Source organism: Wyeomyia smithii, chromosome 3 (assembly GCF_029784165.1).
Source record: "Wyeomyia smithii strain HCP4-BCI-WySm-NY-G18 chromosome 3, ASM2978416v1, whole genome shotgun sequence".
NCBI classification, from domain to species: Eukaryota; Metazoa; Arthropoda; class Insecta; order Diptera; family Culicidae; genus Wyeomyia; species Wyeomyia smithii.
Genome location: NC_073696.1, coordinates 221,145,361 through 221,721,105, shown reverse-complemented (window position 1 = coordinate 221,721,105; position 575,745 = coordinate 221,145,361). Strand labels below are relative to the sequence as shown.

At 39.0% G+C, this 575,745-nt stretch overlaps 23 protein-coding genes and 1 long non-coding RNA gene across 30 annotated transcripts; 16 read left to right on the top strand and 8 right to left on the bottom strand.

Moving 5' to 3' along the window:
- The first annotated feature begins 27,529 nt into the window (after positions 1 to 27,529).
- On the top strand, positions 27,530 to 51,606 carry LOC129727951 (putative uncharacterized protein DDB_G0268364). The gene is made up of 3 exons (XM_055686260.1): positions 27,530 to 27,925; positions 49,221 to 49,498; positions 49,552 to 51,606. The coding sequence occupies exons 1-3, from the start codon at positions 27,908 to 27,910 to the stop codon at positions 51,173 to 51,175; spliced, it is 1,920 nt and encodes a 639-aa protein (XP_055542235.1). The 5' UTR covers positions 27,530 to 27,907; the 3' UTR covers positions 51,176 to 51,606.
- A 17,240-nt stretch (positions 51,607 to 68,846) lies between these two features.
- LOC129732134 (uncharacterized) lies at positions 68,847 to 83,367 on the top strand. Its single transcript, XM_055692684.1, has 4 exons — positions 68,847 to 68,928; positions 69,175 to 69,379; positions 78,366 to 82,152; positions 82,326 to 83,367. The coding sequence occupies exons 1-4, from the start codon at positions 68,878 to 68,880 to the stop codon at positions 83,014 to 83,016; spliced, it is 4,734 nt and encodes a 1,577-aa protein (XP_055548659.1). The 5' UTR covers positions 68,847 to 68,877; the 3' UTR covers positions 83,017 to 83,367.
- Positions 83,368 to 108,106: 24,739 nt separating this feature from the next.
- On the top strand, positions 108,107 to 110,677 carry LOC129730248 (histidine-rich glycoprotein). The gene is made up of 3 exons (XM_055689426.1): positions 108,107 to 108,263; positions 108,374 to 108,604; positions 110,252 to 110,677. Exons 1-3 carry the CDS (start codon positions 108,249 to 108,251, stop codon positions 110,441 to 110,443), a joined length of 438 nt encoding a protein of 145 aa, XP_055545401.1. The 5' UTR covers positions 108,107 to 108,248; the 3' UTR covers positions 110,444 to 110,677.
- An 8,177-nt stretch (positions 110,678 to 118,854) lies between these two features.
- Positions 118,855 to 119,395, top strand: LOC129732866 (uncharacterized). The gene is made up of 2 exons (XR_008729369.1): positions 118,855 to 118,916; positions 118,973 to 119,395. It is a non-coding gene; the product is annotated as an uncharacterized LOC129732866 (long non-coding RNA).
- A 15,477-nt stretch (positions 119,396 to 134,872) lies between these two features.
- On the bottom strand, positions 134,873 to 426,312 carry LOC129730427 (uncharacterized). The gene is made up of 3 exons (XM_055689750.1): positions 426,303 to 426,312; positions 135,774 to 135,864; positions 134,873 to 135,599 (listed from the first exon to the last, which is right to left on the bottom strand). The coding sequence occupies exon 3, from the start codon at positions 135,588 to 135,590 to the stop codon at positions 135,012 to 135,014; it is 579 nt and encodes a 192-aa protein (XP_055545725.1). The 5' UTR covers positions 135,591 to 135,599; positions 135,774 to 135,864; positions 426,303 to 426,312; the 3' UTR covers positions 134,873 to 135,011.
- LOC129730414 (histone-lysine N-methyltransferase trithorax) lies at positions 140,855 to 236,940 on the top strand. The gene is made up of 6 exons (XM_055689730.1): positions 140,855 to 141,514; positions 214,877 to 216,266; positions 221,403 to 231,171; positions 231,239 to 231,372; positions 231,470 to 231,645; positions 235,026 to 236,940. Exons 1-6 carry the CDS (start codon positions 141,203 to 141,205, stop codon positions 235,197 to 235,199), a joined length of 11,955 nt encoding a protein of 3,984 aa, XP_055545705.1. The 5' UTR covers positions 140,855 to 141,202; the 3' UTR covers positions 235,200 to 236,940.
- On the top strand, positions 244,176 to 246,251 carry LOC129730417 (protein FAM114A2). Its single transcript, XM_055689736.1, has 3 exons — positions 244,176 to 244,923; positions 244,981 to 246,030; positions 246,097 to 246,251. The coding sequence occupies exons 1-3, from the start codon at positions 244,300 to 244,302 to the stop codon at positions 246,169 to 246,171; spliced, it is 1,749 nt and encodes a 582-aa protein (XP_055545711.1). The 5' UTR covers positions 244,176 to 244,299; the 3' UTR covers positions 246,172 to 246,251.
- LOC129730424 (probable dimethyladenosine transferase) lies at positions 246,199 to 247,395 on the bottom strand. Its single transcript, XM_055689747.1, has 2 exons — positions 247,188 to 247,395; positions 246,199 to 247,126 (listed from the first exon to the last, which is right to left on the bottom strand). The coding sequence occupies exons 1-2, from the start codon at positions 247,243 to 247,245 to the stop codon at positions 246,264 to 246,266; spliced, it is 921 nt and encodes a 306-aa protein (XP_055545722.1). The 5' UTR covers positions 247,246 to 247,395; the 3' UTR covers positions 246,199 to 246,263.
- On the top strand, positions 248,078 to 249,147 carry LOC129730425 (nucleolar protein 12). The gene is made up of 2 exons (XM_055689748.1): positions 248,078 to 248,285; positions 248,352 to 249,147. Exons 1-2 carry the CDS (start codon positions 248,203 to 248,205, stop codon positions 249,061 to 249,063), a joined length of 795 nt encoding a protein of 264 aa, XP_055545723.1. The 5' UTR covers positions 248,078 to 248,202; the 3' UTR covers positions 249,064 to 249,147.
- On the bottom strand, positions 249,485 to 250,494 carry LOC129730429 (40S ribosomal protein S25). Its single transcript, XM_055689752.1, has 3 exons — positions 250,405 to 250,494; positions 249,813 to 250,089; positions 249,485 to 249,755 (listed from the first exon to the last, which is right to left on the bottom strand). Exons 1-3 carry the CDS (start codon positions 250,405 to 250,407, stop codon positions 249,676 to 249,678), a joined length of 360 nt encoding a protein of 119 aa, XP_055545727.1. The 5' UTR covers positions 250,408 to 250,494; the 3' UTR covers positions 249,485 to 249,675.
- On the top strand, positions 270,441 to 272,521 carry LOC129730422 (zinc transporter 7). Of its 3 annotated transcripts, none has more exons than XM_055689743.1 (3): positions 270,441 to 270,628; positions 270,813 to 271,109; positions 271,168 to 272,521. In XM_055689743.1, exons 2-3 carry the CDS (start codon positions 270,929 to 270,931, stop codon positions 272,109 to 272,111), a joined length of 1,125 nt encoding a protein of 374 aa, XP_055545718.1. In that variant the 5' UTR covers positions 270,441 to 270,628; positions 270,813 to 270,928; the 3' UTR covers positions 272,112 to 272,521. The 3 variants fall into 3 exon arrangements, with proteins under 3 accessions (XP_055545718.1, XP_055545717.1, XP_055545719.1); XM_055689742.1 differs by having other exon boundaries at positions 270,810 to 271,109; XM_055689744.1 differs by having other exon boundaries at positions 270,442 to 270,607.
- LOC129730421 (sialic acid synthase) lies at positions 272,465 to 274,090 on the bottom strand. The gene is made up of 2 exons (XM_055689741.1): positions 273,951 to 274,090; positions 272,465 to 273,894 (listed from the first exon to the last, which is right to left on the bottom strand). The coding sequence occupies exons 1-2, from the start codon at positions 274,065 to 274,067 to the stop codon at positions 272,857 to 272,859; spliced, it is 1,155 nt and encodes a 384-aa protein (XP_055545716.1). The 5' UTR covers positions 274,068 to 274,090; the 3' UTR covers positions 272,465 to 272,856.
- On the bottom strand, positions 274,048 to 274,866 carry LOC129730428 (dynein light chain Tctex-type protein 2B-like). The gene is made up of 2 exons (XM_055689751.1): positions 274,528 to 274,866; positions 274,048 to 274,452 (listed from the first exon to the last, which is right to left on the bottom strand). The coding sequence occupies exons 1-2, from the start codon at positions 274,712 to 274,714 to the stop codon at positions 274,196 to 274,198; spliced, it is 444 nt and encodes a 147-aa protein (XP_055545726.1). The 5' UTR covers positions 274,715 to 274,866; the 3' UTR covers positions 274,048 to 274,195.
- LOC129730423 (SUMO-activating enzyme subunit 1) lies at positions 288,068 to 289,371 on the top strand. Its single transcript, XM_055689746.1, has 2 exons — positions 288,068 to 288,284; positions 288,358 to 289,371. The coding sequence occupies exons 1-2, from the start codon at positions 288,193 to 288,195 to the stop codon at positions 289,262 to 289,264; spliced, it is 999 nt and encodes a 332-aa protein (XP_055545721.1). The 5' UTR covers positions 288,068 to 288,192; the 3' UTR covers positions 289,265 to 289,371.
- Positions 290,002 to 294,072, top strand: LOC129730418 (GPI mannosyltransferase 3). Its single transcript, XM_055689737.1, has 3 exons — positions 290,002 to 290,446; positions 291,999 to 292,853; positions 292,913 to 294,072. Exons 1-3 carry the CDS (start codon positions 290,322 to 290,324, stop codon positions 293,493 to 293,495), a joined length of 1,563 nt encoding a protein of 520 aa, XP_055545712.1. The 5' UTR covers positions 290,002 to 290,321; the 3' UTR covers positions 293,496 to 294,072.
- On the top strand, positions 295,576 to 297,854 carry LOC129730416 (integrator complex subunit 10). The gene is made up of 3 exons (XM_055689735.1): positions 295,576 to 295,912; positions 295,973 to 296,234; positions 296,295 to 297,854. The coding sequence occupies exons 1-3, from the start codon at positions 295,722 to 295,724 to the stop codon at positions 297,726 to 297,728; spliced, it is 1,887 nt and encodes a 628-aa protein (XP_055545710.1). The 5' UTR covers positions 295,576 to 295,721; the 3' UTR covers positions 297,729 to 297,854.
- On the bottom strand, positions 302,130 to 333,788 carry LOC129729077 (uncharacterized). Its single transcript, XM_055687558.1, has 10 exons — positions 333,468 to 333,788; positions 333,018 to 333,398; positions 332,796 to 332,959; positions 320,883 to 321,416; positions 320,568 to 320,677; positions 319,999 to 320,510; positions 302,973 to 303,136; positions 302,606 to 302,889; positions 302,303 to 302,555; positions 302,130 to 302,243 (listed from the first exon to the last, which is right to left on the bottom strand). Exons 1-10 carry the CDS (start codon positions 333,613 to 333,615, stop codon positions 302,130 to 302,132), a joined length of 2,664 nt encoding a protein of 887 aa, XP_055543533.1. The 5' UTR covers positions 333,616 to 333,788.
- On the top strand, positions 343,761 to 346,403 carry LOC129730419 (gustatory receptor for sugar taste 64a). Of its 3 annotated transcripts, none has more exons than XM_055689740.1 (8): positions 343,761 to 343,922; positions 343,987 to 344,376; positions 344,435 to 344,604; positions 344,664 to 344,947; positions 345,028 to 345,190; positions 345,422 to 345,511; positions 345,594 to 345,706; positions 345,768 to 346,403. In XM_055689740.1, exons 1-7 carry the CDS (start codon positions 343,832 to 343,834, stop codon positions 345,699 to 345,701), a joined length of 1,296 nt encoding a protein of 431 aa, XP_055545715.1. In that variant the 5' UTR covers positions 343,761 to 343,831; the 3' UTR covers positions 345,702 to 345,706; positions 345,768 to 346,403. The 3 variants fall into 3 exon arrangements, with proteins under 3 accessions (XP_055545715.1, XP_055545714.1, XP_055545713.1); XM_055689739.1 differs by having other exon boundaries at positions 345,594 to 345,736; positions 345,809 to 346,403; XM_055689738.1 differs by having other exon boundaries at positions 345,594 to 346,403.
- Positions 398,911 to 503,126, top strand: LOC129730415 (mucin-2). 3 transcript variants are annotated; one of them, XM_055689731.1, is made up of 8 exons: positions 398,911 to 399,152; positions 445,833 to 445,974; positions 497,517 to 499,920; positions 499,987 to 500,130; positions 500,191 to 500,436; positions 500,493 to 500,783; positions 500,846 to 501,241; positions 501,300 to 503,126. In XM_055689731.1, exons 2-8 carry the CDS (start codon positions 445,924 to 445,926, stop codon positions 502,841 to 502,843), a joined length of 5,076 nt encoding a protein of 1,691 aa, XP_055545706.1. In that variant the 5' UTR covers positions 398,911 to 399,152; positions 445,833 to 445,923; the 3' UTR covers positions 502,844 to 503,126. The 3 variants fall into 3 exon arrangements, with proteins under 3 accessions (XP_055545706.1, XP_055545709.1, XP_055545708.1); XM_055689734.1 differs by lacking the exon at positions 445,833 to 445,974; XM_055689733.1 differs by lacking the exons at positions 398,911 to 399,152; positions 445,833 to 445,974 and adding an exon at positions 496,652 to 496,771.
- Positions 503,127 to 503,212: 86 nt separating this feature from the next.
- On the bottom strand, positions 503,213 to 504,099 carry LOC129730426 (glutathione S-transferase 1-1-like). The gene is made up of 3 exons (XM_055689749.1): positions 504,001 to 504,099; positions 503,522 to 503,944; positions 503,213 to 503,454 (listed from the first exon to the last, which is right to left on the bottom strand). The coding sequence occupies exons 1-3, from the start codon at positions 504,085 to 504,087 to the stop codon at positions 503,311 to 503,313; spliced, it is 654 nt and encodes a 217-aa protein (XP_055545724.1). The 5' UTR covers positions 504,088 to 504,099; the 3' UTR covers positions 503,213 to 503,310.
- Positions 504,100 to 504,807: 708 nt separating this feature from the next.
- Positions 504,808 to 516,889, top strand: LOC129732931 (gustatory receptor for sugar taste 64c-like). The gene is made up of 6 exons (XM_055694402.1): positions 504,808 to 504,915; positions 504,972 to 505,537; positions 505,598 to 505,875; positions 505,931 to 506,093; positions 506,149 to 506,238; positions 516,650 to 516,889. Exons 2-6 carry the CDS (start codon positions 505,001 to 505,003, stop codon positions 516,737 to 516,739), a joined length of 1,158 nt encoding a protein of 385 aa, XP_055550377.1. The 5' UTR covers positions 504,808 to 504,915; positions 504,972 to 505,000; the 3' UTR covers positions 516,740 to 516,889.
- Positions 516,802 to 546,638, top strand: LOC129729076 (uncharacterized). Its single transcript, XM_055687557.1, has 10 exons — positions 516,802 to 517,186; positions 517,245 to 517,439; positions 517,500 to 517,938; positions 517,992 to 518,244; positions 518,303 to 518,390; positions 519,566 to 519,829; positions 519,890 to 520,511; positions 520,578 to 520,740; positions 545,691 to 545,780; positions 545,844 to 546,638. Exons 1-10 carry the CDS (start codon positions 516,949 to 516,951, stop codon positions 545,931 to 545,933), a joined length of 2,442 nt encoding a protein of 813 aa, XP_055543532.1. The 5' UTR covers positions 516,802 to 516,948; the 3' UTR covers positions 545,934 to 546,638.
- On the bottom strand, positions 545,626 to 548,328 carry LOC129732924 (gustatory receptor for sugar taste 64f-like). Its single transcript, XM_055694386.1, has 5 exons — positions 548,051 to 548,328; positions 547,357 to 547,415; positions 546,558 to 547,294; positions 546,354 to 546,508; positions 545,626 to 546,292 (listed from the first exon to the last, which is right to left on the bottom strand). The coding sequence occupies exons 1-5, from the start codon at positions 548,239 to 548,241 to the stop codon at positions 545,944 to 545,946; spliced, it is 1,491 nt and encodes a 496-aa protein (XP_055550361.1). The 5' UTR covers positions 548,242 to 548,328; the 3' UTR covers positions 545,626 to 545,943.
- A 13,511-nt stretch (positions 548,329 to 561,839) lies between these two features.
- Positions 561,840 to 569,548, top strand: LOC129732925 (serine protease easter-like). The gene is made up of 5 exons (XM_055694388.1): positions 561,840 to 562,436; positions 568,209 to 568,616; positions 568,685 to 568,781; positions 568,841 to 569,142; positions 569,197 to 569,548. The coding sequence occupies exons 1-5, from the start codon at positions 562,355 to 562,357 to the stop codon at positions 569,508 to 569,510; spliced, it is 1,203 nt and encodes a 400-aa protein (XP_055550363.1). The 5' UTR covers positions 561,840 to 562,354; the 3' UTR covers positions 569,511 to 569,548.
- Positions 569,549 to 575,745: the final 6,197 nt, after the last annotated feature.

The window sequence follows — 575,745 nt, the reverse complement described above, 5'->3', positions numbered from 1 at the left end:
ATGCATCCAGAAGAAACAACAGTTTGGTTTGGTTTATAGGCTGGTGGAAACACTACGCGAAACAATGAACAGTTTAAAGAATAAATTTACGACCCGTAAAGAAAAACAAACCTAAAAAGGGAAAACAAAGGAAAAAACACGCAGCTCGTGGTTAATGTTTTTATATCATCCTTACACGAAAATATACACTTTTTCAGCTTTTTATTGCGGAAACTGCTTTAAAATTTCAAAAATGAATAGCGACTTTACGCAAAAGTGGTAGAATGCATAAAAATATAAGAGCCCATCCACATACCACGTGGACAGATTTTTAACGATTTTGACCCCCCCCCCCTCCCCCTCCGTGGAAAACTGTCCATATAAATTCTAAAAAAATTGTATGGACCGTGGACATTAGCCAATCCCCCCCACACCCCCCCGCCCCAAAGCTGTCCACATGGTATGTGGATGGCCCCTCAACATATGCTTCATACCAGGATCTTTTCAAATAATTCAATTTGGTCTAATATTTCTATTTGTAAATCAACCTTAAACTCATCGAAATGCCGTGTTACCCAATTAAAATTTTGTTTTCCTTCCATCGCGTCGAACGACTATAACATCTATTAAAACCCACCACTAACACTGTTAAAAATGCAAACTAGGTACGTGATTTGCCGAAACGCCAAAGACATTATGACATATCTAAAAATAAAAAAAAAAACACTGCTCTCCGGTTAGGCCAAACCGAGACATTTCGCAGCACTCAACGGAGCCATCCGAAATTGATTACCAAAGCAGGTAATTATTTCGAAAGGCACTTTGTTGTTTGATTGGCGTTGCGATGTTTGCACATGTAGAATTGAAAAAAGGAACTTTTTACGACCTAATGACAAACTAACCTAAAGCTACTGGAAGGTTACATGAATGCCTTGATTTTTTTGCCTTGAACTACTTCTCCTCAGTGTAACCTTGAATTGTAAAGGTGCGATTTTCGAGTTCTAGTGGTGCCTGAACTTACACTATTGAATATATATTTTAGGTTTGACAATCTGTTTTTATTGCAAGCTATAGCTTCTCCGCAACGTTGGACTTTCCACGCGACACGGTGCTTTACTGCGAAACCGGTGCAATATTTGCAACAAGTTTCACCACTCTTACATAACACCAGTGTGGCATCTCGAAAGCTACAAAACCCACGGTTGGTGTCCACCGCTCTTTTTTCCTGATCTACTCACTCGGCCGGTAGACTGTGGCAGGAGTGTAAAAACAACTCTTCATCAGCAATGTGCCAAAAGTTCCGTACATCTTGATGTTTTCTACGATGCTGCCGGTTTCTGGGCGCATGAAACCGAGTGGCCCAGGAAGAAAAGCCAGTAAGACTGTACAGAACGAAAGAGGGAAAAACCTGGGGCTCAATAATAACACAAAGATCAGCAATCGCAACGCTGAGAAGCTAGCGGTGAAATGGCGGTCTGCTTTTTATTTAAATTAGATTTGCTCAAACACTAAAGTACAAAGTGGCTCTTGAGGTTCCACTCAACAGCATCATTGAAGATAATCGAATAAAACAGCTTTTGTAAGATGCTAATACCATTCTTTTCACTAAAACAGTTTAAAAGTAAATGTTAAAAAACCCTGTTGCGGTATGAGATATTTTTAATTAAAAAAAAGTATATCCATTGAAGGAATGGCATCATTCTTCGATTCATTAAATTCAACTGATTACATTCAACTGATAAAACAATCATTTTTGCGGCAATTTGTTTTCTCATTATTATTCTTCACTTGAATGAAAACCAATTTAAACGATGATAATGTATAAGAATCATTTCATTGGTAACAGTGCGAGAGATTTTCGTATGAAAAAAATTGAATTATTGCTTTTTAGTTTATGATTCACCTGAACAAATCTGTTTTTTAGCTTGCAGCCACCCATGAATAGCAGCGTTATTTCTTTTTGCTTTTGGAATGTAGTTAATTTATTTATTTATACTTTTAGTTAATTAAATTATTCTTTCACTTTTTTACCTTTTGTATTTTGTAAATTTTTATCAACGAAAGACTTAAAATATATTTTTCTTCATCATGAAGAAATGTTTCTCGACTTTTGTGTGCATTATTTTTTCTTCATGAAAATTATTGTACTTAAATGAGTGAATTATAGGCTACCAGTTATCGCAACTGGGGGAGTTTCAACACCAAATACCAACCCGTGATTAAATCAAACCAACTTATCTGTTATAGAAATATCACCATGGTTTGATCCGTTACAATTCCGTTGCAATTTTCGTTTCCGGTAATAAAGCTTTGTTGAACCGAAAGAAGAGTTAAACGATAGAGTGTAATGGAAGAATCGAAATGGCTTACACTATTTCTACGGCGATCGTTCCACTAGACGTTATGTAAATTCACGCGAGATTGATGAGTAAAATCAAATTTGAAATCTGGATTGCATTGACATCTGAGGTTCGTCGTGAGAACTGCTAATACATTTGTGTTCATGTTTTTCAACCTTAATTAACAGCCGTTCGTACGCCTTCAACGACGTAATAACACTTCGAAACATCCTCATAACCAATGAAACAACGTGCAGTAAAAGTTCGTCTCCGATCTGCAATCTGCCATGGTGAAGCAAAAAACCCGCCATCTTCGTCGATCGAAATCGGGCTTATAAAACGCTCTAAGCGCGAGGTCTCCCCTTTCCAGGAGCGCAGAGCAACTGCTTTCAGATCAGCGTGTATCGCACAGTTCACAGTATATCGCAACTGACCACCCGATGGAAAGCGGCCGGTCCAGACCGTCCGGGCCGAAATGGCGCAATTATAAGACGGCGATCTACGCGCAATCCGCGATGACCGGTTTCGAAAGGTGCATCTCGTCGTATCGTCCCAACGATCTGCCACCGACGGCCGTGGCAACAGTTGCAGCCTATCAAATGAATAAGCTCGACGTGCCATTAACAATTTCGATGCATTCCGCAGAGTGAACCGCTAAGAGCCACGCGCGCGCGTGTTCCCTCGAACGGTGACGGATGATGACCATGCAAAATGCAGTTCACGCTGCTTGGTGGGTCTTGGTGGGTTGATGGCCAACCACATATGGACTGAAAATGCATTACACGCTTTTATTGTATTATTTTATTACTATCTATCATCTATTGGTAAATCGTTGGAAATATCATCGGATTATTATCGATTCTACTAAAGTAAATTGCAACTTGTAGTTGTGCAAATAACCGCTAATGGATTGAAATGTTCTATTAGTCCCACTAGATTCCTAACCTGAAATTCCCATTTAACCTTGGGTAGATAAAAAGTAAACAGCATGTACACTTACCGTAAAGCGCCAACGCAGACTTCCGTAAACTACCCGCTTGGAAAATACTGTTTAAAAAAAATTACCAAAGCCAAGCTTTCACCAGGTGCTTGTTAAACGTGCCGTTCTTCGGTGGATAACAGCCAGAACAGTGAGAGCTTAGTTAACGGGGGCCAATGTTTGGGTTGGTATTGATAGTTTAACTGTTAGAGTGCTGGAAGTAAGTCTCGTGTCATTTAGTAAAAAAGATCCGAGTTATAATACCACCTGACCTGAAAAACGTGTTACTCTACAACCACCGAAAGCACTACGTGTCTTCTCATTCATTTTTGCGACCGATAGTTGAACTCAAAATACGTTTTTAATGTATGCTCACCGTCAAAAGTAATAGAAAATTAATAACAGTTGATTTTAAAACTGCTCCAATTACAAAGAGTAGGATAAAATGTAGTTCTGGAAAGTTAACCATGTCATCAAAAAAAATGTCCTTAAGATAAATAATAAAAATTTAAACCCGGTACTCAAAATTACTGTTTTTTGCTCCAATTTCAAAGAATAAGAGGGAACGTAAAAAACTTGGTTCTGTAAAGTTATCCATTTCTCCAGCAAGTATGTAAAAATTTAAAAAGAATGTTTGGATTATTTTATCTACTCCACACTATTTCTAGAAAACTATTCAGTTCAGTGAAGAATGGTATAATATTGATCACGTATTACTATGAATTTATGATTGTTGCATGAGAACCGCGAATAACTTAACAAAAAGGCAAAATATATCGAAACGAATGCTGAAGGAAAGTCGATCACTATGAGCTTGACTATTGAATTATCAAACAACTAAAATTATTCACATCATTTAATCAATCGAAAAAAATGCCCTATAACTTAATTTTTTTTCTCATTTCTCTATCTTAAAATTGTTACCAAATTTTTGTTTTAATTATTAAAAAATAAATCACATTGAAATTTTTGTTTTAACTTTTAAAAAAGAAATCACAGTAATTTTTTTTTTACACGATGGATACCTGACATCATTTCCGCAGATTTATCCCTGGGTCCCGGTTTTATCCTGGTTGATCTGTATCTACGAACTTACTGGAGTTTACTTCATTTAGTCTTCGTGGCACGGAGCAGAATCTGCAATTTGAATTTAAAGCTGCTTTTGATCGTGTGGATCTTGGGTTACTTTGTGCCAAATGTTATAAGCTCGGAGTCACCGCTGAGATGGTAGAATGGTTAAACTCATATCTACCTCATCGTAAGATTGCTGTTAAGCACATCACTGTTCAACTAAAAAACCAAAAACGAGACAAAAAATCTTTTTATTTTAAGTATGGAGAGGTGGAGAGAACGCATTTTACACTCAAAATTTTATTACATTTATACCATTCATACTAGCAATACTCAGAGGGAGAGATATGCGAAGAGAGTGTTGTGAGCCAAACGAACATGTCAAAATTCGAGCCAAACGAACAAGAAAGGTAACACATTGAAAGGTATTGCAATAAGGTTCTATAAAGAATATATTTATTTTTACACGTTTTTCATGTTCTATTGCTAAAACACGAATTGAGAATGCTCCAAAGTTGCTTCATCACAGTGATTTTTAACTGGTGGTTCACAAACCCTTTGTATGGTCTACAGAATAATGAAGAAAGTATATAAAATTAAACATAAACATAAAATTTAACACCTTCACGGTTTTTGTGATGCACTTTATTATTCCCCAGGACTTCCACCGTCACCATCAGCTATACGAGCCGAATTAAAAAGTTAGTCAACATTGCGCTTTGAGAAGAGATCTGGCACCTCTGATATGTGAAACCTAGTTGCCAAATCAGCGGTTTCTTTCATCGTTTATCTCTCCCTCTGAGGATCTCTAATTCATACCTGCTCGTGGTGAAGAATTATTTCGGTCTCTCTTGTTCTCATACAAAACCAAAAAGCAAAATACTGTGCGACCTCTAGCCGCTCTTTCCTCGAGATTCATGATAATCGTACAGTACCACCCGCATACGTGCAAGGTTCTTTTGTACATATTTTTTTTAATGAATTGAAAACCGACTATCTTGACTAACGACGAACCTTTTTTTTTTAATTGTTCCTAATGTCGCAAGCAGTACTGTGTATAGCGCGTCTGATATGCATTACTCGCAAAATTAGGTATAATAAACGGTACGAGAAAAACAAATATTGTCGTTAGTCGAGAAACGCGGTTTCCAACTCTAACCAAAATATTAAAGTAATTCTACTAACTGTATAAAACGGCTTCAACAGTCGCGCGGTGTACGATCCAAGGAAATTTGTAAAGCAATGTTTGAATGGTTGAAAGATTTTTAGTTCAATTTTGAAGTAGAATACTTCTCTCAGGAAGTTCGGCTACATAGGGATGTGAAATGAAAATCTAAAACTGAAAAAAGTGAGAAATATGTCCAATTTCAAATGCTAATAAATCGGTTAGTTTTCGATGGATTTCCTTCGTTTTTGCAGCAATCGACTTCGGAAATCTTCTAAGACTCCTACCAAATGCATGAAATTGCAATTTTATCATTCGAACTATTGTACGATTGAAAATTCTTAAGCTTTGTCAAAAAACAAAATTCGACCTCTGATTGGTCGTTATACCGCGCATTCTCAAGCACGGTCGGCAGAGTTATGGACCTAGTAAATTGAGAATGCATCATTTGGCCTATATAAGAGCTTCATCAGATAATAAACAGACATTTCATCGGAAATTAAATTGAACAACTGAAATCTGAAGAACACAAATGAACATTTGAAGAGTTAATATTTCCCGTTTTGCGCTATAATCCAAAGTTAATTATCTTCATCTACATGCATACTCTGACTATTATTACGTGTTTGCGTCGCTTAGTGTTTAGCTACGATCATGCAGAACGCAAATAACGGCGCGATGCGATTCGGCAAGACGAAATGTGTTGAAATGTATAGCTCTACTTCGCCTTAAAAAGAGCTGTACATTTCACCACGGTAAGGCAAATCGCATCGTGCCGGCATTCGCGTTCTGCATAACCGTGGCCTTTGTTCCGTTCCCGTTTAATGATGTCGTATTAAATGTGCATATTACAATTCGGCAGCACTTCAACTTCTCATTTGCACAAAATTTAAAAATATTCAATGAACTTCATTCAAAATATCAAACAAAAAGAAATTACAATACTGCCAATGAACGGTCAACGTTTATTTACTAGAAAAAATGACTGACACGCAAGCAGCCGGGGTATCTTTCTTGTAAAAGTATTCTACTTCAACCTTGCGGTCGTGGCTTTGTATACAACCTTCCTGTGATTTTTTCTATCGATGTTGATTGTGAATTGTTACTGAATTTCTGCTTTAAAAATCTATTTAATGCGGTTTTGTCTTAACTTAATTTTAATAGATTTAAGATCATCTTTTTGTCCGGTCATTGAAGCAAAAAAAGAATAGATTTTTATGCGTGTTCAAACTATTGGAGCGAACTGTTTGAACGATGCACTGTAAATTCAATGTAGGTTAAAACAGCAAGAAATGAATGCGAAAGCGTGGGCTAGGATTTGCAGCTAAGATTTGTTCGAAGTTGCATATCTGTTCTGTGTGTTATGTTAGGTACATCGCAGTCCACTTGGTTTAGTAACACTTCCGTTGTGTCTCAAGGCAACATACTGGGGCCGCTGTTCTTTTCGCTGTTCATCAATGATGTCACTAGCAGGGCTGCAAAAATTCAAAATAAAGATATAAAATTGATTGATATATATTGTCAGTGTAATAATTCTTTCACCCACTGAGTACCGTCCGTAATCAAAGGTATCCATAAATATATATTAACCATTTCATTGTCTTGCTCTTTTTATTTTGATTTGCATTCTTACCACTGTCGACACACTTGGATCTATTGAGTACATTTTCAATTATCAATTGACAGCCACTCTGAGTGAAATTGAAAAATTCATATCTCTCGGCAGTGACGTGACATTTTCAACACAGAAGTTTTTCTATTGTTTTTCTTAGTCAAAAGGTTTGTAAAGGGTAAGTTTAACACATGATACTAGAAACATTTATATTATTGAAATTTCAATTCCAATGTATGGTCCAGAAAACATCATGGCTTCGGATTTCTGACGAATCACTTTCGGAGGCAAACTATGGTGATGAAATTGATCGCATTTTGATTGACATATATGGCGGATTGGTTAACCTGGTGTTCCATACAACAGGCAGATGAAACAAATTTCCTGTAACAGATTCAGTCGTTATGCTTAGAGCCAAGACAAAACCACAGTTACAATATTTGGGATCATTGGTTGTTGCGAAAAGCCTTCAACCCTGAGCTGTACGCAGTTGCAAGGATTGTGTTAGCCACGCCATCCGACGTGTCCGTGGAAACAGTTTTCAGTGCGCTTAGTTTGTTTTTTTTTGAACCCTTCGGACTGGCCTCGGAGAGGACACTTTAGCTAACATCCTATTGATAAATTTAAATAAGGATTCGTTCCAACAGGTCATCTCAACGGCCTACAACTGGAAGGAGGGGAACAATGTCGGCGAGGGTTGATAGCATTTGTAATTCTACTTCATAAAATTAACGAAAAAAAGCGATATAACAATTAAAACAACGGATTTCTCTTTAGTTTAACTGTTTGTTCTTTAAATCGAAATTTCCAAAACTTTGCATTATGTATTTTATACGGCCCATATACTGGTACAACGGAAAAGACGATGAAAAGTCAAAACATTCCAGTATTCACTTAAAACCTATCCAATGTGTAGATCTCCTCCTTGATTTTTACGGCTTGAGTCAGAACGCAAGTGCATTGCATAGGTCGCGTACTGTTTTTCTTGCCTGCGAAAATCTTGGATGGCCGCTGATTACACTGATGACACAGAACTTATGCAAAACTCACGTAGAACTTAGCGGATTTTCTCTGGAACAGTTTTCTGTTTCTGCCTATCTTGATAATATGATTTGACACTGGTTTCTTCACTAGAAAAGACGGAAGTCAAATGTTCATGCAGTAATCCTGGCAATTGGGCTATTTACCAGAAACCGTAGGTACACCAAGGAAATGATTACGAGCTTACTGTTCGCCCGAAAGACACTGGAAGAGATTGCCGAGGACGTTGGATGTCATTTGGTAACAGTTTATCGCATCAAAAAGTCACTACAGGATCAATGGAACATAGAAAGGTACGAAGATGGTGTGAGTCTTAGGTTTAAAGGGTTTCTATTTAGTTAACCGTGATTTTTTTCAAGATTTCAACACATGTTTTGAAAGTGTCTTCCTGTGCCGTTAGACAATGCGGAATACCGTTCAAACAGCGTTTGCTCGTTAACCGAGATCTACGTCACAACCCAAGAGTACGCGATTTTTGCCTATTTTTCGCTACTAATACAGACAAGTGGCTTCTTATTCCTCACCTGTTTATACCTCATTGCTACAGAATGACCCTAAGCAGCGTTCTATAAGCAAACTTGCCGAGGATGCCAACATTTCTGAGAAATCCATACAAAGAATGAACAATTAATATTTGCACGCATCTTCCAGAGCTAGAGTGACAAGCCACTTTATTACGGAGCGGATAAAAAACTACGAGTGACTCGTTCAAAAAAATTGCTGAAAAAGGAAAAAAATTATAATAATCATTAATAATCCTGATCACCGACAAAAAGTTGTTTAGCATCGATGTTGTGTCCAATAACCACACAGATCGGTTCATTTCACCGAAGAAAGTTGAGAATGTTTCTGAGATAGTAAAGTTTAAGTTCCAAGCCTCGATTTGTGAACTTGGATGAATGAATAACTTCATAAAAAAGTCACAGTTAAATTCACGCTTTGACCACCATTTTCTCTACACTGAGAGAAAAACACGTAAGAATTTCATAAGTTACAACTTATGAACATGTATAATGTTGATTTCATTAAACACTTATGCATTACATATCATGCTTATAAATTTAGTAAGTATATTTCAAGATTTTCCTATAAACGTCATGTGCACCCCATACGCATAACTTAGGATTTTCATTAACGTTAACATTGTGAAAATTCTATACGCATATCTTATAAAATCTGCAAAATGGCAGACCAGCATTACAGTGGATAAATAATTATGCAGAAACTGGGTTGAAAATTGGAGCAAAGAACTGTAAGTACCTCTCTACAAATCCTACTATTTGTACATCATGTCATCCATGTTCATTCTATCAACTATTAATTCTTGTGATAGTTGAAGAGAACAACACTGACGGCATTCGGCAAGAAGAATCAAAGGCGAATTAGTTTCCCGAATTTCAAAACCTCAAAGTGTTACCTGACGTAATCTAACATTAACTTGTACTCTTAATTATATATTTACGAGTAAAGAATCATTGAGAACTAGAATGAAGAAGTTGTTTTTTTTTCTAACAAAACATGTTTACATAGGATATAATAACATGGTAGCCGTTATAAAATTTATATTAAAAGGCTATGATTTTGATATGTCTGTTCTTATAACATGCATACATACGACCAATAAATTTTATAAGTATGACTTATAATAATCGTTAGTGATCGAGAATAAAATTTCCTCTCCAATTCATACGACACACTTAAGGGATCCTTGTGGAGCAAAATCAAAGGGGTTCTTATGGAACTCAATAGTTATTTTTTCTGAGTGTAGAAATCTCGCTTAAGGGGTAATATCTACAAAAAAAAATTTCTTGTCATATTCTTTTATTTACTTAAATCATGCTAAAACTATCCTAGAATCTAAATCTACATCGCCCAAGTACTGATCCAAGCTCAAAATTCGTATAAATCAATTTTTACCGAACAACTTTTATGCTGCAGAATAATATTTTTCGTTTATTTTGGCGATGCTCGTTTTTTTTTATTTATAGGCTTTGTAAACTAGCACCAGTTACCTATGATCGTTATCGTGTTTCAAATTTGAAGTATAGAGGTCGCTGCATCAAGTTTCGACCGTTATAGCGTCTCTACAGCACGTGTTTACTCACAATTTCTCTTTGTTTAGTCGATCAGCCATTCTCGTTGTGTACGTTCTTTGTTTAAGTTTTTCTATACTTTTTGACTGTGAGTTATATTTAAAAGTATTTAAATATGAGTGACAAGTTTGAGTTTTGCGTGGGATCCGACGCCAACCGCGTCAAAGTCGCATGTCTGATATCGCGAAAGGGACTAGGCGCAGCCTAACATTAAATAACAAAAAGGAAGAAGAGGAAAATAAAGCCCAGGAAGGGCAATTTTACGGCGCAGGGATAGCTGACTGAAGGTAAAAAATTATTAGTGGCTTTATTATTGTAATTCTTAAGATTTAAAGCATTTTGAAACTTTAAACACGTTTTTCTCAAAACCATGTTTTCAAAATCGGCGAGCAGTAGAGCTGAAAAAGTTTACATCCTGACTTGACTTGAAATTTTAACTGTAGCTTCTTCATTAGATTATCTGGTGAAGTACACACGATTTTGGCGATTGATTAACAACAACAAAAGTTATAAACAATTAAAGTCGGTTTTTATTGTCAAAAAAATTTTTTTTCTTCAAACCGTTGCCATTTTGCGAGAAAAATCCTAAAAATTTACTAAAAATTCACTAGCGACACTTATGTAGATTCACTAGCGACACTTTTGTAGATAATGAAAAAAAATTTGTTTCGGTTATAGGTGGCGTTGGGCACGACTTCTACTGCTCGCCGCGGAAAAACTTTTTCAAAAAGCGGTTCACGGCAATCACTGCACAGCCAGCATTTCGTGAAAAACAAATAGCAATAAATTTTTTTTCTATTCCTCAAGAGTTGCTTAATCCAATGATATATTATTTATATACCTAACATCTCAAATGTCCTGTAAAAAAAATCATGATGAAGATATTACCCCTTAATATTCTGTCGCTCTAAGAGTAGATTTTGACCGCTCAGGAATAATGATAGCTACGGGATAAAAATCAATGAAATTTTGCACCAATCAAAACAAAGGTTTTTTCTGAAGAACAAAAAAACCTTTTTTTCTGATTAAAAAAACGCGCCGTATTCCTGATTTCTTATAGTCTACGACATTTGCGAAAACTAACATTGTTTTATATGTTTATTCTTACACTGAGAGGTTTCATTATAAATCAAATACAGTCAGGTTTTTTTTACGCGGGGGATACGTACCTCGTAAAAAAAACCGCGTAAAAAAACCGCGTTAATTCGAAAATCCGCGTAAAAAAAACCGCGCTAGTTCAAAAATCCGCGTAAAAAAACGGCGTTAATTCAAAAATCCGCGTAAAAAAACCACGTTTTTTTAAAAAAAAACGCGTAAAGTAGTCCAGCAAAAAGGGCTTTAGAAAAAAAAAACCTAGACACTCTAGAACCAGTATTAAATACAGTATTTAATTGTTCTCTTTGACGGTCATTTCGGATCTTTCGGTGGGCGGAGAGTATTTTTTGGACTAAGTCTTTTACTATATTAACACTTAAACGTTTCTGGTTCCAAACCCACGGTAATTCGGAACTTCATGATTTTTTTTTTTAATTAGCGCGGTATCGCGTAAAAAAAACCGCGTTAATTCAAAAATCCGCGTAAAAAAACCGCCGTAATTCAAAAATTCGCGTAAAAAAATCTCGTAAAAAACCACTTATAAAAAACCGCGTAGATAAAACCTGACTGTAGATATAGTTTCCAACTTTTCACAACAGATATGGAAGCACCGTCCGCACTGCGCTTGTTCTCACACAGCAACCGACAACATGTATCAAACCACTAAAAATCGTATATACAAAGGCGCCTCTTACATACCTATAGAAATGACATCACTAATATCAATTTGCTCTGAAGCACGCGGAACTAATGACGTAAGGATTCCACCTATACTTTGAACGGTAATGTAATAAAGTATAAGTTTGTCTGCAATTCACAGCAATAAAACTAGATGAAACGAGTATAGTTTCAAAAAACTTTTTTCTCACTTTGCTACTGACGGAGAGAACCAAATGATGCCCAAAACACGATTGGGTTGACCTAAAAGAACCTGTGCAAGTGAATTTTAACAATTACATTTAAAAGCTCTGTTTAACTTTTTCTAATTAAATAAATAAGAAATAGAGTAGAAATATGATAAAAATTAATAGATGAAGCTTCATCACTCATTCGTACGTAGACTACCGAGAATTTTTGAGAAACCTTATTTTAAAAAATTTAAAATCTTCATAAATGTGTTATGGCTTACCATGCTTTTGAAAATGGATACGGTATTATTTGAGAAAGAAGGTTTTAAAATTGTTGTCATGATTCTGCTGAATTGTTTTTTTCTTCTGAAAAAAGCGTCCTCATAACTTTTTCTCTGTTGTCATTTGAAGTATAAAATTAATTTTATTTTAAATATTTGAAAGATTTTGAGAGACATAAATTATATCTTTCGAAATATTATTTCCAGCATATTTTTCTTCAAACTTATTCAAATTTCTTGAAAAAAAATCCAGGTCCTGTCAAATAATTACAATACAACCAAAAAATGAAATCCTTTTGAAAAATAATCTTAAAGGATTTCGGTAATATAATTGATATTGAACATTTCTTTGGTTATGAAAATGCGCTTCCAATCCAATCAAAAAGCTCCACAATTTCCTAGTACCCCATTTCACAGTACCACAAAAATCATAAATAGTTTTGGTTATAGAAACGCCGATTTTGAAATTGATTTACCTTGCCTCTGCTACCGCTGTTTCAAACACGTTTTTATGTGTCATTAATAAACAACTTGGATCAGTGCTGCTAGCGAAAATTGTGGTTTCCTAATAACCTACAATCGAAGCTTATCCACTACGTGACATCCCAGCAGTTGGTTAATAGGTGAGTTTTTTGTCTATTTAAACTCATTATAGAACCTGACCTTTAGTTAGTAACGGCTTGCAGGTTAACGGGGTCCAGTAAACAGGTTCCGCAAATAGTCAAAATGTTGACAGTGATTCTTCCTATTGTGCTTGTGACAATGCTGGCGGATGCATTTGTAGCCCATGAAGACAGAGAGTATATTTTCGAAAACAACTCGAAGGACAGTTCAGCGGCTGGTGATTCAAATGAGTCTGAGCTTTTTCTCGGCTACGACAAAGACGGAAAGACCGTAGTATCGGATAAATATTTTAAGCCTCCTCCTGGGGAGCAATTGTACATTGTCAAGCGGGTTCCCTCGAAAAGTGCTGATAGTGTCACGAAACCTAGTGTAGTGTCGCCGACGACAAGAAATTGGCCCAAAGTGTTGCGTAAGCTGGAGAAAAATAGTCATGCAAAGCGGAACGATGAACAAACTGCAACAACGGTTGCAACAAAAATCAAACGGAATAAAGTGGTGAAAATAAGTGACGAAACAATGGCGAAGGAATCCAAAAAAACATCACCAGATGATAATTGCGATGGTATGGAAATTGCGAAACGGTGGTTCCCTACCTTGCTGAAGAAAGTTATTGACAGTAGTCTGCATAATGGGACTCTAGATAAATTAGTTACACGACTGGTTAATCGAAAATTGGATAACGGGGCAGAAAATGCTATGGATGACTTTTATTCTGGTGAAGCTTCAGCCAAACAAAAGAGATCAAGTAATCATTATGGCTGCAAGTGTGATTTGTGTAGCTGCCCCCCACACATCGTTAATGTGTTCAACGATTCTCGTTTCGGTTGTCTTTTGCTTGGAAACTCTTCCGGTATCAGTTGTAATTCCGGTACATTAAGTGATGCATGTTGTGAATGGCAGGTGCAATCAATTAACAAGCCATGTCGTCGTACAAATTGTAATTCATGCTGCCCACCTATTGATCACGTAAATCAGAACATGCGTCAATGCATTAAGAATCATCCTGCGGTTGTAAAAACTGCTGGAAAACCACTCAACCCGGTACTACCGGTTCCGTTTTACCCTAAATCTCGGGCTTCGCTTCCGGTGCGACAGCCTCATCATCTAGGTCCTTCCCTGCCGGGCAAACCTCTCCCGCGATATATACCTCATCAACCAGGGCACTATCCGGAAAGAGTGCATCTTTCGAACAAACCATGTCCACATCAGCTGCAACCAATTGATTTTGTCAAACACATTGTAGACGAACCTGCTAGGTTCCATTTCGAGCCCCCCAGTGCTGAAGCAGTTGACTTCCGTCATGGTCTAAAATTCCCAATCAAAAATACTCCCTTTAAGCGCACTCCAGCAAAGAATACGGATCCCTGGGGATATGGGCCACTTGAAAATACGCCAGTAGAGCCAATTCATCGTCAACCAGCACTCGATCAGTCCGAAGAAAGCGTACGACTGGTTTTTGACCTTCCGCACAGTTTCCAAACGCAAGAAGCGCATGCCGACCGGGACACTCGATCGTATGACCAACTGACACTAGTAAAAAAAGCCGATCGAGACTCAGCAGCGAAACCGGCGCCGTACACTCGGTAAGTAGCAAAACGATTTCGATCAACTACGACATCTAACATAGATTTTTTGCAGTGTCCAATCCGAAAAGATCAAAACTAAGCTAGCGACCGATGTCGAACCGGTGGAAAAGCCAGTGAGGCGTAAGAACATTGCCTCGAAGACGTTCAGGTTCTGATGGGGCTAACTCGAAGTTTGTCCAGCAGGAAGCCCCAGTTAGTGGATGGAGTCGATTAGCACTCCATTTGATTCCGGATTGAGTCGGCGTCGGGCATGGAAGAGAATGCTTACAGCGTGAGTCGAACGATGGTCGCCTGTCGGTTTCGCAATTGCAACAACCATGCGAGAGCCGCGCCTTGGTCTAGGCAGTTATTATGTTTTCTATGGTTTTCTTGTTTTTGTTATAGGCTAAAAAATGTTGTGCGTAAGAGTAAAATACATGGTATGAACAAAAAAAATTTAAGTCTTCGAGTTACAGACAAGTCCATGTTCGCAGTTGATTTATTAAGTACTTCCCAAGGAAAATAACCGGTCATGACTTTGTTTGCGCTGTCTACTGATGCTGGTTGCATAAATGTGGTTCCATATCGAATACATTGAAATCTTTGCTTATTATACTCCCCGAGTGATCATATTTATTCATTTTATTGTTTTCTGGATGGATGGAGCCACATTTTTCTTATTGTGTCCTTTCCAAATAACCTGCGATCCTAAGTTGACATATGTTGAGTTTTTTCTCATGCTTCATCATTAATACTTTCAGGTTACGCAAAGGATTCTTCGGTGTCTAGTTGAAAGAAATACTTCTAAAATCCAGTCATCAATTGTTCGGTATTGGGTATTCACATTAGTTATTTGTCTTTATACGTTCTCCTGGTGGTTGCGAGTTGAAACTTTGCACTTCGCCGACTCTGTTTGTTAAAGTTATACATCTCGTTTCAAGGTAACGAGTGATGATGACATTGAAAAACAATACCGTTTTACGCGGTTCCAATTGAAAATTTACGATTCAAACTGCAAAAATCGCTACACTATGTTAAATTTTGCACCTAGCAATCAAAAAAAGGTATAGATAATTGATCGGTGCGCGTATAGACCAATTTTTTCGGCAACCAAATTATATGCAACAAATTTTTGCTTGTGAAAAGCACCGACAGCCACCAAAGCACGATCGTATCAATTACCGTTCCACACATTAATCACGCCTGATTGAACGACACTTGACACGACATTATATTGGCAAACGTGACACCATCGATTTCGTGTGGAGTGATTTGCCCCGATGTTAGCGGTGACAGTCTAACAACAGAAAAAAAGAACCATACTATAACAACTAACTAACTAACTACTACTAACTAACTAACAACAGAAAAAAAGAACCATACTATAACAGCGCGGCAGCCACATTTATTAATCAAACATAAAGACTAATTATTTGAACGTGATCCGCAGCTTGACTAACGAACCTCGACGTCCGGGAGCCTATCTAACCGGATGATAGACCGAGCAGCTCATCACCGTATGATTATTGCATAATATCGTTTGAGTTTCGTCGTCCTTACCCTTAGCGAGTGTGTGGCGCATGCTTTCTGCACTAGCTGGGCCCCCTTTGTATTCATTTTGGGTGGTCATCCGGGCACGAACGCAACAATCAACCAGAAGCACGATATGGGCCAACCAATTACGCGCCCAGGTGCGTCCTCTTCGAATGGCACTACACTGGCTGGGTTTGTTTGTTTTCTTTTTTTTGTCAGAGATTTTACCGCGGAAATTACTTTCAAAATGTCACTAATATCAATCTTTTTGGGTATAATAAAAGTTTTTGTTTTTTTAAAGTGATTTTTAAACTGTGATTCTTTCGTAATTTATATGTTATACGACTTAACATGAATGAAATTTATTTAAAAATGACCCCGTTATGTAACTAAATTTGTTTCACAACTCTCTACGATCGTTCGTTGAGTAAATATTTAAACAATTCGCATGATAAAAAAAGCAATTCGCAAACCAAGTACATGCCCATAAAGTACCGCTTATTAAGATAGCACTGCACCGACGTTGTGCTTACAAGCGATAATATACTTTACAATCACTTGATAAACTGAATTCCGCCCACCTGTCCGGTTCAGAATAAGCCTGCCTATTTTATATAAGTTGTAGTAACGATTGGTTCGCTACCGGTTGGACAGCCGCAAACAGAAAATCGGCCAGCAAGTTAATTAACTGTCAAATATCATGACCGCCTGGAAGCGTCGAAGACGACGGAAAAGCGTACTCTAGCAGAACCCGGCGGAAACATTGTTGGGTTATCCCTAATTAGAGAGAAAAAAAAACGATACTCTACCACGCACACTTTCGCGTGACTTATTATTTTGTACACTGTTGGAGCAGCACAATAACAGGCAAGCGAACTTGCGTTGTTTTGTTTCCTACACTTGCCGATTAGTGAATAAAATACTAGAAGTTGATTAGACCGGTAAAAACCTCATCGAAACATAGTTACTTACTTACGCCAGCAGCCTAGAGCCTCGGAACCGCTCATCGGCCCTAGGCCACTCTTCGCCAATTTTCTAACCGTCTCGACACTCGCAGATCCACTTCAACCTGGTTGAGCCACCTAGCACATTGAGTCCCCTGTTTCTGGTGCTGGTGGGGTCCTTGAAGAGAACCGATTTTACCGTACTGCCGTTTGGCATTCTCGCAACTTGTCCGACCCATCGGAACTTCCTGACCTTCGTCAGGTGCTCAATGGGAATCTCTCCAAGTAGTGTCTGCAGATTGTGATTCATACGCCTGCGCCACTTTCCGCTTTCGGTTTGTACTTCACCAAATATTGTCCGCAACATTTTCCGTTCAAATACGTCTACGCTACGTCAACTTTTCAAGTCCACAGAGAACCGCTAATCTAATTAGGGTTTTGTACATCGCCTGTTTTGTGTGGCGCCGTATGCTCCTGGATCGAAGCGTCCTGTGAAGGCACAGTAGGCCCAATTTCGAGCTTGGATACGTCGTTGGATCTCCTTACTTGTGTTTTTGTCGGCGGTTACCAGAGATCCCAAGTATACGAAGTCATCTACCTATCACTTAAGTTCATCGCCGTCCTTGATCACCGTCCATGGGAGGCGAATGTTAATTCAACCATCTCCATCTCCTTATCTCAACCGTTTACATGCTTCGAAGGGGTTCGAGAGTGCATTCCCGATACACGTTACACATCACTCAATCCAAGGTAGCTTTGATAAGTCGTGTCAGTCTATCCAGCAAACCGTATCGTGCATTACACTGGATTCCTTCTTACGTGATTGATGCGTGCGCGCAAAAAAAGAATCGCGTAAAAAAAATCGCGTAAAAAAATCGTGTAATTTGGAGCAAATCGCGTAAAAACAGATCGCGTCGTTACAAAATCTTTCGCTATGTGGTAAGTGTGTGTGTGTATGTGTGTATGTATGTGTAGGTATGTGTATGTGTGTGTATGTTTGTGTGTGTGTGTGTTATATTATGGCTCATAAACAATATTTCCCATGTCACATATTGCGTAATTTCGAGAAAATCGCGTTAAAAAATCGTGTAATTTCGATAAAATCGCGTAAAAAGAATCGAGTAAAATAAAATCGAGTAAAAAAAAAACACGTAAAAAAAGTCGCGTAAAAACAGAATTCAGTATATTTGCCATAGCTGGTCTTGATCGACTGTGCCGTACGCTGCCTTGAAGTCCACAAAGACGTGATGTGAGGTACATTTCTCAAAGAGCTGCCGGAGAGTGATTAAAGAAGAAGAAGAAAGAGATTAAATCCATTGTAGCGCGTGCCTCCGTGTAGCCCGATTGGTACTGCCCTGCGAATTTTTTTGCTAGAGTAGAAAGACGGTGGAGCGGACTTCGTAGGCAACGTTGATCAGCATTATGCCACGGTAGTTGCTGCGTTGGAGCCGATCGCTCTTCCATCGATTTCTCTGGTAATCTCTCTTTCTCCCAAATCCTGGAAACTCCGAAGTGGAGTGCCGTTTCTAGTGCCTCCATGCCGTGTTCATAGGGCTCTAGTGTTTATAGGGCTCTAACGGCAGTCTGTCCTTACCTGCGGCTCGATTGTTCTTTGATGACCCAATTTCCAGTTTGATCTCCAGGATATCGAGAATGGGACTCCTAGGTCAACTTCCCTTCCGCCTCATGCCGTTGCTCCGCTATTCAGGTGCTCATCGGAAAACTACTTCCATTTGTCGACCACCGCTTGTGATCAGCTTTCCCTACTCGTCCTACACATATCTGGACTCGGTTCTCGCAATATAATCTATAACATCATTTTGTGAACAAAATCTATAACATCTTTAAAACTCAAATTAATCCACCTAGCGGTCAGAGCCAGCCTTTCTCGTTCAAACTTATGATTTGGAAAAACAGCTTTACATGAAGGCTTCAATCCAATAAAGGAATATTCACTTTTTGGGTTCTAAAATAATGATGTTGTAATTGAAGCATAAAATATGAAATTTGACGTAATGTTAGTGCTTGAGAAAAAAAGAAACAAAAGAAATGACTTTTAATTTCGAACCATTTAACAATTTGTTATTTGTAAGTTTGAGAGATACCTCGTGCGTCAGACACTAGTTATGTTTAAAAAAGTTGTGTAATCTTTCAGATAATAAACTTTCGTTGTTTTTACAATTTATTACATAACGGTTGCTTATGTCCTATTAAATCAAATCAAATAAAACCACGTGATCGATCCTAATTCATCAGTTAACTTTTAACTAGCCTGTTCATCTGATATCAATATTGTTCAAATCGGTTGGGTAGTTTCTGAGATAATGAAGTATCGTGGTTTTCACATTTCGATACATTACAGACTAAGTTACAGTCCGATCACAGTGAAATTTAATAGGGTGTTATGAGGCAGCTAGTCCTTTGATTTTTCACTAATTTTGTGGAAATCAGGTCAGCCATCTCTGAGAAAAGTAGGTGTGATCAAGTAGTCTTCGGAATATGTTCCTTTTCATAGCTGGATTTCACATTTTTAAGCATAACAGGCAAAATAAGAGTCCGATTGCAAAACAAATCAATGAGATCTTATGGGACAACTAGACCTTCCATTTGACACTGGTTTCATGAAAATCGGTTCAGCCATCTCTGAGAAACATGAGTGAGATTAAACAGTCTTCGGAACACGTTTCTTTTCATAACTTTCGGACCACAATTTCAAACCTTATAAAATTCGAAAGTTAAGGGGTTTCCAGGTTCATCCCGTTCATCCAAAACCAACTTTATGAGATAATGATGTTTCGTGATTTTCACCTTTTGCTACATAACCTCTAAACTAAAAATTCGATTACAATGAAATTTGATAGGGTCTTATGAGGCAACTAGACCTTTCATTTGCAATCAATTACATTAAAATCGGTCCAGCCAGTGTGAGTGAGTGAGAATAAGTGTGTAAGTGAGTGAGAATAAAAATCTGTACGTACACACACACGCACACACACACACAAATTTATAAAATTTGAATATAAAATAAATCAAAAAAGACTAAAAGTCTGTAATGTATAAAATTTGGTGGAATTTGGTGGCTTTTTCTGTTCTCTGCTGTCTTTGATACAGGGAGTTCCGTTGGCGTATAATTCTTTCAGGAGCGTAAGGATGAATTTCGTCGAGAATGTTCGGGGCATCGATTTCGCCTTTTAGCAGTTTTGACACAAAAACTACCTGCGTGATAAAGCGCCGTCGTTCAAGTGTTTCACTCCCAAGAAGCCGGCAGCGGTCTGCATAACTTGTCAATTCGGAAGGATTGTTCCATGGAAGAGTACGCAGAGCGTAGCGAACGAATTTCCTCCGAGCTGCTTCGAATCCAGCAGTTCTGGTAAGCATGACATGTATACCGGGCGACAATACTTGATTCGAGAATGGATTGAACCAACGAGCAATACAGAGATCGAAAACGTAGTGGATCCATGAACTCAGCAGAAATTTTGAAAATATGTCCAAGCTGTCTATTCGCTTTGGAGATTACTTCACAATAGTGTGTTTAAAGTGTGAGAGCACTACTACTGGTGTTATTTTACGTTGGAAGGATATAATGCTGCATTTAATGCTTGCAATGCTAACAGTCAAGCAATTACTCCACTAAACAGTTCACCTTGCTCTGAATTTCGACGCAGTCTGTAAGGCTCTTAAGAATCTTATAAATTTTAACATCATCCACGCAAAACATTCGGCAGCCAGATGGAAGCATTGTGTCGATTAAGTTGATAAAAAGTACGTAAGAATTGGAAAATGTCTGATTTTAACATACATAGCACTCTATCCGATAGATAGAATCTAAACCAGATGGCAAGAGACACGCTGATTTTCGTCAATCTTGCCAATAGAATACTCGGTCAAACGCAACTTTAAAATTCGTTTGAACAGTGTCAACTTGGGCACCAGCATCTATGGTTCTTGGGGGCACCAGCATCTATGCACGTGGAGAGGAATTGAACAAAATTGGTAGAGACAGACTGCTTTTGAAAGACTGTCAATTGATAAATCAGAGCATCACTACATTTTCAAGCACATAGGCAGGAATTCCATCTGGACAAACTGAACAAAAAGATTTCAGTTTGTCGCTGGGTGCTTTAACTTGGTTGGGGTAGTTTGTTAAAATCGACAAGCACTCACAGCTGGTGCCAAAAAACTGCGAAAGCCAAATTTAATTACTTCGCACCTAATTTAATTATTATGGAATCTATAATATGAACAATCTGAAAATATAAAATGTGTCAATTTTATTAAACTTTTTAGTGTGGTATAATAGAAATATTTGGACGTGACTTTCTCTGATGTTTTCTTATATTAAATATTTCAAAAAATCGTTTTAAAAATGTATGATGTAGCTTGAAACCATAGTTTGAGAAAAACTTACTTACCTTATCAAACAGTCCCAAGCCGTGGTGTGGCCTTTGCTGTACGTAAGAGTCGTCTCCATTTCACTCGGTCCATGGCTGCAGTTCGCCAGCTCTGCAGTCTGTGTAGGGTCCGCAGGTCGTCTTCCACCTGATCGATCCACCTTGCCCGCTGTGCACCTCTCCGTCTCGTCCCTGACGGATTGGTTTCAAGAATCATCTTTACCGGGCTGCCGTCTGACATCCTTACAACATGCCCAGCCCACCGCAACCTGCCTATCTCAGCGGTGTGAACGATAGATGGCTCCCCAAGCAGCTCCTGGAGTTCGTGGTTCATTCGCCTTCTTCACACTCCGTTTTCCATCTGCAGTCCACCGAAGATGGTACGCAACACCTTCCGCTCGGAGACTGCAAGGGCGCGTTGGTCCTCCAAAAGCATAGTCCATGTCTCATGCCCGTAGAGGACTACCGGTCTGATCAGCGTCTTGTAGATGGTTAACTTGGTGCGGCGACGGATTCTACTCGATCGGAGCGTCCTCCGGAGACCAAAGTATGCACGATTTCCAGCCATAATGCGTCGTTGAATTTCTCTGCTGGTATCGTTGTCGGCAGTTACCAGTGAGCCCAGATACACGAACTCATCAACCACCTCGATTTCATCACCACCAATTTGAACTCGAGGTGGGAGGTTAGCACTGTCCTCTCGTGAACCCCTTCCTTTCATGTACTTCGTCTTCGATGCATTGATGACCAGTCCAATCCGTTTGGCTTCAGCCTTTAGTCCGATGTACGTATCCGCCATCTTCACAAAGGTCCGAGCCACAATGTCAATATCGTCGGCGAAACCAAACAGTTGAACCGACTTTTGGAATATCGTGCCACTCGTGTTAATCCCCGCTCTTCTAATGACACCTTCCAGGGCAATGTTAAACAGTAGGCACGAGAGACCATCACCTTGCCTTAGACCTCTTCGGATTTCGAAGGGGCTCGAGAGTGCCCCCGAAACTCGAACTACACACATCACTCGATCCATCGTCGCTTTGACCAACCGCGTCAGTTTGTCCGGAAATCCGTAGCCGTGCATAATTTGCCATAGCTTGTCCCGATCGATTGTTTCGTACGCCGATTTAAAATCGATGAACAAATGATGTGTGGGCACGTTATATTCGCGGCATTTCTGCATAACCTGCCGAACCGCGAATATCTGCTCCGTGGTGGCGCGGGCACCAATAAATCCCGCCTGGTAGTGCCCCACGAACTGCTTCGCAAATGGTGATAGTCGACGGCAAAGTATTTGGGAGAGTAACTTGTAGGCGGCGTTCAACAGAGTGATTGCCCGGTAATTGCAGCACTCCAGTTTGTCGCCCTTTTTGTAGATGGGACACACAATACTCTCCATCCACTCCTCTGGTACTCGTTCTTCCTCCCAAACCTTGACAATGACCCAGTGCACGGCTCTAGCCAGTGTTTCTCCACCGTATTTCAATAGCTCGCTGGGAAGTTGGTCCACTCCAGCAGCTTTATTGTTTTTCAGCCGACCAATCTCCTCCTCCACCTCCAGAAGATCGGGGGCTGGAATTCTGATGTCTTCTGCTCGTGCACCAAGATCAATTGCCATACCGTCCTCGCGCTCTACTGCATCGCCGTTTAGATGCTCGACGAAGTGCTGCCTCCAGTTTTCGATCACCTCACACTCGTCTGTTAGGAGGTTGCCGTCCAAGCTCCTGCACATATCGGCTTGCGGCACAAAGCCTTTGCGGGAGCTGTTCAGTTTCTCGTAGAACTTCCGAGTGTCGTTAGCTTGGTACAGCTCTTCCATCGCTACGCGATCTCGGTCCTCGAGCTGGCGCTTCTTCCTTCGGAGGACTGAGTTTTGGCTGTTCCGTGCCTGTCGGTATCGTTCCACGTTCGCTCTCGTACGGTGTTGCAGCATTCTCGCCCGTGCTGCATTCTTCTCCTCGACTAACCGTTTGCATTCGCCGTCAAACCAGTCATTTCTATGATTCGGGGCCCTTGTACCTAGTAGCGCTACTGCAGTGTTACCTATGGCGGATCGGATGCTTTTCCAGCCATCTTCAAGGGTAGCTGCGCCAAGCAGCTCTTCCGTAGGTAGCACTGCCTCCAGCTGCTGCGCGTATTCCTGTGCAGCCTCGGCGTCCCGCAGTTGCTCAATATACACCGTCGATAGTTTTGAGCGCATGCACACAGCTACTAGGTAGTCGTCCGAATCTATATTCGCTCTGCGGTAGGTGCGAGCGTTGATGATGTCGGGGGAAGAAGGTACTTCGAACTACCATACCACGAGAGGCCGCAAAGTTTACGCACCGATGGCCGTTATCATTAGACACGGCATGCAGGCTGTCTGGTCCGATTACCGGTCTGTACATTGCCTCCCGTCCTACCTTAGCATTCAAGTCCCCAATAACGATCTTCACGTCCCGTCGCGGGCAGCTATCGTAGACCTGCTCCAGCTGCGCGTAGAACGCTTCCTTCTCGTCGTCGGGTCTTCCTTCATGTGGGCAGTGCACGTTGATGATGCTGTAGTTGAAGAACCGGCCCTTTATCCTCAACTTGCACATCCTTGCGTTGATCGGCTGCCACCCTATCACGCGTTGGCGCATCTTACCCAGTACTATGAAGCCGGTTCCCAGCTCGCTGGTGGTACCACTCTGGTAGAAAGTAGCCGCCCGGTGCCCGCTTTTCCATACCTTTTGTCCTGTCCAACAAAGCTCCTGCAGCGCTAAGACTTCGAAGTTGCGTGGATGTAGCTCGTCATAAATTATCCTGTCGCATCCTGGAAAGCAGAGCGTATTTGCAGTTCCATGTCCCAAATTTCCAATCGTAGTCCTTATTTCGTTGCCTAGGTCCATGCCGATTGTTCCGATCCGTATTATCTCTTACGTTGTTTGTAACATGTCGTTTTCCGGGGCGGCTCGTTGGGCCTTCCCCAACCCCCTGTCTCGCCGGGGGACCATCAGGTCAGCTCTGTTTAGAGTCCCACGCTGCCACCAGGACGTTAATCAGCCGCTCCTAACATGGAGATCAGACGCTGTTTTGAGCCGCACCATCTTGGTGAACAGACGCTCGGATTGGCGAAGCATTTCCTCCACCGCCGGAATATGGTTAACGCGCCAATGATCGCGTCGCACCTTCTCACTTAGCTATTGTCGGATGACAACATTGCCCAGGCAACACCAACCAGTTGTATCCATGTTTCAACCGGCAGTCTAGTGTAATCATATGACTCGTGGAGGTGTGAGATAGGAACTTGTGAGGGCCGAAGCTATGTTTGACGCTCCTTCCAGGTTGTCAACTCACCATTTGATACCCAAAACTTATGTGATATATAATGTAAAATTGTTTTATTTAGGGTAAAGGGGGACAGTTTTATTTAGGATTATGGGGGACAGTGTCTCTGTGGTTAGCGAAGTCGGGCGGCTAGCTCTCTCACACGGTTATGATATCGGGTTCGATTCCCGATCGAGTCGAGGATCTTTTCAAGCTGGGAATTTTCTCGACTCAGCACTGGGGCAAGGTGTATCGTTGTACTTATCCTACACATGCAAAATGTGCCAAAAAACAATATCGATAACGAATTCTCTCTACTAATCTAGTTGATCGAGACCAATATTAGCCAATATTATGATGTTGTTGTTGTTGGGGGCAGTTTCGGAAAGAGCCTAAAATAATAAATGGTGCGATTTCCAACCAAACTAAAAATAAAAGTAAGTTGGCAGCCCTTCCACCAACTGCTGTCATATAGTTTAAAAATTCTTGGTTGTTTATTACTTACGAAAACTTACACAGTCCCATTTACCATTCATGTTCTCAACTGTTTGAGCTTGAAGTTATAAGTATTTTCCCTAACTTCTTTGTGAACGATTCGGAAAAGTAAGTACACCACCACCGTTCGTAACTAAATGCTATGAGAAAACGTGATAACAACGGGGAAACGAAAATTTTATTTATTAGATAAAATTAAGATTTGTCTTCGGGTGGTGGTGGGGCACATTCGAACATCGGTCATGGGGCACATTTGGACACTTATCAAATTTGTATTTGATCGTTGTTTACCAACAAATTAAATCGATATTTGTCTGATTCTCAGTCCTAAACGGAAAACCGATAGAGCAATCATCAACGAAGATGAGCTGGGAAGAGTTTCTAACGGAACAATGTCTTTGAGACACGCTTCTGATAACTGCAGAATTAAAAGACTTACCTTAGCCTGTCGTCTGAAAAATCATAGAAAAGAAAAAACGGTAATAAGGCAACGTAATTATCTAGAGGGAAGTCTGACTTTATGACGAAATGCTACGATGGGGAAGGGGGGTATCAAAAAAACCTATAAAAGCTGCGTCATTTATGGGTGTTCCTTTAATAAGAATAATAAGAAAGCAGCGTAAGCGTAATTTTGCTGTTGCTCGACAATCAAGAAAGTAGTTGCGCTTTGAACCACTCAATTATTGCCGAGAAAATGTCATAGTTCTTGTTCCCTTTTCCCCTCATTGTCAGTTTGTTCTGTTTTTACTTTAAGACTTAAATGTGAAATAAAAGGATAAGTTTAAGGGTTTGGAAGGCATCTGATCTCAAGCTCTGCTTATATAGAAGAAATAGTTGAAAGACACAAAATTTTCAATAATCTAGAAAAGTTTTTCTTCACTGTCTGAAAGTGCCCCAGGACTGTCCGAAACTACCCCACACAGGGGGCACATTCAGACAAAAAAGCAAATTCGAAAAATTCAAATAAACCAATCAAAATCGCATCAACGCACTCTACTACCACGCTTACATGATACTCCGATGTCCCAGTAACAGGCAGGATGAATTCAGGTTTTTTTTTCTATGTTAACAAAAATATAATAAAAATCAAGATAGAAAAAGTGTCCGAAACTGCCCCACTGTCCCCTATTTTTTCCAAGAAATCATGTCGAAAAAAACTTTTTGCTGGTCGTGGATAGATGATAATTGTTTTAATTTTCAATTCTTGAAACAGAATAGTAAGTCATGTTATACTTTACTTGTTAAAAAAAACGATCTTTTTTTTATTATTCGAAATTCGCAAAACTAAATCTAATGCCAGAAGTTCACATTTAAAAAATCATCAAAAAAGAAAACAGTTATTGCATAAATCCCATGATCCACTATTTGCTTCAGTTAATTTCCCTGTGGCATCTGTTCTTTGCCGCTGTGCCAGTTATTGGCACCAAGGGAGGCGTCTCCTGCTAGGACGCTAACCTAACGACCCATTGACTAATTGTCTGACCCCATGGAGAATTATCGTACCGTGATGCGTATACATTTCGCACCATATGCGAAATGTACCTTAACCCAATTTAAATTCTCTAAACCGAACTACGGTGGTTTATCGAGTTTTTCTATTTCATTCACTACCCACCAGATTCATGGGTGGTTTGTTATAATGTAGTTTAATAAGGCTGACAACATTCCCCTGGCATAATTGTTACGATGTTAAAGTCACAAAGGAAGATATCATGGAAAGGTTTCATTATTATTGATATCTATTTTATCAGCCAAATTGTTTGACGAATTACGAATTAATTGTAAGAAAGAACGAGTTTCAATTCTTTCATCTGCTGCATGAGAGCGAAACCTGTACCAGATTATACCGTAAAAGTTATTATTTACAGTAATTTAATAAATGGAAATACATACCTACAAACATTTTAATTTTATAACCTCTGAATCAATTTAGAGAAAACAAAGAGAGTTTGTCGCTCACCAACCGTTGAAGTTCCCAGTCAATCTAAACATTGACAATCCCACCCCATAAGCCACAACCAATCATCTATTCTCTCCCACTCCCAGCAATGCACACTCTTCGATGGATTTCTCTCACTCTCGTAAACGCAGCTGCAAATTGTATGAACGAACCCGTTCGTGTAGGAAAACGCAAAACATACCCGCCTGTCAGCTACTGTCGATTCCACTTTAACGCCAGACGCCAACGGAACGGACCGTCCTGGCGCTAGTGCGATCATACTCGCCTCTGTCATAGGCAACAACTTCGGTTTCTCTAGGTCCCAAGCACGTGCCTTTCGTTGCAGTGAGTTCCACGTGCTAATCGAGCGATATTTCGGGAGCTGTGGATTAGCAGTACACTCCGCCGTGCCAGCTTAGTGTCGGATACTAGTTGAGAGTGCCACTGGGCTCTTAGGTTAGAAGTAAGACTTCTCGCTCGAACGACCGAGCGATCGAAAGTGAGAGTGAGCGGCTTCCAGAAGACCCCAAAAAGGCGCGAGTGAGCCGTTGATTTGAAAGCAATTTATAAAAGTGTTATTCCGCATTTTAGCACCTCTTAGTACCGTATGGACTGTTGATACAGAATGAAGTGGATTATCGTGGTATGTTAATTGATAGTTTTTTGTTTTTTGTTTCTTGCGCTTACTCAAGACCCATCCGGTCTGCGAATGTTTCTGTTCTGGTGCAATTACCGACAGCTGGAGGATGAAGTTTGAAATAATTGCCTGTTACCTGTGGTTGGAGTGTTGAACAGCAGCAGATAAGTTAATTGCGTGAACAAATTTGTCGAAAATTGGTGGTGTCGCATGGAGAATAATTTCGACCGATGTCCACATGAAAACAGAGAAAAAATGAAGTGCAAGCAAGCAAGCAATTGCGGCAAATTTTTCATTAAAGTGATCAAGGATCTGAAACTGAAACTGGCGCTGGCTGATGTTATAAGCGGTTGCGGAATTACGCCATGTGCACAGGCTTGCGGTAATGGTGGATTTACACTGTTTACCATGTGCTTGTTTTACTATCTGTGAATGATTTTGTGACGATAAGTTGAGAGAACAACGGATGATCTATAGAACAGTGAAAGTGACTCAAAGATGCTGCTGAAAACCTGGAACTGTTTGAATTGAAAAACTTTGTAGAGTAAAATGAAGGTCCACGTGTGAATTACCTTATTAGAGTATTTTTAGTTAATTATATCTTAAGTATTGGTGAAAACGTTCTTGTTTGTTCTTATATGTTCACAACTATTTACAGGTAACAAAGTAAAATAATCGCTGGATAATGCTTGATTACCAGGTTTCAAAAGACGTTGGTATGAGGATGAAACTAAAATTTGGTTATTTCATAGACAATATTTCTTCTATCTTAATAGTTCCTGTAAGATGAATATCGATTCAAGCGAACCTGTTTTTCATTTTCAAAGGTTATACTGTCTAAGCTGCTGAAGAAACGTTTGTTTGATTGGTATAGTGTCTTTGGCAAAGTTGGAAATAATAATTTTGTCCTTTCAAAAAAAATACTGTGAAAAAAGTTAATTTTTCTCTCCAAGTCAAGTAAACTATTTTGGTGAGCATAAAATGTGTAATTTTTGTAGAAAAAATTCAGTTTTATATAAGTGAGTTTTTTGAGATATTCCTAAAAAGAATCTTTTTGTCTTATGCTGTGTATTTTATCATTCAATTTTTATTTTCACAATCCTGAGATATTTAAATATCTCTTGACTGTTGTATTGTTTTTAGTTCCTGTACACATTTTTAATTCTCAGCTCTCTGATGAATTTGACGGTCCAATTTAAGCACTTTTCTCAGTGCCTTGATAACTTATTCTATTTTTTTTTCTTCTCTTCCATTTCCAACTGTTAGCTGCCAGATGAAATCTAATATTTTTAAAAAGGCATGAATGTCTAACCATTCCAAAACTTTTTAAGCTATATAAAGTGCAGTTTTATTATTAAATTTATTTAATTTTAGTTAGTTAGTTAAGAATAACCAATTTGTTATTCGTTATTATTGAAAAACAATAAATCAAAACAAAAACAAATTGCTAACTTGCCTAAACTGCAAAATGCAAATTGTTCCAAGTATTTACTCCTAATAGAAACCTTTGTTGAACAGGAACTTTACTCTAAATTAAATATGTACACATCAACTCACTACTCGAATGACCTACAAGGGTACATATTTTATTTTTATGTAAGCTTGGCGATCGTCTCTTCTCATATCAACATTCGCTCTTGAACAAAGCAAAGTGTTCCGTATCGTTTATATTGACCTCAGCTCCTCTAGTTTCCATAACTGGAAATTGGAACTTGTTGTATGCACAGTAGATACTGTAGCAATCACAGAGCCATAGGTACGCTCTTTTAATTATTTTTAATATTTGTTAATTAGAAATAGAGTATTCTTTCAAGAACTTTCAATATATAAATCTATTATTTTATAATAGGGGGGTACCATCCCGCTGAATAACTGTTTCGCTAAACAGCGAATTAGTGACTAATAAAAAAAAACAATTAAGATAAAAAATATTTTTTGACCCAGAACACTTACGTTTAGTGAGAGCTACGGGATGTATTAGTTTATTTATTTATTTGCACAGTCATCTTGTAGAAACAATTCCAATGACTGAAACAAAAACTAAGATAATACTAGAAAAATACTAGAATAAAATTGAACTTCAAACAAATGTTAGGTTATTTTGGGGAGTTGCGTAGCGGCAAGGTTACAGAGCCACTTTATCAAGCGAATGGTCATCGGTTTGAATCTTAGTAGAATCAGGCCATTCGATTTCAAAAAGGACTTAAGCATGGGTTTAATATCAGGCACCCCAACCACCTATACTTACCCTTTCTTCACGCTAAATACTATAATACCTTGGTATGATTTCCTCTTAATAAAACAAGTACCTCTTATAATAAAACTGACCAAAAGGATACCCATTGAAACTTCTCCAGGGAATTACAATTGGTGATATTTGGCAGAAGGAAGGAGGCTCGGTATAGTAGAGCAGTGAGCATGTAACAGGAAGGATAAAGTTATATTACACACATGCACGGATAACTAATAGGTATTAAATTTTTCAAAAGCGGTATTGCTAATGGTAGAATTGTACGTCATTGATTATAGTCTATGACATGTGAAGCCATTTTCTTATGTCTATTGAATTGCAAAAACTAATATTGCTATTTTTATATTCCTACACAAAGAAATAAGTAAATTTTGCCGCAGATATGAAAGCACTGTTCGTGCGCGAATTTCTTCTATTCTTTTTGTTCTTACATAGTAACCGACAACATGTATCAAACCCTCGACAATCGTGTTTACAAACGCGCATCTAACACACCTACATAAATGACATCACTAGTATCAATTTGCTTTGAAGCACGCGGAACTGATGGCGTCTGGATTTTAGTTATACTCTGAACGGAGGAGTAATAGAGTTGCAATTAATGGAAATAAAAGTAGTCGAAACGAGTATAGCTTCACAAGCTTTCTTTCCCTGTTTTTTGCTGACGAAAAGAATCAATGGATGCCGAGAATGCCAATGGATTTTCTGAAATGGAACTGTGAAAGTGAATTTTAACAATTGAATTCAGAAGCTCTATTCGACTTTTCGTAACTTCTCTTACCCGTTGTTTATTCAGCAATTTTAACACCCGTTAGGGCTCGGTAGGATACCCGGGTAAAACTCAGTCAGTTTCCAGCGGATTTTCTTCATTTTTACAACAATAGATTGAAAAAAATAGATATGCATCCATAGAAATGCAGAAAATTGTGATTTTGTGATGCTAACTATTGTACTATTGAAAAATGAAGATCTTGTTGAACCGGCAAAGCAACAGTTGATTTTAACGCAGCAAGGCAGAGCAGGCGACTACTTCGATTGCATAGCATTGCTGAACATGTCCGGACCCTTTAGTAATTTCGTACAGATTGGTCGCGTCACGTTTACTTCCAACCTTTCCGGCCACTGCTACACATACTGGTAGTGTATGTTTTTATCGTTATGTCTTGTTTGTTCGCTTGCAGCGTAAGGAGTGGAGAATAACGAAAGGGCTAGAATCATCCCGTGTCATCGGTAAATGACACCACAAAATCAACACAATCGTGTCTTATAAGCAACCTCTTTGACTTTTCGACTTTAACCCGTCGGAAGATTGAAAATTTCGTCTATTTTTAGTATACGGGACCTAAACAGCCATTGGCTCCATTTGGTTCCCGTAAGTCCGGATCTCCGGAACCATGAATGAAAATCAACTTCTGAAGTGATTTCATGGATGTTGACTCCAATGTTGTTCGGTTTTATTGATAATTGTACTAATTTGTCTCCCAGATGGTCTCGAGGTACGATGCTGGCCTAACAAGCCAGTCGTCGTAGGTTCGAGTCTCGGCTCGGGAGAGACTGTTGGTATCAGTAGGATCGTAGCGCTAGCCCCGCAATTGTCCTGTACACTAAACAGTCAGCTACGAAGTCTGTGTATAAAACAAACAGAAACAGAAACATAACAACTGACATCGGTTGCCGAGAATTGGTAGAATACCCTATCTCAAAAAGAATAGTTTTTGAAAATCTTGTTTATTTTCATAAAATCTACAACACGTCAACTACGAACAACCATTGAGGCAATATTTCATGTTCACCATGCATATTCTCAACAGTTCATTAACTCAAACATAACTTTTAACAAATCGAAGCAAAACACAACATATGAGTCCATACTTCGATTTCGTTTAACTGCAGTTTTGTGAGTGTTTTGTTCGGTAAATTATAGCAGGCCGATATTTTTAACATTACTACTGCCTGATTTTCTTCTATAGATTTATCTTCATCCTCTTCGTTATTGATACCGCTTTCATTTGAACTTTCTTATTGTCCATTAACAATATAGAGAATTTGACTGTCAGGAAGTTGTGTGCGGCTAGTTCGTTGTTCTTCCTTTTGTGGTATAACTGCTAGTGGTTTGGGTTCCGGATTAAACCCGATCAGTCAAAAATATCAGGGTTGTAACTAATCTTGATATTTTGTTACGGACTTTTTGTATCAACTTGTGTTCTAAACTTGGTCTCGTTAATAGTTAAAATATCTATCAAAATTACTTACTGTTTATTACGAATAATAGCAAGTTTTGTAAGGTTTCCAGCAGAAAAAGATCAAAATTAGGTAAAAAGTACAATATTTTGTTAATTGAATAACAAATTTTGTTATAAATATACTTTAAAAACACACGTTTTAACATTCAAGTGTATGATAAAAGAATTTGTGAAACAATTTGTTCTTGGAACCATTCACAGAAAAGTTTCCGATTTATCCAGACATCAGCAGATGAGTCCCAGATACGTTCAAACATGGCATGGAAGTTAGTCGTTTTTGTCAATTTTGAAGCGGTTCTTCTCTCCCGAAAAATTAAAGGTTTCCCGGGAATTCATTGAAAGAATCAGATTCATCACAATTGTAAATTTTATCGGCAATGAAGCCATGATCCATCGGCAATTAAAAACTCCTTCTGGAAGGCGTTGATTGCCTGTAAATCTGCTGTCAAAAGTTATTCACAGGTTTTAAGTTTCCGAATACTGATCATCCTTTGCTGAATTTAAATTACGCGTCACGACGTTGGTACATCAATTTGGGGCGTCATTTTTTTTGTCTGCATGCATTTTATTTCGGAAGAAATCCGATTGTGTATTTGTTCCTGAAAGAACAATATTTGCCGGAAACATTGCAACGATCCAAAAACCTGTTCTGGTTCTAAAAATATTGGTAATCATCAATAATATTTTTACATACGCACTTAATAGTTATTCAAAAACAATAAATAATGGCACTAGATGACATCTGTTTCAGCCAAATCACAAATGACAATTAAAAAAATTAAAATTGGTTAATTTTGCTTGGAATTTCTTAAGCCTCTCTTCAAAAAGTCGTAGTCGTGATTGAGAAAAAATAAAATTTAAAATCAGAAATGACATTTGCTCAGCTTCACTCTTGCAATTTCAAAAATTATAGTCAAAAACAACTTAAACGAATTTGACGGAAGCGTGTAGTATTCTTGGGAGAAGTCAATCATTAAACTTAAACGAAACCCAAATTCATTAAGCAGACAGTATGCGAAGTAGAGAGAACGAAAACTAAGCGAACTGGAAATATGATACAGATTTGGAAAAATATACCGCATCCCGACGGGACTTGAACCCGCAAATCTACCTGTCTCCTGCATGGTGTTTTGACCAATTAAACTACGGGGGACGTTGGTACTGTTCCACAATCTATATCGTATCACATTCCGCTGCCGCCTTATTCTATTGCTCATCCCTAACTACACACACTGCTGTGCAAGCGTTATTTATAGACTGCTTAATGAACCTGCGTGTTAACGGGAAAAAACCGTTGTTAAAAATAGAAATTCAGTTCGAAAAATTTAGCCCGTACGGAGCACCTTCCGTAGTTGTGTCGCACTTGCAAGCACGACGCAGACTGACTTTGGTCTCGATCACACAGGTCTATAAGAGTTATCAGCATCAGCTGACTCTTCTGTGTAAGATGAGACATTCCTTTCAGTCTATAAATAACGCTTGCACAGCAGTGTGTGTAGTGGATGAGCAATAGAATAAGTCGGCAGCGGAATGTGATACGATATAGATTGTGGAACAGTACCACCGTCCCCCGTAGTTTAATTAGTCAAAACACCATGCCGGAGACAGGGAGATTGCGTGTTCAAGTCCCGTCGGGATGCGGTATATTTTTCCAAATCTGTATCATATTTCCAGTTCGCTTAATTTTCGTTCTCTCTACTTCATATACTGTCTGCTTAATGAACTTGCGTGTTAACGGGAAAACAGCCGTTGTTAAAAATAGAAATTCAGTTCGAAAAAACCCAAATTACTTGGTTCATTGATTAAAAAAAAAATAATGCTGATGGAATTGCAATAGTAATCACTATCTAGTAAAAAATTGTGTTTTGTCCCATATAACAACTTTAGTTTATTAAAAGTTTAAGAATTGAAATTGGTTTCGGCTTTTTTTGTAGCTGCATACAGTGCCGGTAACCACAAGTCAGTCCCATCTGTGAAAATATTAAATCGAGAAAAGAGCTTCGAAAGATATTTTATTCACGCTCAGTTAGGGTAAATGACCCAATAGTGGAGAAGCTAAGCACGAGTTATGCATGTTAAGCCATGTTTTTGCTAAGAAAAACGAATCTAGCTGGTCCGTTTCACTATTTTCTGTTGAAATGGGTTCTATTTGATAATTTTGCACCTTAAAATTGACTTTGAACCCGTTTTGAGGGTTTAAATTAACTAAAATAAGTTGCACGCTTTTGTTCCAATAGTTGCAGTAGAGTCCCTATAGTTGTGAATGGGTGTTCCTGTAGTTGCGGTATATAAAACATTCGTGTTTGCTTGGTTAAATGAAGGTATTTGCCTCGCTTGAAGTGGTTTTTGATTGTTTTACTATTTATCATATTGTTTTTAATAGGTATACAAGTCGGTTTGCAAATAAATACAAAAATGCACGAAGTTAACTAAGAGACGGATTTTGCGCTAATTTGGTCAGATGTTGGCAAAATTCAGTGAGGGTATGTAGGTTTTATTAAAAATAAAACAAATTTTGCATACTTTTTATAAAATGTCTTTAGACTAACATTTGAAAAGGGCAGAAATTGACTGAAGAGAAAGACCAATGGCGCTCATTTTGAAATATTCAGAAGAATTTTTTTTTCACGATTGGTGACTTCTCAACACTGGAAGTTAGAGTCTATTATCTCTGCTTCGTACCATGTTTGCGCTTACATTTTTGATGTTAGTGTTTACTAAAAGAGCGACTGAAGCTGTGAAAGGCTCGTTAAAAGATATACAAGACCAAAAGCAGTGGGTAAGCATCGATTAAGAGGTCATAAATGCATAATACAGCATTTTAGGTGGGGTTCAAAAATTGAATAGTAATAAGTTACATCATTTAGGTATGTCCCCTAGTACCTGCTTGTCCCTAATATACACAAGTAGTCCCACATACAAATGTTCTGATAAACGTAAATCAGAATTGCGAAACATACCGCAACTATAAGAGCATAGTGTATCCTGTGATCCAATAGTGGAGGAAGTAATTTATAAATAATATGATCATCTATTAACGAACTTCACCTGTGCAACAGTTTCCATGATAAACTGTTATCTGGGAAAATAATTATATGAGTAATAATCGTACCAAAACACACACATATCTTAAAACAATCGTGGACAAAATAAGAAAATGGGTAGTGAGTGGTGCCTTCCGGGTAAGTTTCTGAAAAATACAGTATTCTTCAGTAATTTGGATATTTTCAGTATATATTGTTGTAGTAACATATGTACTTATGTTTAATCTTTTATTTCTTCAACATGTAGCATAAGCAATTCGGTTCTAATTAGTTTAAACGATGAATTTAAAAACGATGCCGCAACTATTGGTGCTACCACAACTATTGGATCATCTACCCTATCACTTATTTAAGATGAATTATTTTGACAATATTCATGCTAATATATAGTTTGCATACTAACCTGCACTAATTACGTTGTAAAAACAACTGAAATCATTGATATTATGTTAAAAACCTTGAGTGTGACTGACTTGCCGTTACATTCTACACCGAAGAGAAAAGTAAACGCAAGTCAGTCACATTGCCATGTTGATACTAAAGTGCGTGTTGGCGTGATACTATAGTGCGTGTTGACGTTGCCGTGGAAAGCTGTCAATCCTACGCTGTTGGGAAGTGTATGTCCATGAGAACAGTTTAAAAAATCTCAGCATTGGAAAATCTCATGACGTACGGAACCGATGAAAGCTCATCCGGTGAGGATTTGAATGGAGAAACTGAAGCCGGAACTGCAGTTGGTTCATCCGACAGCAATTGTCAAGATGATCCAAATCCGTTTGAGGTTCGAGCATCACCTTTGTAGATTTCTTGGAACGATTCCCTGGATTCTGATGGAAGTTTTTTAGATACTCAAGATTTCGGATAGATTCACGAAGCAGCGAACCAAGAAAAAAAAGGACTTGAATTCGTATTAGCAGAAAACTGCTCCACATGAATTCATCACCAATTCAAACTGAAAAATAATCCCAATAATTGATAATTGTTACTAGATAACTCATTTTCATCTAAACGGTCATATCGAACTTCTCCTCTTCACACCCCATTCATTCCACTGTTGTATTATACATGTTTTTTTTTTGTAAATCGGGACTGACTTTCGGTTATTTTTCTTCTGAGACTGACTTGCGGTTACTTTGCATAATGGGACAATTTGACTTGGTATTGATTTCCACTTTTGTTGAACAAACCACTATTTTTTATCAATACATCTGAAAATGTGTGTGAAAATTAAAAAATTATTGAAAAAATAGTTTTGTTTCCCTTTTTTAATTCACAACCTCTTGTTTCATAATCAAGCTGAAACCAATGAGATGAAAACAAAAACAGAAAAATAGTTCTTCTGAAACGGGTTGCTTTACGGCAAGTCCTGTCACCCCAAATGAATCTGATCACTTGACATATTTGAGATAACTGAAGCAAATCCGATTATTGCAATCACAACAATTTTCAGAAACCGAATAATTCATCAATTATGAGCTAGATGTAGATCTACGTCTCTCAGATAGTTTGGCTACATACTTGGCTACAAAATTGAAATCTAAAACCGGAAAAAGTGAAAAATATGTCCAATTTCAAATGCTAATAAATCGGTTTCCGATGGATTCCCTTCCTTCTTGCAGCAATAGATTGGAAAATCTTCTAAGATTCTTCCCAAATGTAGAAAATTGTAATTGTATTTTTCAAACTATTGTACTATTGAGAATTGTCAAGCCTTGTCAAAACGAAAAATTCGACAGCTGATTGCTCCCCAAGCACGGTCGACAGAATTATAGACCTAGTGAATCGGAATATACTATAGGGCCTATATAAGAGCCTCTTTCAGCCGAAACTGCTCATATTATTTCCAGAAAGCGACAACAGCAGTCCTTCCTTAGCAGCAGCAGCAGCAGCAGTGCTGCGGATAGCGGCTACAGCTGTGGCATGCCAACGAATAGCGCAGCAGCTGCAGCGGGAATCATCATCGATAGTAGCAGGGCCAACTGATGCAGCGGCACTTCTTTTAGTTAAATGCTGTCTGTGCGATAGCGGGCACTAGAAAATGCCTTCAATGTAAAGTTGTCTCATTTTGACAACACACTAGCGTTCTGGAAAGCTGGCGCTCAAAATACATGAGCTGTCCAGTTTTGAGTGTTAAAACAGTTTTTTCTTGTGTTATCAATCACAAGGAATATCTTTATCGCGCTGTCAGTGATAACGCAAAGATGTGATCGGCATCTTATCCGATATTGAGTTAAACAACAAATTGTCCTTTTCAGGATGAAATAAACACCTAATTGAAGAGTTAATATTTTCTCATAAACTAATTTACATCTTCAAATTTGGAACAGTTATAAATTTGACTTCATCTCCATATCTTAGAACGTACTGTATCTTTTCCTTCAGTAATAAGCACAACACCAGAACAGCTTTTATAATCTGCATAAGCCTAATATGACAACCAACTATATTATTGAAAATTGTCAATTCTCGTTGAAACGCAAATTTTGATTAATCAGATTGGCTGTTATATGATTGCTTTGTATGTGTAAACTAAAGTGTTGTATGTGTAAACTAAAATTCGCTAGCACTTCAACTTCTCTGTTGTACAGAATTTTAAACAAATTCAATACAAGTAATGCAACAAACAACCTTATGCAGTTCTACGTCAACCTTTCGGTCGTGGCTTTGCCTACAACCCTTGTGATTTTCTGTATTTCATTTGCATTAGGCGAAGCATTCCGCTTCGGAATTTGACCCTCTGTTCAATGCAGACTTCGCAACTATGTGTGTTAGAGGTTGGCCCTACGATTTTATTGACACTAACAGTCTCTTCCGAACCGGGACTTGAACTTATATGTGTCGAATCGAAATAAAAAGAAAAACGAGCATCGCCATATTAAACAAAAAATGTGATTTTTGAGTATAAAAGTTGTTCGGTAAAAATTGATTTAAAAGAACTTTGAGTTGGGGTGACGTAGATTTGGATTCTTGGATAATTTTAGCATGATTCAGGTCAATAAGAAAAAATGGCGAAAAATTTTTTTTTGTTATTATTACCCCTTAAATCACTCTGCTATATAGATTTTCCTTCTGCTGTATAGATTTTCCAAATTTGAATAAACGCGGGTTGGAAATTAAAAACATCTAAGCGTTAATTGTTGGAAGGTTAAATCAAAAACAAAAACCCGTCGTCCTCAGTAGTATCCAGAACGCCCATCAAAGAGGACAATTTTAAATACTGGTCGTAGAGCGTCTTGGGTTTCTCTAGAGCCTTCCTTGGTGGTTTACTTTACGCATTTTTTTAATTAACACGGTTTTTTTCACGTGGTATGTATCCCCCACGTAAAAAAACCAGACTGTATAAAAGTTGACCCAGTTTTATAGAGACCGTATTCTCCTTTGCACGGCTCCAAATGCAATGTCCGTTTTCCCGAACAACTTTTTCGAACGTGTTTATTATAACACCAACATGCTTGCTACATTGCGCGGCAACAATTTTATATTGAAAGTAAATTCCAAAACTTCCAAAATAAACTTCGCAAAATCATGTCGGATTTATTCGATTTATTAGTTTGTTGCAATGGCTGTGCTCATGTACTGACTGATAGGCGACTATAAAATTGTTTTCAGCGCTCGTGAGCTATGTTCGACTAGTTGTTTTTACACACACGCAGTGCACAGTTTTCACCGTTCGAAGTAAACAATATTGTAGTTAACACCAGCGGCGTCTGTCACCTGGAGGAAATTACATGCCACAATTCGACCGGAGCAATTCTTTGTATTTTCGTGCGTTTCAACAGCTGAATAAAAAAAATCTAATTTACTATGCTCCTAATCCGCTGTTATCGAATAGCGGCAGAAAACAAAGCAACAACCGGTTAACCGGTTATGCAATTTTTCGATTCATGCATTCACATGGGGACCCCAAGCTGGCCGCTGTTGCAGGCGTAACGTATGAAAGTGTTGCCTCTCTGGTCCAGGCAAGGGAGTCGCTGGCGTTACTCCGGCGGTAATCAACATTTTGTTTTGCAAAGGAATCTACAAGGAAATTGCCGCGAATCGGTTCGACACCGGTCTGGTACCTGCAAGTGCATTTTTTTGGGGTTTAAATCGTGGATGATTTTTTATGTCTTTTAAGTATACCAAAACAATTCGATATTTGTTGAATTTTCGTATTACTTATCGTTAACTCTCGTAATCAAAATCACTATTCAATTGTAACTGGTTAGTCTAAGCCATGTCTATTGGGTTTGGCGTTGTTTCGATACTACAGAGAGCTAAAAAGGAGGGTGGATGAATCAAGCAAACATCTTCGACCGTGCCGTGCAAAGACGATTTATCCACTTGAATCTAATCAAGCAGGAAATCTGAATTCAATGATCCAACAATGAAGTTGGAAGCTTCCAGGTTTCGAAAGCTACCGTATATTTATTCATAATAATCGGTGTTGTTCAGGGAACCCGCCTGTCTGAGGTTCGCAGCGCAATCGCACCCAACACTGTGGGTCAATTTAGGATCAATTACTTTCATGCCAGTTTTTTATAGTTTACGTAAGAAGTCTCGAACAGTGGACAAACTAAAGTGTGGTTGAACACTCGAGTTTATACCTGAGATTACAATTGCTGCTAATGCATGTTGTACATCTTCACTAGAGCCACTTGGTGCACTTCTCCTTAGTAGAGACACTCCAACGTCAAGTCGACTGCTTATGCACTTACGGAGGCTGCGACTGGTTTTGCATTGGGGCTTCCCCATCATTCGGGCTCATGTAACCAAGCGTCACTTGTTCGAAAACTTGTAGGGCAACTAGCAGGCGCAGTTTAGATTGGCTCACGTTCGCGTGGTTCACTCATCCCACCAAAATAATGTTATTATTTGCCGGAGCCTCCCCCGTGGCTCTGTTATTTTTACACTATCCGGTCTCATCGTTGATGTGAAACGAGCGAAACTGATATCTTGGCCAGGGAAAAATGTCTAGTTTTTTTTTCTATGCCACGAAGAGAGTTTCAATACAAATTTGTTCTGCCAAGGTTTTGTGGTAAATCTTTCACAATTAAGCTCACACGACAAAAATAGTAAATATTTTCAAAAAAATAGCTTTTTCATTTTAGAAAATTTCGAGAGTTGCAACTTTAACTATTACAAAGAATGCCTTAATAGTCTGAAAGATTTTTTTACGAGAACGGTAAAAAAAAATTTCAATTTCCACAATATTTTAGTTCGATCGGAATTTAGTTACAAAAAGTAGTTTTAACTTAATGTTACTCAAATAATCACTTCAGAACTTAATATGAAACAAACTATAGAATACTATAGATGCAAACCAACGTAAAACTCGAAGTGTCTCTGATAAAGAAATAAGAAAAACTGAAGAATAAGACAATTGAGAATTCCAATCTTTAACATGTTGGGATTTCTAACGATCTCAATTAAATTTCATAAGCCGCTTTCAACCATTTCCTTCCAACCAATTAATAGTTTTTTTTCTGAAGAAACGCAAACCTTTAATGCACAATGTTGTAATCCCCGCTCGCGAGATACAAAATGACCATCAGGCACAGTACCAGAATTGGTCGAAGCCATTTGTGGAAATAATATACGGAGAAGCAATTACCGAACTGCAGCATGAAAATCATATCGCGCCCGTTTACAAGCAATTACTCGATAGAGTGCATGGCCCACACAGACCTCAAGCTCGAAAAAAAAGGTAAAACGCGCGCTAGCGTCCTCATTTTAACGAGCCGCTTGTTTACTGTTATGCGTTATTACAACGAAACAAAAAAAAATGGTCTGCTTTGCCTGTTGCAAGTGCATCTGCTGGCTGGCCAGCAGCGAACGAATCATTGCCATCGCATCTTCCACGAAACCGAATTAATGCCGCACGCTTTGTTCGTGCCACACGGCAGGCCAAATGGCGAGCACAGCGCGCACGTGATGGCGAAAGAAATAAGAGCATATCAAACCAAAACGGACAGTTCGCCGCTCTCATCGGTCCAATCACAAAACGTCCGGTCAAGGTCGGCAAATTGAAGCGGTGGCAGAGCCGTTACGTTACCGAAATCTTCTGCTTGCGGCGCCACAAACAGACACAATGACGAGAAAATTTTGCAAACCTGGTGAATTTTTTCGACAGACTGTTTTTTAAATTTGGCAAATGTCAAAACCACGACTATGGTAAAAAAATATCACGATTTTTAAGCTTAAGGCAGAGCTATTTAACTGCGTTTAGATGATTCGTTGCGCATGGCTTAACCGTTGTATCCAGGCTTTTTTTGAATGGTACTCATGGAACGCGTTCACAGAGTGAAAGGTACTGATTGCTGCGCTGACTATGATGATAGTACTGTCGTTGCAACAGCATACTATATTGCCTAGCTAAAGGCTGAATTCTTAAGATAATCAGTCAGCTATTTTACGTAGCACTTGGTCATTTGACTATTCGAGAGAATTTTGATTAACATACTGTGTTCAACGCTGTTTCACTATTTTTTTTTTCACAACATTTATTTGACACGGCACAATACAAAAAGAAATGTTCAACGGCAGGAAGAAGGATTTTTTTTATCCTCGCTGCCGATTACGAGCTAAATTAAATTCTAGAATTAAAACTAACATGTTTTTTAAATTGCTGGTTCTTTGTTTATTGAGTCTTGTTCTTCCACTGAGTCAGGAGGCTTGTATTCCTCAGGCCTTGTCGGATTCGTTGCTGGTTCCAAATCCGAGGTCTAAGTGTGTTCTTGCCGTTTTGTTGGATGTAGGCGGAAGGGAATGGGACTAGAGTGGGGCATGGATGAATTTTAGGAAAACATATATAAGGGACATGTAGGTAGGTTACGGCTCCCCAAGACATCACGAACAGAAACAGCCGATTGCATACCTTGGGCCTGAAGGGAAGCTTTTAATTTAGACCTGGCGCCACGGTGTACAGGGCATGACCAAACAACATGCTCTATGTCGTGATAACCTTCACCACAGGCACAGATACCACTTTCTCCGAGCCTAATACGACGGAGATGCGCATCAAATCTATAGTCGTTGGACATAAGCCGAGACATCACGCAAATGAAATCTCGACCTACTTCCAACCCCTTGAACCACGGATTCGTCGATAGCTTGGGTATAATGAAATGTAACCATCTTCTCAGTTCCCCTATAGTCCATGAATTTTTCCAACTGATGATTCTATTCTAACCGACATATGCGAAAAAATTCATTAAAAGCAATTGGTCTTTCATAAATTCCACCGTTTGTTGCGCCCACCTTAGCTAAAGAGTCCGCTTTCTCATTGCCCGGTATCGAGCAGTGAGAAGGGACCCACACTAAGGTAATCTGAGAAGATCTTTCGGATAAAGCACTTAAATGTTCCCGTATTTTCCCCAGGATATACGGAGAGTGCTTAATATCTTTCATCGATCGGAGAGCCTCAATGGAACTGAGACTGTCCGGAAAGATGAAATAATGGTCCGTGGGCATTTTTTCGAAAATCCCTAGGGTGTACTGAATTGCAGCTAATTCTGCGACGTAAACAGAAGCAGGATTAGCGAGCTTGTGGGAGACGTTTAAATTGTTATTGAAGATACCGAAGCCAGTGGACCAATTGAAAAGTGATCCGTCAGTGTAGAACATACTGTCGCAGTTGATGTTTCGATATTTATTTACTGAAGGACCTATCAGTGGTGTTGCTACCATACCTACCGCTACTGGTACCGGCTGTAGCTACCGATGATAGTGCCCGATAACATTAACTTTTCAAATTGAAAGACGACTGTAACATGAAATTTTGAGGGAAATCCGGCTTTTCAGTCTTAAAGTGTATCAAAATGCTACTATGTCTTATGTCCGACGTTTCGGCCTTTGGACTTGGTATTCCTCAGGAAACCTACAAATTTTTTAAAAAAATTTATATAAATAGTACTTTTTTTTTCTTCATAAACACTAACATTGTTTTTTCTCAAAAAACTAACATAAAGTTGTACCGTTTTTCATTAAGCGTACAAAGCTTTACAATAGGTTGTCATAGCTATCGATAGGTTCTCCTTCAAAGTACCTATATTGAAACGTTAGAGTTAGTTTTCGCTTTAGAACTACCTGCAAACTTTTTTTTAATTAAGTACTCAATTTGTCCCCAAAAGGACAATTTAGTATCGGGTATGATACTGATCGCATCTTTGTCCCTTTCCTGATAGTAAAATAATACATTCTTCTGACAACAGCTGTTTTCACGCTAAAAATTTGACGACCGACAGTCTTTGATTCGACTCGCCACAGCTGCCACCGCTGCTACCGCTAAATAAGGACTGTCCTAGTCGGTATCCAGAACTAATATGACCGGTTTAGGCAGAGAGCAGGTTCTCATATAGGCCTAATATTACCGACTCAGTTTACAAGGTATAGAATTCTATCGACCGTGCTAGGAGAAGCAAGCAACAACGAAAGAAATCGATTGAAAACTAAGCGACTGCATTTGCTGTTGAACAGATTATTAACTTTATTCGTTTTTAGATTATCATTTTACATCCCTATGTAGCCGAACTTCTTGAAAGGCGTAGTTCTACGTCAAAAAAAACTATGATCCCGTAAGATTTTCGTAATACATTTTCACTTATTTAAACATATTCTCTCGTAAAGGCGATCATAATCTTAAATGAAAATCTGATATTAGAAAGTTACTTCTCTATTGAACCTTATCAGAATTACTCCAATGTTGAACAAAAAAAACCTTCCAATAGAATAGATTTAAATATATTTAGAGTAAGGACCGGCTTAAGCTGTGGCGCCTGTTTTAATCAGTAGAAAAAAATGGGCCTCGATCTTCTGAATTTTGATCAATATCGACAATGATGAGAGCGAAAACTTTGCTTATCTAGCTGTCCTATGAATACATAAAATTCCGTTCAACACAGAAAAATCTTTGAAAATACATCAAACGAAAAAAGTTGAGCTATTCAGGCGCTATTTGGTTGCTGAAAAACAGACGCAAACTGCTCAAAAGGTTCGGGGTGATTGGAATAGTGTCCCTCGATAGGGAACTTTAATTGATTATTGGTAAAGTTTGCTAAATAGGTTTTAGAATCTGAAAACAAGTGCTGATAGAGAAAAAGATAGGGAACAAATTGGTATACTTATGTTTGTATTTCACTTTATTCTCATTAACAAGTATTTCGTCTCAATACACAGGCGACTACTAAAGCTGCTTAGAATGTGTTCCCTACCCTATCTAAATCAACTTTATATTTATTTTTATTCAAAAAAGCCATGTTGCAATTAAAACTGTTTTGAATCGTTGAACTACTTTTTAACAGTAGTACTAAGTACTATACCTACATATATAAAACAAAAAACAACAAGATACACGCGAAACCTAATACATAAGTTGATCTAAATTAACACACTACTGAGCAATTCCACAAAAAAGGGCAACCAATTTAATTGACCATTTTTGATTTGGCTGAAACTTTGCATAGACGTTCCTACAGGCAAAAGATGCCATTCTTTACTAGGGGAAGGGGTGAAGGTGCCAAAGAAGTTTGTACTATTTTTCAACGTAATAGTCGAGATTGAAACGGGTGTCCATTTTACCACCCCTGTTCATTTTACCCACAATTCTCCTGTTGGTTTAATTCTTTAAAACACGACTCATTTTTGAGAAGCTATTGAAAAATGTTATTTTGGTATTGATGATTACAAATATTTTTAGGGCTTTTTAGGGTTATGATTTTTTGGACCTTTTTTTTAAATAATTTTTTTAGTATGCCAATCAAACAAACTGTTTTGGTTGTAGAAATATCTTTAATTACCAATAGAGCACTCTATGAGGAATTAAAAATATGTTTGCAGTCAAAACAATGTGTTTGATGGGCATGGTGTCTTTGGCAAAGTTGTAGATAATAATTTTGTCCTTCCATTAAAAATGTGGATAAAAATTAAAAAAATTTTCAAAAATTTATGACTATTTTTTTCCTGATTTCCCCATGACCGGACCAGTCTTAGTGTTTAGGTAATCATTTGAAGTTTTTATATAAAAAATTAGATTTTAATTTTATTTTAAACTAAATAATTTTATTTGAGTGTATACGTTTTTCGGAAGGACAAAATTATTATCTACAACTTTTCCGAAGACGTCACACCGATCAAACCGTTTTGGCTTTAAAAATATTTGTCATCATCAATACCTTTCCAAAATAGTGTTTTCAATAGCTTCTCAAAAATGAGTCGTGTTCCAAAAATTAAACCAATAACACAAAATGGCATCTTTTGCCTATAGAAACGTCTATGCAAAGTTTTAGCCAAATCAAAAATGAAAAAAAATACTAAAACTGAGACATTTTTTGTGGAATTGCTCTACTTCTAATATTTTTTTACAAGGAAACCATCAATAGACAGTTTAGAGCAGAACATGAGTTAAAGGTGTGAAGCAAAACATGACTAACATTACACTTTAATTTCACTTCACTTTTTTAATTTATCACTTTACCCTTTAAATTTAACCCTTTAAATTTTTATACTTAAGTAGGTAAATAAATGGGACGAACTTCAAGTCGAAGATCGTAAACAACTTGAGTTAGGTAGAGGATCGTGCGACCTGGTGATCCATGCCTTGTCGGGAAATTTCAGGTAGACATTTGTAGATCCATGAGGAGTGATTACCTTGATCTCTGCTGAGGAGAGTAGCTGGGTTTTGTTTGAAAATTTTTAAACTTTCTGCGTCATCTAATTTCCAAGGTTATGTTACGGATCGAACTAGACTAATATTGTCGGTAGCCATAGGGTGATCCCCATGAAAAATATGCTCGGCTATTTTGGATCTGAAATGGTGAGTTATTCCCTTTTCCGAGTGTTTTAGCCTTTATGTGTTCTGAAGTATGTTCCTTTTAAAAACCGCATGTCTATTTTTGTTGGTTTGGCCAATGTAAAATTTATCACAATGTGAGTGACAATGTGACTTTGCGCCAGTATGTTCACGGCCTAAGGCAATGAAAACGACCCGCTTCGTGAACGTAGAAGCGAGAATGACGGAACTTGCAAAAGCTGTATAGTTGTATATGCTTCATATGATTCAGAAGATATTTAAGAACTGCTGCTGGTGAGAAAAGAAGAAGTGAGTTTCAGATTGCAATTGAATGTTGATGGGGAAACATAGTCTGAAGATTTTTTTCATGCATAAAAGCAGTACAGACATGCGGCGCGCGTTGATTTCCATTCTGGCTTCTGAAGCAGAAGCACCCGTAGCAACAGAGAATAAAAAGTAACAGAAAGCAGCAGGATGAAGGGGGCGGTACAACAATAAATTTCACAAAGTCTTGAAAGAAGCTTAGTTGAATGAATAAAATCTTAGGACATTTTGCTTTGTTTTGACAATTACAGACAAAGTTATAGATGAAAAACCGATTTTAAATAGGGATGTTCCACAAAAAAACTCTATTTGGTCGTGTCTACTGTGGGATTTTCAAATCAATCTTTCCACCAATTGTTAATGTCTTGAAATATAACTTTTGGAATGTTTAGAAACTGTTTTGGAAGTTATTTAATAAAATGGTAGTTAAAATACGTGCTTTGGGGCCATCCACATACCACGTGGACAGCTTTGGAGGGGGGGGGGGGGGTTGGCTAATGTGTCCACGGTCCATACAATTTTTTTAGAATTTATATGGGCAGTTGTCCGTGGTATGTAGAAGGCCCCTTTACAATTAGTATTTCGTCGTTTTTATATCACTTTTTTGTACTTTACGACCTTCAAAGGGGCATTGCTCAAAAATGCACCGTACGATGATTTTGAAATTTCGACCAGAGATTCTGAACGTCATAACGAATCGAATGGTGTACTCAGATTCTTTGGTGCATTTATTTTTATAATAACGACCTGTGGGAGCACCGTCGCTTACTTTGTTGGTCGGCGGACCGTTTAGCGGTCTAAAACCGAATAGCGAGTTAGCTCCAGCTTTTTCTGTTTTGGGTAGCCGTGCTCCAGTCAACCAATACACCAGCAGATCATGCATCTTTTTCGACCGCTTACATCCACCAAGTTCGAGGCTCATCAGGTAGTCGACGACTGGTTATCTGCTGAAGACAGTTTTGGCGTCAATCGCAGAACTTGAGGCTCAAAAACTTCGAGCACTCGTCGATCTACTTTCTTCAGCGTCCGTAGAGTGCCACCGGGAGGATCAGCATTCTAGCACTAGTTTTGTGCAAGTTTGCAAACTACGGCACCTTAGCTGTTTAAGTATTGCATAGAAGACCCTGTTCGCAGTTGCAACTCATAGTTTCACTTCGTACCAACATAAACGATTTAATCAACCACTTCAAATCATTTCTCATCAATCTTCGCTTCAGCATAATCGTACTTTTACTTTGATAAAACATCTAGCAACAGCAGTGTGTTTTTTTTCTTTGAATTCGTCAATAACAAGCAAATCCAGAAAAATCTTTTCTTTGGATGTTCATGTTTGATGAAAATTGAAAATTTTAAACTATTTTTAACTAAAAAATATGTCTCTCGAGATTTACTCATATTACCTCAAGATGATAAGTATTACTTATGTGAAATTTTCCTAAGAACACGATATAACTATTAAATTTCAAAGAAATTCACCGAAAACAGCAAATTTATTTTTAAAATGCAGAAAAGCTTTTTTCGCAACCTTTGAGAATCAAAATTGCTAACTGCTTTTAAGGAACATAAAAAAACTTATAAGCGACCTTGAATTTAAACCTATAGGTTGTGCAAGCTTAAGTTTTTCGAGAGGCGAGATGATTTTTTTTGTAAATGCTTCCGAGCTACAAAATTACTGTGCGTCGTATAAAATGCAACATAATGTTATTCAAAGTGATATTCTGGAGGTTTGAGATGGAGTTCTGAACTGCACGTCAAAATGAATGCCTTCATCAATTTAGTAACATTCTTAAAATCTTTGAAAAAAATGGTATGCTGATGTGACCACCGGCTTTTCCCGTAATTGAAGCTTAATCTTTTTGCACTAGTAACATAAGTAATAATGTTCACATACCTACCTTTAAGTAACTCAGAGTACTTTTGTATATGATTCAACGCACTTTTGAAAAAAAAAAAACTTGAAACAGTAGCGGTTTTGTAAAACAGATCATTTTTTGCTGGATCAGCAGTAAGTTTAGTATAGTAGATGTAATTGTTATAACGCTCTTAAGCTTGTATTACACTCTATGACCAATGGTCAAATATTTGACCTTCTGACATAATTGTCAGAATTTACATCATGATTGTTGTATGCCCGTGTTTGCCCCATGTAAAAATAGGAGAGTGACAAACAATTATCTTTGACCAAATTTTTATCTGTCAAAAAGTGACAAATATCTGACGCTTGGTCAAAAAGTGTATTTGAGCCTTTACACTGGTGAACAATGTTTACCAAGCGCCACCAGTAAATACAAACCTGGCCAACATGTTTTTTTTTGTGTGTGAGCGTCACGAACTTTGTTTGCGGTTGAGATACCTGGTGCTCGGCACCAACTTACTGATATGCTTACACTAGCGTGAATCAAAAACGTGTTGGTTTTGAATATGAGAGACTCCAGGAAAAAGCGTTGCTTAGCTTTGTAGTTAGTCGGTTGCACTTTTATAGCAATTAAATACAACATCGCTTAATAGTAAGTTACTGTAATTGATAGATATTCAAAATATTTCAAAATTTCAAAATTCAGCCCAGGTAACACGCATATAAAAAATTAACTATTATAATATCAAAATATATTACGCGAGCTCCACTATCTTTAATCACCATCTTAAGAAACATTTTTTTCTACCATCGCAGCTAGTGGCGCTAGTGTCACTCCTGACACTGCAAGCGACCGCCGCCAATGAGAAGAAGTCCGAGAAACGACCAACTAAGAAAGCTTCGTCAGCGAAGCCCACCAAGACACCAAAATCTATCGTCGAAGAGTTCACCGGTTTGCCGCCGGAGGATGTCGATTTTATCAAAGAGCTGGACCGACAATTCAATGAACATGGCAACAAGATCCGCATCAAGGTCCAACGTGACAACAGCACTGGTGCAAAAAGTGCTAAACGTACTATAGACGGTGACCTGGGGTAAGTTAAGACAAAAATCAATTTCCTCAATAATTGTTTGCTTTTCGTTTCAGATATGGTCACTACAGCAATCAACCTGACGGAGGATATCATTTTTCCAAACCGAAATACATGTTATATCCTTACGCCCAGCATAATGTGCCGGTAAAAGCAACACATACCAACGATGAAACTGTTACGGAACTCGAGATCACGCCCTCGCATAGTTACGAACTCAAACCAATAGAAGAAGTGTACCAAATATATCCATCCGGAGCCTACCAGCAATCATCTCGAGAGCAATACTACCATGACCAGCAACAACGGCATCATCAGCAACAAGAGGATTCCCCGGTAATCGTTTTAAAGATTCCTGGACCAGCAAAATATGCGCAGCATCTTCAAGCTTTGCTGCAACAGTATCTGGAGATTCGCGCTGCACAATTATACAAAGAAATCCAAGAACAAGAATTCCAAAATCAGCAGCATTCCATTCAACTGCAACAGCAACATTTAATACAGCAACAACAGCATTACCATCATCAACCACAACAGCAATATCAACACCAGCAACACCACCATCAGCATCAACATCAAGCGCAACATGAAACCATCAAATACAGCCAGCCAGACCCCTATCAGCCACAGCCACAGGAAGTGTATGTGCCTGCGTACAAGTCCCCATCCTATGCTCAAAGTCACTATTATGGATCCCACAAAAAACGCCCCACGCGACCATCGTACCACAAGACGACTCCAACGCATTTCATCTATACCTCGACCCATCCTGAACATCAAGCGTACCAGTACGGAACATATCATCAAGGGCGTGAAAACCCCGACCATCAAGTTCAAATACAATACCAATATGTGCCCCAAACGCAACCCTCTGCACCCGAAGAACTTCACCAAGAATACGTATATCAGAAACCTGTAGCCAACTTTGTTACTCCTGTTCCCGATCACGAAGAGCACCAGGAGTATCAATATCAACAACCTCCGAAGTATCAAAACTTCGCACAGTATCATGCACACCATCAGCCGCCACAACATGAGGCCGAAGAGTATCTACCGGAGCCAAAGCTGGTGGAGAACTATCCCAGTGATAAACACACAAGAGTAGTGTACAAATCGCAAGCTTTGAAAGCTCAACTACAACATGAAGCCTCTCACGACCCAGAAGACTACGAAATACATCATCACCATCATGAGCAACAAGAACACACAGAAGATCAGGAGCAACAGCAGTATATTTACCAAACGATCTACTCCGGACAAGGCATGGAAGATAAATCCTTCGTCGATCCGGTAACCCCTGAAGCCATCAATGACCTGCACGGCCAGGGATCGACACCTGTACCGGAAATTGAACCTCGCTTTAATACCGAAGCTGTAGTGTCGATAACCCAAAAACCGAAGCGCCTCTACAACTATCACGCCAACTCAGCTCGTTCTCACGCAGGCCACCGAAGGTCGGCTGCCAGCAGTAAGAGCGAAAGCGGCACTACGGACCAAGAGCCCAAGAGTAGCAGCAGCAGCAGCAGCAGTGGTTCGAAGGCTTCTTCTAACAAGCGGGATGCTCCCTATACCGAAGAGCAATTCAAGAAGATCAACAAAATGGTGCACCGAATTAAGAAGAAAAGTCAAAGCATACCGACAACCGCACGAAGTGCGGTGAGCACAACAAAATCAACCTGAGCAATCAGAGGCCGCACCATAGGAAAAACCATTTGTATGTAGTCCCCAGAACCAGTTGATAGGAATGTTTATTTAATTTGTTTAGTTGTTTATTAAGTTCGCGAAAGCTAAGCAGAAATCAGAAACTATAGCGTTTAGTGGATTCGTCCCTACTGAGGATGCCGCCATATTGTGAGTTTCGAATTTAATTCTGTTTAAAATGACGGTAGGACAAGTAGAATGACAGTTACGCTCGCTTCCCGCTTGTTGGAGAGTCGATACTAGGCTTTGTTAGAAAATTTGCCAGCGAAAAACCGCGTGTCTACGTGAGTGAAGTTGACGCTCGCATAACGATGGTCTCTCATTTAGCGACACTGTTATTTTTTCAGCATAAATAGTCATATTTTTATACGAATATGTAGGTCAGCAGTTGATGAACTGTAGATACAGTAACGAGTACAATAAAATTTGTTAAAAAAACGCGGTTGTTTATTTTATAATATGATGTGTATATATTTGATATGAAGGTTATCAAATAAGAGAAGCGGCCGATTCAAAGCAAAAGAAGCCCTGGCTGCGAATAATAAACAGAAGGTCTATTTCCGGGAGTGGGATGTGGCACCTTGGCTTTGCTAGCTATCGAGGCGTTTTTTTATAAATTTTGAAATTTACATTACATTTTATTAAGAGTAATTGAAAATTAGAATTATATGTCTCTTGCATTCCAATTTTATGGAACAAACGTTGAAAGTTTCATACATACGAGTCATGCATTTTCGAATGATATTATATGTGCTGTTAGATTCTTATTGAAAGCTGCACTCTGTGTAAAAAGATTTTAATCCCAGGAAGCGAACAGGATAATAGTAGCCGCACATCTTTGACTGAGTCGAGCATTACAACATTCTCAGTAAGCTTTGTCACTCAAAAAAACCTCTCGGTCTCGGCTAACATTGAACCTAGACCTGTTGGATGGGTTGTGGTTGTGAGGTGAGATTTTATTGGGTATTATACCAATTTGAGCCTGACCCAAAGCTCTAAACCTCGAAAGATATTGAAATGCTAGTGATTCTAATAACGAATGACAGCTACAAATTCAGATTTTTTTCTACTGCTGTTAAAAAAAGGTGGATTAACTTGAGGAAAAACTGATTTATTTCTCATGAAAATACATTCATTTTGAATTAGAAATTGGGGTATAAATTGAGTCGAGTGGTTGTTCAGAAATGTTAATGTTTTTTTACTTAATGTGATGATATTTTATCTGGCCAAACCATATATTTTTCATCGGTAGGGTGTTTTGGAAGAAATGGAATCATGATTTTGTACAAACATTCGTTCTGGTATACATTTTGAATGATAGCTAAACCACTAGGTTTGAACGATGATTTGGCAAAACGGAAAAAGTCCTTTTCTGTCCATTACTCTGGTCGGTCTTCATTACTTTCCTGGCAGATCATTGTTGAGGGAAATTATACACAGTCGAAACCGAAAGATTTCGCTTTCAAAATGGTTTACCGTGAACTTTTTGCCAAAATTATTGTGCAGCTCATAGCGAACTGTACAATGCGCTTGCGAAATGTTTCTTGTGTTGACGCCATTCTGAACAGAACTGGGCATGCATAAACGAAACGAAAGTACTGGCATAAAGAAAAGAGAGAGAGAGAGAGAGCTTTCATACCTTGCGGATTCAATTCTTCGGTCAAATCCGAACTCTTAAATTTTTAACAAATCTTCTAGCAAAAGTACCTACCGTTGGAGCGGCAAAAAACTTACGTTGTACTCTATTGCTACAGCCTGACAGTGAAAATGTTTTAAAACACTTTTGAGTCATTCATTCCATGCTACTTCGGACAACGATCCTGATCGACCATTTCCGATTTCGTTGAACCCTGTCACAGTTGTTCCTTTTTGATAGACAGGACATTTTATGATATCAATTCTTCATGTAGACTCGCGACTGCTGCTTCAAAAGGGCCAATTCAAAATGGTGACTGATAGATAAAAATTTCTATATCAGAAAAACGACTTGTTTGATTGAAATGGTGTCATCAGTAAAGTTTTAGATAGTAAAATTACGGTTCTAGAAAAAGTATACACACTGTAAAAAAATTTATGGTAAAATGAAAAACAAAAAAGTTATGAACGTTTGAGTATTTCCACATTTTCACTCAGAACTTTTTTATGAGTGTTTTTTTTTTCTAGCTACACATAATAATGCTGAAAATTCATCTCTAAGAGTATGATACCAATTCAATGCGCTGTTTTTGTACCATTATCGAACATTTTTATACTAGCCCTGTTGAAATTGAATATGGGTCATTCCATACGAAGTGACCACGAAAAGCACAAGCTTGGACACGACCATCACAGATTTTGCTCAAAGTTGGGAGAATTATTCATCTACTGTCACTTTGGAAAAATCCCAATTTTGGTGTCGATTGGAACACCGCCCGCTCTGTGGGACCCCCCTGTTTATTGCAAAGTCACGCGTTTTTTGTTCAAAATCTCTTTTTTCTTCTTCTTACAATTCATAGACGTAAGATGTCCGAAAAATACTGATAGATGATTTTTGAAGAAAATAAACCAAGGAATCCAGAAAATACAAGTTTTGATTTCATCGTGTTCCTTGGAAAATTTCACATAAGAAACAACTATCATCCCGAGGTAATATGAGCCAATCTCGAGATATAACATTTTTACGAAAAAAATTGTAAACTTCGTAAATAATTTGTTTTACAATTTATAGACGTAAGACACCCGGAAGATAGTGATAGGTGAATTTTGAAGCGTCATTCTGGTTGAAGAAACACCCATATTGGATGTTATTCGATCATTTTCGGCTGTTTCCCAGGAACCGGAAGTCGCCAAATCAAATTCCAAAATTGGGTCTGTGGTCGATTACAGCTACATTACATCTGGTTGAAGAAACACCCATATTGGATGTTATTCGATCATTTTCGGCTGTTTCCCAGGAAACGGAGGTCGCCAAATCAAATTCCAAAATTGGGTCTGTGGTCGATTACAGCTGCTGTGTATTATTCTAGATCCGGAGATACTCATGTTAGACGGAAATCGGCAATTTTTGGCTGTTTTTTAGGAACCGGAAGTCGCCATTTTGGATTTCATAATGGCATTTGGAGACAATTTCTGGATTTTGAACGTCATACTGGTTAAAGAAAAACTCATATTGGGTGGTATTTGGTCATTTTCAGCTGTTTTCAGAAACCGGAAGTCGCCATCTTAGAATTCAAAATGCTATCTGTGGTCGAGTTTAGCTCCTGTGTATCATTCTAGATCCGGATATTATTATATTGGGTGGAAATCGGCCATTTTTGGCTGTTTTCCAGAAACCGGAAGTTGCCATCTTACAATCCAAAATGTTGCCTCAGGTCGATTATGGAACATATTTGTTACCACTAGAAACAATCACCTGCCAAATATGGTTCCATTTAGTTGATTAGTTCGCAAGATGTGCAGAAATTCGTGCAGAAACATGTGCTTCTAGAAGAGAGAGGGGCGTCGAACCATTATGGACATATTTGTTACCTCTAAAAACATTCACATACCAAATTTGGTTGTATTTTCTTGATTGGTTCATGAGCTGTGCAAAATTTGTGTTTCATTTGTAAGGGACCCCTCCCTTTCACAAGAGAGAGGGGTGTTAAAACATTATGGACATATTTTTTACCACTAAAAACATTCCTCTGCTAAATTTGGTTCCATTTGTATGGAACCCCTCCCTTTTAGAAAAGGGTGGGGCGTCCAACTATTAGGGACATATTAGTTACCCCTTAAAACATCCACATGCCAACTTCGGTTTCATTTGCTTGGCTTGTTCTTGAGTTGTGCAAAAATTTATGTTTAATTTGTATGGGACCCCTCCCTTCCAGAAGAGGGAGGGGTCTCAAACTATCATACGAACCTTTATCGACACCAAAAACCCCTACACACAAATTTTCACGTCGATCGGTTCGGTAGTTCTCGAGCCTATATGGATCAGGCAGACATACAGACAGACCGGACTGCATTTTTAAATGTATAGATTACAATATCAATGTTTTAGAACCTAAAGAGTGAATATACATTTATTGGATTGAAGCATTTATGTAAATCTATTTCTACAAATAAAAGAGTGAATGAGAAAGGCTAGGTCTGACCGCTAGGTGGATTAATTTAGGTTTTTGATTGTATCTTAAATATATCCAGAATATACTGGAAACAATATTGTTTGATATTTTTAAAACAAGTACTGGCATGCATTGAGAAAGATTCAGTCACTACTTCAAAAGTTTTGCAACAATCTTGCTGTTTTTAAACATGCTCCAAAAATTTTACACCAATCATCATTCCGGGGAGACTTTGATCACTTCTATATTTTGATGAATTTGAAGTAACAGTTTGCTACTTTCACTAAATTAAACAGCTTAAAACGACTCAAAAGTTTATAAATATGGAAAGCAATTTGGGGGCCATTCACATTCTACGTGAACAGTTTATGTTGGCGAATGTCCAAGATTCATACAAAATTTTTAGAATATATATCAGCGGTTCTCAACCTTTTTTGTCCGCGTACCCCTTGGCGATATTTTTCATATCGATTGTATCCCCTGGCTTGGAATGTTCTTGCAAAGTGGGAGAGCGTAGTTGTAGATCATGTTGTGATACTCTAGTTCAGGTTTCAAATGGAAGTATGGTTTGTTTGATTGCTACAGTCATGTTTTAAGAGCATCAAATGAAGTATTTTAAAGAAAAATGGCTCTATCCGCCATTACTGTTTTTCTTTCGCGTACCCCCTAGAGGTTTTCGAGTACCCCCAGGGGTACGCGTACCCCAGGTTGAGAACCGCTGTTATATATGAATGATTATCCACTGAGAGAGAATGTGATCTAAAATCGTCAAAAACTTGTCCACGTGGAATATGACTTATGCATTTGTCCAAATTTGCATGTTACTTTACGTCTTGGGTTTTTGTTAGGAAGAAACATGTGATACGCTGTGGAGATTATTGGGATTCAACATTGCCTTCGAGAAAAAACTTGCAAAAATAACAATTAAATGCATTGTTATAATATTTGTTCATCTTAAGAACTAATTTGGAGACAGTAGACCGAGCAAACAAACCTTCCAGACACTAGAAATATTTTCAATCATTATTTAGACGTTCGGCGCAGAAATAAATATTTTACTCATCAGTCACATTTTTAGATAGGCCCTTTTGAAACAACAGTCGTGAGTCTACATCAAGAACCAATATTATGGAATAACTTTCTTATCAAAATGGATCAACTAAACAATGATTCACCGAAATCTAAAATAACCAATCAGCATCAATTTTAGAAGTAGCGTAGACTGCATCAGGCGCAACTTTAATAGCGTAACCTGTCTCTGCTCAATGTCCCAGCTCCCGGTTTTCTAAATCTAGTTTTACTTGATATAAACACGCACCATATATATTACCTAAAACTTTGCCGATGAGACCATTTCAATCAAACAGGTCGTTTTTTTGATATAGAAATTTCTATCTATCAGTCACCATTTTGAATTGATCCTTTTGAAGCAGCAGTCGCGAGTTACATACATGAAGAATTGATAACACAAAATGTCCTCTTTATCAAAACCATTTTTCATGGCATAGGCATTCCATGCAGAGTTTCATATGTTATTTGTCGTCTGCCTACTGACGCATACGGTTGTGTGTGGTCTTCCTAGCAACCATATTTGCTATCATATGTATCTAATAGCCACGGCTGTATCATCCTGTACACAACCAATGGTAAGCATTGTAGAATGTTTCCGGCAGTCCGCCTCTGGCTGCTGACACGTACGGTTGTATACGTCTTTGTAGTAATCGGAATATATATAGTTTGCTTGTCTTTCAGTCACGCGCACGACAAACCAAAGTTAATCAAATTGCCTTTTTCCCAAGCAAACTCTGAAGCTGAGGTACACTAAAGTTTGTTATTTTTTTGTGGGTAGCAACGCAAACACTCCTGTTCTGACTACAAGTTACCTTTGCTTCTGGTCCTCCACTCACCTCCTCTCGCCTGGTATGAAGCCAGTCGTAAGTCGTAATATTCGGCACACGTGTTAAATTATCACATGGCTATAGGTCCTGATGCAGGTGCATCGGCAAAAACCGCCAAAAACGTAATCAAAGGCGGAAGGCAGTTTTGAGATGTAAAGACCCAGTTACACACACGGCGTAATGACGCCTTCTCCATACACAATAGAAGGCGTTATGGCGATCGCCATCACGCCTTCTATTTTGTATGGAGAAGGCATCATTACGCCGTGTGTGTAACTGGGCCTTAAGAAAGACATAGTATCAAAGATATCAAACATGTAAATGAAATTTAAAGTTAGTCAAACAACTGTCAGTTGATTATGAACATTACTTTATAGTTACATGTCCAATAAGTTCTGTAATGTCATGGCATTACCATCAAAATTAGGTTGTCAAGTGATGGGATGAGGCAGTACCTGTTGTAGTTCATTGAGGAAAGACTATGATAAAGTCAAGAAAATAATGGGGATTTTAAACCATTTTGCTCGAGAAAATAAGCAGTTTGGTTTTTTTAAAGTGTGTAGCAATTTTTTATATGCATTGAAATTGTAATTTTTCAATCGTACGTAATAGTAAACGTTGTTTGTTTATTAAAAATATCAATTACGACCGAAGACGTTAATAACGAACATTTATAAAAAATTGAAGAAAACCGGCTGTAACTCGCCAAAGCCATTTTATGCAAAACATCATATCGATATCGAGTTTCAAGTTAAGCTTATGGCGCGTGACAAGCCGTGAAATCTATCCAACTTTCTCTTTATAACTCAAAGCTTCAACGAAATTCACAAAAATGTTTTCAAGAAGTTGTATTTAAAGTTTCAAAAAAACTTAGAGTATAAGATAAACCCGTTTCCGACGAGTGACATTCAAACTTTGATTCAAGTTCAACAATTATACATGAAAATTTTCACGATGAAAGTATTCAGTAAAGCATAGTTTACAGTTTCAAGCGAAGTGAAAAATTTGGCAAATGAAAAAGTGTAAATTTTCGCTAGCGAAATCTGTCGTGACAACCGGTTTGTGGAACACGCAGGTATTTCACCAGCCTTCAGTTTACAGTTCAGGCGAAGCGAAATTCACGAGTCTACACTATGAGCGAAGTGAAAATTGGCTGCAACTGACAGAATACAAACGCACTTAAAATCAAGTTTACGCTTGCTGCTGTTTTTTTTTTTTTTCACTGGCGTTTGAATGCGTGAAAAAAGTAAACCCAAGTGAAAAAGATGAGATCCACAACCTTCGATTTTGTTGGATCGAATTTGTTTACAGTTCCAAGCGAAGTGAATTTTTGCATGTTGCATTTTTCACGGGCGTGAGAAAAAAGAACATTTTGTATGAGATTTTCACTTCGCTTGGAACTCTAAATAGGGCTTAAGGTACAGATTGATCTTTAATTTGCAATACAGTTTGTGTTAATTATGTTTATAGTTGATGAGTAATAAAAGTTTGAAGTTCATTTTTTGAGGTAAAAACTGATTTCTCTGCGCCGGGATCGGGTTAAGCTATTGGCCATTATTTTTGAACATTATGTAAAATCTGATCAACAGTTTTGATTTAAGATATTTTGATGTATCGACATGAATGTTTCAAATTTTAAAAATTAAACATAGGTTTATCTTCTATCCTGCAAATGCGCTACAGAGAGCCATCTTTATTTATTTTGTATCCAATAATAATTGTTTGTTTATGTAGAAGAAGACGAAAACAAAGGAGTAGACAAAGGTGGTTGTGATGAGATGAGGATTGTTATGTTCTTACGCAACACTAGAAAAGGTTTCTGTGATGGAACGCAGATGACAGATGTTTCATACGCGTCATTTATCATGTGTGAAGTTATATCGGAGAATTAGAAAGGGATTTAAACTACCCATCAATGTTTGAAAGGGGGTAGTACTTCGTTGTTCCAAGCTTTGCTATTGTTAATAACAAATTGCAGAGACAAACTTTTGCATGTGTGAATATTTTTTTGAGCAATCCAGTATTTTTTCATGAGCAATGGTTTTTGTAAATTGTTTTTTTTTTCAATCACATTCATTTTTAGTTATTTTGTAAGTTTAGTTTGAATATAACATAAAAAACATCAAACAATTGAGAAAATGAACTATTATTCAAGTAATGAAATTTAAAAAAAAATTAAATAGTTAGAAAACAATTTTTCGAAAATAATCAAATAATGGAGAAAAAGTCTTTAGATATTGGAGAATACAGTTGTGCAGTGGATCCGTATAAGAAGCGAGATGCAGATTCGTTTTCGAGTAAGCAATTAATCCACGATCTACTGAACGAAGGATTTATCGCAGTTTAGATAATTAATTAAGTTTTAAACCAGCGCTGGCCATCTGCATCGAATTGTCAATAGTGTCATAGTTACATCTTGAACTTCAACTCGATATTTCAAAAAAAAAATTTCATTTTAGATTAAGTATTTATAGTTCCATCCCCTCGTAAGTAATTATTTACATAATTCTCTTTAAACTATGTTCGGATACAAAATCCGGATATCCTGTCAGATAATATCCGGATATCCGGTTGATCCGGATTTTGGATATTTGTCGGATATCCGATGCCGGATAACCGGATATTTTTATCCTGATAGTCCCAGCACTAGTTACCAGTATAAATATTCTCCGTTCCTCAAAAAATAAATGACAATACAAATCTTTTTTCCCCATTTACCCTGCTTAACAAAGATCACGGTAATAATTCTAGCTTCAAATGCATAGAATATTTGATCGTTCGTATGTTGCCAGCTCCTAGCTTCTAGCTAGTTGTCGTATATTCGAATCCCGAAACGAGAGAGACTGTTCGCACCATTAAGATCATAGCGCTAGCCCGGCAATTGCCCTGTATACTAATGGTTGACTGCAAAGAGTGCCTTATAAACAGAAAGGTCAAAGGTCGACAGTGCAACGTAAGTAGCTAAGCTTTTCAGTCAGCATCAAATCGCACATAAATATATGGAAATTATCGTAAAACACTTCTCAATTAAATCGAAATAGTATACAATAGTTATTAAAATGCGCAAAAGTTAGTTTTTAATCGTATGTCATACCAGAACCTGAATGATTTAGTATTTCCGTTCAAGTCATGCAAATGTTTATTTATTTATTTCCGAATCAATGCATACATTCTCCGTAGGTCGCCTTCCACCTGATCGTTCCGCCTTGCTAGCTGTATACCTCCTTATCCCATCCCTGACGGATTGGTTTCAAGTACCATCTTAACCGAGCTGCCCTCGCGTTGGTCATCCGTAACTATAGTCCATGTCTCGTGGCCGTAGAAGGCTACTGGTCTGGTCAGTGTCCTGTAGATGCTCAACCTGGTCCGGCGGCGAATTCTACTCGATCGGAGCTTCCTTCGGAGACCGAGTTATGCGCGATTTCTTCCCATGATGCGCCGATGATTTTTTCTGGTAGTAGTCAAATTCTAAAAGAAACAAACCTGAGCCTTTGCGGGAGCCGTGCAGTTTCTCGTAAAACTTCCGAGTGTCGTTAACTTGGTACACGTGATCAACTACGTGATTTCGGTTCTCTTGTTGGCGCTTCTTTCTTCGGAGGACTGAGTTTTGACTGTTCCGTACCCGTCGGTATCGTTCCACGTTCGCTCACGTACGGTGTTGCAGCATTCTCGTCCGTGCTGCGTTCTTCTTTTCGACTAACTTGTACATAGTAGCAATACAGCAGTGCTACCTATGTCGGATCGAATACTCCTCCAGCTTTAAGTGTAGCTGCACCTGCGCGTATTCCTGTGCAACCCCGGAGTCATGCAGCTGCTCTATAGTTGGCCGCGATGTTTAACTTCGTCGGGTATTAGGTATACACCGTCGAAAGTTTTGAGCGCATGCATACACCTACCGTGCTGGATCGAAACCCGTACAGTATCGAAATCCGTACACCTTGATGTTTTTTCAGTTTTAAGCATTATAAAAATGAAAATTCATATGATAGTTACATGTACATTGTACATGTAATCATCATATGAATTTTCATTTTTATAATGCTTAAAACTGAAGAAAAACATCACAGTGTACGGATTTCGATACTGTACGGGTTTCGATCCAGCACGGTACTAGGTAGTGGTCCGTACTGCAATTAGTGCGAACGTTGATGACGGCGGAGAAGAACCTGCCGTCGATTAGAACGTGTTCAATTTGATTGTCTGTCTGTTGGTCGGTTGATCTCCAGGTAATTTTGTGGGTATCTTCACGGGGGAATAAGATACTTCGGCTGTTACACAATTAGATTATCTCGTCGAACTTCCCAACAGCTGATCGAGCTCGACGAAGTTTTTCACAAATGTCAGTCGACGAACGTTCAGCAACTATATCGATCTACCATAAACCAGCATGTATTGCCATTTTGTTTGCCGAAGTTCTTGAAAATCTGCCAAAAGGTTGTAGAACAATTCGCAGAATTCATCAGCTGCTGAGTTCTCGGCAATAATCTCTAAGTGTGTATCATTAGGCACGGCGTGCAGACTATCTGGCCCACTTACCAGTCTATACATCGCCTCCAGTCACACCTGAGCATTCATGTCCCCAATGCCGACTTTTTTGTCCCGTCGCTGGTAGTTGTCATAAACCCGCTTCAGCTGCACGTAGAACATCGGGTCTCCCTTCACTTGGGCAGTTCACGTTGATGATGCTGTAGTTGAAGAACCGACCCTTTATCCCCAACTTACACATTCTTGCGTTGATTGGTTGTCACCCCATCACGCGTTAGCGCATCTTGCCCAGTACTACGAAGCCAGTCCTAGCTTGCTACGACTTCAAAGTTGCGTGGTTGTAGCTCATTGCAGATCACCCTGTCGCAACCTGGAAAGCAGAGCGATTTGCAGTTTGGGGCCGTTTAATAATTACGTAAGCATATTTTTCAACCCCCCCCCCCCTTCCTCCCTTGTAAGACATCGTAAGATTTTTTGATACTCCCCCCTAGTTAGATCTTACTGCCAGCATATATAGATTTTTATTTTAGTTTTATCTTCCTGACGCAAACACAATACTTCGTTTCCACTTCTGTCTTAAATTCTAGTCCTTCCGTAATTTTCTTTATATGAATTTCACCGTCCACACTTTCATGAACATGGTTATTTGAACAGCTACATAAGGCAATCTACGAGACAGTTGCGATCAGCTGATTCCAGTCTGTTTTCAACTTATGACAGCTTTATGTATGGTCGATCGGTCGCAACTTGGATGCAATCCGGATCCAGAAGCGTGAAAAACAATGTTATCCGATCGGTAGCTCTAGTATCGCGAGTGCCAATCCTGAATACAACAATAAAAATCACTTGATATTATCGCGACATTAAAAGATTTCGGTTTTGGTCGTGTTTTAGTTTCGCAGCTTGAAAAACAGCTACAATAACAAACGTACAAGCAGTGAAACGTCATCCGTGGATTGCCTTATTAACAATGTTTTTCTTACGTAAAATAATCAATTCACTCCCTCCCTCCCTTGTAAGATAGCGTAAGAGAATTGCACACCTCCCAATGGGGTACGTTTTTCATCATATTTACTCAGATTCTGTTGATTTGCGATAAATCGATTGTGCTTTTGGCGCTTACGTCAAAATTCTAGCCCACGACAAAGTAAGCTTCGCGGCCCTCGTAAGAATTTCAGATACAAGTTTTACAATACGTGGCTGCGTTTTTTAGTCTTAGGTATATCGTCTTGCAAGTCTAATTTGTTTCACGTCTTGATCCCAATACGCAGAAAAGTTGAAAATCCGCTCTTACTGAGATATTTAGAAAGAAATTTCAATCACTTGCCAAGTTTACCAAAAGCTTCGCGGCCCCCTTGCCGGCCGCGGACCCCTGGTTGGGAACCACTGTCTTATATTGTTTGTAACATACAGTAAGGTCTTTTTCCATGCGGTTTTTTACGCGGGTTGCATTCTCCATTACTCATAAACGGCACCTCATTTCACTCACGTTTTCTGTTTTAGGCCAAAAACAATCATATATCTGTGTTCAAAAGAAATTTTTGGTGTAAATACTGAAAATTTAAAATATTGCATATTGGTCTCTAGATTGGCTACTATAATATTCAAAAGAGGTTCGAACATTTCAGGACGGTTTTCTTCGTTAGATTTTCAACTCAAAGAAGTCTTTTATTACGCGAGCCCATACCAAATCGGAACGCATCCCCGCATGAAAAGAACGCTTAAGGGGTGGCTTAAGCGGCCTTCTCCAACCCTCTGTCTCGCCGGGGGACCATCGTGTCAGCCTTGTTGAGAGTCCCATGCTGACACCAGGACGTTGATCAGTTGTTTTGAGCCGCACCATCTTGATGAATACACGCTCGGGTTGGCGAAGCATTTCCTCTACCGTTAAAGTATGGTTTACGCGCCAATGATCGCGTCGCACCTGCTCATTTAGCTATTGTCGGATGACAACATTGCCTAGTAAACACAATAATGTGTCCACGATTCAGTTGCCAGTCTATTGTATGTAATCATATGTGAAGGTGTGGTATGGGAACTTGTAACGGCCAGAGCTAAGTTTGACGCTCCTTGCTGATTGTCAACTCACTATTCGAAAGTCCATGGCCGGTAGAATAAAAATATTACTTGTCTCACTCTTAATGATCTATTCATTCCTTTCTCAACATTCCGATAAATAGCAAAACTGAGAACTTAAATTACACTAATATTATTCAGAGGAAAATAGCTTTTGTTAATAAAATTTTCCGTGAAACTAAAACGCGCTCGACAAAACATTCAGGTAATTTCCTCTACTATGTGAATCTGTTTACGTGGATATAACACCACAGCAAGTAGAAAACAGAAAACAGATAGCAGATAACAGATGTCAAGAGACCGAGAACTCACATACAATGTATAAAGTAATAGAATACAAAAAATTAAATGAGCACAGAGAACAACAAAACCTCATCAATAGTAATAGATCGACAAATTACCATCAATAAATATTGATTTTTACTTGCTTGAAGGAAGGTTTTTCTTTTCACGACGATCAAGTTTTCAGTTCTCCGCTTAAGACTATATTGCCGCCTAGTGAGAGAGTTCTGTTAATAGTCAACCGCAGAAACAACTTAGAGCGAATACTCTACTCATGATATTAAAGCTATTCTCTGCCACCAGATAGTAGAGAAGAAAATTGATCGATTCGTCTGATTTTTTTAAAACTAATTCTGAAAACTGTTTCTGAAAATAGAGAAATGAAATTTATCACCCTGAATAATTGTGTAAAACGATGGTAAACTAGACAAGTTTCGTACATTGCAGGACTGATTATATATTAAATGGCATTCACAAATTATCTGATATCAAAAGTGTGCAGGTGCATTCACAATGGTTCGAGAATATACTAAATTATAGATCTTAAGCAGCGTTAGCTATGACAGCTTTATAAATAAGTTCGAATAATCCAGTATCAAAGTATCTTAGTTTTTTTTTTAATTTTTCAATTCTGTCTTTAACTCCAACATCAATAAGGTCAATTATCGAAATGTAGGTTTGGTGAATAAAGCCAGAATGTTCAATAGATATGTCCTTGTACTTCAACTTAAAATTGTCATTATGCCTTTCAATTAAAAGTCAGCTTGAAGTGACTATGCGGGCGATAAAAGCATTCAACTAAAATTTATCCCAACGCTAAAAGCTGTCGACACCACCGGCGGAGTGCATTGCACAGTAGTTGCCGACATTGCGAAAACTTTTTCTTTTAATGTGTAATCGAACCATTTTCTAGTTACTCGAGATCAACGATTCACCGCCATCATCATGGTCAAGCTGCGCACATTTATCGGTTGCTTTCGGTTGCCAGGCGCAAGCAAAGGCGGCCCATAGAAAGCAACAGTTTTTTCGGTGCGTATATAAATATGTGCATGTAAGTATAGCAGAATTTTAAACTCCGGTTTTTTCAGATGCATAATTCATACCCGCGCGGTAGGATGAGTCAACAAAATTAGGTACCTTCGTCTCGGAGAGGGCAATAAACATGAAAGTGTTCAATACCTTTGCCTTCGTAAACTAGACCCAAGCGAGTTATATCACAAAGCTGCAAGATAAGATCTTCTAGGTATCACTTGATTTATATTGCCACATATGCTTTTTGACAAATTTGATCAGGTATCGGTCAAATTTGGAATCACGACTTGATTTTAAAAAAAGCATGGTACCTATACAGAACTTGAAGTTGTACGAATCATTTCACCAAGAAACTATTATTATTTTCAAAGAGCTACTTTTATCTAGATACAATTAATCAATTTTTTCAAAAAGCTTCTAAACGAACATAAGTACCAATATAATGTGCAAGACCGACATAATGATTAGATATTATTAATTATGGCATTACCGTACACATTGGACCTTCAGAAACGAATAGTTTTGATATGTGTTCATGGGCGTGTCGCTTAGTACGTCTCGCTTCATAACTAAATCTAGCCGTGTTTACTTTCGCTTCCCGAGCTAAACCCCGTATCTGTCAATGATTAGCGCTAATCGCGAAAATCGCCGCAGTTTTATTACCTGTTTTCCACACACCATGAAATAAACATTAAATGAGTTACTACTTGTTGAGCCGCGCAACAGTTCGTTACGAATTGCGTGATAAACCGGTAGTAATCATGTAGAGCATATGCCTCGCATAAAATTGGCTAATCCTGAAAACAGAGCGGTAGCTGATAAATTTTTTAAGCGATTATCCCCACCTTAGTTCCTACCTGTACTGACGGTCTTGGACAACAATGAACCAATAATCACCCGAGTCGCGAAACCCCACCCTCTACAGTTGATGCGCTACGGATACAATGAAGAGGAAAAGTCTATTTTCCTCGTCATTAAAAGCGAAAACAGCACTCACCCACTGACGATCAGCTTTTCGCCACGATCAAGTGCAGCGCGCGAAGTGCGCTTAACCAAGGAGTAAAGTTTCACTTCCAGGATCGTACAACCGTACGGCAGTGTTAATAGAGGAACCTATGGGGCATCTCAATTGCCAGTAATTATACTTTTCATCAGTAGTAATACACAGTGAAAAGGCGAGATTTTAAAGAGAAAAAAAAACCGCAAACGTCAAGGTCATTGAAAGGGATAACTAAATATGCGCCTAATAAATCGAGGGAAAGGCACTCAATCGCATCGGCCAAACACGCGGTAGTCGACTTGGGTACTTGGGTGTTTGTTACGATTATGGTATGAATTAATTACGCATTTTATGGCGTTGTCGATTTGGTGTGCACTAACACTCACGCTGCCAGTTAATGTTGCATGGGTAAGCCGAACGGTGCATTGAATCGTGGGGAATTCGTACGGTTTATGGATCTGATCAAGCGCAATGATCCTGGGCGAAAGCAGCGAATGCATCAAATTGGTTGAACTTAACTTTTGGAATAATCCACTTTATTACCAAGCTATAACGTTTGATCAGCTGGTAACTCTGACATGCTTGTAAGTACATCGGGTAACGTGTTGCTCTGTGTGTGTCGGCATTATGATTTTACATCATAATAGACTTCATTACTAGTAGATAAATCGTTTCCAGTATGAAAGCACAACAGTTTACGTTTAGTTAGAAAAAAACAAAGAAATGGAAAAACACGACATCTAACTAATCGAAATCGAAATTTGAAAAATTTGAATATTAAAGACACGCAAACATATTACACTTCTCAAATCATCTACTCTTTACAAATCAGAAAATTTGTAAGCTATTCAACAGATCCTTGCTGCCGCAGCTACATTGAGTCGAAAGCTTAATAAACGGGTTTTGATAATATTTTGAGTTTAACTCTTAGTGCCTCCGGTGGAATATGAAACACCGATCAATATATTGATGAAAGAATATTTTGATCAAATATTAAAAATATCACAGTTTGATTATCCTGTGATTGATCAAAAGCATCTGGAATCATACTGAAGCGTTGATAGTGAAACAAGCCGTTGCACCATGAGAGATCTAGTATTTTTTCTTCTTGTTATGTGTTAAACAAGTTGCCTAAGATCATTTGGGATTATATTACGGTCAAATTTTGATAGTGGCGTGCCTTTTTTAATAGAAAGAGGAAATTATACAAGGATTTGTTCAGAATTCAGCCCCTCCCCTTAACAGTGGCTGCCCTCCCAGTTTTAATACGCTTTTAACCGTTTCTAATATGTAACAAATATATGTCAAGTTCGGTGAATGTCGGTCAAGGCGTTCCAGAGATATGGTGGAATATATTTATATGTACAGTAAGGTAATTTTTACGTGGCTTTTTGCGCGTGTTGCTTTCCTCCATGAATCAAAAAAAAAACAGAACAAGATATCGATAATTATAATATCGATAATTATAAATAAGATATATCTTAAAAAATGTTTTTTTTTACAGAAACTGCACAATGCAAGCTAAACAACAATAGTTGACTGAACATGGAGAAATGGTCTTAAGGTTTTTTTTATTTTTAGGAAAATTTTTGTTCTTGTTTCTCGTTTTTTCATGATCAGACAACCATTATTATTTAGTATTTTCTATAATATTATTAAAAAAAATAAGAAAACTAAAAAAGAAATGATTTTTGAGATATTTTTTTAGTCTCCCAGCTGGTCTCGAGGTACGATGCTGGCCTGACAAGTCAACCGTCATAGGTTCGAATCTCGGCTCGGGAGAGACTGTTAGTGTCAGTAGGATCGTAGCGCCTATCTCCGCAATTGTCCTGTACACTTCACAGTTGACTGTGAAGTCGGTGTATAATAAACAAGAAGGTCGAGTTCTGAATCAGAATTTAGTACCAGAGCTTCTTTATTGTAAATTATTTTTTGATTTATTTGTTGTAGGAAGTGCAAAGTTTTTTTCACAGTGTTTATTTTTTCGAATTACAAAATTACTGTCAAAGACATCACACCGATCAAAGAAACCATTCTGGCTCTAAAAAATACACGACTCCCAACTAATCTTTCTCAGTATCGACCTATCGAAGCTATTATTTAGATTTCGAGTTCCTTGGTTTACGAAAATAACTGAAGAATCAGTTTTCAAGTACATTTACCTTTATTTAGCAGTAGAAAAAAAATTCAAAATTTTAGTTGTCACTAGTTATTCACACGCATACACGTAGACATTACCCCGTATGTGATTCTTAATATCATACCAACAATCAGAACCACATAGCAGATCTGCGAAACCATATGGTATACACTTCGCACCCATTTTGTTAGAGTCAATCAACGAACTGCAAACACGACACTGCCACGGGTGTCGATTCGGGGGGTAGAGAATATTTTGCAGTCGATAATTAAGGCTGCCGATTTCCTACAAGCAATTAAACGCATGCCAGCAAAACGGATGTGAAATGTTTCCAATTGAATCCGTGTACCACGTATTGATCGAACAGTGTTTGCGATTTAATATCATTTGCTGGTGATTTTTTCTCTCTGCCAAAATACTAATCGCCTTCAACAATCCGCTTAACTCTACTTTTGAAGTTCAACAGTAGTGTTTATTTTTTTCGTCGCTTTTCGTCTGTTTTCCACACTCTTCTTTCCACCCACGCAGGGATGGACTTGCTTCGCGAGGAAAACACGCAGTAGCATCACACCTGCTCGACACACTTGAGCGAGTCCTGTAAGTCTATATATAAAAGATACCTTCGGGTGCCGTCCTACCAGTCCGTTTTAATCCGGTTAACCGGCTGGGCGTTTTACACAATGAAATTCATATCCGCTGTTGAACGCGCTGTGCTATTGCTATATTTAACCGTAAGTGTTGTTATCTCCGATTGTCGCCAAGAACTTATTTGCAAAGTGAACTAATATATTTCTAAAAGGACATTAAGAAGGACTTTATATTAGTGATTCTACTATTCCGAGTGTAGTGTTGTATGCTCAGTGAAAACTGTTAATTATGATGATCTCTACTAGTGCAATTCAAAGTGTGCCCGTACTGTGTTTCGATTCTAATCTGTGGCTTTCTTTTGCTTGTCTAATCTTTTCCCTTATCGGAAGTTCCTATTGTGTGGAATCTACGCCGAAAGCAGCAAGAGTGGCGGTGGCAGTGGCAGCGGCAGTGGCACCCACGCCGTACATAAGCATAGACCCAAACGGTATGATGGGGACGGCCCAACAGAACAGGTTTACTATGTTGACCAAATAGCATCTGATTCTGAGATATCGCCCTGGACGTCGAATCGCATAATCGCCAAAACTACTGGTAAGTAGCCGGCCAAGTGCCGATCTTCGAAGAAAGAAATGCTTCTACTTGAAAAGGGGGTTGTTTGATTGAGTTCAAATAAGGGATAGTCTATTATCGAAACTCGATACCAATTTAAACATTCAAGGTGATCGAAAAGTCAAAACCAGGATAGCAAATCACATATCTGTCACTTTATAGCACTTCGACTATTCTAAGAAGTCATTTTCTATGTGCTAATCTGTCCAAGATGCTTCTATTTCTTTTAGACTATTTTACAGTGAAATTATTTCTTTGAATAATTTTTCTAATATTCTTCTTTATCTAAAGGAACTGTAAAAAAACAGATTCATTAGTTTTCATTAACATTTTATTCAGATTTTAGTATTTTTTTACGCGCGTCCAGTGAAGTGTTTTAAAATAATTTTTTCGATTCAACAGCCAAATTATAAAATATGTTTAGGAAAAGGGTAGCTCGGTAACTCATGTTCAATGCCAGTGCATCGTTATTGAAACGAAGTCAAAGATAACAAAACCATATTTCGAGCAATAATAATATATTATACATTTACATTCAAGATGGTCATTTGCTGCGTGATCATTTCAAAATAAGTTGCAGGTACTCCTTGGGATGTCAAGCAAGTGTGTGAAAAGATTAGAATTTCACTCTAACAGATTCATTTAATCTTTTTTATCCGCACTTTGAACTACGGAAGCTTGGAAGCTGACGAGGACTGGGGGATCGTTTTTAGCCAGATCTTCACACGTTATGTCACAAAATTGATTTGAAACATTGATAGTTGCAATTCAGAATATTTGTTTCTGAAATGTGTTGATAAAAAGCAACTAAATGTTCTAATAGTAAAAAATGTAATAAAAAGGAAAAAAAATGAAAATTTTCAAAAAAAAATCGGTTTTATGCTGTGTATTTTTTTAGAGGACAAAATTATTATGTATCTACAACTTTGCCGAAGATACTATATCGATCAAACAAACCGTTTCGGCTCTAAAAATATCGGCTCAGGCAATACTCCCAAAGTAAAATTTCCCGTTAACACAAAGAACGTTATGCTAATCAAATTTTTCGGTTTCAAAATATTTTTGAAGCCTGACCCATTTGTTTCACCATGTTCAAATACCTATCAATGTTTGACTAATGTTGTGCATTTTTCGTAGAAAAAAAAATCAAAATAAGCTTTTTGTTTCAAAATAAAATTAAAATCAACAAGGTATATTTTTTTCGAAGAGATAAAATTGTTAATTTCGAATCTGGTTAAAACATCACACCGATTAAACATACCGTCCTGACTGTAAAAATATATGCAATCGTCAATACCATTTTACATACATTCAGGGCCGAATCTAGGATTATGGTGGCCTGGAAGCCAAGTACCATATGGGGCCTACTTTTCATTTGTCGAAATTTTAATAACGGAATATTGTGCTCGATGAAATGTTTGTTAATTTATATTATTTTCGTTATTGTATATTAGCCATTTAATACTCGTAAAAGATGCTGGGTTTTTATGCCAGCTTGATAGTTGCCTTCATGGCTTCTCAAGGCGGCTTTTCCCAGCCACATATATATTTTTATTCATTAAGACTTAAGTCGGATGAAATAACCAATAAATAATAATAATAATAATAATGTCATACAATAATATAAAGTAAAGGAATAGCAGGATTACTTTGGTTTTTTTAAATTTCAGTTAATTTGAAATATTTTAAAATTATTCAGTTATGAATCATGAAAAGTGAACTTTTATGGGAGAACGCTCCTTATCCCCCCCCCCCTGAACTCGGCTATGCAGACACCCTTTTCAAAATTTAGTAGTACTTCAAAAAACACTAACAGCACAAAATGGCATCTTTTGCCCATAGGAACATCTGAGTAAAGGTTCAGTCAATAATAATAATTTGGTTATGCTAGAAAAAATTAAGAGCTCCTGAATGACGTCGAATTTTGTTGTTTACTTTAAAGCTTATTGTTTCAAATAGTTTGATGATATACACTCAAAAAAAAAACATCTCGCGCCTCTAATTTTTTGTTTTGTTGTCAAAGAACACACCCTACTTAAGCGTAAAACAAAAAAATAAGTCTTAAATTTTTAATAGAGGAACAAGTACACAAAATTTGAACAAAATTGGAGAACTGGTATAGGGTAGAGCGGGGCTAGTTGGTTACGGGGTAAGTTGGTCAATGAGAATATCTCCGAATCTACGTATCTGAAAAATCGTGTTATATGGGTGATACGTAGTAGATAACCAGATAAACTAAATGACAAAATGAAGTACGGTTTTAATTTGGACGTATAATAAATACAGGTTGGTGCCAAATTGGCCATCAATTCTACTCGGTTTTCAAGTTGAAATTTTTCGTCTAAACAAGCTAGCCAAATTAAAATGAACATGGCTCAACGTATTATGAAAGTCATTTTCGTTAATTTTAAGTTGTGTATAGCAAACTTTCGCCAAAATTTTATTTTCATATATTTAAAGTAATTTTCATATTTAATACATGAGGGGCTAGTTGGTCAAATACTAGCGGGGCTGGTTGGTCATATGCACATCATACATGAATTCAAGTAACCAAGTAAATGCAATTCCAGTAACAGTGCATTTCGTGATGCAAACTTAATCCAAGCGAAAACAGCATGTGCTTTGTTTAGCAAAACCATTTATTTGAAGCGATAAACTACTAGGTAAAAGTTATCTCCATTTCATCGCCATTTTGATGAATATTTTATTGCACACTATAAATGCAGAGTCATTGATAAAAAAAAACTATAACTTACACTAATACATCGACAAGTGCCATCTACCTGATGGAAATTTCGGCGAAAGCAAGCTTTCAACAACAAAAAAAAACTAATGTAGCTATAGTTTTGTGCTTGTGATTGCAGATGCGAATCTAGAATTTAGCTCCGGTTCTCAATTTAATCCTTGTTGTCTTTGATTTAGTTCCCAACTAAACTATTAGAGAGATTTCAACATATACTTCTCAACAGGTATGAAAGAGTAACACGATTTTTTTTCATGCAATTATGAGTTACTTTTCTTATGGTTTGGGATTTCGGAAAGCAAACGTATGAACAAAAAACCGGATGCGGTTTTACCTCCTCTGAGACACTACAGGCTGCCGCAAATGCAGTGAGGAAGGAAAACTGGATTGTCCTTCCGCAATATAAATGGTCAATTTACCCCACACCCTGACCAACTAACCCCAGCTGGGGGGCTAGTTGGCCAATTTGACATACACTCGAAAAACATAGAAAATCCGCAAAATCACAAACTAATCTGTACAGTTTATATTTTTTCTAGATGCTATAGACTTAACACAACATTTCCATGAAATGAGTTTTTGCCATAATATTTTCTACAAAAACTTACAGAACATTTTGACCAAAAATGACCAACTAGCCCCGCTCTATCCTAACTTCTTTCTGTTAAAATTTTGAAAACCCACGGAATACGGAAAAGTTCATATCGTAATCAATCAAGGTGTCTTCTCATTTCACACAAGCTTTGCTCTGATTTCGCATAGAAAATGTGTGGAATGCGTAACACAAAATTTATACAATGAATACATTTTCATAAATAAAGATCAGAATATTAAAAAACATTATAGAGGTACCTGGGGTAATAAGCACATTTGAGGCAAGAGGCACCCCCTCCGATTTACAATGAAAATAAAAACATTTCAATAACAAAATAATCATTCTATTATTTGACTCTATGTTTTCTACAATCACCCTGTCAATTTGGCAGCACTGCAATGTCAGAAAATGTAAATAAATGCAAAAAAAGTTCAGTTATGTTCATTAGGTTCATTCAAACGAATGTAGGTACTCGATAAGTCCTTTATTTTTATCAATGACATCCTCAAGACAACGACGGAAGCAGAGCATGACTTTCGATCATAGTCATCCGGTTCTTCGACAACCACGTGCACGTTATAGCAGAGTTCGGAACGCACATCGAATTATCTAACGGGTTATGTACCGAAATTCTAGCTTTTCATCAGCTATCGTTGGTTCCGGTTCCGATTTAACCCATGACATGGCGCTCTATCATGCTGTAGAACAACCTAAGGGAAGCACTTGGTACTTCAAAATAACGCTATAGACTTCTCCATCTGCTGCCGTATTGGTGCGATGCACTGGTGTGTATGAGATAGTTAATTTTCTTTGTTGGCTACAAGAATTGTTTTGTTTACTGTAAGAAACTTAAACAAAAAATAAATAAACAAAAGTTAATTCCACGCACACTCTCCTAGATTGCAATTATGCTAATATTCTTGAGATGACTCCTGGACGAGCCTCGTAATGCCTTCTTTGGCGTTCATTTTCTCAATTTAGCAATAAAATAATTTCGATACACCAAAATTTAGTATAGAATCTAAGTTGAAGGTTTTTTCATCATTTTTGTCCATTCTTGGAGACGCTAGGTACGTTGAAACATATGTTATGGTAACGATGTAATCAACGTGTGTGTGCGAGAGATAGAGAAAATAAGAGAAAGCAAGACCGGCTCGTGTATTGTGTTTTAAAAAAAATGATACATGATAATAAAATAATACGAAATGTTTATGAAAATGAAACTTTTCAATTGTGGTTTTATATGGGGCTGTATTGTAAGCAACGACTGCCTCTACTAGTTTTATTTATATGCACTCGTTTCCACGTTATTGGTACTGTCGTAATTAAACTATTTGGTAACGATGAATGTTATTCACTGTTTCCGTTAAACAAAATTTTATCAGGGATGAACAAACGGCTCACGGAAATGAGCCACGTTTTGAGCGCCCCAAAACGGATCGTTCGCCTGAAACCGAAGTTTACCGAAACATCATGATCAATCTCGCATACGATATATAATCTATAGACAACACTTAATAGCTTGAGCTTGAGCTTGACGACCACACATTTCGTAGTTGCTCCTCCGTGATGGATCTGAGCTAGTGAAATTGCACAGAGAATCACGTACATGGCCACTTGGGTTTAGTTTACCATCTTCAATGGACAACAATTCAAGTAGCTTCCGCTTTGTATAGATCTATAACGGAGACCGAGTTTACCTCTGCATCTCCATGACTGCTACGGGAAGGAAGGATTGCGTCACCGTGGTAAGTGATGGAATCGAACGATGTTGCGCGCGAAGTTAATTCATTACGAGAGCGAACGATAAATAGGGGTACCTGGGGTAATAAGCACCGTCAAGGCAAGATGCACCCCCTCCGATTTACAATGGAGAAACATTTCAACAAAATAACAATTCTATTTTTCGAATATATGTTTTCTGTAGTCACCCTGTTAATTTGACAGCACCACAATGTCAGAAAATGTAATTAAATACAAAAAATGTTTTCGTTGCATACGGTCTAGTTTGTCACTCAGCTGAATTATGTGTTTTTAGGTCTTCAATTGTTGTTTTCGACCAGCGAAAAGTATTATTGCCTCGAATAAATGTCGAGAAGCATATTTCTGATGAAAAAACGGTAAAAATTCCCGTTATGTAACTAGAAACATTTATTTGTTACGTTCGGGGCATAACGATTCCCGTAGCTTGGGGAAAAAGGACTTTGTGTCATGGACCGTTAAACAGCTACGATCGATGCTAGAGGCAATCGAAAACGGTGTTTCCAAAAACCATGCCGCTCGAGTCTATGGAATGCCAAAGAAAACCATTTTGCCATTATTTATTACATTTGTTAACTTGCTTCAAATGCTACAGGTTATACTGGAGTCAATCAATCATTGCAAGTTTTTTCAAACAAGTGCCTTTTTTCTATCTCTCACACATACGCACACGTACACCAACAATGTTTATATCGTTACCATAGCATTTGTTTCAATGTACCTTGTGTCTCCATAAATGGTCAAAAATAGTCAAATAATTCAAAAACAATAAAAAATCAAACTCCTTTAATTCAAGTTCTCCCCAATAGAATATTGACAAACAACTTTCATTTGAAAGCTTAAGCCCTACACGAAAATAAACATAACCAAATACACTGTCAACAGAAGTGAGCCTTTAGCTGCACAAATTAACCCAATATTAAAGTTCGAAAATTTTCGCAATTTTTCCCTGTCGCACCCTATGTATAGTGTGCTAAATCTTTTAAGGTACATTTTAAAATTATGAAAAAAAAGTGGAAAAAAATTTTTTATTGTGCCATTTTTACAGCTGTTTAATTGCATTTTAGCAAAATAGAAAAACTTCTATCCCAGGTTTAGGTAAGAGCGACTTATTCGTTTTATGCATCGTACACAAATTACGTAACGCATGAAGGAGGACAAGGGTGTTTCTGTATGGACTTGCTCACTGCGACCAGAAACTTTGATTTATTGTGAAATAGGCCCAAGTGTCTCCTGTATCCCTCACTTCTATTGTTGACAATACTGCTATTCAGAAGTGGCATGTATAATATTTGTCAGTGCTTGTGTGTGTCTTTTACCCTTCCTTTTACACGCTTACTGCTCTACTATACCGAGCCTCGTTCTTACTGCCGAATATCTCCAATTATAATACCCTGGAGAAGTTTCGTCGGGCGTCCTTCTGTAACCCTGCGGCTACGCAGCTCCCTGAGTTTGTGTTACCTATTGTTACATATGGGAGAGGGGAGTTATTGAGACAGTTATGTGACTGTGATATTTTATAACAAAACGATAATTTTATGTGGAGGCGGGTTGTTTAGCGTTACGTAAGTTTAAAAGGGGAGGAGTCAAATCAAGTGTTACTTATTGTTACATAGGGGGAGAAGGCCTGAATGAGCGCCTTATCTGATATATGGAATGATCCATCGCAAATTGTGTTTTTTTTTGTTTTCCGGTAAATCGCCAAATTTCTTGTACACCTTATACCGTGTACTGTATTATTTCTAAAAATTATATCTCAACAACAAAACCCTTGGCATCTCTAAAATTTTGATATTTTATGTAAAAAAAATCCCAACTATTCAGGAAATATATAAAAATGAGGCCTTTTTCTGTATTACTGTCATTTTCAACCAGAAAAAAAAAACATCGGCTCTCGAAATCCATTTAACTGTAGCTTCATAAGCTGTAAATCTACAACCTTGTTTTTTTGGATTGCTAAAAAGCATATTAACAGATTTTTTTCAATATTTTCTAAGCTTATTTTTATGTATAATAGTTTATTTTCTCGGTAAAAATGCAAAGCGCGTGAGAGCTAGGATAAATGTCTTGAGAACTGTCGATAGCTCCTTTCTCGTGTTTTATCCAATTTACCTACTGGGAAGCTATATTTATCCAAACTTAATGTTGCACCTGTGCTCATAGAATGAGTGCAACATTGAGTTTGGATAAACATAGCTTCCCAGTAGTTAAATTAGAAAAAACATCATGTCAGAGACAGGAAGATTGCGAATTCCATCTAGATGAGATATACGCGTACATTCTTCAGTTCGCTTTTTCGCATTGCTTTGGAAACTCAATGAAAACAATGTTTTCGATACAAAACCACTTTCAACACTGATGATTTTTAAAACCATTTACCTTGAAAAAGAGTCATTCTAAGAACAAAAAAAAATACGGGTTCAATTTTTTTCTATAAAAAATAGTTACATATACACTAGACTGGGACACGATTATATGGGAAAAAAGCGAAAGTGTTATTTTTTCGCTCCCATGCACTTTTCGTGTTCCATTGAATTTTTCCAGCAACACTGCTACAGCATGCTGCTATTGCAAACTTGCCTATGGATGAGAAATAATTTCACGTGGAATTAGGCTTGAAAGTGTGATTTTTGCTCACAGTATCTTCGGAGAAGCCTCCAACATAAATTTTACACGATACATGACTAAATTTTCAACAGCAGCATGCTGCAGCAGTATTGCTAGTCAAATTCAATGGTGAGCCGTTCGTCAGACATTCAATCAGTTTGGGGTGAATAACTTTTTCTAAAAGCATAATAGCCCCTTACGGTTCTTTTTCTCAAGAAAATTTCCTACAAATATCATGTATCTATATATTTTTTGGAGCCAACTGGACATCTTTAAAGAATAAGATTTGAAAAAGTTGATTTTCCCATATAAAATCGTATGAAAACTTTAAAATCGGGCGCAAAAATATAGTTCCATCGATCGATCTAAAAAGTTACACGGTAGTTATAGGACCCATAAGGAACATAAGGAACACGAAAAGTGCATGGGAGCTGGAATTTATATATTTTCCCATCCTAATATACACATAATTTGGACGAAATTAGAAAGATGGTACCTAAATCTTTTTCCGTAAAATTGCTGCATCGATAGTGAGCACAGTTTCCTATTATTAATTGTGAAGTTTTTCATAAAATATCCTATGGATTATCAATATAATGCTTTGTGAAGGTAAAGCATCAAAGTATTGAGGCTTTTTGGCATTGAACAATTTTCGTTGAACCTTGAGACAAATGAAAGTTCTGTATTTTGGCAATCGTTGGCAAAAATATCAAAAATTTTATAGTCTTTAAGAGAAACTATTACGCGACACTCATTTCAAATTCTGGGTTTATATTCTAGAATATTTTGTCCATTATGGGCCAAATAGATGTGCATTTGATATAAAACTATTTTGTATTATTTTGTATTTCCGGGGTTTTGACTAGACATATTTGACAATTATATTTAATAATCGAATCGAATTTGTTTAAATATGACGCTCAAACACTGCATTGATTAGAGCAATCCAAATTTTATTAAAACAGCTTTTCTCAGCTAGACGCTTGAGCATTTCCAATTTAAAATGGTTTCGAAGAAACTCATTTTCATTTTAAATTTCCTTCATTATTTTTTATGTAAGTTTCTATCGATTCTTTGTTTTCTTCAAACCTGCTTATCCTGTTTATTTCTGTAATTAATCCTGCCCCATATCCATTTTTTCTAATTGGCATACAAAATATTAGTTCCTTCCAAGATTGTTTTACAACTTTTCGGTCACCTTGATTTTCTGCATGCTATAACTACTAATGCCATAAACACGACCATTTACTGTATTTCTCTAGAAAATGGTAAACAATCGCAATATATTATTAACGTCTCTCCGGATGATGAGGTCATCATCCACGATAGGGGCGCAAGCGATCGAAACTCGGACCAAGAACCGGACCAGGATCAATCGCCGCAGGACTTTGTCCAGCATGCATTACGACTGCGGGACCAATTCAAGAAAGGTCCGAACGCGAAATCTTCAACTCCGCTTCCGGCCAGCTCCTTCGTTGAATACACCACTATTAAATATGACCACTTTGGACCCAGCAAGACGCCCCTGCAGGCTCACCATAGCAAACCTGTTCAGGCAAAAGCTCTTCCGCCGCATTCACAGCAAGGGCATCTGCCACCGATCAACTATCGCTCAAAGCACATCAAACCGAAACCCACGAAGCCTCCGGGGAACACAGTTACTCCGTTCAGTGACCTAGAATTGCCTGAAGCTGAACCTACCAGTCCATACCGAAAGGAAAAACCTAAAGATGCACCCAAATCACCGAAGCATACACCAGTTAAACAACAGGATACTGCGGCATCGACTCTTTTCATACAAAAAGTTAAACCGATAGATCCTGTATTTACAAGCTACAACACACATCATAACACAGGAAACAGTTTCAAAGAATTCCAACATCTACCCGCGAACGATGCTCACGGATCAAGTTCTATGATCAATGTACAAAAAGTGAAACCTCCCGCGGAAGTGTACAATAGGCATAAATCCCACTCTTTTCGTCATGAGGATTTAGATAGCTATTTTGAGAAGAAACAAAAGAAGCATGATTCTACCGAAGAAATTCGCTACAAACCCAAACACATCAAAAGTCACGATCACTCTCTGAAGTCCGAACACCCGACAGAAAACTATCCGGAAAAGATTCGACACACAATGGAACGCCATCCACTTAGGTATTATAAAGAAACGTCCACAGCTGATCCTTTTGAGAAATATTATAACACGAGACCTTATGAATCAATGAAGTCACAAACAAAGTACGAAACTGACGTGGCTCCTTCGGTAGAAACGTACCGCTACCAACCACCGAAAAGCTATCCACCAGAAGAAGCAGCCAAATTTAAATTTTCTAAAGAGATCTCAACAACTGCCGAACCATACAAATCTTACCACCACGTTAAAACTTACCTAGATGATAGTCAAAGAAATGAAAAACCGATTATTAAATCCACAGCACATCACGAAGCAACTTTCCACATGCAACCTAAGCCTCAACATGAGACATACGCCAAACCAGAATCCTATAGGCCAAACCGTCCCGAACAAATCCATGAAGGACACCATCAAGAAGTCGTAAAAGTAGGACCATCCTCACGTCCACCAAAATACTACGAAGAACCTTCTCCCTCACCAAGCTATGCAAAAGTCACAACCTATCCTACGCCAGAAATTTCCAGCTCGCAGCACGCTTACACCCGTTCGAAGGCTCCGGCCAGTGATCCCTACAAGATCAAACCGAATCCCACACCGGAAATTTCTATCGTCAGTCACGGATTCCAGAAACCCTCCTCACCTAGCTTTCCCAAGTACATTCCAACCAAAATGCCAGAACTTGAGGGATCCGGTCTAACCTATAAGAAAATATTTGCCTCATCAGAACCCGTCTCAAACTACATTCCGTCCTCTACCCAACAGACCTTCAGTCCCGAATACCCGAAGACATTCTCTCTCGCTCCCACAACGTACTCCCCAAAGTTCCCCAGCTCGGTAACGCCTGACAGTTTTGATTTTACGCATATGAGCGAACCTCCAAAATCATTCGCCAAGTACAGCGAACCTACATCATCCACCAAAGTGTACGGCACTATCATCCCTTCAGAACAACCGTTCCAAACGCTCAGCACCAAAATTGTTATGAAGCCCTCGCCCACTGAGCTGTCCCTCTCGGATGCCAGCACACAATCCCTTCAGAATCGTACCACAAGCGTAGAGTTCAAACCGTCCCCCACGGAGGAACCCAAAACCGAGTACTACACCAATCCAGCGGTTACAACCTACTACGTGTTTGCCAACGGCACGGAGATCAATCTCGGAAACGATCCATCCAAGATCCCACCAGAGTTTCGTGTATCTCCAGGAGATGCTTCATACATTAGTTCGAACTACTCCACCAAATTGGCTGAAGATTTTGCAATGAAATACAACTGGGACACCATCCCCAGCTCAAGTGACTTTTTCGTTACTCCAGAGGCTGCCGTAAGAGATGGAAAGGTTGAATACGTTCTGCGTGAGAGGAAAAAGGGAAAACCTTCTGTATATTCAAAGTCCTCCAAACCAGTCAAAACCCTTACCATCTATAGAAATACGCATCGATCGGGGGACGAAAGCGACATGGAGAGCGGATTTGAACCGTCCACTCACTTCGGAAAGCCCGACGAGGTTCCACAAATCAGTGACAAACGAGGTGAAGTGACGGATGACGATGAGGATTTTTTCTTCGCTAATGGTGAAGTTATTCTACAGGATGATCCAAGCAAAGCTTCCAAAAAGAACGCGTTCTATATACCGCCTGGATTGCAGCAGCCAGGAGCGGGTGTAATGTTGAAGTTGGCTCCTCAGCAGCAGCAACAACAATCACAACAATTGCAGGACCAACAAATTGCCGATATGGACATGAGCGGGGAACCATCCAAGAAGCAATACTTTGTATTGTATCATATTGAGGATAATAAAAAGAAACATCAAAAACCTACGACCACAACTCAACCTCCTCCAACACCAGCTCCGGTGAAACAAGAAATCCACTACCATTATTCCGAAAAAGAGAACGAAGATCCGGATGTAACTCATGAACACTTCAATTACCATCATGAAGAAACGGTCGAAGATGTCGATGATGACATTCAGCATCATTATATCAATCAAAACCTAGGAAAGCTAAACTTTCGTCCAAACATCGCACATCCATCCTACAAGTTCAAAGACAGCTCCGCCTTAGGTAGTGATTCATCCGTCCGAATAGTTGATCCTGTCACAAAACATGGTCGACCCATGGAGATCACCAAACAGGAATATGTGCGACACGTTCAGAATGCCGTTCTGAAATACATGAAGCAGCTGCAAGACGAAGGTCGACTACCGGCAATTCTGGCTCGCGACCATGATTCGGACGAAACGCAGAAAACTTTCGATGAGCTTGACATTTCAGCACTTCTGAACGAAAACAACGCCAAACACAAGTTCCACCTAAACACACCGGTCAAAGTCAATCTTCCCACCACTCCTAGTCACTACAAACCAATGAAGACCGTTCCTAGTTCAAGCACGTACAAACCGGTAACAAACATTAAATTCCCAAAACAAACGTACCCGGCTGGTAAGCCCTTAAAAATGGCTATCGAAAGCCTACAAGAACAATTGGGAAACAGCGTCGATTTGACCGTGAAAGGAACAAAAGGACAGGTGAAGCCTGATCTCTCCGCTATAGACGTTGGTCAGTCGTACCTGCACGGACCTCACTACGATCCGCCAACGCCAACGCCAACTCCAACCGTCGTCCACATACCGCCCCAGAAGACGAAGCTTCACTTCAACCAGCAGACCTACCACGACATCAACTCACTGACGAACGTAAAAGAAACCCAGAGTCTGAAACCTGCCGCTGCGTATTCGTCCATCAAAGGAGGATCGGCCAATGTTGGAGCTTCGATCAGCTTCGGCGGTAGCAAGAGTCCACCACACTTAGATGACCCCAAGCTTGGACCGGAGGCACTCGATGCACCGATCCAAATCATCAACGGTATTCCCATCACAAATCCCTACAACATTGATATCAACACCTTGAGGTGAGTTTAACTATTTGGTTACTTTTAAAATGATTTAACAATTTCATTTGTTCAAAATTTTTGCGCTTGGTGGGTGTTTTTGCTTATTTGTAAAATAATGAATCAAAATAACATGATTAAATAAATTGAAGTCTGCCTTACACACTAACTAACGAACTTATCCTACATCACAGGTACATGTTGGGTGGCTTGGCACAAGCGCAGGTTGAGCAACAGCAGCAGAGCTCCAAACATCCGGAGCCCACCATCAAACTAAAAGGTTCCAACTGGATGTCGCTGCCTACGGTCGCAAGCCCGGCACAGGTCTTCTCCTCCAACATGCCTACCTTCCACCACTCACCATCGGAGGCAAACAACTACAAATACAATGCCAACTTTGACAGCAGTAATTTCAAAATTAAGATTCCCAAAAATGTCAAAGATTTCAAAATGAAACCGGCGAGTGGTAGCGATTCCATCGGTTCGACATCGATGAGTTACGCCTCCTGGGGAGATCCACTGCGCCAAAATCGACAAATTATACCGCAACAACAGCAACAACAACAACTGTTACAACAACAACTGTTACAACAACAACAACAGCAGCAGCAGCATCATCACCACCACTTGCAGCAACACCCGCAGCACCAGCAACAACATCTACTGCAGCAGCAACAGCAGCAGCAGCAGCACCAGCAACAACTTCGACCGAATCGTGAGTTCAATCCAGAACTGTTCCTCAACCCACACGGTAAGTACGTGGGTCCCATCATGAACAAAAAGAACGGACCACCCGATCGTAAAAGCATAATTAAACCAGTGCCAGCAGCCAAGGTGAAAGTGACCAAGTTGGACACCAATCTACGGCCACCGCCACCCCGGTAGGGAGCGTTGGTTACCCCAGCACCAGCGGGAGGTCTTGTTAAATGTGGGTTCTGCCACGAGCTGCGAGACCGATGGGTGCAATAGTTAGTGATTTCGTATTTTGTTGTAGATAGGCCAGTTAGGAATATGTTTTAGAGTATTTAATTGTTTACCTTGTATGTAAGTGGCTTTCAAGACGTATCTCTCTTCGCTTTCGATCAATTTTAAACTGTGTAATTTATTGAGATTACTTATAATTTATTAAAACTCTTTTTATTCATTAATACAGCTATTGTATAGAGAATGACGAGTCACGCTTTCAGCGATACACAGAATCTGTAGAATAAATAAGACTTTCCAAGTATTACAAAACTGCCATTCGGTAACAGTGTTTTAATGCAGACCAAATCCAACACGTAGATTCCAAAGCCAGGTAGGTTAATTAATTGGTTCTCTCTTTGGTGGGTGAGTATCAGTTTCTTAGAACAACAACAACAAATTACTATAGGAAACCATGTCATAATTTGCACCGCATATCCGGATACATTTGAATCACAAATTACTTTACACCTGATGGTACTGAGACTCGGAAACCGTTCCGGTTAGGAATTCAACCATTCATTCCGAATACGTGCCGTACAGTCCTCCACAATGGGCACCAAAAACTCGACGGAAAGGAAAGTGAAATGTAAGCAATCACTGGTCAAGCTCGGTTGAGCATCAATTATTCTATATATTAAAAAAGAAAGAAACAACTCACTCGGAATGCACCCACGTGGGTTCGCGTGTGTGGCTTCGCGAAATGAATTTCTATTTCGGTGCGAAAACACGATTCGGCTGCAAACAAACGGTTATGAACGGTAGCTGCAGCGACGGGAGTAACGATCTGTGCCTGATAAGTAAGTGCGGCGGCGGACACATCGAAAACCCTGCTCAATGTATGATTAGTATTGTATCAATGTTTTATGAATTCATTTTCTCCGCGCCATAAGCCAGCCGTTGCTGCTACGTCCCTCTTATGCTTTGTCGGAAAACCTGCTGCTATGCAGCCGCGAACGGCCTCGAAGCATTTTGTGCTATGCCGCGCTACATTATAGAAGGAGAAAATAGCCCAGATTGCTTGTTTACATGCAAACCGAACAAAGCGAACGGACAAATCCATGGCTTGTAAAACAATAGTCTAACTTAACTTTAATGAAAACATACCACTCGATTTATATTTTGAGTAAACAAATTATAACAGAACGATGTACAACTGTTTGTTTTGCACAAGTACCCACAAGATAATGAATAGTTAATTCGATATTCTGGTAACTCTAATGAAACCTTGGTAGTAATTTACAGACAGTACAATTTCAATTTAGTTTTGTATATACAACAGTTTTGTACGAAATATTTATTCTAATTATTTTACTAATTTCCTTCAACAATTGGCTCTGAATCAAAATTTTACTCCTTTGAGCTTCAATCAAGCTTTGCAAAGACCATCATTTTAATTATAATTAACATAATTAACTTCAAATTCAGTTCACTGCAGGTAAATATTCAACTCACATGTACACATTATCTAGTATTAGAAGATTAATATCTTTCAGTTAGTACTATTTTATCCCGATGAGATGATCAATTTTAGCCTAACTCGCGGGATATAGTAATCCAAACGACAATTTCATGAATCTGCTTTTAACGCCAAAATGTTCAACGGAAAAATTGCCTTTTTTTAAAGAGGGGATTTTTTAGTAGCTTAAGTATTATTCTACTATATAAAAATGGAATTCCGTAACGCTTGATCTTATTGATATTATTCCCTTCGTCTCTGAGGTGTACAGTAACTACGTAAAACATGCACAATTATGACTTTTTGTGCTGAATTTGCCTCTAAATCAAAATTTGAAGCAATGACATATGATTCTTTTTCAATTAAAATGTTTGTCAATGTTCAAAAAAGACATTTGAGGAAAAATTATTAGTATCCGTTCACTAAAACTTGAGATGTTATTCACAAAACTACGTAAAACATGCAAAATTATGACTTTTTATGCTCAATTCGTCTCTAAATCAAAATTCAAAGCGGTGATATGTGATTCTTTTTTGATTGAAATGTTAGTTGATGTCCAGGAAAGACATTTCAGTAAAAATAATAGGTATCTGATTACTGAAATTTGAGATATCATTCACAAAACTACGTAAAACATGCATAATTATGACTTTTTATACTCAAATCGTCTCTAAATCAAAATTCAAAGCGATGACATATGATTCTTTATTCGTCAAAGTTTTCGTTGATGTTCAGAAAAGACATTTGAGGAAAAATAACAGGTATCTGATTACTAAAACTCAAGTTATTATTTACAAAACTACGTGAAACATGCAAACTCATGACTTGCCTCTAAATCAAAATTTAAAGCTATGATCTGTGATTTTTTTACAATGAAATGTTCGTTAAGGTTAGGGAAGTTATTTGAGAAAATCACGTGAAAAATGGAAAACCATGATTTTACAAATTTGTTTAAATCAGAATTCAAAGCGATATCATGTGATTTTTTTTTTAAATAAAATGTTCGTTGTTCCTACAACATTTGCAAATATTTTCCTGCAAAAAAAAATTAATTTTTTGATTCAGTGCGAGTCGAGCATAACAATTTCACATTTCTGACATTTTCGTAGTTTTGTGGATAGTAACACATTACGGGATTCGATTTACTTTTCAACTTTTATTTTACTTTTATTCAAACTATATCTTGGGAGATTGATTGAAAAAAAGACTACATTTCATTGGTTTGAACATCATGCTTTTTCAATTTCTACGTAGTTTTGTGAATTAAAGCACAATTGTGAGTTATCAGAAAACCTTCACTTCTTCTCAGACGTGTTCCTTGGACACTAACAAACCTTTTTCATTAAAAAAAACACATGTCATCTCTTTAGATTTCATTGTAGAGGAAAACTGAGCATGGCTGGTTATGCTCAATTCTTCTTACGTTAATTTATTTCTTTCAAAAGAGACATGAAAAGAGGTTTTACTGTAAACGATTGTGGAATGGCCCGAATTTCACCCAATGTAGGTATAATCGGAACTTGGATGACCCCACTCATTTTCCAAAATGACGACTTTCGGTTTCAGGAAAATAGTCTATAGTGGTATTTGACCAACAATTTAAATACTTCCGAAAGTGGAACTCCATACGTCATTTCGAAATTCTAAATGGTGACTTTAAGTTTACGTTCTGTGCGTTCTTAGAATATTGATGCACATATACGATGCGAAATATTTTTGAAGTGAGTTGTGCTGATGCATCAATGAAATATAAAAAATGATTCTCAATTTTGAAACCTTTGATCCCGAGCGTCGCCGGGAACGTTCAACTGGTGATAAATATTAGTAAATAATGAGTATGTGTGTCTAATCACAAATGGTAACTTCTCAACACTGTTAGAAATTTGTAGTTTTAATTATAATTAATTAGGATTTGTTTGCTTTCGCAATTACTTATCATTTACGAATGATTTAAACCTACTTGTCAAAAAGGGGAAGTAAACTTACAACTAACTTAATTGCTAACTTATTGGCTATAAAAAGAGCTTATCGTAGCAATTGAGGATTGCAATGATTTTTGTCGAAAATTGTTGATAATTTTATTCGACAGAGCTTCTAATGTTTCAACACCAGTAAGTCTATGTAATTCGAGTGTGCCAAACCAAAGAGGAAGCTTCAAAATTATTTTCAGAATTTTATTCTGAATCCTTTGGAGCGTTTTCTTCCTTGTTGAACAGCAACTTGGCCAGATTGATACAGCATAAAGCATTGCTGGTCTAAAAATTCGTTTGTAAATTGAAAGTTTGTTCTTGAAACAAAGCTAAGTTTTCCTGTCAATGAGGGGATATAAACACCTCGTATATTTGATGCACTTGGCTTGTATACTGTCAATGTGCTCCTTGAAAATAAGTGTTTTATTGTAAATTAGTCCCAAGTACTTTAAGTCAGACCAACTTAAAATAACCCCATTCATCTTTACAACGTAATTATTGTTTGGCTTGAGGTAAGAAGCCCTAGTCTTATGGGGAAAAATTATCATTTGGGTTTTAGAAGCATTGGGAGAGATTTTCCACTTTTCCTATTTGAAAAATATTTAAACTTTTCTGCAATCGACTGCATATGACACGAAGATTTTTTTTCTTTTACGGAAATCGCAGAACAATGACTTTGTGCATCCTGGAGGCAAACCAGGAAGATCTGAAGTGAACATGTTGCACAGGACTGGACCTAAGACTATACCTTGAGGCTCTGACAGGAAATTGAAAAAATTACCTGTTTACTAGATAAACACCCCGACGTGTCATGCACTGTTAGGCCATTTGGCTTGAAAAAAAATCGATATCGATACTTTTATGAAACTGTGTGTTTTTTTCATAGTTCAAAAAAGTGAAGCTTAAGCCGCACAAATTTTTACTGAAAATTTAATTAAACCTTGTATTTAAGAAATCGTTTATGTCATGATTGATGATGAGGCAGTAGAATTGCTAGTTAGATTCTATTCTCATGTCGAACAACATGATCTCTCGGCGTATTTTTAACATAGCTAAATTTGTCGAAAGAACTTTTATTTCTCGATTGAAAATTTTAAAATTTGCGACATAGATTGATGAATCCACAATTGTGATGGTATTTGTACGCTATCAATTTTCTGGTAGTTTCCAAAAAGATTCGTTCCTTTGCAAACTGCTACCAATTTCAGGAACGGGGACTGAAGTTTTGAAGCTGGTTGATGATTTAGTTGATGATTATGTGACAGAATACAATATTCCTTGGGAAAATTGTGTTGATGTATGTACAGACGATGTGAAAACTATGGTAGGAAATGTTTTTGGAGTCGTTGCAAAAATTGAGGAAGAGGCGAAAATAGTAGTCACTGCATTCTTCATCGTGATGCACTCACTGTCATTATCGTTGAATGAAACCTTGCAGGAAAGTGGAAGTGAAATGATCAACTTCAACAAGGCTAGACCCAAAAATTCAAGATTATGCGAAACGTTATGTGAAGAGATGAGAAGTCAGTATTCTACGTTACTGCTCCGTACCAAAGAACGTTGGTTGTCTTAGGGAAATAAGTCGTCCCGCGTGCTTGAATTGAGATTGGAGGTAAGAACGTTTCTGAGCAACAATAATTTTGCATTGAGGAGTAAATTTAATGATTACCAGTGACTATTCAGGTTAGCTTATTTGGTTGATATTTTCCATAAAATGAACGATCTGAGCCTTTCAATGCAAGGTAAGATGATAACAATATTCAATACAAACAGCAAAATTGCGGCCTGCAAGAGAAAAAAATAAATTTTAGGCAGAATTGTTAAAAAACAAAACCTTGGCAGCTTTTCTAAAACTCTAAATAAATAAATAAATAAATAAATAAATAACAAATAAAACCCTTCCCGTTGAAAAAATTTGAAATGCGCAGGATTTGTTGAAGAGGTTTGAACTATACTCCCCCGATGAGTTCCACAGAAATCGAAGGTGAAGCAGCCTTTCTCGATATCAGCTAAGCCAGAATCATTGGCGCCAGACGAAAATGAATGCCTGAGGGAAAAATTCGAATCAGAACAATCATCGGAAGAACTTTGGTGCCAATATACCTAGCAACAAAGACTAAGTATCGATCCCAACTTAGTGCCTAACCAGATATCCGAGTACAATTTTCACTAATAAACTAAATACTACATAGCATAGCTAATCTAAAAAAGCTTATTTGTTCAAATAAATAAATTGTTTTGATTGATAAATATTTGTAAAACAGAACTGAAAATGATCAAAGAGTAGATATTTGTTACTGATTTTAATGATTACGATGAAAATACTATGTAGTAACATCAACGTAAACGACAAGTTAATTTGAAGTTTTCAACGCGAAAATTTTTCTCTTAGATTCAATAATGCAGGTGCTCCGCCAAATATTTTGGCCTGAAAAAGTGCTCCGCCGAGCAAAAGGTTTGGGAACCCCTTTTATGATATAAAAGACATAATGATTTTAATAGTCTACTCTTGGGCGCCGCTGCTATCGATGATTTTAAGTCGGTGCACCGCTAAGGACATTATTCACACGCCGATGGTTTCGAATGCTGTTTCCTGTTGGTTACCAAGTATAGACTTATAATAATAAGTATATTTTCCTAAAACTTTAAATTTTATGGTTGGGTCTACTAGATATAAAATTCGATCGCCTTTTGATTACAAGATAAAATTCAAATGTATTCAGAGCATAAAAAAGAATGTAGAAGCAGAAACAGATTCAATCGCTAAAAAAACAAAAATTTATGAATTCGAAAAGAGAAGAATAACGTGGAGTTGATTACACTGGTAAACACTAGTGTTGCCCTAAAGCTTAAACCAAAAGAAGAAAGAAAGTTTATAGCTCTTCAACAATTCCTGTAAGTTCAGGCGCCCCTATCAAAGATAACTGTTTCAGAGACTTCAATGAGTTCTCCTGTAAGCAAACGTAGAAGCGACGAACTCGGTGGGCAATTACTTTGTGACCTTATGCATTTAAAAGGGACACCAAAATTTACCCGAATTGTTTAAAAACTACAAACTGTTCGTTTAAGTTATAAAGTAGGCAATGTAGGGTATTTGTTCTATTATCCATGTCATTAAGCCGATATTCACGAAGAATGCACGGATTAAACACCATTTTTTCAGGAAATCATTGAACAAATCAACAAAATACGCTTACAGGCTCTTGTGGAATCGCCCAGCATTGGAAATTTAGTAAACTTAGCTAGATTCATCCTGAATTCTGTAAAACAGATAATTTTTCACAACGCTTGCATATTCATCTCAAAACTTAAATCACTGCTCAATTATTCATCTCACGACGCCCCCATATTCAAAACACTGTCAATAATGAGTGAATCACATTTTCATGATGAGCGTAGCCGCAAACCGTCGTAGTAGGTTACCTAGGTATCCGCTGTAGTTGTTTACGTGCAAAATTGTTAACCTTTATGTCATTATCATTTATGTCGGAATAATTCAACACTTTCAGTATGGTTTTTTCGTAATAACAGAAACTGATTTGGCAACTTTTGATTATCTTTAACGCAGGGGTAACAGATAAAAATACATACAGTTGAAATTTAGGATTTGTAAAAATTCATCTCATATATTTCTGCTAATTAAAGCTTGTTTTTGGAAATTTGAGGTGAACATTTTAAATATTAAAGTGTTCTTAGTGTAGTAAGTGATTTTGTTTAGTGATTAAATAAAAAGTGGTTCGCTAATGATGCAAAAAATCTTTGGTTGGCTGCTGAACGTTGTAGCCGTATAGAGTAATGGCCGGGGGTTTGTTTTCTGAGGTAGGTGATTGAAATAAATGGGTTTTCGAGTGCAGATGTCCGACTTTAATATCAAATTTAGAGCTTTTAAGTGAGTTTTTGAGGATTCTACTTTATGAGAAATCTAAAGTGCACTAAGAAGAATCTATTCCATGGATTAGTAGATTGGTTTAGTTAGAAAGTATGCATTTTTTAATTTTCAATTGTGTTCTCATGTTTTTTTTTCTTCATCTATAATTGTGTTCTCATGTTGTATGAGATGTATACATGGGCTGAGATGAATAATGGAACGGTTCCCCTATGTGATTTTTTCGAGGATGCGAAAAATGAACACAGGCTGAGGGTGTGATTTAGTCTCCGAAAAAACTTTTTTTTTCCAGACGGGACAAGAACCCGTAATCTCCGATGTTTCCGGAATGGTGTTTTGGCCAATTAAACTACTGGGGGGATAGTTTTCTCTAAGACCAATATCGATTTTTCCTAGGTTGTATTTACGAGTTTCATATAGCATTGGAATTTCGCGATAGGCATTCCAGAAAAGCCATGTGGATCGATTACATTGGCCGACAGAAGAGAAAAAAATGCTGCCCTAAAGCTCAAACTGGAAGAAATGGAAGATTGTAGCCATTTACTGATTCCTGTGAGTTTTGGTGCCCCGTAGCCATTTCAGTTACGCGACAAAAGCTCCCACCCACTCCAATTCGTACGTTAATCATGCGCCTCCTTTCACTGTTGAATCGATGGAAACGTCAAGTACATCGTTGTAGGGAACAAGCTTGGAGGGAAATTTGGATCTAGAGTTATCGAGAAGTTGTGTGAAAAAGTCGATCCATATCGATTTTAATTGGAATCCACGGTATTTTGACGTATTTTGACATTTGACGAGTTTTAACATTGAAATCTGAGTGTACAGAAATTGATTTTGGTATGCATAACATGGCGAACCGAAGTGTAAGACACTTGATTTTGTGCTGTGAAGTAAAACGCAAGTGTTTTTATAGTGTAGTTAGTCTATCTTTCATCAGAAAAGTAGCCTAGAACGATGTACTTGGCGTCTCCATCGATTCAACAGTGAAAGAAGTTGGGTTGGGCGGGAGCTTTTGTCGCTTGACTGAAATTGCTAGGGAGTGGGTAAATAGTAAGCTGTCCCAAAAAAAATCGATGTTGAAAAAGTCAAGGTGCTCAGCCCTAAATTGAAAGACAATGTTATTTATAGCATTTTTGTAGAACATTTCGACTTTCTAAAAGATCGTTTTCAGGTTGCCCAAACGTGATTTATGAAAAAATGACTTTTTCAAGCTACAAAACCACTCTTTTGCACTTTTTTCAAATCTGTTCGATTCCTACATTTTTCGAAATATGTTTTTATTTTTGTGGGGCTGTTTTTGAATATATTGCAAGGTTTGGTTCAGCATCGCATTCAATTATTTGACTCACAGAGCCCACTGAACATCACAAAAAAGTGAATTTTCCTTATAATTTTCAGATAAAACCCTTCAAAACACATATAAAAAATTTTTTCGATCAAGAACTGAAATTTTTACTGCAAAGCGGAATTCAAGACGAAAATTTACATGGAAAAAGATCCTTGATATCTTATCGGGGGGCTGAGATATTGGCGTTTTTACATGTGATGGAAAACTATTCATGTTGTCTAAAATGTCACTAAAGCGCAATATAGACCGTTCCGATAATTATAAATACACTTACGATCAACCGTCATTTCAAATAACGTGCAGTATTCAACCAAACGTTGGTTGCGTCCTGTTGTTTACATCCAAAAGAAACAGATGCTGTCATTTTTTCTAACATTTAGTGCGAAATTTTTAAAATGCGTGGCCTTTCTCCCGAGCAAAGAAAGCGAATTGTGCACAAATGGGGCACCGTGAGTGGTCTTTTTATAAGAAAATTAGCCAGAGAAGAAGGTATAAGTGTCGGAGCAGTTCATTCAGTCAGCATTGCGGAAGTATTGTGAAGAGTGCACATTTACTGATGCCCCAAGACGTGGTAGAAAACCCGGGCCTGTTGATCCCACAATGGACAAAAAGGTTAAGGAATACTACAAGCGGCATTCTTCAGTATCAGTACGAGATGTGGCGAGAAAGCTTGGAACCTCGGCGAGTAACGTTATGCGTGCCAAGGGAAGAATGGGTCTGCAGACCCGTCGGAAGCAGAAGCAGCCAAAACGAAATCCAAAACAAGCTGAATCTGTGAAACCGAGAGCTCGGAAGCTTAATGACAAACTTCTGACCAAAAAAATGGGGTGTGTTATCATGGATGACGAAACCTACATAAAACTGGATTATAAGACTCTACCAGGACCGCTATTTTTATACATCACCGAAGGGAAAGGATGTTCCTGGACCAGTGAAAGCCATTTACACCGAAAAATTCGGCAAGAAGGTAATGGTTTGGCAGGCCATTTGTGAATGTGGGAAAATATCTCGTCCATTCATTACGAATGACACAATGAATGGTAAAATTTACGTGAAAGAGTGTTTGCAGAAAAGGTTGTTACCCATGGTTAAGCAGCATAACAATCCTCCAATCTTTTGGCCCGATCTTGCTTCCTGCCATTACTCTAAGGATGCACTAGGGTGATATAAAACAAATAATGTCACATGTGTCCCAAAGGAGATGAATTCTCCAAACTGCCCTGAAATTCGTCCTATTGAAACTTTTTGGGCTTTGACCGAGGCAAAGCTGAGGAAATATGTCAAACCAGCGGACAATGTTAAAAAATTTAAAAAAGATTGGCTTAAAGTGGTAAAAATGGTCGGAGAACACACTGTGCAAAAGCTTATGAGTAGTGTTAAGAGAAAAGTTAGAGAACTCGCGTATCCTATGAAAAATAATCCCAACTTGAATTGAAACTGGAAAGAAAACACTTATTATCTATATTTCAGAATAAAATGACCCGAAAAATCCTTTTTTTTATTAATTTAAGACACTTTACATTATAAATGCATTCGTGTCTAAAGAAAAAAAAATCTTGTATTTTTTGTTTTATTCAAGAAAGAAGATGTATTTAAAATCTTCGGAACAGTCTATATCTCCATTGCACAGTGTTTTATTTTGCCGTTTGTGCGTATAATTTCCTAAATAGTGATTCAAATGTTGATTATAGCCATGAGGTATGTTCGGAGAAGTTTCAGGATATTCAAAAATGCATCTTTTAATGTAGAAAGAAGAGTGATCAATCCACCAATAAGTCAGATAAAAAATTTACTTTTTAATCAGAATAAGATAGACGCAAGGTGTCTTCGACAAAGTTTTAGGTTATTTTAAAACAAGAAACTTTACCGCAGACATCATGTTTCTATCTCTTACATATGACTAGCAACATTGATTTTTCTATTTGAAGGCACGAAAAATCATAATTTTCGTCCTAACTATTTTCGCAGATTTTTCCAAATTTTGAAACCTTCTACTAAGTTATCAGCCATCCAAAAATGCACTTGTTTTCTGAACATTGTTATTTTTTTATCTTCCAAAATAAAACAGTTATTTAACATATTTGTTAAAATGCATAGTTTTCCATCACATAGAAAAATGCCAATATCTCAGCTCCTCCTATCAAGTATCTTTTTTCATGTAAATTTTCGTCGTAAATCCCGCTTTGCAATGAAAATTTCAGTTCTTGCTCAAAAGTTTTTTATTTGTGTTTTGAAGGGTTTTATCTAAAAATTATTAGAAAAATTAATTTTTTTTTGATGTTTAATGGACTCTGGGAGTAAAAAACTGAATATAATACTGAACCAAATCAGGCAAAATATTCAAAAACAATCCCACAAAAATAAAAACATATATGGAAAAATGTAGGAATCGAACAGAATTGAAAAAAGTGCAAAAAAGCTGGGTTTGTAGCTTAAAAAAGTCATTTTTTCATAAATCACGTTTGGGCAACCTGAAAACGACCTTTTAAAAAGTCAAAATGTTCTACAAAAATGCTATAAATAACATTATCTTTCAATTTAGGGCTGAGACTTGACTTAGCCAACATCGATTTTTTTTGGGACACGCTAGTAAATAGCCATAACCTGTTTTTTTTCAGTTCAAGTCTTGGGGCTGCAACCGTAGTTTTCTTGTTGTGATTAAGTAAAATAGCTCTATATCGGTTATTTTGAAAGATGGAAAAAAACAGACTTCTACAAAGTTACGCAACATTATCGAGACTACAACATTGTAGAACATCGTTAAACTCTATCTGCAAAGATAGAAAGTCAGATACTGGATTTCATCGAAAATTTGGGTCACTCTAATTTGTGATTACAGGAAAAGTTTTTCTGTAGAATATTACTATCGAGCTCTAGATCCGAATTTCCCTCTAAGTTTGTTCCTTAGAAGGCTGTTGAATAATTAACTTAGCGTTTCCACCGATAAACGGAGGCGCACGGTTAACGTTCGCGTTGGAGTGGATGGGAGCTTTTGTCGCGTAACTGAAATGAATAGTGGCACCAAAATTCACAGGAATGGTTATTTATTCTCATTAAAAAATAACCAACAAATAATTAATTTTCGTGATTTTTTTCGGATGTTCAGAGTAGAGTGAAGTGTTCGGATATTTTAGCTATTAATTAGATGTATTCTGCATGTCGTGTATGCTAATAAAGTGAGTATTACGCTGTTCTACATTTTAAATGCGTCGGTTTTCGAGTTATTTCGAATCTAAGTTCAATTTTTTCTAAATTTATCCGTGGTTCTCCAACAAAAACTCTAAGTTCATTGGAATGTATGGTCAATATTATACAATTCATTCAGCAAGACGATTGAAAAGCCAAGCTTAAGGTCGGTTGGCCACTATGCCCGCTGGGCATCCCCCAACAGCCTGATGTTTGTTTCAAGTACTTTGAAAGGGGACGAAAATTTTGGTCGTGTAAACGGCCCGACAGGTTTAGTTCATGTCGACGTTGTGGTGGAGCCGGCCCCAAAACACGGAACTGCGAGGAGCCTCCCAAGTGTTTGGGATACAGTGGTAAACGGGACGCTAAGCACGTCACGGGAGACTTCAAGTGACCTCTAAACCTGAACTACTACTACGCGGCACATTAGCTACTATACCAAACAGCCACTTAGTCATTGTCGGACATTGCCAACGAATCGAACCCCTACCGTATCCTTCCCGAAAACGGTAACTTTGTAGCGGTTAGGTCCGGGATGGCTGCCATATAGACAACATGTTCCTGGTTCAGGAGATTGTGTAGACCTCGAATGAGGGCTATATGGTTGCCAAGGTGGACGGAGTATTCTACTGCAGTTGCTATGCTCCACCGCGTTGGTCTACAGAAAAGCTCGCCCAGATGATCGATCGTGTAGCCGTGGAACTAACGGGCTTAACGCCGTTGGTGGTGGCGATTGAATTCAGCGCTTGGGCTGTTGAGTGGGGAAGTCGCCGTACTAGCTTCATAGACGCAAGGTTACAAAGTGTGCTTTGATAAGCGGGTGGTCGTGGGTTCGAATCTTAGTATAATCAGGCCATTTCGTCGTCAAAGGACTTTAACATGGGTTTATTCTCAGGCTTTCCACTACATACCCTTGCTTCGAGCTGAATTTTATAGTACCCCTGCTGACTTTCATCCTGACAAAAATTAGTCACTCTTATAATTAAACTGGTCTGTGGAACATATAATAGTTTTATTCGGGGAATTGTAATTGGTGATATAGGGGAACGAAGTTTCGATAAGACTCCTTTTGACATCTGGCTAGAAAGGAACGTTAGTTGTAGTCTCACTCCGGGGAATTGCAATTTAGCGATATTGGTATGATAGAAAGAGGCTCGGTATAGTAGAGCAGTAAGCTTGAAACGAAAGGGTAAACCTCTCATACACAAGCACAGATATAAATGAAAAGCGTATCATATAGAGGTACCTAGGGTAATAAGCACCGTTGAGGCAAGATGCACCCCCTCCGATTTGCAATGGAGAAACATTTTAATAACAAAATAATGATTCTATTATTTGAATTTATGTTTTCTATAGTCATCCTGTTTATTTGACAGCGCTACAATGTCAGAAAATGTTAATAAATACAAAAAAAAAGTTTTAGTTGCATACGGTCTAACTTTTTTCCCAGCTGAATTAAATGTTTTTAGCTCTTCAATTGTTGTTTTCCACCAGTGAAAAGTGTTATTGCATTGAATATATGTCGAGTAAAACATATTTCTGATGAAATATCTGTAAGTTTCAAAGAGAATTCCCGCTATGTAACCAGAAACATTCTTTTGTTACGTTCGAAGCATAACGCTTCCCGTAGCTCGGGGCAAAAGAACTGTTTGTAAAAAAATTTGTTGCTTACATTTCATCTCGTATCCAGCATTGTACGGAAGTCCAATCGGCGGTAATGAACCGTTTAACAGTTACGATTGGTGCTAGAGACAGTCAAAAACGGTGTTTGCAAAAACCGTGCCGCTCGAGTGTGTGGAATTCCAAAGAAAACCATTTTGCCATTATTTATCAGATGACAAAATGAGCCGTACCGCCCCAATATTGTGGTGCATTCTGCCTCGTGGACAGGGTGCATTTTACCGCATTTGCATTGTGCTTCTTGCCCCTTTGTTGCGGTGCATTTTACCCCAGTAAGGGTGCATTTTGCCTCGATTGACGACTTTTGAAAAATTATTACACTCACTTTAAAAAATGTGTTTTATGCATTTTCTATAATGTTTTAGCATCAGATGCGAGTTTGAACGAATAAATAAGGGTTTTTATATTTTGATCAGTTTATAACATTGGTTTTATCTCTCAGCTTTAACAAGAATATACTCTGCTTTCGTTAACTGGTGCGTTTTACCCCAGGAACCCCTACGTCAATATTGATACTGCCAATAATATGAAGTCCGGAGTACAGAAAGCACCTGGGCAACAAGCCCGGATTTGGGGGGTGGGGGCAAATGCCCCGGGCCTTTCGACACGAGACCCCCCCCCCTGGTCCAGGGCCAGACGTGAAGACAGAGTAAAGACCATTTTTTTTTTGCTCGTCAACCTCCAGTGAAGCGCTGGGTCATTTCAAAATTTAAAATTTTCTAACCTCTAAATTTTTAAGAAAAGAGGGCCCACGTAAATATCTGCCCCGGCCCCCCACCCCTCCCGTACCTAAGTCCGGCACTGCTGGGCAATATCACAATAGATCAAAATGTCTCTGGTCGCAGTGATGAGTCCACACAGAGGAAATAAAAACCCGAGGCGTCAGATTTTCTTTTAAGCATTGGCGAAACTCTACTTAGACCTGTCCAATGTCGGTACTCAAAAGGGGTCGAGGAGGCGGTAAGGGAAGCAGACGATGAACTCTTTGAGATCGCAAACACCCTGAAGCGAAGCAAGGTACCGTGATCAGACGGAATCATGAACCTGGTCATCAAAACGGCCATAAAGGTAGCCCCCGGGTTGTTCAGGGCGGTCATTGTCATTGGCGACAAATGAGAAAAATCACTACCAACGATCACAGCTTCTTGGGTTTGTATAATGTGATTATTAATAGTAAGTTAGGAAGAGCAGATTTTGACTATCGTTTATCCAATAGATGTCGCTTTTTCCAAAATATATTATTCACTCACAAATATTCAGTTGCCGATTTTTCCACTACTGACTGTCGAAATTTATTTAGTGTCCAGATGACCAAATAACTACATGTTACCCTACTAATCGAGCAAACTTTAAGCTCTCCGAAAGCTGTTTGTTCCAAGCAGCTTGTTTCAAGCTCGTTTACTTTCAACAGCAAAGTTGGAAAGAAAACAACAGAAAAGCTAAGGCCATACTGCAGCATACATTTCTGCAGAAGTTTTGGTAACATATTGTAACGAATAGCAGAAAGCTTCCTGGTGATATTTGGAGCTTTAAGCCAATCACGGTCATCTGGGTAAGAAACATTTGTTTTTTTTTTTCTAAGTTAAAAGTTTTGTGTTTCATTCAATCAATCTAAAGTAGAAAATCCACCACAGGCTGTGAAATGGGTACTAATTGCATTTTAACATTGATTACAGGAATAATGGTAATCATAGTCTTCAACATAAATCAATGATGATCATCAGGATTTTAATTATTATAATCTGAACCAATTTTATCATTTTTTTTTTTTCAAACCTCAATGATTCACAAAACCTAAGACATTGAACTACGTCTAATAAAAACATTCAACGAAAAATTAACATAATCATAATCGCTGTCATAAATTTACACTAAACAGTGCTTCAAATGCGCAATACGTTCTATTGGTCGTTTGTTGCATGGCCTTTCTCCCGCGCTGCCGCTCCGGTAGTTATGCGCCATTCACATTCGCGCGATATACGCATAGATTCGCAACCCATGAACGCCTCGAGGAAGCGTAACGTAGCATTTTGTTTGCGAGCCTCGTGCAAATACTCCGTTTTAACGCCAAGCCGGTCAGTACTACCGACCACATTGCAACGACGGCGTAATGTGGGAGTCAACCGATTGATAAGTACTCCATAAAACTTAATGCTACCACCCAAAACAGATGGGACGGTGTTTTGCACTGCCAAAACGATTCATACATGGAAAACACAAATCCTCAGGTGAGTGGAAGAAAGGCTCAAATTGGAGGATTATCTAAACACGGTGGCCAAGGAAAGGTAGAAGTAATAGTAAAGATTTACAAGCAGTAGAAAAACGTGATCGCAAGCCAACCCCACAATTAGCGCCAGGTGCTTGGACTGGAAGAAATTGACTACTAATGAATTCGTTCATGCAAGCTATACACAACCTCAGGTAGCGTCTTGTGGTTATGCAATTCTGGTTCACTAACCAAGCAGCGTAAAATCGACGATAGTTACGGTAATCGAATCAATTGAGATGATTATGCATCAAAGGATCACATCATATGGATTTGGTGACTCCAAAGGAGCTCCAAGCTATACAAAATGGAGCATCACGCACAGACTATTAAATTAGATCACAGATATATTTTCGGATTCGGCGACATGACACTGCTGATGTCATATGAGGGTATAAAAACGCTGTTGCAACCCGACATGATGCGCATTGCACGATCGCTAAGTGATAAAGCTTTCTTCGAGTGTCTCACAGTAATGGTGCAGTGCAAATGAGGAAAAAGGAAATCCAGTGGATGTGATGAAGTTTATCCTATCATACGTAGTAAATTTATTAGTCGACGCATAATTATTACAGTAATTACGTGTTCAATTTATGTTCGGGTAAAAGTATGTTCAATTGCTAAGATAATTGATACGATAATCCGGATTGCAATTAATGAACATCATTTGGCTTGAAATAGCTTAGACTAAGTATTCTTTTTTCAATATAATCATGCTGAAAATTCGCTTCTAACATCAAAAAAAATAATAACACTTATAAACAATTTCAACTGCTTTACAGCATCAGTTCAATCACCTTGCACAACATTTGAAATGCTATAGTAAACTACCGTGTCAAACAAATCAATAAGCCGACAATGTTCGATTGATTGGCTAGTTTACAACCGTAGACAGCAATCAACGCTTCCATCATATCATGAATTAAAAGGGTTCGGTGTGGTGTTGACCGGTAGCCGAAACGTTCACGCGGTCAGTATCGTAACCGATTGGGCTTGATTATTTTTTACTGAGAAGCAATACGCCATCAGCGGAGAGCAACATGACACATGAACAAGTTTGCTCGACTTTTAGTTTTCCGCATGAGTGCGTCTGGGGCTAGACTGCTTGGAGGATAATTAAGTTACGAGTACACATGTGAAGCTGCAGCCTGACAGCTGATATGTGTTGACCTTTACGAACCCCAAAGTTACGTATCCGCATTGGTGCGTCCTATGTAGGACAACTGACCCTTTTATTCGCTGCAGTTGGGTTGTATAATTGCGGTGTATAAAATATGATGTTCCATTCATGTTTATTCTTCAATAGTTTTTCTGTTACAATGATCCGAACAAAAATGTTATGTTCAAAATTTTACTTATAAAGAACAAATTAAAAAAAGGTTTCCCTGTTCAATTTGATCATTTATATGCTTAAGTATTTCACACGCATCCTAAAAAATGATGCCATGACTTTGACAGTGAATGAAACTGTTTCCGTCTTCTTCACAAGTTATAAAACTTCTCTAGAATTCGAGTCTGCTGCTGCGAAACGTCCTCGCGACGCTGTTTTAATTACAAATAGGGCAAACACGACCGCTTTACCAAAAAATTCCAATAAAATACGCAATATGTAACATGCATGCTTTTCTGTTACTATAACGGATAAAGTCGTAAAACTTGAACTTCAGAACGGCCGCACATGTCATAGTTGCTCCTCCGTAATGGATCTAAGCTAGTGAAGTTGCACAATGAACCACTGTAAGATGGCTAATTTAAAATTAATTCATCATCTTTGTATAGATCGATAACAGTACCGGCTACGTCCTTACCATCGGTTAGGAATGAAAAGAAGGAAGTTTAACAATTGTTGTTGCCAGAGATTAAGTTCACCTTTGCATCTCTAACGACTGTAACGGAAAGGAAGATTACTTTGTCATCGTGGTGACGGATTTTCTTTAATCCTTTTGCCCGTCCGTCTACATGCTTATATATAGACTCTACTGCTCTTCTTTACCGAACCTCGTTAGTAACACTGCCAAGTATCGGTAATAACTGCATGGAAAGGAACTCATTCAACTGTGTAATACGAACAACTCAAAATCAAGTAATATTAGAGCCATGTAGTCTTTGGCAATGTTCTTCCCCATAAAATTTCACAACTTTTAATGGTATTCAGTTGGTGAGAGCATTAGGTTTAATACCCACTTTTATTGATTGAATGTCAAAGTATACTTGAAAAATCTCTTTTCCAAACGATAGAAATTTAGACGGTAATCAATCCGAAACGAATTTTTCCCTTACAGTTTGGACCCATAGGAACCTGTAAAAAATATAAAATATTAGGTTCCATGGAAAATTGAATAACTGGACATGTTTTTTTGGATTTAACATAAGAAAAACCGTTCTTTTTTTTTTCAAAAAAGTCATCGGGGCCAGTTGAAAACATCATTTTCTAGAGCTGCCGCCGAACAAAAGTTTGTTCGTAACACCATTTTCTATCATCTGGAGGGTGAGCTTCAGACGTGTGCAATCTTGGGACACCCTACTGTGTATGTCTTTTTTGGGAATTTAGTGTGAGGGAAGGGTCAAGTAGGGGGATATACACATCCCTCTGACACCGAACTGTCTAATTCTACTAAGATTCGAACTCATGACCAATCACATGTCAAACCTTGAGGCTACGAACTCCCTTAGGATGAGTTCAATGGAAGTTAAAGTGACTAACTTCCATCATCGAAGTCATATTTTAGTACATGTAACCATAGAAATATCTGTGTTTTCTTGCAACTCAAATAAAGACTAATTAAAAACTAACGGAAATCCGTTGCTGGGTTGAGGAATCCAAACACATATACAAAGTCAGCTGCCTAGGGATCAGTTATACGAACGAAATATCTCCTACATTTCAAAATATGTATATTACGCCACCAACAATGTTATGCGAAAGGATAAACCCATCGTCTCTAGCTAATTCAGATTTGCAACAACAAAAAATCCAAAACAAAACCTCAGCTAACACGTTTCGCACCGCTTTCAAAGCCTAAATAGTAGGAGGACGGTGCTGCTAATGGATGCAAACTGTAGCAGCCGTTCGTCACCGTGCCAGGCTAGGCTATACTATTATTTATTTTATGTAACCAAACGCCGCGAAATTGTCTCCGCTCTCTGCCGGCGCGACCCGGCCGGGGCAACCGATGTGGGAAGTCAATTGTGCTGTCATCGAATTAGATTAATGCTTGCTTCGACATCAACCGTGAGCGTTTATGCTATCCGTCGTGTCGGGGGCTCTCGTCCCCGTATGTCAGGTTGCGCATATAGGTACACGTAGCTCTTGTTTTTTTGCTTCGCTTTTGTCAGGGGGTATGCTTTTATGATCTTGTCAAAGTGGACCCCATCATTGCGTAATAACTCTGTATCTGATTTTTACCTGAAAATTACATACTCAGATGTTTCCAATTTCCTTTTTCAATGCAGGATTCTTTAATGGTTATTATAGCAATTAGATTAATTAATTAATGTTTCGGTATTTAGCAACAGTATCTTAAAAGGCTATAATTTTCATTCCGTTGTGATATCCGTCATTACAACAACTATATATTTGCAAATGACGAAGAAGTTATGTTTTTGAAATAGAACTGAGCCAAATATTACATATCTCATGCCTTGAAATCTAGTTTTAGCGGAGAAACGAAAGGCTGAAAAACCTTGGGATTTCAGAGGTTAGAAACTCTTTTATGCAACCAACCGCGGCGAACGTAAAGTCCTGCTTGCTTTCCAACGGAGACGGCGGGAATAAAAACTCTTTCTCGGCGGGCTTACACAAAGCCGATTTACGGCCAATTATATTACATTAGCCCGAGAGCGGAGAGAATGGCACAATTATTTCATTGTGGCTTCATTGCACATTGCACGCATGCACACGGGATAATTGGTTCGCCCCATTCGTGCTAAAGTTCGAGCCGCGAATGTGGACGGTTCTGTTACTCAAACCTGCTTGGTTCGTAATCTGAACGTTATGTATATTTGGATTAATATAAGTATTGTATTTCAGGGGGAAAAACTGAAACACAAGAAGAAATTGTTCCCAGGATAGCCAACTATACGACAAAAAATGTGCTGCTAATATCTCGTACTTTATTCAGAACAAAAAATGAAAAGATATGAAATAAATAAATGCTGATTAGGTACATGATAATTAGGTCACGTTAGATACGAGAATAAGAATCAATAGCCGAACATATACGCTTTCGAATATTCATTTATTTATTTATTATTTATTTATTGGACTTATTTATTATTTATTAATTGGACGAACAGTCTAAATGAACACTTAAAAACTAATGACTAGAACTATATCTGCACATAAAAGTTTGTAACACGATCACGAAAAACAGTAGAGGAAACATGAAGGTCGAACAAACGATAATATCTATTAAATAGAACGCACATAGTTCGAATGAGCTCGTTTTGTGAGTAGTCCGTCCGATATTGATGGATGTTGACAAAAAGTTTCGTTGACGCAGTACCAAGTATAGATGACAGTCCTCAAAGGTATGCTATTCACGTCGATGCATTAGTATTAGTGAGCGTTATGAACTTTTTCCAATTTTGTATTGAATTTAAAATAATTATGCATTTTAAACCAAACTTATAAAACACACTTTCCTGAAAAGTTATAGAAATGATGTTGAAACATGTTTTATTTGTGAGAAATACATAAACATGCTGGAGTTTAGATGAAATATTCTGTTTTTCATCATTTTACCGGTAACCTTTTCGCACTTTTCGTTTTTTTCTTGTACTCTAATAGCGCTTCTAAATAGAGTCGCTTATGTTTCATACAGTAACAAAAGTCATGAGCTATTACAATGACTAAGATTATGCTCCAACTATTAGAAATTTAGCATTTTTATATATTTTATTTCGACATATTGTCGCAATTTTTCACACTAAATCTAAATTAATATCAAATTGTAGTGTGTTTCAACTGGAGATTCACTCTCCAACCAAAAAAATCAAATATAAAACAATATAAAACAATAAATTTCCAAAAATGTTCCGAATTCTATACAAAACGCGAAAATTTTCATAACGAGATTTGTTTGTGTGCGTGGATAGACAAAAATGTAGCATACCTTGTAGAACTGTCATCTTTACTTGGGACGCAGTGGACGTGGCAGCACATTCACATCCATTTTATTGAGAATCCAGGGCGCGTTAATCTCTTCTAGCAGGGTCTTTCGAAAAAAAAACCGCTTTTTGCACATTGTGTCGCTTTTCGAGAGTGTCCATTCCTAAAAGTCTGCACCGGGCTTCGTACGGAGGTATTGCATCTGGATTTCTTCAAGGAAGTAGTCTAAGAGCAAATTTCATGAACTTTGATTGGATTTTCTCGATTCTGGTTATCCAGATCCTGCGAAAGAAGCTCAACACGACGCAGGCAGTAAGGATCACGAAATTCGATTGCCATCCGGAGAATGAACCCTAGTTACCGTCTAGATTTGTTGATTATATGACTATAGTGTTCCCGGAAGCTTAACTCTGCATCAAGCATAACCCCAAGATGTCGCACTACGTTAGCTCTGGTAATGGTTTCATCGCCTATACGATAGTTCTACTGACTAGGTTGTTTTTTCTTCGCAGAAGTAATCAATGAACATTTCGATACACTGATAACCATCATGTTGTGTTGATACCAGTTTTGATAGGTAATACATTTTTAAGTCATCGGCATACAGTAATTTACAGTCTTTGGGCAGTGGTAGACAGATGTCGTCGAAAAAAATGGTGAATAGTAGTGGCCCCAAGTTGCTGCCTTGCGGAACACCTGATCGGTTAAAAAATTCTGCTGACTCCATGGAATCCAGTTTGGCAGATAGGTTAGGTGGTTAACACTGTCGAAGGCCGCTTTCAAGTAGGTATAAACTATATCAATTTGATACCTCTGTGGCATGGAGGTGTGGCACAGTGATGTGAATTGAGTTAGATTAGTTACAATGGATCTGCCAGGAAAGAATCCATATTGCTCATGCGAAATATATTGCTCTACTGCCCGGAAGAGTTCTGCGTTCATAAGTAACTTTATAGGCCATAACTGACTCATGCCATTACTGGTACATTTTTTCTAGGTATTGCTATAACTGGTACAACTGGTACGTCTTCTTCATTCGAACGTATTATTTTTTGCATTTTTTGCAAACCACTAATTCTCTCATCGATGTGAGAAATTATTTACATTGAAAATCGAAAATGTTCATCACATTTCCAATATGAACACAAAACTTTTCCAATATTTAGGTCAAGAAATTACATCAATACTAAAGCATGCAACACAGTCCGGGTCATTTCTGACTTAGTTGCAGCTTTGCACAGTTTTGGGACTCAGTATGAAATATTATTCCTAAGGAGCTAAAAATAGTCAAAGGCTACCAAAGACCAAAAAAATCAAAAAGGAAGTCCAAAAAAGGTAAATGATCCCAATATAGGATTATGCTACTAAGGACCAGAAGAGGCCAAAATGCGGGAAGGATACCTAATTTAATTTAGATTTGACCTGAAAATACCTCTTAAGGCCAGCGAACACTAGAATAGAAAATATTCACAATCGAGCTGAAGATCGCCCAAAATGTTTCATGGGGCAAACAACTAGGATTAATCCACCTAGTGGCCTAGTGATGAAACTTATTTTTGTTATATCATCACATCAGACCAGTTTTTAACCACTGTCAAAATGCGTTATGCATTATGCGTTGCTATATTCTGAAAGTTTGTTATAAATTTGCAAAAGTTACGCAATTCATAGTTCATAAATAATGAGAACCTCTAGGCTCAATGTATACTCTTAGTTTTTTTAAACTTTTGTAGCTGTGTATAGTTTCTAATACACCTCGTAACTGAAATTTCTTCAGGCGGCATCCACACATTACGTAACGATCATAGGAGGAAGAGGGGTATTCTTGAGCGTTACAAAGGAGAGAGGAGGACTAGCATTTTTATCGAGCAAATTCTTCCACAGCGTTATCTAATTTTTATAGGGGGATAGGCGTTGGCGTTAGGATTCGTTACATAGGGAGGATGGGGGTCTGAAAACTGTTTTTTTTGCGTTACGTAATTTATAGATCACACCTGAGCATGTTTGACTCTCATTCCCCATTTACTATTATGAATAACTATTGAATATTAAAAAAAACTCAATAATGGGTGGGTAAAATTAAATAGAGTGTATATTTTTTCAGAAAGACATAAATACAATCTACAACTTTATAGAAGACGTCATACCGATCAAACAAACCGTTTTGGCCGTTTAAGAACAAGGGAGGAGCTACAAAGTATTAGCCAACTGATTGACTCAGAAAATTTGAGCTTTTACTACGTTGACTTGAGATGCGTCTAAACGGATGCATCAGCTTATTTTTAATTTTTCGCTTTTTTATTTTATCAAGTGAACTTTTTTGAATAAATGATGCTATTTGTTTAAGTTTATGATAATAAATAATAATAGGTGATGACATTCAAAATCCAAATAGTTTTGCAAGAAAAACCTATGAAAAACATGGTGCGTCTAAACGAACACATGTCACTGTATTTACTGAATTCAGTAATTACTACCTACGAAAATATACAGTGAAAAATAAATCCTGCGAAGTACCTACAAAAATATGAAGTGAAAAATAAATCAATTTTAAACTAATTGACACAATTCGACAAAAAAAAATTTCTAGACCCCTTCAACAGCATACACAAAGTGTGTAACTGCTCGCAGCTCTACCTGCGAAGTGATCTCGTATTGACGAACTTGGTATCTGGCCTCCCGATAGAAAGTCCGTCGAAAGAAATCGATATCCGATCGACGGCTCGTTTGATACCAATCCTAGGACTGCATTTTCATTTCACAAAAGTTCAATGTTCGTCATTGCATAATATGCAGTGCAATGATGGTGATGATGATGGACAGCGACATCAAGCGACGGAACCGGTTCCCGAGAAATGGAAGTATCAATGACTTAATATCCATTCCATCTGCATTCGCCGAACCGGTTGCATCCCGTCTGATCTGATGCACATTTAAACTGCCTCGGATGGATGGGAAATGGCGCGTGCTTGTGTCTACGCACGTAAGTATTATACATCATGATTTATTGGGCACCTCGGTGCCCACAAAGTGGCAATACTCGTTATACACAACATTCAACTGAACGGTTCCTATTTTTTTTCTATTCGCACCCAGTTGACTTAGTTACCTATTTCCTGCTACACAACGCCAAAGTGATGTTGCAAAAACTAGTAATTTTCCGGCCATAACCAACCGTTTTTTAACAGGCAACGATTAATTTGGAATAATCACTCAATACACGGCCCTTACTAGGTAGCGTCACGAAGAAAAAATAACACCAGTAATGTGTAATTTATGTTTCAATTTCGATGAATTTCATGGGCCACGCATATGGCACTGGGGTACAAAATTCCTCTGTCACGAAAATGTGGTTTTAAAGAATGGCACTAAAGGACAACCATAGGTGTTGTATTCATTGTATATGACGTTTAGAGTGATAAAAAATTTAAGCAAACTCAAGTAAATGAAGCAAATGTGTGCTACTGTTCTTAAAGACATTGTTGTTCCAAGAAAACTTATTCATTTATACAGCCGATGAATTTTTCTATAAAGTTGCAGGGAGAAAATTAGAACGCAATGCCCTTTGCCTTCACATTTATTTGCATCGAAGAGTCAGTTCGCTGACTAGCCCAAAAATTGGCAAAAACGCTAAACAGCTAGTTAAGATTTAGCACCTCTAATCATGAGACTGAATGTACTTATCGCTACAATCATTGCATTTCTCATTTACTGAGCAATAAAATTTATAAAAAAAAACTTCAATAATGCAACTATAACATTAGGTATAATACAAAATAATCCAAATAAAAACAAGCAACACAGCCGAGTATCAACAATCTCTACTTAGTGAATTACTTTTATCGGACGCTGACCAACAGTTGATTGCAACGAAAACCTCTGAAAAACTTACCACGATCTGACTCTGCTCACATGAGGTTTGGGAAGACTGTTCGATGCAAACCTGGCATGCACAACACGCCGCGAAAGCCTCCCTTTTTCCCAACTCGCTCAGGTACATACGTATGGGGTCTCCGAATAGGAAAACCTCATCGCACTGCGCACGGCTCGGCCCGGGAGGGGGCCACCAGTATAAAGCATTAAACAGTGGCAACTTTTCAACCATACCTTCTGCCGACCGGTGCTTTGTGAACATTTACCTGCGTACTCTGTGGTGCCTGTTTGTAGTGTGCGCTCTCAGATCAGTGTTTAGGATCGTTGCTGTGAAGTTGCTCTAGTTCCTGCCAAAAGCTTTCAGTGGTTTTTTAACATGTTCCGATCAATTGTGAGTGCGCCGTTTGTTAAACCAAGAACAATTAAGGACTGTTCTATCGAAATAAAATGTGCCCAAAAGCCAGTGTTTATTTTGATCCCGAATTATGTTGTATATCGTAGATATTCGTGACCCTGTTCACCGTGTGCCTCGCCGGTATCATTCACCACCGGCAGGACGATGAAGAAGTGGCAGAAACCGAGCATCACCACAACATCGACCACAAGCATGCGACCTCACACCAGAGCTTCAAGTTCCATCACTTCCACGCTGTTCCAGTTTACGTTAAAAAGGAGGATCAACAATTCCTGAAGCACCCGGTAGAGGTGTCAGGACTAAAGCATAACCTAAAGGTAGGTTGAGTTTTCTCTGAGGTTTAATGAGATCTAGCAGTGGCATAATACCAAGAAGAGTGTTTTGAAGAGGAATAAGCAATCTCGGTGAAATCGGTTAATGAACCTTTGTCACGTTTCGTGGGAAGTGCAGTGCAGAACATAGTGAAATATGCAATCTATCTGGAGAACTATTCTAAAAATGATGCCGCTGTTCGTAAAAACTGTTTTTAAGCTGTAAAACTACGTTTCAAGATTTTATTAAACTTTCAAATATTTGAATCATGATTGCTACATTTTTTCTACTGTTAAAAATTGTGGAATCTAAAAAAAGACATGAGAATTCTATTATGATCTTTGGAAGAACAGTGGTAACCACCATTCCACTAAATCGCCTTTTTATTATTTAGCGGCGCTAAACGATTTAACGATTTCGCTTATTTTTTAATTGATAAGCGGCTTCGCTAAATTTGCAGTGGTACGAAAAAAAAATATTCACAAGAATGGTGGGCATCAGTTTAGACATATTTTTGGCTTTCAAAATGCCTAGTTCAATTCTGCTGGAACTTGCTATTATCAACAACATTTGGAGCAAAAACTTCATGAAAAATAGGTATATATGCCTGTAATATCTCGGGCTATAATTATGTTACTAGGAATATTTTTTTCCAATAAGATGAAACGATGCTATATATAATATAGCATCCACTAAGGTGTTTTCAGAGTGTTGAATTCATTTAAACATTAAGAAGCACAATACCTAGGCAGGGATTCGCTAAAGATTGACCTCTTCAGAAATCGATTAGCGAATATGTCGCTAACCACACGATTAGTGGTTATCGACTCTATATTTTGCGGCTATCGGAATAACGATTAGCATTGCAAATTTTTCTTTCGGCGGTGTCCAACACGGGTCGTTTACAACTTTGTTGAAGATTACTTCTGGATGCGTTAAATCATTTTCGATATGTGCAATTGATGTTTTTCTTTTTTTTTCTGTCAGACAGTTTTTAGAATAAACGTGACACCTAATCCAAAAAATACTTTTGTTGTATAACAGCTTCTTAGGTTTTAGTCTAAATCAAAACCGGCCAATGGCAGCCTAATAAGCTATAAATGAACAAAATTGTTTGTTGGCAAATTTCGAAAATCGATATTGAACAATTTTATTCCACGTTACCTAATTAACATAAAACATTGATGCAGTAATTTTTCTCTTCATTTCTTGCATATTAGCAGACACTGATATATTTGCTCTTAAAAGATATTATTTAAACAAAAAAAAGTTATCTTTTTACCCGTAATTTCAGAATTTTATTAAAATTTTTGAGCTATCATTAGAACTATCAATGCTGGTTATTAAGCATGCTTAGCGCCCAAATTAACAAAGAAGAGGTTTTTGACAACTTCGCAGTATGAAATTCCAATATAAAATTTAATCAAATATACTTTACTTTCGTAATTATGGTATTGTTATCCAAACTAGGTATAAATTATTGGTTAAAAACCATTGTTTTGATTTGTTGTCACGATAGGTTTCAACGATTATGAGATAGCGTAATCCCCACACAAATCAACTAGTGTAGCTGTGAAATTTATGACCAAAATATCTTAGACTCAAAAACATCTTAGACCGCACACAGAAATAATCATTTCTTTATGCCCCAGATTGTCCACCCAGAAACGGAACACAGCCACGGCCATGGTTTGACACTGGAAAACCACAGTGAATTCGACAGTAAGCTGCACGGTGGACACGGCTACGATCTGGGTCACGCCGGTTCGGAGCATGTGGCCCAGGATTACGGTCACGAGTACGAGCACCACTACGGCCAGCTGGATGATGGTGACGAGAGCTAAGCTGTTGGATGCCATTACTGCGTGTAGAGCTGAACAGTGCAGTGCAGACGCAGTAGAATTTTGGTTTTATTTATGAATGTGATATAGTCAACTACTTGATAAGTATTGAAAAGTTTGCCTCCTGCGAGAAGGGGAGCAAATCGTAATTTATCTAATGTTAGTGTCTTCCATTGTTATTTTTTTCAATTTGTTGAACAATCATCGCCCTTCTCCATAAATATGGTATAATTGTGATTCCTGATCAGAATTTCATGAATCCGAAATTTTCCTAATTCCCAATATACTTTTCAGCTATCTAATAGCTAATCTGAAGTCAATAATACTGGTCAACACAGATGCACTCCAAAAGCTCAAACCGGAAAAAAATAAAGATTTATTCCACCATTCCTGTGAATTTTGGCGTTCTAAACGGAAACCACGATAGGAAAAATTTCTAAAACCAGACTATTAACAAGAACCATCATATCAAGAAGACTGGGAACTCGACCTGAAATTGAGCGACAGTTTTGGCAGCGCAGTCTTTTGAGTAAATGTGAAACTGACGCATAGAGTTCTCCAAGCAAAATCTCACGAACATTAGCACCATTGCAATCTAAGATAGTGTGCGTAGAATTAATCTCTGTTTATTTATTTTTTGTTCGAGATTCTTACAGCTAACAGAAAATTCTTACAGCTAACAAAGAAAACTATCTCACTAACACTAATGCATCACACCAATACAGAACCAAATGGAGAAACCTATGGCTGTGTGCTGGCTCAGACAGGATCACCGCATACGCACACAATTCGCTGCGATGCAATTCTCACCACTTTCATAACAGAGCAAAATCATTTCAAATCGCCTGGAAATACGCAAAAATTTAATCGACCATTTTTTATTTGAATGAAACTTTGCACACGTATTTGGCTTAGCAAACTGAGCATTTTTCACATGTGGAGAGATTTTTTACACCCATGAGTTAGGGTAGGGAACATATTTTAAGCAGCTTTAGGAGCCGCCTGTGTATTGAGACGAAATACTTGAAATATATAAGGTGAAATATAAACATGAGTATATCGATTTGTTCTCTATTTTTTTCTCTGTCAGCACTTGTTTTTAGATTCTAAAATCGATTGAGCAAACTTTAACAATGATCAATTAAAGTTCCCTATCGAGGGACGCTATTCCAATCACCCCAAACCTTTTAATTAGTTTGCATCTGTTTTGCAGGGGATTTATTTCAGCACCTAAAATGCGCCTGAATAGCTGCAACAATTTTCGTTTGATGTTTTTTCAAAGTTTTTTCCGTGTTGAACGAAATTTTATGCATTCGTAAGACAGCTAGTCAATCAGAGTTTTCGTTCTCATCATTAAAATTGTCGATTTTTGTCAAAATTCAGGAGATCGAGGCCCGTTTATTTCGACTGATTAGAACAGGCTCCGCTGCTTAAGCCGTTCCTCACCCTACATTCTAAAAGGGCGTATGCCTTTTGGCATAGGTTTTATTCGAAGCATTGTAGCCCAGAAACCGTTGGTTGTATAGAAAAAATGTCTGAGATTTTTTTTAATTTTTTTTTAAAAAAACTTGACGTTAATACGCAACTTTAAAAAAAAAGTCCAGGATGGTGAAATGAAAAATAATTTTTTATGGTAGATTAATTTATTTATGAAAATTCTAATTTAAACATTTTTCAAAATATTTGTATTCTGATGATTTTAAAAGATGCAGAGAGTCATTTTGAATCAAAAAGCTCTTGGTAGTAAACATTCTAAAGGCATTGGTTTTCGAGTTATTTCTAATTTAAGCTCAAAAAATTGTAATTAGTTAGGAAAATACACGTTTTTCTTAATTTGTCCATGGTTCTCCAGCAAAAACCATACGTTAATTGGAATCCTTGATCAAAAATAAACAATTCATTTTTTGACAACAAAACGATTGGGCGAACGGTTCTGAAGAAAAAAGTTAAATGCTCTAAGTGATATAAATATATATAAGAATCAAATATTTATTTTCGAGTTTTATTATCTTAGGAACATATATTTTTATGACATAGATACTTTACAGAACTAGTTTCACCTTATATTTTATACATCATAAGTAAATGATTCGTCATCTTTTAAAAAGAGCTTCGTTTGTATCTTATTTTCTGAAATCGGAACAAAAGAGTAATACTTTTGCGTGGCAGCTATTATTACAGATTTTTTGAAAATATTGCTCCATTCTGTTACTCCTTGTTCAGAACCAAATGGAGAAACCTATGGGTGTGTGCCGGCTCAGACAGGATCACCGCATACGCACACAATTCGCTGCGATGCAATTACCACCACTTTCATAACAGAGCAAAATCATTTCAAATCGCCTGGAAATACGCGAAAATTTAATCGACCATTTTTTATTTGAATGAAACTTTGCACACGTATTTGGCTTAGCAAACTGAGCATTTTTCACAGGTGGAGAGATTTTTTACACCCATGAGTTAGGGTAGGGAACATATTTTAAGCAGCTTTAGGAGCCGCCTGTGTATTGAGACGAAATACTTGAAATATATAAGGTGAAATATAAACATGAGTATATCGATTTGTTCTCTATCTTTTTCTCTGTCAGCACTTGTTTTTAGATTCTAAAATCGATTTAGCAAACTTTAACAATGATCAATTAAAGTTCCCTATCGAGAGACGCTATTCCAATCACCCCGAACCTTTTAAGCAGTTTGCATCTGTTTTGCAGGGGATTTATTTCAGCACCTAAAATGCGCCTGAATAGCTGCAACAATTTTCGTTTGATGTTTTTTCAAAGTTTTTTCCGTGTTGAACGAAATTTTATGTATTCGTAAGACAGCTAGTCAATCAGAGTTTTCGTTCTCATCATTAAAATTGTCGATTTTTGTCAAAATTCAGGAGATCGAGGCCCATTTATTTCGACTGATTAGAACAGGCTCCGCTGCTTAAGCCGTTCCTCACCCTACATTCTAAAAGGGCGTATGCCTTTTGGCATAGGTTTTATTCGAAGCATTGTAGCCCAGAAACCGTTGGTTGTATAGAAAAAATGTCTGAGAATTTTTTTTTTTTTTTTAAACTTGACGTTAATACGCAACTTTAAAAAAAAAAAAGTCCAGGATGGTGAAATGAAAAATAATTTTTTTATGGTAGATTAATTTATTTATGAAAATTCTAATTTAAACATTTTTCAAAATATTTGTATTCTGATGATTTTAAAAGATGCAGAGAGTCATTTTGAATCAAAAAGCTCTTGGTAGTAAACATTCTAAAGGCATTGGTTTTCGAGTTATTTCTAATTTAAGCTCAAAAAATTGTAATTAGTTAGGAAAATACACGTTTTTCTTAATTTGTCCATGGTTCTCCAGCAAAAACCATACGTTAATTGGAATCCTTGATCAAAAATAAACAATTCATTTTTTGACAACAAAACGATTGGGCGAACGGTTCTGAAGAAAAGAGTTAAATGCTCTAAGTGATATAAATATATATAAGAATCAAATATTTATTTTCGAGTTTTATTATCTTAGGAACATATATTTTTATGACATAGATACTTTACAGAACTAGTTTCACCTTATATTTTATACATCATAAGTAAATGATTCGTCATCTTTTAAAAACAGCTTCGTTTGTATCTTATTTTCTGAAATCGGAACAAAAGAGTAATACTTTTGCGTGGCAGCTATTATTATAGATTATTTGAAAATATTGCTCCATTCTGTTACTCCTTGTTCATATTCTTCATATGATACCCAACAAAATGACATTTTTGATGAATTTTTATTACTTTTCTGATTAGACCAATTCATTTGCGCTTGTAATGTTCATGTTCTTCAGCTAAACTTGCATTTCCTGCCATTCGTTTTAATATGCCACCAATTGCATCACATGGGCCTTTAACATGAGAAGTCGCAAAAAATGCCACTCTGCATCGACGTTATATTTTGTTTTGAACTTGCAAGAACTTGCAAAGTTTTTTCTATTTTTATATTGTGAGGCAGCTCCATCAGACATTAATATCGCTTTTTTCAACTCTATTGTTGTTTTCAGAAAAACTCATGAATTTGGCAATGAACACCTGAACCGCAACAGTATCATGATGGAGTACTTCCGATATTACGATGAAGCTGATATTCTTAAGTGTTCCAGATTCTGAATAGTAAACAACGAAGGGATGAATGATGGCTTGACTATTATTCCAATAACTACACGAATCACAAATTGATAATATCGTATTAAGATGAGCTTGACTGTTCAATATTTTTAATTTTGCAATAACGTTTTCGTTTAATTTGCGTAAGCTTGATGAGCACCGATGATCAGGAAAGGGTTTACAGCATTTGGGCTTGGTGTATTCCATTTTCACTTTATTCATCTTCACAAAATGCAAACTGTTACTAACACATCTGGAGTAGTGCAATCGTATTTATATACGAAAACAGATGTTATAGGTAACCCAGTAGTTATTGGTTGCGTACTTTACAAACAGTTATTATTATTAAACAAGAAGATAGTGTTGCACGACAAACATATTTTTATATAAAACATTCGGCAAGGGGGAACGCGTAGGTAGGCTAAGGTTTAGCGCTTGAGTTATTTATCCAATCGTTTTGTTGTCAAAAAATGAATTGTTTATTTTTGATCAAGCATTCCATTGAACGTATGGTTTTTGCTGGAGAACCATGGACAAATTAGGAAAAACGTGTATTTTCCGAAATATTAATAATTTTTCGAGCTAAAATTAAAAATAACTCGAAAACCAATGCCTTTAGAATGTTTACTACCAAGAGCTTTTTGATTCAAAATGACTCTCTGCATCTTTTAAAATCATCAGAATACAAATATTTCGAAAAATGTTTAAATTATAATTTTCGTAAAAAAATTAATCTACCATAACAAAATTATTTTTCATTTCTCCATCTTGGACTTTTTTAAAAGTTGCGTATTAACGTCAAGTTTCTTTAAAAAAAATAAAAAAAATTCAACTCTTTTTTTTTTAATTGAAATTTAATGTTTATTTTTAAATTTTTTTGGTAAAAAAAATTTTTTTTTGTGCAGTGTATATTTTTTTATGGTGCATTTTTAATTCCCTATAACTCATTCTCAGACAGTTTTTCTATACAACCAACGGTTTCTGGGCTACAATGCTTCGAATAAAACCTATGCCAAAAGGCATACGCCCTTTTAGAATGTAACTCATGGGTGTAAAAATCTCTCCATCTGTGAAAAATGCTCAGTTTGCTAAGCCAAATACGTGTGCAAAGTTTCATTCAAATCAAAAATGGTCGATATTAGACCATAGGTCATTTGGCGCGATCTTGCTCAACAAGCTTCCACTTTTACAGCTGTTTGATTTGACGCTTGTCATCTTCACAGATGTCAGTCTTCTACATATGCATTTGCTATTAACAAAAGGAATAGGTCGATCCAGAAAATCGACGAAAGCAGAAAGGACATTTCACGACAGCTGAGTATTAAGATCCAGTCCGCAAGAAACACAACCCTCTTTCTGAGGAACGTTGTTTTAATATTCTCTGATTTGGTTGAAATTTCCGGCGTTTGTTTGTCTATTCAAGGTTGGAAGTTTTGCAAAATTTCTGTTTTTTCATTAGGGTTAAGTAGGGTAAAACGGCCCTTAAAAATGATATGTCCAAAAACGTCCAAAGTAGAGAATTACTCTACTTTACTAAACTATCTCAATCTAGCATACCAGAAGATATGAATTCTGACCCATATTTACGTCTGATCTGGAGTTGGCCGGAAAAATGATCAAATATTTTGTTTTACTAATGTTTAGTTCTAGTTGTTTAAAATTTAACCAATTCGCCAGGTAATGTAGATCTTGGTTTAAAAGTGTTTCAACATCATTTGGATTTTAAGCTGCAACAGAATAGTGTCATCGTCATAAATTTACATCGCAAAACTGTAAAACTTGCTTCATGTCATTAATATAAATTATAAACAAAATGAACCCTAAAACATTTTCTTGCGGTACACTCTGTATATTAGCAATGGAAACTATAATAAACGTGTATTCGGTATGACTTTGGAAGCAAGAATGATTTATTGTGCTAATAGGGTATACAGAGTTTTTGACAGTTCTCTCCCATTATCCCAGGCCCCTGACAGGGTACTGAACACCCTCACCACAGGCTCATTGATTATCCAAACCTGTTCTTGATAATTGTCTCGATCCTCTGTTTAAACATTTCTTCTGATGGTTCATAAGCTGAACTCTGTGAAGGAAATACATATGGCGTTTAATTTACTTTTGTACCTGGGATCTTGTTTGCGTTTTTTTAAGGGTCTTCCTAACGAGCCAGTATCAAAGATTTGTTTGCGTTTTCTCTTTCGACAGTTTTCGGGTTTTATGACCAAACTACCTCCCTCGAACCCTAATACCTCTTCTTCTACTGCAACAAGCTGTCCGTTCCTGTTATTCGAATCCTCTAAAACTTGTGAGTGATTGCTCAAAATATTTTTGTAGGACACTTCTTCAGTCTTCGCTAATCCCTGACCCACGTCACATTGCGGTGGCACCTTCGTGAAAGTGTCTTTTACCTTCGGTTCACGTTGAAGTTGCTTGGAGGTCTCTCTTACTGCTGAGTTATCCTTCACCATTTGATCAGTGTGACGCTTGATGGTTCTACCAGAAACGTCAAGCTTTACTATGTAGTTTCTTAGACCCACTGTGTGCAGCACCACTGCTTTCGTCCAGGCAGCTTTGTTCGGATTAGAGTAATCTCTAACAAACACTGATTCCCCTCTGTTGAACACTGCTTCTCTAACTCCCTTATATTGCTTTATCTGGTTTTTTTTGGCTTCGTTCGATATTCAATTTGATGCGGTCTGATGTTGTGCACGTTTTGTTCATGGGGTTTACCAGATCCATTCTCGACTTTATGTCTCTGTTGATCATTGCGAGCCACTTGTGACGAGCAATGTTTTGATTTACGGTAGCCCATCAAAATGTTGGAGATAATTTCTGTTAGAGCTCGACCATTTCTGCTTCGGAGGGATTTCTTTAATGATGTTTTGAAGGTTTTTACAAAATTTTCCGCAGCACCGTTTGTTGCTGGATGACCCGGCGCTGTGAGTGTATGCTTGATTCCGTTGGCTGTCAGAAACCGCCGAAATTTTTCGGCTGTAAATTGTGTGCCGTTGTCACTGACTACTTCGTCGACCAAACCGAATCTGGACATGCATTCCATAAGCTTTTCTATGGTAAAATCAGCTGTAATGGTCTTAGTGTGGAAAACTTCGGGCCATTTTGTCAGAGCGTCAATTATAATCAAAAACCAAGTGCCCTCTACCGGCTGTAAATTGTGTCCTGCGAATTCTAGATGTACTCTGGACCATGGTTTACCAGGGACGTTCCATGGAATAAGTTTTTCCCGAGGCGGTGACGGTTGTTCCAGGGCACACGATTCACACTGTTGAGCGTGTATTTTTATATCATCATCGAGACCAGGCCACCAAACCTCTTGCAACGCTTTTCATTTTATTGATACCAAGATGGGACGAATGAAGAATGCGCAGTATTTCGTTCCGTAGTGTGATCGGTACTACGACACGATGGCCACGCATGATGATGCCGTCCTCTATAGACAACTCTTCGAAGACATTTTTAAAAGCCACCAATTCTGCTTCGACACCACATCGGTTCCCGTCCAAAATACATTTTCGTAGTTTGGTCAAAGTTTCATCGTTGTCGGTGCTCCTCTTCAACATTATTTTATCCACCAGAACCGTTTCTTGTGACGTCACAAAATTCAGGTACGAAGCATCTTCTTTCCACAGTTCCCACGATTCTATGGGTGCTCTTGACGGATAATCTACAATGTTGTCTCCGGACTTAACATATTCCAGATTGCATTTGAAACCGGAGAGAAAATTAGCCCATCACTGGATGCGTCCAGCAGTCATAACCTGTATACCTTTCTGCGGGCTCAAAATGGATACCAATGGGTTGTGATCGGTTTTGATAGTGAACTTGTTTCCTGCTAAATATTGGCAGTACTTAAATCTAGAAAATCTATAACGAGCGTCTTAGCAGAGTGATTGAGATCAATCAAAGAAATAGTTATCGGTTTCCGTTATACTCTACTAAATTTTTTGGAAATAAATATTGAAATTCAGTCCGCAAATATATATTTCGACTGTGACGTACAGTCTTCCTCAGTGCTTATGTGGACTGGTAAATAGTGACGTTACGATTCTGCTGATACCGATCCATAATCGATTCTTTTTTCACGATACGCGACAAATTGGTATCGATGCTCGAGCTCGATACTTTTGAGATATCGATACATTTTGTTAGAATCGAAAAAAATAATTCGCGACTACAACACTTCTGCTGTTCTCCTGACTTTTGAGTTAAAAAAAGGAAGGCAAACATTTATGCTTCTTTTTAGTACATAGTTTATTACAGAGTTTCGTGTAGGTGCGAGCAGGCTATATAATATGCTTTAGCTTCGTGTCGTTTTTTTAGCGGTAACAGAAAGTTCGCGACAATCCTAGATCCGAGATTTAAAAACATTTATTTTCAGGATTCTGCTGCTTGTGCTAAAGCGGTGAGTAAAATCCGTAACGTCATGGAGCGAAACGATGGAGCCAAAAAAGTTGACGCGAGTGTAGATACGCAGATACACCATAAATCACATGAAAAACCATACGACTTTTGGGAACATCACAAGCTATTAACATTTGATACGCCAAATAAACATACTCAAGCGGGGGATGAATTAGCGGATTATCTTAAATTACCGTTGAGTGATTAAATTACTTCAGTTCCGTGCGAGCGCCTGTTTTCGAAAGCTGGGTCATTGATATCGGAAAAAAGAAACCGTTTATCGGCGACATATCTACAAAAGCTTTGTTTTCTGGGAAGTATTGATGAGTCCGAATGGTTTAATTAGAATAAATATATGTTACTTAAGTTGCAATAAACAATAATATTATTTTAAACGTTATTCAAAACATTGTTCTTGAAAAACTATTCGAACGATCCGATACTTAACAAAATCGATACTCTGGAAGCGATATTATCAAAGTATCAGTCTTTTTTCTCGATACCAGTATCGATTCGAGAATCGATACTTTGATTAATTTTACCGTCACTACTGGTAAAGAGCAAAGCGTAAATCCTGTTTTTTTTTAATTTGTAGTAGGTAAAAATGAAAATTTAGCACCGTTAATTGGAGTTAGGTAGGGAATTATGCGGTCGATTGTTTACCGTACCATGTCTGGGGTTTTTGGGAAGCAGATTGAATAGCCATGAGGGGTGATTACCTGCGTCTTTATTGAGAAGCGTGCATGAGTGTTGTTTATAAATTTCTAAACTTTCAGCTACGTCTAATTTCCATAAATTATTAACGGGGCGGAGGAGGTGAATGTTATCCGAAGTTAGTGGATGTTCCTCGTTAAAAATATGTTCAGCCACTTTTGATTTGAAATGGTGTGGTGGGGCATTTGTTGAAACTTTACTTGCTTTGGTCACTTCTGCGAAATGTTTTTTGAAACGTATCCCTATGTTACGTTTAGTTTGTCCAATGTAAACCATGTCACAGTGACTGCATGCAATTTTATAAATTCCAGCTTTGTTCAGGGTATCAATAGGGTCTTTGGTAGACCCTAATTTAGTTTTGAGTTGGGTATTTCTACTAGTGTAGACAATATCCATCCCAAATTTTGTAAATTTTGAACGAAGTGGGCGTGTCAAGTGGGCGAAGTGTCGTGTCAAAAAAAAATATATATATATATATATATTTGCGGACTGAATTTCAATATTTATTTCCAAAAAATTTAGTAGAGTATAACGGAAACCGATAACTATTTCTTTGATTGATGGTAGTACTTATTTAAACCGTACATTATGGCCAGACCTTCTTTGTGTAATACACTGTATGCTTTCTCTGAACCACTCAATACTCTAGAAGCAAATGCCACAGGGCGATCGACATTGTCAATTTTGTGTGCTAACACCGCTGATATTCCGTCTTTTGACGCGTCACAAATCAACACTATATCCTTGTCTGGATCAAAATGCGTCAAAGTTATATCCTTACAAATTTCGTTTTTGACCTTTTTGAATGCTTCTTGGCACTCTATGCCCCAATCGAATTTTTGATTTTTTCTTAGCAGCTGGTATAGGGGTGACATTAGATTAGCTAAACCTTTCACGAACCTACTGTAGTAGTTCACGAGTCCGGCAAAGGCACGCACTTCAGGCACGTTAGCTAGTGGTTTCGCTTCTTATATAGCTTTTATTCGGTCACTTGTTTTAGTAATACCGTCACCTGAAATCTCGAAACCAAGGTATCTTACCCTATGCTTCATGAAACTACATTTCTCTCTACATAACGTCAGTCCAGCATCTTCTAATAAACTGAGACCAATTCTGTAGTCAGAAATACTATACTGTAGGGTTGAGTCAAATACATAACACCAATTGATTTGTGCAGACTACAACTGGTATTTGTTCTTAAGAGAAAAGTCGTTGATTTTACCATGAGACCTATATCCAAGTTTAGTAGTAATGAATACCATGTTTTATGGTACATTCGATAGTTATACCAACTGTATTACAACCATAACTAGCGCATGAAATCAGCACCAACTGTGTGGTATGGTACTTTTAAAAACATTAAGAATAATATGGTTGAGCAAATCGCGGTAAAATAAACAGTTTTTTATTTTATTTTTTTTTTCAAGATTAAACGTTCGATTTTAGTTCATTCTATTTTTTTATTTTATTCACATAAACGTGTTTCATAATGTTCATCAAAGTATTTCTTTATTCGGAAGTAACTGCTTCCCTGCACATGATACACATGTATTGTTGGTCTATAAGAGTTCAGAGGTATGCTTTTCTCCAATTGTACAGTCTCGAGGATTACAATTTCGGCAATAAAAAGTAACTGTAGAAATGGAATGATTATATTAAAAGAAAAAATGACTTCTTACGGCTAGTTCTGGAGGAAATCAATCCACTCCAATCTGCGGTGCTTGCTGTAGTAGTTTCGCACAATCTTTCTTTTTTCATTCCGCTCTCGTATATCCTCAGGAATGTTTTGGTTAACCAATGTTAAAAATGAGGAATGTCTAGACCGATCAGGAAGGCAATTTCTTTCTGTGACAGTGTCCTTTAGGAACACTTTTCGGGTGCACTTTAAGGCCAATTTTGTAGTTTTCTACTTTACCACAGAACAAATCTCTTGTAAGTCTGCATCATCGACCTTCTTTGGATAAAACCATAAGCAATTCGTGCGTCTTGAACTGTCCTACAGATCAGACGTTTTTTCGGTTGCTTGTGGACTGGTCTTTGACTGCTATAGCTTCAAAGTTTGTGTTTTATCAGTGTGTCTTTTAAAGACTACCTGAAAGTTATTTCCCATCAGTCTTTCTCAAGACTACCTATTTTTGAATTTAACATTTGTTTTAACTTTTTTCGTATCACCTGAAATGGCTGGACGGAAAAAGAAACCTCGCATCGCTGTGGGGAGGAAAAGAGAGGCATCTCTTTCTGACACTTCGAGTGTCTGTAGTGACAATCCTTTTGATATTTTGCCTGAGCAAGAAGCTGGTGAAATGGAAGTTACCAATAATGAAACTATACAAAATATAAAATCTTTGAAAAAGGAGAAAGTTCCAGCTATTGTGGTAACTATTTCTTCTGAATTTAATATATTCAAAAAGGAACTTTCAACGTTTGTTTCTGACATTAAAGTTACCTATCAAATTGGCCGTAGAGGTGATTGCCGCTTATTAGCCGACTCAGTAAAGGGTCGTGATCGTCTTGTTCAGTATTTATCTGACAAGATGTACAAATTTTTTACATATGACACCAAGAACGCCAAGCCGTTCAAGGTTGTCTTGAAAGGTCTCACCAACGATCAAACCGTTGATGATCTCAAACTTACTTTAACAGAATTACTTGGCATAGCCCCTACCCAAGTAATTCTAATGAAACAAAAACCACGAGGCGAAAACAGTCAGAGAACTGGAATTTCCCTTGTTAATTATTTAATTCATTTTAACCGCAATGAGGTTAACAACTTACAATTTTTTGAAAAAGCACATGCTTTGTATAATGTGCGTGTAAAGTGGGAAATTTATAGGAAGTATGGCGGAGGTGAAAAGCATATCACCCAATGCCGTACTTGCCAATGTTATGGCCATGGTTCCAAATTCTGTAACATGGACCAAAAATGTCTTAATTGTGAAGACTCTTCTCACAAAAAGGACACATGTCCTGTGAAAGAGAGTAAAAATTTTCGCTGTGCGAATTGTAACGGCAACCGTTACAATTAAAATATTTTTTCCGAAAATATTTTTTCTATTTTTTCTAATATTTTTTCTAATGTCAACTGCCTGGGGCCTATTACGGCAGGTAAACTTTCTTTTTTGCAACAGGCAATGTTCGATCTTATGAACGCCATGTTGCAGGCAAAATCAATGTTTGAAGCCATTCAAATAGGCACAAATTTTACGATTAAAATTGTTTCTAATTTAAAATTTAGCAATGATTTTAAATAAAACAATTGAAATATTAAATTGGAATGCTCGCTCATTGAAGGCCAATGAGAATGAGCTTTTTAATTTTTTAACAGTAAATAATGTGCATATTGCAATTATTACTGAAACATTTTTGAAACCTAACATAAAATTAAAATATGATCCCAATTACGTGGTTCATAGATATGATAGGATTCAGGGTTCCGGCGGTGGAGTTGCAATTGTTATTCATCGCCGAATCAAACATCGTGCTCTTCCCCATCTTGAGACGAAAGTTATTGAAACTTTGGGAATTAAAGTTTGAACTGAACTTGGGATTTTATTTATTGCCGCAGCATATTTACCATTTCAATGCACACGCGAGCCCAAAAATTATTTTAAAGGTGATTTACAAAAACTCACCAGAAATCGATCGAAATTTTTCATAATCGGCGATTTTGACGCTAAACATCTTTACTGGAATAATTCTCAAAGTAATTCCAATGGCAAAATTTTATTCAATGATTGTTCTTCAGGATACTATTCTATTTTGTCTCCGAATAGTCCTACATGCTTTTCTTCTGTAAGAAACCCTTCAACAATTGATTTGGTGCTAACAGATCAAAGTCATGTATGTAGTGATTTGATCACACATGCTGACTTTGATTCTGACCATCTTCCAATAACTTTTTCTTTATCACATGAATCAGTTTTAAACCCTATGAGCTCTGTTTTTAATTATAACAAGGCTAATTGGGAAAGATACAAAACTCATATTGAGAGAAATTTCAATAATGAGCTTGATTTGCAAAACGAAGTGAATATTGATTCCGCTTTGGAAGCATTAAAATGTGCAATTGTTGATGCCAGGAATTATTCTGTTCCAAAGGCTCAAGTGAAATTTGATTCATCAATAATTGACGAAAATCTTCAATTTCTAATTCGTTTGAAAAATGTCCGTAGACGTCAATATCAACGTTCTCGTGACCCTGTTTTTAAAACTATTTATAAAGATTTACAGAAAGAGATTAAACATAGATTTACTCTTCTAAGAAATCAAAATTTTGAGACTAAAGTTGAAAAATTGAAACCATATTCAAAACCATTTTGGAAGCTGTCGAAGATTCTCAAGAAACCTTCAAAGCCTATTCCAGTTTTAAAAGATGGTGAACGTTTTCTTGTATCCAATGAACAAAAGGCTCAAAGACTTGCTCAGCAGTTTGAGAGTGTTCATAACTCAAATTTGAATTTTGTGGTCCAATTGAAAATGAAGTCACACGTCAATTTGATTTAATTTCTTCCCAGAATTTTTTACCTGCAGAAATAATTGAAACTAACTTGAATGAGATTAAATCAATTATTAAAAATTTCAGAAATATGAAAGCACCTGGTGACGATGGAATCTTTAATATACTAATCAAACATCTCCCTGAGAGCACAATGGAATTTTTAGTGAAAATTTTCAATTGCTGCTTCAAAATTGCATATTTTCCCAAATTATGGAAAAATGCAAAAATTACTCCCATTTTAAAACCGGATAAGAACCCAGCTGAAGTTTCAAGTTATCGACCAATCAGTTTGCTTTCTTCAATAAGTAAACTGTTTGAGAGAATTATTCTTAACAGAATGATGTCACACATCAACGAAAATTCAATTTTTGCAAATGAACAGTTTGGATTTCGCCATGGGCATTCCACAACTCATCAATTGCTCAGAGTTACTAATATGATACGAGCCAACAAACCTGAAGGTTATTCCACTGGAGCTGCTCTTTTAGACATAGAAAAAGCATTCGAGAGTGTTTGGCATAAAGGTTTGATTGCGAAATTGCAAACTTTTAATTTTCCAATTTTCCTAATCAAAATTTTAAAAAATTATCTTACTGATCGAACTCTGCAGGTTGTCTATCAGAATTCAAAATCTGATAGATTTCCTGTCAGAGCAGGTGTACCTCAAGGTTCAGTCTTGGGTCCAGTCCTGTACAACATATTCACTTCAGATCTTCCTGATTTGCCTCCAGGATGCACAAAGTCATTGTTCTGCGATGACACAAGCATTTCCGTAAAAGGAAAAAGTCTTCGTGTCATATGCAGTCGATTGCAGAAAAGTTTAGATATTTTTTCTTCCTACTTGCAAAAGTGGAAAATCTCTCCCAATGCTTCTAAAACTCAAATGATAATTTTTCCGCATAAGCCTAGGGCTTCTTTCCTCAAGCCAAACAATAATCACGTTGTCAAGATGAATGGGGTTATTTTAAGTTGGTCCGACAAGGTTAAGTACTTGGGACTAATTTATGATAAAAAACTTATTTTCAAAGAGCACATTGAGAGTATACAAGCCAAGTGCATCAAATATACGAGATGTTTATATCCTCTCATTAACAGGAATTCTAAACTTTGTTTAAAGAACAAACTTTTGATTTACAAACAAATTTTTAGACCAGCAATGCTTTATGCTGTACCGATCTGGTCAAGTTACTGTTCAACAAGGAAGAAAACGCACCAAAGGATTCAGAATAAAATTCTGAAAATGATTTTGAAGCGTCCTCCTTGGTTTGGTACACTCGAATTACATAGACTTACTGGTGTTGAACCATTAGAAGCTATGTCAAATAAAATTATTAACAATTTTCGACAAAAATCGTTGCAATCCTCAATTGCTACGATAAGCTCTCTTTATAGCCAATAAGTCAGCAATTAAGTTAGTTGTAAGTTTACTTCCCCTTTTCTGACAAGTAGGTTTAAATCCCTACGAATGATAAGTCCTAATTGCGAAAGCAAACAAATCCTAACAATTAAAATTACAAATTTCTAACAGTGTTGAGAAGTCACCATTTGTGATTGGACACACATACTCATTATTTACTAATATTTATCATAAATACTTAAGCTACTAACAAATCCCCCCTTAAAAAAAAAACCATAAGCAATTTGAGAAGTACATTAAGAGCAATCAGGAACTTACTGATAACTTAAATTAACAGAAGGATCTAATATCCAATCATTCACTATGAGATCTCGAAGTTTAAGGATTTCATCATGTTCTGAAAACTTAAAATATGTTTAGATATAAATGTTCATCCGAAATACATAACATGAGAGTTACCTTGAATCAATGAAGGATCTGCCAAAGCATCATCAAGTATCATTTCGATTTTTCTCATCTATGCTTATTATTATCATAAATAAAAAACATGATGCAACATAACACGAACCGCATCGGATCGGTTAAGTTGCAAAACAGAAATGGTTTCACTTACCGCCGTTCTTGGCTGTCAAAAAAAACTGTGGGCCAAATTACTATTCATGTTAGCTTATTTTTACTACGCAATCGGTCACATTGACAGAAATGTATTGGACCAGAATGCATGACATAGTAGATTACACTGCAGAAAGGTTTTTATTTTCAATGCAAATAATTGTGAAGAAAAGAGCTTGGGGCAGAGTAATTTCAATTTCTTTCGCTATACAGTCGCCGTTCGATAACTGCAAGTCTTTTAACTGCAACGCTTTTTGACTGCAAGACCGATAACTGTAACAATTTTGCAGTTATCGGACCGCAATCCGTCAAATCTGAAGTCAAAGTCATATTTGACATTGAAGTGACAAATCTCGCGGGGGGATTCTAAATGCATTCGAAAATAAAAATTGTTGAATCTCTAGAAACATTTTAAAAGGACTTTTTCATTTTTCTCGTTTTTTGATTCCGTTTACTTGTTGTTTCTTCATTCTAGATGGGAGATCATAGATCTCCACTATTAATCAATGAAGCAAAATCACCATGTTATGTGGTTCACTTTCCGTAATTATTATAACAGAAAAACAATATTCCTTCTGCATTGTTTGGCTAGCTTTCACTACTCAGTGAAGCAGTGCACAGTGGATCACAAACAATATTTTGTGACCTAGCGATAAATAGACCATTTTAGGAACTGACAGGTGTCACGGATCCTGCTGACATTGATGTTGCTTTTACTTGCGTTATGTCAGCGGTCCCGAGCTTTCTGTCAAAATTTCATTCATGAGTTGAGTTCAGAAAAGTCTCGTAAAATGGTCTTCTGTAGTGATGAACTTTATATTCGCCTACATATTGGTTATGTAAAGTAGTTACTAAAACGCAATAAATTATGATACGGAAATATGACTATCAAATTGATTGATCAAAAAGCTTGCCTATTTTAGTTTTCTGCTATTTTTTGTCACTATTCCATTAAAAAAATACATTTCGACATCATTGAAAACAAAAATGGTAGTGACGGACCCCCCTCTAAATTTTGGCATGTGTCAAGTGTTGCAGTTATCGAGCGGCATTCGATAACTGCGATGTAAACATGTTGCAGTTAGCGAACGACGACTGTATTTGTAACCAAATAGTGTTTTATATTGATAATCTTTGATAATAGTAATTATGAAAACAGTTTGTTGTTTAATGTTACTACAATATTTGTTTTAGAGTATTTTTAAAACTTGCACCAACCTCTCCAAATGTTCTTTACGCGTTTTACCTGCTACTAATATTGTGGCGTCAGCACTAAATTAAAGTTCGGAAGTCAGACTTCCGACTTCCGAACTTTCTTCCGACTTTACAAACACATAGAACAGCTGCGTGTTCACACAACATGAACTGCGGAATGATTTCAATGTATTTGTTTTTATAAACCGGACTGACAGCACAGTGGCGGCTGAGATGCTTGCAGTGTTGCGAGAACACCAAAAATAAACATCGGAAGTGAGCCTGACTGCCAGTTTATTTTTTAATTTAAATTAATTTTTATTTAAATGCACAATACATCGTCTAGAAAATTTACCACACCCGGAACTGTAGCCAACAACTTTTCTAGCTCTCTTTGCACTATTCCTGAAGCCGGTTTTACTCCAAACGGCAGTCGGTTCATCAAGAACACTCCTTTGTGAGTGGAAAGTGCGCACAACTTTTTAGATTTTTCACTCAACTCAAATTGGTTATATGCTCTACTCAAATCTAGTTTAGAAACATATTTAGAATCTGCCAGTTTACCCATAACCTCTTCAACTCGGGGCAATGGATGACGCACGTCCTTTAAAACTTTATTTAATGTCACTCTATAGTCACCGCACAGCCGAATCCGTTTTCCATCATCCTTTAGAACAGGGACGATCGGAGTAGCCCACTCTGATGAGTCGCATCTACTTATAACACCGTTAATCTCCATCAACTCGATTTCTTTGTTCACAATGGACTGCAGGCTCGATGGCACTGGCCTTATGCTTTTTAACGTGATAAAAAATTGTCATTTATTTCATCTAAAGCAAATCCTAAGCAAAAAAAGGGATCGTAGAACTATAAATGAATAGGCGGGGGCCTAGCGTGGTTGGTAACGTCTCCGCCAACCACGCTCGATGCCTGGGTTCGAATCCCAACGCCAACATAGGTGTCGATGGTTGTGGGGTGGAGTGATTCACTCACAACCAACCCAACTAGTCTAGATTCAACTCTAGCCGACACCGGGAGATTTTATGAGGCAAAAAATCTCTGGGATCACGCCTTCCATCGCATAAGGAAATAAAGCCGTTGGTGCCGGTCCGTTAATCGCTGGCCATCGACCCAAAAATGAAAATGCGAATTTCATTTCAATTATATTTTTCCTATAGTTGCATACTATTGAATTGTCAGAATCCAAGTTTTAGAGCGTTACAACAAAATTTGAATTTTCTATGATTTTTCAAAGTGTACTAAATCAGTGTTTTTTAGCGTTTTTCTTGAAAAAAATGCAATGTTGTGAAATTTGCTGGAGCCTCAAGGGTAACTTGTATTTTGATGACGTCTATGAAAAAGTTGTCTGTAAAATAGTGGAGAATATATCCTCATCATTGGATGATGTATAATATCATTGTAATACTAAAACAAATAGGTGGAATCAAAAAATTACGTATTTTTTTAATGAAACACCGTTTTAAGTTTAGACGGCAGGGTTTGGCACTATTGGCACTAGTTTTAAAAGATAGCTTGGAAAAAATGCTTTCAAAAACATCTAGTCCGATGCTGCGCAGAGTTGCGCAGAGTACCCTTCTTTTGAAGAGAAACAACAAGTGTTCGGCACATATCGAATTTCAAAAATGTAAATTTAAATTGCACACTGCAAACAGTCAATAGAATAACAAATGGCTCATATAAGTCTGATAATAACAACGTTTTCGAACATATTTCAGTATTATTAATCATACTGTTTTCATATTTACAAGTTTAAGCCATCAATATTACAATATTCAACACAGTATCAAAAACTAAACATTGTTTATGTTTCGTTTCACCTGCACTAAAATCATAATTTAAGTTTGTATCATACCAGTCACATGTAAAAACAATCGTGTAAACACAAACCATGAAATAATCAATCGGCTGCTAATGTCTACAGAACAAATTGTGAATTATTATTCTAACGTTAGAAACTGCATTTTGAAAGCTTTCCTTAAAGATTCTAAAAATGAACACAAAAATGAAGATGAAGGTGGAAGTGAATAAAAAGAAGAGTTCGATAAAAAGATGCAATGTAATATAGTCACTTTGAAAAAAAACCAAGTCATAAGTAATTTTTATCACGAAGCATATTTTTCAATTGATATTTTTTTATTTTCTCAATAACTGAATATTTTTATATTTTTTCATGGCATATGAAAGACTTTCAAGCATCATGCATTTTGTTTTCAAAAAATTGAAACCGACGTAAAATTTTCCTCATATAATATATATAAAAACATAAAAATTCCCCTGGCGTCAAAAATACACATTTTCATGCAAAATAACATCAAATTCGGACTCAGCGTCCCAAAATTATATAAAAACCATGTATTTTCCATGATATGAAGACAATTTTTGCTTGGCCAGCATTTGTATGAAGTCGCCCCACTGTGCAACGGGTCGTAAGTTAGGGTCCTGAGTGGAGCCGCCTCTATGGGCGTCGGTGATTGGCACAACAAAAGTGGCGGAACTAGACCGACGGAAAATAAGCGAGAATAAAAAAACTATAAATGTATGTGACATTTTTATTTATTTTTTTTAGTTCAAATGTGATGTCACACTCAAGATAACCCCCCCTCCTCCATATGTCACAAAATGTCACAATAATTGAAACCATCCTCGTAGCCATTGTAATAAACGTGTATTCGGTATGACTTTGGAAGCAAGAATGATTTATTGTGCTAATAGGGTATACAGAGTTTTTGACAGTTCTCTCCCATTATCCCAGGCCCCTGACAGGGTACTGGACAGAAACTGATTCAGAAACATAAAAACGAGTCTTCTCATTCTAGCACACAAATAGCTTTCAAACCATTTGTATGCTATGTTGTGTGTGTATGGTGCAAGTTGGTGTCGAAGCGCCATCTCTGTGGCCAAACCGCAAACTAAACTAAACTTCAAATTGAAGCTCTTATTACACCTATAAACTTTGCTGAGAACTGCAAATCGATTGTATAGAGTATCAGAGCCCTGTATTCCATGCAATTGTATTTTTACATGAAACCTATGCTTACTTACCTTACCAAACAGTCCCAAGCCGTGGTGTGGCCTTTGCTGTACGTAAGAGTCGTCTCCATTCCACTCGGTCCATGGCTGCAGTTCGCCAGCTCTGCAGTCTGCGTAGGGTCCGCAGGTCGTCTTCCACCTGATCGATCCACCTTGCCCGCTGTGCACCTCTCCGTCTCGTCCCTGACGGATTGGTTTCTAGAACCATCTTTACCGGGCTGTCGTCTGACATCCTTACAACATGCCCAGCCCACCGCAACCTGCCTATCTTAGCGGTGTGAACGATAGATGGCTCCCCAAGCAACTCCTGCAGTTCGTGGTTCATTCGCCTTCTCCACACTCCGTTTTCCATTTGCAGTCCACCGAAGATGGTACGCAACACCTTCCGCTCGAAGACCGCAAGGGCGCGTTGGTCCTCCACAAGCATAGTCCATGTCTCATGCCCGTAGAGGACTACCGGTCTGATCAGCGTCTTGTAGATGGTTAACTTGGTGCGGCGACGAATTCTACTCGATCGGAGCGTCCTCCGGAGACCAAAGTATGCACGATTTCCTGCCATAATGCGCCGTTGAATTTCTCTGCTGGTATCGTTGTCGGCAGTTACCAGTGAGCCCAGATACACGAACTCATCAACCACCTCGATTTCATCACCACCAATTTGAACTCGAGGTGGGAGGTTAGCACTGTCCTCTCGTGAACCCCTTTCTTTCATGTACTTCGTCTTCGATGCATTGATGACCAGTCCAATCCGTTTGACTTCAGCCTTTAGTCCGATGTACGTATCCGCCATCTTCACAAAGGTCCGAGCCACAATGTCAATATCGTCGGCGAAACCAAACAGTTGAACCGACTTTTGGAATATCGTGCCACTCGTGTTAATCCCCGCTCTTCTAATGACACCTTCCAGGGCAATGTTAAACAGTAGGCACGAGAGACCATCACCTTGCCTTAGACCTCTTCGGGTTTCGAAGGGGCTCGAGAGTGCCCCCGAAACTCGAACTACACACATCACTCGATCCATCGTCGCTTTGACCAACCGCGTCAGTTTGTCCGGAAATCCGTAGTCGTGCATAATTTGCCATAGCTTGTCCCGATCGATTGTGTCGTACGCCGATTTAAAATCGATGAACAAATGATGTGTGGGCACGTTATATTCGCGGCATTTCTGCATAACCTGCCGAACCGCGAACATCTGATCCGTGGTGGCGCGCCTGGTAGTGCCCCACGAACTGCTTCGCAAATGGTGATAGTCGACGGCAAAGTATTTGGGAGAGTACCTTGTAGGCGGCGTTCAACAGAGTGATTGCCCGGTAATTGCAGCACTCCAGTTTGTCGCCCTTTTTGTATATGGGACACACAATACCCTCCATCCACTCCTCCGGTACTCGTTCTTCCTCCCAAACCTTGACAATGACTTAGTGCACGGCTCTAGCCAGTGTTTCTCCACCGTATTTCAATAGCTCGCTGGGAAGTTGGTCCACTCCAGCAGCTTTATTGTTTTTCAGCCGACCAATCTCCTCCTCCACCTCCAGAAGATCGGGGGCTGGAATTCTGATGTCTTCTGCTCGTGCACCAAGATCAATTGCCATACCGTCCTCGCTCTCTACTTCATCGCCGTTTAGATGCTCGTCGAAGTGCTGCCTCCACCTTTCGATCACCTCACACTCGTCTGTTAGGAGGTTACCGTCCAAGCTCCTGCACATATCGGCTTGCGGCACAAAGCCTTTGCGGGAGCTGTTCAGCTTCTCGTAGAACTTCCGAGTGTCGTTAGCTTGGTACAGCTCTTCCATCGCTACGCAATCTCGGTCCTCGAGCTGGCGCTTCTTCCTTCGGAGGACTGAGTTTTGGCTGTTCCTGCAGTGTTACGTATGGCGGATCGGATGCTTTTCCAGCCATCTTCAAGGGTAGCTGCGCCAAGCTGCTCTTCCGTAGGTAGCACTGCCTCCAGCTGCTGCGCGTATTCCTGTGCAGCCTCGGCGTCCCGCAGTTGCTCAATATTTGGTCGCGGCGTTCGACTTCGGCGGGTGTTATACACCGTCGATAGTTTTGAGCGCATGCACACAGCTACTAGGTAGTGGTCCGAATCTATATTCGCACTGCGGTAGGTGCGAACGTTGATGATGTCGGAGAAAAACCTGCCGTCGATTAAAACGTGTTCGATTTGGTTCTCTGTCTGTTGGTCGGGTGATCTCCAGGTGGATTTGTGGATACCTTTGCGGGGGAAGAAGGTACTTCGGACTACCATACCACGGGAGGCCGCAAAGTTTACGCACCGATGGCCGTTATCATTAGACACGGCATGCAGGCTGTCTGGTCCGATTACCGGTCTGTACATTGCCTCCCGTCCTACCTTAGCATTCAAGTCCCCAATAACGATCTTCACGTCCCGTCGCGGGCAGCTATCGTATACCTGCTCCAGCTGCGCGTAGAACGCTTCCTTCTCGTCGTCGGGTCTTCCTTCATGCGGGCAGTGCACGTTGATGATGCTGTAGTTGAAGAACCGGCCCTTTATCCTCAACTTGCACATCCTTGCGTTGATCGGCTGCCACCCTATCACGCGTTGGCGCATCTTACCCAGTACTTAGAGCCGGTTCCCAGCTCGCTGGTGGTACCACAACTCTGGTAGAAAGTAGCCGCCCGGTGCTCGCTTTTCCATACCTTCTGTCCTGTCCAACAAAGTTCCTGCAGCGCTACGACTTCGAAGTTGCGTGGATGTAGCTCGTCATAAATTATCCTGTCGCATCCTGGAAAGCAGAGCGATTTGCAGTTCCATGTCCCAAGTTTCCAATCGTAGTCCTTATTTCGTTGCCTAGGTCCATGCCGATTGTTCCGATCCGTATTATCTCTTACGTTGTTTGTAACATGTTGTTTTCCGGGGCGGCGCGTTGGGCCTTCCCCAACCCCTTGTCTCGCCGGGTGGACCATCGTGTCAGCTCTAATTAGAGTCCCACGCTGCCACCAGGACGTTAATCAGCCGCTCCTAACATGGAGATCAGACGCTGTTTTGAGCCGCACCATCTTGGTGAACAGACGCTCGGGTTGGCGAAGCATTTCCTCCACCGCCGGAATATGGTTAACGCGCCAATGATCGCGTCGCACCTTCTCACTTAGCTATTGTCGGATGACAACATTGCCCAGGCAACACCAACAAGTTGTTTCCATGTTTCAACCGGCAGTCTAGTGTAATCATATGACTCGTGGAGGTGTGAGATAGGAACTTGTGAGGGCCGAAGCTATGTTTGACGCTCCTTCCAGGTTGTCAACTCACCATTTGATGCCCGAAACCTATGCTTACATTAAAATTGAAATATCACAAAAACACATATTTCAAAATTTCAGAAAATAATTATTTTTGATGGACATTTTTTAGAAAATGTGATAATGATTGAAATTGTGTATTTTTTTCCAAATTGTGTAATTTTTTCACTTAAGTACTTAAAGAATTTCTGTACTCGGAATAAAATGACGTATTAATTCAGTTTCTATCGAGAATAAATTCATAAAAATCAATTTGAGTTAACACAGAAAATTATCACAAGAAAACGTGAAATTCAGACAAATTTTACAACTTATAGCTCTCTAAAACTTGACGAGTTAGAAATTTTGTATATTCTGTAAAATTTCATAGAATTTAAAAATCTGCGACTTTGTCGAAAACTACAAAGCTCTAGCGTGTAAGGGAAAGAAGTTGTCATCACAACGCCATCTTCGCGACTAAAATCCGAACTAATTGAAACATCCAAATTGAAGCCTCAACCTTACCAAAAAACATTGTAGAAGATCAGAAACCGATTGGTTGAACCCTGAGAGTGCTATCTCTTCACCTTACATTTACCTCACTGAACAAAATCGACCGCTGACAGTTTTGAAATGGTGACAAAAGAGGTAAAACGCACTAAGTTTGTGCTCGACACGATGGGGTAAAATATGCATTTTACAGTTATTCATCATTTTCAATGGGTACAAGCCCTAAAGAATCAAAATTTGGTTGAGAATACATTTTAAAAAACAGAACATCGTTTGGATGGAAAACCTCAGTTGTACGATTTATTTTGTCAAGAGAGAAAGAAGGCAAAACAAACGTTAACAAGATTCACAAAGTCAAAATTTATCATCAATTTTCGATACATATCAGGACAGGCAATGTGTTGTCATTAGCATCATTTAAAATACACATCGCACCAATGGTAAAACTTGAACAACTGTTTGATTTGAGCGCAGTTATCGTAGTCTATTCCTTACATAACAACGTTTCATGAAATGCGAGAAAAATTGAATTTTCACAATTAACGTTGGACGCAATCCTACGTGGAAATACATTATTGAAGCTTATAATCGTATAGTTATATAATTTCATATGCAAAAAAACACTAAACTTCCCCGTTATGCTCTCTGCGTTATGGACCTTTCACTATTATTGTTGATAAAAATACAAAAAAAAAACACCAAACTGCGAATAAGAGGAAATTTATTCATTAGGCAAAATTTTTCATTTGCCTCTACCCAGATTTTTAGAAATAAATAGAATTTTCAATTAAAGCGATGAAAGTATAAATACAACACAGTGTTGCACACTGATTTCTTAAAACTCTAAACATCACGGTCCTGCATCTTTCTCTCAGTTAGCCGTTCTTCGAGCGTATCCAACCGATCATTCATCGCCTTAAGTGAATCCTTGATACCGGCTTGGATTTCACTGTATCGTTGCATGGCAATCACCAAACTCTCCTCCAGCAGATCGTTAGCCTGCTTTTGTTCGGCCGTTGAAGTTGCCATATTCTTCAACTGATCGCTAACATCCGGTAGATTACGGAAATACTCAGCTCCGAGGGTCGGTTCTAAGGTTCTTATTTTCTGCAAGGTTTCAAACGTTCCGGCTAAGTCGTTCGCGATCGTATTGATGTAGATTTCCTTCGCTCGGATATCTTGCTTCTCATCCAGATAGGATGGATCCAGTAAGGCCTCCAAATCGTCCTTCCGAGTGAACATCTTTAGAATGTTATCCCGGGCGCTTCCATCTACCAGATGGCCCGTGCTAGCAGAAGGTAGAAACGAGGCTGCCGATAAAACGGCATCCGTTAAATTCTCAGCTTGACCATCGGTTGGAATCGGTCCAAGAAGCTGATTCAGGTTGTCGATACGTTTCTCAATTACGTCCAGCGATTCCATGATTTGGTTCTGGAACAAGAATAATACTAAGACATCATCACACCGAACAAGAAGTCAATTTCTTATTGGCCCTATTACAGAAGTAATGTATTTGAAATGTGTCTTATCTTTAAACAAGGAAAAGTTGCTCGGCGAAGTTTCTGTAATATGGTCTAATTGTAAGAAAAACCGTAGCACGCATACCTTTTCAGAACGATTTGACAGAACGAACGAGAAGAATTAACCTAGAACAGTTACAGAACTATCAACTTTATTTTTTAACACTGGTGACTTCAGAATCTCCTCAACCACAACCCAGTTTTGTTTACAATTTACAGTTTTGTTCGAGTTCAACATCATAAACTGCTCGAATTCGATTAGTAGCCCGATAGGGCTGATGGATATTATTTGAACAGCAAATCGAAATTAGATAAAAAATGTGCGGAAAATAAAAATGGGCTGTTTCTAATTTTCATATTTGTCCCGCTTTAAGGTAAATAATCCAGGGGTGGCATTGCGCAGCTCGATTGGAACGATTTTCGCTATTTTCGAGTAGGTACTGCCAGTTATGCTTTAAGCTTAAAATGAGCTGTCATTGTCATTTGTCCTGCGGCTCATCTAACCCGCAAAGTCGAAAAAATACGAAAAATAAAACATAACGCCCCCCAGCGATCATTTAGTTTTGTTCGAGTTGCTCGAAACGAAACGCGCAATGTCACCCCAGCTTGTAACCTCGGTTTGTACCTGTTTTTCACTTCAACCGTGAAGTGATGAACTTAACAACACGAATGTATGCAAATATTTACGGACGATTTCTTAAAGATAGTTTTTGATGCTCAACGTATATTTTGAGAAAAACGTTGGATCAACTAATTTATAATACTTTTAAAATATTTTATTTTACCAGTCATATGCCAGGGCTGCTGAATATCACTTCGTTGCATTCGTATTCATTCATTATTACCGAAGCACAACAACACGTGGCAACAGTGTATTCACTCAGCAATGGAAACAACGCCTATAGTGAACTGAACTGTTATGAGTGGCTTGTGGGCGATGAATAGTTATTAAAACGTAAACGATTACCTTCGTGTTTGATTCGTATTGGCTACGATTTACTCAAGTCATCCGAAGCGATATTGAGCGATCGGATGGGAATACATCGTTTCAGAAGCCTTTGTGACTCAGATCAATGCCGATGAATATTCACCGTGAATGGTATTACCAATCGCAATGATGCTTCGGGGCGAATCCAAACGAAAAATGAAAATTGCCGAGGAAGAAGCTTATACTGCCGTGGGCTAGGATTTTGACGTAAGCGCTAAAAGCACAAAATCGCTACAGATCTAAATCGTTTGCAAATTAACAGAAGCGCTTTATTACGCAAACTGATCTGATAGAATCTGAGTAAATATGATGAAATTCATACCCCATTGCTTTAACACGTTTATTTATGTAATCGCATTGAGTTTTAATGCCAACGTCACTTCTCTTGCAAAACAGCAAAACCATTTCAAAGTTTTGCACTAAAAGTGACGTTGGTACGCCTTAATAGTCTAGTTTGCCATGCTCTGGTCGGTAGTCAGCAGCAAGGATATAAATAAAATTATGCACTCCACAAGCATGATACACTATCGTATTCGTACCTCAACGTCACTTCTATGTAAAGTGGCGCTAACGTCATTTCTTATTTTTGATATTTCTCAGTTATTTATATAAATTTTTGGAAACGGCAACAAGCATCTTGAAGGTGATTTTCTATATTATAGTAATATGTAAAAAAATGAAATTTGAAAATTTGGCGCTTACGTAAAAATGCAAGCCCACGGCATATATAAATAAATATAAATATATATAAATAAATATATATATATATATATATATATATATATATATATATATATATATATATATATATATATATATATATATATATATATATATATATATATATATATATATATATATATATATATAAATATATATATTTATATATATATATGTTCACGGCCTTAGTCATTTGCTTTGATCCGTAGCTTATCTAGTTGGCTCTTGTTAGGCCAGGACGCGGAAACAGTTTCCAAGAAGATACAGGTAGAGGGTATCAAATTGTTCCGTTTAAATAAATAGAAAAGATTTTTACTTTTGAGAAAGGGTTTCTTCTTTTGATTTTTTTTTGAGATGTTTTCTAGCGACACAAAGAAACAATCATTTGTATTTATTTAAACGTAACTTAAGAGTTAAGAAAAAAATATCGACAAAAGAAACATACAAAATGGTGAACATATTCACAAATTCGTAATCATGCAATTCATAATCATTGTGAAAATCTGTCTGTCTACTATGCTGTTGCTACTATGTAGCAATAGAAGTATTGAACGTTGAAATATTTTTTTCTCAACTGTTGTAAAATTAATTGTCTTCCCGGTCAGAAGAGCACAACTAAAACATTACAAAATTCTATCAACGTGAGATACAAATAACATATTTTGATACAATTTTGTATTTTTCCATATAATTTTGATTACAAAATTGAATTTGAATATATATAATAACAAAACGTGTAATGAAGTAGTTCTGAAACAAGTCTAACTAACTTTTCGTTTTCATCAAAACCTGTTGTTTCTAACAATGTTTGTTATTATATTGTATTATATACTATCTTATTTTGTTAGAAAGCTAATATGTTAGTAACAAATTTTAATATGTGTTTGATACTAGTAGAATCATTTCTGTTATAATTTCTGTTATTGTAACACCTAACGGGACCAAATTGAAAACACAGCCTGGAAGGTTTTTCCCGTAACAAACTAACAACTTCTGTTACATTTTTGTTTTTTCTTTCTGATCGGGTTTGCAACAAATGTAAATTTGTATAAATAACTTAAGTAATTTTTCTTTACACTAAAGTCGCTTTTTACGCGAGGGATACTTGTCGCGTAAAAAAAAACCGCGTAAATTCCGGAATTCGCGTAAAAAACCCGCGTTAAAAAACGCCTATGAAGCAACCTTAGCTGATTTATGCACGCCAATCCAGCACACAAGATTGTTAAAATATGCCATTTTGCGTTTTTCTTAATCAACATTTATTTTCCTATGCCCAAACCTATCTTTAAGCGTATGCAAAAGATTATTTCGCTGTATCGCATTTTTCAGCCCGAAAACAAAACTAAGAAAAACCACCTCCGAGCAATGAGAACACTTTGAAGAGAGCGCTATACCTTTTAAATAAAATCTGTTGGTTGCAAATTCGTTTCTTCATCTCCAAGATAAATAAATTAACCCTCTAGTACCCAGTGCTGCCTTAAGGCGGTCTTCAATTGAACCTCTAAAAAGCTTCAATCAATACTTAAAAAATGTTTATAAAGTTTCAAAGTGATTTTTTCGAAGTCCGTCTGAAAATTAATTTGGGCACTAGAGGGTTAAAGCTACAATTTAATTATCTACCGTATATTGCAAACATCGATTAAAAAATAATTTTTAAATATTTATGTAACCATATTTACCGAGTACCAGAATTATTAGTAAGCACACTAACTGTTCGGTTATTTAAAAAATTTGGATATTCGGATTGGAATATTTTTAAAAATTCTAGATAAATGAGACAGACCTCGCAAATGAGGCAAATGATTAGTTGTATTAATTTACAACACAACTAACACGGCGCTACCATGCATCTTCAAAAACCGAGAAAAATATGAACAATATATTCCCCGTCGTCAATCATAATAAATTCAACTAAATTTTGTATGATTTCCAACATTAATTGTTTTCTTAAGAAACTATGCTCGCTGTTTTATTGAATCTTCACGACATAGATACAAAAATAAAAGCTTTTTTGATCCCGGCCGTATGAACAAAAAAGTTTGTCCTGCTTGTCTCGTAGTATTTGCAGCGGCGAATAAAGCCAACGCTTTAAGGCCGTGAACATACTAGCGCCGTAGGCTTATGTACAGCCCTAAGTAAAGCCCTGCCGCAGGTTAATGTACAGCTAACCCACGGCAAGGCGAACCGTCTCCGCAGTGCAAGACGCGCCAGTATATTTTCGGCCTAACTCATACGGCCTATTGTCTCATAGCACCAGCGAATGTACGAACAAGCTCAGAAATTCTGGTAAGCTTCAGTGAACGATTCGATGCGAATGCTATTTTGTCTTCGTCCCGATTTTATTTGCCATGATGAATCTATCAATGCCACGGTGAACCGATACAAATATTTACTGAGTTTCATCGATGTGATTTTGAACCGTATCCAATCGGCAAATAATGAGAAACAGCAGGAAAAGGGAATAACACGAATCGATCGTTTCAGTTCATCCGAACACATGTACGCGCCCGATGAAGTATGCGTTCGTGTTACATTGACATTAGTCCACAGCGAACGGTTCACGAAGCGAATGAAGATTCAATGCAGGAATCAGGAGCCCTTCATATCTAGCACATCAACCATATAGAAGCATCTGTAACAGTAAGTAATTTATAATTTTGAACTAGTTGAAGTATTTTTTCGTCTATGTCAATATGTAATTAGTGAACAGACCAAGCTGCTAATCTTGATCGAGGTTTATGTGAAAGTTCCTTTGAAATAGTTAGAATAAATCGTGGTTACTAGATTTTTTTTAGATCCGGAATCTTAAGAAAATATAATTGAAAATGCTTCTAAATCAATGTTTCACAATTTTAGATAATTTCCGTTATGAAAACTCCTAACATTCTATTCAGATGGCACCCTTCTTACAAAACACTACACACTTAATTTATCTCGGCAAACTTCCCAACAGCTGATCGAGCTCGGCAAAGTTTTTAACAAAAGTCAGCAATATATTTCGACGAACATTCAGCAAATATATGGATCTACCGTAAACCAGCATGTTTTGATATTTTGTTTGCCGAAGTTTTTGAAAATTCTGCCGAAAACTTTCGCTGAATTTATCAGCTGCTGAGTTCTCAGCAATAAAATCTAAGTGTGTAAATTACCTTCATCTGTTTGTTTACATAATGAAACCTCTTTTAATGCATAATATAGGAATTGCATTATCAAGCACAGTAAAGTGTTTTGTGTTCCATTCATCTGTTAAAACAATGATTCAAACAATAATAACGTTTTTCAAATAGTAAATAATTAAATCATTAGGATACCTCGGTGATCCTACTTTGAACACAAAAAGCATTCGAGCAGCTTCTGACAACAGCTAAAAAGGGCTGCCCGGTATTTATGTTTCCGATACACATCAACCATATTTCTTTATGTTCGGATGTCAACCGTTCGCTCAGTTCGTGAAGTGCTCTCGTACGGTTCGGTAGTGTTTTGAAAGTGCTTGTCGCGTGTGATATGAACCACATTCTGGTCCTTTGCATGTATAGTGCATCCCCCTACCACCCAACCGATCATCACTTACTGTGAAAGTGTACGTGTTTGTGTCATTCAAGATCCTAGAAATTTAAATGTAAAGCAGTGGTGTGAGCGAGAGGATAGATCGCTGAAAAAGGCGAGGATACGCAGTGCGAAAGGTAAAGGAGCGCGCCCGAAAAAAGGGAAAAGTTGAAAAGTGCTGCAGAAAAACGTATCGTAAGGAGAACAAGAGCTGAAAAGCAAGTAATGTGTAAGAATTTGCTGCCCGTCCGTTTTCCACGATGGGAAAGTCAAAGTTTCCCGGTAAACCGTCGCGTTTAGTGAACAAAAAGCGGGTTTCTGTCCTGTCCAGTGCTGGGTTGAATACCCTTGCCAGCAGTGGCAGTAGCGATGAGGATAACAACCAGAACCAGCAGCAGGAAAATTCGACGACGACGACGGAAAAGTTAAACCAACAGTCACTACTACAGACGCAACAGCAGCAGCAACGCCAGCAGCAGCAGCAACAACAACACAAGCAGCCGTCACCGAAGGTATCAACGTTATTAGACAATGAAGAAATTGATCAAGATGGCGATGATGATGTTAGTAAGGTAAGTTGCTCGATACAGCCTATTAAAAACCACAACCAAAATAATAGGTAATGGCGCGACCGTAGACTTGAACTGAGTTGTTTCGATGGCCAAACAACAGCATAAAATTATTGTATTTTCCTATCGGGCAATACTTATTGGTCAGTCAGCGTCCCGGTTTGACCGTTGCAGAAAAATTGGCCCAGAAAATTATGTGGGATTTTTTTCGCAACCAGTACTCTTCAGGTCATGCAAGCAAAGCGAAGAAGAGCGAAAAGAACCACCGAGAAATTTTTGACGTGTGCCGGTGTGCGAGAAACATTCGAACGATTCGAAGGCTACTGTCATACTGAGGCGTCAAATGAAGCGAAGCGTTGAGCGTTTGAGATGCGGAATAAACAGAAGCGTTGGGTGAAGCTTCCTATGACATACTGGAGCGAGCGTCGCAAATGCGTTGTGTTGTCATATTCCTAGATTCCAGTAGCGGTTTTGTTTGAAGGAAATATGAATTCGTCCAATGAAGATTTTTTTGCTTCTTCAAGCACGGAAAATTACGTTTTAGTAAACATAGAGATTTTTTCATGAAATAAAAAAAAAATATAAGAAATTATTCTGAATTTTAAACCCGTTGACCCCGAGCAACGTTCAACTAGTTTATAATATCTGTTAGGATTTCAATAACCCATGTGAGCACAGCTAGTTACTCAGCGGCTTGCATTTTCGCGACCAAAGAAGTTCAGCATGCTAAATTTCTGGCCATTCGAATCAAAACTCAACAATATCAATCAATAATATCAGTGCTATTTTCCCGACGACCTGAAATTTTTTTCCGATAGTATTTTCTATCCTACTTTTTTTCTTTTTTAAGATTTAAGACCAAAATAAAGCAAATATTAAGTACCTGGCGATATCAAGTTTAGTCTGAACATGGATTTACTGCACAACCCTCTTCTAAACATTTTAACATTTTCTAAACGAAAATGTATTTTATTTGCTTTTTTAAATTACCAAACCAAAACAAAGCAAATATAAAGCACCTGGCGATAAAAGATTTAGTCTGAATATGGTATTACCGCGTACATATACGCGCGTCAAAACACTACTCGTTCTGTTTCGCCGCCTCTATCGACGCGTCTTTGCCGCTCCAGTATGACCGGTTTAAGCGTTTCATATAGACGTTCGAAGAAGTAGCTCGGACGTTTCTGCGACGCTTCTTGCTTCGCTTCATTTGACGCCTCAGTATGTCAGTAGCCAAACCCTCTCCCGTTGATGGTGTTTGTGTCGGTATGCATGAACAAACGAAACGCCACCGAAAAAAAAAGAAACAAGCGAAAACAGCTCTGCAATCGATTCGCGTTTTTGCTTATGCAACTGTGTGTGCGTTTGAATGAAAATGTGTACACTCCTCGGGTCGTTGCAGGCAGGGAAAAGAATCGAAAACACGAGAATGAATCTCGCCAGGGCCACAGATGTGTGCGTGCGAGCATACGGGAAAAAATAAATAAAAATAGTGCGCAAATTTTTTTGTCGGGAAGCTGCTGCTACTGCTTTGTCGATTGATACCTACGTGCAGCCGGGGGACGCGCCATGCCCGATGACTCAATCGATACAAAAGGTGCAGGATCCTCCACGACAACACGACTGTGGAAATTTCTGTTGCGTTTCGGATGCGGATAAGCGGAAAAATAACAATAATAAGAATCGCGATGGAAGTCAAATAGGAATGTCTGTGCTGAAATAATACAATTTTCTCCTTTGTGATTGCTGCGAGGGTTTTAAATAAAGGGGCAATTTTAATTTTTAAATCATAAAATTATTATGTATTACTTGAAAAGCACGAAAATTAATTCCTTAATTCTGTGTTCACAAAATATATATTATACGTATTTGCTTGAATGTGCAATAAATTGACTTACAATATATACAGTATATTTATTGCACTAAGGTCAGTTTTTGTAAGAGAGACACGTGACTAATTTTTAATATGCACGCTTAACCTAGCTTCTAAAAAATAATCAAGCCACAATTCAACGGTGCCTAAATTTACGCTTAGATCAAAAGCGTTGATCCTGCTAGAGTGGACCTCAACAAGCAGTGGAAGCACATCCATGATCCATGACAGCAGAAACCACGCGTAGTGGGGGGTTCGATGCTGAGTGCCTAGAGGTGACGGAGGAGAAGAACCGAGCCTACGCCAACACGTTAGTAGCAGCTAATCGTGTAACGCGTCACATGCGGGAGAAATACCGGGAGGCAAGAGCTGCCGAAAAGAGGCTTCATCGCCGTAAGAAACGTGAGCACTACGATCGCGTCCTCGCGGAGGCGGAGAATTGCTTCACCAGGCACGACACGAGGAGCTTCTATAGAACGATCAACGGAATCAGGAACCGGACTGTGCCAGTACCTGCCATGTTCAATGACAGGGAGGGGAACCTGATTACCGATAAATCGCAGGTGCCAGGCGTTGGAAGCAACATTTTGAAGTGGTGTTGAACGGTGAGGAAGGTAGGAGAGTCGTCGAGGGGAACGGGATAGAAATTGGGGGGGACGAACAAGCTGTGGACCCACCAACATTGGACGAGGTGACGAATGCTTGCAAAGAGCTAAAGAACCACAAAGCCGCTGAGAAGGACGGCTTGGGAGCGAGCGGCTGTGTAGTGCAATTCACCAGATTATCCTAAGGGTATGGTCTGAGGAACAACTATCTACGGACTGGTTGAAGGACTTATATGCCCTATCTACAAGAAGGGACAAAGGCTCGACTGTAGTAATTATCGAGGCATAACCCTCCTCAATTGCGCTTACAAAATTCTCTCCCGTATCCTGTTTCAGCGACTGAGGCCGTTGCAGGAAGCCTTTGCTGGAGAATACCAATGCGGTTTTCGAGTGGGGCGATCTACAACGCAGCAGATGTTTACCTAGAAACAGAGTCTCGACAAGTTTCGAGAACACAACTTGCAGACGCATCATCTGTTTATTGACTTTAAGATGGCGTACGACACAGTGAAACGCAACGAGCTTTGGCAAATAATGCTAGAACATGGTTTCCCAACAAAACTAATAAAATTGTTATGTGAGACGCTTGACGGTTTCACATCCTGCGTTAAGGCAGCGGACGAATTTTCGGACGCGTTTGTGACGTTAGATGGTCTGAAGCAAGGTGACGGGCTCTCGACCTTGCTGTTCAACATAGCTTTGGAAGGTGCAATACGAAGGGCAGGCGTGCAGAGGAGCGGCACCATAATCGCTAATCTCACATGCTTCTGGGCTTCGCGTGAACATGAACACTGCCAAAACGAAGCACTTGGTGGCTGGTAAAGAGCGTGGTAGTTCTGCGGGTGTTGGTGCTGCGGTGGAGATGGATGGGGACACTTTCGAAGTGGTCGACGAATTGGTTTATCTTGGTACTCTCGTGACATGTGACAACGAGGTGAGCCGCGAGCTGAAGAGGCGGATTGCGGCGGCAAATAGGGCTTATTACGGATTGCGTAGCCAGCTTAGGTCCCGTAGCCTACAGATCCGTACGAAATTTGCGCTCTAAAGGACTCTGATTCTCCCAGTGACGCTCTACGGACATGAATCGTGGCCGTGGAAGGAGGCTGATCAACGAGCGCTTGGGGTCTTCTAGCGTAGAATCCTGCGATCAATACTCGGAGGCAAACTAGAGAACGGGGTGTGGCGCAGGCGCATGAATCACGAGCTGTACGAAGTTCAGCTTAGGTTGCTCAGCATGGGTAAAAGCAGGTTACATGGGCTGGCCATGTAGCACAGATGGCGGATGAGCGACCGGCAAAGATAATATTTAGTAGAGAACCGGATAGAGGCCGACGACTTCGAGGCAGAGCGCGCACGCGCTGGATGTATCAAAAGCGGGAAATGAGTAAACTGTACGTGATGCACACATTCCGTATGATTTATGTTGGTTGGACACTTTTAGGCGGCAGTAAATTCGAAGCTGATCGGCATATAGTGAGTGAACATTTTGTTTCTTTTTGCTTTCCATGCACAAAATAACATTCTGCTTCCTAACGTTTCACAGAATTACTGACCAGTAATTCTGTATGCTGAAAAATCGCCTGGTCCTGCTGGCTTCCACAGTTTTTGCGACACCATTAAAAAATTGTATTCATCAACATGCCTAGTTCAGGTGTATATAATTTTTAAATTTTTTGTAGGAAAAGAGAAGAGCTTGGATTTTTGTTTAGTTCAAGGAATTTACAGTCACAATCTGACAATTCCAAACATCTGAGCATGAATTATTATAGGAGGATAAATCATACTTTCATACAGTTTCCACAACCGTATGAAGGGTTAGGTATTTATAATAATTATTAGTAAATAATAGGTTTGTGTGGTCAAACTGGTCAGAAGGACGCCCGACGAAGCTTCTCCAGGGATTTCAAAATGGCGATATTTGGTAGAAGAAACGAAACTCGGTAGAGTAGAGCAGTAATCGTGTAAAAGAAAGGGTGAAACACACTCAAGCACGGATAAATTATAAGCATGCACTTCTCAAATCTCTCGAATCCAACAATACTGACGTTATCATAAATCAATGTTAAAATGTGAAAAATATGAATAAATCTTAGCAAATACAAAAAATTTACAAGCATTCGATGGCTCTTAGGCCGTAAAAATTTTAGCGCGACCTGCGCTACGAAGGCGACTTGCCTTACCGCAGGTTTATGTACAGCTCTACTTAGCGCATGTGGTTGGTTCATTGTTTGCGTAAAATTGTCCTTTAAAGTTTCTATCGCTTAGAAACGAAAAACTAATAATAACTAGTGTAAAACAAAATTGTCCAATATTTTATCTATCCAAAAACATATTGGTCATTGTTATCCATCTTGTGGTTATGCTGTTATTATCATCTGAAATCTGACGGAACATTTGCCAGTTTCATTTCCAATTTCATATAATGTACCCCAGTATAGAAAACAAAGACATAATCCTACTTCAAAAGAGATTAACTCTTTGATGTCATTTGATGTGGTGACATATTTATGCAACCATACCAAAACTACGGCTTGCACTTTAGGAAATAAATTTTGAATTGCCAGACTTTCACGTCTCACGTAGTTTAAGGAACAAATAAAATGAATAACTGTTGATAGGAATACCAATTGCAGTTACAGTTTGACCACGTTTTAGTTAAGTCTGACTGATTTTTGTTACAATCACTTTAGTAAACAAAATAATTGTTTCTGGTTAAGAAGCAAATGCTATCCAGTATTTGTAACTCTCGTAAAAATCAATACACCCAACTTCACCCATCGAAATCTCCACCACGCGGTACATTTCGTTTACTTTGCACCGAATTGCTCAAACAACAGACCACTGCAGATTGTTAGTTTACTGTCAAAACAGAGCGATTTTTTTTCGCAGCGAACATCTCAACTCAACGTTGCAACCAAAACTAGCAGCAGCGCTATATGCCGTTTTATTTTTTCTAATTCTCCACAAAACGAAGAAAGAGAAAAGACCGTCACCGGATTGTGCAGGCGCCCTGTGCTGTGCAGTTCGCGCTAAACTTAGTCCTCAACGCAAACTGACAGCAAACACTTATGTTGTTTGAATGCTGTTTACAGTTTACCCTGCAAGCCAAAACAAATTCCCCAGACAGTTCCGCAGACCGTTCGACGTGCAGCGAGCCGGGCTTGCCCTAACCGAAAGGGCAAAGCTCGCAGTCATTTTGTGTTGTTGTTAGTAAGCAACTTTTTCGCTGCTGCTGTTGTTGTTATTATTGTTTCTCTCTGTTGACATTGGCTGGCGCTACTGATACAATTCTCGCTTGTGCTGGCCTGTGAATGTGCGTGTGTTTGTATGTGTGTTTGTGTAAGCCCTCGGAAAGAGTTGCACAAACATACTCGAAGGCGAACAGTGTTGGCGAAGACCTACACTGTTGCAGAGAAAGCTAGGTTAGTGCGCTGGTATGTTATGCTATGCTGCTGTGCAGACCGAAAATCACTTTCGAGACTCAGATGTGTAACTACACGTTGTAGAAACGTTTTGCACCACCAATAGCTTTGGGTGCCCCATGAGACAGGCAGCGAAAAATTGCGAAAACGATTTACAACCTCCTCTCCTTCGTTCCGCCACTGCTCAGTGTGCTTGTGCTTTCATGAATAAAGAAAAAAATGCCGGCAAGAGGGCCGAATTTAAATGCGATGCAACAACTTTGAATTAGCATTTGAATTGATGATCAATTCGAATTATAATTATGATGAACGAGTGCCGCACGGCTCAGAATGATAAACACTCGTAAACACTTACACAATAAAAGGCATGTTCCGTACTTGCTTTGAAATGAAAATGAGAAGGACGATTGTTTCGAATCTTTTGCGTACCTCGAGATATATTTGGTTGTTTTTCGTTTATATCTACCTCGTTAATGAATTACTCGAGTAATTTGCGGAATGAAGTTTGGTTGATCAGTTCAGATGATATTATTTCAACGGATATTTTGAAGTGAACACAAAATTTGAGAAATCTGTAATGCTCTATCAAAACTTGCATATTTAATTACTTTATGCCATGTCGAACAAATATGTGAACAAAAAATACTATACTGGACATTGTTTCAAATTCACGTGCTGCTCCAAATGAGAGAAGAAACTCCAAAACTGCTTTTCGTTGTTGTTCATTTTAATATAGGATATAATGTTAATCGCATCTGTGTGCTACCCCGACAGTGGGGATTAAGCCATTTTTTTTATAACACAGTGAAAAACTGTTTCCACATTGAAAATTTTACGGCCCATATATTCTAAATGCCATCATCCCAAAACGTTTGTGTGTAGTCAAAAGACGGCAACGTTTCATTAGAAAATTGCCGATGGTGTACCTGCTCCTGATGCTGCCAGCTACCGCACAAAGATAGCTTTTTATTGGAGGAAAGCCACTGCACCAACTGACCCTGCCACTATCGATGCTGATAAACGCTGCAACTGCTGCTGCTGCTATCCGCTGCCACCGCTTTTCGCGGTCACTGCTGCTGCTGCTAAGTAAAGCCTGTTGTAGTGGCTTTCTAATACTAATATGATCAGTTTAGGCAAAAGCAGTTTCTTATTTAGGCCAAATTGTACCTTCCTGATTTACCAGGTCTTCCATTCTGTCGACCCTGCTTGGGAAATTAAACATTAAGCGACCAATCAGATACCTTACCTTAACCTTGAGCCACTTCTCTTTATATTGTATTTCAATGATGTCGCAGCTCGCCTTGGAATTGGCTGTGAGCTGTTCTAACGTCGTTAAAAAATGGACTTTTTTCGGATGGTAATGTAATGTAACTAAGACAGATAACTGAGTTTGATAAATTTTCCATTGAAGGTAATTATGTTAGCTTAGTTGCAAAAAAGTTCTACGTCCTTACGAGCGGCCTTCCGGCAGTTAACCGGAACATTCGCCATGGCGGACGAAAATATTTGTGAGGACATAGTTTTGAGTTTTTTCTTGGTTTAATTATCAATTCCTCCTTTGTTTTGTTGAAATAGATCTTAGGTTAGCCCTGCAATACTCGATGGTACGCAACTTGGGGACGTTGTATGGGTTCGCTAACTTGGGTACCACATCGATATTCAGCCGCTCAATCTCCTCCGACGATCGTTTCGAGTGATGGGTCGACGCAAGGTTTGGCCAAAATACCGCGTCTTCGACCTTATGGTATTTCTTGATTAACGACGAAATTTCCGGCAGGGACTTCATACTATAAATTTCCTCTTTCACGACCAGTCCGGAGCGAAAGAAGAGTGGATTTGGCAACCCCTCCTCGCTGGTTGTCAGCCACAGCAGCACCTTCTTGGGGAACTTGGTGTGTGAAATGAACTTCATCTCGGTGCTCACTTTCTTCCTGGGGGAAGCAAAATACGAAGTGCCCTGCCTGTCAAGGACGGTGTTCTACGGGTCGAATGGAAACGTCGACTGACATGCCGTTTGATAAGCGATTTCCCATTATCTTACCCCGAAAGCATTGGCTGACGGGAAACTAATTCAATTCCGGCACGAGAATTTCGGGCACGCCATTCTGCACGCGGTTCTGGATCCTTCAGTGGCGGTCACGAGCAAACAATAACAGCGCAGTGATCATCTTCAAATTCGAGTCAACGGATCAAAAGTTTTCGACGATGGAATGTAAAAGACGTGAGAAAATTTTGCGATGTGGTCTGGTGAAAAAATTGCGAAGTGCCTCAAATTCCCCAAATCACATCGTACTGAACCGATTTAATGAAACTCTAAAGTTACATCGCGCTGATCACAGGAACCGCAGAAGTTGAACGATTGACAAGCAACTATGATTGAACGTCTGCAGAGCAACTTTGGGATTACCTTGCGCTAAGAAGCTCTCGGCACTGTACAGCACTTTTCGATTAATCTGTCGGCATGAAGGCCTGAGATCGTTCAACGCCAGCAAACGCCCCAACAGGAACCTGAGGCAGAATCTTGTAGCAAAACGCCACGCTAGGATGCTGTATGAGAAATTCCTGAGGCTGCATTTTAATGGTTGATGAAACATATGTAAAAATGGATTTCGCGCAGTTCCCAGGACAAAAATTCTACATGTCTAAGCGCAAAAGTGATGTCGCCAAGCTGTTCAAATTCGTGTTTGCTGACAAGTTCGCTCGGAAATTGATTGTGCGGCAGGGGACCTGCAGCTGTGGCAAAAAAAACAAGGATTTCATCACCGGTATCATCATGAATGGCTAGGTTGTACTTCAGTACTACAGCCGGGAAGTCATGGATTGGTACAAAAAGAATGAAATTTATATCATCGGAGAAGTTATCAACCCTCGTCCAGTTGAAACATATTGGGCGATAGTCAAGAGCAAGTTGAAGAAATGTGCAGAATGATAAAAGTCCAGCTGATTCACAAGGAGGGTGGAAGAAAATGGCGGATCGACTTGACAGTTCTACTGTTCAGAAGATGATGAGCAGTATAAAAAAATGTGTGTGAATTCATTCGAAACTCAAAAGCGTGTTCAGAAACAATAACGCTAGATGTAAACAAAACTTTTTCGAGTGTTGTTAAATATATAAGTTACTTAAAAAACGAATTGATTCTGTCTGCGAACTCTGTAACCTTTGTAACTAGAATTCTCTCGAATTACAGTGTTAAGTCCAACTCCTAGGGCTGTATACCTCGTAATATTTTTTTATCTTGAGACCTTAAGCTAGACCTAAAAAAGTTTATTTAAGGAAAGGAAACGTAGAATTTAATTTTGCTTCACTTTTACGTGAGACTGTATGACTTGGAAATTATCTGCAAACTTCTATTTCAAGAATTTTTAAAAAGCAGGTTCTTCCCATTAGTGAGATTTGTTTGCCTTATTCTAATTCAAACTTTACCTTGTAATTTTTGCTGAAAATGCTTTATTTTGTAAAACATAATCATGAATTGATAATGAATCTTCTACCTAATTGAAATTGTTTTAAATTTTTTTCTCTAATCGATTACCTTCAAATATAGTATAGACTGTTCCGAAAATTATAAATACATCTTCTTTCTTGAGTAAAACAAAAAATACAGGATTTTTCGGGTCATTTTGTTCTTAAATATAGATAATAAGTGTTTTCTTTCCAGTTTCAATTCAAGTTGGGATTATTTTTCGTAGGAAACGCGAGTTCTCTAACTTTTCTCTTAACACTACTCATAAGCTTCTGCACAGTGTGTTCTCCGACCATTTTTACCACTTTAAGCCAATCTTTTTTAAATTTTTCAACATTGTCCGCTGGTTTGACATATTTCCTCAGCTTTGCCTTGGTCAAAGCCCAAAAAGTTTCAATAGTGCGAATTTCAGGGCAGTTTGGAGGATTCATCTCCTTTGGGACACATGTGACATTATTTGTTTTATACCACCCTAGTGCATCCTTAGAGTAATGGCAGAAAGCAAGATCGGGCCAAAAGATTGGAGGATTGTTATGCTGCCTCACCATGGGTAACAACCTTTTCTGCAAACACTCTTTCACGTAAATTTTATCATTCATTGTGTCATTCGTAATGAATGGACGAGATATTCTCCCACATTCACAAATGGCCTGCCAAACCATTACCTTCTTGCCGAATTTTTCGGTGTAAATGGCTTTCACTGGTCCAGGGACATCCTTTCCCTTCGGTGATGTATAAAATTGCGGTCCTGGCAGAGTCTTATAGTCCAGTTTTATGTAGGTTTCGTCATCCATTATAACACACCCCATATTTTTGGTCAGAAGTTTGGCATAAAGCTTCCGAGCTCTCGGTATCACAGATTCAGCTTGTTTTGGATTTCGTTTTGGCTGCTTCTGCTTCCGACGGGTCTGCAGACCCATTCTTCCCTTGGCACGCATAACGTTACTCGCCGAGGTTCCAAGCTTTCTCGCCACATCTCGTACTGATACTGAAGGATGCCGCTTGTAGTATTCCTTAACCTTTTTGTCCATTGTGGGATCAACAGGCCCGGGTTTTCTACCACGTCTTGGGGCATCAGTAAATGTGCACTCTTCACAATACTTCCGCAATGCGGTTTGAACTGCTCCGACACTTATACCTTCTTCTCTGGCTAATTTTCTTATGGAAAGACCACTCACGGTGCCCCATTTGTGCACAATTCGCTATCTTTGCTCGGGAGAAAAGCCACGCATTTTCAAGATTTCGCACTAAATGTTAGAAAAAATTATAGCATCTGTTTCTTTTGGATGTAAACAACAGGACGCAGCCAACGTTTGGTTGAATACTGCACGTTATTTGAAATGACGGTTGACCGTAAGTGTATTTATAATTATCGGAACGGTCTATATCAGAATTCATCACATACATTTGCACGTGTTTATTCTCGAAACGAAACGATAGCGTTTCGTCGGAAAGAAATAAAAAGAAAAGTAGCAAACATGCTTGAATGGATGTTGTTGCACAAGCACTTCATCCCAGGCGGGCTTCCTGAGCGGCAAGAGCGAGCCTTGAATATTTAAGTGCGTAGGGGTAAGCGGGGTAAGACCGCCCCCTCAAGCAATTATGTTTATAGAAAAAAAAGTTGCGGCTGCAATTTCATTTTTTCTTCGCTAAGAGGTTCTTCTATTCAATACCCGCATTTGAAAAATAAGAACTGAAATATTTTTGTTTATTTTCCAGATTTTTTTTAAATTTTTAAAATTCATTGAAAATGTGCAGATCTTTTTCATGCGGGGTAAGCCCGCCCACCAGCGGGGTAAGATCGCCCACCATTTTTTGAGGATAAACAATATTTTTAGGGCCGAAACGGTTGATTCTATCAGTATACTGTCTCTGACAAAGTTGTAGATGGTATTTTTTTCTTTTTAAATAAAATATACACTGTGAAAAATCTGAAAAATAATTTTTTTTCTAAGTTTGAACTTATTTTGTTTTCTGATTATTCAAGTTCAAATCAATGTTTAGGTAACTTTTTTGGTTTTCAAAATAAATAGATTTTTCAGAATTGGGGTTTTTCAAGATATTGAATTCATAATATACCTATCTTTAAGCTAAAAATTAAAACTCATTAAACCTATCTGTATGATTCTTTTGAAGACTTATTATGTATAGAAAAATACTAATAATAATTATTTCTTTTATTCATATTTTCAATTTTCTATGTTTTTTTTTTTCGAAGAACAAAATTACCAACGACTCTATACACCAAATAAACCGTAAAAAAAAAATTCTTCACAAAAATTGAGCTATTAATATTTCTATTACTCCATGATCCAACAACCATAAAATTTTAGCTTACCTTTTGTAGATTTTACAGGCAAAAACATGTTTTTTTCAAAAAAAATTGAAAAAAAATATATTTTTAATTCTATTTCTATTTTTTTTTCTTTAAATTTTTTTAGAGTGTGTACTTTTTTCGAAAGTAAAAAACTACTATTTTCAATTCTGCCGGAGACTTCATACCTATCAAACTCACCGTCCTGGCTCTAAAATTATTTTGGTTCATTAACACCATTTTCACACATGTTTACTTTTTCCAAAAATAAGTCTTGTTAAAATATATTACTAGAAAAGCTTCAACAAATCGAAAATGGTCGATTAACATCGATGTCTTATGTGGCTTGAAGTTGCTTTACTGATCCTGTAAATATTCCCTTTGTAGTGTCGAGGCATTTGGGTCTTAAAGTAAAACAACAAGCAGTTGTATACGTGGCGGTTTCACCCATTGTATAGTGGGCGACTTTACCCCCAGTGGAACATTTTCATATTTGACCGAAAAAGTAGTCAAAATTACAAGATTACTCACGGCCTTCGATATTTCCGAAAGAAGATAGATTCAGGCAAGCGATTAAATGTATTTTCACGAACAAAACAATTGATTTTTAGACTGGAAAACCTTAAGTCCCGTTGCCGCAAAACAATAGCGCATTGACTGGTTGCCAGCTGAAAGGTTGTTTTTATTCATTTCTGCGACCGTTCGCGCACTATCAAAACAGAAAAACGTGCAAAATGTTATGTAATTATACTGTAATAGACACGTTAAAGAAATTTTTCAATTATTTTACAACTTGGTAGTAAAACTACGGTGGGCGGTCTTACCCCGCAGGGCGGTCTTACCCTGTTTACCCCTAGTTCCGAAACCACCTTTCAATTCCAATGTCGATGTTTTGCTTCTCCTGTATGCGTGGACGACGCTTCCGGATACTGGTGTACAATGTTATTGTAGTGCATTTTGATGCATGCTGCAAAAAAAAAAATACGGAGATATGGTAAAAAGGGGTTGAAGATTTGAAGGCATTTTCAATTAAACGTCCGGCAATTTTTTTTCTGCCACAAACACACATGAGAGCACTTTTTTATTGTACTAAGTGAAAAACAGTGAAGTGTTGTGTTGTTTCATTTGAATTCATTTATAGCGATGAATAAAATGAAGACTTGAGTCCAAAGTGTCGAGCTTTGTCAATATAAAAAATCATCTATAAAAACTTTTTATTTAGTCACCGTATTGCGTTCCAATCCAACTAATCAGCCATTTAAAATCGTGAAGATCCGCGGTTTCCAGTCCACAGATTCTTCATTACAGTAATGATGATCAGCCAGGCGGAACGCTGTCGGAATAATGTGCTGATATAACGATAGAAATAAATCAAGAACGTTAATCTTCACTAGCAGTTTATCTCGGGAACAGAGTGTTCACTAAAGCAAATTGCGTAAATACAATTGAGAAAATTTTACCATGCGCCTCATATGCATGCTTGTATTTGTTCGAACGCTATTTGCCTCGGTCCGCCACTGACCCATCCACTCCTTCTGTCCACCGCTAACGGTCTGTGGCTTATAATCAGCGGCCTCTCGATGCTGCTGCTTCACTCACTCGGTCAACCTCACGAGCGCTGAAAACGTCAGTCATCAGCACCGAACGGCCATACCTCAACTTCGGTGCGGCCTCAACCTGGTTGTGCGCAATTTTTCATCTCTTATTAAATAACTTCACACGCTCATCGTCGTTCTCGTCGTTGTCGCCGTCATCGTCATTGTGTATTCACCATTATTTTTTTCAGCAAATTTTTCACCGCTATTCGACACGCCCGTTTTTGATCGTCATCTGCTCGGTTGTTATGTTGTGGGTGCTGGCTCATTTTTCACAGGTTCGATGAGTCGCAATCCGGAAAATTGATATCGCTTTTGTCTTATAAAGTTTTATTAATAATTGAAAATTGGTACACATTTTTGGTGCATTCGAAAATGATTGATTAATTGTCGAGGAACTCTACTCAAATAGAAGGGTCGCGATGCTTGTTACATTATATATTTTATATAATGGCTGCTCGAACTGCATCGTGTTTCGGTTTAAATTTGCTACGGCGATCATCATTCTAGCCATTCCACATTCAGTTGTGTTTTCTCATCTGTGTATTGATTTAATTTCTTCCTGTTTTTTTGGCTCCTCTCGCGTCTCGCTGCAACGCGCAATCATCTTTTCCTTGCACTGCTGGTTTTCATTTATCCAGCTTTGCTCTCGACAGTCATGAAACCACTCGGCTTTGCTTGCAAGCAAACAAAAACTACGTGATGAATAGGGTTGTAAATGGTGATAAATAGTTCTAATTGAATCGTTTTGTGGTGAACAATGGTACAAAACGGTCATGCCCCGGCTTTTGATTAATTGTGCAAATTATTACCGCCGGTAAGAGGGTAGATTCAATGTCAGGAAAATTGTCCGATTGTTTGTTGAAAGTGGTGTCGCGTCACTCGCGCCGCTGCACTGATTGCTGCAGAAATCATAATCTAGAATTGAAACTGTCATACCTGGGGCGATTTTATTTTTCAACCTGATGATAAAACAGTTATTCGAATCAACCCATTATGCGCTCTTATAACTCGTTGTTCGACATCTCGATGTCGATATCACAGAAAAGAAATGCGAGAATTCGGTTCCCTAAAACTTCGTGAAACCAAAACTGCACACAGTAGAAATACCATCATTTGGCGTTACATTCTTACTTCGACTAAATAGATTTTGTTAAATAAAAGTTGTTATATCCCGTTCAGTTTTTACTAGCAAGATCCAGTAAATTATCCTTTTTAGAGACTTTAAATTTTCATCTTTGATTTGGTTTCTTTTTGCAATTCTCTTTTAAAATTTTTCGTTTTTTCAATTACTATCTAATTCTAATTCTATAGACATGAAAATTTTTTAGCAGTTACTTTTTTCATGTTGTATATTCTACAAGTTTGTTCCAAGCTTAGGTAAAATATCAATAAAACAATTTACTGTTTTTTTAATGAAGTCATTTCAAATGCGCATTACAAAATAATTTCGGTTAATTTTTATGTACCTTGAATTGTGCAGGTACATAATTTTCGACTAAAAAATTTCGCCTTCTCGAAAAATGTCCTCATATGAAATTCCAGCTCCATTTGACACGGGGAAATAGTGTCTCAAAGCAGTCAAAGTTTAACTTTTTAGACGGATGAAGAAAAGGACAGGTAGTAATTCATGAAATTGTCGATGTCTAATTTTCTTTTTTGATGCCAAATGTTTCAGAAATGCATGCAACGTTGAGATCTGTTATCTCGAAAAAAATTCCCAAAAAAACGACTTTCTGGGACTTCGAAATTTTTAAGCTGGGAAACTCGAAAATTTGAAGTACGTGTTCCCGAAGTCCGATTGAGCTAAAATTTTGCATGAGGACATTTTTCGAGAAGACGAAACTTTTGAGCCCTACCGCTAAATGATATTCGAAGGTTATTTTTTCATACAGCTCACTGCCGCGCTAATGCACGTATGTGCGTGTATCAGATTTGATCATTCTAGTTATGAACTAGTCGGGAATACCTACACTGGACTATTTAAGGTTGATTTTCATAAACAGCTGCCATTCTTGAATTCAAAGTTATGCATGAAGTGGATTTCTAGTCTCTGGACATCATGTTAGTTCCGGAAACATACAAACTGGATGACATCTGGCTGTTTTAAGCTGTATTCTAGAAAACCAGAAGACGCCATCTTGGATTTCGAAATGATGATTGGGATAGGATTTTTACCTCTGGGCATCACCCCGTTTTTGAAAATGCACATAACGGGTGGTTTTAAGTCATTCTACGAGTAAACTGCTTAGAGATGAAATAACAGCATCAATAATATATATTGCGTTATGAAATGGTTCACAACGATAATCTCGCGGGAACTGTAGCTGATAGATGTCGCCAAGAATACTCACAACTATTGAGTATGTATTCGACGACGACATTACTGACTTCCTACTTTGATACTTTTTGTAGAGATCTGATTGCTGCTTCAGGCAAGAAACTTCCTAACTTTACTGTGTTTATTAAGAAGATTCTAATTCAATCGCATGGCAATGCCACGTTGGAGAGAGGTTTCTCCGTGAACAAGGAGTGCGTAGTCATCAATTTGGAAAAAGACAGACTTGTAGCGCAGCGCTTGGTGTACGGTACAGTACAGGTTGCCGGAGGAGGACACGAAATTGACATTGATGAGGAGATGTGTGAGCTGCTGAAGTAACGTGTTTTAGGTGTTATGAAAATACACTTTTAAATAAAACAATATCGCACGCTTAGCCTTGGGGCTAATAGCGGTCTCGATCAACTAGATTAGTTGAGAGAATTCGTTATCGATATTGTTTTTTGGCACATTTTGCATGTGTAGGATAAGTACAAAGATACACCGTGCCCCAGTGCACGAAAATTTCCAGCTGGAAAAGATCCTCGACTCGATCGGTAATCGAACCCGATATCACAACCGTGTGTGAGAGCTAGCCGACCGACATCGCTAACCACAGAGCCACGGGGACCACATTTCGAACACTCTTTTATATATTACTCTTTTATATATTGAATCTTATCTGGTTGAGGTAAAAACGATTCCTTCAAACTTAATTTGGCCTAGAATTTCTCGGTAATGAGTATTATATGCGTTGTTTATAAGATACTTGTAGACATCTCCTCTCGGAAAGGTGACACCCGTCGCATTTTTTTTCGATTTTTTGCGACTATATCTGAACACGCTGAATACGTCAAGAAGTGACTTAGAGCATATTGAGATGTAAATCGAAAGTCACGCTTTTTTATTCCTTAACTGCATGGAAAACTACAGAATTCAAAAGTACAATTAACCAGGAAAAATATTTGAACGAACCGGGAAAAACCGGGAATTTGATTTCGGGTTTTAAGTGGCCACCCTGGAAGTGATTTCACAGGGTGACCGGCCCACCGCTACCTATTGACTTTCACCATGTGAGCAATGGGGTTCTCTCCAATGTGGTTCATACACCGTCGCCATTATCCGTCGTCCGTCTGTAGTCCACCGTGGATAGTCCGCAGCACCTTCCGTTTGAAAACTCCAAGGGCGTTTAAGTCCTCCGCGAGAAGCGTTTTTGTCTCTATTCTGTAGAGGACTACCGGTCTTATCAAGGTTTTATACAGCGCCAACTTCGTGCGTCGTCACACTCGACTCGATCGAAGTTACTTCCGAAGTGAAAAGTAGGCACGATTTCCAGTCTAGGTGCGTCTCTGGATGTCTTTACTGGTTTTATTGTCGGTGGTCACCAGTGACCCCAAATACATGAACTCGTCGACCACATCAAGCCCATCGCCGTCTACAGAGACTTGAGTTGGAAGGCTGATGTTGTTCCCCTTGGAGACTTTCGCTCGATGTATTTTGTATTCGACGCATTTATTGCCGTGAAGTCGATGAAAATGTGATGTGACGTTGTACTCGCGGCATTTCTGTGAGATCTGTCGGATCAAGAAGATTAGGTCTGTGGTCGCAAGGGCTCCCATGAAGCCCGCTTGGTACTGGCCCACAATCCTCCTGTTTGAAGGTGATAAACGACGGAACCTGATCTGTGAGAGTATTTTGTAGGCGGCATTGATTAGCGAGATACCGCGGTAGTTGCGGCACTGTTTGTCGTTCTTCTTGTAGATGGGGCAGACGACTCTCTCCATCCACTCGTCTGGCAGTTTTTCCTCCTCCCAAATCCTGAAAAAGACTCATTACAGCGCTCTAGCGAGTGCTTCTTTCTCATGTTAAAAGAACTCGCTCGGCAGTCCGTCTTTGCCTACGGCTTTGTTGTACTTCAGCTTCTTGATCTCACAGTGATCCGTGTAAATATCCGCACCGGATTGGTGCGTACGTTTGTAATGTCGGAGAAGAGCCGACCGTCGATGAGAACATGGTCAATTTGGTGGTAATGTCCTTTTGGGGAAAGAAGGTACTGGAAAGAAGGTACTGGAAAGAAGGTACTGCCAGTCCTCGAGAAGCTACGAAGTTAACGCATTGCTGGCCGTTGTCGTTCGTCACGGTGTGCAGGCCGTGGGGATCGATCACCGGTTTGTATATGTCTTCCCTACCGAACTGAGCGTTCATGTCCCCAATGACGATCTTGATGTCTCTAAGCGAGCAGCTATCGTAGAATTTTTCAAGCTACGCTTCTTTCTCCACATCGGGTCTTCCTTCGTGAGGGCAGTGTACGTTGAGGATCGTGTAGTTGTAGAATCGGCCTTTTATTCTCAACAAACACAACCTGTCGCTGATCGCCTGCTCACACGACTCTGCATCCTGCCCAGCACTCTGAAGCGAGTACTCAGCTCATTGGGTGTGCCGCCGCTCTGGTAGTACTGTGCCCTGCGGGCACAAATTCTCCGTACTTTTTCTAATTTTCGGCAAAGCTCCTGGAGCGATGTCGATGTCGAAGTGACGGGGTTCTAGTTGATCCAGTAGAATTCGGTCGCCACCCAGGGTGTTCAGCGATCTACAGTTCCATGTACCGAGCATCCAATCAAACAATATCGCACGCTAGCCTGGGGGCTAATGCGGTCTCGATCAACTAGATTAGTTGAGAGAACTCGTTATCGATATTGTTTTCGGCACATTTTGCATGTTGTAGAATAAGTACAACGATACACCGTGCCCCAGTGCTGAGTCGAGACAATCTCCAGCTCGAAAAGTTCCTCGACCTGATCGGCAATTGAACCCGATATCACAACCGTGTGGGAGAGCTAGCCGACCGACATCGCTAACCACAGAACCACGGGGACCACATCCAATCGTCATCGTTATTTCGTCGCCTAGGTCATTGCCGATAGTTCCGGTCCGTATTACATTCTTGATTGTTCTTAGTATTTTAGTTTCGGCATGCTGCCTTACTAGGGCTGCGGATGCCTAGTCTCGCGACGGGGCTGCCGTCTTGGGTGTATCTGACGAGACACCGCATTTCGTAATTCAGTCGTCAGCTCCGGATCAGACGCTGTTTGAGCCGCCCTTAACATGGAGAACAGACGCTCAGGCAACTGCCCTCCGAGGAGAACAAAACTTATTAGACTGGTTCTTGCCACCCTTGAAGGTTCCACATCAAGCATCAGGATTGCCGGAGATATCGGACGCTTTCGTGACGATAGATGGTTTGAAGCACTGTGACGGTCGGTCTAACTTATTGTTCAACATCGCATTGAAGGGTGCTATACGGAGGGCTGGCGTGCAGAGAAGCGGTACCATCATGATGAAGAGGCATTTGGGCCTCTCAAGAGGAAAGCTTCGAGAATTGAGCTTGTCATAAACTCTGCCAAAACGAAGTACATGGTGGCTGCTAGAGAGCGTGGTAGCCGAAATAGTCGACGAATTCATTTACCTGGGGACATAGGTGACGTGCGACAATGAGGTTAGCCGTGAGATAAAGAAGCGGATAGTGGCCGCAAACAGGGCCTTTTTCAGATTGCGTAACCATCTGAGGTCCCGCATTCCAGTTTGCTGAAAATATTGTACGAGATACCTTACCATAGCTTTAGTAGTTTCGAGAATTAAAATTCTTTAAAGATGGATTTTGACTCGGATGACATACGTGAATAACGGTAGACTCTGTTTCACCCCCAGCTTATGAAAATACAACAGTGCATTGATGATACTAATAGATTTCACAAAACCTGGCTACAGTATAATGTAGAAAGTGAAGATTGACAACACTGCAACACTTTTTTCGAACCTGCCGAGTTTATCAACTGAAAACGATCTCCACTATCTTGTGTGCAGCACCATCATTGAGCGCGTTGCATCAAATTAGGAAATTATTCAATAAAAATGCACCTTGCTTCTACAGAAGTAATTCCAGCCGAACAGTTGCTCTTGCTGTGTATGCGTGTCAGTCGTTATCTATCTCTCCAAATCAATACCACTGTGAGCCCAATTCAACTGCCTCGAAGTAGTTATGTGCATCGTTCTGAGCGTAATTTTCGCCGCACGCGATTCGGTTTCTTCTTCTATTACTACTTGCTTATACTCCGCCAATACCCCGGCCGTATTCGGCACCAGCAGAACAAATTCCGTATAATAATTAGCTCTCACTCTCTAGGTCCACTTCTATGTGTATTTGTTTATATTTTGACTCAATCTATAGTATACATAGGTGTGCTTGACTTAACGGCCAGTACAAACCAGGCAACGAGTGTACACTTCCGCACAATAGACAGTTATTACAACCTTTATTGAGGCGATTATATTTTATTTATTGTATCGCTTTCAGTTTTGCAAGAACAAAACACAACGTGAGAAAAAATTCACATCTCAAACCTCATAATAAGTTACACTGATACAATTTTGCACTTTCGTTCAGCTTACTAAATTGCAGCAAAAAGGTCATTATTCATTGATCGATGAAAAGGTAATTCTGAATCATTTCGAGTGGCACTGTAAAGATATTGAAGCCGCAACACAACAACGGGCAGCAGGGTTGGGGCTCGGCTTGTGGGGAAAAAACTTGGCAAACACACGAAACGTCGTTTTTAACGCTTATAAACTGCTCAATAAATTGAAAAAAAAAAATAAACGTACCAGACTTTTTCGACGCAAAAATTATCTGGTCGTGTTGCGTTTATTTATTTTTGATTCTTTTTCAGTTCTGTTCTTTTTTTTATTCGTGATCCGTCCTCGCGAAACTCGATTTTTTTCACCTTCGGCTTGTTTTTTTCCTGTGCACTCGTTGTCTGTTTTACGAGTATATTATATATTTAATATACATAATTTACGCGAATACATTTCAAGACGAACAAATAATGAAATGAATTGAGTACAGTTCTGATCCGTTATAGTGGACAGCAACAACCAGTAACGAGCCAGGTCCCTTATTTATGTGCTCATGTAGTCGCATTTTGCAGTAAACAAATTTTGCGATGTTCAACAAAATATTTAAAATATGCTTTGGTTGATTTGTTTTTTTTTTTAATATTTCGCTACTACGTATGAGCTGTTCAGAACTTCGAAGAGAGGCTTAAAAAACAACGTTGTATAAAAAAAAAATTAGCAAGATAAAAAAGAATCAAGGACGGAATAAACCTGAAGCCAAAGTAATAAATCAGCCCAAAAAAACATCGCCTTCAGTTTCGGGACCACCGAAACCAGAGATGAGTTTGCAAGGACGCAAACCACAACATCCTACACTTTGTTGTAATCTGCCTCCTTGTTTTTGTTGTGCCAAACTGCCGACTTCACCAAATAGTAAACAAAGCATTGAAAAACTGAGAGGTTGCCGATATGGAACCTAGTTTTTTGCAAGTAGTAGAAAAATATAAAACTCTCAGTGATACGGATTTTGAAACTATAACTCTGCACTAGTCCCCTTCGGAATACTCCTATCAAATCGAAAATTTGAAGTATCGTTTGTTAACTTAAAAGCGGATAAAACAGGATGTCCCCGCTATTCTAACAAGAAGTTCGAAAATTATCAATTCCTCAAAAAAGACGTGTTCTACATAAAATATTTACAATTTCAATGAAGAAAAAAAGCAAGTTTAGAAGTGACATTGTATTTTTTCATATGGTTTGCATTTGATCATAACCGAAATCATCACTTCTTGTTTTTGTACTCATTGCTTTCGGCTCGTGACAGTAATCAACAATTAAACCCACGTTCTTTTGTCAATTGACACTCGAAAACGACAGTTCATTCCTCAAATTGGAAAACAACGAAGCAGAACAACAAATGTGCCATTAAATTATTGTTATAGGTACGAAAGACCTGCGGCTGTTTCCGCTGCCGCATTCGCGCCCTTCCTCGGCCGAACAGAGAAAAGTGTTCACGGATTTATCTGAATGGAAGTCTTAATGAAACTCCCCGTTTTATTTATCGACGAAATGTGAATGGGAGGGACACCGATACACCGACAAATTGCTACTCTCTGGCGTGCACAAATTGAATATCAAATATCCTCGGAAGGATTCCAGTGTTGTGGTTCTCGGGCTGTGTGTTTAATGGACATATCAATGTTTCGAGCCCAGCAGATGTGATAAATTTCCTCTTTTCGGTGCATGTTTATTGATGATTGGGTTTCTAATTTCGACTGGCGGTTGCGATTTTCTGTTGCAACTCAATGTTGAATAATAAATGGGAAAATAAATAATAACTAAAAGATACAAAGCGAAGGGAATCGTATAAATTCTGTGAATTTTCATGCACATGCCTTCAAAATATTCTACTGGAGTTTTTTTTTTTGGTGTCACGAACATCGAGTATCAGTTTCCACCGCAAATGTTGGCAAGCGTCCTGCCAAAATTAATTATTTTAACCTCCGCTTCCTCCCAATTAAAGACAAATATATTATGACTCAAACAAATGACGGCACTTCACAGCCGAACGCTTACCGCACATTTGAAGTAAATTAAGCGACAAATGCGTCTGAAAAATGTTCAGTCAAGATTCGAGCAGTGACACATTCATTCCGGATCCTGGGCGAGACAAAGCCATGACCTCGCCGCCATCTGCCACGCACTCCTCCGTCCGTCCGTCACCACAGTAGACTAGCACGATACCATGATGAATATCTTTTTTCCTCAAAAGCAGAAACCGTGTCGAAACGGCAGCACAAACTAGATCCAGATGTGGTTGCGCCGTATATCGAACGGCACCACCGATAGATGGTTGATCCTCTTCAAAAGCCGAATTTCACGAACCGGAGTTTCACTTATTCTATAGCTAGCAACAATCCCCTTTGCGCGTCAGTTCACCATCACAAAGCATTTTAATTCATGATATTCGCGCGCTCGCTCACTGCGTGCTCGTTTCGATTCGAGCTGTTCAGCGAGTGTTGATTGTTTCTTTTGCACCCCTTCTTGTCTGCAGTTTTCATTTTATTTTTGTTGTTCTATTTGTTGTAGAGGTGTATATTGTATATCTTCGGTCTGTTATTTCATACTTCCGACAATTATACCTATCGCATGTTACCACTGTGTAAGCTGCTGCTGTTGCTGTCTAGAATAGCGAGCACGTTAAGCATGTCGATGATGATGGGTGTTCTTCCGACAAACGGAGGGATTTGAAATTATTTAAATCCTGTCCCGGTTGTGAATCAAATTGTCGATTTTCCTCCTCGCGGTTTGAAGGCTGTAATTATCATTAACGAAGCTAATCCTATTACTGGTCTAGCTCTGATTTGCGGAAAAAGAAATTCTGTAAAAAATGAAATACCATGAATACAAATAGACTGAGTCTACAACTGTGTTTGGTATAATTATTCGTGCACGCTTGATCAAATATATTTGAAACTCTTCTTTGAAGGATTTCCCGCAAACTCGTCTATAAAATTGGAAACACCCTCTCACATTTTAATATTTACCTCACACTGACGATAATGTGATACTGCTATGTCCCTTAAGCTGGAAGTACAAAGTCAGCAGAACAAAGAGTTAATAGCATGAAAATTTAGTGCTCATTCGGTGCTCATTTGATGCCATATCGCCGAATTTAATGCTCCATCATTTCTTTGAAAAATGCTCTTGTTTGCTAGCTCAAGAAAATAGCTAGCAGACAATATTCGAAAATAGCATTTCTAGTCACAAAACAGTTCTATAACGGTCAAAAACATTTAATGCTCATTTAATGCTCTTGAAGAAACCTGATTTTCATGATAATTTTATTGATTTTGTATAAATTTTTCAATAATATGATAATAATATGCTAATACATGAATAGCTTCAATTTTTTCAAACATTTTTCTCTGAAAACAATCAGAATCCTTTTGATACGATTAGATACCAATTGAATGCTTCCATACGCGAGCAGTTTGAATAAGTTAGGTGCATTTTTCATTAAATATATTTTTTTTTAGAAAATATTGTTCTTCTAGCTTAAGAAAAAAGTTAGCAGAACGTTGGCCAGAAACAGCATTTTTGAGCAATAAACTGTTGTAGAATGGTCATAATAATTTAATGCTCGTTAAATGTTCTTGAAAAAACCTGATTTTCATTATAATTTTATTGATTTTGTATAAATTTTTCAATATTATGATAATACATGAATAGCTTCAATTTTTTCAAACATTTTCCTCTGAAAATAATCAGAATCCTTTTGATACGATAAGATACCAATTGAATGCTTCCATATGCGACCAGTTTCAATAAATAAAATGCATATTAGTTTTTCATCATATTTTTAATTTTTTTTGCTCATAAGTAGGAGTAATAAAAAAAGTAAATAGGATATTGAAGCATAGTTAATATTTTTTTAGGACATTTGGTGGATGAAGCTGACACTGACGTTAGAGTATGTGTTCATCACTTCAGCCTGTTGTGTGTGCACCGTGTGCACAAATTACGCAAGGATTTAGTGAGAGAGGGAAGTATTTGAACATCTTATATACGTTCACAAAAAGGGAGAGGGAGATTCGACAAAACCGTAAGGTATAAAAATATCATGAAAAACTAATACTTGCAAAACTTAAAAATCAGTTGATAAACATCTCACTGATATTCTAATAGTTGAACCTTGCCTAAGCAGCAGGGCTGGTAGTGGTCATGGTTGATGTTAAACGTGACCAAATAGTACCCAACAAATCGAAAAAAGGGACCAACAGTTGCCAGAGAAGCTATTGTTATAGAAAAGGGTACGAAATAAGGGTTTCAACCCGTGATTCGCTAGGTACTGAATTTGATGTGCTATATATTTGATGGAAAATGCATTTAATTTATTGAAACTGGTCGCATATGGAAGCATTCAATTGGTATCTAATCGTATCAAAAGGATTCTGATTGTTTTCAGAGAAAATATTTGAAAAAATTGAAGCTATTCATGTATTATCATATTATAATTATTAATATTGAATATTGAAAAATTTATACCAAATCATTGAAATTATCATGAAAATCAGGTTTTTTTTTCAAGAGAATTTAATGAGCATTAAATTATTATGACCATTTTACAACAGTTTATTGCTTGAAATTACTGTTTCTTGCCAATGTTCTGCTATCTTTTTTGCTAGCAGAACAATATTTTTAAAAAAGATTTATTTAATGAAAAATGCACCTAAGTTTTTGAATCTGCTCGCACATGGAATCATTTAATTGGTATCTAATCGTATCAAATAGATTCTGATTGTTCCCAGAGGAAAATGTTTGAAGAAATTGATTTTTTTTTCAAGATTCAAATTTTTTTCAAGAGCATTTAATGAGCAATATATTATTATGACCATTCTACAACAGTTTATTGCTTTAAAATGCTGTTTCTGGCCAATGTTCTGCTAACTTTTTTCTTAAGCTAGCAGAACAATAATTTTGAAAAAAAAATTCAATGAAAAATGCACCTAGTTAATTGAAACTGCTCGTATATGGAAGCATTTAATTGGTATCTAATCGTATCAAAACTAATTCTGATTGTTTGCAGAGGAAAATATTTAAAAGAAATTGAAGCTATTTATGTATTATCATATCATTGAAAAGTTTATACAAAATCAGTGTAATTATCATGAAAATCAAGTTTTTTCAAGAGCATTTAATGAGCATTTAATTATTATGACCATTCTACAACAGTTTATTGCTCAAAAATGCTGTTTCTGGCCAATGTTCTGCTAACTTTTTTCTTAAGCTAGCAGAACAATATTTTTGAAAAAAAAAAATATATTTAATGAAAAATGCACCTAAGTTATTAAAACTGCTCGCGTATGGAAGCATTTAATTGGTATCTAATCGTATCAAAAGGATTCTGATTGTTTTCAGAGAAAATATTTGAAAAAATTGAAGCTATTCATGTATTATCATATTATAATTATTAATATTGAATATTGAAAAATTTATACCAAATCATTGAAATTATCATGAAAATCAGGTTTTTTTTTCAAGAGAATTTAATGAGCATTAAATTATTATGACCATTTTACAACAGTTTATTGCTTGAAATTACTGTTTCTTGCCAATGTTCTGCTATCTTTTTTGCTAGCAGAACAATATTTTTAAAAAAGATTTATTTAATGAAAAATGCACCTAAGTTTTTGAATCTGCTCGCACATGGAATCATTTAATTGGTATCTAATCGTATCAAATAGATTCTGATTGTTCCCAGAGGAAAATGTTTGAAGAAATTGATTTTTTTTTCAAGATTCAAATTTTTTTCAAGAGCATTTAATGAGCAATATATTATTATGACCATTCTACAACAGTTTATTGCTTTAAAATGCTGTTTCTGGCCAATGTTCTGCTAACTTTTTTCTTAAGCTAGCAGAACAATATTTTTGAAAAAAAAAAAATATATTTAATGAAAAATGCACCTAAGTTATTAAAACTGCTCGCGTATGGAAGCATTTAATTGGTATCTAATCGTATCAAAAGGATTCTGATTATTTGCAGAGGAAAATGTGAAAAATGAAAAAATTGAAGCTATTCATGTATGATCATATTATTATTATTAATATTGAATATTAAAAAATTTATACAAAATCAATAAAATTATCATGAAAACCAGGTTTTTTCAAGAGCATTAAATGAGCATTTAATGTTTTTGATCGTTATAGAACTGTTTTGTGACTAAAAATGCTATTTTCGAATATTGTCTGCTAGCTATTTTCTTAAGCTAGCAAACAACAACATTTTTCAAAGAAATGATTAGGCATTAAATTCGGCGATATGGCATTTAACGAGCATCGAATGAGCACTAAATTTTCATGCTATTAACTCTTTGTTCTGCTGACTTTGTACTTCCAGCTTAAGGGACATGATACTGCTTGTATTCGAACTGAGTAAAATGGAAAGCAACAATCAAGTAGTGTTTTCTGAAAAATCGTGTTTGTTATAACTGCAACTGTCGGCAAATTTGTAACCACTTTAAGAGGGACACATAACGATAAAAAAAGATGCAACGGAAGTTTTTCGATTCGTAATTACTATTTTAATTCTTTAAAATCATTAAAATACAAATGTTTTTGAAATCGTTGAAATGGAATATTATTTTCAAATCTCAACTTTCAATAAAAAAAATTGTTGTTTATTTCTCCATCCTGATCTTTAATTCAAGCAATACGTTTTATTTACAAGTTTCCTCAAAAATAAAATGTAAAAAAAATTTTTTTTATATATGGAAAACGGGTTTTTTGAGCTAGAATGTTTTGAATAATGCATAAGTCTTTTTAAAAAAAAACTCGTGGGTCAAAAAAAAAATTGTTGAAGAAGTTGTTTATAAGACACGACCGCTAGGCAAACGTAGAATTACAACATCCTGTTTTATGTAAATGTGTTTTTTCGATCAGTTTGGGAATACAATCGATATGTTCTTATTTTGACTCTGTTGAAAGAAAAATGAAAAAAATTGACGGATTTCGCGCCAAATGAACCCGCGGTTGGCAGCACCCTCTCCGAATTGGTTGAAACTTTTTGGGTGTGAAGACATCACCTAATTAAGCATCTCTGCATACTTACTTTTTCCAAAATTAGTCTAGACTGTCTTCTGAAAGGGGCGAAACTTTTTTTGCCGATTTTTTGTAAATCAATATAATTCAAAAACGGTAAATTCTACAAAAAAGTGTTTCATTCTATCAGGTTGAAAAAATAACATACCTTAGTTTTAGTTTGCTTTTTAATTTTTCATTTTTGAGAATAACTTCTTTTCCTTAAATATGCTCAAGTTGCGATGTATGAACAAAATGTAGCCAACAATGATGTCTTTCACCAAAAAAATTTTTAGCCAATTCGGAGATGACAATTTTTTTAAATCGATGTTTTGTGTTTAAATTGCATTTTTTTTTTTCATTGTAGGGCTTGATATATAACTTTTTCCATATTTTTTTATGAAAATTCAGACAATTTCCTAAAAGTTACTTATAGAACACTTTTTTGTAGAATTTACCGTTTTTGAATTATATTGATTTACAAAAAATCGGTAAAAAATGTTTCGCCCTTTTCAGAAGACAGTCTAGACTAATTTTGGAAAAGTAAGTATGCAGAGATGCTTAATTAGGTGATGTCTTCACACCCAAAAAGTTTCAACCAGTTCGGAGAGGGTGCTGCCAATCTTTGAGACGATTTGGGATGAAATCCGTCAATTGTGTTAAATATTATGAAGTTAGTTGACTGTGAAGTAGTTAAGGTTTTTTCGTCACTCGTGCGTATTGTCATATTCTGTTGTCTATCTACTAGATGTTATGGACAACTTAGAAGCCGATAAAGCTCTGACAATGATAGAAAATAATACGGAGATAACAACTACCCGGGTAATAACAAAAAGAGAGTCATCCCGCACGTCATGCAAATGGCAACCTGCAATGAAGAGAGACAAGTTTCTTAGCACCCCAAAATCATTTGATTGCAATATTTTTCTGCCACTCACCAAAATATTGCGAATAGTGGTGGAACTAAAATTTGCCCACAGTAGTACTACAAAAGGATGTAATTTCTTCGCATGTAATGAATTTTTATTTTAATCTTCTTATTGCATGATTCATGGTTTACCTGTAACGTGTCATCAAAAGTCCACTAAACAACACTTCGTTTTTTAATAGAAAGCTAACGATTACTGTATTACTCATTTTTACTACTTCAATTGACAATATGTGGTCGTCCTTTAAAGGACGGTTGGTTTAAGTTTTCACAAAATTGGGGACATGCCTGTATGTCGACGGTGCTTCCCACACAGAAGGGAGATTCAAAATTTCCAAATCCATTCGGTATGGAAGGCAGCTTTGTTTGTTGCTGGTCGATCCAGTTCGCAGTAAATCTTGCAACATTGATCGGATATACGGCTGCACACTGTTTCCAAAACTGCAAAAACGTGATCAAAATTGTTCTGACCCAAAAAAACGATTTTAGAGCCGTAGGTAAAGTCGTCAGCAAAGTTGATCCATCAATTATACTCCATTTTATAGAAGTTACTATTTTGTGATTAATTCACTCAAAACTGAGAAACGAATTTTACCTTTTTTATATTTTGCATATGGAAATTCAATTTGGTCGGCAAAGTTGTAGCACATTCTATGAGAAACGACTTTGTCAAAAATATCATACTTCCACAAACAGACGTGTCTCTTCGAAGAAAAATCCTGTAAAATCTTCGTCCTTATTCGAAACGCTACACTCGTGCGCCACCTTGTGAGCTTATTGCCAACTAACTTCTTTTCGTAAAACGGTTTTTGTCTTTGATAATAAATGTATACGCTTGCTTATAGCGACACTAGTGGCATTATTGCCCACTAAGCAAAATTTCAAAATAATCGTTATTTTTCTGGTCGATAAAATCGTCATCGAATGACACGTCTGTTTGTCTGTGATACCTCTATCTATTGACTTTTCTGGAGTTCTCTATAAGTTGCCACTTATTTTTTATTTTCAATGTTATATCGAATTAAGTAGTGATTTTCTACAATTTTTTAATATGCTACAATGTTGTTTACTATTATGGAAACAAACATTTTCATCCAAGAAAGTTTTTCTATCTCTCATATTTCTTCGATTATTTTTATTAAAACAATGCACTAATTTACTAACAGATATCGACAAAATTTGCAAATATGTGCAGACAAAACCATTTATGTATTAAAGTATAGGTAAAACATCATTCAATTCAGATATAGACATTTGGCTCTAGCTGTCTACTGCATTCTCTCTGTATAGATATCTTCTACTTTTCTTCGATGAACTTGGGTATTTATTATAGTAAACAACATTGTAGAACATTGAACAATTTTAGAAAATCACAATAAAAAATAATTTCTAAAAAAGAAGTGATTTCAAGGAGCATTTCAAAGAAAACTTCACATTAGTTCATTTAAATTGGCAGATAGAAGTGTGGTGTCTTCGACAACATTGTTTCCTATAAAATGTACTACAACTTTACTTAGCAAAGTGGATTTTCATATGCAAAAATGAGACAAATAAAAATCATTTTTTTCACTTTCAGGTAGATCAATCACAAAATTCTAACTTCTATAAAATTACTTTGTTGAAGACGCTTTGGTTCCAAAATAAATTTTCTTGAGTAAAAAGTAATTAGTATAAATTATATCATTATTTAGGTAAAAATCGTCTATAACAAAAGGAATTTGTGAAAAAATAAACTTCCTTCTACGAAATTGTTTGATTCGTCATAGCGAATAATGTTGTAGAACATTGAAAAATTGTAGAAAATCACTTTAAAATATTAAACTGAAGACTATTGATTTTAGGGGTAATCTGAGAACACTCCACGTTAATCCATTTAAACAGATAGAAGTATGATGTCTTCAATAAAGTTGTTTCTTTTGAAATGTGCTACAATTTTACCGACCAAGGTGAATTTTCATATTCCAAAATGAGAAAAGTAGAATTCGTTTCTCGCTGTTAAGCTGATCAATCAGAAAATTGCAACTTCTGTAACATGCATAATAATGAATGGAACAACTTTATTGGAGACCTTGCGCTTTAAAATTTAATTTTTTCGAATCAAAGCAATTTCGATCACGATTTTGAAGCTTTGGAAACAGTGTGAGCTGCCGCTGCTACTAGTGCTGCTACCCGCTGTCATGATCGTCCTAATTGCCATCCACTAGTAAACTGAATGGTTTGAGCAGAGGTAGGTTCATATAGCTTGGAACGGGGTGAATAGAAATATTCTCCGATAGAGCTTGCAGTGTACAAAAATACTGTAATGTCTAAAACGAATATAAAAATTTAAAACAGGGGTCTAACCTTCCTCTATTATGGGTGTACATTTCCGATACAATAAATAAATCGTTCTTTTATTGCAAAAATGTTTTATGTTTTTATCTTAATGAGTGAATGTATCCTTACAGAGGGATTCGAGGTTGAGTTAAACATTTCTACCGATTCAGGGTCTTCCTGTACTTCGTCTGGTAACGCTTCCAGTATTACTTTGTGCTGGAAGAACTGAAATTTTGGTCCATTTCTCTAAGGTTGTTGATCTTGATGCTTAAAGATTTGTAATAACATTTTTCAAACTCAAAAGTTTTCTCTTCATTCTCCCTACTGCCTCTAATCTTCCCGTTTTACGGTATACTCCAAAGAGTGCATTCCCGGTTTACTAGGTATAATTGTCTGTCGAGTGTGTTAGGGAAAGAGAGCATTGAACGACCGGTTAGATCAATATCAGTCTACGTTTCAACAAAGCTTGACCACTGTCAATTGTAAAGTGTTTGCATAATTAAGGCTTGACAATTTTCAAGGCTCGATTATGAGTTTTAGCCCAGTATGAAAGCAGATTACAGAAGAATTGAAGGAAAAGAATATTCAGTTTGTGCCGAGACAAGTCGAATTTACAACCGTCTTTGTCAAGGTATTTTAACATTGTGAATGGAGTGTAATGAATAAACGAGAAAATATTAATTTTTCAATTGAGTATTTTGATTGTCTTTAAACGGACAGTTTGCTGATAAATTTAACAGCGGACATGATGATAACTGCATCTCTGTGCTATCCCCGATAGTAGGCATAAGACACTCTTCCGATAACACAGTGCAAAGCTGTTTTCACAGTAAAAATTTGATTTTATTGCCAACCCCCTCGAATGTGTGTTGCCAAAATACGGCAGCTTTTCACTGGGAGAAGTGTCGGTCAATGTAGCTACAACTGATGCTGCCGCTACCGCTCAATGGTAGGTTTTCACAAGAGGAAGTAGGGCCGCTGCACCTATGGATGACGTTGCTACCACTTCCGCTACCGGTACCCTCGCTGAGGCCACCGCTGCTGGTACCCCCGCTGTAGCCCACGCTAATGCTGCTTCATCCACTAGTAAATTGATTGGTTCGAGCAGAAGCAGGTTCTTATCTTAGCCCAAATAGTACATTCTCGCTTGATTAATAATAATATTCTGTCGACCGTGTTTGGGAATGCAAGCATCTAGCGACCAATCAGAGGTCTAAATTGGTCGTCAACAAAGCTTGACAATTTTCAATAGTACAACAGTTTTATTAATCAAACTACATTTTTTTTTATTCGAGCGGGTGCATAGATAATTTTCCAACCGATCACAGTAAGAATGAAGGAAATCGGATGGAAACTAGCTGAGTTTTAAGCATTTTAAAACAGATCTATTGTGATTCCTCGAGGTTTTCGATTGTTCATTTGATACCCCTATATATGTTGCCGCAAGACGTAATTCTACGTAAAAATTTCTCCATCTGTGAAAAATACTCAGTTTGCTAACCCAAATACGTGTGCAAAGTTTCATTTAAGACAGAATTAGATCGAAAAGATTGAATGTTTTTCGAACGAAAGCATTTGAACACGACTTGGATCCTTTTCAGGAAGACGTTTAGATGTTTTTTTAATATGCAAAGTTGCTTTAATAACGGATTTCTCCAAACTCACCTACACTGAAGTCTGATAGGATGTTGCCGACTCCTTACACTTTTTGCGTGAAATCGCTCTTGATCAAATTTATTCTAATTTGCAAAACAAACTAACCCCAGCAGCAATATATCAATAACGTTCGATAATAAAAAACACAAATATTATTTAGTGTGCGTGTGTGTAAGTATGTCTAAGCGTTTCCTGGAATCCAGCAATGAAATCGACTTTTACTCGAAACCAAACGTGCTTCTACAAATTATCGTAACTCTCTCTCCTTCCCTCGACATAAAAGAAGATCACCGATACAACTTCTGTAGGCAGGCGAGTATCAAAACAACAATCAAACCCTAGACAGAACGGTCCATATGCCGCCAGACCGCCGTTGCACCGTACCGGGTTTCTCTCTCTCGAGTTAATCCGTGTCTTCTTGCTTTTCCAAAGTCCCTCCAGCTATCGCCCTATAACTATTTCTCCCCTGGAGGTATTCTGCCGTCTTACGTTTCCCGTCCTTTCTTCTGGCCTCAGCCGGACAGCATGCTGCCGCCGAAGGCCATCTTCGTGTTTTTCTGTGCTCGCCGAAGAGACACATTTTTATTGACGAAGATAAATAGGTGTCAGGGGGTGTTTACAAATGCGCTTTAAAGATACATACTGTAAGTTTGCTACTCGGAGGCAGTTTATACTCTATCTATTTCCCCCTTGAAAAACCAAGCAGCAGCCTGCTCTATTAACGAACTCCTTTCTTCAGCGCATTCTTCAAGGCGCACACTCTCTGTTGTGTGTAAGTGTTGGAAAATGGTTCCGTTCCGTCCGTCTGCCTCGGATCCAATCCAATGTTAGTCGAACGGACACGAAAACAACCCTAATACGTATTAAATTGCGGGACTATTCCGACCGATCTCTACATACCTAAAGGTCGGTCGGTGAACGAAAAAAACGACATCAAAACTTCCTGCGAGCGCCAGTCTTCCCTGCTTGTCATCGACAATCTCGCTTTGGAACACAACATTAGGGGTCTTGTTTGTTTCACATGCGTTCCTGTTTTACGCTCTTTTACTGTGCCGATAAACTTTCATTTCTCTATATTGGTAGCTCTCCGGTTGACCTACTCTAATGGGAACTCTAAACCACGGGCGCATGCTGTTGTTGCCTTTCGAGAAATGATTGATGGTGCTAGAACCCGCGGAAGGTCAGACGAACAATTTGAACTGCCGTTCGGCTGTGAAATAGGATATTGCCTCAGTTCACGTCGTACCCCGGTGTAAAGGTGCGAATCGTGCGGTCGTAAAACGGATGAGATCGGAAACAAAGAGGAAATTCCAGATCTAACCACCGATAGTGTAATTGACGGGTCATTTAGTGGTGATATGAACGCAGCGCCGCCTAATGAATTATGAGTGTGGGATTTCGCGAAGTAGAATTAAACAGGGGCAATGTCATAAATATTCGCCAGATTTTGTTGCAGGTCGTTCCATCAATGATTTATCCAATAAATCATTCATCATTTTGCTTTGCAATATTAATTTTTATTTCTTCTTCAATTTCAGGTATGCATGAAAACATCGGTTCGAATTTATGTGAGTAAATGTAAACACAAGAGGGGTTTCAGCCAAATTGATTCTTTATCAATTTTGAATTGAATTAAAATTTTAGAGGAACTGAAAATTAAATTGTAGATCAATAAACAAACCTGTTTGGTGAACTCATTCGATGTTATTGGCAAGAACATATATGCTAGAACAATCGCGATTTTATCAACTGTTATTTATTCTAATAAGTCAAATCAATACAAAAAAGTTCACCTAAAACGTGATAAAAAAGAATTTGATCTTCTGTTTATAATACACGACTAGCTCGTTAGTTCAGCATCGTACCAACTGAAAGACTTTTTTCCGAAACTACATTTACAAAAATTACACAAAATTGTAGGCTCGATTATTCTGGAATCAGTGTGCACTTTAGAACCTCATTTTATAAAATATGACAATTGTACTATATAAATACTATTTCTTTTTCGAGTCTATGAAACTTAAAGAAGTTATGCTCTATAAAAATTTGCACCAAAACCTGTAGAATAACGTCCAAGTTATTCGGTAGTCGGATACCTACTTAGAGTATACGTTACAATTGAAAGCAAAATCAGTTGGTGTGAGTAAATTACTTTCATACCATAGCATTCGGTATAAAAGTCAACTCCAATTTTTATTTTTGGTGGAGTTTGCAATTTTAAGTCCAGTATATCGATTAACGATCAGTGATTTATCAGAAATGCACTACCCAATGTCTGATTTTGTCCTTCGAACTCCTTCAGAACTGCAGAAATTGATTTAAAATGTGCTTTTGATGCGGAAATCCTTAAATTTATTTTTGAAGTTATCTATACTCTCCACTGAGTTGTCGGTTTTATAGACAGGTGAAACAGAAAATTTTCCTCAAATGATCGTGATAAGTTACTAAGTTTTATTATATTTTGTTTGGGTCAATGGGAAAATTTGCTTGATTGGCTCCTGAGGGAGATTGGCTCTGATACAAGGTCTCAATCAAGGAATCCCTTACATTCCGTATTTCGGTATAACTAGGGAGATTGATCTTAGTTCGCAGTATGCAAAAACTGATCGCGGTTCAAGCTCACCATAAACAATAGATTAATCAGGGATTTTGAATTAAAAAATTCTTCAAAGCTGCTTCTGTATTTATCGATACATACCCTTGACTTATGAAAAATTACTACAGTTAGCTCTGATAATCGGCTGCCAATGCCTCCACCAAGCTTGGTATTCTTCTCAATATGTGTGAAGAGCAGAGTGAACATGCATCGCTCACTTACCCAGCATGAGGACTGCGTGTAGCAATTTTTTGAACTACGCTTGTTTTTCTTTTATGTTGTGTTTCTGCTGCTCACAGAAAAACTAACACACATGCTACCTACACCACAGTTGAGCGTAACAAGAGTGGCAAATCACTTCAGGGAGAATACACAGAAGTACGCCGCGGTGTGCACTATTGAGATTTCTCAAATATACACGATTCTCTTTAACAAAGTGCGTCGCTTTGCTCGCCAGTGTTAGATCAGTTGTTTTTGCAATGAAAGATAATCTTCTACACGTCCCTCACTAACACGCAGAAAATCCATCCCCAGGAAACCTATAACTCGGTGACGGAATCGTGAAAGGAATCGCAAACATGATCCGGAGGATTCCCACTCACGATTCTTATTTCGAGAATCCTGGAGCCATATTCAGGCATTCCTGAGGATTCTTTTTCAGGAATCCTTTTCAAGGACGCTCAGGAATCCAATGTGAGGAATCCTAGAGAATCTATGCGACTCGGATGTGTTCGTCCGGGTTTCACTGAGGAGGTAAGACAAGCCTGGGCTCTACCAAAGAAGTCTCTATAGTATTATAGCCAATACGGTGAAACTTTGAGTCAAAACATCGATTCATCTATATTTCACCAGTATTGAAACGTTATATTTCAGAAAGAGTAACTTATTTTGATAACATAATATTAGTTTTGAGCAATTCCACAAAAAAACGCAACCAATTCAATCTACAATTTTCGATTTGGCTGGAACTTTGCATAGTGCATTTTGTGCTATTGGTTTAATTTTTTGGAACACGACTTATTTTTGAGAAGCTATTGAAAAATGCTATTTTGGGAAGGTATTGATGATTACAAATATTTTCAGGGCCAGAACGGTTTGTTTGATCGGTTTGACGTCTTCGACAAAGTTGTAGATAATAATTTTGTCTTTCCGAAAAAAATACACTCTAATTAAAAATTTCTTTTTTTGAAAAAAAGCTAAAAGAAAAATTAAAAATTAATTATCTAAAAAAGCTCTTTTTTAAAAATCTATTGTTTTTTATAGAGAAACTACAAAAGATTACCTAAACAATGCAACTGGTTCGATCATGGAGAAATAAAAAAAAAATTATGATTTTTTGAAAAAAAATAATTTTTTTTTCGCAGAGTACATTTTTTATGGAAGTACAAAATTATTATCTACAACTTTGCCAAAGAGACTATGTCAATCAAACAAACCGTTTTAACTGTAAAAATATGTTTAAATTTAATTTAAAAAAAAATTAAAACGAACATTTTTGTGGAACTGCTCTTTTTTGATCCTGGTTCGCCCTACAAATGTTCGTGGTTCGACTCCACCGTTTCACCAAATTAACAAATTATTAATGTTTTATCCTAAGAGTTTCATCTAACCGCTCTGCAAAAACCTCGTAAAAATCGAAAAAGCTGTCAGACTTTTCTATAACATAAATTAATTAAATTGAACTTCGACGATCAAACGATTTATTTTGAACTGCAAATAGTTTTCCCAGTTTTCCCGGACTGTTCTCCAGAACTAAGGATCCCTATGAATTTTTTAACAGTGTCTTACAATAATTATTTATTATTATTTAGCCATTTTATGGTTTCGAGAATTCTGGAGAAATGCATACACCACCACCAACACCACCCCTCCTCCCCTCCAAATAGGATGAGTTTGTCCTCTTATGGACTGATTTCCCTGGGGCGCTCAGTGACCAAAAGAAAAATTGGATTGTTGAGCTGTATACGAATTTCTGATTTTTTATGGGATTCAACGATGGATAAAATGATATTTAGTGTTCGATTTCATATGATTGCGCACAATACTGTCAGGTTCCGTCACTTACCACAATGACAAATAACATTCCATTCCGCCACAGTCGGGGAGATGCAGAGATAAGCTCGGTTTCGGTCTGTTTGTTTAGTGTGTACTTCGCGAAGAACCGCGTCTGCCGGAGTACGTTTGGTTTCTCAAGGGAAATTATGATTGATAATAGACAAATAACTTTGATGGTCCTGGTGGAAAATGGTCTCCAGACGCGCCACTCCAATAGGTTCGTGGCGTGTGACAAAAACAATACTTATCGTTCGTCTTCGTAATGAGTTAACTTCGGGTGAACAATATTGGGTTTCGTCAATTCTCACGATGACATAAATCTTTTCTTTCCGTCGCAGTCGTGGAGATGCAGAGGTAAACTCGGTCTCCGACAACAACGACTGTTACACATCCTTCCTCATCCGATGAAGCCGGCGCCATTATCGATCTATACAGAGCGGAAGCTACTGAACTGTTGTACATTGAAAATGGTAAACTAATACGTGGTTCCTTGTGCAAGTTAACTAGCTCAAATCCATCACGAAGGAGCAACTACGAAATGTGCGGTCATCAAGCTCAAGCTCATTTCGAACTTCTGATTTTTATTTATCAAGTGAACGAGTGAATTTTTCTGAGTAAAACTTGATTTTAAAAAAAATATATCGTCTTTCGTTTTTGAAATGAAGAATAAAAATAGCTCTGAATCGTTTGAATATCAGTTGAGACATAGGCGAACTGTCATTCAAGCGACTTAGAGCAGTTTTAATTCATGTTTTAAAACCGAAGGACAACGATAGATTTTTTGTTTATTACGTTTTTATTTTACCGCTTTCATATCGAGTGTTCTTTTTCAATTTTTTATGCTCCGCTTTTATTTTGTATTAGATCGAACTAAGATCATAAATGAGTCAGACTACGATCAACATGGATCGAGCCCGGATCGGAATTCACTTTTATTGAAAATCATGTTATCATTTAGGTTTTTTTTTTCAAGTCAATAAATTTAATTATCTATAGTTACTCTTTTCTTTCAATCCAAGGTTTAGTTGAAAAGTATTGCAGTTCTGGAAAAATCTGTCATTCATTCCTAGTGTGCCATGAAAAACTATGAGAAAGGTGCGAATCACGATCAATTACCCTATACATCTTTTGAAACAAACTTTGAAATAACTCAAGCAAAAACATTTATGCATAATTGCTTGAAGTAATTTGAATCTCTGATTTCACGTAGTAAGTTCTTACAGTTAATTCATCAAAGGTTCAATTTAAAAATAGCAATAATAAAAAAATCCAGATTTGAAAACTTTCCCTCTTTTATCACCCCAAACAACATCGGGAGGTGAAAAAAAGGAGATTACTGTTTTCTCTTATCTTTTTAATCGACCTTATCATTGCTTGAAGCTAGTTTTTGGAAGGTATATTATACCTACGTCAAACGTGCTATGGGTGAAATTTTCGAAGATCCAGGTAAGAGCTCTCTAGTCTGGATGGAAGTTTTCGCTATTCGCTATTAGTTTTCGTTCAAGTTCTTTAAGAAATACCTGTTCTTTTTATACTGTATGCTGCATATCATTTTCAGAGACAGAATAGTTTAGGCGATATCATTGTTGTAGAATTTTACATTGTTGCATCTGCCCGATGAAACAGTAAATTAGCCAACTAGGCTCATTTCAAGATGGCTTGACAAAGTATTTTTTTTAATTCTTTTAGCACCAATATTTAGTGGTTTCGAAATCCAATTTGTGGTAATTTGTGGTTGAGTAATTCCTGAGAAATTTTCAGAAAACTGAGTCAAGCCATCTCTGAAAATGATTTCGCTTCAAATGAATCGGACAACGATGATATATACATCAATCGAAAGCTCTTAATTTGTGGTTCACGAAAATGTAGTTTTTGTAGGCATACTTCATAATAAAATAATTAAAAAACTATTGTTCAAATTTTTGAACATTGTTTACTTCTTGTTGTCAACACCGACCGTACGCGGCGCTGGTAGACCATCAAGATGATTTTTTCTCAGAAAGCTTTCATGTTGCGATGAGTATGGTTAAACTAGAGATACTCAGAGGGAGAGATATGCGGTGAGCAGAACGAACCGTCGTAATTGGAGCCAAACGAACAAGAAAAGTAGCACCACATTGAGAGGTATTGCAGTCAATTACAAAAAAGAACGTGTTTATTTCTATACGATTTTTTGTTCTATTGCCAATGAATGAATTAAGAATGCTGTGAGTGATTTTTACCCGGAGTTCAACAAACCTTGTGTATAGGTAACAAATGTGTGTATAAAATTAAACATAAACATAAAATATATCACCTTAACAGTTTTTGTGAAACACTTCACTATTCTTAAGGACTTTCACCGTCACCACCGATTATACAAGTCGAATGTTAGTCAACATTGCGCTTTGAGAAGAGATCTGGCACCTCTGACATACGAAACCCAGTTGCCGAATTGGCGATTTTTTTCACCGCGAATCTCTTCCTCTGAGTATTTCTAGGTGAAACAGTACCGTGAAACGGGGCGAATAGAAACAGTGGGGCGAAAAGAAACAAAACTTTCGAACTTTGGAAAATGCGATTTTAAGTCTTCGATTACATTTAAAAACCATGGATACAATATTCTCTTGGATAGTTCAATAGTAAACAAGTCCTGCAAACCCATTTTTGGGTTAGCAGCACTACTGTCGGTTTGCCTAAAAAAAATGCAAAATGGGGGCTCAAATTCTGAACGTTTCCGAGTACCAAAAAACTTTGCCTGTGGAAGCCATTCTGCTCCACTTAGAACTTGTTCGTGTGATATACTGGGTCGGTAGTTAAGTATTTCAAGTTTTTACGGTGAATTGAAGGATCGCCGTAAGGTATTCATCACCACGTTACCTATGTTTTATGGAAAACTTGCGGTTCTCAGATTGACGGGGCGGATAGAAACAACGCCGTAGTGGCTTTTTTTGTACCAAAACATGTGGATTTGAGGAATGCTATAATGTTTTATATGTAAAATGATGTCTGGAACATGTTTTGTGCATTTTCAGCCCATCATGGTCAGGACTTACCAACAAAAAAGTCCAAAAACGTATTCGCTCCGCCTGTTGCTGTTGAGATTTTACGCAAAAAAACTGTTTCTTTGTTAAGCGGTTACGAAATATAGAATCAACTACTCTGTGATGAATCGGATGTTACCTTTAGACTTCAATCCAGTAGACAACCACGCTAGTTTCCAAAAACGTGATGAATGTCGGATTTATCTGCTGCATAATGCTCGACATGGACTGACCCGAGAGATATGAATCAAGGTTTCAGTTCCACCAAGACAAAATGTTCCCGGATGTCGTGTCCTAGATGAAACACCGGAAGATGCCAGACCGGTGGAAATGCTTGACCCAACCCCGAGTCCTTCTGTTCTTAATAAGGACTCTAATAGAACATATTCATTCATAAGATAACAAACACAAAGTAATAAACCGAACATTTCCACTATTTTGATATTTTATATCGTTTTCTTGCCTCTTATATCAATAAATATGATGCAATTGTTCTGTTTTCTTCAAATTAAAACTAAAATTTTCTATCAGAACAAGGAAAACGTATTTTATTGGCGAGTGTTTCTATTCGCCCCATTGCGGGGGGAAAAGAAACATGCGACATTTTTTTTAATAAAACAATGAATTACTTATTTTATCAAAATGGACGTTACACCCTTAATGAAGGGAGGCAAGACCCATGTTTTAAAACTTTTATACTCATTCTATACATTATAGTATTTTCTGTACACTGCAAGATATATCGCAGACTGTTTCTATTCGCCCCGTTTCACGGTATGTAAACAGCAGGGATTCTATATGTGCAGATTTGCTGCGAAATGCAAATGTTGATCAATTAGCAGATATTTGTAGTTGACAAGCCTCCGTGTGTTGTACGTAAATTTCCTCAAAATAAGTGAAGTTTTACGGAGACATGCGAGCGTAACTTTCTCGATCTTCGGTCGAATCATTTCCGGAAATGTAGTTTTGCCATTTACCGATTGTTTGAAAAAAAAACCTAAATTAATACACCTAGGGGTGTGATCTGGTCTTTCTCATACAAAATCTGTTATATGTTAAAATCTATTAGCACATACGTTTTAACTCTTGGAATAAATTAAAGCCTGATAATAATAAAGAACAATTTTTTGTTTCGATAAATGTAGTAATATTTTGGTAACCAACTACGCAACTGTATTCGACTGTTGGGTATTTTAGAAACCCTGAAAGATGCCTGAAGGTTGGGAATGGGCCTTAGAACTGTAGGGAACGGTTGAAACGCATGGTAAATGCCCAAAGGTGTGAGTTCTGACTAGAATTAAAATTCGATATTTTTACGTCTCAGGAATATGCTACTACAACTACCCCCTGAATAACAAAAAAGCTTTCAACGGCAGCAACAACTGTATGTCGTATACAGTAAGGTCGCTTTTTACGCGTTTTTTACGCGGGTTGCTTTCCTCCATTACTCAAAAACGGTACAAGATATCGACCTCATTTCAATCACGTTTTTCGTTTTAGGCCACGAGTGATCATATATCAGTTTTTAAAAAAAAATCACAATTGTTGGTGTAAATACTCAAAATTCAAAATATTGAATTTTGGTCTCTAGATTGGCCACTATCATATTCAAACGAGGTTTTAACGTTTTAGGACGGTTTTCTTTGTTATATTTAAAACTCAAAAAATTCGTTTTTTACGCGGCCCCATACAAATTTGGAACGCATCCCCCGCGTAAAAAACGACCTTAGTGTATATGAACGACTGTCGATATGTTCTAGATAACCCACTAGCACTAACATCGGAAGGTGCTCATCCAGCGCCGCGTACGGTCGGTGTTGACAACAAGCGGTAAACAATGTTCAAAAATTTGAATAACTATTATTTTAATTATTTTAATATGAATATGAACTATGCCTACAAAAACTACATTTTCGTGAACCACAAATTAAGAGCTTTTGATTGATGTATATATCATCGTTGTCCGATTCATTTGAAGCGAAATCATTTTCAGAGATGGCTTGACTCAGTTTTCTGAAAATTTCTCAGAAATTACTCAACCACAAATTACAACAAATTGGATTTCGAAACCACAAATTAACCACTAAATTTTGGTGCTAAAAGAATTCAAAAAAAAATACTTTGTCAAGCCATCTTGAAATGAGCGCCAACAAGTCTCACAAATGGTTGTGTGCTTGAAGAATCATGAGATCGGCAATGTCCCAAATAACATTGCATAGAAAAAAAAACATGTTATCAACAGAAACTACTCGCGAGAAAATGACCATGCATTCGAATCTCACGACGTCCAGATGCACAGAAATGGTGTTAAGAGAACAATTTCACTAGAAAATTTATAATCATTTTTCAAGTTTGTCTAAATGTGACCGAATGACTAGAGATTTCGTTCCCAGATTTGTAGTCATAGAGTCCGCTTTGATCGTGGGCTTGAATGTTAGTAGGCCATTTTGTTTGTCAAAGGACCCTAACACGGGTTTATCAAGCACCTCACCACATACCCTTCCTTCAATCCGAATTGTACAATACCCCTGTTGACTTTCCTTCTGGCTTGAGTAACGTATATGATTATCTTCAGGCAATTGTAGTTGTGAGTTGTTGGCAGGAGAAACGAGGTTTCGATGAGACTCTCCTCTTGGCAAAATAAATCCTTGTCCTTCTTATAGTAAACCTGTCCAGGTTTCGATAAGCCTTCTTCCTTTTGAGATAATAGGTCCCTCTTAGAATAAACCTGTCCATAGAGAAACGTGAGGTGAAGTTTTTCAGGGAATTGTAATTTGGCGATATTGGTAGATGGAAGAAGGCACGGTACAGTAAAGCACCAGGAAGCCTAGAACGGAAGGGTATAACCCAACACACAAGCACGGATATAAATGATAAGCGTATCACATACTACAGCCAATAGTATGGAGTACGGAGTGCAGAAGACACCTTAGCAGTATCACAATAGATCAAATGTCCCTGATCGCAATGATGAGTCCACATAACGAAAAAAAAATTACCTATATCCTTGGAGTTATACCAAGATTTTACTAACAAATGCGGGATTTGCCAATTGGAATATTGGATTTACCTCTTTCTAGTCGTACACTTGGAAAACTTTTTGTCATATGGATAACTTAAATAAATTGTTATTCAGTTATATTTTACTTGAATATCAGAAATACAGTTCAATGAAACTTAAATTAAAGGATACATTATTTCCTGGTGACTTGCAGCCGTGGTTTTAAATATCACTGGACTACTTTTATTTTTACTATACTGTCATGTATCTGGTGTTTATCAGCCGATTAAAAAAACCTTTTTCTCTGCACCCACACTTTGCGTTTACGAAGTAAAACTGTCTTGTCTACAGTGTGGTTTCCTTTTTTAGTGTGCTGCACTTCAAGCCGTTCACGCACTTCACTACTTTTAGACGTTCGCCGTGTATTCGCTCCTACCCCGTGTCACCGCAAACCACAATCGCTCGCTGCGGCCATTCAAATTAATCAAATCTATAAATTAGCATTTATTGTGCACCCAATTTGCCTCTTAGCACTCAATTTTACGTCGTGTCTCGGGTTATGCAAATAGCGCGTGAGGAACGGATTGCAGTGCGTGCACCTTTCCCAATTTGGCGCGGTGCCTTCGCGACGTTACCTTAAATCCTTAAATGTGTGAAATCTGCTGGATCAAACTTGCTCTTAAGGCTAGCTGTTGCGAAACGGTGTTGAAAAACACCCAAGCGCGCTTTTACAGACAATAATTTATATTATAATCGTTTAACACTGTCGAAATCTTACGTACATTCGTTAGAGCATTATTCCCGCTTTTTGTTGGATTGAGTATAAGTAATTTCATTCATCGTCTAGAAGTCTTCTGCAGTAGTGTAAGCGAATTGAATTGAATCACCTTAGCAGTTAATGTTCAAATCTATATGATAATTTTTTGTTTGAGGAGTGGAATTTTCTGGACGTTTTCATTGTGTTTTTGAGGTATTTATTTTTATGATTCTTGGCTAACGATAATAGCCAGTATTTTAAACAGTCTTTTGATCACGTTTCACTCTGTATCAGTTGAACCATTAATTTAATGGCTTTGAAGGCATTTTGTACTCTTTTTTTTAAAGATCAATCATAATATCTTTCAGATGGTAGGACTTCGTTATTCACATGGCGAGCAATACCTACACAAACATACAGAAAATGATCAGTTCAATAAACTGGAAAATGACATGAGCCCCGTTGGATATGATTTATAATCATGATGGTGATTTTCACTCTTTTCTAGGAGAAAGGCAAAGAGATCGCTTCCGTCGACTAAATAATTCCATCATTATAATAAAGAGAAAAATCATTCCACCCTCGGTAGTAAAAATTTACCCAATGAATGCAATGAATCCGAATAATTGGATACTCTTCAACTAATTTGTTCACCGGTTTCATACGCTATTAACGTAGAAATGCAGTCCTTTGCAGAAATTGTACGATTTACAATACATTAATACACATTTTACGCATCAATTATTACGGAATGAAAATCTGCTGAACGCGACTGTGTAGAAGATGTTGGCACTCTTGCACGTTCACCGGTATTGGCAATTTTCCAGTTGTATATGTGCAATCAATGTATCAAGTGGCATTTTATTATTCTTATTGGGTAGAAAAAGTTTTTTTATCTGTTTCCTTTTTTCATCAACTTTGAATATGCGGTTTTTCGAAAAAAAAAATTTTTTTTTGTAGTCAGACTCCACCAATGTCCCACTGTGCAACGACGAAGCTATTGCAGTGCCGTCAACAGTAAATGATTCTCATGAATATTTCGCGCTTGGGCTGTTAATTTCATCCCATAAGACGCTGTGAACGGTACACAGTAAAAAATAAAATATTTCTTTGTCAACAAAATACGATCATTGGAATTTTATTTCTCGTAGTGTGAAGATTATCAAAAAACTGCATAGATTATGCTGCAATAATTTGACAATATTTTTTCAACGGTGCTGTATCCCCAACTAGTCGATCATAAAACAGACGCCGATCGATACTTATAGAGACATAGAATCCGCACGACCGATGGTTGCACACAGAGAGTTAACTGGAAATCCTAGGCCGGTTAGCGCTGCGTGCCGCTCTGTAAAGAATCGGTGTCATTGACCGGTGCCAATGTCTTGAAGCCCCGCGAAACAGAGCGAGCGCTCTTAATGCCTAATAGCTTGTTTGCGCACGGATAACCCGAAGCAGCTCGACACTGACTGCTGCTCTAATACGATTTTTTTCCTTCGCTTCAACTTCTGCCCTCGTCGTCGCCTCTTGGAAGCTGCGCCGTCGCTAAACCGTCGTATTTCGGTTTGTCAGCTCGCTTTGCGCTGAGTAAAATGTAGAACGGATGTCATGCTATAATCCGATGATTAGCGTGTATGTGTGTACAGAGTTCAATGGTGATTTTTAGCACCAGTAGCAATTATAATACAGTTTACGTAAACACACTTGCTCATCAAAAGAGACACATGGCTTGGCTTTGAGATTTTCAAATGTCAAGTGTACATACATACAACATGTTTTTTACCAATAATAGCAACAGATGTTTAGCTACCTCTGAACACGTGGGCTTTCATCAAGCCCCAATCCCAACCGTCGTAGCCATTTTTCTGGTTCAATGAAATATTGTGCCTTTCCAATTGCAAGTGACAGCGGGTGCATTGTTCAACGTTAATTGAAACAGTCATTTGATCGTTCTGTATCACATTTAAATGTATGTTTACTGTCCAACGGTTCGCTTCCATTCGTTTGTCCAGAGGTTATCACTTAAAGTTGGCAAACAACGATCGTCTTTTACAGCCAGCCAGACAAGTTAATGAAGCACACATTGCTTGTTTGACTGATTACACTGGTTACGGTAAGATTAATTACATTTTAAACGCTTGGTACGTTTTTTCTTTTCACTCTTATCGACACCTTCAGATTTGTTCGCGACGAGCGGCCATCGATCAACATGGAATGAAAATAATTTTTCGAGAGACAATTAAAAATCAAAAAGCAATTTTATTAACATCAACCATTTCGACCCGCGAATCACTTATCATTATCATGGACAGCCACACATTATGTGGTCTCTCCCATTCAATTATCTCTGTGTAATTAAAAAGTTGTCAAAATCTAGACAACTGCCTATCAAAGGAGGAACTAATTAGTTTTTATTCTAAACATTATAACCATGAAAACGGTACACTGGTTCCAGTGGCGCTGTAAGCTCATTTTAAAGTGCTATCTTGCAGAGTGAAGATGTGGATTTTTTTCTGGTTAAACTCCATGGAATTTGTTTCGAATTAGTTGGTCCATAATTCAAGCGCGTAAAACTTGTGGTCCAGTAATTATGCGCGTAAAACTTGTGGTCCAAGCAATATTCCTTTCGTTGAAACATTCAACTATCTAAAACGTGTTTTATTCTTGAAAATGTTGTACTAAATCATGGCCAAAGATTTGTGCTCATATCTATGAACTTGTATAAAATTTGAACCCAGGATTACTTAGTCTTGGACATTTATGTATTTTGTCACTAAACGGCCTATGAAAACCAACAGCAAACAATGAATAACTCGGTGAATAATGTGTTACTAAATGTAAGTTTTTTGCAATTTTTTTTCGTTCTGATTGGTGTTAAATGGCATGCGAGAAAGTGAGGAAAACTAGATAAGAGACGAATAAAATCTAACAAAAAGTTTACAAACAACACAAATGAGCAAAAACCAGTGTGAAACAATTTCAAAATGCGGATAAAGTTAATAAGACGCAAATAATAGGGAATTATGCCAACATTTGAATATACTAAGAATATAAAGTATTCGGAGCCTGAAATTAAAACTTCAAAAAATAAAATATTTGAAAAAAAAAACGGTAAGATTTTTTTTAAACGAAATAATACAAACAGGCGCATTCTATCATGTCGGAAACAGGAAGATTGCAGGTTCGAATTTCGCCTGAATTTTTTCATAGCCGAAGCCTCGTTGATTTCCGTGTTTCAAAAATTACATGGACTGCTTGAAGGCTTTGCAAAAACCTTAAATGCAGACGAAAAATTCAAATTGAAATTCGTTTATAAAATAATAAATAACAAGGTTTTTATTTAAGGAAATTATTAATTCAAAATACTAGAAAATATACAACCGCAGACAGAATCAATTTTTGTATTCAGAAGAATTTCGTTTACACTGCCTGCAGCGTTTTTTTTTGTTGTTCAAACAATATTTATTTGACACGATACAAGCGTACTGTTGTTGTTGAATAAGCACCAAGAGTTTCTCCTAAAGCAAAGCAAAGCCTTGGTGCTACATTTCGTATCGGAACTTGACCTTCTGTTTGTTATACACAGACTTCGCAGCCAACTGTTATGTGTACAGGACAATTGCGGGGCTAGCGCTACGATCGTACTGACACTAAGAGTCTCTCCCGAGCCGAGACTCGAACCTACGACGACTGGCTTGTTAGGCCAGCATCGTACCTCGAGATCAGCTGGGAGGGGATTTCTCCCAATGCGTCTAAATCAGAACTAAATCTATTTCCTCGAAAAAAACAAATCAAACAATACTTACGTTATCATAATGAACGGTTTTGCCTTATTCAACTCTGTTTAAATCAATTTTATTATTTGAATCCTGTTCTGAACTTTATTTCAAAGCCGTTACACAGACTCACTCTCAGAGAAATCAAAATCATCAACAGGCTTCAGCTAAAAATTGTAGCAATCAACAATTACAACGAAGTTAAAGTGTAAAAAGATTAATTTTTATTTTTTCTTGACAAGCTTTTTCATTTGCCAACAATTACATTCACTGTATAACAAAAAATTCACAAGCAATGGCCGGCTCGTACTCTTCTATAAATATGTACTTTAGAAAATTACTCTTTCGATATTATGCCGGTCACGATTATTTAATGAACATCGAAGATAAAATTAAATAAAAATAACTTTTAACTTAAAACCGTTGCAAAAATGCTCAATTCATGTTGAGTTATTTATGGTTTTTATAGTAACTATATTCGTGATATGAACTGTTAATCACCATCAGCAGCAGCAGCAGTTTTTCTTTGATTGCACACAGATACAGAGCCGTGTACCGCTGAAATGGTAGACCAGCGGCACTCTGCTTCACCTGTACTGTACAGTACTGTTGCGTTTACCAGCATTTTTCCTTTCAAGGCATAATTTTTTATTAAATTCTAGCAACAGGTTAACAAATTGTTCAAGAAAGAGGGCTTGGGACGGGGAGACACTACCATTTTTTAATACTGATATAAAATGTTTATTAAACTAAAAATAATAAAAAACAAAATAGGGAATATTTAAGCATTTTTTTAATAGAAAATCAATTTTTTACGTCATTGACGTCTTCGTTTCGAATATTTAAATTTTTTGTTTGTCATCAAGAGAAGTAAAAACTTCAGGTGGCTTCCCTGGGGTTTTTCGTATTTCCGAATCAAAAATATAAATACAGAATGATGCAAACTATTGATTTTAAGTTTACGTTTAACTTAATAAGGGCAGATTTCAATTGAAAAACCTGTAAAGTACTTGAATAAGCAGTTTTACCCGCAACAACTGAACGTTAACGTTATTGGATTCTTCTTTAAACTTATAATAGATTATCTCTGTAGCCCATAAAAATCTAAAGATAATAGTTAACACAAATCTAGACGATAATTGATCGAATCACATTCGTTTTAGCATTTTAATCAAACAAAATATCTTCTAAACATGTAAAAATTCAGCTCTGTCTGTCTGTCTAACCCAAATAGACTTGGAAACTACAAACCCGAGAAAGGTGACTAAGATAATTTGAGACCCCTCCCTATTCGGGAAGGGAGGAGGCACAAATGAAACACAAATATCTGCACATCTCGAGAACTAACCGAGTATGTAAATGGAACCAAATTTGGCAGGTAGATTTTTTAAGGGGTAACAAGTATGTCCATAATGGCTCGACACCCCTCCCTCTTCCGTAAGGAGGGGGTCCCATACAAATGAAACACAAATTACGCATACCTCGAGAACTAATCAAGTAAATGGAATCAAATTTGGCATGTGGATGTTTTTAGGGGTAACAGATATGTCCATAATGGTTTGACACCCCTTCCTTTTCTGTAAGAGAGGAGTTCCATACAAATGAAACACAGATTTCTGCACGTTTCGAGAACTAACCAAGTAAATGGAACCAAATTTGGCATATGAAAGTTTTTAAGTGTGACAAATATGTTTATAATGGTGCGACACCCCTCCCTCTTCCGTTAGAGAGGAGTCCCATACAAAAGAAACACAAATTTCTGCACATCTAGAGAACTAACCAAGTAAATAGAACATTTTCATGGTGGTTCGACGCCCCTCCCTCTTCTGGATGTGGGAGGGTTTTTATACAAATGAAACACAACTTTCTATGGTGGTTTGACACTCCTCCGTACTCTGGAAGGAGGGAGGTCTTCTAGACAAATTAACCAGATATTTCAACCAGTGTTTCCGGAAAACAGCCTAAAATGATCAGAATGATGCACAGAAGCCAAAAATCGACTCCAGACGCAATTTTTAAATTTAGAATAGAAATTTCCCGTTTCTGAAAAACAGAGGAAAGTGACCAAAAACTAAGTCTAAAAATTTATCTTAGACACCATTTTGAATTGTAAGATGCTAATTGTAAGATGGCCGAAAATGACCGAATACTCTCAATATAAATATTTCCGTAATCGAGATGAATTTTGAATTTAAAGAAAACCACTTTCGGTGTCTGGAAAACAGCCGAAATTACTGGACACAGGTCGAAATCGATTATCCGATAACTCGGTTATTCGGGAAATTTTTCTGTCGTTTGTTAAGGGTCGCGGGCGGTTAATCATGATCATTTTTCTGTCGTTTGTTTTTATTATTTGTTTTGAAATTTTACCTTCACTATTTCTTTCAGCACATTTGGTGCCATTTCTGTCCTCCCTGGCATGTTTGGGACATGTCCGAGTTAGGTGAAATAATCAGTGTTATTTTTTTTTTTGCTTTTCGAGAATTTACGTTTTTTTTCACAGAAATGATTTCTGGTTGCGCCAGTAACGTAACGAAAGAAAAAAATGTACGTTCGTTAAAGGCAAATTTGTCAAAAAGTGGGGATTCAATTATCTAGAAAATTCGATTTCCCGAAGTTAAAAATTTTTCGACACTCCGGATAATCGAGTCTGACCTGTACCACCCAATATGAGTATTTTCGGAATCTGATTGATGTTTGAAATTCTTAAAATCTAGTAAAAAAATGGCACGAAGTTTGTCGGTTCAGCTAGTATAATATGAATATATCCGATTGGAACATAAACCAAGGGCACAATCGAAATCTGCGTGTGAAATTGATAAGCAACTTTTGATAACAGTCGAGCCTTTCAAAGAATAAGCTCTAATGGTAGACAAAAATCGAATTAAACCATGCAAGTGATAGTAATGTTTATTATACAAACAACAACATTATTGTCAACGAACGATAAAAACAAAACCGATAAGCATTCGTATCATTCTTCCGCATGGCTACGCGCTGCCTAAGCTTCCACTGTTCCAAGAAATGCTTATTTAATTTACACCCTCTCGACGATCTCTTTCAACGATCAATTTGCTAACTCATCGATCCACACACAATCGATGCGATGATTTCTTTCGCCTAATTTTCAACGCTGTGAAAACGCAGTGGGAAACCGTGCGAACGATTTGTTGATCCCCTTCTCCCTTTCTTCTATGTGTAGCTAGCTTACACGCTAAGCTCCAATATATGCACAGCTAAATCAATTTGATCTCATTAAATCCATTCGTTCGCATCCGAAACCCGATATTTAGCATTCGTAAACATCATCATCATCATCATTAGTATCATCGTCGTCATCATCATGCATATACCGGTGCCTGCACACCGTAAAGAAAGGTAAACAGAGCCCACAGTATAGCCTGTGTTACGGGTCTAAAAATACCACGATGCATGTAGCTAGATCAGATCAGTACTACTACTACCATCGAAACATTAACACCTTCAATTCAGGTTCCATAACTATACGGTAAGAGCATATTAACCGCAAACTGTTTTTTTTTCGTTCAATTTTTTAGAAGACGAAAATTTAAATTTTTGTTGATATTCATAAAAAATAATTCACACTTTGCAAATTTAATGTTTCCTCAACAAGTTGTCATATTGTATGTGACGAAACAACACGTACACTGACAGTTGTCTAAATGTTGAAAAGTTCACGATATCAATTCCCGTTTTGGGCTTTGTGCTTGCCATTTTTGAGGCAAACTGACAAACTAACACAGCTGAGCGCGTTCGCACAGGGCAGCAGCTTTACGCGCCAAATGAACCAAACATTGTATATCTACAGTACCTCTACGGTACCAATTTCTCGTTGCACCAACACAAAACATGGATTTTTTCTTGTTGTTGTTGCTGTACTCGGCGATTGCAATGCGATCGACTGTCCGCTACAGATCGCATAACTCGTTTGCTGAACGGCTACCGCATATACTCGCGATCAGCTAAACGACTTCGAAACAAGTTATTTCGAACTCTCTAATCTGTTTCGTACCGTAACAGGGGGTGGGAACGTTACAAACATACTTGGAATTTTTCTACTAAAGTTTTAATCAGAATTTATTTTTGGAAATATATTTTTAGTAATGATTAATTTTTGCTCGGTACAAAGTTCGCTTAACCAATCAGTACACTGTAGTACGGTGACCGCGATGACAACCGAAATAGTAGCAGTCAAACTACCACCACTACTGCAATTCCACAGAGATACAACAGCGAAGAAACACCACCAGCGGATCACTGGCTGCGGCTGCTGCCTCGCTGGCGATCAATTATAATAATAGGTATCACTGACACCGGCAACAACTTGGATGATCTCGCCGTGCAGAACACGACCATAAAACTATACAACGCTCGGTTGAACCCGTAGCTAGTCCCGCTGCCGGTTTCTGTCTCGCGTCGCGTTGCGCATACCGGCCTCTTCGTTAGTCGTTAGTTAGTTGAGAGGGTGGTGGGGGAGGTACTGTCATGCCAGCAGAAGGGCGGCGGTGTGTGCCTCACTGCTGGTACATGGTGTCAAAATTATAAATATAATAAATGTGAAATAAGCCTGAAAATCGGAGACAAGACACATGATGAAAATCGAACGAATGCAGCAGCCATGGTGTCGTGTAGGGTTGCTCGAATTTCTTACAAACTAGGTGCCCTCAATCTATATTGCTATATTGCCGTGGCACCTTCTTTTAGTCTGAGGTCTTTTCAGCCGGACTGTAATGAGTGCACTGGATTAATTCTCTAAAAGAATTAGAAAAATACAGTCATACCTTGATATAAGCCAACTTCGAAGCACAAAAAAATTTTTTTTTCATTGATGCAAAACTGTTGATTACTGATTACTCAAAGGCACGCAAAAACTTGAACTTTTCTAATTCCCTTAAAGTAATTTTCGTAGACAATCTGTCACGAGCATTAAAAAATTAATGTTGCCCCATTTTACGGTTCATACTAAAAACGTCCGAATAGAAACATGTTGGGATACAACAATCACTGTACTATGATTAAAAGAGGTTTTAAAAGTTACGTTATATCGAGATTGCCTGATATCTAGTTTATCTCATGTCGAGGTATGATTATAATAAATACTGATGGATCGTTCAGAGAGAAAGTTGTCTTCCGCAAAGGTGCAAAATTAATTTTGAATAACTTTGCATGTCGTAATAAGTCAATTAGAAGTTTTCTTTAAAATCAAAACCAGAAAAGCGGTAATTAGAATAGAACAACAGCTAGAACAGAACAAAAACCTAAACTTGTCGAAACTCAATCCTGAGAGACTGGGATTTGTGTAACTTTCTAAGCTTTCTATGTACAACACTCTAGTGATTAAAATAAACAGAAAATTTAGCGAGAAACATGTAAACTTTGCTAAGACTTTTTCGACTGAATAAATTCAGTTAGATGAAACGATAGCTCAAATTACTTTGACCACCCCTAGCGATTCTGTACGCAGCGAGCGAAAATCAACCACATCTGCCAGAAGCACCGAGTAACAACCGCGGGAGTCAACAAGTCGAAAAAATGTAAATACACACAAACAGTATGCTCACATAGCCGCCGCTTGCCGTCTTGGGATGTCCAAGCCGCCACCCGCCACCACCATCCAGCTTGTTGCCACCCCCTCCTCCCCCTGAACTGTCCTGGTTCCACACTGCTATCGCGTATATTTATATTATTCCCCGTGCGTACCCGCTCAATCCACCCACCGCGTACTGGGTGGCGTCCACCTGTTCAATCTCGTGCGTCTTCGCGGTCGGTCGGCTTTCCAGCGCTACACTACAGTACACAGAACGGAGGCCGAAGAGAAGAGCCGACGACGCTTTATATAAATAATTGCTGCTATATGCACGCGGTCGCCATTTTGAATTAATAATAATCGTTTCATCTCAAGGTTAATCACTACACACTAAATAAACGCGCGTATTCAATAACCGCGACGACGAGGTGTGTAGAGCACGAACGAGTGGAGAATCCGGCTGTCGAGCCGGACACCACCCAGTGATGATTCCTGTTTTGTCGACACATGGCATCTTCGGACGAGACTCGCACCCGGCCACTAATTTGTTGTGTTTAGACAATTATACAATTCGAGTGTTGCAGCGAAACCGCTCTAAACCAACAAACACTTCTAGGCAAAGCGCCTCAATAGCAACAGCAGCAGCGGCAGCAGCGACGGCGGTCCGTCATGATTAAGCTAATAACGCGTCGGTGCTGGGAGTCGGATGAGTGAACAAATCGCAAATTACACTTATGAAGGCATCGCCTTTTGCCCTGCTTCCATATTTCAATACAAGAGCAAAGCTTACATTTCAAATTTTATACGACAAGTACGAAGCACCCTCGACCTAACCAGGGATCGTTTTACGAATCCTAATTACCCTTCTCCTTTACCGAGCTTAAGTGTAATTAGCAATTACAAAATAACACGGCGCAAAAGTAATTCCACTTTATCTTTCTTTCACTCATCTCTTGTCAATCGAGAACCACTTCTCTTCACTAGGATCTTTACATGTTACTTGCAACTTTATGAATTCCATTAGCGGAGCTAAAAAGGAAAAAAAATCATTCATCAGAACTGTGACGCGGTGACTTACGTTTTTTTTTTTGGCTAGGTTTTGTAATTTGCCTGTTTTTACTTAGGTATTATTTGAAATATTTGATATCGATAGCTTAATGTTTATACAAGGTAGAACGCGACTTTAGCGTTGTATGTTATGTACGCAGAAAGCCGCTTCAGCGGAGAGTTGATGATAAAGGCAGGTGAGGTAAAGTACGGGGGCACACGGGCCCGGAGATCAGCAAACGCCACAAACATGATCGTATTCATATATTCACACGTCCGACCGATGCGATGATGTATGTGGGGTGGAAACAATATGCTTTTTTATAGTTGTTTGAGAGGCTGGGTTGGTTTGATTTGTGACTGTTTGACATTTTGCCAACCGCGTTTGGGACACCACACGCGAGTTCGGATTCTCGACAGCTCGCATTAGTGCGACAACCATCACCAGCGGCCGCTGGAGGGAAGTCGTGAAGGTCAAGCTGTATTTCAGCCTCTATAAAACGAAGCATGGTGACATAAATAACGTCGAACCGTTCGTGCGATAATGATGACCGAAGGGTGACATTCAGATTGAAGGCAATTATAGATGGATTGGTAGTTGATGTATGTTTATCGAAACAAATAAAAAGATGTGTAGAACACGCATTCTAACGCGGAAGTTTTGAAAAACTATCCAATTAGTACATTTTTGTATCCACTTTGTTTTATAGTTCCAATAATAGATCTCGAAAACAACACTCTGAAGCGGAAGATTCCAGCAATCTAATTCCCAACTTTATCTCGACAAAGTTCTGTTGGTTGTTCAAAGTTTCTGTTGGCATGTTTGTAAAAATTTGTCGAAAAGGTAACACTATCAAATGGAAAAGCGATTCTACTTACTTTAAGTTAAATATAGTCAACTTTTTTTACTCGGAGATACCTTCCAAATTTGAATTGAATTGCACAAAAAAAAAAAATAAGGTGAGTTGAAAAAATAAGGTAGAAAACCGTCCGAAATCGTTAGAACTTTGACTAAGTATGAGAGCTAAAGCTCAAAATGCAATATTATAAATTTTCAGAATTTACTGCAAAAAATGTTTTTTTTTTTCGAAAACTGATATATAATTACTTTTGTCCCAAAACGAAAAACTTGATTGGAATGAGCTCGATACCTTATTACGCGAGGATTTGAAAGTAGATGACACATTTTTGCGTTTAGTTAGTTAAAGCGGCTCAAAATCTGTTAGAGCATTATATTATATTATCTAAATTCTCCATGATTCTTTAGTATATTCTTACCTTAAGCCTTGTTAAAACGCAGAATTCGACCTCTGATTGATCGCTTCATGTTTGCTTTCCCTAGCACGGTCGACAGAATTACATTCCTGGTGAACCGGGAAAGTACTATTTAATTTATATAAGGGCCTGCTTTTGCCTAAACCAGTCATATTAGTTCTGGATAGCGACTAGGACAGTCCTTACTTAGCAAAAGCAAAAATTATATCCGATATTAAGTTTAACAACAAATTGTCCTTTTAAACGCAGATTCTTTCTTGCATTACACTTCAAGTATTGGAACAGTTATAAACAGCGCTGCAAACTTTCACTGTCATGAACAGATTTTCAGTTGAAATCGAAATCTTTGAATTGCAATTTTTAACGAACGAGCTGAGACTGAAAAAGACTTCCAGCTCCAATCAGTTAACAGTGATTGTTGGCTAGCAGCATTTCTGCGATATCGCACACACTGTGTTGCTTTGGCGATGTTTATGTGGTTGAGAATGTAGATGCTTATATAGTTCATCGACTTCATGCAATGAATTGGCTCAAATCAAAAAATTTCTATATTAAATCAGACATCTTATTTCTTTGAATGACCGGACTTACATTGAAAATTGACACCGGTGGCACTGAAGGTCTGGGGCGACTCGTGACTTTCGAACCTACCTGTTCAACTACAATCACAGTTTTGGAAAGTAATTACGATCATGTGCGTGAAAAAAACGCAAGACATTCTCTTTGTTACTATATGAAAATAAAACTAAAAATAATAAAATCTCGATATATATTAGGATTCGAGAACCACTGTCACCGTGTGCAATGCACAGGTTGCACCTATGGACGAGTCGCCCCTGCAGAAAGTCTTTTCAAATTGAGAGAGTGGAACATGTTGTTTTTGTCTTCTTCGTTTGCACTGTCGAAAATTTGCAGCCCTGGTTCTAAATTCGACTTCATCTCTATGATTCAGCCCGTACTGATTTTTCTTGTCCTTCAGCAATATGCAACACCCAACAGCTCTTGGTAATCTGCTTCCAAACGATACTAAACGAACTCAAACTTCGGAAATTCCCAAGCCTTAACTATGCAAGCAGCTGTACTATTGAAAATGGATAATCCTTGTTGAAACACAGATTTCGATTGATCTGATTGATCGTTTAATGATTGCTTTCCCTAACACGGTCGACAGAATTATACACCCAGTGAACCGGAAAGGTACTATTTAGCCTTAAGAGGGCATGCTTACGAGATCCCCGTGGTTCTGTGGTTAACGATGTCGGTCGGATAGCTCTCTCACACGGTTGTGATATCGGGTTCGATTCCCGATCTTTTGGATGGAAAATTTCTCGACTCAGCACTGGAGCACGGTGTATCGTTGTACTTATCCTACAACATGCAAAATGTCCCGAAAACAATAGCGATAACGAATTCTCTCAACTAATCTATTTGATCGAGACCGCATTAACCCTCCAGGCTAGCGTGAGATTGTTGTGAGGGCATGCTTCTGCCTAAATCAGTCTATTGTTCTGGATAGCGACTAGGAACTCCTTGCTTAGCAGCAGTAGCAGTAGCAGCACTAGCGGCAGCGAGTACCAGCAGCTTTAGGTATAGCAGCGTCTTCGCTAGGTGCAGCGGCACTACTTTTTCCTCCAGTAAAAAGTTGTCTTTGTACGGTAGCGGCAGCCTCTTTTGTCTTTTTTCCACGTTGCGATCAGTATCATGTCCGATATTGAACTGAATCGACTCCAGATTCCATTTTGAAATCCGAAGTGGCATCTTCTGATCTGGAAAACAACTATAAATGACCAAATATCACCCTATAGGAGTTTCTCCTGATTCGGAATGATATTCATAGGCCGTAAATCGACCCTAGTTGCCAAAATGAATCTCTTTAGGGCCACAACATTGTTTTCAGAGAGTTATTTTGTTAGTGTTGAAAAAATGATTAACATTGATGATGATTCAAGATAGCCCATCGTAATCTTAGCGTCATCATTCAAAGAATTATTGTAAAGGAGAAATTTGCTTCGAACTTTTCCCTTACAGTCACTCTCACTGCAGTCACTTGTTAACTCAAATCATTCTATTCATCTTTCCGTGCCTTTGAAATTTTGTAATACTTTCGAATAATTTTGTTTAAACGATCATTCAGCTGGGAGCTGGTGAACATTTGACAAAAGTTCACCTTAGTAAAGGAGGAGTGTAGCTGCTATTACTCCGAAAGATCATTGAAAAAACCAGAGATGGTTATTTTTAGAACTAATCTAAAACGCGCATTTCGTTAAAAAATCTGAGTAAGATGCCACTGTGAAAAATTAACGCTACAAATATTTTTTATCATTATTAGACACATTCCATAACGCAGCAGATCATTCCATAACTTGATGTCCCGGATTTTTTACTGACATAAATCAAATGTCGGTATAATCTCCTGCGTCAAGGGTGTATAAAGGATAAAAATATTTTAAACAACGGTTTTTACCCGGTAACACATAAGTTTATTAAGCAGACAGTATAAGCGAACTGGAAATATGATCACACGTTGATGTTATCAAATTTTTATTAATTGGATTTAATTGGAACTAGCTTAAATGAGATTAAATCTATAATTAGAATTTTCAAAAATACAAAAGCATCTGGTGACTTTTTAATTAAAGTTCTTCTTGAGAAACTCTCAGAAATTGTTTCAATATGAATATTTAGCCAAATTATGGAAAAATGCCAGAAATACTCCAATTTTAAAGCCGGATAAGAATCCAGCTGAGGTTTCAAGTTGTCGACCAATCAATTTATGATGATACAAGCTAATAAATTCGAAGGTTATTCACGTGGAGCTGCTATGAATTCGACAGGGTTAAGAAGAAAGGTTTGATTGCGAAATTGTTAATTTCTTATTTTCTAATTTTTACAGTCAAGATTTTAAAATAATTATTCAAGAATCCAAATCTGATTGATTTTCTTGTCAAAATAGGTGTGTCTCAAAATAGTTAATTGCCCCTCAAAAAGTTAGTGCCCCTGGACGTTTCAGAAATGCTTCAAGTCTTCAAAGACTTCCATAAAGTTTTCCCGTAAGTAAACGTAAAAACGACGAACACAGTGAGTAATTACCCTGCGGCTTGTTGACGCACTTCTGCGTTTACCAGGAGCACCCAAATGAATAGGAATGGTTAAAAAGCTATAATTTCTAGGGTACTTTTTTGAACTTTGAGACAACTTGTTGGGACCAGTTGCGAACGGATGCAAATTGGGGGAAAAATTCCAAAACGGGCCGATCCGGCAAAAGGCTACTAATTCTTATCACAAATTTATTTCACGTCTAGTCTTATTGGTGGTACAATTTCAACTGAGCAATAAAAAAAGGCGAGTGCTTTTTACAGAGACGATCGAACAATCGCTCTCGTTGAACGGCACCAGATCGAACGATCGCTCTCGTTGATCGGCATCAGCCGTTTTGATCGATTAGTTTTACACCGCAGTGTTACATAATATTGAGCTACAACATCGCCGCCACCTTTGAGAAATGTAATTTTCAAAACTAATCTATTAACAATTAACCAAATACATTAAACTAACTTTACTGTTCTAAACTTTTCTTACACAAAATATCTTCGCCCTCCATTGGCAGCAAACATATTCTCGTCACCGGTCGAGTTATGGTACCCCGGTTGGTACGCAGTGTGACTACACGTACTAAATCGTCCTTACCGGGATGTACGGCGACTATGCGTGCAAGCGGCCACTTCACTGGAATCTGTAGCTCGTCAGTTAGCACTACCAACCTGCCTGGTTGAATGCATCTGTTGGGATGACAGGTTTTGGTATCACGCTGCAACTCCTGCAGATATTCGGTCCGCCAATGGTGCCAAAACTGTTGGTAAACCTTTTGCATGCGCTGATAATGGTCGAGACGGCTTGTTGGTGTATGGTGCAAATCTTTTTCAGGGAGTGAATGCATGGTACTTCCGATGAGGAAGTGTGCCGGGGTAAGCGCAGAAATGTCGTTGGGATCTTCACTAAGCGGAACGATGGGTCGCGAGTTCATACTCGCCTCTATTTGCGCCAGTATAGTAGCCAGGTCCTCAAATGACAATTTAGAATTCCCAAGTTGTCGATAGAGCTGTCGTTTAGCCACCTTCACCGCCGCCTCCCACAAACCTCCGAAGTGTGGGGCCTTCGGCGGACTAAAGTGCCATGAGATGCGTTCACAGTCTCGATCTGTCATAATTTGCTGTCGCTGTTATTCGTTCTGAAGCATCCTGTGAACTTCCTCCAATTCGTTGGCGGCTCCTTCGAAATTTTTGCCATTATCCGTGTACAGATCTGTTGGCAGTCCGCGACGGGCAATAAAGCGGCGCAACGCAGACAAGAACGCATTCGTTGACAAATCGCTCGCCAACTCGATATGCACCGCCTTGGTGCAAAAGCACACAAAGATACAAATGTACGCCTTTGTAGCCGCAGCTCTCTTGTGCACTGGTTTTAAATATAATGGTCTGGCGTAGTCGATTCCAGATACCGAAAACGGGCGACTGGGCGTAATTCGATGCAATGGAAGTTGTCCTATCTGTTGGGTTGTGGATTGTGGTTCGGCTCGAGCGCATTGATAGCAGCTGCGGATGACACTGCGAACAAGCCTTCTGCCGTGCAAAGGCCAATATTTTTCACGCATAGCAGCGAGGGTAAGGCGGCCGCCACCGTGAATAAGTGAAAGATGATAGGACTTGGCAATGAGGTGTGAAAGAAGATGATTACTAGGTAGGAGCGCAGGATGCTTCGATGAAAATGGCTGGTCTGAGAGTCTAAGTCTCCCCCCTACTCTAATGATTCCCTCAGGGTCCAAAAATGGAGTAAGCAGTCGAATTGGCGACTGTTTTGACACTATTTTATTAGTTCGTAGATCTTTAACCTCTGGCTGGAATGCGTCCGCCTGCGCTAGTTGAATTAGCTTTCGTTCGGCAGATAATATGTGTTCAACTCTTAGCACAGCGCTTTGAGGAGTGCAATGAACCATCGATGGCTGCGTCCGCGTCTTGCACCGAATGTTAGCTATAAACCGCAGAACGCAAGCGAAAGTACGAAGCAGGCGGTTAAACGATGAAAATCGAGTGAAAATAGGATTGATTTGGGATGGTTTAGTTCTGACAACGGCAACGAACGTTTTGCGCCTCTCTTTCCCTTCTACGGGATAGTCACAAAGCCTTGTGTTAGGCCATTCATTTTCAGGGCATGATAGCCATTTGGGACCGTGCTTCCAGGAATTACTCTTCAAGAAATCGTCAACATGCATGCCACGAGACAAAAGGTCTGCGGGATTTTCAGTACCAGCGACATGATTCCAAAAGGCACGATGGGTCAAATCTTGGATCTCAGATACTCGATTGGCCACGTAATTCTTCCAAGTGTTGGGTGGTGAACGTAGCCATTGTAATGTGACGGTGGAATCAGACCAAAAATATGATTTTGTAGTAGTTATCTGGAGCGCTCCAACAACTCTGGCGTAAAGTCTTGCCGCCACTTGAGCCGCACAGAGCTCCAATCGGGGTAGAGTAACTCTTTTGAGCGGTGCAACGCGGGTTTTGGATGCTAGGAGTTGAATGCTTATTTGACCCACAGCATTAATGCACCTAACATACATGCATGCTCCATATGCAGATTCAGACGCGTCTGAGTATGTGTGTAGCTGGATAGAAGCATTTGGTATGAGAGCGTAACGACCGACAGGGAAATTCGCAATCTTTGGCAGTTGAGCAGTGAAATCATTCCAATAAGCAGCAATTTCTGCTGGAACTTCGTCATCCCATGCACACGGAAGAAGCCATAGTCGCTGCATTAACATTTTTCCTTTGATGGTAATTGGTGAAATCAACCCCAAAGGATCAAATAACTGAGAGATCTCTGAGAGTATAGAACGCTTCGTAGCTGGACCATTTCGTCGTCGAATCTCAGAATCAAAGCGAAACTGATCGGATTCGGGTTCCCACGAGATACCAAGTGCCTTGACCGTTTCGTTGGTATCAAATTTTATCGATGACTGGGTGCCTATTTCTTCTGATGACAAACCTTTGAGAACCGACAATTGATTGGAGGTCCACTTCCGTAGCGGAAAGCCACCCTTGGCTAACAGCTCACTCAATTCCGTCCTTAATTGGATAGCTTCAGCGACTGATTCGGCACCGCCAATGAAATCGTCCACGTAGAAGCTCTTTTGAAGAGCTGCCTTTCCAAGCGGGTATGCGTTGCCTTCATCGGCAGCCAATTGCTTGAGGGTGCGCGTAGCAAGAAACGAGGATGGAGCTAAGCCGTACGTGACCGTCATCAACTCGTACGTTTCGACAGGTTCCATAGAATTAAATCGCCATAAAATTCTCTGGTATGGTGTGTCATCCGGATGAAGTAGTATTTGTCGATACATTTTGGCGATATCGCCCACCAATGCCACTGGAAATGTTCGAAACCGAAGGATTATTGATAGGAGGTCATCCTGCACCACAGGACCTACTAACAGTGCTTCATTAAGAGACGAGCCTGTGGAGGTCTTGGCCGACGCGTCAAAAACCACGCGTACTTTGGTCGTTGTGCTGGTTTCTTTGACGACCGGATGATGTGGGAGGTAACATGCTTCAGGCGGTTGCCTGTCGTCCCCTCGAACAAGCCGCATGTGTTCGAGGGAGAGGTATTCTGCCATAAACGTATGGTACTCTTCCTTTAGCTCGGGGTTAAGTTCTAATCTCCTTTCCAATAGATTGAATCGTTGACGTGCCATGGATTTTGAGTCTCCGACCAATTCATCGAATTTAGAGCGACGGGGCTGACGTACTATATAGCGTCCATTGGGTGTTCTTTCTGTAGTAGATGAAAATAGTTCTTCACACTGCTTTTCTTCTAATGAATAATCGGACCGCATTTGCAATTCCTCAATCTTCCAGAATCGTTCAATACTATCTTCTAGGGTGAATAAAGATACTGCCACAATGCTGCACGGCGAATTCTGCTCTGAAAAATTGATTTTGTTGATTGAGCCAGTCACAATCCAACCAAACACGCTGTCAATCAACATGGGAAGAGGTTTCGGTAGCTGAATTCGGTTTGCCGTTTTAAAAAATGAAAAGAAATGCTCGATTCCAAGAATCATATCGATGGGGGCCCGTTTGTGAAACTGTGGATCTGCTAAGAACAGATTTGAAGGAATTTGCCACTGATCGACCATAACGTTGTGCAACGGCAGTTCAGGCGTAATTTTCTGTAGAATAAGAAACTCAGCAGTCATTGCGAAGCCTTCCTTTCGCGATCCAACCTTCACTTGTATTGACTCCCGTGCACGTTGACTTTGGTTACCAACCCCTTGGACAAGGATGTTTGTTTTGTTCCGCTTCAACCGAAGAAGCTGGGCCATCCGTTCGGTGATTAGGTTCGGTTGAGAAGCACAGTCAAGTAAAGCCCGCGCCAAATGCTCTCTGCCATATCGATCAACTACTACGACGACAGCCGTCAACATAAACACATTTTTTTCCGTCTCATTTGGTGGCGGGGTACTACCAGGCTCCGATGTTTTGGAACACGATGCTGCAGAAAGAACCGATGTGGAAGGATCTTGCTTTGTAGCCAAACTCAGATTAATAGACGCACGATCAGGTTTTTTAGAGCACTCTGGTAGCCGCTCTGGACGGGTATGATCAACATTATTATCGAAACCAGCATGGAGTAGGGAATGGTGACGTCTTCGGCAAAACCTGCATGTATATTTCGATGCACAGTTTCTAGAGAAGTGGTCGCTTCGGAAACAATTGAGGCATAATCGCATAGCATTGACAAGACTCAGGCGGTCAGCTGCATTCATTCGTTCGAATTTGGCACACTTTATCAAAGGATGGCGCTGCTCACAAGCATAACATTTGTTGGTTGAATTTTCTATCGCGGTTTTGTTCACTGGTTTTGATTGGGAAATATTGCGACTTGCCGAAACATGAGAAAAAGTAGCAATTTGCGGTACAGCTTGTTCGTGGTTTACAGAAATGGATTCGAGAACACGAATACGACGGTGTAGGAATTCAATGAGCGCTGAATATGATGGATTCTCAATCGTTGAAGCATGAACCTCCCATTCCTTGAGAGATTCATCTGGAAGGCGGACACAAAGCAGATGTTCAAGAATAGTACTCCATGCATCTACTGGCTCCCCAAGTTGCCGTAGTATTTTAGTGTGGCGTTCGAATACGTCGACAATCCCGTGCAACGTTGAAGCGGTTTCCTTTCGCACTCGTTGAATCTCCATCATAGCATGCAGATGACGCTTCTTTAATAAATACTCGTTAGCATACCTGCTAACTAAAGCTTGCCAAGCCAGCGGATAACTTGCGGCGCAAATAGCAAACGACTCAATGACCTGAGCTGCTTCTCCCGTTACTGCGGATTTAAGGTAGTGGAACTTTTGGATTGCCGGTACGTCTTGGTTAGCATGTATTAACGCATGAAATGTGTCGTGAAAAACTAGCCACTCTTTGTAATCACCGTCAAATTCCGGTAATGTGATTGTCGGAAGCTTGAGACCCTTGAGACTAGAGGAAACCATAGGGGGAGAAGGCTGGGAAGCGGACGTATCAGGAATATCTGATGGCAGTTTGGAAATTAGACCAGCCTTTATTCTAAAGTATTGGCCTTCAAATTTTGCACGGATTTCATTATTTTGTGACATACCCTCGCTGCTCTCTTCCGTTGCCTCTAATGCTGCTTGTAGTTCGTCCAGCTCACGCCAAATTGTGTCCAAGTTCTCCAATCGTAGCGGCACCTCGAGTTGATCCCTTTCATCTTGATAAGTAGTTATGAATTGGCCAGCGCGCTCAAGTGATGATAGTAACGTTCGTCGAAGCTCCAAATGACGCGTGTCAGCCTCGTTTTCCATGTTGATGTAGGTTGATATTCTGGGAAAAATTAAGACCAGTAGCACTGGGGGATGTGTACAGGGCACTTGGACAGGTACGTACCTTCGCCAAGGCTTAATATGCCTTGAATATTTTTATTCGGCAAATGTGTGACCGCACACCAGGTATACAATCAATGGATTGGGTGAAGTGAGATGATATCGGATCGTAGCCTAATGGGAAAGCAAATCCTTGCCGATGAATGCCAGGAATAATCGGACAATGTTCCACTAATTGTTGGAATGGTTTCAATTCCGCTCCAACATACGATTGTCGGAGATAAGGAGGCTGCCAGTAAACGATTTTAGCCAGATCGTTTTATCCTTACTGCAACCGAAGCCGGCTCGGACCACACCGGCAGGAAAATGGGACCAGAACTCGCAGCATAGAAAACGAAAATACCAATCTAGAGCGCACCTGCGTACTTAAATCTTGGTTTGGACAGATAATTACCTTCTGTCGAGAAATTTTAGGCCTTGTATTACAAATAAATTGCACCAACAGTTAAATTGTTCACATGTGCTCGGCAATCGAAGCGATGGCGGAAATCTATTCACACTCCTGTGCACAATAGCGTCCAATTGTTCCTCAGGAGAATGGCGCTGGCAATCTTGGAGAAAACTTGGCAAGCGTAATAACCCAGCGTTGGCTTGCAAATCGCAATCCTGGTCACGGCACCAGTTTGTTGGGACCAGTTGCGAACGGATGCAAATTGGGGGAAAAATTCCAAAACGGGCCGATCCGGCAAAAGGCTACTAATTCTTATCACAAATTTATTTCACGTCTAGTCTTATTGGTGGTACAATTTCAACTGAGCAATAAAAAAAGGCGAGTGCTTTTTACAGAGACGATCGAACAATCGCTCTCGTTGATCGGCACCAGATCGAACGATCGCTCTCGTTGATCGGCATCAGCCGTTTTGATCGATTAGTTTTACACCGCAGTGTTACATAATATTGAGCTACAACACAACTTTTTTTCTCTTTTATCGACCAATGCAATTTTTATTTTCAATTTTATAAAACTGGACGTGTTGGAACTCAGATTAATTCGTGAATCTCTTTTTTTTAAGTGGCAGCAGCTACACTACTGTGTTCATACAAGCTGTTATTCACACTCATTTCCGCTGAAAATATTAAAAAAATCAAATGTTTTGAATATACCCATGCAAAATAGTTTCGTAAGCGATGGTTTTTGTACTGAAGTCCTAAATCTTTTCTATACCAAAATATATCGTGTTCAACAAAGGATGTTGAATTAATAGCACCTCATCCCAAGACTCTTGTGTTACGCGTTTTAATTTAAAGTTGTTCCACTCATTCCACGTCACCATCAAACCGTCATGCAATATAATGCACTCCCCCCTGTCCACTGTAAATACAAAACATGCAGGGAGTTTTTTTTATTGTTAAACTCACCCTTCAGACTGCTTCCTTTAAATAGGTGCCTACTACATTGTGCAGCCCTTCTTCCATAAAGTCTAGGGTTCGACTAGACTATGTTCTTTTTCGTGCTCAGTGACGTCTCCTGTTTCCGGAAAAAAGGGTAAAATGTGCCAATGGCATACATATACATATTTTAATTCAATAAATATTTCAAAACTTTTGCTGACTTTCAACCTTAAGTTCTGTTTCGCACATAAATTGAATCTGCCCTGTAATTGCTGTTTATTCCTTTTGGTTGCTGTACGCGAAACCCCGTTTTGAAAAATCGACAAGCTTTTCCCGCGTAATGCAGCAAAACGTGGGGCCCGGTTGATGTTTACCGATGTGAATGTACTTGTATTCTTCGAAGGTGCCACCGTCGCTTAAATCTCAAATGCTTGCCTTTTCTTTATTTTTTACTCTTTTTGCTCACGGTATGGTAGATACTGACTTCGCACGCCGTTTCTTTTCAGCTTAGTTTGGCCCAATAAAATTTGAATAAACCTTCAAGGGTTTCGATGTGTAGCAGTAGCAGCATGCAAAGATTACGCGTGTATAGAAGTTTCCCTCACTGCACTGTTGAGTGGATTATGTCAGATGCCGATCGACCCGCCTGGTGCGCTTGGTTTGGTTTGCTGGGTCTCTCGTTAAATCATTTTACAGTCGACAGATCGGTGATTTTTCCTTGTTGGCACTTGGCTCGTTGGTCTGAAGTTTTAGTCTCATTTTGTTTTGTACACGGTGGAAAGGAACGTTGAATGACGTAATCTTTTTTTTTTTTCGCCGACAACGCCATCGCTCCTGGCCAGGACTGGCTATATGTGTATAACAGCAGTAAAACTTTGTTTTTTTTTTTTAATTTTTTTAACGAGGAGAACTGTGCTTTCTTTCTCCCCAGTCTTGGCCCAATGCCGTACGCTTGTCATTATTTGTTAGGGCACCGCAAAGGTGTCTCAATGGTTGAATAATATGTAAACAAGCAATTTTGCGCATATTCATGCCACCATATTAGCAGTGAGAGGAGTGTGAAGCGTGGTCGGAGTTTGTGTGGTAAAAGGAAAGGTGGAAAAATCTTCGTCCTAGCTGGGGGAGTTAGACCGTAACATGTCGGCGTCAGTTGAAACACACCTTTGGCGTCTCCTTGGTCTGGTTGCCCGTTGATGGAAAGCGGAAAATATTTGCATATTTAGGCAGAAGGAGGAGAGGGCAACAGACTAGCTCTAAGAGGTTGCACTTCAAAGCTGAAAACGCTAATTCCGACGCAATTAGCAACCTGTGATCGTTGGTAGTTAGTGTAGTAGCAAATTAGGTTATTATTTGTAACTCAAGGGTTTTGGTCATTCAATATTGAACGGAAGCTTAGCTTTTTTGCCACTCTGAATATGGAGCAGGCACAACATCCTTAATAAAATTATGCCACGAGAGAGTAAATGAATTTTGAATAAGGCGGAAATTATTTACCGGATATTGCATATTTTCGCTTTTGTGTTTGACCTGCTTTGTTACGATTCACTTTATAATAATCGGACTCAACAAAAAGACTAATAAAAAAATCTCATTCTGCTAAACCGCAGAGTTCCACTACTCTGTCATCGTTCGTCCTAAAAGCCAACACTTTGAAAACGTATAATTTGCTCAAGCTGCCATTGCAATTATGCCACGCAAACTCTGGAACCACAAATTACAAGGCTCAATTTATTACAAACATCATTATGACCGAACCGCTCCGGTGTCAAACCACCATTTTCGAAGCCCGAAAGGAGCAAAAAAAAAAACAAAACTAGCTGCGAGCTTACCAACCGCACCGAGTAACGACAATCTCCCGGTGCCTCCTGTGTTTCTGTGCAGAAAACCAGAAATAAAGCAATCACGTGATAACCATTTATGGTCAAGTACTGCATTCTTTTAGAACCCCAATTGCACACACATATATACCGCATGCATATCAATAAGCCCACTCTTTGCCTCTTCGTTTCCTCGTGTCTTCTGCGTTCGAGGCGTCCTGAAATTGGTTCTCAGTGGTGCACACGGCGTAATGTGCGCCCTCTGTACATGCAAACAACAAGAGAGACACGCATCAATATACCTTTACGGCAAGGGGTCACTCTGGGGAATTCGCAGGAGGCTCCTCTTGAGCACCTTGACTGTCGTGTTCGTCGAGTGCAGATATAGATGTGAATAAATTGTTGAAAAGGGTCTCTCGTTCTACGAGTACCACACACAAGCGTCATTGATGGGAATCGTTCGAAACTCGGCACTTTGTTTTGTCCTGGTCCCGCCGTTCACTCCGCCGCACCAGGGCAAACACGCGCAGAGCAGGATTGGCCGGCCGGCGGAATGCGGCAGTGGTCTCCGCACCTCGCATTCGTGATGCTCGCACAGAACTCGCTGTTGGTTGGAAAGTTGGCGATTTCAGAATTAAGTACTCGCTAGCACTACCTAAGAACGGGATGCAGTTGCCTGATATGTTGCATAGCAGGCCCTCTGACGCCTGCCTCCTTGACAGCCTTTCGTTTGTATAGGCCTACGGTACGTACATTGTTGGGGTGTTCCAAGTTTGTTAAGGCTAAGAATCGCCGAAGGTTACAGTTAGCTGAAGTAATGATTATGGTTGGAAGCCATAATTGAAATGATGCATCATATTATCTAGTGTCTATTTGAACTTTCATCACCTCCATCCGTACACTTAAACCGGCAATTGCCGAACTTTTGTTGTACAATAAAGTACCCCGTAATCATGCTCACCAGCGAACCGGTCGGCACCGGTGAGCAAGACAAAGTAAAAATGCGATCATAAAATTGATACGAACTGCAGCGTTGTAATTCAGCAGGCGGGCGGACAAAAGGGTTGCGGCCAGCAGTGGTGTTGTAAGAAAAACGGCATCACCTTGCACATAAAAAAGGTATAAGTACCTTCAAAGCAGCTCCCCTGTTTTCATGGTGCCTCTATTTCTTGGGCTCTCTCTCTCTCCGTTGTCCCTGTGATCTTTTTCTTCGTCCATCGGTTGGGAGACTGAAGGTGATCGTCATTGCTGATCGATTGTTCGATCGGAATTTACTTCGAGTAGTCAACCAAGTTGGTGGTACATAATATCACCCACAAAAATGCAGTTCAAGATTTGTTCACATTTGAATCTTGGCTAAGGCTTGCATTGAATCGGTAAAGGCTCGGCGCAAATCTCTATTCTTTTCAACTCAATTTTGTTTAACGTAATTCTTACTCCTAAAAAAATGTCACAATGGAAAACGGTTACGCGGTGGCATGCATTCGTTTGACATTTTAGGTCAAGAATGTAGGTAATTTGATTATGAGCTTTGCGAACATCTGAAGTAAAAGAACCAACTATCGCAGCCAAATTCATTTCACTTTGACTATTGACAAGCCTGACAGGCCTGCCTGAGAGTAGGAGTTTTCCGATGCATCTTCATCATTGTAAAAATAATCAAATTTTAATTTTCGAAATCTATTCGAAATTTCGAGCTGACATCTTCGAAGATTATACGCGTTATAGTTTCTTAGAATTAGTTTTTAGTGAAGGATTACAATATTTTTTTCTAGCTGTTAACGTTTCGGATCCTACTAATACATGAACCACTATACAATACTTCTCATCCATCTACAGTTTTGTCTAGGACGTAATTTTGATCGGATTGGTAATTTCTAATTAATAAATTTTTGAGCAGCGCTTTTTATTATTATTATTTCTCTATTTAAATTATGTAACGTAAGATATGTATCTTTTTTAATGTTACAACGTGAATAGATTTGGATTCTAATTGTGAATTTTTCTTTTTAAAATAGCTCATCTTTCATATTTTGGGCTACTCGCAAATATCTCGAGTAGTTCCAGAGCAGTAGTGGAATTTGAAATAAATTCAAGAAAACGACTCTGACTCGGACTCTAAAAATCTGCGTTTTGCAGACAAATCTGCATATCTGGTTTCCCTGATAACGACTGCTTGGATTCAAGTCTGTTGCTAGATTGATGTTATTTAAAAAAAATTTAAACCCTGCATGGATGCCAAATCTATTTCTGTTTCGCCGGGTCCCTTTTTTTTCCTTTTTTTCTCTTTTTAATAAAGCAGGTGTTTTGGCTTTTTCGTCATACCAGTGGTCGGCACGTTCTTGTTTGCTTTCGGAGAAGGTAGTTCAGTTTCGCGCACGGTATTTTGACTGCGCTCAGTGTGACTATCTTAATACGGCGCTCTATCGGTTATTCGAGCTGGTAACAATAGTTTTCGTAGTTTACGGTCGGCGTGCGGTTGTTGCGTTTTACGAAATCCATTCGTTTCTAGGTGAATTTAAATTAAGTTCACGGCATTAAACGCGAAGTTTGGTGTGATACAGACTGTTAACGATTGGTAGGTTGCCGAAGATCGTTGCGCGGTTCTATTTATATCGTCTCCTGGTGGCCGGTTGCCCAGAGACCGAGAAGTAACCATATCGTGCGCGAATTTGTGCAGAAAAGATCGCACCATCAACCTCGATGGATCCAGATCAATTCCTTTCCTCTAACACTAATTCCTTCCTTTGATACTTGTGGATGATGCAGAGGATTCCTCGGTCTCTAGTAGCAACAAGTATTGAACTAACACTCCCGATATCCCTTCCTCTATTGATCTGCATTGGGCGTGGCCAGCTTCGTTATTGACCAGTGAAAAGGAAGATCACCAGGAATTGTACACTGAAGATGGTTTGCTACTCCTGAGCACCATTTCGACGGTTCTTTGTGCAATTTCAGCTGATTCTGGTCAATCGCGGGCAACACACGGGCGATCAAATATGCTATGCTATGCTAAAATAGCTCATCTTTCATATTTTGGGCTACTCGCATTCCCGGGAAAAAAATTCCCGGGAAATTCCATCTCGGGACGTCCCGCGAAGGACGCTCTAATGCTGGCGAAGGAATGTCGAAAATATACTATTTTAATGTGGGAATGGAATTATTGTGGGAATGGAATTTTGTGACAATAACTGATTCTGGGAAAGAGGCCAGCAGCCTCCACGATGGAGCTGGAATAATGGGGACTTCTTTCGAGAAGACAAAACTTTTGCTACTGCTAAACGGAATTCTAAAAGCCGATTTCCATTGGCATAAACTACAACTTGATTGTTATTTTCGAATTGACCATTGACTGAACTACGCAACGGTTAATTTAAACAGCAGATGCGTTGCACGGTAAGCGGTTTTGTGAATAATAGAAAGGAAACACTTCATGTTTTACGTTGTTTTCTCCTATTCTCTCTCTCTCTCTCTCTCTCTCTCTCTCTCTCTCTCTCTCTCTATTAATCTCTCGCACTCATATTTTACTACAACGCAACCCTTATTAAGTGTGAGTGATGTGAGCGCTGAGCCACTATTTTTCTAATCCCGTTTTGTTACATAATAGTCACTGATTATTGGGTTACTTTCTCTCTCAACCTGCCTCTCTCTTCAATAAATTAACATTTTTTTAACCAAATCTGCATTTTAACTAGTCCAACCATGTCCCAACAATAAGTAAAAAAGTGGCTATTTATTTATTTTTGATTTTATCTTCGATATATAGGAGGAAAGACCGAGAATATTCTTTTTAAAGTACTGCCAGGGCTAAAGCGTCCATTTCCCGCGGTTTTATTCTTCCCGAAAAATCGCAAAAATAGGTAAAAAAATGACAAAACACACCTAACATTAGTTTTGCTGATAGATTTCTTAAACTTACGAGTTGAAGAACGTAGTAAAGTTTATATTATTCTTTCTTATGAAGAATTTGTATGCAGTTCACTTAATTGGGTTCAGATTCTGTTTGTTTTTGCATGGCGTTTTAAAGTTTTTCCTGGAGAGTGAGTTCTGTGGCTTCTTTCGAACCTCCTTCCTCACGTTCTTGATCAACTACTGATCATATTCTTTGGGTTCCTTGGATTCCGCTAGTGTTCTGCAAAAAATTCTTTAAGAATACCAACTTCCTGTTTCGTCGTGGGATGATGAAATGATAAGCTAATAAAGTGCGTTGGTCTGAAACATTCCATTTGCAAATTAATGCGCAAATTTTAAAAGGGTCTGCAATTTTAAATTGATTTTCCAATAATTTTTACTGCAGAAAACATTTCCTGGGATTCGGAGAATCATTTCCCGGGTTTCGAAAATTGTCTGAATTTTTATTTGAAAATATTGGAAAAATAAATTTCGAGATTCTGCAAGGTTTTTTTCATTTCAAAAACAAGGGGTGAAATTGAGAAAAACGGTCATCTCAAATTTCTCTCGAATTTTGTTTTAAAAAAAAAAAAATTTCGTTGCCTGGAACTCTTCTAAACACACCAAAGTGGGCACTGTTGAGGAAAAAAAGGTTTTTCTCACAAAAACTTTTTCAAACGGTCTCTAAACGACCATACATGAACGCGAAAAAGTTTTTGTTAAAAAAAGTTTGTTTCCTTTAGAGTGCCAATTGATTTATTCGGAATATGTTCAGGCCACAGAATTGTCCGAAACCACAAAGTTTCATTGAATTCTGAGAGGGTGCTTCCAAAATCTGGTCGACTTGACGCGAAATCCATCACGTGTGTTTGTTATATAAATTTAAGAGAATACTTATGGGTTAAATTTTTTTTCAATATTACAAAGGCATTATAATTCTTGCAGGGGGTATCGCAAATCCCTCCAATTATAACTTAGCTAGACACTGAAATTGATTTAAACAACGAGGCAAAATCTGGTATGCTGATTTGTGTAAAACAAAACTTGGAAATAAAAAAATAGGAATGTCTGAATTTCTCAGCTTTTCGTGACACCCACCCCACTGAATTAGAATATTAAACTTGATGATATGTGAACTTGATGGAGTAGTCCATAGTATTCCATAGAACATTAAAAAAATACAACAATTATTCAACTGAATGTAAATGTGAACTTTACGACAGACCATAATCTTATTCTGTTAGACAGTGGCACCACGAACTGCGGTAGAATGCATTTTGTACGACTCACAGTAGAACATATAATTACAAAGCTCCTCGCACACAGTCTGCATTTATAGAACCGAAAATAAAAATCGTGAAAAATGAGCAAATGCAAGGTAATTAAGATTATGATTTTTCATTGCCGGTAGTCCCTTTCTGTTCCACTCTTGTACCACTTGCATCCATGCTATCGCTGTCGTCGCCTCGCACTAATTAAAAATACAGCATTATAAAAAACAGGCCCTTGAGTAGGAAAACAGGAAAAAAAAACTGCACGAAGCTGCCGCTGCATTCATTCGACTTCCTTTCCATCGACAGAGAGTGCAACCAGCGGACAGACGATCCCTTTTATTCTGGTTCTGCGTGATGACGATTTGAATTTTTTTTTCTACCTCCTGTCTTGCAACGCCTTTGGCTTGCACTGCACAGCACGCACGATATATGCAAATTTTTCTTCTTTATTCCCATTCTCCCCAAAGCTGGCGACGCGCCTCACTTTTTTTTCTTTAAACCATCATAATTGCGGAAACTAACCTTTCGCAGCAGTTTTCTCTCCGAGGTGTGAGTATGTTATGACGACGGGCGACCATAAACAAAGGGCAATCGAGACTCTATTCCCGCGCCATCAGTAGAACATAAACTGCTTGCTACCTAAACGATGTTGGTTCTGGATTCTCGTACCACAACGAGCAAAAAAAAATAGAGCTTAGCGATTTCATTCTGGTTTATATACGCCGCTTCCCACCGCTGTTGAAACGTGACGGGCGCTGAAAGAAATGCATTGAAGCTTCACCAATAGGTCCTTTCCTTTTTTTCGAATTGCTGGTAGGTACGACCTACTCGAGCCTAACTAGTAGTTGATTAGCAGAGTTTACGCGAGCACACATGCCATACAACCATTCAGCCTAATCGTTGAGCTTTTGAACAACCTGAAAGGAATGAGTAATTAGCATTTACTTGAAACATGTCTAGCTTTAAGCTACAGTGTTCTATACTACTATATAGCACTCAACTCTCCTAGGGCAATGCTTCTAAAATATTTTTTTTTCTACTCCTTTCTAGCACGCTGCCGACGATTCGGAGAACGGGGAGGACGACGATGACGAAGATGATGATGACGATGACGACGACGATGAGGACGACGAGGAGGATGACGAGGACGAAGATGAGGACGGCAACGATGCGGAAGAACGTAACGGTACCGATCATCACGAGGGACGTGATGGGGAAGACCGAAACGGAGATCGGCAGCAAAGTCCCAAGCACCCAGTCGAGCAAAGGGATGACGAATGTCCTGCGAATGGAGCCGAAAGCAAAGTGTGTACCTTGAATAGCAACGATAAGCAGCAAACGGCTGTTACGCAACCGCCAACCGGAAATAGCTTCGAAATGAAACCATCCTCGCTGTCCGCCATCAGTTCGGCTCTGGGTAAATCTGCCGTCTCGAAGGAATCACCAGCTGAACAGTCTACAGCCAGCAGTGAGTCGGTAACGACCAACTCGTCAGCTTCAGGTGACAACATGACGCCGAACGACGCCGATACCAACACCGTGGAGGAGCCCGTGAAGCCGAAAAAGAAAACCGTCACTTTTCACAGCACTCTAGCAACTAGTGACGAAAATATAGTGAAAAAAGTGTACAATCCAGCTATCGTTCCTTTGATTCCGATTATAAAGAAGGAATGTCTGGCGCGTCCGATTCGGCTCAAGAAAAGTTTTAATCGTAAAATGAAGAAACGCCTCCAACGGTTAGCTATGCAAGCGGCCTCTGCTGCAGCGAAGTCCGAGTGTATAGTGCGTCCGTCGCGGTTAACGGAGATCGTGCTGAAATCCAGCAAGTTTGACGAGGCGTCCACTTCGCCGGAACCGACGTCCAGTTTTTCGGCTGGTTCGAATAATGCAAAATCCGGAGAAACACGCTCGGAGACGCCATCTCAAGACTCCGTTCCTTTTGGTGCTAGTGGGGATCCTTCAGAAGCTCGAAATCTTGCCAGTGGCGGAACCCAGTTCGGTGATAAACGGTTCATCTTGCCGAAACGGAGTGCTCATTCTAGTCGTGTAATCAAACCGAACAAACGATTTCTGGACGAGTTTGAGCTGGAAATCAAGAAAAAAAATAAGAATCTCGCAGCAGCTCAGGCAGCAGCAGTTGTGGCGGCAGCGGCGGCGTCGACAGCGGCCACAACGGCTGTCCCAACTGGTTCCTCGTCATCTTCCAGCAGTGCCAATGTTGGGAAAATTGGTAGTAAAGAAAACAGTGATGATAAAAGTAGTCTCTTTGGTGATAAGATCTTCAAGAATGAAGCGTGCTCGAAGAATGAAGATGATGATGGTTCGAAATCTTGTGATGATAATGTTAGTGAAAAAAGTGACGATGGAAAAAAGAAGCGAGAGAAGGCGAAAAAGGATACGCAAGAGCAGAGCAGAAAGGCGGGAAAAGTGGATACAAAAGGTACGAATGGTTTCAAAACATTTTACTGGTGGTGAACACGAACTTAATTGACTGTAATAACAAGCTTAACGTCTTTCTCATTTGACTGAGTAGGTTTTTTTCGTAACGAGCAGAACGACTGACATTTTTGATGTAGAACATTTTAATTTTTGTGTTGGGTCATTTTGGATCAAACCGATTGGTCAATGTGCGCCGTCGTTTGTTATGACCAGATTACGTTTTTAATTAACATACAGGACAAAAAGCAAAACGACCTCTCCATTATGGTTGCATCATTTTTTTATGCTTTGGTTGCATCATTTTTTTATGCTTTTTTGTGTTACTCGGATAAATAAATAGGGTATGTAGTTAATGAAGTGGAAAATAAGTGAAGTAAAACAGTTTATAACTTGGAAAAATATCTAGACAGAGACTCGAACCCGCAATCTCCTTGTCTCTGGCATAGTGTTTAATCCAATTATAGTAAACTACTGGGACGGTAGTATCCCTCCAAAGTCTATAATTGTATTTCAGTTATAGTTTAATCATTTGACTTTTGAAGATATATTTCGTGACCCGTTTCATGTACCGATTTACGATCCCACCGAAGAGTTCAACTGGTTAACTGTTGTATCTAATGATAATACGTTTCACTGAAATATAAGCAACATACTCTTCTTGTGCTTCAACCAATATTAACCTTAGTACTAAAACTGCAATTTGCTAGAAGCACAGTAATCATTAGGTTTTGCTTCAACAAATTACCGCTGGCTCAAGGCTTGATCAAGCAGCATTATGACGAGGTACGAATTTTACCAATGTTTGTATCACCGCAGCAGACTAAGATTCTTAGGTCAAATCTCATATGGTATCGTATTTGCAAATCCCTCAATTTATTTAATCGAAAGATCAATTTTCAAATACATAGTTTGCCCACGTGGACATTTTTTACAAAAAAAAATTAAAAACCTTTGGTTCTGTGGTTTATTTAGTGATTAAGCCACCTAGACCAAAAAAGTCATAAATGAAAAGAGTCCCATCAAAGTTCACCCTAAAAAGGCTGAAAAGGCATAAAAAGATCAGAAAAAGGCTCCAACATTTGCTGGGATTGGTTCCGAAGTTGGAAGAGACTGAAAACAAAAATGATTTCGAACGTTGTAGCACTATCAAATAAATTATCCCCAGTCTTGAATATAACTTTGAGTGACTAAAAACATGTTAAGGCAAAAAAAAACTAAAAATCTAAAAATGTAAACCATCACAACTCCAAATTCAGCCTCTGATGCATTTATGAGAAATATAGGTGCATGATTTCATGTTTTGCCCAAAATACCCAAAAGCGCTCAAAAAAACAGAACAATTTTAATTTAACTGAAGCGCTACTAAAAACTAGAAAACCCAGTAGGAAACTATTCAAAAATGCACCCTGAAATAACTGGAAGCACTTTAAAAGTTCACGAAACAAATTAAAACAGTGAAAAGGCCACAGTAAAAATTAGTTCCAAATTGATAAAAAATGCATTCCAAGCAGCAGAAAAAAAACTATTCGAAGCATTCTTAAACAATAAAACACATTTGAAAAATTAATCTAAAATTGGTATCTAATATCTTAAAAAAGCCACTATAAACTAGAAAAAGTACCAAAGAAAAACCTATATCAAATTCAATTTAGAATGTATAAAACTTTTGAACATTTGAGATTAAAATATCTGAAAATACTTCCAAAGACTTGAAAGAATAAAAAAGAATGAATTCCGAACTCAGCTCAAAATGATTGCGAACCGTCTATGAAAGCTAGAGAAAGCCGGTAAATGGTTTTAAACTTTTAAATTGGATAAAAAAAACCCAAAATGAAAAAAATTCTCAGTACAAAAGATGCATAAGAAATTAAAAATTCGTCCCTAAATTTATAAAAATATTTCTCTGAAAAAAACAGGGAAAGCTAACTAGGTGTTCCAAATTAGCTTAAAAAGCTTGAGAACGCTCCTAGAATCCAGAAAAAAAAGAAAATAATCTTAAATTTGGTTTGAATTACCTAATAATTTATAAAGAGAGGAGGAAAAAAGAAAATGATTCAAATTCAGCCTAAAAGGGCAAAGCAAGCGTGTATTCCAAATTCAGCTAAAAGTGGTTCCATGCATGGATGAAACTGATTTCAAATGTAGTTCACAGTTAAGTTGAGAGTGCCTCAAAGGGTTACAACAAAGTTTATGATGAATGATTTCAAATTGTTCAAAAAACTGTACCTCTGCTAACGAGAGAAAATGAAAAAAAATGAAATATATTATATCTTACCTTAAATTCTTGAGAGCTTCTCAACATATCTGAAGAACCTTTCCAAAAACACGAAGAGGTCACGAGTAAAACGATTTCAAATTTATATAAAAAATTGCTGACGATGACTCCAAATAACGATGACTTATAAATAAAAGGTAAAACAACATTATTTACAATCCCATCATCAATTATGATGAAAAAAAAATTCATGAAAAACGAAACTTCGTGATCGATTTTTGTTGCAACTATTGCAGAAAAGGAGGTTTCACGGTGAATTCTAGAATACTTCCACATCACCGATTTCAGCTCTCGCTACATGTTGCACATAGTTTGTTGAGAATAAAACTTAGTGCAGGCAGGCGTTAGACGAGGTAAATATTTGCTGTGTTTGGTACGGACTTTTTTGAGCATAATATTAGTTCGAGTTGATATACATGATGGTCCCCGTGGCTCTGTGGTTAGCGATGTCGGTCGGCTAGCTCTCCCACACGGTTGTGATATCGACTCAGCACTGGGGCACGGTTTATCGTTGTACTTATCCTACACATACAAAATGTGCCAAAAACAATATCGATAACGAATTCACTCAACTAATCAAGTTGATCGAGACCGCTATTAGCCCCAAGGCTAAGCGTGCGATATTGTTGTTGATATACATGATCTACCATTACACTATAGCAAATATTTGCCTAAAACTCTGTTTGTTTGAATGGCAGCAAAGCCTCTTCGCTCATTTTTTAACACATATATCTGCTATGCCATTACATGATGCAAATTAAAAAAAAAGTAGTTTTCATTGACAGAAAAATAGTTTAAACCTATTTGGAGTTGGAATCAACGTTGACTAGAGAGTAGCATTTCGTGTAGTAATTTTTTTTTTTGCTCAAGTAGAACGATATTGTTTATCGTTAAAATCATCTGACACATTCTAGGTCTTAATTTATTTCGCCATTCGGCGGTTTTCTGTGAAAGACCGAGCTAAACCTGAATGAAACGATATACGACTAAATAATCAGTTTAATACGACCTAAAATAAATCAGCTTTAAAGCATTCTAATATTTACGAAGTTAACCCGCAAAGATGATTTCAACGTTGAAATCGCCACGACCCAAGGTATTCTGACTTGGAGTTTTATTAATTTATTGATTTCTGGTCGCATTGATTAACGGGTTTCAAATTTTTTTCATCAATTTACCGGTTTCAAAAGTTTTTATCAATATAAAAATTCAAGCAACCATTCGCTCAGTCAGGCCCGGATTTGAGGGGGGGGGCTCCCAATTCAAGAGGCCCCCCTAGCTCTGGGGCGACCTTTTTTTTTGCTCATCACCTTCCAGAACGTTAACTTTAAATGTTTTAAGAAAAGAGGCCTCACAGACAAATTTGCCCCGGGCCTCCCAGCGTCTAAATCCGGCCCTGCGCTCAGTAGTGAACTAACTAGCAAAGAACGACATTAGGCGAAGCTAATATATGCCTAATTTTTCGTTTACTGAATAAGTTAGCAAATATTTTTGACAAATAATTGAAGCAAATAATTCGCTATTACACGGCAAACAAATTTTGACCGTCATGGCAAGCAAATATTTACTCTTGCGTTTGGATAGGGAATTTAGTCTTTGTTGCATTATTGCATAGAAAACTATAGTAAATCTTGCGCAATTTTTCGAGGAACTCAGGAATCCCGGGAGTCTATATTTCTGTTCCCGGGATCCGGGAATCACAGGAAAAGGTGATTCCCGGGAAATCGTTCCTGGGATTGCAAACCCTTATTTTTACTACAAGCCAGTGTATTTTTCAGTAGATCTCTATTTTTTTGAAAAAAATAGCGTATCCGGACATTATTATCACCACCTCCCCGCCCCCTTCCGAGGACAAGTGTGGGCATTTGCGTACTCCCTATTTTCCCTAAGTTGTGCTCGTGGAATTTGGAGCGTCCCTTAAATATTTCTTGCTGCATTGCACAAACATGCAAAAATATGATTCAAGCTTTGTAAGAAAACGGTTTTAACCTAACGAACAAGAATGCTGGTTCACGGTTGCAAACCCAGCATCCACATGATGGTTGTACAAGAAACCAGTTGCTTTAAAATAGACGAAATTCTGTTACACAAACTTCTTCATTGGAGCAAATTACAAAAAAAAATCAAAATATGTTTCAAAGTAATTTACTGAACCATTTCCGACTGAGCCCAATTGCGTAGGTAAAAAGTGGTGTAAAGCAAAATCAAAGTGATATCTGACACAAGTTTGACATTTTTTTAATTTTATAGGCCATATGAAAAATGCACAAATACGTACAATGGAATAGGAAATGGAAAACTGAACCCTAATACAACGAATTAAAACATATATTTACCCCTACAACAAATTTTAATGTCATACAAATAACTTTCACCAATCTTCACGATTCAATTAGAAAATTATGTTGCGATGATCTTTTTTTATGTTATATCAAGCCTAAGTGTACTTCTTCTTGTTATCGGAGTTTGATACTCCGATGTTTTAATCATTTGTAAAAAAAATTTCTGAAAACAAACATCACTCTTAATAAGAAAAAGTGTGTAAACCACAAAGGACTGTTCTTTTTTTTAAAAAAAAAAAGCACTGCAGTCGAAAAATTATGCCATTGCATTGTCTATGATGATAATTTTAAAAACGAACCATGCGTCTCCATAGTTTCTGCTGAAATGGTGACGCATGGTAACTTATAATTCTGACGCACTAATTTTTAAAAATTCAGGGTTTAAATTAGGACAACTAAATAATTTTAAATTTAGTGTTTAAGACGTCATTATATGATTACTCAATTACTCATTGCTACTAAACAAAGCCTTGTCATCACTAGCAACTAAGCTTAACTATGATTTTTTTCTCTTTTCCAGATTCATCCAACTCTGCTTCGGACAACGAACCTACTCGTTCGACTACCAGCATCAATAATCCATTCGCAAAAACCACCTTGCCGGACAACAGCAGTATCAGTAGCACTGGTACAAGCGCGATTAACCCGCTGCTGCTAGTCAAACCATCAGCGCTCTCTTCCACCTCATCTAGTCTTTCATCGCCCAGTGCATCGAACGCAGCCAGTACCGGCTCTGCATCAGTTTCATCGATTTTTGGAAAAAGCATACTCCGGCAGCCCCGACTTCAGTTTACTACTTCCCTACTGAATTCGAATCCTTTGGCTGCGAGTGCAAACGCCAATGGCTCGTTATCTGTATCAACCACGGCAGTCGGTAAAAATAGTCCAACTGCTGCTTCATCATCATCTTCAGCATCACCATCATCATCGTCCTCTTCTCTAGTGCCATCCGCTGTAACCGACGGACCGTTCTCACTGCACCTAAAACCTGGAACTAATCTGGATTCTTCGAAAATTTTCTCCAATGCATTAACAGCAGCTCTCGTGTCCAGTGGCTCTCCTGTGGGTGCGGCCCTAACTTCTCCGGCAACGGTCAGCTCCAGTTGCAGTATTTGCGGAATTACCGCTAACAGTCGGTATTATCAACAGGCTTCGAAGAAATTTGGAGTCAGTTGCTGTGACGTTTGTCGTAAGTTTATATCTAAAATGATTAAGAAGCTAGCGAGTTCCTCCAGTCCGACTCATGGAAATGGTACGATGAAGTGCAAGAACGAAGGAAAATGTTCGATCGGACCCCCACCAATCACACGACCTGATCATGTGAAAACTAGACATATTTTCAAAGAACGGTGCCACGCTTGCTGGCTGAGGAAATGTTTAGTGAGTTTCCAGGTACCCCCGGTACTAAAAGTACGACTAACGCAGACCCTTCCCGCTAATTTGCGGCAGCTTGATGGTCAGACTAACAGCGTATCTTTAGTTAAAAAGGAAAGCATAGAGAACAACATTTTCTCGACCAGTTTATCTAACAATGGTAAATCTTTGATTGCTTCGCGAGGGCTTTGGAGTGTCAGTGGCGGAGAGAAACCCGAGTTCGGAAAAACTAATCCGTTCCACTCACTGACAAATCCGTTAGTGCAAAATAATTCCACTTTCGGCAGTTCGCCAAAAATCAAGATTAACATTAGCGAGAAGCCTGCCATCATGGCTCCAGGGTCTATGAGCAGTCCAAAAGATAACGAACAGCCGGCTGTTGTGGAGAAGGAGAAGAGAGATTCTGATGAGACTGAACTGACAGAAGTTGCCGTCAACAGTATCCGAACGAGGAGTAAAACAGAAGCAGCAGCGAACGCTGTTATCGCTAATGAAACTACTCCTGCTCCGGTCATTATCAGCAGCACCACAGCTGCAACGACAACTACTAGTTCAACGACAACTACAACGCCCGCAGCAACCCCTGATTCAGTTTCCACAAATCCACTCGATAAACGGCAACGAATAGATTTGAAGGGTCCTCGGGTAAAGCATGTATGCCGAAGTGCATCGATTGTTCTTGGCCAACCATTAGCTACTTTCCCTGAAGATGGCAACGATGCCACGGTGGCAACGTTAGAAAATATCGAAACACCACCCAGTGATAGTTCAGCGGACGTAACTGATCAGCTTCCGGAGACTCCATTGCGACCGACAACTCCTAAAGTAAGCGATGGTTATCAGTGCATCGAGTGTACGGAGCCTGAGAGCTTGGCACTAAGCCCACCGGTTACTCCAGTGGCGGATGCCGACACCAGTGGTTCTACCGAAAAAGAACTGGTAATCGACGAAGATCAGCTACTCCCAGAGTCCAGCCCGTCAGCTAGCCCTACACAAGAGGTTCCAGCCCCACCACTAACGGAGAAAATTGATCAACCGGACGTTACGACTACACCACCAACAAACGTAAAGATTGAAAATGAGATTAAGGAAAAGGAACAACACACGAAGAAATCGGAGGAAATAGAAAGGCCAACTACACGCAAGGCAACTTCCCTATTTAGGCCGCAAGGTTTAAAACAAAACATTAACGCCATAACCAAGAGTTTCAATACAAGTGCACGATCAGCCGGGCATGGTCTTGCGGCGGAGATTCCTAACATTCCACTGATTTCGATAGATTTTTGGGAAAATTATGACCCAGCTGAGGTCAGTCGTACAGGTTTCGGTTTAATCCTATCGGAAGATGTTCCCTTGAAGGCTCTCTGCTTCCTATGCGGTAGTGCAGGATTGGATGAGCTGCTATTTTGTGTATGCTGCTGTGAACCATATCATCAATATTGCGTCAAAGATGAATATAACATTCGAACCGGATCACTAGACGACACAGGGGTAAGCCTGCTGGAGTTGACGTCGAATACTGGCCACGGTGGTTCAGTATCCCCACACGAGCAGGCAATGAGCCGCTTCAACTGGATGTGCCCACGATGTACGGTTTGTTACACTTGTAACATGGCTGCTGGCAGCAAAGTCAAGTGTCAAAAGTGCGACAAGAATTACCATACGACCTGTTTGGGAACCAGCAAGCGGCTTCTAGGTGCAGATCGACCATTGATTTGCGCTGCATGTCTGAAGTGTAAAAGTTGCTCTACTACCAACGTAACAAAATTTATTGGCAATCTGCCGATGTGCACCCCATGCTTTCGGCTGCGACAAAAGGGTAACTTTTGTCCACTATGTCAAAGGTGCTACGAAGACAATGACTTCGATCTGAAGATGATGGAGTGCGGTGACTGTAAGCGATGGGTTCACGCCAAATGCGAAGGGCTGACAGATGAGCAGTACAACATGCTAAGTGCACTGCCGGAGAATATTGAATTTATTTGTAAGAAGTGCGGTAAGAACAACGAAAACGGTAATGTGTGGAGGGACGCGGTAGCCGCTGAGTTTAAAGCTGGTTTACTGAGCGTGGTCAAGCTACTTAGTAAAAGTCGGCAAGCATGTGCACTACTGAAGCTAAGTCCACGAAAGAAAACTAGTAACTGCACGTGCTCGATAAGCTCCGGTAAGAGCATCAGCTTTTATTCTTACGGTGCAGCGAGTAAGGAAGAAGCATCAGGTTTCACTTCTAAGAAAGTAAAATTGGAACAGGAACAAGAGTCTATTTACGATTTTAACAGTGAAAATAGCAGCAGTAATTCCAGCTTCCCACCAACTTCCAAGTGCTACTGCTCTCTGAGACCGGTTAAGCCATCTGACATAAGTTTGGTAGAGATCAAGCAGAAGATTAATGCGTACGAGTACTACTCACTGCAAGACTTCAATTACGATATGAATACACTGATCAATGCTATCGGTTCAGAAGACCTATCGACTGCGTACAAGGAATTTCTCAGTGAGACGTTTCCGTGGTTTCAAAACGAAACCAAGGCATGTACCGATGCACTGGAGGAAGCAATGTGCGGGGACGAAATGTGTGATTATAATCCTGTTACTACTACCTGTGATCTGGTTATGGATACGACTGATCAGAAGGTACCGACCGGGATCGATATTCCGCTAGAGGACATAGGTGATTATTTTTACGACTCGACGGAAGAGTTGAAGGACAACCGTACCTGTATGTTCTGTAAGCAACATGGTGAAGGGCTGCCAATGCACGAATCTCGGCTCCTGTACTGTGGTCAGAATAACTGGGTACACACCAACTGCGCCCTTTGGACGGCCGAAGTGTTTGAGGAAATTGACGGTTCGTTACAGAACGTACATTCGGCGGTTTCTCGTGGACGTTCACGAAACTGTCGTCACTGTGGTGTGAAAGGTGCAACAGTTCGGTGCAATGCTAAAGGCTGCTCGGAACATTATCACTTCCCCTGCGCACGGCAAATCGGTTGCACTTTCATGCAAGATAAAACACTTTTCTGCCCGCAACATACCAGTGAGATCAACCGTAAAAAGTGCTCAGTTGAGAAAAATTTCGAAATTAACCGGTCGGTTTACGTCGAGTTGGATAGACGGAAAAAGAAGTTTGTTGAACCGGGCAAAGTTCAATTTATGATCGGTTCATTGAGTGTGAAAAAGCTGGGTCATATTGTTCCCATGTTTTCGGACTGCCAGGACTCCATTGTGCCGACCGATTTCGAATGTACCCGGCTTTACTGGAGCTGGAAAGAACCATGGAAAATTGTGCAGTATCGCATCAAGACGACCATTCAGAACAATAACTATTGTAATGGTACAGATTTTGGACGCAATTTCACTGTTGATCATGGTTCGAACCAAAATTTGGTTCAATGGGGACTGACGCAGATTAGCAGATGGCATCACAGTTTGAATACAGGAGACGAGCACGAACTTGAACCGATTCCAAGCAGTTCCGGGGTGCAGAATGTTCGCGAAAAACCAACAAAACACCTGCTGGAAAATGTGACCGGCGATGACACTAACGATGAGGAACCCCAAAACAACAACGACCTGCTGCCGCAGGAGATCAAGGACGCCATCTTTGAGGATATTCCGCATGATATTCTGGACGGTATTAGCATGCTGGATATTTTACCAAAGCTTATGACGTACGACGATCTGATTGCGATGGATCTCAAGAATGAGAACAATTTCAATGCGGAAATTCTGAAGGAAGTGGGTTTGGGTAACGTTGGTAGTAGCAGCAGCAGTAGCAGTAACAGTAGTGGAGCTACCGGAGGAACTAAGGAGGATGATATGGACGTCGACGAGGAGGATATCAACGAGGCAATCATGAAATGTACCAGTAGTGATCTGAGTAATGATGGTTGGATGAAAAGTATCAGCGCTCCCGGAATAGAGGACGCACTATTGAGCGCTATCAAGCAGCCCTCGTCGTGTCTGGGTGGTAATAGTCGTGAACTAAAGCGAAGCAAATCCGATATCTTGTCACGGGCCGTAGCCGGTAGCCGCGTTTCAGCTCAACAACGGTCCGGTAGCTTCTCATGGAATTCGAAACTAGAATCTACTGCTGCTGTTGTGGCCAAGCGGAGAAAAATAAGTAAACTTGCTGATGTCCTTTCACTTGGAAGAATTAAAGACGAATGCGCAGTGCAGGAACGGCGACGTTCCGCTGTGAGCGAAGAATTTAGTTGGAGTGCAGCCACCAGAAAAGTTAGTGGAGAAGCTTTAAGTGACGGCATGAGTGTTTTCGAAAAACTAAAGATCTCCCAATTGGATGGTATGGACGATTTCTGTGGTGATACCGGTGAAGTTAAAATTTATTCGTCAAGCATGATCGAAGCACCGGTTCGATGCGACCGCTGTCACGCAACTTACCGCAACCAGGAATCCTACCAGAGGCACTTGAACTCATGCGAAGTTCTTTCGACCAGTGAAAGTGATTCCGAGACTCGCTCTCCCCGGCTGTTGAGTCCAGAACAGCAGCAAGCTCAGGTGACGAGTCAACTAGGAAACGGAACGTTTATTTTACCGCAAACCTCTAACGCTCAAACGGTGACTGCAGATATTTACGGTCAAATTAACCAAAGTCAGCAAAGCAATCCGACTATTTCCGTTATATCGGGTCTTAACAATCAGACTATTAATTTGGGCAACTTGAATAATCAGGCTATTCTTTCTAATATCCCAGCATCAATGCCCATAACGATCAATCAAATTCCTTCGGGTATTTCCATACAAACCTCCACGGGAACACAGCAGATTCCCTTACAAGGAACCTTCTCGAATCTTGGTGGGAATATGATTATCTCAAATCAAGGGCAGATCTTCGCGCAACCTATGAATTTCCAGCAATCATTGGATACGAACCAACCAACTTTTGTGCAGAATAAACAACGCTTCATTCAACCTACGCCAACTGCTCAAATTCCACAAACAATTTCTCTCACCAACAATGGACTCAACGTTATTCAACAGCAACAACCACAACAACCGCAACACCAACAACAACAGCAGATTATTACTATTGGACCGAATGGGCAACCACAGATTGTTACAGTAGCAGCTTCCCCACAACCCCAACCACAAGCGACCATCCTTCAAAATCATGCACAGAAGAAGCAACTAATATATCCAACTGTATCGCCCAAAAAACAATCATATTCAAAAGTATCACATTCACCTACGCCGATCAAAGCCAAACGAGCTGTTCCGACCTCCACGATTACTTCGTCTCCAAAAACCATTCAAATTAAGAAACACGAGCCGATCGCTATTCAGCAAGCACCGACCCCACAACCTCAAACGATTCAAACCTTGGCATCACAACCGCAACAGCAACAGCAGATTCAGCTCATCAATACATCATACCCGCTGATACGACCGGCAAGCTCTGTGACCCCGCAGCAAACCAACGCCACTGGAAATCCAATCATATTTCAACAAGCCAATCATCAACCAATCATTGTTCAGCAAGTTGGGGGTAACCAAATTTCCTACGTAACAGATCAAAATCCGGTTCAGTATCTGGCCACTCCAAATGTGCTCACGCAAAACGGGTTTGCCATGGCGACCGCGGGTGAGGGAACACTTGCAGCGGCCGCCAATAATATCCTGATCCCTAACGGAACAGGCGGTTATTCGATGATCCCGGCCAGTGCTTTACAACTGGCTACCCCGCAACCGCAAGTGATTGGTACTATTATTCAGCCGCAAGCCACCACGATCCAGTGTGGAATGATGTCGACAGAGCAGATGGTTCTCGGAGCTACGGCTGCCACACCGACATTGGAAATGGTTACGGATCCGACCTCCGGATGTATGTATTTGACCAGTCCCTCCGTGTACTACGGTCTAGAGACAATCGTTCAAAATACAGTAATGTCCTCGCAACAGTTTGTTTCGACCGCTATGCAAGGTGTCTTAAGTCAGAACTCAAGCTTCTCAGCTACCACTACACAGGTGTTCCAAGCTAGTAAAATCGAACCAATCGTTGAAGTTCCTACCGGGTATGTAGTGCTGAATAACGATGGAACAACATCACAGCAGAGCTTGGCACCGATGCAACTCCAAAGTTCAGCAACTGCGGGGATCATTCAACAACAGCAAGCACAAATCCAACCATCGGTAACGCCAGCACCACAGACGCAAACTCTTCAAGCAACCGTTTCCGTCAGCCAACCCGGAGGAATACAAACGTGGAAGCTTGAACCCCAGCAGAACACAGTAGTTCAACAGCAGCAACATCATCAACCACAGACCACGACTGTAAATCCGCTAAAAGTCAACACTGGAATGAAAAGTATCATTCCTAAATCTCAACCGCAGCTGGTTAACAAGGTTATGCCGAACCCAATGATCAAAACGAGCACACCGGAATACATTACCGCTCCTATGGTATCGTCAAGAATGAACTTCCAACCAGTGGCTTCAGCGGGTGCAATCTACACAACAACAGCGACCGCATTGACTACTACTTCCAAAGTTTCCAATGTGATCAAACCTATCACTAAGAGCACACAGCCGCTGACTAAACCAAGAATAATTGCAAAACCAGTCAAGCAAAGGCAAATGTTGCTTTCCCCGCCACTAAGTTCCCCACAATCCCCTCAAATGTCCCTGCACAATCCGCAGCAGCAACAGCAGAAAATTAATCAACAACACAACGCTCAAATAGGTTTGCCCATTAACAGCAGCAACCCACAGCTGGTTCAAATCAAACCAAGCATCAATAACGACAAACCAATTTTGGTTGATAAGGTAGCTCAACCTATCGTGAAGATGAATTCAAAAAATATCGGAGACTTCATTCCGACTGTGAACAATCAGTCAGCAAAACCAGTGTCACTTTTGAAGAAATCAGAAGTGAAAACAATTTCTCGAATGACCAATAACTCAACGTTCCCGGCTACACAAGCGTCGTTGTCATCACAACAGCAACCACAATGCATTCAAATCAACGTGATTCCCACTAGTAACTTCATTTCGAACGTTGAACAACAGCAGCCGATCGTAGTACAAGCGACTGCGCAATCCCAACCAAAATCCTTGTTATCGATAGGTGACACGAAAAAGAAATCCTCGCAGATGACGATGACGCTGACGCCTAGTTGTACGACAACAGTATCAACCGCTGGCTCGCATACCATGACGAACGCTTCGATCACCATCACTCCGACGCAAACCGCTAGCATCACTCTTCCAACGACTCCTTACCTAATGCCACTCTACTCGAATATTCCCACGAACGTCGTCAACCCAATCCAGCAATCAAACACGACAAACAATGGTAACAACAATGGCACGAACCCACCCGGAACGGTACAAAACCGTCCGACAAATCGGGTCCTCCCAATGCAAGCATCCGCGATTCTTCCGAAATCACCCGAGGTTCCACAAACACCTCCTCCGCTGAAATTGCTAAATGCAATGCCTGATAAGATTGATGACATATCAATCATTCCCAACCATACCTTCAGCCCAGAACATCACGACATAAGTCTGCACCAACCTAATAAGTCTCCACTCAAAGAACCTCATCTCGAGATCGAAATCAAACCCATCGAGATGCTTTCGCATTCATCATCGCCACACAGTGAAGATCCGTTGGACGCAGCAATCGATCAACATCACCAACTGCAACAGCAGCAACAACAACAGCAGCAGCAGCAACAAACACAACAGTTCCAGTTCAGTTTGTCACTCGATCATCACGGTTCCCTAATGGGGACACCAGTTACTAGTGATTCTCCGATTACTGAAATCGAAATAAAATCACTGGAGGCTCCATCGAATTCAACTCTCTCAGAAACAGAGGAAATGCTAGCGGATAACATACAGCAAGAAGAAGACCCGCTGGATGCGGCCAGTAGTGTCAATTCGCCAAGCCTGACAAACGAAGAGTCCGAATCACCGGAAATTAAAAATAAAATATCTGAAATTCTGGATAACCTTGAACAACAAACGAACGAGGAGGACGATTATAGTGATTGCAAAAATTCGGACAGTACGGAACTGTTACTAAACATCGAAAGGGAACAGGTTCTGGAGGCATCACCCAGTCCTATCAAAAGCCAGCAAGAACAACAACTAGTCGAAGAGTTGAACCAGGAACTGCAAGCGGCCAGTGCCCATGCATCACCAGCTGGGTCGTCCAACAGCTGCGAATTGATCATTCCACCGATATTCGAAACCGATCCCAAGAAGGACGACGATTCCGGGTATGAAGCCGAGCAGAAGGACAGTCTTGGTCGCGCATCAACCATCACCAGCCCCACTCATAGCTCCAGCAGTAATCCGTTAACAAGCTGCAGCAGCGAATCACACGCTGAAATGTCAATCAAAGTCAAAAGTAATGAACAACTAACAGGAAAAGGCCCGTCACCTGCTCCAAAAACCAACAGCCCAAAGCTGCTGTACGAAATTCAGTCCCAGGATGGTTTTACCTACAAATCCACTTCAATCGTGGAAATTTGGGACAAACTGTTCGAGGCAGTCCAGATTGCTCGTAAAGCGCACGGTTTGCAACCACTTCCAGAAGGACAGTTAGAAGAGATGGCCGGTGTTCAAATGCTTGGGCTAAAAACCAACGCCATGCGTTATCTGTTGGAGCAACTGCCGGGAGTGGAGAAATGTTCTCAGTACAAACCTCAATACCATCACAAAAAGTCAACTGTTTCCGCTAGTGAGACAATTGCTACAACATTAGGAGGTACATCCTCCATCTATGCGGACTATTTTGACATCATCAAGGAAAATCCGTATGGTGCGGCCCGCTGTGAACCATACAGTTCTCGTTCAGAGTACGATATGTTCAGTTGGCTAGCTTCGCGACATCGCAAACAACCGATGCCAGTCGTGGCGCAAAGCATTGACGACACGATCATTCCAAGGTTCAATACACACGTTAATAGAAGGAAAAAAATCTTATTTTAACATGATATTTTAACCCTTCCGCAGGCGTGGTAGCGGAAGTAATCTTCCGATGGCGATGCGTTATCGAACGCTGAAGGAAACTTCGAAAGAATCCGTGGGTGTTTATCGGTCCCATATTCACGGTCGAGGACTGTTTTGTAACCGTGATATCGAGGCGGGTGAGTGTAAAATCTGTCTTCAATGAGAAGTTCTACGTGCAAATCAGCAATACTTACATTGTTTTGCTATTTATTGTTTTATCTCGAATTCTTTTAGGCGAAATGGTAATTGAATACGCAGGTGAACTTATTCGGTCAACATTGACGGACAAACGGGAACGTTATTACGATAGTCGCGGCATCGGATGCTACATGTTCAAAATAGATGAAAACTTCGTCGTTGATGCAACCATGCGTGGTAACGCTGCCCGTTTTATCAACCATTCTTGTGAGGTAAATGAAAACTGCCAGTCACAACATGTCCTTTAAGCTGGAAGTACAAAGTCAGCAGATCAAAGAGTTAATAGCATGAAAATTTAGTGCTCATTCGATGCTCATTTATTGCCATATCGCCGAATTTAATGCTCCATCATCTCTTTGAAAAATGCACTTGTTTGCTAGCTTAAGGAAATGGCTAGCAGATAGTATACGAAAATAGCATTTTAAGTGACAAAACAGTTCTTTAACGGTCAAAAACATCTAATGCTCATTTGATGCTCTTGAAAAAACCTGATGATCCAGATAATTTCATTGATTTTGTATAAATTTTTCAATAGTATGATAATACATGAATAGCTTCAATTTTTTCAAACATTTTCCTCTAAAAACACTCAGAATCCTCTTGATACGATTCAATACCAATTAAATGCTTTCATATGCGAGCAGTTTCAATAACTTATGTGCATTTTTTCATTCAATATATTTTTTTTCAAAAATATTGTTCTGCTAGCTTAAGAAAAAAGTTAGCAGAGCAATGGCCAGAAACAGCATTTTCAAGCAATAAACTGTTGTAGAATGGCCATAATAATTTAATGCTCATAAAATGCTTTTGAAAAAAACTGATTTTCATGATAATTTTATTGATTTTGTATAAATTTTTCAATAATATGATAATACATGAATAATAAAGAACTTAAGTTAATGTTTGTGTACATGTAGCAAAATCAGCCACGCGACGCCTTTGGTGAAGCGACAAGGCTCGTAGGCCGAAAACACACTGGCGCGACCCACGCCGCGGAGTAGTAGAGCTGTATATTAACCCGCGGCAGGACGCGCCAGTGTGTTTTCGGCCTACGAGCCTTGTCGCGAGGCTGATTTTGCTACATGTACACAAACATTAACTTAAGTTCTGTTCCGTAAATTAAAGAAGAAAATCAAACAAAAGCGTTCCATACTTTGAATTAAAAGGCCTCGCTAGCATGCTCACTTGTTTTTTTTTTTTTTTAATTATTATTATTCTTTAATAATGGGGTCCTAAAGTTTTAAACGGTTTTCTGATTTTTATATATCAGCTGGAAGAGTGCAATTTTCTGAGCAAAACGTGATTTTTAAAAAATGTTTAGCATTTTCCTTTGATTTTCAAATGAAGGATAAAAATCTGCTCGAAATGCCTAAAATGACAGTTCTCTCATATACCGTACATGGGCGAAACGTCATCTTAGACCTTTCGAGCAGTTTTTCTATTATTCATTTAAAAATCGAAGGAAAACGATAAACGTTTTTTAAAAATCACGTTTTGCTCAGAAAACGCGGCTTTTTCGAATGATATATAAAAACCGGTATAGCTTTAGGACCCTATTGCATGAGTTTGGATATTAGGTAACAGAGTACCTGTGCAGTGCACATGTTGCACAGGTGGACCCTACGCCACTACGCGCAGAGATGCCAGATGTTTTTGAAAAATGTCTGCAACTGCTCGAAAAACCGGAAAAATCTGCTTGAAATCTGAAAGAAAAACTATCCGTGATTGAAAAAAATTTCGCTCGCGCCTGCAAAAATCTGCACACATTTTGAAAAAATCTGCGCAAATATAAGGAGACTCTGACAAAAATCTACAGAAACTATGGAAAACCTGCAAATATCTGCGAAGCAATAAAAATCTACACACAGAAACTTAAAATCTGCGTTTTGCAGACAAATCTGCACATCTGGTTTCCCTGACTGCGCGTCACATGGAAATGGGAATTCTTTTGCGACGTACACAAAGATATCTCTCGTTTTTGACAAAACGAATGAGGTGCATGTGCGTCGCGTACATGAGACAACTCGCGCGTAAAATTCTCGTGAGCCCGTCACTTATTATGCTTTGCGATGGTAAGAGAGAAATTGATTTTGTGCAGAAGGATAAAGACAGGAGATTTTATGCAACTTGCTCACCAGTAGGAGTAATAAAAAAAGTGAATAGGATATTGAAGCATAGTTAATATTTTTTAGGACATTTGGTCATTTGAAGCTGACACTGACGTTAGAGTGTGTGTTCATCACTTCAGCATGTTGTGTGTGCACCGTGTGCACAATTACACAAGGATTTAGTGAGAGAGGGAAGTATTTAAACATCCTACGTTTACAGAAAGGGATAGGGAGATTCGACAAAACCGCAAGGTTTAAAAAATAATGAATAGTGCAAAACTTAAAAATCAGTTGAAAAACATCTCACTGATATTATAATAGTTGAACCTTGCCTAAGCAGCAGGGCTGGTAGTGGTCAACGATGTCAGAAACAGTTATTTTAGTGACTAAGTTGATGTAAAACGTGACCAAACAGTACCCAACAAATCGAAAAAAGGGACCAACAGTTGCTAGAAAATAGCCAGAGAAGCTATTGTTATAGAAAAGGGTACGAAATAAGGGTTTCAACCCGTGATTCGCTGGGTACTGAATTTGATGTGCTATATATTTGATGGAAAATGCATTTAATTTATTGAAACTGCTCGCATATGGAAGCATTTAATTGGTATCTAATCGTATCAAAAGGATTCTGATTGTTTCCAGAGGAAATGTTTGAAAAAATTTAAGCTATTTATGTGTTATCATGTTTTTATCATATTATTGAAAAATTAATGCAAAATCGATGAAATTATCATGAAAATCAGGTTTTTTTCAAGAGCATTTAATGAGCATTAAATTATTATGACCATTCTACAACAGTTCATTGCTCAAAAATGCTGTTTCTGGCCAATGTTCTGCTAACTTTCTTCTTAAGCTAGTTAGTAGTTAGTAGTTAGAATGTACACTATTTTGTCAATTTAATAATAAATTCTGTTATAAATATGCTTTAGAAAAACACACTTTTGAACATTCAAGTGTATGATAACAGAATATGATATAATTCTGTACTTTTTATCATTCTGGTATATCAAGAATATTGCAGGCTTTGTTATTTCTATCAAGCTCAGATATATTTGTGATACCCGTTTGTTATAATTGATTGATCGGGTTATCATATTATTGAAAAATTTATACAAAATCAATAAAATTATCATGATCATCAGGTTTTTTCAAAAGCATTAAATGAGCATTAAATGTTTTTGACCGTTACAGAACTGTTTTGTGACTAAAAATTTCTTATATTGTCTGCTAGCTATTTTCTTAAGCTAGCAAACAAGAGCATTTTTCAAAGAAATGAATGAGCATTAAATTCGGCGATATGGCATTAAATGAGTATCGATTGAGCACTAAATTTTCATGCTATTAACTCTTTGTTCTGCTGACTTTGTACTTCCAGCTTAAGGGATATAGTCACAACGCATAGGCGCTGTGACATGGAATAATCCTGACCTTGAAAGTACAGTAGAATGCTCACTGTGTCTATGCTTTTAATTTCTCATTCACAGCCAAATTGCTACTCGAAGGTCGTTGACATATTGGGCCACAAGCATATCATCATTTTCGCGTACCGGCGCATCGTCCAAGGAGAGGAACTCACCTACGATTACAAGTTTCCGTTTGAGGATGTGAAAATCCCTTGCTCTTGCGGCTCGAAAAAGTGCCGAAAGTATTTGAACTAATGTTGTCAACCTGGCTGTGCAATGACAAGCGGTAATACAGGATGAAATTGAACAGCAATAAGCAATATAATGTTACAGGTCGATACAGCTGTGCAGCTGGGATACTGCCAGCTCAACAGGCAACAAAGAATGGTGCTGCAGGAAAGATACAGAACAAACCGAACATGATTGTAAAATTTGACACAAATCGCAAAAGCACATCGTTTTCACTAGTACAGAATCGCAATAGAGTATTCTCCGGAGTTTACACGATTAATCCGTATATTTGTGTTGCATGAAAAGGCGTAAGCTTGATGTAATATAACACTGTTAGCAAGTATCGATTGTAATTAGTTCAGAAAAATGTTTTAAATAGTTGATCTGAAGGCTTTCATTTTAAACTGCTCCATCGTTTGTAAATATTCAGACCTGAGTGTGCTTTGATGGATTAAACAATAGAAACGAAAACCCCTGCATAACCTGTATTACAACCAATCAACACACTAGAGCTACATTTTACAAGCAACTAACTTATTGAGACTGTGGATACTTTGTTTTAAGATAGTGGTACCCAATATTGTATTAGCAACTGAATCACAATATTTTTCAATCGTAGCAAAATTTTACAATATATGTCAAACTGGACTTATTCAACATACATTTTACTAGCCGTCACTAATACGTATAAGACGAAAACTGTAAAATAATGATGTACAAATTAAAATTTTATTACTGTAAATTCTGCAGTTGAGGCCCAAGCGATTGGGCACTCGAGCGAGTAATGGTTTTGAAATCTCGGTTAGAATACTCTTACCACAGGACCGCAGTCCTCACGACTTGAACTGTTTTAACAAAGACGAAAATTTGTAAACCCCAAACTTTTATCTGTTGCCATCGCTGCTAAGCTTGACAGTTGAATTCAATAATAGCCACAATGTACTAGAACCGTAGCAAACAATAAGGTTTTGAAAAAGAAGTAAATCTGTATTGTCTACCTGCATTATGGTTATAGTATTGCTGTTTAATCAACGCATTTCCCAACCCGTACCACAATGAAAACAGACACAGATTACATAAAAGTTAATGTGGCATAAGCCTAAAACAACATCTTCAACACAATGTAAATAGTAAACCAGTTTTAAGGCATCGATTCGAACACGGTTGTCCTATACGCTTTTACATTACCCAATTACACATGGATGTACTTTCTAAGACCACTTATTTATGAAAGTTTAGCCATAAGAAACTTCAGTTCGATTCAAGTACAGTCAAATAGGAATCGCTGCAAGCTTTTTCCTAATTTATTCAACCTTCGTCGATAAACGTAAACCTGACGCAGTATGATTAAACGTTATCTTGCCATTTCCGTTGAATTTGTGTTTATTTAATCTTTTTCGATTAGTGCGTATTAGAACGTAGTAAAACATTCAATGTTTTTAAGCAGTCATTGCAGTCGAGCAAGTGTGAAATGCTCGCTGTCACTAGTTTTAGAAATTATTTATAACAGAATACGATGAGCCTAACTTTGCTACACGTGATAGTCATTGTCCGTTGTATATTCGTAGCCTGATAAGCTCTCCCTCTAGTTGTAGTTGGAAGAAAATAATCAAAAAAAAAAAAACAAAAACCGAAAGCTCAACGCGAGCTTCATAGTCGGTGACCTGCTCGAGTCTCCATGCGGACGGCGTGAATTCGAACGAAGAGACTGTTCAGCAGTCGCTACAAGTGGTGAAGTGGAAACAAATGTGATACTAATGAAAAGTTGTTTGAAACCTAACTTAATTGCTACAGAAGTACATTTAACAAAGAAGAAATCTTCGAAATAGTGAAAAAGATATTACTAAATAATAACAGAACACAATAAATAGCATGCATAGTGTAAATTTTTGGCTTCTACGAGCGACTACACAAAGGAACTCTACTAATATATACAAAAATACTTTTACGACAGGTGTCGAAACTATCGTAAGTATTAGGAGTCTTATATTCGTAATGTGTAGACTCGTTCAAGCAGTTCCACGTATAACTATTTCTCTCAAGCAAATAAACACATACACACACACAAACATACACATAGTGCGAGTTCACCTCCGCGGGTTGTAACGAGCGAACAGTCCTACAATATATGGGAAATTTAAATGTGTACATTTTGGCTTTACTACTATTACACAACTACTACTTAGGAATGTAATTGCAGTTTATTAAGTTTAGTTCTTCTCATTCAAAGTATTATGTTGAAATAAAATAGTAAACATTAAAATAAAAGGTATTTGAAAAAAAAAAATTGATTTTGAAAGCTATTTGGGAAAGAATTCCAACTTTTTTTGGGTTAGAAATTGATTATTATTAATTAGAGTATGTGAGAAATATAATCACTAAAACATAACACTGTAACCAATCGTATGGGCTAGGACGTAAATAAGTTTTTTTTTTTTTTTGAAAATGTCTTGTTAGTTACATGAGGATTAGTCATATATTTGGGCTCTACTACAGAAGTCTACTAGACTCGACTCGACCATGTATTTCAAATGAGTCGAGTTGCTCGTGGAATCTACTGTGAAATGGTCGAAAAAATTACGTACAAACGTATGAGAAATTCAATTTTAAGTACTCGTTCTAATCAATGGGAACGTTCAAAATTAAGAATAACTTTTTCAAATCGAACCAACAATGGATCGTGTAACAGAAGTTTCAACGGCTTACTTCCCGAGTAGTACAGCCTTTGGGCAGTGTTAAAGGTATTGTGAACCAGTGAAAATTGCAGAATAAGAATGCTAGAATGCTAAGAATTGCGATCACTAGCCGCCCCGGTCCTGCGTACGGATGCGAGGGACGAGGCATCCAAAATCCCACATCAAGCGAGTTTCAGAGGCATCCAAAATCCCACATCAAACGCTAATTTCAGACCTCCCATAGATTCGCTATCCGTTTTCAGTCCGTCCAATTCGATTAGCAAATAAAGCATGAAGTTACGCTGGCTCACTCTCCTCTTGTTAAACACATTCTTCATCACCCGGCCCTACTAGTGTCAATCCATCGGAGTCTCACAACGTGACTTCGGCACTTTTCAGACGTCATACATGTGTGGTCCCTTCGAGGGCCAAACATCGACTCGGATCACTATCTCGTTGTAGGTAAGAATCGCGCCCGGCTGTCCAACGTATTTAAATCGAGAATTGCTGCAAAATATACTCGGAAAGTTGATAGACGGATCAGTGAACCAGCTGGGGTGGACCTGAGAGAATAATGAAAGCACATCCATGATGCGGTCAGCGAAACAGCGCGAGAAGTAATAGGCATGACAACGGGAACCACGCGTAGTGGCTGGTTCGATGCTGAGTGTCTAGGGGTGACGGAAAAGGAGAACCGGGCCTACGCCAGCACGTTAGTAGCAGCTAATCGAGTGATGCGTCCAATGCAGGATAAATACTGGGAGGCAAGAGCTCCCGAAAAGAGGCTTCACCACCGTAAGAAACGTGAGCACTACGATCGCATCATCGCGGAGGCGGAGAATTGCTTCATCAGGCACGACACGAGGAGATTCTATAGAACGATTAACGGAATCAGGAATCGGATCGTGCCAGTACCTGCCATGTGCAATGACAAGGAGGGCAACCTGATAAATCGCAGGTGGCCAGGCATTGAAAGCAACATTTTGGAGTGGTGTTGAACGGTGAGGAACGTAGGAGAGTAGTCGTGGCGAACAAGATAGAAATTGGGGAGGACGGACAAGCTGTGACCCACCAACACTGGACGAGGTGAAGAATGCTTGCAAAAATCACAGGAGGGTTGTGTGCAAAGCCAGGACCGCGAGGGTAAAGTAGAATACTTTTACACAGCTCTACTTACGGCTGCACAGTAACCTACGGCCGGGCGAAACGGTTCACGCCGCTTTTCGCGTTTAGCCTGGCAGAGGCCTAATGTGCACGGCCAACACAATAGAAAGGTGTTTTCACATTGAAAATTAGACACGGCTTTACTGGAGTAACTGTTGGCAAATGCATCTACCGCTATTACCGCCACTATCTTACGAAAGCGCTTCGTTTTATGTGGGGAATAATATCAACAACGAAAAATGACGTGCGTCTAAGCACACCCGGACTGTTTCGCCATGCCGGTTCCATTTACTTCCTTATAACATCCGCCTCATGGAAGTTCAATTCCATATCGGATATAATGCAATCGCAGCTCTGTAATATTACCGACAGTAATATTCTTCTGAACAAAATGATCCAACTTTTTCATTAGAGGAAGTGCCGGCTGATGTACGGAAAAAATCTCGCCCGATCGCTCGCGTTGGCGTTCGTTCTCAGGCAGATGCCTGAGACGTGGTGACCAACCACAGGGCAAGTGATTTGTTTAATTTGAAGGCAGCCACAGGCGCAACACGGACGGTCCATCCAGCTCACCTTCCGGCTAATGAATGTAGCTAGTTTTCCCAGAAACACTGTTTTATAGCCGGAGGGTGCTACGTAATAGGCCACGCCTTTCAGTTCAGTTTTACCATTTCCTAATGTTCTTTAGACGAATTATTCCACAATTCGCATTTGATTTTTGTATCCAGCGAATAAACACCGATGGTGCTCTCACACACGCAACAATTTAACCCCTAACCGTATTGCGGCTTGTAACATCAAGCGATTTCGTTTGCTCGCTGTTGTGTGTTGCATCATCTTGCAACTTGGCAGCTGGGAGACGACGAAATTCTGTTTATACTGATTGATTGAATCGTCTTCATATTAGCTCTGCATAGTCGAACTAACTGCTTTTGTGAATGCGTTCTAACAGGGCAGTTTATTATTCAATGTCGGTTATGCTGATCGCAGCCTTTGCGCTGCCCCTACAGTGGGGGGTTTACTAAATAAAGTAAAAATTAGACAACTACAACAGAATTTGATTGCATCCCGCACAGAATGTCTGCTTGTGTTGATGTCAGAAAATTATTAACCTTCAATTATTTGTTTATTTGCCTTTAAAAAGGCATTTTGCGGTTCAAAATCTGTTGCTGATCACAACCTTTGAGCTGCCCTAACATTGGGGGAATTAAGATACACGGACAACATGCTCTGTGGAAGCTATTTCACATTCAGTAAATTAGACGGGTGCGACAAAACTCAATTGCTAGGATCCAACACAGAATCTTGCTTGCATTGTCAAAAATTATTAATTTTCAATGACATGTTTATTTGCCTTGAAAAAGGCATTTTGATGTTCAAAATTTGATTTCCCAGTGGCAATCTTCATGCTGCCCCAACACGGGGGGGATAGTGGCAGTCTGGCGACACACGCTGAGAAAAACCGCGCTGCTCCTGAGACGTGGTGACCAACCACTGGGCTAGTGCTGCTGCTAAGGAAGGACGACTGCTGTTGTCGCTGTCTAGAACAATTATGAGCGGCTCCGGCTGAAACAGGCTCTTATATAGGCCAAACAGCATGTTTTCAATTGCAAGGTATATGATCCTGTCGACCGTACTTGGGAAGCAAGCATATAACGACCAATCAGAGGTGGAATTTTTCGTTTTGACAAGGCTTGACTATTTCCAATAGTACAATAGTGTGAATAAAAAAATTACAATTATCTTATTTTGGGAAGAATCTTAGAAGATTTTCCAATCTATTGCTGCAAGAACGAAGGAAATCCATCGAATACTAACCGATTTATTAGCATTTGAAATTGGACATATTTTTCACTTTTTTCGGTTTTAGATTTTCATTTCACATCCCTATGTAGCCGAACTTCCTGAGAGAAGTATTCTACTTCAAAAGCTGAAGAACCACAAAGCCTCTGGGATGGACGACTTACCGGCTGAATTTTTCAAAGCCGGGAGAGCGAGCTGCTGTAAGTGCAACTCACCAGATTATCCTAACGGTATGTTCTGCGGTACAACCACCTACGGACTGGTTGGAATGACTCATGCCCTATCTACAAGAAATCTACAAGAGGGGAGCTCCGTAGCCGCAAGGTTACAGAGTCCGCCTTGGTAAGCAGGTGGTCGTGGGTTCAAATCTTAGTAGAATCAGGCCATTTGGTTGTCGAAGGACTCTAAGCATGGGTTTATTCTCAGGCTTCCCATCACGTACCCTTCCTTCAATCTGGATTCTACAGTACCCATGTTGACTCTCCTCCTATCAAAAATAAGTCCCTATTATAATAAACTGGTGTGAGTAACATATGAAAGTTCTCTCCAGGGAATTGTAACTAGGCGATATTGTTAGGATGGACAGAGGCTCGGTATAGAAGAGCAGTAAGCTTGAAACGGAGAGGTTATTACACACAAGCACTGATATGAAAGATAAGCGTATCACTTACTTTAATAGTGTTACTGCTAATACAGTGACTGTATCATGACGGCAGTAATATTTCATTACAAATGCTTGCAAAACTTATCTTATTCATTTAAAGTGCACATTGTACTGAAAACAAATGTTGAGCTCTTGTTTTTTTTTTCATCTAAAACGACATTTACTCGAGAACAAGTCTACCGACAAAATGGGACGTTTACTCTATTTCACTTGTTCTAGGGCAAACCAACCAAAAAGTGGGTACCAGAAACGCTGGTACCAGAATCAATGAGTGGTAGATGGAAAATGTATGGAGTTTGACAGCCACAAGAGCCCCCTGGTTCGCTAACTAGGCTATAGCCCAGTTAAAAAACAGATGAACGTCAAAAATCAGCGTTTGACATGTTGCTGTCAAAACGAGATAGGGGCACCTGAATAGTAAATTGAGATTGATTTTTTTTAGTTCAATGGATTCTGGTTGTCATCACACATGCGATCCACTAGATATTCATCTATTTGTTTCCAGGACAAATAAATGTTTTATGAAAACAACATGTTTCCAGGCAACGGTTAGTGCAAATAAAGCACACGCAAGGCTAACAATTTATTTTTTCTCATTATCTGTTCATCAATCAGGATTCTTGGTGTATTTGTTTGAAACATTTTACAATTTTCGCTGAGAGTTTTGCCTAGCGCCATTACTTCGAAATCCCCCTCGATATTTGACGACATTTGAAATGTCAGCCCAGTTAGCGAGCAACATTCGTTAACTGGGCTAGGCCCTCAGCCCAGTTAGCGAACGAACAGTGTAATATGAAGTGCGCAGTACAGAAAAACACCTGAGCAATATCACAATAGATCTAAGCTCTGGTCGCAGTAATGAGTCAACACAGGAAAAAAAAATCTACAAGAAGGTACATAGGCTCGATTGTAGTAATTATCAGGGCATAACCCTCCTAAAATCCGTTTACAAAATTCTCTCCCGTATCCTGTTCCAGCGACTGAGGCCGTTGCAGGAAGTCTTTGTTGGGGAACACCAATGCGGTTTTCGAGCGGGACGATCTACAACGGACCAAGTGTTTACCTTGAGAAAGATCCTCGACAAGTTTCAAGAACACAACTTGCAAACACATCATCTGTTCATAGACTTGAGGGCGGCGTACGATACAGTGAAACGCAAATTATGCTTGAACATGGTTTTCCTACAAAATTAATTAAATTGTTACGTGCAACGCTTGACGGCTTCACATCAAGCGTCAGGACAGCGGGCGAATTTTCGGACGCGTTTGTGACGTTAGATGGTCTGAAGCAAGGTGACGGGCTCTCGAACTTGTTGTTCAACATAGCTTTAGAAGGTGCATTACGAAGGGCAGGTGTGCAGAGGAGCGGCACCATCATCACAAAGTCTCACATGCTTCTGGGCTTCGAGGACGACATTTATATTATATTTGGTGTTAACCGTAGAGTTGTTGAGGAAGCCTTTACGGGCGATTGGACTCACCATAAACACTGCTTAAACGAGATACATGTTGGCAGGCAGAGAGCGTGATAGTTCTGCGGGTGTTGGTGCTGCAGTGAAGATGGATGGAATACTTTCGAAGTGCTCGATGAATTTGTTTATCTTGGTACTCTCGTGACATGTGACAACAAGGTGAAGAGACGGATGGCGGCAGCGGATAGGGAATTATTACGGATTGCGTAGCGTAGAGAATTGGGGATGGCGTTGGGGCCGAAGAGCACGCCTACGGATGTACTCGCATTTCTGAACGAAGCCATGCTGGTCTGACGAAATATACGTCGAGCATTTCTGTGTCAAAAAGCTCAGCATCAGCTCAAAAAGCTCTGACGAAGCACAAGAGGCAGCAATTCCTCGATAGTTAGATACGGTACGCTTATATTCTTTTTTGTGAACCGGGAAGACAGTGAACGAGGAATCGAAAATCACTGCTAACGGCTGATGCTGATAACTAACATAGCGCCAGAATCCTTTCGGCTTCCGTCTTAAATTACGTTGCAAACGATCAAGGTGTGCATGGAACAACTGCTTGTTGATACTGTTGGAGATGTGGACACCCCTAACACCACATCGCAGTTAAAGCTCTCTGGTGACAGTGATAGCTGTCATCCAGTTTGACGCAAGTTAACGCGCGATCATAGTCACTTCCTTTCTAACCGCGAAAATGTAGCAAGCATATTCATTGTACCTCGTTATTAAATAAATAGTTTTCATCTGTTTTTCTGTTTTTAAGTACGGTTCGTGTTTTATTTATCGGTTACCTCGCCTACCACGAATCGTAACAGATACCTCTGTACTGAATCTAAGCTATGAGATAGCGTGCTTTGCTGTTTTTTTTTCAGTGCCTTTCTTTTGTTTTTTTTTAAGTCGTTTAAGATAAGAGGGGTAGCCCATGCAGGATGACGTTGCTATTGTGTAAGCTTCTTCGGCACAAACTGATTAATGGCATACAGTAGCACGTTGCAGAAAGTAGAAGCGGCTATGATGACAGCCTGATCTCGAATAAACTCGTCCCAGGTAACTCCCATGAGAAAGGATTTCATCTTTGTGATCATGTGAAATTTACAGTCGCCTGGTGTCTCCGTCATGGGTCCGCACGGGTTACTTTTTTCAGGTAAAAAATTTCTTCATAAGAGCTGAATCGGTTAAACTAAGGTATAATACTGCAGTATATGAGTAATTTTTCTGGACCGTGTATGACAATAAAAAGTGACGCATTAAAATGTTTTCATTTTTCATCAATTCAATTTCCTTCCAGCTTTTCGTAGTCGCGTAGATACTTGTATTTATTTTTTGCAAATTTAGAAGATCTTATCCAGTCCGATGTGCGATTCGGATAATGAAGCCTTCGAGAGTGCCGACGAGGATTTCGAAGAGCAGAAACAGCATGATCAGGATGCTAGCAGGAAGCCGAACATTTCAACCCGAGCTAGTTCTGACGTGGAACAAAAAACTGTAGACTCCACGGGGAGCTCCAACGCAGATGTTCCCCCATCAGAACAGCAGCCCAAGGTGGGAGGAATCAGAAAAATCATTCGCCCAGACCAAGCTAAATACGAAGAGGCCAAGATGGTGATTGATAGTGCGGACAAGGAGAAGAAAACTGCAACCGTCAATGACGGATGGGATGATTTCGATGACGAATGGGGTGATTTTAATGTAGACACCGAGTCGGCAGCTAAAATGAAAAAGGAAAAGTCACCGGTTAAAACCAGTTTCAAGGATGTTAACATCGAAGAAGTAGAAACGAAACTACAAGATTTCATGCGGGGTCAAGACGATCCACCAGTTCAGGAAATTTCGGATCGATTATCCGTTCAGGATGAAGAGAAGACTTCATCCGGTCAATCGTGGGGAGCTTGGAAGCCGGCTTGGGGTGGTGCAGCAGTATCTTTTCTTTCCTCGGCATCGAAAAGTGTTGCTTCCATCACGACCAACATCACACAGGTTTGCTGCTATTTTTTTTAAATGATTTTAGATTTATCCATCAAATTTCGTGTTTAGGCAATCGAATCAGGAATCGGTGTTCCAACAGCCGAAGAGCTAGCTAAGCGCCAGGCAGAAGAACAAGCCAAGCTGAAGGCTGACGGTTATGTTCCGGACGAAGGTGAACAGTTGACAAGCTTGCCGGAAGCTCAGCCAGGTGCTGACCGTTTTGGATTTGATCAGATCTTTTCTGGGGTGACTCAAATAAGCAGCAAAGTTCTAACTGGCGGTTTGGATACGCTGGAGGGTATCGGAAAGAAGACAATGACGATTTTGCAGGAAAACGACCCTGGTTTGTTAAGCAAGCGTAAACTACTCGGAATGGGCAATGACGGTGTTGTTTTGAGTCAAGTATTGCGAGAGGCCAAAGAAAAAACGGAGGAGCGAGAGAAAAATTTGAAACAAGTGCAAAAGCATTTGTACAAAAAGAAATTACACTTTGAGACGTTATTCGATGATTACCACGGGTTGGTGCACCTGGAAGCACTTGAAATGCTTTCAAAGCAAGCAGCCTTAAAGCTGGAATCACTACTTGCTCCACTCACCGGTTATGCTCTGGAAGAACTTCAAGAAACATTAAGCGAAGTGAAAGAGCTATGCGAACTCCCTGACTCGGACAACGATGATGCTGACGGTAGCCACAGTGTTGAAGAGCTAGAGAAGAAACTTAAGGAATCCGTAACCGATTTAGATGAAGTAAAAATCGACTTCCAGGACATACTTAACTGCTGGAAAAATAACACCGAATGGCTGTCCAATGAACCCAGCACTGGTTCCCGATCATCCCAGGAAATTTTCGAGAAGGCTATGCATGCACTGGCCCAAACGACCGCGCTCTGCGTTTTGCGAATGCACAAATTAGCAGAGATACTTCTAATCCTCGAACATCACAGTACGGCAAACGAAGCCGATGCTCTGGTTCAGTTGACCACGGTGTTCTGTTGGCATCTGTGTGGCGTTGCCGCCCGCTTTTCAGCCGAAATAAGCAAACGACAAGATGATGACCGCAATCGACGATCAACTGGCGAGGAAAGCGATAATGCACTGGTTACGAACATTTTTTTGGAGGTAGGTGCCTTTAAACGTTTTTTATTTGAACTACCGTACAGAGTAAAAATCGTGACTGTTTTATAGGGCTCTAACAGCACATCATACGTACAGAACGCGTTTCAACTATTTATTCCAATTTTACAAATCGGAGCAGCGTAAAACCATGTGGTATATACAAAAAAAAAGTTTTGTTGAAATAATCGTAACGAGGAAAATGTATTAAACCTTTAAAAAAAGTCTCTTAAAAGTATTTATCGGAAGTGAACTCCCTCCGCGTTGAAAGCGTGCAGAACCATCATGAAATCATCAATGTCCATCGTTCTCGCACGTTTGCTACCGGCACCAATTTTATCCAATATTTTTTCCACCATTTCCTTGATACTGAATCCTTCTGGTACGTCGATATTTTTCAAGGAGCAGTGCATTTTGTAGTTCTGCTCTAGATTAGTTAGAACGGTAGTCTGCTTGAAAGCAGCTGCCAGAGTTTTATTCTTTCGTAGAAAAGCAATCCGCGTTAGCCCATCCCATTCGGTGTAGTTTATCGGTGGCGGAGGATTGCGAGGTTCAATGCGTACCACGCTGGACTCGACTTTCGGCGGTGGTCGAAAGTTGTTCTTGCCTACTTTCATCAACATGTCTACTCGGGCCAGGAGTTGAGTATTAGCACTCAAACGGCAGTATAGTTTGTCCCCTGGCTTCGCTACCAGCCGTTGGGCAAACTCCTGTTGAAACATCAGAACCGCACAACGGAAAAACGGGCGATGCAAGAGTAGTTTGAATACGAATGGGGAGCTAATCTGGTACGGCATGTTGGCAACGCATGCATCGAAAAACGGCAAATCCGCCTTGAGCACATCACCAATCATGATCTGTAGCTTGGACTGTAACGGGGTTCCTTGCACTCGTTTTTGCAGTTCGGCAACCAAACGGGGATCAATTTCACAAGCCACCACTTTTTTGACCTTCTCCAAAATCTTCACCGTCATGTTACCGGTACCAGGACCAATTTCAAGAACTACATCCGTTGGACGAAGGGCTGCTTTCTCCAGCATCGATGTGACTATCAATGGGTTCTTTAGAATGTGCTGTCCGAAGTCCTTGTTGAATACGATTCCTGTAACGAACATAACTCGTGAAATCCATGATTTTGATGCTTCAAATATTCCGCTGTCTACCTTGTTTGACGACATCGCTGTGGACACGGGACTTTTTCTCTGCCCGAACTTTCGGCATTTTGCTTACTGCAGATTAACAACCTAAAAACAGCCAAAGTATTCCCAATATAAACTCAATTAACAAAACCGCATGTGCTCGGCGATAAAAAGAAAACCACGAAGAAATCATTTCAAAAAAGGAACGATATGAAAATTGACATCTCTTAAAAATTTCATACACGCTTGTTTATGTTTAATCTGAATGAAGGCATTTCTTACACGGTTGAAAAATAATCGGCTTTAGATCATTGTGCGACAACGTTATTTCGACCTAAAACAACTTTAATTTTAGTGGAAAAACTATCAGTATTTTAATTTCCATTTAAAAAATCAATATTGAATGATTTCAACTTTGTTGTTGTTGTTGTTGTTGTTGTGTTTTAAGTTATTGTGCATACAGAGAAAAATCGGAAGCGACAAGTCACTTGTTTGACAAGGATTTTCCAGCGAATTGCGTAGTATTTTAATATAATGTAGTCTTTGATTCAACATAAAGTATCCCGGAATATGCGACTGTAATATTTTCTAATAGTTTTGATTGTTTTCTAGTCGCAAAACTATGTCAATTGAATCAAATAACATTAAAACTGCATTGTACTGTGCGAGAAATAATCATACAAAGTGACATCGCTAGAAATTTTCGCGTCGCTGGACTCACCAGCGAATTGCAGAGTAGTGCTACAGCGACAATATTTTTTGCTAGAGGAGCTTGTACCTCACAAACGCCAATGATTATCATTTCAACTTGGAGTGTAACATGATTAAAGTCAACGTGACTATTTTTCAACGTGTAGCTGAAACGGTTGGTGGGTTCAGCCCAGCTCCCGAATCGGTTTTTGTGCCTGACTTCATATCGGCAAATGGGAACACTTGAAACTGCGATCAAAATTTTGTGGTTTTGTTTTCATCGTTAGCTTCGCGCTCGTCCCATGAGGTGTTCTAATTTGTTTTCTAGCTTTTAAATTTACAACATAAAATGAAACGAAAATCTCAGGAAGGCAATAAACCCGCGTATGTGAAACGAAAAGTGGAATTGGTTTTCGATCCAGAGAAAAGAGCGTTAGTTTAATGACCTGTACGTTAATGGTGAACGAATTTGAATTAAAATGCTGGTTAATTTTGCAGAGAATTCCTCACAGGATTTCACAAACGGAAGCAACAGCGCAAAAAGGTTGCTCAAACAAAGGTCCAACGCCAGTTGAAGGAGGAGGCGCGTCGGATCAGGAACGAGGCAAAAAATAATGTGAAAAAATTATACCACTCGTACAAGCCCATTCCAGAATTGGCAGAACAAGACCAAGAAGAGCAGGAGTATGATACTGGTAATGTGACGGTTAAAGTAGTAGAGTTGTCCACAACTGAACTAGCTAAAGAGAATAACTGGATCGGCCAGAATCACAGTGCTGCTCAGCAAAGTGAGACAGATGTTTCGGAAGAATCTTTTGACGAGAATGAATTGGAAGCGATACCTGGTATGTCACTAACTAAAGAGAAAGTAAAAAAATCTAAGAACCACGACGAAACAGAACTGGAAGATACGGTTGAAAATGAGCCACAACCTGAGAAGAGTTGCGAAAAAGAAAAGCCCAAGCAAAGTGGTCCGAAGTTAAACTTAGATGGAGTAAGCTCCAAAAAGGAACTCAATAAAAAACTGAAACGGCATGCCCTGAAATCTATGCAGAAGAGCAAGGCATTCCAACAATCCGCTCGAGCTCAGCAGCAGAAGCAGCTGAAAAAGTCCCGCCGTGTGAGGCACTTCAAGGAAAAGCACCTTAAGCGCAAAGGAAAACTGAACGATGATAGAAAAGGGGAGAAAAAACATGGAAGAAGGAAGTAGTTAAAAATTTTGATTTCAAATATACGCCTATAATGAGTAATGTTGCAAATCATACTATTATATTAAACTTGGAGAACTGCCCTGTTTGATATTCAAATCAGGAGTAATAAAAATTTAGAACAATTCTACTCAAATTGCTCCCGAAGAAATAATCACAAGCAAGGGGCCTATAACAGAGACAAGGCGAGCAACTCAGACGTGACGAGCAAAATGTTGTTAATAAAACACGAACGAGTCGAGTAGGTTACTCAGACAAGTCAGGCGAGTAACTCGCCGATTGACTCGTCTTCTGTAATAGGCCCCTAAACATCATTAGCGTTACGTCAAAGAATTCACATCCTCTTTTAAGAAACTTAATAGAACTAGGCGATTCCATGAATCATTTCCTGGTGGTGCATTGTCATCATGTAGTTATCACCGCTTTGTTACTTATTAATAAGTATATTTTCTCACGCCAGGTTCTTCCTTCACCGATATTCCTCGACACTTCAGTATCCGTTCGATCGAATTATAACAAAATTCTTCAGCCAATGAAGGAAGCAAACACACGTCCACGACGCACCTCTCGATCCATTACATTATATTAAACACAATACTCGAAAGCAAACAAGCTTACGCCACTGGGTCGTCTCCCTTGGTCGTACGAGTATAAATAACCTGGGCGTGGTGGTGAACAACCTGCTTGATCAGTCCTGTAAAATAAATTAATCGTAATTAGATCAACGTAACCATATTTTTCATCAACTTACCCTTTTGACACAGTTCCCGCAGGCCGCGCTTAGCCAAAGATCCACGGATCTTCAAACGCTCGGAAACAACCGATGGCGTGATCAGTTTGTAGGCGGGCACTTCCTTGTACAGCTTTTCGTAGGTTGCCTTATCGAACAGCACCTGATTGTTTAGCTTGTCGCGAACCTTTCCTTTAGACCACTTCTTCTTCTTGGCTTTGCCTCCAGAAGAACCTTCCTTCTTCTTCTGGGTCTTTTGCGGCTGCTTCGCCGTTCCTTTGGTGTCCTTCTTAGGAGGCTAAAAACAACCAAAAACAATAATTATTATCGACATTTTTTGCACAGTTTGAAATTTAGTAGACATTTCGGCTCAAAGCAACACAATAGAGAATTTTCAATTTGCCACATGCAGAAGCACCGTCGTAAACAAAACCTGGGTTCGTCAAATCGAATCACAGTTCGCAACATTTTACGGGAAAATACAGTAGTATTTCTGCAAATTAGTCATGCACTTTGAAAGGCAGCCTTCTTTCATCCTTTTCTCACAGGGGAACAGTTGTTTTAAGCCGAAGAACTTTAAATTCTTTTAGATTTTTCATTGACAACAACCTACCATATTGGCAAAATCACTTCGAAAGAACGTCCGCCGACAACCAGCGACAGCAGGAAACAGTGGAACGCATATTTTGACAGCAAATATCGATAACGCACATCGATGCAAAACTGAATGTGATGCCAGATTTTAAAAACAAAATAACCCTATCCATAATTATGGTTAAAAACAGGTTTTGTTAAAAAATGTGAACTAAACTGTATTATTTTTCAAATCTCGTATGGAAAATGTTTTTTTTTAAATCCCATACAGAAAATGTGAAAATAATTGTTTTAAACCACACAGTAAAGTTTTTTCGTGTCACTGATATTTTGTTCGATATTTTTATGAGAAAAATTTCATGTTTATTTCGTTTTTTACCTAAATTGCTGATACATCTAACTTAACGAGCAGAATTTATCATTTAAGTTTGAAGTATATGGTAGCGCCAGGCCTATGAAAAGACGCCATTTTTATATGAGCGAAAAATAACAAGCAAAATATTGGAACCACGGTGGGTTCGAAATGGAAATTGAGCCACAAAAAAGTCACATACAACCAAGTGCAAAAGCATAGGTGCGTCTAAGGCCTGGGTAGCGCTGATAAATACTGAAGTTTTTAGGTGGACTCTTCTATTTATTTACGAAAATCTGGCATCAAAAAGTGTTCGTTTCATTTGTTCTGGCATTACTAGAAAAACTCACTCCACTATGTCACTTAAATTTCATTAGGAATCTACTTTTATTTTGGATCCAGGTGTTTATCGAATTGGTTAGCTAAGATGAGAGTCCTACCGAGTGATATTTTTACTAAGCAAAAAAAAAAAAACACATCGAACGATCTGTTGCTTCACTGTCAAAATTTATGTGTTTTGTGACGGTCAGCCTTATCATTTTAAGTCATAAAAGCAAGTTTTCATTTTTCAATTTAGTCCCCTATTGCACTTTCTGAAAAAAAAAAACCATAAGAACCATAAAACTTGCTGTTATTGTATTTACATACCCGAACAAAATAACAACGAGAAAAACTTAAACGTTGCTGTAATTGTACATAGTCATACCCTAATTTAGCTATGTTTTTCATTGTAAATACAATAATTTTACATTAAATATTACACTGTGCTACAGCGATTTAGAACTTCTGAAGTGACCTAGTGTAAGTTGTAGGTCTTGTTGAGTATAACACTCGCTCATACTAGAAATTTTCCAAACACCCTCAAAATCTGAAGTTATGGTCAAAATACGATTTTTTGGTCCTCAGCGCATACAATATTTTTTAACTCAGTCATTTATCATCCAATTTTTGATATTCAAGCAGTTTCAGAAAGAAGACAAATAGAGCTTTTAAAATATATACAGGTTTTTTACTAATATCAATGAAAAATGTTAAGTTATTTGAGTTTATATCTAAATTTTTAGACTTTTTAACTCAATTTTCCAATTTAATTTTAAATTTTCCGTCTATTTTTGTAGAAAACATACCATAAATATACTGTAATTTTGAAAGTATGTTCTATTCCAAATCAATTGAAAGTAGTTTTGTAAAAATCGGTTGGTATTTGGCTAAGTTATATATTTTTAAAGAAAACCAGAATTTTTGGCTTCTATCGCACCCTTATTTCACGGAGCTACAAATGATGAAAAAATGCAAGAATTTTTGATGTGACTTAGTGTGGGTAATCGTTAGGATGAAACCAGTACTTCACGTTAGTAACACTATATCATCATATGCTGCCGTCTTCGCGCTGCGTGTTGCATTTTGACATTAACACTAGCGTACGTACGTGTGTCAAATTGGAAACCACAAAATAGGGGCCATTCAATAATTACGTAAGAAAATAGGGAGGAGAGGAGATGTGTAATTTTCTTACGCTATCTTACAAAGGAGGGAGGGGGGTGAATTGATTATCTTACGTAAGAAAAAATTTGTCAATGCAGCTGTTCAAATAATCATTTTCATGAAAGTCTGGACGGTAAAATTCATAAAAAGAAAATTACGGAAGGACGACTAACTCGAATTAAGGACAGGAGGGGAAACGAAGTATTGTGCTTGCTTCAGGATGAAAAAACTAAAATAAAAATCTATATATGCTGGTAGTAAGATATACTATGGGGGAGGGGGGGGGGGGGGGTTTGTATCGAAAAATCTTACGACGTCTTACAAGGGAGGGAAGAGGGGTTGAAAAAGTGGAAAAATATGCTTACGTAATTATTGAACAGTCCCATATGTATGAGATTGCATGACAGCGATAGTAGCTCACTTACACGGTTTCGTAAAATCTCTATTTGTTTACAGTTTGTTAGATTCGCCGTTATCACGAAGTATTCCGGACATGATTGTTTTTTTTTTGTGGTGATGGAGCTTGGTTCCAGTGTTACGTCTGTTACTCTGTGGTCTGTGTTTGGGAGTATTTTTTTAGTTTTCGTGGTTTTGTTTGTTACATCAACTGGGTTGTTTAGCTATTCACGGATTGCCGATTTTTAGATATCATCTGAAAGAGTGTAATTTTCTGAGCAAAACGTGATTTTTCAAAATGTATATCATTATCTTCCGATTTTAAAATGACTAATAAAAATTCGCTCTAAATTGCTACAATGACAGTTGGTATATGGGCGAACTGTCATTGTAGCGAATTTTAAGATCACGATTTACTTGGAAAATGCAGATCTTTCAGATGATATAAAAAACTGATATAGCTAAACAACATAATTGTTGCTGTTGCGACTCCGTTTTTGTTTTCAGAAGCGTCCGTGTATATTTTATCGTAATCTTTCTTTTTTGTTTCTATCATTACTAAAGCCATTTGTTTGAGATTTTTTTCTCTGTGCTCATCACTGCTTCTCATCACTGCGACCAGAGACATTCAATCTATTGAGATATTGCCCAGGTGATCTGTTTGAGATACTCCGTAAAAAATTTTGATTTCTTTTCATCTACATTTGCTAGGGACATCACTTCCGCTTATTTTTTATTTCCTTCCAATTTTCCGTCCTATTTGCCTCATTCACCTTCAGCTGGTATAGTATATCTACGTGTTTCATAACTCCGTCATGTCAGAACCATTACTTTTTTCTTTGTCCAGTGATTTATTTATGAATGTTCGTTTGGATGAGGTCCATGTTTGTGTTTTAGGATCCCTTGCATCGCAAGCCATTTCATTCCGTTTTTCATCAACACCTGTCCACTTTCAGCTAGCATGACGTTTACGTCGTGTTGTCGACCTGATGTATCTCCTTGCTAATATCACATACGCGTTTTGCATGGTTTATATATTTTTAGGATTCTATTTTGATTAGGGTTTACGAATTGCCAGCCTTTTTAACAAATTTACAAACATTTTTTTTGTAAAAAACACTGCACGATTTATTGTGATCCCCGTCGGATATTTTACTAAAGTTAAGGGCGACACATTTTGCGGCGTTACTGACAAATTTAACTTTTTTAACCTTTGAATCATTTTTCCTAAGAATATGTAGCTCTGCTTATAACCTCTTGAGCTTTTGCTATCTGGAAATATAACAATCGTGTTCTTTTTTTTTTTTTTTCATATTTTACTTCTTTTATCGTGTTGATCAAGTAGTTAACGCAGCTAATAGCTGAGTGACGTTTTCGAAATCCAAAGAACAATTTTGGATAGAGGTTTCTTTCTTCCGCTAAGTTATATAATCTCTCTTAAACAATGCTATTAATTATTTTTAAAAATACGCTCATTAGTGCAACTCCTCTTTTTCCTGTCACCTCCGTTGGATTTTTATTGGGTTTCTGAATTAGGAGCAGTTTAATTTGCCTTTATTTTTTCTTGAATGTTTTTGTTAACCCATATATCGTTTAGTTTGTCGCAAATTTCTCTTAGAAGACTCGGTTGCTCTTGATTTTAGTAGATAATTTCAATTGTGACCAAAACGTGCCCCTCCAAGGTTGTGTGAGTTGCCAGTACACTAGACCTATTTACGTACGAATGTGTTAGTCCCAGTCGCTGAGGAAAGCATAAATCTATAACTGTTTTGTTTGCAATACTACGTTTTTAGCAACTTATTATATGTTTTAAACTCAGTTCTGAATAAACTTTTCATTCGTGACCAGGAATCGGCAAAAGCTATATTTAATCGACCAAAAATGGCAAAAAGTGATAAAGAGTCGAAACAACGCGGCGCGATGATTTACAGTTTGGATCAAACAAAAGTTGGCCTTTGAAGGTAATTTATGAAAAAAGCAATTCCCAAGCACAAACGAAGATTCAAGTGGATATTTTGCATTTCCGTGCACGAACGAAGCTTATATGCAAAACCCTTTCCAAGCGGTACGAAAATCCGCGAAAAAATCGACTTTAGTTATAAAACCTCTCAAATAGAAATATATATATATAAAATTTTATTTCCTGATTCCATTGGGATAGAAGTGTAATCGTTTGTGGCACGCTTATTTTCTCGGGCCTACTCAATTTATAATGTACTATTTCTTCTTCAGATGTTTACGTATGGACACAACATCATTCGAGTATTGCAAAAGGTCACCCCCTATATCCAAAAACAAGACACTCGGTTACGGAAAAGTATCACATCTCGCTACAGGTCAGGTTTCATTCTTGTTTAAACTTTTCTTGCAAAACAGGAACATAGTTTTCAAATACTTCTGCAGGAGAATCTCAAGAAACACATGCGTGGCTTACAGAATTGGATAGAATACTATTTTCAATATCATTGAAGAAACTGTCAATGCCATTGTTACCACAATAAAGCAAGAGTACGTACGTATACCTAATTCGGCGGAACAGTGGAACAGCGTGGCTAACGATTACGGTGAGAGATGGATTATTTTCAAAAGCGATGAGCGGGATGCATATTAGAATCGATTCTTCCCTAAATTATGGATTCTTGTATTATATTGGAGACTTCAGTATTGTTTTATTGGCTCTTGTTGACACAGAGTTGCGATTTATTTTTGCTAACGTCGGAACGAATGGCCGAACGAGGAATTTACAATAAATCAGCTTTACGCCAAAAACTTCTAGGTGGCACACTTGAAGTCCCGCAAGAGAAACCGTTACCCGCTACTGAAGAATGTTTTCCTTTGGAGGTAATAGTAGAGGTTGAGGTATTTCCACTGGTAACAAAATTGCTAATTCCATACCCCGGCGATCAATGCCGCGATCGCAGGGATCGACGAATTTTCAATTACAGGTAGGTTATAAACTTCAAGCTTTATAGGAAAAGTAAACCAATAGTATAGTAAAATACTGTCTAAAGATGCGAGATGAATTTAAAAAAAAATACGAACGAATAAACGATCATGTTAGCAATTCACACACTCATGCGCTGTGTGAACAAGTTAAATTATTTCTGCAATATCTTGACCTAGTGAAGAAGTTATCTGTTTCTTAATGACGTTTAGATGAAAGTTGGGCATTTTTTCGTCATTGTAAAGTGTGGAGATTGAAAACCGTACATAAAAAATTGATCAGTAAAACAAAATTCCTGTCATTAGAAGCAGTGCAGTTTAAAATCGTCTAAAGAGATATTTTTCGAGAGCAAATGATGGATGCTTCAATGGTTAATAATAGTTGATTAAAATAATATTATTTTGATTTCTTTTAGACCATATCTTACTGGTCTTTCACAGAGCATGAAGCAAACATATTAATACACTGTCATGACAAACCAACTTATGTATTTCAGGTTAACAAGGGCCCGCAAATGTTCGGAAAATGCTTTTGGTGTTCTTAGGGTGCGTTTCCAAATATACCGTGCTCAGCTGCGATGCGATCCCGATGACGCAGGCCAAATTGTGTGGGCAACAATATGTCTACACAATTAGCTGAGATGAAAATCTGTAGGACAATTAATGTCACCCGAGTGAGTGGGATTCATCGACGTAGAAGATGAACTGATTGGACAAGTTCACCAAGGAGAATGGAGGCAGAAGATAGCACACGGAATGACGAGATTTACACATCGAGGTAGCAATCATCATCATCGAGATGTCTTAGTTCAAAGAGATAAATGGTGACAATATTTTAACGGTATCGGGGCTGGCAGGCAGAGTAGGCAGTGTGACTTTGCACTAAGTGAGTTTTTAAACTAGCTTGCATATTTATTTTCGGTTGCACGTAAACCCTACTAACAGTGCAGTACACTCGAGGTAGATTTGAGTTTGAATCCTGCATAACAACAATTGCATAAAAATCGATTTCGATGGAATTCGCGCCGCGTTTGCTGCAACAGCTGGTTGCAGTGTCCTTTGAAAGCATAAATTCAATCTACAAACAAAACTCATTGTGTAACATCATCGCCTGCATCGTTGAATACATCGTGCACTGCATGCATTACACGCATTTCAACTCAATCGATCAGTGTGCGGTGCAAAAAAACTCAAACTATCGAAAGAAAGCAGATTCAAGTTGAATTCAAATCTGGAAAAGTGTTACTCAGTTCGACTGAACAACAGTAAAACTGATGTCTTGAAGGAAAACATGCTGGCACAGGTAACAGTACTGCACCGAGCATCATCAGTGCAGAAGAACTCGCTATTCATTTGTGTGCAGCCAAGCCAAGTGAAGACTACATTGCTGCTGTCGACGCACAATGGGGCGTGTTGGGTTAACGCGTAGGTATTGTTTTGCGAGCTGGAACACAATCGAATTTCCGTTTGAATTATCTTCATCTTCTTCTTCTTCTTGTTTCGTATAGTAGCAAATATCAGAATTCAATATGATTTTTCGGGTGCCGCAAAATACACTGCGCCACCGGGGACAGCATAATTATGTACGTGCCGGTAGAGGCAGATAGCAGGGTAGTTCATAGGTTCATAGTACAGATAAAATGCGTTGTTTATTTTTGAGCACTTGTTTGTCAAAATCGAACCGTGCCAAAAGTAAAACGAGCCCAAATCAAAAAAAGGAAATATAAAACTATTGTAGTCCTACGTCAACTATGCGGTCGTGTCTTGGATACCACCCTCCTACTATTTTGTTATTTTCCATATATGCATCTCTCATGTTTGAGAAACTTTTCTTGACGAATTCAACTGAAAGAGCAAAAAAATGTGAATCTTACAACACCAAATAAAGCTCAGCTTTCTGCTTTAAAAATGAAATAGCAACTAAACTAAAAGAGTTAGATGCTTGGTGTCAAAGAACAACTTGTAGACTAGACTTCAATGTTTGATTTAGATAACAACAAACCCCATGTTTATCACACATTTTAGAGAGAAAATTGCAGTTTAGTTCTCAAAAAAAAAAAATGATTTTACATTTGTTCCTTTCTAAGTGCTTCGTTTCTCTCTGTTGGCGACAAGCAAGCCATGCACGGATGAGTGGTGAAAAATTTTCGTTCCTTAACAACCACTGTAATAAACCAGTTCATAAATAAAAAAGGTCTTCAAGATTTGTTCAAACTTTATTCGTCGAGTGAAAAATAGTTTCTGGTTTCGATTTCGTCCTCTTGTCCGGATCCTGTCTGGTCGTGAAGTCGCCCGGTCAAGATATTCCGTCGCAACACACTGGTTGCTGACAGTGGTCCGTTCTCTCCAGCAGGTACGTCTCGCCCCGTCAAGATAATCTGTCGCAACACACTGGTTGCTGACGACACTCTCTAGTTTGACGGTTTTAAGATTAATAAAAACTGTACCTATACGGTGCACGTTTGATTGTTCCTCTAAACCATCGCGAAGTTAAATTTATTTTTATATTGCAGACTGAAAGCGAAAGTTAACAACGTCACAATCGCCTGACAATTTTCAATAGAATATCTTTTGAAATATTTTATGAAAAATATAACGTATTACAGCATTTTCAATGAGGTAAGATTGAACGAAAACCCGAACGGTCGAGTCGAACATGTTTTGGTAATTTTAATATTATTTTTGTTTTAGACAACATATCTCTCTAATTTTAACATATTTTATGTAAAAAAGCATGATCTTTCGAATGGAATAAAACAATTGAGGTAGGTGGGTGGGCACCTATTCAAAAATCAATTTTTCTGAAAGAAAACAAAATGGCGGCCAAATCCAATATGGCGACTACCCACTTTGATATTTGCAAAAGAAGGCCCTATCTTTTCCTTTTCTGATGATATGTTAGTTTAGGTAATTTCATAGAGAAATTCAAGAGTTAAAACAATTTTGGTGAGCCAAGTTTCGAAGAAAAACGAAAAATTTAAAAAAAGTAAAGCCGTCGTTCGATAACTGCAAGACTTTTAACTGCAACGCTATTGTTATTCTCGAGAAATCTCACCATATTGTTGATTTACTCGTCTGTCATTAAGTTGTGCGCAAGGGTATGAGATGTATAATTGAACATACATTTAAGTATTTTTAGCGCATTTTATTTACTATTAGACAAGTAGATCTGTAGAAATCTATTCACTACTACACTACACGATTGCTTTTAACTAAAAAAGTACGTTTTACACGCCCAAATATTTTTATCATAGAAATTAAACACATGGGCAATAATACGCTTGTAACCTTACTTGCAAAAAGCAGAATGTAAATACACAAACAACTGTTACAGTGCCAGTGAATTCCGTCGGAACTGCATCATTTTTGTTGAGCTCTAGGTCTAGGTGAATAAGAAACTAGTATTCCAAGTAACAATTAACGACTAATTGATAATGCTCTAACTACAGGTATACTATGTAGCATGGATGCATACGATGTTGCCGTAAACTCGATCGAGATGAATGTCGAGTGTTTGGAAGAGGACGAACCAATTGTTAAACGGAACAAGAAGCACGAGAGTATTATTTTGTACGATACGGCTGAGGAGGATAATTCCGATGAAGGAAGAGACGGCACATTCCTGGATTCGAAGAAAGAACAAAAGATGTTTTGCTTCTCGGTAATACTTTTTATAAGGAACTTTAAAGGACATGAGACTGGTCCTTCAATCGGAAAAGTTCTTGTGAACTGTGATAGTTCCGAGGATGTGATGCTTACAATTTGGAATCATTGCAAAAGTTACATTCGCAGAGAAGCTGTTTTCGATCATGTCCTTGGTGGAGATGCCAATAAGTACAGCGTTCATTGGCATGACAAAGATGTACCGGACCAAGAAGACATCGACAAATTTATTACTTTCCAATGTAAAGTATCTAAACGAACATACAAACCAACACAACTTCTCGAAAAGCAAGCAAAAATGCGAAAGTTTCTGCACCAAGATGTAAATGTTTTCGTTTATATTTATTCCGAATCCGTAACATCAGCCAACATGTACGATATCCTTCGAACACAGTTATTGGAGCCAGAGGAGCGTGATAGAGCCGGTGCAGCTTCCAACCAAACTGTTCGGAATTTGACCGATGAGTTGAAAACCATATATGAACGTTCGTATAAGTCCCCGGATATCAACTGGTCTGTTTGGGCGTCATTTTTGTTGACAAAAGATCCTTTTAAACGCGAATAATTGAAAATGCGAGGACCACCCAATCACTTGATTCACTTGTTTCAAACAATACCTTCTGGTTCCCAACAAGTTCTCAACAGTACTCGCAGGGATATCAGTGTTGCACAAAATGTAAATAGAGGATTTAAGAAGCAATTGGAGAGTCTCAAGAAAGATTTGGAGAATCTTATGATATGTGCAAATGCTATGCACCTTCGTCTAAGTGCATCATGCACAATGCAAAGTACAAATGAGTCATTGCTGACTGATGTGAGCGGAAGCATTACGGCAGCTGAAGATAGTTTTGGAAGAGAGCTAGCTGAAGAAGTGGTTGACGCCGAGAATATTGATCATCTGTAGCGAAATCGATGTGTCCAAATCCGATCCGAAACTGAATGTGTTTTATATTTTAACGTGTATGAAATGAAAGACCGGTTATCGTTTAATTTATTAATTAACGTATTTATTCTTTATATCACCGTCGGCCTTATTTCCACGTTCGGAATTGGTTGTTTTCACGCTTTGATTTAATCCAATAGCAGGGTTAAATATTCCCCCAGGGAGGTAACCACACTTTCGAAAAATGTTGGTACAGTCGTATGAAGCATACTGATTCAATGTGGCAGAAATAACTGTTGTCAGATTAACCGAACTGTTTTCTTTAAAATTACGTTGCAACTTCTCCTTACAGTAACCAAAAACGAATTCTATGGGATTGAAGAATGGTGTGTACGGAGGTAAAAATACTACGGGGATTCCCATTGAGCGTAAGTATTCTACAATACAATGGTGGCAGTGTATTCTAGCCCCATCTAAATTCCATACCGAGTGAAAACCTGGATATCGGTCGACCATTCCACAGTTTGCAAAACTGCGACAGCACTCGAAGAACTTCAATCTTGTGAAGGTTCCATCAGTCAAATACGTATTCAGGATCCCTGATTGTCCAAGAAAACATAAAAGCGATACCCGTGCTTTCCTATTAAACTTACCTCGATAGATGAGTTTCTCTCCAACCTTTGCATACCCTCTGTTTCTTAATATCCCTCGGTTATCCAGGGATACTTCATCGAGAAAACAAAGATTATGTAGATCCCAATTGATCGATGCAAGTTCGTTAACAAAATAACAAATTTGGTTCTCCCGCACTTGGATGGCCCTTCTTTCTAGCACCTTCCAAGTATAACCTTCGGCGTGTAGGATTCTTGAAATAGAAGCAATGCTGATTGCACATTTGAACGTGCTTTTGAACTCGGATTTGGCTTCGTCGAGGAACATGGTCGGGTTTGACTTGAACAAATCTATGATCCAACGACGCTTCTCCAGGCTGAATTGAAGAAACACTCTTTTTCGTTCCTTACGAGTCATAATTTCATCATCCTGATAGCGCTGAATCGAGCTGCTGATAGTGCTATGATGTTTTCCGTAAATCTTCGCGCATTGATTTTTGGACATACCCAAGAAGTAGAAAGCATACAATGCGTGATATTTGGTATTAGAGGAAGCATGCCGGCCTAACACTTCCTGTTTTATTCGATGCATTTAGTATTGAATACTATACGAGTAGCTTGGTAGTGATTTCACCACCCTTGTTCACATTTGGGAAATATTTTGACGTTTATTCATCTTCCAACTAAAGACAGGCGCACAACTGGGCGCATGGCTCTGTTGCGCGCAACTTGTTTGGTGGTCTGCGGATTTTAGAAAAGAACCGCAATATTTAACTGCAAGACCGATAACTGCAACAACTTTGCAGTTATCGGACCGCAATCCGTCAAATCTGAAATCAAAGTCATATTTGACATGGAAGTGACAGATCTCGCGGGGGGATTCTAAATGCATTCGAAAATGAAAATTGTTCAATGTCTAGAAACATTTCAATTTTTTTTTCGATTTACTTGTTTACTTGTCGATTTATTGTTGATTTACTTGTCCCTTCGTTCTAGGTGGGAGATTATAGATCTCCACTATTAATCAATGAAGCAGAATCACCATTTTATGTGGTTCACTTTCCGTAATTATTTAAGAAAAAAAAATATCCCTTGTGCATTGTTTGGCTAGCTTTCACTAATCAGGGAGGCAGTGCATAGTAGATCACAAACGATATTTTGTGACCTAGCGTTAAATAGACCATTTTACGAACTGACGTGTCACCTGACCTGCTGACATTGATGTTGCTTTTACTTGCGTTGTGTCAGCGGTTCCGAGCTTTCTCTCAGAATTTCATTCATGAATTAAGTTCAGAAACGTCTCGTAAAATGGTCTATTGTAGTGATGAACTTTATCTTCGCCTACATATTGGTTATGAAAAGTAGCAATACATTATGATGCGGAAATATAAATATCAAATTGATTGATCGAAAAGCTTGCCTATTTTAGTTTTCTGCAATTTTTTGGCCCGCAAATGTTCGGAAAATGCTTTTGGTGTTCTTAGGGTGCGTTTCCAAATATACCGTGCTCTGCTGCGATGCGATCCCGATGACGCAGGCCAAATTGTGTGGGCAACAATATGTCTACACAATTAGCTGAGATGAAAATCTGTAGGACGATTAATGTCACCCCAGTGAGTGGGATTCATCGACGTAGAAGATGAACTGATTGGACAAGTTCACCAAGGAGAATGGAGGCAGAAGATAGCACACGGAATGACGAGATTTACACATCGAGGTAGCAATCATCATCATCGAGATGTCTTAGTTCAAAGAGATAAATGGTGACAATATTTTAACGGTATCGGGGCTGGCAGGCAGAGTAGGCAGTGTGACTTTGCACTAAGTGAGTTTTTAAACTAGCTTGCATATTTATTTTCGGTTGCACGTAAACCCTACTAACAGTGCAGTACACTCGAGGTAGATTTGAGTTTGAATCCTGCATAACAACAATTGCATAAAAATCGAATTTCGATGGAATTCGCGCCGCGTTTGCTGCAACAGCTGGTTGCAGTGTCCTTTGAAAGCATAAATTCAATCTACAAACAAAACTCATTGTGTCACATCATCGCCTGCATCGTTGAATACATCGTGCACTGCATGCATTACACGCATTTCAACTCAATCGATCAGTGTGCGGTGCAAAAAAACTCAAACTATCGAGAGAAAGCAGATTCAAGTTGAATTCAAATCTGGAAAAGTGTTACTCAGTTCGACTGAACAACAGTAAAACTGATGTCTTGAAGGAAATCATGCTGGCACAGGTAACAGTACTGCACCGAGCATCATCAGTGCAGAAGAACTCGCTATTCATTTGTGTGCAGCCAAGCCAAGTGAAGACTACATTGCTGCTGTCGACGCACAATGGGGCGTGTTGGGTTAACGCGTAGGTATTGTTTTGCGATCTGGAACACAATCGAATTTCCGTTTGAATTATCTTCATCTTCTTCTTCTTCTTGTTTCGTATAGTAGCAAATATCAGAATTCAATATGATTTTTCGGGTGCCGCAAAATACACTGCGCCACCGGGGACAGCATAATTATGTACGTGCCGGTAGAGGCAGTTAGCAGGGTAGTTCATAGGTTCATAGTACAGATAAAATGCGTTGTTTATTTTTGAGCACTTGTTTGTCAAAATCGAACCGTGCCAAAAGTAAAACGAGCCCAAATCAAAAAAAGGAAATATAAAACTATTGTAGTCCTACGTCAACTATGCGGTCGTGTCTTGGATACCACCCTCCTACTATTTTGTTATTTTCCATATATGCATCTCTCATGTTTGAGAAACTTTTCTTGACGAATTCAACTGAAAGAGCAAAAAAATGTGAATCTTACAACACCAAATAAAGCTCAGCTTTCTGCTTTAAAAGTGAAATAGCAACTAAACTAAAAGAGTTAGATGCTTGGTGTCAAAGAACAACTTGTAGACTAGACTTCAATGTTTGATTTAGATAACAACAAACCCCATGTTTATCACACATTTTAGAGAGAAAATTGCAGTTTAGTTCTCAAAAAAAAAAAAATTATTTTACATTTGTTCCTTTCTAAGTGCTTCGTTTCTCTCTGTTGGCGACAAGCAAGCCATGCACGGATGAGTGGTGAAAAATTTTCGTTCCTTAACAACCACTGTAATAAACCAGTTCATAAATAAAAAAGGTCTTCAAGATTTGTTCAAACTTTATTCGTCGAGTGAAAAATAGTTTCTGGTTTCGATTTCGTCCTCTTGTCCGGATCCTGTCTGGTCGTGAAGTCGCCCGGTCAAGATATTCCGTCGCAACACACTGGTTGCTGACAGTGGTCCGTTCTCTCCAGCAGGTACGTCTCGCCCCGTCAAGATAATCTGTCGCAACACACTGGTTGCTGACGACACTCTCTAGTTTGACGGTTTTAAGATTAATAAAAACTGTACCTATACGGTGCACGTTTGATTGTTCCTCTAAGCCATCGCGAAGTTAAATTTATTTTTATATTGCAGACTGAAAGCGAAAGTTAACAACGTCACAATCGCCTGACAATTTTCAATAGAATATCTTTTGAAATATTTTATGAAAAATATAACGTATTACAGCATTTTCAATGAGGTAAGATTGAACGAAAACCCGAACGGTCGAGTCGAACATGTTTTGGTAATTTTAATATTATTTTTGTTTTAGACAACATATCTCTCTAATTTTAACATATTTTATGTAAAAAAGCATGATCTTTCGAATGGAATAAAACAATTGAGGTAGGTGGGTGGGCACCTATTCAAAAATCAATTTTTCTGAAAGAAAACAAAATGGCGGCCAAATCCAATATGGCGACTACCCACTTTGATATTTACTAAAGAAGGCCCTATCTTTTCCTTTTCTGATGATATGTTAGTTTAGGTAATTTCATAGAGAAATTCAAGAGTTAAAACAATTTTGGTGAGCCAAGTTTCGAAGAAAAACGAAAAATTTAAAAAAAGTAAAGCCGTCGTTCGATAACTGCAAGACTTTTAACTGCAACGCTATTGTTATTCTCGAGAAATCTCACCATATTGTTGATTTACTCGTCTGTCATTAAGTTGTGCGCAAGGGTATGAGATGTATAATTGAACATACATTTAAATATTTTTAGCGCATTTTATTTACTATTAGACAAGTAGATCTGTAGAAATCTATTCACTTCTACACTACACGATTGCTTTTAACTAAAAAAGTACGTTTTACACGCCCAAATATTTTTATCATAGAAATTAAACACATGGGCAATAATACGCTTGTAACCTTACTTGCAAAAAGCAGAATGTAAATACACAAACAACTGTTACAGTGCCAGTGAATTCCGTCGGAACTGCATCATTTTTGTTGAGCTCTAGGTCTAGGTGAATAAGAAACTAGTATTCCAAGTAACAATTAACGACTAATTGATAATGCTCTAACTACAGGTATACTATGTAGCATGGATGCATACGATGTTGCCGTAAACTCGATCGAGATGAATGTCGAGTGTTTGGAAGAGGACGAACCAATTGTTAAACGGAACAAGAAGCACGAGAGTATTATTTTGTACGATACGGCTGAGGAGGATAATTCCGATGAAGGAAGAGACGGCACATTCCTGGATTCGAAGAAAGAACAAAAGATGTTTTGCTTCTCGGTAATACTTTTTATAAGGAACTTTAAAGGACATAAGACTGGTCCTTCTATCGGAAAAGTTCTTGTGAACTGTGATAGTTCCGAGGATGTGATGCTTACAATTTGGAATCATTGCAAAAGTTACATTCGCAGAGAAGCTGTTTTCGATCATGTCCTTGGTGGAGATGCCAATAAGTACAGCGTTCATTGGCATGACAAAGATGTACCGGACCAAGAAGACATCGACAAATTTATTACTTTCCAATGTAAAGTATCTAAACGAACATACAAACCAACACAACTTCTCGAAAAGCAAGCAAAAATGCAAAAGTTTCTGCACCAAGATGTAAATGTTTTCGTTTATATTTATTCCGAATCCGTAACATCAGCCAACATGTACGATATCCTTCGAACACAGTTATTGGAGCCAGAGGAGCGTGATAGAGCCGGTGCAGCTTCCAACCAAACTGTTCGGAATTTGACCGATGAGTTGAAAACCATATATGAACGTTCGTATAAGTCCCCGGATATCAACTGGTCTGTTTGGGCGTCATTTTTGTTGACAAAAGATCCTTTTAAACGCGAATAATTGAAAATGCGAGGACCACCCAATCACTTGATTCACTTGTTTCAAACAATACCTTCTGGTTCCCAACAAGTTCTCAACAGTACTCGCAGGGATATCAGTGTTGCACAAAATGTAAATAGAGGATTTAAGAAGCAATTGGAGAGTCTCAAGAAAGATTTGGAGAATCTTTTGATATGTGCAAATGCTATGCACCTTCGTCTAAGTGCATCATGCACAATGCAAAGTACAAATGAGTCATTGCTGACTGATGTGAGCGGAAGCATTACGGCAGCTGAAGATAGTTTTGGAAGAGAGCTAGCTGAAGAAGTGGTTGACGCCGAGAATATTGATCATCTGTAGCGAAATCGATGTGTCCAAATCCGATCCGAAACTGAATGTGTTTTATATTTTAACGTGTATGAAATGAAAGACCGGTTATCGTTTAATTTATTAATTAACGTATTTATTCTTTATATCACCGTCGGCCTTATTTCCACGTTCGGAATTGGTTGTTTTCACGCTTTGATTTAATCCAATAGCAGGGTTAAATATTCCCCCAGGGAGGTAACCACACTTTCGAAAAATGTTGGTACAGTCGTATGAAGCATACTGATTCAATGTGGCAGAAATAACTGTTGTCAGATTAACCGAACTGTTTTCTTTAAAATTACGTTGCAACTTCTCCTTACAGTAACCAAAAACGAATTCTATGGGATTGAAGAATGGTGTGTACGGAGGTAAAAATACTACGGGGATTCCCATTGAGCGTAAGTATTCTACAATACAATGGTGGCAGTGTATTCTAGCCCCATCTAAATTCCATACCGAGTGAAAACCTGGATATCGGTCGACCATTCCACAGTTTGCAAAACTGCGACAGCACTCGAAGAACTTCAATCTTGTGAAGGTTCCATCAGTCAAATACGTATTCAGGATCCCTGATTGTCCATGAAAACATAAAAGCGATACCCGTGCTTTCCTATTAAACTTACCTCGATAGATGAGTTTCTCTCCAACCTTTGCATACCCTCTGTTTCTTAATATCCCTCGGTTATCCAGGGATACTTCATCGAGAAAACAAAGATTATGTAGATCCCAATTGATCGATGCAAGTTCGTTAACAAAATAACAAATTTGGTCCTCCCGCACTTGGATGGCCCTTCTTTCTAGCACCTTCCAAGTATAACCTTCGGCGTGTAGGATTCTTGAAATAGAAGCAATGCTGATTGCACATTTGAACGTGCTTTTGAACGCGGATTTGGCTTCGTCGAGGAACATGGTCGGGTTTGACTTGAACAAATCTATGATCCAACGACGCTTCTCCAGGCTGAATTGAAGAAACACTCTTTTTCGTTCCTTACGAGTCATAATTTCATCATCCTGATAGCGCTGAATCGAGCTGCTGATAGTGCTATGATGTTTTCCGTAAATCTTCGCGCATTGATTTTTGGACATACCCAAGAAGTAGAAAGCATACAATGCGTGATATTTGGTATTAGAGGAAGCATGCCGGCCTAACACTTCCTGTTTTATTCGATGCATTTAGTATTGAATACTATACGAGTAGCTTGGTAGTGATTTCACCACCCTTGTTCACATTTGGGAAATATTTTGACGTTTATTCATCTTCCAACTAATGACAGGCGCACAACTGGGCGCATGGCTCTGTTGCGCGCAACTTGTTTGGTGGTCTGCGGATTTTAGAAAAGAACCGCAATATTTAACTGCAAGACCGATAACTGCAACAACTTTGCAGTTATCGGACCGCAATCCGTCAAATCTGAAATCAAAGTCATATTTGACATGGAAGTGACAGATCTCGCGGGGGGATTCTAAATGCATTCGAAAATGAAAATTGTTCAATGTCTAGAAACATTTCAATTTTTTTTTCGATTTACTTGTTTACTTGTCGATTTATTGTTGATTTACTTGTCCCTTCGTTCTAGGTGGGAGATTATAGATCTCCACTATTAATCAATGAAGCAGAATCACCATTTTATGTGGTTCACTTTCCGTAATTATTTAAGAAAAAAAAATATCCCTTGTGCATTGTTTGGCTAGCTTTCACTAATCAGGGAGGCAGTGCATAGTAGATCACAAACGATATTTTGTGACCTAGCGTTAAATAGACCATTTTACGAACTGACGTGTCACCTGACCTGCTGACATTGATGTTGCTTTTACTTGCGTTGTGTCAGCGGTTCCGAGCTTTCTCTCAGAATTTCATTCATGAATTAAGTTCAGAAACGTCTCGTAAAATGGTCTATTGTAGTGATGAACTTTATCTTCGCCTACATATTGGTTATGAAAAGTAGCAATACATTATGATGCGGAAATATAAATATCAAATTGCTTGATCGAAAAGCTTGCCTATTTTAGTTTTCTGCAATTTTTTGCAACTATTCCATTAAAAAAAAACATATCGACATCGTTGAAAACAAAAATGGTAGTGACGGACCCCCCTCTAAATTTTGGCATGTGTCAAGTGTTGCAGTTATCGAACGGCATTCGATAACTGCAATGTAAACATGTTTCAGTTATCGAACGACGACTGTATTGATTTCCAGTTAATGGGGGGGTCTATCAATTTGATCAACCAAATGCAGTTTCTTTACTCAACTGTAAATTCAGCAAACTGGAGTTCAATTACTGAATGATCAGCAATGAAATTTGGCTGTACATTTAGCAAAGCAAAGCAAATTCTGCTAGTTAACCAGTTAGAGAAAGGAAACCATGTTTCCCTCAGGCACCACCTTTTACTAACCCACAGGATCCTAATCAAATTACTATCCAGCTTTTTACGCGCCATAACGGCGGACGAAATCATCTCCCAGAAGGTCTCGAGGTACGGTGCTGGCCTAACAAGCCAGTCGTCGTAGGTTCGAGTCTCGGCTCGGGAAAGACTGTTAGTGTCAGTAGGATCGTAGCGCTAGCCCCGCAATTGTACTTTACCTAAATAGTTGGCTGCGAAGTCTGTGTATAACAAACAGAAGGTCAAGTTCCGAATCGGAATGTAGCACCAAGGCTTTGCTTTGCTTTAACGGGGCCGTTCCTAAGCCACGTCACGTGGTCATATTTTGGCCCCTTTCTATATCCCCCGTATCCGCCCGTTGTCTTTTGGACAACCCTCCCTCCCCCCTTGCGACTTTAACCACGTGGTCTTTTCAAATCAAGTTTGCTTAAATTTTTTACATTTTTATTATTAAACTTCCAGTACATTGATTATTTTTAAAATGCAAAAGCTGCATTCTTGACTTGGTGGCAACAATAAATTATAAGTCAAGAAAAAAGACCACGTGGTCATTTCGTTAAACGCCCCCCCCCCCACATCTTCATGCGTGGGCTTTTGTGGTCTTTTGACAACCCCTCCTCCCTTCGTCCCCCTCTTTATGACCACGTGGTTTAGCAACGGCCCCATAATGAAAAATTCGCAATATGTTACCTACCCTTTAGACAACTCTGCTAACGTCAGTTCAACTCTTCATGTATTTCGGGTATTTCGCAAGGAAAACGATAAATCTGGCAGCATTAGTGTTGCCAAAACTTCAGAAATCACGAAACTGACGTAAGCAGAGAGGTTCACAAATTACGAACGCGCATTATAGCACTCGCCATTATGGTGCACAAAAAGCTAGATAGGACTAGAGATGTATGTTTATCATACCAACTTTTATGTTTATCTAGCCCAACAGTAATTTAGCTATGGGCCAATATCAGGAACATAGCTATAGCTATATATGATCCTGTATCAGCTTCACAGAGGTTTGGCGTGATTTACTAATGACAACTTGACGTGGAAGTTTTTGACATGTCAATTTATTCGCTGATTTCCAGCAGACGTTCATTTACTGTTTTGCGTTCAGCAAATGGTTTTGCTATTTTTTCTTGAACCACTGACTCGAATACTGGTTTTCAGTAAATTGATTAATGAAATACTGGTGCACAGTAATAATAAAATTACTAAACGAAATTCAGTAATTTGTAGAATTGAATTAAAGCAATATTTTGAAAAAAAAAAATGCTGTAAACCAGCAAACAAGTGGTTTAATGATATGCTCTCAGCAATGTACTTTGATGAGTCGTGAAGAGAAACTTTGGTGTGTAATACTTGCATTAAAAATAATGTAACGTGTCGATTTGTTCCAGGGCTATGCTATTAACGTCAAATCCGATATAAAAGTCGAGTTACCAAATTTTAGAGCGGTACCACTGACATTGTGGTACCACTGACGTTGCGGTTCCACTGACACAGCAAGAAACGACAAGATTTGCCAGTAATGACAATCATCATTGTGATAATTTTGGTAACACCATTTACACGGTAATATATCTTCACGACAGAACTGCACTGTGGTCGAGAATAATCATGGTTTTTAAGTTGTTTACTGAACAAATGACGCCATATTGCATTAAGATTTTGGATACGGGATACTCATTAAACGTCAGACCCCTGATTTGTTCCCGTGTGAAACGATATTACGTGATATTCATATGTCCTTCTCCAACGCATTCTGAAACGCTCGAAAACGCAAACTTTTGACAGCCGATGTTCATGTGTCAGTTTACAGAAAAAAATATCATCTGTCCTGTCAGTGTTACGGTTTTTTGTATCGCCTGTATCACTTCCCATACTTAACGTTTCGATTTTCGCGAGCTGTCGCGTTAGTTTGGTAAATTTTCCCAGAAAATGTATCATAATATAAACAGCTTATTCATCGAGTAATCTGTCCAGCAGTCAGTGGTATAGTTGCTTTTTCTTTGGGTAAATATTTTAGCTTGCGTCGCTTTAAACTCTATGCTGGATTGCCTTGAAGAAGTGATTGAACACGTATGCAGAACCTACATTATTCGTGTTTATAATTTTGAGAGGCAGCCCAATTTTTTTTTCAAGCACACTTACGTCCGTAATTAGGCTGTCATTAGATAAGAATTATTCGTTTCAGCAGCAAGTTCAGCTGAAGTGGCAATACTACACATCACTGGCGAACCTACGAAGAAAACCAAAAAAACTAAGTTTTAGTTGTACATTTAGTATATACACCGATCAGAGAACGGCCTAAAAATGCTTCCACTGACACACAAAGATTCTCGGGGTTTTACCTACAAAGTACGGGAAAAGTTCAACAGCCTTTCGCGGCTTATTTTATCGGACCGAAATTCTAGGAACTTGTTTCTGTTCTTGTTGTTGAACTTAAGCTTTGCCTTCGTGGAACTCATGTACGGAATTTGGACCAACAGTTTGGGTAACTTATTTTTAAGCTTTATGTCAATAAAAAATTTAAAAAAAGATTTTCTTAACAGGTCTGATTTCGGATTCATTCCATATGTTCTTTGATTGCACTGGACTGCTGGCCGGATTGGCGGCTTCTGTCATTACCAAATGGAAAGCGAATGACAAATATTCCTATGGCTACGTTCGAGCGGAAGTATTAGCTGGTTTTGTGAACAGCCTTTTTCTACTGTTCATTGCATTTTTCATCATGTCCGAAGCCGTTGAGCGAGCGATAGAGCCACCGGAGGTTAAGCACGAGCGACTGTTTGTGGTGTCCGTTCTAGGACTGTTGGTGAATCTGGTTGGAATCTATGCATTTCAGCATGGCGGTCATGGGCATTCGCATGGTGGAGCAGGCCATGGGCACAGTCACGGCGGTGGTGGTCATGGACACTCGCATAATCACAGCGATACGAATCATCTGTTGCCCAAACATAATCACCATGGTCACAGCCACGGAGATGACGACCATCATCACGGAGGTGGCGGTTCGACTTCAATTGGCATGGAGCAACCAATTTCCTCCAATAATTCGCAGATAATGCGTGGCGTCTTTCTTCACATCCTAGCCGATACGCTGGGATCGGTTGGAGTAATCATTTCTGCTGTATTGATGCAATTGTTTGGCTGGATGCGGGCAGATCCTATTTGCAGTATGTTTATCGCTCTGACGATCGGCGTGAGCACACTGTCGTTGATCAGAGAATCGGTTATGATACTTATGCAGCGACAGCCAGTCGCCTTGGATAGACAGCTGTTACAGTGCTATCAGAAGGTCACAGGATTGGCAGGAGTCTATAGTGTTCAAGAACCTCACTTCTGGACGCTCTGCAGCGATGTGTATGTCGGCGCCATTAAACTGGAAGTATCCAAAAACGTGGACCCACGGTACGTTGTGCAGCACACCCGCATGATCTTCGAAGCGATCGGGGTGCGGCAAATTTATATTCAACTCGACTATGCGGCAATGTGATAAAATGGGTCCGAGAAGTTGTAAATGAGTATTTTCCTCCGTTCTGCCTGCTAAGTGGGCTTGTTCATCCCTTTTTGTTTTATTAGAGGGAAAAATTTCATGATTCCACTGTTGGTATGTGTGCGTGTGTGTCAGAAAACCGGTTAGAAACCGATCGACTGTTGAGAATAGAAAAGAAACTGCATTTTGACCTTAAACCTGAGTGAAGAACAAGCGTAACTACCGAGAACATACTGTAAGTGAATGAGACTCTTAAATTTATTTGGGTTGTCCTTTTTTAGAACACTGGGACATTGTGACGTTCAGATGTTCCGAAGTTATTTATGAACCACTAAAACAGAATTGCAAAAGAATTAAAAACATAATTTTATACACTTTATTTCAATACAAACATTGAATGTCAGCCCTAACATAGCAGTTTAGTGATTATTACATCCGAATATATCAATTGCTGACCGTTGTAACCTTTGTTTCAGTTTCTATTTTATTGTAGAATGATATCGAACCGTTGAACTTTGATTTTCATATCTTGATTCCGCATGTTCAATTTACTTAAACTAGTTATTTCACCAAACTCACAAATTTTCGCCGAAATCTGAATTAACGTGACTTCTTTGTCGAACTTCAATAAATACAACTCTCTGATTTATTGAATTATCAGTTACAATAAAAGTTCATATATTATTTTGGGAAATATTCGAGGATATTAAATGCTTCTTATGGCTCTATAAATAAGATAAAAACCTCAATTATTTTTAGTATCATCTTTCATAAGATCACTCTCCATAATTGGCTCGTCTCGAAAGCATGAGCGGACGACCCGTTGCCCCAGAACACTTGCTAAGAACTCCGGCCTTATACCGTGAGGCTCACTAACCTTCACGTTAATATCATTTCTAGTTAAGACATGTCCCCGTGTAAAATCATTCTTATATACTAAAGACTTGCCAAGCTTCTGAAAGCATGGTATTTCTGAAAGCAGCAGTTTTCTATCCGCAATTGTGACAGGTTTCAGAGCCTCTTTAAGATCATCTGGATTTATTTCGTTATCCTTCAGTACCTTAGAAAGAACACTCAGAATGTCTTCCATATTCGGTTGAACACAAAGATTCTCTACTGATCTTATATACTCAATCAATTTGCTAAATTCTGTCGGATCCAACGATGCCTTGTGGTCTGTTCCTTTCCAGTTTTTATCCAGCGTAAAATGTCGCTCGATAATGCAAGCACCCAAAAGGACGCTGGCGACACTGAGCTGCAGTCCTAGTTCGTGACCAGAGTACCCAATCACGACATCGGGAAAATGTTCTCGGTACAATGGAATCATTTTAAGCACAGCATCAGATGGCGGAGTTGGATAGGCAGAAACACAGTGCAGAAGAGCCATCGATTGGTTCCGAAGAATAGAATAGACTCGTTCTACTTGATTCCACGATTGCATACCAGTAGATACAATCAAAGGAACGTTTAACGCAGCAGCCTCCGTTATCAAAGGAATGTTATCAGCGTCACCGGAACCAATCTTTATAAACGGCAATTGTAGCTGCTTCAATTGCTGCAACGAAATCGGATCCATTGCGGATGCACTGAATAGAATTCCAACTTCGGAGCAAAACTGCTGCAATGTTTCGTACTCTTCTATCGTGAATTCCAAGTGTTCCTTATGCTCTCCGTAAGTGCGTCCCCATGAGTTCTTGCCCGAATACGATCGGTCTAATGCCTGCTTTGTAAATTTTGCTTCTAAACAAGACTTTTGAAACTTTACGCAATCAACACCAATTTCCTTGCAAAAAAAACGTAAACTTATTACACAAAATTATTTATTATACATTATGTTACCTTCGCCTTTACAATCATTTCTTTAGCAATTTCCAACGACCCTTGATGATTTTGTCCAATCTCGGCTACAACAAACACCGGATGCCCAGTTCCAATATTTCTGCTGCCGATTTTCATATTTATAAAGTATCACCGATAGACTTCTAGCAATGCTCAAATTAAACTAAAATCACACACAATCTCAATCTTTCAAATTAATTACTGCCACGCCCGGTCGACTAGTTGCTGATTGTTCTGTTCAAGCATCAATACAAATATAACCCGAACACAGTGACAATACAGAAGATTGTGGCGTTTTTGAATTCACCGGAGGCTTGATTATCACACTCTGCATCCCATCGGCATCGCGCTATGTATTTACAACCGGCCCCCAGCTGCTGACCTAGCATGACCTGCACTACATGCTTGTACCGTTTCATTTCTAGATCCTTTACCTTCAGGCTGATTTCATCAGCTAGGGATTTTGTCCACCGGGCCGCATCCACTGCGGTATACGTTTTTCCTGAACAACGAAAATATAAACTTTGATTGTTGTAATACACGTTGTGGTCTGTCGAGGCATTAAGGGAATGCTCACCGCTTAAAGTATCGTTCAGCAGCGTGCTAATGATCTGTTTGATTTTTTCCGATTTGAAGGTCTGCTCCAACGAAGGTCTCATCTGATAGGAACTGGGAGCAGGTGGTGGTGTTTCTTCGGCAGCCACTTTTGGATCCGGATCCGGGCAGGGCCGGTCAATCTTTACCAATTGCTCTTGCTGTAGCATTTTGCGCACTGACCTTCACTTTTTATCTTTATAACACAGCTTGTATTATTATCTCAGTTTATTATAAAAAATATAATAAAAGTAATGTATTTCCTGTGTTTCAAATACTATTATTTTGTTTGGTTTTGATCTTGTTTCCCGGGAAACAAGTAACACACGACAAAACTGAAACAATTTAAATTAGGTAATATTCACTCAACAACTTTTTGTGAGGGTCTAATTACATATGACATAACAGAACATGACCGTATATTACCGTAAAAATCGTCAAAAATCTGTCCACGTGGTATGTGAATGGCCCCTTATGGATCTGACGGTCTGAGCCAGCGAAACCGAGAAAAAAAAATCTGATTATCACCCTTTGCTTGCGCAGTTCAAACAAATAAGGGCAACACTAAACAGTTAAACTGATTATTATTTACTATGGGAAAAATTGGGTTGTTTAGCTACTCACGGATTTCTGATTTTTATGTATTAGGTAAAAGAGTGTAATTCTTTGAGCAAAATCTGATTTTTTAAAACTCAATATGTTTGTATATGATTTCCCTAACCCATCCTGGTGGAGAGTAATCAGATTTTACCTTGAAAAATTACCTTCAAACTCTTATTACTCAGCAACTACGCGTACAATTAACACAAACTGGGTTGCGTATTGTAGATTGATCTGTTCTCAAACCGTATTAATTAGTTTTTTGGTTCAAAATATCAAGTTTAATTGTTAAGTTGTAATCCAAGTTCAGATGTCAGGTGATGCCATACGGCATCACCCGCCGGGAATGGGTTGATGGGGCTGACATGGATGATTTTCTTTAACATATGCGCTTGAATTCATGTTGTAAATTATCGACAACTATCACTGAAAATATAAATGCAAAATTTTTCGTTGATGATATTTTTTTACAAGTGTGCATAGCGAATCATATTATTCAATGTGAATTATTAGTGCATCGAGTATTTCATATGACTTTGTTGATTTCACCCGTCTGATACTTCTGAATAATAAATTTTCTTATAAGGACTCTACGATTCCGTTTAGTGTAACGACGTTTGACGTTACGTTCCCAAGCAGATCAGCTCTATACATAACCTGTAAAAATCCAGCGACGCCAGCGACATTACTTATCTAGGGACTAAATAATCTTATGTATACACTCAAACGACACTTTTGACACCGTAAATGTTTTATTTGACTTTTCGAACTTTCCTATTTTCTGTCTATGACTACGCTTTTTCTGTCCCTGACTACACCCGAAAAAAGCAGAGTGTACTGTAGGAAGTTACATTCATACGTATGTGTCAAAACTGGTTATTTTTGGTTCTCGTTCCTCGTGGTAAAGTGTCAGGTAACTTTTTTTCAGCACATTTGCGAGATGGACATATGAAATGGAAACGAGACAAAATGACGAATGCTATAATGACCAAAACAAAACGAATTGACAGCTACCCCATTATTACGCTTACCAATGCAACGACACTGAAAATGTTTTACTCGAAGCTGCAAAGTATAGTCCGGAAAAGGTGTAGCTACACCGCGAAAACGAAAACGACATTAGATTACCCTGATAAACACAGGGTTTGCCAGACTAAATATTCAGATAGTTTAATGACACTTAACCCTCTAGTGCCCAGTGCCGCTTTTAGACGGTCTTCAGTTGAACCTATAAAAAGCTTCAGAAAGAACTTAAAACATGTTTATAAAGCTTTAGAGTGATTTTTTTTAAGTCCGTCTAAAACTAATTTGGGAACTAGAGGGTTAATTACTCAATTAGTTATCCGGATATACGGTCACGCATAAATCCGGTTTAAAGTCATAGTACCAGCTGGGTGTAGCGGGTCATTTTTATATGCTATTTGACAGCCTTGGTGGCGACATTGTACCAAGTGTACCATTGCGACCATTACTTAATTCTATAGATCATTGCATACCAAGAATAACCTCACTTTTTAACACTTCCCACGGGTTTGTTTATAAGGTGTTAGATTTTTTCCCGTTCACCGTTTAGTGATAAGCATAGTTTACAGCTCCAAGCGAAGTGGAAAATTTGACAAGTGAAAAAGCGTAAATTTTCGCTTGCGAAATCTGTCGTGAAAACCCGTTTGTGGAACACGTACACGCTCATTTTTTGTTACTCTAAAGTGAGTTAGATATCACCCACTTTTGAAAAAAGTGGAGGTACCCTAATTAGGGTACTTTTACGGTTACTCACTTCTGAGTAAGGGCGTCATACGTCAAAAACTGAGTAGAATCTACTCTGTTCATGCAAACCAGAAATTAACGAAAATGAGTACAAGTTACCCAGTTTGCCTAAAAACGGAAATTTAATGATTTCTGTTTTTTGTAAATCTGACTCAATAAATAAAATAAATTCAGAACAATCAAAAACACAGATTTATTTTTCATCGGAACATTAGAAAATTTACTAAACCATTCCCGTGTCTTCATTGAATGCGGCACCCAACCGGTTGACAGTTGCCCGTGAACTGTGACTTACTTTTTTGTGCCAGATAATCCGTCATCATTCGTCACCTAATACTGCGAAGGATTTAAATTGCATCGATTGTTGAGCACTGTACATCAATACAAATGTTTCCGTTTGTTATCACGAATAAAAGTCCGGCTTTAAACGGCATCGTAGAACATACAACATGCGGTTGTTCATTTTGAAGAGATCTTTTAGGTGTTTTCAAATCCTCTGCAATACTGATGTTGGGCTGAAATTAATAATTGATTAAGAAATTATTGATTTGATGACAGATCAGATACTTACTGCTAGCCAACGAAAAAAAAGCGACACCAATTGTTCTTCGGAAACCGATAATATTGCTGTTGAAAACTTTTGACATATACATATACTCAGGGGTGAGTAAACATCATGGATAACAACTCAAAACTGAGTGAACATGGTAATTATGAAAATTTGGGTTAATGTTACTCAATTGTCCAGTACTCGATTACTCACTTTTTGACATTTTGCATAAGAATACCAAACTGAGTAGATTCTAATCAGATTAGAGTTAAAATAAAGCAGCGTGTAGGTATTTCACCAGCCTACAGTTTACAGTTTAAGTGAAGCGAAATTCACGTGTTTACACTCCGAGCGAAATGAAAATTGGCTGCAACCAGGGGCGGATTAACGCATAGGCGAAGCAGGCGGTCGCCTGCTCGTCAATCATCGAGGGGCGGCAAACAGACGGCTAATGCGTATGCTTATTTTTTAAGCGACGAGGAAATTTTTTCTCTCTCTAGCAGGATTTCCATTCACGTGCGACGCGACCATCCACATGTTCATGTATTAACGTTGTACTAACACTCCACATGCCACAGTCTTCTTGCAAAATTTCAGCTCAGTCGGACTTCGAAAAGTGGTGCCTCGAAGCGGTCAAAGTTTCAGCTAACTTATTGGCTATAAAGAGAGCTTATCGTAGCAATTGAGGATTGCAACGATTTTTGTTGAAAATTGTTAATAATTTTATTTGATATAGCTTCTAATGGTTCAACACCAGTAAGTCTATGTAATTCGAGTGTACCAAACCAAGGAGGACGCTTCAAAATCATTTTCAGAATTTTATTCTGAATCCTTTGGAGCGTTTTCTTCCTTGTTGAACAGCAACTTGACCAGATCGGTACAGCATAAAGCATTGCTGGTCTGAAAATTTGTTTGTAAATCAAAAGTTTGTTCTTTAAACAAAGTTTAGAATTTCTGTTAATGAGAGGATATAAACATCTCGTATATTTGATGCACTTGGCTTGTATACTTTCAATGTGCTCTTTGAAAATAAGTTTTTTATCGTAAATTAGTCCCAAGTACTTAACCTTGTCAGACCAACTGAAAATAACCCCATTCATCTTGACAACGTGATTATTGTTTGGCTTGAGGAAAGAAGCCTTAGGCTTATGAGGAAAAATCATCATTTGAGTTTTAGAAGCATTGGGAGAGATTTTCCACTTTTGCAAGTAGGAAGAAAAAATATCTAAACTTTTCTGCAATCGACTGCATATGACACGAAGGCTTTTTCCTTTTACGGAAATGCTTGTGTCATTGCAGAACAATGACTTTGTGTATCCTGGAGGCAAATCAGGAAGATCTGAAGTGAATATGTTATACAGGACTGGGCCCAAGACAGAACCTTGAGGCACACCTGCTCTGACAGGAAATCTATCAGATTTTGAATTCTGATAGACAACCTGCAGAGTTCGATCAGTAAGATAATTTTTCAAAATTTTGATTAGGAAAATTGGAAAATTAAAAGTTTGCAATTTCGCAATCAAACCTTTATGCCAAACACTGTCGAATGCTTTCTCTATGTCTAAAAGAGCAGCTCCAGTGGAATAACCTTCAGATTTCTTAGCTCGTATCATATTAGTAACTCTGAGCTATTGATGAGTTGTGGAGTGCCCATGGCGAAATCCAAACTGTTCATTTGCAAAAATTGAATTTTCGTTGATGTGTGACATCATTCGGTTAAGAATAATTCTCTCAAACAGTTTACTTATTGAAGAAAGCAAACTGATTGGTCGATAACTTGAAACTTCAGCTGGGTTCTTATTCGGTTTTAAAATAGGAGTAATTTTTGCATTTTTCCATAATTTGGGAAAATATGCAATTTTGAAGCAGCAATTGAACATTTTCACTAAAAATTCCATTGTGCTCTCAGGGAGATGTTTAATTAGTATATTAAAGATTCCAACGTCACCAGGTGCTTTCATATTTCTGAAATTTTTAATAATTGATTTAATCTCATTCAAGTTAGTTTCAATTATTTCTGCAGGTAAAAAATTCTGGGAAGAAATTAAATCAAATTGACGTGTAACTTCATTTTCAATTGGACCACAGAATTCAAATTTGAGTTATGAACACTCTCAAACTGCTGAGCAAGTCTTTGAGCCTTTTGTTCATTGGATACAAGAAAACGTTCACCATCTTTTAAAACTGGAATAGGCTTTGAAGGTTTCTTAAGAATCTTCGACAGCTTCCAAAATGGTTTTGAATATGGTTTCAATTTTTCAACTTTAGTCTCAAAATTTTGATTTCTCAGAAGAGTAAATCTATGTTTAATCTCTTTCTGTAAATCTTTATAAATAGTTTTAAAAACAGGGTCACGAGAACGTTGATATTGACGTCTGCGGACATTTTTCAAACGAATTAGAAGTTGAAGATTTTCGTCAATTATTGATGAATCAAATTTCACTTGAGCCTTTGGAACAGAATAATTCCTGGCATCAACAATTGCACATTTGAATGCTTCCAAAGCGGAATCAATATTCACTTCGTTTTGCAAATCAAGCTCATTATTGAAATTTCTCTCAATATGAGTTTTGTATCTTTCCCAATTAGCCTTGTTATAATTAAAAATTTTCAACTTCTTTTCTGCTTCAACTCATCGTTCAAAAAACACATTACTTCTCTTACGGTAAAGCCTCTGAGTGGAACGCGTTGGGAAAGTCGAATTGATGCTGTCACAGATCAGTTAGAGAAAAGTTGTCTACATTTACAGAAAATCCCCACACACAAGAAAGAGTGTGACATCGATGGTTAGAAATGCACCAAGAACTTGTTATTTTATCACCTATGTTGCCAGCTGAGACGACTCCAATGAATGCGTTAAACTACATCACAAAAAATCAACTGATTGATACTTTTTCAAATGTTTTTGTATCTTTGAAAATTTTACTCACTTTACCCATTAGTGTAACAAGTGGTGTTCTTTGAGCTCCTGGAAAAGACATACAATGAAAGCTCAGGAGACACATCCACAGTTCGATGAGCACTACAGCGCGAGAAGTGTTGGGTACAACTGCGGCAGCTGCGTCCAACCACGCTGAGTGCCAGCGAGTCATGTTGGCCACGGCTGTGACTCGTCAAAGCGTGGGTAGATATCGAGATGCTGGAGCCGCTGAAAAGAGACTTCATCGCCGGAAGAAACGACAGCATTGGGAGCGTCTTTTTGCGGAGGCGGAAGGTTGCTTCTCCAGGCACGATGCGAGGAGCTTCTACAAGAAGGTCTACGGAATTAGGAATCGAAACGTGTCAGCTCCTGTCATGTGCAACGATAGGGAGAGGAACCTGATAACCGATAAAACAGAGGTGGCCAGGCGTTGGAAGGAACACTTCAGTGTGCTGTTGAACGGTGAGGGAAACAGTGGAGTCGAAAGGAGCAGGATGACTATTGAGGATGATGGTCAAGCTGTGGATCCACCATCCATGGACGAGGTGAAGAAAGCAGTGAAAGAGCTGAGAAACTGCAAGGCAGCCGGGAAGGACGGCATTCCCGCCGAACTCTTCAAAGTCGGGAGCGAACAGCTGTATCGTGCCATCCATCGGATCATGCTGAGAGTGTGGTCTGATGAAGAATTGCCCTCGGACTGGTTGGAGGGTCTCATATGCCCGATCTACAAAAAATGCCATCGCCTGGACTGTAGCAATTATCGGGGCATAACACTTCTCAATACCGTGTACAAAATTCTCTCCCGCATCCTGTTCCACAGACTGAGGCCGTTGCAGGAGACCTTTGTTGGCGAGTACCAATGCGGTTTTCGAGGGGGACGCTCAACGACGGACCAAATGTTTACCTTGCGACAAATCCTCGATAAATTTCGAGAATACAATTTGCAGGCGCACCATCTGTTCATAGACTTCAGGGCAGCGTACGATTCAGTCAAGAGAAATGAGTTATGGCAGATTAAGATTGAACATGGCTTCCCAACAAAGCTGATTAGGCTGATTCGTGCCACCCTTGAAGGTTCTACATCAAGCGTCAGGATAGCCGGTGAGATATCGGACTCGTTCGTGACGTTAGATGGTTTGAAGCAGGGTGACGGGCTGTCGAACTTATTGTTCAACATCGCATTGGAAGGTGCTATACGGAGAGCTGGTGTGCAGAGAAGCGGCACCATCATAACGAAGTCGCACATGCTTCTCGGTTTTGCGGACGATATCGACATCATTGGTATCAACCGTAGAGCTGTGGAAGAGGCCTTCGGACCTCTCAGGAGGGAAGCTGCGAGATTAGGGCTCGTCATAAACTCTGCCAAAACGAAATACATGGTGGCTGACAGAGTGCGTGGTAGTCCGTCGGAGGTTGGTGCTGCGGTGGTGCTAGATGGGGAAACATTTGAAGTAGTCGACGAATTTATTTACCTGGGAACATTAGTGACATGTGACAACGAGGTTAGCCGTGAGATAAAGAGGCGGATAGCAGCCGCAAACAGGGCCTTTTACGGATTACGTAACCAGCTAAGGTCCCGCAGTCTGCAAATCCGTACAAAACTTGCACTCTATAAAACACTGATTCTTCCGGTGGCTCTCTACGGCCATGAATCATGGACGCTGAGAGAGGCTGATCGGCGAGCTCTTGGTGTTTTCGAGCGTAGGATTTTGCGTTCAATCCTTGGCGGCAAACTAGAAAATGGTGTTTGGCGCAGACGCATGAACCATGAAGTGTACCAGGCATACAAATCGGCGGATATAGTCAAGCGAATAAAACACGGCAGGCTTCAGTGGGCTAGGCATGTAGCGAGAATGCTGGATGAGCATCAAGCGAAGGCTATATTTAGCAGGAATCCCGATAGAGTTCGTCGACTTCGGGGTAGACCCCGCACTCGTTGGATGTGTGCTGTCGACGAGGATGCACGCGAAATAGGTGTTAGGGGCGATTGGAGGATAGCAGCCCAAGACCAAGTGACATGGCGACGTATTCTGGATTCGGCACTGGATTGATAATCGGTCTGTCACCTTAAAAGTAAATTAAGTAAGTAACAAGTGGCGAGAGAAGTTTCTCAAAATTAAAACTTATAAAGACGTAACTACGATCGACCATGTCGCAAGAACGTTTGTGTGGCTTGGCGATACTATCGATAAAAAGACAGGTGCTTCAAGAAATTGATATGTCGGAAACGATAAAAAAATTTGCAACATTGAAAGCATGAAAAGTTAATTTTTGAATTGTTAACACAACACATCTGCCGCTCATGGCAAGTCCGTCCCAATTGCATTTTTATCAATTTTGAGTTTATTTATGGAATCTATTCCTTTTTATATCTACTTTCGATAAAACAAATATTTTCGAATAGTTCGTTTTGAGGAACTATGAAAAAAATAGCAAGTCGGTTTGTCCCATAGTAAAAGTGATCGCAAGTCAGTTCCATTGAAAAAACCTTCGCAATTTAACCCAACAGCCAATAATGATTATGAAAATTGTGACGTTTACCACACCTTATGGTCTTCAGGTTTAGAATTGGATGTACCAAGTGATATTCGATGGGAGGTTTGATTGAATTTTAGGCGTTCTACTTCGTGTGGCTCTAGCTGATAGTACAATGTTTTCTTCAAAACAAAGTTTCCACCAGTAGCTTCCTTCAGCTGTTGTTTGTTGACAGTGAACGCTTTAGGTGTGTCATTGTTTTGTTAGCTAAAGCATTCTTTAGTAAATACTACTTTTCGTATTTTATCCGTATTTTATGTAAAGATGTGGTTATGAATTGTTCAATTATTGTCGTGAATTTCGTTTGAAGAATTTGTCAGTTATACCAAGTACTTCGGTACGCTACTTAGCTGTTTTTTAACGGAGCAAACATTTTCCTAAGCTCTAGGTGTTTTGAAGTAGAATACTTCTCTCAGGAAGTTCGGCTACATAGGGATGTGAAATGAAAATCTAAAACCGAAAAAAGTGAAAAATATGTCCAATTTCAAATGCTAATAAATCGGTTAGTATTCGATGGATTTCCTTCGTTCTTGCAGCAATAGATTGGAAAATCTTCTAAGATTCTTCCCAAAATAAGATAATTGTAATTTTATTATTCACACTATTGCACTATTGAAAATAGTCAAGCCTTGTCAAAACGAAAAATTCGACCTCCGATTGGTCGTTATATGCTTGCTTCCCAAGCACGGTCGACAGGATCATATACCTTGCAATTGAAAACATGCTATTTGGCCTATATAAGAGCCTGTTTCAGCCGGAGCCGCTCATAATAGTTCTAGACAGCGACAGCAGCAGTCGTCCTTCCTTAGCAGCAGCACTAGCCCTGTGGTTGGTCACCACGTCTCAGGAGCAGCGCGGTTTTTCTCAGCGTGTGTCGCCAGACAACCATTATTTCCCCCGTGTTGGGGCAGCATGAAGATTGCCATCAGGAAATCCAATTTTGGAAATCAAAATGCCTTTTTCAAGGCAAATAAACAAGTCATTGAAAGTTAATAATTTTTGTCAACGCAAGCAAGCATTCTGTGTTGCATCCTAGCAATTTAAATTCCCCTAATGTTAGGGCAGCTCAAAGGTTGTAATTAGCAACCGATTTTGAACCGCAAAATGCTTTTTTTCAAGGCAAATAGAAAAATAATTGAAGGTTAATAATTTTCTGGCATCAACACAAGCAGACATTCTGTGCGGGATGCAATCAAATTCTATTGTAGTTGTCAAATTTTTACTTTATTGAGTTAACCCCTCACTGTTGGGGCAGCGCAAAGGCTGTGATAAGCATAACCGATTTTGAATAAAAAACTGCCCTGTTAGAACGCATTCACAAAAGCAGTTAGTTCGACTATGCAGAGTTAATATGGAGTCGATTCAATCAATCAGCATGAACAGAATTTCGTCGTCACCCAGCTGCCAAGTGGCAACATGATGCAATACGCAACAGCGAGCAAACGTAATCGCTTGATGTTACAAGCCGCAATACGGTTAGGGATAAATCGTTGCGTGTGTGAGAGCAACATCGGTGTTTATTCGCTGGATACAAAAATCAAATGCAAATTGTGGTATAATTCGCCTGAAGAACATTACAAAATGGTAAAACTGAACAGAAAGGCGTGGCCTATCTTGTAGCACCCTTCGACTATAAAAGAGTGTTTCTGGGAAAACTAGCTACATTCATTAGTCGGAAGGTGGGCTGGATGGACCGTCCACAACGTTGACAGCAGATATCAGCACTCAGCAGTAACAGAGGATAGCAGCGGGTTGCGCCTGTGGCTGCCTTCAAATTAAACAAATCACTTGCCCTGTGGTTGGTCACCACGTCTCAGGCCTCTACCAGGCTGACTTTCGCACGATAGCGGCGGTATTAGCGGTTGATGCATTTGCCAACGCTTACTCCAGTAAAGCCGTGTCTAATTTTCAATATGAAAAACACCTTTCTATTGTGTTTGCCGTGCGCATAAGGCCTCTGCCAGGCTAAACGCGAAAAGCGGCGCGAACCGATTCGCTCGGCCGCAGGTTAATGTACAGCGTAAGTAGAGCTGTGTAAAAGTATTCTACTTCAACCTTGCGGTCGTGGCTTTGCACACAACCCTCCTGTGATTTTTTTTCATATTTACTTCCACTGCTACGTGGAAGCTGTCCGCCGTCACGAACGTGTGACCGCTCTCAGGGAAATTTAGAACAAATTACCCCCCTGATTTTGAATTTATCAGTAGTATCAAATGTAAAAACAAAATCTAATTTCATTTTGAGCGGCGTAGTTGGTATATTGTGTTATGCTTCTCACGAAAAACTTGTTTAATGAAGCACGAGAGAAGGTCGTTTATGAATTGACCAGCGATGGATTCAGTCCAAACGCAAGCTATAGCACCGCCATCGATTTGCAGTAGTTGGTTTTTCATCACCGGTCGTAGCTGGCTATGGGACTGACTTGCTATCATTCTGGCTACGTACCCTAAAAGTAATCGCATGTGAGTCACAGCTTATGATTTTCAACAAATTTTAATCAAATTTCGGTGTGTATGCAAGTTTTATGATGCAAAAGTGTTAGATTGTCATTGCAGTACTAAATTCTGTTGGTGGTATTGATTGAAAAAGCATTTGAGTGCAAAACTTCACCTAAAGTGTTACGATTTGTGATCGCTGTTTTCTCATCAGCACCAAAACGCAAATGGGACGGACGTGCTATGAGCGGCAGACATGCTGTCTAATCAAATTTTCGAGTCTAAAGAAAATGCGTTTCATATAAAATAAAAACTTGAGGGGGGGGGGGCGGCAAAATCAGTCTTCGCCTGCAGCTCAAATCAGCCTTCGTCCGCCCCTGGCTGCAACTGACAGAATATAAACGCACGCAAGTTTTCGCTTGCTGCTACTTTTTTCACTAGCGTTTGCATGCGTGAAAAAGTAAACCCAATTGTTTACCGTTCCAAGCGAAGTGAAATTTTTTCCGGTTGCATTTTTTACGAGCCTGAAAAAATGAACATTTTGTATGAGATTTTCACTTCGCTTGGAACTCTAAATAGGGCTATCCAGCTTCTTACGCACCATAGTGGCGGTCGCTATAATGCGTGGTCGTAATATACGAACCTCTCTGCTTACGTCAGATTTGTGATTTCTGAAAAATTGGCAACACAAATGTTGCCAGAAATATTTTTCTTTTGATAAATTGTATGAAGACTACAAACTGACGTAAGCAGAGTTGTCAAAAGAGTGGTTAATTTATCACGAACTTCGCATTATAGCGTCCGCCATTAGGGCGCGTAAAAAGCTGGATAGGAGTGAAAATGAGTGATACGAGTACGAAAAAGATCGTATAAATATCCGTCTATGATAATTCGTTACCACCAGGCAGTAAAAAGTGCTATGCTGAAAAATCAGTTCTATCGGGTACGTAAACCCGTATAAAGCAGCCGAAAATTTTACAAGTCTATGTAAATAAACCCGCGACAACTGTCAAATCGCAATGGCCACGGCCCTCACATTTTGGGAGCCCACAAAAGTTCACTTTTAACAAAAAAAATTGTGAGACTTAAAAAAACCTGGAACTTAGACAAAACTAACACAATTCTTCTATAACCCCCAAACCTTAATCAGGCCCTGGCCATTTGCCTACATCTATTCGGTGAGTGTTATTTGACATTTGACAGCACTTGCATATGTGTTAGTTTCTGAACTACACTACATCTCCAGAAGGAATTCGACATAAGACAATGCATCGTGTTATACATCGATGAAAACGATGGCAAAAATGGCTGATATTCGAAATGCTATTTCATTCCTTCAGCCCCCCCCCCCAGAATGTTTTTGTCAGCGATTGAGTCATATTCGTCTCATTTCCATCAATTGAATCATATTCGTCTCATTTCCATCACTGCTGCCAAACGTGGGTTTCAAAACGGCAGAGAACAGATATTCATGAAAAAGCACTAAACAATAAAAAATGACCAGTTTTTGGAAACAAACTGATAAATATTTTCAATGTCGAAAAGCGAGAGCGATGACGGAGGTTAATTCACGGACAGGCGCATTAGGGTGCATATGAAATCTACTTTCTACTATCCGAATTTCGTTTAGCGGTAGGGCTTAGAATTTGACTTATAACTAAGACGAACAATAACAAGACGGACACCTCCCTGCATATGACTGTGAACAAGGTCAAAACACTCTCAACGCGTCTAAGAAACATCAACTGTGTCTGTATGCGTGTTATCGTTTCGGCACGTTTCGCAAGTCATTTCTGTAGTTGTTATTGTCAAGCTTGTATTAGATCTATTAGATTTTAACTATTTTTCCCTTTTTTATATGAAATGTATGAAAAATAGACCGGCCCCCCACCCCTCTAGAAATTTTCCATCGTTGCGTTCATGATGATTTTAGTATAAATGCCCAAGCAAAAGGCTGTTTTGAGGCCGTGCAAACGATGTAATCGCTATTTCGCTCTCGAAGGCAACTGTCTTGAATATTAAGCTGAATTTAACCAAAAAAGGTTTTTTTACTTTAAAATTCGTGAAACTGTATCCAGCTTTTTACGCACCATAATGGCGGACGCTATAATGCAAAGTTCGTAATAAATTACCCACCCCTTTGACAACTCTGCTTACGTCAGTTTGAAGTCTTCATTCAACATTTGTGTTGCCAATTTTTCAGAAATCGCAAATCTGACGTAAGCAGAGAGGTTCGCATATTACGAACACGCATTATAGCGATCGCCATTATGGTGCGTAAAAAGCTGGATATAGACCTTTTTACGCACGAATGTGTTAGTGCCACTAGTTGAGGAAAATATGTACGAATAGCTCTTTTGATTGCAATGCTATGTTTTCAGCAGCTGAACAAATAATCAGTTGAACGATCATTATATGTTTTAAACTTGTTTCTGAATAAATTTTTTCATCTGTGATCAGAAATCGAAAGAAGCTGCTGAACATAATCGACCATAAATGGTAAAAAGTGATAAAAGTCGAAGCAACGAGATGCGATGATTTACAGTTTGGAGGAAAAAAAGCAACTATACACAGGTTTACACGTTTTCTGGTGTGCGTGTGTGAAAAGTCACTTGTCTCTATAGAGGAATTTCGTTACGTACTATATTGATAGACTTTGAAACTGAGAAAGAAGATTTAATTTTATTTGTCAGATGTTTAGCCTGTTTTTGGCGTGTTTCCATAAAACGTCAGTTTAGTAAAAAAATTTAGGTTGAAACCGCGTCGCGTCTTTCGCAAATTACTAACAAAGAGAGTAAAACAGAAGTTTTAACTCACTATTTTCGAAGGCATTAACCTAAAATGGTTGAAGCTAATGGGATGGAGCTTACGGAACAGGAGGCCGAGTTGTACGATCGTCAAATTCGGCTCTGGGGACTCGACTCTCAAAAAAGGTACAAACTGTCTAGCCGGTTAACCTCAAAAAAGGTCTTGATTAATTTCTGTTGTTTTCTATTTTTTCTATAGACTACGTGCAGCTCGCATACTAGTAGCCGGAATGAATGGACTTGGAGCGGAAATAGCTAAGAATATTATTCTATCCGGTGTCAAATCTGTCACTCTTCTCGATGATCAAGACGTGAAGGAATCAGATTTTTGTTCACAATTTTTGGCTGCTCAATCGTCGCTTGGTACTAATCGTGCCGAAGCCTCTTTGGTTCGAGCTCAGCAGCTCAACCCAATGGTTGAATTGAAGGTCGATACGGAGAACATATCCAAGAAGCCGGATGGCTATTTTAAGAATTTCGATGTGGTCTGTATTATGGAAGCTTCAACCGAACAGCTTCTGCGTATTAACGGGGTATGCCGCGAAGCAGGCGTTAAATTCTTCGCCGCTGATCTCTGGGGAATGTTTGGGTTTTGTTTCGTCGATCTGCAGGAGCATAATTTTGTCGAGGATGTGGTTAAACATAAGGTCATTTCAAAGCCTCATGAGAAGACCAAAACGGAGCTTGTGACGTCAACTGTGAAACGTACTATTAACTATCCGTCTTACAAATCGTTGGTAGAGTTTGACTTCAAGGCTCAATCTTACGCTCGTAAGTTAAACCGTACTGGTCCGTCACTGCCAGCATTGCGTGTTTTACAAAAATTCCGAGACGATGAGAAGCGAGATCCTCTGTACACCGAACGAGCTGCGGATTTGGAGAAGCTACAAAAAATTCGTGACGAAATTGCCCCCGGTTTAGTTCCGGATGAAGCCTTCGTTCATGTTTTTGCCCAGATTTCTCCAGCTGCCGCAATCGTAGGAGGAGCCGTCGCTCATGAGATCATCAAAACAGTTTCCCAAAAGGAGGCACCCCATCTCAACGTTTTTCTGTTCGATCCGGAGAGATGCTGTGGATTTATTGAGGCCGTAGGGGTGGACGCCTAATTTGCTAACTCCTGGAAGTCGCCACGAGCGTGCAGTATCAGTATGATTTATGAAAATATTTTAAACTTATTCGTTACAATAAACTCTTCTAAGTGTAATCACATGGATCGGTTAATTTTACTTCGACTAGAACGTGAGCAGGGGAAAGATTGCTTTGCTTAGGTTGGACTTTCGTAGCGTGTCGAATTAACTATTTATGTTTGTTGAGACAATTTAGTATCACTTTTGGTTGCATTTCTGTAAAAACCCTATTTAAAGTTTACTCGAATCGGATTGGCTTATAATTTTTTTTTTTGGTTTCGTATTCGAGAATATCATTCTCTGATTAAATTCTAATCAAATTCTTGCTTAATTCTGAACAAGTTAACATTAGATTTCAGCTCGAAATGCAGAATAAGAGGTATAATTTCAAGAGTTCGTTTATTAATTAGAATCAGAACGTTTATTAATTTTTATTTTATTACAAATTGTTGTAAAATTAAGTCTCAAGTACATTTGTGCAAACTTTCGGTTTCGGTAAAAACGGCCGATCGGAACGATCAGGATTGCTGCATTCGAAGAGATGCGGATGCGACATTCAATTGTCAGGTTACGTCATTCATTTTCAAAAAAAATAAGCACGTCATCGCACACAATTGCCCGATGTTTGCATGTGTACAGTTGCGTTACGCGCACATGGGTAGTTATGAATGAAGGGCGAGTGAAGAAAGGTGCTGAAGAGTTTATTTTTGTTCTCAACCGTCGGCGAATGGTATAGTTGTGTGTGTGCTATTTCTTCGAGGGGGACAGTTGTCTGGCGATGTGGTCCTCATTTTCCAGTGATTTTGCCGTTATTTTCATTGGTTTAACGTAAAAACCGGTAGTAATTATGTACCGGTTTTGATGGCGAATGCCAAGTGATAGTTTGCGTTAAGAAATTTGATAGATTTCTCAGTGAAAATTAAAAGTGACAAAATTGATTTCAAAGCACGCTGCTGGTAATTGGTAGCATCTTCAAAAATACGCGTTCATTCTTTACCGGAGTATATTTTGGACCCAGCGGAAGGTTCATGAGAACATGTTGAGCAAGGTGTTGCTTTTTTTCGTCGCTCTGCGGCTGGCATCGGTCTTTCTTGTTAGAACATGGTATGTTCCGGATGAGTACTGGCAAAGTTTAGAAGTTGCTCATCGTCTTGTGTTCGGGTAAGTTTTCAAATTAAACCCTTTAATCGGGCTCCGAAGCTGTCGCCTGAGAGTTCATGCATATGGTTACGGAATGAAGCGTCTCCTCGAAATTATATTCATCATGCTAGGGGTCTTTCGATTGCTTTGTTATGTAATCACTGTAATCAGGGATGCCACATATACAGATTTTTCTGCATTTTACAGATTTTCGAACTAAAAGAGCAATACAGATTAGATTGTAGAATTACAGAATACTGACAAAAATACAGATTTTATAGATTTTTTTTGTTATACCGACGAACAGAAATCAATTTCAATCTGAATCTGATTATACGATTTTCAAAGTTTTGTAAAAAAACAACATCAATATTATCTTGGTATCGATGCAGAAGAAGTGGAATGTGACTTGGACGCAGCGCGAAAACTAACGTTTCGAAATATTTGTCGGGATTTCTATTCAAAGTTCGTGAAACAAATTGCAAAGAGGTGGGATTTCATCGATTCTGTTGTAAAAACGGCAGCTACTTAAATTTTAAATTTATTTTTTCTCGAGTAATCTTAAAATGCGTAACAGCAACTGACCGACAAGGGCTGAATAACGAACTTCGCACGCTTAAAACAAACTTTTTGACCGGAAGATTCATTGACTTAACTTAGTCTGAGCTGGTGAACACCACTAGACGGGATGATAAATTCAAGTTTCCGTTACAGAACATTTGTGAGAAATTTTTTAATAAATCCACATTCTTCGGCTTGGTTAGAACGCATACTTTCAATATATAGTTGATACGAGTCTAAAACCAGAAATTGCATGGCCCTTAAGCTAATGATCTCAATTTTAAAAGCGAAAAGCTATGTTGCAGATCAAGGAAGAGATACTAATATCGCATTAACGAAAACATAAAAAAATAAATTCAACAAAAACCTGTTAAACATCACGTAGAGAAAAATGAACTTGTTTTAATATATCCTGTAAGTAAAAATTTTTCCAACATTCTTAGTTTGCTCGATACAGATTTTAATTACAGATTTCTTGGCCCGAGATACAGATATACAGATATTTTCGAAGAAAAATACAGATATAAATGTGGCAACCCTGACTGTAATCATTCTCGGGTAATGTGGGAATGATAAGAAACTTAGAAAATGCAAATAAATTCTGGACTTACGAATAGGAAATTCCCAAATTATGATGTAGCAATACTTTGGTCTTTAAATGCTAATTTCACGCTCGTATTTGCAAGCTTGATATTTATTTGCTTTCTATTCAAAATTATGTTCGTAAATATTGCATCTTCCATAAGGATTAAATATGTAGATGTGATCAACTTGTTGGTCGTACCTAAATTACAATTTATTGCAGGAACAAACTTCATGCATGTCGTTGGATGTATAATATTTTATGATGAACGAAAAAAAAATCTGTGTAAGGTTGATTAAAAATTGTTTCTGCGTGTTACTTAGGGGCTACATTAAATGTCGCTTATTTTTAAGGAGAAATGTTACCTTTGTTAAAAATAAGCTCTGTCATGCACAATTATTTTATTTTCTAATCAATCCACATTTTTAGGTATGGACATCTCACTTGGGAATGGACGAAAGGCATAAGGAGCTACGTTTATCCATCAGTGATTGCACTACTGTACAAGCTGCTTGCTCTGGTGAAACTGGACACTGTAGAGTTGCTTGTGCTGCTGCCTCGTGTTCTCCAAGCCCTTCTGTCGGCTTACTCCGATTATAGGTTCTATATTTGGTCGAACAAGAGCAAGTGGTCCACTTTCGTATTGGCGAGTTCATGGTTTTGGTTCTACACCGCCTCCCGCACGCTTTCCAACACACTGGAAACGTCACTGACCGTCATCGCTCTTAGTTACTTCCCATGGGCCGCTACGGAGAGTACTACCTTCCTGTGGCCGGTAGCATTATCTGTGTTCGTTAGGCCAACATCAGCTATTCCGTGGATTCCGCTATGCCTGTACCATATGAAAAAGTCCAGTCACCCTATTTGGGAACTGCTGTTGAAGCGATATCTTGTAATCGGATTCATTGTGGGGACTTTCACTGTAGCCATCGACAGCTTTCTTCATGGTTCTCTACTCTTGTCGTCTTATAATTTCCTTCAATTCAATGTTCTCAAAGGCATAGGCAGCTGGTATGGGGAACATCCTTGGTATTGGTACGTTAACGTAGGATTGCCGACGATTCTGGGAGTCGGAACTTTACCGTTCTTACTCGCTGCCGTGGAAACTATACGCAATAGACAAGTTTATCATGAACGCTCCGTACTACTTGTAGCTATTGCCTTTACGCTAGTAGTTTATTCGTTGCTTCCACATAAAGAGTTTCGGTTCCTCCTGCAGATTTTACCCTTGTGCCTGTACCTTTCTGGAGATTATCTATCGCGATGGAGTCGAAAAGCATCTGGGTAGAATCATTATCAATGTATGGTATCGTATAAAATTTAAATGAATTTTACTGTTTCAGGAAACTCGTTTGGTTTGCGGCTATTGCGCTGTTGATTGGAAATTTGGTGCCAGCCGGTTATCTAAGCTTCGTGCATCAGCGAGGTGCTCTAGATGTCATGTCCTCGTTGCAATCTATAGCACGCAATTACCGAGATGAATTTAATCTACCGGCAAAAATTTTGTTTCTTCTTCCTTGCCACTCCACGCCCTTCCAAAGCCACGTGCATCATAACACCTCAATGCGTTTCTTACGCTGCGAACCAAATTTTGCTAATGATGAAAGTTATGTGGACGAGGCAGAAACTTTCCACCAGGAACCTACAAGTTGGCTTCGCAGAAATCTTCCAGTTCATCCCAGAAGCGCACTGCCGACACACATCGTTGCATTTGATACGCTGGAACCGCAAATAAAGGATTTCCTCGCAATGTATGAACAGAAAGAGTCGTTCTTCCATTCAGACTACACAACCGACAGAATTGGAGCTAATATTCTCATATACGAGCGGTTCAATCCTAACAAAGGTACCACCACTACTGCAGTACCACCAGTGCAGCAGGACCCAGTTGAGCAACAATCTGCCGAGCTAGAGAACGAAGGCTAAGAGCAAGCTCAAACATTTTAATAGAATTAATATTTCGTGTGTATTTGACTGGTTTTTGATTTCAATCATAATTATGCTGAGTTATTGCATGTGGTTATATTTTGTGAGTCCCTAAGACAAATGAGGCAATAATGAACCTTAGGTGTAAAATTAAATGATTTGGTAGGCACTAGTGCGTAAGACTATTGACGTACTTTATCTTTCTTCGGTATAATGAAAGCTTTCTTTAGAAAAGAATAATTTAGCTCTATGGGAGCTAGGCTAAGTGTAATAAAAAATTAAATTACAAACTTTTAAATAGCATCCTACATATAATTTAAGTTAAGATGTAAAAGTTAATGACTGCATAATAACTTGCACTAGCTTTTAATTTGTTTTTATGTGTCGATGTAGTTTTAACGAACATTAATTTTACATGCGTATTGAGAGTACATACATAGTGAAATTATTGTGTGGTCATTGCTTTAGGTTACTAATTACACACATCCTGAGTCTTGCTTACCATATTTTACTAAATAAAGTGTTCATATTTTTAAAAAATAGATTTGTTGAAATAAATAATTTAATAGAGAACCTTCCTAAGGACTTTAGAATATGAAAATTCACATCACTTCCAAACTGCATCTACCTCCTTTCGAATTACTTCATAAAGCAAATGCCTCTCTGATTTCAATTAGTTCACTTAATAAACTTATATTAGAAAAAAAAACAACACTTCAAATTTCTGGAAACAAGTTTTGGTGCTGTTGGCCTAACCCGACAACGTAATTTAAATTACGCCCCTCTCTCCTAATGATTGTTCATCGCACACGAATGAATTGAAATGCTGACGTTAGCACCGCGTTCATTCCCAGAGTTGCCAATGTTCCAGTTTAAACTGGATTCTTCCAGTTTTTTTGCAAGTGATCCAGTCAAACAGTTTAATCTCAAAATCTTCCAGTTTTTTGTATATCTGCCAGTTTTATCCAGATTTTTTGGACACTCAACCTCCGATTGGTTTTTTGAAATATTTTTAGAACGTAAATTTTGTGGATTGATAAGTCACTCTTAACTCTTAACTCTTAACAGCATTTTCAGTATCGTATCTTCTCGTACGAAACAAAGCCAAACTAGGTGTTGTATTGCATGGTTGAGAAATAAAGTTCAGTTTTATTCTAGAATCTAACAAAAAGGCTTCATCAGATCATGCAGAAAAAGAAATTAATTGCAATGATAGGTTAATGTTATATAAAAATGAAAACAATCTATTTCAAAAACGTTATATTCAGACGGCATTCTTCAAATTACTTTCTGTTGCGGAGCAATTTGAAAATTGTTCGAATAATCAGATATCAAGAGATAGCAAACTCAGAGATAACTGAAATTTACACTTCTCACTTGTAACGTAGGAAAACGTTGCATCAGTTCTTTTGTTAAAAGTTAAAAGTTAAAATAAATAAAAAAAGCTTTATTTTCTGTTTTTGCTATTAACTGGTTGCGCAATTTCAAATTTTGCTCCTGTAAATGAGATTTTTCAGTCTATATGTTTAACAAAATATAAGCATACAAAATGTATGTCCGCTGTATTTGAAACTTATAATGGATTCAATAACCATCACAAAGAAGCTCTCCCACAATTTTGTCGGTATTTTGCAAGGGAATGGTATGGTAGCCTTCAAGCGTTACGAACATCTATTTCTGTACCGTTTGTCTCAAAACTACTTTTTCTGCTGTCACAGTTTGCTTCACTTTGCTTTGGGACACAATTAATGTACTAAATATCACTTAGAATATCACATACCATGTGAAAACCTTAAGAAATTGCTCACAACTGTCTGATATGCTATTAATAATTGCAGTTAACATTTAGCCGGTTTGCCCGAATCAACATAAGATAAGGGTAAACTGCCCATTTTTCGGGTGCCAGTGCCAGTGATGTTGGTAACGCGTCAAATGTATGGTAGCTGACAGCGATGCCATTCCCGTGGTATTTTGTAAATTTATTTGGAATCCAGTTTTTTCCAGTTTTTTCTTCAGCATTCTTCCAGGTTAATGAAAAAAGTTATTGGCAACTCTGTTCATCCCGCAGTAGAACTGTCAAAACAATAAACCCTTTATGTGGCCGTAATGTAGTTAACAGGCTAACGCCGGATTCTGGTTAGAATTTTATGAAAATATTTACTATAATTCTTACTTTTAGCTGCTATTTTAACATAAATTTGACTGAACTGTGAGAGAAAAAACATAATGGATGTACTTTCAAGTGAAAAATATTTGATAGCACGCGCCAAACAGACTTCTGATCCATACACGGCGAAGGCTTGGATCATTGCCGCCAAGACACTGTTTCCGAATGATTTTGGTGTCCAGTTTGAGGCATATGAAATCGAGAAGAACGGCAAAAATTTTGAGGAAGCTGCCAAATGTTTGAGCTATATGTAAGTATAAAGTTAGTGTTGGTCCATTCAAGAAACAGAAACAATCCTAAACCATTCCAGTATAATGACGTTCCAAAATGCTCATCAAACGCCGGCTAGCTTGTTGAATGAAATTTCCTTGATGACTGCCGCCTTGCGTGTGCCAGAAGGGACGACAACCCCGGAGCAGGAGTTCTACGTGAAAATGTTCCAGTATATCTCGTATGAGGTGCAACATAAGATTCTCCTGCTTACGGCTGCTCATTCCAACAACAATCTGGACCATTGTAGATTGATACTGCTCCTGTTGAAGCGTTTTCCTCAAGCCATTTCCACGCATGCTGTAAGCTAAACTATACCCTCGCAAACTGATTATGCTGCGATTGATTTTTTTCTTTTTCAGCCTCGCTTAGTAGATACTCTAGTGCAGAACATCGCCATTCCTAGCTTCAAGGAGATGCTAGTTCAGGAAGCCATTCCGTTGATATTCAATCGTCCTCCAGATTTACCCAACAAATTGGTGCATCAGATCATGGCTATTTGTTTCGAGTACTATCTTAATCAGATGTTAGTAGATTCTGAAGATAAAAGTCGCCTGGTTTCCGAATGCTGGCGTAAAATCTTCGAAACAATGGAATTCTGCGGCAAGATTCTAAAATGGGAGCCTTTTGTACCGTACAAGAAGGGCTGGAGTAAGGACATCTATTGGCAGAAGATTATACAGATAGTGCAGTCGGCACCGCCACGCCCCTCGGAGAATAAACAAATTCTGTTTTGTGCGACGATTGTGTTTGTGCTTTCTCTTCAAGAGTACATCAATTTTTCGCATCTCAAAAGCAAAGATGGAGAAATTGAGGTAGTTTTGGTTGATGGTTTGAAGGATCTTAAACTAGATTTAAAGCGGAGACAGCTCGAACCAGTTCTAGAAATTCCGCAGGTGGTTGTAAATGGTCCAGTAAACCCGGATGCTCCGAACTGTCTTGTTACGTCTTACAACTGCTGGCAACTGTTGCACTCCAATGAGATTTTGAAGGCTGACTTTACACAATTGATAATTTGCATTCCAGCCCTGTCTCTCTGGATTCAAAAGTTTCTAATGGATCTCTCTGTGTACGTGGGACAACACGAGGAGACCCACTCATTACTGCAATCGCCTAACGCCCGCAACATGAGCCAACTGGAAAAAAACGTCCGTCTCTTTGGCTTGGCACTTGCTCAAGGAAACATAAATGTGCACTTGTTCGAGCTAATGAGTAACATAGTGCAGAACTTACCTACTACAAATGGTACCTATTTGCAAAGTATATCGCTTTCGCCAGCTTCCAGGGTATTGATGCTGATGCCGCTAACAAAACGTTCTATTCTTCATTACATTGTGCAGATTCTCATCACACTGTTAAAAACCAAGCTAGGTGACCCGGACTGTTCCAGTTCGCTGATGGGGAATCTTTTGGTACTGTGTCAACTTAACTGGCCACATGAGTCGACCATCGTCGAAATTATTTTCGAGATTATTAAATCGCGGCGACAGTTTAGCTATCTGCTTTTTACCAGTTACATCGTCAATGTTGAAATTGTCGAAGAATTCATGTACCTATGGCAGAAGTGTCCCGAAATAAAGCTGGAGTTTGCTCTTCCGCAGGCTGCGAACAGTTTAACAGCGGCTGGTAGCTCCCGTCGAATCGGTACCCGTGGGTCGGACCGCGGAGTGAAGGAAGATTTTAAGCAAGTCATACGGCAGCAAATTGCGCGCTGCAATGAGGATTTGGACGATCTGATAGCCCAGTTTTTACAGCAACAGCATATGGCACTACTGCAGAACGTTTTCGATAGGTGAAATGTAACTGTGTTTTTCGGTATTGATAATAGTTGGTAGCTTGGCAATCGTGTAGCACCCTAATTGCTAGGAAAATGAGAAAATAAAATCTAAACGATTTATTGAATTCTTGGTGATTATCACTTCTGTCGTTGTTTTTCATTGCGGGTTTGCGGCAATTATTCACATATTGAAGAAAAAAGTGTAGTGTTTCATCATTGCAAACTAAAGCATCTAGGCAAAACAAGTAGGTCTCTCTATATGTTTTTATTTCTCTTAAGAAACCATGTTTTTTCTGTAAGCTCCGGTTTCAACCGGAATCTTCCCCCTGATGAAGTATATCCTACAACTGAATTAATTTGGTCAGAAGATACTGAAGTGGCAAAATTATTGAATATTTTAACGCGGTTTTTACTTTCGGTATTTTTCGCTTAACACTGATTATCGTGTTCGTTGACAGTGATGTATGTGTTTTGTTAGTTTGGGTTTGCATAAGAGAAATTAAGGAAGCAGGATGATTTTGCATTCGTCCTTGCTCACTTGACATTTTTGAAGTAGAATACTTCTCTCAGGAAGTTCGGCTACATAGGGATGTGAAATGGAAATCTAAAACCGAGAAAAGTGAAAAATATGTCCAATTTCAAATGCTAATACATCGGTTAGTATTCGATGGATTTCCTACTTACTTGTAGCAATAGATTGGAATATCTTCTAAGATTCTTCCCAAAAGAAGATAATTGTAATTTTATTATTCGCACTATTGTACTATTGAAAATAGTCAAGCCTTGTCAAAGCGAAAAATTCGACCTCTGATTGGTCGTTATACGATTGCTTCCCAAGCACGGTCGACAGAATTATATACCTTGCAATTTAAAACATGCTATTTGGCCTATATAAGAGCCTGTTTCAGCCGAAGCCGCTCATAATAGCTCTAGACAGCGACAACGGCAGTCGTCCGTTCTTAGCAGCAGCCCTAGCCCTGTGGTTGGTCACCACGTCTCAGAAGCAGCGCGGTTCTTCTCAGCGTGTGTCGCCAGACTGCCATTATTCCCCCCGTGTTGGGGCAGCATGAAGATTGCCATCAGGAAATCAAAAAAAATGCAAAAAAAAATTTAAAAATCAAAATGCCTTTTTCAAGGCAAATAAACAAGTCATTGACAGTCAATAATTTTTGACAACGCAAGCAAGCATTCTGTGTTGAATCCTAGCAATTTAAATCTGTCGCACCCGTCTAATTTACTGTGAAATAGCTTTTACAGTGCATGTTGTCCGTGTATCTTAACTCCCCCACTGTTAAGGCAGCTAAAAGGTTGCGATCAGCAACCGATTTTGAACCGCGATATGCCTTTTTCAAAGCAAATAAACAAATCATTGAAAATTAATAATTTTCTGGCATCAGCACGAGCAGACATTCTATGCGGGATGCAATCACATTTTGTTGTAGTTGTCTAGTTTTTACTTTATTTAGGAAACTCCCCACGGTAGGGGCAGCGCAAAGGCTGCGATCAGCATAACCGACTTTGAATAATAAACTGCCCTGTTAGAACGCATTCACAAAAGCAGTTAGTTCGACTATGCAGAGGTAATATGAAGTCGATTCAATCAATCAGCATGAACAGAATTTCGTCGTCTCCCAGTTGTCAAGTTGCAACACGCAACAGCGAGCAAACGAAATCGCTTGATGTTACAAACCGCAATAAGATACGGGTTAGAACCGTTGCGTGTGTGAGAGCACCATCGGTGTTTATTCGCTGGATACAAAAATCATATGCGAATTGTGGAATAATTTGTTTGAAGAACATCAGGGAATGGAACAACTGAACTGAAAGGCGTGGCCTATTTCGTAGCACCCTTCGGCTATAAAAGAGTGTTTCTGGGAAAACTAGCTACATTCATTAGTCGGAAGGTGAACTGGATGGACCGTCCACAACGTTGACAGCAGTAACAGCAGATATCGGCACTCAGCAGTAACAGACCATAGCAGCGGGTTGCGCCTGTGGTTGCCTTCAAATTAAACAAATCACTTGCCCTGTGGTTGGTCACCACATCTCAGGCCTCTGCCTGAGAGCGAACGCCAACGCGAGCGATCGGGCGAGATTTTTGCCGTACATCAGCCAGCACTTCCTCTAATGGAAAAGTTGGATCATTTTGTTCAGAAGAATATTACTGTCGGTAATATTACAGAGCTGCGATTGCGTTATATCCGATATGGAATTGAACAATTGTTCTTTTGAGGACAAATAAAACACTTAATTTGAAGAGTTAATAGTTTTGGGTACCAGTAGCAGTATGGTAACAGCCTCAGCGGTAGGTGCAGCCGGTACTTCCATGAGGCGGATGTTATAAGGAAGTAAATGGAAGCGGCACGGCGAAACAGTTCGGGTGTGCTTAGACGCGCGTCATTTTTCGTTGTTGATATTATTCCCCACATGAAACGACGCGCTTTCGTACGATAGCGGCGGTATCAGCGGTAGATGCATTTGCCAACACTTGTTCCAGTAAATCCGTGTCTAATTTCCAATGTGAAAACACCTTTCTATTGTGTTGGCCGTGCGCATTAGACCTCTGCCAGGCTAAACGCGAAAAGCGGCGCCGTAAGTAGAGCTGTGTAAAAGTATTCTACTTCAACCTTGCGGTCGTGGCTTTGCACACAACCCTCCTGTGATTTTTAACGAGAGCAGGTTTCGTTCTATCTTTTACTCAGCGATGTGGAATTCCATTAATTGATTCTTGAACAAGTTTATACATTTTCTCAAATTTGTTCTTTTCCCATTTGGACTAAAGGTCAAATAAAGAACGTCCAGTATACGCTCGAAAAGTATGTTTCGTCTTCAACAAAAAAGACAAATAATATCAGTTACACAGAGTTTATATTATTTGGGTAGGTTTTTGGATTGTATTAGGATTGGATTTGGATTGAAGTGACAGATAGCGGCCGCAAACAGGATCTTTTACGATATGCGTAGCCACCCAAGGTCCCACAGCATGCATGTCCGCACGAAATTTGCGCTCTACAGAACGCTGATTCTCCCGGTGGTCGATTAGCGAGTAGTTGGAGTCTTCGAGTGTAGGATTCTGCGTGGAATACTTAGCGGAAAACTGGAGAGTGGACTGTGGCGTAGGTGTATGAACCACGAGATGAACCAAGCATTTTTTTGTGTAAGATTTAGACCACTGCGACCATTATTTTGATCTTTTGTGGTAATGAACCAAGCATACCAACATGCGGATATCATCAAACTGATATCCGCATGCTGGTAAGCTACAGTGAACCCGACAGAGGTAGGCGACTTCGTGGTAGACTGCGTCACAGAACAGATATGCAACTTCGAACAAAACTCTGCAGCAAATCGGTGCCCAAGCTTTCGCATTCATTTTTTGCTGTTCCATCCTACATTGATTTTACAGTGCATCGTTCGTACAGTTCGCTCCAATAGTTTGAACATGTACCAAAATACTATTTTTTTTTTTGCTTTAATGTCCAGGCAAAAAGGTGATCTTGAATAGTTGAATCTATCAAAATCAAGCTAAGACAGGATCGCATTCAAGAGATCTTTAAAGTGGAAATTCAGTAACAATTCACAATCAACGTCAATGAAACAAATTACACTAAAATCTTTCAACCATTCAAACATTGTCTAACTAATTTTCTTGGATCGTACACCTCGCGACTGCTAAAACTATTTTAACCTGTTAGTTGAATATTTTCCTTGGACTTGGAAACCGAATTTCTCGATCAACGACAGTATTTATTTCTCGTACCGTTTTTAATACCTAACATTGCTAGAAATGCATATCAGACGCGCTGTACAAACACTGCTTACTTCATTAGGTACAATGTAAAAATTGATTATCGTTAGTCACGATATTCAGTTTTCAACTTGGGCAACAATGAAATTCATTAAAAATATATCTACATAAAAACCGTTGCACGCATGCGGGTGGTACTGTACGTTTGTCATGAAAAGGCACCCTCGCCATACCAGTACCGGGGAGAACAAAGGATTCTCTCGATGAAAAAGCGGCGAGAGCTCATACAGTCCTTTTGTTGAATGAATGGAATATAAGCGTAATGAAATTTCGAGTGTAAAATGCATGCTCTCCACCGCTAGATGTCGATACTTGAAATAAAGAGATTTTGTCTCGTTTTTGGTTCTTCAGTTGAACAGATGTGACTGCGTACTCGTTGGTTGTGTGGTGTGGATGAGGATGAAGACTGGAGAAGACTAACCCAAGATTTAGTGATTTGAAGACGAATTCTTGATTCGCGGTTAACAACGTGTTACCATGAAAGAAAGTAAGTGTAATAGATTTCAATTGAATTTCGATCACAATTGGATTAGATTTCATGTTTTGAATTTTGGTTCGCTGGTTCGCATTGAAAGATTTTCAAAATTCAGAGATAACCTAATCTGAATCTTTCTAAACATCCTTCGAAAAAGCTAGGGCTGAACACGGAGCAACATCTCCAATTCCTTCGGTATTCTCAGCGAACTTAAGCATGACTAATTCGTAAGTCGCTACCGTTCCTGCCATCTGAAAAAAAAAAATAAAAAAAAAATACGGAGATAAAAATATGCAATACAATCTCTCACCGCCATCATGGTTCGTTTGGTTAAATGAAAAAATCCCATTCCCGAAAGTGCCACCCGTGCGGTACGAAGTTGACAGGCAAATCGATCCAGCTCTAGGCACCAACCGATATTTGGGACCATAATGCAAACTGATCGTGGTGCCAGAGCAGCTTCATTGACCATTGAAGCCGTATAGAAAACTAGGGCCGTTTTCGAGATGAGGTAAATCAGAGAATACCAGTGATTGATGGCCGATGCTAAGCTTTCCTCTTTACTGGAATAGAAATCTTCAGTCATGTATGAATACTTAAAAAGCAATCATACCGGCTGATGTTGAGCAGCTGGAAGCAGATCAGGTACAAATTCGTTCCACAGGAGCTGATGATGAGCGAGGCTAGTAAATTGTTTGCCGTATCAACAAGATCACACAACTGCACATACTGCGAGCGAATTTCGATCCAGAATTGCTCGTTCGCAATCATTATGCCATTAGCGAACTGACGAATCTTTTCGTGGATATGTTTGAAGTATGTTATCAAGCCCAGCGAGACTAGGATAATCATCAGGTCTTGGCAGGTCCAGGCCATCGTGAGAGCCGCGTTGGCATACTACAAGGTAAGAATGAATTATAATTCCAAACTACTGTTTAAAATTGAAAATTAAAAGAGCTTACGATTTTCTAAATACCTACCTCGAAACACATGAGAATTAATATGTTATAATTAACGTGTTTAAAAACGAATGAATAATGTCTGGATGCGAAGTATCGAGGAAAATCACGTACGTCCCAATGACAGAACTGAGCTTCTCGGTATTGATTGTACACATCGGCTGTTTTAGACAACATATGCTCAACTGTAAACACAAAAATTTAAAATTTAAAATTTTGCTACCAATACTCGTAGAAAGCAGAATCAGCTGAAAACAGAAAAATGTGAAAAATTAAGCTTAAGTTTACTTTATGTCAGAAAAAGGCCGAAAGCTGCAATCAAAAATTGATTTCAACTTAACTACAAAAAAACTAAAACATATATAAAAGATAGAAAGAAAGCACACAAAAGTTTATGCTGTAAAACATCCCCAAAATTCAGAAGTCGAAAAAGAAAATAATTCTGAACACAAATTTAAGTGACTAAAAATTACGTTAAAATTCCAGCCGATGAAACAGAAGTGAACCGATTCCAGAATGCTTCAGCTGTGATGGTATGGGGAGCAATATCCAACAGAGGAAAAAAATTTCCACTGCTGTTCATCGACAGGGGCGAGAAAATGAATAAAGAGTACTATCTACAATAAGCCATTGAAGACCATTTGCTGCCTTGTGCAAAGGAATCTCCCAGATGGACTCAAGGTACGATGCCGGCCTAACAAGCCAGTCGTCTCGTCGTAGGTTCGAGTCTCAGCTCGGGAGAGACTGTTAGTGTCAGTAGAATTGTAGCACTATCCCCGCAATTGTCCTGTACACTAGAGACGAGTTCGGGTCGGGTTCGGGTTTGAAAATTTTCGAAAATGTCGGGTACGGGTCGGGTTCGGGTTTTGCGAAAAAAATATTTTCGGGTTCGGGTCGGGTTCTGGTCGGGTTCGGGTCGGGTTCTGGTCGGGTTCGGGTTTAAAAATGTCGGGTTCAGGTCGGGTTTGGGTATGAAAACCCGAAACCCGACTATAAAATCTATGAAATCTCGGGTTCGGGTTTCAAAGAAATAAAATTTTCGGGTTCGGGTCGGGTTCGGGTTTGAACGAAAAAAAAAAAAGTTTCGGGTTCGCGTCGGGCTCGGGTTTCGACCGAGAAAAAAATTCGGGTTCGGGTCGGGTACGGGTTTGAAAATCATCAAACCCGATCATCTCTACTGTACACTAAACAGTCAGCTGCGAAGTCTGTGTATAAATAAACAGAAGGTCGAGTTCCGAATTGGATTGGGGCACCAAGGCTTTGCTTTTTGCTTTTACCAAGGAATTATTTGGAGAAAAGAAGTTTCTGCTTTCAACAAGATTCAGCGCTAGGGCATTGGTTGTTCAGAAATGGTGCAACGAGAATTTACCGTGTTCTATTAGCATCTCTAAATGACTCGCATCCTTTCCTGATTTGAATCCATTGGAATTCAGCGTGTGGGGGTATATGCTGAGTGAAGCAAAACATGACTTTGGACACTTTTAACTTGGTACCCATACCAAGTGCACCATGTACAAGACGCTTGTAAGACCAGTAGTCCTCTAGGACTATCTTCGGCGGAGTATGTGAGGATGGCGTATTGCGGCGAAGGATGAACCACGAGCTGGCGCAACTCGACAGCGAACCCAGTATCCAGAAAATCGCGAAAGCTGGAAGGGTACAATGGGCGGGACATGTTGTAAGAATGCCGGACAACAATCCCGCAAAAATGGTGTTCGTCGCGAATTCAGCCGGTACAAGACGTAGAGGTGCACAACGAGCTAGGTGGTTAGGCCAAGTGGAGCAAGATCTTGGAAGTGTGGGACTCTCAAGAAACTGGAAACAAGCTGCTATGGACCGAGAACGTTGGCGTAACATCGTGAAGCAGGTGAAATCCTGAGGGATGTTTCACCAGGAAAGTAATTAAAGTAATAATCGTTTGGTAAAAAACTGGGAGGAAATGCCGACCGAAGTCATGCGTGTGGCTTGTGATAATTTCGAGAAGCGTTTGCGAGCCATAATCAAATGTTGAAAGATTTAAACTGAACTGATTCAACTCTACTATACTACTCTATCATGATAATAAAAAAACAGAGTTCTAGTTTTATGACATAAATAAAGTGTATCACTTCCACGGTGATACCCTGTAAAAACGCATTTGGTCGGCGTGCGACCAGACCGAACCAAGCGCCATTTTCTTTAAAATCGAGTTATTAGCACCAGTGGATGTGCAAACTGATAATCTATGTTCCATTAAAGAATGAAATCACTTGAACAGTTCATAGGCGTGTGTTAATAAAAAATCTCTGTAGCACTTTGTGAAAAGAACAAAGTTGCGTTCGGCCAGAGTGAATCGTAGACACAGACATGGTATCTAAAGAAAGTGATTGTTTGTGATTTAAAAGCAAACTTTGCGATTTATTTTAACCAGTAACTGATTTCTCCGCTTCGGACAGCTCGTTAATACGACTGTCATCAGAATTAGATAAATAAACAGCCAGGTGGTTTTCGTAGAGCCGAATTTCGTTTCAATGGGCAAATCACTTTTTTTCAAGATCTTGTTGAGCCAAACCGAACCAAGTGCATTTTATTTTCATTTGATATTTTTCAAATAACATTAAGTTTTTTCTTTTAACAAACGTCAGGACTGGGTTAATATAGACAATACCCGCTTCAAAATACCAGAGCATTCCATATTGATACTATCTTAACACTTAACACTTGGAGCGCTTTGGCACCAGAAAATAGAGCAACAGAAATGAAACATTGCTTGTTTATCAACTGTATAATTTTTGATACAGATTGGACTGAGAGATAAAGCAGCGTTGATATCTATGAGTTACGTTTGACTAGTGAGAAAAATTAGCTTGTTAAATAGTCAAGTTGATATGTTGTAGTAAATAGGTTTGACCTAGGACAGGACGTGACAAGAGCAACCAAAAATCACCCAAAGTTCTGTCAAAGCGAAAGCCCTTTCTGGTTGGTCGATTTTACTTAGCGCACTGTTAAAATTTATTATTAGTCGTTACGGTTGGCCGTGCTGCGAAAACTATCGGTATTTTTTGTTCACACTGTTTTTGCTTACCAAGTGAATGAACAGCTTTTGGTTCAACAATTTTTTGAATTTTTTTCATACACTATACTGGGTAATGTCTATAACAATCAACATTCGAAATGTTATTCATGTTTTTGACACTACGTATGATAAACAATAGCAGATTCATTTCATGATAAGCAAGAGGAACCTAAAATGAGTTGAAATTATAGGTGGTTCAAATAAATTTAACATATATCTTCAAATCAATTGAACTAGCATTGTAAAATGAATTAATTAAAATTGAAATCCAGAACTTGGAGAATCCTTGATATTTATATTTTCCTAATTAAACATTTTTGGAAACACTGGCAAGCGACGTGCCGAAAAATCACAATGTTTCATGAGGGCAATTTTGAACGAAAAGAAGAATAACTAGAAGCCACTTGTCACGCCCTGTCCTAGGGTTTGACCAGACCGAACTGAAGACCATTTTTTTAAATTTTTGTTCGACCAGAGTGAACTGAGTGCATAGGTGTCAAAAATAAAAACCAAATATTTTATCAATTATTGCTATTTTTCGTGTGTTTATCATAACAGGACATTTATTAAGCCTTATTCATTACGTGTTAGCATTGAATTATTGATTAGTTCAAACACGATTATTTTTGTGTGGTCAACCTTCAAATGTCAATTACTCAAAACAATGTGTTTGGCGCTTGGCTCGGTCTGGTCGCACGCCGACCATTTGAAGATAAAAAAATCGAACATGAAAGAAAAACAATTTTCCTCGAGCCGGTTCAAACCTTTTTTAAGAAAATGCTCGAAATTTAGCCCCAAAAATGAAAATTATTTTAGAAAGACAGCTAGGACCACAAACCAGAATAATATCAAAGTACAGACCCGGTTCGGTTTGAGTACGGTTCAATTTCGTCTTTTTTACCAATTTAAGCTCAACAATCGCCAAAAGAAAAATGTTCTGGTTTATTATGTTGCCGAGGAGGATGATCGAAATCGGTGAACTGGTTCCGAATATATGGCCGGAACATATGCCGGAAATATAATTGTCATGGTAAAAGCAGTTCTTAGAACCGTACCATGCCTCTAATTACTCTGGTGGTCATAGTAAATGTCTAAGTCGTCATAGGTCACAGGCGGACCTGACCCGATTGTGTTCCGAATACTCCCGGATCATTGAGCCAAAATCCATCAAGCGACCCCTATGACGACTTGAAATACCACAAAAGATCAAAACAATGCTCACTGGAAAAATGAAATTCCCACTAAATAAACGCCGCTTAACTGGCAACCTGAAATATAGCATTTCTTTTGTAAAATTGGTCAACAAAGAGATTGTCGATGGTTTCATCCTGTGCTGGGCGCGAGAAAATGTCTATTTTGCCTTTTCACCCTCTATTTGCGGGTTGGATTTCCTCTGTCGTAGCTACGAATGCCGCTGATTTTTTTTTGCGCAAAAATGAACAAAATCCACGAATACATTAGCGAGAGACTCAATAGAGATGGTTTCACTCGGTTCCCGGCCCTTTAAATTGTATATTTCTCCCCATTCAACCTTATTTATGTGATTTCCGGGTTAAAAGATGTATAAAATAAAACGCCGCTCAGCTTACGACCGAGGTGATATATTTTGCCCCATTTTACCTTATTTTGTGATTTTTATTCTCAAATTCATACAATCACAATTGTCGCTGAGCTTTTTGCTCAAAAATAGACCTATCCTATATAAAAAGTTCTAAACAATCGGATGGTGATGATTACCTGACCGTGTTGGTGGTATATTTTGCCTCATTTTACGTTATTCATGTGATGTTCATATTTAAATCTATAGGGCTCAAAAGTTTCGTCTTCTCGAAAGTCAATTTTTTCCCATTAGGAGGTAGAGAGAAAAAAAAATTTTTTTTCCGATTAGGTAGGGTAGAGCGGGGCTAGTTGGTCATTTTTGGTCGAAATATTCTGTAACTATTTTTAGAGAATATTATTGCAAAAACTCATGACATGAAAATGTTGCGTTATGTTTGTAGCTTTTAGAAAAAATATTAACGACTCATAATAGTTTACGATTTTGCGAATGTTTAATGTTTTTTAAGTGGATGTCAAAGTGGCCAACTAGTCCCTCAGGTGAGGTAAGTTGGTCAGGGTGTGGGGTAAATTGACCATTCATTGATGATGTGCATACGACCAATCATTCACGCTAGTATGTGACCAACTAGCCCCTTATCTATTCAATATGAAAATTACTTAAAATGTATGAAAATAAAATTTTGGCAAAAATTTGCTTTACACAACTTAAAACTAACAAAAAGGACTTTCATTCTGCATTGAACTAGGTTTATTTCAAATTGGCTAGCTTTGTTCAGACAAAAAGAATTGATTGCCAATTTGGCACCAACCTGTATTTATTATACACACTTAAAAAATTTCGCCGAATCTCGGCGTTGTTTGTGCCGAGATTTGGACAGCCGAGTGCTCGGCAACCATCTCGGCTGAATCTCTTTTGCCGAGAATCTCGGAAAACCAATATTTGACAGATGTCATTTTATGCCGAGAATCGCGGTACACAGTTGACTGTGCTCTCGGCAAATCCAGCCGAGAAGCGGCAAACCAGTCCAACGATCTTTCGGTTATATAAGCTGAATGTTCGGCACAGTAAAGAGCCGTTTTTTTCAGTGGAATTCAAACGCAGAAAATAGTTTTGCTGTGAATAAGGTAAGCAAAGTTCTTTCAAAAGATAAATTATAAGCTCGATGAGTTTTATTAAGTAAAGAAAACTATTCATACTAAATCTTCAATACTTATCTTTATCTTGCTCGCCAGTAGGGCATTGAGCTAAACATCTAATCTAAAATTACGTCTAATGCCTATCCCTAAAACAAATACAATATTGTATTCACACGATTTGAAACTACACTTTTTGAGTTCCAGCCATTTCCCCCCAAACTGTACTACATTTTTTTCGGCTACCGGATTGTAAACACTTGTAATTTGCACGAATTTCAGCCAAACTTGTATCCGATTCCTGTTTGCTCACCCGTAACACGCATAAATTTGCACTAAGAAAAATGGCGGCAACTCGTTCATGAGAATGACAGCTGTATTGCCGAAACACGGCAACGAGTAAAATTTATGCCGAGATACCAGTAATGTTTTTGCTGACCTCGGCATCAACAGTGTTCACCGATAAATTCGGCGAAAAATAGAGACGAGATTCGTCAAGCTTAGTTTTTTGGACGAAGTCTCGGCAAAATGATCTGACAACTGTCGGCAACCGGCATTTTTTTGCTGAAATACCGGTTGACTCCAAAGTTGCCGAGTGAACTCGGATGTTTTTTTGCCGAGATCGAGATCCAGTTTTAAGTGTGTACATCCTAATCAAAACTGAACTGTATTTTGTTGTTTAGTTTCTCTCTCAACTAGCCCCGCTCTACCCTACACCAGATCTCGACGTTTCGTGCATTTTAAAGACATTTGGCATAAAAAAATTCGATATCGACGATGTTATGAACTACTACCTGTGCATTTTTTCATCAGTCGAAAAGTTAAAACATTGATCGCTTCGAGGCGATTCAGCTGAAATATTGCATTGCTGGGTATTGGAATCCGAGCTTGATATGAATACAAAGTAAATGTATGAAGCTCTTACTCAGTTAGAGTGAAAATGGTTAAACCTGCGGAAAAAGTTGGTCCCCTGAAACTCAATTACACTATGTAAACCTGCTCATTTAAGTTAGCAAGCTCATTAAAATTTGCAGTAGTTTTTTCTTTCCTTTAATGAGGTGGTAATTCATCACAAAACATCCCTCCTCCCTATACATAAATAAATGAATAAATAAATAAATAAATAAATATATAAATAAATAAATAAATAAATAAATAAATAAATAAATAAATAAATAAATAAATAAATAAATAAAAATATAAATAAATAAAAAGAATAAACTTTATATCCCTGCTTCCTTTCAACTATACGCACATTCGCAGTTTGTTTTTTTTTTCGGAATGTAAACCCGGAAAACCGGATTTTTGGGAATAAAAAAATCTTACGGGACACCACTAACGCTTATTTGAAAACTAATGAGCTTCAGAATCTTTTGGTGCTAAAACTATCGTAATATGAGGAAAACTGCAAATGTTATAAGAATTTTAATTTGTGAGTATCCGGGTACCCCGTTAGACGCGTAAAGGTACTTTTTTTCGTCGAGCTCATAATGGTTTCGCTTACTCTACAAAAATAACGTTTTATTAAATAAAAAATTCTCTGCCCCCCACGCAAAACGGAGTAGCTACGGCTCTGTGCTGTCTACAATGGTAAAATATAGGGTAAGGAACGGCTTAAGCAGTAGCGCCTATTTTAATCAGTCGCAGAAAACAGGCCTCAAACTCCTGCTTTTTGATCAATATTAGTGTTCGACATCGGACCGGGTAGGGTCCGGTAAAAGTCCGATCCGGTCCGGCCCGAAGTCCGATCGGACCGGAACCTTCAAAGACCGATTTTTTTCCGGACCGGACCGGAACGAAGCCATCCGGACTTCGGAACGGACCGGGTAATGCTTTCCGGACCCCGGCGTTTTCGGTGAAAAAAAAAAATTATTTAATTTAGGTCATAGAACGCTGCAAGTTTTTCATCCTTTTTGATTTTCTTCGCTGCTTTTATTAAAAGTCAACCCATATGGCTTTGCTCGCCTTTTTACCCTGTAATATATGCTTTAATTGATAACATGGTTCTTATAAAATTAGAAAGACATTGATTGATACATTTTTTTGATATTTCAATTTTGCTCCTGCTATCACTTCGAAACTAGTGAACAACTGATAGACTCGCACAACTTGTTCTGAGTTTGTGCTTAATTCAAGGTGGTCAGCGAACCGGGAAAACCTTGAAAACAGGGAAAAAGCCGGGAATTCGAAACTGAACCGGAAAAACCGGAAAATTTATCATGTCCTTTTCTAAAATTATTTTTCATTTACACATGCTTGGGATCTGTTGTATTAGTTCAACGCACTATACATTTTCTGCCATCTCACAAACACTGGAAGGTTCAAGGAACCATTTAGTTGGTCTCGGGGTAAAGTGCTGGAGTAACAAGCCAACAAGTCGTCATACGTTAGAATCTCGACTAAGAAAGACGACCGTTAGAGTCAATAGGATCCTAGCGCTAGCCCCGCAATTGTTCTGTACACTAACAGTTGGCTGCGATTGTTTCTCTCTAATTTGTCTCCCTTCTCATTCGCACTGATTAGGGCTTCAACAGTAAGTGGCGATCAAACATGAAAAAAACAACCACCACTTTACAGGATCAACGTCTAATGTCTTTTATGGCTGAGTTTGTTTTAAAGTTATGTACCGAATTCTTCACAATTGATGTAAAAATAATCTTTAAAAAGAAACAAGATTTGAATCTTGGGTTACAAATCGCCAACAAAAACCTACAAAGCCCAGGGAAGGTAAAACATTAAATTACTAAAAAATATTTTGAAGGCCAGAGAAGTCAAGAATGATTCCAATAAAATTTTATATGTTAACTTGAAATAGGCAAAAACTAAACTACGATAAAAAAATATTTTAAACCTGAAACAAGTAATGCCTCCACCAACCACTTTATTCACTCACAATCAACCAAAACTGATCTAGATTCAATCCTCCGGAGATTTTCTGAGGCGAAAAATCTCTGGGTTCTTCTATCGCATGGGAAAGTGAAGCCGTTGGAACCGGTCCGTTAATCAACGGATCGTTAGTTAAGATTCTAGTTGAAGTCGCCTTCCCGGGTGTCGGTGATTGACATAATAGTGGCAGAAATAGACCATCAGAAAATAAGCAAAAATTAAAAAATCGTAACCTAACCCATTCCCGGCGTATGATGCCATATGGCATTACCTGACATTCAAACTTTGATATGAGTTCAACAATTATACTTGAAAATTTACACGAGGAAACTATTCAGCATCGTAAGAGAATAGATTGATGCTTAATATGCAATACAGTTTATATTAATTATGCATATAGTTGATTAGTAATAAGAGTTAAAAGTTCATTGTTTGAGGTAAAAACTGAATTTTCTCTTCACCGGTAATCGGTTAAGCTTAAATCCGCTTGAGAAAATGTCTTGAGGCCAGAAACTTCAGAAATTGATTTTAAAGAATTTGCGTTTCAAAAACCAGATGCAACGAAAATAATTTAAAATTCAATTCAAAATTTATTAAATAGCATTCTAGAGGCTTAAAATGCAGAGTAGGCTGTCCCAAAATTGCATGATGTCTGGAAACCTGGGGGCTCACCCTTAAAATGAAAGTTTAGGGTGTCAGAAAAAATCTTTATAAGGGCGAAAACTTTAGGAAATGATGTTTAAGGGGTGCACAAGCGGGATATTTGAAAAAAGTCAGGATTTTGAACATGTTGTTTTAAAAACAATCTAACACTTCAAATTTTAATAAATCGTTATGTCTTATTATTTCTAATGGATTCTTTATGGTTCAAACTATAAGCCAGATTTTTATTCAGAGCTGTTCAGGGTCCCAAGCATGCATTATGTATTTTTAAATTTTCCAAAAAGTTGATTTTTGAAAAAATTCCAGCATTCAATCGTTTGAAGTGGGTACCGTACTTTGAGCCATATAAAGTTCAATACCGTCAAAAGATGGGAAATTTAGTGGGGAATAACTTTGCCGAAGACACAATATGGCTATCTTTAACCCCAACAAAGTTATTCGTGATTTACTACTGATATATTTACTGCCGAACTTTATGAATAATTATTTTAAACATAGTATTCGACAACACATTAACCAAAATTGCTACGACCCACCACTAAACCGCACAAATGATTACGCCTATTCATAGCAAAGTACTTGTACATTTTTTATACACCGCATAGGGAACAATAGGTTGCAAGTCTGCTTTATTGCAATCGTTATTAAACTAACTCCTTGGTAGATACAATGAAACAATAGCAATATTTTTCGTACCACGATCCAGGGATCGTTGAACAAAGGCTATTTACGTATGCGTGCTCTCATTACTCAGCTCTCTACAGAGAAATGAGAAAGTTTAGGAGGTAGCGAACAAATACACTCCGTCTCCGACAAATATTTCATTATCAGTTAATCTCTAGAAGTCACGGGAAATAGAACAATAACTTATCATGTCGCCGAAAACGAAGCTCAAATACGATCTGATGTCCGGCATAGCAAGAAAGAACCTGCCCAAAAATCATTTTCCGTCGCAGCTTGAGATCATCAGTAACTTCCGGTACCACCTGGAAAATCGGAAATCATCAAAGGGACAAAGTGTTCAGAATGTGTCTACCGAGGCAATGGCAATTTGGGATCGGGCTGGTTTCTCGCATCAGCTCAAGCGGAACGTTGTTAGACGAGTTACCAAGCTTATAGCATCATGGCAAAGACTAAGGAAGGTCTATAAGAAGCGGGACTCAAGATCATTAGAAAGGTTGAAATCGAGTAAGATACAGATGAGTGAATTTTTCAACATCAGCGTAGAAAATATCGAAAGCGAATTACAACACGATGCGATCCGCGTGGAGTACTGGAACTATCAGAAACATAATAAAATTCCGTGTGTGTTCCCGAAAGCCATCCAAACAAATGTACCGGTTACCTGTGCACAGTGTCGTGAAAAGAAAACACGAAAAATTGAGAACAAATCAACAAGGTCGAATATTAACGCCCGAGAACTAGTCGTGGAAGATACAAGCCAGGTCCGGCGAAGTAAAAGACTGCAACCACTAACAAACGCTTTTATCGAAAATATTGACCGAAACCGAATCTCAAACCGTGGGGCTGTTGGGGTATTAGCAGCCACAGCTGTTGCCTTTGATATCAATCCACAAGAACTAAGTTTAAGCAAATCTACTCTTCACAGAAAACGCAAAGCAGTATGTTTGCCTGCACAGATTTATAATATTGATGTTTAATATGTCTTTCCATTCTCCAGGCCCGCCAAGAGATTGCTAAAGAAATTCAGGATAAGTTTCCAAAAGAGAAGTCTTTGGTCGTTCATTTTGATTCCGAGCAATTGTTGTTCAATCGCAAAAAAACTGAAAAGTTAGCTGTTGTCGTGACGGGTTTAGATTCTGTTGATCAAATCATCAGTTGCGAATTTATAGAACACGGTACAGGAAAAGTCGTAGCAGAACAAGTTTTTAAAAGCTTGAAACGCTGGAATCTCGATGAAGTTATTTGCGGAAAGTGTTATGACACCACCAATGTGAATTCAGGAGAAAAAAATGGTGCTGCGGTCATCCTAGAACGTCTACTTGGAAGAAAATTGCTGGATTTTCCGTGCAGGCACCACGTATATGAATTGATTCTTAAAACAGCCTACATGACATGTTTTGAACAACTGACAAGTTCTCCCGATGACGCTCTATTCAAATCATTTCGAAACGAATGGGATACAATAGATGAAAATGATTATGCTGGATTCCCTCTTGGTACCTAATTATAATTTGAGGTTTCCTCAAGAAAATAAAATAACATGTTTTATATTGTATTATCTTTAAAGGAACACTCGGACAAGAGGAAACTAAAAGTCTTGTTGATTTTTGCAGGCAAATGATCTTGCAAAAATTCATACGCGAGGACTATAAAGAACTTCTGCAGCTTTCATTATTGTGCCTTGGAGAAGGCGATCCAGTGGAAACTCGGCGCCCTGGTGCCCTACACCACGCCAGGTGGATGGCTCGGGCGATATATGGTCTCAAAATATACCTTTTCCGGGAACAATTCGAGACAGATAATGTCCAGCTTCACAGATTTGTGCTGTTTGTTGTGAAAATTTACGTGAAAGGGTGGTATGAATGTCCAGTGGCAACAGATGCACCAGTGAACGACTTGAGGTTTATGCAGTTCTTGCAAAATTTTGAGGATAAAGAGCTAAGCCAAAACACTTCTAGAAAGTTCGAGAAGCACCTTTGGTACTCAACAGAGCTCAATGTAAGTCTCTCTTTATTAAGTGATCGAGTAGATGAGGGAACAAAACGGAAGATGGTAGAAAATTTGAAAAAGCGGAGTAATGAAAGCTCTTTAACCAGACATAGAAAGTTCTCGGCCAAAAAAGGTCTGGCCGATTATGTAACCGAAAGATCCATGATCTTTTTTCAAATTTTGGGGCTAGAGAGCGGTTTCTTGAATGAAGATCCTACCAGCTGGAACTCACGAACTGATTACATTGAAGCGAAGAGGAAATGTAGCTCTTTAACGGTGATAAACGATCCAGCGGAACGAGCTCTCGGGACAGCAGGAGACTACAATGATTTTGGTCCAAAGTCCGACGAAGAGAAGGGGAATACACTACTGATGATTGCAAATAACCGTAAAAAAACAAAACAATTCATCGAAAAAGTCAGTAATTGATTACTTAAATTCATAATAATTGATTTATTTTTTTTTGACTCGTATTATTGGCTATTATAAATAAATTATAAGCACCTTTGGTACTCAACAGAGCTCAATGTAAGTCTCTCTTTATTAAGTGATCGAGTAGATGAGGGAACAAAACGGAAGATGGTAGAAAATTTGAAAAAGCGGAGTAATGAAAGCTCTTTAACCAGAGTTAGAAAGTACTCGGCCAAAAAAGGTCTGGCCGATTATGTAACCGAAAGATCCATGATCTTTTTTCAAATTTTGGGGCTAGAGAGCGGTTTCTTGAATGAAGATCCTACCAGCTGGAACTCACGAACTGATTACATTGAAGCGAAGAGGAAATGTAGCTCTTTAACGGTGATAAACGATCCAGCGGAACGAGCTCTCGGGACAGCAGGAGACTACAATGATTTTGGTCCAAAGTCCGACAAAGAGAAGGGGAATACACTACTGATGATTGCAAATAACCGTAAAAAAACAAAACAATTCATCGAAAAAGTCAGTAAGTGATTACTTAAATTCATAATAATTGATTAATTTTTTTTTGACTCGTATTATTGGCTATTATAAATAAACAATGTAAATATAGAAAAATGTGTATATTTTTTCTTCGCAGTAAATCACGAATAACTTTGTTGGGGTTGAAGATAGCCATATTGTGTCTTCGGCAAAGTTATTCCCCACTAAATTTCCCATCTTTTAACGGTATTGAACTTTATATGGCTCAAAGTACGGTACCCACTTCAAACGATTAAATGCTGGAATTTTTTCAAAAATCAACTTTTTCGATAATTTAAAAATACATAATGCATGCTTGGGACCCTGAACAGCTCTGAACAAAAATCTGGATTATAGTTTGAACCATAAAGAATCCATTAGAAATAATAAGACATAACGATTTATTAAAATTTGAAGTGTTAGATTGTTTAAAAAAAAAACATGTTCAAAAACCTGACTTTTTTCAAATATCCCGCTTGTGCACCCCTTAAACATCATTTCCTAAAGTTTTCGCCCTTATAAAGATTTTTTCTGACACCCTAAACTTTCATTTTAAGGGTGAGCCCCCAGGTTTCCAGACATCATGCAATTTTGGGACAGCCTAATGCAGAGCCTGTCTTAGTTTTTTTCTCAAATTGCGTGGATACTCCTCTAAAATCAGAAAGACATATTTTTCAATTAAAAAAGGCAAAACTATAAGGGCCATTGTGGAAATTATTCGCCTTAAAAATACTTGGAACAATACCACGTAAGGATAACAATGGTATCAAATTCGTCCTTTCTATATTGTCAAGACAATAACTAAGCCTCAAGAGATCCTTAAGAAAACGGAAAAAATATTTTGAACGACAGAAATACACACAGTTGTTCATAATTCAGCTCACAATTGCCATGAAACGTTTACAGAGACTAGAAAAAGATAAAAGATATGTTCAAATGTTTCTAAAGCTCTCGATAAAAGTCAGCAATCAGATTTTAATTTAAAGCCATAAATGCACCATGAATATGAAAAGAATTCAATGATATTATAAAAGTTATAAATTCAATTTTTTTAGATAGATTTTTGTTGAAAATTCGGAAATCTAGAACGCGGAATCAGAAAACACAAACCAATCTTCTTATTTAGCTTAAAAAGGCAAAAATTGTTTCTAAGTAGCAATAAAGTTAAATTGATTTAAATTTAGAATTTCAAATAGCTTTTTATTGAAAATTTTGAAATTAAGAACGCGGATTCAGAGAAAACTAAACAATCTTCTTATTTAGCTCAAAAAGACAAAAATTGTTTCTAAGTAGCAATAGAATTGTATCGAAGCCTGAAAGAAACTCATAATATCAATTTAAAATCGATTTCAAAACTGAAGTGTGTGAACACTAGGAAATGAGTAATAATCAGGTTGAAAATGCAAAAATTTATTTTTTATATTTATATTTATTCTTAAACAAATTTAAAATTGCCAGAAACGGCTATAATTGCAGATTCAGGCAAGGTGAAAAACTATCTCGATTCGGGGTCAAAAAAAATGTTCTAATTATTTTAAAAACTCTGAAAAATAACTAGAATGTTTCCTCTTATCAACTAAAAATGACTATGAACAAGTTATCAGGAAACAAGAAAAAAATAATAAAAAAATTTTACTGTCAATTTAGTAAAAAAATTTAAAGTCAATTCAATTTGAAATTAGGTTTTAAAAGAGAAAATGAACTCAGAATTGGGAATTTAGCTAAAAAAAATGCTAAATTTTAGTCTGACGAGAAATCAGAAGAAAAAACTCTAGAAAAGATTCCAAATTGAATTTAAAAAAAATCCACAATCATATTTGAAATTCAATTTAGAATTAGTGGAAAATGAATTTTTATATTTTATTTTTAAATAAGCACTTTGAATAAGGCCAAAATCCGTAACAAAGCTAAAAAACAATTAATGAAATTTCACAAGGCTTGAAATGATAGAAAAAGATTTCAAATATTTGTCGTTTCCGAAGCTCAACAGCAGCCAAAACAACTTTGAATTAAATTCCATATTTGTAAAAATATATATTAAAGGTTTGAAAAAGCAGAAACCAGTTCTACAAAAAGCAGAAAATCTCAACCAGAACCAACCAACAGAAAGTTACAAATATTGCTTCAGTTAAACAGTTTAATTAAACCGGTAATTATTTACGTAAGTCTAAAATGACAAAAAATTGTTCCAAAAAACGGTTCAAAATAAATTAAAAATTCATGTGAAAATATTCTGAAACATGTAGCACAAATTGATTCTAAATTATATCCTGATTTTAGCTGAGTGAAATAATGAAAATCTCAGCTATGAAAAGTCGAAAAATCAACAGCAAATACATGTTGGCCGAAGAAGTTAACCCTTTTTCAAGTTTTGAAATGAAATAATGATATTAAAAACAAGATTCGCTCACAAAATTATTTTGTCAATAAATAAACGTGGTTGAACTTACTTATTTATGCGTTTTAAAACCGGGAAAAACATCAATTTCTAACCGGGAAAAAAACCGGGAATTTGAAATTGGAAATCTCCTGGCCACTCTGTTAATTGAATGCCATCGGCTAAATTGGTGGAAAGTGAGTTGCAATATACATAACTTTTGTTTCATTTATGGTGTTGTTTATTTTCTTTTCATCATTCAGGGCAATTCTGAAAGATTTCCGAACCTGTCGTTAATGGCAAGAGACGTCCTGCGTGTTTCTGCATCGAATGTTCCACTCGAAAACAAATTTTCTTCGGGGCGGGTCCTCGTCACATCACGCATAAACAGACTAAGTAGGAAAAGAATCCGGCAACTACTTTTACTAAAATATTGGCTTAAATAAATGTTCCAAAACTAGGAAAATTGTAGAACCAGCCTTTTTTGTTACTGCACTCCAAATTTTTAAATTAGAAAAAAAAAAATAATAAAAAAATAGAAAAACAAATTGCAAAACTTAGTTTGTATTGTATTGATTTAGTCAAACATTTTTCAACATGCATAAAAGTCTTTATAATAATTTTTTCACTAAAATAACGCTCTCGAAAAAACTGGTAACTATTGTGCCCGGACTTCGGACCGGACTCCGGACCGGAACCGGAACGAAGCCAACCGGACCGGACCCAAATCGGACCGGAACGAGCTAGTTCCGATTTTTTACCGGACCGGACCGGACCGGAACGCGGACCCAACGTTTTCGTTCCGATGTCGAACACTAATCAATATCGACAATTTCAATGATGGAAACGAAAACTTTGATTGTCTAGCTGTCTTACGAATATTAGAAATACCGTTAATCACACAGAAATTTGTGAAAAAATATCATTTGAAACAAATCGACCTATATTTCAACCATTCAGGAGCCACTTCGGGTGCTGCAAAACAGATGGAAACTGCTTAAAATAGGTTCGGGATGATTGGAATAGTGTCCCTCGATTGGTAACTTTAATTGATTATTGTTAAAGTTTGATAACTTAGTTTTACAATCACAGAGTTCTGACAGAGAAAACGATAAAGAACAGATTGATATACTACTGTTTGAATTTCACCCAACACATTTCGAGTATTTCTTTTTTTCCCTTCCCTATCACTACCATGGCTCGGAAGTGAATGAAACGAGTCCATGTGATTCTCCGAAGCTTTTTAAATTGAATAAGCTCATGTTTGAGCGGAAAATTCAACATAGATTAATGATGTAATTTGGAATTACGAAATGTGTGATTAATATTCTAAAACTCATCCTTTGGCAGCAAGTAAACTTAAATGAGTAAAAGTCAGTTTACGCTCTGTATAAATTGGGTCGCAATTCGCAGAAGTTACTGGTACAAAAAATGTTTCCTTTGTCGAGTTCTACGCCCCCTTTTCCACCTGTGAATACTCAGTTTCTTATGCTTTATGCGAAGTTACATTATATTCAAGTCCAAATAATAAATAACCGATTCTTCTGAGCTGAAGTGAGGTTGGATAAATCATAATAAGTAGGTACTCAATAACAATAAACAAATTCCACGTCAAAAGTCTACAGGCACGAAAGATATTAGAAGCGGTCTTTTATATGAACTTGGACAAAGTGTATTTCGATTTGGAAATTCGAAACACTTTTTTTTTCAAACAATTCATTGATACTGATCAAGGCTCACATCTATCTGTCGTGTATGTTTACCTAAAGCACACAAGATCACCATCCAAGCGGTCCATTTGATTTTAACCCGCAAATAGGTATTGGATTTTCCTGTGATAGGAACAATACTGTCGACGTATCTCCATTTGGTCGCGAGCGATCTCCATCTTCTGGCGAGGTTTACCATCAGCGCCATGATGATTACCGTATCGATGTAGAAAAGAATTCCGATAATGTTTCTTGCATTAACACCAACTTTTTCCAAACGTTCGTATTCGATGTAACACATGAGCAGTCCGACCATTACAAACACTAGAGAGACAACAGTTTGAATCGAAAACCACTTAAACCGAATCGCGAGACTATCCCGTTGAAATAATCCACTCATCGGAAACGTTCCCATCAGCTGAAAGGTCAGGATCACGGGCCGCATTGCTTCATTGAAGGAGTTTAGAGGTTTCATTGTTGCTTCGGGGATTTCTTTCGGCTTACAATAAAACGATAGTTGTTTGTCAGTTGCCTTTATGTGAGTCTGGAGTATATGTAGGGTAGTTCTGCGAAAGGGGGCGTAGGATCACCTCATTTACGATAGCATCTGCTGACGTTAGGACAGTTGCAGTGGTTCACATTCCCGGTCGGTGCTGCCTGCCGACTGCTCCTCATCCGAGCGTCTCCTGTAGGCTAGCAGAACCAGCTCGTAGGTTATTATCGTTCCGGTAATCTGCAGGTGCAAGTTGTTGATAAGTGTTTAGTAATGAGTAATGTGCAAGGTAAATGCTGGTGTTTTTAAGAGGGTTTTGTTTTGCAATTTTTCATTTAAGTCTCCTGTAAATCTATACCATAAAATGTAGTGAGATCGCAGTTGATTAACATTAAAATTTGAATAAACGCATATTTCTATAAGCAAACACCATGTAAATAATTACCGTAAGTAGAATTTTCCTTGACACCAGAAACACTCCCATCCCGGTGAGACTAACACCCCGTTTGGAATACATTTGTACCCGCTCCAACTCGTTACAGTACTCCTCGTTGGGCACTCGCAGAGCGAGTTTGCACGGCTGATGGCTGGCATCCTGAACCTGTGCACTATACCAAAACATCAGGAAAGCCCGCAGCAGCAAAAATATAAACGAGTAGGTAAAGTAGATTTTATTAATGAGAAAGGGCTGCTCCTGAGAGGCGTTCATAATCTGCAAGCAAATGAAGTACAAATCGTTGGCATACGATACAAAGACCAACCGGCTGACGGAGCGGTTCAGCATCTCGACAAGTTCGCACAGGGACACGTAATGGATACGGATCCGTTCCCAGTAATCCTCGGATGTAGGCTTCGGCTGGTCGATCCTATCTGCGATGTAGCGGTTTAGTTGGTTGAACCTGATCGAAAGTCCGATACTTACTAGGACGACGAACAGGTCTACGAAGTTCCACGCGAACGTCATCGATAGAACGATGTACTGGAAAACAAGAGTAGCGTTAGTTTTGGAGAAGTGCTTCATACGAAATGTTTTAGTTGGAAAATATGCAGTTTTAACGTATTGCCACGGAAGTGACTACGCTGGCAAGAAGTTTCCGCTTACTACCGTACACGGCTGAGCTATTCGACATCATTCGAGTTTGTGCCGCAATGGCCGCTGAGGCGCTTATACAGACATAGTTGATGTGGTTCTTGAACGTAAACTGTCAATCACAACCCCCAAGAGTTTCAAAGATCGCTTTGAAGTATTGGTGCAGTCTACTACTCTGAACACCGCCTGTTGCTCTAATTAATTCACAACCGTGACCATGGTGTGCTAACTCCAGTTTCTTAGAGTGCATGCAGTACTCGACCCTGCATATGCAGTGCGTGGCCCTCATCTTGACCTTTCCGATTGAATCACCGTAGACCTTCAGCGTTATGTCGTCCGCAAAGTCGACGATCACAACCCTCAAAGGGAAGGAACTTTAATTTCAGTACTCCGTTGTACACGGTAATCCACAATACCTAGCCCAGGACGGACTTGCGGTACTCCTACGGTGATTGGGACGCGCTTCTGACACTCTCCGTGTTGTAAATTAGTACTCAATTCCGGACGTAATTTTCCAGAATCTTCCAAAGCACGAGGGCTATGGAGTCCCAGCTGGCGCTAGTGACTGCATTCTTCACGTCAAGCTTGATGATTGCGCAATAGCAGATGTTCCTTCTCTGGCGCTGGAATGACACCTCCGTCGTCTTGGTGACGGAGAGAATAGCACTCAGTGTAGTCTTACATTTCCGGAAGCCGAACTGGTTACTCGCTAGATCGTTTACACTCTTTGTGTACTTCACCAGTCTGTTGAGGATAATCTTCTCAAGCACCTTGCTACCAGCACACAAATGAGTTTATAGGCCGATAGGTCCCGTGGTGGTTTCCCAGCCTTCGATAATAGGACCAGTTACTGTCGCTTCCACCTTTCCGGCAAGAAGCGGTCATCCAGGTATTTCTGCATGACTACCCGAAACAGCCCAGGGCCAATTTCATGGCCGTACGGATGGTTAGATTCGGTTTTCCATTCAATACCGATGTCTTACTTGCCTTCAAGGAGTTGACGACCACGATGAGTTCCTCATTCGTATACCTTGCCTCTTCCTCAGCCTCGGCATGACTGCTGTCACTCATGAATTCAAGCTGGCCAACTAATCCTGGTCTGTGTCTGATATATTGGAGCGTCGGCAAGGCTGCATATTTAATTGTAGGGTGCTTTTTCGCCGTGTGCCGATTGCTCGCTCCTCTTTTTCGAAATCGATTGAAAAGGTAAGTCTTTGTCATTTTCGAGCTGTATATTGTCTATTAAATAGTGCAAATTGTATTTATTCATCAAAAACTGTGCCGTACGGATTTTGATCCTTGTTAATCGTTTGAATCGAAATCCGTACAGCGTGTGTATCATGCATATATAGTTGAACTTTCATCCTTGTTTTCAGCATTCTAGGGAAGAAAACAAGCATAAATATACAGCAAACAATTCCGAAAGAGCTGTGACAGAGGTGCGCGAGGGAAGGTCGTGCCGGGAAGCTTCGAGAGGCTCCGGCGTTCTGGTGACTACGATAAAGGATGCCGTAACGAATGGCTATGAATCTCAATCAAAACGAGTTTCACCAACCTTCACTGCTGGAGAGGAAGATTTGGATCATGAAGTAGGTGCTATGCATGGGCAAAGCAATAAGGGAGCCGCTCTCGATTGCCCCTCCTTAAATCTGGACCTGGAAGAAGGCGTCTCGTAGCTGGTAGTTGAGAAAAGTTTTTTTTTTGTCGAATCATTCAATTGGGACCTAAAGCTATTCCAGTTTTTAAATATCATTAAAAAAACCTTTCTGAGCATAGTGCAAAACGTGATTTTCAAAAAAAGTTTATCGTTTTTCTTCGATTTTTTAAACGAAGAATAAAAAACCTGCTCGAAATTTCTTAAATGACACTTCGCCCATGTACTGTATATAAAAGAACTATCATTTAAGACATTTCGAGCAGTTTTTCATTCTTCATTTAAAATTTGAAGGACAACGATTAACATTTTTTTTTAAATCATGTTTTGCACAGAAAATTGCCCCGTGTAAAACTTAAGGAATTAATTGACCGTCACAATATATTTATTTGTATATTTAAAGATAAATTGAAAAATAAAATTCATTTTTGTACTTCTATATCTATACGGATTTTGATTCATTGCTGTACGGACTTTGATCCAGTCTATATCGCGTGCGTGCGGATTTCGATTCAAAAGTGTACGGATTTCGATTCAGACGAAAAACTGCGTACGGATTCGATTCAAAACATGTCCTATTCAAACATGATTTTTTCGAGTTTCAGAGTAATTTAAATCATTTGGCTTGAAAATAGTGATAAAATATAAGTGGACCTATTAGTAAACATGTCAGTTTAAAGCAGTATGTAATTTCTTGATTTTATATTGACCGTCGAAGATTATCATGTGCTTAGGTGTACGGATTTCGATCCAGCACGGTAGTAAACCGACTGATAATCGTAATTAATTGGTGTAGCCATTGCACAATAGTCCAGAAACCAAATTTAGGGGGAAAATTTGAGTCTAGAGCTCTATAGCAACATTTTAGAGAAAAACTTTCTTCTACAAAGTTGTTACATATGATAAAACGCTTATTGAAAAATTATCAAAATTTAGAGTGACCAACATTTTCAATGCAAAAAAGTATCTAATTTTTTTATCTTTGTAGATAGAAGAAAAATTTGTTCTACAATGTTATAGCTCCATTAATTTTAAGTAACTTTATAAAAAAAAGTTTTTATCTTTGAAAACAACCGATTTATATTGAAAAAACACATTTACGCTCTAACTTTTTTATTTCAAGATTCATCTCAAAACTGTCTTTGAACGACTTTTAGAGCTTTTAAAGAGAAACAATTTGCAATACTGACATCGTAAATATCTCAATTTCACTCAAAGTTATTAATATTTTTCATCAAAAAATATGCGTTTTTCATTTGTATGTCTTTCTTCTTGGGGCAAACATGAAAAATATCTCTTGTTCTCATTTTGAAGGGCATACTTGACTCCATGAATGGAGGAATTTTTAAAAATATGTTATTTTTTAAATTTGAGTGAATACATTTTAAAAACAAGACGAAAATTCCAATAATTTTATACATTATGCATATAAATGCACCCAGATTTATTTTTTGGTATTTTTTTTATAACTTGACGTAATCACCTTTAATTTGACCCAAAAAGATCGAAAATCGATCAACTGGTTCAAAAGTTATGATTTTTTTTTAAATAAAATACATCGCATATAGCCGTTTTTTATGGTCACCCTATTTCGGAGTTAGTTTCCTTAACAACTCAACGAAACAATACGGGTTTGAATATTTTCAACATAGATGCATCCCTGCGATTTTGAGCACAATTGAAGCACTTTGCATGACCAACTTCGAAACAGGGTGTCCATAAAAAACGACTGTGTTCAATGTATTTAATTTTAAAAAAAATCATAACTTTTGAACCAGTTGATCGATTTTCAATCTTTTTGGATCAAATTAAAGGTTATTATTCCTAGTTATGAGAAAAAATACTAAAAAATAAAACACATTTTTATATGCATAATGTATAAAATTATTGGAATTTTTGTCTTGTTTTTCAATTGAATTTACTCAAATTTAAAAAATAACACATTTTTAAAAATTCCTCCATTTATAGAGTCAAGTATGCCCTTCAAAATGAGACTAAGAGATATTTTTTATGTTTGCCCCAAAAAAAATGACATACAAATGAAAAACGCATATATTTTGATGAAAAATATTAATAACTTTGAGTAAAATTGAGATATTTACGATGTAAGCATTGCAAATTGTTTCTCTGAAAAAGCTCTAAAAGTCGTTAGAAGACAGTTTTGAGATGAAACTTGAAAATGAAAAAGTTAGAGGTTAAAATGTGTTTTTTCAATATAAATCGGTTGTTTCCAAAGATAGAGAAAAACTTTTTTTACAAAGTTACTTGAAATTAATGGAGCTATAACATTGTAGAACAAATTTTTCTTCTATCTACAAAGATGAAAAAGTTAGTTAGTTGATTGCATCGAAGATGTTGGTCACCCTAATTTTTGATAATTTTTCAATAAGCGCTTTATCATATGTAACGACTTTGTAGAAGAAAGTTTTTCTCTAAAATATTGCTATAGAGCTCTAGACCCAAATTTCCCCCTAAATTTGGTTTCAGGACCATTGTGCATTGTCTACCATTCTGCTGGATGCACTTTCGATCCCAACGTTGGTCAGATCTAGATTCAGCTTTGCCAAAGCTTCCAACAAGATCTGACCCCTCTGGTTCGTGCAGCGACTTCCCCAGTCAACAGTCCAAGCGTTGAAGTAACCGGCAACCACCAACGGCGCATCAGGTCCATGGTTGAGAGGTCGATCATCTGAACGATGTTTTCGAAAGACCAACGTGGTGGAGCGTAACAACTGTAGAAGAAAACTCCGTTCACCTTGGCAACCGCGTATACTGAACCGGGAACCTGCTCGTCGTCCATATGGTCGCTATACTGGACCTATCCGCGACCCAATTACCGTTTCTCGGAGCAGAGTTGCCAATAATTTTTTTCATTAAACTGGAAGAATGCTGAAGAAAAAACTGGAAAAAACTGGATTCCAAATAAATTTACAAAATACCGACAAAATTGTGAGAGAGCTTCTTTGTGATGGTTATTGAATCCATTATAAGTTTCAAATACAGCGGGCATACATTTTGTATGCTTATATTTTGTTAAACATATAGACTGAAAAATCTCATTTACAGGAGCAAAATTTGAAATTGCGCAACCAGTTAATAGCAAAAACAGAAAATAAAGCCTTTTTTATTTACTTTAACTTTTAACAAAAGAACTGATGCAACGTTTTCCTACGTTACAAGTGTGAAGTGTAAATTTCAGTTATCTCTTAGTTTGCTATCTCTTGATATCTGATTATTCGAACAATTTTCAAATTGCTCCGCAACAGAAAGTAATTTGAAGAATGCCGTCTGAATATAACGTTTTTGAAATAGATTGTTTTCATTTTTATATAACATTAACCTATCATTGCAATTAATTTCTTTTTCTGCATGATCTGATGAAGCCTTTTTGTTAGATTCTAGAATAAAACTGAACTTTATATCTCAACCATGCAATACAACACCTAGTTTGGCTTTGTTTTGTACGAGAAGATACGATACTGAAAATGCTGTTAAGAGTTAAGAGTTAAGAGTGACTTATCAATCCACAAAATTTACGTTCTAAAAATATTTCAAAAAACCAATCGGAGGTTGAGTGTCCAAAAAATCTGGATAAAACTTGCAGATATACAGAAAAACTGGAAGATTTTGAGATTAAACTGTTTGACTGGATCACTTGAAAAAAAAACTGGAAGAATCCAGTTTAAACTGGAACATTGGCAACTCTGTCTCGGAGGAATGCGGTAGGTGTCCGATACGATGATGCTGTCCAGCGCAGAGGCTGCTTGGTATAGAGTAGAGATGGTCGGGTATGGGAAATTTGTTATCCGTACCTGACCCGTACCCGACTAATCGAAAATTTTCAAACCCGAACCCGACCCGAACCCGAAGTCTGGTTTGTTTAAAATACCCGTACCCGAAAAATATTTATTCCAACAACCCGTACCCGACCCGTACCCGAAAGAAAAAAACACCGAAATTGCTTGAACCCGACCCGTACCCGACCCGCCCTGGAAAAATACCTGGGTACCTCGCACGTTATAAGCACTAATTGTCATATGTGGTTTCTCGAGATGATGGCCGGAGTTAGACAAGAACCGAGTGTGAATGTGAATGAATGTTAATGAACCCCGAGCTGAGTTCCAGGCGGATGGTCCACCATAAAGAAGGGGTCCACTCTTAAAAGTGCATGTCTGGTAAAATAAAAAAAAAAAAAGACGAGTTTTCTGTGAACATCGCAGCAATCTAAATATTATAATAAGGTCAAAGTTAATATTGTTCATAACTTCATAAAAATTTAATGAATCATTTGCATTTGCCGAGAACCTTTAATTTTTGAGTACAGATTCGATGTCATCGATTCAAAAATCGGTGAAAAATCGGTGTAACACAGATATTTCTGTACATGCGGCATCCCTGGTCACAGTTCAAACCAAGACTATGCTATCGCTGTCATATCTCATATACATATTTGCTTCGTACCAAACATCTCAATGTACAGTGGGGAATCGGTGGCCACCCGCCTGAAATTTTTTTTATATCAGCTGTTTCATAATATTTTTTCATTGTTGCTATAACATTCAAAGGCTTAAATCCAAAATTTGGGTGCAATATCATGAGATCTGATTTTTTGACTTTTCGAAGTTTGGCATACTGACGTTTTTTGACATATGTTCTTAAAAAAAATCATTACTTTAAAACGCTCTGCAGCTTCAATGATAGCTTGGATTTTTTTGGCGTCAAAGAAAAAGTTGGTTTGTAGTTAGTGTGTATTACCTATTTTGTTTTAATTTAAAAACGTTTTTTTTCGCAAAATTTGGTTGATTTGAGGGGTTGTGCCAAAGCTATGTAATTTTTTTCTGTGAGGAGGACGCCCTGTGGCGTTGCTTGTGGTTGAAGATTAAATTCTATTTAATAAAAAAGTAAGGGGAAAAGTGCCAAAATCAATAAAAATTAGGTCACGTGCTTTATGGACGGCCTTAAATAAAAAATGGAATGGAGATCAGTGTTCAGCACCCCAAAATTAAGTAAATACCATATTTTTGTCACATTTATCCACACTTTTTTTGCTTAGTCAGCCTTTTTATTAAGTTGCCTTACTGTACAATGCTCCGCGGTTTCCCTGACAGATATGAAAAAAGCCCGGCAAACATTTCAATTAACTCAAAACGGTTGCAGGAAGAACTATTCACTTTCACATTAGAAAAAGATAGCCCTTGGTGCAAAGACTGCCGACAACTGTCAGAATAGGTATTGGCTGATCTCTCGTTGAGTGAGAATGGGCAATTTCTTCCCCGATCTTTCCGATTATCGACAATAAGAAAACCCCTAGGTTTGAAATGTTAAAAATTAAATTCTCATAATGCACAAAAATCGAATTACCCGTACCCGACCAATTGAGAATTTTTCAAACCCGTACCCGACCCGAACCCGGGAAATATTTTTTGGCGTTACCCGAAACCCGACCCGAACCCGTCGGGTACGGGTCGGGTACGGGTTTCGGGTAAAAATACCCGTACCCGACCATCTCTAGTATAGAACTGCTGGGCTGCGTAACAGTGGTTCGAATTCAATTGTGTCACCTTTATGCTCGTGGCTTGCCAGTCTGTTTACCGTTTGGGCACCTCGGGCCTCCCATAAAGTGCTTGGCGTTCCTTTTTTGGAACATTAGCCTCTTTCTCGGTCCCCTCCGCTTTAACTACGAGTTCCGCGTGTTTTGTTTTGGTCTCATCTATATTGTCTCGAAGCATTCCATCGACTCTTCGACGGCCTTGACTAGCAAGGGACCGTCTACCGATATATTCGGTGTAAACACAAACGTATTTGCTGCCTTTCCATTCTCAGATTTCGATGCATCCGACTCCGTTTTGTTCTGTGGAGATCGCAGGACACCACACGTCCGAAGATATTTGAAAATCCATCCGCGTCCATCACTTGTTTAACTGAGGCGAGGTGGATTTTTTTTTATTTAACTGGGTTGTAAAACGTCATCGTTTGGGGTTAAAACGAAAGATTGCCATTCCGAGCAGTTTTCCGTCGAACGAAAACCTTACGAATGCTGATCAAAACGATGACCTCTTCAATCAGCAGTCATGGTGTTTATATTTTGTGCTCTATCGCCAGCTAACCTCAAAAACGTAGTTCAATCTTGTCGTGATCTGCGATTTTTTTTTAATTTTTTTTCAACTTAACTGCGTCATATCACAAACCGTTATAATGATAGACGTCAACAACAGTGTTACAGTCGTTCGACGTCATAAAGCGAAACCGTTTGACAGGCGAGACGACTGAGCGGTGGATTATGGAATGGTGGCATCGTTGATCCAAACTTCTATAAAAGCTACAAAGGCTGTCAATGGACAGCTTGGAAGTAAGTATTTGAAATTGATGCAGACGACGTTTAATTTTAACAAGATGGTGCAAAATCATATACTGCGACCACGGTCACGATAGATTTATTGCATAATAAGTCGGACTTCACAGTTAACGGTCAAGATTGTGCGAATTAACACCTTTCCACTACTGTTCCGACAGGTGTGTTAAATCTAGAGCGTATGCCAGTACCTAAACCAGTCAGTAATGATACAAAAGCTTGAATGCAACATGAGAGCAACTATACGTAGGCTGACCAGACGTACCGTTTTGAACGGGACAGTAACGTTTTTTCGGCCATTTTCAACTGTCCCGTTCTTCTACCATTTGTACCGTTTTTTAGGTACCGTAAAACGGGGTATTCCCAGATGGTCTCGAGGTATGATGCTGGCCTAACAAGCCAGTCATCGTAGGTTCGAGTCTCGGCTCGGGAGAAACTGTTAGTGTCAGTAGGATCGTAGCGCCCGCAATCGTCCCGTACACTAAACAGTCGGCTGCGAAGTCTGTGTATAAATAAACAGAAGGTCAAGTTCCGAATCGGAATGTAGCACCAAGGCTTTGCTTTAAAACGGGGTATCATTGATCAGCGGGGTAACATTGATCAGTTTTACCCTTCTCTTGAATAGTTGAAATAAAACTGCTCCGTGATTACTTTGGCTAAATTTGAGTATTACATCTTAGTCTTGTGTCATTCGAGGTCTGAACAATATTGCATTGGTTTAAATTTTTTATTGTTTTGCTGACCAAATTTTAAAATTAATTTGACCGCTATATTTGTTACTCTCAGTAAGTGCCAAAAAAGCACTTTCCACTAGTCGGATATTGAACATTTCGTATTCATTGACATGTTTTCCAAATATGTTATTTAATTTTCTTAATCAACCAGAAAAAAATTTAGTCAAATTTATTACATTTACAGCTAATTAATTTATATTTGTTAAGAAAGTCCAGTTTTATGCTCTAGCCAAGACATCATCCTGGTCTACGCCAGGATGATGTCTTGGCTGGAGCATAGAACGTAGTCGCGAATTGATACTTCCGCTGTTGGAAAGGCCTTGCATATATGATCAACATACGTTTTCTGTACACATACATTTTACAACGATTGCTGACTTACAAAATACTTCTGGCACATTCCGCGACCAACGTTTACGTCAACCCGGGAAGCGTCTCTAAACATGTTATCAAAGCATTATCTAACATTTTTAGTTCAAAAAGGTTTCAAAACTATTCAAAATTGCAACTGATCAAAGTTACCCCAAATAAGGAAAATTGAAACAACGACGAAAAACAAATGTTTTTTAATGTTCAAGATTTTCGAAGGATTTTAAAAACTTACTTCTCAAGTTCTAAGGATGCCAGTACTGATTCTAAAAATATGAAACCTGTAATTTCAGTTGTAAAATATATAAATACTCACGAAAAAGTGAATCAATGAAAAAAATGATCAATGATACCCCGTTTTACGGTACTCTTTTAATTTTTAAAATGAAGATCTGTATGTGAATTTTCTGAATTAGAAAATAAGTTTTTTTAGCTACCTGGAATAACAAATGTTACTAAGTAAATTTTGCGCATTCTTGGCTGTATCGCACCACTTGAAATCACCACTGGAATCGTGAACGTTATGTGGCCTGCAAAATTACAAATTTTACGACCTTATTACCAACAATCTCACTCTACTATCTGCAATTTGATCAAATGCTAGGTATGAAAATACGTAATGAGATAGGGGTATCAAAGCAATGATTGATTGTTTGTATGCTTTGGCTAATAAATATTTTTAAATATTGATCTTCCCACGTGTCCCGTTTCCGTCCAATAAAATCTGGTCAGCCTAACCATAGGAGCCATAACACCTAAAAAGCTGCCATATTTCACATGTTGAATTGAAAAACCTTTCCAGGTCTATCTTCATCAATTCAACGCAGAGATGCTAGATATTTGAAAAAAAAAAATCAAATCATCATCTGCATCTGCTCGAAAAACCGGAAAAATTTGCTTAAAATCTGAGAAACTCGAAAAAATTTCACTCACGCAGGCAAAAGTCTGCAAAAATAAGAAAGTAATACTACGTTGTTTTAAAACTAAAAAGGTTAAAATTGTCAGTATTGTGCATTTCTAGAAATAAGAAATCTGAACAAAGATTGTACTGCTATACATCCAATATGTTAAACCAAGCGATAAACATTTATTATAGATAGTTTTGTTACCCCAAGTGCTTTAGAAGATAATTAATTCAGCATTCAGCAAAGTTGTAGTATACGCAATGGAACGTCATCGGGGGCAATTAAAGTCGCTTAAGTCTTGTGCACACTTAAAATTTATTGCCGGGTCTCGGTAATTTTTGCCGAGAACGGCACCACTGAGTGCTCGGTTTAAAAATAATGACAGCTGTCACATTTTTTCGTAAATCTCGGTTCAACCTAACTGAAATTTCGGCATAAAATATTACCAAGCCAAGAGATTACGGATATTTTGTGCTGAAATTTCAGTTAGGAAAACCGAGATTTACGAAAAAATGTGCCAGCTGTCATTATTTTTTTAACCGAGCACTCAGTGGTGCCGTTCTCGGCAAAAAATACCGAGACCCGGTAATAAATTTTAAGTGTTTGGATGCTATAGAGCCTAACATTGCCCCGTTAAAATGATTTCCGTCGGAGTTTATTCGTGTTTCGTTTAACGGTCAGGCAATAATTTTTGTCGAATTCGTTTTTACGGCAGGACTATCCCGTCCCGGACTACGCTTTGCAGCTGAAAAAAAAAACACTTTTCGAACAGTTGCAATGGTGTGCGTAATACCAGAGGTAACTGTCACTTTTATTTTGGTCATTATTGCCATTGTCTTTTATCGCATTTGTGCTACTGTACCAAAAATTTGCCAATTTACTGAAAAATGACAAAATAACAAAATAAAATAAATAAAATTCAACCTGATGTTTGACACGCGAAGAACGATAATCAATTCAAACCGATTTTGACACATTTATTTTTTTTTTTGATTTTGACACATACGTGTGAATGTGTCGGTGTTTCAAAACTGCACTCTGTTTCTTGCGCGGACTGTCCGGAACAGAAAAAGGGTAGTCCGGGATAGTTCGGAAAATGTAAAAAAAACAGTGATAGGACAAAGTGTAGTCCGCGGGGTAGCTACACCGCAAAAACGGAAACGACTAAGTAAATGAAGTAATGCATAACGTAGAATCTTTGTCGGAGCATTGAAAACACTCAAAACATAGATTTTTCCAATTCTGGTCACTTACCTCATTATAAATCGCTACTGGCAAGTTGTAGGAAATAGTCGAAAACGCGGAAGTATAAGTTTTAAGACAAAAGTATTTAAAGGGTTCGGTGATTGTCCAGTTACAAATTTTTGCCTCTCTGCGAATATTGCTGACGTTGTTACCGATCGACAACAGGTGCTCAACTACATGGAAAATATCAAATGTGGTTCAGTGTTTCCGATTAAAATATGCAATATTCACCGAGTGCCAGCAGCAATACCACAAGCGCTATAGTCCGTATCTTTCGTTTCAGCGGTAATCTGCGGAAAGGATTTCGCAGAAATGTTTTCTCTATGCTTTGCCATTCGATCAGCAAAGCACTCCATTGTTTAGCCAACTGCCAGAAAAGTGCAGTACTTGTGGCATTTATGGCGAAGAAAAACGGCTCCGCGATGTTGATAATATTGATTCCTTTTGCCGCAAACCTTTTGACGCTCAGCACCGACACGAAGTATCCGCCGAAAATGACAATCGAGCTGATAAAACATGTCAGAGAGGTCGCTTTGAAGCAGAGTTTCTCCGGAAGACGCTCCATTACGTTGGAAAGGGGGAAAACTCCGAATAGTTGAGATATTTTGAGCACTGCAAATAGAAGATAAGAGGTTGATTGAATGTTGGTTAGCATTTCAATAAGAGGAATATTTCTCTAACCAGGTGCAATAGCAGCATGAAAATAATCGTCTTCTATCGATTCATGCTGTTCACTAACAATATGTTCTTGTTCGAAAGTATCTTGCACCACCAGGAGGGTGCTCTTAGTCCATAGGACGTACGGATTTCGCCAGAACGGATGATACATTTCGGGACAGAACAAGATGTAGTGGCAATTTTAAACTGAAACTGTGTCACAGTGGTAAAGGGTTCTCATGCTATACTAGCTTGTTTTGCAATGATTAATTTCCGGCCGTGTGTAGGAAACGACCGTGTATGTAATCAGAATTCTAATGATGGTTCGTGCTAATTACAGCCGAAGTCCTGGTGTACATTTCAGAAAACAATAATTATCGTGCTGTTGGCTTTGCATGAAAGGATATCTGGTGCATACATGCCAGTGAACCAGTTATTTTAATTTAGGCTTATTCGATTAAAATCCGTCCATAAATATTGGAAGGTAGGCAACAAGTATTGGAAATATGGAATTTTCAAACCTCGAATCGAGTTCCCAATTTCTGTGGCATAAAAGCGGGCATGAATTTTCGCATATTCTGGTAGGTATCTGATTTTAATAACCGCTAGTAAAATGAGTGCCTTAGTTTGTGCCCTAGTCGGCACGAACACGTTCGAAGGATAATCAACAGCCAGCTGGCAGTTATGCATTTTAGCAGCTGGAATGGTACAACGGTGAACGTGATAGCTCGTGGATGAAATGAGAAACATATTATTGCCGAATCATGATCACAATTTACGGTTAGGATTTTTTTTATTGAGGTGATATCCGAGTCAGGAATGTCAGGAATAAATATTTGGATTTCTTAACAAACAAAAAAAAAAACGATTTTTTTTATTTATTGTTGTTAGTAGGATCATAAACACTGATTGCTGAAATTCTAGAAGCTAATACATATTATGTATTATGTATTATGTAATTCCTCGGACAAATGCATGCATTACTCCATCGCTTAATCGCTTCTGAGCAAATGGGGACGCACGGTTAATATCGAAAACTTTGAATTTTTGATTTGATGCCAAAGGTCATAGAAATGCATGAAATGAGAGATCTGGTGGCCACAGGTATTTATGAAATATTCAACATCGACATTTTTAATGTCCAATGACTTAGAAATGCATAAAACGTTGAGAGCTGGTGTTATCTGAAAATAAAAAAAGTCACTTAGGAATTTTTGAGCTGAGAAACTCCTTCATCCCAAAATTATTTCGAACATTTCATAACTACTACTACCTGTGGTTTTCTTCATCAGTCAAAGTGTAACTTTGACCGCTTTGAGGTACCACTTCCCGAAGTCCGATAGACACGAAGTTTCGTATAAGGATATTTTCGAAAAGACAAAACTTCAATCTACAGTGTTTTTTGCAATGTTAAACGATTTCCTTTTTCCCCGCTTCTTTTCTTAGATTCGGCACTGAAACAATAGCTTTCAGGGGACTAAGCGATATTTTCAACGGTCATGACGCTTGGATGAAATCCTGCACAAAGCCTCGTGTTTTAAGGTTCTTTTAGTCTACAACAAACACGCTCAGAGCGAAATGAGAGTATGTGCACGTAAGCTTTCCCTTTCCTTTGTATGCCAGCATTTTTTATTTTGTTTATGCATGTACAATCCTGTTCAAAATGGCATAGAAACAATAAGCATCACGCAAGCGCATTGTACAGTTTGAACTAAACTACACATAAATCCAGTAAAAACTCTCGATAAACCATTTGAAAAGCAAAAAAAAAATGTTCCGATTTTGATTGTGTATACGTTAACAAAAATTCGCAGTGGAAGACCGGTCAAAGTAATGGACAAAAAGACTTCGTTCGTCTTGAACCATGTCCAGTTATTTGATTGTATATCAAGATATATACTAGACCAAAAGTGTGAAGTGTGAAGTTTTGATTTGAGGTAGGTGTTTCAGCCAGATAACATTACGCCAAAAAACACCAACGTTCCCATTCTTAACAAAAAATACACAACCTAACGAAAATGTAACGAAATGCCTCAGTATCGCCCAATCGAAGATTTTTCTGGAATTTCGAGTTCCTTGGTGTACAAAAATATGGACCTGGAGAGCAACAAACTGCATTCACAAAATCGACGTGAAGGCGATCATGTTCCGGCATCATGAAAAGGCTTGGTTGGAAAGCCGATTACGGACCATTCCTAAATGTTCATTATTTCCTTGTTACTCTTTGGACCTGTAAGCTGCGGCTGTCAGGGAAAGCCTTCTTGCTCTGAGGACAATCGGTTTCCAAAAGCTCTTTGTGCTTGCATGTGAAGCATTTCTGATTCGAACCATCATAGAAAATTCTTCCGCGTTCACCAAGAAAGAACGGAGATGTAGGAATATCTTTCTTCATTTCAAATTAAACCACTCTCACTCTTGTGAACATATTCTGTTCGAGCACTACCTGAAACATTCGCTTTACCAGACGGCTTACTGTATTGTAGTTTGCTAGCACTGCAATAATCTCCGGGTCCGGCACCCTTTCAGACGAAGACCGAATATTTGCATACTTTGCGTTTTTTTTTCAACAGGTTTTGTTCTCGAACTTCTTTCATTGCACTTTCTAACTTGAATTTAAGGTACAAACATTTTGCTTCCAACACTTTGTTCATTATCTACATCGAGTCCAAATCGACTTCAAGGTATTTGGCAAACCAGGCCATTTCCACCAGTAAAAGTGTTGGTGCTCCTGGGGGAAAACTGGGCTGGTTTCCAGGTAATAACTTCCTAATAGAAGAACTATGAACTCGTCAGCCCTGTGACAACGAAACAAAGCACAATTTAGGCGAAGCAAATTCACATCGAGAAAAACCTCTACACACAGTGAGAATTGATCGTCAACTTATGTTATTACACTGGAATGAATCAAAGTATTGTCCACTATTTTTTACAACTTTTTAGCAAAGACCGGATTCCATATCATGAGGTCTAGTATTGTCGCGAAGCAAAATCACTCTGCCGTGTCAATTCTCCAAATTGTAGACATTTTACTGTATTGAAGGAAAAACTCATTGACGTCATTGAAGGTTCCTAGTTTCTTCCTTGAACATCCTGCAACGACATATATGTGGATGCATGACCGGAGTGGACCAGACCAACGCCACGGTTTATTGCGATTAGGATTGTCATGCCGTATCCACTATTCGTTTCCAGTTACTATTCGATGAAAAAATTCTTTGACGGCTGTCGTTGAATCAGCTGTCACAAATGATTAAACACCATTCGTTGACCTTTGGCTTTAATTTATGAAATTTCGGTTTTCGAAATTTTTTTCTAGTTCCAGATGGCTCAAAATTGCATGAAACGTCGAGATCTGATATCATCTGAAGTAAAAATTCACGATTTTGGTAATTTTTCAAACTTCAATCCCATTTTAAGTCCGATCGAGCTAAAATTTTGAATAGTGTTTAAAATTTTAGCTAGTGTTGTTTTTTCGGGTAGGTTAACATTTTGTGTAGAGTTTTTTTTTAAATTTTCTGATTACTTTTTTCCCCATATAAGTGATTGGCACCCTAATTTACACTTTTCAAATTGTGCACTTGTTTGTTCAGCAAGAGTGTGTTCACCTCGAACCTTAGAAACTGGAAATTGGTCGACTGTGTTCGAAAAAGAAAATGAATATCGAAATGTGTTGCCTTTTTAAATCCAATATGGCGGTTTCCGATTACTGAAAGGTTGGACAAAATTGAGGTAAACGTTCAAATAAGATCCGAAATTGGTATTTTTGAGACCAGATTTAAACCCAGAAACCGGAAATGGGTATCCGACGACATTTTGAAATTAGAGATGTCCAGAAACTATATATTCAAAATGGCGACTCTCGATTTCTGGGAAGCTGAATAAAATTGATGAAAATGTGATAGTGTAGCGTGACATCACAACGCGCTAGAAATTGAGGTTTCGGACCTTCATTTCTTAAAGTCAAAAACTCTGCTCTATTTCAAATTTTAACACGATTCCATTTTCATGATTTGATAACAAATAATAACCGTATATTCTACCATGTTGAAACTGGCAACATCTTTTTTGGAGAGGCTTTTATTTTTCGTGACGTTACAATGCACATTTTTCAGCAAGGGTCATAACGTCACATTAACATGAATTGGTCGATATCCATTATTTATCGCGTATTTCTTCTATATTTTCACAAGAAACAGTTCATCAACTGGTTCTGTATATGTATACATCTACTTTAAACATTTGATTTATGGGTTGTCCATAAACTTCGTAAAAAATTCACCTCGGCATGAAATGTCTGGAAATGCAAAACAAAACTTAACTTTTTTCAGTGAACTGATACAATTAGAATGAAAAGTTATAATAAGAGAAACTGTTTTCATGAATAACAAATGTGTTATGAAAAATCGCAAAAGTGCTTCATATGTCATAATGTGAAAAACATTCTAAATTGAATTTTCTTCGATTATTTTCATATTGGCTGAATATATTGGCAACTTCATCGACATTTATGTTTAACCGTTATGTGCTCGCCGGGGTACACGGGTACCTCTTTTGGGTTCTCAAGACGAAATTTCATAGTTCACTGCGAAACTACTCATATGAGGTGGTTTGTCGTAATTTTAGCCGTTTCTTAGAAACCGTAGTCACCATTTGGAGTTGGTTTCCGGTTTCTAGATACCATCCCGATTACGGAAACACCTATACAGTACCTTACCTTACCAAACAGTCCCAAGCCGTGGTGTGGCCTTTGCTGTACGTAAGAGTCGTCTCCATTCCACTCGGTCCATGGCTGCAGTTCGCCAGCTCTGCAGTCTGCGTAGGGTTCGCAGGTCGTCTTCCACCTGATCGATCCACCTTGCCCGCTGTGCACCTCTCCGTCTCGTCCCTGACAGATTGGTTTCAAGAACCATCTTTACTGGGCTGTCGGCTGACATCCTTACAACATGCCCAGCCCACCGCAACCTGCCTATCTCAGCGGTGTGAACGATAGATGGCTCCCCAAGCAGCTCCTGGAGTTCGTGGTTCATTCGCCTTCTTCACACTCCGTTTTCCATCTGCAGTCCACCGAAGATGGTACGCAACACCTTCCGCTCGAAGACCGCAAGGGCGCGTTGGTCCTCCACAAGCATAGTCCATGTCTCATGCCCGTAGAGGACTACCGGTCTGATCAGCGTCTTGTAGATGGTTAACTTGGTGCGGCGACGAATTCTACTCGATCGGAGCGTCCTCCGGAGACCAAAGTATGCACGATTTCATGCCATAATGCGCCGTTGAATTTCTCTGCTGGTATCGTTGTCGGCAGTTACCAGTGAGCCCAGATACACGAACTCATCAACCACCTCGATTTCATCACCACCAATTTGAACTCGAGGTGGGAGGTTAGCACTGTCCTCTCGTGAACACCTTCCTTTCATGTACTTCGTCTTCGATGCATTGATGACCAGTCCAATCCGTTTGGCTTCAGCCTTCAGTCCGATGTACGTATCCGCCATCTTCACAAAGGTCCGAGCCACAATGTCAATATCGTCGGCGAAACCAAACAGTTGAACCGACTTTTGGAATATCGTGCCACTCGTGTTAATCCCCGCTTTTCTAATGACACCTTCCAGGGCAATGTTAAACAGTAGGCACGAGAGACCATCACCTTGCCTTAGACCTCTTCGGGTTTCGAAGGGGCTCGAGAGTGCCCCCGAAACTCGAACTACACACATCACTCGATCCATCGTCGCTTTGACCAACCGCGTCAGTTTGTCCGGAAATTCGTACTTGTGCATAATTTGCCATAGCTTGTCCCGATCGATTGTGTCGTACATCGATTTAAAAGCGATGAACAAATGATGTGTGAGCACGTTATATTCGCGGCATTTCTGCATAACCTGCCGAATCGCGAATATCTGATCCGTGGTGGCGCGGGCACCCAAAAATCCCGCCTGGTAGTACCCCACGAACTGCTTCGCAAATGGTGATAGTCGACGGCAAATATTTGGGAGAGTACCTTGTAGGCGGCGTTCAACAGAGTGATTGCCCGGTAATTGCAGCACTCCAATTTGTCGCCCTTTTTGTAGATGGGAGACACAACACCCTTCATCCACTCTTCCAGTACTCGTTCTTCCTCCCAAACCTTGACAATGACCCAGTGCACGGCTCTAGCCAGTGTTTCTCCACCGTATTTCAATAGCTCGCTGGGAAGTTGGTCCACTCCAGCAGCTTTATTGTTTTTCAGCCGACCAATCTCCTCCTCCATCTCCAAAAGATCGGGGGCTGGAATTCTGATGTCTCTGCTCGTGCACCAAGATCAATTGCCATACCGTCCTCGCGCTCTACTGCATCGCCGTTTAGATGCTCGTCGAAGTGCTGCCTCCACCATTCGATCACCTCACACTCGTCTGTTAGGAGGTTGCCGTCCAAGCTCCTGCACATATCGGCCTGCGGCACAAAGCCTTTGCGGAAGCTGTTCAGCTTCTCGTAGAACTTCCGAGTGTCGTTAGCTTGGTACAGCTCTTTCATCGCTACGCGATCTCGGTCCTCTTGCTGGCGCTTCTTACTTCGGATGACTGAGTTTTGGCTGTTCCGTGCCTGTCGGTATCGTTCCACGTTCGCTCTCGTACGGTGTTGCAGAATTCTCGCCCGTGCTGCATTCTTCTCCTCGACTAACCGTTTGCATTCGCCGTCAAACCAGTCATTTCTATGATTCGGGGTCCTTGTACCTAGTAGCGCTACTGCAGTGTTACCTATAGCGGATCGGATGCTTTTACAGCCATCTTCAAGGGTAGCTGCGCCAAGCTGCTTTTCCGTAGGTAGCACTGCCTCCAGCTGCTGCGCGTATTCCTGTGCAGCCTCGGCGTCCCGCAGTTGCTCAATATTTCCAGGTGGATTTGTGGATACCTTTGCGGGGGAAGAAGGTACTTCGGACTACCATACCACGGGAGGCCGCAAAGTTTACGCACCGATGGCCGTTATCATTAGACACGGCATGCAGGCTATCTGGTCCGATTACCGGTCTGTACATTGCCTCCCGTCCTACCATACCATTCAAGTCCCCAATAACGATCTTCACGTACCGTCGCGGGCAGCTATCGTAGACCTGCTCCAGCTGCGCGTAGAACGCTTCCTTCTCGTCGTCGGGTCTTTTTTCATGTGGGCAGTGCACGTTGATGATGCTGTAGTTGAAGAACCGGCCCTTTATCCTCAATTGCACATCCTTGCGTTGATCGGCTGCCACCCTATCACGCGTTGGTGCATCTTACCCAGTACTATGAAGCCGGTTCCCAGCTCGCTGGTGGTACCACAACTCTGGTAGAAAGTAGCCGCCCGGTGCCCGCTTTTCCATACCTTCTGTCCTGTCCAACAAAGTTCCTGCAGCGCTACGACTTCGAAGTTGCGTGGATGTAGCTCGTCATAAATTATCCTGTCGCATCCTGGAAAGCAGAGCGATTTGCATTTCCATGTCCCAAGTTTCCAATCGTAGTCCATATTTCGTTGCCTAGGCCCATGCCGATTGTTCCGATCCGTATTATCTCTTACGTTGTTTGTAACATGTTGTTTTCCGGGGCGAATCGTTGGGCCTTCCCCAACCCCCTGTCTCGCCGGGGGACCATCGTGTCAGCTCTGTTTAGAGTCCCACGCTGCCACCAGGACGTTGATCAGCCGCTCCTAACATGAAGATCAGACGCTGTTTTGAGCCGCACCATCTTGGTGAACAGACGCTCGGGTTGGCGAAGCATTTCCTCCACCGCCGGAATATGGTTAACGCGCCAATGATCGCGTCGCACCTTCTCACTTAGCTATTGTCGGATGACAACTTTGCCCAGGCAACACCAACCAGTTGTATCCATGTTTTAACCGGCAGTCTAGTGTAATCATATGACTCGTGGAGGTGTGAGATAGGAACTTGTGATGGCCGAAGCTATGTTTGACGCTCCTTCCAGGTTGTCAACTCACCCTTTGATGCCCAACACCTGTACAGGTCGGACTCGATTATCCGGAACATCAAAAAAATGTTTATTCCAGACAATCGAGTTTTCCGAATAAACGAATCACAGAAAAAATATTCAAATTTGCTATTACTGGACCTAAAATAAATATTTCCTTTTTCTATTTTATTTGTAGGATGCAGTGGCGTAACCGGAAATTATTATTATTTATTATTTGGACATTGATTAAAAAGTCTGCCAGAAGGGATGGCAAAGGGAAAATTTCGGAATAAAAATTAAAAACGAACATCAAAAAAATTAAATTCCGGATAATAGAATTCCAAATAATCGAGTCCGACCTGTATTGGGTGAAATTCGGCCATTTTTGATTTTTTACCAGAAACCGAAAGTCACCGTTTTGCTATTTAAAATGGCTGCTAGGGTCTCTGGACATCATCCCGGTTCCGAAAGTACCCATGTGAGGTGTTATTTGGCTTAATTTGGCTGTTTTCCAGAAACCGGAAGTCCCCATCTTGAATTTCAAAATGGTGCCTGGAGTTGATATCCTCACTCTGGGCATCATCCTCATTTCAGAAATACCCATATTTGATGGTATTCAACCAATTTTGGTTCTTTTCCATCAACCGGAAGTCACTATTTTGATATTCAAAATGACCACTAGGGTCGTTTTCAAATATCTGAACATAATCCAGATTTCGAAAGTATTTTTATGAGGTATCAATTGTAACTGTACCAACAATATTGTCAAATATTTAAAAAATTTCTCAGTTCCGGAACATGTCCAACATGGAAAATCGGACTTTGGGGACAAGAAAATTTCTTCGGAGCATCGCTGTTACTGATTTAAAAGTAGATAAGTTACTGAATTTTTTAGTGCTAAAACTATCGAAATCGGATGAAAATTTGCCGTCGGGCATGTAAGGGTGTTTTTTTGACGAGCACATAATGGTTAAGTTCAGTTTACAAATGCGCCAATATATTCAAGTAAGCATTAAAAAAATGCTAAAATAATATTACTTTTCGTTTGAACTATTCATAGGATCACTATAAACTTTACATTAGACTTTTGTTCTACTTCACTTTTTATTATCATTTTTTCATGACATGCAAATACGTATTTCGCGCCTTCATCAGTGTTTAGATGGATTGTGGAGAAAATAACGAAACCTCTAAACTTCTATAACGTGTCTTTAGTAGAACCCTGAGAGTAGAACTCAATCTTTCTTCAATTTGGTTATTTCTACTTCTGTAGACAATATCCATGCCAAATTTCCTACTTTTCTTCCAAAATGACGTGTGAAACTAACATCATATTCAACAACAACTTTCTTCCCATCCTCTGTTAGCGGTGTGAGTGTTCGTGATAATCTCCGTTTTACAAAGCTTTAATATTGTGTATTTTCGAACAAAATCAATTAAAAAGTTTTCAATTGGCTAATAGAAATGTTATTAGTTTTTTCAAACCCAAAAAAGCTCGCATTGAAACTATATATACACAATTTAAAGCAATACTTATCCGGATCAACTTGATACACGTAAACTAGAAGTTTGCTGATGTACTCAGTATTAGCTGGGAAAATTTAATCTAGATATTTGGTAATAAAATAATTCGTCATTGATTCTCAGTTGGAAATGCATTTAAGTTTAGCTGGGGTAAATCTGCCGAGAATAATATTTACCAGTGTTCGCGTGTTGTGGATGTGACAATGAGCCACGTATCAAGTTTGGAGTCCTCGTTCAAAAAACTCAGGGCTATCTGGTTTCGTTTTGCCGACTCGTACTGGAACGGAAATTCCACACATTTGTGTTTAGTGCAAGAGTAGAGTCATACGCGCTCTGCGCTGTTGACCCCTTCTAAGTGGGAGCTTCGGTTTTGATTAATGGTTCACTGTCGAAAGCAAGAAGACCGATTGTTAAGTGAGGAGTTTACTGACGGGTGTGTGGATGAGGCTTGTGATGTAGTAATGGCTTGAAACCCCACGCATTACAATATTATTATCAATGTAAATATGTAAAGTACAAGTGATTAAAGTACGTGGATTACGTTCTGATATTCAGGCCGGATGAAGAAGAGATATGTGGTATAGAGAACGTTTTTAATTTTCATGTTCCACTAGATAACGAAACGATGGAAATTTGGCAGGATTCCGAGAACCAGAATCGCAATCTATGCGATTTGTGATTGATATCTAGACATTGATTGATATGGATTTTTCATAATTTGATTCCTTACATACACAGATACAACATAAAATCAATTTAGGCAGAGCCGTAACGACGAAATAGCAACATGTTTTTACAGTTTGATCTTTTCGATAATCGGTGTGAAACGAGCAAGTGGTACGTAAATAAAATATGTTTGTGGCATGGCTGAAAACGTACTCGCGTTGGGTATATTCCCCCTGCAAAGAGTCACATTTGCGGTATTCACTTCGAGTTGCCCTGACAGGATTAATGCGGACAACGTTGAGAAAGAGCTTTCCACAACTCGGTTCACAGCCGAATAACCTTTCACAGGATACATTCCACAAGTCCATTGCACCTTGTAAAATGCATTTACACTGTTGTTCCTTAGATTTGTGTTACGTAAACCAATCCTTTGATTTCAGATGTGCTATTGGGACAACTGTTTGGAATTTTTCCAATATGTGGAATCTTCGACAATGATCCTCTGCGAGTTAGTTTTAAATGGTTTTCGTTTCGTGTGATCGTTAATCTCCTAGTGCTTGTTAGTGGCATCCTTAATGCGGTGACCGAGTTTCTTCGTCTGCAAGAGGTAGGCGTGAGCGCTAAGAGCATCAATGGAGTGATCTTTTTCGTGGATTGCTGCATTATCAATGTTTTATTTTTGCACATGGCCACCCAGTGGAAAGGGGTGGCTGCCATGTGGGATCAGGTGGATCGTATTTTCATGCAAGAATCTTATCGAGTATCGACTCGGTGGACAATGAGATATAGGATGCAACTTGCTGTAGCCGTCCTGCTGCTACTCGCATTTAGTATATTGATTAGGTAAATATGGTGGAACTAGAAGCAATTTGTTTTAACTATTTTTAGCTGAGCACCTGCTGTCCATTGTGAACCTCGTTTATAATCTCAATGGGGAGATCATAGATTGCGGCTGGGGAAAAAACGTAACAGACTTTTTCAGGCAGTATTCTTTGAGCAAGTATAATAATATTTATACTATTTTTCCCTATCACGCAGTATCAGCTGTTTTTCTCATGGTAAGTATTAAGAAAAAAAAAACAAAGCAATATTTTTTTCATTTGTTTTTTCTTCTCAGTACACATCAACAGCTTTAACGATCTTTTGGAATTACTTGGATATTTTCATAATCACGTTGAGCATTGGTATCGCGTCACGCTTTGAGCAAATTAACATGCATTTACGCGCTATGACAGACGGAGGGTTACTGCCGAACGAGCAGTTTTGGATCCGCTTACGGAGCCACTACGTTTCTGTTTGCGAACTGCTGGAAGCCATTGATCGTGCCATCTCCTGGCTGGTGCTAGTTTCATGCGCAACAAATCTCTATTTCATTTGCTTACAGATTTTAAATGTATCACAGTGAGTTTTTTCTTGGGAGCTTCCGAGCTTTATACAATCTCTTTAATTTCTACATAAATGTGTTTACTTCATGTTACTAGGAAGCTACGATATTTGTTGAACGATATCTACTATTGGTTTTCGCTGTTATTTTTGATAGGCCGAACTGCAGCTATGTTCTTATGCGCTGCTCGTATTCATGAAACAGCGAAGAAACCTCACGATATTATTTTGAAAATTCCGGATGTAGGCTGGTGTGTCGAGGTAGGTGTTCTAATTATTATGAAAACAATAAAATTCCCGCTAATCAAAACCCGTACCGTCAGTGAACAAATAGTAATAAGAGGTTTGTTTATGATTCTACTTATTTTTTAGAATTATTTATGAAATTCACATTGAAAATGAATGCTACGTAAAGTAATATGCATAGATTTCTGTTTTCTTTTATTCATGCGTAGTTGCGCAACAATTTCACTATGCATAACATATTTTCAGTTGGACCGATTCGCAACCCAGCTACAAACTGAAACGGTGGCCCTTTCCGGGATGGGATTTTTCAATATAACACGACAGTTACTTTTTTCGGTGAGTAGATAAGTGATTTTCACTTGACGTGGAAATAAAAATATTTTTTTTTTTTGGTTTTTGCATCAACTTGCGGACCCAGATGGCTGGAACGATTGTGACGTACGAGCTGGTGATGTTAAAGTTCGACAAAGAATCCGAAGGAAAGGGATATGTTCGACCGTGCACATTCTTGGACTCGAAAAAGTAGCACAGGTCTGGCGGATGATGCATATTGACATGAAAGTAGCGTAGCTTGATATCGACGTTACGCCAGTTTGAGGCAGAGGGTGTCCGGATTTTTTCTCCTATTTGTAGGTTAATGTACGCAAGCAGGCACAAACGGAAAACCTGTTCAGGTGGCGGGCGTTTTCACTAAGGTGAAAGCACGATGGGTAGAGAGGGTGAAAACACACACAGCAGCGATAGTCACAATAAAGTAATACCGGTTTTCTGCGGCGAAGATGTGTTCACTGATCTACTCGGGGACTCTTCTGGGGGCAACCGATGACCTTAGTGTAGCGACTCGTACCGAACCGTCCGAACGATCGTGCACTGTTACGCGCGACTCACACTAGCTTAATATATGTGTTTTAACGCACCCTAAACTTACCAGTGGTGTATTATACCATCGATTGAAACATCAACTTGTAGCGACGAACCTCACAAGTAGCCGATAGTTATTATTATTGTGCAATATGTGAAATGAATGAAAGTCAACAAATTAACTCAATTAATAAGCAGGTTTATAAAATATAAAAATGATCAAGTGGTAATGAAAATAAGACGAATCTCAGAAGCGCACATCGGGCACTAGCTCATCTTTGTAGTTTAATGCACAGCTTTTCGTTTAATTGAAGGTGCAAGGTATATGGAGATTAGCAAATAGTCGTTGTTTCAAATGAAGGTTATAGAAACAATAAACCTGTTTACAGTTTAAATATTTAATTATTTAGTTGGTCATTCGATTTTATTTTTCAATAAAAATTGATTTTCTCTACTCCACAGAGTTTTTACCGAAATAATCTTCCCAAATATGCAATTTTAATTGTTGAATACTTACCAAATATTCGGGTACGCCCAGCGGGTACGAATAACAAATTATACGCGATTTCTATTCGTGCAAATTATTCAATGTCGTCTTAAAAATGTCAAACATTTCAGCAACGAGTCACCTAGTGATGTGCCCCTAAATTCTGAGAACCATTCGTCGGTAGTTTTATACATTTAATTAAAAAAAGATTAACGATTTATTCACTAATTCACAAACCAATATGCCTTGTGACATTATAAGTAGAGCATATCTGTTTTTATAGACAGCCGAACTTGTTTCGAATTTCATGTTTTTGCCTTTCTCCTAGAAAGGTATAGCAATCACTGGAAAAACCAAAGGTATAAAAGTGGTCCCAATGGCCGAATGTCATATACCACTCGACTTCTTTCGACGAACTGAGCATTTTCTGTATGTATGTATGTATGTGTGTATGTGTGTGTGTGTGTGTGTGTGTGTGTGTGTGTGTGTGTGTGTGTGTGTGTGTGTGTGTGTGTGTGTGTGTGTGTGTGTGTGTGTGTGTATGTGCAACTTTTTTTTCTCACTCACTTTTCTTAGAGATGGCTGGACCGATTTTCATAAAATTAATTGCAAATGAAAGGTCTAGTTGCGCCATAGGTTGCTATTGAATTTCATTGTAATCGGATTTTTAGTTTAGAGGTTATGTATCAAAATGTAAAAATCACGAAACATCAATATCTCAGAAACCACACAACCGATTTTAATAAAATTGGTTTCAAATGATCGGGCTGTCTCCAAAACTCCTAACTTTTGAATTTCGTAATGATTGAACATATGGTTCAAAATTTATGTAAAGAAAAGTTATCCTGAGGTTGTTTAAACTCACTCATTTTTCTCAGAGATGGCTGAACCGATTTTTACAAAATTAGTGTCAAATGAAAGGTCTAGTTGCTATTGAATTTCATTGCAATCGGATTGTAACTTTGTCCGTTGTTCATGAAAATGTGAAATCACATAATGAAAGTTAACATATTGACTTCCTCCTAACGATCACTGGCTAATTAAAAGGTAGAAAAGTGATCCAAATGGCCGAATGTCATATACTACTCGACTCAGTTAGACGAATCGAGCATTTTCTGCATATAAGCATGTATAGGTGTATATGTTTGTGTGTGGGTGTGTACGTGTGTATGTGCACCTTTTTTCGCACTCACTATTCTCAGAGATGGTCTGACCGAACAGATTACAATGAAATTAATTGCAAATGAAAGGTCTAGTTGCCCTATAAGACCCTATTGAATTTTATTGTAATCTGATTTCTAGTTTAGAGGTTATGTATCAAAGTGTAAAAATCACGAAACATCAATATCGCAGAAACCACACATCTGATTTGATTAAAATTAGTTTCAAATGAACGGACTACCTTAAAAACCCTTAACTTTTGAATTTTATGAAGATTGAACATGTGGTTCAGGAGTTATGGGAAGAAACGTGTTCTGGAGACTATGTAATCTCACTCATGTTTCTCAGAGATGGCTGGCCCGATTTTTATAAAATTAGTGTCATATGAAAGGTCTTCTTGCCCCATAAGACTCTAATGATTTTTTTTTCAAAAGGATTATTACTTTGCCTGTTATGTTTAAAAATGTGAAATCCAGAGATGGTTGACCCGATTTCCACAGAATTAGTATCAAATGAAAGGTCTACCTACCTCATAACTCCCTATTGAATTTTGCAGTAATCGGACTGTAACTTCGACTGTAATGTATCGAAATGTGAAAATCACGAAACTTCATTATCTTAGAAACTACACAACCGATTTGAACAATATTGATATCAGATGAATGGGCTAGTTAAGGGTTAACTGATGAATTATGATTGAACACGTGGTTTCAAAGTTTGGCTGCCCCATACGTTACCTTTTCATTTGATTGTAATCAAGCTTAAGCAAGCGTTATGTTTTAATTTGTAAAACAACGAAAGTCTATTATCTCAAGTATTACACGACTTATTTGAACATAACTAGTGTCATACAAATGAGTCATCTCTCAAACTTACAAATAACAAACTTCATAACAATTTGATATGCTGTTTAAAAGTTTTAGAAAGAACAGAAATTCAAAGACTATTCAACACTTTACCTGCTTCGATCAATATATATGGCCTCAACATGATTTAAATGTGGTATCGTACTATCTGAACGTTCCCGGCATCGCTCGTGATTAAATTGTTCGAAATTAAGAGTCATTGCTTTTATTTCGCTATTTCTTAAGTACTAACATGACGTCAAATTTCATATTTTATACTTTAATTACAACATCAATATTTTAGAACCCAAAGAGTGGATAAACATTTATTGGATTTAAGCATTCATGTAAATCTATTTTTACAAATAATAAGTTTGAATGAGAAAGGCTGAGTCTGACCGCTAGGTGGATTAATTTAGGTTTTTTTCTAAAGAAAAGCTTGTTTTTTTTTCAAACTAAACTAACGACTGGCTAAGGCAATTATTATGATTATGCTTATCAGGTTCGCATATATTAATCCATGGCATTGAAAACTGGCAAATTTCTGAATTTTATTTCCAATCCACCGAAATGCAGTTTTGCACATCGCTGTATCTGTCCCACGATATGATGTCGTAGCGTGTTGTTGTACGCATGTAGAGCGAGAGAGAGGCTAAAGTAGGTTTTTAATGAGTTCGTTATCTTTATGGTTTTTGCATTAATGGTGTAGAACCTACGTAATCTCTATACGTATATATGTGTCTATATGTCATTCTTATTTAGTATGTGATTGAATTATCAATTTTTATTGTATTTTCCTGCTCTTCATCGTATCAATTTCATTCATAGAGAAGTTGCAAAAAGTTAAGCAGAGCTTCTAAAGTTAATAGTATAGATTCACTTTCACAGTTCCATTTGATTAATCCATTTGGATCTTTTCGTCGGTAGCAAAAAGCGAACGAAAGCTTGTGATGCTTGTGATGTCATAATTGTTGTATGAGAGTTCGACTGTTGGGAATTGTACGATGGTTGGTTAGAATTTCGGCTGAGCAGTCTTGAATAAGTAGAACGATCTGGTTTTTTACTGTCCGACGTTTCGCCACTGATCAGTGACATCTTCAGGGGAAAATAACGAACAAGAATTATTTTTCCCTGAAGATGTCACTGATCAGTGACGAAACGTCGGACAGTAGAAAACCACATCGGTCTACTTATTCAAGACTGCTCAGCCGAAATTATAACCAACCATCGAGTGATGTCATATCTATTAGGTATGTAAGATTTCTAGACAAAATGGTAATCAAATATCACTAGTCGAAGATGTGTTCTGTGAATGTTTTTTGGGCAGTATGAAACATTTGTATGTGCCAATGTTGGAATGTGTTTTTTTAAACAAACGATAAATACGTTGAGTTTTAAATGAAGTGATTCTTTCATGCGAACAAGAAACCCTCAATGTTCAAGATAAGATAGCATATATTGAGTTTCCAGGTGAAAAAGCAGTAGAGCTAGGCAAACTGAGTCCTGCCTACAATACATACGACCTGACGAAGTCGTCAGATACTCTCTATATCATATTGTTTACAATCTTTTTTCTCTGTCAGCGCTTATTTTTTGATTATGAAACTGGTTTGGCAAATTTTTACAATAATCAATTAGGGTTCCCATTCGAAATAGCCATCCTGTTTCAATCCCTCGCGTCATTATGGCGCACTTTTTCATATGAAAACTGGGTTTATATGGGAAAAAACGCAGAAATTCATAATTTTAAGCCACATGTGTGAGTATTTAGGGACTTATTAGCATGGGTCATCTTACTCCGCTGGTTGTACGGTTCTCTCTTACCAACAGTGCAACTGTTGCGTATTGTATATTGCTTATGTGCGACTGGGGGAAAATTTAGTTCGTGCTGACGTTAACTGGTGGCAGACAGGAGTATGAAGTTCGAAATTCCACTGTGATGTCAAACTATAACCGTCTATTTTTTAGGGCGTTACATTTTTTGCCTTCATCCTAGAAAGGTATAGCAATCACTGAAAAAAACTAAAGGTATGAAAGTGACCCAGAGGGCCGAATGTCGTATATCACTCGATTTAGTTTGACGAGCTGAGCATTTTCTGTATGTATGTGTGTATGTGTGTGTGCGTGTGTGTGTGTATGTGCAACTTTTTTTTCTCACTCACTTTTCTCAGAGATGGCTGGACCGATTTCTGTGAAATTAATTGCAAATGAAAGGTGTACCGGACCAGAAGAGCATAACTAAAAAATTACAAAATTCTATCAACGCGAGATACAAATAACATATTGTGATACAATTTTGTATTTTTCCATATAATTTTGATAACAAAATTGAATCTGAATGAGTTATTATAACAAAACCTGAAATGAAGTAGTTCTGAAACAAGTTTAACTATTTTTTCGTTTTTATCAAAACCTGTTGTTTCTAACAATGTTTGTTATTATACTGTTCTATATACTCTCCTATTTTGTTAGAAAACTGATACATTAGTAACAAATTTTGATATGTGTTTGATACTAGTAGAATCATTTCTGTTATAATTTCTGTTATTTTAACACCTAACGGGATCAAATTGAAAACACAGCCTGTAAGGTTTTTCCCGTAACAAACTAACAGCTTCTGTTACATTTTTGTTTTTTTTCTGAACGGGTAGTTACCCCATATGTTGCTATTGAATTTCATTGTAAACGGATTTTTGGTTTAGAGGTTATGTGTCAAAATGTTAAAATCACGAAACATCAATATCTCAGAAACTACTCAACCGATTTTAACAAAACTGATTTCAAATGAACGGGCTATCTTCAGAACTCTTAACTTATAAATTTCATAAAGATTAAACATATCGTTCAAAAGTTATGTAAAGAAATGTTTTCCAGAGGCTGTTTAAACTCACTCACTTTTCTCAGAGATGGCTGGAACGATTTTCACAAAATTAGTCTCGAATTATTGGCCTAGTTGTCCCATAGGTTCTTATTGAATTTCATTGTAATCGGTTTGTAACTTTGTCCGTTATTTATGAAAATGTCAAATCAAGTTATAAAAGCAAAGCATATACCAAAGACTGCTTTAACTAACTTACTTTTCTCAGAAATGGCTCGACCGGTTTTCACGAAATTAGTTGAAAATGAAAGGTATAGTGGCCTCATAACACCCTATTGAACTTAATTGTAATCAGATTTTTAGTTTAGGCACCGTGTATCAAAATGTGAAAATCACGAAATTTCATTATCTCAGAAGCTAAACAACCAATTTAAACAAAACTGGTGCCAAATGAACGGGCTGTCTTGAAAATCCTTAACTAATGATTAAACATGTTGTTCAAAAATTTTTAAAAGAAACGTGTTCCGGAGGCTTTGAAACTTACTCATTTTTCTTAGATCTAGCTGAATCCATTTTTTTTTTAATTATTGTCGCACTGAAGGACTAGTTATCCCACGAGACCCTATTGGATTTTATTGTAATTGGGCAATAACTTTGTCTGTTATGTATGAAAGAAGGAAATCACCTTTTGAAAAGAAACATATTCCACAGACTGCTTGAGCTCACTCATTTTTTTCAGAGTGGTTGGACCGATTTTCACAAAATTAGTCTCGAACATACTTAAATTATAACTTTATATAACATCAATATTTTAGAACCCAAAGAGTGGATATGCCTTCACTGGATTGTATTTGACAATTTAAGGATGTTTTCCATAAACCGGAAGCTGCGAAATTGGGTTTCAAAGTAAAGTATAGTAAAGTAAAGAGCATTATCCCCGTTTCTGAAAAATATTGGGTAATATTTGTCCTTTTTAGTTCGCTTTCCATAAATCGGAACTACTACCTAGAAATTCAAAATGGCGTCTCAATTTGATTTCTGGTCTCTGGGTATAACGCTTCCGCAATACTCATAAGGAATGATATTTGGTCACTTTATGTTGTTTTCCAGAAACTGAAAGTAGCCATCTTCGCCATCGAAATACCCAGATTAGGCAGAATTTTGCTATTTTAGGATGTATTCCGATAACCAGGAGTAGTCGTCTCGATTTTTCGCGTGATGTATTTGAAACATATTTATTTTATGGTGTTTGCATGTGTATGTGTTAATGTATGCTCATATGTGTGTAAATGTTATGTTTTAAATATTCGGTACAGTTGTGCTGTTGGCTACCAGAAATTCGTCATTTGAAGTGGAAAATAAATCCAGTAGAAATTTCAAGTTGTATTTTTTTTCTTAAAATTCTATTGATCGTGTAAATCTACTTTAACAAATAAGAAGTTCGAAAGAGAAAGGCTGGGTCTCATCGCTAGGTGGATTAATCTGGGTTTTTAATAAAGTGTTGTTAACTTTCCAAGACGGATTCAGCATTGTTAGCAGAATATGCCGAACTTTTCTGTTTGAAATCGAGTTAGTTTCGTATATTACACTTTTTAATCACAGCTGCAGTTTGATAAAATTCATTAGGGTAAGAGCACCGGTTTAGGCCATAGTATGTTATGCGTGAGAGATATTTGTCCTACTTCCTTCGAAAAATATGTAATTGAATAATTTCAACGGGGAAATCGGATGAAATCGCCTATATTCTGCACTAACAATGAGTTTAAATAATCATATTATGTTGTATTGTTTACATATTATCCAATCAAAAAACTTCTCTAGGCTCCTGTTTTGGTCATTGCATTTCTAAATTGGCCACTTGGGTCTCCTTTTGTGGCCAATTCGCGAAAAAGTTGAAGTCACACGAATTTATTTTATATTTTGACTTCATCATATAGATATATTTTAACAGCAGAAAATCCTCGTTTTTGAACTAACCAAAGGGCCAGTATATATAATAATCAAACTAAATAATGATGATATACTCACATAGCTAGCAGGGCAAAGTACTTCAAGTTAGAATTTGTTTAAACTTAGTAGGATGTTTAATAACACTGACATCACATCACTGACCTATGTTAATTTTTCGTCTGTCATTGATCTACATTTAAAAGCTTCCGCTCTTTCTTTTTTCACATAGAAACTTTTTCGTATTATTTGCTAAGATCAACTTCGGTAACTCAAGTGCCATTTATTATAACCAGGTTAAGGTTAAAAATCCGAAGCGTTAGTTTTGGTAAATACAAATAAAGTTACAAATTTGTAAATAACCTGAACAAACGAAGACTTTCTTATCCCAAACCAGTTTTGTAGTTTTATGTATTCATGCGATTTAAATATCAGCCCCGTTTTGCATAAACATCAATACGTTACCATGGTTTTGTTTACACATGGCCAATATCAGGATTATGAATCATGGAATTGCATTAATATGAGGCCAAGAATGGATCAATGAACGTTTTCGGAAGCTGTTGGTAATTTTGATATTGCAAAGAAAAATCACACCAAAATGTCTACTTTATTCATCCATGTGCTGTAGTAAGTTGTGCCTGATGCTGGTAACAAGATTGTTATTTAAATAAATTTAAACAAATTTATGCTCTATGAAATATAGCTTGCAAACTACCTAAACGTTAGGCTGTATAGTGAATTGGAGAAAACATAGTTACTTCCTTTATTAAAACTAAAATACGCATATTTATTTGCTTAAGTTTGTAATAGTTTTGTTGAATAGTATCAGCAGGTTCAATAGGAGACTTCGACTTAGGAGTAATCTAAGAAACTTTTTCACAATTATCAATTTTATTCTATCATGGCCAAAACTGGTACTATGGCCAAAATCGGTGCTTCTACCCTATGTTCTTCCAAATAAATGTAATAGCCTTGAAAATGGTGGAAATAATGATATTGCAAATTTGATTCAGTTATCGCATAGATGCATCATGGCTGCCCAAAGCAAAGCCTTGATGCTACATTCCGATTCGGAACTCGACCTTCTGTTTATTTATACACAGATTTCGCAGCAAACTGCTTTCTCCCGAGCCGATACTCGAACCTACGACGACTGGCTTGTGAGGCCTGCAGCGTACCTTGAGACCATCTGGACTGCCCACTATGATGATATTGATATTGATATTGTATGATATTACTGAAAAAGAGTTTGATGGACAATAATAATTCACGTATTCATGGATACCGCTATTTTATTTTTTTCGACCTATCGTCGAATATCGACTATTTTTAATTTGAATGAAACTTTGCACATGTATGCGACTTGGAAAACTGATTATTTTCCGTGGGTAAACACGTATTTCAGATTCAAGAGTGATTTTATAAAAGGACGTAAGCTTTTAGTGTAGGTTTTTTAAGCATAGGTTTGATGATTTTGAAAGGTTTGCATAGACATTTCTGATCAAGAAGATTACAATAACACTGTGCTACAAATGAAAAAAAAAATGCAAGAACTTCTGAAGTGACCTAGTGAAGGTTGTAGGTCTTGTTGAGTGTAACATTCGCTCATACTAGAAATTTTCCAAACACCCCCAAAATCTGAAGTTTTGGTCAAAATACGGTTAGATATTTTTACGCAATTTTTAAATTTAATTTGAAATTTGCCGTCTATTTTTGTAGGAAACATACCACAAATATACTATAATTTTGAAATTATATTCAATTCCGAATCAAACGAAAGTAGTTTTGAGGAAATCGGTTGATATTTGGCTAAGTTACATGTTTTTTAAGAAAACCAGAATTTTTGGCTTCTATCGCACAGTTATTTCACGGTGCTACAAATGATGGAAAATGCAAGAACTTTTGATGTGACTTAGTGTGGGTTGTAGTCAAGTGTCAAGTGTTACATGCGCGTTTACTTGAAGTTTTTCAAATACCCCGAAAATTATAAGTTATGGTCAAAACCCTGTTTTTACCTTAGCTCACATTGTTATGTTTAATACGGTTATTTTTCAACCGATTTTTTATATTTTGACTGTTTTGGAAAGAAGAAAAATAGAGCTTTTGAAACATATAAATATGTCTAAAAAGTTTACCTATATGTGATGAATAGTTTTATAGCCAAATATCAACCGATTTCCACAAAACTACTTTCGTTTTTTTGCGTTTCTCCTAGAAAGGTATAGCAATCACTTGCAAAACCGAAAGTATAAAAGTGCTCCAAACGGCCGAATGGCATATATCACTCGACTCAGCTCGACGAGCTGAGCATTTTCTGTATGTGTGTGTATATGCAGATTTTTATTCTCACTCACTTTTCTCAGAGATGGCTGGACCGATTTTCATGAAATTAATTGCAAATGAAAGGTCTTGATGTCCCATAAGACCCTATTAAATTTCATTGTGATCGGATTTTTAGTTTAGAGGTTATGTATCAAAATGTAAAAATCATGAAACATCATTATCTCTAAAACTACAATACCGATTTGAACAAAATTGATTTCAAATGAACGGGCTGCTTGAAAAACCCTTAACCTTCAAATTTCATAAAGATTGAACTATTATTTATACACAGATTTCGCAGCAAACTGCTTTCTCCCGAGCCAGACAGAAATGTGTTTTGAAGACTGTTTAATCTCACTCATGTTTCTCAGAGATGGCTGGACCGATTTTCATAAAATTAGTGTCAATTGGAAGGTCTAGTTGTCCCATAAAACCCTATTGATTTGTTTTGCAATCGAACTGTTACTTTTCCTGTTATGTTAAAAAATTTTAAATCCAGCTATGAAAAGGAACATATTCCAAAGACTTCTTGGACTCACTCACTTTTCTCAAAGATGATTGAACTGATTTCCACAAAATTAGTGTCAAATAATAAGTCTAGCTGCCGCATAACACCCTATTAAGTTTTACTTTAATCGAACTGTAACTTCGTCTGTAATGTACCGAGATGTGAAAACCACGAAACTTCATTATCTCAGAAACTACAAAACCGATTTGATCAATATTATTATCAGATGAGCGGGGTAGTTAAGGGTTAACTGATAAATTATGATTGAACACGTGGTTTCAAATTTTGGCTGCCCTATACGTTCCCATTTCATTTGATTATAATCGAACTTAAGCTACCGTCTCAGAAACTACAAAACCGATTTGATCAATATTAATATCAGATGAGCGGGCTAGTTAAGGGTTAACTGATGAATTATGATTGAGCACGTGGTTTCAAATTTTGGCTGCCCTATACGTTCCCATTTCATTTGGTTATAATCGAACTTAAGCTACCGTTATGAATTAAACTGTCAATAAAACAACGAAAGTCTATTATCTCAAAGATTACGTGACTTATTTGAACATAACTAGTGCCATACGAACATACGAACGAGTCATCTCTCAAACTTACAAATTACAAACTTCATAACAATTTGATATGTGGATGAAAAGTTATGAAAAGAAAAGAATTTCAACGGCTATTTAAAACTATACCTGCTTTGATTGATATATGTGGTCTCCACATAATTTAAATGTGGTTTTGTACTATTTGAACGTTCCAAATTTATTAATTCCTTGCGATGTGTTTCAAGTCTGTAAATGCACGACGAATCGGCCTTAGGATATGATCAAAGTCAAAAGACAAATCGTTTGAAATGATTGGTTTTATCGAAATGACAACATCCTCGACTTTTGACTTCTGTACATCGCCTTAATTCTGAATATATTCATATTGGGTGGTATTCGGTCATTTTCAGCAGATTTTCTGGCATCAATCCAACCTCGGAAATACCCATATTGGGAGGTATTTAGTAATTTTGGTTGTTTTCCAGAAACTAAAAGTGGTCGTCTTTAAATTCAAAATGGTATCCAGGGTCAATGTTTGGTTTCTATGCATCATCTCGATAACGGAAATATTCATATTGAGTATTTTTCGGTCATTTGCGACTGTTTCCTAGAAGTTGCCATTTAGCAATTCAAAATGGTGCCTGAGGTCAATTGTTAGCTCTTTGCATCATTCTGGTTCCAGAGATACTGATATTTGATAGTATTTGTTTATTTTAAGCTGTTTTTCACAAACCGGTAGTCGCCATCTTGGATTTCAAAATGGTATTTAAGATAATTTCTGGCCTCTGAGCGTCATTCTGGTTGAAGAAACACCCATATTGGGTGTTATTCGATCATTAACGGCTGTTTCCCAGGAACCGGGAGTCGTTAACCTAGAATCCAAAATGGGGTCTTTGGTCGATTTCAGCTGCTGTGTATCATTCTAGATCCGGGGATACTCATGTTAGACGGGAATCGGCCATCTTTGGCTGTTTTCCAGAAATCAGAAGTTGCCATCCTACAATTGATAATGGTGTCTGAGGTCAAGTTTTGGCTTCTTGCAACATTCTGGCTCCGGAGATTCTCATATTGGGTGGTATTTGGTCACTTTGGGCTGTTTTTTAGAAACCGAAGTCGTCATTTTGCCTGTGAAATCAATTTCTGTCATCTGGGCGTAATTTTGGTTCCAAAAACAATCATATTGAATGGTATTTGGTCATTTCCGGCTATTTGCTAGACACCGGAAGTCACCATGTTAAAATTCAAGATTGTGTCTGTGATCAATTTTAGCTTCTGTCCATCTTTCTGATTCCGGAGATTCTTATATTTAATGGGAATCGTCCATTTCAGGCCGTTTTCCAGAAACCGGAAGTTGCCATCTTACAATCCAACATGTTGCCTGGGGTCGATTATGGAACAAATTTGTTACCCCTGAAAACATTCACATGCCAAATTCCATTTACTCGGTTAGTTCTCGAGACGTGCAGAAATTTGTGTTTCATTTGTATGGCACCCCTTCCTTTCAAAAGAACGAGGGGTGTCAAAATATTATGGACATATTTTTTACTACTAAAAACATTTACCTGCCAAATTTGGTTCCATTTAGTTGATAAGTTCTTGAGATGTGAAGAAATTTGTGTTTCATTTGTATGAAACCCCTCCCTTCCAGAAAAGAGAGGGGCGTCCAACTATTATGGACATTTTTATTACCCCTTAAAACATCCACATGCCAAATTCGGTTTCATTTGCTTGGTTTGTTCTTGAGTTGTGCAGAAATTTATGTTTCATTTGTATGGGACCCCTCCCTTTAAGAAGAGGGAGGGGTCTCAAACTATCATAGGAACCTTTATCGGCATCAAAAATCCCTACATACAAATTTTCACGTCGATCGGTTCGGCAGTTTTCAAGCCTATTTGGATCAGACAGACAGACAGACCGGACTGCATATTTATATGTATAAGATTACAACATCAATATTTTAGAACCTAAAGAATAAATATACATTTATTAGATTGAAGCGTTCATGTAAATCTATTTAAACAGATAAAAGTTTGAATGAGAAAGGCTGGGTCTGACCGCTAGGTGGATTAATTTAGGTTTTTTTTTATTCTCGCTTATTTTCCGTCGGTCTAGTTCCACCACTGTTGTTTGATTCGGAATTGAATATACTTTCAAAATTATAGTACATTTGTGGTATGTTTCTTACAAAAATAGACGGCAAATTTCAAATTAAATTGAAAAATTGCGTGAAAATATCTAAAAAATTAGATTTAAACTCAAATAACTCAACATATTTTATTGATATATAGTGAAATTCTGTATATATTTTGGAAGCTCTATTCGTTCCCTTTCTAAAACTGCTCAAATATCGAAAATCGGTTGATAAATGATTGAGTTAAAAAATATTATGTGCGCTGAGGTCCAAAAACCTTATTTTGGCCATAACTTCAGATTTTGGGGGTGTTTGGAAAATTTCTAGTATGAGCGAATGTTATACTCAACAAGACCTACAACCTACACTTCAGAAGTTCTAAATCGCTGTAGCACAGTGTAATTACCTTAACTTAGAAAGTTAGCTAATCGAAACTCAATTTTCTTTATTAATACTAAAACTAGACATTATTCTAAACCTTTTGGTGACAAGTACAGCATGCAGATCCTCCCAGCTGGTCTCGAGGTACGATGCTGGCCTAACAAGCCAGTCGTCGTAGGTTCGAGTCTCGGCTCGGGAGAGTCTGTTAGTGTCAGTAGAATCGTAGCGCTAACCCCGCAATTGTCCTGTACACTCAACAGTTGGCTGCGAAGTCTGTGTATTAATAAAGAAGGCCGAGTTCCGAATCGGAATGTAGCACCAAGGCTTTGCTTTACAGGATGCAGAATTGTTAGACGAATTTTTACTGATAAGTTTAGTATTAGAGATTTTTTCCAATATCAACTTGTAAAAGAATACAGTGTAGTTTTTTACCCTGGGAATACACATCTCGTAAAAAACCGCGTAGAAAATCGCGTAATTAGAAATCCTCACGAAAAACTGCGTAATTAAAAAATCCGCGTAAAAACGTGTTAATTAAAAAATCACCACGTTAGGCTTTAGAAAAAACCCGAGATGCTTTAGGACCAGTAATAAAAATTGTCCTTTATTACGGTCATTCCATATTCTAAGAAATATTTCAAAGACTAAGTCTTTTGCTCAATAAGCACTTAGACGTTTTTGGCTCCCAACCCGCGTCAATTCGAAAATTCGCGTAGAGATTTTCGAATTAATGCGGTAACGCGTAAAAAATGCAACTCGGAAATCCGCCTAAAAAAACCTGACTGAAATCAAATTTCAATTACGCAATATGATTCTAATAGTGAGTTCTAAACATGAAGCTTTTGGTGACTAACTTTCTAAAAGCATCCGTTCTTTAGGCATTTTTAAAATTAAGTTTGGAAAATTGTAGTTTTGCCTTTCTCCTAGAAAGGTATAGCAATCACTGCAAAAACTAAAGGTATAAAAAGGGCTCAAAAGGGCCGAATGTTGTATATCACTCGACTCAGTTCGACGAGCTGAGCATTTTCTGTATGTGTGTGTGTGTGTGTGTGTGTGTGTGTGTGTGTGTGTGTGTGTGTGTGTGTGTGTGTGTATGTGTGTGTGTATGTGTGTGTGTGTAACGCTCTCCCAATCTCACTCGATTTTCTCAGAGATGGCAGAACCGATTTCAATGAAATTAATTGCAAATGAAAGGTCTACTTGCCCCATAAGACCCTATTGAATTTCATTGTAATCGGATTTCTAGTTTAGAGGTTATGTATCAAAATGTAAAAATCACGAAACATCAATATCTCAGAAACTACACAACCGATTTGAACAAAATTAATTTCAAATGAACGGGCAATCTAAAAAACCCTTAACTTTTGAATTTTATGAAGATTGAATTTGTGGTTCAGAAGTTATTTACAGAAACGTGTTCTGGAGACTATTTAATCTCACTCATGTTTCTCAGAGATGGCTGGACCGATTTTCATAAAATCAGTGTCATATGGCAGGTCTAGTTGGCCCATAAGACCCTATTAATTTTTTTTTGCAAACGTATTATTACTTTGCCTGTTATGTTTAAAAATGTGAAATCCAGCTATGGAGAGGAACATATTCCAAAGACTACTTGTACTCACTCACTTGTCTCAGAGATGGTTGAACAAATTTTCCACAAAATTAATGTCAAAAGAGCCTCCCCAGTTGGTCTCGAGGTACGATGCTGGCCTAACAAGCCAGTCGTCGTAAGTCCGAGTCTTGACTCGGGAGAGACTGTTGGTGTCAGTAGGACCGTAGCGCTAGCCTCCCAATTGGCAATGCTCTGAACTCTCTGGTTCAGATTTGCAGAATCGGCAGGTGTCGATAAACACTACGCCGATTTTCTTTGAATCATAAAAAGCGGGACAGTGTCCGGTGAGGAGTCCCGTGATTATCCGTAGGTCACTACGATTTAGACTAAGTAGCTTTCTGGCGGTTCCAGGGTTCGGATAGATAAACTGTTTAGCTTGGCTACAACCCTGTGCCTGTTGCCATTGGGATACTATTTCTAGCCCTTCCCAAGTTAGTAGTTCGCTTTTGATAGGAAATGGACGTACCCAGAAACGGCTCGGGGCCAATAAACCGCTGAGCTGATCCCTGTCTTGCTAGGTAGTCAGCGTGTTAATTACCCTCGACTCCGTAGTGTCCGGGCACCCAAAACAGAAAAACTGAATTCTGTCGGGAAAGTTCCCGTAGAGTTTCAATGCATTCCCAAACAAGTTTGGAAGCGCATTTGACGGACTTAAGTGCTAGTAGTGCTGCTTGACTGTCCGAGAATATACCGATTTTCGCATGTCTGTAGTTGCGTTGCAGACATATTTTTGCGCAGATATATATGGCATATACCTCTGCTTGAAAAACGGTGGGCCATTTTCCCAGGGAAAACGTTTCTCTGATACCGGGTCCGTATATACCAGATCCCGTTAGGGATCTCATTTTGAGCCGTCCGTATAAAAACTGACGATGCCAAGTGGAAGATTAGGCCCTCCATTGTTCCACATAGAGCGGTTTGTTTCAATCACTCTATATGGAATATCCATGTTGGTCCTAACGTCCATCCAGTCGGAGACTGTGGTTAATAGCGGAGTTAGTTTGAACTCCCTAAGCATGCGAAGGTGGCCGAATTGGTCCCCTTCAAGTATAGTTTTCCTCCTTTGCAACCTTAGAGCGCCAAGCTCTGCTTCCTTTTTCACATGTAGATGTAGAGGTAGTAGGCAAAGCATAGCTTCCATGGCTGCAGTTGGAGTAACCGAAAGACATGCAAGTCTTTGAACTTTTTTGAGTTTGGCTTGCGCAGTCACTTCGTTCACTTTAGGCCACCACACTAGGGCAGCATAGGTGATTCTTGGTCGGGCAATGGTCTTGTAAGACCAGAGTGCCAAGTCTGGTTTCAGTCCCCAGGTCTTACCGAACAGAGTTCTGCAGGCCAAGATCGCTGAGATCGCTTTCTTAGCGGCATGATCCAGTTGTGCAGACCAGTTCAGTTTCTTGTCCACACGCAAAAGTTCAAGCTTTAATCATCCAATGTGTCCTTTCAATTCGCACAGAATTTGCTCTGACTTCGCACAACCAATGCGTGATACGCATAACGCAAAAGTTGTACAAGGAATACATTGACAGAGATCAAAATCAGAATATGTATCATATACACAAAAATCGTAATGTCTCGGTAAACTTCGGCTTCAGGCGAACGATCAGTTTCGAGGCGCTCAAAAAACCGTTCTTTACTTTCGAGAGCCGGTGCGTATCAACGGCTCGTGCATCCCTAAAAATCGTCAGTAACCGAAACAGCCAATAGCGAGCCTTGTTGCCGCGGAAGTTATTGACGCTGATGCCAGTAACGCAGAACCGAATGCATGTAAATAAAACCAGAGTCATATTAAATGCAAAATGTTTTGGATGTTTTTGTTTATTGTTAATGATTGAATGATGTTTTCAAATGACCTGATTCATGAAGTGAATCGATCAGACAATAATTTCTTCAATGGAGTCAGTACCCAACTTATCAGTATTGATTGCTAGTTGCACTGTTTTAACGATGCCCTCCTTCTGAACATCGGCTGATGCTTTATAAGTGTAGTGGTTTGGAGCTGCGCAATACATTCAAAATACGCTAGAGCATCAAATGCGTTATGCCCAACGCACATGCGTTGTACTGGTTCCAATTTTAATCAGTAAATGCGCTAATTTCGCTCATAAATGATCTGGTTACGCACACTTCAACTTTTGCGTGCAGAATAATTCCGAGATATTTGACTTCATTGCTGAAGCCCAGTCTAACCCCATTCAGTATTGGAGGAGTGATGGAGATATTCCTTCGTCTGCCGAATGGAATTAGGACTGTTTTTAAGGGGTTTATGTTTAGACCCTCCTGTAAACACCATGACATGGTGGTATTCAGAGCCGTTTGCATTCGGCTCGACAGAGTTGCGTCATCTTTACCTCTGACGATGAGGACGATGTCATCGGCGTATCCAATGACCTCGTAACCAAGCTGTGAGAGCTTGTTGAGAAGTGCGTCGACAACTAGTGACCATAACAAGGGCGAGAGAACTCCTCCTTGCGGGCATCCCTTGATCACTGACATGGTTACAGACGAATCTCCCAAGGTTGCTGTGATCACTCTGCTAGAGAGCATTGCGTGTATCCAGCTCCTTGAAGTGTGGTCGATTCCCTTATGAGAAAGAGCCGTATCAATTGATGCAAAGGACGTGTTATCGAAGCTGTGAAGAGCAGTTTCTGTTGACTTGCCGCTTTGATAGGCATGTTGGTTCTATTCAGCGGGGAGTCTTTAAGAAACTCATCACGGATATATTTATCCATTATTTTCTCCATCAACTTGAGAAGTGATGAAGTCAGACTTATGGGTCTGAAAGTTTTAGGTAGGGTTTTGTCCTTTCTTCCAACTTTGGGGATAAACACTACCTTCACCTTCAGCCAGTTATCCGGAATATGGCCCAGGATAAAGCTGGCTCTGAAGAGGTTGATGAGTTCGGACATGATAACTGCGGCCGATTTTTGTAGAAAGCCGTCTGGACCTGGAGACTTCATAGGGTCGGATGAGCTTAGAGCCCAGCCTATTGAAGCTTCTGTGAACAGTCGACGGGCCAGCAGGATGGACCCCCGAGACGCCATATGTCTCAAATTGTCCTGCCGCGACCCATCACTATTCAGTTCTTCGGTCTCTGTCGATCCAGGAAAGTGGGTGTTCATAATAACCTCCAGCGTTTCCTTGGTAGTGACAGTGAGGCATCCATCATCTTTCCTCACTTGTCCTGAACCGTTAGTATGGTCTTTGGACATCGCCTTTTGGAGCCGCGTAGCTTCCGGCAGAGTTTGGATTCTTTCACAGAAACTAACTCTGGATTTCCGTTTAGCCTTGCGTAGCTCGGCGTTGTACTTAGTGAGGGGCGCCCTGTAGTCGTCCCAGTTAGACGTGACTTTTGCCCTGTTGAACAACCGCCTAGTTTCCCGACGAAGGTCACTAAGTTGATCATTCCACCAGGGTACGTCACGGCATACTGACCGTTGTGTTAGTGGACAGTTAGCGTCGAAAAGATCCATGATTCTGTTTTGTAGATCATTTGCTGCCGAATTCAGGTCAACTGAATTTCGAATGTTGCTGTAACTGAAAGTTCGTGAATCGATCAGGTGTTCCTTAAAGGATTCCCAATCTGTATTCTTAGGATTTCTGAACAGCTCTCTTTTCAGAGGGTTAGCCTCTATATTAAATACGATGTGTCTGTGGTCCGACAAACTAGGTTCATCGGAGACATGCCAACTTTTAATCCTTTCAGAAATAGAGGCGCTACACAGAGTGAGATCAAGGACCTCCTGTCTGATAGCGTTAATAAACGTGGGGTTATTCCCTACATTACATACATTGACATCGTTAGGAATAAGGTATTCAAGTAGGTACTCACCCCTGGTGTTGGTGTCCAAGCTGCCCCAGATCGTGTGGTGAGCGTTGGCATCGCAGCCGACCAGAAACGACTTGTTGATGGCCTTGCAGTACCGCACGAGCGCAGCAACTTCGGGTGGCGGTATATCACCTTGGTCGCCCGGGAAGTAGGCCGACGCGACAACCATTTCCTGCTTTCCTCTGGTTGTCGGTACTTCAACCGTGACGGCAACGACGTCGCGTTGGATAAATTCTGTAATAGGTAAAAATTTTAGTTCTCTATTTAGCAGAATTGCAGTCCTTGGTTTGGACTGCGTGTCACAGCAGATTAACCTACCGTTAGGAGCGTTAAGTCCGAGAACTTTGGATTCGTTGATCACGGCTCCTGGATGAATGCAGCCGCTAGCTGCTCTTTGGCGAATCTCCTGCAAAGAACACCCGAGGCGCCTTTTGCGTGATGGAGATTCGCTTGCACGCAGCGAAGGCTGCTCACTTTGCAGTGAAGTTGCCGTCTTTGTCCGGATCGGAAGATGATCCTGGTATTGGCTGACGGCTGCCAACAGCGGTTTGGCTGGTTGATGGAAGTTGCTCTTCCTCACTGTTCGGCTTCGGTTGCAGCAGTCGATTGGCAACAGAAGGTCGTCGCGCACACTGTGGCGGTTTTTGACTCCGGGGGGTGCGACTGTTCGGTGGTTGATGCTTCACACTCTTGCAAGTCTTCGGCGGAACCGTCCGAGCAGCCGCGGGGTTGCGTTTTTTGGGTGGTGACAGGGCACTCACGGGGGAGCATCCTGCGCGTACCTTCCCAACCGCAGGGTTGCGTTTGGGTGGTTGTGGGGCACTCCCGGAGGAGTTTCCCACGCGAACCTTTAGCCCATTCGCAGGATCGCTTTGCCTGGGTGGTGGCAGAGTACTCCCGGAGGAGTTACCCGCACGTACCTTCCCTGACATTGCGACGGAGTCTTTCCTGCCTGTGACGTTCGGCCTCCCGCTCACCTTTCGGATGCGTGCTTTGCCGAAACCGTAGTGTAGTTCATTGTTTCTACTCTCAACGAGTTTGGCCGATTCTTCGTCAATATCCAGAACTAGTTCGACCGAGGTCTTTACCAATTTGCGGTTACAGACTCGCCACATTTTGGTAGAGAGATGGTCGTTCTGATTCTGGAGTGAACGAAGAATCTTCTCGTCCGGAGAGTTCGCACTGTCCGCGAAGTAACCGACATACCGTCTGGCCTTCGGCAGATCCTTCATGTGGTATACACGAAGTTGTGCTCCCTCCCATGGTACGAGAGAAGGTACCTCCCTTTCTAACCACTGCACTGTGTCGTTGTCGGCACAGGCAAGGTGCAGGAAGCCATTTTTTAGATGGCAACCGTTAAACTTGGGCTTGGTGGTTGGATTTTCCTGGTCCGCAATGTGATCGAGGATGGAGGTCCGGACAGCCTGAAGCTGGTCCGTTGTGAGTAGGGAGCTGGGGTGGGTAGCAGAAGTAACCGCAAGGCTTATAGCTCCCACCATGTCCCTATATGTAGCCGTCGGGAGCGGCTTCGAACCCGATGACCCCAAACCAGTGCCGTTCCGCAGTTTTTCAGGCTGTGGACACTTAGTACTGGTATTTGAGGATACCAAGTCTTAAAACCGCTGTCGCTTGACGGCGACTTGGTTCGATTGAGCAGGCTGCTCTGTCGGAAGGAGGGCTTCTTCGTACGAGAGACCGGAGGAAGATTTTTGCTCAGTCGCCGCCTTTGCGCATTTGAAAGTCGCTTGACAAGGAGTGCCGATGATTCGGGTTTCCCTTCGTCATTGTCCATTTGACTTTCGTCATTCCCTTGTGGAGAAAGTAGGATTAAGGATGAAGCAGGGGGTCCACCGTCCAGCGATTCGCTGTCGAGGTTGAAATCATCCTCATGCTCTATCTCCTCCGTTCTGCCCGGTGCGTTTGTTTTTATTGGACTACGCTCCGATGAGTCCATGGGTTCCGGCAAAGAAAGGCTGCCGGTGGCCGAATTTTGTGAAGTTTTGTCGGTCATAAAATTCCCACGAGTCGCTGGGTAAAGAAGAGTCCGCTGCATCAGTGACCCGCGTGATGCAGTAAGGGCTAATTACTGTGAAGGGTGCCCTGGTACTCCACAGGCTCCGTTAGAAGCTGGGTATTTCTTAAACCCCCCCCCCACCACGTCATCCATCGGCACGGGTCGCATAGCACCTGACAGTAATTTCGTCTGTCGGACAGTAATTTCGTCTGTCGGACAGTAATTTCGTCTGTCGGACAGTAATTTCGTCTGTAATGTATCGAAATGTGAAAATCACGAAACTTCATTATTTTAGATTTGAACAATATTGATATCAGATGAACGGGCTAGTTGAGGGTTAACTGATGAATTATGATTGAACACGTGGTTTCAAAGTTTGGCTGCCCTATACGTTCCCTTTTCATTTAATTATAATCGAACTTAAGCAACCGTTATGTATTAAACTGTTAAAACAACGAAAGTCTATTATCTCAAAGATTACACGACTTATTCAAATATAACTAGTGTCATACTAGTCATACTAGTGTCGCGCGATGATTTCTGATTTTTTTTACCGGAAATGGAAGAGCTGGGTCTTGTTGACATGTGGTTTCAGCAAGACGGAGCAACGTGCCACACATCGCGCGAATCAATGGACATATTGCGGAATGAGTTCGGTGAGCAATTCATCTCACGAAATGGAACGGTGAATTGGCCGCCTAGATCATGCGATTTAACACCGCTAGATTATTTTTTGTGGGGCTACGTTAAGTCTCTCGTCTATGCGGATAAGCCAACAACAATTCCAGCCTTGGAAGACAACATTACACGCGTTATTTGTGAGACACCAGCCGAAATGCTCGAAAAAGTGACCCAAAATTGGACTTTTCGTATGGACCATTTAAAACGTAGCCGTGGCCAACATTTGAATGAAATTATCTTTAAAAAGTAAATGGCATAAACCAATTTATCAGCTCAAATGAAGATTTCATACAGTTTTGTAATTTTTATGCGTTTTTATTTTAAAAGAAAAACCAAATTCTTAAAAAATCACCCTGTATAAGTACCATAATGCAACTTTAGCGGATTTGCGGCAAGGCAATATCGGGTTTATTCCGAAAGAATATAATCTTCAAAATGTGCCACAGCTGCAGTCTATTGAAACTTTCTAAGCAAATTTGAAGCGAATGGTCTACCATAAAGGTTACAGAGCAAAAAACGTCGATTGTTTGATGGAAAAATCAAGAAGAAGCTCAAAACAATTGAAACATCCGAAATTCAGGAAGCTATAAAGCAAATACCTATTGTTAAGGGGCCGTTCCTAAACCACGTGGTCATAAAGAGGGGGACGGGGGGGTTAGTCAAAAGACCACGAAAGACCACGTACGCGGGTGGGGAGGTTAACGAAATGACCACGTGGTTTTTTTTCCTAACTTATAATTTATTGTTGCCACCAAGTCAAGAATAAAGCTTTTGCATTTTAGAAATAAAGAATGTACTGAAAGTTTAATAATAAAAATGTAAAAATTTAAGTGAATTTTTGGCACTTGACAAATGAAAAGACCACGTGGTTGAAGCCGCAAGGGGGGGGGGGGGGTTGGCCAAAAGACCACGAAAGACCACGGGGGACGAACGGCGTCAGTGAATCATTCTATCAGGTTATTTTACACTAAAAATATAACATACCTTGGTTTTAGTTTGCATTTTCATTTTTTGTTTTAAAGAATAACTTTTTTTCCTTAAATATGCTCAAGTTGCGATGTATGAACGAAATATAACCAACAATGTTTTTTTTTTTTTTTTTTATTCTCGCTTATTTTCCGTCGGTCTATTTCCGCCACTGTTGTGGCCAATTACCGACGCCCAGGGAGGCGACTCCACACCCAGGTCCCTAACTCACGACCCGTTTACTAACGGACCGGCGCCAACGGCTTTACTTCCTCATGCGATGGAAGGCGTGATCCCAGAGATTTTTCGCCTCAGAAAATCTCCCGGTGTCGGCTAGGATTGAATCTAGACCAGTTGGGTTGGTTGTGAGTGGATCACGCCACCTCACAACCATCGACACCTATGTCGGCGGTGGGATTCGAACCCAGGCGTCGAGCGTGGTTGGCGGAGACGTTACCAACCACACTAGGCCCCCGCTAACCAACAATGTTGTTTTTCACCAAAAATTTTTTTAGCTAATTCGGAGATGACCTTTTTTTTTAAATCGATGTTTTGTGTTTAAATTGCATTTTTTTCAGTGTAGGACTTGATATATAATTTTTTCCATATTTTTTTATGAAAATTCAGACAATTTCCCAAAAGTTACTAACAGAACACTTTTTTGTAGAATTTACCGTTTTTGAATTATATTGTTTTACAAAAAATCGGCAAAAAAGTTTCGCCCTTTTCAGAAGACAGTCTAGACTAATTTTGGAAAAAGTAAGCGTTGCGGTAGTTGCACACCCCTTGTCATTAGATGACCCTGTATTGATACCGACACTTTGTTCTAATTTTCATTCGCTATTAGTACGTGCTTCTAGACGGTTCAATAAATGAATTTGGTTTAATTATATCGCGTGTATTACTCAAATAGAACATGGTGTCAGAAGTAAAAAAGTAAAGTTTGTTTGTGAAAATAGTGTTTTCTGCGTCATTGACATCGCGAAACAAAAAGTAACAAATAATCTAGACTTTCAAAAAGCGTCACGGGAATAGTGATTGTGGGAAAACGCAAAGTCGCAATTAGTTCGCGACCATTTTGTTTTCAGCAGTTATTACGCATTCTCATTGAAATGGATAATCAGCAGTTCCAGCAACTTTTGGATCATCAAACCAGAATGTTTGAAGAGCTTTTCCGTGGAATAACAGCGACAGTGAATCAACAATCAATAGCCGCTACCGTATCGGCTAGTCGCCAGCCATGCACTGCAAGCGTTTCGGTACCTCAGCCATCGCCGCTTGCATTAGAAGAAGATATGGAAGCCAATTTCGAATTTTTTTAAAAGAGTTGGAGAGACTACGAAAAAGCCATTGGAATGGACCGGTGGTCAGCTACAGATGATCCTCAAAAGGTTAGTTTTCTCCTGGCGGTGATCGGAGAGCCAGCAAGAAAAAAATATTTTAATTTTGAGCTCACCACGAACGAACAAGCCAACCTTGAAGCAGCCTTGCTTGCTATCAAACAGAAGGTTGTAGCTAAGCGAAACATAATCATAGATCGACTAGATTTCTTCTCGGCTGCACAGCTTTCAAGAGAGACTATTGATGATTTTGTTTCACGTCTCAAGACTTTAGCTAAAATAGCTAAATTGGGTGCATTAGAAACCGAACTAATAACGTTCAAACTAGTCACTGCAAATAAATGGCTCCATCTTCGCACTAAGATGCTCACAATATATGATATTGACTCCTCGAAAGCAGTTGACATGTGTAGAGCAGAAGAGATAGCAGCCAATCGATCTTTAGAGCTAGGAATGCCGAATGCTGATGCGGAGGTTAAAAAGATACAGAAGGCCAAAACAAACTTGTCGCTGTAAGTTTTGTGGTGATCAACATGAGTTTGCAAAAGGTGTCTGCCCAGCGTTTGGAAAACGTTATCATCGGTGCAATGGTAAAAACCATTTCGAAAAGGTATGTAAAATAAATAAAAAGTCTCGCAAACAGAAGCCACGACGAGTTAAAAAAATCAACGAGAAAACAAGCGAGTCAGAGGAAGATTCTTCCGTTGGTGATGAATCGGAGGAGGATTCAGATCACGAATACGAAATCGGAAAAATTTTCGATAGTACATCCAAAGGAGGAGGTGTATCAGCTCAGTTAGACCTCAAATTTGCTGGTGCTTGGCAATCAGTAGTATGCGAACTCGACACAGGAGCGAACACGAGCCTGATTGGTCATGCTTGCTTGTCGAAACTTATTGGGAACGAAAATCCACCACTATTGCCTTCCGAGTTCCGTCTACAAAGCTTCGGGGGAAATCCAATCAAAGTTTTGGGACAAGTTAAGATTCCATGTCGTCGGATGGGAAAAGAATATAGTTTGGTGCTACAAGTAGTCGACGTAGATCATCGTCCCTTACTATCTGCAAAAGTGTGTCGTGTGCTAGGCTTAGTTAAATTCTGCAAAGCAGTTTCTCTGAGCGAACCTAAATCGTCAACATCATATAGCAATTTACTCAACGTTTATCGCATCGAAGCTCAACAAATTGTCGAAGCACACAAAGGACTCTTTGTCGGATATGGAAAACTAGCTGGAAAGGTATCACTAGAATGCGATAAAAGCATTTCTCCACTAATTCAACAGCCACGTCGAGTACCTATCGCTTTGCGAGGTAAGTTAAAACAAGAATTGTTTTCTCTCGAAAAAGATGGAATAATTGTAAAAGAACCACAACATACCGATTGGGTTAGCAATTTGGTTTTGGTTCAGCGTGGAAACGCGCAATCAAAAGGCATCCGAATTTGCCTAGACCCCGTTCCTCTCAACAAGGCAATCAAGAGACCCCATTTGCAGTTCATAACTCTTGACGAAACTCTCCCAGAGCTAGGTAAAGCAGAGTGTTTTCGACAGTGGACACAAAAAAAGGATTTTGGCATGTCGTTCTGGATGAACCTAGCAGCAAGCTAACGACATTTTGGACTCCCTATGGACGGTATAGATGGACACGGCTTCCATTTGGCATTTCTTCCGCTCCTGAGATTTTCCAAATGAAGTTGCTGGAAGTAATCCAAGGACTTGACGGAGTAGAGTGTATCGCAGACGACCTGCTCGTGTATGGGAAAGGGAACACGTATGTAGAAGCATTGATCGATCACAACAAAAACTTGAGAAACCTTATGTCCAGACTTGAGCAACGTAATGTTAGACTAAACCATTCGAAACTAAAATTATGCCAGACTTCAGTACCTTTTTACGGACACGTGCTTACCGACCAAGGTTTAAAGCCTGATGAAAGCAAGATCTCAACTATTCGAAACTTTCCTACTCCTTTAAATCGAAAAGAAGTTCATCGCTTTATCGGTATGATAAATTATTTGAGCCGTTTTATCCCGAATCTTAGCATGCATATTACAAACATGCGGAAACTGATATCTAATTCCGTTAGCTGGCAATGGACTGCAGTTGAGGAAGGAGAATTTAAAAGCGTGAGAGTTGGTATCGGATATTGGAACACTACGCTACTACAACATGAACCTGCCGATAACCATCGAATGTGACGCGAGTTGCTTCGGTTTAGGAGCTGCCGTATATCAACAGGATGGAGTTATTGGATACGCTTCCCGAACGTTAACTGCCACAGAGAAATCGTATGCTCAAATAGAGAAAGAACTACTGGCCATTTTGTTTGCTTGCATCCGTTTCGATCAATTGGTTGTGGGAAATCCTAAAGTCACTATTAAGACGGATCATCGGCCACTCATAAACATTTTTCAGAAGCCACTGTTATCAGCCCCGCGTCGACTTCAGCACATGCTGTTGAATCTCCAGCGGTATACATTAACGTTGGAATATGTGACTGGCAAAGATAATGTGGTTGCCGATGCTCTATCGAGGGCCCCGCTTCACGACGATATTACTGTAGACGCATATAAGAAGAGCAACATATACAAGGTCTTCGAGGATTTGGGAAATGTCAAGATGAGCAATTGCCTAAGTATTTCGGATACTCGCTTAAGCGAAATAATGCAAGCAACAGCAAAAGACTCGACGATGCAGCTCATCATCGAATACATCCTGAATGGTTGGCCAACAACGGCTGACCAAGTGCCCGATAGTGTGAAGATTTATTTTCGTTACTCGCAAGAGCTGTCCACCCAAGACGGACTTATTTTCCGGAACGATAGAATCCTGGTACCGCAACCTTTGCGCAGGAAGCTCATTGATATTTGTCACGCAATAACGGAATTGAAGCTACGTTGAAGCTGGCTCGAGCGAATGTCTTTTGGCCAGGAATGAGTGCTCAGATAAAAGAAGCTATCCAGTCGTGTGCAACATGTGCTAAATTTGCTGCATCTCAATCCAATCCGCCTATGATGACTCACGGCATTCCAGTGTACCCTTTTCAATTTGTTTCCATGGATGTGTTTTTCTCTGATTACCAAGGAACTAAGAGAGCATTTCTTGTGACAGTTGACCATTACTCGGATTACTTTGAAGTTAATATCTTGAAAGATTTGAAACCTGAATCAGTTATAGCCGCCTGCAAGGAGAACTTCGCCCGTCACGGAAAGCCACAAATTATACTAACAGATAACGGTACGAACTTCGTTTGCCGAAAGATGGAAGAATTCGCCATCGAATGGGATTTTCAGCACACTACATCATCTCCTCATCACCAGCAATCTAACGGGAAAGCGGAGGCAGCCGTGAAGATCGCTAAACGTTTACTGAAAAAGTCAGAAGAGTCGGGAATAGATTTTTGGTATGCTCTTTTGCATTGGCGGAACATACCCAATAAAATAGGTTCCAGTCCAGCGGCCCGTTTATTTTCGAGATCCACGAAGTGCGGTATACCGACATCGGCGAAAAATCTATTCCCAAAGGTTGTCGAAGGTGTTCCGAATTCTATCGAGGCAAACCGGAAGAAAATTAAAGTTCGCTATGACAACTCAAGTAAACATCTACCTGATCTTCAAGTTGGATCGCCAGTATATGTGCAGTTAAATCCAGAAATTTCAAAAGAATGGTCTCGTGGCACTGTGTCGAATCGCTTAAGTGAACGTTCCTTCCAGGTGGAGGTAAATGGTGCAGGTTATCGCCGTAGCTTGGTCCACATTAAACCCTGCAAAGATCCTACCACAATTCCAAATTATAGTATTTCAACGAAGTCGTCTCAGCAAGAAACTATTTCTGATTCGCCTGTTCCGAATGATACATTTTTCGCGAATGACTGTCATGCGTCGAATCAGTCAGCACCTGCTGCGATTGATGCAGCATCGACTGCGCTCCCCGATATGCCTTCTGCGACACAACGTGGTTTTTATTCAAAAGAGAAACGTGCTTCATTAGCTAAAAGTCCCATCGTACGACCAAGAAGAGAAAGTCGTCTACCAACTAAGCTTAAAGATTATCATGTAGATTTAAGATAACTTTTTTAATAGTGAGGAGGATGTTGCGGTAGTTGCACACCCCTTGTCATTAGATGACCCTGTATTGATACCGACACTTTGTTCTAATTTTCATTCGCTATTAGTACGTGCTTCTAGACGGTTCAATAAATGAATTTGGTTTAATTATATCGCGTGTATTACTCAAATAGAACAGTAAGTATGCAGAGATGCTTAATTAGGTGATGTCTTCACACCCAAAGAGTTTCAACCAATTCGGAGAGGGTGCTGCCCACCTCGGGTTCATTTGGCGCGAAATCCGTCTATACCGATTAAAGAAACCGTTTAGATGGTATAAATGTTTTTTTTTTCTTTTATTATTAATAGACACTCGGCGTGAAAAATAATCCCAAACCAAAATTTGATGTTGTTTTTGAAAAATTGTTTTGTTTCTGGTTTCTCCAAGATTGGACATACATCAATGTTGAGCAATTTTTTTGTATTTGTAATGATAAAAAAGATTGAAACAAAAGAGCTTTTACAGATAATCAATCTTAATTTTTTTTCTAACAAAATTCATTTTAGGAGTGTCCATAACGTTTGGGGTAAAAAATGGACTTTTTTCAGATGGTGATGAAAAAACAATAAGACAGATAGCTGAGTTAAATAAATTTCCCATGCCTTCCGGCAGTTAACCGGAACATTCGCCATGCCGGACGAAAACATGCGTGTAGGCATGTTTTTAAGCTCTTTCTTCGTTTTTTAATAATTCCTTTTCCGTTTTCGCGTCAAAATTGTTGGAATAGATTCCTCCTCCGTTTTCGCGACAAAATAGTTGGAAAATTGTTGGAAATAAAGTTATTCAATAATTGATAAAAAGGCGAATAGATGTGTGCATGTACACACGTTGGAACGCGTAGTTTTGTATGGATTTTCTTGTATTTCGATACTGCGTTGCAACATTCTTAGGTTTTTTTAATATTAGATTTGGATGTTAAGAATTATAGTGAAACTAAAAAAATATTAATTTTTTTCCAAGAGTATAGGTACTCTTTGGGATTCGTAACTTTTGTCTTAGTTAGAAAACTGGAGCAATTTACTAAAGAATAATTGAGTGTTAAAAATAATCAGCTTTTATATTAATACAGAAGATTACATAGACTTAAATATTCAATACATGCAATGACTGGAAAAAAAAATCATAGAAAAAAGGCAAATTTCTAGAAAATGTTCCAATTCACTTACAAAGGTAGTTTCAAAAATATCAATATTTTACGATTTGTAACATATTACTTGATAGTAAGTTTTGATATTTGCGACAATTTGGTAATGACTGCACCAAACCGCGAAACAGTTCTTCTATTGATGAACTCTTGAATGTCTAGCTTCGATTGCATGTCGCCCTTGATTACAACAAAACACTTGCCACATTGGTATGGCCTTTGAAAACACGTCATTTGATAATTTTATTGTAGTCATTTTTTTATATTCACCCAGCGAAAACGTTTGAAATAGCATCTGCGTGTCGGTTACGAATGGTGTAGAAAGAACTGTTTCCTTTCAGTATGAGACTTTAACCATTTTCAATAAACTAGTTGTGAAAACATCGAAGAGCTTTGAATCCTTCCTGAATGCTTTCGGATTATAAACCAACCAGCTCAAACATCAATTTCAGCTGACTCCCCCTCTTTGTTTCTTATCAGCTCTTCTTCTCACATACGAGTAAAACTCTTCTCTTCTTCTATCTTCAACTTGTTGACCTAACATCTCTGCAGTAAGGAATAACTCTCAACATTTAAAGACAACGTAGGAAGAGAATTACAATTAAAAATCCTGTACTTATATTTAAGAAAAATTAATTTTTCGACAAGATCCTACTCTTTCAACAGCGATTTTGCAAAGCAAAAGTGCAGATTTGATTAACCGCGAGTATCATAAACATCGTTCTGCGTTTATTCTTAATCGTTGTGATACCATATATGCAAACCAGCCAGCCGGCCGCCTGTCGAGTTTGATCGATATGCAAAGAAGCTCTTTAAACAAGATTCCGGGTGTTGAATTCTACTGTTTGCGAACCAATGCCAAGGCTCTTAACGGCGCACGCGGTGTCCATTAGCGGACCACAATCGTGCAGAGAAAAACAATCAATCGATTGGCTTGGCACTACTCAGCACTGTATGTACAACATACCAACCGGTGGCACCTCTTGGCCTGGTGCTGGTGCTCTGTTGCGACCATTCAATTCGAGCACACTGACAATACCCATCGCAGATTCGCCCCGACGACAAAAGCAGAAGAGGCGCTAAATTATTTTTGACATTTTTGCTACAATCAAGGTCACCACGGTGAGGAGTGTTTGCCGAGGAATAGCCGGCAGTAAGCTGAGCTAAACAAACGCGAGAAGAGAAAAAAAACTGCACGATCAAACAGTTTCACCACAGTGCGCTAGGCTGTAATCAAGGGGGATCTATCTGTCAAACATCGTGTAACCAACATATTCAGCAACATGGCGTTTGTTTTGGTTTTTGTTCTTTTTAGTCATGAAATTGATCGGTGTGATATATTATAGAATTGGAACGTTTTTTATCAAAACGCGAGAAACCGCGGAAAACTTTCATGAATGTGTTGTGTAGTGATATTTTTCTCCCATTTTTGTTCATAGTTACAAACGTCATGGACCAACAAACGTCATGGACCAGAGTTGATCTGCGATAACGCACACATGTATGAAATTTGACAGCAGTGAATCCCCTCTGGCTGTAATGCTCTGAACGATCACAAAGCTCTCCTCGATGATCCTGCCCTCATGAAGCGCTGCATTAATCGCGCAATCAAACAAATGTACGTCCAAACATTTGAACTTTTAGTTTTTTTGTTGTTGTTCTAAAGAAGATGACCGCGGCTTCCCACCGTCAGTCGTGACAAGGTGGATACGGTGGGATATTTTTTCGGCAGAGATTTATCTATTTTTTACTTATTTTTGCGTATGCGTGTCTCTCTCTTTCTGGATACGAGTGGTGATTGGATTGCCCGCCGGTTGATGAATTATATCGTAATGAAGTTCAAAGCAGCCAGTGGTCCAGTGTTTCCATCGCCCCGGGCAAATCGATACTCGCGCAGATTAGGGCAGTGCATATACGGCTCAACATGTTTGGAAGAGTTTGAAGTTAATGTCCTAATATGTCATATTTGTGTTCTTCATATTAAGGGTTTCGTTTTTGACCCTTGTGGATTACTATGTTTGGGCGCTGAATTCGTCAAATTTGAATTGGAACCGATACTTTTTGTACTATTGTTCAAATATAGTAGTCTCGAAGATCATCATCAATTTATTAGATGACTGTCCTGAAGGTTCTTGAATAAACGTTCTTTGATTGGCAATGGAATATTTTTTCAATTCTATCCAAGGTATACCAACTTCAATCATTTTATAAAGCTTAAGCTAATGAATATTCATTATTTCAGTGAACGGTTCAAATTTACTACACTCTACTATGATGGACGATTGTGAACAAATGTCAAAGCGAAGGTATTGTAAAGGAGCACTCAGGTAGAGTTTTTCTACTAAATAAAGTAAATCAACGCATTGTGAAACGACGTCGTATTGGATACGTATGATACAAGTATAATAATTTTTCTTCGAGTGTTTGAATTTTAATCGCATTTATATGATGGGGAAGGTATTCTGTCCATCCTATTTTTACGTAGTTTAGGTTAAATACGGTAGTAAAAACTTTTCGGATGAATTCAATTTGTTTTCTACGCCTTTTTGTACAAACAATATAGCTTGAAGATGTAAGTTTTTGATATTTAGTTTCAACGTGAAAAACTTTATGAACTTTAATTTACATCATTAATAGTTAAATTTAGACCGTTAACATATGGCTCAAAAAGTATCGGACCCAAGTGTAATCCTTGGGGAACGTCCGATGTTATTAAAATTAGATTATATACTTTATCGAACTGTGAAATTATACACAACTCAATCCAGTAAAGAGTATCAACCCAATTACTATTATGCAAAATTACTTAAATCAAATCCGGCCAAAGCTTGACATGAACTCTGTGTGTCTCTATAAACGTTATAACTCGCATTTTGAGGCACTCTTGCTTGTTAAGTTCATCGCCTTGTTCGTGATAAATACCTTGGTTTTCGTTCACAACTGTTTCCGTACAAATTAACCAGCGAAAACAAACTAGACCCTGCACATAATATTTATATTAATAATAAATTTCAAAATAAATTTCACAAAAAAGTATGAAATGTTAATTTCAAAACATAAATAAAATTTAAAATTTCCGGTTTTTAAAACACTAAATAAGCAATAAATTTTGTTCATTTGACGGCAAATAGTGTTCTACAATTGCAACTAACGTTATGTTTCAAACAGTAAACTACATTAAAAGATGCTAACAGCCGTTCCACTATGCATCATGGCCACAAATATATAAATGAAATAAATTTTATCAATACTAGCAAAACATTCATTTAATACGCGACTCGTGGAACTACTGGTGGTTCTACCAGATACTATTTTTGGAGGAATTTAATATGAAGTAGAATGTCAATATTTGCATAAGATTCTCCAGCATCTTGGGCAGCTATGCAGTGAAAATAGTATTTTTGTGCCAATCGAGTCCACGCGTTAGGGGTTGAATTTTATTAAGCGGTTTATCTGGTTGATAATGTGTCACTGAAAACTGGTAGGTGTGCAAAAGAGTAAAGGAGTAGATGTGAATACACCGGCATCTCAGTGTTACAATACTGCGATCAGGGAAAACCATCAGGATTACTTGGAATTTATACGGTCATTCATATAAGTACCAGATTAAACAAATAAATAATTGATATCATCATTGTATTGAATAGGAAAGAGCTGGTCAGTCTGTGCACCTAGCGAACCTATACATTAGAGAAATGACAAGACACTCACCGTTAAGGCAACTGTCAACATCAAAACGGATAACGGCAATGCAAAATTATACAGATCGCCCGTTTTGATGTTGACAGCTGCCTTAACGGTGAGTGTCTCGGCGTCTCTCTGGTGTATAGGCTGACTAGTGCACCTAGTCAGCCTATACACCAGAGAGACGCCGAGACACTCACCGTTAAGGCAGCTGTCAACATCAAAACGGGCGATCTGTATAATTTTGCATTGCCGTTATCCGTTTTGATGTTGACAGTTGCCTTAACGGTGAGTGTCTTGTCATTTCTCTAATGTATAGGTTCGCTAAGTGCACCGGAGGGGCGTCGGGGCGCTCGCCGTTGTGGCGACTGTCTCACCGAAACGGATAACGGCGTTGTGTGTCTCGGCGTCTCTCTGGTGTATAGGCTGACTAGAAAGAACGCAGTTTTTAATGCGTTTGTGTGCATCAGTTGTGTACCGGTTGAGTGAGACAAGATTAATTTGTTTGCGTGTGTAGTGCGAACTGTTGCCCTTTTGTCGTTCGATTGCTCGGCGGTGGTATGTGTGTTGACGCTGATGGGGCTGTATGCCAGTGGAATGGTGGTGAATGAAGAAAAGAATATATTGAATGTGTGTTTCTGTGCCTTCGGCACGCAGCTCGTTGACATTGAGAGTGTTTATGCAGTGCGCATCGCGCACTACATCTGGGATTCTTTTGGAAATTTTATTTTTATTTTGGTTATGTAGAAAAATAGAACTGGAGATTGGCAGGTTTTTCTAGCGACTGGAGGGAAGGGTTGAGATCTATATACTGTTTTTCTGCTGGCGGTGTGTGCAGACTGTTCGTCATCGTCATTGGCGTTTTGATAGGTGTTCGGATAACGTGATATAATTTTGCAACAGTTGCACCATGATGGTTTGATACTTTGTCAATACGTGCTAGGCCTCTTCCAGGCTGGGTGCGGGGGGCGGCGCGGGCCGGTTCGCCGGGCCGTGGGTTGGTGTATAGCCGTAGGTAGAGCGCTGCTTTTCGCGTTTTTTCGCGTTTGGCCTGGCAGAGGCCTTAGACTTTTGGTTAGTTTGTATATCTGCATTTTCATGTTCTTACGATTTTGAATGCGTAGAACGCGATATGGCTTTACATGTAGTATAATTACAAAGGCTGTTCGCAATGTCATTCATAGAGTATTGGCGCAATAAGGAAAAAAATTCCAGTATAAGGTTTTCTACTAACCGGTTTATATTTTTTCGATTTGTCTAGCTTTTGATCGATTATTGATTATGACCAATTCTTGTTTCAGGGTGACACGAGCTCACGACAATTATATCCTGATTGTGGCTAGCCTGGTATTTTGTGCATAAATTTAAGGCAATTTGGTGAAAATATAGGTTTTTTTTTTTTGAAATTTTACGGCTTTGTATGCATGAAGATTCGCCAGTTTTTCTGAAATCTCATGATTCAATTTTTTGATTTTTCTAGCTTTTGAGCAGAGGTTTCTGTATACTATGTCCCGATTATGACTAGTTTGGCATTTTGTCGACAAACTTGAGAGATATATTTTGGTTAATTTGCATATCTGCATTTTTTAAACTATTGGGGCTTTGGATGCATGAAACTTTGCCAATTTTTCTATTTGATAGGCAACACTCGCATCAATAGCTAATAGAGAAACGGCGTGAAATATCGTACTCCCGAGCGTCTCCGTCGGTAGGCGTGGATTGAGCGGTCGTGCATAATGCTTCGGTGTAAACGCGTCTCCGGCCCGGGAGAGTTCTGCTCATATAAATGTTTTCGAAATGTAGTGTAATATACCACACACACCTGTGCGTGGCTCTAATAACACTCTATCGTTTATTTCTGCTTTAAATCGGTTTCAAATCAGGAAATCGCTTTTCAAGAACAGACGAACAATTTACAAGAAACGTCGTTAGTCGACCTGTTAAGCTCAAAGCTAGATGTCCGGGTCACCGAATAACTAGAGGCTTCGCGTCGATACCTTTCATGAGGTCGTATTTTCTACAGATTGGTTATAACCGTGTTATAATTTTCGGTATAAAGAGGGTCACTTCACGAAGAAGTGATAGGAGTAGTGAGGCGTTAACGTAGGCTCAACTCTCGTAGCTTTCGTAACATTGTGTAGTCAGCTGAGATAAATCAATGAGAGATACGTTTCGGTAGTTGCATAATGACTTCATAAACAGATGTTCGAATATTTGAATCTGTCTTGATTGAGTCATAGGTCCGGTATCCTCGCGTGCGCCTCATTTTTGCGGTGTTACATCATCAACCGGAATGAGTTCGGATCGCGTTATGATTTCCGTAGAAGATATAATGAACTCGTACGCGCGATATTTTAATTATGAACCCGGTACTAGAAATCAGCGCATCGTTACCAAAATGAAACCTGCTGCAAACCTTACCCTTCTCTCCAACATCACAGTGATTTCTCGTGGAAGTGCAGAGGTGTTCTCGGCTTCCAATAAAGCGAGTATCACGTCAACATATTCCTATACACACTCCTTCTTTGACCTGCATTCGGATGCGGCCGGCGCTGGTATTGCCTAATATAAAGATTAAGGTCACCAGTTTTTACACATTTAGGATGAATGTTAATACCAAGCATCATCCATTGGTTCTTTGTGTAATTACAGCTGATCTGGCAATAACGGAGTAGCAACCGCGGGCGGTCAATCATGCTCATGCTCATGCTCATGATAATGTGTCACTGAAAACTTACCGAGACAACTATTTTATACCGATGAGGCATCGGAAGGTTTCAGTTTGTAGGATGAATATGATAACTAAACATCACGCTATTCTAGTAGTATTATAGAAGAATCTATTTTTTCAAACTTAGTCATATAACTTTAATACCTTAAGGACCTATAATATTTCATTTTCATTTGCCCATATTATATGCTTATCTCCGATGGCTAACTTTTGAAGTAGAATACTTCTCTCAGGAAGTTCGGCTACATAGGGATGTGAAATGGAAATCTAAAACCGAGAAAAGTGAAAAATATGTCCAATTTCAAATGCTAATACATCGGTTAGTATTCGATGGATTTCCTACTTACTTGTAGCAATAGATTGGAATATCTTCTAAGATTCTTCCCAAAAGAAGGTAATTGTAATTTTATTATTCGCACTATTGTACTATTGAAAATAGTCAAGCCTTGTCAGAGCGAAAAATTCGACCTCTGATTGGTCGTTATACGATTGCTTCCCAAGCACGGTCGACAGAATTATATACCTTGCAATTTAAAACATGCTATTTGGCCTATATAAGAGCCTGTTTCAGCCAAAGCCGCTCATAATAGCTCTAGACAGCGACAACGGCAGTCGTCCTTCCTTAGCAGCAGCCCTAGCCCTGTGGTTGGTCACCACGTCTCAGAAGCAGCGCGGTTCTTCTCAGCGTGTGTCGCCAGACTGCCATTATTCCCCCCGTGTTGGGGCAGCATGAAGATTGCCATCAGGAAATAAAAAAAAATGCAAAAAAAAAATTTAAAAATCAAAATGCCTTTTTCAAGGCAAATAAACAAGTCATTGAAAGTCAATAATTTTTTGACAACGCAAGCAAGCATTCTGTGTTGAATCCTAGCAATTTAAATCTGTCGCACCCGTCTAATTTACTGTGAAATAGCTTTTACAGTGCATGTTGTCCGTGTATCTTAATTCCCCCACTGTTAAGGCAGCTAAAAGGTTGCGATCAGCAACCGATTTTGAACCGCGATATGCCTTTTTCAAAGCAAATAAACAAATAATTGAAAATTAATAATTTTCTGGCATCAGCACGAGCAGACATTCTATGCGGGATGCAATCACATTCTGTTGTAGTTGTCTAGTTTTTACTTTATTCAGGAAACTCTCCACGGTAGGGGCAGCGCAAAGGCTGCGATCAGCATAACCGACTTTGAATAATAAACTGCCCTGTTAGAACGCTTCACAAAAGCAGTTAGTTCGACTATGCAGAGCTAATATGAAGTCGATTCAATCAATCAGCATGAACAGGAAATCCCATGCTAGTTTTAAGTTAGACTTAATTTCAGCTCGTAGTCGGCAGCGAGGATAAAAAATTTGCTTTAGTTTTTAAGTCATCAGATATAATTGGCGCCGTTAAACATTAAATTGTATTTGTGCCGTGTCAAATAAATGTTATGTGAAGAAAAAAAAAAATCAGCATGAACAGAATTTCGTCGTCTCCCAGTTGCCAAGTTGCAACACGCAACAGCGAGCAAACGAAATCGCTTGATGTTACAAACCGCAATAAGATACGGGTTAGAACCGTTGCGTGTGTGAGAGCACCATCGGTGTTTATTCGCTGGATACAAAAATCATATGCGAATTGTGGAATAATTTGTTTGAAGAACATCAGGGAATGGAACAACTGAACTGAAAGGCGTGGCCTATTTCGTAGCACCCTTCGGCTATAAAAGAGTGTTTCTGGGAAAACTAGCTACATTCATTAGTCGGAAGGTGAACTGGATGGACCGTCCACAACGTTGACAGCAGTAACAGCAGATATCGGCACTCAGCAGTAACAGACCATAGCAGCGGGTTGCGCCTGTGATTGCCTTCAAATTGAACAAATCACTTGCCCTGTGGTTGGTCACCACATCTCAGGCCTCTGCCTGAGAGCGAACGCCAACGCGAGCGATCGGGCGAGATTTTTGCCGTACATCAGCCAGCACTTCCTCTAATGGAAAAGTTGGATCATTTTGTTCAGAAGAATATTACTGTCGGTAATATTACAGAGATGCGATTGCATTATATCGGATATGGAATTGAACAATAGTTCTTTTGAGGAAAAATAAAACACTTTATTTGAAGAGTTAATAGTTTTGGGTACCAGTAGCAGTATGGCCTCAGCGGTAGGTGCAGCCGGTACTTCCATGAGGCGGATGTTAGGAAGTAAATGGAAGCGGCACGGCGAAACAGTTCGGGTGTGCTTAGACGCGCGTCATTTTTCGTTGTTGATATTATTCCTCACATGAAACGACGCGCTTTCGTACGATAGCGGCGGTATTAGCGGTAGATGCATTTGCCAACACTTTTTCCAGTAAATCCGTGTCTAATTTCCAATGTGAAAACACCTTTCTATTGTGTTGGCCGTGCGCATTAGACCTCTGCCAGGATAAACGCGAAAAGCGGCGCGAACCGATTCGCCCGGCCGTAGGTTAATGTACAGCCGTAAGTAGAGCTGTGTAAAAGTATTCTACTCCAACCTTGCGGTCGTGGCTTTGCACACAACCCTCCTGTGATTTTTTTGCTTCAGCCTAGTGGTTGAAGCCATCCACCGTGTACCGTGAATGTTGTTCTTCGCATGTCTCAGACGCATCTTCGCAGTAGAACCGTACTCCGCCGCTCACAGTCGTCCTGTGATGGATGCGAACTTTGCCATTTCCATCGAGATACAGAGTCGTCAAAGCAACTGTTCATTATTTAAATCGCATAGATTGGCGGCGGGAGTGACGGGTGCCGGTGGTGATAAATTTTACTGACTTCTGACGCTGCTGGACCTCGCCGGTACCGAACAGACTGGCAGCAGTTGATGGAGCGAGAACCGGGTTCACGTGTATACCTACTGTATGGCACCAGCTTATGGAGGGCTTCTAGACCTCACGCAACGGTTCGAAAGCGCGTCTAGCTTTGTAGCACGAAATGAGTCACGTCTTGTAACTTGCGGTCAGCGAGATTCATATTTTAGTCGCAGGGGAGTAATCGCGCGAGTTCTAATAAGTGACAAACTGTCTGTCATTTATTTGTCCCGATCAAAGCGGATGTAGCTACAGAGACACTCCGGTATGCTTGCGTTGCGTTGTGCACTGAGAAAACAAATTTTTAAGTTTTGAGCTAAAAGTGAATTAGTTTGTTAGTAAGTTTCAAATGTTGAGGAAAAACTAACTGTATTACTTTGCTAAAACGAAGATTTTTTATTTATTTTTACCTTTGTTATACTAAACAAAGGTTATAAAATCGGTCCAAAAACGCAAAATAGATCCGAGATCCTGAGGGCTGAATCGTATATACCATTCGACTCAGCTCGACGAACTGAGCAATGTCTGTTCGTGTGTATGTGTGTGTGTATGTATGTTGTCTGTATGTATGTGCTGCAAAAAACTAACGCACCTTTCTTACAGAACGCAATATCCGATTTTGATGATCTTATACGCAAACGAAAGCTACTGTTCTCCCCCAGAATGCTACCAGGTGGATTTTCGATTAGTGGCTTAGATTTTGAATTATTGATCAAAGAGTATTTTTTATATGAGACATTTAATTTTTAAGGCAAAATGAATGGCACGGAGGGCCATGTGTTGTAAACCAATCGACTCAGATCGACGAACTGAACAATTTCTGTATGTATGTGAATGTGTGCCTGTATGTATAGATGTGTAAATATGTTGTTTATATGTGTAGTATATCAAAATCGAACAAAAAAATAACAAAAAAACACCCTTTTTACAGTACGCATATTCCGATTTTGATATTCGTATGCTCAAATGAAAGCCCCGGAGCTCTTTGAAAATCATACTGAGTGCGATTTTTATTGGTTGCTTGAACTGTAGAATTTTGACCACAGTATATTTTAGACATGGGATATTTTACTTTCTGGATTATTTATCTCTCTCTCTCCATGCTTTTCCTTCTTCTCTATCCCTCTTTTTTCGTATCGCTGTTTATTTCTCAAAGGAAAGCAACAATCATCGACAACTTTGCATAATTCTTACACTTTTCGTAGTGCGGTAACTGGTGTAAATAAATTAATTTTAGAGCAAATTGCAATGCTCACTTAGCTTTTTTTCTTGCTTGCGAAGCTTCCGTCCACACTTTCTTTAAAATGTATAATCAATTGTACGTTTAACCCAGATTTGCGAAAAATAAGAAGCTTTTACAGCTTTCGGAGAGCATTGAAGCAAAACCTGATCCCACAGTGTGCAAATGTAACACAATTAGCGATGCAGATATTGCAGATGCAGAAAACATAAAAAAATCGCTGTTTTGTTTGCAATGCTACGTTTTGAACAGCTGGAAAATTTTTCACTTGAACTTTTATTTGATGTTTAATATTAGGTTCTATATATACTTTTAACTCGTGACCAAGAATTTAAAAAATTGTGAACATCGAGATGCGATCATTTGTAGTTTGGATGAAACTGAAGCAACTTTACATGGCTATACACGTTTACTAGTGTGCGCAGGTGGGAAGTCACTCATTCCTATGATATGATACACTACGCTCATATAAGATATAAATATTGGTTTCTAATTTGAGACAAAGTGCAAATATGTTATTCCACTTCTCGTTATCGCAGGAAGTTTTATAAAGTCTTTATTTCGGATTTTATCGTACAGCCTAGGCCTTCGAAAAGAATAATGCTCTCGTCTACACTCCGAAAATCCAAATCTCTCAAATGTCGCGAAAACCTTCATTTTCAGATTATGCATTTTAGATAGAATTGAATTGACAACTTTCGTCAATGGTTATATTTTTTTCTTTGTAATGCTGATCTGAGGTTAGTAGAAGCTTGCTTCAATTCGTAAAAAAGACCTGATGCTGATTCATAATTCTAGGTTCTGCGGAAAATAATGCGAATGTGGTATTCAAACCTGAATTATGGGGAATTAAAAATTAGAACTGCCTCGAACTAACATACATATTTGCTGTTCTAGTATGAAATCAGAATCTTTGTTATCTATAACTATTTACTGTTTCTGTTTATTTAAAAAAATATGTTGCTTCTATCCAGCATTTAAAAATTGGTTCTCGATTGAAAAAATAAGACTCTTATACTCCAGTGATAACATCCATAATATTTGCGAAAACCACGTCCAGCTATAGTTCAAAGATCGTATTTGGTTCACCTTCTGAAAATTATCTTTTGGATTCATTTTATTCATAATTGAAATTGGATTTACGTTGCTATACGATTTGTGATTTACTGGCCTACTGCCTATAATCGCATACCAGTCCCACGTGCATTCTTGTCGTTCTTATAGAGAAGTTATGGTAAATGTCTATCTCATAATATCATGTCGAAAATATGGGAATAAACCACGCACAACAGTTGAAATAACTTAAGCACGAAAAATACCTTTACGTGCTGTTTTCTCAACTTGATAAAAATGAAGATGGGACAGATATGCGATTATAGGCAGCCTCATAAGTATACAATTATAGTTAGTATAACAAAGGTTTCTGCACCACTAGGTGGCTTAATTTAGGTTTTTTTTTAAATAAAACTTATCACAACATCTTGCTAATACCTATTTATAAGAATATTTCTAGTGTGTCATTTCGTTTCTCTGTAATAATGAAAAATGATAATAATTTACTACTGAAGGGAAACAATCAAATTCAATACTGGTTAATTAGTCAGCTACTCTTAAACTAACAAACCAATTAATAGGTTTAGGTTTCCATTGTAACTGGTGATATCACGCAAGCATTATAAATGTCATAATTTCAATTTTTCTATCATTTATTGTTTTCAGATTGATAGCCTCAGGAAAATCATCTTAACATTCAGTATTCTTTCGATGTCCTATGATTAATGTGAATCAAATTTTATTTCATTAAAACACTCTCGAACTCTTATTTAACCACAAGCACAATCGATGTAAGCTGTTTTTCAAATGAAAGTTCTATCCTCTAACCATTATTAGTTGTTATACGATTTAATATTTCTTGTTTTGTGCTCGTCTGTCGGTCTCTTTTATTAATCAACATTCTTGGCCGTAAAGCACCGTCGGGAACCAGCGCCCCGTAAAACACAATAAAAAAAACTGCGGAATACGGCAATCGTTTGGGCAATGCCGCAAAAGATCAAGGCAGGGGTCCAGAAAAAAATCATAGTTTGTCGCACGTTACTAGAATATCAAAGTATACGAATTTGTCGACTACTTCAAAGCTATCCTCATATATCATAATCTTGGTAATAATCAGTTTTGCTGGGGAACCATGATGCGCCATAAGCGCTGAACTAAGTCTTGCGCTACCTAGATTTTTTAAGAGATGATAAATCGTCAAGTTTATTTCTGTAGATTTGTCAAAAATTCAACTTGTGGCTCTTCAACTCATTGCAAGTTTTTCGTGGTTTCATGCAAGGTCTGGAGTTGCACAGCTTGTTCATCCTTAACTTTTCTTTCGTTTATTTTTTCGGCAGCTCTACCCCCTTAGGTCGTTCTACAACACTTCAAAATAATGTTCTCAATGCATGGCCACCACCGTACTAGATTTCTTTCCTTGTTCTTGCAAATTGGTTGGTATTCAGTATTCCAGATCCCCGGTTAAAGTTTTTTTCGTGTGCTGGTTCGTGTAGAGTTCTAGCAATCTGGGCACTGAGTTTCCAATCATTGCCCCCTTTCGTTTGCCGAGTCTGTATAGAGAATTCCGATTCGAACTTTAAATTATTCGTCGTAAGGTAGTTTTAATCTCAATAGTCGCTCAGATGTAGTTGGCGAGACACCGCACTTTATAGCTCGCACGATTCGGGGCAGACGCTGCTATACGTCGCCCAATTTAAGAAATGAATAATTTCATAAATTATTACTTTTTTTGGCATTTCTGATTTGACTGAAACTTTGAACAGATGATTCTATGGGTTAAAGATTCGATTTCGTGTTTCGTGTTTTTAATATTATCATTTTGTGCTATCAGTATTATACATTCTTTTTTTTATTTTAATTATATATAAGATTATTTATCAATTATTTAGCTCAAACAGCTATAAATGTTTAGCTGAAGTGTAGTTTTTGTATTTTTGTGTGTTTTTTGTTGGAAATTTTTCCTTTGTCTTACGTTGTATATTTTTCTAGAAGGCCAGAAATACTGTCTACAACTTTGCCGAAGACATCATATCAATCAAACAAACCGTTCTGGTTTTAATTTTTTGACGTAGGACTACGTCTTTCCGTAGGGGGCCATTTTGAGATTTCACTCGCATACTGTGAAACGTTTATTATGTAACATTTTAGTCATTTTTAGCGTTGCAAAAATCGACACACATGTTTATGGTTTATGCATCATTCGATTCCTTCATTGTATAAGATTTATTATATTAGCATCAACAGTACGACATAATATGTTATATCAGTCAATATTTTAACCCTGTAAAGATAGTTTTATTTTGGGGTTAAATTGATGCATGAATTTCAAATCATTTAAAATGCAAGTTTTGTTTGAAATTTAACATTGAGGGATCAATTCGGTGTTAACATATCGATACATGACAAATAACAGAACTCAGTTTTTTGACAATTGAGAACGGATTTGAAAAACAAAAGAGCAATGTCACTAAAAGCTAGGAGTCAAATTGATGCAGACTATCTTTCTAGAGTTAAAAAAACAATCATCAAGTCCAAATTTAATTGAAAATCAATATCATTCAACCAATCACGTGCACGCTTTCCATACACAAATATCGCAAAAATGTATCAAATATTGCCCTTACACCTCGCATTTTCATCGATACCACGTGATTGGTCGTTTCATCAATCATCCAGATGTTCCCGTGGAAGAGATACACTAGAGTCGCTTTTTACGCGGGGGATACATGTCGCGTAAAAAAATCGCGTAAATTCCGGAATCCGCGTAAAAAACCCGCGTCAATTCCGGAATCCGCGTAAAAAAACGCGTAAATTCCGGAATCCGAGTGAAGAGAAACCGAAATCCGTGTAGAAAAAATATCGCGTAAATTCCGGAATCCGCGTGAAAAAACCGCGTAAATTCCGGAATCCGTGTAAAAAAGCCGCGTAGAAAACCCCGCGTGAAAAAAACGCGTAAAAAGCGACCTTAGTGTAATCTCATTTTCATGCTTAAAAGCATGAGGCAGCATCACCACGAGTTCTTGAACATCTTCCGAGAGATGATGCATATGAAACACATACAATTATATAACTTTTGCAAGTTCCGTCATTCTCGCTTCTACGTTCACGAAGCTGGTCGTTTTCATTACTTTAGAGTAAAAACGACGAGAATGAACGCGTGTCGCATGTCTGTACTTCTTTTATGCATGAAAAGGGTAATGAAAAGGAGACTATGTCCTATGACTCACCAACATTGCGAGAGAGAAGAGAAAAAGGGATCCTCGGATTTTAATTGCAATGTTGATGGGGGTACATAGTCTGAAGATTCTGAAGTAGGTGCACCAGCAGCAGCGGAAAATGGAACGAAGTAGAAAGCAGCAGCAGTTTGAATATAATGTACAATAATAAATATTAGAGTTAAAAAAATCGGCTACACATATTTGAGCCACGCGCGCGTAGACTGACATATATAATCTGGATATTGAGTACATCGGGCTTTAACCCCTGAAAGTGAAACAAAAAGCATAACGGGTTGATAAGTTGCTTTTTGGTTTGTAAAAGTATGTATGCTGTTACCTCTATTTTCTATATCAATCTGCTTTTACGTTTTAGAAAAAAAGGTTCGGAGAAAAACTGCAAAGGCTTCGGTTTGCCTCTGGACTGTAGAGCTCGTTATCGGGAATTATTGTGTCATAGGCACTCTTTCGTAGTTTTGGATCATTATCCAGAACCAATTCTGATCAGTTAACGCTTCTAAATGTTAGGCTCAGTTTCTGACCAAGTCCAGATAATTTTCGGGTTGGAAATGTTTTTTTTTTTTAATTGTTTTTCAAATAATTGGTTTTCTTTCGAAAGGTTACTATGTCTGTATTAATAACTAGTCCGTTATTTATTTGTCAACTGGTTCGATTGTATGATTCTATATAATAGCTCAAACCGATGTAGAGGTATAAGGTGGTACCATCATCATCAGATGCGAGCGTTGGAAGCAGGCGGCATGGGAAGCGGGCGGCACAAAACAGCTCGCACACGGACCATGGTGCAGATGGTAGAAGCATATGGCGGGAGAAGCGAAAGGGAACCGGATCGGATTGTGCCTGATTTGGTTTTCCAGTTCATTTCTTGTGTGGCAGAAGACAATTTTCGACTGCATAATGGATAAAGTGGCCCGGGAATGCGAAGATAAACGGGAATAAAAGGTGTGACTAGACTAGGTGTCTGAACGAGGGAAATTTTTTCTAGGTCTACATACATTGCCTGCTTTACTAAACTTAAAATGTAAATCAATTATAACAAAAATGAAATTAGTTCGTAAAGTGAATGGTGGCCGCTGTGAAGGCAGCAGGAAACGTGTTCATTAGCGAAACCGAATTTCTAGTGATTGGGGGAGATTGCAAAAACTGTCCTTATCAGGACACACAAATCTACAATTGAATAGCTAATGATTTTTCGCTTTATAAATACATATAAAAGTGGAAAAAGTGTTGGAAGATTAGAGTTGTAAATTTCCTTTTTCATGTTCATTTATACGAACCCTTCAAATTTTCTCAAACCTTTATTCTCATACGCTAGTTTTTGACTGAAATCGAATAATGTTTCTTGGTATATAACGTAAGCACGTAGCGGTTTCGCAGCTCATTCATTAAGTTGAAAGCGATGGTTTATTTTTATTCCGAAGGCTGGTGAATGTTAAATTTTATTTTGAAATGTCGTCAGGAGCAAGGAATTATTTCTGTACCTGTTGAGAATAGACTTGCGTTGACTATTAAGGGGTTATACACCTTTTTGGTCGAGAAAAATGAGGGAAGTTTGATTTTTTTAAGTGCATAGCATCATTTTTATTGCATCAAAGTAGTATTTTTTTGAAAGTACAGTTTATCACCAACAAAAAAATACGTTTGATTTTGCGATTTACCAATTATTACTGGAGTAATAGCCGTTTCCCCGAAACGCTTTTTTTCGCAGAGGCTTGCGGTGATCCTGATGGAGACTCAGCGGGTCAACTGAATTCAAAAAACTCATATTATTTCATTAGTTTAGAAGTGTGCCGTGTCCTTGAACGATCGCTTTCATGAGTATTTTATTTTCAGTGCAAACGGAAACAATTTTCCCAAAAAATGCACGTTTTGAGCGCTAAAAATTGCATTAAAATTTTTTTTGCGGCAAAATGTAACTGTATGTTTCATTCAAGGACCGGCGAAATTGATAACGAAAATTAAAAAAAAAAGATGAAGGTAATCGGTTCAATAATTTTCCCGCAATCAGGATCACGGCAAAGTCATTTTTCGAAAAACACTATTCCGAGATGATCGCGTTCAAAGTTTCAAGTTTAGCTTATGCGGCCGTAGCGAGGCGTGATGCAAATCGCTTCAACTTTCGCCCTATTGCTCAGATCTTTATAAAAATTTGTGAAAATGTTCTCAAGATGTTGTAGTTCAAGATAATGTAATAAAAAAAATTTGATTTTTTGAAAACTAAAAAGGTATATAACCCCTTAAAGCGGTGATGAAATTAAAACCCATTAAATTAGTAAGTATCAATCAAGGACGTGGTAATTGTAGTTTTTTACCCTCTTGCTCACTGTGTTGTGTGTTAATTAATTATTTATCCCCTGTTAATAATGCGGTTGTGTGTCAGAGAGAACCCCTTTACTTTTTCTAGAAAATTGATTTTTTTTTTGACGTAGAACTACGTCTTACGGCAACATGTATTGGAATACAAATTGAAAAACCAAAAACATCGTGAGCGTCGCGAGAATTGGCTACTTTCAGAATAGAGAATAATATACCTAGTTGACCGAGAATGCACATTTTGCACTAAATATGAGCCTGCTCCTGCTCGAATCAATAAGTTTACTAATGAATGGTCACTAGGACATTCCTAACTAAGTAGCAACGGGTAACGGCAGTAGAGGCAGTGGGTAGCTAGCGAATAGCAGCAGCGGTATATCCCATCATTAGAGAGAATGATTTCCTGGGAACTGAGTCGGTCAGCGGCATGCGGCGATTTTGAATATCTGGCTGCCTTCAATAGCGAACGGACTAACATAGTAAACAGCATCTTCCACAGCGCTAGATTTTGGATCGACTTACATTACTTATTGAGAAATAACCTGCCCCGTGGTATAGTGCTTTTTGTTTTCTCCTTCAGACTAAGGAACATACTTCCTTCCTTGTCGACCTTATCATATCCTCCCGCAAGCCATCACGGCGTGTAACGTGATATACTGCCGGTACCCGCATAACTGTCCCATACTGATTTTGGTCACTTTTGAGTTATCATCGGGAATCGACTTAATTGTTATCATATTTTTTGGAAAAAAATTAAAATTGATGCTTTTGTATGGAAAAACATGGAAAAAATACCAAGTTGTTTTTATCCCATATTGCAAGTACCCGCATTACAGTCCCACTGCATAGTGGTACAAACTGCAAACATATAATTTTGCTCTAGATTAGTGTATATCGGATTATTTTAGACATATAGAAGTATGTCATTTAATAAACTAAAATAATGTTGTTTGTCTGTAGTACAATCTACGTTGCCAATGATACTGCCGGTTGCTGGTTGAATTTATATGTGATGGGACAAAATATGCGAGTACTTTTAAAATGTACCCGCATATTTTGTCCCATTTTGTCTTTTTTTCAAATTATATAACGAAAAACCAATTCCATCCATGGCTTTTTTGTTCTCAACGATAAACTTGTGCTGTCATGAAACTGTTACGGTCATTGGTTCTGGATGTAATTGCTGGAAATCCGAAAATTCACGGATAATATCAAATCGCCGTTTTCTCAACATGTTGTTTTTCATAATGGGACAGTTATCCGGGTACCGGCAGTATAGTCTATGATATTATTGAAGCTTTAGAACCGAGGGTTATTAAGTCTGGAGGGAAGTTATAGTGCTTTTGGACTTCTCCTTCAGACTTGATAACCTACTTCCTACCTAATTGACTTTATCATATCCTCCTGCAAGCTATCACTCTAAAAGCGTACAACGTGCTATAGTCCATGATATTATCGATGCTTCAGAACCGGGGGTTATTAAGTCTGAACGTAAGATTTGTGTTGAAGAGCCTGAGAATAAACCCATACTTAAGTCTTTTTTGCCAACCAATGGCTTGGTTTTATTAGATTTGAACCTATCACCACTCGCTTGACAAAACGGACTCAGTAACCTTGCGGCTACGAAGCAAGAAATACATTGACATGAGACAGGCTGTCGTAATTCTACATTAACCTTGCGGTCGTGTCTTACGAACAACCTGTTCAACTTTTTTTTTAAATTTTTTCCATGATCACAGTATAGTTACCCTTTTGTAGGTCATATATAAAAGAATTTTCCAAAAATATGATAATCATCAAAACATTAACCCTTCACCGTCTTTCGCTTCATACGATATTCACTCATTAGACAATTTCGCTTCTACCCTATATTTTGATACATCCATGTGAAATGAAATTCGTAGAATTCCTGATGAGCTACATATACAACAGATTCCAAATATATTTCGTGATAAATATCAAAATATAAGTTGTAACAACTCGTTCTATACTGATGGATCTTTTCTCAATGGATCTACCGGTTTCGGGGTTTATAACAATAATTTTTCTGTCGCTTACAAACTCGAAAGTCCTGCTTCAGTTTATGTCGCAGAATTGGCTGCTATTCAATACTCATTAAATGTTATTGATAACATGCCTGTCCTGTGGATAATTATTTCATCATCACGGACAGCCTCAGTGCTATTGAAGCTCTGCGATCGAAAAATAAATATAAAGCATTCTTCGTATTTCTTACATAAAATACGATGTCATTTAAATGCTCTATTTGAAATAACATCCCAGATTACTTTAGTGTGGATCCCATCTCATTCTTCAATTGCGGGCAATGAGATGGCAGATTCATTAGCTAAAATGGGTACAATACAAGGTGATATTTATGAAAGACCTAGTGAATTTACAGAATTTTTTGGTACTATACGTCAGGAATCGCTTATTAACTGGCAAAACTCTTGGGGTAATGGAGAACTAGGAAGATGGTTAAATTCTATCATTCCTAGAGTTTCTTTGAAACCTTGGTTCAAAAAATTGGATGTAAGTCGTGATTTCATTTGTGTAATGTCTCAGCTTATGTCCAATCATTATTGGTTTAATGCTCACCTTCGTCGTATAGGGCTCACAGAGGATAACCTCTGTGCCTGTGGTGAGGGTTACCACGATATTGAACATGTTGTTTGGTCATGCCCCTTGTATCGTGAAGCTAGATTCACTTTAGAAAATTCCCTTAAAGCTCGAAATAAACAACTAAATGTTCCAGTTCGTGATATCTTGGCGAATTTTGATTTTCCTTACATGTGTCTTCTGTATTATTTTCTTAAATCCATTTAGTATTTAGTATATTTTCCGTTTTCAGATTCCATTTATATATCTACTCAACTATATACTAGGACGAACTATATCAACTATATACTGGACTGTTGAAGCTGCAAAATTTATCAAGAGTTGAGGACCAACATTCTTTCCTAGTTTTAAATATTCTGATTTGTAATATATTTAAAACTGTATTTATTTGTATGAAAAGATGAGAGGGTTTTTATGCCTATTCGAGGAGGAATAACTATATTTATTCTACTCAAACAGGATTTTCCCTACTCCAACAGATTTTTCGGCCCCGTTATGCTTTTTGCGATTGGGCTTTCTATTGATATCTAGAATAAAAAAAACTGTTATTTTTATAATTTTTTCTCTTTTTTCGGAATAACAAAATAGTTATCAACAACTCTACCGAAACATTACACCGATCAAACAAACCTTTCTGGCTTCAAAAATATTTGTAATCATCAATACCATTCTTACATAAACCTTGTCAAACACTAAACGTGATTAAAATAATTCTAATAGCACAAAATATCATCTCTAGCCCATAAAAATATTTGTGAAAATTTCAATCAGATTGAAAATGGTCGATTGAAGTGTGTGTGTTTTTTATGAAATAGCACGGACTCGTCCGAAAACCAAAAGTCAGAATCACAAAAAGCAGAATTACGAAAGGCAGAATATTTCATAAGGCAGAACAACGAATGGCACAAAGAGCACGAATGGTAGAATCAAAAAATGGTCTATTTTCTTTTTGACAACACGACTCTATTGTCCAAGCGTATGCTGTCCTTACTAGTTACCGCTCGTTCGGACTTAACTATAATCCTAGAAAATCTTATAATCCTAGAAAACCAGTAGATCAGCTTGTATGAGAGAGGCCGCCGCTTCCGACGGCGGGTCGGACCGCGGAAACCACAACGGTTTTGTGCCGCCTCGTTTCCTTTCCCTCGATTATGCGTCTGCGCCGCATGAATTGTTTTATCTTAATTATAACCAACAAGCCGTTGAGACTAGTGTAAGTTATACCTAACATCGAAAAATTACTCTCCGCGATGCCGTTAGAGTCTTTAGGACCTGAGCCAAACCAGTTTGCGCGTTTTGGATCTAATGATTAGGCTTGATTTGCACCTCCCATCAAAACTGGTCAATAATATTAAATAATAAAGGTAGAGTAGCAGCTTTGATACCGTGACCAGGATTCGCACCAATTTGTCATCCCGCACTTGGATATCGTGAGTCAGGTTTTGCTACCAGTGATTCTGCCTTCCGTGCCCTTCGAAATTCTGCCTTTTGAAATATTCTGCCTTGTGTGTACGGTCATAGAGTTCTGCCTTTCATGATTCTGCCTTTCGTGCTTCTGCCTTTTGTGATTCTGCCTTCTGTGGCGAACCCCAATCACCAAAATGTAGCAGCCAATGTTACCCACAAAGAAAAACATATTTTTGGAGAATTGTTTTTCAAAGTTCCATTAGTTCCCTACAACTCGTTTCTAAACAGGTTTTCTGAGCTGCAGTGTTTAAAATGAATCGTAATAAAAAATCTTCAGTCTAAGAATCTTTCCTCTGCACGATACTCAGCTTTCAATGCCAAATACGTGTGCAATGTTTTGGTTTGTCACATCATCATGGCCAGAAACGCTCACGACTTGTATTATTTCCAAAATTTCGAAAAGACACTCGCGTTCAGCTGCTTACCAGAATTTTCTTCTTTTTTTGTTCGATTCCTATTCCACTCCAGAGTCAAAAAACGATGTCATCCTTGCACATCAGTTCGCACGAGTTGACTCATGGTAGTCAATCGAGAGGGAAAATCTCTTTCGAGCGTGGTTTCGTTTCTTTTCTTTTGTTTTTGAATTAATGAATGGAGCCGCTTTTTGGAACAAGTGATGAGCCCCACGCGTACTTTGTGAAGTGGCAGCGGACTGGCCGTCCACACCTTACCAGTCGTCAGTGTCGGGTCAGTGCTGAGACGAGGTTGAATATATATAGATGGAAATAAGTGCTTATCTGGTTCCGATATGGGATGAGCATGCAACAGCACAAGTGCTCTGGCGAGTTGAATGCCATGCTCGGATCTGTTGAAAACTTGCACTGCTTGAATTTAATTCATGACATTTTCCATGTTCTTGAGAGAGTTGTGAGTAATTGCTGACTTCAATCAGCTGGTTTACTGTTGGGCAATATCATAATTATGGAACAAGTTTTTTGACGCTGGCTTAATGACAATGCGATATTTGATTGTATTGTGGCACCCACGATCGAAATATTTCACTTGAACATATGCCGAAAGGGAAAATCACGTGAGCCCTTTTGTTTAAACAATAATTCAAGCAGAAAAAATCATCAAGACTTGATTGTATTTGAGTTCTATGCCTAATTTTGTCCAAATGTTGGTACATTTCCGTCTCAGTTTGGTGTTAACACTATTTTCATCAATTAGGAAAAAATAGTAATATTATTCGACTAAAAGAAAGCTGCTGAAGCTAAAAAAATTAGAATATTAGAATATCAAATAAATCCAATAACCAAAATCATCATTGTATTCGGTAAATAAGATAACATAAAGTAGAAACAATAAAATAAACAAAATTGGAGTATACAGTAGAAGTATTACGTGCAATTCAAGCAAAGCCTGATTTTATTTTTACTCAAACAAAGGAGAATTACCATAAGGAGATCAGCGCGTGGAATATAAAAACTATCATCTTCATGGTTCACTTAAGAGAAATTTAACTATGAGTATTTCAGTGCCATGATTTGTTTTGAAGCTAAAGATCAAACCAGCTATAAATTATTTCATTCCATTATTTCAAGTTCTTAAATGTCCTGCATGAGTACTCAGTAAAAGATATCTATGAGACAGATTAGCTCGATTTAGTAAGTTCCTTAACGGAACAATATTTTGATCAACCTTTTAGAAAATATTAGTCCGTATGAACAAAACAGTTTACTCTGCTTTTCCCATAATATTTGCACGGGATAAGTAAAGCAAACGCTTTTATTCATACGGTCTATTGTCTAGATTTGTTTATTCACCGACTGTTTGTCGACGTGTTGAACTCACACCTCTGCCAATAACAGGTGTATTGCAAAGGTCAATGATGAAAAGAATTCACTAAAGGATACTAGCTTCTGCCAAAATTCATTGCTTCGGAGCTCGCTCTCCAATAACCGGTCTATAGCAAGTTGCTTTTTCAAGCTCATTTTGTATTGCTTTATCTATCTAGTCAACGCCGAAACAACATTCTGAAGTGATTATCAATTCAAATCGCAGTCTCCACTGAATACATAATAATGGAGACGCATGATCATAACCAGACCAAAAGAATTTTGCGCCACGAGCTGAAAAAACAACAATTAATTCCGAATGATTGTATTTGATCGACGATAGAGGCATCGAAATGTCTGTGCTATTTCAACTGTCTAAGCGATCGAAGGCGTATGTTGAACCGGCTTTTTAAAAACGTGTCTTCGCTACCACGTGCAAGGTGGTAATGATATCGCGCCAATGTCTCTCCATCTCTCGCCGTAAACCGATCTCGCACATATGAAGGCATTGTGATCGGAACTCTGATCACGCTCTGCCCAGCACTTTGAACACTTTCGCTCTCACTGTACGCCACGGCTCTGTACGCTCTCTGACGAACGTTCTTGACTAACAGCATCCAATAGTGTTACGCAGACAACACCAACAACAAAAACCGGCTTAGCCAGTTTGCTGGTCGAGCGCGATGAGATAATCTTCTGTTCGGTGGGCATCCCCAATGCGAACGATAGTGAGAGTTTTGGAGCCGCTGCCGATTGTTTCGATGCCGCATGCTGCTGCCGGAGAAGGCGCGCATCTTTTCGCGAGCCGAGAATGAGAGATCGCGTGTCGCGCTGCTGCTGCTTGTCACCGTTGCGGCTGCAACGGCAGCAGGATCTGTACCCGAATGAGACCCCTTTTCGGAGCGCACCGTTTCTGAAGAAGATGCTTCTCGCGTGCAGTTTTTTGCGTTGGTCAGGCAGACGGTGGGAACGGCAGATAGGGGGGGAACTGGGGTGGTGATTGTGGACGGATTTGAAGATAGCCTTTATGGGTGTGCGCATCGGACAGCGCAAAAGGTATTTAAGTTATGTCAGCCCGTTGAAGCCTTTCAGTTGTCACATGGACACGGACTCACTAGACTTTTTTTTGGTGCGGGTATTATAGGCGCGAAGTTTGGTTGCCGAAGTCCTGCCAGTGCGAAACGGTGCGCAAAACGATAGACTGAGTGAATATTTACCTGAAGGACTGTTGTCGCGAAGTGGCCTTGCTAGAAAAAAGTTAGTGCTGTGAACATCAGGACTGTTATTTTGTGCAAGTGTAAACCTCAACATATGTGCAGTTGTAACAAATATTCCGCGTGATAAATGTGAGTGAATTTTAATTTGATTAGATTATACAAAAAAAATTATACGGACTGCGGCAAAATATTTTTAGTTGAAAAATACAACAGTTTATGATAGTGAACTAATGAGATTTTCTAATTTCTGATTGGTTTGAATGAGGTAAAACATTAGTGCAATTCTTGCTGGATTCTGTAAAGGGCTTAGTTCCACGTAGTTTGTAAAAAAAAAACAGAAATCTACATAGGTTTAGCCTTTCTGAAATATAAACACTTTATTTCTAATTTCCAGTGTAAAAACCTGCATCCACAAAATTGCAAACCCCGAATTCAAAATAATAAATAATACGCAGCGAAAATTTCTGATAGTCTTAAACCTTTGCCCTAAATTTTGTTTCCATCATTTTTGATTAAAATATTTATTGTTGAAAAATTGAAATGATCGCAATTCTCACCCTGTATCGAAGATTATGTATTCCTCTTTTTTATAACCTCTTTTTTAAGGTTTAAAATTTCGAATAGTGCGTGAAACTAGTTTAAAATTCATTCCCATTGAGTTCATTAAATTCAACATTCATTCCCTAATCTCATACTCTGAATACTGAGTCCCAAATCTTTTCTTTACATATTTTGATTTTAGAAATATAAACTTCTTTTCAAATCTAACAAAAAATATCTTCAGAACAATGTTCTTGATATCCAAGAAAGATTCTCTGTTAAATTAAATTGAATTCGGAGAACAAGATTACAAACCCGAAATATTAAAATATTTAAAATGAATTCAACATTTTCGAAATCATCAAAACATAAATAATTTTATTCTACGCATTAGTGTAAGATCTTGAACTCTTAACCCAGAAACTGAAGAGTCTAAATCGTACATATTAAAAATCTTGAGTTTCAAATACTAAATGCATTATCCTATGTCGGAATCTTCAAATCTCATTAAACACTTTAAATCAAATATCCTAAATCGTAGTTCCTTATCCTAAATCTGAAATTTTGTGTCTCAAATTGCTATATTGGAGCATAAAATCTGAAAGTAAAAATTTGCCACTCGACACGCTGTGAGAGACATTCGGATTCGGAGGTTAGAAACTATGAATGTCATAACTTTTTTGTCATAAATTCAAAATTTTTTTTCGTGTGAATACATCGTGCAGCAACTTAAATCTAAAGCTGAAAATCATAAAGTCTCAAATCGTAAATCCTCCAAATCCTATATGAAATGTCAAATCTTATCCAACACCTCATTTACGATATCCTGAATTGTCTCAAATTTTAAATCAGGAATCCAGTTTTCAGCCATGAATTCTAAGTCCAAAATTGACAATTCTTGATCCTAAGACGTATATCCGGAAGCCACAATGATGATTGATGATTAGGATTCTCAGCCATAATCCTGTATCCCAAAGATTGCTACCAAAATTGCAAATCTAGTACCGTTATTGAAAATCCATAAATGCCAAGTTCGTAAACAATGTCTGATTTTTTTCTTCTGACTGCCATGTATTTAAAGTTCTAAATCTTATATGTTATTTCTAAACATTTATGGCCAAATACTGCACTCCACTATACGACGCATGGAAAACAATAGATTTATTTCTGTTTTTTTTATAGGTTTCCTTTTACTTGCGAGTTTAGTTTTTAAACATAATTTTTTTTTTAGCGCGTTTATACATAGTTTTTGTTCAAACACGTTTCGTGGTCGAAGTCAACTTATCCTATGTAGAAAAATCCAAAGAATCACAAAAACATTTTTTTTCATTCATCTCCAGAGAGTTCGTTGTTTCACAATTTTTTACGTAAATCAGGAGGATTTAGAATGCTTTTTTATGGTGCATTTTAGTTGATTTTTACGATTGTTCCTGATTTGCGGTTGATGCTCATTTTTGTGAAGTGTGCAACATGACGGGTATTCCGGGTCCCATCGGAAATCATTTCTTTCTAAAAAAAACAATTGCCAGACTGTAAACAAACTTGTTTGTTCCATTGTGCAAGGTTTTTTGTAGAAGCTTTTGCCATTTGTTACTGAAGAAAACGTTCAGTAATGAATATTAGCAATTGTTGAATTAGTAGTTTTTTTTCTTCATCTAAGAATGAGTAGTTGAAAGGAATATAAATCATCCAAACCTTAAATTCTTGGAGAATTTTAGGAAAGATAAGGTTAGTAGATTGATGAACATAATAATTACATAATTGCAGAATTATTCGCTATGATAATTGAAAATTGGCAAACGGTTTAAGAACCCAATTGAAATTGAAGTTTCTCTATGGCAGCGGTTCCCAAGCTTATTTTGCCCGCGTACCCCTTGGCGATATTTTCCAAAGCAATTGTACCCCCTGGCTTGGAATGTTCTCGCAAGAGAATAGTGGTAGATCATGTTGTGGTAGTCTAGTTCAAATTGAACTATGGTTTGTTTGATTACTACAGTCATGTTTTGAGAGCAAGTTTTAACAACAAATGAAGAGTTAAAAAAAGAAATTACTTCGTCCGCCATTGCTGATTTTTCTTCCGCGTACCTCCTGAAGGCTTTCGCGTACCCCTTGGGGTACGCGTATCCCAGGTTGAGAACCGCTGCTCTATGGTATAAATTCATGATCCCGGCTGATACAATATTAAAACAGTTTTTTTCCTCTCATTATCTATTGATTAAAAGAGAAAATTCTCAAAAAAAATTAATCCACCTAGCGGTGAGACCCAGCCTTTCTCCTTCGAACTTATAATTTGTTAAAATAGACTTACTCCAACACTTAAAAAATACACCTTGATTATTTCTGCTGGATTTGTTATTCATTCGAAACAACAAATTTTTGGTAGCCAACAGCACAACTATACCGAACATTTAAAATTTAACATATCATCGGCTTCGTGCAACACTGGCACAACTCAGAATTTTGCATTTTTAAGTTTTTGATAGCAAACGATGCCAAATACTGTTAAGTTTCATCACACGAAATCTCATTTCGAAAATCACAAAAATTCCAGAGTTATGAGTAGAAGTGCCTTTGCTGCACAAATCGAAATTTCTCCAAAAAGTTAGTAAAAATAAGGTTTTAACTTGGACAACGTGAGCACGTAATATGTGCATAATAGACCCAAAGGTGTTTAATAAGGATTGGTAATCTCAAACTTCAAAGTTTTCTTGAAAATCGAAAAATAAATTTTTGACGCAAATTTCCAAACGCGTTTTTCTCGAAACTATGTTTTTTTGAGTTGTGCCAGTCGCAGTGTTGCACAAAACCGACGATATGAATATAAATTAACACATATACATGAAGATAACATTAAATTCTTTCAACTATATGATGTGATTTTGCTTTTGATTGTGGTATAATCGATCTGTACTCATATACTGCCTATAAATATTTAGATTCTTTAAGTCTAAGTTAGTCAGTAGATTTCAAATAATGTATAATTAAATGTTGTTCCTTATACATTAATTTGAATGATCTTATCAGTGAAATTGAAATTCTTTAACGCAGTCGATATTACTGAACGTTTTTGAGAGGCATCTAATGAATGGCCAAATATGGGTTCTTGAAACTTGGATTACACCCAGTGGCCAGAATCCGACATAAAACCCAATTTTCAATCCAGATGACCACATCTGGTTGCCTGATAATCATAAAATCCATCATAAAATTGCCGAACTGCCTAATTTGGGTATTTCTATGGCGAAGATGACGATAGTTTCCGATCAACAGCCTAAAGTGACAAATATCATCCAATACGATTTGGAGAAGCGGTATGATACCCTGAGGCCAGAAATCATAGTCAGACGCCATTTAAAATTTCTAGTCAGTAGCTTCCGGTTTCTACCAGTCTAAAAGGGACAAACATTACCCAATGTGAGTTTTCCAGTACCCGGGATGATGCTCATAGACCAGTAATCAACTTCATACTTCATTTTGAAATCCGAATTTACGACACCTGTTTCCTTTAAACAAGTCGTGTAACCTTTGAAAGAAGAGATTTTCAATATTTTTACAATTTAACACATAGTGGATAAATAAAAGTCCAATTACACTGGTCAACACAAATGTTGCCCCGAAGGTCAAACTAAGAAAAAATGAAAAATTATAGCTGTTCCTGTGAATTTTTTTTCTTTCTAGGGCAACTATTATGAGCTTTAGAGCAGCATTTTATTCTATTTTGTCAACCAGTGTTATAATCAAATTAAATGGGTACCAATAAAGCAACTAAACTTTCAATTTAAAACTAAGATTGTTGAAATCAGTGATGCCATTTTTGGCAGAACGAGTGAATTTGATAAAATTTTCTGAACACGTTTCTTTTAATAACCTTCAAACTACATGTTCAATCATCATAAAATTAGTTATTTAGGGGTTACAAAGGCAGCCCGTTCATTTGATACCTATTTAGTTCAAATCGATAATGATCGAGATAATGAATGAGATAATGATCGAGATAATGAAGTTTCATAACTTTTACATTTTGATACATAACAGACAGTCCGATTAAAATAAAATTCAATAGGGTTCTATCAAGCAACTAGACCATTCTATTGCAACTCATTTTGTGAAAATCGGTCCAGCTATCTCTGAGAAAAGTGAGTGAGTTTAAACAGTGTTTGAAACACGTTTCTTTGCATAACTTTCAAACTACATGTCCAATAATTATAAAACAGTTTCACAAATGGTTTAAAAAACAAGCCCGTTCTTTTGATACCAATTTTGTTCAAATCGGTTTTGTAGTGTCTGAGATAATGAAGTTTTGTGATTTTCACATTTTGATACAAAACCTCGAAACTAAAAATCCTATTACAATAAAATTCAATAGGGTCTTATGGGGCAACTAGATCTTTCATTTGCAATTAGTTTCATGAAAATCAGTCCAGCCATCTCTGAGAAAATCGAGTGAGATTGGGAACCCGTAACATACATACAAACACACACATACAGAAAATGCTCAGCTCGTCGAACTAAGTCGATTGATATACGAGATTCGACCCTTTGGAGCACTTTTATACCTTTGGTTTTTTCAGTGATTGCCAGTGGTGGGCACCGCTAACTGAAAATTTAGCGACGCTAATCGATAATTCGCTAGCTGGAATATTTAGCTCGATAATCGCTAAACGCTAAACGCTTAACCCATATTAGCGGAACTTTCGCTAATCGCTAATCGCTAACTTTTCAACACGTAAGTTCTGAATCAATTCTTCGTTTGGGAGATAACAGTAGTTTCCGTAAAAAAGCAGTGCTAGTGTACGTGCATGTGTCAAACTGAGAACCACAAAAATATATCAGACTGCATGACAGCTCCCTAGACGTCACTGTCACGCAATGACTGTGGTTTAACTGTAAATTTTATTTATTTATTCGTTCAACATCAACAGACTCAATATATATTTAAAAAATTACTCCTAATACCAGAGCGAGGTAGATGGTAGTCGAAAACGGAAGATACACTATTGAAAACGCGCTGAAGTCCACTAAGAGCTTCGTTTGCCCCATAATTTGTACGACGAAAAGAATTCGCAGGAAAAGGTTATTCCGAACGACTCTGGAATTAATTATTAGATTGATATTGCCCAGTTTTACAGCACAGTCGGTTCTTGCTATCAGGGTATCAGCAATTGACATAGCTCGTGAAAGATCACGTCTTACTTTCAAAGAGTCAAGGCCGATGAGCTGCGCGCTGGGGAGCTGGTGAGGATTGTTCCAAGGTAGATGTCGAAGAGCAAAACGTACAAATCACCGCTGAATTGCTCCGATTCTGTTGGCACCATTAAAGTAATGAGGGCTCCACACTTCCGAACAGTATTCTAGCGTCGAGCGAACTAATGAGCAATATAGACTTTTGCAATACACGTCCCTGAAATTCTCGGCCATTCTCATTATCATTCCCGAATTTCGCGAGGCTGCGGCAACGGTATAGCAGATATGCTATCAGCACTTTGGCGTAAATTTTCATGTCGTCGGCAAAAGATATTCTGGGGCGACTGAGAATGCAGTTCACATCGTTGAAGTAGAGGATGAAGATTGAAGACCCGAGGTGACTACCTTGTGGGATTCCGGAAGAAGCATGAAATTCTTGCGATCTGTTGTCTCCAATTTTTACCATGATGTGGCGATACGCAAGATACGATTGAAGCCAGCGTAAAATGTTTCCGCCAAATCCCATTCGGTCGAGTTTTTCAATGGTAATGTTGTGATTAATTTTATCGAAGGCTGCTGACAAATCAGTGTATATAGCATCGGTTTGGTGCCCTTCAGACATAATATCCATTGCAAATGAGGTGAACGTTAGAAGATTCGTTGTTGTTGAACGCTTTGGCTTGAATCCATGCTGCGTATCAGAGATAAGAGACTTACAATGATAAAAAATCGGTTCCATCACGACCAGCTCGTACAGTTTGAGACTGAATTCCCGGCGGAGATTCCCCGGTAATAATCGACGTTTCTCTTGTCACCTTTTTTGTAAACCGGAAACATATACGCGAACTTCCATGCAGGTGGAAAGTTGCCTGTAGAGAGTGAGAGGTGGGAAAGATGACAAAGCGGAGTAATCAAGCCGGTAGCGCATCGCTTCAGTAGAAATTTGAAATGATGGTTTTTTTTCGTGACAATGAAGCTAGGTTCCAATATTACGTCAGTTAGTGTGTGCTTGAGGATTTAATTGAAACCAAGGAGCAGCAAAATTAGTTTTGCTTGTATATAAAAAAAATCTACTCTAAAATTTGTTCCATAAACAACATAATTATTATTTGAATCGAAGAAGTTACCATAATTTCAGGTTGCTCTAGTGGCTTGTACGCTAAATGGAACCCCATTCTATGGTAAAAAGACTGACTTGCACTTATGTCGTAAAGATAGAAACACTAGACAGTTGAGACAAATGAACGTTATTTGAATGAAACATACGTTATAAAGTAATTTTCGCCGTAAAGTATGTTCATCGTTCGAATCAATTTATGTACGCCATCAGCAACTCACAAATTTTGTAAACATTTTTTTGTCGCTTCTCTACAAATTTAGCGAATTAGCGATTAGCGTTTCGAAGGTCAAAATTCTAGCGACGCTAACAGTTCGCTAATCAGCTCAAAAATTAGCGAAATCGCTAAACCGCTAACTGAAAATTAGCGTCGCTAATTAGCGTTTTAGCGAATTAGCGGAATGGTGCCCACCACTGGTGATTGCTTTACCTTTCTAGGAGAAAGGCAAAACGTGATACGAATAATTCATTAGGATGAGTTTGTATTAGAGTTTTCTCTAGCATTCAAAGTTCGGTCGCGGTCGTGTCTCAGATACAACCCCTGTAATTTTTCGATGTTCTCATACTTAAAAATAAATAAATATTTTATTTCAATCATCAAATCAATTCTCTAAACCTCTATTGTGCTACAATACCTAAATACCGAATAACATAAGTGAGAAGTAAACTGGTAAAACCATTCCATTGAAGGCTTTTATTGATTGGCGGGTTTTGCGAAACTCATTTATTTTAATGGCTATTATCAGCAGCTGTACTATACTGAGCTGCCATTATTCGCGAAAGTATGCTATACAGTTGAACAATTTCGCCTGTTAAAGGTCTAAATGTTGTAGGGGGATTGGCAGTGCTGAAGCCATGCCGCTAATTCTAGAATTTCGAAGAAGGTTTATCATGAAGGGAAAATGGTAATTCTAGGGCACTATGCTGAAGCTTTGGTGTTAATATGCCAGTGGGAACAAGCTGCTGCGGTTTATTGTTGCTGATGGTGATTATAATGCTTTTTAGTGCTTTTCTCAGTCAAGAGTCAATCTGTTTACGTCCTGGTGATAAAGTATTATTCATTTCAGCATAGTGCTCGTAAAATCAGTTTAATTCTACTAGAAAATGATAAATAGGACTATAGCGTGCAATAATAACGGGGCGCTACTTATAATTGGTCAATCAGGAAATCTAAAAATTCATTTATTGTTAAATGTCCGAGGAATCAATTTTATGTTATTTTCGTCGTAAGTAGGAATCATTATCACTTCAGACAGTTACGAATGTTATACCATCTCAAATTCATCTTAGTTGTGACTTGTGCAACAACAAGTTAGATCTAACAGCATCTTCTTCCATATCTTGATCAGTAGCAAGGTGCGATTAGTGCTAATGTGTTCATCATAAAGTCATCAAAAGTACTACCACAAACGGCTGTTTATTGTAGTTATGCTGAGTCTCGCAGCCGTGATCGTGAACAGTCTCATTCGAGCTTCGCTCTGCCTCGTCTAACTGTCAGCGCATTGCCATAATGCGACGTGACTCCGGGTTGTCCGACACTAGCTAAATACAGATGACCAAGAGCTTTTCAGACGGGCGCGGGAAATGTCAAAGCTCATCACGGTGATAACCTTTAGAGACCGAACATCCCGAGGCGGCAGGAAGGACTAACTAGTGAACCATGTAGAAGCTTGTTTCCGACGTGTGTTGATGAATTTAGAAACATAATTATAATTGATGTAAGCTTCAAGTTTATCGCCCAATATGCTGCGCGAAGGTGTCTGCTGTCCCTTGCTGGTTGGACGCAAGGCTGATGATGTAATAGACGAACTGAGGAAGAAAATAAATCAACTTGGGTCCGAAGTTAGCTATCTTGTTTAGGCTGCCTTGGGACGATGCTTTCTGTAGGTGTCTATTGATTGAGAACTATCGTAAGTTTGGAAATCAATCAATTAAAAATGACTAGAATCACATACTAACATCTAAGCATCAAGTTGTGCTTGCGTTGGCAGTAAGTTGGAACGTTACGGCGCGTGGTTATTTCTCGATTCTGCTATTTTGAACTGGAATAATATGAATAGCTCCCAAAATGTGGAAAAAGAAATCAACGCGGCAAACTTCGTGGACTACCTATTAAACCAAATGCTGTCTTGTGAATTTCGGACGAGTTGTGGAAACTTGTGCTTCAGGATAAATGGAAGATATTTTTACTTCGCTGTGTTCCTAAAAATCAAAATCGTTCGTTCGAATATTCGAAATTTCATAAAAAAAACTTGTCCTAATCCACCCTACTTAGTGAACCAGATAATGAGTTGAGTAACTTTTGGTGTCGCATATTGAGTAAATTTGGCCTCAAAATTATAAAAACTTACAGCGAAATTAACCGATGATGAGCATTTTTGATACAATTGACTATCTAAGTTATTGTGCTTTATATTTTCTATTTTTTTGATCTAACCTAAACTACTATACTTAATTACAGGCACCTGCCGAAATCAACATATTAATCACTTGAACTTTCCCTGAAAACGTGTGATGAAGTGTGTTCGGAGAAAATCCTACTTTATTTTTTATTGATATGGTCAAGTATTACAACCTAGGGCCGGATTTAGGATTATGAGGGCTTCGGGGGCCACGTACCTTGTGGGGCCCCTTTTTCAGTTGTCTAGTTGTCCTGGACTCTCCCTGAAACCGACTATGAGTATATCTGCACTCTGTCATCGTAGTCATTCGATGTACACTGTTTCCAAACCTGCAAAAATGTTATTGAAATATTCTAACCCAAAAATGGTTTTTGGAGCTATAATGTCTTCAGCAAAGTTGTTCCACTTTGTAGAAAGTTGTTCCATTTTGTAGAAGTTGTAATTTCAAAAGTGAAAAACGAACTTTACTGTTCTCATTTTTGCATGTAAAAATTCACTCTGTTCAGTAAAGTTGTGGCACATTTTATTGCAAACAACATTGCCGCAAACACCATACTTCTATCTGCCTATCTAAATTAATTTTTGTGTAGTTTTCTTTAGAATGTTCCCTTGAAATCAATTTTTTTTTTAAAATAACTTTTCAACTTTTCATGGTATTTTCTATGTTGTTTGCTATAGGAGGCTCTGGCAGCACGGCTAACATCTGCTCAGTAAAAGTTTGTATTTTAAAGGTTTTTCACGAGTTTTTTTTTACTAAAACTAATGTCTTTCTTGCCGATAAATTACGTAAAGGTTCAGGAGGAGAGAAGGGTATTCAAAATTTTTCTAGCACTTACCAAGGGGTTCGAGAAAATCTTACGTAAGATTGATAAAATTTGAATTACAAGCAAAAACATACGAAACTGAAAAAAAACAGTTGAATTATTTCTCGCTGGAATCCTAACAGTTGAACCTTGGGAGCAGAATAATTATGTACTTTAGTTTTAGTTTTATTTACTTCAAGACGATATGTAAAATGAATGTTTCTTCTTCAAAAACATTTTGACGTGGGACTACGTCTTTCTTCACTATACTAAGGTACATTCTGCAAAAACTGGATTGAACATGTAACGTTTTTGGTTGGTGAAATGGAAGATTTTAGATGCTAATAGCGCTCAAACAACTGTTCCGGTTTCAATAGTTAATATACCGTTGGAAAGCTAAAACATACAAGATTTGTATAACATGATAATTTTAGTTGCCATTTCCTCATTACTCCGTGAAAATTGCGGGAAAGTTTGAAGGTCGAATCTCCACACACATTTTTCATACGATTGGTATATTTCCCTAACGCAGACTTCAAAAACATAGACGAAATGATTACACGCATTCAGTCATTGGCTAGCAATGCCAGCCAATTGGCATCGCATTCATCACTCAACGCAAGCGACGAAAAAAGAAAGCACTGGACGTGATCGGCACTGGGGACCATTGGAAGCCGTTGAAAGGGACCATTGGAAGACTTGGAAGCCGTTTGGATGCTGCCGATAGTAATTTGTGTAGGTATAATGTGTCGTATACCAAGTGTGTATGTCTGAGTAGCGTTAGCGTGTGTATGTGTGTGTGTGAGTAGCGTGTGTATGTGTGTGTGGGTAGCGTGTGTATGTGTCTATGTGTGAGTAGCGTGTGTGTGTGTGTGAGTAGCGTGTGAGTAGCGTGTGTATGTGTGTGTGAGTAGCGTGTGTATGTTTGTGTGTGAGTAGCGTGTGTATGTGTGTGTGTGAGCGTAGCGTGTGTATGTGTGTGTGTATGTGAGTAGCGTGTGTATGTATGTGTGTGAGTAGCGTGTGTATGTGTGTGTATGTGTGTGTATGTGTGTGTATGTGTATGTATGAGTAGCGTGTGTATGTGTGTGTATGAGTAGCGTGTGTAAGTAGCGTGTGTATGTGTGTGTGTATGAGTAGCGTGTGTGTAAGTAGCGTGTGTGTAAGTAGCGTGTGTGTAAGTAGCGTGTGTGTAAGTAGCGTGTGTGTAAGTAGCGTGTGTGTAAGTAGCGTGTGTGTAAGTAGCGTGTGTATGTGTGTATGTATGCATGTATGCATGTATGTATGTATGTATGTATGTATGTATGTATGTATGTATGTATGTATGTATGTATGTATGTATGTATGTATGTATGTATGTATGTATGTATGTATGTATGTATGTATGTATGTATGTATGTATGTATGTATGTATGTATGTATGTATGTATGTATGTATGTATGTATGTATGTATGTATGTATGTATGTATGTATGTATGTATGTATGTATGTATGTATGTATGTATGTATGTATGTATGTATGTATGTATGTATGTATGTATGTATGTATGTATGTATGTATGTATGTATGTATGTATGTATGTATGTATGTATGTATGTATGTATGTATGTATGTATGTATGTATGTATGTATGTATGTATGTATGTATGTATGTATGTATGTATGTATGTATGTATGTATGTGTGTATGTTAATGTGTGTGTGTGTTAATGTGTGTGTGTTAATGTGTGTGTGTGTGTTAATGTGTGTGTGTTAATGTGTGTGTGTGTGTGTTAATGTGTGTGTGTTAATGTGTGTGTATGAGTCTCAATGTGTGTGTATGTGTGTCAATGTGTGTGTACGTGTGTCAATGTGTGTGTACGTGTGTCAATGTGTGTGTATGTCTGTCAATGTGTGTGTGTATGTGTGTCAATGTGTGTGTGAGTAACGTGTGTGTATGTGTGAGCGGCGTGTGTGCGTGTATATGTGTAAGTGGCGTGTGTATGTAAGTGTGTATATAAGTGTGTATGTGTGTGTGTGTAAGTCTAAGTAGCGTGGGTATGTCTGAGGAGCGTGTGCTTGTGAGTTGTGTGTGTAAATAGCGTGTGTGTAAAACGTGTATGTGTGTATAACATGTGTGTGCAAAAATGCATTCATCCGAAGAAAATTCATTAATGACAGAATACTTTTATAGGATTGTTGTGTATGGTATTTGTACGTTTGGTGTGTGTTATATACTATGGCTATTGCAGGATTAAATCTTTACACCCACAATAGTCCCACGTCAAGCCTACGTTTGTGCACTCAAGCACATACCCTTTAACTTTTTTTCATGTATAAAAATATATCTTACATAAGGTTGGTGAGAGGGAGGAGGGCTACGCAAATTCTGACTTAGCTTTCTTATAGGGGGATTCGAAAAATTTCGGAAAAAGTCTTACGTAATTTGTGGATGACGCCTTACTGCAGGCTTGGGAGGCGTTCGAGTATGAATCGATTCCAATGCGATGAATACAAATAATTGTTTCCAATTTCTGATGTTGTGATATTCGAACATTCTTATCCAGTAAAAAATATTCGACGTTCTATCTTATCGTCGCACTGACAGTGCATTGCAGTGTCGTCTGCAATAAGCTATTTTTGTTTTCCTCGACTCGGGAAGAGACCACTTTACGAGACGTTTCTGAGCTCAATTCATGAATGAAATTTGGATAGAAAGCATGGAACCACTGACATAACGCACGTAGAAGCAACATCAACATCACCAGGCTCTGTGACATCTATTAGTTCGTAAAATGGTCTATCGTCATGCATCTCGTTGTTCCTATTTGTTGCCGCTTTTTGCCGATAACGTTTGTGGTTGTCAGCGGGAATCTGACTTTGGAAAGGAAGTAGATGTGCATGTTCTGCGTCAAAATTTTTAGAAAATTCAGCTACGAAAGGATATTAACCAAAATCTTCTTTACATGTTCTATGTATATTATAATTCCTTTTTTTAATCCTACACTATATGTACATAATCATATCTATATTGTTACATGTGCGTTAGGTGTATTTTTGGCAGAGCAGTCTAAAAAAAGTAGAACGAATTCTATTTTTCATTTTCCGACGTTTCGTCACTGCTCAGTGACATCTTCAGGGGAAAATGTTTTTGCCTTTCTCCTAGAAAGGTATAGCAATCACTTGCAAAACCGAAAGTATAAAAGTGCTCCAAAGGGCCGAATGGCATATATCACTCGACTCAGCTCGACGAGCTGAGCATTTTCTGTATGTGTGTGTGTATGTGTATGTGTGTGTGTGTGTGTATGTGCAGCTTTTTACTCTCACTCAACTTTTCTCAGAGATGGCTGGACCGATTTTCATGAAATTAATTGCAAATGAAAGGTCTTGTTGCCCCATAAGACCCTATTAAATTTTTTTGTAATCGGATTTTTAGTTTAGAGGTTATGTAATCAAAATGTGAAAATCATGAAACATCATTATCTCAAAAACTACACAACCGATTTGAACAAATTTGGTTTCAAATGAACGGGCTACCTGAAATACCCTTAACTTTTGAGTTTTATAAAGATTGAACTTGTGGTTCAAAAGTTATGAAAAGAAACGTGTTCTGAAGACTGTTTAATCTCACTCATGTTTTTCAGAGATGGCTGGACCGATTTTCATGAAATCAGTGTCAAATGGAAGGTCTAGTTGCCCCATAAGACCCTATTGATTTGTTTCGCAATCGGACTAATACTTTGCCTGTTATGTTTAAAAATGTGAAATCCAGCTATGAAAAGGAACATATTCCAAAGACTACTTGGACTCACTCACTTTTCTCAGAGATGGCTGACCCGATTTCCACAAAATTAGTGTCAAATAATAAGTCTAGCTGCCTCATAACACCCTATCGAATTTTACTGTAATCGAACTGTAACTTCGTCTGCATGTACCGAAATGTGAAAATCACGAAACTTCATTATCTCAGAAACTACAAAACCGATTTGATCAGTATTATTGTCAGATGAGCGGGCTAGTTAAGGGTTAACTGATGAATTATGATTGAACACGTGGTTTCAAAGTTTGGCGATGTGTTTATAATCTGCGAATGCACGACGAATCGGCCATAGGATATGATCAAAGTCAAAAAACAAATCGTTCAAAATGATTGGTTTTATCGAAATGACAACATCCTCGACTTTTGGCTACTGTACATTGCCTTAATTCTGAAAAAAAATCATATTGGATGGTATTCGGTCATTTTCAGCAGATTTACTGGCATCAAGCTAACACCGGAAATACCCATATTGGGAGGTATTTAGTTATTTTAGTTGTTTCCCAGAAACTAAAAGTGGTCGTCTTTAAATTCAAAATGGTGTCCAGGGTCAATGTTTGGTTTCTATGCATCATCTCGATTACGGAAATATCCATATTGAGTATTATTCGGTCATTTTCGATTGTTTCCTAGAAGTTGCCATTTAGCAATTTGAAATGGTGCCTGAGGTCAATTGTTAGCTCCTTGCATCATTCTGGTTCTAGAGATGCTTATATTGGATAGTATTTGTTTATTTTAGGCTGTTTTTCACAAACCGGTAGTCGCCATCTTGGATTTCGAAATGGTATTTAAGATAATTTCTGGCCTCTGAGCATCATTCTGGTTGAACAAAAACCCATATTGGGTGTTATTCAATCATTTTCGGCTGTTTCGCAGGAACCGGAAGTCGCCAACCTAGAATACAAAATGGGGTCTGTGGTCGATTTCAGCTGCTGTGTATCATTCTAGATCCGGAGATACTCATGTTAGACGGAAATCGGCCATTTTTGGTTGTACTTCAGAAACCAGAAGTTGTCATTCCTACAATTTATAATGGTGTCTGAGGTCAATTTTTAACTTCTTGCAACATTCTGGCTCCGGAGATACTCATATTGGGTGGTATTTGGTCACTTTGGGCTGTTTTTCAGAAACCGAAAGTCGTCATTTTGGACCTTAAAAATGCCTGTGAAATCAATTTGTGTCATCTGGGCGTAATTCTGGTTCCGAAAACCTTCATATTAAATGGTATTTGGTCATTTCCGGCTGTTTGCCAGACACCGGAAGTCATCAGCTTGAAATTCAAGATTGTGTCTGTGATCAATTTTTAGCTTCTGTCCATCTTTCTGGTTCCGGAGATACTCATATTCAATGGGAATCGTCCATTTCGGGCCGTTTTCCAAAAACCGGAAGTTGCCATCTTACAATTCAAAATGTTGTCTGAAGTTGATGTGTGGCTCCAGTGCATCATTACGGTTCCGGAAATACCCATATTGGGTGGTATTTGGTCGTTTGCCGCTGTTTTTCCGAAACCGGAAGTCGCCATTCTGGATTTCATTATGGCGTTTGTAGACAATTTCGATCGATTTTAGCTCCTGTGTATCATTCTGGATCCGGATATTATTATTTTGGGTGGAAATCGGCCATTTTTGACTGTTTTCCAAGAAACCGGAAGTTGCCATCTTACAATCCAAAATGTTGCCTGAGGTAGATTATGGAACAAATTTGTTACCACTAAAAACATCCACCTGTCAAATATGGTTCCATTTAGTAGGTTAGCTCTAGAGATGTGCAGAAATTTGTATTTCATTTGTATGAAAACCTCCCTCCCAGAAAAGGGAGGGGTGTCGAAACATTATGGACATATTTGTTACCCCTAAAACATTCACATGCTAAATTTGGCTCCATTTGCTCGGTTAGTTCTCGAGATGTGCAGAAATTTGTGTTTCATTTGTATGGAAACCCTCCCTTCCAGAAAAGGTAGGGGTGTCGAAATATTATGGATATATTTGTTACCCCTAAAACATTCACATGCTAAATTTGGCTCCATTTGCTCGGTTAGTTCTCGAAATGTGCAGAAATTTGTGTTTCATTTGTATGGCACCCCTCCGTTTGGGGTGTCAAAATATTATGGACATATTTTTTACCACTAAAAACATTTACCTGCCAAATTTGGTTCCATTTAGTTGATTAGTTCTCGAGATATGCAAGAATTTGTGTTGCATTTGTATGGAACCCCTCCCTTCGAGAAAAGGCAGGGGCGTCCAACTATTATGGATATATTTGTTACCCCTCTAAACATCCACATGCCAAATTCGGTTTCATTTGCTTGGTTTGTTCTTTAGTTGTGCAGAAATTTATGTTTCATTTGTATGGAAACCCTCGCTTCCAGAAGAGAGAGGGGTCTCAAACTATCATAGGAACCTTTATCTGCACAAAAAACCCCTACATACAAATTTTCACGTCGATCGGTTCGGTAGTTTTCGAGCCTATATGGATCAGACAGATAGACAGGCAGACAAACCGGACTGCATTTTTATATGTATAGATTACAACATCAATATTTTAGAACCTAAAGATTGAATATACATTTATTGGATTGAAGCGTTCATGTAAATCTATTTAAACAAATAAAAGTTTGAATGAGAAAGGCTGGGTCTGACTGCTAGGTGGATTAGTTTAGGTTTTTTGTTCTTTTTGGTGCAATCTAGAGTACTCAGAACCTATTTGCTGTGGACCTGTTGCGATGGTAACGTTGTTATATAACTCTATTCAATCATGGTCACATTTTTTTATTAAAAACCTACCCCACTAACAAAAACTTGGTCTGTACCAAAGCAAAGATTGCATTCTACCATTGCTTCCATATTCGGTTGAAACACGAACCCGACAAGAACCCGAAACTTTTTTTCGATCAAACCCGAGCCCGACCCGAACCCGAAAATTTTATCTGTGTGAAACCCGAACCCGAACCTGTGAAACCCGAACCCGAGGTTTTTGTTTGAGGGGTAGATTTTTTGTACCAATTTGAGGCTGCCCTGAAGCTTTGAGCCTCGAATATATTTCAATTACATATTAGTGATTTTAACAGTAGCATGAAATTAGACATCATTATCTTACAAAAATGCTTATTTGACATTGTCGGGCTTCGGGTTTTCAAACCTAAGCCCGGCCTTTTTTAAACCCGAACCCGACCCGAACCCGATCCGTACCCGACACCTTCAAAAATTTTCAAACCCGAACCCGACACTTTCAAAAATTTACAAACCCGAACCCGACCCGAACCCGACGGGGTTTGAAAACCCGAAACCCGACCACCTCTAATTCAAACATCTCTTTTCAATCATTTTTTGAAGGATGCTTTGGATTTGAATTGCAAAGTTAAATCTACTTATAACTTTAGATTTTCTGTTAATTTTGAAACGAGTCTTTGTGAGATAAAACTTAACCGTATTTGGCATCAGAATCAAAATTTTTAAACGAGAAGTTGTGCCGGTTGCACAAATCCGCCGATATCCCTGACTGCAAGGACGTGGCCAGCTCCGTCCTAAAAAATCGGGTCATTGAATGATGCACAGTGGAGAGGAATGACCACCACTCCCAGTCGTTCTTTCAGTTGATTCATTGTGCATCTTGAGAATCTCGGACCCATCACGGAGAAGCAACCATTGATATGAACAGTCATACCTAAGTTGTGCTAAGCTAAGCTAATTTTTTCTGTTATTTGCTATAAAAAAATCACAATTTACTGAAAAAAAAAAATTTTAATCTCTTTTATTTTTTCAGATATTAAAGATTTTCAATTATAATAGAAAATGCACTGCAATCACAATCCGATGTCTACAAAATGACATGTACAGTCAGAACTAAGCTAAGCTAAGCTAATATTCTCTGCTATTTGCTATAAAAAACACACATATTTAATTATTGGAAAAAAAATTTCTTATATTACTTTAGATATTAAAAATATTTAGTAAATGATGCATTTAATTCCTAACAGATGTTTAAAAAATCCGCAAATATTCGTAGACAAAATCATTTCTATATTAAAGTATAAGTAAAAAAGTTAAAGGGTATGTGCTTGAGTGCACAAACGTAGGCTTGACGTGGGACTATTGTGGGTGCTAAGATTTAATCCTGCAATAGCCATAGTATATAACACACACCAAACGTACAAATACCATACACAACAATCCTATAAAAGTATTCTGTCATTAATGAATTTTCTTCGGATGAATGCATTTTTGCACACACATGTTATACACACATACACGTTTTACACACACGCTATATACACACACAACTCACAAGCACACGCTCCTCAGACATACCCACGCTACTTAGACTTACACACACACATACACACATACACACACCCACACACCACTTACATACACATACACACTTATATACACACTTACATACACATATACACGCACACACGCCGCTCACACATACACACACGTTACTCACACACACATTGACACACATACACACACATTGACAGACATACACACACATTGACACACATACACACACACATTGACACACATACACACACATTGAGACTCATACACACACAATAACACACACACACATTAACACACACACACACACACACACACATTAACACACTCACATTAACATACATACATACATACATACATACATACATACATACATACATACATACATACATACATACATACATACATACATACATACATACATACATACATGCATACATACACACATACACACGCTACTTACACACACACACACACATACATACGCTACTCATACACACACACATACACACACATACACACGCTACTCACACACATACATACACACGTTACTCACATACACACACACATACACACGCTACTCACACACACACATACACACACACGCTACTCCACACACACACATACACACGCTACTCACACACACACATACACACGCTACGCTCACACACACACATACATACGCTACTTACACACACACATACACACGCTAACGCTACTCAGGCATACACACTTGGTATACGACACACTATACCTACACAAATTACTATCGGCAGCATCCAAACGGCTTCCAATGGTCCCTTTCAACGGCTTCCAATGGTCCCCAGTGCCGATCACGTCCAATTTTCACGGAGTAATGAGAAAATGGCAACTAAAATTATCATGTTATACAAATCTTGTATGTTTTAGCTTTCCAACGGTATATTAACTATTGAAATCGGAACAGTTGTTTGAGCGCTATTAGCATCTAAAATCTTCCATTTCACCAACCAAAAACGTTACATGTTCAATCCAGTTTTCCCAGAATGTACCTTAGTATAGTGAAGAAAGACGTAGTCCCACGTCAAAATCATTAAATTCAGACATAAGCATTTGTCACTCGCTGTCTCGTACATTCGAGAAAATGCGCTCAAAAAGCAACTGCTCAGTTATGGTAGCCCGATTCTATTTTTTATGTGTAAAACTTTGATCAAATACTCACATTTTTCATTATAACCTTTTATCATGCTTTTTTACATTTTTTACAATTTTTATGGGCCCATATTTTTGCTAAAGATAGTAAAACACTGTCTTCAAAAATAAATAAGTTATTTAAAAAAGCACGAATTGAAAAATAATTTTCTTCATTGGAACAGTCTAAAACACTCTGTTGAACAAATGATTCTCTATTCTTTTGGAAGGAGAACAGATATCATTTCAGCATATACATGAGTTATTTGCGTATTTTTTGGCACGAATGAGTAATTTATACCTAAATTAATCAGAGAAAAATTGATAGGAAAATAACTTTTTTTATTTTAAACTATAGCAAGGTAAAATGTGCAGTAATAATATGTATTTTTATATGGCTAACAACTTTGTAGAAGTAATAAAACATGTACAAAATCTTGGAAAAAAGTTATGTCGAAAATTAGGTTTTGATCAAACATTAAACATGAAACTATTTATATCTTTTTAAATATAAGATATATAAAATTGACATCTTCGATAAAATTGCTAGAAAAATCATCTGCTACAATTTTCTCGAAGACACAGCGTTGCAATGCATACCCCTGAGTAACAGCTAGCGCGCACCGGCACGCAAAAACTCTTTTGTATTGATACTCAGCGATTACTCGACTAAAATTACTCAATTAGGAGGAATGCTTGAATAACTGTGCTCGAAAACAAAAATGCTTTCTTCATATACCCGTTTTCGCTTCATGCACCGACAGCTGACAGTGGGGCGAAGAATATGTAATGTATCGCAACGTGTAAAGTATCGTACTGCTTTGGTAAGTTTTTTACAGCAGTCTAGTGCAAAACCAGCCGAAGCAAACCGCTGCCAAAGTAGTCTGATATTCTTTTTTTTGTCCCTCTGCAACCATTGCAAACCCAAGCAGCAAAATTTGTTTCGATTATGAACTTTGTACATCACAGCAACAAATTCTTATGCGAAATTAAGTTGCAGTTACATCTCAGTTTCATATACAATGACAAAAAAAGCGCAGGAGGTGGAGCCAATTGCAACATTTTCGTTGTTTCAACACAAGTTTCAAGAATGAAACCGCAATGTGTATGAACTAATGCATGAAATTTGATATCAACATGGTAAATGCTGCATGGTGAAATTTCAGCTACGAAGATGCATCGTAGCAGCAACTAGGGCGCAATAGAAACTTCATGGCGTTGTGGGTAGATTGTAAAATGGCAAATGGTCAGAATGGAAAGAGATTGTTTGTATAGCGATTTATCTTTGATTATTTCCAGAAATTTGAGGATTCATCTCCAGTTATCAATTTCTATTCTCTTTTCTCGTTTGTACTATTTACGTCGTTTGCTGTAGAAACACTTGCAAGTTCATGGCTTAGTTTTAAATATTGCTTCCCTTAACATGCTAATGGTCATTACCAGTTTTAATTTTGCTTCTTCAATTCATCAGTACCTCAGCGTGATAATGAAATTCAAAGCAATTTATCACATTTCGTTTTAGAGACCCACACTTTTTGGACGACTTCTAGTCCAAGTACCCAAAAGTTACAACGCAGTAAATAACCTCATCTCAAAAACAAATACAAGGCGAACAATCGAGCAAAAGTTCCTGTTACATGGCTTCAGCACATGACAGCAACTTTTAGAAGTTTTTTTGTGTGTTTGTTTTTTGTATCTCGCCAGCATCACGTTGGCAACCTATATGCTCCACCCACTAGATCTAGTCAGTGAAGGTTAGGTTTTCAAAAGCCGTTTACACGTTTCAACAACAAATCCAACCTCGCGAATTACGTTGTTGGAGTGAAGATTTTTGAATCAGCGATGCAACTTTAGTTGTTGCTTGTTTCTTTACAATTTCATCGTAGTAACAAAAATTGTTTCTTAAAACCTCGGAATTTCATTAGTGCAACAAATGATCACAATTTATTTTTTTATTATGTTTCAATTGTTGCTTGGGAAAGCATCTTGAAACAATTCCGGATGGTCGTTCTCGCGAGTAGGGGAGTAAGTACACACGAGTAGGAGAGTTCAGATTTAGTACACTCAAAACGAAAAATCAACGGACCTCCTGTTTTTAATGGATTGCCTAATATTATGAAAGGATCTACCTCAATTGCAAATCAATTGCCAAATTCTCAACTCCAATCTAATTCCTAACAGCATGTTTGGCTTCTACTAGAAACGACTGGAGCGACGAGTGTTGAAATTGCGCCCCGTTCCAAGTCTTTTTTTTCTATGCCACATATGCGACATGAAGTTTTTTCGTAACCTCCAAGTTATAACGGCGCGGATAATGCCTTGTTATAATATATTTTCTTAAATACATTTAAAATAAATGGAAAAAATTAGGTGTATTCAAGCACAAAAAAATCACAGAATTTTAACAGCCAACAAGAAAGAAGGTTCCTCATTTTCAGCACAGAATTCATATAAAACTTTGAATATGAAACAACACTAAGTCAAATGAGGTCAAACAAGTTTTAGAAATTGACCTTTAAATTAATTTAAATCTATTTGTTTTTCAAATATACTTCGCACACATTCGAAAAACAATTTATTAGACGTTATGTTATCATGCAATATGGTTTACCAGCTAACCTTGCGTTAAAATGCATCAAAAGCTATTGAAAGGTGTCAATGAAATTAACACCTGCAAGCAGTATGCTATCGATTCGTCCTATGATATGGTAAATCACGCACCTCGTGCTATCGATTCGTCCTAAGATATGGTAAATCATGTTCACCTATAGCTTCTGAATTGTAATAAAATCTACAACTGTGGATTAGAACTGTCTTTTTATTGGAACGACTGCAGCATGGAACTATTTCAGTTGGTCCTATAAAAACTTTATTAGAAGGCAGAGAAAACATGACATGTGAGTTAGCGTAAATTACGTCGTAAGTGTATTTCAATATACTACGTAGGTAAACATTAAAAAATGTCTGTAGTAAAATACTCCTTACAGTTAGGTTATTTCATCTCCAATGTCGCAATTGTTGAATAACTGTCGATGATAGTTATTACAAACTGCAAAAAAAAACGCATTGCCAGGCCAAATTACACGAACTTTGACATCTTACACGCGACCGTAGGGTTTTGCCCGTTTAATGCCCTACGAAACAGACTGCTAATGTGTACTAAAAAAACTGCAAAACCGGTTCACCAACACCGAAGATGACATTTCCTTATAGTCTAACCGAAAAAGTACTTTCATAATTGTCGCTAAAAGTCGTCCGCATAAATCATGGTGGTCCCATAGAAAAATGGCAACAGACTGTGAAATTCAATAAATCTTTCCCGCCCCGTAGCTTTTTCGCGCCGCTTCCAACTGAAGTGAGCAATCGATTAGCACCGGTTCGGTTGGGGATTCCATTGAGACCATGATTAAATTAGTTCGTGGCGGGAACTTTTGAGCTGCACTGAATGATGGACCCCGGAACATTGTGGTGTTCTGATCGCTTCTCTGATGGGAATCATCGTCGGCTGCCTTGGGCACAGCCGGGCTATGACCAGAGCCCATAAATCTACGAGTGTCTGGTTTCTCTCGTGGAAAGCTACTCGAGATTAGCCATTAACTCTATTCAAATACCGTCTGTTTAATCAATGGCTGTAAAAAGAGACACCATCAAAAGGTGTTCCCCACGCCGATAAGGGTTACAAAAGGTCGAGATGGATGATTTGCTGCGTGAGAAAATCAATGCGCGACTTTTGCACGAAAGGAAAATTTCGCGACAATCAGTGGGGTAGGATTGGAATGAAAATGATGAAACGCGGTTGCATAATTCTGAACAATGTCTGGTGTCAACGCACGTTGGAGGGAAGAAATTATTGAAGAAGTATGTTACTGGGTGAAGCATTTCTAAGCCAGAGAACGAGCAAAATAATGTAACTTGAAGTTAGTTTTCATAATCGTTTAATCGGTGACAACAATGTACGTCTTTAACCCGAATGACAAAATGCTGTCTTTAGGGAACCAGGTTAGCATAGCGTTAGACGAACGACCGAATGGTGAAAAGCCCAAAGATTAAAGAGGCATATCGACTAAAACGTCTGTATATGTAGATAGCCTAAACTATGGGAACCCGCTAAGCACCTTTGGTTAGCCGTGACATAGGTTGCGTCATCCCTTTCATCACTTTCTGCTAGCCAGAAGACTGTGTCATGCTTTATTTCGGTAAACGTGCTGTTCAGGAAAAACAAAAACCGCCCGGCTACATGGCAATTTTTGTTGAAAGGGACTGCTCATAATCTTTTATGTTTTTGTAGTTTGTGTCCTATTCCAATGTTGATGATTATTGATTATATGTAGTTTCTTCAACTTAGATTAAGTTCGGATTGATCAGTAAATTGGTTTTACCGGAATCGGGAAACATAAGAATAAAATGACGATTTATGAACATACGTGAGACACAATTTAAATTCAGGACCTACTCTACTCTACTCTATTCTGTTCTATTCTATTCTATTCTATTCTACTATATTCTACTCTACCGAAATTTGAAACCAATGAATTAGAGAACCAATTTGTTCACTATTTGTATTTATATACCTATATGTGAAATTTAACATCTTCCAGCATTTGTAAATTTCTGCAACTTAGTTATATTATTCGGGCTGTAATGAATGACTTATACGACGCTGGCGCATTTTCTGCTATTTAAGAATTTTTGCTAATTAAACAAAAAAAGCGTTTGGCTAATATCTTCTATGAACATCATTTCGACCCTGACCCCAATCTACTTACCGCACAAAACAAGCTTTGACCATCTTCACACAAATTTGCGCTTCCCACGTAAATTTGTTGATCAAATGAAACCCGCATTTGCATGCCATTTAACTTAAATAATCCATCGCGGTCAGGTTAGATAAGTGCACCCGCCCACCCGAAGCTTGGCCTATCAAAAAATGTCAAATAATAAGCCCGAACTATTACAGTCAAGGTTTGCAGTGCATCGCAGCTTTCACACGTACATAGATGCTTCCTCGAATCATCCTCCTCAAAATGTTTATACTATAAACTAGCAAAACCTTACGAAGAGCGCGTGTCAAAAAGGCATGCGGGGTTTAATGGTGGGGCTCGTCACCCGAATTGCACAAGAAGTAGTTTATTTTGACATAATCCAGCAACTCGTCCATCTCCGTTTTAAGTGCCCAGTTAGCACCTGTGCTGGCGGTATGCACCACTCGTGTAGGGGCAACTCGTCTGTTTAGGTACGATCCAGTCATCGTAGTCCGTAATAGTTGGGCACGATTTTGACCCGTTCCGGATGTAGGTGCTAATACGGCGGAGGAAGATGTGTTCGTCGCTTATGTAATTAGGATTAATTTATGCCGAGACATTTGGACCCTCCGGAGTGGAGCGTAACGGCTCGGGTGAGCCAACGAGATTTGAATCACTACACTTTTCACTTTTTATTCACTTTCACTATTTAATTCTATCACTTTTCACTTGCAAATACGTATTTCGGCACTGACATAGTGCCTTCGTCAGTGCTTATTTGGACTGTGGAGAAAATAGCGAAACCCCAAGAATTTTATACCTAATTAGGTAAACGACTGGGGCAAATTTTAACTCAAAAAACGTAAACAACTTGAGTTAGGTAGAGAAATGTGCGGCCTGGTAATACTTGCCTTGTCGGGGAGTTTTCGGTAGAAATTTAAAATGCCCAGAGAAATGATTACCCTGATCTCTGTTAAGGAGGGTAGCTGGGTTTTGTTTGAAAATTTCTAAACTTTCTGCGACATCTAATTTCCAAGGGGATGTTACTGATCGAACTAGACTAATGTTGTCGGTAGTCATAGCGTGATCTTCATGAAATATATGTTCGGCTATTTTGGATCTGAAATGGTGGGTTATTCCTTTTTCTGGGTCTTTCTTAGCCTTTACAAGTTCTGAAGTATGTTCCTTAAACCGGATGTCTAAATTTCTTTTTGTTTGGCCAATGTAAACTTTATCACAATGTGGACATGCAACTTTATAAACACCCGCCCTATGTAATTTGTCAATAGTGTCTTTAGTAGACCCCAACTTTGTTTTCATTCGATTATTTCTACTACTGTAGATAATATCGATACCAAATTTTCTAAATTTTTTACGAAGTTGACGAGTGAAACTGACGTCATATTCAACCACGACTCTTTTCCGATCTTCTGTTAGCGGAGTGAGTGTTGTGTGAGATTTCCTATGTTGGATTCGTTTCTTTTTGTCATAAATGGCTTGTATGGTTCTTCTGTTATATCCATTCTGCTCACCAATATCAAAAATATATTCCATTTCGTTTTTCTTACCTTCATTACTGAGAGGCAAAGATTCTATACGGTGGATCATATGGTGGAAAGAAGCCATTTTATGCTGGGAGGAGTGGTTAGAAGTGTTAGGTATTACCCGCTTAGTATGTGTGGGTTTCCTAAAGATTTCGAATTCAAAGTGGTTGGAGTTTATAACAACGACTACATCTAAAAATGGAAGCCTGTTGTTTTGTTCAATTTCCAAAGTGAACTGGATATTTTTATGAAGACCATTCAAAATTCCCAAAAAACTTTCCAAGTCCCCCTGTTGTAAAATACAAAAAATATCATCAACATACCTCCACCAACGATCTGGTAAGCAGTCTTTTTCATTTAGTTTATTTTCCAAATGTGCCATAAAAAGCTCACATAAGAAAGGTGAAAGAGGATTCCCCATCGGTGCTCCTTTTGTTTGTTTGTAAAATTTCCCACGAAATGAAAAATAATTGTCTTCCATGCAAAGTCGAGTTAACTTCAAGTAACTGCGTACTTTAGTTTTCCAAGGGTTGTCACATTGTTGGGAAAGAAGCCAATCTTCCAAAAGATTTATAGCTTCTTTCACTGGAACACTCGGAAAAAGTGCTGTGACATCAAAAGAAACCATTATCTCGCCAGTGTTGATGCCCCCCGATGATTTTAAATTTTCAACAAAAACTCCTGTGCTCTTAACAGATCGACTAGGAAATTTTTTCGGCATTGATTGAAATTCCTTGACTAACCATTTTGCAAATTTTTTGTTGGTGCCCCCACCGCAGAAACGATTTCTCTCAATTCATTACCAGGTTTATGTACTTTAGGGAGACCCTTTATTCTAGGAAGAGAAGGGTTCGAAACACGAAGATTTTTCAAAGCGTCACCAAAAATAGGTTGGCATTCTTTGATAGTTTTTTCAAAGTTTTTCACCATGTCGGTAAGAGGGTTGACTCTCTGTTGCCTGTATGGGCCATTATTAATTTTCTCCAACATTTGTTGATCGTAATCATTTTTGTTCAAAATAACAATTTTATTCCCCTTATCAGCTTTTAAATAAAAGACAGGTTTATTACATAATTCTTTGATTGTCTGTAAGTCTGTGCTATTATTTACAAGACGTGGACATTTTTTTAAATTATCGAAGAAGGATGTGCGCACTTCACTAATTTGTGCGGTGGAAAAATTGCAACTGCCCATCCCACTTTCAATATCAATGATTGCCTGTTCAACATTTGGTTTAGAAGAAACAGCAAAGTTGAGGCCTTTGTTCAAAAGATTTGTTGCTGTTGTGAGAATTCACACGAAGATCGATTGACCACAAAATTTTCTATATATTTTATCTTAGTTGTCACTTTACTACTCTTATTTCGTAAAAACAACTGGTTGATCTTTTTTGCACCCAATTTTCGTTTTCTTTCCCCCTCACACTGTTCTGCAACTTTTACTTTGGTTAGGAATTCTGGGAACCCAAAGGGAAACTCTTTGGCCAGTTTTAAATGAAGGGAGTAGCACTCTAAAGTGACTGAATTAATTTACTATAAAGAAGTTTTATACTATTTCTATCCATTCCAATTCCATCTTCTTAATGAGAAAAGGAGGAGTTGAAGTTCTAATTTTAATCTCATGACTTTTGGGAGTCAGTCGATATTTGACACATTGCTTTAGAAAAGCTATGTCTTTATGAATTCTTGCTATTTTCTTCCTCAACCCCAAAAACTTATTTGGCTCAAAAGGCTTGGATGCCATGTTCAAATTTATTCACTTATGTTCGAGCGTCTTGATAGAAAAATTTTCACTACACTTTTCACTTTTTATTCACTTTCACTATTTAATTCTATCACTTTCGGTAGAAATTTAAAAAGCCAAGAGAAATGATTACCCTGATCTCTGTTAAGGAGGGTAGCTGGGTTTTGTTTGAAATTTTCTAAACTTTCTGCGACATCTAATTTCCAAGGGGATGTTACTGATCGAACTAGACTAATGTTGTCGGTAGTCATAGCGTGATCTTCATGAAATATATGTTCGGCTATTTTGGATCTGAAATGGTGAGTTATTCCTTTTTCTGGGTCTTTCTTAGCCTTTACAAGTTCTGAAGTATGTTCCTTAAACCGGATGTCTAAATTTCTTTTTGTTTGGCCAATGTAAACTTTATCACAATGTGGACATGCAACTTTATAAACACCCGCCCTATGTAATTTGTCAATAGTGTCTTTAGTAGACCCCAACTTTGTTTTCATTTGATTATTTCTACTACTGTAGATAATATCGATACCAAATTTTCTAAATTTTTTACGAAGTTGACGAGTGAAACTGACGTCATATTCAACCACGACTCTTTTCCGATCTTCTGTTAGCGGAGTGAGTGTTGTGTGAGATTTCCTATGTTGGATTCGTTTCTTTTTGTCATAAATGGCTTGTATGGTTCTTCTGTTATATCCATTCTGCTCACCAATATCAAAAATATATTCCATTTCGTTTTTCTTACCTTCATTACTGAGAGGCAAAGATTCCATACGGTGGATCATATGGTGGAAAGAAGCCATTTTATGCTGGGAGGAGTGGTGGAGTGGAGATTTGAATGAAAATTAGAAGCTCCGTGTACTGGCAGCTTGTAAAGTAGTTGTCTTAGGTTTGTAAAAGATAGTGGATAAGGGTTGGAGAGAACTAGTTTTGAATCAATCATTTATTATCTGAAACAAATAAAAATGGGTTGCTTAAATGAACTGGAATATTTCCGCGATTTTGATATTAACAGCAGGTTAAATTCCAACGCCGTTGTTGTCCTCATTGTAGCAGCAGCTTTGTAACCCGTAATCACATAAACGCTTAATCTGAAATGCTTCACCAACAGCATCTTCTTAGTATATATTGCAATCACCATGAGGCGTCATCACGGACATTGCTGTATGTTGTCACTGCTGTTGCCGTCGTCGCCCCTGCTACTTTATGCTCTCAAATGTCAAGTGCCGTGACAGAATCGTTCCACGTCGCGACGCAGTCGGCACTTCGCCACGTGCGTTTGAAATGCGTATGAAGAATTTATTGCAGTAATGTGCTTACCTTTCAAATATAATTCAATCGCGTTGGTTATGATTCGGCATCGCGCTTCAGAAGATGAATATACTGTTAGTGGAGAGGTGAACATGCCAAAGGGTCTCTCATGCAGTTTCAACTCGCTGGATGTCATAATGAATGTCTTGTAGCGCGAGATTCGCGTATGTAAAATGTTCACGGAACGTCTGAGTATTTATGATATGTAAATTCGAGTGCGTGGGAGTATTACTGCAAAGGGGTGTAAAATATTGGGCTAGCTTCGTCTCGCCTCGCGTTCCTTCGGAGTTATGCCATGTTGCAGTCGATCAAATATACGGTATTTGAACTACGCCATAAAAGTCGTCTCGTTGATCAGATTTTCTGGTGACTGTCATGTGTAAATCAGATGTCATGGCATAGAAAAGCTAGACCTAAATTGAAAGCCGCTTAAACGTTAAAAATAGGTTTGAAATTGTTCATAAAATTTGTTGAATTGTTATTTGCCCACGCTCGTTCTCGAATTCTATGGCGTTAACAATCGGAATCGTCCATTGGAATGGCAGAGTTTATAAAATCAGTGTAGAAGGAATTAAAGTTGGGATATAATAATAAAAATTGAAATTGATTGATCGTTAGTAAGTAAGTCAAATCAATTTAAAATATTCAAGTTGTTTAGAGGATCAGTTTTTTGTTAGTTAGGTTTACAAAAAGCTCGCGTCCTTCTTCGGCAGTTGATGTGAGAAACCGGTAATCATGGTGAGCAGAGAAAAAAATACTCTTCACATTTTAGCGATTCTAGGTGAAGATACCGCATGATGCATTCTAACCACCCGCAGTGCAGTGCGTTAGCCGCTGCAGTAAGCGCCCCGTGTTGTTAATTAAGCAACGCCGCTTACTTGACATTTAACCGTTTGCCCCTATGACTAACCACCAAACGACAAACGGATCTCTATCAGAGATTGTAGCTCTTCTTCTTCTTCCACGCTCGCACGAGCATTCTGAATGCAAGTATAGGATTTTTATTACAGAGATGTTGTAAAACAGGTATTAGGTTCCAGTTGCCATTCACTACCGCTTGAGACGCTTTGATGTGAACCAATAAACGATGAAAGCTATCGCAATCGAGTTTGAGGTTCACAGCGATTGGAAGAAGGCGTCAAAAAGTCTGCAGGAGATAATAAGCGGAACAAAATAAAAATTGGATCAGAGGAAATGTGCAAGTCTTAGGTTTCGCAATCTCAATAATAACAAAATTAATACTGTAGAAGCAAATGAGCTGCAGTAGCACGCGATCCGTGCTTTCTTTTACTCGATTCATGTTTTTTTTTCAAAACAATGTTCTTTTAAAATAAGTACCTATATGTGCCGAAGAAAACTCCAATGGCTATGAGTAAAATTTACTTTATAAAAAAAATCCGTTTTAAATTCATTTCGTTTATCAAACATGCTCTCTTTTGATCCTCGTTCGACCGATTTAAACTCGATTTGTTGCACATGGTCAAAAATTAGCTCTAAATCTAAAGTATTTATATTTCGGTAGAATATCAGTATTGTAACAATAATATGGTACAATCATGGTTATATTGTAAGCTTAACCAATTAAATTCATTAAGTTTTCTAAGCTTATCGCGATTTGCCCGAAATACTAAATCCAAATTTGATTGAATTTTGACGAAGTTAGAGAAATTTTACAGAAATATGTAAAATTACTCCTAGATTAACTTTGACAGATAAGTGAATTCGAATAATTTCGGATACAATTTTAAAGTTTTATAATGTTATGTAAATATCACACACCTTAATTCTGAGTATTTTTATTACTACATTTAATTGTGAACATCCACAGCAGATGTTTCAGAATAACCCCTTTCTCAGTTAGCTTCATTAACGTCAAACGCTTCTCAAAGCCGTCGCAGGACGCCGACGGATTTTACGGATATTTCATCTCAGATTTTCTGGACAACCCCTTTAAACTGTCCCAAGCTGGAGATCCTCAGTAATCAGTAATCTAGGACTAGACAAATAAGTCCATTGGGTTCAGATCTGGGGAGCATGGTGGCCATTTTGCCATCTAAAAACTTCGTAAAATAAATCCCTAGGTCAGCTTCGAACCAAGTTTACAGTGTGTGCTGGTTTGTTGACTCTTTTGGGACTCTGAAATATTGTCTCTTGCTGCTGCTCACAATCGATCATTTTGTGCATCGCGTGACTACTCCAGAACAAACAATTTCTCATCAGTGTGTGAAGTATCATTTTCTTTTTTTTCGATAGAACTGGGAAACGCCTGCGAACAGGGCTATCTACGGACTACGCAACCAGCAAAGGTTTGCGTAACCGTAGTACCGTAAAACGGGGTATCATTGATCAGCGGGGTAACATTGAACAGTTTTACCCTTCTCATGAATAATTGAAATTAAACTGCTCCGTGATTACTTTTGCTAAATTTGAGTATAACATCTTAGTCTTGTGTCATTCGAGGTCTGGACAATATTGCATTGGTTGAAATTTTTTATTGTTATTCTAACCAAATTTAAGAAATAACCTGACCGTAATATTTCTTATTCTCAGTAAGTGCCAAAAAAGCACTTTATACTAGGCGAATATTGAACATTTCGTATCCATTGACATGTTTTCCAAATCCGTTATTTAATTTTCTCGATCGACTAGAAAAAAATTTAATCAAATTCATTACATTTACATTTAATTAATTTATATTTGTTAAGAAAGTCCATTTTTATACTTTAGCCAAGCCATCATCCTGGCCTACGAGCTGGCCTATTGATACTTCCGTTGTTGGAAAGGCCTTGCATATATTATCAACATACGTTTTCTGAACACAAACATTTTACAACGATTGCTGACTTACAAAATACTTCTGGCAACTTTCGCGACCAACGTTTACGTTTTTCATCATCGAAAGGTAAAATGACATATGGCATAAAAATGACTCGCAGTACATACCGCGGCTAGGTGCAAGGACAGGACTATCCTCTGCAGTAAGAGCAATCAAGAAGAACGGGAAGCGTCTCTGAACATGTTATCAAAGCATTATCCAACATTTTTAGTTCAAAAAGGTTTCAAAACTATTCAAAATTGAAACTGATCAAAGTTACCCCAAATAAGAAAATTTGAAACAACGACGAAAAAAAATGTTTGTAATATTCAAGATTTTCGAAGGGTTTTAAAAACTAACAGCTCAAGTTCTAAGGATGCCAGTACTGGTTCTAAAAATATGAAACCTGTACTTCAGTTGTAAAATATATAAATACTCACGAAAAAGTGAAAAAAAATGATCAATGTTACCCCGTTTAATGGTACCGTCGTAACCGCAGTTTGCAAACTCGCACAAAACTAGCGCTGTATAGAACGCTGATCCTCCCGGTTGCCCTTTATTGACATGAAGCATGGACGCTGAAGGAAGCGGATCGATGAACTCAGCGGAACTATATTCAGCAGAGAACCTCGCACTAAGTGAATGTGCGTGGTGGAAAAACATGCTCGATCTCCTGGTGTACAAGGTAACTGGAGAACGGCTATCAAAGACAGAACATCTCTAATTTGCTTGGTTTTCGACCGGTAAACGGTCCGTTGGCCAACAAAGTAAAATAAAGTAAGCCGTATAATCATAATCATGAAACGCCACCGTAAATCATTTTTTCTTACGAACAAGCCTACAGTAAAAAAAGTGTATGCTTTCGCTTCAAGCTGCTTCATTTTTTCGCTAAATGATTTATTTTCTTTCCAACATGTGAGTGTGGAATATGAATGGAATATGAATATGAATATTGCTTCGATTGTGTACGATGCTGATGCTGCACAACATTGCACATCAATCATGAATTTTCCCCAAGAATAATTTGTTGTTCCGAGTAACTAAATTATTTTCTGATTTGGCAAACACAGTGAATAGTCTACTAAAATGTTAGTTAATTGATGTTCAAACCTCTGAAAATGTCTTCGAGTACCAGAAGAAGTTCAATTACTAACCATTCTAAAAATTTGGCCTACAATTGTGTCCTTTCAAAACCCTATGCGAAGAATCGTCAAAAAACCATTCTAAGGCATGAAAAACCCAAAAACACATTGATCTCGCGTTATGCTCAGAAAAGCATAAAAACGCTTCGCTTCTCGTTATGGGTTAATTATTACACCTTTTTTGTTTCTGACTTTGACCCCGCTTAACTGGTAGTAGAATGTTGTTTTATAACACATGACACAGTGTGGAATGGAATTAGTTTTCCCAAATCGGCCGTTCCAGTGCTGAGAACGAGCATTTTCAAAAAACATGTTTCGTCCCGGGTCTTCACAGGTTACCCAGACCGCACAAATGACATGTTGGTGACCTTTAAGAGAAGATTCTTTTTCGTATGAAGAATATGTTCTGTAAATGGTCAGGAATGCTGAAAAAGCGTCGAAAAGGCGGGGCTTAAAGCCTTATACAAACTTTTGGCAATTGTCACAAAGTGGTTTGTTAGAAATATTCACACATACATTTAAATATTTTCAACTTGGTGATATTTATAGGAGAAACCAGAAACGTTTCTATTTTTCTAAATTGTCACCGCGAGTGGTGTTTTTATGAATAAATTCATCAATATTTTCCGTGACAAAGTTCCAAAATAAAATAATTTATTCGTGACCAACTCCCGAACATTGCACTTGTATTTTTTTTTCACCGATGAAATAATCAACTGTGTAGGTATATATAAACAATAACATAAAACAAGTTGAAATTGCGATAAATGCCAAGAGCTATTTCCACATGCAATCCCATTTTCGCTGTGAAAGTGGATCGCCTACCCCTTAAAATTTTCATGCGCCCACAGAAAAATAATGTTTTAGATAGCATTTGTAAAATTTTGAATATATTAGGAACACGAAAAATAAATTTGTTGCTCTTTTTGCGCAAATGTCTGTTCATATGTGAGTCTTGCTATAATCTAGTTACAAAATATATGGACATTTTAGATGAAAACGTTTTAATCATATTATGGTTAAATTTTATAATATATGTATATTTTACCGATTTTAGCAATCAGCCATTGAATTCTAGGTGTTCGTCACCAATTATTCTTGGTGACTTCCGTAAAAAATCATGCATTCTTCTTGATAACGATTATAGATCCTATCTGCATTCGTCAAAAAATCAATTCATTCGAGGTCTCTTGTGAAAAAATAGTAATCGAACGTTAGTTTAAGGGAATAGATATGTGACTTTATTAAAATGAAGTGATCCTTCCTTTGTTACTGGATTGAAAAGGGATGATTACTCAAACTCCGCCGAAATTTTGAAAAAGATCACATATTCTTTTCTAACAACATCTGACATTACATGTCCCTTATATACGTTTTCCTGAAATCCATCCACGCCCCAGTTTAGTCCTATCCCCTTCCGCCTACATCCAACCAAACGACAAGAACACGTTAAGACCCCGGATCCGGAAACAGCAATCAGACCCGCACGATACTCTCAAGGCCCGATGGAAACAACCCAATATGCCAGTCCGTAATATCTTGGCCCAGCAGCGGAACAAATTTAATATGCTGCTTACCTATGGCAATGAAAACCATCAAACAGCAAACCTGTGCTTTTAATGCAAAATATTCTAGCTTTAAGTTAGATTTAGTTTCAGCTCGTAGTCGGCAGCGAGGATAAAAAATTTGCTTTTAGTTATTAAGATACTTTAGAAAGTAAGCTACCAGATATAATTGGCGCCGTTAAACATTGAATTGTATTTGTGCCGTGTCAAATAAACTATAGATGAAGAAAAAAAAAACATCTGACATATGTATTTTTCCTTAAAAAATTCACGGTGACTAAATAGTAACATTTGTCCGATGAAGCCCGATATTTACTTTTACTGATAATTGTTTAAACCAAAAAAGACGACTACCAAAATCACTGTGACAATGTTAATAACTTATAATTTTTTTTAAAGGTCGCATATTCTTTTAAACGATTCCCGATCAGGTCGAGGAACTCTTCGAGCTGGAAATTTTCTCGACTCAGCACTGGGGCACGGTGTATCGTTGTACTTATCCTACAACATGCAAAATGTGCTGAAAACAATATCGATAACGAATTCTCTCAACTAATCTAGTTGATCGAGACCGCATTTCGTCTGTGACTCTTCAGAGAAAAATAAATATCTAGATTAACATTTCAAAAGGTCCTATATGCTTTCATCATTTTTCGGAAGCGTCTTTTCGTTTTGGTTATGGTTCAGCTTCAGTAACTCTCCCAAGCGTGATCTCCGTTCGGAAGGCTGGAGTGATCCCTCCGCTATCAACTTGTGCAAATAACGTGTCATAAAAGGTGTTTTATAAGTTGTGGTGATTGAATGAAAGTGACCGATCGAAATATCAATCAAAGCAGATAGGACCTTTTGAAATGTTTCTTTAGATATATTGTAGTTCAATTATCACAGAGACAAAAAAAATGAAATTTTGTTTTTAAATCATTGCTTTCGTGTCTTTCGTGAGAAAATTTGCACAATATTTTTCTAGAGAAAGTAATAGTTACTCGATTACAAAAACTGTTTCCATATTATTTTAAAAACATTCAGGTGACAGTTGAAACAAAAAAGCACTTTTTCATTTGTGATTCTCGTGCGCATTGGGATAAGCTTGTAGCACCGTTTTTATTACATAAGAGTAGTAATTTCAGTTAAGTTATTCAACAACAACAAAACACATTTAGTCATTGAAAATATAAATTATTTAAGGATGGCCGTTTCCCCGAAACGCTTCTTTTTGGAAGAGGTTTGCGGTGTTTACGATAGCGACGCAACAAAGCAACTGAAATAAAAAACTCATATTATTTTATTAGTTTAGAAGTGTGCCGATGATCGTTTTTATTAGTAGGTATTTTATTTTCAGTGCAAACGGGAACGTTTTTCCCGAAAAAATCAGGTTTTGAGCGCAAAAACTTGTAATAAATTTTTTTGAAGTAGAATACTTCTCTCAGGAAGTTCGGCTACATAGGGATGTGAAATGAAAATCTAAAACCGAAAAAAGTGAAAAATATGTCCAATTTCAAATGCTAATAAATCGGTTAATATTCGATGGATTTCCTTCGTTCTTGCAGCAATAGATTGGAAAATCTTCTAAGATTCTTCCCAAAATAAGATAATTGTAAATTCATTATTCACACTATTGTACTATTGAAAATAGTCAAGCCTGGTCAAAACGAAAAATTCGACCTCTGATTGGTCGTTATATGCTTGCTTCCCAAGCACGGTCGACAGGATCATATACCTTGCAATTGAAAACATGCTATTTGGCCTATATAAGAGCCTGTTTCAGCCGGAGCCGCTCATAATAGTTCTAGACAGCGACAACAGCAGTCGTCCTTCCTTAGCAGCAGCACTAGCCCTGTGGTTGGTTACCACGTCTCAGGAGCAGCGCGGTTTTTCTCAACGTGTGTCGCCAGACAGCCATTATTCCCCCCGTGTTGGGGCAGCCTGATGATTGCCATCAGGAAATCCAATTTCGGAAATCAAAATGCCTTTTTTAAGGCAAATAAACAAGTCATTGAAAGTTAATAATTTTCGTCAACGCAAGCATCCTAGCAATTCAAATTTGTCGCACCCGTCTAATTTACTGAATGTGAAATAGCTTCCACAGTGCATGTTGTCCGTGTATCTTAATTCCACCAATGTTAGGGCAGCTCAAAGGTTGTAATTAGCAACCGATTTTGAACCGCAACATGCTTATTTCAAGGCAAATAAAAAAATAATTGAAGGTTAATAATTTTCTGGCATCAACACAAGCAGACATTCTGTGCGGGATGCAATCAAATTCTGTTGTAGTTGTCTAATTTTTACTTTATTCAGTAAACTCCCCACTGTAGGGGCAGCGCAAAGGCTGCGATCAGCATAACCGACATTGAATAATAAATTGCCCTGTTAGAACGTATTCACAAAAGCAGTTAGTTCGACTATGCAGAGCTAATATGAAGTCGATTCAATCAATCAGCATAAACAAAATTTCGTCGTCTCCCAGCTGCCAAGTTGCAACATGATGCAACACGCAACAGCGAGCAAACGAAATCGCTTGATGTTACAAACCGCAATAAGATACGGGTTAAAACCGTTGCGTGTGTGAGAGCACCATCGGTGTTTATTCGCTGGATACATTATCTACTGTCTACTGAACGCAATAATCTGCTTACATGCGACACGGGGACGGGAACATTTTCTTCAACGAAGCTGCGCAACACGACACAAAACATGTTATTTTGTTGCTTCAATGAGAGTGCTATCGGTCCGGTTCGACAAGAAATCATTTTTGTGCATCCGTGCTACGAAACTGAGGACGAGCTCTACTGATGGCTGTACATCAACCTACAGCCGAGCGAATCGGTTCGCGTCGCTTCTCGCGTCTATTATGGCAGAGGCCTAATGGGAAAGTTGTATCATTTTGTTCAGAAGAATATTACTGTCGGTAATATTACAGAGATGCGATTGCGTAAATCCAATTTTGAATTGAACAATTGTTCTTTTGAGAACAAATAAAACACTTATTTGAAGAGTTAATAGCTTTTGGTACCAATAGCAGTATAGTGACAGCCTCAGCGGTAGATGCAGATGCAGCCGGTACTTCCCTGAGGCCGATGTAAAGGTTAATGGGAGCAGCACGGCGAAACAGTTCGGGTTATGCTTAGACGCGCGTCATTTTTCGTTGTTGATATTCCCCACATGGAACGACGCGCTTTCGTATGATAGTGGTGGTATTAGCGGTAGATGCATTTGCCAACACTTCCTCCAGTAAAGCCGTGTCTAGTTTTCAATGTGAAAACACCTTTCTCATTGTGTTGACCGTGCGCCTTAGTCCTCACTATCAAGGTTACACAGAGATGTAAGATAAACACTACATCCTATGATAAATTGAACAATTGTCCTTATAAGAACAACAAATGAATTAATGAAGATTTAATTCTGAATTAGAATACTTCTCTCAGGAAGTTCGGCTACATAGGGATGTGAAATGAAAATCTAAAACTGAAAAAAGTGAGAAAAATTTCAAATGCTAATAAATCGGTTAGTTTTCGATGGATTTCCTTCGTTTTTGCAGCAATCGATTAGAAAATCTTCTAAGATTCCTACCAAATGCATGAAATTGCAATTTTATCATTCGAACTATGGTACTATTGAAAACTCTTAAGCCTTGTCAAAACACAAAATTCGACCTCTGATTGGTCGTTATACTGCGCTTTCCCAAGCACGGTCGGCAGATTTATGGACCTAGTAAATTGGCCTATATAAGAGCTTCATCAGATAATAAACAAACATTTCATCGGATATAAAATTGAACAACTGAAATTTAAGAAAACAAATGATAATTTGAAGAGTTAATATTTTCTCGTTTTGCGCTATAATCCAAAGTTAATTATCTTCATCTACATGCATACTCTGATTATTATTACGTGTTTGCGTCGCTTAGTGTTTAGCTACGGTCATGCAGAACGCAAATAACGGCGTGATGCGATTCGGCAAGACGAAATCTGTTGAAATGTATAGCTCTACTTCGCCTTAAGAAGAGCTGTACATTTCACCACGGTAAGGCGAATCGCATCGCGTCGGCATTCGCGGTCTGCATAACCGTAGCCTTTGTTCCGTTCCCGTTTAATGATGTCGTATTAAATGTGCATATTATAATTCGGCAGCACTTCAACTTCTCATTTGCACAAAATTTAAAAATATTCAATGAACTTCATTCAAAATATCAGACAAAAAGAAATTACAATGCTGCCAATGAACGGTCAACGTTTATTTACTAGAAAAAATGACTGACACGCAAGCAGCCGGGTTATCTTTCTTTTAAAAGTATTCTACTTCAACCTTGCGGTCGTGGCTTTGCATACAACCTTCTTGTGATTTTTTTTCGGCTAAGTTTAAGTTCGTGTATCAAAAAACGATCGTTCAACGACCGGGGAATTTAATAACTAACATTTAAAAAAAAAGATGAAGAAAATCGGCTCAGTAGTTTCACCTCAATCGTAAACACGGCAAAATCATTTTTTGAGAAATACTATTCCGAGATAAATGCGTATAAAGTTTCAAGTTCAGCTTATGCGGCCGTGGCGAGGCGCACTGTAAAACGTTCTAACTTTCTCCTTACTGCTCAGATCTTTATGAAAATTTGTATAAATATTCTTAAGATGTTTTACTTTGAGATTTGAGAAACTTAAAAAGTATATAACCCCTTAAAGCTTTCCCCTAGCGTGATATATTCGTTTGCACAAACATTCTAGAGACATATAGCTTTCGAAAAATCTTGTTTTCAACCAACAACAATTTCCTTAAGACGTAGGAGTTGCTGTAAAGAGCTTCTTAAATTCAAAAAGCAAAATTATCCTAAATAATGCTGAGAGTTCCCAGTGAAACGCTTCTGGAGATTAAGAAAAGTCGATAAAGAAATCGATTACTAATTTTGTCTAAAGTATTTTTTGTCCTTCACAAAACCGTTTCGGGTTAGTAGCAAATTCTTCAAGTATTATTTCATTGAGAATTAAAAAACGAAAATTAGAAAATGTTGTTCTCAAGGCGTTGTACTTTAAGCGAAAGCAATACAAATTTAAAACTAAGGTATAACATTTTTTTTTAAAAGTTAAAGGTTAGAATAGGCTGTTGTAAATGTATCCACATTCTCAGTTTAAATAAAACTGTTTACAAAGATCAGAGAAGACAGAAAAAGAAAAGTGAAGATAGATAAGAGGTTGTGTTTCTTTTTAATTTAACGGTTTTCTACTTTGGTTTTACAGTACAAACCTAGTCACGACCCCATAAGCTCTCTTGAAACAATATACAGTCAAACTTGCGAGGGGTAGGGACTACAAAATAAATCGCATAAAAAACCATTTGAAACTTCACGTGTAGCTATAAAACAATGTTTCCACAACATTTTTGAAATATTTTTTTTATGCGGTGGATAGGGATCGCATAAAAGAAATTCTCAGTTAAAAATAACTCGAAACATGATGATTCTTATTTAGAAAACACCTGTGAGAACATTTTTGCCTTTCTCCTAGAAAGGTATAGCAATCACTGAAAAAACTAAAGGTATGAAAGTGCTCCAGAGGGCCGAATGTCGTATATCACTCGACTTAGTTTGACGAGCTGAGCATTTTCTGTATGTATGTATGTATGTGTGTATGTGTGTGTGTGCGTGTGTGTGTGTATGTGCAACTTTTTTTTCTCACTCATTTTTCTCAGAGATGGCTGGACCGATTTCCGTGAAATTAATTGCAAATGAAAGGTGTAGCTACCCCATAGATTGCTGTTGAATTTCATTGTAGTCGGATTTTTGATTTAGAGGTTATGTATCAAAATGTAAAAATCACGAAGCATCAATATCTCAGAAACTACACAACCGATTTTAACAAAACTGATGTCAAATGAACGGGCTATCTTCAGAACTCTTAACATATAAATTTCATAAAGATTAAACATATGGTTCAAAAGTTATGTAAAGATATGTTTTCCAGAGGCTGTTTAAACTCACTCACTTTTCTCAGAGATGGCTGGAACGATTTTCACAAAATTAGTCTCGAATTAAAGGCCTAGTTGTCCCATAGGCTGCTATTGAATTTCATTGTAATCGGTTTGTAACTTTGTCCGTTATTTATAAAAATATCAAATTACGTTATAAAAGCAAAGCATATACCAAAGACTGCTTAAACTCACTTGCTTTTCTCAGAAATTGCTTGAATGGTTTTCACGAAATTAGTTGAAAATGAAACCTCTAGTGGCCTCATAACACCCTATTGAACTTCATTGTAATCAGATTTTTAGTTCAGGCACCGTGTATAAAAATGTGAAAATCACGAAATTTCATTATCGCAGAAACTAAACAATCAATTTAAACAAAACTAGTGCCAAATGAACGGCCTACCTTGAAAATCCTTAACTAATGATGTGGTTCAAAATTATGTCTAAAAGATATGTATAAAAGAAGGAAAACAAGTTTTGAAAAGAAACATATCCCAAAGACTGCTTAAGCTCACTCAATTTTTTCAGAATGGTTGAACCGTTTTTTCACTAAATTTGTCTCAAATAAAAAAACTAGTTGCGCAATAAAATCCTATATAATTACACTGCTATCGGACTTTAACTTTGTCCGTTATGTATCAAATTGTAAAAATCACAAAACTTAATTAGGTACCACAGAAACTACACAACCAATCTGAACATAGTTGGATTCAATGGACCAAATAAACTTGTCTTTAAAACCATCATAATTATTAAGCATGTGGTTCAAAAGTTGTGGAAAGAAAAGTAGCTCGGAGACTGTTTAAAACTATAGCAACAATCAAAATATGTGGCCTCAAATTTTTCAAATTTGATGTTGTACTATTACCAGATTAGGCAGAATTTGGCCATTTTAGGAAGTATTCCGGCAATCAGTGAAGTAATCAGGGAGACTGCGGGTTCAAGCCCCGTCTGGATGCGGTGTGTTTTTCCAAATCTGTATCATATTTTCAGTTCGCTTATTTTTCGCTTCCCCGGCTGCAGACACTGCCTGCCTTTAATGAACTTGAATGTTAACGGGTAAAAGCCGTTGTTAAAGATAAAAATTTATTCGAAAAAAATTAGCCCTACGTAGCACCTTCCGTTGTTGTGTTGCACTCGCAGGCATGACTCAGACTGGCTTTGGTCTCGATCACACAGGTCTATAAGAGTTATCAGCGTCAGCTGACTCTGCTGTGTGTGATGAGACATGATACTAATTGGCTGACGCAATACTCATGTAATGCGTTAAAGTTTATTTCAAGGATCGGAAAAACTAAATGGCTAAAAATCTCGTCGGATGTGGTTCTTTTTCATATATTACACACAAAAAAAATCGCATAAAAACAGTCGCACAAATAAAAAATCGCCAGAATAACATTCGTACAAAAATCGCACAAAATCAAGTTTAACTGTACGCTATTATCTTGATATAATGATTTGCGGAAAAACGTTTGGCCATGATTTCGATTGCCATAGAATTCTTAAGTGCAAAATCACACAAAATGACCTGTAGTCGAATATCGACCATTCTTGATTTGAATGAATCTTTGCACTCTCTTTAGACTCGAGGGTAATTTTCTAAATGGGCGTATGCATTATGGCATAGATTTTATTCGAAGGATTGTAACAAGAGCTTGAGAAAGTCATTTTCAAATCGACAATTATCAGGTTATAGTGACACTGTGACCCGTCAACACTAATTGAAAAACTTTTGCTTCATTTTCGAGCACTTTTTGAGTCAAATGAAAACTACTCGAACACTCTTGCTTTGATTTTAACAGCTAAAGGGCTCGAAAAGGAAAGAAATGATTTTCTATTGAAAAAGAAGATTAATGCTTTGTTCACACTATAGCGGATATCGCGTGTCTTGAAATCAGAACCCGTACATATAGTTTTCAGGGGAAATTTGACGATTATAAATTGACAGGCACAATGAGCGCTTACGAAAACAGGGAGTTTTTCCTGTTTTATTAAAAAAACAATGAATTAAGAATGCTTCAAAATTGTATTATCACAGTGATTTTTAACCGGAGTTTCACAAGCCTTTTGTATGATTAACAAAAGAGTGATCAATTCTGGTGACAGTGTTGGCATCTCTGACATAAAAAACCAAGTGGCTCATTGACCGTTTTATTCATCACCTAATTCTCTCTCTGAGTATCTCTAGTATCAAAGTAATACTTTTGAAGAGAAATTCTACAGAGCTAGCAACAAGTCTAAATAGGTGCTGTGTGCGTACTCCCTCTATGTAAATTTCAGTTATAAAGGCTGTTTACCGCGAACTAGATGGAAGTAATTCCACAGAAAACGGGCAACCAATTTAATCGACCAGTTTTGATCTGGCTGAAACTTCGCATAGACGTTTCCATAGGCAAAAGATGCCATTTTGTGCTATTGGTGTAATTTTTTGGAACACGACACTTTTTTGAGAAGCTATTGAAAAATGCTATTTTGGGAAGGTATTGATGATTACAAATATTTTAAGGGCCAAAATGGTTAGTTTGATCAGTATGACGTTATCAGTAAAGTTGTATATAATATTTTTTTCTTTCCGAAAAAAACCAACACTGTAAAAAAACTATTTACTTTTTGAAAAAAAGTTAGAAGAAAAATTTAAAATAAAATATCTAAAAAAGCTCATCTTTTAAAAATCTATTTTTTTAATGAAAACTTCAAAAGATTACCTAAACAATGCGATGATGGAGAAATCAAGGAAAAAAAAGTTATGATATTTTGAAAAAAAAAAATTATATTTATTTTTCGGGGGACATATTTTTTGAAAGGATATAATTGATACCTGCAACTTTGCCGAAGACACTATGCCAATCATTCAAACCGTTTTGGCTGTTGAAATATTTTGAGTCGTGCTCTAAAAAATTGAACCAATAGTACAAAATGGCATCTTTTGCCTATAGAGACGTCCATGCAAAGTTTCAGCCAAATCAAAAACGACAAATTAAAAAAAATTACTGGGACATTTTTTGTGGAACTGCTCATGGTTTAACTAGTGAAACCGCAAAGTTTAGGTTCCCCTGTTATCTGAAATAGTGAAGAAGTGAATTACCAAATCGCAGATACTAGACATTTAGAATTTTCTTTGCAAATCACACACACTCGTGCGTAGCCCCAACAACATTCCTGTGTTTGTTGATTCAACTCGGTGCTTCGAGTGTGTACTTCACAGTGCGGCAAAATAATTGGGTCCTAAAGTTTTAAATGGTTTCCTGATTTTTATATATCAGCTGAAAGAGCGTAATTTTCTGAGCAAAACGTGATTTTGAAAAAAATGTTTATAGTTTTCCTTCGATTTTGAAATGAAGAATAAAAACTGCTCGAAATGCCTTAAATGACAGTTCCCTCATATACCGTGCTGGATCGGAATCCGTACACCTAAGCACATGATAATCTTCGACGGTCAATACATAATCAAGAAATCACATATTGCTTCAAACTGACATGATTACTTATAGGCCTACTTATATTTTATCACTATTTTTAAGCAAAATGATTTTATCACTCCGAAACTCGAAATAATCATGTTAAAATAAAACATGTTTTGAATCGAAATCCGTACACAGTTATTTGTCTGAATCAATATCCGTACACTTTTGAATCGGAATCCGCACACACGCGATATAGACTAGATCAAAGTTCATACAACAATAAATCAAAATCCGTATAGATATATAAGTACAAAAATGAACATCTTTTATTTATAATTTATCTTGAAATTTACGAATAAATATATTTTGAGGATCAATTGGTTTCTAAAGTTTCACACGGTTTTCTAATTTTTTATATCAGCTAAAATAGTGCAATTTTCGTAGCGTTTCGTAGTAACCGGAACCTCTCGAAGCATCCCGGTACGACTTTCCCTTGCGCACCTCAGTCACAGCTCCTTCGAAAATGTTTGCCGTATATTTATACTTGTTTTCTTCCATTATATGCTGAAAACAAGAAGAAAGTTCAACAATATATGCATGATACACACGCTGTACGGGTTTCGATTCAAGCAATTAACGAGAATCAAAATCCGTACGCCACAGTTTTTGTTGAATAAATACAATTTACACTATTTATCAGATAATATAAGGCTCGAAAATGACAAAGACTTACCTTTTCCATCAATTTTAAAAAGATTCACAGAGTTAAACACTTATATCCCACTTAAAAATCGATTTTATCTGAAGAACGTTTCCTTAGTAAATTCTCTAACGATACAACGAAATGACAACTGAAACCGATACACGATTGATTTTTCATTTTTAATATTTTTATTTCATGGCCTACTGGTGCATAGTTTATTTTAACAGAAGGCCAACAGTTCAACGGATATGTACATGTAACTATCATATGAATTTTCATTTTTATAAAGCTTAAAACTGAAGAAAAACATCAAGGTGTACGGATTTCGATACTGAACGGGTTGCGATCCAGCACGGTAGCGTACATGGGCGAAACGTCAACTAAGACCTTTTGAGCAGTTTTTTTACTTTTCATTTAAAAATCGAAAGAAAACGATAAACATTTTTTAAAAATCACGTTTTGCTCAGAAAACGCGGCTTTTTTAAATGATGTATAAAAACTGGTATAGCTTTAGGACCCAATTGCTCGCCGGGTTCGTCGCTTCTATTTTGGCTGATGGGAAAACTCATTTACATCTCTGAAAATGTTATCTTTACAGAGGCCTACAGTGTTCACGGAAATGATCAGAAAGCTATAATTTTCCAGTTTTCTGCAGTTTGAGCTCTAGGAAAAAACCAATGAATATCAATGCTATCAGCGTGTTATAGTTTTCGGATCAAAAAGAAAGGAGTAGGAGTTGTGAATTGTTAACGTGAACACAACTTTCGTAGCTTCCGTAACATTATGTAGGCGGCTAAGATAAATCAATTGGTGGATCGTTTCGGTATTTGCATGATGACTTAACAAGGAGATGTCCGAATATTTGAGTCTGTTTCAATTGAGTCATAGGTCCAAAACCCTCGAGTGCGGTTTGTTTCAGCGGGCTTACATCATCAAACAGAAATGATCGCGATATGATTTCCATGGAAAAATAATAAACTCGATACTCAAACTCACTAAAACGCACCCTGCTGTAATCCCTGCCCTTTTACTAAGCGTCCTAGTGTTTTCTCTTGGAAATGCAGAGATGTTCGGTTGCCAATAAAGCGAGTATTACGTCAACATATTCCTATACACACTTTTTCACTTCAAATGCGGTCGCACTGGTAAAAAGGTTAAGGTCACCAGTTTTTACACATCGAGGATAAATGTTAGTCCTGAACATAATTTGTTGGGTTTCTATGTTAGTACAACTGATCTGGCAATTACGGACTAGCAACCGCGGGCGGTCAGTCATGCTCATACTCATTACTCTTAACCCTTTCCCGCTCATGGTGACTCTAAAGCACCAAGAATTATAATCATCATATCTTGATATAAAATAGTTTGTTGTGCTTACGATTGTTCCATAAACTTTTATATGCTGCCTCAGAGTATCACTGGGCATTTTCTTCAAAATACTACAGTTGACAGTAATTTTAGTTAGTCTACAAAGTGTTCAGCTTGAATTTTCTCGTGAAGCTATAATTTTCAATGATAAACCTTGTGAGCGGGAGAGGGTTAAAGTGGAACTTTCCAAATTTTCCAGCCTGGTTCCTAGATGCCACTGATTTGTAATATGATGATTGATGGTTATAGTTGTAATAGTATGATATATTATTTCCTTGAAACAGAACTTTTTCGAAAGTTCTTGTCGACTAGGTTTTTATAAAACGATGAAGTTGCGACTGTATTTAGGAATGGTTTTTTGTAGCCAGTAAATTAATTCAAACAATTTCAAGCTTTGAAATCGGCCCGATAATTAATAAAATGTGAGTTTAGAGTAGGAATGTTACGGATTTCCGCATACGCATTCGCATCTGCAGATGTCTAATACTCACATCCCTAATATCCCTGTCTGTTTCAAAAACCCAATAAGATGGTTTGTAGCGAGTATATCCAACTCAATGATGCACGCTCCACAAACTCAAATCAAGCTTTCCGATAATCGATTGTGCAAGAAAAAACATCAACAGGATTTACAACTGTAGCCTTGTTCTTTTAACTCTGCTCGTAAGCTCGAAAGATCTCGCTGATCGACCTATGACTTTAAGCTGCATTGCAAGTTCAACCGTGTCAGAGAATTCTTTTAATGTCATATGTCGGATTGACTTTGTTCGTCCCAGGCGAGAACAGCACTACTACTAACGAATAGCAATTTGCTAAACACAAAATACCAATGCTAAAGAAAATTGGACATCAACACCGCCGGTAGCGTTCGGTATTAAATAAATTGTTTTGTTGCTATTTTCGCCGGCTGTTGACTTGGACTAATGTCCATCATTCGTCCAAACTGACACCTGGTTCCGCCACTCATGGCGTGCCGGCTGTGGTCTCTCCGTCTCAAGTATCATGAAGCACAGTCAAGCTCCACTGGGTCATAACAATTTGGTTGGTGTTCATTATAACCCCGATTTCGTTCGGATTAGTTTTCTTTCTTTCTATCTCAGAATCGATTATCGATTCCCAGATGTCCGCACTGAACAAGGTTGCCACTGTTGGCGAACCCGTCCGGCGCTCTGTACAAGAGCAGTGAAAGAAACTAATCTATTAACATTTATATTTCACTTTCCTCCGCAGCGCTCCATCAACATCGCCATAGTATCGCTTAGGTCGAAGTTGTGGCTGCCCGAGCCCCCGCATCCCCCCGGAAAGGGGAACAACGCTTAGAATGTGGAGGTCGTTTAGTATAAGTTCCCTAGGCGTAATATTGCTCGTTCAGGTAAGTGAATTTTGCTCAGTTGCAGGAATCAGTAGGTACACAGGCATCCAGCAGTAGCGTTGCTCTTGTGATTTCGAAGCTTATATAGCTCTAAATGGGATTAACCGTGCTGTGTTCGTATTCCGTTTCGGTTGAGACGTGCGAACGTTGGATGGGTTCGGATGGAATTAGCCTAAGGTCGAAAATCAATTAAAAGGATAACATCGATGACTCGTGTGGTTTGCTGATGCAGGCGGGGAAGTAGCGTTTCGCACCTGTGCAATTTGGAGGTCGATTTTCCCATATAATTATTATTACCATAATGGGTATATTAAAACTTGTACTTATTAACACTGCTTTCATTCGTAATAGTAAAACTTGTGGGCGGGGAGGGGAGGGGGGTGCTTACGAGTCGGTAAGCTAGGCATTGTTGACTTCATAGTGTTTCAATGGTTGGCTTCCCAAGTAACTATCAAAATGCTTCAAAGACTTAGGGTTGTTTTAATTTCGTTTTATGTTAACTTACATTAAAGTCTTCGATTATATTTTGGTTTTATTTTGGTTTTATTCTCTCTTTTGGTTTTTTGGTTTTATTCTCAAGAACCATAAAATATGATCCGCAAGTACTCTTCACAGCCATTCTATGCCAACCGTCGTATGCATGAAGTTGTATGATAGTCCCTCTGACGACCAAACAAAACTGAAAACCTGCAGACTATACTTGTGGCAAAAATAAAACTTGATGATCGTAACTTAGGCAGATGAATACCGTGATAGCACATCTGTTCAACTGAAGAACCAAAAATGAGAAAAAATCTCTTTATTTTAAGTATCGACATCTAGCGGTGGAGAGAACGCATTTTACACTCGAAATTTTATTACGCTTATATTCCATTCATTCAACAAAAGGACTGTATAAGCTCTCGCCGCTTTTTCGCCGAGAGAATCATTTGTTCTCCCTGGTACTGGTATAGCGAGGGTGCCTTTTCATGATAATCGTACAGTACCACCCGCATACGTGCAACGGTTTTATGTAGATATATTTTTAATGAATTTCATTGTTGCCCAAGTTGAAAACTGAACTTGACTAACGACAATCATTTTTTTACATTGTACCTAATGTCATAAGCAGTGCTGTGTATAGCGCGTCTGATATGCATTACTTGCAATGTTTGGTAAAAAAAAAACGGTACGAGACAAAAATATTGTCGTTGGTCGAGAAATTTAGTTTCCAAGTCCAACGAAAATATTCAAGTAAATCAACTAACAGGTTAAAATTGTTTCAACAGTCGCGAGGTGTACGATCCAAGAAAATTTGTTAAACAATGTTTGAATGGTTGAAAGGTTTTTAGTTCAATTTGTTCTATTGACGTTGATTGTGAATTGTTACTGAATTTCAGCTTTAAAAATCTCTTGAATGCGGTCCTGTCTTAACTTGATTTTGATAGATTCAACTATTCAAGATCACCTTTTTGCCTGATCATTGAAGCAAAAAAAAAAAAAATAATTTTTTGGTGCATGTTCAAACTATTGGAGCGAACTGTTCGAACGATGCACTGTAAAATCAATGTAGGATGGAACAGCAAAAAATGAATGCGAAAGCTTGGGCACCGATTTGCTGCAGAGTTTTGTTCGAAGTTGCATATCTGTTCTGTGATGATAGGCTTGTTTGGTTTAATATATGCTATGTTTTGATCAAATTGGGACAATCGGTCATGATAGAGGATTTGGGATGCGTTCGAGAGTTTATCCGAAAACAACATGTCGCCTTGAATAAAAATGCAATATTATGAATTGCAATCCTAAATCGGCATTTCATTTTACTGTATCACCGATATCACAGAGTAGTTTTGAAATTCGAATGATAGATGAAGTCATACATTTAACAAAATATGACAAATCATGGCATTTTTTCAATCATCCCCTTAGCTCAGAGGAATTAAATTTGGATTAAATATTTATTTTCTGTAGGATTACGGTGGCGCGTAGTGATTACGATAAAATTCGTGGCCGGTTTCACCATGAATATTTCACGGCATGTGGTTTTACATGCACGAAGACGATTTAAATGACTATAATAATCAACAATATAGAAAGAAAACCCATATAATTCTGTTTTCACGGCACTGCCGGAATATAACATTGTCATTGAGAAATGGAGCCAAGATAAAATTTATTGCTTCACGCTTAATTTCAAAAATATATCCCAGTTAAAATTTCGAGGCCATTCTATGGCAAGCAAATCGGCTTGTTGAAAACATCTGGTTCTAAGATGGAGCGCATATGAAGTTTTGATGACGGCAATAAACCTGGGCCAACTAGCCATGATACATGTATATAGCTGTTGTTAATAGGTTGTGATAGCCGCGTGGTCGGCATTGAAGGTTTTATGTTTTGGTTGTATCCAGCTCCAAAAACTTCAGACATAACCTATTTTGTTACTTGGGTTAGTTACGAAAGTTTTACCTATATGCTGTTTACTATGTTTTTATTATTGTTTGCGCTCAATTAAATTTTGATTGTTAAGAGTCTAACTATTAGAGTTCTGTTAAACTTTAAAAACATTTAGACTGCAATCGGCATGTAATACCATAGCTTAATATAAAATAATTCTGTTTTAATTTTTTTTTAATTGTCCTAAATAGCATTATGATTTTTTGTCTCGAACAGCTCTTTAATTTTCTGGCTTTGAAAGGCATTACAAATCAACATGTCTCTTCGATAATTGAAACATTTTTAGATACTGGTTTGCCACCGACTATATCCAAAAAGCCCCGGTCTCCCCTGTACGAACTAGTTATTAAATCATTCATAAAAAGTGAGAATATTAGTAGTAGCAAACGATTTTACGAGCTGTTCTCCTAATAAACCTTTAAGCGTGTTTACTGATTCATTCTAGCTTGTTTTTTGATGATCATGCTTTTCGTTTCGACAAATTCCTTCATTCAAGCTCTGCATAATCTTTGAGATTCATTTGCAATCAGTTTTGACCAATTTACGAGTTGCGTTGTCATCTTGTTCCGTCGTGCCGCCTTAATACCTAACACCATGCTTGTTTTTGAATTCAAATCTTCAGAATGAAATCACACTCGTCCTCTAAGAGCTTCGTCTGAATGTTTTTTAACAGATATTTTATCGATATTTAAATGATGTTCTTGAACATGCCTTAACTCAAAAATTACTTTTCGTGCGAGTGTTGAAAAAAGCAGATCTTTAATGAGTGAAAAAAGCTGGAATTAGTCATGACTCAGTATTACTAGCAAGGATAGATATCCAAATTGCTTTAAAGTTTTGGAGCATGAGCATGAGCATGAGCATGATTGACCGCCCGCGGTTGCTACTCCGTTATTGCCAGATCAGCTGTAATTACACAGAGAACCAATGGATGATGCTTGGGATTAACATTCATCCTCAATGTGTTAAAACTGGTGACCCTAATCTTTATTAGGCAATACCAGCACCGGCCGCATCCGAATGCAGGTCAAAGAAGGAGGGTGTATAGGAATATGTTGACGTGATACTCGCTTTATTGGAAGCTGAGAACACCTCTGCACTTCCACGAGTAATCACTGGGATGTTGGAGAAAAGAGTAAGGTTTGCAGCAGGTTTCGTTTTGGTAAACGATGCGCTGAGTCCAAGTACCGGGTTCATTATAACAAATATCGCGCGTACGAGTTCATTATAACTTCTACGGAAATCATAACGCGATCCGAACTCATTCCGGTTGATGATTTAACACCGCAAAAATAAAGCGTACGCGAGGATACCGGACCTATGACTCAATCAAGACAGATTCAATCTGTTTATGAGGTCATCATGCAACTACCCAAACGTATATCTCATTGATTTATTTCAGCTGACTACAAAATGTTATGAAAGCTACGAGTGTTGAGTCTACGTTAACGCCTCGCCACTCCTATCACTTCTTCGTGAAGTGAGGGTCACTTTAAACCGAAAATTATAACACGGTTATAACCAAACAGTAGAAAATACGACCTCATGAAAGGTATCGACGCGAAGTCTCTAGATATTCGGTGAACCGGACATCTGGCTTTGTGCTTAACAGGTCGACTAACGACGTTTCTTGTAAATTGTGCGTCTGATCTTAAAAAGCGATTTCCTGATTTGAGACCGATTTAAAGCAGAAATAAACAATAGAGTGTTATTAGGGCCACGCACAGGTGTGTGTGGTATATCCTAGTGAAACGCAAAATGTTATACTACACTATGTGGACGATTTGAACTAACATATTATAGAGTTGGGTCACTACATTTCGAAAACATTTATATGAGCAGAACTCTCCCGGGCCGGAGACGCGTTTACACCGAAGCATTATGCACGACCGCTCAATCCACGCCTACCGACGGAGACGCTCGGGAGCACGATATTTCACGCCGATTCTCTATTAGCTGTTGATGCGAGTGTTGCCTATCAAATAGAAAAATCGGCAAAGTTTCATGCATCCAAAGCCCCAATAGTTTAAAAAATGCAAATATGCAAATTGACCAAAATATATATCTTAAGTTTGTTGACAAAATGCCAAACTAGTCATAATTGGGACATAGTATACAAAAACCTCTGCTCAAAAGCTAGAAAAATCGAAAAAATTGAATCATAACGCAGGTAGCAGTTTTGACCAAATACAGCAGGAAGTCCCTTCGTGGCTATGAGAGGCAGGTGGTGCAGAATATGGCCGCTTTATGTCAAAACACAGATTGCACTACTATACCTGTAACATCAACAAATCACTTGCTTAATAAACGACGCATAACGAAAAAAAATTCGCGTTTATCAGATGCGCTGGTGGGGACATGTATATAGGCGGCATCGATCTCATCCACTGCGTTGTGCAGCTCGGTTACAGGCTAGTCGCCTACGATCATGTAGGCCAAGTTTTACTTGGTGGGATAGCATCCATCAGACTATTGAACGATATGGAGACCTATCTTACGAGCGATGGAAAGAGTTAGCATCAAACAAGGATTTTTTTTGAAAAAGCTGGATACTATTTACGATATTAACGAGTCGGATATCAGCGACCAGGGTAATTTCAACTTTTTAAAGATAAATAAGCCAAGCTTTTACTTTTCCTTTTTCAGAAAATTTCTCTAATGAGATTTGACTGTTACGACTGGCCGGATATCCTTGTGCGTTATGAGGGATAAATTGAATAAAATTCGGTTGAAGGGCTTTCAACATAAAAGAAGACTATAGCACCAAACTTATGTTTATGTTTAACTTGTTTCAACAATCGCTCAATAGCAAATGTCTTCAATAGCAAGTGTCTGTAGTTTGAAATAAGGTCCCCTGTTCCAATCTGAAAGCTAGTCGTATCTGGTAAGCTTATTCGGCAGATTAAATTATGTCCGAATATCCAGCCATGAAAACACAACGATAAGAAAAGAAAGAAAGGCAAGATCGTTTCGTAATCAGCTAATAATATCCAATCTTGTGCGTCCGCTCAGCTCAGCATCCGCGAGCGAGCGATTCGGCGGTTACATGAATAGGTACGTTCTAATTTGCTTCGTGTGAGAAATCTTCAAATAGGCTTTGCAATCCGTAGTCTGGTTTGACATTAGTGCTGTAAACTAAGGTCGTTTTTTACGCGGGGGATGCCTTCCAAATTTGTATGGGCCCGCGTAAAAAACGACTTTTTTGAGTTGCAAATATAACAAAGAATCCGTCCTAAAACGTTAAAACCTCGTTTGAATATGATAGTGGCCAATCTAGAGACCAAAATTCAATATTTCAAAATTTGAGTATTTACACCAAAAATTGTGATTTTTTTTTGAAAACTGGGTTTTAATCACTCGTGGCCTAAAACGGAAAACGTGATTGAAATGAGGTCGATATCTTGTGCCGTTTTTGAGTAATGGAGGAAAGCAACCCGCGTAAAAAAACCGCGTAAAAAGCAACCTTACTGTACTCTGTCTTCTTCTTTTGGCAACGAGACGAAGCGATCCGTCTGCTGGTTCAGATTGACCTTAAAATGAGTCTACATCCTCCAAGAAATCGAGGTGCTCTCCTCTGATGACAATGTAGTACATAAAACCTGCTGAGGCTTCCATAAGCAAAACCATAATTTTCTCTTGTTGACTGTCGTTTTGTTTTGGGCCCCACATAACAAGGCAGTCCAGAGACTCACCCAGAGCTGGTCTGCAAATAGTGGAGTACACTGCCGATCTGCTACTATACATTGCATTTGCAATTTATTTGATTTTTATTCCAAATTAACAATGTGTCAAAAAAAGTCAATGAATAGAATGAATGCTCACGGCTGCCTGTCGAAGATACACAAACAACGATTAATTGAATTTCTTAAGATATGAACTCGACACAGTTATCAATTTTAAGCAAAGCTACTCTTTAAGTCGATGTCGGACTCACTGTTAAATTTCACCATGGGTATTGTTCAATCTTCACATTATAGTCACAAAAAATATGAGAAACTTTAAAACGGGATCCAAAAATTAATTATCGCATTGGTTTTTCGCACATTTTTGTTTTGTTTACCGCTATAATGCATACCTCTGACGTTCGTAGGAGTAGAAAACACACAGAGCAGCAAACAGCCAGGGATGCCACATATACATATTTATCCTTAAAATACAGATTTTTGGACAACATTTCACATACAGATTAAAGATTTTCGCAAGAATATAATTGATTGCTGTACATTTTTCACAAAAACTGCAGATCTTATACAAACTTCTATGATCAAATATGTAAATCATTTTTAAAGTATAAAATATATATTTAAATGTGACATCCCAGTGAACCACATATGCTACCAAAACAAAGTAAAACCAGGGTCAGTGATGTATGTGTGAGTTCTTCGATAGTATAGACCTTCTTACGTACGAATGTGTTAGTGCCATTAGTTGTGGAAAATATTTACAAATAGCTGTTTTGTTTGCAATGCTATGTTTTTGGCAGCTTGACAAATATTCAGTTGAACACTCATTATGTGTTTTAAACTTGTTTCCAAATAAATGTTTTCATTCGTGATCAGAAATTGGAAAAAGTTGGTGAACATAAGCGACCAAAATTGGTAAAAAGTGATAAAAGTCGAAGCAACGAGATGCGATGATTTACAGTTTGGAGGAAACAAAAACAACTTTACACGGGTGTACACGTTTACTAGTGTGCGTAGGTGAAAAGTCACTTATCTCTATAAAGAATAAACCAGTGTACTAAAGATTTGGTCTAAATCAAGTGTTGCCAGAAAGTTAAACGGAACGATGAAAGATAGGTATCTAGAGAATTAGCAAAAAACTTTTTTGTTTATGAGTTATGACAATGTTCCACTGTACTCACCTGGATTCCATGTGGTTATTAATTACTTACAATCTCAAATATTCGTTACCTTGTACTTGACACAGTCAGATTTATCTCTCAGACAGCGGCAGTATCTCCAATGTATACCAGTAATGTACTGGAGCATTGCTCGTTGCATGCAGCAGTAAGACATACCCTACTAATTTGCAATCATGCCCCGCAGCACCAACACAAATGCTGCTTAGCGGAGCCCCTTGTTTTGCACTCACTAACACAAGATGTATCTGGATACATCAAAGCACCGACACTACAGCAGCAGCAAAAATTTCGCCTGACGCTCACACGACCATCCGTATACAAAATGGATTCCACTGGAAATGAAGATGATACTTCAAAAATCACAAATTGAAGCACCTTGGTCACCCGAAGCTCAGAACCACCGATACCATGATGAAAATCACGTCCACCAGAGACAGACCTGCTACATTCCGGTATTTGAGGGGCAGTACAACACTACAAAATTAAGCGAAAATCACGCACGACAAAAAAGGTATTCAGTAATACTAGACAGTGGTGCCAGTCCCCCTATCCAAATTGCTTTAAAGTTTTAGACACTATTAACAGGAATCGTAACTCAACAAAAACACTGCTTGACCTTTTCTTTAGTTTAAAAATAAAAACTAAAGAAATTTTTCTTCGCGTGGTATGTACAACCGGATTGAGCTGCGATCTCTGCTATTTCCGAATGCGCATAGGGGTAAACAGGGTAAGACCGCCCTGCGGGGTAAGACCGCCCACCGTAGTTTTACTACCAAGTTATAAAATAATTGAAAAATTTCTTTAACGTGTCTATTACAGTATAATTACATAACATTTTGCACGTTTTTCTGTTTTGATAGTGCACGAACGGTCGCAGAAATAATCAAAAACAACCTTTCAGCTGGCAACCAGTCAATGCGCTATTGTTTTGCGGCACCGGGACTTAAGGTTTTTCAGTCTAAAAATCTATTGTTTTGTTCGTGAATATACGTTTAATCGCTTGCCTGAATCTATCTTCTCTCGGAAATATCGAAGGCCGTGAGTAATCTTGTAATTTTGACTACTTTTTCGGTCAAATATAAAAATGTTACACTGGGGGTAAAGTCGCCCACTATACAAGGGGTAAAACCGCCACGAATCCAACTGCTTGTTGTTTTACTTCAAGACCCAAATGCCTCGACACTACAAAGGGAATATTTACAGGATCAGTAAAGCAACTTCAAGCCACATAAGACATCGATGTTAATCGACCATTTTCGATTTGGTTTAAGCTTTTCTAGTAATATATTTTAATAAGACTTATTTTTGAAAAAAGTAAACCTGTGTGAAAATGGTGTTAATGAACCAAAATAATTTTAAAGCCAGGACGGTGTGTTTGATAGGTATGACGTCTCGGGCAGAATTGAAAATAGTAGTTTTTTACTTTCGAAAAAAGTACACACTCTAAAAAAATTTAAAGAAAAAATGTAGAAATAGAATCAAAAATATATTTTTTTTCAAATTGTTTTTGAAAAAAACATGTTTTTGCCTGTAAAATCTACAAAAGGTAAGCTAAAATTTTATGGTTGTTGGATCATGGAATAATAGAAAAATTAATAGCTCAATTTTTGTGAAGAATTTTTATTTTCGACGGTTTATTTGGTGTATAGAGTCGTTGGTAATTTTGTTCTTCAAAAAAAAAAAAAAAAACATAGAAATTGAAAATATAAATAAAAGAAATAATAATTATTAGTATTTTTCGATACATAATAAGTCTTCAAAAGAATCATACAGATAGGTTTAATGAGCTTTAATTTTTAGCTTGAAGATAGGTATATTATGAATTCAATATCTTGAAAAACCCCAAATCTGAAAAATCTATTTATTTTGAAAACCGAAAAAAGTTACCTAAACATTGATTTGAACTTGAACAATCAGAAAACAAAATAAGTTAAAACTTAGAAAATTTTTTTTTTCAGATTTTTCACAGTGTATATTTTATTTAAAAAGAAAAAAAAATACCATCTACAACTTTGTCAGAGACACTATACCGATAGAATCAACCGTTTCGGCCCTAAAAATATTGTTTATCCTCAAAAAATGGTGGGCGATCTTACCCCGCTGGTGGGCGGGCTTACTCCGCATGAAAAAGATCTGCACATTTTCAATGAATTTTTAAAATTTAAAAAAAAACTGGAAAATAAACAAAAATATATCAGTTCTTATTTTTTAAATGCGGGTACTGAATAGAAGAACCTCTTAGCGAAGAAAAAATGAAATTGCAGCCGCAACTTTTTTTTCGATAAACAGAATTGCTTAAGGGGGCGCACAGTGGTCCAATAATGCAAAAAGTGGAACTTAATTCCATATCGCCTTTTAACTTCATCCTAGCTTAATAGTGTCTTCGGAGCAATTGTTTGTATGAATGACCCGCATAATTGCAAATTGTAAAAAAATATTAAAAGTTTACTATACTAAAAATAAAAAAATAATTTTTTTGTGTTAAGAGATAGAAGAATAGTTTATTCAGCAAAGTTGTAGAAAATTCAAAAATATGAAACTTTGTTGAACAATTAAAAATCCTATCTTTTTTCGGTACAAAGTTATAAAGTACATTACATGGAACTTATTTAAAAGTTAGTTTTTTGTACTTAACTTTAGTTAGTTGCATTTTACACGAAAGTGTAGTTCAGAGGAATTGTTAGGGCACACAAAACAAACATTTTTGCCGAAGATTTTATATCTCCAGGAGCTTTCCTTACAAAGTTATATCATATTTTAGCTTATTTTCGATAACTTCAAGAATGTATAGGTTAAAAAGGGGCAAGTGGAATCATGTTGTCAATAGTTTTTCTTGAATTAAAGCTGAAGTACTATAAATTTTTTTAGGTTCCATTTGTCCCAATCCACCCATTTCAGAGTACAACGAACATATGTCACAGTAGGTTTTCATATATCGAAAATACTAACTTTTTTGTGTTAAGAGATAGAGGAATGGTTTTTTCGGCAAAGTTTTAGAACGTGCAAAAATATGAAACTTTGCTGAACAAACAAAATTTCTATCTTCATTGGGAACAGAGCTACAGAGTATTTCATGTGAAAGTTACTTAAAAGTTAGTTTTTTGTACTTAACTTTTGTTAGTTACATTTGAATTTTCTACAACTTTGCTGAATAAACTATTCTTCTATCTCTTAACACAAAAAAGTTAATTTTTTTATTTTTAGTATAGTAAACTTTTAATATTTTTTTACAATTTGCAATTATGCGAGTCATTCATACAAACAATTGCTCCGAAGACACTATCAAGCTAGGATGAAGTTAAAAGGCGCTATGGAATTAAGTTCCACTTTTTGCCTTATTGGACCACTGTGGGGCGGTCTTACCCCGCTAACCCCTACTTACGAACGAGAGATGTGTGGTCTGAAATTAATAAGCCTAGAAGTATGATGAGGAGCTGAGCTATTATTTGCCTATTACGCCTGCTGGGTAAATGACGCAATTTGGCCGATTAGTTTTGTGCTGATCGAAGTAATTGTTTTAAAATTACCCGCGAAGGTTGTTAAATTGAGAGTTCTGCTCACCACTTTCAAAAACTTTTGCTAGAAGTGAATTGTGCTAATTTGTGATGTGTGATGAATTAGGGGAGTTAACAATTAGATGAGGCGGTAGGAAAAAACTTAAGTTCTCACCTGATCTGAGAGTTGCTTCACGAAAACAATTAAGACAATTATAAAAGACAAATAATTAAAGAGTAAAAGAACTTTGCACGAAGCGACAGCTCTAATAATTCGAGTTCGTTGCGTCCTAATTTCCGGATGATGATATGTAAAATCTCTGAAAACCTTCATTCTTTATTTTTTTCATCTATGTTCATTTGACACGGCACAAATACAGTTTAATGTTTAACGGCGCCAATTATATCTGATGACTTAAAATCTTTAAGCAAATTTTAAACCTTCATTCTTGAAAACAGGAAGTTGATCTTAAAGCAGTATGCTAATAGAAGAACAAACCTCGTAGTCCAATTCATTGAGAGATTGAGATCCGACGTTGCTAGCCTACCCTGCGTTTTCCATTAGTGATGGTGTCAAGGTTACTAACACCGCAGGCATTTTAGCTAACGTTGAATTTTTAGTCAACGAAATCGTCCCTATTACCACATCTGCGATGGAAATATGTTGTCACTATTCAACATACCTACAGCTTTTCAGCTGGAATCAAACTTATACGCTTCTTGGCTAGACGTAAGATGATCATTTCGAAAGGAAAACAAATAAAATGGAATGGCGAGCCGAGTCGCAGCAGGTCACACTTAACTCAAATAAATTGCCCCGCAGTTGTAAAGCGGTTGCTGCTATAGACCGGGTGCTTCTCTGAAAAAAAAAGCAATATTTTCCGCGCATCAGAACGTGAATTTGCATAGCAATCGTCGCAAACCCCGCAGAATAAAATCAGGGGCCGAGCCAGTTCGAAACCGAGGTGAGTCTTCGGCTAACCCAACAGACTCGCCGTATGACAGTTGATATCATGAAATGGTTACGGAGCATCTTCCTAGGAAGACGAACTGGTTTTTAATTCAGCTCGTGCTGAATTATTTCAAGGTTAAGTAATCCGGAATGGATGGTCGAAACTATGGATTGATTTTGATTTGAAACTTCGTATCAAAGTTTGTCTGATGTAAGCAATTCTGAGTTTTGTAAACTTTCAATGCTTGTGGCAATATAAAACTTGAGAAACAATCATGGCTGTTATTCAAATATTATTTTACAATGTTAATTCAAATTTTGCACAACGAAGATGTTTCAATCAGCGATGCATTTTATTATTAACATGGAATTTAATTTTACATGATTGATATATCGTGACATTAGCAATAAAATTATATCAGCCGAATGTGGTTAAAATTTACCTAGGTAATATGCTTGAAATCTTATGGAGGATTTTGAGCACAGTTTGTAACTTTGTTTCTTCACGAACTAATTTCATTTTTGTCATTATTGACTTACATTTTAAGTTTAGTAAAGCGGGTAATGTATGTAGTTTCGCGGGAATGCGAAAATGAACGGGAATAGAAGGTGTGACTAGACTTCCCTTGTCCAGACGTCCCGAAATTTTTTCTTAGTCTAGTCACACCTTCTATTTCCGTTCATTTTCGCATTCCCGCGAAACTTCATACATTTCTCGCTTTACTAAACTTAAAAACTTTGTTTCACTGAATTAGTCCGAGAACTATGCCTGTGAAATACTTATATCTATGACATACTGACAGTCATTTAAGAGCAGAATATTATAAAACTTTCAAAGCTTATAACGATTTTATTGTGATTGTGAGTAGCTTTTTACAGTATCGTATGTCCGAAAAGTCCCCTTTTGATAATAGTGTCGTGTAATTTCTTTAGTATTGACCTCCATAATCTTAAGATTGTTTTATCGATAAAGGGATATGCCTGTTCCAAGCAATGAGTCATAAATATATTTTGGAGCTCAATTTCTTTCTAGTGATGCGTGCAATTGCAATAAAAAGTTAAAAGTTCAGTTTTCGAAACAACTCTCAATTTATAGACTTTGAAGTAGCGTCCGATTTAGTCGAACGCAATAAGTTATGTTTCCCAATCAAACAAATTAAGGTGAAATGGGACGGAATCCAAGCATCATTGCATCATTGTTAACACCACTACATCTTTATAATCATATGTGGTTGTATTGGTGCAACACGATAAAACAGTACATGGTTGCCACATTATTTTATTTAACTTAATGTTAGAAATTCAACGAATTTATATATAAACATATTTTATATATTTATATCAATGGAAACATTTTTTTGTATTACATGCTCTTCAAGAAGCCTTGAGCGCCTTTTAATAGAAAGTACAAAATAGATATTTTTCCAAATTAATTGTTTATTAAATATTTCACCGAAAAATTTTTTTGTGCATTTTTTAGCAATCTAGAATTTTGTTATGATTATTCTGTTAATAGAACCATAAACACAACTTGTGGGCCAGTTTTCATAAAAATATGATATCGTCGATACCACTTTTGATAATAAAATTCCATTATTTGATCCACTGTGTTGTTCTTCAGTTATGTTCAAGGATTTAGGCTCTCAACATTAGCCACAAAAAATAGAAATCTTGAACAAAATGTCCCTCCTTTGCCAAAACAGCTGTAATGCCGTTAGATACAGAATCGACAGATTGTTTGCGAATATGTGGTTAAAGTCACTCTGTACAGTGATTCTTCTAGTAAATGTTAACCATTCAATGTACCGCCGTAGCTACAGAACCGAAAAGATTGCTTGCGAATATGTAGCTAATTCACTATGTAAAGCAATTATTCAATTTAAGAAAATACACACCCACCTCGTACAAGTGCTTACTCTAACTAACTTCATTCAACTAACTTTATTATATTTAAACCCCGATTCGACACCGACTCCACGACAACTGCACCGGTGTCAACTGCTTACTTAGCTAATTTGTTCTCTCATCTACTGACTACTGCTGCTACCACCAAAAGTCAACGGCCGGCTTCGATCAGCTGTGCCGCAACGTTCTGTGGTGCTGCACAGCTTTTGAAAACTCACATTCAAAACAATTGCAAGGATTAAAAGGTAAACAAATGAAAAGGTATTTATCTCACCTTTACATTCGGCAGACTGATCAGAATATACCACATCGTTCGGGATATGTACAGGAACGTTAATAGATGATGAGGTTTCACAGTCGTCGGAACTTGTAAGTTTTTGTTTTTCGATTTATCTAACTGGTTGCTCCACGGATTTTCATATGTCCATGCCAAGGGATCAACAAGATTTCTCTATAGATAAGATGTTTCTCTATAGAAGTTTTCTAAAAATCTCTCAAGTTTTCGCAAAAAGTGAGTCAAAAATCAAAATGAAGTTGAAATAAAGTTAAAAATTGAGTTTATAACGGACCACTCGGCAAGGTCTACTGTAGGCAAGAGGTTTATTTACTCTAAACTCCAATTTATAACTATAAAATAAACAGATTTTCATCAGGATGTTTCGTTAAGGAAAGTGGTCCAACCAAGGTAGGGGGAATATGTCATAAAATATAAAAAAGTCAGTGGCGTAGCGTGACCGGGTGACACCGGGGGCGAAAAATTTGGGTGTCACTCCCATCAGGTTTCAGCGAAATCATCTAGTTATCGAAAATTATAAGAGTTAGCACGCTCGTTTTGTAATAAATCTACCCACCCCAGACCGCCCACACCGCCCCCCTCCGACGCTACGCCAGTGCATTAGCCAATTCGTCAGATGGCGTTAGAATACAATCGACGATGGACTAACAACGACAACAACTACGACACTACGAGACGGAGTAGCTTTCCAGATGGATGCAGCGATTACACAGTTCCGGGGAACAGAATTCGCTTTTCGACACATAAAACCAAAACTGCAGTATTCACGAATGTAGTGAGATTCTTCATTCTATTCTTTTGCCAGAATATTCGAAAGCCGCAGAGAATCTTAAGAAGCTGCAGTGCATAGTGTATTGCACAGCTGTAGTCGTCGTGAGAACCCTGGGACTGCGGACCTATTCCCAAGGTAACGGTAACGGCGACGACTGGAATCCAGAATTGCAGCTTTGTGGGTGAAAATCGGTTGACACTGTACACGAGGGGAAACCGATCGAGGCTGAACCAAAATTTACAAGAATGAGGCCGGCTCATTAAGTAGCATAAATCGTTAGGCCTGCAGAGCTCTGAAATCTCAGTAAACTCTCAGTGAAATCACGGAGATCCCCGACATCCATGTGCATCGGTTGAGTGCTCTTGCAAAGCGGATACGATTGTGATGATTGTGATGAAATTGAACGCAAGGCTGCTGTAGTAGTAACGGTGAACGGTATACCAGTAACGGTATACCATGAATTAGGACACATCCGTACCAGATTTTGTGCACAACTTCTAGTATAAAAAACTGTCAGCAGCCCATGGACGACTAGCGGAATGCTTAACCATCGCTGAACCGGCACTTTGGAACCTAGCCGAATGTAGTGGACTGGTCATTCAATAAGAAAGTGCACGGTACCTTCTATTGGTCTATTAGACATAAATAAGCTTCAATTCAATTGAATTGAATTCATCAACGCCTCGATGACCTTCTCTCGTCAAAAATAAGTTAGGGTAGAGCTAGCTTGGATGGACCACTTCCTTCGGTGGACCACTCTGACGAAAAACTGTTTTTTCACTCGAGATCGGATAAAATTACCTTGTATGGACCTTGTCCTTTAGAAGATCACCGGTCGGAATAGCTCAATTTAACCGAAAACTCGAGGGATTTCCACAAAACTTCCATTGAGAAACATCTTATCCAGTTATTTTGCATAAGAAACTATATCAAAAGAATAAACAGTTGAAGGAAGTGGTCCATCCAAGGTATTTCCACCTTATATCCGAATCAACATGTGTTTCTCGTAATTTTGATACAGATTAGAGGAAATTAATCTATAGTATAGTGGACCTTTCTTCTATCGTGGGCTATTGGTCGGATTAACTCAATTTAATTTCAGCTAATCTCATCAGATTCACGAAAAACATTTGTAAATCCCAATTTATTCAAAAGACTAACCTGTTTTTCGTCAGGGTGATACACTGAAAGAATCGGTCCATTCAAAGCAGTTCTACTCTACGTTAAGAGAAATTTGATTCAATCTGACGCGTGGTCTTTATAGAAATGGGGTCCTCTATATGTTGATTTACCCTAGCTGGATGAGATGTTTCCCGACGAAAGTTTTTTGGAAATCTCTGGAGTTTTCGAATAAATTGGAATAATCTGACCGGTGGTCCACTAAAGAATGTGGCACATCCAAGGTAATTGTACCATACTCTCAGAATAAGAATTGAGAAAGGTTCATGGCGACGGCGATAATATTGGCTGGAGGAGACGAGACTCGAAACAGTGAACGTAAAAGGAAGGGTGAAAAGGAAAACGAAAGGGTGAAGAGGACCACTTTTCTATAGTGGACCACTCGTCAGATTAACTCAACTTCTTTCAATTTACGCGACAAATGTTTCTCGAGATTTTGATGCAAATTGGCAGGATAAGATGTTTCCCAATGACAGTTTTTTTAAAAATCCCTCGGGTCTTCCCATTGATTAGGTAATCTGGCGGGTGGTCCACTATATAAAATGGGTCCACTTTATTTTCTCTACACACAAGAACACATAATAATAAGCAATACCAAAATAAGGGTAGAAGTACCTTGGATGGACCATTTCTTCATTGGATCACCCTGACAAAAAACTGATTATTCTCTTGATATAAATTGAAATTTGCAAATGTTTTCCGCGATTCTGATGCAGATTAGAGTAAATTAACCTATTGTGGACCCCTTTGCTATAGTGGACCACCCACTAGATTAAATTAATTTATGCGAAAACCCGAGGGATTTTTAGGAAACTTCGGAAAATATCTTCTCTAACCAATCTACATCAAACGCATTTAGAGTTATCGCTCCTATATTCATCTCAGTACCAATATTCATCTCATCACGCCTTTTTTATAAATTTATAGTCAAATTTTACCATAATTTCAACGTGAAACTTTTAACCACTTGACAAAATCGAGAAGCAAATAGAAAAAAAATTGAAAGTAAAAATAAAGTAAAAATTTGACGGTAAATTGGTCAAATGAGAGAAATAAGATGAATATAGGTGCACCTAGCTGTTGAGATGAATAATGGAGCGATTACCCTATAAGTTCCGATTTATGTTTAGATAATTTAAATAATTTGATTGGTGGTCCACTATACTGCCTATAATCGCATACCAGTCCCATCTGGAAAATCATCAAGTTGAGAAAACAACGCTTGAAGATATTTTTCTTGTTTTGGATATTTCTCCTGTTTGGGGTGGGTTACTCTAATTTCTTTGTCATGATGTAATGAAATAGACCTCAATCATAACTTCTTCATTGAAGAATGGCCCTTGTCGTGAAAATTTCTATGAAAAATAAGGAAGACACTAATATGCCATTATTTACGCCTTCGAGTAGCAAAATAATCGCATTCCAGTCTCACTTTCAACCACTCGGTGTAGGAGTAGGCATATTTTTCACAAGTATTTTGAATATGGGCAGACGTTTATGGCCGCAGACAGCTTCTAAATATTCTGATGGAGAATGGCGGAGACATCCACCTATTACTTACCCCGACTTTAAGGTCGTCGTTGAAAAAGCAAAATATAAGGTTGAAGTCTTGGATATGCTACTGAATAATATCCTTTCTTATGTCTTCAGTGTTTCGCAACACTTGCTGAATAAAATTATTCCGCATTAGCCCGTGCATTTAGCATTTTGGACAAGTGGTATTGGAAAAGGGAAGTTTCCAATTTCATTTCAACAGTGACTTGACGGAAAACGACGGCGATGAAAAGAGGTACAAGCTGTTTTAAGCTAAGCAACTAAAAACTTCTTAGTTCTCACAATTTCAACTTGAATAATTATTTGAAGTGAGCAGATCATCCACAGAAAATCAACGCTTTGCAGAATGCAGCATTACTCAAGGCTATTATCCCTCCGATTGTCGAAACCAATAACCTTTCGGGAACGAACTTTCAGAAAAAGTTGCAGTTTCAGTGTTTACCTAATTTTTTTTATGTTGAATTTATTTGAAATAACCTTGCAATTATTAATCATTTGATGATTTTTCAACAATAAAAAGCTTGAAAACAGCACCAAGTATTTATTATATGGATTGAAGAAAAAATATGGCCATACTCAGGAAAAACATTTGGTGGGACTGATATGCAATTATTTTTAAGATGGGACCATTTGACCTCACATTTTTTTCTGACTTTTTTCAAATAAAACATACTTTTTTGTTTCCTTAATCGATAGTAGAGCAAGAAATAGATGGAATCTGATATTTAACTCAAAAACGATGAAAATCCACATGGGACTGGTATGCGATTATAGGCAGTATAGGTCAATAAAGCAAAGGGGTCCGTTATAGGTTTATTTATCCTAGCTGGATAAAAAAAATGAGAAATTATACCTTTTCTATCATTCTTGTAAATTTGGGTTCCCCTAGCACGTCAAAAGGCCGTAGGGTAATTGCTCGCTGGGTTCGTCGCATCTACGTATGCTTACGGGAAACTTAATTAAAATCTCTGAAGACTTACGCTCTTCTAAAATTCACAGGAATGGGTAAAGAGCCTTCATCTTTATTTTTTTTCCAGTTTGGTCTCCATGACAATTTTTTTCATTTTTGTCAATCAGTTGTTAATACATATTTGCCCTAGAGGTCATACTCGAAAAAATAATAAAAAAAGGACTTTTTAACAATTTCTGTGAATTGTGATGCCCTCAGCCAGATCGGAAGTGCGTAAAGTCTTCAGAGACTTGAATAAAATTTTCCCGTAAGCAAACTCAGAAACGACGAACCCTGTGAGAAATTACTCCGTGGTCTTTGGACGCACTTCTATCATTGCCAAGAGCACATTTGTGAAAAATGTAGGAACAAACTTTCATTTATTTTTTTTTTTTTCAATTTGAGCTCTAGCACAAAATTTGTGTTGACAGGTGTTATCTTACAAAGCGTGCGTGTTGAGTTCATTAGACCATTCTGCTAATCTTTCAATTTAAAACAAAGGCATACTTTTGCTGTCCGTTTTATGTTGTCAACAGTATCATCACACGAGACTATCTCATGTGACGATGGAAAACAAAACATGCTATCCCACTTTGTTTGTGAAATCTTTTTCGAAATTGCGTGATAGCGAGGAATTTCAAAGTATCAATGGATCATCACTACAATAAAACACGAACGAATGAATAAATGACCTTGTCTAAAAGAATTTCTTTAGCAAATCTGAGCCTAGTGGATAAGCTTCAATGAAGGATTTTTTTTTCTGTTTCAGATTTGTCGTTTTCCACATGAGAGATGTTAATTAAAAGCTTTCGTCGTAAAGACAATCTTCATGACATGGAGTTTTTCTCTCGTTATTTGAAGTCCACCATCGAACAAGATTCCTTCTGAACAAAAAAGAGTGGTTTGTCCGGTTCGACACTAGTTTTTCCTATCACTCACAAGCTCAAACCTGCGGACCAATACTAACTAATACCTTTATTATGACCCTACCAGCATAATCACGAAAACCGATTCCACACGCGGTGACACGGTCATCATCATCATAACAATAATGAAAGGTCGAATGACATTGTGTAGTATGTTAGAGTGTAATATAAGCTGACCAGCTGGTGTTGTTGTTATTTTTTGGACAATCAATGCAAACCGGTCGGTGCAACAAACAATAACAATATGTGTAGAGATTGAACCCGTGGTTCAAATGTCAGCGGTCTATTAATCAAACCGATTGATCCTTAGCTCATGTCAGATGAATGTCAGTTCTTTGGCGGCTGATCGCGAGGTTACCGCGGACCGATTGGTAAAAGCGTGTGAAGCCCCGAAACGGATAAGCGTAAAACCGTTGATTTGGGGCCGGTTTTTGCCGTGATGCGTTCGCGGTTCGAATTGTATGATGACGACGGTGATCGATGAGATGCGCTAGGATCGCGGAGTAGCGTCAGGGCTGGTGGCTAACAGCTGCCAGCAGGTGGTTCCATCGATTGTGGCGACATATTGTTGGAGGCTTAGTACGCATTAGTAGAAAAAAAGTGAAAATTCACTGCATGACGAGCGGAGGAAAATGAGGCGTAAACCATTATATTATAGACCCGATCGACCATCGCATCAGATTTGCGCTACAATTGACCAACTGACTGAGTTAGCTACCATCTGAGCGATAAGTGGTGAAGTTGGGAAGAGAGGACGAATGGAATAGAGTGAGAGAGTATGGACCCTTGGAGTCGTGGTTGCGGTTGTCGCACGGGTCAGGCTTCTCTGGCCTTCGTACGTGCCTAGTGCGGGCAAGATGAGCGATGATGAACAGGCTGGCAGGCAGTTAAATAATCATAATAATTACCGCTTCTTCGGCGGTGGCACCCCGCAAACAAGTTGATTGGCCTCTTGGGCTGCTTCTGTTAGAAGCATGTTCGTAGCCAACAGCCGGAGTGCTTTCGATTGTGCACCTTTGAATAAATGTCGCTGGAAACCGTGGGCTCAACGTGTCCAATATCCGACCCCCCTTTTAAACCCCAGGTGGCACGAACGATTTTCATGGGCGTTTCGTCCGATGCAGGAACGATTACGGGTTTGGATAGGGCCAATAACTATCTGTGTTTGTTTATCTTCGGCAACATGTAGTGAACCGAGCCGTTCAGATCTGGTAAACTGAGAGGTCATTCATTTTTGGCGAAGGTCAAAATTTTACGAAATTCTTCCAAAATTTGCGTGTTATATTATAAAGCAAAACACCTCTCTCAATAAAAAGAACCCACGATTGCAAATACCTCCTCTACGCGGTACTGTGGAACCTAGAAACGTCACTGTCACTATCCGGGATATTCTGCGAAAAATAGACCCACAACCTATCGTTTTGTTTAGTTTTCGTTTATTTCGTTCCCAATAAGGAAGTGTCACGGGACTTAGGAACTAATGGTCCGATAGACATAATCACGCTTCAATTCAATGTAATTGAATTCTTCAAAACATCGATGTCTTTCTTTCGACAAAAATAGGTTAGAGTAGAAAAACCTAGGATGGACCACCGATCGCAATAACCTAATTTATGCGAAAACTCCAGGGATTCCCACAAAACCTTCAGCGGAAAATATTTGAAACCAGTTAATTTGCATCAGAATCACTCAGAATCAATCAGAAGATTTGAAGGGTAAATCAATCTATAGTGTATCTCTTTCCTTTATTACCCTACAGTGAACCACACGTCGTCAGTTTACCTCAATTTCTCTTAACGTAAATCTGAATTCATAAATGTTTGTGATGCAGACTTGCTGGACAAGATGTTTCTCTATAGAAGTTTTCCGAAAATCTCTCAAGTTTTCGCAAAAAGTGAGTCGAAAATTAAAATGAAGTTGGAATAAAGTTAAAAATTGAGTTTATAATGGACCACTCGGCAAGGTCTACTGTAGGCAAGAGGTTTATTTACTCTAAACTCCAATTTATAACTATAAAATAAACAGATTTTCATCAGGATGTTTCGTTAAGGAAAGTGGTCCAACCAAGGTAGGGGGAATATGTCATAAAATATAAAAAAGTCAGTGGCGTAGCGTGACCGGGTGACACCGGGGGCGAAAAATTTGGGTGTCACTCCCATCAGGTTTCAGCGAAATCATCTAGTTATCGAAAATTATAAGAGTTAGCACGCTCGTTTTGTAATGAATCTACCCACCCCGGACCGCCCACACCGCCCCCCTCCGACGCTACGCCAGTGCATTAGCCAATTCGTCAGATGGCGTTAGAATACAATCGACGATGGACTAACAACGACAACAACTACGACACTACGAGACGGAGTAGCTTTCCAGATGGATGCAGCGGTTACACAGTTCCGGGGAACAGAATTCGCTTTTCGACACATAATACCAAAACTGCAGTATTCACGAATGTAGTGAGATTCTTCAATGAGGATATTTTGCCAGAATATTCGAAAGCCGCAGAGAATCTTGAGAAGCTGCAGTGCATAGTGTATTGCACAGCTGTAGTCGTCGTGAGAACCCTGGGACTGCGGACCTATCCCCAAGGTAACGGTGAAGGTCGTGCTCGTCTCAACGAACAGAAACCCACATGGATGCGACGACTGGAATCCAGAATTGCAGCTTTGTGGGTGAAATACGGTTGACACTGTACACGAGGGGAAACCGATCGAGGCTGAACCAAAATTTACAAGAATGAGGCCGGCTCATTAAGTAGCATAAATCGTTAGGCCTGCAGAGCTCTGAAATCTCAGTAAACTCTCAGTGAAATCACGGAGATCCCCGACATCCATGTGCATCGGTTGAGTGCTCTTGCAAAGCGGATACGATTGTGATGATTGTGATGAAATTGAACGCAAGGCTGCTGTAGTAGTAACGGTAAACGGTATACCAGTAACGGTATACCATGAATTAGGACACATCCGTACCAGATTTTGTGCACAACTTCTAGTATAAAAAACTGTCAGCAGCCCATGGACGACTAGCGGAATGCTTAACCATCGCTGAACCGGCACTTTGGAACCTAGCCGAATGTAGTGGATTGGTCATTCAATAAGAAAGTGCACGGTACCTTCTATTGGTCTATTAGACATAAATAAGCTTCAATTCAATTGAATTGAATTCATCAACGCCTCGATGATCTTCTCTCGTTAAAAATAAGTTAGGGTAGAGCTAGCTTGGATGGACCACTTCCTTCGGTGGACCACTCTGACGAAAAACTGTTTTTTCACTCGAGATCGGATAGAATTACCTTGTATGGACCTTGTCCTTTAGAAGATCACCGGTCGGAATAGCTCAATTTAACCGAAAACTCGAGGGATTTCCACAAAACTTCCATTGAGAAACATCTTATCCAGTTATTTTGCATAAGAAACTATATCAAAAGAATAAACAGTTGAAGGAAGTGGTCCATCCAAGGTATTTCCACCTTATATCCGAATCAACATGTGTTTCTCGTAATTTTGATACAGATTAGAGGAAATTAATCTATAGTATAGTGGACCTTTCTTCTATCGTGGGCTATTGGTCAGATTAACTCAATTTAATTTCAGCTAATCTCATCAGATTCACGAAAAACATTTGTAAATCCCAATTTATTCAAAAGACTAACCTGTTTTTCGTCAGGGTGATACACTGAAAGAATCGGTCCATTCAAAGCAGTTCTACTCTACGTTAAGAGAAATTTGATTCAATCTGACGCGTGGTCTTTATAGAAATGGGGTCCTCTATATGTTGATTTACCCTAGCTGGATGAGATGTTTCCCGACAAAAGTTTTTTGGAAATCTCTGGAGTTTTAGAATAAATTGGAATAATCTGACCGGTGGTCCACTAAAGAATGTGGCACATCCAAGGTAATTGTACCATACTCTCATAATAAGAATTGAGAAAGGTTCATGGCGACGGCGATAATATTGGCTGGAGGAGACGAGACTCGAAACAGTGAACGTAAAAGGAAGGGTGAAAAGGAAAACGAAAGGGTGAAGAGGACCACTTTTCTATAGTGGACCACTCGTCAGATTAACTCAACTTCTTTCAATTTACACGACAAATGTTTCTCGAGATTTTGATGCAAATTGGCAGGATAAGATGTTTCCCAATGACAGTTTTTTGAAAATCCCTCGGGTCTTCCCATTGATTTAGTAATCTGGCGGGTGGTCCACTATATAAAATGGGTCCACTTTATTTTCTCTACACACAAGAACAGATAAGATAAGCAATACCAAAATAAAAAATAAAATAAGGGTAGAAGTACCTTGGATGGACCATTTCTTCAGTGGATCACCCTGACAAAAAACTGATTATTCTCTTGATATAAATTGAAATTTGCAAATGTTTCCCGCGATTCTGATGCAGATTAGAGTAAATCAACCTATTGTGGACCCCTTTGCTATAGTGGACCACCCACTAGATTAAATTAATTTATGCGAAAACCCGAGGGATTTTTAGGAAACTTCGGAAAATATCTTCTCTAACCAATCTGCATCAAACGCATTTAGAGTTATCGCTCCTATATTCATCTCAGTACCAATATTCATCTCATCACGCCTTTTTTATAAATTTATAGTCAAATTTTACCATAATTTCAACGTAAAACTTTTAACCACTTGACAAAATCGAGAAGCAAATAGAAAAAAAATTGAAAGTAAAAATAAAGTAAAAATTTGACGGTAAATTGGTCAAATGAGAGAAATAAGATGAATATAGGTGCACCTAGCTGTTGAGATGAACAATGGAGCGATTACCCTATAAGTTCCGATTTATGTTTAGATAATTTAAATAATTTGATTGGTGGTCCACTATACTGCCTATAATCGCATACCAGTCCCATCTGGAAAATCATCAAGTTGAGAAAACAACGCTTGAAGATATTTTTCTTGTTTTGGATATTTCTCTTGTTTGGGGTGGGTTACTCTAATTTCTTTGTCATGATGTAATGAAATAGACCTCAATCGTAACTTCTTCATTGAAGAATGGCGATTGTCGTGAAAATTTCTATGAAAAATAAGGAAGACACTAATATGCCATTATTTACGCCTTCGAGTAGCAAAATAATCGCATTCCAGTCTCACTTTCAACCGCTCGGTGTAGGAGTAGGCATATTTTTCACAAGTATTTCGAATATGGGCAGACGTTTATGGCCGCAGACAGCTTCTAAATATTCTGATGGAGAATGGCGGAGACATCCACCTATTACTTACCCCGACTTTAAGGTCGTCGTTGAAAAAGCAAAATATAAGGTTGAAGTCTTGGATATGCTACTGAATAATATCCTTTCTTATGTCTTCAGTGTTTCGCAACACTTGCTGAATAAAATTATTCCGCATTAGCCCGTGCATTTAGCATTTTGGACAAGTGGTATTGGAAAAGGGAAGTTTCCAATTTCATTTCAACTGTGACTTGACGGAAGACGACGGCGATGAAAAGAGGTACAAGCTGTTTTAAGCTAAGCAACTAAAAACTTCTTAGTTCTGACAATTTCAACTTGAATAATTATTTGAAGTGAGCAGATCATCCACAGAAAATTAACGCTTTGCAGAATGCAGCATTACTCAAGGCTATTATCCCTCCGATTGTCGAAACCAATAACCTTTCGGGAACGAACTTTCAGAAAAAGTTGCAGTTTCAGTGTTTACCTAATTTTTTTTTATGTTGAATTTATTTGAAATAACCTTGCAATTATTAATCATTTGATGATTTTTCAACAAGCTTGAAAAACAGCACCAAGTATTTATTATATGGATTGAAGAAAAAATATGGCCATACTCAGGAAAAACATTTGGTGGGACTGATATGCAATTATTTTTAAGATGGGACCATTTGACCTCACATTTTTTTCTGACTTTTTTCAAATAAAACATATTCTTTTGTTTCCTTAATCGATAGTAGAGCAAGAAATAGATGGAATCTGATATTTAACTCAAAAACGATGAAAATCCACATGAGACTGGTATGCGATTATAGGCAGTATAGGTCAATAAAGCAAAGGGGTCCGCTATAGGTTTTTTTATCCTAGCTGGATAAAAAAAATGAGAAATTATACCTTTTCTATCATTCTTGTAAATTTGGGTTCCCCTAGCACGTCAAAAGGCCGTAGGGTAATTGCTCGCTGGGTTCGTCGCTTCTACGTATGCTTACGGGAAACTTAATTAAAATCTCTGAAGACTTACGCTCTTCTAAAATTCACAGGAATGGGTAAAGAGCCTTTTTCTTTTTTTTCTAGTTTGGTCTCCATTACAATTTTTTTCACTTTTGTCAATCAGTTGTTAATACATATTTGCCCTAGAGGTCATACTCGAAAAAATAATAAAAAAAAGGACTTTTTAACAATTTCTGTGAATTGAGATGACCGTAAAATTTTCCCGTAAGCAAACTTAGAAACGACGAGCCCGGTGAGAAATTACTCCGTGGTCTTTGGACGCACTTCTATCATTGCCAAGAGCACATTTGTGAAAAATGTAGGAACAAACTTTCATTTATTTTTTTTTTTTCAATTTGAGCTCTAGCACAAAATTTGTGTTGACAGGTGTTATCTTACAAAGCGTGCGTGTTGAGTTCATTAGACCATTCTGCTAATCTTTCAATTTAAAACAAAGGCATACTTTTGCTGTCCGTTTTATGTTGTCAACAGTATCATCACACGAGACTATCGTGTGACGATGGAAAACAAAACATGCTATCCCACTTTGTTTGTGAAATCTTTTTCGAAATTGCGTGATAGCGAGGAATTTCAAAGTATCAATGGATCATCACTACAATAAAACACGAACGAATGAATAAATGACCTTGTCTAAAAGAATTTCTTTAGCAAATCTGAGCCTAGTGGATAAGCTTCAGTGAAGGATTTTTTTTATGTTTCAGATTTGTCGTTTTCCACATGAGAGATGTTAATTATAAGCTTTTGTCGTAAAGACAATCTTCATGACATGGAGTTTTTCTCTCGTTATTTGAAGTCCACCATCGAACAAGATTCCTTCTGAACAAAAAAGAGTGGCTTGTCCGGTTCGACACTAGTTTTTCCTATCACTCACAAGCTCAAACCTGCGGACCAATACTAACTAATACCTTTATTATGACCCTACCAGCATTAACCACGAAAACCGATTCCACACGCGGTGACACGGTCATCATCATCATAACAATAATGAAAGGTCGAATGACATTGTGTAGTATGTTAGAGTTTAATATAAGCTGACCAGCTGGTGTTGTTGTTATTTTTTGGACAATCAATGCAAACCACTTGGTCGGTGCAACAAACAATAACAATATGTGTAGAGATTGAACCCGTGGTTCAAATGTCAGCGGTCTATTAATCAAACCGATTGATCCTTAGCTCGTGTCAGATGGATGTCAGTTCTTTGGCGGCTGATCGCGAGGTTACCGCGGACCGATTGGTAAAAGCGTGTGAAGCCCCGAAACGGATAAGCGTAAAACCGTTGATTTGGGGCCGGTTTTTGCCGTGATGCGTTCGCGGTTCGAATTGTATGACGACGACGGTGATCGATGAGATGCGCTAGGATCGCGGAGTTGCGTCAGGGCTGGTGGCTAACAGCTGCCAGCAAGTGGTTCCATCGATTGTGGCGACATATTGTTGGAGGCTTAGTACGCATTAGTAGAAATAAAGTGAAAATCCACTGCATGACGAGCGGGGGAAAATGAGGCGTAAACCCGATTGACCATCGCATCAGATTTGCGCTACACTTGACCAACTGACTGAGTTAGCTACCATCTGAGCGATAAGTGGTGAAGTTGGGAAGAGAGGACGAATGGAATAGAGTGAGAGAGTATGGACCCTTGGAGTCGTGGTTGCGGTTGTCGCACGGGTCAGGCTTCTCTGGCCTTCGTACGTGCACTAGTGCGGGCAAGATGAGCGATGATGAACAGGCTGGCAGGCAGTTAAATAATCATAATAATGGCGGTGGCACCCCGCAAACAAGTTGATTGGCCTCTTGGGCTGCTTCTGTTAGAAGCATGTTCGTAGCCAACAGCCGGAGTGCTTTCGATTGTGCACCTTTGAATAAATGTCACTGGAAACCGTTGCGGCGAAGAGACGAATAAAAAGGTTGACGTTTGGTAGGACTTTTTTATATGCATTCGGCCAGTAGAAAATGATTCTCTAACTCATTTCATTACCGTTTATTTTAGCTAAACGTGGGAATTATGTATTACATATTACACAAGATTAAAAAAGCATATCCTGGAAAATTTTCCCCTAATTTTAATACTTTTTCCGTTCAATCGAATTGAACATTTTATTCATGTTTATAATTCGATGAACTCTTCCCATTGAAAAAACTAATCGAATTTTGAAATCGTCAATACCAATATTATATATAGTTGACGAAAAAGCTCTGCCAATTCTAGCACTGAGATATTCAATGCTATTCATGTCCTAATGAGATCAAATTAACTTTTATTGTCACTTGAACTGTTTAGTTATTTATCCAGTTCCGAAAGTATAACCAAATCACAAATTGTGTGCGAGAGGCAGAGGAATAGTTCAAGGTTATCCCTATATACTGGCACTATACCAGAACTAATTTTACTGCCGTATCGAAAAGCATACACCACCGCGGTTGGTTTTCCGTTTTTGTTCTGCTGTTAAATTTTTCTACGGTAATTCTTATTGAGTTTTGATGTAACGGATGATTATTTTTAAATCAACTGTTATATATTTATTGAGTCTAACCTTTTGCGGCCTGAGGATGGATTTTTATCCATTTTTATCCGTTCTCGGAGTAAATACGTTCAACAGGAACAGAGTCACGAGCAAATTTCATGCAACGGTGACGGAGCATAAATTTTTAATCAAATGTGATTTCTGATTTACCCTTGAAACTGATGCGATCGATCCATTCATTTTTAAGCTGTTTTTTTTTGTGACAACACTGGCTTACAAATTGTCAAAAATCAATAGAAACCGGCAATGCTGTGACAGTTACACAATTTTCACCACCCATATGCTAATGATTTCCTATGAAATGGGTCATTGTTGCATGGTCGACAGACGATTTGCATAAAATACCAGCGTCAAAACAATGTTTACCGAAAATTCGAACCTCTTGCGCTACGCACCGCCCGGTGGACCGGTTTGTTTCGTGACAAGCTATGACCGTGGAAGGAAGATGCGACAGTGAGACGCGAGAAAACAACAAGCCTATGGTCCTACGTGGTGAAATGATTGCGCACGTTTTCTCCCGTTCGAGGCACATTGACCAGCCGAACTGTTGCTTACATAACCTTGTTTTACATGTTCATCCGAAAAAAGGTATATGCCGACCTATCACAATAAGTTGACCGATTGTCGATTCGGTACAATCAGCCCCGTGTATGGGTGTGATACAGACTCGTATTACAGACATGAGGCGGTTTCATGTCGGTGCGTCAGTTTATTATCGTTAAATCACGATCTGTAGCATGACGCATAGCGGCATCGGCCGTCTGGAGCACCGTTGCACAACTGGCGCTTGCTTCTTGGAGAACCCTTCGACTGGTCCACTCGCGCCCCATCCTTCGAACCTTCAACTGTGCGTGTGATTTGCGGTACCGGTTGTTACTGCGTGATTACATGGGATCACATGAATCAATTGCTCATGGCAAGATTGGCTAAGATTTGGCTTGGAAACTCCCTATTTTGAGGAACAAATGCGTTCGTTGCATGTCTAATTTTCGAGGTTCCACAGCAATTGCAATCAAGGCTGTAACGGTTTTTTGTTGTTGAAGAAACAGCAGCAGCAGTTGACGGTCTCAGATAAATATAAGTATTGCAAATGGTGTTGCAAACATCACAAATGATGTATTTCGAACAACTCTGGCAACCACACAGTGATGTTCACAAGCTTTTAGGGATAAATTAAGGATGCTGATGTTGCAATCAAACCATGTTCTCAAAATGTTTCGCCAAAGTTGTAACTCGATATGGCTATTTTATCCTGCATTTGTATACCTGTTTTTCACATGCAAAGAAGCAAGAATTTGCATAAAAAAGAAAGTTTATTGGTGACATTACTAAAAACGTTTCAGGATATACTATGAAAAGAGGATAAGATCTTAATGGAACTGGTTTGTATCCGGTTTCTCTGACGTGCAGTCGTGTCTGAATATGCAGTCTGAAATGTTAATGAACTGTCCTGGTAGAATTTAAAAGGAGATGAACTCAACAACAAGGAGAAAAAACTAGAGGGGGATTCTGATTGCAATTTATTAGAAGCTGTTTCCAAAAAAAAAAAATATTTTACAATTATAGGCGGTTCTGAAAATGATAGTTCCAGAGTTACTCATGAATATCAGAACAAATTTTCTTGGGCCATTAGAAACGCAGCTTCTGCACGGAATATGGTAATAAGTCGAAGTAAAAAACCTGTTCTCTACTCTTTGTCGGTGTTATGAGAAAAAAAATTAAACTATTATACTATCTGCTATCAACTGAAAAAGATTCGAAACATCTCTGATTTCATTTGTTATAATCTAAAAATGTCAACGGTTTTGGTTTCGATTTCATCAGTTATATATGTCCCATAGAATGCTGAGATGAACTAACCCATGTTCAAGTGGAGTCTGCAAAACATAAGACCGTCTGAAAAAGAATGTTTCGTCATGCATAGGCAAAGACGATATCGGTCTAGCTATCTATTTCACCATCTGGAAAATTCTAAAGAGTGTCCATTATTAAGATATGCAGCTTTTTCATCGTATACTAATGCAACTACGCTTATTTCGTTCCTAGTGCTGTAGAGATTAATGCGAGCAAAGAAAAAAATTCTCGAAGTGGAATTCAAACCGGCGAGAAGGTTTTTTGGTTGTTTAGGAAAGTACTATAAAATGATTTGTGGTACTTGTGTGGGCCAAGAGCCGTCATTGTCGAGATTTTTATTTACTGCAATAAATCTCACAGCAACTATAGATAACAGAATTGCAAAGGCATTCATCGTTGCTGTCAAAACCAGACAAAAACAATGAATTTTCAATTATCTTCGCGATGTGGTTTCTCTTGACTTTGGTACAAGATAAAACTTCAAGATTCAATTGCATATCACGTACCCGGATGAAGATCCCTTAAAATTTAGGACAACCTTTCTGATTAGATTATCTCTTATTGAAAATGTAAATAATGGTTATTATTAGGCGAAAGTTGATCCTTTGAATCATATTATATACGAAGAAGTTCGACTGATTCGATGGAAAATTTATACCATGGAAAACGATACTTTTTTAGGATCCATTTGCAACGTATAAACTAAAAATCCTGTAATGTAAAATTGGTGATCAATTTGAAAATTTTTTTTAATAATTTTTTTCTCTTTGGGTGGGATGAAATGAAACTTTGCACAGATATTTCTACGGTCTAAGAAATTCCATTAGTAATTCTTCTTGAATCACGACTAATTTTTGAAAAAGGTTAACACAAAAATGGTATTGATGATAACAAATATCTCTAGAGCTAGAACGGTTTGTTTGAACGGTGTAAAGCCTTCGGCAAAGTTGTAGATAGTGATTTTATCTTTTTCAAAAAATATACACCACAAATGGAGAGCTATATGAAAGTAGTATGTAAAATACCCCAAAGAATGACAATAAAATTTAATTTGAAACTCCGCCGCTAGTGGGGCTGTGAAATATAACTTTGCAGCCTTGCTGTTTGAAGAAGTGTTTTCAGCAAAGTTGTTGATAATGTTGTCACAAAAAACTTTTCCGAAGACACTTTTCATTTAATTTTTCGTGTTTATAGATAGATGTTTAGGGTAAACAGGTATAATACGCCCCCCCCTAAGGAACACCGTCAATATTGTAGCTATGTTTATCACAAACAACAAATCTTTCATGCAGTGTGTATTCAACTGCATGAAAGATTTGTTTGTATTTAGTTGGTAATGCACTGCCATTATTTTGTTTTGTAATTACTGTTACACAAAAACGCCACAATTTTATAAAAAAATATGGCTAAATTGCAAGCTTTCCGTTTATACGTTTTATACATATTCATCCTACATTGAGCTAGTCCTCGATATTATTTTTTTCAAATATCTGAATAACTGTAGACTTTAGAAGAGAGCAATTTCCAGTGTTTTCATTGTCTTTTGTTTAAAAAAAGTCTTATTCAACTGCTGCAACACACGTCAAAACGATGGCCAGATTATTTATCACAACAGTCCTTTGTCAAATTATACAGGGTGCGGCGGAAAAAATCGAAAATTTATGGTTTCTTTTAAATATTATTTGAAGTAGGTACTTAGGGTTAGATGTTTTGCAGGCTCTTGTTTCAACATACACCGACCGGGTTAAGGTCCGGGCTGATAGGGGCCACAAATCATTCGGCAAGAACTTCAAATTTTCCATTAGTCAGTGTTGGGTCCGATTAGACGTATGTCATGGCGCTCCATCCTATAGTAGCAATCCGTATTGATCCCCAGAGAAGTTGGCCTTCACCCATGGAAGCATTCCGATATACACTTCGGTATTGATTTCGACACCAGTATTAATAAAAACAGGCAGCATTTTCAAACCGTTGGATGCTACCAAACCAAACATCCTTACACTAGACGAATGATTGGTTTGGATTGTCATTTTTTCCCTTTTTTCTGTCGAACGAGTCACTCGTAGTTCTTTTATCCACTCCGTGATCAAATGGCGTTTCACTCCAGTTCTCGAAGATGCGTGCGAGTCTTATTTGATGGTTCTTTGTAAGTTGGTAAGTTTCCTTAAAGAACGTACCGGGTTGCAAGCAATATTTGCACGGACCGATTTGATCACGATTTGCGTATGTGCAAGTCGAAGACGTTCACTTCCCGCCTTTCGCTACTTAGGGCCATCCTGTTGAGACTTTTTGATGCGATAAACTGTGGCCAAATAACATCCAATAGCTTCGGCAATCTTTTCCGGTGCCTTTGGGTGAACAGTAAACTCATATTCACTTCTTTGACGTATATTTTCACTTATATGTAAATGTAAACAAATAGTGTCCAACAAAACAGGTCATTAGATACACAAACTACCTCAAAATTAACGTTTGAACATATTTTTTGCTGCATACTGTAAATGTAATATCGTCTATTGCATTGTTGCATATCGAATGCAACTAAAATTTTATATTTCGTCGTTGGTTTTATATTTATGATCTTAACATTAACACAAATTGTTTTATTGCAGGAGTCAAAAATCTACGGAAATACTAAAGCATGTATTAGGGTGCCAACCAAAATGGTCATTTTGAGAAACCCTATACAAAATGTTCACCTGCCCGAAAAAGCATCCTGTGCAAAATTTCAGCTCAATCGAACCTAAAATGGGGTGGCGCAAAGCGATTGAATTTTGGCCTTTAAAAATCCGAAAAAATAACCCAACGGTTAACGGGGGTGCATGAAATTTTGGTTTTGGAAATTTTTTTTGGTGCCAGATGGCTTAAAAATGCATGAAACGTCGAGATCTGGTGTCACCTGAAGTAAAAAATCATGTTTTTGGTGAATTTCTCAAGGTCAAACTACAATTCATTTGCGCTACCTCGTTTTAAGTCCGATCGAGCTGAGATTTTGCACAGGGTGTTTTCTCGGGTAGGTGAACATTTTGTGTAGGACTTTTTTAAATATTTTGGTTACTTTTTTTCCCATATCAGTGATTGGCACCTTAATATGTATCTATCAGCATTGCTGTAGGGCGTAGGTCTCTATATTTTGTAACTGCTTGTATAACCTTCACTTTACTGTATACAATTGTTTTCGACATTATATCCAAAGAAATCGACAATACCTTTTCTACCACTATTCACTTTATCGTTGGCTTCCAGAATAATCAAGTCGAAACTCAAAAAGGTCGATTCTTCTGGCTCGATTAATTTATGCGTTGCATCCAAGGCGCTTTTAAAACTTGAATGGATCCGATTTTGTTTTTAATTCCAAGAAACAGTAAATAATGTTGTTTTAGATACTTTGGCATCAATTGTGTATTGTTTGTAACTTTGAGAATAATCGATTATTTGTTTATCTATTATAACTCACAAGCTGAAGTCAAGGGCAAAGCATAAACTGTCATTTTTGTGTCGATCTGGTGGTATTCTGCAGTTTTGAAGAAAGCTGAAGAGATTGCGTATGAAACACGGCCGCAAAGTTAACGCAAAATTACGTAACCCTTTCTTAAGCCAATGCATTTCCAGCAATAGTTTGGGGTATACACCCAATTGGTAGTAATCAAATTGGTGATTTTTTAGCTGTTTTCAGGTTTTTGGGCTGTGTTTCATTAACCAGAAGTTACCATCTTGAACTATAAAATGGCGTCTGGGTTCGATTCTTTGATATTTGGCCTTGTTTTCGGCTCTGATTGGTCGAAATCTGTGTTTTAAACAGGCTCTACATTTTTCAATAGCATAATAAATCACAATTTTCCGCATTTTAGAGACGCATAGCTTATTTTTCAATCGTTGTTGCAAGAATGAAAGAGAATTGGCTGCATCATAATCATTTTAAATTAGATAATTTGCGTGACACTCGCGGTGTTTTCGGTAATTCAATTTGTACCCTATCCCTGATTGTTGCCTGAAGACGTAATTGCAGGTCAAAAAAAAAAAATCGATCCGAAATGATCGATTCCCAAATGTCGATTTACTCGCTTAGTTTACTGAACTAAATATTTCTGAAGATAGTGAGACGATAAAACCAGCATTTGGAGAGTAAATAAAAAAAACTTCACGATTTTAAACTCTTGTACCACTGTGGAAGTTTATTTGATTGGTATAATATCTTCGGCAAAGCTGTAGACAGTAATTTTGTCCCCCAAAAATACATACACCGTGAGACGAACAAAAACTCACTTTTGAAAAATATACTTATTTTGCGAAAACGACACAATGTTAACTAAGCATTAAAAAACCTTGAAAAAAAAAACATAAAAATAAAATTTAACCAAAAATGAAAGAATTGTGCTAATATTTTTACATATATTATTTGGAAGAACAGAATTGTTATCAACACCAATGAGGGAGACATCATACCGATCAAACAGTCAGTTTTGGTTATATAAAATATGTAGCCCTAAAGCTCGAAATAGTTGCCCTAGGAGGATTATAGCTTTTTAACTATTGCTGTTATTTTGGGGCCCCTAGTGTATGTGAAAGAGCGTTAACGAGTGTCTTATAGTAATTGCTCACCAGAGTCGTCGCATAAACGTTATGTTTTCGCGAAAATTCATTTAAGCCTCTGAAAAAGTTATCTGTTTTGGAGCACCAAAATTCACAGGAATAGTCAAAGAGCTATCTTACATTTTTTCCAGTTTGAGTTCTAGAGCCAAACCTGTGTATACCAGTGTTATCGGACACTTGGTTCAGGAAACACTCCTAAAGTTTGATTTCCCGTTAGCACAAAAAAGTTTACAAATTTACTGAGCCGAGAGCCTATTAATGGTAGAATTATTTTTAGAGCGAAAACTGATTGTTTGATCGGTATAGTGTCTTCGGGAAAGTTACTAGTAGTAAATTTGCCCTTAAAAGAGAAATACTCAAAACTTGAACTTGAAAAAAAAATGCACCATTTTTATCCGTGTGTAACTTTTTTGTCCGTGGGTAAAACATGATGAAAAGCTGGGTATAACTGGAGTGTAATATCTTTTCGATCTAACAGTTGTTGAAAAATTCAATCAATGAAGTGATCTACTAGCACTGATCTCGAACATCTTCGAATCGATTTGAAATATCCTTTTTCTTTAATGCCGTATATAATTGATACGTAGGATCGGATACAGGTGCTACCCAGTGAGTAGTACCTGCATCCGATCTGATCGGCGCGGAGTGCGCACTGAGTGACCTTTTGCGACGCTTAAGCTTGGTGGCCGGAGATGCTGTTGCCGGTAAAACTGTGGCTCAGCCGGTAGGTTTAGTCTATCAGTAGCTCATCAGGTCGAGTGAGTTGATATTTCGGACCGAGCTTTCAACACGATTCACCCTAAGCATTCACTACAGCTCATTGCCGATGGGATGGGGTAGTTTCGACTCAATCACATTTCCTTTAGATAGAAAACAGTGTGTGTGAGAGAGAGCGAGAAACTGTGCATTGCATAATCATGCCGCTCGTAGTAATTTGCACTGCGCTTCGATGCCTACCGGAGGATGAGCAAGTGCGCACTCACTTTGGCCCACCTATGGGATGTTCTGCTGCCGAGAGGACGATCGACCCCCGTTTACCGAAGGTCGGTGTCTTATGATCTTCTCCGTGTTGGGTGATCATCGGGTTCAGCACACAGCGCACTGAGCAGAACGTCGTACCGAGGGAGCGGATATAAATTGGTATGTATTAATTATTCGATCCAGTCGCTTCGACACTTGGAAATCATGTTCGAATAGGCTCGGTTCGCTCGGTTTTATGATTACCGACTCACGGTAATCCATTGTTGAGGTGGCCGTTATTATTGAAATGTCTTTAATAGTGGTTTAAGCGGACAAGGCCGGACAGCGACTGACTGCGGAGAGTTTGGTTACGAAATGTTTGTTTATGATTTCAGTGAAACTTTATGAGTAACACATTTAACATTCGTCAGCGAGTTTTGTATCATAATTTTCACTAGTTTTTTGATCATAGGAGGATAAAAGCATGATAGAAAATTAAAGTGAAAGTGAAACACTTCTAGCAGTGGGAAAGCTTAGGAAAGTACTAGACCAGTTACGGCACGAGAGAAGCCGCAGTTTTCAACGGGTAGTCGAAATTCAGTTTGGACTACAATTTGGATTGGACTACAAATTATTTTCAAACTAAATATATTCCTTCCAACGAGCGATCTAGAAAATTTTGATTTTATTGTCAGACCACGACTGAGAATAGATAGCACGAAAATTGAGTTTCGAGAAAGTTATTTGCGGAGTCAACTTACAGTTACCACAGTTAATAATATTGAGCATTATCTAAATTCATGTACAAGCCAGTTTTTTTTTTTCAAATATTGAAACGTACTTTGGATTGAACATGACAGCTATTTTTCAAATTTGGAAAAGGCAACTACACTAAAAATCTTATTGAGTCTTTGAAATATTTCGATATTGGATTTTTTACCAAATAACGTGAGATATCTGAAAAACATTTTTGCTAGTTTACATGAAAAAAAATTTGATTTCTCTCTCAGTTGAATTCCTATTCGTTAAATGACTAATGAACTCTTTTAACAGCAAAAAAGCCATTCATATTTCAAAATGAAGCCCACGAAAATGTTAAATGCATATTAATGGTTGATTTTTTGCATGCAAAATTCTGTAGCTAGTTGGCCAGAACGAACTTAGTATCAATAATTTATAAAACGCCGTGGTTCACGTAATTTAAAATCACTATCGAACATGGTTTTTTGTGTGATTGAACACAAGTGTTTGCAATCCCATAGATTCTCTGAAAAAAGCCTGTCTTAGAAAAGCGTAAACCTTGTTCAATCACTCCGTTTAGGTTGGTCAGTTAGCATTCACTTGGTGATCCGGAAAGAAGGACACACGGTGTAGTTATGGGAGAGAACTCCGTCACGGCTGCGAAAAAGTTTGAACAAATTTTCCAAAATATTAAAACCGTTAGTAACGTGATCGGCATTGACACGCTTGTTCCCAACTATCGGGTATCCGGACGAACCGTGTTCCTGTGCGTAACGGTGGGAATTGCCAGCTTCATGTGCTTGTACGGCTCTTGGGAATCGCGCTCGGATTGGCTGAAACTGCTGGAGTCCGTTCCGTTCACAATGATGGTGGTGCAAGCAGTGCATAAATCGACGCTGCGCATCGTTCGACCCAAGTCCTACTGGCTGCTTTATGTACAGTCCCGCCAAATATTTGAACTGCTGAATGAGGACGACGAGAATGGCCGAATTATGCAAAATTCTTTGCAAATAACGTGGTTTCTGCAAAGATTCGTGCAATTTTTGTATTCATTCGTAATTTTTGTACTCATCGCCGTGTCGGTCTGTTTGTTTTTGATAACAGGTGAAAAGTTTCTAGCTCTACCTTTGTATTTTCCGGGCATCGATGCTACTACTGACTTTGGTTATTGTGTGCTTGTCTTGACACATTTGGTGCTATTAATGGTTGCCGAAGCTGGTTTCATGACGATCGATTCTCATTTTCTTGTTATGGTGGTACCGATTGTTGGTTATGTTGATGGATTCAGAAATGAGATTCTGCAATTGAACACACTATTGGAGCATTCAAACTGGAATAGAGAATTAATAAATCGAAAGTTCGAAAGAATATGCCGGTTACATCAGCTGCTAATCGAATACGGTAGAATGCTCGAAAACCACTATGCACTTATCAATTTTGTGAAAATAGGTTCAATCGTGATTGGAATGATTTGTGCCATTTTCACAATTTTTAATAGTGATTACATGCAGGTGAAGTTTGTGCTGGCAATGCTAATAGCACAACTGACGCAGTATTGTACGATGGGGACAATCATAACGGCTCAGGTAAATTACAATTTAATATAGATGACAGTTGTCTAATCAATCTTCATTGAATTGTAGAACGATAATCTTGTTAGAGATTTGTACACAGCAAAGTGGTATCTTTTGCCAAACGAGAAGGCGAAGTTACTTATTGTGATGCTCAAAAGTGCACAGAATGCTCCTGAGGCAACGATAGGCAAGCTGGCACCACTGAACGTCGGAAGTTATGTCCACATAGTTAAAACAATCTACAGCTATGTTATGGTACTAATTACATTCGTGGAGTAGAAAATTGTTGCTCTTTCATAATGATTAAGTTTAAATCAGACATTCCACACTTGCATCAATAGAAGTTAGACATTCCACACTTGTATCAATAGAATAGAAATGTATTTAGCTTACACCTTCTGCAGATAAACATATATTCAATAAAAATATTCAGTATTAGGATTCTTCACTACTGTTTATCAAAATGCCAATGCAATGTATGGGACAAATTTTACCTTTGAATTTCGGTTGGCAGTAGGGTTCAAAAGCTTCGTCTGCTCGAAAAAAGTCCTCATGCAAAATTTCACTTCAATCGAACTTCGGGCTGTGGAGCCTTCAAGCGGTCAAAGTTTCACTTTTTGACCGATGAAAAAATGCACAAAGAAAATGCTTACATGGCCGTATGTCCTAAGATATGGCCTACATAACGTAGTTCCGCCATGGCTACAATTTCGAGGGCACCCGGTGCTCTGCAAATCGTGCTCCATTTGGTCCACCCATCTCACTCGTTGTGCTCCTTGTCTTCTTGTTTCAACCGGATTTGAAGCGAACACCAGTTTTGCATGGTATCTATCCGGTATTCTTGCCCTGCTCAGCGTATTCTTCCAGCCTTAGCCACTTTCTAAATACTGGGTTCGCAGAAGAGGCGAGCAAGCATCCACCGGCTCCAGACTCCGTTCTCCTGCACACCGCCAAAGATGATTCTCATGCCCGTCTCATGCCCGTAGAGAAGAATACACTTGGTATGGAGACTCAAGTTTTGCGACAGTAGTTTTTTATGGAACCCATAGTAGGCACGACTTCCTCCGATAATACGTCTCCTAATCTCCCGGCTGTTGTCGTTGTTCTCAGTTACTAGAGCGCAAACTCGTCGACTACCTCGAACTCATCCCCGTCAATTGATCCTATCTGCTCAACGTTTAAGTCGGGTATACTGGTCTGCCACTGTCTCAATTTGCTGCCGACAATATCCACGTCATCCGCGGAGCAGATAAATTGACCTGATCTATTGAAAACCGTGCCCCGCATGTTAAACTCCGCCCATCTCATAACACCTTGCAGCGCGACGTTAAACAGTAGACTGGAAACACCTTGTCGAAGTTCCCTGTGAGCAGGGATGGTATTCCACGCGATTTTTTGGGACTCGTAAGTAATCTACGTAGAAAACTGTATTCTACGTTTTCTACGGCAGCAAACCTCTTGCAAGTAGAAAACTCTCAAACACTCGAAAATTCACAGTAAGAGTCATACAATGCCATTCGCTGCGCTGATTATGTGTATTTAAGTGACGGGAGAATTAATATAACTATTTTGACTATTTTGTGATTATAGCGAAACAAGCAATGATAAAGAAACTCAAAAAAGCAAACAAAGTTTTCGCTCAATAATTTCAATCGTAATTCACGGTTTAACAACAAATCAGTGCAACAGCGAAGGCGCATCTAAGGCCTGATTTCACAAAACTATGCATTCGCTGTCAAATTTCATATATTTAGAGCGTACCCAACATCTCAGTGGTTTATGGTTTCCCTGGCATATATTAAAAAAGCCCACCAAAAATTCCACGAACTTCAAAGGTTGCAGGAAGCATTCCATATACCCTCGGGAAAAAAACTCTAAAATGAGTAAATGATTGAATGAGTTTGACGCATTTTCTTATAAGTGGAACAACTCATAAACTGAGTAACTCCGTAAATACGCATAATTTAGAAACAAGGCGTTTTAAAAACTGAGTGATTGTTACTCACTATTTGGGTCAGGTTTGAAGTAAGAATTTACTCATTTTTTGGGTTCTGAATTGCTACTTAATCTAATTTACAAATTTATATAAAGTTTCAAAGGTAAAATTAAATGTGTAAAACTAAACATACCTGGGTTTGTTGTTTGTACTGGCTAGAAAGCCCAAGAATATTTTGCAAACAGTATTTATTTCGAAAACTTATGAAACACATCAAAAACAAATTCAATCGATGGAGATTAAAAGCAACGATTTTAAATGTGAAATTAGCTCTCAATTCACACAAAACAATCATCACAATGAAAAATAAATAATATTTTCAAACTTAAATTTCGTTTATTCTTCCTGTAATTCACCACAAAAATCTCTTTGCAGGTTTTCGTAGAATACTCGTAGAATACTGATTGAAATTATTGAGTGAAAACTTTGTTTACTTTTTCGAGTTCTTTATCATTGCTTGTTTCGCTATAATCACAAAATAGTCAAAATAGTTATATTAATTCTCCCGTCACTTAAATTTTGGTTAGGTATTCTACCAGAGATTCTACATAGAAAACTCGTCGAAAACTACATGAGGTTTTCTACATGACATCCCTGCCTGTGAGACTCGAAGAAGTCTGACGTTCCACCTGAAAGTCCTCACACACCACTTCACATTCTCCATCGTAGCCTTAATCAGTCTTGTCAGCTTCCTCGGAAAGCCGTTTTCGTCAATGATTTTCCATAGCTGTTGCCGGTTGATTGTGTTGTATGCGGCTTTGAATTCGACGTAAAGATGGTGTGTAGCGACTCTAAGCTCGCGGCAATTTTGAAGAATCTGCTGGCTAATGGTGACAGGCGTTAGAAGATGACCTGTGAGAACACTTTGTATGCAGCATTTAGGACTATGATCGCTCGATAGTTCTCGCAGTCTAGTTTGTCGCCCTTCATGTAGATGCGGCGAATATCCCCTTCTTTCCACCCATCCGGGGGCTGTTATGTCTTCCAGATCTCGACGATCAGCCGAAGTTCCGCTCTGATGCCGTCCTTCCCGGTAGATTTGTTGTACTTGAGCTGCCGGGTTCACTTATTGTTGAGGGGTGGTACATATTCGTCGTTCGTTGCACCGACTCCTGTTTTAGTCTCCTACTTGTACGCCATTCAGGTGTTCATCGTAGTGCTGCTTTCACCCTTCGATCACTCTACGATCATCTGTCAAAACTCCTCCATCCTTATCCCTACACAATTCGGTTCGTCGGACAAAGCTGCTCGAGTCCTTCGGATTTCTCCTCTTCCTGGCAGCGCTATTTCTCTTTGAAGAGTTGGAGCGCAGCCTCCGTGTCAGTTTATATCGCTCCACATTCCGACGGGTGGCTCTACGCAGCATTATTGCTCGCGGTGCGTTCTTCACGTCCATTCGGTTGCACGTGTCCTAGGACTTCGTCCGCAGCACTGCTGACAGCTGTTTTAACAGCGTTCCATCTAGGCGATCATATAGAGTGGGTTTCTTCAGGCTCACCCTCTTCTGGCAGCGCAGCTTCGTGCGATGACGCATACTGTACTGTGACGTCGTGTTGCTTCAGTCGAGCGAGATTTTACTGTGGCGGGCGTCGGTACCTATGCTGTTTACAACCGATAGTTTTTGGCGTATCTTAACCATCACCAGGTAGTGGTCCTAATCGATGTTAGCGCCACAATGCGCTCTGACGTCGATAATGTCCCAAAAGTGCCGACCATCTACCAAAACGTGGTAGATGTGTGCTTCTGTTCTATTTGGTGACCTCAAGGTGAATCCATGGCGCAGGCTTTGCTGGAAGAAGGTGTTACGTATGGCCATGTTTTTGAAGGTGGCCAAGTCGATCAATCTGAGGCCATTTTCATTTGTCAGCTGGTGTGCACTGAAACATCCAATCACCGATCTGTACTCCTCCTTCTGGACAACCTGAACGTTGTAGTCCCCAATGATGATCTTGACATCTTGTTTTTGCCAGCGGTGGTATTCAATCTCCAACTCCGCGCAAAATTCGTTTTTGTCGTCATCGGCACTTCCCAGGTGCGGGTTACGCACGTTAATAATACTAATATTGAAGAAACGGCCTTCAATCCTCAACCTGCACATTCTAGGCCTGTTCAGCCACCACCCGAACACCCGCTTCTGCATCACGCCCATCACTATAAAAGCTTTTCCCAGCTCATGTGTGCTTCCACAACTCTGGCAGGTGGTATAACCATCCCTGTACGTACGCATCATCGTCCCTTTACAACATACCTCCTGCAGCGCTACGATGTTGAACTTGCGGGTCTTCAATTCCTGGGAAAGCACGCGGGTATTTCCTAGAAAAAGATGTAAAATTTGGCACAGGAAAAAAATATTTTTACAGTGTATGTTTTTTCTAGAACCAAATTTTATTACCTACAACTTTGCTGAAGACACCATTTCAATCAAACAAGCCGTTGTTCTGATATAGAAATTTTTATCTTTCAGTCACCATTTTGAATAGACCCTTTTGAAGCAGCAGTCGCGAGTCTATATAGATTTCTCCAGGCGCGTTTGTATTAATGCGATGTATTCGATTTTTCTTTGTTAGCTGTGAGAATTTTTTGTCACCTGTGAGAACTGTCATCTAAAAGAGAGAATAAAAAACTACCGAGTTTGATTCACACTCTCACAAATTTCAATATACAGTGTAAAGCAAGCCGTGTCGTAGTGTTCGTGTGTTTTCGCTTGGAGAACTCTATGAAGAACTGATATCATAAAATGACCTCTTTATCAAAAAGGCACAAATGTGAAAAGTTTCAGTGAAATCAAAAATGACATGCTAAAAAATTTTTTTTTTATCTATTTTCCATGAAATGTCTCAAGAGCAGAAGAGCGAAACCAAGCAGTGTTGGAATTGTCAGCAAAATATCAATTTCAAATGCGATACGTTTTCGCCTCTGAACTTTCTGTCGCTCGTTTCACACGCTGATGAATCCCGATTGAACTTCGAGGTGCATGAAAACGAACTTTCATGAACTCGATTCGCCGCAACTCACCGATGCACGGATACGGAAACAATCAGATCTTTTTTTCTCTCTATCTTTTTACATCACATTCGCTCATGATATACCGAGAGCACATATCGTAAATGAAATAGCATGAAATGATTCGGGATATTGTTCAACGAAATATCGATCTTTACCCGCTCTTTAGCCAGATAACTGATCATACATTTCATTTACGGCAAGTGCAATGAAGGTGCTGATGGGTGGTTTTAATTTAGGGCTTTCTAGTAGTTGCATATGACAGCCTAAGCAGATAGCGAATTTCTTTATTCCACTGCATCAGGGCGAATATGTCGAGGAATGAAGAAACGACATCGCGATTTTCGACGCAAGTATGAAAAAGATTCCAAATAATTGTTTACGAATTGAGCACGTGCGGTGCTAGCTTAAAGCTGACAAATTTCACAATGCACTTCGGGCAGCACGCCGATCAATACTGGGTCAAAATCGAGCGAAAAAAGAAGGGTTTTGAAAGCAGTTAGGTTGTTTTCAGGTCAAAACGAGGTGAGCTGGTAGAATAAACACGACTCATTTTTAAGAAGCTATTTTGAAAATGCTATTCTGGGAATTACTTAATCAATGGTGTCAAATGTGCATATAGTAATAAAAGTTCGAGAATGATTTCTGTCCGCTGGAATAGGGTTAATTATCTATCAAACAGATGAAAAGAATAAAGGTTTTTTTCTAGCAAAGCATTTATATGCTATAACAACAGCAGCTTAAAAAGGTTAATAAAACGCACGGCAATTCAATGGTATGAGTTATCATTCTTTTCTACAGCTTTTTCGATTTTAAACCGTTTAATTGGTTTCAATTATTATCCATTCCTCAAAAACTCGCATCCAATTGCTGTCACAGCCGTAAATGCACGTCGAATCTGCAAGACTTCCAAACAACGAATTGAGCACGTGCGGTGCTAGCTTAAAGCTGACAAATTTCACAATGCACTTCGGGCAGCACGCCGATCAATACTGGGTCAAAATCGAGCGAAAAAAGAAGGGTTTTGAAAGCAGTTAGGTTGTTTTCAGGTCAAAACGAGGTGAGCTGGTAGAATAAACACGACTCATTTTTAAGAAGCTATTTTGAAAATGCTATTCTGGGAATTACTTAATCAATGGTGTCAAATGTGCATATAGTAATAAAAGTTCGAGAATGATTTCTGTCCGCTGGAATAGGGTTAATTATCTATCAAACAGATGAAAAGAATAAAGGTTTTTTTCTAGCAAAGCATTTATATGCTATAACAACAGCAGCTTAAAAAGGTTAATAAAACGCACGGCAATTCAATGGTATGAGTTATCATTCTTTTCTACAGCTTTTTCGATTTTAAACCGTTTAATTGGTTTCAATTATTATCCATTCCTCAAAAACTCGCATCCAATTGCTGTCACAGCCGTAAATGCACGTCGAATCTGCAAGACTTCCAAACAACTACTAACAAAATCCTCACCCGAGCCGCTCGGGCCGGGCGGTTGAGTGAAACGAAAAATATCAAAACCGAATATCAATATGAGTTCGCGCGTTCGTTGATATGGGCTACCTATTCTCAACGTAGAAAAAGCACGAAGGCGACACGTTGGTCGAATGATTCGAATCCCGAGTACGTTTCGCTCGCATGTGAAATGGAGACAAAAATATCCCCTACGATGCCAGCTGAAACTGATTCTCGTATGGTGTTTTCATGAACTTTTAGATCGAATATCCTTGATGATCTTCTTGTGCGAAGTTCTCTGGCGATTTTTCATTGCATTGAGCGGTGAGTGAACTTTTTTTTATCATGATTATTCCAACACTGAAACCAAGCCTTCTTTGAAGCACGTTTTCCAAACTACACAACAGAAGGCTGCTTCGAATGTCTTTCTGTCAGTGGGAATAGAATTTGGTGGTTATATTTGGTTCTGAGAAGGAGGCTGCTGCACGATTGAAATGGAATTTTCATGGAGACTTTTTACGAGTAGACCACCCTTCTGTTTATGTCGAGCAAAAAATATCAATTCCTATATTGTTTACGAATTGACCATTGACTGAACTGCGTAACGGTTTGTTTAGACAGCACGAGCGTTGCACGGTGCAAGGTATCGCCAAAAATAGTTTTTGCACAGCAGCTAAAATCGAACATGTATGTATGACCTTCTAGATTCCACTGTCTGGCAGTGATAGGGTGAAAAAAAGACAATGCTGTTGATTCTTGTTTCTGCGTCTGTCTTGTTTTCGGAACCTAGAAGGTGTTAGCTCTACCGACCTTCCAAAGACCCTTTGCAGAATGACTGAGTACTTGCAGCGCATTCCGGAGTCAATTTCCATTCGGTAAGCCCCGCCTCAAAATAATATTAGAATCTAATAGATTTTATTATTATTCTCAGACTTTCAATTCATTTGACATATCAATATCAAAAAAATTGACCCGTATTTAATATATATATGGTAACTGACGGCTTCGTCAGGTGATATGCGTTGTGGGCAGGATTCAGTTTGCCAAGCCTCAGAAGTTGCCTCAGAAACTCAATTTGTGTTAACTTACCTTGAACGTTGAAGTTTTTTTTTTCGCATGAATGAAACCCACTCCATTAAAACTCAAACATTTTTATTGTTTTTTTTTTTTTTTTTTTTTTTTTGACAAAATTTAAACTGCCACTTTCACACATCTAGATATTTTTCCCGGCCGAAGAAAACTTCCACGAAACACATCTTTGCCGCTAGCGATATTTGGTTACGATTTTCTCGTGAAATATCAGGGCTAGTAGCAAAATAATAGTGACTTTAGTGACTTTTTTCATTAAAATATTGACCAAATAGAGACCAGATAGTGATCAAATAGTGACCAAAAATATACAAAAGAGGGTTTTGAAATTTATTGTTGAACCATAAATAAACCAAAAAGTCTAACTAGAATCTGTATCATAATTATTCAAAATGCATCTAAAATATTATTCACTTAAAGCTAAATATTAAATCTAGAATTAGTTAAACTAAACCCTAATCTAAACCTAAACCTAAGTTCTTAAATTTATCATAATTATTTACGCTACAGTATAACTAAAATTAATTAAATGAATCACCCCAAAGATACGATACGATTATAACGAAACACATCCCAGACAACCAGAAGTCGCATAAGATTGCGCGGATTACCTCGTAGAAAGTTCTATGGCACATCAGGCATCCACGAAGACCACTACGCAACCACGAATTATGTTGAACCAACCAAACCAAAAACCAATTCCATCTACGTCCACCACCATGAAATTAGGATCAGTGAATCCTAACCCCCAAGCGTGTCTATCGGTGCAATCGTGCCAAGGCACAGTCCTATTGGAAACTTTCTCTGCTAGTTGGAGACCAGAACGGCAGAACGCATTCCGCTCGAGCGTTGCTCGATTCCGCATCATGACCAAGAAGCTTGCAAACGCACTGAATATCCATCGCACGAAAGTAGATATTGCAGTAGCCGGTATCGGTGAAGCCACGAAGCAGATCAAGCGCCAACTGACTGCTACCATACGGTCTCGATCCCAAACGTACACTGCTGCGCTTGAGTTCCTCATACTCAACGGCCTACGGTTATCCTACCAACTGTCCCCATTGATATATCCTCGTGGAAGATCCCCAACCTTACAATGGCAGATCCTCGCTTCGTAAATGGGTTGACCAAAAAGAAACTGTAAGAGTGGCTTTTTCACAATTAAATTTAGAAGCTCCGTTGAACTATTTGTGTCTTTTCTTAATTTTTTCAATAAGATAAAAAGTAGGAAAGTATGCCAGAAAATTAATAGATGAAATTAGGCAGCTTACTGGAGAAGGATGACAGTTTAAAACATGACATGACTGACGAGAATTGGTAAATTACCCTGTATATATATATATGTTTTCTTTTTTGAAATGGAAGTGAAAAGTGTAAAAATATCTTGGAGTAAATAGAAAATCAATTAGATGAATAAATAACGACGGGCGTTTTACGTCATTCGATTAAGGTATTTAGATTGTATACATACACACTTGCATAAAATTATATTTATTCCAATTTCTTTTTATATTTATATACACATTAATTTTTGTCTGTATATTTAATCTGTTTTATTTTAATTTTTTTATTCGGCCGTCTTGGTATATAAATCTCATGTCATGTTTATTATTCGATTTCTGAGCTGGATTCTTCTTCACTTCCTATAGTATTGTAAATTTCTTCCACTTTTTTCTTAAATTCTGTTTTATTTTTCGCTAATTCGTGTCATTCTGTTTCTGATATTTCCATTAGTTTGTTTTTGTCTTCCCTAATCGTGTCATTCCATGTTTTCGCGGGTCGTCCTCTCTTTTTTCCCGTAAATTCCAATCTTTCAGCTGATTTTAATGGGTGTCCTTGTTCTCTTCTTTGTATGTGTGCCTAGTATTTCAGCCTCATTACTCTTACTCTATTCACTGCTGTTTTACCATTTAATAATTTTGAAACCCTTATTCTACCTTTTGGCCTATCTCTAGCTAATTTTAATAATTCCCTAATAATTTGCAATTCGTATCTAGCAACCGATGTTCTATTCTTTTTAACCCATGCCGCTGATTCGAGGCCGTAGGTTATTGCCGGTGATATAACAGTCTTCTATATTAATTTTGCTATATACCAGCTTGGTTTAAATTTTTTCATTAACTCTAAAACTACCCTTGTGGTGTTGAGAGCTTGTCTACATTTAATTCTTTTGTATTTGGTCTATCCAATGTCTCCGTAAAATATGTTACAAGGTATCTTAATGTTTGTATGACTTCATATTTATCGTTATCTATTTCAATAATTTCAGGAATATTTCTGTCTGAATTAGGCTCCCTTATTAATATTTTACTTTTATCTGTATTTAATTCTAACCCTACTTTACTTAATTCTGCTTTTAATAATATAATTATTTTTTCAAGTTCATCTACATTTTTAGTTATCAGTAACAAATCATCTGCATAGGCTAGGATAATTGGGAGACCTTTGTCATGCAATTCTAAGATATTTAATGTTCCTATCTTTTCTTTAATCTGTTTTAATATTTTTTGAATAATCAAAGTGAATATATACGGGGACATTGGACAGCCTTGTTTTATTCCTCTAGATTTTATTGTTTGATTGCTTTCTATGCCTTCCCATAAAATACTTGTACGCTCAAAATTTATCGCTTGTCTAACTCTATTGATAATATGTTGTGGTACATTTAATTCTTGTAATATATGTTCTATAGATTCTAATTTGACATTATCGAATGCTTTGTTTATGTCTAATGAGCCTACTATTAATGTTTGACCACTATTCTAATAAGCTTCTAAATATCTTCTAGCATAGTACATCTGATCGTCCGTAGACCTATTATAAACGAATGCTGCTTGGTGGTATCCAGGGTTTCCTGCGTACTCTCTAAGTCTTCCTACTAGCCATGTTGCATATACTTTGTAACCAAGGTTACATAGTGTTATTCTCCTGAAGTCAGATGTTTTTTTTGTCTTTTTCTTTTTCGGTATCGGTATCTGTAAAGTTTCTCTCCAAAGTTCTGGTATTATATTCGTTTCCCATACCCTCTTCATTATTTGCCACATTTCATCTATTGTTTGTTCATTAGCGTATTTTAAATATTCATTTCTTAGTCCATCTTTTCCTGCCGCTTTTCTATTAGCCAAATTTCTTATTATATTTAGTATTTCATTTTTCGTTGGATGTGAAGTTAGTTTTTCTTTATCTGCTGGTATTATCATCGGATTTCCTGTTGATTTTTCCATCTCGTTCATCCATTTTGACATTGGTGTTATAGGGTTTTTTGATTTTCTCGTCTGTTTAAATTTTTTCAAATATTGATATGTTCTTTTTATTCGTTCTCCTATTTCGAAATCGTTCAATCCGTTGAAAAACTTTATGATTTCGGTTTCGTTATGATCGTTTATTCTCTTTTTAAGTTCTTGTTTTTTTTATTTCCATTTCTTTTCTGAACAACTGGGTATCTATTCCTTTTTCTATTGCTCGTCTAATTTTAGCATTTGCTTTCATTAGTGATTCTTTTGCTGCTTTTCTTTTAGGTGTTATTGGGTTCCCTTTTGTTTTTAATACTTTTTCAGCACTATCGTTGATCTTTCTAACTAATTTTTCATATGCTTCAGTTATTTCAAGATTTTCTACATTTACTGTTTGTTGTTTGTTTAGAATTTCATGGTATTTCTTTTGAGTTTGTTCTTGTTGTAATGTGTTGGGCTGCAGTTTCATTCGATTTTTGTTGCTCTTGTTACATTTAGAACTATTTCGAATTTTAATGCTAGCAAATAGCAATTTGTGGTCGGTTTTTAGATGCGTCCATGATGCCCTAATTTGTTTAATCCTTAACTCTGTCTTTATATCTACTAAAATATGATCTATTTGTGATGTTAAATTCCCATTAGTCCAAGTCGTTAGTAGGGATTTTCCATATCTCATTGAAATAATTTTGGATTTGTGCATTCTTAAAAACATTTTCATAAATTCTCCATTTTCATTTGTTTCATCATGTCCTATATATTTTCCTAACACTTCCATTTCATTACTTTCTATATCATTTCTACCAATTTGAGAGTTGAAATCCCATAGGATAATCATATTTTGTCTTTTCGGGTTTCTTGCCACATAATTTCCTAGGTCTGCATAAAACGTATTAGCATTATTATTTGGTGCATGTATGTTAACGATTAAGATTCCTTCTCTCGTTAGGTTATATTCTATGTTTGCGCTTAAAATATTTCTATCAATGTTTCTAATATTTTTTATTCTGAAATCTGAATCTTTTTTCCGTAGTACTGCGAGTCCTCTTGATCTATTTGATGTTTTTCTATTAGATATCGTCCATTCGTAATTATTTGTTTCAACTTTAGTTCCATCTATATTAACTTCCTGTAATACTGCAATGTCAATGTGTTTTTCGGCTAATGCTTCGTCTATTTCTTGACGTTTGTTCTGTCTACAGCATCCACGAATGTTCAATGAAGCTAATTTGAAGTAGCTTGACTGTTTTTTCTTGGTTGTCAACCGCTCTGAGGGCTTATTTTTTTCGTCTTTATTTCCTTTGAATATATTAACTATACTGTCTACCTGTATAAAGTCTGCTTTGGTGTAAACAAAAAGTCTTATTTCTCGTGTATGTGTTTCATTGTAACCTGGGCATGTATATATTGTTCGATTATCTTGTTTTGTGATTATTACTATTGTCTCTGTCATATTTGCAATTGCTTTCCGCAGAGTCGGTCCGGGTAAAAGTCTTGTGTCATCGTTCGATTTTATTTGCATGTACTGTTGAATGTCCGTGAGAAGAGCAGCTGGTAATTGAATTTGTTCAATTCATTGAAATATTCCATATCTGGGTTTAAATCACTTAATTGGTGGCTTATTGCCCATAAGTAACTTAATCTATGATCTATCACTTTTCTTACTTTAATTCTATGGTTGTTTATAGAAATCCAATAAAATTTTTGTTGATTAATTACATTTATTTCATTATTTTTGTTTTTCAGTTCCGATCCTCGGTTGTTATTTTCATGTTCATTTTGTTCTTTAGCTTTATGTTCATTTTGCGGGTTTGTGTTCCTTTCTTCATTTATGGTTTGCTCCTTTGGTGTTTCAACTGTCATTTTAATTTTATTTTCTTTCAAATTGCTGTCTTTGTTTACTACTTCGTTGTTTTCTTTTGTTTCAGGATCTATTTCTTTATATTTATCGATGTTATTTAGTTTTGATTCTGCTGTGCTTTCTTTACGTTCTGTCAAAATGCTATTATAATGATTACTTCCATTATAGAAAAGTTCAATAGTCTTCGTCATTTCATTTCTGTCATACAAGATTTCGATCGGTTCAAAATTCGGGTTATATATTGTTATGTTTCGTTTCAAAATTTTTCCAGCCGCTATTATCGATTCAGATCCTGCCCATGCTCCATCTTTAGCAAGCTTATCTAGAAATTGCACAGCAGCTAAAATCGAACAGTGCCAAAATTGAACCGTGCCAAAATCGAAGCGTGCCAAAATCGAACAGGGTCTGTATTCAATTTATATTTTATATACATTAACCTCACTTTAACTCTTATTTTTATTATAAAAAATGTTTTTACGGTGTATATTTTTTCTGGAACGACAAAAATATTATGGGTATTCATGTTGATCTCGTATACAAATACCCAGTTGAGACTCTCTTCTTTCAAATTATCATGTGTATTTTCAGAATATGTAGATGCAAATTGTGGTTTGCGAATTTCAAAACCCGGTTACTCATCTGTTGGATGGGTGAGTTCTAAGTATGCATATCGAGTATCTACCGAAATCATCGGTGTATAAATTTGAATGTGCTTTTTTACAAATTTACTACTACAAATAGTTTGCATAAATAGAAATTAATTTGGGATCTATTTAGAAATTAATTTTGTCAACAGATTTCACGACATTTCAAGCATAAAAATCAGTGTCAAAAATGCTTGATTTATCATACCATACATCGTTCAACAGTGCTATTTATGGTAGAATATTCTAGAAATATCATCATTTCTACGAAGTTCTAAATACATATTTTGGACCACTTCTATATGATGAACTGTGTGTGGAAATAATTCAGTCCAATCATATTTTAGAACATCACCGATCTTTTCAGATTAGAAATAGTGGATTAAGATAAACACTCTCTGCATATTAGCTTTCTTGCATATTTATAAGCGATGTTCGAACATCGCATAGGGCCCTACTCACCTACCGAAACTAACGCACCGTATTTTTCTCTCCTTTTTACAGGTAGTGGCCGTACTGAGTCAGCAATCAAACCAATTGGCCAGCAGCAATGACACCGCACTGGTCACGTCTACAGGCCGAAAGTATCCGCGCCAGGCGAACAGTGTCGCACTCCGATATGATCACACTCACATCGAGACGATCGATGTGACGTGTGATCAGAAGAGTGGGATGCGAGTGACGATTGAGTTCGAGACGGATTTCCAGGGTGTCATCTACAGTCAGGGTTACTATAACGACCCGAACTGTCGGTACGTGTCGGCAGGTGAGGGTGGACGAACGTTTTCGTTCACTGTGCCCTTCAACGGTTGCGGTAGCAAACCCTCCTGTTCCGTTTGCTCGTCGGTCGATAACGTTCTGGTGATACAAACCGACGAGGATGTTCAAGAAGCATGGGATACGGCGCGTCGTATTTCCTGCAGTCAGATCGAACAGCAACAGAACACAATTTTCTTCAAACCGTTCGTCGTGGATATGCTGGAAGTAGTGAATGTGCCAACTGCAACCGGCGGTGTTGAGTGTTGGATGGATATTCAGCGTGGTTCTTATCCCAACATCTCGCCTATACCGAGCATCATCAAGATAGGCGAAGCACTGAGTGTGTTGGTATATTTGAAGGATACCAAAGGAAGCTATGATGTTGCAGTCAAGGATTGCTACGCTTACGATAGTCCGGATTACGATGCAAGTGGCACTAGAAGACTACAACTTTCCGATAAAAACGGTTGCTCACGAAAGAAGAAGTTGTTTGGTTTATGGGAGAAAACAACCCAAACCGGAAACTCAGGAGCAACGTTGATTTTGCACAACAATATCAAAGCGTTTAAGTTTCCGGATAAAATGCAAGTCTTTTTGAAGTGTGACATCGAAATATGCCGTGGGGGTTGTGGTCCACAAGTATGCAATATCGAAGAGCTAGCCAAGGCTGTCGATAGAACAACAACTACCACACGTAGACCAGCACCGACTGCAACGTTACCAGCTCGTAGAGGAACTCGTCCACCACAAACCGTTCCCGCATCTTTCCCGACACGCGGTCGAAGGCCGGTTTCCACTGTTCCACCGCGTATTTCCGTAACAGAACAAACTTACACCACCGTTCAACCGCGTATTTCTGTAACAGAACAAACTTACCCGACAAGGGCTCCTCAGCAACGAACCCGTCCAACACGTCCCGCTACAAGGGCTCCCGCATATCAGCCATCTACATCGTTCCCTCCACGCCGTAGGACTCGTCCAACAATTTCCACCACTACTGAGTTTGTTTGCACTCCTGGATCAACTGACGTTCGGTGCAATATAATTGTTGTGCCCGACGAACCGGACTGTTCTGGAAGATCTCTAGATCCACGGTGTCAACAAACACAAACGCCCGCTCCCGCCACGACTCCTGCTCCCTTGCGGTGTTTTCCAGGCTCAACAGACCCTCGATGCCCAACTACAGCCCCGGAAACTACACCAGCACCACCTCGATGTTTCCCGGGCTCGAATGATCCACGCTGTCCTGTTCAAGTATCTGAAACAACGTTACGCTGCTTCTCTGGATCTACCGACCCCAGATGTCCCACTACATCTAGACCTACCAGTAGACCAACTGGAAGAGGAACTCGTCCACCTGGACGAGGAACCAGACCTCCACGACCAACCACCGAAGCGCCTACATATATTCCACCAGTTGAAAGTCAAAAAACAACTTCAGCTCCAAATTGCTACCCCGGATCGAGTGATCCCCGTTGCCCCTCACCACCTATTAGTACCACTTCAAGGTCGTTTGTTGAAATCACAACTGCCCCGCCTTGTTTCCCCGGATCAAACGACCTGAGATGTCGAACTCCCGTTCTTCGTTGCACTCCTGGTTCGACCGATCCACGTTGTCCTACATTTTCTCGACCATCGACTAGAGCTCCAGTACCGACTCCCTCGGCTGCACCTCGATGCTATCCTGGATCACCTGACCCACAATGTCCAACAACACCTGCACCTCCCAATTGTTATCCAGGTAGTACCGATCCTCGATGCCCTCAACCCACAACACAACGACCACTACCGCCTATCACACCTGCTCTTCGTTGCTTCCCGGGATCTACGGATCCTCGCTGCCCTACCACTGCTTCACCTACTACACCTGTATTACGGTGCTATCCTGGATCAGACGATCTAAGATGTCCTCGAATTTCAACTGAGCCAGCCACATATCTTCCACCAACTACTACTCCACGACCAGTACCAACGACAACGGCTGCTCCACAATGCTACCCTGGATCTCCTGACCCCAGATGTCCCCAAACAACCCCAGTTACGCAACCCGCACCACGATGTTTCCCAGGAAGTACGGATATAAGATGTCCTCAAACAACAACTCCTAGACCTACTCAACCAACAACAGTTGCTCCTAGGTGTTTCCCAGGTAATACAGTCAAAGGTTTGGTACCAAAAGAAGAAACATCAGAGAACAACCTTTATATTTTCGTAGGTTCAACTGATCCTCGTTGCCCAACATTACCGCCAACAACCGCTGCTCCACGATGCTATCCTGGCTCAACCGATCCTAGATGTCCTCAACCAACAACTACTCGACCACTTTCAACGACTACCGCTGCTCCAAGATGTTATCCTGGTACGGCATTTCAAATATTAACCAATGTTTGTTTCACTTCATTCAATGTTTGTTTAACAGGTTCAACTGATCCGCGATGTCCAACGGTTCCTACTACAACTCAAGGTCCCCGTTGCTTCCCAGGTTCTACGGATCCTCGATGTCCACAGACTACAACAACGCCAAGGCCAACCCCACCAACGACGCCAGCGCTTCGATGCTACCCAGGCTCACCTGATCTTAGATGTCCACAAACAACAGCTGCCCCAACTTATTTACCGCCGACGACACAACCAACAGTACCACCTGCGCCCAGATGTTTTCCTGGTAATGTAGAAAAAAATGTTTTGTCGTTAAAATATTAATAAAAAAATGTTCAACAGGTTCTCCTGATCCACGGTGCCCGGTCGTACCCTCAACTACTGCTGCTCCACGATGCTATCCAGGTTCTACAGACCCTCGTTGTCCTCAGACTACTACACGTCCAACGACTCCTCCTCCACCACCATGTTATCCAGGAAGCAAAGATCCCAGGTGTCCTCAACCAACCACTCCTCGACCAGTGCCAACAACTACAGCTGGTCCAAGATGCTATTTCGGTTCGACTGACCCCGGATGTCCTACAACACCCAAGCCTACACCACCAACTACACCTGCACTGCGATGCTACCCTGGTAATACATTTAAGTAGTGTAAAGTCTAAAAATACTCTACAATGACAATGATTGATTTTCAGGTTCATCCGACCCACGTTGTCCAACTACACCTCGTTCCACGCCAAGTACCACCGCAGCTCCTAAATGTTATCCTGGTTCCACCGATCCGCGCTGCCCAACCACACCACGCCCAGTTCAGACAACGCCCGCTCTTCGGTGCTATCCTGGATCAACAGACGCACGATGTCCAACTACTCCAAGACCGACGACACAACCCTCAACATATCTTCCTCCAGCACCACAAACAAAAGCTGTTCCTAGATGCTATCCAGGCTCTACTGATCCTAGTTGTCCTGTGCAAACCACTGCAAAGCCTAACTGCTACCCAGGCAGTAATGATCCACGGTGTCCACGACCCGTAACCACTACACCTCGACCTATTCCAACTACGACCGCTGCACCAAACTGTTATCCAGGTATTACTACAAAAAGAGCTATGAAACAATATTCGGAAACATTTTTTTTTAATTTCAGGATCTTCTGATCCAAGATGTCCAACTACACTGCGGCCTGCACCAACTACGACTGCTCCTCCAAGGTGCTATCCGGGATCAACAGATCCACGCTGTCCAACGACACCTCGTCCAGTGCCTACAACAACAGCCGCCCCGAATTGTTACCCAGGTTCCAACGACCCGCGCTGTCCACGACCAGTTTCTACCACACCAGCGCTGCGTTGCTATCCAGGCTCGAACGATCCACGCTGTCCAACGACTCCTCGTCCAGCGCCTACAACAACAGCCGCTCCGAATTGTTACCCAGGCTCCAACGATCCGCGCTGTCCACGACCAGTTTCTACCACACCAGCGCTGCGTTGCTATCCAGGCTCGAACGATCCACGCTGTCCAACGACTCCTCGTCCAGCGCCTACAACAACAGCCGCTCCGAATTGTTACCCAGGTTCCAACGATCCGCGCTGTCCACGACCAGTTTCTACCACACCAGCGCTGCGTTGCTATCCAGGCTCGAACGATCCACGCTGTCCAACGACTCCTCGTCCAGTGACAACAACGGCGGCTCCGAATTGTTACCCAGGTTCTAATGACCCACGTTGTCCACGACCAGTTTCTACCACACCAGCTTTACGTTGTTATCCGGGATCAACAGATCCACGCTGTCCAACGACGCCCCGTCCGGTACCTACAACAACGGCCGCTCCTAATTGTTACCCAGGTTCCAACGATCCGCGCTGTCCACGACCAGTTTCTACCACACCAGCTCTGCGATGCTATCCGGGATCAACAGATCCACGCTGTCCAACAACTCCTCGTTCAGTGACAACAACGTCGCGACCTGTGTTTACGACACCTCGGCCAACAACTACAGCTGCACCTCGGTGTTATCCGGGATCAACAGATCCACGCTGTCCAACGACGCCCCGTCCGGTACCTACAACAACGGCCGCTCCTAATTGTTACCCAGGTTCCAACGATCCGCGCTGTCCACGACCAGTTTCTACCACACCAGCTTTGCGTTGCTACCCAGGTTCGAACGATCCACGCTGTCCAACGACTCCTCGTCCAGTAACAACAACGTCACGACCTGTATTCACGACACCTCGGGCAACAACTACACCTGCACCTCGGTGTTATCCAGGATCCACAGATCCACGGTGTCCGCCTCCACCAACAACTACACGCAAACCTTGCTATCCTGGTTCTCCTGACCCTGCTTGTCCAAGAGCTTTCGTCACGACCCCACCATCGTCCTGCTATCCAGGTTCACTTGATCCCAACTGTCCACAACCCTACAGACCTAGCAGCACTAATCCTCCAGCTACTTATTTACCACCACTACCAGCAGGACTACGATTGGTTCGGCATTTGAGTGAGGATACGCTGAACGAAATCAACGCACTAGCTGAGCAAGCAGAACCGGTACCGGTAGAGGAAATTTCAATCGAGGAAGACCAAAACGCGACGTTCGAACGTAGAAAACGTGATCTGCCCGAAAGTACCAAGGAAATCATCTCGATTACACTCAGCGTTAGAGGATTTCAGTTTGCGCCACTGAATTGATCGATCCGTCTGATCTAATAGACGAATGTCGTAATATCTGAAAATACTCCGATAGTAATTATTAAGCAGTTGTTCAAAGTGTGTACAAAGATTTGCCTTTATTGTGGCAGAGTTGAAGAAGTTTTTTTTTTGAGATGAAGAGCGCTAAATTATCTAGCAGCGGGTATGAACTCATTAAGTTACGTTCCCAAAACTGTACATATTGTCGAAAAGAAAGTGAGACTTGCGAGTGCTGTTATTATGCTTGTTGTAAATAAAATCCATTTTGTCAGAGTCGACTACACTTGGGGTGTATTTGATTAACACTGATGACTTTGCGAGGCACGTTGTTCTCTTTTTTTCTATGAAAATACCATAGATAAAACGGTATCAGCGCTTATCATCGTAATATCGATTCGTTTATTACACAATAGCCTCCAACGCTTCATGAACACTTCAGGCTTGCATCTTTGCTGACAGATACATTCTCACAACCCTTCCGTGAGCATTGAGCGAACAAATTGTCCAGCCTGTACTGCTATCGCTTGTTCTTCTGGATAACCCTTCAGTTCTTTGCAGTTGTCGTACCACGCAAGTAGTCGTGGAAACTTTGTCAGGTCAAAGCCGCTGTGCTGTAATCAAACAGATGGAAAAAGTTATGTTTTGCTACAATAACTTGCAATGAAATAAAGTTTCTACCGCTAGTGTTGCTATTGTTGGCAGCAGTGCCATATCAGCTATAGTAATCTTTTCGCCTGCGAACCAATCGTTTCGTATCAGCAACAGTTCCAGTGTAGCCAAAGCTTTTTCGACTGTAGCCTTCATTTCTGGTGTAATCACTTTAGCTTCGCCTCGAAAGATCGGGTAAAGCGTTCCAATTATCTGTGGATAAAAAGCCGACGAATCATGATGCAGCACGCGGTTGATAAGTGCTCTCTCCTTCGGTATCGTCGGATAGAGATCGTGGCCCTGACGATAGGTCTCAACCAGATACGCTAGGATGGCACGTGATTCCCAAAGATAGAATCCATTGTCGTCTATTGTCGGTATCGTATGCTGTGGATTCATACGAAGGAATTCCTCCGTTCGAGTCTCCCCAGCGCGAGCATCTACGAGTTTTACCTATACTCGAACTGACGTTTAGAAAGAATGTTTCAAATCAACGTGATTTGTCCTACCTTAACTTTTAATTCTAATTCCTTGATTAGCAGTTGAACTGCACGAGCCGGAGGGCTCATCGTAGAAGTATACAACGTTATGGGCATCTTGAGGTGACGGTTCGTAGCTGACTGACGATGTTTCGTTGAGATCGATATAAAACAAAACTGATAACGTATAATCAAAACTGATAACTTAAACAACGATGATGAAACCGTTGAGAGAAGAAGCCATATATCACTGGAGGAGTGTTATTTTGAACCCAAAAATACAAACAGCTTTCGTCGATAGATAACGATTTGCTATGCTCTCAGTTGTGTTATGTTTACAACAATTACTCTGTAAACTAGTTATCTGATATTTGTTACACATAACATATGTTCTTTTTTGATAATTTTTCTAACATTAGAAAGATAATCAATATCTGGATTGCGTTACGATTTTTGACCCGCCACGATTTCAAGATCGGTTTAATTACTATTTGTTCGCTCTGCAAACTATCGTGCAGCAGAGAAAGTCACATCGTACCGCACTTCGCTTCTATTTTCCGCCCTATGGTTAGGCAATCTGGCATAAGTCGAACACTAGCATGACGTTCGAAAAAGCAGTTTCCAGTTGAGACTGGGGATGTGCATTATTTATTAATGCTATTGGAGGCGGGTAACCGGAGGCAGACAAATTATCCTACTAAACGCCTTTAGGTGCTTGGGTTAAGTGTGCTTGAAAACAGCGAAATTTTACCGATTATGGTGCAGCTGCAGGTCGGCACGAGTGCAGTTTGTATCGAACTCCCGCTGTTGCTGTCATGAAGCTGCTAACATTGGCTTCTTTGGGGGGTCAAAATTTGCACCGATTCCGGCTTCCATGGTTTGGTTCGCATCGGGTCAAACCGGGCAACAGTTTTGAGGGGAGTTTCCATCAGGCTGTTGCTCCTGGTAAGTTTTACAGCAACGGATTGAGCAACGTTTGAAATTGTTTCGCGTTGTTGCAGTTTTATTTCTAGGTCAATGTTTCACACTCATGCCGGTGGTGGGCATCTTCAGTTGCAACCCAAGGGCGGTTCGATTTAAGCTGCTTAGTTTACGTTTTCTCTACGCAATGCTGTACATCGTAGTTGGTGGTTTTTACGTGGTCATTGCTTGTAGAAGATGCATTCTCAAGGGCTTGAATGTGAGCTACTTCGGAGATGTCGTTTACATGGTAGTGGTTTACAGTACTGCGATACTATTTTTCTTTGCTGCCTTCAGCTGGCATGAAGTGCTGAAAGAATTTAGTAATTGTGAAGCACTTCTACTGAACGAAAGCTATCGACGGGTTACTTTGCTATCAATGAGATGGAATTTGGCTTGGAAAATGCGAACGATGGTTTTTGGGCTTTTGGTGTTGGCCATTATCGAAGACTCGTTGCACTACTATGCGGCTTACGAAGAAAATATAGTCCAAATGCAGTTTTGCAATCGAACAAACATAAGTTTCTGGACCAACTTCTATATGCGTGAACATCCGCAGGTCTTCCAACAACTTCCGGTGAATGTGGGTTCGATGCTGCTTGTCGAGGTTGTTAAAGCGGCAGATTGAATTTAAATAATATGATAATGCTATAATCGGTACTTTTAGTGGATCAATAAGTGCATGCGATATACTTGGACTTATTTGGACATGTTCATTATTTCGTTCAGCTTCGGAGTGCAGTTTCGTTACGGTCAAATCTACTACCGTTTGATTAGTGCAGAGGGAGGTAGCTATCCGTTGAACTATTGGCGGGATATAAGGAAGGACTATGTGGCCGTTTCACAACTAGTTGCTTTTTTGGACGAAAAGTTTGGCCATCTGATTCTACTGGCTTGCGCTAACGATATGTACTTCATAGCGACGCAACTGTTCAATGGTTTTCAGTAAGACGTATTTATAGTGGTTGATGATTTTTAGATAAAACTATTTCCATTTCAGACGACGACCGGCATTCGCAACAATGGTTTATTTTTGGTACTCACTGACGCTTTTAATTTTTCGTACAGTGTGTATGCTTTACGTCGGTTCCGGAGTGCACGTGGCATCTATGAGCCCGTTGAATATTTTGCGTAATGTGCCATCTAAATATTGGGGAATTGATGTAGGTTAAATTGTGATTGAGAAAATAGGTATAACCCAACAATTTATTGTTTCAGCTTCAACGATTGACAGATGATGTAGCCGCTGGGGATAATAAGTTGTCCGGCAAAAAATTCTTCTATTTGAAGAGACAGATTATATTGGCGGTGAGTACTAATAAAATATAATCTGATTTTACGAAGTTATATTTTCAAAATCGTCGTCAATGGTGCGACGTAACGTCTCTGAATCCAGAGGAACTTCGCGAGTGTAAAAATGTAAAGACTGTCAAATTATAATGGTAGCCAGAATTTTAAAAATGTTAAAAAGTAGTTTTCTCCTTTTTTCATAAAAAAACTAGCTGACCAGGCAAACTAAGTCCCGCCGAGTTTTCTTCTTTTTAATTATTTTTGAACATTGGAGGCATGGGAATTCCTAATTGATTCCACTTACTTTCAAAGATTGACCATGAGATTTGTGTATAGTCGTTGCAAATGCATGGCGAATCAGATACCAAATACGCTTATCTCAAAAGGCAAATCGTTTGAGAAAAATAGTTCTATCGGAATGAGAACATTCTCGCATTTAAGTTTGTCTGAAAATATCGTTGCTTGTAACATAATGGTTTTCAAAGGCTTTCGCAGCATGATCCGTTGGATAGTTGATTACTTCTTCATGATTATTGATACAATCTACTGTTTCATTCATATAATCTGTTGTTGTCGAAGAATTTTGTTTTTCGTTTTTCCGCTATCGTCGAGAATACCGCTTTTTCTGCTACGGCACGCTGTCCGCTTGTGCTTTTCACTGTCGGTGCTGCTTAGACAATAGCCGACCAGCAGCCGGAGCAAATTCTTTGCGTCCACCATGTTCGACAAAGATTACCTGACCGACTACGAGGGTGAAAATCCGGTCGTTCCTCAGCCTGATCCTTTCGGTTACAAGGCACTGTCAGTCGCTAGAGAGGCGCCTCAAGAGTTGATCCACCATGTGAAACTGTACCCGTAAGAACCGCTGGGGCCATGGGTTGTATTTTTTCGGCCCAAAGCGAATGCATTAACTACAACTACAATGCAAACTTCGAGGGAATTTTTTTTTTTAATTATTTTATTAGTCGTCAATCATAAGTAGACCATAATGTTTAGAATTTGTTCGTGACTGGCTTATCTTGAAAAAAAAAAGAAATATTTTCTTAAGTGTTGGTTTATTCATTTTTACTTCGATTAATTCGCAATATTTGTTATAATATGACATCATTCTATTAAAAGGTTCGCTCTGACCCTAGTTAGTTAATTGATCACTGATATAGAACAAGTCTCTATTTCTTAGAGATCGAGTTGGAACGTAAAAGTTTAAATTCGCCAGGATTTTTGTGCCATTTACTCTTTGTGCAATTATATTGTTGAAAAAGCTGCCATCGGAATTCACATCGCTTTTTATGTCCATCTAAATTCGGATATTTGAAGTGCAAACTAATTGTTTTATTAATCCGAGCATATTACTAGCCTTATAGATTATGTTATTTTAATGATCAACAAAGGGTTATTTAGAGTCGAGTGCAACTCCTAGGTCTCTAACCTTACTGCTTCTTTTAATTGTTTTCATGCCTATAGTTATTGCTAGGGACAGGAGTGAATCGCGATTTTGCGAAATTCAGTGAATTCCGCGAAATTCAGCTTTGGTTGCGAAATTTACAAAAAACTTTTACGGTTGGCACATAAATATTTAGCGATTCTCGGAAACTCGGCAGATATGCAACGCAGCGTGAGCCAGTGTAACTTAAATAAAACAAGGCTGCTGACAACAAAATATGACTAGAGACAATGTGATTTAGTATGTACTTTTAGTTGGTAATGCAAAGAAATCATGAATCGAGCGGTTAAATTACCGTATATTGGATTAAATAAACCAGTTGTTTCTTGTTTTTCCCAAAAAAAAAAAACACATTTTAGTATTTTTTCTGTTGAAGAAGGTTACTGCGAAATAATCGTGAATTTTGAATATTTTCTATTTTGCCACCCGTGAATTTTCGTTTTTTTTTTTGCCGCGCATTAACACTGTCTCTAGTTATTGTCCAATGTGTTTCTCTATGTTTCCTGGTAAAAGAAATGGAATTACATTTTTCCACATAGAACTCCAACAGGCTCTTTATGCAAATTACCAAAATGCAAAATGCAAATTGCAAATTTATGAAATACCTCGACGTAAGAATCTTAAGGAAAAGTTCCATGCCATCTGCGTTTATCAAAACATTCAATTTGCTCTAAATATGCGCTACATCGTTCACAAATAAAATAAACAGTAGTGGACCTAGACGAGAGCTAAAATAATTTTGGAATGCACGATATGATAGCAACTTTGCTATAGTTTTTTACATCTGATTTTTTACCAATTTCGAAAAATGACTCTTTCCAAATTGGTGGGATCGCGCCGCATTCCTAAGAAGAGTTGAACAACCACAACTACGTGATTTGGTGCCAAGCCTGAAGTGAGCAAACGAGATTGCTGCTTTCGAGCTGTTTACGTGGTACAGGCAAACTTCGATATAAGGTACATTTCGATTTTCAAGTTGTACTTTATATCGAATTGTACCTTATATCGAATCATGAAACATCAGTGCGTCTTGAACTGTCCTACAGATCAGACGTTTTTTCGGTTGCTTGTGGACTGGTCTTTGACTGCCTATAGCTTCAAAGTTTGTGTTTTGTCAGTGTGTCTTTTAAAGACTACCTGAAGGTTATTTCCCATCAGTCTTTCTCAAGACTACCTACTTTTGAATTTAACATTTGTTTTAACTTTTTTCGTATCACCTGAAATGACTGGACGGAAAAAAAACCTCGCATCGCTGCGGGGAGGAAAAGAGAGGCATCTCTTTCTGACACTTCGAGTGTCTGTAGTGACAATCCTTTTGATATTTTGCCTGAGCAAGAAGCTGGTGAAATGGGAGTTACCAATAATGAAACTATACAAAATATAAAATCTTCAAAAAAGGAGAAAGTTCCAGCTATTGTGGTAACTATTTCTTCTGAATTTAATATATTCAAAAAGGAACTTTCAACGTTTGTTTCTGACGTTAAAGTTACCTATCAAATTGGCCGTAGAGGTGAATGCCGCTTATTAGCCGACTCAGTAAAGGGTCGTGATCGTCTTGTTCAGTATTTAACTGACAAGATGTACAAATTTTTTACATATGACACCAAGAACGCCAAGCCGTTCAAGGTTGTCTTGAAAGGTCTCACCAACGATCAAACCGTTGATGAGATCAAACTTACTTTAACAGAATTACTTGGCATAGCCCCTACCCAAGTAATTCAAATGAAACAAAAATCACGAGGCGAAAACAGTCAGAGAACTGGAATTTCCCTTGTTAATTATTTAATTCATTTTAACCGCAATGAGGTTAACAACTTAAAATTTTTTGAAAAAGCACATGCTTTGTATAATGTGCGTGTAAAGTGGGAAATTTATAGGAAGTATGGCGGAGGTGAAAAGCATATCACCCAATGCCGTACTTGCCAACGTTATGGCCATGGTTCCAAATTCTGTAACATGGACCAAAAATGTCTTAATTGTGGAGACTCTTCTCACAAAAAGGACACATGTCCTGTGAAAGAGAGTAAAAATTTTCGCTGTGCGAATTGTAACGGCAACCATATGTCAAATTTTTATCAATGCCCAGTCCGTTTAGCAATTGTTAAGGCAAGGCAAGGTAAACAAAATTCAATTTCTCAATTAAAACCAACTTCAAAACAAAATTCTCCAAGCGTACCAGTGACGCATAATTTACCTACTCCTTTGCATACCCGTTTAACTTATGCACAGGTTACAGGTAGTTTGAACATTCTACCGCCTAGTGTTGGTAGTTCGAAAGTGACCGTTAATATGGGTAAGCAAAACACGCTAGAAAACAATTGTAAATAATTCAGGATACTATTCTATTTTGTCTCCGAATAGTCCTACATGCTTTTCTTCTGTAAGAAACCCTTCAACAATTGATTTGGTGCTGACAGATCAAAGTCATGTATGTAGTGATTTGATCACACATGCTGACTTTGATTCTGACCATCTTCCAATAACTTTTTCTTTATCACATGAATCAGTTTTCAACCCTATGAGCTCTGTTTTTAATTATAACAAGGCTAATTGGGAAAGATACAAAACTCATATTGAGAGAAATTTCAATAATGAGCTTGATTTGAAAAATGAAGTGAATATTGATTCCGCTTTGGAAGCATTAAAATGTGCAATTGTTGATGCCAGGAATTATTCTGTTCCAAAGGCTCAAGTGAAATTTGATTCATCAATAATTGACGAAAATCTTCAACTTCTAATTCGTTTGAAAAATGTCCGCAGACGTCAATATCAACGTTCTCGTGACCCTGTTTTTAAAACTATTTATAAAGATTTACAGAAAGAGATTAAACATAGATTTACTCTTCTGAGAATTCAAAATTTTGAGACTAAAGTTGAAAAATTGAAACAATATTCAAAACCATTTTGGAAGCTGTCGAAGATTCTTAAGAAACCTTCAAAGCCTATTCCAGTTTTAAAAGATGGTGAACGTTTTCTTGTATCCAATGAACAAAAGGCTCAAAGACTTGCTCAGCAGTTTGAGAGTGTTCATAACTCAAATTTGAATTTTGTGAGTCCAATTGAAAATGAAGTCACACGTCAATTTGATTTAATTTCTTCCCAGAATTTTTTACCTGCAGAAATAATTGAAACTAACTTGAATGAGATTAAATCAATTATTAAAAATTTCAAAAATATGAAAGCACCTGGTGACGATGGAATCTTTAATATACTAATCAAACATCTTCCTGAGAGCACAATGGAATTTTTAGTGAAAATTTTCAATTACTGCTTCAAAATTGCATATTTTCCCAAATTATGGAAAAATGCAAAAATTACTCCCATTTTAAAACCGGATAAGAACCCAGCTGAAGTTTCAAGTTATCGACCAATCAGTTTGCTTTCTTCTATAAGTAAACTGTTTGAGAGAATTATTCTTAACAGAATGATGTCACACATCAACGAAAATTCAATTTTTGCAAATGAACAGTTTGGATTTCGCCATGGGCATTCCACAACTCATCAATTGCTCAGAGTTACTAATATGATACGAGCTAACAAATCTGAAGGTTATTCCACTGGAGCTGCTCTTTTAGACATAGAAAAAGCATTCGACAGTGTTTGGCATAAAGGTTTGATTGCGAAATTGCAAACTTTTAATTTTCCAATTTTCCTAATCAAAACTTTAAAAAATTATCTTACTGATCGAACTCTGCAGGTTGTCTATCAGAATTCAAAATCTGATAGATTTCCTGTCAGAGCAGGTGTACCTCAAGGTTCAGTCTTGGGTTCAGTCCTGTACAACATATTCACTTCAGATCTTCCTGATTTGCCTCCAGGATGCACAAAGTCATTGTTCTGCGATGACACAAGCATTTCCGTAAAAGGAAAAAGTCTTCGTGTCATATGCAGTCGATTGCAGAAAAGTTTAGGTATTTTTTCTTCCTACTTGCAAAAGTGGAAAATCACTCCCAATGCTTCTAAAACTCAAATGATAATTTTTCCGCATAAGCCTAGGGCTTCTTTCCTCAAGCCAAACAATAATCACGTTGTCAAGATGAATGGGGTTATTTTAAGTTGGTCCGACAAGGTTAAGTACTTGGGACTAATTTATGATAAAAAACTTATTTTCAAAGAGCACATTGAGAGTATACAAGCCAAGTGCATCAAATATACGAGATGTTTATATCCTCTCATTAACAGGAATTCTAAACTTTGTTTAAAGAACAAACTTTTGATTTACAAACAAATTTTTAGACCAGCAATGCTTTATGCTGTACCGATCTGGTCAAGTTGCTGTTCAACAAGGAAGAAAACGCTCCAAAGGATTCAGAATAAAATTCTGAAAATGATTTTGAAGCGTCCTCCTTGGTTTGGTACACTCGAATTATATAGACTTACTGGTGTTGAACCATTAGAAGCTATGTCAAATAAAATTATTAACAATTTTCGACAAAAATCGTTGCAATCCTCAATTGCTACGATAAGCTCTCTTTATAGCCAATAAGTTAGCAATTAAGTTAGTTGTAAGTTTACTTTCCCTTTTCTGACAAGTAGGTTTAAATCCCTACGAATGATAAGTCCTAATTGCGAAAGCAAACAAATCCTAACAATTAAAATTACAAATTTCTAACAGTGTTGAGAAGTCACCATTTGTGATTGGACACACATACTCATTGTTTACTAATATTTATCATAAATACTTAAGCTACTAACAAATCCCCCCTTAAAAAAAAAAGAATATTCATGAATGAAAAGGATATCATGAATTGACAATTAAATAAAATAAATATAGCTGCAAAGAAAAGAGATAACATTCAACAGTAATTAATCATAACCGTTGTAAATTGTAAATTAACATTAGGATTTAAACCATTCCGCTAGTCGGTCATTTAAAAAGCATAATTTTGAATCATGAAACATTTTCAACAATAGGGCTTCAAATACTTCATTTGGTTGTCATTTGTCTACGTATAGTTTATTTTGGAAATAAAATCCAACTATAAGTGTGAACCAACTTGTTTCAAGTACAATTTGAAACATAGATTTTTTTGGCTTTCTAGGAGACCTTTAACCGCGTGTGATAGTTTGTTTCCAAAACGTTTGTCATCCAGAAAAAAAGAAAAAAATCGAGCCGTTACGTTATTATCACTAATTTTTTTTCAACATTAATTTACATTCATACAGACTTTTTATTTAAACTGCTTTTTTTTCCTCCTCGTTGTTATATATTTTTTGGTCCGATGTATAAAAACCAAGAATATCTGCTTACAGGTTGACAACTTTTCGAATAATTTCCTCGTCCTTCAGGATTTTGGAATCTGCATTTTATTCGTTGCATTTAAATATGACCGTTTGAACTAACTTTTTTTTACACATAAGGGTGGCCTAAAGTTGCACTTTGCACACTGGTTTAAAACGTGATAAACGTGATCGTCAACCTTTTCTTATTCGACAAAGTTTCTGTTTAGCTTAAGAAGAAACTTTCAATGTAAATAGATTATTGATTAATCCGCCTAAAAGTGAAATGATTATTTTTAATTACTTATCAAATCAAAGTGAAGTTTTTAGCAAAGTTGTAGGTAATCTTATGCAGAAAAAAATTTGAAAAATACCAATCAGCTTTTTTGGGAGTGATTTCAGATGCTCACTATATTGTAAACATTTTTTCATATTTGAGAAATACACCATTCTGCCGAACATACCTTGAGGTGTCGTTCACAAATTACGTAACGCTAAAAATCTAGATTTCAGACACCTTCCCTCCCCCATATGTAACGATAGGTAACGTTCGGCATGACTCCCCCCCCCTAAAATTACGTAACGCTGATCAGCTTGACCCCTCTCCGAAATTTTCAATTTCGAGCAAACGTTACTGTTACGTAACTGTCTCTACTACCCCCTCATCTCCCCCCTACGTAAAAATAAGTAACACAAATTCAACCCCCCTATCCCGCCCCCTGCCTTCATACGTTACGTAATTTGTGTACGACGCCTAAGCATATTTCCAACTTTTTCATAGGTTTTATAATGTTTTTGATGAAAAAATGTACTTTTTTTAACATTTCTAGCAATTCGAGTTTTAATAAAATTTTGTCTTTTAAAATTTCAAACAAATCTTCAGGGATCAAACTTTAAGTTAATTTTTTTATCAGCTTCTCCGTTCCCACGCCCCACGCTATATCATGTTTTTTCAGCATCAATACATTTTTCTTACGGGTTTTCAAACTTCCGCTGAGTGTGGAGTATTTTATGGACACTCCCCAAATGATCATAAGTAACCAGAGACGTTGACAAGATAACCAATATATTATTTATAGAAGTTTCCATACCAATTTCGGAGTTATTTGCAACATAATAAAAATATGTACCTTATATCGAGGTAAAATGTACCTTATATCGAGTGACGCTATATCGAAGGTACTTTATAACGAGGGTTCCTTAAATCGAAGTTCCCCTGTAATATCACGTGTGCATTCCAGCTCGCATAGTGGAGTTCGATGGCGTTGTTACTGACTCGAGTTTGATCGTCGACAATCTGCTAGAAGGCACCCGACCGTTTCACGGATTCCACCCTACAGCCGGTTGAGATACTTGACAAGAGTGTACAAACTTACATTTAATCAGACTCGTTTCTGGTAATTTTTGCCGGGTCTGTTCTCCCGAGTTATGTACTCGTGAACAAGGTATATCTATCTGTTCGTACCGCGGGTAAAGAATTGCATCAAATGTAGTTGCAGTTGAAAGCAGTTGGAACATATTGCCACCCACTGCGTCAATTAGGAGAGATGTTGTAGATGCGGAGAGCAACATGCGGATGACGTCTGCGATAAAGGTGCTGCAAAGTGCATTTATTGTGGGCAGACTCCGCATGAGCTGTCCGCATGTTCCATGAACAAACAACGTACGAAACACAACAAAATAGAATCAAGCGGTTTCTGAAAAAGCGATCTAAGCGCACTTTCGCAGAAATGCTTATGGAGGCTGCTGTCACTAAACTGGTTTCCCGAATTCATACGAATGCTGTCGTCTGAAGAGTTTGATTTTGACAATTCAATTGGGAAACTTTTTCTACTAACCTGGGAAGTCTAGGAAGAGAGCATTTTTCACAGGTGGAGAGATTTTTTACACCCATGAGTTTCATTCTAAAAGGGCGTATGCCTTTTGGCATAGGTTTTATTCGAAGCATTGTAGCCCAGAAACCGTTGGTTGTATAGAAAAACTGTCTGAGAATGAGTTGCAGGGAATTAAAAATGCATCATGAAAAAATATACACTGTACAAAAAAAATTTTTTTTGACCAAAAAAAATTAAAAATAAACATTTAATTTCAATTTAAAAAAAAGAGTTTAATTTTTGCTCAGTTTGCTAAGCCAAATACGTGTGCAAAGTTTCATTCAAATCAAAAATGGTCGATATTCGACCATAGGTCATTTGGCGCGACCTTGCTCATCTCTCTTTCCCAAAACTTCCCTGGAAAGGACAAAGGAGATCCCCATCTAAAATGACAGAAACATTAAAGCAAAGAAGTGCTGTTGAAAACCCGAAGCAGACTCCTCCGGGATTGGGTAATCTGAATTCTCGAAAGGAGTTTTTAGCACTTCCAGGAACATCTAAAAATCCTCCTGTTCCTTCTTTTCCGTTCAAGATTTAGCCAGAATCTGGACTGCTGAGATTTTCAGATATTGTGGACTGGATTTTTGAAACTTTTAACCTAACTGATCCCCTTAAAAGTCTTTTGGTGGCATTTCTATTCACAGTATAAACGTTTTTGAAGCAGCTGACCGCCAAATGGCCCCTTCGTAGCGTTCGTATCCTGTGATGGCTAATTCATCCGCTGAGACAAAGGATTCTTTCTCTGTATTAAAGCGGAATTGTAGAAGTATCATTCCCAGAATTGATTCACTCAAAATTTTGATTAATAGATACAAACCCGATGTATTTTCTCTCTGTTAAACTTGAATCAACTCAAATATAGACCTTGACGTTCATGATTTTCATATTATTCGGCTTGATCGAGGAGGAGTTTATCCAGGGATTGAAAAGTGCTATTTTATCTATCGTATTTTTTTTATTATTATATTGTATTATTGTATATATTGTACATTATTGTATATTGTATATTGTATATTATATTATTATTATTGTATTGTCTCAATATATATTCGCCCTAGAGCACAGGTTGGGCAATAGCTGCTCTTTGACATAATTGAACTTCTCCCCTCGTCATGATTGATTCGAGCGATTTTAACCACCATATGGTGAAGTTCGGAGTTCCCCTTCAAGTGACAAACAATGGGGATATAACGCGTATTCTGATTTATCCTTATGTTCGATATTGCTACGGTTCGATTGCACATGGAAGTTAATCCCGGATCCCGTAACATAGATTGGAAGTTATCCGTGGTTATTCTCACAAGCTGTCGAATCGATTCTAGATCTTCAACCACTCGACGCCGCGCCAGAGACATTTAGTAAATCGAACGCTTTACGTAAAGATTGGATCACAGTGTTCTGAATACTTCTCGAATCTGTCGGGAGTCCGTAAGGCAGCAATCTAGGACCACTGCTTTTTGAGTTATACATAAATGATGCATCAGACAATCGCCGTTAGTTTTTTGCAAACGATGTGAAGTTGTTTATAATAGTACGAAACACCGCAGAGTGTAACGAACTCCAGCGACTAGTAGTCATTTTTCGTGAGTGGTGCTCCAACAACCTATTGTCAATTATTATCCAGAAATGTTGCGTGATTTCGTTATTTTCAGTCAAAAGCTTCAATTTGCGATGATAATGTTATTTTCAATTAAAAGATACAACATAGACGAAAACTATTTACGGTTTAAATGTATAGTTTAAATAATATTCTCAAGAATATTTGAACTTTTCCATTTTCCATTATATGTAAAGCAGAAAACTAAAAAAAGATTACTTCAAAACAATTAGTTCTTGTATCTCATTTTGCTAATTTTGCTGTAACACATTATCTCAATTGATTCGTTACTAGATGGCCGGAACCCTGGTAACCTACGAGCTGGTGCTGATGGATCAGGTCAAGCAAGCACCCGATCTGACGAAGGATTGTGTTCTGTTTTGAAGTAGCACCAGTGCAGAAACAGCTGGTTGTGTTCTCACCATTTGTCATGTTATTCCCACGTTGCCTGTAAAGTAAATTGCACCTTGCAGCTTAGAGCAATTAGTCTTAGTGCAAAAACACTACTTCACCGCGTTGATGTAAATACGCCCACCACCCCGGAACCGGTTGGTGGTTGGTTTTGCCAGAGCTGTCAAGTCCCATTTGGCAGGATGTCCAGCGACGAGATTGATGATTTTTGGGCGGCGCTACGACCGATAATTTTTGTTTCACAACTGTTTTCCTTGTTCCCAGTGGAGGGCATCTTTGCCAAGGACAATCAGCAAATCGTTTTTCGATGGGTGAGCTTACGGACTTTCTACTCGCTATCGATGCTTGGGATGGGAGGCTTAGTTATCGTGGCACAGCTTAATCATGTTGCTAGCTCCAATGTTACGGCCAGCAGTATTGGTAAGTATGAATATCTCAAGGAGGCCTGTGATAAAAAATTATTATCTTTTGATTATAGCTGCTATTTTGTATTATGCTTTCAATTACGGAGGAATGATTTGTTTTCTAATTATTGCAATACAATGGAGAACTATAATGTCGAAATGGCGTTCATACGAAGAAGTATTCCTTCATCCACCGTATTGGCGATTTGGGAGAAGTATGCGGTTTTATATTAGAGCGGTGGGGTGCACTGTTCTATTGCTAGCTTTTAGTAAGTATTATTTCTACATTTGTTTTCTTAAGCTCATATCTCATTATTAATTTCTTTTAGTTGAGGATTTTATACATGTGGTGTCCTGTTACGTAAGCAATCGGGAGTACATTGCGCGTTGCGACAACAGTACCCCATTTTGGGAAGTGTTTTACACCCATGAACACTCCCACATCTTTGGTTATATTTCCTATAGTCTACCCGTAGCTTTGATAGTTGAGATGGTTCATAAGGTTTATCTTTTCATATGGTCCTTCATGGATTTGTTTATAACGCTGGTAAGTTTGGGTTTGTCGTTGAGATTCGAGCAATTTTATGCCCGTGTGGAGCATCTTAAAGGAAAAGTGATACCAGATTCTTTCTGGGCGATAGTGCGTCTAGATTATACTAAGCTGTCTAATTTGGTGCTGTATATGGATGAAGTTCTGTCGCCGATGGTTTTGCTAACCTGTGGGTCTGATATTTTCTTTATTACCTATCAGCTGTATATGTCTGTTCAGTAAGTGGTTGCTTTTTATTATAAACAATTATTACCAAAATTTTTTTTTGCAGAATCAACGCTTCAGCTTTGTCCACATTTTACTATAGAATTTCATTGACGTTTCTAATACTACGAGCATTGCTAATGCTTTTGGCTTCGTCGCACATTTTTGTAGCTTCTAGAAAACCGTTGCAAATTTTAAGGGCTGTACCGACAAGCTCTTGGAACGTTAATGTGCAGCGTTTCACCAACGAGATTCTAAACATCGATAATGCCTTATCTGGGCATAAGTTCTTTTTTCTGAAGCGAACAATTATCCTAGCGGTGTGGATAGATTCGAATGAAAAACTTCTAACAATTTTAACTGTGTGATTCATTTTAGATGGCAGGAACAATGATTACTTATGAGCTGGTGATGCTGAGTGAGGTTAAGTCAACGGATCGTGCGGATTTTTGTGAAGGTTCTCATCGTTTGTACTAAATTTGCGAGTGAATGTACATGCTTGAAAAGCAGACCCGTGGTACGCTTTTACGCTTTTAGATATATTCTAGGTAGTTAATTTTGTCAGTGTAGGAAAGTTCCATGACGAAATTAATAAAGGATTTTCCAATGTATTCAATCAACTTAAACTTTTTGGGATCCCAATCCCAATCCCAATCGCAATCCCAATTCCAATCCCAATCCCAATCCCAATCCCAATCCCAACCATAATCCCAATCCCAATCCTAACCATAATCCCAATCACAATCCCAATCCCAATCCCAATCCCAATCCCAATCCCAATCCCAATCCCAATCCCAATCCCAATCCCAATCCCAATCCCAATCCCAATCCCAATCCCAATCCCAATCCAAATCCCAATCCCAATCCCAATCCCAATCCCAATCTCAATCCCAATCCCAATCCCTATCACAATCCCTATCACAATCACAATCACAATCCCAATCCAGAATCCGTCCTAAATTCTTATTTACGTTCAAAATTAAATCCGAACCCAAATTGTAATTTATATTGAAATCCAAATTCAATTTACGATTCTGCTTAAATTCAAATATACTTAAAATTGAAGATTGTATTTAATTTTTTTTTCTTCGCGCCTTATTGTATTGGAATTTAACACTGTGCGCGCCTTGTTATAACAAAAACATTCTGTATATATTTAGCTGCATTGGAATGTTGCACTTATATTCAAACGTTTCGTGGCACTGACTCGTAGATAAAAGTTAATTAGCTCCAGCTTAGATTTTTCCCAGCTTTCTCACCAAAAATGTTTTTCACCCTATTAGGGAAAAAAGGTGGGTTTGAAATCCCCCAAAAAAAGTTCAAGTACCCACCAGTTTTGGTCATGACCACTCCAATGCCGTGCCAAGGCCGCCGTCTACTGGTCGAGTTAAACTTTTATCATTGCCGATGATTAAGCAGTTTTCGTTATTGCACCGGGATGGGTAGGAGTTTCGTAGCCTAATTGGCCTGATTCATTCAGTTCGTTCATCCAGCTCCGGACAGTCGCGGGTTGTAGTCTGCATCATGATTATGCCCGAGTTCAATCCGCGTGACGATTTAATATTTGTTCAACCTTTTGGAAGTGCGTTTTTCCGAAATATTTTTTCACTTACGTCCGTTGAATGCATTCTCTATTCACAGAAGAATTCCACGGACAGCGTAAACAGGCCAAATTCGATCAGGATGCAAGCTTTCTATTGGTTATGCGTCCCATCATCGTACTCGGGCAGACTTTCGGTATTTTTCCGGTGCTGGGATACGGCTCTGATACAGCGAGTAAAGTGCACTTTAAAGTATTTTCTTTTCAAATGTTCTACTCTCTGTTAATGCAATTGGGTGGTTCGATGATGTCCGGGTTTTCTCTTGCCACCTTCTGGACCACGGGAGTGGAGTTTTCGAAAATCTGTAATATTGTACAAATGAAAACAGGTTGAATTTAGAATTTATTTTTTCTGCATTTTTCAGTATCCTGGATGTTTTTCACTATCAACCTGATGATCACCCTAGGATTTACAGCGTTGGCACGAATTTGGCCCAAGTTGATGGTTGAGTGGGAAAATACTGTACGGACTCTTCCGGAGCGACCACAGCTGGCGGCCAATAACATGCAATTGCGTAGGAAAGCAAAGCTCATCATGACTTGTCTGATGTTCAGTGCCCTCTTTGAGCATGCCCTTGCGAAGCCTGCAGGACTGTATCGGGCGTACAAATGTGGTATTAAGAATCTATTGGAAGCACATCTGATGCAGGCGTTTCCGGAAATGTATTCCTTCATTCCGTACAATGCCTATCTTGGATTTACGTGTCAAATTATTACAAGTATTTTAACCTTCTACTGGAACTACATTGACCTTTTTCTAATGGTTCTATGTATCGGGCTGCGACAAAACATTAAGCATATTAACGACATCATTCTACGATCGTCGGCAGAGTATGGATCCCTGCATTTCTGGACTGTATATTGGAAGCATTATCAAAAAGTTTGTGAACTTGTTCAACTGTTCAAGATCAAGCTGGCATACTTCGTAGCCATTTCATTCGCTAATAACTTGTTCTTCATCTGCATTCAAATGCTAGGCTTGTTGAAGTAAGAATGTACTTGCATCAGTGGGGAAATAATGTATGATTGGTATGACTCGTTTATCAATTCCAGGGATTATCCTGGCTTGATCGTGGCAGTTTACTATTGGTACTCGTTCGGCCACCTTGTAACGCGAATGGTGCTTGTAGCGCTCTACGCAGCAGACATTCATGACGAATCTAGACGGTTGTTGCCTCTTTTTAGGACTATCTCAACGCAGTATTACAGCAAAGAAGTAAGTAAATAACAAGTAAGGTGATTTTATGTGTCGGTTATGAAACGATACTTTACCCAATCCCAGTTTGAAGTTCAATCAGTTTTCATTCACAATCCCAATCCCAATTCCGACCCAATCCCAATCCCTATCTCAATCCCAATCCCAATCTCAATTAGAATTTCAATCTCAATCCCAAAGTTCGTGGACTTCGGACAAAATCGACAATATTTTTATTGCTGCTTCCGACTCTAAGTGCGATGTTATCGTTCTTACTGAAACATGGATGAACGATTACATTTTGTCGCCTCAGCTTTTTGGATTGGATCGGATCGGATTTGGAGAACGGATCGCAGTAGAGTAAGTGCTCTGTTCGACGCATTCTGTTTTAACGGTTTAACGCAAACAAATCCAATTAAGAACTCTCGTGGTAGAACTCTCGACCTAGTACTGGTGAACGAGCCAGCGCTTCATAACTTCTCTGTGATGGAGGCCAACGGTCCTAAGGTGAAAATTGACCTGGATCATCCTGCTCTGGACGTAACCATGACTGAAGTAGTGCCTATTGCCCTCGAATCAGCTCCACAACATCGTGGATTCGATTTTAAGCAGGTTGATTAAAATGTGTTGAACGAAGCGTCATTAGCGATTGACTGGCAGTTCATTGATTCGCAACGGGATCCAACAGACATTGTCGACAAGTTCTCCGCGAAGATTCAAACAGTAATTGAAGTTCATGTTTCACTGCAACGATCGCCGATGAAACCTCCTTGGGATTATTAACATCTCCGTGAACTGAAACGTCTTAGACATGTTACTCAACGAAACTATAAAGCAAATCTCACGTTTCTAGCAAAGCACCAGTTCAAACTCGCAAGCAACACATAAAAACTTTACAATCAGTTCCTGTGCTCTCGATACATTGAACGAACTCAAAGAAGTTTACGTCGACATACAAAAAAGTTCTGGCATTTGGCCGTTCTAAACGAAAGGAAAACGGATCACCAGCTTCCATGTTTCTCGTTGATTTGTTTGCTAACACAACTTCTTCTAAATACCAAATATTTGCTGCACATTTTAAAACCGCTTTTTCGTCTTTGGTTGCTATGCCAGATCAGATTGACACTGCAATACGCGATACTCCTCAGGACAATTTAGACTGTGGAGTATTCCAAGTAACAGAAGCGCACATTTTGAGCGCAATTCGAAAGCTGAAACATTCCACTTGTCCCGGACCAGACGGGATTCATTGCTCACACCGATACACAAAAAAGAAACAAGTGCAACATAGCTGATTATCGAGAAATTACCTCATTATGTGTTTATTTCAAAGTTTTCGTCAAAACAGTGTTGTTCGAATCGAGTAAAAACTGCATCGTAATTGTTCAATTGATACGAGATTGCAAGTGAATGCTGTGTACAGCTGCGTTCGATCGCGTAAATAATGCCTTCCTTCGCGACAGGTGGATAAACTAGGGCTCTCTGCCATGCTCGTGAGATAGTTTTGTTCGTATCTAACCAGCTGAGTGTTTTGTGTCAGTCTTGGGTCGCCACACTCTGAGCCATTTACAACTTCTTCTAGAGTGCCGCAAGGAAACAATCTGGGCCCACTTTTGTTCTCACCATTTATTAACGACGTTGCTAAAATTTTACCGAAAGGTACACGGCTCCTTTTCATAGACAATGTAAACATCGTTTTGATGATAACCTACATTGGAGACTGTCTGGAGCTATAAAAGTTGCTTGATGCTTTCAGTGATTGGAGCAACCGTGATCTTACTACTCAGTGTGTAGAAAAATGTAATTTTATTACCTTCAGCAGAAAACTTCAATCAATTAGCTTTCAATAATTGACTCTCCAGCGCTTAAGCTAAGTTAAAGATCTTGGCGTGATTTTAAATAGCCAGCTTACATTCCGGGCACATCAGGAGCCATCAAGCAGTAGAGATTGAATTTCAGAACTGCTGATGCATTCCACTGTGCATAAAAGCTTTGTACTGTGCCCTAGTACGCAAGATTTCGTCCGAGCTCGTACCTGCGGTTTTCGCTTGGTATCCGTTCGACTTTTTTTTTTTTTTTTTTCAAAGGTGGCGGGGAAATATGCAAACAGACACCTGAGAAGAGAACTCAGGGTGTGGGGATGAGACTAGGGGAGAGATGCTGGGGTAGTTACACTCGCCCAGGCACCTACTGATCCCTGTCCCGACCCACTAAAACCCCTCCAGTCTCCAGCCCTGGTCTTCCCGGAACGACGGTTAAGTATTTCGTCGGGGAGTGGCTTTTGTGCGTAATGCACTCTCTTTACTCTTATAACCTCCTAGCTAACTACCTGGAGACTGGTAATTAGCTACCACTGGCGTGTTGGTGGTTGACCCGCCACACACGTTGCAGCTCCAGGACAATCTGAGAGGCGGCCGCACAGACCGCGTTCCAGATGTCCGGGTCGTTGCACATCCTCCGGAGTAGTGCCAGGCCCGCTCACAGCCATCATGTTGCTCCTCGCTCTTACGAAACGGGGGCATACGAAGAAGACATGCTCCGCAGTCTCCTCCTCCTCCACGCACTCGGGACACATGGGGGACACCGCGTGTCCGAACCTGTGCAGATATTGCCTGAAACAACCATGGCCTGACAGGATCTGTGTCAGGTGGAAGTACACTTCACCATGTCGTCTCCCGACCCAGCCGGATATCTCCGGTATGAGTCGGTGCGTCCATCTGCCCTTTGTGGAGTTGGACCATTCCCGCTGCCAGCGGAGCATCGAGAATGACCTTCTGGTACCTCGTATGCCCCTTGTGTCACGTTGGTCGAAACACTCTCTGTCCTCCTTGATGGCAATGCTGATAGGCATCATGCCGGACAAGACACAGATTGCATCGTGTGACACCGTACGATACGCACTCGCAACTCTCAGGCACATGAGCCTGTAGGTACTTTCCAGTTTACCACGGTAACTGTTATTTCCTAGCGCTCTGGACCACACTGGCCCACCATACCTAAGTATGGACGAAACCACGCTGGCAAGAAGTCTTCGCTTGCTGCCATAAACCGCTGAGCTATTGGACATCATACGAGATAGTGCTGCAATAGCCGATGAGGCCCTCTTACAGGCATAGTCGACGTGACTCCCGAACGTGAGCTTGTCGTCCACCATAACCCCCAAGAGCTTCAGGGATCGCTCCGAGGTGATGGTGCAGTCTCCGACTTTGACCACCGCCTGTTGCTCCGATTTACGGTTGTTCACAACCGTGACCTCCGTCTTATGATGCGCGAGCTCCAGTTTCCTGGAGCGCATCCAGTCCTCGACCTTGCGTATACAGTGCGCGGCCGTCAACTCGACCTCCTCGATAGACTCGCCGTAAACCTCCAGCGTTATGTCGTCTGCAAAGCCGGCGATCACAACCCCTACAGGGAACTTGAGTTTCAACACTCCGTCATACATGACATTCCACAACACCGGGCCCAGGATAGAACCTTGCGGAACTCCTGCGGTAATTGGGACGCACTTCTGACCCTCCTCCGTGTTGTAAACAAGTATTCGATTCTGGAAATAATTTTCCAGAATCTTGTACAGCGACACCGGTACATGGATGCTCCTGAGCGCGAGCGCTATGGAGTCCCAACTGGCACTATTGAACGCATTCTTCACGTCGAGCGTGACGATTGCGCAGTAGCGTATTCCCCTTCTCTTGCGCTGGATTGCTACCTCCGCCGTCTTGATGACGGAAGAGATTGCGTCCAGCGTGGACCTGCCCTTCCGGAAGCCGAACTGGTTACTTGCCAGACCGTGTACACCCTCCGTGTACCTCACCAGTCTGTTGAGGATGATCCTCTCAAGCACCTTGCCCGCGGTGTCCAGCAGGCAGATAGGCCTAAATGCCGATGGGTCCCCTGGCGGTTTCCCAGCCTTCGGCAATAAGACCAGTCACTGCCGCTTCCACCTGTCCGGAAAGAGACAGTCATCCAGGCACCTCTGCATGACTGCCCTGAACAGCCCGGGGGCCGTTTTTATCGCCAGCCTGATCGCCAGGTTAGGGATACCATCCGGTCCCGGTGCCTTGCTCACCTTTAGGGATTTGGCGATCACGATGAGTTCCTCATTCGTAACCCTTGCCTCCTCCCCTGCCTCGACACGGCTGTCGTCGCTCACGGATTGGATGCTCGGCAGGTTGGCCGACCATCCCTGGTCTATGTCTGAGATACTGGAACGTCGGACGTGAGACTCGACCGCCGGAGGCCAAGGACTTGGCACGTGGCGTGGAAAGAGTCCTTCGATGATACGCTCCAGCATCGCTGGTGATTGCTCTGCAGGCGCCAGCGCGCCTTTAGTCTTGGCCATTACGATCCTGTGGGCGTCACCACACGGAATTGTATTGGCACTCGCACATAGCCTATCGAAGCAGGCCCTCTTGCTGGCCTTTATCGCACTCTTCAGCATCGATCTTGCCGAACTGAATGGTGCGCGGCGCTCTGTCCTCTCTTCTTCGTTTCGCGCACGCTGCATCCTCCGTCTTGCACGGAGGCACGCACTGCGAAGGTCGGCTATCGCGTCCATCCACCAGTAAACCGGTGGCTTACCATTCCTAGGTTGGCGAGTCCTAGGCATGGTGGCGTCGCACGCCCGCGATAGCATAGCAACTAGTTGGTCAGCAGTCGGGCGGAGCCAACTGCCCCACTCGCGCTCCCTTCTCATTGCCTCTTCGAATACCTCGGCATCGAAGTGCGATGTCTTCCACCCGCGAACGGTTGGAGTGTTGGCTCTACCCGTCGCTTGCCGCCTCTCGTTGTTGTCTACACTATAACAGACCGCCTGGTGGTGGCTATTAGTGTAGTCATCGTCTACCCTCCAGTTCTTGATCAGTCCTGGGCTGGAGAACGTCACGTCGATGATCGACTCCGCACCATTTCTGCTAAATGTACTTTTGTTCCCAACGTTGGCCAGATCTAAGTTGAGCTTTGCCAAAGCCCCCAACAGGATCTGGCCCCTCTGGTTCGTGAAGCGACTTCCCCACTCAACAGCCCAAGCGTTGAAGTCACCCGCCACCACCAACGGCGTTCGGCCCGTTAGCTCCATGGATAGGAGGTCGACCATCTGCTTTTACCCATGCTGAGCAACCTAAGCTGAACAGCTAAAGCCCTTTGTCTCCCCGGGACCGCCGTTAGGCATTACTTCAGGGAGAGGGCCCGTCGTGCTTTCCGCACTTACCTCTATGGGTAGCAGAACAGCCTATACAGGCCAGTTAGTTAACTGTTAACTAACTGGGGCACGTCGATGGTTTCCCGTCGATTGGTGCCCTGCAAAATACTAACGATCTGTGATGCTGCCGTGATGACCGCATCCCAGATTTCTCTATTTTCGCACATCCTACGCACTATATTCTCTGGCGTGGTGTCCATCCCACTTATTGCCAGCATTTCGTACCGTACCCGCTCGAAGCGCGGACATGTGAAGAACACATGCTCTGCGCTTTCTTCCGCACCCGTACAAGCGGGGCACATAGGGGACTCGGCGTACCCGAACCTATGCAGGTACTGCCTAAAGCAGCCATGGCCTGACAGGATCTGTGTCAGATGGAAGGTTACTTCCCCATGGTGCCTATTAATCCAGCCAGCTAACTCTGGAGTGAGTCGGTGTGTAGTTTTGTAGTGTTGGACCACTCCCGCTGCCACCTGGCCATTGAGGATGACCGTATGGTGTTGCGAATACCCCTCGTGTCGCGTTGGTCGAAACACTCTACATCCTCTTTGACGATGATGCTGATGGGCATCATGCCAGCCAGGACGCAAACCGCCTCGTACGACACTGTTCGGTATGCGCACGCGACCCTTAGGCACATTAGCCTGTACGTACTCTCGAGTTTGCCGCGATGGCACGAGGTACTCAATACCTTGGACCACACTGGTCCTCCATACCTGAGTATGGACGTGGTCACGCTAGCAAGGACTTTGCGCCTGCTGCTACGAACCGCCGAGCTGTTTGCCATCATGCGAGACAGCGCTGCCACAGCCATGGAAGCTTTCTTGCAGGTATAATCGACGTGGCTCCCGAACGTGAGCTTGTCGTCGATCATAACCCCCAGAAGCTTCAACGAGCGTTTTGAGGCGATAGTGCATGTACCGGCACTAATCGATGCCTCCTGCTCAGACTTTCTGTTATTTACAACAATAACTTCAGTCTTTTTTTTTGTCTCTGTATGCCTGAAGGGCACTGGGTACTGAAATGCCACTGCGACATTCTTGCTGATTGTCTTTTGTGGCGGGCCCCGATTGCTGTGCACAGGTTACGGATTGTTCGTACTCATTGATGGAGTAGAACTGTTTTGTTGTAAACCTGTACCCCAATTAGGTACAACATAGTTGATGAAACTAATGACCTGCTTGGGATTGGAGCTCCATGCTTGGTATGGAGTTAAAAGGTAACTTCCTAAGAAGTTGTACCTAGAGGAAGCAAGAGCTTCGCAAGAGCAAAGCTAATGCTCTGAACTCTCTGGTTCAGATTTGCAGAATCGGCAGGTGTCGTTCAACACTACGCCGATTTTCTTTAAATGATAAAAAGCGGGACAGTGTCCGATGAGGAGTCCCGTGATTATCCGTAGGTCACTACGATTTAGACTAAGTAGCTTTCTGGCGGTTCCAGGGTTCGGATAGATAAACTGTTTGCCTTGTCTACAACCCTGTGCCTGTTGCCATTGGGATACTATTTCTAGCCTTTCCCAAGTTAATAGTTCGCTTTTGATAGCGGAAATGGACGTACCCAGAAACGGCTCGGGACCAATAAACCGCTGAGCTGATCCCTGTCTTGCTAGGTAGTCAGCGTGTTCATTACCCTCGACTCCGCAGTGTCCGGGCACCCAAAACAGAAAAACTGAATTCTGTCGGGAAAGTTCCCGTAGAGTTTCAATGCATTCCCAAACAAGTTTGGAAGCGCATTTGACGGACTTAAGTGCTAGTAGTGCTGCTTGACTGTCCGAGAATATACCGATTTTCGCATGTCTGTAGTTGCGTTGCAGACATATTTTTGCGCAGATATATATGGCATATACCTCTGCTTGAAAAACGGTGGGCCATTTTTCCAGGGAAAACGTTTCTCTGATACCGGGTTCGTATATACCAGATCCCGTTAGGGATCCCATTTTCGAGCCGTCCGTATAAAAATTGACGATGCCAGGTGGAAGATTAGGCCCTCCATTGTTCCACATAGAGCGGTTTGTTTCAATCACTCTATATGGAATATCCATGTTGGACCTAACGTCCATCCAGTCGGAGACTGTGGTTAATAGCGGAGTTAGTTTGAACTCCCTAAGTATGCGAAGGTGGCCGATTTGGTCCCCTTCAAGTATGGTTTTCCTCCTTTGCAACCTTAGAGCGCCAAGCTCTGCTTCCTTTTTCACATGAAGATGTAGAGGTAGTAGGCAAAGCATAGCTTCCAAGGCTGCAGTTGGAGTTGTTCGCATAGCGCTGGTAACCGAAAGACATGCAAGTCTTTGAACTTTTTTGATTTTGGCTTGCGCAGTCACTTCGTTCACCTTAGGCCACCACACTAGGGCAGCATAGGTGATTCTTGGTCGGGCAATGGTCTTGTAAGACCAGAGTGCCAAGTCTGGTTTCAGTCCCCAGGTCTTACCGAAGAGAGTTCTGCAGGCCCAGATCGCTGAGATCGCTTTCCTAGCGGCATGATCCAGTTGTGCAGACCAGTTCAGTTTCTTGTCCAGAATAATTCCGAGATATTTGACTTCATTGCTGAAGCCCAGTCTAACTCCACTCAGTATTGGAGGAGTGATGGAGATCGTCCTTCGTCTGCCGAATGGAATTAGGACTGTTTTTAAGGGGTTTATGTTTAGACCCTCCTGTAAACACCATGACATGGTGGTATTCAGAGCCGTTTGCATTCGGCTCGACAGAGTTGCGTCATCTTTACCTCTGACGATGAGGACGATGTCATCGGCGTATCCAATGACCTCGTAACCAAGCTGTGAAAGCTTGTTGAGAAGTGCGTCGACAACTAGTGACCATAACAAGGGCGAGAGAACTCCTCCTTGCGGACACCCCTTGATCACTGACATTGTTACAGACGAATCTCCCAAGGTTGCTGTGATCACTCTGCTAGAGAGCATTGCGTGTATTCAGTTCCTTGAAGTTTGGTCGATTCCCTTATGAGAAAGAGCCGTATCGATTGATGCAAAGGACGTGTTATCGAAGGCCCCTTCAATATCAAGAAAGGCACATAGCGCCGTCTCCTGATAACTTAGGGACTTTTCAATCAACGTCACTAAGCTGTGAAGAGCAGTTTCTGTTGACTTGCCGCTTTGATAGGCATGTTGGTTCCTGTTCAGCGGGGAGTCTTTAAGAAACTCATCACGGATATATTTATCCATTATTTTCTCCATCAACTTGAGAAGCGACGAAGTCAGACTTATGGGTCTGAAAGTTTTAGGTAGGGTTTGTCCTTTCTTCCAACTTTGGGGATAAACACTACCTTCACCTTCAGCCAGTTATCCGGAATATGGCCCAGGATAAAGCTGGCTCTGAAGAGGTTGAGGAGTTCGGACATGATAACTGCGGCCGATTTTTGTAGAAAGATGGGTAGTATGCCGTCTGGACCAGGAGACTTCATAGGGTCGAATGAGCTTAGAGCCCAACCTATTGAAGCTTCCGTGAACAGTCGACGGGCCAGCAGGATGGACTCCCGAGACGCCATATGTCTCGAATTGTCCTGCCGCGACCCATCACTATTCAGTTCTTCGGTCTCTGTCGATCCAGGAAAGTGGGTGTTTATAAGAACCTCCAGCGTTTCCTTGGTAGTGACAGTGAGGCATCCATCCTCTTTCCTCACCTGTCCTAAACCGTTAGTATGGTCTTTGGACATCGCCTTTTGGAGCCGCGTAGCTTCCGGCAGAGTTTGGATTCTTTCACAGAAACTAACTCTGGATTTCCGTTTAGCCTTGCGTAGCTCGGCGTTGTATTTAGTGAGGGACGCCCTGTAGTCGTCCCAGTTAGACGTGACTTTTGCCCTGTTGAACAACCGCCTAGTTTCCCGACGAAGGTCACTAAGTTGATCATTCCACCAGGGTACGTCACGGCATACTGACCGCTGTGTTAGTGGACAGTTGGCGTCGAAAGCATCCATGATTCTGTTTTGTAGATCATTTGCTGCCGAATTCAGGTCAACAGAATTTCGAATGTTGCTGTAACTTAAAGTTCGTGAATCGATCAGGCGTTCCTTAAAGGATTCCCAATCTGTATTCTTAGGATTTCTGAACAGCTCTCTTTTCAGAGGGTTAGCCTCTATATTAAAAACGATGTGTCTGTGGTCCGACAAACTAGTTTCATCGGAGACATGCCAATTTTTAATCCTTTCAGAAATAATAGCGCTGATAAACGTGGGGTTATTCCCTACATTACATACATTGACATCGTTAGAAGTAAGGTATTCAAGTAGGTAGGTTAGAAGTAAGGTATTCAAGTAGGTAGGTGTTGGTGTCCGAGCTGCCCCAGATCGTGTGGTGAGCGTTGGCATCGCAGCCGATCAGAAAAGGCTTGTTGGTGGCCTTGCAGTACCGCACGAGCGCAGCAACTTCGGGTGGCGGTATATCACCTTGGTCACCCGGGAAGTAGGCCGACGCGACAACCATTTCCTGCTTTCCTCTGGTTGTCGGTACTTCAACCGTGACGGCAACGACGTCGCGTTGGATAAATTCTGTAATAGGTAAAAATTTTAGTTCTCTATTTAGCAGAATTGCAGTCCTTGGTTTGGACTGCGTGTCACAGTAGATTAACCTACCGTTAGGAGCGTTAAGTCCGAGAACTTTGGATTCGTTGATCCACGGCTCCTGGATGAAAGCAGCCGCTAGCTGCTCTTTGGCGAATCTCCTGCAAAGAACACCCGAGGCGCCTTTTGCGTGATGGAGATTCGCTTGCACGCAGCGAAGGCTGCTCATTTTGCAGTGAAGTTGCCGTCTTTGTCCGGATCGGAAGATGATCCTGGTATTGGCTGACGGCTGCCAACAGCGGTTTGGCTGGTTGATGGAAGTTGCTCTTCCTCACTGTTCGGCTTCGGTTGCAGCAGTCGATTGGCAACAGAAGGTCGTCGCGCACACTGTGGCGGTTTTTGACTCCGGGGGGTGCGACTTTTCGGTGGTTGATGCTTCACACTCTTGCGAGTCTTCGGCGGAACCGTCCGAGCAGCCGCGGGGTTGCGTTTTTTGGGTGGTGACAGGGCACTCACGGGGGAGCATCTGGCGCGTACCTTCCCAATCGCAGGGTTGCGTTTGGGTGGTTGTGGGGCACTCCCGGAGGAGTTTCCCACGCGAACCTTTAGCCCATTCGCAGGATCGTTTTGCCTGGGTGGTGGCAGAGTACTCCCGGAGGAGTTACCCGCACGTACCTTCCCTGACATTGCGACGGAGTCTTTCCCGCCTGTGACGTTTGGCCTTCCGCTTACCTTTCGGATGCGTGCTTTGCCGAAACCGTAGTGCAGTTCATAATTTCTACTCTCAACGAGTTTGGCCGATTCTTCGTCAATATCCAGAACTAGTTCGACCAAGGTCTTTACCAATTTGCGGTTACAGACTCGCCACATTTTGGTAGAGAGATGGTCGTTCTGATTCTGGAGTGAACGAAGAATCTTCTCGTCCGGAGAGTTCGCACTGTCCGCGAAGTAACCGACATACCGTCTGGCCTTCGGCAGATCTTTCATGTGGTATACACGAAGTTGTGCTCCCTCCCATGGTACGAGCGAAGGTACCTCCCTTTCCAACCACTGCACTGTGTCGTTGTCGGCACAGGCAAGTTGCAGGAAGCCATTTTTTAGATGGCAACCGTTAAACTTGGGCTTGGTGGTTGGATTTTCCTGGTCCGCAATGTGATCGAGGATGGAGGTCCGGACAGCCTGAAGCTGGTCCGTTGTGAGTAGGGAGCTGGGGTGGGTAGCAGAAGTAACCGCAAGGCTTATAGCTCCCACCATGTCCCTATATGTGGCCTTCGGGAGCGGCTTCGATCCCGATGACCCCAAACCAATGCCGTTCCGCAGTTTTTTAGGCTGTGGACACTTAGTACTGGTGTTTGGTGACACCAAGTCGTCCGACCGCTGTCGCTTGACGGCAACTTGGTTCGATTGAGCAGGCTGCTCTGTTGGAAGGAGGGCCAGCTTCCTGGCTTCTTCGTACGAGAGACCGGAGCGAAGAATTTTGCTCAGTCGCCGCCTTTGCGCATTTGAAAGTCGCTTGACAAGGGGTGCCGATGATTCGGGTTTCCCTTCGTCATCGGGCCTTGTCTGTGGACCGGGAACTAAGTCCATTTGACTTTCGTCATTCCCTTGTGGAGAAAGTAGGATTAAGGATGAAGCCGAGGGTCCTCCGTCCAGCGATTCGCTGTCGAGGTTGAAATCATCCTCATGCTCCATCTCCTCCGTTCTGCCCGGTGCGTTTGTTTTTATTGGACTACGCTCCGATGAGTCCATGGGTTCCGGCAAAGAAAGGCTGCCGGTGGCCAAATTTTGTGAAGTTTTGTCGTTCATAAAATTCCCACGAGTCGCTGGGTAAAGAAGAGTCCGCTGCATCAGTGACCCGCGTGATGGAGTAAGGGCTAATTACTGTGAAGGGTGCCCTGGTACTCCACAGGCTCCGTTAGAGGCTGGGTATTTCTTAAACCCCCCCCACCACGTCATCCATCGGCACGGGTCGCATAACACCTTAGCTTAGGGGTTTTAACCATTGGATTTTACGCAACAGCCATGGTTAAGAGCTGTTGCAACCATCCTCCTTTACAGGGGCTTTGGACCCTCTGCTACAGTTCTCAATAATTCAAGTCTATTCGTAAAGGCTAAACTGAACCAAGAGAATCGTAACAGGCGGAGTTAAAGTCAGTCAATCTTATGGTGCACTAGCTCCAGTTTCCTGGAGTGCATCCAGTCTTCCACTACGCGTATTGATAGCGCGGCCTTTAACTTTACCTCTCTAATAGACTCGCCATAGGCCTCAAGAGTTATGTCATCGGCGAAGCCCACGATCACCACCCCTGGAGGGAGTGTTAGTTTTAACACGCCGTCATACATAGCGTTCCACAGTACCGGACCCAGGATGGAACCTTGCGGTACACCTGCGGTAACTGGAACGATTTGCGTAGTTGCCCAGAATCTTGTACAGCGGCGTCGGCACTCTGAGACTCTGTAGTGCTAAGGCTATGGAGTCCCAGCTGGCACTGTTAAACGCGTTCTTCACGTCAAGCGTGACGATCGCTCAGTAACGAATGCCCCTCCTCTTGCGTTAGATTGCAACCTCAGCCGTTCTGGTGACGGAGAGAATTGCATCCACCGTGGACCTACCTTTTCGAAAACCGAACTGGTTGCTTGATAGACCGTTCTCACTTTCTGTATATTTCACCAGTCTATTGAGGATTACCCTCTCAGGCACCTTGCCCGCCGTGTCCAGCAGGCAGATTGGTCTGTATGCCGATGGGTCACCTGGTGGTTTCCCAACCTTCGGCAACAGCACCAGCCTCTGGCGCTTCCACACGTCCGGGAAGAGGCAGTCGTCAAGGCGTTTCTGCATGACCGCCCTGAACAACCCGGGGGCTTCTTTGATGGCCGTCTTGATGGCCAAGTTCGGGATTCCGTCTGGTCCCGGAGCCTTGCCTACCTTCAGGGAGTTTGCGATCTCGATCAATTCATCTTCCGTCACCCTTACCGCATCGTCAGCCTCTGCACGGCTGCCGTCACTCACGGTAGGTGGTGACTCGTCAGCCGGAGGCCAGGGACTTGGTTCGTGGCTTGGGAAGAGGCCCTGAATGATCGTTTCTAGCATCGCTGGTGATTGTTCGGCCGGGGCTAGCGCACCTCTAGTCTTGGTCATAACGATCCTGTAGGCGTCACCCCACGGGTTCGAATTGGCACTGGCGCAGAGTCGTTCGAAACAGGCTCGTTTGCTGGCTCTGATTGCGCTCTTAAGCGTTGCCTTAGCGGATCTGAATGCGACACCGCGTTCCGCTCTTTGCTCGTCGGAACGTGCGCGTTGCATCCTCCGTCTTGCACGGAGGCATGCATTGCGCAGGCCTGCTATCGTATCGCTCCACCAGTATGTCGGTGGCCTACCCTCTCTAGGCGGACGAGACCTAGGCATCGTGGCGTCGCACGCCCATGACAGCATCGAATTTAGATGGTCCACATCCGGGAGCAGTTCACCCCCTTCGTGCTTCCATCTAATTGCCTGCCCAAAAACATCTGCATCGAAATGCAATGTTTTCCAGCCGTAGAAGGATGGAATATTGGCCCTACTCGCTGGTTGCTTCCGCACGCCTACCTCATAGCGGATCGATTGGTGATCGCTATTCGTGTAGCTGTCGTCTACCCTCCAGTTCGTGATCAGTCCGGGCTGCAGAACGTCACATCGATAATCGATTCGGCACCGTTTCTACTGTAGGTGCATTTTGTACCAACGTTAGCCAAGTCTAAGTTGAGCTTTACCAAAGCTTCCAACAAGACCTGGCCCCTCTGGTTTGTACAGCGACTCCCCCACTCGACAGCCCAAGCGTTGAAGTCACCCGCAACCACCAACGGCCATAGGCCCGTCAGTTCCACGGTTGCTTGATCGACCATCTGCGCGAACGTTTCGGTAGACCAACTTGGCGGAGCATAGCAACTGCAGTAGAATACTCCATCCACTTTGGCAATAACGTACCCCTCTCTGGAGGTCGACACAATCTCCTGAACCGGGGACCTGCCTGCCTGTCGTGCAAATGGCCGTCTTCCCAGACTTGTCCGATACCCAGTTACCGTTTCCGGTTGGGATACGGTATGGGTCCGAGACGATGGCCACGTCCGACAACGACTCAGCAGCCGCTTGGTGTAGCAACTGCTGCGCCGCATAGCAGTGGTTCAGGTTTAACTGTATCACCCTCAGGCCTGCGGCTTAGTAGCCGGCCGTGCAGCCGGACACTTGGGGCCTCCCATGGCGTGTTTGGCGTCCCGTTTACCGGTGCATACCAGGCACTTGGGAGGTGCACCGCAGTCCCGTGCCTTGTGGCCTGCGCCACCGCAGCGGCGGCATAAATTGGACCTGTCGGGCCCTTTGCACGACCAGGATTTATGCCCCCGCTCAAAGCACCTGAAGCAAACGTCAGGCTGTTGGAAGGTGCCCAGAGGGCAGACCGACCAACCCACCTTCAACGTGGCCTTCTTCAGGGCCTTGTTACCCTCCGCTAGTGGAAGCTTTATGGTAGCAACCTGGGTGCCGGCCGGGCCCCTGTGGAGACGAACTGCCTCTGCGGTCACTACCACTCCACACTCTCGTTCGAAGGCTTGTGCTATGTCGCACCCTTCGGTGATCTCGTCCAGGTTTTTAAGCTGGAGAGTCACTTCAGGAGTGAGGGCTCGGATTTGAACCTCCTCGCCTAGCACTTCCTGGGCCGTCTTTTTATAGGCACAGCCCTTGCCCTTCGCCTCTTTGCGGAGTTCGAGGATCATCTCGCCGGTGCGTGACCGACGAATTGACCTGACGTCCGTGCCGAGGTCTTTGAGCTTGGGTTCGCCTCTCATGGCCTTCAAGACTTCGGCGTACTTAGACGCATCGGTCTTGAAAATGAGCGCGTCACCCTTGCTCCGCCTACTCGCCCCTTGCGGCTTCTTATTGCGGTCGCCGCGCTTCGCGCGTCGTACCCGCTTCTGCCGCTTCTTATTCACCATGGTGATCCAATCCGTGGCTTCGCCGTTTGCCGGTTCGCCGTTTGCCGGTTCTTTGCTCGGCTGGACCGACGAGCCAGCTTCCTGGCTGTCCCCGAGCAACCGCCTTCGTTGCGTCCTGGGGGCCGTTTCCCCCGGAGAGCCCCTCGCAACGTTTGCCAGTCGGTTCAGTTGAACCGACTTCGGCAAACGATGCTGCAGCTGTTTGTGTGTATTTAGACACAGCTGCAGCACTCCCTTTTTTAGGCTGGTTGAGCCTCGCCTCTAGCGCGAGTGCCTTGCTTTCGGCATCGTTAGCCCGTTTAAGGGCTTGCGAAAGCTCGGACTTCGCGCTGCAAACGTTCATACGTAACAACAGAAGACATTGTTTCAGGTCTTTTGATATGTTGCTACGTTCGTCCGTGAACTTGAGTATTTCATCAAGTTGTACGGACACCGCCTCCACGCTTGGGATCTTGTTCATGTGGCTTTCTACCGCAGAGAGTAGCATAGCCCCAGATATCTGTTCCCGCTCCTTGGCGGTTTTAGGTGTTTCCACCTTGCCACCAGTCTTCGCCGTTCCGGTTGGTGCTGGTCGTGCCCACCTTTGCCCCAACTCGGAATTCCCCTGTCGGTGTCGCAAAAGGTGTACCAACCTGTGCGCCGCCTTTACCGGCATCGGCCAGTCTCGGTGGAGACCGGGCGATGCCCCGCCTGGCAAACGGGTTTACTAACCCGTCCGCCCCATCCACTACCTTCGCCTCTTCGTCGATTTTATAAGAAAACATTTTGGTTAAAAGGGGTCCTCCTTCCAGCCGCTATCCTTGGTCATGGTGGAGTGGTCGCCTATATGATCCCATGGTGGCCTATGCCGGAGCAGTGAGGTCATGGCTAGTGAAGGTCGCCATAGCCCCTCATGAGCAACTATGACGCCTCCCGACCGGCGTAAGTCAGGAAAGGGCATCTGATCCCACTCCTGCCTGATTCCCATTAGGCAATGACCGCGGAAGGTACTGGAAGGCCTGCCAGGTTTTATGGGACGGAGACCCCTGCAGCCGTATGCCACCTCGCCGTTTCAAGCCGTTGTCACACGACTTTACTAAGGGAGCTCGGTGCAGGTACTAGCCCAACGTCGTGGTATAAAATTGTATTCCCTCTCAAAAACCTAAAAACACAGGACCTTACTGGTATCAGCCCCAATAGGCAGGTTAGTGCATTTGAATGATGGGAGCGGCACTACTCGCTCCGTCGAAGCTGTTTACGGGTGGCCGTGGCTTTTACGGGGAATCGACTGCCCAATGCCCGAAACCCCACCACTCCCTAGGCAAGCTCCTGCTGCCGGTCCAGGACTAATTGATGTTATCACACACCTATCGGTGGTCACACACGCGTGCATGGCCTCGACGGTCGCCAGGCGTCGACCCGTGGTGGCCTGCAGCTTGGCCAAAGGAGGTCGACCATCTGGGTGAACCTTTCGGTAGACCAACGTGGCGGAGCATAGCAACTGCAGTATAAAACTCCGTTCACTTTAGCAACTACGTACCCTTCTTCTGAGGTTGAGACAACCTCCTGAACCGGGAACTTGCTCGTCGTACATATGGCCGCCAAACTGGACTTATCCGCAACCCAGTTACCGTTTCCGGAAGGGATGCGGTAGGGATCCGATATGATGGCGATGTCCGACAACGACTCAGTGGCTGCTTGGTGTAGCAGCTGCTGAGCCGCGAAGCAATGGTTCAGGTTCAGTTGCGTCACCCTTACGCCCGTGGTTTCGCAGCCGGCTCACCGGCTGGGCACCTGGGGCCTCCCATAAAGTGTTTGGCGTCCCGTTTCCCGGAACATACCATGCACTTGGGAGACTCCCCACAGTCCTTTGCTTTATGGCCTGCACTTCCACATCGCCGCAGGTCCAGGGCTTATGTCCGCCCTCGAAGCACCGGAAGCAAATGTCTGGTTGCTGTAGTATGCCCAGAGGACATACAGACCAGCCGACCTTCAACTTGCCGTCTTTCAGGGCCAGGTTAGCGTCCGCCGACGGTAGTCGGAAGGTAGCTATCTGGGTCCCCGCCGGACCATTGCGGAGGCGGATTGACTCTTTAGCCACCTCCACCCCGCACTTCGCTTTTAGGGCTTGTGCAATGTTGCACCCCTCAGTGATTTCGTCCAGGTTTTTAAGCTGGAGAATCACTGCTGAGGTGAGTGCCCGCACTTGCACCTCCTTCCCTAGGACCTTTTCGGCTACCGTTTTGTAGGTAGCGCTCTTGTTTTTGGTGTCCTTCCGGAGCTCAAGTATCATCTCGCCAGTGCGAGATCGGCGGATACTCCGCACATCCGCCCCCAGATCCTTGAGCTGGCTTTCCCCCCTCATCTTCTTCAAGACTTCTGAGTACTTCGACCCATCCGTCTTGAGTATGAGGGCATCACCCCTACTCCGCGCCTTTTTGACCTTTTTTGGTCCTCTGGCCACTCCGCCGTCATGTCGCGTCGCACCTTCCCGACGCTTCCTACCCTCTACGGTAGTCCAAGGGTTGCCCGTAGCCTCCACCTGTGCCTTTTCCGCGGTGGACCTTGAACCGGTTGGCGTGTTTTCCCGTGGGAGTAGCACGACCAATCGTTTCTTGGTGTTCCCGGGGGCCGTTTCCCCCGGGGACTGCCTCGTGTGGATTGATCCCATGGAAGCTGTCCAGAAAAAAGGGGGTACTAAGACATCTTTCTTGGCATGATGCTACGAGGCTGCTTCCTTATGAGAACCGGTGCATGTTATTGGTGATTGAGACGTTGGAGAGGAGGATATCTAACGCACAAATTATCTTTGTTGCGAGGGCCCTGATAAATTAAATTGATTCGCCTGCTATTTTGACAGAATTGAATCTCTATGCTCCGGAAAGGAATCTGCGAAGATTTACTAAATCACAAAACTATCCCAAACGCCAAAACACTCATCCTATACCAGAAACCGTTGATCTCTTTGTAAAAGATGTACATTGTAACGAAAATTCCGGTTCCTATGGTTTACTTACTTTTACATAATTGCAAAAGTGACTTAAGCGCAGGTATAACGAAGAATAAGATTTTTTCAGGTATTCTTGTACGTATTATTTCTATTATTTTTTATACAGGTTTAATTACCAGAGTAACAAATAATTTTAAAATTTTTTATGATGCATATTATTATATCTTAACAATTAAAATACACACTGCAGATTACAGCTTTCTTTTCCCTTTCGTTTTGATTATTGTTCCTCATTCACGATTTATTCTTTACTAGGTGCATCTTCGCCGTTTTTTTAGCTCTGGTTGTGCTTTCGAAAAGCTCTGAGGACGCCCACGAGAAGAAATGTTCATAATTATTATTCTCATCGAATCGAAGAAGAGCAAACGGTGATTCCAACCAAATTTCATGCTTTTTCATGAAATACTTTTTATTCTATTGCATTTCTCCTACTTCGAGTTCAATTTCGAACAATATACAGCAGAAAACTAGTGCAAATTTTCATAAGGGGCCATCCACACACCACGTGGACAGATTTTAAACGACTTTGAACCCCCCCGGGGCGAATGGTTGGACACGTGTCACTTGAGATCCTATTGTGGTCACTCACCTCTGTCCAGCAACTCCTATCCCAACCTCCACGTGGTGCCGACCGGGATACGAGTAATCTTAACGGAGATCGGGTAACCAACCCCGGTGGAAACTTTGGTCGTATGCTGACTGGCAAGGGGGAAAGTACGCGGCTGTTTCCCCATGTTAGGGGCGGCGTACAACAGCGTCTGATCCGGAGCGGGCGGCTGAATCATGAAACGCGGTGTCTCGCCAGCTATATCAAAGACGGCAGCCCCGTCGCGAGACTAGGTATCGCAGCCCTAGTAAGGCAGCATACTGAATATTAAATACTACGAACAATCCAGATATAAATACGGAACGGAATAATCGGCATGGACCTAGGCTATGGTCAAGCTGTGGATCCACCATCCATGGACGAGGTGAAGAAAGCAGTGAAAGAGCTGAGAAACTGCAAGGCAGCCGGGAAGGACGGCATTCCCGCCGAACTCTTCAAAGTCGGGAGTGAACAGCTGTATCGTGCCATCCATCGGATCATGCTGAGAGTGTGGTTTGATGAAGAATTGCCCTCGGACTGGTTGGAGGGTCTCACATGCCCGATCTACAAAAAAAGGCCATCGCCTGGAGTGTAGCAATTATCGGGGCATAACTCTTCTCAATACCGTGTACAAAATTCTCTCCCGAATCCTGTTCCACAGACTGAGGCCGTTGCAGGAGACCTTTGTTGGCGAGTACCAATGCGGTTTTCGAGGGGGACGCTCCACGACGGACCAAATGTTTACCTTGCGACAAATCCTCGATAAATTTCGAGAATACAACTTGCAGACGCACCATCTGTTCATAGACTTCAGGGCAGCGTATGATTCAGTCAAGAGAAATGAGTTATGGCAGATTATGATTGAACATGGCTTCCCAACAAAGCTGATTAGGCTGATACGTGCTACCCTTGAAGGTTCTACATTAAGCGTCAGGATAGCCGGTGAGATATCGGACTCGTTCGTGACGTTAGATGGTTTGAAGCAGGGTGACGGGCTGTCGAACTTATTGTTCAACATCGCATTGGAAGGTGCTATACGGAGGGCTGGTGTGCAGAGAAGTGGCACCATCATTACGAAGTCGCACATGCTTCTCGGTTTTGCGGACGATATCGACATGGTATCAACCGTAGAGCTGTGGAAGGTGCCTTCGGACCTCTCAGGAGGGAAGCTGCGAGATTAGGGCTTGTCATAAACTCTGCCAAAACGAAATACATGGTGGCTGGCGGAGTGCGTGGTAGTCCGTCGGAGGTTGGTGCTGTGGTGGTGCTAGATGGGGAAACATTTGAAGTAGTCGACGAATTTATTTACCTGGGAACATTAGTGACATGTGACAACGAGGTTAGCCGTGAGATAAAGAGGCGGATAGCAGCCGCAAACAGGGCCTTTTACGGAATACGTAACCAGCTAAGGTCCCGCAGTCTGCAAATCCGTACTAAACTTGCACTCTATAAAACACTGATTCTTCCGGTGGCTCTCTACGGCCATGAATCATGGACGCTGAAAGAGGTTGATCGGCGAGCTCTTGGTGTTTTTGAGCGTAGGATTTTGTGTTCAATCCTTGGCGGCAAACTAGAAAATGGTGTTTAGCGCAGACGCATGAACCATGAAGTGTACCAGGCATACAAATCGGCGGATATAGTCAAGCGGATAAAACACGGCAGGCTTCAGTGGGCTGGGCATGTAGCGAGAATACCGGATGAGCGTCAAGCGAAGGCTATATTTAGCAGGAATCCCGATAGAGGTCGTCGACTTCGGGGTAGACCCCGCACTCGTTGGATGTGTGCTGTCGACAAGGATGCACGCGAAATAGGTCTTAGGGGCGATTGGAGGATAGCAGCCCAAGACCGAGGGACATGGCGACGTATTCTGGATTCGGCACTGGATCGATAACCGGTCTGTCGCCTTAAAAGAAAGAAGAAGAAGAACCCCCCCTTCCCCCTGTGGACAACTGCTCATATAGATTCTTTTTTCTTTTGTATGGACCATGGACATTACGCATACCCCCCCCCTCCTCCCCCAAGCTGTCCACGTGGTATGTGGATGTCCCCTAAACCTGCTCAATTGTGATGTTCTTTTGTTTACATTGCAGTTAAACCACTTCTCAAAAATCAATCTCAATTCATCATACCGGTTACTCATACACACAATCGACACTAAGTCTCTCTATCAATGAAATACATTGCACTAATCTTGATTGTTATTTTTTATTTTATTTTATTGAAATACACGAAGTAATTAAATTTTACTAACGTTTGGGAAACGAGCGACAATTTAGCACGAAATGTGAAACTAATAATTGTGCTGGACGCTGACGCTTGCTATGCTTGTAATAGTATTTGTGATTCTTATCAAAGCTCACCAATACTCGTTCATAGCTCAGGAGGTATCTGTGAACACTTCGGGGTACTTGGTGCATCCAAATAAAAATGCACTGTGTGGTGCTGTGAAATTCATACTAACTGATTGGAACTGAAGTTTATAAAGGTTATAATGCACCGGAGATAGAACGGATTGTTTTATCAAGTTCGAAAGGTTGTTGAAGAAATATACCTAAAATTTTACATCATTTAATAACTTTGATTATGTGTTTGTTAGCGTGTCGAAACATCATTCAAAATACATTTCAGAATCATACGTCAAAATATCACACTTTTGCTCTATTGTGTGTGGAATGTGATAGAGGGTGCAAAGATTATAGGATGGTCGGTGTGCGACCAGTCTGAACCAAGCCCCATTTTTTTAAAATTGAGTCATTAACACCAGTGTATGTGAGATTAAAAATATAATATAAAAATATAAAAATCGAAATCATTTGAATAGTTTATAATGATATCATGGGGTCTATTACAGAAGACGAGACGAGCAATTCGCCTCGCTTCCAGTCATTGAAGAGGCGGGTAAAATGTTTTATCATGGATCGTAAGTACAACTTGGCTGCTGACAACTGAGACGAACAGTTTCGCAGACGAGCTATTTGTCCAAAATCCAGCCGACTCGCCTTCTGTAATACCAAATACCAATCCCAATCCCAATCCCAATCCCAATCCCAATCCCAATCCCAATCCCAAGCCCAATCCCAATCCCAATCCCAAGGCCAAGCCCAATCCCAATCCCAATCCCAATCCCAATCCCAATCCCAATCCCAATCCCAATCCCAATCCCAATCCTTATCCCAATCCCAATCCCAATCCCAATCCCAATCCCAATCCCAATCCCAATCCCAATCCCAATCCCAATCTCAATTCCAATCCCAATCTCAATCCCAATCCCAATCCCAATCCCAATCCCAATCCCAATCGCAATCCCAATCCCAATCCCAATCCCAATCCCAATCCCAATCCCAATCCCAATCCCAATCCCAATCCCAATCCCAATCCCAATCCCAATCCCAATCCCAATCCCAATCCCAATCCCAATCCCAATCCCAATACCAATCCCAATCCCAATCCCAATCCCAATCCCAATCCCAATCCCAATCCCAATCCCAATCCCAATCCCAATCCCAATCCCAATCCCAATCCCAATCCCAATCCCAATCCCAGTCCCAATCCCAATCCCAATCCCAATCCCAATCGCAATCCCAATCCCAATCCCAATCCCAATCCCAATCCCGATCCCAATTCCAATTCCAATCCCGATCCCAATCCTAATCGCAATCCGAATCTAAATCCCAGTCCCAGTCCCAATCTCAATCCCAATCCCAATCCCAATCTCAATCCCAATCCCAATCCCAATCCCAATCCCAATCCCGATCCCAATCCTAATCGCAATCCGAATCTCAGCCCCAGTCCTTATCTTAATCCCCATCCTGATCTCAATCCCGATTCCGATCCTGATCTCAATCCCGATTCCGATTCCAATCTCGATTCCAACCATGATTCCAATCGTGAACCCAATCCCAATACCAATCGCTATTCCAATCCTATTCCCGTTTCCGATCCCAATCCTAATCCCAATCCCAGTTTCTATCCCAATCCCAGTCCCTATCCCAATCCCGATCCTGATCTCGATCCCGATTCCGATCCTGATCTCAATCCTGATCTCGATCCCGATTCCGATCCTGATCTCAATCCTGATTCCGATTCAGATCTCGATTCCGATCTCGATCCTAATCCCGATCCCAATCCCGATTCTGATCCCAATCTCAATCTCAATATGCCTAATATTAATACAAATTCTAATTTTTATGTCAATTCCAATTGCCTATCCTTTTGTGATTCAGATTCCAGCTCCAATTGCAACAATCATAGTTACAGCTTCAATTTCAGTTGTAATTGGAATTGATAGTGTCTTTCCACAGTATAATTTCAATTTTCAAATATAATTTCTATTTCAATTTAATTTGAATGGAGCACCAAATAAAAATTAAAAACCTTTTGCGTATTTTTAATTTGTTATGTTTAATTCTATGTGTAGTTAAATACATTAGTGTTTTTTGACAGTTTTTTACGCGGTTTACTTTTTGCAATAACTCAAAAACGGTACAAAATATCGACCTCATTTCAATCAAGTTTTGCATTTTAGGAAAAAAGTAATCATGTATCAGTGTTCAAAAAAATTCCCAATTTTTGAAGTAGATACTGAATTTTTAACATTGCATTTTAAACTGATCAGCATCATATGCAGTCAAACGTTTTGAGACGATTTTCTTCGTTCATTTTTCGTCCTCAATCAGTCTATTTTTACGCGGTTTCATACAAATTTGAACGTGTCCCTCGCGTAGAAAACTGACTGTAGTTGATTCGGTATTTTGTTTTTTTTTTTTTTTTTTTTTTTTTTCTATTTGGACGTACAAGCCAGGTGGCAGTACTCGCAGCATCCATGAATTGAAGTGTGGTGAAGCCGCATCTTTCTTCGTGTTTCAAGAGCGTGTTCATGCTTCCGCATTGGTTTGATCGGGGTGCACGGAACATCTGTCTCGTCGTTCTTCTCGTCCTCACTTGTACTGCCATACTGTTTCAAATAATTTAAAGCCATTTTTCCACAAACCAAACATGGTACCTATAATTAAAAAAATATCCACATTTACCAAATTGTACTCGGGTTTGGCAGCTTTATTTGCGTTTAAAATTTAAAAACGAGCTGCTGCGTTAAAAATGCTTGACGGATGGAATTTGGCTGCAGATTTTGCTGTTTGAACACAACGGCAATGTTCGCATGTACGAGGGGTGATACCTATATTCATTGCAAAAATTATGTTGGACGTTGAAAACTTGTTGCACCGACAAAAACTTTTAAAATGCTCTTTTCTCGATCTCATGTCTATGGCATATTAGACAACAACAACAATAACGTTAGCCTGTGGAGCTAATAGTGGTTTAGATCAACTAGATTAGTTGAGAGAATTTGTTATCGATATTGTTTCTGGCACATTTTGCTAGAAGGATGAGTGGGATAAGTACAACGATACACCATGCCCCAGTTCTGAGTCAAGGAAAATTCCAGCTCGAAAAGATCCTCGAGCTGATCGGGAATCGAACCCTATAGACATTTACATTTATATTTATTGGGGTGGGGAAAAATGATCGAATTTCCAAAACCAAGTTTTTTGGGTTCTTTTTTGAGGCCCCAAACAACCCTGAACTTACCAGAAATCGATTGGTTTTGTCTCCGCTTGACGCATTGCATTTCAAATTTGTATGAAAATTTATATGGAAAAACCTACTTTTTTGCATTTATCTTTCTAGAGAGCTCAATAATAATCTAATAATGCACTACATTATGTTAAAGTATAGTATTTTAGATGCCTAACAACTTTGCAGAAAACACTGAAGAGCAAGGATGTCTCTAAGAAGAGCTATAGTAATTATGTCAGGGCTATAGTAAGTATGTCGATTTAAAAGCAGAAAATCTTGTTTTCTGCCAACATTACCGATGTACCGGCGTCAGTTAGAATCCTATTAGAAGTAACCTGTCGTAACGAGTTTATACACTCAGCTGGACCAAGCAAACAAATTTAGGTCATTATTCTAGGCGTAAGTAGAATCTACAACGTGTTTCAGAGGCTACTTCTGATAGAAATCTGATTAACGCCGGTACACTGGCAGTGTTGGCAGAAAAAAATGATTTGCAACATAAATTTCGACATACTCAACTTTGAACAGCTCTAGTATTTTTTTGATACACCCTAGCTCTTTAGTGTCTTGGGCCAAGTTGTTAGGCATCGAAAAACCTACCATTTGAAGTCATGAAACCTATGGTTTGAGTCATTTTGAGCTCTTTAGAATGGAAAATACAAAAACATTGGTTTCTCCATACAAATCTCCATATAAATTTGAAATGCAATGCGCCAAGCGGAGACAAAACCAATCGACTTCCGATAAATTTAGGATTGTTTGGATCCCCAAATAGAACAAAAAAAACTTGGTTCTGGCTTTCTGCTATCAAGTTTCCTTTTTTCCATATAACGATTCCCCACCTTAATATTTATATTTATATTTATATTTATGTTTATATTTTTACCTTTATGTTTTAATTGTTTTTGTAAAATAATAAGTGTCTAGACAGTTTTCTGTCGATTTTTATCAAAAGCACAATATTACAGTGTGAAGTTTCGTTTTGAAAAGACTTGAATGATAAAGGAAATTACAATGGGACTGGTTAGTGATAATATAAACATCTTTATTGTTTTTTTTTTTTGTAATTTACTTCTAATAATAATCTCACACCTTCAAACCTCTCCTTACAACAAAATATATTTATAAGATCTGTTTTGTAGGTTCAACGCTTCCATGAGCAAGTGCTGAATGACAAAGTCGCACTCTCCGGGTTTGGATTTTTCCATCTCACTCGGCAGTTGATTTTGAAGGTGAGTTTTACTACTAAAGCTACATTTTCGCTACAGACAGATAATGTTTCTTCCCAATCGTAGATCGCTGGCACGATAGTCACCTATGAGTTGGTCCTGCTACAGGTGAACGACGCAGAGGAGAAAAATGGTGATCAAAATCCTTGTACTTAAACTTGCCTATCTATGTTCGTCTCATTCTGCACAAATCGACCTCCGCTTGTTCCTCTTGATGGAACTGAATCAGCACCAGTTCGTAGGTGATGATCGAGCCGGTAACTTTCAGTATCAGCTTCCGGGTCATGTTGAAGAATTTCATTCCGGTCAGCGCAACCGTATCGTTTACTACTTCTTCGGTGAAACGTTTCGCCTCCAGGCACCATCCATCACGGGGAATCGTTCGCAGTACTTCGATCGGCCGTTTTGATTCGTCGTTAACCTGAGCGGAGTACATTGTGACCGCTAGGGTGCGGCTGATAAGAAAGGCCAATCCTAGCCAGAAATATAACGTGTGAGCTACTGATGGATGAGAACTGAAAAGTTACGCGCGGTTAATGGATGAGATTTCGACTTTTTTGTGTGTTTCCTACGTACTTCATACTATTCAAAATAGACACGCAGATGTAGAACAAGTTGTTAGAGATCGAAAGCATAGTAATGACGGAAATTGTGTCGTCTACGTGTTGCACCAGCTCGCAAATGTTGCGATAGTTTTGACGTTGTTCAGCCCAGAATTGCTCCGTCATTTTCTGTAAATTGTGTCAATATTCTGCACTGTCTATGAAAATAAACACTCACCTCTCGTTTGTGTTTCATTAAATATTCGTTGATTCTTTGGAAAGTGTGCGACAGCCCGATGCTGATGATCACTACGAATAGATCGATATAACTCCATACAAAGGTACTAATAGCGTTGATGAACTTAACCATGAAACCGGAAATTTTATTGTAACTAAAATAGTGAAATATGAAAATAAAATTTGTTTTGAAAAACTTATCCAATGGATCCGGAATCTCCGGACAATTCGGTGTGTAGTAAACAGCCGCAATAATCGAGAGCAGATGTTCGCTCAAAGACATGGTGAGGACGCCCATCGACAGAAGCTGAATCTTCTTGGCTAAAGCTCCCCGTTCCAGGATGTTGCTGCTCTGCGGTAGCTGTTGTTCGGCCTGGTACCATTTACACATCAGCGCGGGCCACTTCTGGGCAACCCGTATGAAACAGAACAAACCGTACAGATTGTAGGTATAGAAGAAAACAACGGTCATTCGTGTGAAGTTGAAACTCTTCATGAAGAATCGCACGATGGCGGTCGCAACAAAAAAGATCGTCCCTAAACAAACCGCATACGTGTAGATGGCTCGTTTACTGGTCCAAGAAAAATGCAATGCTTTCGGATGCTTGGCCGTAATCCCGCAAACCGGCATGACAGCAAAAAGTTGCGCTGTCACTAGAAGGCCGGCCACGGCATCGTGAAATGTTTCGTCGTGTATCCAGCGGTCTCGGGTAGCTCGCTTCGGTAGTTTGAAATGACCTGTATGGCGGGTTTATTCTAGATTGGAGAAGTTATATTGATACTTATACAAAGTGTAGCACCTTTCAGGAATCCCCATTTAGTTTTCGTTGGAATGTAGGTCTCCGCTATATTCTTGAACCTAGAGATTAAACAGGTAAAAAGGCTGTACTGAATTGTAAAATGCAATTGGAAATCATAATAGCTATAGCCGTGTGATTTCAATTTAAACATGAAAATAAAGAGTATTGAGTGGTGATTGTGTCCAGCCCGAAGCCTGGTCGACACCATAACAGGCAAGTGTTAGGGAAAATTTTGAAAAGCTCACTACGTTTCTCCCCACACTAACCAGGTTTATTCAGTATACTCGCTCCTAACCTCCTTATGTAGAGGCCGGCCGCTATCCGCAACCTGCGACCCGCCCGATTCTTTGCCGCGAGGCTGTGCTCATCATAAATGCCACACTGAATACTATGAGAATCATGTTGTTCTGATTATTACGACCCCCTTATTAAACCCCGTAACACTATTGTTTCTAGAATCTGAAACGGACTCCGGACCAGCTTTCATCCGAAACATAACGGACCTGAACCCAGACTCAACCTTTAATTTCCATATCGATAATTAGCACTGATTGAGAGTGATTGCTTTGCCCGAAAGCTTTCGACTCGTTTAATATCCGGTGTAACTCTTCGAGCTGGATGAGCTCATACGAGTAGGTATTAGAAGACAAGGAAACCAATTTCATGAAAATGTTTACCTACTAGTCTAGCTCACCTCACCACCTTGTTGACCTTTTCTCGTTCGTCTGTTCCCTTCTGTAGGAATTGCTTCGCCATGTTCGTAGATTGATTGAGCCCCGGACTAGTTCGACTGTAATTATGAAGTTGATACAGAAAACAGCTATCACAGTTGACTACCGTAAACAGACTCGCTTGGAAATGGTTTTCCTTCACTTTCCCAAACATTCACCGGAAGTGGGTGGTTGGCTCGGGTAGGGATGGGGGTCATTATCATTAAACCAGTGAATAACATTGTAACTTGCACGGCACCGGATTATTGTTGTCATCGAAGACCGTACGAATGTTTACTGTGCAACGTAGGCTCATTCAATAATTGCAGTCAATCGTGATTTAATTTGTCTGGGCAAGCAAGCTTTGTTATGTGGTGGAAGTGACGCCAGCTGACTGGCGGGTCGAATTCACTGTTGTAGCTGTTGATTGTGCATGCCGAGTGTTAATCAATTAATTATTCATGGTTTTTGAGGCCTTCAGTTGGCATGGATTTCCACAAACCGTTTTTTGTGCATCGTAATTGCGGGGTCAACTTTTTTGATTTGCTGGATTTGACGTTTAACCATGTAAATTTATACGTTAAGTGATATAAGCTTAAAGTTTTCAATATAAATATGCAACAATATATTAGTTTACATTGCATGTGAATATAATGCCACACGGAATATTACATGGTTTCCAATGCTCTATGTGTGTGCATTTAAACAAATGTAAATTTTTTTTACTGGGTATATTTTGACCACAAACCTATAAAAAATACAAATACAAAAATAGATGTGATTTCTGAATTCAGCATATTGACGTAAATACACCTATATTGACGTTTTGAACTCAAGTCATAGGAAAACAATATTTATGGCCGCCCTTCTTAGAAAACGGAACCACTGTGCGTCGTCGTTGTGACTGCCTCACTCCGTAATGTCACAAATATTGTATAAAATTCTATTAAACGAGTCAAATTGAAATGTGGTTCTAATTCACTGATGAGATTAGGGGCCATGCACATACCACGTGGACAGATTGTAAACGTTTTTTACCTCCCCCCCCCTGGAGAACTGCTCATATAAATTCTCAAAACTTTATATGGACCGTGGACATTACACATTTCTTCTACACATGCAAAATGTGCCAAAAACAATCGATAACGAATTCTCTCAACTCGTCTAGTTGATCGTGACTGCTACCCCACAGTACAGTTGTTTAAAGTGCGAAAAACGTGATCGCCAGCCTTTTGAGTATAAAAATGCCATTTAAACGCTAAAGTGTATTCGACAAAGTTTTTGTAGATTCTAAGAGGCATCTTTTGATGCAAATAAATTTTTGATTAATTCACCTAAAAGTGAGATAAAAAAATATTTTTTTATTTGCTTATCAAATCAAAACGAAGTCTTCAGCAAAGTTGTAGAAATACTAAAAATACTAAATAACTTTTTCTGATGTGATGTTAGAGGCCTACTATGTTCTAGATATTTAAAAAAATTTCATATTTAAAAAATACATCATTCTGCTGAACATACCTTTGGCGATTTTTCAACTTTTTCATAGGGTTTAGGACATTTTAGATAAAAAAGCACTTTTTATAAATGAAATTTCTCTAAAAGCTGCAAAACCAACAGTCTTGACTCGAAAAATGGGGATTATTACTAGCTTTCCCAGGTGGTTTCACTAGTTTCTTGAGAAAGGTTTGGGGGTGGGAGGAAAAAATAGTTTTTTTTTTGGTTTTTCGGCGTTTTTTTTAATGTTTTTTTCTTCAAAGTTGTACAGAATCGAAACGTTTTTTTTAATTTTTAATTAAAAAGTACGAAAGCATTTATGTTTAGGGCATCGTGAATCATTTGGAAACATAAAAATTGAAAAAGGTTATTTTTTTCCGAAAAAAATGTTATGTCACTAATGTATGCAGATGCCAAGGTTTTTTTTAACAAAATTAGCAACATTCTTTGACGTTTCTCCAATGCTTGAATTCTGAAAAGAAAATGTCAGCTCAAAGATAGATACCCTTATTTTATTCAATTTTGTCCATACGAAGGTATCTCGGTATGGATTAGGTACCTCCGTATGAACAAAATTTTTAATGAAATAAGGTGTATCTATCTCATTTTCTTTCCAGAATACAACCATTGGAAAAACGTCAAAGAGTGTTACTGATTTTCTTAAAACAAAAAAACCTTGGCATCTGCATACACTAGTAACATAACAATTTTTTTCCGAAAAAAATATTTTTTTTCTATCTTTATGTTTTCAAATAATGTACGGTGCCGTAAATATTAATGCTTTCGTACTTTTCAATGAAAAATCAAAAATCGTTTCGATTCTGTACATCTTTGAGAAAAAAAACATGGAAAAACGTCTAAAAACCAGAAAAATCTATTTTTTTCACCCACGCTCAAGTCTTTAAAAGACTGCAAGAAACTAGTGAAGCAACCTGAGAAAGCTAGTGCTAATCCCCATCTTTCGAGTAAAGACTGTTTTTTTGCAGCTTTTTGCAGATTTAGAGAAATTTCATTTTGAAAAAGTGCATTTTTTTATTTAAAATGTCCTAAACCCTATGAAAAAGTTGAAAATTTGCCCAAAGTATGTTCGGCAGAATGATGTGTTTTTTATATATGAAAAAATATCTAGGACATAGTAGGCCTCTAACATCACATCAGAAAAAGTTATTTAGTATTTTTTGATTTTAGAAATTTTAAGAATGTCTGTGTATAAAACTACCTGTATGAGGTCGGTTTTCAAGAGGTAGAACCAAAGTGCCTTCAGCAAAGTTTTTCTACATGAAATTGTCTACAACTTTGCTGAACACTTCGTTTTGATTTAAGAAGTAAATAAAAAAATAATTTTTTTATCTCATTTTTAGGTGAATTAATCAAAAATTTATTTGCATCAAAAGATGCCTCTTAAAATCTACAAAAACTTTGTCGAATACACTTTAGCGTTTAAATGGCATTTTTATACTCAAAAGGCTGACGATCACGTTTCTCGCGTTTTAAACCACTGCACAGTGGTGCGAGAGCTCAAAAACGTGAACTTAATTCATTCGCTCTTCAAATAATAGTTTTATTGACATACTATCTTCCGAAGATATTTATTATATAAAAAGGCTCAAACCATGACAAAAAGTTTTAGTTCGAAACTCAACCGCTAGTGGCGCTGCAAAATCTAACTTTTTAGTCTTACACTTTAGAGAAATAGTGTCTTCAGCAAAGTTATAGATAAAGTTCTTACAAAAATTTTTGTCGAAGACACTTTTCTTCTAACTCTTCTTGTTTTGGATATGTAATATTTCTTATTAGACTTGTCTTTAAAATTAGTTTTTTTCGAATATACAAAAAACTGCAACGTTTAGAAGGTTCTAATGTTCTACTTATATTTGTATATCATTGAAACACACAACTTTGTAGAAGATACAAAATAAATAGCTTCCACACAAACCGAGTTATTGCCAAAAAATGTTAAAAAAGCATCATTTTTTGTACACACCAAGAACACAAAAATGCAAAAACTAGCAGACGAAAACTGCATAGAATAAAATATTATCATAATCACTCCACAAAATCACTTTGATCGTTTGTCCCTTTTAGTATCTTCATTGCCTGATATGAATTTCAAAAAGACAGTTCTTAGTGCAATTGCAGGGCGAATATGTCATAAACTGGACAAATTCACGCAAAGAATCGATCTCACTGTATCGATCTTTTTTTTAGTACTGTAAATCTAGTAGGCATTTCCTAGTCCGAAAAGGCACAAGAAAGCTGGAACTAAGACATAAAGAGGTATGATGAGCTTGCTGAGATATTTGAAAACGCAAAATAATTATTACCTTCATAGATACAGATTAGACCACATCATAAAGTTTTCTAGAACAGCCGTAAATGTTGATTTACTACACCGGTTTCTGGAATCAATAGATCTAGTTATAAGCAGTTTGCGAGACAAGCCACCTAATGAGATCTGCGGTGATGGAAAATACTGGCTAGATATTAATTAGGAGGATAATGCTAATTCTGATGGGGATGATTTTTCAACTTTTTATTTTATATACATTTAAGTTTGCTAAATTAATACATGAAAATAAAATTTAATTATTAGAACAATGCAATAGATGATACAACATTTTTAATTTGGAAAAGGTATGCAGTGATCAGTAATCTGGCCAACGTTTTCACGTGTTTTGTCATTGAAAAAGTTGAGTAAGGCTATTTTTTAAACAAAACTTAGGCAATGAAGATACTAGAAGGGACAAACGTACAAAGTGATTTCGTGGAGTGATTACGATAATATTTCATTCTATGCAGGTTTCGTCTGCTAGTTTTTGCTATTTTGTGCTCTAGGTGTGTACAAAAAATGATGCTCTTTTAACATTTTTTGGCACTAACTCGGTTTGTGTGGAAGCTATCTATTTTGTATCTTCTACAAAGTTGTGTGTTTTAATAATATACAAATATATGTAGAACATTATAACCTTCTAAATGTTACAGTTTTTTGTATACTCGAAAACAACTAATTTTAAAGACAAGTCTTATAAGAAATGTTATATATCCAAAACAAAAAGAGTTAGAAGGAAAGTGTCTTCGACAAAGTTTTTTGCAAGAACTTTATCTATAACTTTGTTGAAGACACTATTTCTCTAAAGTGTAAGACTAAAAAGTTAGATTTTGCAGCGCCACTAGCGGTTGAGTTTCGAACTAAAACTTTTTGTCATGATTTGAGCCTTTTTATATACTAAATATCTTCGAAAGATAGTATGTCAATAAAACCATTATTTGGAGAGCAAATGAATTAAGTTCACGTTTTTGAGCTCTCCTACCACTGTGCACTGTGCACAGGCTAGCGTGCGATATTGTTGTTAAAATTCTTCATCACGAGTCAACATGGAAAAAAGCTGGCCCTGGTTAGAGAAATGTGTCTGTCTTTAGGTGGTTCCTCATTGTTTTTGGGAGGAAAAGTTACTGCGTTAAAAGGTTGAAAGTACAGTTTTTGCACATGTTATTTCTGATATTAGATTAACATTGACTTTTCAAACAAATAATAGAACATTTATTTTGGCCATTAATTAGTATTTAATGAGCAGTAAATATTCGAATCATGCATCAAACACTCTGTTTCCTATGTTCTTTCAGCAATTCCGTCTCCAAATGTTTATTTTAGTTTGTCTCGTTATGCCTCTATGATTTCTTGATTGAACCAACGTTGGATTTTTCTTTGAAACTTAAAATCTAACATGATTAAATTATTTCTGTTGTTCAATTTCGTATTATTTCTTTTCATTTTTATTTTGAGTTGAGAAATATCGAATAGAGAAGCGAAAGCTGTAACAAATTCGTTAATTGTTGTGCGCTATATACTAATATACACAAAGGCCCGAAATAAGGCATGATAAAACGTACTTAGGAGATAGATGATTTTGGAATTATACTATAAAAACCACAACATTATCCTAATATACTATAAAAACCACAAAAACCACAACATTATCTTAAAAAGGAGATAAAGAGAAAGACAAAGAATGAAAGAGGGAGCAAGAGAGAGATAGAGGGGGAAAGAGCAAATGAGAGTAAGATAAAATGAGAGGGAGTGAGAGAAAGAGAGAGAGAGAGAGAGAGAGAGAGAGAAAAGAGAGAAAAAGGAAAAAGAGAAAGCGAGATTGAGAGTGTGAGAATGAGAGTGAGAGTGAGAGTGAGAGTGAGAGTGAGAGTGAGAGTGAGAGTGAGAGTGAGAGAGAGAGAGTGAGAGTGAGAGTGAGAGTGAGAGTGAGAGTGAGAGTGAGAGTGAGAGTGAGAGTAAGAGTGAGAGTGAGAGTGAGAGTGAGAGTGAGGGTGGGAGTGAGAGTGAAAAAGAGAGAGAAAGAAAGAGAGAGACAAATAGAAAGAAAAAAAGAAGAAGACAAAGAAAGAAAAAGAGAACGAAAGAAAGAGAGAAAGAAAGAAAGGGGGAAAGAGAGAGAGAGAAAAAGAACATAAGAGGGGTAGAGAGAGAGAGTGAGACAGTGAGAGAAAGAGGGAGATGGAAAGAAAAAAAAAGAAAAAGATAAAAAGAGAGAAAGAATGAAACAAGGAAAGAAAGAGAGAAATAGAGAGTGAGAGTGAGAGAGAGAGTGAGAAAAAAAGAAGAGAAAGAGAAGTAGAGAAAAAGAAAGAGAGCAGCCAACGTCGTGGAGAATTGAATGTTCTTCAAGGAAAAACTTGATCAAAAAGAAGAACTTGGTATTTTTTTCTAAATATGGGTGAATATGGGTCATTCCCAGTGATGACAATGTTCCAGTTTAAACTGAATTATTCCAGATTTTTTTTCGAGTGACCCAGTCAAACAGTCGAACCACTAAATCATCCAGTTTTATTATATATAGGTATATTTTCTCCAGTTTTATCCAGATTGTTTATCAGCTCAAGTTCCCATTGTTTTTGTAGATTTGGAAAATATTTTTTCAAGTGAAAATTGTAACTTGATTCATTTTTAAAAATTCTTTTAAAAAAGTAAATTTTCCCCTTTCTATTTTCTGATCGCACGAAACTCAGCCAAATTGATAGCAACATAACATGACATAAAGTTAAAAAAAAAAACAATCAGAACAATGTACAAGAAAAGTAACCAATAATGAATAGAGCAATCTGTTTGAAATTCTGTAAAATCTGCAATTGGTCAATCGGACAACCCCCGGGCAATTGCGGTGCCCTTAGTTTTTTCAGCCTTTTTCGAAATAACATTCTCCATGTTCATTAAGCAGACAGTATATGAAGTAGAGAGAACGAGAGAATCTCGACGGGATGCGGTACGTTTTTCCAAATCTGTATCATATTTCTCGTTCGCTTCATTTACGTTCTCTCTACTTCATATACTGTCTGCTTAATGAACTTGCGTGTTAACGGGAAAAAGCCGTTGTTAAAAATAGAAATTCAGTTCGAAAAACATTCTCCATGCTTTGAAAAAAAAAATATCATATCTCAGAGACAGTAAGAGCTGTAGACAATGTTAGACAGTATTTTTGAAGGTTTTCAAATTTTCAAACGAATGATATGATCATATTTTACGTACAGTGTTGCCAGTATTGATGAATTTGCGTTCGAAAACTAAAATCGCTTTTGCTCAGAGGAATCTTAACCCTCTAGTTCTCTAATTATTTTTCAGACGGACCTCGGTAAAACCAATATGAATCTCTATTAACATTTTTTAAGTATTTATTGAAGCTCCGACTCAGCATATTAATTAATATATTTCCAAAAATTAAGGCACTTTCAGTAATTTTAACAAGAATAAATCGCGCTCTTATATCCTAAGGAAATCGTTTTGTCGGTCGGGTTTAAGCAGTAAGGGCTTGTGGTATATTATAAATATCAGCTCCGAGCAAAATTTCGTGATATTGAAATCTTTGTCAGACACCGATATACATTTCTGATACCAACTGATGTTTCGCTCCATTGTTAGGTTAAAACTAACAAGCAAGCTTAAAGATGTATGTATTTTGGCAGTAGCTATGTACTACTACCAGCTGCCAGCATGACGGGTGCAACCTGGCACGAGATGACGGGTATTATTTTTTCGTTCCACCTTTCACCGGCTGACCTAGCATCTGTATGTCACTGGCACGGTTTTGGAATTAAAATGATGGGGTGAAATGTTTAAATGGTGCCTTCTATATCAAGGTTTCGTCAGTTCTTTGAACACCATTTTCTAGTTTGCCGCCAAGGATTGAACGCAAAACCCTAAGCTCAAAAACACCAAAAGCTCGCCGATCGGCCTCTTTCAACGTCCATGCTTCATGACCGTTAAGGGCCACGGGAAGAATTAGTGTTTTGTAGAGTGCAAGTTTAGTATGGGTTTGCAGACTACGGGACCACAGCTGGTTACGCAATCCGTATAAAGCCCTGTTTGCAGCTGCTATCCGCATTTTTATCTCACGGCTAACCTAGTTGTCACATGTCACTAGTGTACCCAGGTAAATGAATTCGTCGACTACTTCAAAAATTTCCCCATCTAACACCACCACAGCACCAACATTCGACTACCACGTTCTCTGCCAGCCACCATGTATATCGATTTGACAGAGTTTATTGTGAGCCCTATTCCCGCAGCTTCCACCCTGAGAGGTCCGAAGGCCTCTTCGACTGCTCTACGGTACTCTACCAATGATATCGATATTGTCCTAAAACCTAGAAGCATGTGAGACTTCGTGATGATGGTACCGCTTCCTTGCACGCCGGCCCTCCGTAAAGCACCCTCTAATGCGATGTTGAACAAAAAGTTTGACAGCCCGTCTCCCTGCTTCAAACCATCTAACGTCATGAAGGAGTCCGATATCTCACGGCTATCCTGTAGCATGATGTAGAGCCTTCAAGGGTGGCAGGTATCAGCCTAGCTAGTTTTGTTGGGAAACCATGTTCGACTATAATTCGCCATAACTCATTTCTCTTTTTTGTATCGTACGTTGCCTTGAAGTCAACGAACAGATGGTGCGTCTGCAAGTTGAATTCTCGAAATTTATCGAGGATCTGTCGCAGGGTAAACATTTGGTCCGTAGTGGAGCGTCCCCCAAGAAAACCACATTGGTAATCGCCAACAAAGGTCTCCGACAACGGCCTCAGTCTATGGAACAGAATACGGGAGAGAATTTTGTAAACGGTGTTGAGAAGGATTATGCCCCGATAATTACTACAGCCCAGGCGGTGGCCTTTTTTGTAGATCGGACATATGAGACCCTCCAACCAGTCCGAGGGCAATTCTTCATCGGACCACACTCTCAGCATGATCCGGTGTAAAACACGATACAGCTGTTCGCTCCCGACTTTAAAAAGTTCGGCTGGGATGCCGTCCTTACCAGCTGCCTTGCAGTTCTTCAGCTTCAGTCCATGGATGGTGGGTCCACAGCTTTGCCATCATCCTCAATCACCATCCTACTCCTTTCGACTACGCTGTTTTCTTCACCATTTAACAGCACACTAAAGTGTTCCTTCCAACGCCTGGCCACTTCCGTTCTATCGGTAATCAGGTTTCCCTCCCAATCATTGCACATGACAGGGGCTGACACGTTCCGGTTCCTGATTCCATTTATCTTTTTGTAGAAGCTTCTCGCATCGTGCCTAGAGAAACAACCTTCCGCCTCCGCAAGAATCCGCTCCCAATGCACAGTGGGGAATCGCTGGCCATCGACCCAAAAATGAAGATGCGAATTTCACTTCAATTGTGTTTTTCCTATAGTTGTATACTATTGAATTGTCAGAATGCAAATTTTTAGAGCATTACGACAAAATTTGAATTTTCTATGATTTTTCAAAGTGTACTGAGTCAGCGTTTTTTAGCGTTTTTCCTGAAAAAAATGCAATGTTGCGAAATTTGCTGGAGCCTCAAGGGTAACTTGTATCTTGATGACGTCTAAGGAAAAGTTGTCTGTAGAATAGTGGAGAATAAATCCTCATCATTGGATAATGTATAATCTCATTGAAATACTCAAAAAAATTAGGCGTAATAAAAACATTACGTATTTTTTGCATAAAACAGCGTTTTAAGTTTAGACGGCAGGGTTTGGCACTATTGGCACTAGCTTTAAACGATAGCTTGGAAAAAATGCTTCCAAGAGCATCTAGTCCGTTCCTGCGCAGAGTTGCGCAGAGTACCCTTCTTCCGAAGAGAAACAACAAGTGTTCGGCACATATCGGATTTTAAAAATGTAAATTTGAATTGCACACTGCAAACAGTCAACAGAATAACGAATGGCTCGTATTAGTCTGATAATAACAGCGTTTTTAAGCATGTTTCAGTATGATTAATCTCAGTGTTTTCAAATTAACAATTTTAACCCTTCAATATTCCGATATTTAACGCAGTATTGAATACTAATCATTGTTTATGTTTCGTATCACCAGCACTGAGTACCAAAATCGTAATTTAAATTTGTATCATACCAGTCACATGTGAAAACAATCGTGTAAACACAAACCATGACATAATAAATCGCCTGCTAACTTCTACAGAACAAATAGTGAATTTTTATTTTGACGTTAGAAACTGCATTTTGAAAATTCTCCTTGAAGATATTAAAACTGTATTAAAAATGAACACAATAATAAGGATGAAGGTGGAAGTGAATTAAAAGAAGAATGCGATAAAAAGACGCAATTTAATATAGTCACTTTGAAAAAAAAAAAAAACAAGTTAAAAGTAATTTTCATCACGAAGCATATTTTTCAATTGATATTTTTTTATTTTCTTAATAACTGAATAATATTTTTATGTTTTTTTTATGGCATATGTAAGTCTTTCAAGTATCATGCATTTTGTTCTCGAAAAAGTTGAAACCGACGTAAAATTTTCCTCGTATAATATATATATATATATATATATATATATATATATATATATATATATATATATATATATAACATGAAAATTCCCCTGGCGTTAAAAATACACATTTTCATGCAAAAATAACATCAAATTCGGACTCAGCGTCCCAAAATTATATAAAAACCATGTATTTTCCATGATTTGAAGACATTTTTTTTTGCTTGGCCAGCATTTGTATGGAGTCGCCCCACTGTGCAATGTTGTCGTTTCTTCCGACGATGGAGTCTTTTTTCAGCAGCTCTAGCTTCTCGGTATCTTCATACGCTCTGACGAGTCACAGCCGTGGCTAACATGTGAACTCTGGCACGGTTCTTTTCATCCGTCGCTCGCTGGCACTCAGCGTCAAACCACTCATTGGACGTGGCTGTCGCAGATATACCCAACACTTCTCTCGCTGTGGTGTTGATTGCACTGTTCATTCAGGCTACCTCCAACTTGATCCTCGATCCGCTCATCAACCATCCGCAGGTACTTTGTAGCCATTTCTCCAGTTGATAGCCGCTGGATGTTTTACTGTATCCTCCTTGTCGTGATTTTAACACGTTGGACAACCGGGCGCGAATCTTGGATACCACGAGATAATGATCGGAGTCAACGTTTGGTCCTCTGAACGACCTCACGTCTGTAACGTCTGAAAAGCTCCGACCATCTATCAGACCATGGTCGATCTGGGAGCAGGCCTCTCCATTTGGGTGTCTATAGGTGTGCTTACGTATAATTCGGCGTGCAAAATAAGTGCTACAGATAGCCATACCTCTGGCTGCAGCGAAATTGACAAGCCTCAGGCCGTTGTCGTCCGTAGTAGAGTGGAGGCTTTCTCTCCCAATCACGGGGCGGAAGAAGTTCTCCTGCCCGACCTGCGCATTTGCATCCCCGATGACGACTTTGATGCCGTGTCCTGGGCACTCATTATACGTTTTTTCCAAGAGCTCAGAACTCCTCCTTCTCGTCATCGGGTTTATCGTTGGTCGGCCGTACACATTTATCAGGCTGTAGTTGAAAAATTTGCCCTTAATTCTCAACACGCATATACGGTCACTGATCGGCCTCCATCTAATGATACGCTTCTTATGTTTCCCTATGAGCACGAAACCGACTCCCCTTTCTGCTTTCACGCCGCCACTGTAGTAGATGTGGTACTTGAATGAAGTGCCCGCAATAGGATTCACAGCCCGGAATTCGCGTTCTCCCGTTTTCGGCCACCTCACCTCCTGTATGGCAGCAACCTCGACATTCACCTTTTGCAGCTCTCTAGCCAGGATACCTACACGTACCGGTTCGAGTAGAGTCCTTACATTCCAAGTACCGAGTTTTCAATAATCGTTGTCCTTTTTCGTACGCCTGGGTCCATGCCGATCATTCCGTTCCGTATTTATATCTGGATTGTCCGTCGTATTTTACCTTCGATATGCTGCCTTACTAGGGCTGCGATACCTAGCCTCGCGACGGGGCTGCCGTCTTAGATATAGCTGGCGGGGCACCGCGTTTCGTAATTCAGCCGCCGGCGCCGGGTCGGACGCTGTTGTACGCCGCCCCTAACATGGGGATACAGCCGCGTACGATCCCCCTTCCCAGTCAGCATACGACCATAGTTTCCACCGCGGGTTGGTTACCCGATCTCCGCTAAGGTTACTCGTATCCCGGTCGGCACCTCGTGGAGGTTGGGATAGGAGTTGCTGGACAGAGGTGAATGACCACAATGGGGTCTCAAGTGACACGTGCCCAGCCGTTTAACAACCTTTTTTCAAGATACGAAAAAATAAAGTATGATTACCTTACGGTGCAAAACAATTGTTCCGGAGAAAGTTATAACAAAAGGACATGGTTTCGTGTAAAATATACACCCAAAATTTGTTTTTTCAACATAAATTTTCAAATAACAAATAAAGCAAAAGTTTATTAGTTTTTTACAAGTTGACATATCGATAGATCCGGATTTTCATAAAGGCTGTATAAGAACTGTTTGCGCGCGTGTTTTCGTTCGTCGCAAACTTGCCAATTGCTCACGGAATGGTAACATAAAAAACATACACTCCTCTAGCCTAGATACCTGGCTTTATGAGAGTGAAATATTTCCCACACGGCTGAAATATTTCGAAAGTTACAATGTTCCGATATTGAACGTGTACAGGTTATCGCTGTTACAAAACGTTGCGCTTTCATTTTCGAGCTATTCAAATTTCGTTGTATTGGAATTAGTAATTTAAGGAAATACACCGGAGAGAGGAGAAAATGCTTATTTTAACACTGTGTTACTATATTATCAAATATGAGTAAACTGTTTTAATTTAATGGACATGGAAAACAACATGTGAGTTTATATTTAAATTACATATTTAGAGATATTTTTTCGAAGAATACTGTTTGGTTATTCTAGAATATTTGAGAATTTAATTATTCTATTTTAATTTAGTACTCCCGATGTCAAACAATGTCATATATCAAAGATTCAACAAAAATTGTACATTTGTTTTAATCTCCAATAACGTCAAAATCAGTATATAATATGTAAAGCTGTGACTGTATTCTTTTCACGATCGTAATGTAAAATTTGATCGAATTACGTTGTGGTAGTTTTATGTAAATTGAGTAAAAAGTCCTTTTTCGGTACAGAGAAATAGAAAAAAATCATGTGAGGGGAGGGGGTATAATGATTTACTAAAATGTGATCACGTATTTTTAGAATGGCCCCAAAACAAGAAATTCGCGTTATGAAAGCATTGATCAACCGGCATTTATTTAATTGTATAATATGACAGTTGACAATAGCGGTAAATCTAGCCGTTTCTCTTATCTTAAGTCAATGTGAGGACATATAGTCGTTGCAACTGGCCCTCCCCCTATTGAACTGACAGTGACGGCTTCAGTTCGTACATAGAAGAAAGGAAGAAAGAAGGTAATGTCTCTAACGTGACAAATAAAAACGATTAATAACCTGAAAGAATGCTTTCGGTAGATCATTCTAAACTTTTTTTGTAGTGGACGAATGAACTCGTTCTCTATAAAATCTAAGAAAAAACAGTTAACGATGATAGAAAGAAACCTAGAATACCCGGAAGAAGGCTGAATCCATTCAGTTATATATAGACGTAGAACAGTAGACGAAATTCTGTTCCAATTTTATAATAAACGCTGCATGTCTAATTGCCAGAAACCATCACCCACAACAGTTGACATAGATCTCGAACAAGAAAAAACCAATGCAAAGAAACCTGAATAACCAATTAATCTCACAACGGGTTCAAACTCGTTGGCGACCGGATACCCGGTGTTCCCATGTTCGGAGAAAGCTTGTGCAACGGCAGTTGCATAAATCGAATCTAGTCTTTTTAATTCAAGAAACCCACACAAATAAATAAGCAACAATCAGAGGGAGAAAAACTTTCGCCAGATGCATAACTACAAAATGACCCTGACTGTTGTTCATTCGGTGCCATTTCGGAATTGTACTTATACCTTGCTGTTCGTACTGATTTAATCTTCAGTCTTCAGTTCTGCCGGTAGTGTAACAAACAGTTCAAGTGATAACTGTCGGTGTTTGTAAATATCATTACAAATAATAATCGGCGTCAGTTCAACTTCGTGTCTAATGAAAAAATATAGTGCTCCCTTGAATTGATAGACGAAAAAAAGGCTACAGTCGGCTGACGCAGGAATTACCCGTTCGCAATGTGCTGACCAGTTGTGATGACCACTGGTAGCCAATTAGTATAGTTTTAACGTATTCCTGGTCGATCGGAACGCCCGGAGCAGGTGACGGGAATTTGTTCGTCTATTCCCAGTTAAGCGTAAATATTTGCGGTTGCGGGAAACTGTCAGTCGGGTTTTCGGATTTCAGCAGCTGGACGCGCGACATTTCAGCGGCGGTGTTTCACCTGACAGACAGAGAGGATCACAAGTTAATTACTGCATTTGCAGCACCTCTAAGTTGGTGATTAGGTGTTTAATTAAAATGAAAACCTTAACAGCAGCGGTCATAGTCGCTGCGTATGTCATCACCAGCATTGTTGCCGGCCGGCCGCGGTTTGCAGGATGTGAGTGTACCGTAACGAACAATTTTCAATTTAAGTTTTAATTGCTACTGTGGATTTGTTTCTACTGCGTTGTCGTCCGGTGGGGAATTTGTTTGCGGTTTGTTTTAATTAACGTTTGTTTGTTAGCCGATATGCTGTGAAGGCGGTTTGATAAAGAATGTTACGGTGTTATGGTAATTACGAGTATCGGAGTAATTGATACTTTTTTGAAAAGTGCCATTAGTTTGGAGTGTGAAATAATTTGTGCTTATTCTGTTGATGGTTAGACATTAGCGCACCAATGTTTAACACACTTGCGTGCGTTTCTCAAATGATTATATAAGAGCTGTAAAGGACACTGTTGCGGTGACTCGTGAAAATAAAATTTCTGAACTTGGCTTGTAGACGAAAGTCACAATAAAAAAAATAAATTTGGAGAACCGTAGAAAGCGTGCATTGAAAGTTGACAAAATCTGAACAAATTGTGTAGCTTTTTCGTAGTAGTTTCGTTATTGCTATTTTCGTTATTCATTGTCATTGTATTTTGGCATATGTTTCAGTGATGACACCTTTATGTTGTGACGTACTAAAAATGTGTAAAATCAATCAACATAATGTTTGTAGTGTGAACACAATAATATCTGTAAATATGAGTTGACGAAAACAATTGTTGTGAAATTTTTGATACCTCAGTAAAATATTAATATGCATATTGTAAAAACATATTTTCTCATGATACACGGTGCTCCCACAGACCGTTATTATAAAAAAGGTACCAAAGAATCTGAGTACACCATTCGATTCGTTATGACGTCCATCCATCTCTGGTCAAAATTTCAAAATCATCGTACGGTACATTTTTAATGTCCTTTTGAAGGTCGTAAAGTACAAAAAAGTGATATAAAAACGTCGAAATACTTATTGTAAAGCACGTTTTCAAAACGCCATTTTATGAAATAACTTCTAAAATAGTTTCTACCCATTTCAAGGGTTATATTTCAAGACATTAACAATTGGTGAAAAGATTTATTTGAAAATCCCACAGTGCACAGTGGTCTGAACTCAAAAAATCGTGATCGTTCTAGATTTAACTGTGAAAAATTGATTTTATGTACTCAATGTCTTCAGCAAAATTGTTTCATTGAACAAGGCTTTACTTTTGGCGTTTTTAGTTTTTCGATCAATCCACCTAACAGTTAGATAAAACAATATTTTTTCTAATATTCAATATACCAGATTGCTTCTTTCAGTATTGTTGAAAATTTTAAGAGAAAAACAATTGCTGAATACTGTGATGTCCGTACAGATAGATGGACATGACAAAATATAGTTTTTGGTAGAACACCCCTCTTTGAAATCCGTTCATTGTCTATAACTTTTTCTATGATTGTCAAAACACTAAATTTTATGGAGTCCTTAAAAGAAAATCTTAATTAAGTGAATAAAATCTTAGAACATTTTGCATGGTTTTGACCATTACAGACAAAATTATAGACCTATTATCAATTTTGGATATTTTATTTTAAATCCTTCGTTTAATTATAAACCTTATCAAAACATGAATGACTCTTGCTTATGTAAGAAAAACGCAAAGGCAAACCTGAATCGATGAACAGTTGGCCGCGGCTCACGTTTATGTTGAATGCAGGATGCCTGTAGAACAAGCTACTGCTAATTAATAGTTTTTTGTGTGAATAAGGTCATATTGATTCTACATCATATGTTATTGATTCTACAACATATGCGGCAAATTCAACTGTTGTTGAATGCATAACTGTTCTACGTATTATGAAGCAATATAGTGCATGGGAAAGTTATACTCCTACTACCAGTTCAGCGATAAATAAGCTCAACGTAAAACTATCAGTATCACCCCCTTCTATGTTTCACTTTACGCGCGAAAAATTCTTTTCGAGAAAGCTCAAAAGAATTCGAAATCAATTAGTCAAGCTGACTAAAAAGGAACATCTATAAAACTTACTGTAGCCTGGTAGATTTGAAAAATTAATTTGAAAAAAAAAGGAAAAAACTATGTTCAAGCGATTTTTTATTCAAAAAAATCACAAGAAGGTTGTATGCAAAGCCACGACCGAAAGGTTGAAGTAGAATACTTTTACAAGAAAGATAACCCGGCTGCTTGCGTGTCAATCATTTTTTCTTAACTTTGAATTATAGCGCAAAACGAGAAAATATTAACTCTTCAAATAATCATTTGTGTTCTTCAAATTTCAGTTGTTCAATTCAATATCCGATGAAATGTGTGTTTATTATCTGATGAAGCTCTTATATAGGCCAAATGATGCATTCCCAATTTACTAGGTCCATAACTCTGCCGACCGTGCTGGGGAAAGCGCGGTATAACGACCAATCAGTGGTCGAATTTTGTGTTTTGACAAGGCTTAAGAGTTTTCAATAGTACAATAGTTCGAATGATAAAATTGCAATTTCATGCATTTGGTAGGAATCTTAGAAGATTTTCTATTCAATTGCTGCAAAAACGAAGGAAATCCATCGAAAACTAACCGATTTATTAGCATTTGAAGTTGGACATATTTCTCACTTTTTTCAGTTTCCGATTTTCATTTCACATCCCTATGTAGCCGAACTTCCTGAGAGAAGTATTCTAGTTCAAAATTAAATCTTCATTAATTCATTTGTTGTCCTTATAAGGACAATTGTTCAATTTATCATAGGATGTAGTGTTTATCTTACATCTCTGTGTTACCTCGATAGTGAGGACTAAGGCGCACGGTCAACACAATGAGAAAGGTGTTTTCACATTGAAAACTAGACACGGCTTTACTGGAGGAAGTGTTGGCAAATGCATCTACCGCTAATACCACCGCTATCATACGAAAGCGCGTCGTTTCATGTGGGGAATATCAAGAACGAAAAATGACGCGCGTCTAAGCATAACCCGAACTGTTTCGCCGTGCTGCTCCCATTTACCTTTACATCGGCCTCTGGGAAGTAGCGGCTGCATCTGCATCTACCGCTGAGGCTGTCACTATACTGCTATTGGTACCAAAAGCTATTAACTCTTCAAATAAGTGTTTTATTTGTTCTCAAAAGAACAATTGTTCAATTCAAAATCGGATTTACGCAATCGCATCTCTGTAATATTACTGACAATAATATTCTTCTGAACAAAATGATACAACTTTCCCATTAGGCCTCTGCCATAATAGACGCGAAAAGCGACGCGAACCGATTCGCTCGGCTGTAGGTTAATGTACAGCCATCAGTAGAGCTGTACATTAACCTACGGCCAAGCGAATCGGTTCGCGCCGCTTTTCGCGTCTACTATGGCAGAGGACTTACAGAAAGTTGCTGGCTGATGTATGCACTGTATGCAAGCCTGCTGCTGATGCTTCCCGCTACCACACTGAAACAGCATTTTAGTGAAGGGAGTGTCGTTGCATCAGCTGACCCTGCTACTATCGATGCTGATATACCCGCTGCAACAGCTACGCTATGCATAGCCATGCCACAGCTGTAGCCGCTTTACGCTGGCCCAACTGCTGAGCAACTGCAACGCTATCCGTAGCCATGCCACAGTTGTGGCCGCCATTGGTACCCGCTGTACCTGCTTCTGCTGGCCCTGCTGCTATCGATGGTGAGATCCGCTGAAACTGCTACGCTTATCCGCAGCCATGCCACAGTTGTGGCCGCTATCTGCTATCGATGGTACCCACTGCTCGCTCCCGCTGCTGCTAAGGGAGAACTGCTGTCGTCGCTGTTCAGAACTATTATGAGCGACTTCGACTAAAACAGGCTCTTATATAGGGATGAAAATAGGAATGAATTATTTTACGTACGTGGTGGAATGATATAACTTGAAAAATATGTGTGACTTCATTCCGGCTCAGAGCGATCATTTGATAAGCTCCTCCTCTTTTTTCAGTTTCTAAAGTTTTTCCTCAGTTTCGTAGCACGGATGCACAAAAATGATTTCTTGTCGAGCACTCTCATTGAAGCAACAAAATAACATGTTTTATGTCGTGTTGTGCAGCTTGGTTGAAGAGAATGTTTCCGTCCCCGTGTCGCATGTAAGCAGATTATTGCGATAGTGTATCCAGCGAATAAACACCGATGGTGCTCTCACACACGCAACGGTTTTAACCCGTATCTTATTGCGGTTTGTAACATCAAGCGATTTCGTTTGCTCGCTGTTGCGTGTTGCATCATGTTGCAACTTGGCAGCTGGGAGACGACAAAATTCTGTTGATGCTGATTGATTGAATCGACTTCACATTAGCTCTGCATAGTCGAACTAACTGCTTTTGTGAATGCGTTCTAACAGGGCAATTTATTATTCAATGTCGGTTATGCTGATCGCAGCCTTTGCGCTGCCCCTACAGTGGGGAGTTTACTAAATAAAGTAAAAATTAGACAACTACAACAGAATTTGATTGCATCCCGCACAGAATGTCTGCTTGTGTTGATGCCAGAAAATTATTAACTTTTAATTATTTTTTATTTGCCTTGAAAAAAGCATGTTGCGGTTCAAAATCGGTTGCTAATTACAACCTTTAAGCTGCCCTAACATTGGGGGAATTAAGATACACGGACAACATGCACTGTGGAAGCTATTTCACATTCAGTAAATTAGACGGGTGCGACAAATTTGAATTGCTAGGATGCAACACAGAATGCTTGCTTGCGTTGACAAAAATTATTAACTTTCAATGACTTGTTTATTTGCCTTAAAAAGGCATTTTGATTTCCGAAATTGGATTTCCTGATGGCAATCATCATGCTGCCCCAACACGGGGGGAATAATGGCTGTCTGGCGACACACGCTGAGATAAACCGCGCTGCTCCTGAGACGTGGTGACCAACCACAGGGCTAGTGCTGCTGCTAAGGAAGGACGACTGCTGTTGTCGCTGTCTAGAACTATTATGAGCGGTTTCGGCTGAAACAGGCTCTTATATTGGACAAATAGCATGTTTTCAATTGCAAGGTATATCGACCAATCAGAGGTCGAATTTTTCGTTTTGACAAGGCTTGACTATTTTCAATAGTACAATAGTGTGAATAATAAAATTACAATTATCTTATTTTGGGAAGAATCTTAGGAGATTTTGCAATCTATTGCTGCAAGAACGAAGGAAATCCATCGAATACTAACCGATTTATTAGCATTTGAAATTGGACATATTTTTCACTTTTTTCGATTTTAGATTTTCATTTCACATCCCTATGTAGCCGAACTTCCTGAGAAAAGTATTCTACTTCAAAAAGTTCCACCAAGTTACATCCAAAAATATGAACTGAACTACAGCTTGAAGTGCTCTTAATAAATTATCTATGTCAGCAGTCCTCAACCTTGTTTTGTCCGCGTACCCCTCGGCGATATTTTCCAAATCGATGGTAGCCCCCGGGGTTTGGAATGTTCTCGCAGTGGTAGAGAGTAGTGATAGATTATATTGTCGTAGTCTACTTCAGGTTTCAAATTAAACAATGGTTTGTTTAATTGCTACAGTCATGTTTTAAGAGCAGGTTTATACTAATAAAGTGTTATGAAGAAAAATTGTTTTATCCGCCATTACTGATTTTTCTTTCGCGTACCCCCTGAAAGCTTTTGGTACCCCAGGTTGAGAACCGCTGATTGATGTAATAGCTATAATTCTATACTAATTTTTTTCGAATCTTGTTCAAGGAATATAAAAAATACATATCTTTTTAATTGAACAGTTAGCTTTTCTTGTGGTTTTCTGGTTGTTGCATCTGTGTCAATTTTGCAATTCTTGTCAACTTCTAATCCGGCTAATTTGTTTCCACCGTCACAGTGTCATACAACTCAACCTGCTCGAGCCCTTACAATCAGGACGGTAGGTGCATTTTTGTTGGGGAATGCGAAATCATAGTGGCAATTTTACGGAAGGAAACCCTCACAAATGACGATGTGGCCTTTCTGTACCTAAGTGAGTGCGGCCGGACGGATGGGAAAAGTTTAGTGTGCTGCCCGAGTTACTCCATCGTTAACGGTACCTCGACAGCCAGCGATGGTTTGGCTTCGTTTGGAACGGAAAACCGCGTGGACCAAACCGCCGGTAACGAAATCGACCGCGGAAATTGGGGGTTACTTCCGACACCAGGCGAGTGTGGAATTCAACCTAGCTATCAGCAGTTTGGTGAAAACGTAACGAAACTAGACGAACAACCTTGGACGGCTTTGATTCATTTCGGCAATAAGCGTATGTTTGATAGAATGTTTTTGTTTTGTTTTTTGCACTGATAACATAAATTTGATGCGCATTTGCAGCTTATGAAACTGAATTCGAGTGCGGAGGGGTTCTTATCAGCTCTCGCTATGTCCTTACGGCAGGTCATTGTGTTTCAGATCGGATGAATTGGTCCAAGTGAGTTTCGAATTACTATTGCAAGTTCTGTCCAATGGTTTATGTTCATTTCATTCCAGTTTAACCGTACGTTTGGGTGAATGGGACACCGAATCTACCGTGGACTGTATTGCAATTGAAGGCAACGAGGAGTTCTATTGCGCCGATCCGGCCATAGATGTCGCGGTGGAGAAAGTGCTCGTTCATGAGCAGTATACGCGTCATCATCAACCCCAACTGAACGATATTGCTCTGCTGCGATTGGTTGAACCGGTGAACACAACCAACTGGATTAGACCGGTTTGTCTTCCGGAGCAGCCGATAGTGCCGAAAAGTGATGAACAAATTTTCATCCTAGCTGGATGGGGCAATAATGGATGCGGTATGCAACCGAGAAAATTTCTAAAAACGTTCAATGAATTATTTATTTTTACAGGTTATAATAGTCGCTACAAAACTCGATCCAAACTGACCGCATTGAGTCCGACCCAGTGTAAACAGCATTTACCTAGCGGTTTCCGTAGGACACAGGACTACTTGTGTACGGCTCCAGTCGAGGAAGGTGGCCGGTGTCATGCGGATTCCGGGGGAGCGTTAACCAGTACCAAAGAGGTTCCGAACGTCGGAGTGGTGCATGAAGTTGCGGGAATATTGAACGACATGAAAGAATGTCACGTGAACCGACCCGTCGGTATTTTCACCAGCGTAAATCAGTATGTTAACTGGATTGTCAGTAAACTGGAGAAATAAACAAAAACCCTCATCACGCAACGGTATTGCCTCCGAAAGCTAGTGAATTATTGATGTTCCCTGGGCTGTTTCACAGTCACACCTGTCGATGAATGATTAATCACTTCGATCATTGGTGGGGGGTTACAATTCAACAGAGTTTATTTATTTATCGTGATAAAAACGATCAAATGAGAATTGAATACCGAATGAAAGCAAATGGAAATAACTCCCAGCTGTTGATCCTTCGTCAATAATTCAGAAGTAGTTTTTCGCTTCGCGACGGCCTGTTGCGTGGGAACGTAATGGAGCGACGCGTTTTAGTTATTGCAATAGATGTTTAGCTGGTAGCTACATGATTTATTGACCAAATTTTTAGAACTTAACTTTAAAAAACTTTATAAAATATAGATCGAAAGGGAGTCTGTGTAATTGTGAACTGATAAACAATCAATCTGGTGTAAAGTCTTCCATGTTTTTCTGACTCGGACTCACTGGTTCCGAAAATCTTTGAATTAAATTCAGAAATCCTTATCGAGCCATTGAAAGCACTTTATAAATTTAAATTTATAAGGTTCGTTCAATCTGGAAAAAACGTTAGTCATTTCGTCAAGCTCAACTCAGGCCGTTACAATCATCATTTTTTTATGATATGGATTTCCACCAAACCCCCTTCCATCCTAAGTGAACTAGTAATTTTTCATCTGTGATTCCAAATGGGGCTATTCAATCCATATTCTTCGTTGCTGTAGGTTTTTGGTAATTTTGGTGATATTTTGATTCTTGCAAGGTTGACAATCTATATAAAATTTTTGGATATAACTTTTTTTTTTACGTGAGCTTTTTGGGTCTTAGAAAATAATTTAAAACCCCGAAAAATGTTTCATCAGTTTCTCGAAAAATGTATGCCGGTAACAGCACAAAATCATAGCTGTGTTTGTACACTAGTACCTAATCCTCCAATTAGTAGTGAACTTTATTTTTCATTTGTATAGGAGCCCTCGTTTCCAGAAGGGACGGGTGTTCAACCATCATAGAAATATTTTTACTGTCAAAAACCTCTACATGTCAGGTTTGGTTTTGTTTGTTTGATTAGTTCTCGAGCTATACAGAAGGTTGTGTTATGTTTGTATGGGAGCCCTCTTTTCAAAAAGAGGGAGCGGTCTCGAACTATCCTAATCACCTTTCCCGGTCCCAAAAACCTCTACATATAAATTTTTCACGTCCATCGGATCAGTATCCACGTCTATAAGACAACTATAAGACAATCAGATAGAACTACATTTTTATATGTTTAGATTACTTGTTGTCATTTATATCACTAATTTAACGTATTAAGTGATTCGTTGAACATCTTCAATAACAAAATAGTAATAATAAAAAAGTTACCGATTTTACCACTTTTCCTATTTGTTATTTTTTATATTCATTCGCATGAAAGTTACAAAAGTCGTAACTTGCATACAAGCTTGAGCACCTTTTCACTTCACCATCTAACATCCCAAACGCGTCCGAAATTTCGTCCGCTGTCCTGACGCTTGATTTGAAAGCGGCAATAGTCGCACGTATCAGCTCTATGAATTTTGTTGGGAAACCATGTTCAAGCTTAATCTTCCAAAACTTGTTACGCTTCACAGAATCGTACGCCACCTTGAAGTCTATGAATAGATGATGTGTTTGTGTACTCGGAACTTGTCGAGGATCTGTTTCATGCTGAACCTCTGGTCCGTTGTTAATCGTCCCGCTTGAAAACCGCACTGGTGGGCAGCAACAAAGGCTTCCTGTAACGGCATCTATGCAATAGGATTCGGGAGAAAATTTTACATGCGGTCGAGTTTGTGTCACTTCTTATAGATAGGGTATTTAGGTCTTTTCAACCGTAGGTAGTTTTCCCTCAGACCATACCCTCAGGACAAACTGGTTAATTGCGCTCGCTTCCGACTTTGAAAAGATCGGCCGGTAAGCCATCCTTCCCAGCAGCTTTCTGGTTTTTCAGCTCTCTACAAACTTTTTTCACCTCATCCAAGGTTGACGGATCCACAGCTTGTCTATCGTCCTCAATTTCTTTCTTGTTCCCCTCGACCACGCTACTATCTTCCTTACTGTTTAACACTATTCCGTAATCAGGTTCTCTTCTCTGCCATTACACATGGCAGGAACTGGCACGGTCCGGTCCGGTTCCTGATTTCGTTAATAGCGCTATAGAAGATCTTCGTGTCGAGCCTGGTGAAGCAGTTCTCCGCGTAGGCTCGGTTCTTTCTCTCTGTCACCTTTAGACACTCAGCAGAGCTGTATGCCACCATGGGTCGGCGGGTGGCGATCACCGAGGTCATGCAATTTGTGCGTGACCACTAACAGTATCCGACAGTCCCGGACCAGCAGCGGGAGATAGCCTTGGGGTGGTGAGGGTAGGACACTGGGCAGTAGACTACTCGCAAAAGCCACAAATACCCGGAAGCATCTCCGACGGAGCGAGTAGTGCCGCTTCACTAACCCGCCCATTGGGGCCGAAGCCAGTAAGTTCCCAACTACGGCAACTGGTCGCAACTTTTTTATGATTCGAGACGGATTTCGTTTTCGTACCACGATTCTGGGATGGCACCTGCGCCGAGCTCCCTTAGTAAGGTCGTGTGACAACGACTTGAAACGGTGAGATAACAACCGGTGCAGGGGTCTCCGTCCCGTAAAACCTGGCAGGCCTTATAGTACGTTCCGCGTCCATTGCCCGGTGGGAATCAGGCAGGGAAAGGATTAGATGGTGAAAATTAGTCTTAGAACCAGATTCCCTCTTCTGACTTACGCCGGTCGGGGGCGACATAGTTGCTCATAAGGCACTATGGGCGGCCTGCCATAGCCATCACTGCTTCGGCATAGGCCACCATGGGACCACACATGCGACTACTGTATTATGAACGAGGATAAAGGGGGACCCAATTAAATAAATATGAATTCAATTCAAGTGACGGGTGAGGAGGGACTACCAAATCCCTTCGCGCGAGGGGGTATCCAGCGGTCTCTGCAGAAAAAGGCGGAGACGAAAGCAGCGCTTCTCGAACAACTCGCGGCGAATAGGAGCAATATGTCCACACGCAAAAGTTGAAGTCTTGTACAATCATTGTGTCTTCCCGATGTTGCACAGAAATCGCACAATAAATGTTTGAAACGCATAACGCAACATTTGTACTGCGAATACATTGACATAGATGGAAATCAGAATATGTATCATATACCGACACTTTATTTCTCACATCGAGTGTATTAGTGACTGCTCTTTCTCTCTTGCTCGTAGATTTTCTATGTACGTGCGACGAGACTAGATACGTCACATATAATTTGCAGGTTGCTCTTTCGCTTCTTTTTCGGTTCGGGTTGCGACGCGCAAGACGATGTCTCGTCGCTTTACGAAATGAGCGAGACACCCGTGCTGTACATACTAGATGCCAGTGTTGTTAGTCTCACTCATACTGTCGATGCGTGCTTGCTGCTACTCAGAAGAAAGCGTGTGAGCAAAAGACTTGAGAAGCGTAGCATATGTCTCGTCTTAAGTAGGGCCCTCTCCAGCTTTGGGCTACCATCGACGAAGCTCAAAGGAGTACGCTGAACTTGTGACTCGGGTTGAAGCCTTCGAGATGGGGGCGAGGACTAGGAGGGTAACTGAATATGAGCAGGTTGAGACTGATGCCCTCATTCGCCGCGATCTTCTCTAAGGGGCAGGTTGGTAAGCGAACGTGGTAGTAGTCCCCGGTGGAAGCGACCCCCGATAACGTGAAAAGCGATTGGTGGAGCAAGCTTCGCGAGCTAGCACACCGACAGGCTCAATGGCCGGAACATCGACTGGTGCGGTGACTGCGAGAAACCCATAGGTTACCGTAATAGGAAAAAGGTGCAAAACGGTGGTAAAAAGCGCCTTGACGGAGCGGCGACAAAACGTCCGCCAAATGTCAAAAAACGAGGAGCAGGGGAGACGCCCTCATTCTCAAGACTGATGGGTCTAAGTACTCAGAAGTTTTGAAGAAAATGAGGAGTGAAACCCAGCTCAAGGATTAAGGGGCGTATGTGCGGATTCCACGAGAGGTAGATGGACGCACCGAATTATTCCGGTGGTATCTGGATGGGTCGGGAAGCGCCATGGAGAAGTGAACTTCCCCCTGACACAGATATAGTCAGGTCATGGTTGCTCCGGCAGTACCTACACAGGTTCGGGCATGTCTTCTTCGTATGTCCTCGTTTTACGCGTGCGCGGTGCAACATGATGGTTGTGACGAGCAAGACAACGTCCAGTGAGGCGTTTCGTGATAACGCGTGGTTCACTACGAGTTACACTAAACAGCCTTTTGGTAACCATAAGGTTACCAAAAGATAAACTGGTTAGTCTATCTGCAACCCTCCGCATGTTGCCAATGAGATGCTTTTTCTAGCTTTTCCCATGTACTTAGTTCTCCTTCACTAGTGAATTTGGAGGTATCAAGAAAGAGTCAGGCCCAATGAATTACTGAGCCAATCCTTGTCTTGCTAGGCAGATGTCGGCATGTTCATTTCCTTCGATTCCACAGTGACCAGGTACCCAAAGTAGCATAACTTTGTTGAGACGGAAAAGTTCCCTCAGTGTAGCAATGCACTCCCAACCTAGTCTGGAAATACTTGTGGCAGACTTCAATGCCGGTAGTACAGCCTGACTATTTGAAAAGATTACGATTTTGTTATGTTTATAGTTGCGCTATAGATCATATCGACAACGGACATATACCCGGTCCGTAGACCACTGATCCAGTCTAGAATCCGATTTTCGAACCATCCATGTAGAAACGTATGGTGCTCGATGGTAGACTCGGCCCTCCATTGCTCACCACTAAGTGATTTGTGTCAATCACCTCATATGCCTTCGCCAGTCCGAGACTTTTGTTACTAAAAAGTTAGCTTGAATTCCTTTAGGATGCTTAATTGACGCGTTAGGTCAGCTTCGAGCATTGCTGTATTTCTTCACAGCCTTGGTACGCCAATCTTAGCTTCCTTCTTCACATGAAGAGATAGAGGCAGTAAGCGGAGCATGGCTTCCATGACTGTTGTCGAGGTCGTGCGCATGGCACTGGTAACTGAAAGACAGGCCAGTCGTTGAACTGGTTATGCGTGGCTGAACAATGGTGATGTAAAACCAGAGCGCTAACTGTGGTTTAGTCCCCTGGTCTTGCCGAACAGTGTACTGCAAGCCCAGATTTCTGAAGTTGCCTTTTTGATAGCGTAGCCTAGTTGAGCAGTCCCGTTCAACTTCTTATTCAGAATGTTTCCAAGATATTTGGTTTCGTTGCTGAAACTCAGTTTTACTCCATTCAATAGCGGAGGAGTGATTGAATGAATCCTTTGATTGGTAAAGAGTATAATGACTGCTTCAGTATGGTTATGCTCAGCCCTTCTTCTAGGCACCACTGGAAGGTTGTGTTGAGAGCTGTTTACCTACGAGTAGATAGAGTAGCATCACATTTTTCCCGAACAATAAGGACTATGTTATACGCATAACCAATGCACAATGGTCCAGATCGTCGATTTAGAGGTATTTAATTTTTTGTGCAAAAGAAGCTGTTGTTAGGTTTGTAGTGTAATTGAAAAATATTTTGTGTTTGAAAAGGCGCTTTTTTAGAAAATAACAATTAGGGTGGCTCCATTTTTAGCAAATACTACAAGGTATACAGCCCTAGGGGTTGTATGAAATGGTTACGTAGGACTAAATGTATATATTATATGCTGCGATAAACTGTTCATAGGCAACACTGCTGTTTATATTTGATGGTCGTTATTGTAAAACTAACGATGCATGAATACACGAGAATTTTACAGTATTAGTAGATGCGGAAATTCTCATAACTCATAATTTTTGCCATTAGGGCGTGGCCACGCAGCTTAGAGAAAGATAAACAAAACAAAATACTTTCGATACTACTGAGTAATTTTCATAAGCATCAGAAGAAAGTTTTTGCTTTCCCGGTGCGAAAATCACTCTGGTTCTTAGGTTAACTAATTTTCGTTCCTAATATTTGACTGATAACGGTGTTCGAGTGGGCACAAACAAAAAATTAAACCGGAAAATCACTCAATTTAGCAGTGAAAATTCTTGAAATGAGGGTTATATCTTGCTGTGATAAACTATTCATAGGCAACACTACCGTTTATCTTGCGCCCTGGTCGTTATTGTTAAAAAATGATTATTGAGCAATAGATGGACATTTAACACAAGTAGTAGTCGTGAAAATTCTCATAACTC

Bases quoted from the DNA above. Each gene is read 5' to 3' on its own strand.
- LOC129727951 (XM_055686260.1), top strand. The intron at 49,499-49,551 runs GTAAGTTAAGAC...TTTTCGTTTCAG, and splicing joins ACTATAGACGGTGACCTGGG to ATATGGTCACTACAGCAATC.
- LOC129732134 (XM_055692684.1), top strand. From the start codon at position 68,878: ATGAAATTCATATCCGCTGTTGAACGCGCTGTGCTATTGCTATATTTA. The intron at 68,929-69,174 runs GTAAGTGTTGTT...CCTTATCGGAAG, and splicing joins TGCTATTGCTATATTTAACC to TTCCTATTGTGTGGAATCTA. The intron at 69,380-78,365 runs GTAAGTAGCCGG...GTATTTCTCTAG, and splicing joins CATAATCGCCAAAACTACTG to AAAATGGTAAACAATCGCAA.
- LOC129730248 (XM_055689426.1), top strand. The intron at 108,605-110,251 runs GTAGGTTGAGTT...TTTATGCCCCAG, and splicing joins GACTAAAGCATAACCTAAAG to ATTGTCCACCCAGAAACGGA.
- LOC129730427 (XM_055689750.1), bottom strand. From the start codon at position 135,590: ATGGAATCGCTGGACGTAATTGAGAAACGTATCGACAACCTGAATCAG.
- LOC129730414 (XM_055689730.1), top strand. From the start codon at position 141,203: ATGGGAAAGTCAAAGTTTCCCGGTAAACCGTCGCGTTTAGTGAACAAA. The intron at 231,373-231,469 runs GTGAGTGTAAAA...GAATTCTTTTAG, and splicing joins TAACCGTGATATCGAGGCGG to GCGAAATGGTAATTGAATAC. The intron at 231,646-235,025 runs GTAAATGAAAAC...TCTCATTCACAG, and splicing joins TTATCAACCATTCTTGTGAG to CCAAATTGCTACTCGAAGGT.
- LOC129730417 (XM_055689736.1), top strand. From the start codon at position 244,300: ATGTGCGATTCGGATAATGAAGCCTTCGAGAGTGCCGACGAGGATTTC. The intron at 244,924-244,980 runs GTTTGCTGCTAT...TTTCGTGTTTAG, and splicing joins TCACGACCAACATCACACAG to GCAATCGAATCAGGAATCGG. The intron at 246,031-246,096 runs GTAGGTGCCTTT...ACTGTTTTATAG, and splicing joins TTACGAACATTTTTTTGGAG to GGCTCTAACAGCACATCATA.
- LOC129730424 (XM_055689747.1), bottom strand. From the start codon at position 247,245: ATGCCGAAAGTTCGGGCAGAGAAAAAGTCCCGTGTCCACAGCGATGTC. The intron at 247,127-247,187 runs GTAGACAGCGGA...TGTTCGTTACAG, and splicing joins CAGCGATGTCGTCAAACAAG to GAATCGTATTCAACAAGGAC.
- LOC129730425 (XM_055689748.1), top strand. From the start codon at position 248,203: ATGAAACGAAAATCTCAGGAAGGCAATAAACCCGCGTATGTGAAACGA. The intron at 248,286-248,351 runs GTTAGTTTAATG...TTAATTTTGCAG, and splicing joins TTCGATCCAGAGAAAAGAGC to AGAATTCCTCACAGGATTTC.
- LOC129730429 (XM_055689752.1), bottom strand. The intron at 249,756-249,812 runs GTAAGTTGATGA...TTTATTTTACAG, and splicing joins GCGGGAACTGTGTCAAAAGG to GACTGATCAAGCAGGTTGTT.
- LOC129730422 (XM_055689743.1), top strand. From the start codon at position 270,929: ATGCTTCCACTGACACACAAAGATTCTCGGGGTTTTACCTACAAAGTA. The intron at 271,110-271,167 runs GTAACTTATTTT...TTTTCTTAACAG, and splicing joins AATTTGGACCAACAGTTTGG to GTCTGATTTCGGATTCATTC.
- LOC129730421 (XM_055689741.1), bottom strand. From the start codon at position 274,067: ATGAAAATCGGCAGCAGAAATATTGGAACTGGGCATCCGGTGTTTGTT. The intron at 273,895-273,950 runs GTAACATAATGT...TTTTTTTGCAAG, and splicing joins AAATGATTGTAAAGGCGAAG to GAAATTGGTGTTGATTGCGT.
- LOC129730428 (XM_055689751.1), bottom strand. From the start codon at position 274,714: ATGCTACAGCAAGAGCAATTGGTAAAGATTGACCGGCCCTGCCCGGAT. The intron at 274,453-274,527 runs GTGAGCATTCCC...TTCGTTGTTCAG, and splicing joins GCTGAACGATACTTTAAGCG to GAAAAACGTATACCGCAGTG.
- LOC129730423 (XM_055689746.1), top strand. From the start codon at position 288,193: ATGGTTGAAGCTAATGGGATGGAGCTTACGGAACAGGAGGCCGAGTTG. The intron at 288,285-288,357 runs GTACAAACTGTC...TTTTTTCTATAG, and splicing joins GGACTCGACTCTCAAAAAAG to ACTACGTGCAGCTCGCATAC.
- LOC129730418 (XM_055689737.1), top strand. From the start codon at position 290,322: ATGTTGAGCAAGGTGTTGCTTTTTTTCGTCGCTCTGCGGCTGGCATCG. The intron at 290,447-291,998 runs GTAAGTTTTCAA...CCACATTTTTAG, and splicing joins GCTCATCGTCTTGTGTTCGG to GTATGGACATCTCACTTGGG. The intron at 292,854-292,912 runs GTAGAATCATTA...TTACTGTTTCAG, and splicing joins TGGAGTCGAAAAGCATCTGG to GAAACTCGTTTGGTTTGCGG.
- LOC129730416 (XM_055689735.1), top strand. From the start codon at position 295,722: ATGGATGTACTTTCAAGTGAAAAATATTTGATAGCACGCGCCAAACAG. The intron at 295,913-295,972 runs GTAAGTATAAAG...AAACCATTCCAG, and splicing joins GCCAAATGTTTGAGCTATAT to TATAATGACGTTCCAAAATG. The intron at 296,235-296,294 runs GTAAGCTAAACT...TTTCTTTTTCAG, and splicing joins AAGCCATTTCCACGCATGCT to CCTCGCTTAGTAGATACTCT.
- LOC129729077 (XM_055687558.1), bottom strand. From the start codon at position 333,615: ATGTATCATCCGTTCTGGCGAAATCCGTACGTCCTATGGACTAAGAGC. The intron at 333,399-333,467 runs GTTAGAGAAATA...TTCTATTTGCAG, and splicing joins TCATGCTGCTATTGCACCTG to TGCTCAAAATATCTCAACTA. The intron at 332,960-333,017 runs GTGAATATTGCA...TTTTCCATGTAG, and splicing joins GGTATTGCTGCTGGCACTCG to TTGAGCACCTGTTGTCGATC.
- LOC129730419 (XM_055689740.1), top strand. From the start codon at position 343,832: ATGCGGACAACGTTGAGAAAGAGCTTTCCACAACTCGGTTCACAGCCG. The intron at 343,923-343,986 runs GTAAAATGCATT...CTTTGATTTCAG, and splicing joins CCACAAGTCCATTGCACCTT to ATGTGCTATTGGGACAACTG. The intron at 345,191-345,421 runs GTAGGTGTTCTA...ACATATTTTCAG, and splicing joins ATGTAGGCTGGTGTGTCGAG to TTGGACCGATTCGCAACCCA.
- LOC129730415 (XM_055689731.1), top strand. From the start codon at position 445,924: ATGTGGAGGTCGTTTAGTATAAGTTCCCTAGGCGTAATATTGCTCGTT. The intron at 500,131-500,190 runs GTACGGCATTTC...TTTGTTTAACAG, and splicing joins TGCTCCAAGATGTTATCCTG to GTTCAACTGATCCGCGATGT. The intron at 500,437-500,492 runs GTAATGTAGAAA...AATGTTCAACAG, and splicing joins TGCGCCCAGATGTTTTCCTG to GTTCTCCTGATCCACGGTGC.
- LOC129730426 (XM_055689749.1), bottom strand. From the start codon at position 504,087: ATGCCCATAACGTTGTATACTTCTACGATGAGCCCTCCGGCTCGTGCA. The intron at 503,945-504,000 runs GTAGGACAAATC...GTTCGAGTATAG, and splicing joins AATTAGAATTAAAAGTTAAG to GTAAAACTCGTAGATGCTCG. The intron at 503,455-503,521 runs GTAGAAACTTTA...GTTTGATTACAG, and splicing joins CAACAATAGCAACACTAGCG to CACAGCGGCTTTGACCTGAC.
- LOC129732931 (XM_055694402.1), top strand. From the start codon at position 505,001: ATGCCGGTGGTGGGCATCTTCAGTTGCAACCCAAGGGCGGTTCGATTT. The intron at 505,538-505,597 runs GTTGTTAAAGCG...CGGTACTTTTAG, and splicing joins GTTCGATGCTGCTTGTCGAG to TGGATCAATAAGTGCATGCG. The intron at 506,239-516,649 runs GTGAGTACTAAT...ATTCGTTACTAG, and splicing joins AGAGACAGATTATATTGGCG to ATGGCCGGAACCCTGGTAAC.
- LOC129729076 (XM_055687557.1), top strand. From the start codon at position 516,949: ATGTCCAGCGACGAGATTGATGATTTTTGGGCGGCGCTACGACCGATA. The intron at 517,187-517,244 runs GTAAGTATGAAT...TTTTGATTATAG, and splicing joins TGTTACGGCCAGCAGTATTG to CTGCTATTTTGTATTATGCT. The intron at 519,830-519,889 runs GTAATATTGTAC...TGCATTTTTCAG, and splicing joins AGTGGAGTTTTCGAAAATCT to TATCCTGGATGTTTTTCACT.
- LOC129732924 (XM_055694386.1), bottom strand. From the start codon at position 548,241: ATGTTTGGGAAAGTGAAGGAAAACCATTTCCAAGCGAGTCTGTTTACG. The intron at 546,509-546,557 runs GTGAGTGTTTAT...CACAATTTACAG, and splicing joins TAATGAAACACAAACGAGAG to AAAATGACGGAGCAATTCTG. The intron at 546,293-546,353 runs GTACGTAGGAAA...GTAACTTTTCAG, and splicing joins TCTATTTTGAATAGTATGAA to TTCTCATCCATCAGTAGCTC.
- LOC129732925 (XM_055694388.1), top strand. From the start codon at position 562,355: ATGAAAACCTTAACAGCAGCGGTCATAGTCGCTGCGTATGTCATCACC. The intron at 562,437-568,208 runs GTGAGTGTACCG...CCACCGTCACAG, and splicing joins CCGGCCGCGGTTTGCAGGAT to TGTCATACAACTCAACCTGC. The intron at 568,782-568,840 runs GTGAGTTTCGAA...ATTTCATTCCAG, and splicing joins GATCGGATGAATTGGTCCAA to TTTAACCGTACGTTTGGGTG.